The 446716-nt window shown below is 32.1% G+C and overlaps 13 protein-coding genes, 7 long non-coding RNA genes and 2 other non-coding genes across 30 annotated transcripts; 13 read left to right on the forward strand and 9 right to left on the reverse strand.

Annotated features, from left to right (window-relative positions):
• Positions 1-7072: 7072 nt before the first annotated feature.
• LOC136971119 (uncharacterized) lies at positions 7073-9206 on the reverse strand (the record flags this gene model as incomplete). Its single annotated transcript, XM_067265598.1, has 3 exons — positions 8563-9206; positions 7332-7481; positions 7073-7259 (listed from the first exon to the last, which is right to left on the reverse strand). Coding segments are annotated over exons 1-3 (981 nt in total), but the record flags the coding sequence as incomplete, so codon positions are not given.
• A 2110-nt stretch (positions 9207-11316) lies between these two features.
• LOC136971120 (uncharacterized) lies at positions 11317-12980 on the reverse strand. The gene is made up of 4 exons (XR_010880100.1): positions 12945-12980; positions 12797-12835; positions 11474-11506; positions 11317-11372 (listed from the first exon to the last, which is right to left on the reverse strand). It is a non-coding gene; the product is annotated as an uncharacterized lncRNA (long non-coding RNA).
• A 451-nt stretch (positions 12981-13431) lies between these two features.
• Positions 13432-13660, reverse strand: LOC136971121 (uncharacterized). The gene is made up of 3 exons (XR_010880101.1): positions 13647-13660; positions 13552-13574; positions 13432-13482 (listed from the first exon to the last, which is right to left on the reverse strand). It is a non-coding gene; the product is annotated as an uncharacterized lncRNA (long non-coding RNA).
• Positions 13661-28027: 14367 nt separating this feature from the next.
• On the reverse strand, positions 28028-36391 carry LOC136971107 (zinc finger and BTB domain-containing protein 41-like). Its single transcript, XM_067265585.1, has 3 exons — positions 35927-36391; positions 30815-30977; positions 28028-29042 (listed from the first exon to the last, which is right to left on the reverse strand). The coding sequence occupies exons 1-3, from the start codon at positions 36389-36391 to the stop codon at positions 28654-28656; spliced, it is 1017 nt and encodes a 338-aa protein (XP_067121686.1). The 3' UTR covers positions 28028-28653.
• A 33935-nt stretch (positions 36392-70326) lies between these two features.
• On the forward strand, positions 70327-86007 carry LOC136971122 (thiamine pyrophosphokinase 1). Of its 5 annotated transcripts, none has more exons than XM_067265602.1 (8): positions 70327-70349; positions 71119-71189; positions 71583-71660; positions 73231-73373; positions 73441-73536; positions 81508-81654; positions 83448-83553; positions 85702-86007. In XM_067265602.1, exons 2-8 carry the CDS (start codon positions 71150-71152, stop codon positions 85818-85820), a joined length of 729 nt encoding a protein of 242 aa, XP_067121703.1. In that variant the 5' UTR covers positions 70327-70349; positions 71119-71149; the 3' UTR covers positions 85821-86007. The 5 variants fall into 5 exon arrangements, with proteins under 5 accessions (XP_067121703.1, XP_067121701.1, XP_067121705.1 ...); XM_067265600.1 differs by lacking the exon at positions 70327-70349 and adding an exon at positions 70373-70552; XM_067265604.1 differs by lacking the exon at positions 70327-70349 and adding an exon at positions 70624-70646.
• A 5505-nt stretch (positions 86008-91512) lies between these two features.
• On the reverse strand, positions 91513-147241 carry LOC136971108 (zinc finger protein 271-like). Of its 2 annotated transcripts, XR_010880097.1 has the most exons (6): positions 147113-147241; positions 143554-143693; positions 140240-140432; positions 91874-91942; positions 91699-91788; positions 91513-91623 (listed from the first exon to the last, which is right to left on the reverse strand). XR_010880097.1 is itself a non-coding variant. In XM_067265586.1 (4 exons), exons 1-4 carry the CDS (start codon positions 147132-147134, stop codon positions 122517-122519), a joined length of 1926 nt encoding a protein of 641 aa, XP_067121687.1. In that variant the 5' UTR covers positions 147135-147241; the 3' UTR covers positions 122501-122516. The 2 variants fall into 2 exon arrangements, 1 of the variants encoding a protein (XP_067121687.1); XM_067265586.1 differs by lacking the exons at positions 91513-91623; positions 91699-91788; positions 91874-91942 and adding an exon at positions 122501-124087.
• LOC136971109 (uncharacterized) lies at positions 111118-112272 on the reverse strand. Its single transcript, XR_010880098.1, has 3 exons — positions 111932-112272; positions 111272-111571; positions 111118-111191 (listed from the first exon to the last, which is right to left on the reverse strand). It is a non-coding gene; the product is annotated as an uncharacterized lncRNA (long non-coding RNA).
• Positions 147242-148140: 899 nt separating the features above from the next.
• Positions 148141-161344, forward strand: LOC136971113 (zinc finger protein 271-like). Its single transcript, XM_067265589.1, has 4 exons — positions 148141-148402; positions 155815-155963; positions 158852-159050; positions 159489-161344. Exons 1-4 carry the CDS (start codon positions 148381-148383, stop codon positions 161021-161023), a joined length of 1905 nt encoding a protein of 634 aa, XP_067121690.1. The 5' UTR covers positions 148141-148380; the 3' UTR covers positions 161024-161344.
• An 8596-nt stretch (positions 161345-169940) lies between these two features.
• LOC136971114 (uncharacterized) lies at positions 169941-196286 on the forward strand. The gene is made up of 7 exons (XR_010880099.1): positions 169941-170079; positions 170151-170268; positions 179590-179818; positions 183107-183176; positions 188656-188845; positions 191935-192093; positions 193974-196286. It is a non-coding gene; the product is annotated as an uncharacterized lncRNA (long non-coding RNA).
• Positions 196287-202890: 6604 nt separating this feature from the next.
• On the forward strand, positions 202891-295105 carry LOC136971112 (zinc finger protein 728-like). Its single transcript, XM_067265588.1, has 9 exons — positions 202891-202909; positions 220522-220987; positions 270889-271087; positions 278848-279005; positions 279153-279290; positions 281752-281914; positions 287622-287785; positions 289118-289292; positions 289696-295105. Exons 2-9 carry the CDS (start codon positions 220541-220543, stop codon positions 291726-291728), a joined length of 3477 nt encoding a protein of 1158 aa, XP_067121689.1. The 5' UTR covers positions 202891-202909; positions 220522-220540; the 3' UTR covers positions 291729-295105.
• A 3892-nt stretch (positions 295106-298997) lies between these two features.
• LOC136971123 (uncharacterized) lies at positions 298998-301883 on the forward strand. Its single transcript, XR_010880102.1, has 4 exons — positions 298998-299182; positions 300360-300491; positions 300577-300610; positions 301548-301883. It is a non-coding gene; the product is annotated as an uncharacterized lncRNA (long non-coding RNA).
• A 1148-nt stretch (positions 301884-303031) lies between these two features.
• LOC136971124 (uncharacterized) lies at positions 303032-304467 on the reverse strand. Its single transcript, XR_010880103.1, has 4 exons — positions 304435-304467; positions 304264-304338; positions 304138-304171; positions 303032-303245 (listed from the first exon to the last, which is right to left on the reverse strand). It is a non-coding gene; the product is annotated as an uncharacterized lncRNA (long non-coding RNA).
• Positions 304468-307135: 2668 nt separating this feature from the next.
• On the forward strand, positions 307136-308160 carry LOC136971126 (uncharacterized). Its single transcript, XR_010880104.1, has 3 exons — positions 307136-307236; positions 307318-307351; positions 307982-308160. It is a non-coding gene; the product is annotated as an uncharacterized lncRNA (long non-coding RNA).
• A 6352-nt stretch (positions 308161-314512) lies between these two features.
• LOC136971129 (U1 spliceosomal RNA) lies at positions 314513-314677 on the forward strand. Its single transcript, XR_010880105.1, has one exon. It is a non-coding gene; the product is annotated as a U1 spliceosomal RNA (small nuclear RNA).
• Positions 314678-318242: 3565 nt separating this feature from the next.
• Positions 318243-318407, reverse strand: LOC136971130 (U1 spliceosomal RNA). Its single transcript, XR_010880106.1, has one exon. It is a non-coding gene; the product is annotated as a U1 spliceosomal RNA (small nuclear RNA).
• Positions 318408-320354: 1947 nt separating this feature from the next.
• On the forward strand, positions 320355-346998 carry LOC136971110 (zinc finger protein 585A-like). Its single transcript, XM_067265587.1, has 8 exons — positions 320355-320801; positions 324523-324731; positions 330293-330456; positions 334647-334775; positions 335790-335979; positions 336569-336747; positions 339172-339265; positions 343386-346998. Exons 1-8 carry the CDS (start codon positions 320698-320700, stop codon positions 345986-345988), a joined length of 3672 nt encoding a protein of 1223 aa, XP_067121688.1. The 5' UTR covers positions 320355-320697; the 3' UTR covers positions 345989-346998.
• Positions 346999-354353: 7355 nt separating this feature from the next.
• On the forward strand, positions 354354-401641 carry LOC136971115 (piggyBac transposable element-derived protein 4-like). 2 transcript variants are annotated; one of them, XM_067265592.1, is made up of 6 exons: positions 354354-354680; positions 354756-355020; positions 355149-355303; positions 376124-376273; positions 384285-384486; positions 399723-401641. In XM_067265592.1, exons 2-6 carry the CDS (start codon positions 354999-355001, stop codon positions 401471-401473), a joined length of 2280 nt encoding a protein of 759 aa, XP_067121693.1. In that variant the 5' UTR covers positions 354354-354680; positions 354756-354998; the 3' UTR covers positions 401474-401641. The 2 variants fall into 2 exon arrangements, with proteins under 2 accessions (XP_067121693.1, XP_067121692.1); XM_067265591.1 differs by having other exon boundaries at positions 354780-355020.
• Positions 401642-406557: 4916 nt separating this feature from the next.
• On the reverse strand, positions 406558-409307 carry LOC136971127 (techylectin-5A-like). Its single transcript, XM_067265605.1, has 6 exons — positions 409223-409307; positions 408220-408369; positions 407969-408147; positions 407746-407851; positions 407419-407583; positions 406558-406859 (listed from the first exon to the last, which is right to left on the reverse strand). Exons 2-6 carry the CDS (start codon positions 408344-408346, stop codon positions 406615-406617), a joined length of 822 nt encoding a protein of 273 aa, XP_067121706.1. The 5' UTR covers positions 408347-408369; positions 409223-409307; the 3' UTR covers positions 406558-406614.
• Positions 409308-413582: 4275 nt separating this feature from the next.
• On the forward strand, positions 413583-415179 carry LOC136971116 (techylectin-5A-like). The gene is made up of 6 exons (XM_067265593.1): positions 413583-413785; positions 413855-413883; positions 413932-414114; positions 414180-414285; positions 414374-414538; positions 414758-415179. Exons 1-6 carry the CDS (start codon positions 413662-413664, stop codon positions 415015-415017), a joined length of 867 nt encoding a protein of 288 aa, XP_067121694.1. The 5' UTR covers positions 413583-413661; the 3' UTR covers positions 415018-415179.
• A 2082-nt stretch (positions 415180-417261) lies between these two features.
• On the forward strand, positions 417262-423399 carry LOC136971117 (techylectin-5A-like). 2 transcript variants are annotated; one of them, XM_067265595.1, is made up of 6 exons: positions 417262-417428; positions 417498-417539; positions 421254-421423; positions 421489-421594; positions 421682-421846; positions 423064-423399. In XM_067265595.1, the coding sequence occupies exons 1-6, from the start codon at positions 417305-417307 to the stop codon at positions 423312-423314; spliced, it is 858 nt and encodes a 285-aa protein (XP_067121696.1). In that variant the 5' UTR covers positions 417262-417304; the 3' UTR covers positions 423315-423399. The 2 variants fall into 2 exon arrangements, with proteins under 2 accessions (XP_067121696.1, XP_067121695.1); XM_067265594.1 differs by lacking the exons at positions 421254-421423; positions 421489-421594; positions 421682-421846; positions 423064-423399 and adding exons at positions 417575-417757; positions 417823-417928; positions 418017-418181; positions 418401-418822 and having other exon boundaries at positions 417498-417526.
• LOC136971118 (techylectin-5A-like) lies at positions 420873-430865 on the forward strand. 2 transcript variants are annotated; one of them, XM_067265597.1, is made up of 5 exons: positions 420873-421070; positions 429675-429886; positions 429952-430057; positions 430146-430310; positions 430530-430865. In XM_067265597.1, the coding sequence occupies exons 1-5, from the start codon at positions 420947-420949 to the stop codon at positions 430778-430780; spliced, it is 858 nt and encodes a 285-aa protein (XP_067121698.1). In that variant the 5' UTR covers positions 420873-420946; the 3' UTR covers positions 430781-430865. The 2 variants fall into 2 exon arrangements, with proteins under 2 accessions (XP_067121698.1, XP_067121697.1); XM_067265596.1 differs by lacking the exon at positions 420873-421070 and adding an exon at positions 429466-429605.
• A 1483-nt stretch (positions 430866-432348) lies between these two features.
• LOC136971128 (techylectin-5A-like) lies at positions 432349-433828 on the forward strand. The gene is made up of 5 exons (XM_067265606.1): positions 432349-432488; positions 432558-432769; positions 432835-432940; positions 433029-433193; positions 433413-433828. The coding sequence occupies exons 1-5, from the start codon at positions 432365-432367 to the stop codon at positions 433667-433669; spliced, it is 864 nt and encodes a 287-aa protein (XP_067121707.1). The 5' UTR covers positions 432349-432364; the 3' UTR covers positions 433670-433828.
• Positions 433829-446716: the final 12888 nt, after the last annotated feature.

A 446716-nucleotide genomic window follows, 5' to 3' on the forward strand; every position in this document is an offset into this window, starting at 1 on the left:
ACAAATAGAGTTATTAAAATTATTTGCGATAGTAGAAAATAAACTAATTTATATTAAATTTACCAATATCGAGTGGAGCCGACAACGACGCCAAATGGTAGATGTTGGAACTACCGTGGAAAACGCACTTAAAGACCGCTAAATAAGACGACAACACAGAAACACAGATGTTTTCGTGTTTCGTTCTCTAGGATTTACGGTGATTATGTTAACATTTACTGTAAATGTACATATTTTAATATGATTTTATGTGCTTTTAACGCTTTTCTAGTTACATTACGACTTCAATATTTGTGGCTGACAGATGTAAAGTCGAATAAAATGACTTAAACATGATTTTTATTTTTCCATATACTTTTTCGACAAACGACGTATAATCGAGAACGACGTAACTCGACGTATACCTGTATTTGAAACACAGCTTGTGTTACCTTTCATGTCAGAGCTAAAAAAATAAAAATAAAATAAGTTTTTACACAATTCAAATGTTAATTTTTGATTTTGTATATTCATTTTCTAATTAAAAATTTACATTTCTTGTAACTGATCGATTTATTCATTTAATATTGGTATACAAGTTTCTACGTTTTCTGACGACTGCTCTTCTATTTGCTCGCACGGAGACTGTTGTCCGTAGGTACTTTCGGACGTCACTTGGCATTCTAACCTTATACGGATATTTATAATTATAAAATTTGGGCATACAATATGTCATTCAACTAAAATAAAAGTCACAACATTAAATAATTACATACATTATATTAATGTATCATTCGGAGGATATTTAATTTCACGAAAAATATCCACAGTTTCCCTAGAACTATAAAATAAACAACAAAAATATATCAGAAATAACTAAAATAAATTCTTACACTACTTTGTTTTAGTTTCTTCAATGATTTATTCTACAGAATAGCAACAATCTCATCCCCATGCATGAAATTGTTTTCTATCTCAGAGAATATCTTAAAAAACTCAGTAGCTGTTGCATTGAATGTTAATCTGATAAATGTGGCATCAAAGTCCAGATTTAAATTATGTGATGATTCATTTTAACGCATTGAGAAAGAAAACTTTTGAATGCTACTTTATAACAGTTAAAAGTCTAAAAGCAGATATCCTGTGCCTTAAGAGGGAAAACCTGGAAATTTACGAGGTACAATTACACCTCTAAACGAGATGATTTTTCAGAGCCGTAAACCATACCCACAGCAGCAAAAATAGTCAAAGGAACCACCATATCTCTACATACAGCTTCGGAAATCAGCCTGCTTCCAGGATGCACACATTTGGGAATCATGTTGCACCGCTAAGACTATTCAGTCCATGTGAGAATGCCAGCTTTGTGTAATCCACTTCACTACTTGATTTTATATAGTTTTACGGGGCATGCAAACTTGGTCTCGTGAATTTGCTGAGGCATGTAGTCATGCGCTTTGGTGTGAGTGATTGCCAGAGGTACTGTACCTGTATAATGGGACACTTGGGAAAGAACCAACTTTGTCTTTGGGTTACCCTTTTCTTAATCCACAAGGGAGAAGTAAGGTTTCATTTTATTTTTAAATTAGTTACTCATTTTAATCACAGAAAACTTTTTTATTGACAACAAAATAAGAATAACAAGCAATTACTTATTGAGACATCATCACAATGCTGGGCTGCATTTTTTGAAGGTATTTTTAATTTATTTAATTTAAAATATATGCTTTGATTTTAGCTGTGTCTCACCCCTGTACATCATACTTTTCCTGTTTACATACAGTTAACAATAAAGTTATATTGGTCATCTATCTAATTCTGTTTAGAGAAAAATATTTGAATTGAAATAATGTGATTCTTGATGCAAACCAGAAGTTTGTATATAGTTTAATTGGGGCCCTTCGCTCCTAAGCTTTCTATATCTGTTTCCATCTTTCATCTAAGAGCATTCTGGAAATTAAGGAATGGTACAGTGGACAGAGAATGACAGTGGGGATTTATAGGTCTAACAGTTTTTCAAATTGCAACCAAGAAATATCTGTTATTAACCATAAAAATAATTCTAGCAGGTCGTGACTGTTTGGTCGAGTACCAAGGTACAGTATCACTGTATTTAATTAACGCAATTTTGATATACATGGTAGCAGTGAAAAATTAGTTAACTGCATTAGTCTGTGTATGTAAATATAAACAGATATTTTCTTGATTAAATCAATATTATGACTATACAAATAATTTTGGGTCTTTACAGAATTATCCTTTTTAATTGTTTAATCAAAGTCAGATGGTAACAACTTAAAACCAACAAATGACATTAAAAAATTCATACAATACAATTGACGCCGACCTTTTCTTTGAGGATCCGACGCCAAGAACACAGTATCACAATTCTATACAGTATCACATAGGTAGAAAAACAGTTGTATTTATATCCATCTGCTGACCTCTGGGTTTTTACCCAAGTGATATTGTGAAGAATTGTGATACTGTGTTCTTGGCGTCGGATCCTCAAAGAAAAGGTCGGCGTCAATTGTATTGTATGAATTTTTTAATGTCATTTGTTGGTTTTAAGTTGTTACCATCTGTATCTGATTGGACAATTAAAAAGAATAATTCTGTAAAGATCCAAAATTATTTGTATGGTCATAATATTGATTTAATCAACAAAATTAATCCTTGGAACTTTTTTAATAATGTAGATATTTTCTTGCATAATATATTGTACTGTGCATACAATCCATTTTTTTATAGTTTGTACCACCCCCTTTTTCATAATCTGCAGGTGCCGTTGAGGATCACTCATACTAAAGCACATGCCTACATGCTTATTTTCCATGCTCTGCATCAGTCAATCAATGCAGAGCACTGAGAATATGCATTAGTACTGTTTCACAGTAAAAACTGACTTTTGCAGGCAAATATATCATGAAGGGTCATATGTACAGTATATGTATGGTTCCATTGACTTTTTTTTATACAGATGGAGTCTAAAATTCTGGGGTTATGATGGCAAATCCCTCATCAGAGTTCACATCTTACCAAATGCAATCTTTTACTAGTTAGTAAGGCTTTATTATCGCGGACACAAATAAACCTACACATACCTTCCAGCCTGGACTTGTAACAAAAAAATGAAAGATGTAAAACTGTGAGGCTGAAAGCTATAAAATCATAATGCAAGGCATAAATTGCAGCTTGTTAGCTTATGTGCAAATCTAGATCTACAGCCTTCTAAGAGAAAAAGAATCTGTTACCAACAAAAAAGCTAACTGATATCAAATGAAGAAAGCTGTCACTCTACTGTATACTTTAATGGATATGTTAAGCACCATCACTCACTGCCCTCTTCACTTCTACTTGTTTATGAATATTTTCTTTATGAATGGGTATGTCATAAACCAATAAATTAACTAAAAATACAGAAAAAAACTGGATATATATGTATGTACAAATGATGAGGCTTGGACAGGGCCTAATTGTCTGCCTAAATAATGGCTGACTGGCAACATTTCATAACAATGGTTTTATAAAAAGTAAAATTACAATTAAAATTTTAAATTATGTAGGCAACAAATGACTTCGCTTAGGAAAGCAAAAAATTTTGAGCTGGTTGTAGTAGTAACATTAGTGAGGTTGATGCCAAAATTTTCAATGCGAATACGTTTATGTTGAACATTCGACATCACTTTCTTGTGAGCATAGAAGTTTGACAATGGCCTTTGGAATGTCGAGCATGATTGCACTGACTTTCCAAAGGCCATTGCCAAACTTCTAGGCTTACAGGAAAGCGGTGCCGAACGTCCGACGTACACGTTTTCGCGTTGAAAACTTCAGCCTCAACCTCGCTATTAATTCTGTTGCATCATTAAGAATTTGGTATGACGAAGACAACTCTCCATGTTTGATTTTTGTGATCAATTATCTCTTTTCATTATATAATAAATAAACTTTAAACATTTTTATGTTACAATTAGTTTATTACTTTTTATGTTTTTAGAATATGAATTTAGAACTACATATTTGAAATATGTAGTTCTAAATTATAAAGCATCGGCTATTGCCGCTGCGGCTAACAGCGCCAATGGCCGATAGCTCGATGTAATTATTACCATAAATTCCCCACACAAGTTATGAATGATTTATTTTAAGTTAAAAACAAAAATGACTTAAATATTTAGATAGATTACTTATAAATGAATGATTTCTCCGAAAAAAAATACGATAAAGTTTTGAACGGCATGCTCTAACTCATAAGATTATTATGAATAAAATAAAATGTAATGCGACTCAAAAGTTAATATTTTCTCACTCCAAAAATGCTTCTGGAAATCTTTTCTAGATACGAACTTTTATCGATACAATTCCAAAGTTATATCAGATCTGAAAACAAGAAATCATAATATATCGAAACTTCCATTAACAGACACCTCTACTTAACGGCCATTTTTACAATCTCCGAACGCTTCAAATATGACATCTGTTGCATTTACCTGTAAATAGCGGACACTCTAAATAACTTATGCCGTCGACCTTCATGAAAATGACTTTACGACATTCGAAATCTGCCTAAATCTATCTTCGTCCATCTTAATACGCAAGTTTCATTTCTCATGTTAAATCTCGTCTGATCTCAACTAGAGCTGCATTTGTGTAAATCCATAGTAAGAGTTTCAATATCGAATGGAATTGCATCTCACAGATTTAATACTTCAGTCACATTTATAAATAGAAAATATTATAAACGAACATGGGTAAAGACACAAATTAAACAGAACCTTATTTCTTGTAGTCAGGTGTAATTTGCAAATCAATAATGCATTTTAAAAAAACCATTGTCAAACTAATAACAGCAAGGGCGTGGGCGCCGCAGAAGGAGAAACAGAAGGGACATTTGCCTCTCCGTGGGATCGAAAATAAAAAAATTTCACAAATTATAATCGTAAGTGATTGTTACATTGTAACTCACTCAATACCTTTGTCGTTCTAATCAAGTTTCATTCGGTATAACAGTTCGTTCTTGTGCTTAAGTTTTTGTCAAAAAGTATATTTACCAACAAATAGGTAATTAAAAACTAATAAACAAAGTTATATTTCTAATTTAAAAGATGCAGTTTTCAAGATTAATTTATCTTACTATTAATAAAACATAATTTATTAGTTTTGTGAGATCCGCGGATTAAGAGATTAATTGTTATATAATATTATAACAAAATATTTAACTTTCGATAAAATATTATTCACACAAAAGGATGTACAGCACGTTAGCCGTTTCCGAAAGGAGGAGGAAACGAACTTCCTTTCTAGGCCGACTAAACTTAACTCACTTGATGTGATGATGAATTAGTTACCTAGCCATCCCTACAAAAATGGGGCGTTTTCTCGCCTTTGCACGCAGTTCGTCGGAGGGTCAACGAAACCCTAACTGGCCACATAAGCGCAGTTTTCGATGAATCTGAAGTCGCCATAATAGATAGATCTCCAGAAGGGACAGCCACGTAGAAGTTGGTCATACTTTATAACGCGCACATAGAAGTTACGTTTCAAGATCGACATTCTTCTCCTGATCGTCTCCCAACGTAAAGAACGTAACGCCAACCGAAGACAAGAACAAGCCTCATATTGTGAAGGTAGTATCAGGGCCGGAGTAACCCACTTTGGAACCCTAGATATTTTCTTTTTATTCTCTCCCACAAGAAACATAACACATTTTCTTTAGTTTTTAGAATTCACGATAACCATATATAAAGCAATATATTTTTCTTCTTCTTACGTAATTGTATAATACACGAAAAAAATCTATTTTTCTTTCTCTTCTGACTTATGGAATCTCTTCTTATCTTATAACTTCGAAAAATTTTTAAAACATTGTTTCAACAATGAATAAAAAAACAATTAAAGTTCAAAAAGGTAAAACGGGGATCAACTTGCAAAGAAAACTTTTTATTTACATTAATAACCTCCTAAATGCATTTCGCCTATGAAAGGCCTCTTCAGTAGGTTTAATCATACACAGTTCATGCACTGACAGAAACTTATTAAAATATAACCAATATATTTTTGTTTATTTACAATTATTATTTCCAATTTGAGTCCTATTTGATTTTATTTACTCACATCTCCAAGCGGCAAGCGAAGAATAGAAGTGGTAATAAGAAAAATGCAGAAAATGTTTAGTTATTGTGACTTCATTATGTTAAAATATAAAGTTATATATGTCATATTTACATTCATTAACCAAGATGCCAATATATATGAGTAATATGGTAGGGCCTAATTTTATCCATTGCATTTAAAAGGTTTAAGAATATAATTGAATAATCCATGCTAATTGAAAAAACTGACTGACCACTTTATCAATTGATAATTTTATTAGTGTCAATATACGGAGGTTGGGTTCACATTTGATTGAAAAGTTTTCTTCTGTAATTTGATACAAGTGTTTATTACCGCTCGGTCTTCACCGTGGAAGTAGCCGAACCTACAATGACTATGAAAACTTGTTTTAGTGTTCATGATGCAGAAAATTAAATTAAATAATTTTAAAAATGATTAAAATATAAAATAATTATCAAAGCGATGGAGTCAGAATCTATTTTTTAAAATTTACTTGTTAAAAGTATACGGAAAATTATTTCCTTTCTATTCCGACTTTCAGATCTCAAATATAACTAAAAAATTTTTCTCAAAACATTTATAAAATGAACTTAAAAAATCTTAAAGTTAATAAAAAGTTAAAACGAAATTAATTCGCAGAGAAAAAATATCATTTATTACTTTAACAATGCTCCTAAATGCATTTCGCCTTTACCAGGCCTCTTCAGTAGGTTTAACATTACAAAGCTCATTTCTCGACAGTAACTCAGCGGAGAAAACCACTTAAATGATTTACAAAGACTTCCCAGCATTCCGCTGTTAACACTCCCGTATTCAAATTTACATTGTTACTTTGCATAATAATAGCAAAGTGTTCTTTAACTTTTCGCTTTACATTATTTTTCTCTCTAAATACAATTTTTAACTTATTAACATTTATATTACAATTATTAATATTACAATGTTGGAAGATAGGAGAATTACTAATTTTTAATCTTACAGAGGCTAGATGTTCCGACAATCTGATTTTTAATTTTCTTTTAGTTTCACCAACATAATAACTGGGGTTGTTACATGTACATTCTAATCTGTAAACTACTCCATCTTCTTCCAATAAATCTTTTTTGTTGTTAGTACTTCTTACAATCATCAGTTCCGATAACCTATTATTTTGGGATGGAGCCAATCTAATTAATTTTTGATTAAGAAACTTATTATATTTTTCATAAATACCTTTGATATATGGAAAGGATACATACTGCTTTATTTCTGGACGTTGTTTAACTTTAAATCTATTTTTAAGAAATCTGTTGTACCATTTAGTTAATAATTTTCTCGGATATCCATTTAAGATGTATTTCCTATGTGTATTTACAATCTCTTTATTCCTTTGGTCTATATTTGTTGTTCTAGAAAAAATTTTTGTTAATTCCATTAAATATACATTATATTTTTGGTGTAAAGGACAATATGATTTGAAATTAATTACTTTTTTCGTATTACATGGTTTTTCAAACTTACAGTTGTGAGGTTGCCGAATTCGAGATTTCCAAATGTCAGGACTTATCGTATGTGGGGTGAAGGAAAGTGAGGCAAATAGCTGCAGTGACAAACAAACCCGTTTATTTACACTAAGTCTTACAATCTAGTGTGTCTTGCATGTCTTGTCTTCTGGTTGCTCTTGATGGTTCGGTTGTTGGCCCCGGGGCAGACAGTTGATGCTCGACCGTGGGAGGTTGTGACGAATGGTGAAAGCCCGAAGTTCAATCGGATGGTGTCCACTTGTAGAGGCAGGGAAAAGTCTGGACAGTTGATTATAGTTGTTAGCTGGGGAAAGTCTGAACAGTGGTTGACACGGACAGAAGCTGGGAGAAGTCTTCACAAGGGGAGGCAGAGAAAAGTCTGCTTTGCCCTTGAGATCCAGATTTTTATAAGATCTTTCTCCCCTGGATCTCCAGCTCCTGATTGGTCGGTTTCCTGTCTCTAGGCAGACGACCGACCATTTCGAGCTATCAAAGGTTTAAATTCGACACTGTGTTTTATTCCGATCAAGGGAATTTAATCGCAACTTGAAACCTCTGCTCGTATTCAATTGTTTCGAATTCTTATAAGTCTGATACATAATATCAGCGCTGCATCTCCTTTTAAGGTTAAAAAAAGAACATTTTTCTCTCGATTAATAGTTTTAATATTTCCCGATTTAAAGTATCCTTCCAATTTCTACGAGCATCAGAATCAAAAGCTTGTTCCCTTGATTTGACATTTTTTATGATATCAAAAACACATGAGCTCGAGTATCGCTCGGGCTTCACACAGTATTCCAAATGATCATCAAAACGTTTAATTGTTATATCGAAATAATTTAACTGATTATTTAATTCATGCTCTTGAGTAAATTTAATATTTGGATTAATGTTATTAGCTTGTTCCAAGATTTGCAAATTTGTTGTTACGGCACTATTATATATGATCAGAATGTCATCAACGTACCTTGCAAAAAACTTTATGCCAGTTAATTCTGACAACATTTTATCTACGTCCAACATATAGATCTCGGCTAATTTTGGCCCTATTACAGAACCCATAGAAATGCCATTGGCTTGACGATAGAAATCTTTATTTACTGTAAAATAATTATTATTCAAGGTGAAGATTATTAAGTCTTTCAGATAGTCTGATACACCATAATTACATAAACTTTTCTTAATGGACGGGTACATAGAAGTTATATCCAAGCTCATAAGTTTATAATTCGACAGAATTTCTCCCTTTTGTAATCTTGATATTAAATCATCTGCATTTTTTATGGTATATTCTGAATTTGGTATATCCTGTAATAACGTTTTTATAAACTTTTCTAAATTATATAATAATGTGAATCGAAAATCAATAATTGGTCTGCATTTATTTTGCTTATGAGGTTTAATTCTAACATTTAATTTTGGAATTCTTACATTTTCTTTCGGAAGTATGCCTTTACTTTGATATGGCGTAATGTAACCATCTTTAACCAGGTTCTTTAACTTCTTAGTCAATGCTTGTTGTATTTCCATAAATGGGTCGTATTCCAACTTTTCAAAATTTGCCTCCGATACAATTTCTTGTTTCTTAATTTCTAATTCATGTAGATCCATAATAACTATTTGACTTGACTTATCAGCTTTTAATAAACATAAATTATATTTCTTTAAAAATTTCTTAATTCTATTATATTTACCTGTATAGTATTTTGCTTTACGATCTAAAATGTACCCTTCTTTAACTTCTAGTTTCGTTAAATCTTCACATATTTTAATTCGAAGCTCCTCCTTTCCTTCTTTTTTAAGATTAAATTTTTAAGATAAAATTTAATGTGTAAATTGTTTTAATCTATCAAATTACTTAGCTAAATTTGCAGATGACATTTTTTAAAGGAAATTCTGAAGTAGTTAATATTATTTTTATTTTATGGTAAAGGAGCTGGATATTTTTCCTCTGCCCTCCCGAACACGCGTGTCTCACATTAACCTATTAATAATTTGAGCATAAAGTTGTTTCAGCAGTAAGCATTATAAAAGTTTACACATGTCAGCGTGTACTAATGTACGTGTTTACATTAAACAACAAATAAAACCATACAGACAGAAATATTTTTATTATCAACGTGTTTCGACTTGCAAACTTTACCAATTTGTCTTCATGTATTGATTTAATTATCAAGTAAATAATCATCTATTTAATTTTTTCCGTCTGTCCAGATTCCATCCCGGGTGCCCCAGTGAGATAGTCTGTCACGTTAACCGCTTGACATCTATCCCTGCTTCTGTTAAGAAATAAGAAAATAATTTTAATGTATTTATTGTATTTATTTAACAGTGATATCTTTATATAAATTTAAACAGTTAAATCAAAAACTTATTGTAGCATTGTGAATCTAAAAGTTGAAATCAGAAAAAGACTCAAATATAACTTTTTATTTTCATAAATGTATTTTGCAGTTAACTTTTAGATAAAGAAAGTGATTGTAATGAGAATGGAAATGGTGCAACGGAAAAGATAATTTTTAAAAATAAAATTAATTTGAAATTTGAAAATAATTATTTATTTCAAAGTAAAAATCCATCATAATGCTAACAAAAGTTAATTGTACAATTTATGTAATGCAATTCGTTAATTCATTAGTAAGTGTAATAAACTGCGATCACGTGCGTTACCACCTCACGATTTACAATCGCGGGTTTTACGATTTGATTGATGGAATAAGGCAGTGCCATACTTGTTCGATCTATCAAGTTATCGGAAAAACTTTCTACGAAAAATTAATCTCTATTTATGTGTTATACACGTGAAAAAAGCCAGAAAACTCCACGTGGCCAGCACGTCGCCCATTCGCTCACTCGAGACCAACTTCTATTGTCAGTGGTTTCACTAATTTGACGAGTAGAAGGCCTCGTTTTATAATTAATATTATAACTATTAAAAATGCCTGTGATCATCTCTGTGTGGTATTGTATGACTACTTTTCCTGGAACGTAATTTCAACATTACATAACTGAAGGGAAACAGGACAGTTCACTTAATTAACAATGATTTCCCATCACATGGAAAAGGTGGGATCGACTGTATTAAGAATACGGAGCTTTTTATGCCGCAGAACACAGCGTGTAACATATATAATATACAGTACATGATACAGTACATGCGGCATTCTGTGGCGTCTAAGACAAACTGGCGTACAACGTGAGTCGTAAATTTTATATAAAGTATGCGGGAGAAACTGAAAGTTTGGAAAATTTTCTAAATCTTGCTATTTTCGCCCTGTCGGCACTAAGTGGGCCTTTTTTAACAAGCCCATTACCGGTTCGGCAAGCCCACAATGGGGCGGCCAGGTGGTGAGGGACGAAGTTCGACATATCCGGATGGACCATCCCCGAAAAATTCATGGGAATTTTTCGACCCGCCCGGATTCGATCCCGAGTCTCCCAGAGCGGTAGGTTGCCACCTTGGCCCGACAGTTGACATATTGTATTGTAGATACGTAATTTGAAAACGAGCAATTATTTATTGTGGCATCGTCACAATGCCAGAATGCAATTTTTAATCACATTTTTAATTTATTTAAATGAATTTGAATATATTATATATTATTTGCTTACGTTTTCCTCGTGATAAAGCTTTCTTGGCAACATCAAGCTATAAAAATTTAATTAAATATTAAGTTTAACTTTACGTTTTAGAAATTAAAGTAATTTCTAGCGATATACATTTACCTTCTTCAAAACTTTTTCGCCATCTCCGTCGCAATCCGAAGATACTATTTCCTAAAAAATAAAAAATATAAAATATTGTAAGAACTGTTAATTCTTTAAAAATGTGTAGACATTGATTCTTTTAATGTTTCCAAATGAAAAAAAGAATTTACCCCCTTTTCGGTCAAAATTTCTATAAATCGAGCCTGGATAAAAAAAAAAAAAAAACTATAAATATAATGAACTTTACATATAGACTTACATATCAAGTTTTATATTTATAAACTTTTGCAATTAACAACACTAGATGCTATCCCAAATTTTTTCCACTTTCTCAAGCCCGTTGTTCGGGCCTGAAAAAGTGGAAGAAATTGATGAGGTTGAATTGAGAGAGAGTGATAAAAATGATCTTAGTAACTAAAGTCACATTTATTGACTCTAGTATTTACAGTAATGAAACTGCCAAACAAAAAATTTGCTCGGGTTAAAGTTAACGAGGAACATGTTTGTCGCATAGACTTAAAATTGTACATTTGCAACTTCACCACACGTGAACCATTGCACGTTGCTCAAATATCTCTTCAGCGACATCATTCACAGGATAACAGCTTTCATTTGATACCGTAAGCATATTTTTATCACCTGCCGTTTATTTAAACTAAGTCGAAAAACCGAAGTCCTATTTCGATTAATATATAGAAGACATGGAGTAATGTCCTTATGTTTTAATCTCACAAAAAAGACTCGCAACAGCATCGGAAACATTTAAAACTTTTCTAGGTAGCTACGTCAGACCCGTTTCTATAGGCTGCCAGGATGGCTCAGCCACTCCTGCTCACTGTTTCAAATAAAGAAATTCTGTTTATATACGGAGGAGCAAAGGCAGGTATACAGTTGTCGTTATTATGGAAAAAAAACATCAGGGAGAAAAACCATTCATTTTTATGTACAAATGAAATCACAAATAAGAAATACGAACTAATAAAAAATAATAAAAATAATAATAATGAACACCAAGCGTTTGCATTTTTCAAATTCTTAACTGTATATCTACTTTTGCACTTTCCCTATATTTATCTACAAAATAATCACTCTTTAACGCTTAAATATAAAATACTTTTATATCTGTTGTATATTATTTTATATTTCAAAAATTTTTTGAGAGGAGACCCCAAGATTACCTTCAAAAAGCTATAGCTAAGTAATCAATGACATACCGCATTACATATAAATCGAAGAATCATTGATTTGTTAACTTAGCTGCTTGCCACTAGAAGAACACTAAACGAAAACTTTATTACGCTTTTTGGACGAGGGTTTATGTGCCGAAACATCTGACAAAGCTTAAATAAACGTTAATGCTGCCTTGTAACTCTTTCCGTGAGATTAGAACATCAGAAACCATTGAAAAACCATATAAGACCATAATAAATCAATTATTCTTAAATAACTCTTCATATATTGCCGTTTAAATATAGAAAAAATATATAACTTACTAAATGTTCATCTATTTTCTTTGCATGTTCCGGATATGCCTATATTTTAAATTAAATGTAGCATTATTTGCAACAGAATTCACATGCATATCTTTTCTTAATACTTTATTTAAGAAAATAAGTAATCAAAAATTCATGAAATACCTACCATCTTACATTGTGCCGTTATACATTCCACCAGTCTCTAAAAAAATTTATAATATATGTATATATTATTAAAAAACATTAGTAAAGTCAGCGCTTATTCAAGTTTTAGTGAAATGGCTATATTATTGTTCTAGGTTCGAACCCGAGACAGTTTGTTAATAGTACAAGGAAACAAAACACGAAGGCAATCTGCCAAACAGAATACATTGTGTTCAAATGTTGAGTGAAGAAGCCCTGGAAAATTCCACGTGGCCAATCCATTGGTCAAGCGCGAACCCTGGACTATTGTTCATTAGTTCTATCTACTCGGTTATTGTATGTTACACCACTTTTATATATCAATGGTTTAATATACAGTGTTAATAGTAGCGTTCTGAATTAAATGAAAAATATTTTAAAGACATTGATCAAAATGGCATCTTTGAAAACCTTAGCAATCAAATCTTAATGTTTATACACGATTTACCCAATGATTATGCAAGCATCACCTTTTGAAAATCTTCTCCTTCTTTTGGAGTTTTACTGCAACATTCAATTACCTGAAATTTAATATTTATTATTGAATACAAAATACTAAATAAGTATTATTCAATTAAATATTAACATACAATGTTTTTCATTTTTTCCATGTCTGAAAAATGTAATAAAACATGATAAATTTTTCAGAATGTATAACACATAATTAGTATATAAATAAACTCACGATCATGGTGCTGGCCGCAGTCGCCGATGACAGTGCACAAGAACAAAACAGGAAAAAGCAGAAGGAACTTCATTGTGGACGAATATTAGGTGGATGGAAGGCAAACTGCAGAAAGTATTTATATCTTCTGAAAGAAACATAATGACGTCAATGACGTTTGAGGCGATTGGTTAATTTTAAATAACTCTATTATTTCATACTGTAAACAGGACATAGTATTTGTTCAGTTGGTCTTCCTGTTGTGACGTAGTATTCGATCTATGTGATATTAAAAAGAATCTACTAAACAAACATCCATTTTTCGTGCTGAATATTTTTCAAACCAAAACTGAGCAAAAATAGGAAATAGCAATAAAAAGTAATTTAAATTTTAATTGTTTAAGTGATTTTGTCCACCAGAAGCCATGTGGATATAGACACTGAACACTCATAGTAGATCGTGGGTTCAGAGTCTGAGTTTACCAGGTTTTCTTGATGTGTCTAAAACATCAAGAAAACCTTTCCGATTGGCATTACTACGGCAGATCCTCCTCGACATTATCCCTTATAACAGTAACAAAAGTGTGATTATTTTAAACATTTCAAGAAAATTAATGAATAACCAGAAATTTAGTAGTATGCCGCGATATACGGTATATATCCTGTGCATTCAAACTATCATATGCCCTTTGGTGACACGATATTTTGTATAAACAGAAAGTATTAAAAAATATATATCGTATTTTTACTTTTTCAGTTGTTTTACACGACAGAGGAAAAGTATGACGATAGGTCCGAAATAGCCCCCAAGATTTTCATATTTTTGGACTTTGAAACGACGAGAAATGCAAAACAAATTCGGGGGGTTTCTTCTGTGTGGATGTGTGTACTGATGGGCAGGACAATGTTCACCATCTTAGAAACTTAATAACTTCTGTCTTTTTGTCGAAAATTCTGAAATTGAAGGCGGTTTGTGTATTGGGTGATCGATGCAATTAAATTCAAAGCAAATCCGTAAATTTGATAACTCACATACGAACTGTTTATTATGAAAGTGATGTAAATCTATTTTTCTTTGTGTCGAGATATTTAAGGGCAGTGCACCCAAAAAAATTTCCAGGGTTGAGGGAAAGCTTGGAGACAAATAATTACATCAAAAATTTTTTATTTAATTATTTAACTTTCTGGGGTTATTTTTCAATAAGTAGAAAAATAAAACACAGTCATAGTCGAGAGTAGTACCCCCGTTAGAGCCGAGCAACTGGGCACTTGCCCAGGGCTTCGCTGTTAAGTTCATTGTCTGATTTTTACGCCATCCTGCTTTACACGTTAATTTAATGTAGCGCTCCATAGGAAATATATTGAACCGAAATAATCTCTTACAATATTTAGGCATTTACAGCACAGAAATGATGATAATTTCTATAAGAACTATTTTTTAGCAATAATAAATAGATCGAGAAATGACTTCTACAAATGGATTTAAACAAATTGAAGGGCTTGGTGCCATATTTGGTTTTCTTCACATTTTTATATTTAAGACTATGAACAATCTTATGAATCATTGTATGCATTTAGATTTAGCACTGAGAAATGGTGGCAATCAGGATTTTACGGTGACAATTCATTCGATAATAAAATATTAAGTTCAAAAGATGAGCAAAGGTGAAAAACGGTTGAAAAACACTGGCATAGAACGTGCTGAGATCTCGAGTGAATAAATCAATTCACAACTTTACAAGAAACGAGCTAATTATTAAAATGAATCTGTAAAATGTTTGTATCATTATTAAAGAAGCATGATTGTTAAACTAAGCCAGTAAGTTCCATCGTGTTGATTATCTTAATTAACTAAATGAATAATTTATATAAACATAGGCACCCTCCTTTTTTTTTTTTTTTTTTTTTTTGTTTTTAACTCTTTTCCGCCCTGTGGGCACTAAGAGGGCCTTTTTTAGTAGGCCCATTATGGGTTCGGCCAGGCCCACAATGGGGCGACCGGGTGGTGAGGGACGGGGCCCGACATATCCGAACGGACCACCCCCCGAAAAAAATTCCTGGGGATTATTCGACCCGTTCGGATTCGATCCCGGGTCCCCCAGAGCGGTAGGCTGCCACCTTTACCGCTCGGCCATCCGGCCGTCATAGGCACCCTCCTAGGCAAATTGTCCATACGTGGCATAGCCGTGATCAAAAGAAACTACTAAACACGTTACAGAGTTTTGTTTTGAACACAACTTCATATACATAACAATAACTGTGGAAGCGGCCGGATGGTCGAGCGGTCACGGTTAGCAGCCTGCCGCCCTGGGGAACCGGGATCAAATCCGGACGGGTCGAAAAATCCCCAGGAATTTTTCGGGGGGTGCTCCGTCCGGATATGTCTGGTCCCCGTCCCTCACCACCCAGCCGCCCCATTGTGGGCCTGGCCGAACCTATAATGGGCTTGCTATAAGAGGCCCTCTTAGTGCCCACTGGGCGGAAAGAGTTACAGTATACATAACAGAAATAAGGATTATAAATATTATAGCATTTCTGTTAAGGCACTCTTCATAGTTTAAGCGGTTCCTCACAAGCGTCTAGAGTCTAGATCCTGAGCGAGATTAGTTCTAAATTACTTAATATGATTATTATATATCTACATTTATAGTATAGAAACGATGGTGGCTGTGTTCAGTTTGATTCCAAGATTTGAAAAGATGTGCGGTGATCAATAGGCTTATCCATCCCAATAATTATAATTAATTAAATTTATTCAATTACATTTTGTGTTATCTTACATACAAGTTTTTATTTATATTTTGCTTAACGTCTTAACTCTAAAAAATTAATGGCTATTTCGCTATTATCTAAAGTTTACTTGTTAGAATTTGACATATGGCGCTTTGGAAAAGCCTGAATTTAGTAAGAGCGCCGGAAATCGAAAAAGTTCGGGAACCACTGATTTATTTAATTCTTCCTAAACGAATTAAATGAATAACTTCGAGTGTATAAATTACATATCAAATTAATAAAATAACTCCGGGAATTTAACTTGTGTTTAAACAGCTTTATTTGTAGAATGTATTTTTATTTAATCAGTACAGCTTTAAATGAGGATTTAATTTTAAGTACTCTTAAAAAGTTTGCATAGAATCTAGTATATGATAATTTACTATATTTATATTATCATGTACAGTAAAACTTGGCTTTGTGGCCACCCCTGAATTTTCCATATAAAATTGCACGGGTTTTAATATAAATCAGACTTTTACTCTTCTATATGTAAAATTCCAAATTACTAAAACATGAGGAATTTCCGTTTTAAGTATTGAAATAACAGTTAAACAAGTATTGACTCTTTAATTAATTAGAAATCACCAACATTTACTTAACGGCAGCTGCAGTGTTACGTATTCTATGTCGCTTTAATATAAAATACAGTATGAAATGATATGAATTTTTCAGAATTTTTATAATTCTAAAAAATATATTTATTAAAAGATTTTATATTAATACGCAGTACTTTCTGTATAAAATGATATTTTATTTAATGTTTTACAGAGTTTATATTAATAAATTTGTAAGCAACTTTCTTTATTAAAATACTACTGTTAAGGTTTATTTGAAGGAACAATTGAAGGTGCAAACGTGGTTCTGATATCAAAATAAAGCTCTTGCCCTGTAGACGATGCCACTGAAGAAATATTTGAGAAAGGTGTAATGGTTCAATGGTCCAGGCGTGGTGGAGCGGCAAATGTACAAAGTCTGCAGAAAGCGCATTCGCACTCCATCTAGTAATTTACTTTTCTAAGTGTTAGGAAAACCTGTTTCTGACCTCCTACACTGAATTGCCGCTTCTTGGTGCTAATTACTTTTTAATTAAAACACTTCTTGCATTTACTTTTAACATATTTTTTATTTTATTACTTTAATAGAGTGTGATAACTGTTAATTTTCAACTAAACTGTTTTCATTTTTTTTAGAATTTATAATAAAAAGTATGTATTAGTAAAGTAAACTTATGTATAATACTTTACAATACTAAACAAATGAAATTTTCATTAAATCTGACCCCCGCGAGATGACACATCACCACCTTCTATCTCTCCATCCACTTGTTCTTTCGCTATCAAACTTTACTAGCATCAACAACTCTTACACGTAAGCTATCGTACCAAATTTCGTTTCTGTATCTTCACCCCGTCCTCAGATATGAAGCGAAATAGATGCAAACACGCACACATATGCACGGAATTTTTCGCTGCTTTTATTTTACTTTTGGAGTTTAGGGAATCTCAAAACGTGGAGAATTGGCAAAAACTGGGAGGGTCAAATTTGACACGATTCCCTTGTTACGTATACATAACAGACACGAAGGTATTATTATTTTTTATAGCAGTTTCTATTAAGCACCTCTTGACATAGTTTTATTCATACTCACAAGCGTCTAGAGTCTAGATCCTGAGCGAGCATTAGTTCTAAATTACTCCGCTGCGGAAAACAGCGCCAATAGCTTGTAGCTCGATCTGTGGGAATTTTATGGTTATAATTACAAAATATGAATGATTTATTTTAAGTTAAAAACAAAAATAACTTAAATATTTAGATAAATTACTTATAAATGATAAATAAATGATTTCTCCATAAAAAAATACGATAAAGTTTTGAACGTAATGCTCTAACCCAGGGGTCCCCAACCTTTTTGTACGTAAGAGCACATTCTAGAATACCGGCTGGACGACGGGCACCATTTATTTTTTCAAGGTAAATTTATATTTGGACATAGTTAACAGCGCCGGATTAAGCCTCTAGCGGGCCCTAGACAAAATTTAAATTGGGGCCCCATTTAAATAAGTTGCTTCTAAACAAATCTTATATAATGTGACATTAGCATGGGTGACACCTGGTGCGGATATCGTGGTGTCACCCAGAAATATTTGTAGACGGTGCCAGAGATATCGTGGCGGAGATTACTTCTGACACACGGATAGCTGTTGACCTTTTTTTTTTAGTTAACGACTGCAGAAACTTGTAGGTCACTCCAAGTTACGGGCCCTACACGTTTCCCTACTTTGATTTTACGGTATTCAGAACGCACCGTTTTACTTCATTTCAGGTATGGGAAATTGCATTGGTGCAGATTTGGCGGAGGGGGAAAAGAGATCGGTCGCATTTCGCTTTCTGCTTTCATGTGTTGGACGCCATTTCTACTTTTGAATAGTTAATCATTCAAAGTGAAAAAACTTTTACATAGCACTTTTTTGAAAACCGAAATATTTTTATTTCTATCGTGGTCGCACAGTGGCGGGCACACGTAAAACGATTGGCGGGCGCCATGGTGCCCGCGGGCATAGGGTTGGGGACCACTCCTCTAACCTATAGAATTATAAGGCGGAATTATGAATAAAATAAAATATAATGTGACTCAAAAGTTAATATTTTCTCACTCCAAAAATGCTTCTGGAAATCTTTTCTAGATACGAACTTCTATCGATACAATTCCAAAGTTATATCAGATCTGAAAACAAAAAATCATAATATATCGAAACTTCCATTATCGGACACCTCTACTTAACGGCCATTTTTACAATCTCCGAACCCTTCAAACAGGACATCTATTATATTTAGTTCTGTAATATTACAAATTTTAATATTACAACAATTAAACTAAAAAGTAAGGCGATCACAAGAACACGACTTCAACGTCCGTTACACACGTCCAGTCTAAAAAGTGGTGACTTTTCTCCTCTCCTCTTTCCTTAGTGCAAGCTCTTCCTTCCCCTACGTGACTCCTCAGTTCTCCGAATTCTCGACCATCGCAGATGTGGAGTTTTAATGAAGAGGGGTGCTAATGAATAGCAGATTTTAAACTCTGTTTACATTTTTCAGTAAGTAAAAAATAAAACAGTCATTGTCGAGAGCAGTACCGCCGTTATAGCCGGGCAACTAGGCACTTGCCCAGGGCTTCGCTCTTAAGAAGTTTATTATCTGATTTTTACGCCATCCTGATTTACACGTTAATTTAATGTAGCGCTCCATAGGAAATATATTGAACCGAAATAATTCTCTGTACAATACTTAGGCATTTACAGCAAAGAAATGATGATAATTTTTATAAGAACTATTTTTAGCAATAATAAATAGATCGAGAAATGACTTCTACAAAAGGATTTAAACAAATTGAAGGACTTGGTGCCAAATTTGGTTTTCTTCGTATTTCTATATTTAAGACGATGTACAACCTTATGAATCATTGTATGCATTTAGATTTAGCACTGAGAAATGGTGACAATTGTAATTTAAAGATGACAATTCATTCGATATTAAAATATTAAGGTCAAAAGCGGTCAAAGGTACAACAAGATTGAAAAACACTTGCCTAGAATATGCTGGGACCTCGAGTGAATAAATCACTCATAAATTTACAAGAAACGATATAATTATAAAAAAAAAAATGAAGCTGTGGAATGTTTCTATCATTATTGTAGATGCAGGAATGTTAAATTACGCCAGTAAGTTCCATTGTGTTGATTATCTTAATTAACTAAATGAATAATTCATTTATATAAACATAGGCACCCGCCTAGGCAGATTGTCCATATGTGGCATAGCTGTAATCAAAAGAAACAACTAAACACGTTACAGCGTTTTGTTTTGAGCACATAACTTCATGTACATAACAATAAGTGTTGAAAGAACCATTTTATTTTTCTTCGAAAAACGAATTAAATGAATAATTTCCAGTTTCTAAATTACACAGCCAATTAATAAAATGATTTTAGGAATGTAACTTGTATTTGAACAGCATTATTTACAGAATGCATTTTTATTTAATTGCATTTGATCGGCACAGCTTTACATGCGGATTTAATTTTATGCTTTTAAAAAGTTTGCGTAGAATCTAGTACTGTATACGATAATTTATTTTCATATTATCATGTACAGTAAAACTTGGCTTTGTGGCCACTCCTAAAATTGACATGTAAAACTGCACGGGTTTTAATATAAATCATATTTTTACTCTTTTATATTTAAAAATCCCAAATTACTAAAACATGAGAAATTTCCGTTTTAAATATTGAAATAAGAGTTAAACAAGTATTGACTTAAATTAATTAGAAATCGCCAACATTTACTTAACGGCAGCTGCAGTGTCACGCATTCTATGTCGCTTTAATGTACATAAAGTATGAAAAATATGAATTTTTAAGAATTTTTATAATTTAAATTTTATTTAAAATATTTATTAATATTCGTACACCTTTAACAAGTATGTAATACTACATGAGATTCTTTTATTTACTTCCTTTTGTGAAAAGAAAATTAATTTTATCAAATAACTTGTTTATATTTATAAAAATCTAATCTTTAGTGCTTATTTATATTTTTAGTATTAAAAAGAATGAAAATTTGAGTTAATTTTACATGAAAATATTATACAAACAATCTTCATATATGTATACATTTAAGTTTTCAATTATTATTTAATTCTGTAAGCACTAAAAAGGCCTTTTTGGTCATGCCCGCTGATTATTAACTGTGCCAGGTTCAAAAGGGGTACCATGTATGAGGAATGCCGCCTGACACATCCATAAAGTTTTAGTATTAATATTCAAATTTTGCATAACAGAGCAAGATTTTTCTTTTTTAAAAAATCTTTATTTAATGAAATACATTTTTTTCATCAATTATATCTTGCAACATGATAAACAAATTATAATGCCGTCATTTCTTTTACAAAAATTATTTACAAATATTTTACAAAAAGCAACAATAAAAAAAGGATAGTTGATACCTTTTAATAAATATTTTCTTGTACTGCCTCTCTGTACACTATACTACACTCTTTTTCTATAATACTAGAAAAAAAATATATTTTTGAAATTTAATATACAATAAATAGTGATTATTACTTTTACTCTTTTAATGCATTTATTATTAAGGACATAATTTTTTCTTGAATTTCTGATCTTCTTATGATAGGCAAAGAGTCTGAAAACGGCACTAAATTTAACAAAACTGTTCTGTCACCGTCGACTTTGATAAATCACTTAGAGCTTTTGCGAAATGTTCAATTGCCGCTGCAACCCTTTCTCTGCAATTAACTTTTTTTAATATTGAAATGAATATTTCTGTTAAAGTTTGATATTTCTAATATTCTTTACTAGATGTTTTAAAAATCTTTATAACTTTCCTAAGAAAATTCTATAATATCACACTTAAATAATCTCTTGTTTAAGTTGTTTTCCATACAGGTATACCTCGCCTTACATCGGTAATTGGTTCCAGGAGAGCGACGTAGTGAATTTACTTGTCACTAGGCTAAACCACAAATTACCATTATAGTTCTGTATTTTATGTATAAATGCATTTTTAATATTATGTGGTTAATAAGAATCTATTTTAAGCTTACAAACAAATAAATTTTATACTATGTTAAAAACTAATATAGCACAGAAAAAAATAATCTATCTAATTTACGAATACATGTACAGTACAGTACATATATCTAAATGTACTGTACATGTTTACAATTTGGTGATGTTTACAGTACATCGCGGACTCTTTATTTGTGAATGTGGTTTCTCTAAGACATTATAAAATAAGATTATTTTTTAAGGTTAAATAACAAATACAGTTATTAAAATTATTTGCGATAGTAGAAAATAAACTAATTTATGTTAAATTTACCAATATCGAGTGGAGCCGACAACGACGCCAAATGGTAGATGTTGGAACTACTGTAGAAAACGCACTTAAATACCGCTAAATAAGACGACAACACAGAAAACAGATGTTCTCGTGTTTCGTTCTCTAGGATTTTCGATGATTATATTAATATTTACTGTAAATGTACATATTTTAATATGATTTTATGTGCTTTTAACGCTTTTCTAGTGATATTACGACTTGAATATTTGTGGCTGACGGATGTAAAGTCAAATAAAATGACTTAAACATGATTTTTATTTTTCCAAATACTTAGATACTTTCCTATACTTCCTATACTTTTTCCTATTTCTATATTTTTTCGACAAACGACGTATAATCGAGAACGACGTAACTCGAGGTATACCTGTATTTGAAACACAGCTTGTGTTACCTTTCATGTCAGAGCTAAAAAAATAAAAAGAAAATAAGTTTTTACACAATTCAAATGTTAATTTTTGATTTTGTATATTCATTTTCTAATTAAAAATTTACATTTCTTGTAACTGATCGATTTCTTCATTCAATATTGGTATACAAGTTTCTACGTTTTCTGACGACTGCTCTTCTATTTGCTCGCACGGAGACTGTTGTCCGCAGGTACTTTCGGACGTCACTTGGCATTCTAACCTTATACGGATATTTATAATTATAAAATTTGGGCATACAGTATGTCATTCAACTAAAATAAAAGTCACAACATTAAATAATTACATACATTATATTAATGTATTATTCGGAGGATATTTAATTTCACTAAAAATATCCACAGTTTCGCTAGAACTATAAAATAAAGAACAAAAATATATGAGAAATAACTGTAAAATAAATTCTTACACTACTTTATTTTCTTTCTTCAATGATTTATTCTACAGAAGTAGCAACAATCTCATCCCCATGCATGAAATTGTTTTCTATCTCAGAGAATATCTTAAAAAACTCAGTAGCTGTTGCATTGAATGTTAATCTGATAAATGTGGCATCTAAGTCCAGATTTAAATTATGTGATGATTCATTTTAACGCATTGAGAAAGAAAACTTTTGAATGCTACTTTATAACAGTTAAAAGTCTAAGAGCAGATATCCTGTGCCTTAAGAGAAAAAAACTGGAAATTTACAAGGTACAATTACACCTCTAAACGAGATGATTTTTCAGAGCCGTAAACCATACCCACAGCAGCAAAAATAGTCAAAGGAACCACCATATCTCTACATACAGCTTCGGAAATCAGCCTGCTTCCAGGATGCACACATTTGGGAATCATGTTGCACCGCTAAGACTATTCAGTCCATGTGAGAATGCCAGCTTTGTGTAATCCACTTCACTACTTGATTTTATATAGTTTTACGGGGCATGCAAACTTGGTCTCGTGAATTTGCTGAGGCATGTAGTCATGCGCTTTGGTGTGAGTGATTGCCAGAGGTACTGTACCTGTATAATGGGACACTTGGGAAAGAACCAACTTTGTCTTTGGGTTACCCTTTTCTTAATCCACAAGGGAGAAGTAAGGTTTTATTTTATTTTTAAATTAGTTACTCATTTTAATCACAGAAAACTTTTTTATTGACAACAAAATAAGAATAACAAGCAATTACTTATTGAGACGTCATCACAATGCTGGGCTGCAATTTTTGATCGTATTTTTAATTTATTTAATTTAAAATATATGCCTTGATTTTAGCTGTGTCTCACCCCTGTACATCATACTTTTCCTGTTTACATACAGTTAACAATAAAGTTATATTGGTCATCTATCTAATTCTGTTTAGAGAAAAATATTTGAATTGAAATAATGTGATTCTTGGTGCAAACCAGAAGTTTGTATATAGTTTAATTGGGGCCCTTCGCTCCTAAGCTTTCTATATCTGTTTCCATCTTTCATCTAAGAGCATTCTGGACATTAAGGAATGGTAGACAGAGAATGACAGTGGGGATTTATAGGTCTAACAGTTTTTCAAATTGCAACCAAGAAATATCTGTTATTAACCTAAAAATAATTCTAGCACGTCGTGACTGTTTGGTCGAGTACCAAGGTACAGTATCACTGTATTTAATTAACGCAATTTTGATATACATGGTAGCAGTGAGGAATTAGTTAACTGCATTAGTCTGTGTATGTAAATATAAACAGATATTTTCTTGCATAATATATTGTACTGTGCACACAATGCCTTTTTTAATAGTTTGTACCACCCCCTTTTTCATAATCTGCAGGTGCTGTTGAGGATCACTCATACTGAAGCACATGCCTACATGCTTATTCTCCATGCTCTGCGTCAGTCAATCAATGCAGAGTACTGAGAATATGCATTAGTACTGTTTCACAGTAAAAACTGACCTTCGCAGGCAAATATCTCATAAAGAGTCATATGTACAGTATGTGTATGGTTCCATTGACTTTTTTTATACAGAGGGGGTCTGAAATTCTGGGGTGATGATGGCAAATCCCTCATCAAAGTTCACATCTTACCAAATGCAATCTTTTACTTGTTAGTAAGGCTTTATTATCGCGGACACAAATAAACCTACACATACCTTCCAGCCTGGACTTGTAACAAAAAAATGAAAGATGTAAAACTGTGAGGCTGAAAGCTATAAAATCATAATGCAAGGCATAAATTGCAGCTTGTTAGCTTATGTGCAAATCTAGATCTACAGCCTTCTAAGAGAAAAAGAATCTGTTACCAACAAAAAAGCTAACTGATATCAAATGAAGAAAGCTGTCACTCTACTGTATACTTTAATGGATATGTTAAGCACCATCACTCACTGCCCTCTTCACTTCTACTTGTTTATGAATATTTTCTTTATGAATGGGTATGTCAAAAACCAATAAATTAACTATAAATACAGAAAAAAATGGATATATATGTATGTACAAATAATGAGGCTTGGACAGGGCCTAATTGTCTGCCTAAATAATGGCTGACTGGCAACATTTCATAACAGTGGTTTTATAAAAAGTAAAATTACAATTAAAATTTTAAATTATGTAGGCAACAAATGACTTTTCTTAGGATAGCAAAAAATTTAGAGCTGGTTGTAGTAGTAACATTAGCGAGGTTAAGGCCAAAATTTTCAATGCTAATACGTGTATGTTGAACATTCGACGCCACTTTCTTGTGAGCCTAGAAGTTTGAAAATGGCCTTTGGAATGTCAAGCATGATTCCACTGACTTTCCAAAGGCCATTGCCAAACTTGTAGGCTTACAGGAAAGCGGAGCCGAACGTCCAACGTACACGTTTTCGCGTTGAAAACTTCAGCCTCAACCTCGTTATTAATTCTGTTGCATCATTAAGAATTTGGTATGATGAAGACAACTCTCCAAGTTTGATTTTTGTGATCAATTATCTCTTTTCATTATATAATAAATAAACTTTAAACATTTTTATGTTACAATGGGCAATCTTTCTATTATATATATTTTTTATCTAGCAAACATTTATTTTTGAGCACATGTAAGCTTAAAAATAACTAAAAATAAAATAGCAATAAGCTATATTCTCTAAGCTATATACAAATTATAATTTAATAAACTTAAAAAAAATTTTATTTTTGAAAGGTGACATTTCTACCACATCGCTTCACAAGGCAAATCTAAAGTATCAGCACCATCTGTTGTTAAAAAGTCATACTATTTTTTTTAATTAAAAATGCACACTATTTATAAAGACTGCATAAATAAAAAATTTAATTCTAATCAAAAATTATTAAATTAGTGTTTTAGAAAATGAAATAAAATCTTTGAAATTCATAAAAATATGTACAAGTCAGGTGTCAATTACCATTGTAGTATCTTTAAGAAATGACAATATAGTTAACAAGTGTTCGTTCCTTTCCTTAGCGGCCATCCCACTCTTTTTCTTCCCTCCCATTAGCTCTTTCCTGTATTTATCTCAAAGAGATTTCCACTGTATCTTCCAATCGGATTCTTACAATTAATTCATCAATTCCGTTAAATTAAAACATGTGGTAATTGTAAGCAATACATTTCAAGGTTAAATTTACCTTAGGTAGCCAAAATGGCGGCTCATCTCTAATTCCAGCAAACAGAAGAAAAGAAACAGTGGGGACGCACGTTCTAACCTAACCTAACCTATTCTAATAAATTACCATAATTATTGCCAACCAAATTATTAAAATAGGTTAGGTTAGGTTAGAATGTGCGTCCCCACTGTTTCCCTTCTTCTGTTTGCTGGAATTAGAGACAAGCCACCATTTTGGCTACCTAAGGTAAATCTATTTCAAACTGGCAATAATACATACCTGAACGTTTACAAACTGATGAGATTTCTTTCCATGTTGCGTGTTTTAAAAGTTTGTCCTAATAATTCTTCAATTCAACATTATACAAATAGGGCTTTTTTCTAACTTCCTCTATTAATGCTTCTTCGAACGCTAAATCCGACATTTTGTTTGTGTGCTTCACGTTACTTCAAGTCCATTTCTGATTGGCTGCAGTTCAGTTCATTGGCGCCGACAACGAGCTGTGGGCGACAACAACAGCACTGCCCGTCGTTAATGTATGGCTAATCCTAAAAAAAAAAAAAAAATTAAAACACATTTTGACCAAACAAAACATTAAAACATTTGTTCATCTTTTTAATATCTAGTTACGATTAATATATAATTATATTTAATACTGTAGCATGTCATTGTGTGCACATCTGACAGTAATATTTCTTCTTACCTCGCAAGTGTTGCCAGACATGTCTTGGGTATGGAACTACAAGCTGCTAACTTTAAATTCTGTAGTTTTTGGTTGGTCCAATTTTCAAAATCTGCTTGATCAATTAGCTGACATTTATGGTTCTAATAAACAATATATGAAATGATCTAGTAATAGTCTCTTTAATCTGAAAAATTGACGGTAGACTGAAGACGGGTCAGAGAAAATAATACTGATCTGAAATGCATTTGTAAAAAAACAATAAAGGAGTTTTGAACCTGTGAAGCTGTGAGACAGTCTACTGTCAATTTATCGGATTAAAGAGACTACTACTAGATCAACATAAAATAGAGCTACCATAGAAAATTTAACAAGATATATAAAATATATCAGAGTAATTAGGACAAAGAACAGAATTTTCTGTCTAAAGCCACTTTTGCTTACTAGGAGTGCAGGGGCTAGTGTTCAGGCAAAGGTCTATATAACAAGGTCAGGACACGCAAACTGGAGCTGCCATTTTGGGCCTTTTTGATTCGCATGTTTAAAAGAAACTTATACGAGCAGTCAGTTTTATACGACATTAATTAAACTAATTTATGCAATTTTAGTTTAATTGATGTCATGTAAAACTGACTGTTCGTATAAGTTTGTTTTAAACATGCGACTCAAAAAAGGCCCAAAATGGCGGCTCCAGTACGCGTGTCCTGACCTTGTTATATAGACCTTGGTTCAGGCCATGGTCTTATGGAGCCACCATTTTGGGATGTTTTGGGATAATGCATGTTTCAAACTTCTACGAAATCAGACTACTTATATCGAAAATCCAAACACAAAATACTTTATTTATTTAATTATTTAGTGCAAATTCCATTTTTACATTTATATTACAGTTAGAAATTTTACAATTTCATGTGAATTCTCAGCACTTGAAATCTCAACATCAAGTGCAAAATTTAAACAAGGGTAGTCATCTATTCATAATTTAATTTCAATAACAGCAATGAAACCGTAATCTCAATTTATGTTTCTTTCTATAGGTACTTCCTTTCCACATGATGTCATTTCTCTCATTATTTTGATGATGTTGTGATATCTGCATAATTGAAGTATTTGGCTGGCATCGAAGTATTGCTGTTCACATGGTGGAGGTGCTCGTACACTTGATTGGGAAGTAATGGATCATCTGTCAACAGTCCAGATGTGTCACCATGTAATTATCAGCTGTTTGGTCCTCTTAAGAGATCATTGGAAGTCAAGAGCCACTGCTAATATTGGAGCAACTGCATGATAAACTCTCATAATTTGAGTACCTCCAACACCAGTCAAAATTCCGTATTTCTATTTTTTTTACCCTTGTCAAAACGATGGGAGAATTGTCATCATATGGAAGGGAATACCTAGAAAATGAAACAAATTGGAACTATGTGACACATCTCTATGCCCTTACCGAAATTCCAGATAGAAGCTGAATTAACCTTGCACATTGATTATTGAGTTTTGGATGCACCAAAATTTCTTGCACAGAGTTTGGAAAAGAGTAGGGCCAGCATTGTCTACATGATGGATATTTGGAGACATACATGCATGAAAATATTTAATCATTATACCATTCAAACATTATTCTGTCTATTTTAGTACTGTAAACTGATTGAACTGAGTTGAATATTCAAGGAAATGACTGTAAAGTAACTGGTGCTAGAAAAAAGTTCGTTTTACAAATATTACAGTCGAAAGGTTTATCTTCTTTATGTATTAACATATGACTTGTATAAAATAGTTTATTTGAATAAATCCTCTTACAGACGTCACATTGAAATTTAGACGAAGGCATTCTAAAATTTGTTTTTAATACTTTTTTCTTCGTTAAAGATTTCTTGCAAGTATCACAAAAGTAGCAGCTATTTTCCGTATGCCTACAAATGTAAATCTCTAACTTTTTCAATGATGGAAATTGCATTTTGCAGCTATCGCAGGTGAAAGCTTTCTCTTCTCCTGTTTTAAATCTATTACTAGTAGAATGTATATCTTTTCCTATGTTTCTGTGTATTTCATATCCTGAAAGTATAATTTAATTTTCTGAAACTATTTGATAATTTTTAAAAACTACTATATAATCATTACAATAGTTAAAAAATAATATATAAACATTGCAATAGAATTAATAATCTTGTAGGAAGCTGCGCTGATCTCATTCATTCACTCACTGAAGGAAATTGAACCCACCTCAGGAAAATAACGGTTTGAACAGAAATTAATATTTTGCATGAATCGGTAGACGAAGCAGCCTCCAATAAAAGATCGACTCTTCCGTAAGATTGTTATTTTTCAGAGGTATGAACAAGGAAAAAGATTCTTCCTTGGTATAGTCTAATAATTATATATTATTACACTATACCAATGAAGAATCTTCTACACTTAAAGATAACTATTTGTAATTTAAGTTTAATATTGCTTTCATTAAATAATTTCTTTGTTTGGGCTGTTATACCAAGTGAAAAATAATCGATGAAGTTAACAATGAAAAATTAATTTGCAATTTTTTCATACAACTTTAAAAATTAGAGGAAACTGACAGTCTTGTTTTGATAGCAATTGTATAAAGATAGTAATGACTATATGAAGCTTAGCCAGCTTTCAGTTTAATCAATAAAAGATTAATATAGACAACCATTAAAAGGAATTGGAGTAGGATGAAAGATTAAAACAATAATCTTTGTCGTCATCATTCAAATATTTCCATTATCATTCGTATAAGTGAAGTTTACCAACAGGAATGAATTAATCTACATATAAACTATAATAAATTCACAAAATGATTAGTAAGAAAATGGATTAAAAATAATTAACCCACTAGTGGCCAAATGGATAAAACCAGTGAACACTGATAGTCGGTTGCAGGTTTGCACTTCAACAATGGGCAGGCCACATGAAGTTTTCCAGGTTTTCTTCATATATCTAAAACTTAAATAGGGCTAGTTTCCCATAGAGTCCTCCTGAAAAGAATCTCTCCTTGATAGATTGTCTTAGTGTCGTGTTGCCTTATTCCATTAACACAATACAATAAGAATAATTAATGATTTATTATTATGAACTCCAAGTATGATAGACATTCCAAATTTATGGAGACTATATTCTGTAAAACTGCCATAAATATGGAAAGGAGGAATACATTAAAAATAATAAGGTTAGGAGACAGAAAAAGTATATAATTAGAAATATAAAATTATATCACATTTTCATACGAATATATTTTGTTACTATATTTCTAATCTCAGTCTCAGTTTTCTTATACGTTATATTCGATTCATTTATGACATAAGTGCAAACAACCGTAGCTATGGAAATTCTAATATATATATAATATATCACTTTATCTTCAAGGGACATTGTTTTATTTAACTTTTTTGATATTTTGCCCTTAGTATTGTTTTGTTTGGATAATGTTCTTGATTGATGGGCAGATCAAGCAGCTAAGATGACAATCTATGACAATTTTTCATGTTTCGAAATGTAAGCTGCGATTCCTTTTTCTTTCTTGATTTTATCATTAAGCAGTAAACCAAATAAAATTTGTTCACATTGAGTAAAGTTTAGATTAGGATGAGTATACAAGCTGGCCATCTCCATAACCCCTAACTAGGGTCTGGTCAGTCACTACCATGTGGGGGCCATGCTGCTATTGTTCATCACTGTCACTAGAAACTTGCAAGTGGAATGAAGGCTTAATTCATCTTCTATTACTAACTTACATAAACATAATACTAATTAATAATTATCTATATTAATCTGTATTATTAAGCATTATGAAATATTTTGGACATTTTTACCTTTATCATTTTTTATTTTATTAATATTAGATTCTGAAGAACATTGTGATTCAATTTGTTCTAATTCTTCGGATAATTCAGAGTGAATTAATTGAACAAAATCGTACTTCACAGTCTTGTCATTGGCGCAATTAATGTTGTTTGAAAAACTATTATCTGTAAACTATAATATAGAAAGAAAATTACCATAATTACATTCAACAAATATAAATATTGTTAAAAATGTATACAGAAAAATACACAATTACAATTTTAATAATAAATTTTTAAATTATCTAAATTCTAATATTATTTGGGAAAGCCTCCACATAACAGCTGTAACACCTCGCAACATCCCAACCCTCTAAATCCCACGATTATGGGTAACGTTATTCAAACAAGCTACAGTTTTAATTCCCTTTTTTTGCATAAACAGGTTTGCTTTTGCTATTGCGCGCTATGTAATCTCGGAAAAATTACACTATTCATTATTACCGTTTATATTTTTTAGAACGTCACTTTAACTCAAATTGATTTCATATTCCATCCATGTGATATATTTAATTTCAAATATTGTTCAAAAACTTAAAATTCAATATTCGCCCGATGGCGGCAACTTTATGCTACTGAAAGTACTAGCAAACATTCTTGTATGCTAAAAGTTGATATCAGTAATGCCACAACACTTAAGTGTAGTTATTATATATCTAAATTCTAATATGAGTTGTTGATTTATGTACATGTATGCATAATTGGACATTACGGGAAACAGTTAGCCTTCCTTTTCCTATTCCTTTTAATTCTATCATGTGACGAAAGAAAGTTTCCAGAGCCAGCAGCCCTTCGAATGCCATGTTAAATGTTCATTTATTCTTTACATTCATCTTTTATATTCATTTTATATTAATTTCTTATTGTTTTTAGTATTAAACACAATATTTATGCTCTTTGAAATGTGTTTTTGGTATATATTTTGAAGTGTCTAGAACGAATTAATTATATTTACATTGATTCATACGGAAATAGTCGGTTTTCGTCAATTTCAAATTTTGCCGATTGTTTTCAGACAGATTACTGACAAAAACTCAAGTATCACTGTATTATTAATATCACAAGCTTAAATATGATTTAATAATTGAAAACTGTTAGACAAAAACGTTCTTTTCTCAGTTTAAGCTTCAGATGAAACAACTGTTCATCTCATTCAAGTATTTTTTATAATCATATATCCAAGATTTAGCCCGATCATTTACGGCAGCTGTTGGTGTATTTGCTTACGATATTGGGTTTTATTTGATGTATATTTGTAATATCTATTTATGAGGGAAACAGAAATTAGTTGAACGAGATGATTAATTAATGATTTAATTTTACGCAGCTATCTTAAGAAAAAAAATATATTTTGGATAACATTTTATTAATTACCTCATCATCTTGATTATCGAACTTTCCAGAGAATCTTTTACTAACTTGACTATTCGGTTTTCCACAGAGAACTTTACATTCTGACTTTAGTTTTATTTCGTGTAATAAATTATCAAGCCATTTTGGTTTATTTTCATCCCTGTTCAGTTGTTTTACCTGTTTAATTCCTAAACAAAAATAGATTAAGTTTAATTTACATAAAACAAAATATAAATTTATAAATAATTAATTAATCAGCAAAAAAGTTTTAAATTAAATGACTCTTTTAAGACAGTTGAAAATGTTCGTTTATCTAGCGAAAAGTTTATGTTGCTGGATTTTTGACATACGATATGTTTACTTTTGAGCTACATCCAGTTTTACAATATGTTTATTATCAAAACAATTTCTCTGCTCAGAGTTTTAATTTTAAAAAATTAAAAAAGACTAAAGCCAAACAATTGCCAGATTACTTAAGGCTATATTAATGTTACTAATTACAGTGGTACCTTGGTACTCGAACATAATCCGTTCCAGAAAGAGGTTCGAGTACCAATATGTTCAGACTCCAAATCATTTTTTCTCATTACAAATAATGTAAAATGGATTAATGCGTTCCAATCCCCAGTTGATTCGCTAGTATTTTTTTTATTGTTTCTTTATTCTTTAAAATAGTCGATATCGTCGACTTAGTCATAGAATATTGGACAGCGAGATCCGAAACACGCACTCCATTTTCGTGTTTAGCAATGATTTCTTTTTTCAGTTCGATTGTTGTTCTCACTGTTTTCCTTTTCACTTGACCACTTTCACTTTTATTCTTCTTGGGACCCATGTTTAAGGGCTAATAAATTAAAAGAAAAAAATGCTAATCCAAAAAATATAGCACAGTGTAAGTTAATGTGCATGCGAAACAATGACTGTCTCGTAAAGACCAACAACTGCCATATTATCAGGCTAGCAAATGGCTATAGTAATATTAATAATTTAAGATAATTTGGTACTAGAGTTAGGCGCCATCTCTTGCTAAATTTAATAATTAGAATTTTAATTAAATAATTTAAATAAATTTAGGCCTAACTGGACTGTCTCGTAACTGACGCCGCCGCCGTGGCGTCGGCGTCGACTTGGCGGGCTTTCCCGTTCGAGTACCAAAATTTTGTTCGGGAACAGGGGCATTTTTTTTTTCGAAATTTTTGGTCGGGTACCGATTTGTTCGGGTTCCAAAACGTTCGAGTACCGAGGTATGACTGTACAGGAGTTGCAGGTTTAAGTTCCATTTCAAGCCAATTTTTCTCTTTCCAAAACCTTCTAAATTAACTATTAAATATTAATTTAATTATATTTATTAAATTTATCAAGAGATGTAATTAGTAGCATTAATATAGCCTGATGTAATACAGCAATTGTTTGACTTTAATCTAAGAATTGGGGTTTGTATTCATATTTAAAAAGACATAAACATTAAAGCAGTAATTGTATAATTATCAAAACCAGTACTTCCAATTATATCAGTTAAAACATATTTTCGTCTTTTTATTTATTTTTAACATATAAACGGTGCATAAAATCTTGTGGTGGACAGAGTCTTCATCATTTTCGCATATATAAAAATAATTTTAAAAATGATAAAGCCATCTTATGAGTAATATTGTGTTTTTAGTATTGTTCTGATATTTGTATGGCTGCGTGCAAAGTTCTTTTTATGTTTAAAAGATTTTTAATGTTTTTAAAAATATGTTCATGTTAATGCTTGGCACATTCAGAGTTTAATTAATTTAATTAATATAAATTGGAGAATATTTTTGTTTAATAATAATTCATAAATACCTTTTATGCTTTTAATTATATTTGTTCTATGGAAAAATTCAGATTTCGATTGGTTTGCTTTAGAAGCAGCAGGAAATTTATTTTTGCATTGCAATAATTCCGTATTGTTCTGGCTTGGATAAGAAACGTCTTTCATATCTGAAGTGGAATCCTTAGCGTTATTCACATAATACATCTCTCTCACACTTTCTAACTACATAAGAAAGCAAATAGAATATATTAAAATAAATTAAAATATATATTGTTTTAAAATGATTATTACATTTTCAACATACTCTGTGTTGTTGTTATTACAAAATTGATGTAAATTGGTACCATCTTCAGTAGGAATTCCATCCACATTTTGAAAAGTTTAGGATGTAGTTTCAGGACTTGGGAAATTATACTCTATCTCAGGGATGGGCAACACGCGGCTTGCATTAACACTGTTTGCAACTCGTGTTGCATAAAATATGAATAAATATGTCAGTTTCCCAGCTTAAGGAAGTATGCAGCAAAAATTCAAACAATTCAAACACTCTTACTTTCTATAATTTATGTACGTGAATAGTTTTTGAATTTGAATTTAGTAAAAATTAAAACAAGAAACCGGTAACAGACACATCGAAACTAATATAAAGCTAGCGGTGAATAATATTTAACCAAATATTTTGATATATTACGTTTACATCAGTTTCTGAAGCTAAATTATGTATACCTATGATAATTTATAATTAGACGTGAATAAATAATTGTGATTTACTGGCATTTATTTTCTATTTTCTGTTGTATGCAGCCCGCATCAGTTCGAAAGTTTTGAAATGCGGCCTTTACATAGAAAAACGTTGCCCATCCCTGCTCTGTAATAAATATGTTATTTCATTTACAAGCAACTGTATCGTGGCACATCAAGAAGATTTAGTTCGGATACTGAACAATTATAGAAATAATAGTGATGAAGTGAAAGGGTTTCATTAAAATAATTAATTGAACTAAAGACTGCATAAATAATTGTGTTATATATAAGTACAGCTGAGAAAATATTACTTTACAAAAATTTAATATCAATAATATTCAATGACAGCAAACTCAAGAGAATTGTTCAGTCCTCATTTACTGTAGACATATGACAGATACTGTAGATTGACTTCTAAATAATTCTTTGAAGGTTATTATATAGAGAGGAATTACAAGAAAATTATCAGCTTTCTACATACATGTTCAAGTAAAAGTACTTAATAACTTAATGTCAATTAAAGTGTGAATATTGTTAGGAACTCCTACTTAAATGAGAGTACAAAAAGCTGAACACGAGAGAACTAAAGGCAACACATGCTGTTGATAGCTTCAGCAAAACTTAGGATGGCAGACAGATATATCTGTCAGTATGAAGAATTTTGATGTTAAGGGTTAAATATAACTCCAATTCAAACTGCTTTTTTTTCATAGTATAAACATTTTAGAAAACTGAAGTGTTTTGTATCACAGGAAAAGAAACTGTAAAGAAGCTCCCTTGTCTTATTTATTTACATTTGTCTTGATATGAAATGCTGTTTTCTAAAAACATTTATATTCAAGAAAAACAGTTTGAACTGTATTATAAAGAATGATCAAAGGGTTTATTTGTAAAGAGAAGACTTGGCAACATGGTGCAGAGTTTCAAATGTTATAAATTCAAATCTGTAATTCAAGATCTTCAAAATTTTCAAGTGTTTTTCAAGATGCATAGCAATGCAGTGACCATATATAGCAAATTCATGGTATTGTTAAGTCTATGCCTCATGAGTAATTGTGCCAATATAAACATGTAAAAACCGAATTTTTAGGATTCATATGTCCTGAAATAATCCAGTAGTCATGTTGCTTTAAACTATGGTACCATACTAAAAAAATATTGATTGATTCCGTAATTTTACTTACATAACTGTGTTGTTCTAGACATGTTTCTGCATAAATAACATTATTTGCACTGTAAACTTGTAATTTTAATCCTTGTTTTATGTTATCATTTGACTCCTGCTTCAAACTGAAAACATGTTCATGCTTAAAATTAAAATTTGGTTCTTGCTTAATACTAAATTTACACTCTTTCTTTATGTCATATTTTGATTCTTCTTTAATACCAAATTTACACTCTTTCTTTATGTTATATTTTGATTCTTCTTTAATACCTAATTTACACTCTTTCTTTATGTTATATTTTGATTCTTGTTTCATATTATATTTAAATTCTTCCATTATATTAAATTTAGATTCCTGCTTCACATGAAACTTGACATAATGCTTTACATCAGAATTTAATTCTTGCTTTATATGAACATTGGGTTCATATTTCACACTAAAATCAGACTTGTACTTCATATTAAAATCAGATTTGCGATTCATTCTTAAAACTAGTTTATGTTTTATATTATCATCATACATTTGCATGAATCACCATTAACATCAAATCATTGTTTGATATTACTAATATCACCCGTCTGCTTCTTTCCCTTTTTACCATTACAATCAGATGAATTCTTTGCCATGAAAACCTAAATTAAAAAATAAAAGAAATAAATATCTAATATATTAAAAATATCACAAAATCATGCATGATATTAGAAATTATTTGCAAGTTTCCTTCCATACTTTGCATAAATTATAAGGCATAAATTCAGCTCTGAACGAGGCAGTTGAAACCTTATCAGAACTGTAAACTATGCTCGTAGAAGTAAAAAAGTCAAAAATACTGATGGTCTACATGTAACTCTTGTAAGTATAGTCCATCCGAAATTATGCTATCTGATCAAGCTGCTCGTTAAACATACAATAGACTTTTTGGCACCCAGTAATTGGTATGGTAGTGTTTCTTGTATTTTATGAGCTTTTAGCCATCTCTAGTAAAGTGAAAAACATTTGCTTTTAGCATTGTTTTGAGAAATAGTTCTGGATATTTCACTTTTAAATTTTACCCATTTTTGAGGGTCTTCAAAATTTCAGATAGAATGATATCTTACAAAGGGTCACACCTAAATGTGGTTCTTTTGACTATTTTGCTCCTGTGCGCACGATCTATGCTCGATAAAATTCCAACCACTTAATTCAGACTGCATTTGTGCAAATTTTAATTTTCTCCAAGTTCTTCTGGATGCTTTTATATATAAAAATCATTAGAACAATCACTAACAACTGTTTGGATCATATTTTTAGATGATTCTATTCAGAATTGAACCTTTTACAACTTCAATTGTTAAAATCAAAGCTGAGAAATTTTTTAAATATTATCATATCAACTGAATTTCAAATTATGATTTTAAAAATTGGTCTATGTCTAACTTAGTTGACTTTTTTTTACCTTTTTTCCTGTTAAATATATACTATTCATTTTACTGTCACAAATTTTATCATATAGTTCTATATAACGACATTATTTTATCCTATTAAGAATGAACAGAACTGTAAAATGCAATATTACACAATAGTCAACATAAAGAATCATAATACGGATATAAGCAACGTACACGTGTTCCCAAAACTTGCACGTGTTCCAGTACAATAACATTGGCGGAATTATTCCTGAGATCAGCGCCACCTAATTTATGAAATTGGTTAATTCACAATTGTAATTTTGAATTCGATTTAATTCTTAGTTTACTTATTTAAAATTTTTCATTTACTTAGACAAGATTTATATCATACATGTTAAAATTATAAGCCAAAAATAAAATAAAAAATGCAACAAATTCATATCATGTACCGATATATCCTTGAATATGGCTACAAAATTAATTATTTTTTTAAGTCAAAGTTTGCCATTTTAGATAAGTAAATTTCGCAAACTGTTAGCATTATATTAATGAGAATGACGAACTAGCCGCTATGGTAACCTCTCGGCCAACCGGCCGAGCGCTTAAGGCAGTGGTCCCCAACCCTATGCCCGCGGGCACCATAGCGCCCGCCGATCGTTTTACGTGTGCCCGCCGCTGTGAGACCACGATAAAAATAAAAATATTTCGGTTTTCAATAAAATGCTATGTAAAAGTTTTTTCGTTTTTAATGATTAACCACTCAAAAGTAGAAATGGCGTCCAACATAGATAAAAGCACAAAGAGAAATGCGACCGATCTCTTTTTCCCCTCCGCCAAATCTTCACCAACCAAATTTCCCATACCTGAAATGAAATAAACCGGTCCGTTCTGAATATCATAAAATCAAAGTACAAATCACGACTTACAGATGAACACCTTGACGATTGCTTACGAGCAGGAATATCATCATACTCTCCTAATTACGAAGCAATGGCCAATGAAATGCAATGCCAAAAATCACATTTACTTTCAGATTTATATTTTTTATAAAGAATTTTTATACTCTGTAGATTTTGTATGCATTGTTTAGTAATTACTTGTTTTGTAAAAATTATTGTTAATAGTCTTGTGTACGTTTTATTACATTTTTGGAATTAAATATTTTCTGTACATTATGTGTATATATTATTAACTATGTCTAAGTATAAATTCACCTTGAAAAAATAAATGGTGCCCGCCGTCCGGCCGGTATTCTAGAATGTGCTCTTAGGTACAAAAAGGTTGGGGACCCCTGGCTTAAGGTATAAGCCTACCGCTGTAGGGGCTCGGAATGAAATTCGAGTTGAAGAACCACAGGAAGTTTTCAGGGGTAGATCTGGATATGTTGGGCTCCTCTCTCTTTATTGTGAGTCTGGCCGAACTCGTGTGTTCTTGCTTAAAAAGAAAAAAAATATTCATATTGTGTCCACAGGGCAGAAAGAGCTTGTCTTGTATCGACTAGTTGTGTATGAGCTTCTAAGTCCTGTGGTAAAATGTGACTTAAGACATAAACAATATGGGATTAAAAGCAAAAATCATGTAGTAACAACGTACCTGCAAAATAAAATTTCACTTTCTCCATTTTATGATAAAAAATTCATTCTAGATAATGGAATAGATGTGGTATCGTTCGGTCATTACAGCTTCTACGCTTGATTCTTACAGATTTTTGGATATCATCATCATCATCTTCGCAATACGGATTTTTAATAGTACGCAACCAAAAACATACTTATGTAATACATAGTGTTTGTAATAAAACTTATGCATGTTTAAAGCAAGCATGTAATAAAGCAGTATCATTAAAACTGTCTAAGAATAAAACATATAAATGTAAATTTTTTGTAATAAATGATAGAATAACATTACCAATATATCACAAATATTTTACAAGATGTGACTGTATGAAATGTAATAAATAATTTTGTATCTACTAATATATGCACTCAATTTAAATAATGTTATCCATTTACATATGTATTCAATTTGAATAATAATGTATTCTATTGTGATATCCATATAATAAAATGTTATTAATATGAATAATGTATCGTATTATGTAATTAATTAAATAAATATTTCCTAACAAAAAACAATTTTGTTTCTTTATAGAGCAGCGTTTCTCAAAGTGGGCGATAACGCCCCCTTGTGGGCGGTGAGTAAATCTAGGGGGACGTTGGAGGCAGGGTACTGAACGGTGACCAAAGGCAAAAGTTGGGGTCACTGACAGCCGTTCCCTTTCCTCTGTTAAACGGATAAGAGGAAACATTGCGTTTAATGGTTTCCAGATGTTGAGAACAAAGTACGGTAAGGGCACAAAGTGTGAGATTCATAGAAAAGTTTTCCTACGAATATTTCCAATCCCTTCTCACACAAGAGAAAATGAGTAAGGGGGCGTTGGGTATAACTTTACGGACAAAGGGGGCGGTGGATCGAAAAAGTTTGAGAATCACTGTTATAGACAATACTCAACTGCTAATCGATTGGGGGGATTCTTCATTTTCGCCGTTAGAAAAAAATAATATTCGTCATTTGAGAAATTATATTGACTGGGATATAATCAGTCAACGAAACGATTTATCTCTCACATTCATTTCTGAATTTGCTGATAAGTTAAATTAGGAAATCCTATGGAAAAACTATATATTCTCTACCTCATTTATTGAAAAACCTATTAAATATGCAAAATGGGATTTAATTTGCGAGTATCAGGTGTTAGACGAATCATTCTTAACCAACTTTTCACAATATCTTGATTGGAATAAAGTCGCCGAATTTCAAATTCTTTCAGATAATTTTATTAGGCGATACATACATAAGTTTGATATAAAAAAATTTGAAAATACCAACGATTAAAAACTATGACTTTACGCGTATTAAAAGATTATTTAAACTGGAATTATGTTTCTCGTTACCAAATACTTGACCAGCAATTTATTGACGACTTCCAAAATGAACTTTCTTGATGTTACATCTTAAAATATCAGAAAATAGACCGGGAATATATTGTCAACAATCACTAAAATTTATTACTCCACTTACTTGCAGAAATGTGTCATGTTTTAGATAAAGTAAATGAAAAAACTGGAAAAGCTTAAATAAAATTAAAAAAAATTTCAAAAATAATTTTGTTTTGGTGTTATATTATTTCATACAATTGTCATGTTTTAATTTTCTCAGATATTAAAACATTTAATAATTAATACAGAAACTTTGCTTTAATGTTAAAATAAAATTAATTTAATTCAAATTTGTAATTAGAAAATTAATTTTGTGATCAGCGCTACTCAAACCACTACTACTCCCGTTTAATAAAGTTGAACGTGAGAGTTCAGTAAAGTCCCAAATTTCGAAGAGAGGTAATACAGTAGAGACTCGTTAATCGGAACCCCGGTAATCGGAATCGCCGGTAATCGGAACGATTTTCAGTCGTACTGTGTCATGCTGAATCGAACGTTTTTGATACTAGACTCTAAAGTATTACTATAACTCTAGATTCTAGAGTATAATTTTCATGTTTTTATATTCTTCAATATATTTATTTTGTTTGTACAAAATGAAGAAATAATTTTTAACGATACGATAGCCTCGATTATTATTATAAAAATTTTCGTTAGGCTTAAAATCGACGAAAATTCTGCACGAAGCGACACGCAACGGGGAAAAATTCAACACGAAGCGACACGCAACGGAGAAAAATTTGAACATCGGACAGGTTAATGTATTTTTTCGTATAATCGGTAATCGGAACAAATCACTAATCTGAACAACCCCAGTCTCCAATTGATTCCGATTTTCGGATCTCTACTGTACTTTGATATTCTCTTCGCAATTCATACCTTTTGTTTTCCGTTTTAATGGAAAGAACTGTTATTTTTTAAGCTAGACTTTAACTTTGGTTTTTTTAATTCTGAAGAGTGAGAGCCTAACTAAATCACCGGATTTTCAGCATTCGAAACATATAACATCCATTTCCATCCGAGACCTTACATTTTTACTTTCCTGGCTATTATTCGTAACAGAGGAAAAGTATGGCGATCGGTCAAAAAATGGCCCTCCAAGATTTTTACATTTTTGGACTCGGAACAGTGAACGTCAAGAAATGCAAAAAACAATCCTGTACTTTTAGTCGAAAACTAATGAAATTTTGCAAGGATGTTTGTGTATTAGGGGGGATTGATGGTATTCAATTCTGGTGGTTAAAAGTCGAATCGGTGGGGAGATAAGAACGGGTCGTATACGGTCGGATTTAATGGCGATTTTACTTGTTATTAGACTTTACAATTTTTATCAAACCCATCTTTACCCTCAAAATTAAATTTTTCTATTTTTAATTATTAAAACTTATTCTCATTTTATAAGTTTTTAATAATAAAATATCATAACAGATGCAGTTTTAAAACATGCCGGAGAAGTTAAGCAACTCGTTGCTGGATGTTTTAGTGAGTAGTAAAACACAAGGAAAGGTGTTAACACTATTCTTACGCGGTAGAAACATCGCTTTCGTCCTTAAAGAGCGAAGTGCCTGTTATGTGTCAGTAATTAGTACAGTACAGTACAGCAACAGACATACTAATCGTGACATACATTCATATTGAGTAATAACAGAAAAAGCTACACTGATAATAAATGGCAAATTGTTCATTCAATAAAACATTTGCGACTTACAAAATTTCGTTGTGATCTCCCATATTCTATTTATTATTATATTTAATCTAGCTTACAGTATTCATGAAATATTCAAATTTTTTACATGTATTTGTGTAATATTTTAAAAGGAGTAAGTTAGGAAGAGAATTAAACTGCAAATTTTAATAATTTTTATTAAAGCATTTTCTTTTTGTTTTATTATAACACTAGCAGGTAGGCCCGGCGTTGCTCGGGCAAAAGTAACGATAGCGAAGATTAAGATTATTACGTTAAAGTCACAAAAAAGAGAGTAATTTCATCAACAAACTAAGTATTTCTAAAAAAAGGTCGAATTTGAAAATCGAATGTTCTAATATTGTTCGATTTTCACGACGTGTTCTGATTATATCGTTCGATTTTCATCGAATGTTCTAAAGAAGAAAGGTCGAGAAAAACCGAACTAATCTGTTTAAATTTGAAAATCGAATATGTTCCAACATATTACTCTTTTTCTTTTTTTTTCTCCAGCGCCCGTAAATCTTGCACGTCGCTTTCTCTTGTTTTCCATTGTTACTTAACACTTACATTGTTACTTAACATTTCCATTGTTGATGGAAGTGTTAAGACTTAATCCTATCCCTCTCCCCCGTGGGGAGGAATTTCGAAAAATCCCTTCTTAGTGTGCGTTCTCGTGACGTACCCTAACTGTGTACCAAATTTCAACTTTCAAATCCTAATCGTTTGGGCTCTGCACTGATTAGGTCTATTATTATTTTTTTTATTTTTTTTAAAACTCTTTCCGCCCAGTGGGCACTAAGAGGGCCTCTTATAGACGGCCCATTATGGGTTCGGCCAGGCCCACAATGGAGCGACCGGGTGGTGAGAGACGGGGCCCGACATACCCGAACGGACCACCCCCCCGAAAAATTCCTGGGGATTATTTGAGCCGTTCGGATTCGATCCCGGGTCCCCCAGAGCGGTAGACTGCCACCTTGACCGCTCGGCCATCCGGCCTATTATTATTATTATTATTATCAACTCGTCTCGATTATATATATATATAGATTGTGTATTAATTTCAAAAAATATTTTGCTATTTCAACATAAACATATAACAATATTTCATAACCGAAAAAGTATGTCATGTAACTGTACTTATTTGACTAGAAACAATCGACAGACAAATTAGTCGATAGTTTTTCACTATCATCGACTTTTCAGTCGATTGTGTACAAAGACAGCACTAGAAAAAACTACTGAACACTAGAATCTGGTTTTGTTTCACGCCAGACTAACAGGACCCACCAGTGGCCAAGTGAATAAAACCGTAAAACACTGGTCGTGGGTTTGTGCCTCGCTAACAAGCTGGTCACGTGGATTTTTCCGAGTTTTCTTCATATTTGTAACACCGAAATAGGGGCAAATTTAACTAAAACAACCGGGAGGTGTTTTAAGGGAAATTAAACGAGCCAATGACAGGGTCCGTTTCATACAAAACGAACTGGCATTGGCTCGCTTACTTAGCTTCTTTCCGCATAAATGCGCTCTTGCTACTATCGTTACAAACAGTTCGTTTATCTTTAGTAATATCAATTAGAGTGGAGGGAAACGAGACATGTTATGTTGTTACTACCTCAAGGTGAATTCCTCAAGAACAATGGAAAGTCATAATTAGAATTAAAGAAGTAAGTCTTGAATCAAATATGATGCTTTATTACGTATTATAAAAACGTATTTAATTATATATTTTTAATTGTTCACTAATTAAATATAATTCTTCACGAAAATTAAAACTATAACTGAAAGAGACAAGAGTTTATTTGCTTATTATTCAAATATATTATCATTATAAACTAATGTATACCGATAACGAGACCTGTTTTTCAAATAGAAAATATTGCTAATACATATATAGTGATTCGGCAAAGAATTGTTTTCGCTTAACAATTACGGTACTACGGTACATTCTTTTAAATTCAAACAAAAGTATTTTATTAATTTATAGGCAATTTTATAGTCTAATAAGAATCCGGTTATGTCGTTTGTTTATAGAAATATATTGGGTTTGGTTTCACAAATATTTTATACATACAAAGTGCAACTTTTGTACAAGCAAAGGCTCAAAAAGTTGCCCAGCGTGTTATGTATGTGTTGCCATCTGTAATAGGTTAATAAATTCTCAAAATGGCTTTCGGTAGGTTACAGGTAACCTCTTCCCAGCTAAACTGTTGGTAATTATTTAGTTTGTACATTACGCGTTTCTTTTCTAACGTTCTTTAATCCGATAGACATTTCAAAACAAAAGTATTCTGGGGACTCATATAATATTAACTACAGACAAAAGATCATAGGACTAATAGTTTCATCTTCCCGGCTGTTGTGTACACAAAACAAAGTAAAGTATTGAAATCGCGTCAAATTTGACCCTTCGACATTTTTTCAAATTTCCACCTTTTGAGACCCATAAACTTAAAAAAGTGAAAAAAAAATCCAGCAAGGAGTTGCTTAAACTTTTCCGGCAAAATTTAAAACTCGTCTATGACGCGATCTGTTGTCATATTTCATTATTAAAAAGCTTTTCCTCTATTATAATAATTAAAAATATTTTTAAAAAAACTTAACTTTGAGAGTAAAGATGGGTTTCATAAAAGTGGTAAATACTAATAAGGACTAAAATCGTCATTAAGACCGACCTTACTCTAGACATGACACACGACTCCCTTTATCTCTCCCCTAATCGACCTTTAACAACCAAATTTAATAGCATCAATTTCCCTAATACACAAACCGCCCTGCAAAATTTTAGAAATTTTAGACAAAAAGTACAGGAGTTATTAAGTCTCAAACAGGGTGAACAAAATCGTGTCCCCATATACACTCTAACATCCATACATATAAAAAGAAAAACCCGAATTTTTTGCATTTCTCGACGTTTCAAAGGCCCCCGAGTCCAAAAGTATAAAAATCTTGTCGGTGGGGGGGTCATTTTTTGCCTTATCGTCATACTTTACCTCCATTAAATATAACAGCAGAAAAAGTGAAAAGAGGGAGGAAAAAAAGGTTTATATGTGTATGCTTTGCCATCTATTTCGTTTAACAACTTGGGTTAAGATTAAAAATCGAATTTGGCTTCGTAGCTTGTGTTTAAGAGACAGTAATGCCATTAAATTTTGATGGTTAAAGGTGTCAAGTGTCATATCGCGAGAAGGATCAAACTTAAAGATTTTACTCGTTATAAACATTAACAACTTTCTATGAAACTCAACTCTACCTTCAAAATTAAATTATTTTTGCCATTTTATAAGAATTAAAAATATAAAAGTTAATTTTTAAAATAAAATCTTTTAAGAGCCGAGAAAGTTACGCAAGTCGTTGCTGAAGCTCCTTTTAATAACACGCAGACACAGAATCGAACAAAGTGATTCAATAACATTTAAATTCTTTGTATTACGTAATTAGGAGTGCAACCACAAATATAATCTTCTGTTTGATATCGATCTTATATCTTTATGATGATTGCCTAAAATTTCAAAGATATTCCAATAAATCCGAATCTATCGAAGTATAAATTACAATACGATGTTCACGTTAAATACTTATTATGATCGATCCTTATACCTAGATATTTATAGTCAGTTTTATTACATCTATTCTTAAACAGTATAAACCATTTTATAAACGTTATTACTTTATTGATTGTGATGCTTATTATAACGTTATTGATACCAATATAGGCTTCATAGTTGTTTAAAAGTTAAGAGGCTGGCGAGATAGAGGGGGGGGGACAAGTGTCATATCTCAAGAGGGATCGGACTTAAATAAGAATTTATTCGTTATTAGCATTAGCAATTTTAAAAAAATAAAATTCGTTTCTATGCTCAAAATTAAGCGTTTTGCTATTTTATAATAATAATAATATAAAATACTTTTATAACAAAATCTCGTAACAGAAGGCGCCACACCCTATTTGTTAATATCAAAGTCTATAGATATAAGGTCAGGACATCAATGTTCCTTATGGAGCGGCCATTTTGGATCCGCAGTTCCAAGGTCAAGGTATAGATTTCATGCTATCTACGTAGTGTAAACTGCACGTTCCTTCGAGTTCGAGCCACAGAATTTCTTTTTTTAATAATTGAATCGCAAGTAAAACGAAATTACCAAACTTATTAAAGTTGATTGTAATCTTTCTCTTTATGCTCCCGATCTTCGTCAGATGACGTAAATATGACATGCTTTTTCTATAGAATTCCAAATACAGTAGAGCGTCGATAAGTGGAACCAATTGGGGACTGGGGTCCTTCCAGTTAATGATTTGTTCCAGTTTCCGACTTGACGTGGGCAGGTCTCACGGACCTGTTAGCCGACAAAAAGGAGGAACGAGAAATCGGCCGCCTCCCGGCACCCACAAATCTGTTTAAATTTGAAAATAGAATATGTTCTAACATATTACTTTTATTTTTTTCCTCCAGCGCCCGTTTTTTCTCCATCTGCGTCTTGCATGTCGCTTTCTCTTAACACTTTTTTTAACACTTTTATTGTTACGTAGCACTTTCATTGTTGATGGAAGTGTTAAGCATTAATCCTGTCCCTCTCCCCGTGGGGAGGAATTTCGAAAAATCCCTTCTTAGTGTGCGTTCTCTTAACATACCCTAACTGCGTACCAAATTTCAACTTTCAACTCCTAACCGTTTAGGCACGTCTCGATAATGTATATAGAAGTTTTAATCCTGTCCCTCTATCCCCGTGGAGAAGAATTTCGAAAAATCCCTTCTTAGTGTGCGTTTTCGTGACGTACCCTAACTGTGTACCAAATTTCAACTTTCAACTCCTAACCGTTTGGGCTCTGCGCTGATTATAATAATATTATTATTATTATTATTATCAACTCGTCTCGATTATATATATAGATTGGCCATATTATTAATCCAATAAGTACGATTGTGTCGTTTGATTATTTACATGTATCGAGTTCGGTATTATATGTAATTATTAAAATAATCCGTTAATAAAATTATTTAAAAAATCTGGAAAAATGTATCAATGTGCTTGACTTCATATAAGACGCAACTTTTGTCCTAAACAAAGGCTTTAATAATCGCCCAGCATCTTCTATGTGAAGTTACCATTCCTCGTAGACGAATGAATTCTACAAACGTTCTTTGGTAAGCTACAGATAACCAAACTCGAATAAAAATGTTATCGTTTAATTAAGTACATTACTATTATTAATTGTAAATATTTAAAAATGTAATCATTGTAAATATTAAAGTTAGATAAATTGAGAAGATTATCATCGTCTATGATGAAATGCGGGTACATCATATGCCCTATACCGAAAAAAATCGGTAATTATAGTTATATTTAATAATTAATAGTTACTCGTGTAGTATTGTCTACATGTTTTCCTTTGCAGCGCTATCTTTAAAAGCGGCTACAGTATAGCCGATGTAAAAAATACTAACAATTACAACTACTATAGTGAGGGTTTATAATGGTTAAAACAATCATCCGAAAATTCTTAAAATCGGTTAACCGGATTTTAAATGTCAGATGCCAACCTGTTGTAAAACCATATTGAATTCAGCAGAATTAAGGTTTCTCCTCACACAAAAAAGTACGTGTTATGTGAGAATGCAAATGTAATAATGATTTTTTTTTTTAGTTTTATTTAATTTATTATTTATTTGATTTATTTTAGTTTTATTTTAATTATATATATTTATTTATTTATTTAAAACAAAACTAAAATAAATGATATTGTTGAATGAAACAATATAAATACTAAATTGTAAATCGTCAACTGCATAGAATTGATAACAAGGCAAACGCTAGAAAACGCCCTACAAAAGATTGGGTTCATTCCGTGAGGACTTTACACAGGAAACTGGCCTCTGTTAGAAATTAGACAGGTGAAAATAACTAGCTATAATGAAGCTTGTTGTTTTTTTACAGGCGCGAACTCGAAGATTTGTTATCAGTATTCAGTGGTTTTATCCATTAACGGGCACTCAAACAATCAACTATGATAAATCAATAAGAATTTTGATTGAATTGAAGATTTTTGGAATTTGTTGAAAAGATATTCTTCTTTTCAACAAATTCCAAAAATCTACAAAACATTACTCTTTCCTGCCATAATTTTTTTCTACTCTTTTCATCCCGTGGGTATTGCCGAGAGAGCCTGAAACACTTAGATTTCCTCTGATAATGTAAACATCGTTCCTCGGCTTCAACCATTTAGCCCATTATATGTCAGGATTACTGTAATAAACAGAATAGATATTGCCTACTGATATAGCTATTGTGTATTCATATATAATTTATAATATATAGTAGCAGATGAACCCGGCATTGCTCGGCAAAAACAACAACAGCAAAGATTAAAATTATTAGATTATTTCGTACTTTCCACTCTTCTATTATATTATATAATAGTATTTGATTTATATTTACAAAGGTTATCTACGTAAGAGTTTATCATACCGAATGACCAATCTAACACATTTAAATATTTTTTTTAAATTGTGTACTGGAGAGGAATAACGAATTTTTAAAATGTGTTAGACATTCGATGTTATAAACTCTTTCGTCAGATAACTTTTATAGTTATATAGCTGATTTTACCCGTTTTTATCAAGTGCAAGAATTAACCCCCCCTTTTCGAAACTAATTACAGAATTTATAGATGGGTCTAAAAATATGTCTAATTTCCCGCAAAAACGCAAAAAACCGCATACAGTCAAACCTGTTTTTATGCGGTGGATAGGGACCGCATTAAAAAAACGCATAAATAAAAATCTCACGAAACTTCACGAATGGCTGTAAATAATAGTTTTCGCAACACAATTAAAAAAATATTTTTTTTATGCGGTCAATAGGGACCTCATAAAAAAGTCTCACATAGAAAATAACTCAAAATCGTACGAAATAGAATTTATTGACAACAGATGTCAGCACTTGACTGCATCGTCTGGTCTATCGTCTGTTTTACATATTTTTGTCCAGGTGGTGTTTTGTTGACTTGAAAAGTAAATTATTTCATTTTTCGCATATTCATGCAATAATATTACTATAATAAGCGCATTTATGCTATAATAAGTTTATTTAGCTATAATAAGTCAACGTGAGACATGACGAATCGCACGAGACTAGTCGCCAACTATACCGCACAAATAAAAAATCGCACAAATTAAAAATTCGCATTAAAAAATCGCACAAATAAAAATCGCACATAAAAAGACCGCATAAAAACAGGTTTGACTGTATTTAATAGTATAGTAGAAGCCGAGTTCTTCAGGGTAATTCTTAATCCTTTCCTTATCCTACGCAAGGGAATTTCCAAAAATTTATTTTCGGTGTGCATTCCCAAAACGTATCCTAATTGTACTAAATTTCAACTTTCAACTCCTAACCGTTTGGGCTGTGCGCTTATTATTATTATCATCCCATCCCGATTATACTATAAGATATTAGCAATTTATATACAGTCTGATGATATATATATTCAATAAAATATATATTATGCATTTATTTACAGAAAATTCAACAACAATGGAAAAATCTGAAGTTTGTATGAATTGTTTTAGTACACCATTTGTCTTTATCCTCAGAATAACTGGATTTGACATAATACAACAATGTGAAATCGATAAAGCACAAAGTAAATTCTATCGCGTTTACAGCGCTTTTATCTTAATAATTTGGTGGGTCCTCCTGATTTGGGCAATTCTGCTTTCAACTGCCGATAAAAAGACTTGCGTCAAATTTTGCGCCGGTTTCGTTTATAACTTAATCGATCTTGAAACTACCGTAATAGTTACTAAATTATTCTTATTCGGAGTGGTATTTCTTGTAACAACAATTCTTACATTTGCGTTCTTTAGCAAAAACCTGATAATTCGATCCGATCGAGAATATTACGAAGGAGAAACCATTACTCTAATGAAGTTCAGAAACAAGTTATATCAATTGACAATCATTTCCATTGTTGTTGTGGGAGTCGTGGCGTGTTCTTTAATGGCAATATCAATTTCAATGCTCCCCATGCCAGAAAATGAAACTAATTACATATTATGCAGCATATTTTATCCGGTAATTTTCATGTGGGTTAGTACATTTGCATTGACTGGTTTTTCGAGTGGAGTTTTATTTCAGTATTTCTTATCGAAAAGATTTAAATACATTCACGAAAATTTAAAACGTTGCAAAGAGACCGGAAAATCGGTAAAAATGACAATATCTGCAGAACAAGAGAAATTTGCGAAATCGTGTAAAATGGTAGATGCGTTTGACATTGTGTTTGGAAAAATTTTTACTGCCACTACCTTGTGCTTTATGCATTCTTTGGCATGTTGCTTGTATTATGTCATCTATTTCCCACGTGGTTATGAAAAAGGAATCTTTCTCTTTCTTGGATTGATATTTGTGGCATGTTTAATTTATAGTGTTCTTTCGCAAAGAGAAATTACTGAATCTGTAAGTAAAGTACTAAATTAATTTGATAATTTTAAATACGTAAATAATTGCATATAATTTAAAAAATAAATAGAAAAACTTAGTTTTTACATTAAACTACATATTCATCTGTATTTTAATATACTTTTTATATCATTACACGCGTATTATAATTATCTTATTTCTGTGTGTTAAATAAAGTTTATTAGTATTATGAAAATGTAAATGGAGTATATCCACGCGGTATATATACCAATACCAGTGTAATTTGAACCAACGTCAAGACATTTCGACAGAAACAGTATTTTGTTTATGAGCTGTTTCTGTGGGTAGACTTATTTGAGTTGAGAAATTTTATAACTATGTAGCATGTGTTTAGTATGGCAGCCTTTTGTAGTGTGATATATGTGCTGTTGTGACGCTGTAATGTTTTACCACTTTTTGGTAATACAGTATATGTGGTATGATGCTGTGTAAAAAAAAAGACTATTGACACAATATGTACCTTATCTATTCCTGGATGTTTTAGTTCATGGAGGAGTTCTGTTTGATAATTTTTCAGTCTATGAATAGCTTTGTCTATAATGTGTATAATTTTTCTGTTTGGCAATAAATATTACATCTGTTCTGATGTATTGCTTAGTCTTTGATGATATCACGGATTTTGTCTGTTATTGTTTTCTATGTGGTGCATTCGTATCAGTCATATGGTTCTTGGGGTACACAATGCTTTATGTTTGTGTCCGTTTTTGATGTATTATTTTTCATATTTGATTATGTCTCTGTAAGTGCTCGGACTTTGATAAAAGCTTGTAAGTGTATGATAAGTTAATGTATTGTATATTTTTTGTATTATATGGTATTTTTACAATTGTTGTATGTAAGTATTGCATGTTTAAACAGACTGTGCTTTCTATAAATTTTCTTTTTGTAAACTGTTCTTGTGTGGGTGGGGAAATAAAGGGGGTCGTGTATGTCTCCAGTAGAGTCGGACTTAATGACGATTTTACTCTTTATTAGCATTTAATTTTTTTATATATATAAAACCTATCCTTACCCTGAAAATTAAGCATTTTGCCAGATTATAAAAGTTAAAATTATAAAATTAAAAAAAAATAAAATATGACAACAGATGGCGCCACCACATGTTGCCAGAAAAGTTAAGCAACTCGTTGCGGGATTTTTTCCTATATCATGAAACTGGCAAGAGAAGAGAAAAATTACGCAAGGTCTACTATCGCACAATTTTCAAAAGACCGGTTTTTTTAATAAATTAATTTATTCAGCTGTAAATGCATATAATTTAAAAAATAACGTACTGGAACTTACGTATTGCATGATGAAAATATATCTTTCCGCATGCATAAATGTTAAAGTGACATCCTGTACTTCAGTAGCAAAGACACATTTGATTTCATTACATTCTATAAAAAAATTTAACAGTGTATTTTTCAATTTCAGTCAGTGAAGCCAATTGACGAATTGTACGTATTCAGTTTAGATAAATATCATTTGGAAGTGGTCGATGTATTAAAAGTAAGCATTTACATGACATTCATTATTCTTTGCACGTTTTTAGTATTTTCATATAATTGATGTGTACTTAAATATTATTTCAGGTTCTTTCATTTATGAAAAGAATTAATGGAGAATATATTGGATTCAGTTATTTTGGAACGATTGTGGTGACAAAAGAGTTCACAATTGAAGTGAGTATTTTTCAGAATTTACTAGAAATATTGTTGAAATTTTAGGAAATTTTCATAACAGTAGAGTTTATGCGAAATAGATCTTCTGAAAAACGGAAAATCAACATTTACAATAAATCTTGTGCATATATTTATTTATTTTCCAAACTCATTCTCTATGCACATGATTCATAAAAGCTAAGGCTATGGGCTGAATAGTAGAATGCCAGATCTTTTTCGGACAATTCCGAAATTTATTTTGTTACTTTTTTTGCCCCTCACCATGTGAGCATATTGTGTGTTCAAACTGACTCACAATGAAGCAGCCGGGTGGGTGAGGGATGAGGTCTGACATGAAAAATTTCTGAGAATGGTCATCCAGACATTTAAATACTGTATTTGTTGTATACTGTATAATATTAATGAAAATGTCACATATTTTTATAAAATGAAATATTATCTTTCAAATTATAATTTTATGTTTACAGTTGTTGAATTCCATTTGGAGTACGTTCTCGACATTGTTACAATTTCGGGAAATCACTCAGGACTCGTATGGATCCAGGATTTGCAGCAAAACAATTTTTGATAAACTCATAGAATAAGTTGTGGTAAAGTAAAAGATCATGCCCTTACAATTTGTAAAAATGTATCCAATTTACCTTGTACATGCACAATCACCAGTTCAGTATCATTGGGATAAAATTCCAGTCATAATATATTGGCATACTTTCATCAAATGTTATTTTAAATCATATACTTGTTCATTAATTAATTAATTTAATTATTATGTTTCATATTTTATCAAGTCGATTACAAAAAACAACCAGAGAAACTACAGAAATTGTATTTCTGGTTGAATTAATTTATAGAAAGAGGAATAAAATTCAGGCAATTCTTGTTAAGTAATACGATTTTGTAAATTGGATTTAAATGTCATTTTTAATACATTAAAATCGAGTGATGCAAAATACAATTTCCTTAAACTTTCGTGATTTTGTTGAAATCGATTCATTGTGTTATAAAACGTAATTAAGGCAACAATTTTATTAATTAATTAGTCATATTATTTAAGATATTAATATTTTCTTTATGTAGTTTAAAATGGATTGAAATAATATAATCACTGTGTAAATACTGCTTATATTCTAGGCATTGTTTAAGTTGTTATGAGAACAAAATGACCAAATTGTTCTGTATTATTTTTGAACAGTAATTTGTATTTATTCATACAAGTTTGTGTACAACAATTCCTAAACTATGTATGTACGACTCTGTGGAATGTAGTGAAATTTTGTTGTTTGTGACAGCTTTGTGATCGCCTCAGATAGAGCACAGGACCAAATATCCGGCCAGTTTTGGTCCGGAATTTTGTACTTTCCGGTATTCACATAGGCAAAATATTTAATTAAAATATAAAATAAACAATTAAAAGTAAAGAACGAAACTGTATTTACAAACTGTGTTCAAGCACTCTTAAACTTGTGTCGAACGACAGAAAACAAAACAGTGTTTGAGTGTGCATGTTTTCAAAGTTCTTGTAGTAATATTAATTTAGTGTGTCAAGTTGATCAAATTGTATTCATGACAAAAAGCAATTAAAAAAATTAAAGTGAGAAATTAATATATCTTATTTCGGAATGTTCCAATTGATTACTATTTTATGAATATCTGATTATGAAAATGTGTATATACATAAATAAACATGAAACAATTTTATCTAGTAATATAAATATAATAGCTTCGTTGCCCTCATTAGTATGCTTGTAATGTTTAAGTAGAAAAAGATTTCTTACAAAAACAAAACGTCGGACGAGAAAGTCGAGTTTATTATCAAAAAAATCTTAGGCAGTCTGGTTAGGCATTTTGCTTTATTTCTGCAAGAAAAACAAGCAGTGCTTTGGATTTCTGACAATGAAGATCGTGTGTTTACCATACTACGTTATTCATTATATCAATAAGAAACACACGACGAATAGCGTACTTTCTTCTAACAGCAGCTCGAAGCATGAAATTTTCTATAGCATCGATTGTCATTATTTGGTGTCACTAACAGGAACGGTAAGTAAAATTAAATAAATTAATATTACAAAACTATTAAATAAAAAAATCTTTTAAAGTAAAGCTTTCAAATATTATAATCTGTGTTATTATAGCAATTGTACATTTCTGGTAATTTGAATATAAAAATATACATGGCATTTAAAACTATCCTGTATATATCTATATACGTTAACAGCCTTTAAAGATTGCCACACTTTTCACATTTCCTGTAATCTACAATAATTCTTACTTGAAAAACTCTAGCGTGGGTTTATTTCCTTTTATATATCTTACATTATGAAATTACCAAATAAAGTTAAGAGGTTCATTATAAGAAAACAATTCAGACTAATATGAAAATGCACACATCTATCCACTCAGTCATACTTGCACAAACATACAAATACAGTTCCATACACATATAATTTCTATACAGTAAAATTTGTGGGACAGAAACTTCTAAAATAAGAAAAATTTGATAGAAATTTGGAAAGAAGAAGATAAAATTACGGTTGAAAAAACATTTAATATAAAAACATTAAGATAATGCCGAAATAACAGTTATTTCGGCATTATCTTAATGTTTTTCTTTCAACCGTAATTTTGTTATATGAAATGTCTTATTTAATCTTCGCCCACAGGGAAATAAGCGAGGGAGCTTTAGAAACATGCCTTTACTTGCAGTTTATTTATATTGTTATTATTATTACTAATTAACGAAAATAGCATTGTCTATATATAGCCGCATTCCGTTTCCTTAATAAATTACATCGATTAAGTGGCATTTGGTACATTGTACAGAAATATGTAAATCTCGGATAAGTCGATTATTTCGTCCCTTCAATTTCGAACTAACGGAGGATTTTCTGTCATAAAATGGCGTATAATAACGGAGGACAAATTTTAGAGTTCGACTTAGAACCAGAATAGCGGGTGTCATCCCCGTGTTAAATCAATGGAAAAAAATCTACGGAAACCACTAAGGACTGTTTCATATCTTCTTATCAAAAACATATATTTTTTATTAATAAAAATTTCTTTATATTTTTTATTCAACTGTAAATTTATTTTTGTAAACTTTGAAATAAAATAATAATAGCTTTTTATGCTATCCCAATTTTCCAATGGCTTCATAACTGGTTTATCCAAATTTTCAAATTTTATAGCTAATAATCTTAATATCCTGTAACAGAAGCATCTTCCCTACATATTGGACACATGCGATTTATATTTAGCCATTTATATATGAAACTTCTGTCCGCATGGTAAAACTCTTAGAACCTGTTCTGCTTGAAAATCACACATACTGTAGTGTATCGTTTAAAAGATATGTCGCGGCCACGGACAACATGACTGGGTAATATTTTGGCGCCCTTTTCCGTCAGTCTGACCAGTAATAGTATGCTTCTGCTATCAAGGATATAAAGGCTACTTTGACTCGTTTCTGTGTTTGTTTGACTAAGTTATGGCAACGCAAAACTTGGGTGGTCTGCCTAGGAGGAATGCCTTCCGGGAGGTCTTTTTAAAGATAACCTGCCCCTATTTAGGCGTTACAGACGTGGAGAAAACCCGCAAAATTCAATGTGGCTAGCCTGTCCTGGTGAGGCGCGAACCCACGACCGAACTCCGAGTGTTCAGAGAACGGAACGCTTAGCCACTGATGGCCATCGTTTCTGTGTGTTTTATTGTCTTCCTACCCCGTATTTAACATTGGCGACGAGGATGAGATCATCTTAAATTTCTGAAACATGTCTAGCTTACAAGGGCCGACTATAAAACGATTGTATGCTAGTGAACATCACACTGTTTTTTCTCCTTTCTCTCACATATCATGGCGACCATTGGCTCAGTACAACTTTTTGTTGTCCTTCAACCGAGGACTTGCGACACGTATGTAGAACATCTTACACGTTTCTGCGAAGCAAACGACGTTATCGACGACGACAAAAAGAAAGCTACGCTTCTTGTCTCCTGTGGTCTTAAGACACTTGGGATTCTACGTTCCCTTACGGCTCCAGATCAGCCTCGAAAAAGGACCTGTGATCAATAATTGACTCTTCTCAAGAATTATTTCTGCCCAAGGCCACCAATAATCTACCGACGCTTCCAATTTAAAAAAAAGTGCAAAAGGAACACGAGTCTGTAAGTTCTTATGTCGCCTTGCAGATAATTGCAGCTTCGGAGAGACGTTGCCCAACCGTCTTCGTGACCAATTTGTTTGAGGTATTCGGGATGAAGATTTATAAAGGAGATTATTAACTGAATCAGACTCAAAGTTCGACGACTGTCAAATTTGTTCTTTCAGCAGTGGCTGTCACCGACAGCTGAGAAATTCGCGCTGACATACTACTGATGGATCTCATTCTTTTAGGCCAAAAACACATGCGTAAAATTGTGTGGCAGAAAACTGAATCAAAAATCAGCTTTCGATTCAGTTTCTGTTTTACGCTTTTATGCCAGAACACACATACGTAAAAATTCTAGCCGAATTGGAAACACCATTGCCACTAACAATGATAGATATATGAGAAAAAAATATTAATAAAATGTATCACTTTGCACCTTCCATATTTTTCTCCGCTGCCTATGCTATAATTTAGAAAATTTAAATTAATAGACTTGTATTCCGAACTGAAATAACGTGTGATCTAAATACTATATATCGATTCTACTAGACCTATCTGTTATTTGAAATTTTGCACCTATAGCCATCCATAAACGTTGTTTAAATACAGTGTCTTTATACATGACACTGATGTAATCGAACGGATTCAATAAACTCCTTATTTCATTTATTTTTCGTTTTTTCGAGACCGTCACAATTATAAGATCAACCCTCATTGCCACCATTGTTAGAATAAAAACCACGTGTCTACTTTGACGTCACAAAAAAAGACTTCTCGTTATTGGAGGAATTTTTGAAAGGGAAAAAGTAGAGACATGCTCTACTCTTTTTTCAGTTATGTTTCTGCCGAAATTTCAGAAAAATTTTTACGCTTTCTGTTTTATGCTAGATTTTATGCCTAATTTTACGCATGTTTGTTCCTGGCCTTACAGTCACTGCCATACATGCAGGCCAAAAGCAGAAACAGTGCGCCAAGAAATTCTCAAAATCAAGCTCTTCAATAAAACTTTGTGGAAGTTGTGGTAGTGCACAACCCGAGAAATAAGTGCCATCATCTAAATGCCAAATGTCACTACTGCAAGAAAACTGCACACATGGAAGGAGTTTATAAGCTAAAAACGCACCTGAACCATCAGTATCGCAACCATATAAAAGAAAAAATCGACCACTAAGGACATCTGCCTTCACAAATGATGTTGGCATTGTATTATCATACATTGTTAACAACCTTGGCTCAATTACACCATTCTTGAAGTGTAAGATCACTGTTCAACTCGATGGCCGTCCATTTCAGTTATAAGTTGACTCTAGTTTTGACTATGCAGTCATCAGTGAAGACAAGTTTATAAGTACGTGGCTTACCAAGACGCCCAAATTACAGCAAGTTCCCTTTGTTTTCCACGATTTTCAGCGTAAATCAATTAACCTTAAGGGACAATGAACTGTTCGAGTTTCATACAATAGACATGCATGTCGACTTCAATTTCTTGTTGCAACTGATTGTCGTTCTAACCTTCTCGGTATGAACTGGTTCGAACCGTTAGAAATTAAAGTGTGTGGTGTCAATGCTGTTTCCTGTGATAGTATCACAAGAGTCACTGAGAATTTTCCACAAGCATTCGATGGAAAACAGGGCGAATACAGAGATCCTCCCTTATAATATCTGTAAACTCGACACACTCATCAATCCGAATGAAAGCACGTTTAATTTCACACGCTCTCTGCCCAAAAATTGAAGCAACAGTTGATGCTGTATTGAGAGAAGGTGTCCTCGAACCTATTGAAGATTCACGGCTACAATCACTCATCACTCACCGATAGTATACAGGGTAAATCATCCTCAGATTGAAGTAAGTGTTGCACCAGGAGTCTTCCAGAGTTTGTAGACGTATTTCTCTTTAACCTCCAGGGTATAATACCATATTTTAATGACATCCTCATCTGTGTTGCTAACAAGGATGAACATGCATCAAGATTTCGTACTGTCTTCCAAAAATTATCAGATTATGGGTTACATGTAAACAAGAACAAGTGTCTATTTGGTTTTGCAAATGTGTTTAGGCTATCAAATCGATAGTGATAAACTCATCCGGCATTGTCGAAGGTGATTGCAATCAGAAAGGCTTCCGTTCCAACAAATCGGAAGGGACTGCAGGATTTTCTTGGTTTAGTGAACTTTTATAATAATTTTCTGCACCATAGAGCTGCTATCGCAGAATCACTATACCAATTATTAACAAAGGACGCATCCTGGAAATGGTAGAAATACATCAAAGAGTCTTCGATTAACTAAAAACCCTCCTTTCATCAGAAAGGTACTTGTCCCTTTGATGGAACCAACGAGATCATACACGTGAGGCATTGCATGTAGGCGTAGGTGCAGTTCTCAGACTGCGTTCACAGAATGGAAAAGAATCACCTGTGTATTTTGCACCTCGCACACTAACAAACACTAAACGTGGTTATTCGCACATCGATAAAGAAGTTCTTGCTGTTGTATATGGAGTATAACGTTTTCATCATTTCCTTTCTGGAACAAAATTTTCTATTTACGCAGACCACAAACCACTTTTGGGACTATTGAGGACTGATAAGCCGACACCAATAATTCTTTCACTCGCGTGCTACGGGTGGAAACAGATTTTCAGCGCATATGATTATAAACTCAAGCCTAAACAAAACAAAAAAGTAGCAAATGCAGACGCACTATGCAACATTTGCTACCTCATGACACTATATGGTCAAGTTTCACCCGGGCTACGATGCAATTTATTTTATCATAAATTTCCGGTTTTATAGGAGGGAACGTTCATTGACGTAAAAGTAGGTAAGACGACAGAGTTAGACAGAAGTAGACCTTACTATTTACGACACAAAGTATACTCAATATCTAAAAATATCTTGAATTTACTAATACTAATAACAACATACGAATCGAAATTAACAATAACAAAATCCAGTATAATATGCTCAATCAGAGACTACTATTAAAACATTCTCGTAATTCTATTTTCCATTTAATACAGAGAGAGTAAGAGATGGAGTTTACGATATAATTGAAATCTTTATAGCTCTTGTATTTCATTAATTTCTGTTCAGCAGTATTCTTTCTTTTCTTCTTAGTTTGCATCGGACGTAAACTTTAGACAGGCATTTTTCGGAAACATTAAGATGTGCAAGTGTCCTATTCGAATCATACTCGTGGGTTTTCGTGCGCTACTTTATCGTGATTGGCCCTATTTATTTATTTCAATCGTCTAATCATCGGGAACAATTAGGTTCACCCGAAGAGAGAAGCAACAAGGATATTCCTTGTTAAATCGGTATTAAGGTTAACATCTCTTTTCGTGACCTCAACTTCCTTCAACAGCGAAAGAAAGTCCTGTTGTGACTCACGACTTAAGCAGAAAATATTTTCGTTAACTTAATAAACGTTACATTAATATAGATATTTTTAAACAGTTATAATTCCTGGGTCCCATTATGTATTATACAAGTTACTATTACATTTAAACTAATATTAATTATTGTTTTGCTTATAAATAATAAAAAAGCAATGAGCTATATAATTTTTTTTTTAAATTCTTTCAGCCCTGTGAAAACTAACAGCGCCTATTTTGGGTCCAACATATTCGAACAAACATCCCACCAAAAAGTTCTTAGTGTTTTCGACCCTGTTTGGACTCGTTTTCCGGTCTTCTGCAGCGGTATGTGTCACCTTAAGCACTACATTTATATAAAATGCAATTTACATAAGCCTCTATAACTATAAAATCAGTAATGATATCCAGGGAATTTAACAAACACAATGAAAGAAAAATTTAAAACTTGACCTGGCAACCTGCACAGCTTTGATGCATAAAGTAAGTTTCGATGAGCCAATGCCAATGCCCAGAGGTCGTTTAAAAACATACGAGTTGAATCACGTGGTGTTTCACTGAGGCCCGCTTTTATTTTAAAATAGTGAAATTATCGGCATCCCATCAAAATCTACGATTATATTTTTAATTTTTGCATATTGTTCTCTTTTTAAAGGTGTAAAATACTCGTGGGTTCAAAATGCGTTTTATTTTCACTGATGTTTCATGTATACATAACAAGGCAAAGTATTGGAATGTTGTCAACCTTGACCTTCCGATATATTTGCAAGTTTCCACGTTTTAAGATCTCTGAACCGAAAAAGGTCAAAATATGAAAAAAATCAATTTGTGGATATGTAATAGAAATTCGTGTTTGAACATTCCAAAACACAAGATAGCATTAGAATAAATGAATTCACTTGACATGTGTAAATTCCATTTTAATAATTTTATTTAAAGAAAAATAAAATCATTTTAATTTTTAGACTAAAATACTGTTATTGAAATTGGTTAATGCTATGGCGTAACTCGTGTCACGTATTTATCGAAAGTAACCAATTGTTTGAAGGCATTGTTAAACGTTTCCATTGCTGGCGCCGTATTGTTGAAGGAAAAGCTTTCCACTTTCTTTGTTTTTACATGTTATTTTTTTTTTATATTTGTAGAAAATATTTTGATAGCAAGTAAGTTAACTATGATTTCTGACTAATATTTTAGTTTAAATTAAATGACATAATTTATAAATTTGATAGGAACCCTTCTTGCTTTACATTTTGCGTAAGTAGAAGACTAAAGTTTCGAACGGGATGGAAGACTATTAGCGAGGTCGAGGCCGAAGTTTTAAACGCAAAAACGTGTACGTCGGACGTTCAGCGCCGCTTTCCCGTAATCCTAGAAGTTTGACAATGGTGTTTGGAAAGTCAGTGGAATCAAGCTCGACATTCCAAACGCTATTGTCAAACTTCTAGGCTTACGGGAAAGCCGCGCTGAACGTCCGACGTACACGTTTTCGCGGTTAAAACTTCGGCCTCAACCTCGCTATTGTTTTTCTCTTTCTTCAAATTTCGCGTAGGTCCAAGAGAGAAGACACAAACGGACTGGAACGATTTTCTCTCTCGACTTTCTTTCATCGTCAGTAGTTACTGTATTGCATGCATTAGCTTAAATAGTAATAATACGTTAAGATTAATTACTGTACAATTTTAATTATTATTAGATTATTTAATTAAAGTTAAACAGACGTTTTTTAAGTGTGAGTTAGGACGAATGAAACTCCACAAGTGATGTTAATCACGTGTGTAGTTGCATTCTTTCTAACTCTCAGTGCAACTCTGACGCAACCACCTCCTCGTGGTGAGTTCTGGGTTGCCATTCGTTTGGAAATAACGAAGGGCAAGCGAAAAGTTGCCTGTTTCCGTTTAATTTATTATAATAAGAAGGAATGAAAAGAAGCCAATACACGTAGGAATAACAACAATAACAAGCAGTTATATATTGTGACAACGTCCAATGTTTTCAGTTCTAGAAGTGTCTTGTACACATATACATCGTAGTTTTTCTGTTAAGAACAGAATTAAATCGAATGGTATTTATCTATATAAATACATTACCGGCAATCGATGGATAATATTTCAATTGAAATAATTTGATTTCGGTGCAAACTGGAAGGTCGTATATAGTTAATGGGGGGGTCTCTTTTCCATAGCTTTTCATATTCGCTTTCGAAATTTCATGTATCTAATTCTAGAAATTAAGGAATGACACACATTTGACGGATGCCAGAGGGAACTTATACGTTTACTCTTAAATCACATCTTAAATTATAAATTTTAAATGTATTGTACTGTACGTACGATGCCATTTTTTATAGCGTGAGTTCTCCCTGCAGACGCCGCTGGTAAGTACATAGGCGTGTCCTCCTCTCCTTATAAGATAACAACATCTCAAATTTAATACCGTCCTTCTTATATGATAAATTATGTAAATTATAATTTCTTGGAATACGGCGGTGTTTTTTCATTTCTCTATAACGTTAAAAATATTTGAATTCTGTCTTTTATAAAACTTCGAAGGATTAATAACTTTCGGGCTCGTGTGGACAGGTGCAGAAAGTGGCATGCGCTCAGGGCGCCAAAATAAACAAAATTGTTACGTGGGCGAAGTAACAAATTCATAGGAAACAATCGCCTCGGAATATGAAAAATTTGTGGCCGCCAGCGCCAGAGATCCCGAACACTGCCTGGCAACACTTGCCAACGAGAGTTGGCTGGTAACGTGTAGAAAAAGGAGGCGCGGAAGTTCGCGGGTTTTTGCCTGGGTGTTGGCCGAGGATGTCTGTGACAGTTCTCACCTTTTTAATAAAGTTTTTTTTTTTTGTTACTGTTCGTGTTTGACTGCTTAGTGTTAGTTCTCAGTAGATCAGTAGGATCGAATGACAAATTATATTATAACATGTATTTGTACATTTTATACGATACTGTTCTTCAAAATTTTCCAGAAAGACATTATTATTGTGTACAAATGCGCCTGTTTAATAATATTTTGACACTTGTATCGTTGTATTGAAGTATAGTATGTATTATGTCAATGAAAAATACTTTATGATTGTTAAATTTGTAACAGACCACTGAAAGTCTTATTCAACAGTCGCCATATTTAAGTTTGGCCCTGATGCCAAATACTGTAGTCACGGACCTGAAACTTTATACGTTAAATCGAAAGCTGTATCGAATCAGTTTTCTTATTGACAGTGTAAATTTTATAACAGATCACGTACAGCCTTGAAAATGCATTTTTAGAAAAATGTGGATATCAATAATGGTAATATATCCAAAGACATACTGCACTCTACTTTGTAAAATGTCATATAAATATTTTAGAGTGAAATTTACTACTAAAGCTATACTTAATTGCATCAATTTAGAAAGTAAACCAATTTATTATGTTTAATAGTACTTAATCCTGTTGAACAATTATAAATATCGATTATCCTGTGTCAGTTTATAGTGCTAATATAATTTCAAGCATCTTTTAGTTTCATAAATGAAAGTTTAAGATTTTATTATATAAGTTATTTAAAAGCAATGATATAACTTATAAATCTTTATAATCGCCTATAAAATCATTAGACTAAAATAGCTTTTATATAAGTGAGTACAAGACAGCGAGCGACAATTCATCGTGGAAACTGTGAAGTTAACTTTGCTTATTTTCTATAACGGATAATTTTTTGCTGTAATAATTGTTTTGAAATATAAACATAAGCGTTGTTACGTCGATAAGATAATTACAATTATCACAAATGGACAAAATGCAAACTTCTTCAAGTACTAAGCTTAAGGTTACAAGTTTTCAACAGGAAATATGTCTGAAATGTCTTCTGTCACCAATTATCTCAGTGGGAATGATTTACGGGTGGAATTTCTTTAATCCCTGTTCATGCGTCACGAGAAACCACAATTATCTGCTCAATCTTATGAAGACGTTTTATCTATCTTTCATCGAATGTTTTTACTGGATACATTTCTTTCTTACTTTTTGCATGACAATTCCTCTTGTGTCAAATAAAACGCCCTGTATATCCTGGTATTCGATTGTCGACGACGACATCTTTGTCAAAGTAGGCGTCTGTATTCTTGCCTTAGTTTTTGCCGTAATATTTAGCATCGTCAGAAGAGTAAAATTAAATACGAGAATAAAACTAAGAAACTCAAATTACTTTCGTCAAAATCAGTTGTTTTTTATCATTAATCACACAGGAATTGCCACAATGATTTTGACAATAATTTTAACATTATGGCTTCAGTGTTTGAATGTATTTTTCTTTTATCACGATTTGAAAAAAAGAGAATTATTCACACTCGAAGCACTTTCCTGTAGCATCGAAGTTGGAATATGGATGGTTTTGATAAGCGGAGGATTACCTTATATCAGCTTCTTTGCGGTTTTGCTTATTGTTTGTTTAACGAAAGAATTTCAGAAAATATCAGATGATTTGTATAACTTGAGAAAGGACAATCCAAACATGGAACTTGAATTGGAAGAAATTATGGCACAGCACCATGAAATTTGGACATTCACCAATCAACTCAACGGTCCATTCAATTATGTAATAACAATTTCGTATGCCGCTTTATTAACAGAAACGTGTTTACTTTATTTCGTTGCAGTCTTTTCGAAAGTGGAATTTGCGTTGAAAGTACTCATTTTTATGAGTTGCGCTGTAATAACTTTTGGTTGTATTTTATTTGGATTCTCGTTGTCTGTTTTTACGTCAAACGTAAGATATTTCTAAATATCTGTTATGGTAGTATTTATTCGTTCATACATATATATGACTCTTTGATCCGAAAAAATTACGGTAGACTATCTTACAGCTTTTAGGTCAGGAACGTCATTCATTGATGATACAGGTTACATATGCATTTCGGAGTTATTTTATCATTAAGCCCCTCTTCAGTGCTATACCAACAAATTTAAAACAATCAGTAATATAACAATATAACGCGTGTAGATTATTTCCTTTGACATAAAAACTATTTTGTCATACCAAAAAACTAATTTCTACGATTTTTTCTTACAAATCTGTCTGTCACATTCATATGACACTTCTGGGTTTTTTACATTATTCACCAATCTTTAGTCAATAAATATAAATAATTCATAAAAATTTAATATATAAATATTTTTATAATACAAGGAAGTTTTTTATTTTATAAAAAATATATTACCTTGATTTGTTGTGAAACCGTGTTGTATTGTCATAGAAGTGTTGAACACAAGATCGTGTTAATATCAATCACATGGCTTTTTCCACCTTTATTTAGTTGATACGGTACACGTTTCGGGCCTTGTGCCCCTCATCAGTCAACAGTCTTCCCCCACTATGGCACTTGCGCACGGTAAGTTTGCACATTACAAACCCGAGAATTAGAAGGTTATAAAATTCTTGTACAGTACATTATTAGTTATCTTCTTTCTCCTATTAGAGACGATTAATGTACTGTACGTTTTCCAAGTTCGTTTGAGCACTTCCTTTGGTACGTTTATGTTGAGACAAATTTCTAGGCAAGTCCTTCCAGTGTAAGCTTTAGTGTGAACTTTCTTCTATTGAGCGGTGTTTGGATTGTGCGATAGTTGAAATTTACATAATAACGGGGAGAGGGGTTGAAACGAATTCAAGCCCTCTGGCGGTGTTTTTGGACGAAAGTATTAAGATTTATAGTATATTTAGCCAGTTTTTATTCACGTTTATACTTATGTTTATATTTGTACAATTTTTTAAGTTAAGTATAGCTAGACTTTCTTTGAATTATCTATTATATGTGTCTTTTTCTTGCAAAAATCCATATACCTACATTTGGGAAACAAAACGGAAATTAAAAATACGAATAAAAGAACATATAGCTGATATGAAGCATCAAAGAATACAATCTGTCTTCCATGATTACTGCCTAATAAATAATTGCAATATTGATAATGACAACACCAACATTCTGTACAAAGAAAAAGACACGTATAATAGAAAGTTCAAAGAAAGTCTAGCTATACTTAACTCAAAAAATTGTATAAATAAAAACATAAGTATAAATATAAATAAAAACTGGCTAAATATACTATAAATCTTAATACTTTCGTCCAAAAAACACCGCCAGAGGGCTTGAATTCGTTTCAACCCCTCTCCCCGTTATTATGTAAGTTTCAACTATCGCACAATCGAAACACCGCTCAATAGAAGAAAGTTTAAACTAAAGCTTACACTTGAAGGACTTGCCTAGAAATTTGTCTAGAAGAAAAATTCTGAAATTCGTCTCAACATAAACGTACTAAAAGAAGTGCTCAAACGAACTTGGAAAACGTACAGTACATTAATCGTCTCTAATAGGAGAAAGAAGATAACTAATAATGTACAAGAATTTTATAACCTTCTAATTCTCGGGTTTGTAATGTGCAAACTTACCGTGCGTAAGTGCCGTACTGGGGGAAGACTGTTGACTGATGAGGGGCACAAGGCCCGAAATGTGTACCGTATCAACTAAATAAAGGTGGAAAAAGCCATGTGATTGTTATTAACACGATCTTGTGTTCAACACTTCTAATATATTACCTTTAAAGTGGGCGTATATCATATTACATTAAAATTCTAAACAATCACTAAAAATTCCAGAAGATACATTTTTAATCTCAAACGGCAGTAGGGTAACTGTAAATATATCAACATTCTAAAAATTATTTACAAAAATAAAAATTTTTCTTTAAAAAAAATTACAAAGAATACATACCGACATTAATATTTTTTCTCAACTCAATACATCGTACTTTACATTATGGTGTATGACACTTACATTATAGGGAAATTTTCGTCGTAACTATCTCTATCAGACTGTACCATTGCTGATCTATTTGCATACCATAAGAGATATTGAAAAAAATATTTATTTACGAATTTAATCAAACGTTTTCCTTCGTTTTTCTCTTTCAGATGCAAACATCCTTTCAAGACATAAGAAGATTTGCTGATTGCGATCTGACTTTAGAACAAAAATTAAAGGTTAAGTTTAATAATCTATCAACGGATAAATTTTTAAAATATTTCTGTAATTTCAATATAATAACACAAATAAGTTATTGTGCAGATGCTGAATTTTATGAAGAGATTTGGTAAAGCTTCTCTATGCTTATCCATGAATGATTACTTCAACGTTACCAAGAAATTTCCGATTAAAGTATTTTAAACTACATTTTATAATATTAATCATGAAAATATTTTATTGATATATTTAATTTTTGAAATTTTTCAGATGGCGAGTTCACTTCATTCTGTATTTTCTTCTCTTCTCAAACTGAGGACAGCAACGAGACGCGAAAATTAATATCATCGAGATGTTAATTATGAACTTAACGTACATTTAAATATTAGATTTGTAATAATTACATAATTATATATCATATATAAGTGTATCTTTAACAGTTTCTTTGTTTAATCACCAACTCGCTCATCTTCACCTGTCAATGGTTTTCTTCAGTTATACGCATAGTTCTTTATAAATGTTATTAAACTACCATTATCATTAACATTATATATGTTATCTTTTTTATTTCATTGCACAGAATGTCACGTTTAATTGCGTGATGTCTGAAACTTATTTAAAAATTTACTTCCGAAAAGTGTCTTTTCATAAGTTACATCACAGGTGTTGTCGCACTCTTCTATCACTATCGAAAAAATAGATTAATTTGAAGTTATGAAATGCTGTTGTAGCCATTTTTTAATTTCAGTTTGCGAGTTGAACAGACCTTGATTTAACAGATCTTGAAATACATATTACATAAGTGTATTTAATATATGTGTAAATGTGTCTTTGAACATTTCTATACCTCATAAGTAAAGACTTTACTAACATCCGAAAGTCTTTGTATGATTTGTTTAAATAAAAAATTCTTGTAAAAATGCGGGAATAATTGCTTTTATGCAACAATAAAATGCTTATATCTTTGCAACACATTGTATAAACTACGTGGGACTTATGTTCTCGTCAATGTAGCGTTTATAGAAAAATTATTAGGCTGTAATTTGAAAAAATTTAAACATATAAATTCCCACTGGCGTCCATCTATCTGTGTGCCTTTCCTTTTTTAATCTCGAAAAGGGAGTTGTTAGATAGATTAAAGTAGAGACCAAACATAGAAAGCTTAGGAGCAGGAGGCCCAGTTTAACTACATACGAATTTCCGGTTTGTAATGAAAGGTTACTCTAATTTAAAATTTTCTCCTAAACGGACTTATGAATAGAATCGTGTCGGTTATCTATATAACAGAAACAATGTGATGTACAAGGGCAAGACACTACTAAAAGAATTGAGAACATTGCAGCTCGGCGTTGTGACGATGTCAATAAATAATCACACTCTAGAATTAGTTTTGTTGATATAGTTACAGTAACGTGACAAACAAACATCCTTATTTATATAATTTATAATAATTAAAGACACCAAAAAGAATTATTGCTTTTGAAAGGCTGGAGATTTGACTGTAGATATGTATTTAGAGTTGCCACACTTTTCACATTTCCTGGGATCTAGAATAATTCTTACTTGAAAAACTCTAGCATTTATTTATTTCATTTGATGTCGTATCTTACATTACGAAATTATTAAATAAAGTTAAAGGTTTCATTATAATAAAGCTTTTCAGACTGATAAGCAAAAGCACACATTATCCACTCATTTACACTTGCACACATACAAATAGAGTTGCATACATTTATATAATTTCTATACAGTAAAATTTGTGAAAGACAGAAATTGTGAATGAAGGATAGAAATGACGTTAATGCCGAAATAACTGCAGTTATTTCGGCGTTAACGTCATTTTTATTTTCAGTATGAAATGCCTTGTTTAAGATAGAACCTCTAACAAGTGAATAGAACCGCTTATTAATATGATACTGAAAGATATGACGCAATGAAATTATCGTAATCAACGTAACTCGATATTGTCAAAGGAATTATCAAGTATATCATACATATGCATAACATCAACATGTCATTAGAAAATTTTGAAGCGCATCAACTTCCTCGTAAGTGAAAATTACTTGTAGTCCTATGTTATATAAATTGATAATTATAATTGTTTTATTGTTGTAACTTAAGTTATTAATACTTTTAAAGTTAAGTAATTCCTCATTGCGTAAATCTTTTATAATAGGTATAAAATTAGTATGAAAAGTAGTTTATTGCTTGTAATACAAAATTTTGCAATTGTAGTGATAGTTATTCTTCACTCTTACACAAAAAATCTTACATAATAATAAGTAAAAACTTTTTTTATGTTTAGTTATAAGTAAAGAAAACTAGCATTACTGCCAGGCGTTGCCCGGGTGAAAATCAATGAGGACAAATACAGTATTAAACGTTTGATTGCCTATCATTGTTAGTGTTTTATCACGAGTAGAGCATTCACTTTTTACCCCATAAATTATTATTAAGACCGAATTCCTCTTGTTTTTAATTATAAGCCATAAAAGGTAATTAAATACTACACAGAATTACAGCGTAGTATAACATACAAAATGATTACTCCCATAGACGATGCTGTTAACTTTGATAAGCTGTAAAGCTGAGTGATGGTATTGCACCAATGAAAAACTCAAACAACTGTCACGTGACATTGCAAATTAAGTCATATTCATTTACTTCTGTTAAGATTATATCTGTTATTATTTTTTGTACGAGAAAACATTGAAGATTTGAAGAAAAAGTTATTCGTTTATGAAATTTTATTAGTTTTTAGTTAATTCATATTTAAAAGATGAAAAGTTGAAACTCTGTAATTCGCACCATTTAATCACACATTGTACAATGTGTATCATAAGTTTTCCGACATTTTGACTTATATCCCCAACCGTGGTGAAGTCAATAAAACCAGCGAACATTGGTGGCCGTGGGTTCGCGCATCGCCAGTGGACTTTTCGCGTGGAGTTTTCTGGATTTTCTTCACGTAACACCTAAATAGGGGCAAATTTTCCATAAAAGACCTCCCGGGGGACATTCCCTCTCGGCAGACCATGTGTCGCATTGTCCTATATGAATTAAACCAAACCGAATCATCTTGACTTATCCATCTTGGTGTAGCAGCACTCTTTATCGCTGAAGCTGGCATTTTCGTAACTAACTTTTTGTTTAAAATAAAATTTGAAACAAAGAGAAATCTTGATATGAAATTTGACGTCATTCTGCCCCATGGTGGACTTGGCCAAATTCATAATGGGCTTACTAAATAAAAGCCCTGTTAGTGCCCACAGGGCGAAAAGAGTTGAATTGAATTAGAGTCTCCCGAAAAAATAGGCTGCACCTTAACTACTCGGCTTTCGACAGTCATTATTTGTGTTTTATTCTCCAAGCAATCTGAAAATTTCATTATTAATTTTAACCATAATGGGCATGATTAAACAGGCCTTTTTATGCATAACTTTTACTCTTAAACAGTGCCCATTGGGCGGAGAGTCAAAAATGGAAAAGATGAAATGTTAATTTAGAAGCAAATATTGTTCAATTTATTTCAATAAACATTATTTTAATTCATTGTAATAATTTATAATGAACAGAAGTTTTGAAATATTTTAATAATTAAAAAATGTTTTGAAATAATACAGTATTTATTTCCGCTAGGTGGCGACGGGGTATCAGCAATGTTTTTACCACGTGGTTAGACGTAACTGTTACACCACGTTTACACTACTTTTATGTGACGTGTACTGTATTAGAAAATGATAAACTTTTGTCACTTGTTCAATGTCAAGAATTATAAAAGCGAAATATCTAACTGCTGAATATTTTTGCTGACGTCCTCTGAATAAACACCTGATCGAATGACGTCACGTTAATTTCAAATTCTAAATCGACCTTCGATTCTATGTAAATAATACTTCATCTGTACTCTTCTTCCTGGTCAACTTAATTGAGATAAATCTTAACACCGATTAAATTTCGTCGTGTAATCTTATTAGTGGTACTATATATTCTGCTATTTAAGTGTAGCTGTTTGCATTTTTTAATAATAATATTACTGTGTTTATAGTTAGATAATACGGTATTCGACATTGAACTTTCCCTTTTTTTATTGTTAGGATATACTTAGCAACATGATACCAAGTGTACTTGAGTAATATGATAATCATTTCAATGATTAAATCAAATGATTTTCAGATTTTATTAAGTAAATTTTAATATAAATGTGTGAAAAACATTTTTTTTTTAATATTAAACCTTCTATTATTGTCTGAAAGTAATTAAGAATATTTATGCCTATTAAAAGCAGCTTATAAGCAAATCTATTCAAATAAATTACATTTATGTTATGTTTTCTTTTATAATATTGACAAAAATTTTATTTATTGCTTAATTTTTAAACAGAAATAAGTTTCAATTTAGTTTTAATTAATAAATTACTTGTTTTCTTTTTTTCTCTGTCTCTCCCGAAGATTTCCAAGTTTAAATATTAAACATACTTTCATGGAATGGGACATAGATGAAATTTTAGGAAATTCTAAAGGTATATTCAAAATTTGATAATTTTAGCTGAAAAATTTAATCATTTTAATGGTAAATGAAGTAAAATTTTTACTTTTATGTACTGCTGTTATATAATTTTGTGTGTATTTTTTTAATTAATGATATGATATAATTTTTTTGTAGGTAATAAATATTATATGTTACTTATTCAATATTAAGAACTATCAGAATTCTTTTATAATTTACATGAATGCTATATAATACTCAGGTGTATAAAATAAAATTTGAAAATATTACATAGAAAGTTTTTATATTTAATTTAACTACAGTGCTATACAGATTTATAATAGCTGATTTGAGAAAATTTTATAAATAATATACACAATATTATTTATTTAATCAATTAATCTAATTTATCTTATCTTAATTTCAGATTTAAAATCGTCTATGCTAATTTTAAATCAGCCCCTAGACAAATTGGAGTCTTTTGTCTTATCAAAATGGGATAAAGGTTATATTTTATATAGTTATATAATTTTTAATATATTTACCATAAAAATAAGTGATAAAATAAACATAAAGATTTATATTTTTCTGAAAGAGATCGTATTTCATCATCATAAATTTATTCTGGCATGAGAAGTTTTATTTATCTAGAACAGTGATTCTCGACAACGCGGCAGTTTAGTGTGCCGCTACTGCGAATACCCATACATAAGCGACGTCAGACAAGTAGTTCGTTCGGTTCTATCTTGTAACCGGTGTTATCGGTAACTGCCGATAGTTACCAAGGCGTTTAGAAAATGTTACCTAAATAACCAACTTCATTTAAACATCACTATTATGACGTCACCGGTTGTCCTGCGGTACTTACCGAAGTAACCGTGTGTTCCACCAAATTTTAAAATTATTAAAAGTGTACTGTGACGGAAAAAAGGTTGAGAATCACTGATCTAGAATTTTAGTGATAAGTATTTTTTTAATAAGAAGCAACAACTGACTATAATCTTCTACATAAAATTCATGATAAGTAAATCATTGATAATAATTAATTTCTATATTTATTAACACTTTCTGGTTTATAGTTGAGTCTTGCTCATTAAGCCCATTATTTTCTAAAAGACAAAGGATAAGTTTGACTCATACTCAGTTTACATGTTCTGTGGAGCTGGACAGTTTAGACTTGTCTATAGAAAATGTAGAAAGCATGTTTAATGAAAAAACTATTATTTCTATGACTAAGTGGGGTGCTGTTCAATGTTTTGATGTTTTTAAATTTGCTTTGTGTAGGAAGTCCAGCCAATGATGCTTTAGATTTACACTGAAACCAAAGAAAATGATTCCAATTTCATACCTGTCACCATACTATTGTGAACTCTGTAATGTTCCATTGTTCCTTAAAAAGTGTTTTGAACTCTCACAGAAGATCAAGTTATGCTTTAAACAGTCTCAAAATAAATTCCAAATATAGTGTTTTTGTGTAATCAGATATATCAGACATTTTTTAATTTAAAAAACATTTTATTGTGATATTTTTAAGCATTGTTTTGTTTTTTCCAGCTTACGCATAGGTGCACTTGCTATGTTGACTACCAGACGGAGTTTTTGCCCTCGTTTATGGATCTTTGCAAAGGCAAACAACCTAGGGACATCACGAGTTCCTAGGTTGTTTGCCTTTATAAAAGTCCATAAACAAGCGCAACAACTCCGTCAGGTAGTCAACAAAGCAAGAGCACCTACGCATAAGCTGGAAAAGGCTTCACACACCCTGCTCACTCCCCACCTTGAGACCTTATAGCATTGTTTTATCTTTCAATGATTGGTTATGTTAATTGTTTTCAAATTAATAAAAGCACAAAGTAACAAATTCTAAAAATATCATGACATAAGTATTATTGGATTCTTTTTAAAATTTCTTTTAAACAGCCAAATGTGGCCAATTTGCAAAAGCTGACCTCCAGTTTGGGAAGTGTTAAGCATTACTGTGATATGATAATTATAGATTTGTTAGTTTAATATTGAACTATAAGAATTTGTTTTATAGTTTAAATAAGTTAAGAATTAATTTATATATTTTTTAGCTTGTTTACATATTGCTGTGGATGGAGGTCTTCTATGTCTTCATGAACTAGCTAATAGAAATTCACTTAATTTGGTACCTGAATTAGTTACTGGAGATTTTGATTCCATATCTTCTGAACAACTTGATTATTACAAGTGTAAGGTAAGTTTAACGTTACAACATATTAATTTGAAAATAAATATTTAATTAGCAATTTCTATTAATATAGGGATCTAAAATTGTGCGTACAGATGATCAAGATGCAACAGATTTTACAAAAGCATTAATTGAAATGATGAAAGTAGTAAATGAGAAAAATATGAAGGTGAAGTTTATTAGCAGTTTATTTGCTTTCTTATTATCATATAAATTTAAGATTACCAAAATAATTTAATTAGAAATATTTACAACCTTTGTTTAGGCCAGGGATGGCGAACCTATGGCACGCATGCCCAAAGTGGCACGTCAGAGAAATCATCTGGCACGTAATGTATCATATGATTTCTGTCTATCACCTGACCATCCTTTTTTCAATCAGGTTTTTTACATTTATTCGAATTAAAGTGTATTTATTTAATTTCTTTAAATATCATTATTCGAAGTCTAAGGCATTGGCATGCATTAACATCTTTAAAGCTAAGTATGCTTACAATATGGCACGTGGACTCAAAAAGGTTCGCCAGTCCTGGTTTAGGCCAGCTTCAGCTATAAGAATGCAATAAATGGAATAGAATAGTTTTACATTTAAAATTACAAAATTTGATAGCTAACTAGAATATTAATTAATTAATTAATTAATTGAAAGTAAAGCTACATAGTTGATATATGTACTTATAACAGTTTAGAATTTTGAGTGGTTGAATGTGAAGCAAAGTTTATAATGTCATACAAATCACTACAAAAGGAACACTGACTAAAACAACATATCGTCTGCATTGTACTATGTGATACAAAGTAAGTTAGGATGAGATTGGTTAAAAAAATTTCAAACACTAGTGAAAAGTTGATAGGTGAAACAAACCAAAGTTTGGCAAAAATTGAGATATATTCAACTCCTAAAGCATTTGCCAAAACAGGATGAACTGGTAGCTCGTATCCACTTTGCAGCTGATTGTATGCAATGTGAACCTAGCTTAACTCTTGACCAGTGGTGTTACACTCCCAAACATGAACTGTGGCAAGTTATGATCATTCATGCAAATTAAGGGTAAATGTAAGGTAAAATTTTAAACAAAAGTCTAGTTTCGTATATTAATACAATGATTTGTTCTTATGCTTGGATAAAATAAATTTATATTGAGTGTGTTACTGGTTTTCTATTTATAATGTAATATTATTATAACAAGATATGAAATTTCAAAATAACATAAACCTGTTTAGTTTGGTCCAACTGAGATGCTGTGTTTTTGTGTTTTGTTAGAAGGAAGTATCATCCTTCAACATCTGAAAACAGGATTGATTCTGTTGTATATTCTTTGGAATTAAGCACAAATTTCCTGCAGAGAATGTATCATAAAAGAACACTTTTTCTATGGAAAAAGTAGATTTTATTTTCTATTTTTTTTATAAAAGGAAAGGCATTTTGGGCTATATGCTTCTCTTCAGTCCCAGATGAAATAAATAATGATAAAACAAAATATTTTGTACATTTAAGAATGAGTCGGGTCTTTCGCCCTGATAACAGCTCCTAAACAACTAGGAATTGATTTATACAAATTTTTATAACAGTTTCGTCTATTAAATTTAAAACTCTGATGATGATGTTTTTACGTTTAATTTTGTTTGTTGATAATTTTTTCATTGTTTATTCAATCTAATTCTATAAATTCTCAATTCGATTGAAGTCGGGCAATTGCAGAGAATAAGGAAGCACTTTTTCTAGTGCACATCAAGGAACTGACTGATTTACGAAGTTGCTTGAGATTAACGTCATGCTGGAAAACAAACCCTTAACTAACTTTAATCATTTTTACTTATTTCTGAACGTTTTTATTTAAAATCTGTTTATACACATTGATTCATTATGCCATCAACAAATTGCAGAGTTTCAGCACTATTTGCAGACATACAACTGCAAATAGCACTAAACACATCTCCTCGTTTTGCTGTAGGGATTAAGTTTTTCATTTTTAAAGATTTTCCAGATTTTCTCCATACTGTTAAGCAATCTTTTGAATCAAATACATTAAATTTAGACCATCTGACCTCAAAACTGATTTTCTAAATATTATTGATTTTGTATAAAACTATTTTGCAAACTTTAACCTTTACTGCTGGTTATTTTCTGTTGATGAATGGTTTATTCTTAGCCATAAAATCTTTATAGCTACTTGCTTTTAAAGTTTTTCTCGCAGTTTCTGCAGATTTGTGTACTGCGCGTTCTATAGAAGTCTCAAAAGCAAGCTTAGGAGCAATTATTCTTCACTTTCTTGATAATGACACGTTTCTGTTTCAAGGTAAATATTTCAGGATGTCCAGTTCAACTTTTAATAACTGCACTATTTGTTATAAGGAATTTGGTAATGGTTACTTGAACTGTAGATTCTGGAATAAAAACAACCGTTCTGCAAGGTTTCGCACAAATTTCCCCTTTTGGTATTCCTTAATAATAAGGTTAATTTTTTGTTTTCATTGTTCACAATGACAAAATAAAACAATTCAAGTATGAAACAAATACTTTAACATGCTGTCATGTAACAAACCTAATTCTCTTACAAACTTATTTTTGTATTATGAATGGTTTGTGGTGTTCTGAATGTAATAACTCGTGATCAACTCAAACAGCTCTTGAATATAGAAATTATCTTACATTTTATAAATTATAATGATGATAAAGTTAGGAAATAGTGAATAATTAACATTAAATTTGTTATGCACTAATTAAAGTCGTATATTATCGGGCAAGAAACGGCTATAATATTAACAATTTATTAGACAATTTGGCACTAGAATTAGGCGATAGGCACCATCTCATGATAAATTTAATACTTATAATTTTAATTAAAAGAATTTTAAATTAATTAAAATTATAATTATTTTACTATTAGTACATTCCATAGTTTCAGATAAAATTACAATAACTAAAATCCATTCACTGTAACTTCATGCATGAAAGAAACAAGCAAAGCTGCTACTTCATCACTGTTTGCTACAGAAACAGTATACTCCTCTGTGTTATCTGTCTTATTGTAGAAGCAACAACAATGTCCTTTTAACACATTTGAAACCGTGTCGGTAATTATTGTTGTCTCCTAAACACTATAAAGTGCAGACGCTCGGACACTTGGCAGTTGCCAAGTGTCCGAGCGTCTGCACTTTATAGTGTTTAGGAGACAACAATGTCCTAATAAAATGTGAATATTCATTAGGTATTATGAATTTAGTTCCAGAGACGATTGTTAAGAAAGGGTACTGTTTTTGTGAACTATTTCTTGCAGGAGCATGCATAAACCTATATTAAACAGACTGTACTAACTTCTTTTGAAGTATTATAAAATTGAGTAATTGAATGTTGGAAAACTGTTCGAGAATAAAAACATGGATGTTCAGATTTGAATTTAGAAAGGTAGATGGGGCATTCAAAACAGAAGTAGCATTCAATGAAATTTGGAATATGAAAAGTTTTGTTTTGACCAAAGATGAACAAGATATGGCTGAAAGCACTTAGATTATAGATTTGAAAATTTTGCCGTTTTCCAGAAGGAGTAGGCAGTTACTTTATATTATTTCAGTTTGATTTTTGTTTGCTCAAAAGTTGTATGATATATTTTTTGACAGGAAAGTTTTTATATTCATACTAAATTATTAGTTTGTAACTAGATTATCACAATTCTTCTAAACAAATGGGTTGGTGCTTTGAGTGCCACCGTCTATCTGTAATGAAGAAATTTAAAACTTGTAGGTTTGAGAGTATTCCTGTAATGGTTTTTTTTGTTTTTTTGTGTAACAGTCTCAAGTGCAGCAGTGTATTTGGTGTGTTCATAGTCCGCATTAAACTTTCATTCGCAAATCGCAATTGTCTGTTCGTGATACAGTCCACTAAAGATCAAAAAACAAAGTGTTTCAAAATATATAGGCATATTACAAGAATTTTTTTAATACAGTGGAACCTCGCTTAACGAGCACCTTGTGTAATGAGCAAATCAAATTTTTAAAAAATGACTCACTTAACGAGTGAGGGGGAGAGGGGAAGTCCCGGATTGTGCGCGTGCTCCATCATGCTATTATCAAATCGAATTCACATTTCAGGTTGGTTCATTCCATGCTAGAAGAAAATATGATGCTTCATGCTCCTTAACAATGTATATTGTATAATTTTCCTTGAATAAACATTATACATAAAATCTCAATTTACTCGCATATAAAGATGATCTCACATATAGGATGAAGTGTGACTTTAAAGATCAAAATAAAGAAAATTAGTTTTATTAATACAATTTTAATTTTATTTTGTTCAATCACAAATAAATTATCATCAAATGCACGTGTTAAGGCAAACAACCACGTTTTCTTGACGCTATCACCTTTTGTCTACTCGAACTCGCCCTCCGAAGCTTCATTACAATTCTCCGCTTTTTCACTCTTACTCCACAAAGCATCGTCCTCTGATCCGTCAAGTGAATTTAAAATGCAGTATTTCTTGAATGACTGCTATCAGCTTTTGAAGATTGCTTTTCCACGCATCTGATGCCCATGTAGCAAAACCAAAAGGTTATAATGCACATGACAGGAAAAACTTTATTTTTAATGATTTAGAATGTAGAAATATTCATTAATAATACCAGTTTAACAAATATGAAATAACGACATTTATAATCATTGCTAAGTATCCAGCTATTTTCAGATCATCTCTTTAAAAGAGACATTCACCTTGACCTCGACAGCACCCAGCTATAATGGCAGCATGAACTAACTATACACGGTTCACAGAAATTATTGCAAAAGTGCAAAGGATCCTTTGCTTGCGACCTAGGTTTTTGAAGCAGTGAAAAATGAATAAAAACCTCGTCTTATATGCAAGTAAATATGGTATTTGAGAATCATGGAATGCATTATCATATTTTACATTAATTTGTATGGGAAAAATTGTTATGCTTAATGAGTGTTTCGCATCTATATTAAATTCTGAGTTCATAACATTCTGGAACGAATTATGCTCGTTAAGCAAGGTTCCACTCTATATTAACTTAAGAACGGAAGGTGGTGATAAAAAATTTTATTTTGTAAATTCTTTAATTAATTCTGATTACATTTCAGTATGCATCAATTAGAATTTACAATTAGTTTTATAATATTAGACTAGTTATATCCATCAATTGTTATAGTTTATTCAAAGTTTTATTATTAAATATGATCAGAAATGAAATGTGACTTTGTATTTACGTGTTATCAGTACTTTGATTTATTTATTATTATTTTTTAAAGCTTTCAGTTCATATAATACAATGAAAGCTTTTTAAATCTGTTGTATTTTGGGATTCTTCGTCATTTTCAGAATACGCCAATATTACCTGAAAATTTAACTGAAAATACATAATTTCCAGATGTTATGCTTTCAGTTGAACTGACTCTTCAACCTGAATCAAGCCTGAAAATATTTTAACCTTTTGTTTTTACTCATAACAAAGCACTTACTAAGCAATATCATCTTGTTATAAATACATATAAACAATGAAGCCTGAATTTATTATTTATCTTGTTGACTTAATTCGCAACATTTAATAAAAATGAATAACTAATAAAACCATCACCCAACAGTGACCAAGTCGATAAAACTGCCGAACGCTGATAATTGGCTGTGGGTTTATGTCCAATTAACATGCTGGCCACGTGGGATTTTCATGGTTTTCATCACGTATCTAACACCTAAATAGGGGCAAGTTTTTTTTAGAATTCCTCCTTGGCAGATTGCCCATGCATTGCGTTGCCTTATCCCATTAATCTAGTCCAATCCAAATCAAAGAAATGTAATCATAATATCGAAATTAATGCATGGAATCATGAATTTCTTTACGATAAAAAAGTATGTTTTGCTTTACTAATTAATTTGAACTAATTAGCCTTGTCAATCATGGATAGATGCTATAGATTATTTAGTTTTATTTTTGGGTATTGTAAGTGCTTAGTAGAAATGAAAGATAAGCTGAAACAGAATTCCATAATTTTTTAGGTATTGTGGAGTTCAGGCTTAGTTCAAACACGAATGAGATATATCATAATTTCTGATTTAAAAATTGATTGAAATTAAACTTTTCCAGAAATAATCAATTGGTTTGTTGTCTGTCATATTAAAAGTAATTAAAGTTTTTTCAATGTTTTCTCTAAACTAGATTTATGACAATAGAAAAATGGGTTAATGTTACCTATGGTTCCAAGATGGCGGCTCGTCTCTGATTCCAGCAAATAGAAGAAGGGAAACAGTGGGGACGCACATTCCAACCTAACCTAACCTATTCTAATAAATTACCATAATTATTACCAACAAAATTATTAGAATAGGTTAGGTTAGAACGTGCGTCCTGACTGTTTCCTTGCCGAAATCAGACAAGCCGCCATCTTGGAACCATAGGTAACATTAACTGAAAAATGCTACATCTTTAATGTAAACAAATATTAAGAAATAGGTATGATGTAGCTTAACTCTCAGAAAATCTATAGAATTAATACATAAATATATGAGTTTGTAAGTTTTTCTGCTTTATTATGGCTTGATTATTTAAATTAAATTCAGAATTCGTAACATCTTATAGTCTATTAATGTCAAATAGTTAAAAAGTACTTGATTTTTAGTTTATGTAAATGCTATGTACACAAAAAACATTTTTGTTATGTATTTCATTACTATTGTGAAATTGTCATCAATAGACTGTACTTAAGTCTATAATAGATTAATAAATAGAAACACTCAAATTATTAGGAGTTATTTAGATTTTTAATAATTACAAATATATAACTTTAAAGCTGATACAATGTTACTCCATTTTTATTTAGAAAATAATAATATATTCATAGAGTTAGTTTTCTCGTACAAATTATCTTAATATGTACAGTACATTTTTTCTCTCATTCTTGCTAAACAGCTCTAAGTCTTCTTTTCCATGATTCGAATACTTTGCATGCTTCTGCAATGATTATATCGTTCCACGCTTGTAGGATTTTCCAAATTCTGTCAATCCTTGTTGTCCGCTTTTGTTTTATTCTAATAAATCTGTGGATGATGTGTTTACAGGAATATCAGAATTTGGAAATCAGTTTTACTCTTTAAATAAGCTTTTGTATCTTTTCGGAAGTGTGTGACAATGCTTCATTGTGGTGGACAAATATATTATTCTACTCCTCAGGGTATAGCAGTATGACATGGTGCCAGATCTGTAGCTATTGATAATATGATTTCCTCGGCTTAGTAATGCCCATATGCAGTATATATAATACATGCTTTTGTTTCCGTTGCGTCAGCTTGGGGTTTCTTGTTTTGCATAATAAATTTTCCATGTTTTATTACATTCCCGTAAATAAGAAGAAATTTTTTCATCCAGGGTCACTGAAAATTCAGCCTTTTTTCCTGCCAGATGGCTTTTTTTAAAGCTTGCAGCAGTTCTTTGATTTTAAATGCGCAGCTCTTACAGAATATGAAATTTGGTTTTTTCTGCAATTGCTTTTCCAAGTCTTTGTGAATTGCATTCCATACAGTGTACTATGACAGGTTAAGCTTTGTTTTGGCTTGGAGACTCTCTTTTCTATTCAAATATTGATATTCTTAAACATTTCTTTCTTTCTTACAGATCTTTTGTGTGTTTTTTGGGTAATTATTGGAGAGGAAAGGCTAAAACATTTATATTTTTTGTATATTTCCAATTCTGTTTATAATATCAGCTGCAGTTCACTTGGAAATGGTTATCCCTTTCTTCAGAAGCTTCTTCACAATATTTTAAATTGAGAAGCCACCTTTAGATGAGTGTAAAACTTCCTTATTTACCTCAAAATGAAGTTTTTATGTGTGTTGTAGACTTATTTCAGCCAGCAAACCTTCTACAAAATTAGTTGATTTTTCAGTTATAACACACAAGTTTATTTACAACAAAAAAAAAAAAAAAACAGGTTGTCCACATAAAAGTAGAATAACTCTCAAAAACTACAAATGTCTAATGTTAATTGTATTAAAATGCAAGAAAATTATGTTGAAGTACACATTTAAAAATCATTTAATATACTGCTTTATAAACAATAATATTTTTTGCGCAATAAATAATCTATAATAATAATTGGGAAAAAAAAATAATAATCTTTTATTTTACAGCTAGAATCAGTATTAGTGATAACATTGATGGCAGGTCGTCTAGATCATATCATGTCAAATCTTCAAACACTTTACTTGGCAAAACAAATGAACTGCCCTCCTGTTTATTTAATTTCTGATAAATGTGTGACTTGGTTATTATCGAAAGTAAGACTTTTTAAAAGATATGTTTTATTAAATAATAAATAAACATCAAACAATGAGATCGGTTATTATAAATGTTAAAAACAATAATCTCTAAAAAATAGTAAATTTCGTAAAAATAAACGAGTTAAAAACAACTCTTCTTTATCCGATTTCGAAATGAATTAAAAACAGAGATGGACACCTTGAAAATTACTAAATATTTCTTACTTTATTATCCAAATGCATTTCACAATTATTTGCCTCTTCAGTGGACACTATGCCTTTACATCACCAGTACATTTATATTCCACCAGGAAGACAGCTTGAAAAGCGGCAATCCAACTAAAAAGAATCGAATCTCCGTGGCGTCAACATTGTAATAATAAAAATTGTATTATAAATAGAAATAATGTTAAGATATTGTATAAAATAGAAAACATTGTAACGAGATGCAGCGTTGAACATTATTGCATCAAAAGGTTATGCAAATGTTATCAATTTAAATACTGGCGTATCTGTAGATGCATGCTGGGATAATAGCCTGGTGGAATATAAATGTACAATACTGGTGATGTAAAGGCATAGTGTCGACTGAAAAGGCAAATAATTGTGAAATGCATTTCAATAATAAAGTAAGAAATATTTAATAATTTTCAAGGTGTCCATTTCTGTTTTTAATTCATTTTGAAATCGGATAAAAAAGAGTTGTTTTTAACTCGTTTATTTTTAAGAAATTTACAATTTTTTAGAGATTATTGCTTTTAACATATGTTTTATTATTAAATTTATTCATAATTTTTTATAATTTGATTACATACGAAACAAAATCATGTTACAGTAGAGCGTCGTTTATCCGAATCAATTGGGGACTGGGGTTGTTCAGATAACTGATTATGTACGAAAAATATATTGACCTATTTGATGTTGAAATTTTTCTCTGTTGTGTGTCGCTTCGTGTTGAATTTTCGTTGATTTTAAGCCTAATGAAAATTTTTATAATAATAATGGAGGCTATTGTATTGTTAAAAATTATTTCTTTATTTTGTACAAACAAAATAAATATATTGAAAATTATAAAAACAGAAAAGTTATACTTTACAAGTTAATCTAGTATCAAAAATGTTCGATTCAGCACGACACAGTCCGACTGGAAAGCTTTCGGTTAACCGACGTTTCGGTTGACCAGCTTTTGGATAAACGACGCTCTACTGTACCTGGATATACAGTATAATTTGGACTAAAGATAGGCAATTAAGTCAGCATGTTGTATTAAATTTAATAATTAGAATTAATTCATGTAATGGCCAGAACAGAATTAATTAAAAATATTGACAAAGTAGAAGAAACTATTAAATTGTCTCCATATCTTGTCCTTGTCAACATCTCGGGAATACAACAGTCTTTGTGGGTGGATTTGGTATTTAATTCGAGGCTATTCATCCACCTTGCTGTGTAAAAATGTTAAAAACATGTAATTAAATTAAATTATTAATAATTAATGTAGAATAGTGTGGAAATATTCAGAGCAGGACTTGAACTTGCATTTCTTGAGGTTTGCGTATCAGCTGACATAATGCAACTGAACAGTAAGCAGGAGTGGCAGGTCCTAGTTCCATTCTGGATCAATGTTTTCTTCCAGAAATATTCTAAATTAATTTAATTCTAGTTATTAAATTTAATACAAGATGTTGACTTAATTGTTTACCTATAGTCCAAATAATACAGTTTCTGCATATTTAATTAGCCAAAATGTAGCTAATAATAAATTCATCTTGATTATTTTAATTAGTTTTCAAATTTGAACTTATTTTCAGGGAAAACATAAAATTAAAATAAATAGCACTTTTCATAATCTTTCTGTGGGACTCATTCCATTAAATCCATGTATTGTTACAACCGATGGATTAAAATGGGAGTTAGGTGAGAATATTAATATTTTTTTATTCAGAAAATATATTTATTTATTTAAAATTTATGAAATTAGATTTTTACCATTTAATATATTTTTGAACGTTAGGCTTATCGTGTTATTTTCTCTTCAATTTATGAATTTCTTGTTTGTTAACATAATCATTTCTTTTTCCTTTCTAATTTTTTGACTCTTTTTGCCCTGTGGGTACTGAGAAGGCTTTTTTTAATCATACCTATCATGGGTTTAACCAAGCCCACAATTGGGATGGCTGGGTGAAGAGGGACAAAGCTTGACAACTCCCTGAAAAATTCCTGGGGTTTTTGACCTCCCATAGTCAATCCTGCAATCCCCAGAGTGGTAGACCAGTGCCTGAATCACCTCAGTCATCCTCAATCATTTACATAATCATATTGTTTATTACAGTTTTCTATCGTTATATATGTATTATTATAACCAAAGCAAATACAATTCGTTTTTGTTACGATCATTTCCTGTGATGTAAACAGTAAACATTACTTTTTTTAAAAAAGAAATACATTAAAGCTATAAATATTTCTATAAGCTTGGGTGGTGGCACTTTCTATCAGTTTTATAACAGCAAAATCATTTACAAAAGTTCATTTTTATTGTCTGTTTTCTATTTAATATATACGTTTAATGTTTCAATCATGTTCATGACAGAAATACTGCAAGTGGTCACATGCCATCTGTGAGAAGCCAGTTTTTAATTAAAAATTGTGAGAAATTATAATTGTGTATAAAGACGAATAAAAATTTCATTTCCATAGTTGCTGACACTTCTATCAATATAAAAAACTTGTGTATTGATTGGATTATTAATTTTATAAATATTTTATATTTGTAATGGGTGATTATTTATTCTGACATCGCCACAATGTCGTGCTGCAATTTTTAATCATAGTTTTAGTTATTTTTTTAATTTAAAATATTCTCTCCATGTCAAATTAGTAGTGTCTTTCCCTTGTACATCATACTTTTCCATTAGCAATAGCGTTAGAGTTCCCCTTAGCAGTCATTTATCTCAAGGTCTATATAAGAAGGTCAGGACACGCGTACTGGAGCCGCCATTTTGGGACTTTTTGAGTCGCATGTTTAAAACAAACTTGTACGAGCGATCAGTTTTATATGACATTAATTAAACTAATTTATGCAATTTTAGTTAAATTAATGTCATATAAAACAAACCGCTCATGCAAGTTTGTTTTAAACATGCCACTCAAAAAGTTCTAAAATGGTGGCTTCAGTATGCGTGTCCTGATCTTCTTATATAGACCTTGATTTATCTAACTCCTTTTAGGGACTACAACTACATTGTAGCCTGAAGGGTCTTTATTTCAAAAACTTTTTTAATTTAGAAGATAATAAAAGGGCCTTTATAGTTTTAAAATTGAGTTTGAATAATATACACTTCATTTTAAGATTTAAAATAACAAATGTCCTTTCTAATGCCCACGGGCAAAAAGAGTTAATCAACAGTAATAATATGTGATACATCCAGAAATTAAGTTCTGATTACCAATCCCAAGTGTGCAGGCACTAGTGGTTGGTTGCTGCCTATTGTTGACTTGGAGATCAAGCAGTTGGAGCTTACACATTTTAAATTTTCATTCTTGGACTTTGTGTTTATAACTGTGCATTTAAACGTCTGCTGAAGTGAATTTTCCTATCTTTGTGAGATATGCACAGTAATCAAATTTTTGAATGCAAAAATATTGCAGCGCTTGCTCATAAGCAGGTTTCTGTTCCTTTCCAGTTAATTTCTGGATGCACCACATATTAAAACAAGTCTAATATGCAGGATTTTTGTGAAATTTATCATTGCATTTTGCACAAGATATTGTTGCATGTTGTTTTAAATTATTCATACTTAATGTATACTCATTCATTTTATGAACTCAAAATCTCAAGCATTTTTCTATTTTTTCAGTCATCTGTATTGTAATAGAATTTATAATTCATTTACTTATTATATTGTTGAAAATATTTGTTAAAAATGGTTATAGGACTCTTGTCCAGTGTTGTATAGTATAATTATAGTTAATAGCTTAACGTGCATTTAAATTTACTGTAATTTATTAACAGTGTATAAGATTGCTGGATTGTTTAATATCAATAATAATTATAATCTTTTTTAGATAATACAGAGCTGAAATTTGGAGGACTTATCAGTACATCCAACACCTACAAACAGGATAGAAATTATGTCATTGTTGAAACTAGTGATGATTTAATATGGACAATGGAAACAAGTTAACTTAATTTGTGATATTTTGTTACTTAAGAGTTAGATACAGTATTAATATATCAGGATTTTATGTTAACAACTTGCATATAAATAATACTTAATTATATTAAGAATTTTACAAGGATATGGTTTTTATACACACAATACTGGTATTACTATAGTTAGATGCAAATAAATTATAAAATATTTTGTTTAATTTCTGAAGTTTTTTGCATTAAATTGTACATTTACATTTGGTATACGGTCATAAATTTGTTTAAATATCAGTAATTGATTGGATGAGTTCAAATTCTTACTTTTTATTCTTTTTTTTTTATGCAGTTTCTCTCTCCTGGATGCTGCAATTTCTTCAAATGAAAACTCTTAATCCTGCATATACTCTATTTTTATGACACACTGGTATTTTTTTGGATCTGGTGGTTCCAAATAAGGCAAGAGGAATTACCCAATTGGATTTCTTAATAATTACTTAATCCAATTGGGTAGTTTCTCTTCCCTTATTTGAACCACCAGATCTAAAAAAATACCAATGTATCATAAAAATAAAGTATATACAGGATTAGAAGTGTGTCTTATTTTGAGGAACTTGAATTTGAATCCAGATCAGGAACTTTTCAGCTTATTTAGCCTCAATCTCTCCTTAACCTCATTACAATAATTTGGCAAGCAACTTTTAACATTTGGAGCTTCCCATTAAAAGCCGGTACCTGCGATGCGCAACTCAAACTCTAATATGTTAAAAAAGCTCTCCTAGTTCACACAACATAGAATGTTAAAAAGGTATTCCATAATTAATTGATAAAAATTGTAAATTGAAACTTTTCCTCATTCGGCATGATATGAGACTTGTATCTTTAAATCAGGATTTTCGTCATGAGGGTTAGTTATCAATAACAATAACTGTGAAACAGAGGAATGGTTTTTTTTAGTAATCAATATAAATACTAAAATAGTGTGTTTTAGATTACAGGGTGATCTCAGATTTATACAATAACCACTTACAATTGCAACCTTGTGGATAATTATTGCATTTAGAGAGATGTTTTATTCAATATCATAGTTCTTTTTTACAATATGCATTTCGGTTGAATAACTAGTTTGGCCATCTTCAATTGTACTAAAAAAAATTTAAAATATGTAAGAGCTACAATTTATAAATTATTATATTATAAGGGATAATTTTACACAAAGAATTTTTTGATGATTAGTTACAATTACTGCTATCCAAAAAATTTTTTATTTGTAGTCTTATTAAGTTTTAAAAACACCGCACTAAGCTTATAATGCATTATGTATAACCTAGCGTTATAACGGTCGACGCAGGCACACATTTTTAGAAATTTAAAATTTTAAAAAGTAAATTCAAAAATAGAAGCATTTGAAATTAGAATGCGTTGGAAACTAAATGGAACACTAACACCAGAAAGAATTTTTTCTAGAACTTCACTCAAAGAAGGTCCCACGGTGGACCGAGAACGTTTGTATTACGTTCCAAAATAACTGCAAAGCGTTATAAGGTTAGTGCAGCGTATTTATAATTAACACTTTGCTTATTGGATGGATTTTATTGCAATGGCCAAACTGGCTAAAATGTATAGGAAACTTGTCCTAGCCGTAACAAGGGTTGGAGGTTGAATGTAGAGAGTATCGAGTATATTTGATGTCTATCTTTCGTATCAGATGGAATGTGAATCTTTACTACTTAAGTTACGATTCATGTGCCTGCAGAATGCAATTGGAACAACACGTAGAATATGCTATTCGTAATTTAATAATCTAATTAAATTCGAAGATTACCTATATGAAAAAGAATATAATAGCTTAATAAAGACTAACAACAGGGTTATAGCTATACAAGGGAGACTAATGGAGAAACTAAAATCTAGATATAAGAAAAAACTGAGTTGGATCTCAAGTTTTGAAAACTAAAGAATGAAGATAGTGGACAAGCCCCGATAATCTGCTGGGGTGGAATTAACCCTCCGGAGTATATTAAAACAGTGCTTAGGAAGGGACCAATGTTTGTGCCAGAAACCTGTAAACTAACATCAGAAACCATCATGTCAGAAGTCAAAACCCTCATACATAGCCTGGACGAAACCCAAAAGGAACACTTCTGATGGAAGGCATACTTCCAAATGAAACCATATAACCTAAAGAAGCACCAAGAGGAAACAGAATATTGGAAGGCTTTACATAAGAGCAGGAAACAGCTACGGGACAATAACATCACCCTTCTAAAGGCTGACAAAAATAAAGCTATGGTGTTGATGAAGAGCGATTCCTGTACCACTAGCCTACAGAAATATATACAGGACACAGTGTGTGGCACATGCATCATTTGAAGAACAAAACCAAACATCGAAGAATTTATGCGCTGTATTAAATATGATATGAAAGAATTATGTACATTTTGGATTTTCGTTAATTATTAAAAAAATATATTCACAAGTTTTACAAAATTTATGGTAAAAAACTGTAATTCTCATTGTGTAGTTAAAGTGTACTAGAAAGCAAAGCTGTAGTGTTAATCACAGGTTTGGCTCTATTTTTCAAGCAGGCCCAGAGCCATCGGAGCTTATGTGGAGCCTGGGATTTCAAGTCCACTTTAGCCACTTTTTCTTTGAATGAAAGACATTGCTTTTTATTAATAAAGAAACATTCTGTGTGAAAGATTTTACTTTCTACTAGCAGATAAGCTCGGCATTGCTCGGGCAAAAACTAACGATAGCAAAGATTAAGGTTATTAGATTATAGCCGATCTTACCCGTTTTCACCGGGTGCAAGAATTAGTTCTCCCTCTTCTGAGACTAATTAGAGAATTTTTACATTGTTAAAAATATGTTCGATTTTCTGCAAAGACGATGATTATTCTATCAAATAATCCTTAACCCTCCCTCTCCTCCGCGGGGATAATTTCCAAAAAATATCTCTTAAGCTTAGTTCTCACTGAGCGAATAGCGAAAGCAAATGAGAAAAGCGAGTTTTATTCACTTAGCGAAATTGACCCATACAACCAAAAGCGAAAAGCGATTGCGAATTTTAAAGATCCAATCATTTTCAAACAAGAGAAGACGTCATCTAGAAAACAAAATGGCAGCTTCCGATATTCCATCGTTAACCACGTTTGTTTAATTATTCAGAATGAAAGATACGTCAAAAAGAAAACGATGCTAGGTAAGAAGAATATTAAAAATCCGTAATTACAACATTTACTCTATTTCGTTTCAAATTTCTGTAGCCATCTTGAAAACAACAAGAACTACATGACAGCTAGCGGGAATACGATTGGTGGTGAAATTTTTTGCTATCGAAAAGCTCGACTGTTCCGAACTTCGAAGCAATTCGTGAAATGGTAAAATTCGCCTGAAACGACGTCGTGTCTGACGTGTCATTCGCTCTATTTTTTCTCTTTCGCCAGCGAATCGTGCTCAGTGTGAACTAAGCTTTATTGTGCATTCTCAAAGCATATCCTACTAAAACACAGTCAAAAAAAAGAATAAAGTCATTATTAAATATTTACTGAATAAGCCTTTAGTATTTCAAAACATTTTTTTCTATATATACAGTCAAACCTGTTTTTATGCGGTCTTTTTTTGTGCGATTTTTAATTTGTGCGGTTTTTTTGCGCGATTTTTTATTTGTGCGGTATAGTTGGCGACTAGTCTCGTGCGATTCGTCATGTCTCACGTTGACTTATTATAGCTAAATAAACTTATTATAGCATAAATGCACTTATTATAGTAATATTATTGCATGAATATGCGAAAAATGAAATATTTTACTTTTTAAGTCAAAAAAACACCACCTGGACAAAAATATGTAAAACAGACGATAGACAAGATGATGCAGTCAAGTGCTGACATCTGTTGTCAATAAATTCTATTTCGTACGGTTTCGAGACTTTTTTATGCGGTCCCTATTGACCGCATAAAAATATATTTTTAATTGTGTTGCAAAAACTATTTTTTATAGCCACTCGTGAAGTTTCGTGCGATTTTTTATGCGGTCCCTATCCACCGCATAAAAACAGGTTTGACTGTATATTTAAATTAACATATTCAGTCAAACCATTCATAAAAATAATTTTCTGAAGTCCTCAGTCCTGGATTCAAAATTGGTTCGTTCAGAACCTTAGGTATATCTAGCCCTGATGAGGAATATGGTGGTGTAGCAACAAAACCTTTGCCTTAAAGGGGCCCGAGAGCACATTTTTTGAAGTTAATTACTTTGTAAGGATGTAACACTAGCATGGAGGAAAAATATGGAAAATCTCAAATAAAAGGATTGGCTGCTCAGATCCAGTTGGGACCAGAAAATTTTACTGTCTCTATGGAGCTGGGTATAACCTACAATTTAATTGATATTTTTTTAAGATCAATTTCCATTGCAATGTCAATTCACTAAAACATTATCTGTATAAAGAAACATGATGATTTAACCGTTTAGTCAATGCCAACTCTCGGTCACTCTATGGATGAATGAACGCCACATTTTCCTATTTGTAACCATGTCTTTCAGTTGTTTTATGGTCATGCCGGTGTCTTCTTTGATATTATCGAGCCAGCGTGTTTTTGGACAACCTCTTTTTCTTGAACCGGCGATCAGTCCAAGCATGATTGATGTCTCAAGTACATTCGCTCTCATAACGTGGCCAAAATAACAGAGCCTTTACCTAGTAATCTTTCCTTCTAGCTAGATCTTCGACTTTATGTGGTCCAATACATCATTATTTGTGACCATGGCAGTCCATGGAATGCGGAGCACTCACTCTCTTTCAGCACCAAAGCTCAAAAGAGTGAATATTTTGCTTATCCGCTTTTTTCAATGCTTGTCCAAATGCTTGTTCAATAACAATTCTAGTTGAACTAAGAATTTTATTGTAACATTTTTTAATATTGTTTAAGTTCATGATAAGGAGTTAATAAATTTTTTAATAATGGATATACACTATCACCTAATAAATGATAATTTTCTGAAATCATCTTAGGATTATCTTTCATTTTTAGAAAGAGAGGACTTCTTTGGAACTCTGGCATCATTTGATGAGCCTGGCCAACCAGCAAAGACATCTATAAATTTTAATTTTGCATTATATACAGCCTGTAGAATTACAGAAGTGAAATTTTTCTGTTGAAATGTGCAACCTTTTCATTTTTGGGGGCTGTAAATGGAATACGAGTTCCATCAATACAGCCTAAAACTCCAGGAAAACTGTTTCACCCTCTCAGTTCATTAAATTTTTTAACAGTTTTTTTCAATTTCTTCTCCTGTAGGCCACTGGATCACTCTCTGCTATTTGCATTAAATCAAGGTCTGTTCAACTCGCAAACTGAAATTAAAAAATGGCTACAACATGTGTTTGGCTTTCATAACTTCAAATTAATCTATTTTTTCGATAGTGATAGAAGAGTGCGACAACACCTGTGATGTAACTTATGAAAAGACACTTTTCGGAAGTAAATTTTTAAATAAGTTTCAGACATCACGCAATTAAACGTGACATTCTGCGCAATGAAATAAAAAAATAACATATATAATGTTAATGATAATGGTAGTTTAATAACATTTATAAAGAACTATGCGTATAACTGAAGAAAACCATTGACAGGTGAAGCGAGTTGGTGTATAAACAAAGAAACTGTTAAAGATACACTTATATATGATATATAATTATGTAATTATTACAAAATCTTATATTTAAATGTACGTTGAGTTCATAATTAACATCTCGATGATATTAATTTTCGCGTCTCGTTGCTGTCCTCAGTTTTAAAAGACCAGAAAATACAGAATGAAGTGAATTCGCCATCTAAAAAAATTCAAAAATTAAATATATCATTACAAGGTTTTCATGATTAATATTATAAAATGTAGTTTAAAATACTTTAATCGGAAATTTCTTGGTAACGTTGAAGTAATCATTCATGGATAAGCATAGAGATGCTTTACCAAATCTCTTCATAAAATTCAGCATCTGCACAATAACTTATTTGTGTTATTATATTGCAATTACAGAAATATTTTAAAAATTTATCCGTTGATAGATTATTAAACTTAACCTTTAATTTTTGTTCTAAAGTCAGATCGCAATCAGCAAATCTTCTTATGTCTTGAAAGGATGTTTGCATCTGAAAGAGAAAAACGAAGGAAAACGTTTGATTAAATTCGTAAACGAATTTTTTTCCAATATCTCTTATGGTATGCAAATAGATCAGCAATGGTACAGTCTGATAGAGGGAGTTACGACGAAAATTTCCCTATAATGTAAGTGTCATACACCATAATGTAAAGTACGATGTGTTGAGTTGAGAAAAAATATTGGGTGTACTATAGATTACCACCTACGGAATTTCAGGACTTTGATTATATATTTGAACTCAAGGGACCGAGACGAGTTCAACGGTACTCTATTTTTGGACCGGAGACGAAAAATAAAAAAGTTATCATTCTTTTTAAGTTACCATACTTTTTTAATGCTCTTACGAAGACAGCGCCATAGTTGCTAGTACTGCCATCTTGCGGTAAAGTCTGCAAACCATGACGTCGGACTACGGTCACCTCTAGTAGGGTTAAACACGCGATACGAGAGCGGAGAAAGCGACGCGACTTCCGATCATCGCGCGATCGCCATTTCGGTTAATGTTACTTATGGCAGCGAACATGGCGGCCGTTTCCACTGTTCGTGCTCCCGACTGACCTCCTGGAGGAGAGCCGCCGGCAGGCCGCCATGTGCTAAACGTCACTAGTTATTGATTCACGGTAGTTCTTGAACAAAGTAAAAAAAGCGGGGGGGACATCTACTAAAGGCAATTTTAATGGCAAGCGACGCGACTCCCGATCGCGATAGCGAGGCCAACTTAGCGAAGAGAGCAACGCGACTTCCTATCATCGCACGATTGCCGGAAAAAAGTATGATAACTTTATTATTTTTCGTCTCCGGTCCAAAAGTAGGGTATCGTTGAACTCGTCTCGGTCTCCTGAGTTCAGATATATACTCAAAGACCCGAAATTCCATAGGTGGTAATCTATAGTATTACCAAAATATTAATGTCGGTATGTATTCTTTGTAATTTTTTTAAAGAAACTTTTTATTTTTGTAAATAATTTTTAGAACGTTACTATATTTACAGTTACCCTACTGCCGTTTGAGATTAAAAATGTATCTTCTGGAATTTTTAGTGATTGTTTAGAATTTTAATGTAATATGATATACGCCCACTTTAAAGGTAATATATTAGAAGTGTTGAACACAAGATCGTGTTAATAACAATCACATGGCTTTTTCCACCTTTATTTAGTTGATACGGTACACGTTTCGGGCCTTGTGCCCCTCAGTCAACAGTCTTCCCCCAGTATGGCACTTGCGCACGGTAAGTTTGCACATTACCAACCCGAGAATTAGAAGGTTATAAAAATCTTGTACATTATTAGTAATATTCTTTCTCCTATTAGAGACGATTAATGTACTGTACGTTTTCCAAGTACGTTTGAGCACTTCCTTTGGTACGTTTATGTTGAGACGAAGTTCAGAATTTTTCTTCTAGACAAATTTCTAGGCAAGTCCTTCAAGTGTAAGCTTTAGTGTAAACTTTCTTCTATTGAGCAGTGTTTGGATTGTGCGATAGTTGAAATTTACATAATAACGGGGAGAGGGGTTGAAACGAATTCAAGCCCTCTGGTGGTGTTTTTGGACGAAAGTATTAAGATTTATAGTATATTTAGCCAGTTTTTATTTATATTTATACTTATGTTTTTATTTATACAATTTTTTGAGTTAAGTATAGCTAGACTTTCTTTGAACTTTCTATTATATGTGTCTTTTTCTTTGTACAGAATTTTGGTGTTGTCCTTATCACTATTGCAGTTATTTATTAGGCGGTGATCATGGAAGACAGATTGCATTCTTTGCTGCTTCATATCAGCTATATGTTCTTTTATTCGTATTTTTAATTTCCGTTTTGTTTCCCCAATGTAGGTATATGGATTTTTGCAAGTACACGGCAATTTTGAACCTTTCATAAAACCTTGTACTATCACAAAAACTATCAACTACAATTCCCAAATACCGTTGTATATAAAACAAAACGTCTTCATCATGTAATACAAGAACATTAAAAGTAGAACTAGTAAACCTGATAATATACAAAAGCATCTAAATAATTTAAAGAAAAAGTTCGTATTAGACGGACACCCAATCCGATTGATAAATACATGGAAAAACAAATACAAATGTTAACCTACGAAAAACAAATCTAGAAGATAAAAACCAAGATATAAAATACAAAAGCTATCCATATATAAAAGGATTGTACGAAGAAATTAACAAAGAAATGAAGAAAATAAATATAAAGTTAGCATCAAAATATGAAAAATTACTATCTCGAATAACAAATATAAGAAAAAGACAACTTGATGACAATACAGAAGAAACCAAAAACGTAGTTTATGAAATACCATGTACTTGCAAAAATCCATATACTTACATTGGGGAAACAAAACGGAAATTAAAAATACGAATAAAAGAATATATAGCTGATATGAAGCAGCAAAGAATGCAATCTGTCTTCCATGATCACTGCCTAATAAATAATTGCAATATTGATAATGACAACACCAAAATTCTGTACAAAGAAAAGGACACGTATAATAGAAAGTTCAAAGAAAGTCTAGCTATACTTAACTCAAAAAATTGTATAAATAAAAACATAAGTATAAACGTGAATAAAAACTGGCTAAATATACTATAAATCTTAATACTTTCGTCCAAAAAACACTGCCAGAGGGCGTGAATTCGTTTCAACCCCTCTCCCCGTTATTATGTAAATTTCAACTATCGCACAATCCAAACACCGCTCAATAGAAGAAAGTTCACACTAAAGCTTACACTTGAAGGACTTGCCTAGAAATTTGTCTCAACATAAACGTACCAAAGGAAGTGCTCAAACGAACTTGGAAAACGTACAGTACATTAATCGTCTCTAATAGGAGAAAGAAGATAACTAATAATGTACTGTACAAGAATTTTATAACCTTCTAATTCTCGGGTTTGTAATGTGCAAACTTACCGTGCGCAAGTGCCATAGTGGGGGAAGACTGTTGACTGATGAGGGGCACAAGGCCCGAAACGTGTACCGTATCAACTAAATAAAAGTGGAAAAAGCCACGTGAATGTTATTAACACGATCTTGTGTTGAACACTTCTAAGACAATACAACACGGTTTCACAACAAATCAAGGTAATAATTTTTTTATAAAATAAAAAACTTCCTTGTATTATAAAAATATTTATACAGTAGAGAGTCGTTAATCGGAACGCCGGTAATCGGAACGATTTTCAGTCGGACTGTGTCGTGCTGAATCGAACGTTTTTGATACTAGATTTACTTCTAAAGTATAATTTTCATGTTTTTTTTTATATTCCTCAATATATTTATTTTGTTTGTACAAAATGCAGAAATAATCTTTAACGATACGATAGCCTCGATTATTATTATATAAAATTTTCGTTAGGCTTAAAATCGACGAAAATTTAACACGAAGCGACACGCAACGGAGAAAAATTTAAACATCGGACAGGTTAATATATTTTTTCGTACAAAGTCGGTAATGGGAACAAATGACTAATCTGAACACCCCCAGTCCCCAATTGATTCCGATTTTCGACGCTCAAAAATATTTATATATTAAATTTTTATGAATTATTTATATTTATTGACTAAAGATTGGTGAATAATGTAAAAAACCCAGAAGTGTCATATGAATGTGACAGACAGATTTGTAAGAAAAAATCGTAGAAATTAGTTTTTTGGTATGACAAAATAGTTTTTATGTCAAAGGAAATAATCTACACGCGTTATATTGTTATATTACTGATTGTTTTAAATTTGTTGGTATAGCACTGAAGAGGGGCTTAATGATAAAATAACTCCGAAATGCATATGTAACCTGTATCATCAATGAATGACGTTCCTGACCTAAAGGCTGTAAGATAGTCTACCGTAATTTTTTCGGATCAAAGAGTCATATATATGTATGAACGAATAAATACTACCATAACAGATATTTAGAAATATCTTACGTTTGATGTAAAAACAGACGCCAAGAATCCAACTAAAATACAACCAAAAGTTATTACAGCACAACCCATAAAAATGAATACTTTCAACGCAAATTCCACTTTCGAAAAGACTGCAACAAAATAAAGTAAACACGTTTCTGTTAATAAAGCGGCATACGAAATTGTTATTACATAATTGAATGGACCGTTGAGTTGATTGGTGAATGTCCAAATTTCATGGTGCTGTGCCATAATTTCTTCCAATTCAAGTTCCATGTTTGGATTGTCCTTTCTCAAGTTATACAAATCATCTGATATTTTCTGAAATTCTTTCGTTAAACAAACAATAAGCAAAACCGCAAAGAAGCTGATATAAGGTAATCCTCCGCTTATCAAAACCATCCATATTCCAACTTCGATGCTACAGGAAAGTGCTTCGAGTGTGAATAATTCTCTTTTTTTCAAATCGTGATAAAAGAAAAATACATTCAAACACTGAAGCCATAATGTTAAAATTATTGTCAAAATCATTGTGGCAATTCCTGTGTGATTTATAATAGAAAACAACTGATTATCGCGAAAGTAATTTGAGTTTCTTAGTTTTATTCTCGTATTTAATTTCACTCTTCTGACGATGCTAAATATTACGGCAAAAACTAAGGCAAGAATACAGACGCCTACTTTGACAAAGATGTCGTCGTCGACAATCGAATACCAGGATATACAGGGCGTTTTATTTGACACAAGAGGAATTGTCATGCAAAAAGTAAGAAAGAAATGTATCCAGTAAAAACATTCGATGAAAGATAGATAAAACGTCTTCATAAGATTGAGCAGATAATTGTGGTTTCTCGTGACGCATGAACAGGGATTAAAGAAATTCCATCCGTAAATCATTGACATTGAGGTAAACGATGACAGAAAACATTTCAAACATATTTCCTGTTGAAATCTTGTAACCTTAAGCCTAATACTTGATGAAGTTTGCATCCTGCCCTTCTCGAATAATTTAAATTAGCTTTGTGACGTAACAACGCTTATATTTAAATTACAAAACAATTATTAAAGAAAGAAATTATTTGTTATAGAAATTAAGCGTAGTTATTTTCTTAGTTTCTGCGATGAATTGTAGCTCACTGTCTCGTACTCACTTACATAAGTTATTTTACTCTAATGATTTTTATAAGCGATTTTCAACAATGGAATTTTAAAACATCCGCTTATTTAACTAAAATATGCTTGAAATTATAATAGCGCTGTAAAACATACACAAGATAATTAAAGATCAACAGAACTAAGTAGTAGTAAACAAAATAAAGTGGTTCGCTTCCGTAATTTATGCAATTAATTTAACTTTAAAATGTCCATATAATATTACAAAGGACACTTTATAATGTCCTTGGAAACATTACAATTATCGATATCCACGTTTTAACGAAAATGCGTATTCAAGGATACACGTTAACACTACTCTTTTAATTAAACGGGTAAACTTTACACTCTCAATATTAAAGCCGAATCGATACAGCTTTCGATTTAACGTATAAAGTTTCAGGCTGGTAGCAAGAGCATTTGGCACCACAGGCAAACTTAAATGTGGCGGCTTTTGAATAAGCCTTTGGTTAGTCTGTTGCGAATTTAAAAATCATAAAGTAATTTTCATTAACAAAATGCATATTATACTTCAATACAACAAGAAAGGTACCAAAATATTATAAAAAACAAAGCGCATTTGTATACAATAATAAAGGCATTCCGGAAAATTTTGAGGAACAGTATTGTAAAAAATGTACAAATACATGTTATAATATAATTTTTCATACTTCTATGCGACTGTTTTCTATGAATTTGTTAGTTCTCCCACGTAACAATTCAGTATATTGATGCCCTGAGCACGTCCCCTTTTCTGCCAGTCCACACGAGCATGATTGTTGTTAATTCATCGAACTTTAAAAAGAGACAGAATTCGAATTTTTCTAACCTTATCCATGGAGATTCATTGATTACCGTAAGAATTTTCTCCTCCCCTTCTCTTGGCCTTTTATTGAAAAAAGTCGAGAATATCAGCGTTGATGATTTCGTAGAATTAGATTTGGAATTAAACCAGGGCTGTGGGGTGGGAGTAGGAGTCGTGGAGTTTTGGTATTTTAGTCGGAGTCGTCAAAAATCCCCCCAACTCCGACTCCTTTTTACTTTCTCAACTTGTTATGTATATGAAAAACGAAAAAGTATTTGACTCTCCGAGTTTTTTTCTGCAAAATCCATACGTTTGGAGGTCTGAAATACGTTTGTTCTGAAATATGAAACAATATCTCAGAATGAGTAAAGCATAAAAAACAAAATTTAGCACAGTAGCGTGTGTATAAAGGGCATTAATCTATTAAATTTTGGTTCTTTATTAAAATCCGATCGGGTAGAGGGACAAAAGAGATCTTGTGTCATATCTCCAGTGTGGTCGGACTTAATAAATATTTTACTCGTTATTAGCATTCACAATTTTATAATATAATCGAAATAGATTAATAATAATAATAAGCTTAGAGTTCAAACGGTTAAGAGTTGAAATTTGGTACACTGTTGGGATACATCATAAGAATATACACTAACAAGGGAACTGTCGGAGTGTCATCTAATAGATTTTAATAAAATTTACTTAATAATTACGTTAAAAGTATACGAACTCTATGACAAATTTTTAGTATTCACTAAAAGTGTTAATCAGAGTTATTAGCAATCAAATGTCGTACTATTTTATAGTACTTAAACACAAATATGCAAATTTTTAGAAGTGAAAGGGTCGCGGAGGAAGACGGCGATATTACATTTAGAATAAATTCTGGAATTTTCGAAAATGGGAGAAGAATTAATAAAATTTAGTTTGATTACGTTAAAAGTGTATAAACTCTATATTAAATTTGTAATGTTTACTAAAAGTGTTAATCAGGATTAATAGCAATCAAATGTCGTACTATTTTATAGTAGTTTAACACAGATATGAAAGTTTTTAGTAGTGAAAGGGTCGCGGAGGAAGATACAGTAATACCTCGATTTTCGTTGACTTTGGTTTTCGTCGATTTTTTGCAAAAAATTTGCCTCGGATTTCGTCGGCGTGCCACATGATCTCGTTGCTAATTATGCGAAAACAAAGAGCGACCCACGCATTTTTCTGCTCACAAGTCATCGTGGCGGTGTTTTTTGCTGTACGAGCATTACTCCGCGCGTTTAGCCAAACAATTCCATTGCTTCCATTCTTTTTAGTTCCATCGTGGGACCAAAGAAAGTTTCCAGAGCCAGTAGCCCTTCGAACAAGGCCAGGAACACGATCGAGTTGAAGGAAATCATTAAAAAATACGTGACTGGCATTAAGATTGCTGAAATCGGTCGCATGTACTGTACGGGAAGTCGGCATCCACGATAAGTTTCGTTGTGGCGAAAAAGGAAGCAAAAAGGAGGCTAATGTAGCGAAAGGCGTAAATGTGCTAATGAAACAGAGACCGCAAACAATTGAAGAGGCCGAACAGTTATTATTAATTTCGATCAATCAAAAACAGTTAGATGGCGATTCTGTTTCGAAGACCATTGTATTAGTTTTTTATACTCATTTTATATTAATTTCTTAATTTTTTTAGTATTAAACACTACGAAAACAGAGGTATCACTGTATTACATTTACAGAGTAGAAGAAGGAATAACTCAAATAAATATTATAAAAGATTAGCTATATATACTAGTTTAACAATGAAATTTAATATAAAAGTATTGATAGAATAAATGTAAAGAAAGCAATCGAAACGTAATAAATAAATACATTTTAATAGATATATTTAAAAGTTATTATATTCACAAATTATTAGATGGGCAACTATTTACGTGATATTTTTCAACAAAGCAAAATAAACAAAGAATCTGTTAGCATCGTGCACATTTAACAAATCGAAGATTTTCGCAATTACTCTCGACACAATTTAAACTGTCAGTGTTTAAAAAAGAAAAACAAACTTGTTTTACATTTAAGAATTGACACTTTTCATTTATGAGTCCAGAAGCGAACCGTGCATGTTTAATCAAATTATTAAATGTTGGCGCAGATAATTGATGATGAAGAATCGAATGTAATTTTATAATGCCATTTCTAGTTGTCCAAAACAATTTCGTCGAAGAATCATTACAGAATAATTGTATAGCATTTAAAATTTCTTTAGCTAAAAGTTTTAATTGTCTATGAAATCCGACATCTAAAGGTTGGCATATAGACGTACACTTCGGTGGAATAATTAATATTTCGCATGAATCTTGATTTGTAGATGTTTGAAATACTGTATTATAAATATTAATATTTGTTTGTCTACTCCACGAGTCAATTATTAATAAAGAGTTTTCTGTTATATTTGGAGATAATACGTCTTTTACATAGTTTATAATAATTGATGTAGATAATTTGCCAGATGAGCTAGCTGTAACAGTTACGTTTGGGGCATTGAACAGCGATGCTTGAACTCTACGTCCAAAGGTTCCACGAGCCTCTTGTAAGCAAATAAATACATTACCTATAACTAGTCCGTTAGCATTAATTAAATATTGGATAGTGTAGGAATGCGTAACTTTATTACTTGGAAAATGTGCAAATCTAATAGTGTTTTTTTTTCCTTTATATGAAAGTGTTCTTGGTGAAATCATTTCGTATGAAAAACCACACTGATCCGTATTGAATATGAAGTTACGCGAATAAGATGGCAATAAATTTTTTACTGTTGTTTGAAATTGCGCAGCTTTTACTAAAATATCCTTTTCGTTCACTATTTCTGTTTTATTTACAAGTTTTGTAATCTTTCGAGATACTAATCTATATTCTTTTTAAAATTTTGCAACCCAAGAATCACTAGCTGTAAACTTAATTGAACTATTCAGTTGAAGAAATTTCTGTAATGCCCATATTTTTAATTGATTTCCTTTAACAATTTTATAGCTGCCTCGAGCTTCGTCAAACATTTGTTTAGTATGTTCTTTAATGATTTTTAACGTTTCAATTCTATGCTTTCGAGATTTAAATTGTTTTTCCCATTTATATAAATCACTAAAACGTTTTAATTCTTTAGCTCCTTTCCGCTGTAATGTGTGTAATTTCCATTTTGGGTGTTTCTTATGCAAGTTAAGAATTTCTTCTTTTCGTTTTGTTGAGATTATATTCTTATCGAATTTTTCATTATCTGAATATCCCGATTCACAGTCAGTGTCTGCGTTATCAATTTCTTTCTCTAGAAGCAGACGTGTTATTTTATTATCTGAAATAGGCCTATCTATAATCAAATTATTATTTTCCATCTGACAAAACTCTTCGTCATCTCTACTTACATAACTACTTAAAATATCGCTAAATGCATTAAAAAGCAGTTTAGCTACCTGTTTATCCACGTCTGAAATATTAGGTCTACAAATATTTTCTGTATGCCAAACATTATCACATAAACGTTTAAATTCTGCTATAATGTTTTGAATATTTACATTTAATTCTCCCATTTTCGAAAACTAGAATTCATTCATAAATGTAATAACGCTGTGTTCCTCCGCGACCCTTTCACTTCTAAAAATTTGCATATCTGTGTTTAAGTACTATAAAATAGTACGACATTTGATTGCTAATAACTCTGATTAACACTTTTAGTGAATACTAGAAATTTGTCATAGAGTTCGTATACTTTTATCGTAATTATTAACTAAATTTTATTAAAATCTATTAGATGACACTCTGACAGTTCCCTTATAAAAAGGAATTTTTCTAAATTCCTATCGTGGGGCGAAGAGGGAGAGGGTTAAGGATTACCAAAAAGAACTGCGTTTCTACCGTACTATTTTAGATGCGGTATTTTGCGTTTTTGTGAAAAATCGAACATACTTTTATACCCATTTAAAACTTTTCTAATTAGTCTCGGAAGAGAAAGGACCTAATTCTTGCACCCAGTGAAAACGGATAAAATCGGCTATAATTTAAATATCTTAATTTTCGTTATCGTTACATTCTGCGTGAGCAAGTCTCGTTCACCTGCTAGTTTTTTTTTTTTCTTCTTCTTATTATTATTATTATTTTATAAAATTCGTCCCTACCCTTAAAATTAAGCTCGAGATCTAATATGAGTACAGACAGAAAAAAAATCTTACAAAATTTGAAGATGATATTTATTATGCACTGGAAAAAATAAATCACATTGACTACTCTTCAAGTTTGGGTGTTAAAACGGCAATACTGCTCTATCTAGACATTATACAAAATACAACATTGATTGTCACCGCATTGCCACCAACCAAGTTTCGGTAGAGCGTTTATTTTCTGCTCTTAAATTATTAAATATGATTTCAGAGCTACAGTGAATGCTGACTTAATAAAAGTGATTTTTTGTAAAGGGTAATTCAGTTTATAACAGAAATGAAAAATAATAAATTAATCAACATGGCAAAATAAGCAACCTTTTCTTACCAGTCTAAACGTTATATTTCTTAGCTTAGTTTAATGTATCTGTATACTTATAAATTACCCAATATACACCAGTGGCCTGCCGTCATTGGAAGCGGTGGAAGCGCCGCTTTTCTCGTATTTTCTAAAATATAAATTTTCATATTTTAACGTAGTTTGAATTAATTAAAATTTATATTTTATTATAATTGCATTATGTATCTTATTACAAATTTCTATACTACATGTGAAATAAACAATAAAATTGTTATTGCATATTTGAATATCAGTGGCGGAATGGAAGCGCTGTAATGTCGAAATTAGGTCAGCTTCCAAACAGTCAGATTATCGGCATTGGCGCATGCGCTTTACAGAGGACCAATCTCACAATGTTTAGCTGGTGAAAGCTACACACGTATTACGCTTCCAATGATTCTATCCCGGACCAGTTCTGGGCTGTTAGCCGCCTGCCTGCTAGATATTTGGCCGCCTTCGCCTGATTATGTGAATCATAAGTACTGTACATTTATAACTTCACCCAACCGATAAGAATTTACTGGTATGATGTTTTTATGATTGTTCTGTATAGTTAACAGGAGTTTTAAAAAATCCATTAAAATATTTGATATTTTTATTCTGCTCTCCCATCTTATATTACTTACGGATTTCAATGTTAAACCAGTGATATTACGATTTCGTATGTTCCATCTATGAGGGTATGTAGAAAACAACGTGTACAATTCTTGTACAATGTTAAAAAAATTAACTGTTATATTGGCAGCATTATCTACAACCAAATTTAGTGAATAAGACGCACAAGGTGAAAAAAGCTCCAGAATTTATTTTCCTTAAATTTACGATTTATGTATTGGTTGTCATAAAAATTTGTCTTTCCACTTTTTTCCCAAGACTACAAATATTCAAGTACAAAGTAACTGGTTTCGACTTATTTCTACTTAAGAAGTAATTAAATAATTAAGAGATTAGGGAATTGGGGACATAAATAAAACCCTGCCGAAAGAGCCAGAATTGTACTTAAACAAAAGCTTAATTAAACAAATTTTTAGCCGACTACGGTGGGGACTGATTTCTTCGTAATACTATATAATAAAGACAGAAATTTTTCCAGCTCAATGATAGTGACCGGAAAGTTGTAAATTTGGAAAATTTTCGTGAACACTGGTCTTGAAACGAATTAGAAAACAAATGACGGACAATTTACTTAGTATTAAGTTTAACATATTTAGTTTTTACAGCTATAATGAAAAACTTTTAAAATTTATAAAAACTCTGTCGCGTTCTTTAAGGTACACTAGTGATGCGACAAAAGGCATTTGACATTGACCGGTACTGGCACTCTCGGGATATGGCACGCACACCCTGCACACCTATCTGGACCGTTTCCGATTCCATCATTAGCCACTCGTATCGAGCTATTTGACTAAGTGGATTGTTTTAAAATTTAAAAAGTAAAGAATATTTTATGTTAATTTTATGTACGTTTCTTTTCAAAGCTACATTTGGTGTTTTCGTATTGTTATTTGTAAAGAATAATACTTCTTAATAGTAATATACAGTGGAACCTCGACTAACGAGCACCTCGCCTAACGAGCACCTTGCACAACGAGTATTTCGCATAACGAGCAAAACAAATTGTAAAAATTGTCTCGCTTAACGAGCGATATTTCGCATAACGAGTGATGAGGAGAGGGAAAGTCCCGAATTGTGCGAATGCGGCATGCTCCATCAGTCTATGTTTAGCACTCGTTCCGTTAGCATCTTAGTGTCGCTTGTGATCACATATTTTTCCAAACTTGTGTTCACACATATTACTTATAAACATCAACAACCATAGCCCGTTATATAATAAACACGCCAAACGATATGCCAAATTCTTGGGTCATTAAATTTAATGACAGATTCCAAATTAAATTTTAAAAATGTCTGAATTAAAAATTAACTATTTATAATTATTAAATTTAATACGAGATGGAAACATAACTGCTACCTCTAGTCAAATTAATTAATTTATATTTAATTATAGCCTTTACATAACCCGAGAATTTGGCATATCGTTTGGAGTGTTTATCAAACATATTAGCTGTGATTTTTTTTTCTGCAAATCGAATTCTCATTCCAAGATGGTTCATTCCGCGCTAGAAGAAAAGATGATGATGATTCACGCTCCTTAACAGTGTATATTGTACAATTTTTTTGAGTAAACGTTATACATAAAACATTTAAGCACTTTTTTGGCATGGAACGCATTATCGTATTTTACATTTATTTCTATGAAATAAATTGTTTCGCTTAACGAGTGTTTCGCATTACGAGTAAGACTCTGGAAAGAATTATGCTCGTTAACCGAGGTTCTACTGTACATTATTCTCAAGATTTTTCTCATGTTTTATGAGCAAGGTTGAACATATCTACATTTTTAGTGATATTTTCTAATATTTAATCAAATAGTTTTTATTCATTGATTTAACTCACGCGACCGAAGGTGATATATTTAATAAATCGCAGAAGTTATTTATATTGTTGTATAAACAATCACCGAATTCTAACGAGCGTGTTTATCTTGTTAGAGTGGAATATCACAATACAGGAATTGACGAAATGGAAAAAATATCATCTATTTTAAAATTCCTGTAATTCAAACTACTCACTTTGTATTACTGAACCATAATTAATTCTCTTTGTTTTTAAAAATAATGATCATTAGTATATATATATATATAAATTTAGAATTACAGAAAAGTTTTTAGTAATACTTGTATTAATATTTTGGAAAAATGTACTGTATTTTTTTAATATCATATTTTTGAAGTGCATATTAAATATTTGCAAATGAGCTCTACTTAAAAGTATCGAGATAAAATAATAGAAAGTAACGTTAATGCAATTTCTAATTATCGATTGCTAAAGTTATACGTAAAGCGTTTTCAGATCTAGGCCTATTAATAAATTCCAAATTAATCTTTGAAAAAGATATGACAATCATGAACAAAATTAATTTATTACACACATTATTTTACAAATTTTTAAAAATGTACATAAATAGAATTTTTAATATTAAAAAGGTATACATTTTGCATTCGATAGCTATATTTTAAGGCTTATGTAATTTCTATGGGCTCTGCGCTGATTATTAATATCAGCTCGTCTCGTTATATATATAATCGAGACGAGTTGGTAATAATAATTGTGGTAATAATAATCAGCGCAGAGCCCAAACGGTTAGGAGTTGAAAATTGAAATTTGGTACACAGTTAGGGTACGTCACGAGAACGCACACTAAGAAGAGATTTTTCGAAATTCCTCCCCAAGGGGGAGAGGGACAGGATTAAGGCTTAACACTTCCATCAACAATGGAAGTATTAGGTAACAATGGACGTGTCAACAATGGAAGTGTTAAGTAACAATGGACGTGTCAACAATGGAAGTGTTAAGAGAAAACGACGTGCAAGACGCAGATGCAGTTTCTCTCGTTTATGCGGGAAATCGAACATATTTTTAGACCTATCTAAAAATTCTGTAATTAGTCTGGGAACAGGGGGACCAAATTCTTGCATTCTGTTAAAACGGGTAAGGTTGACTATAACATAATAATCTTAATTTTCGCTAAAACGGTTAGGAGTTTAAAGTTGAAATTTAGTACACAGGTACCAAATTTAAGGACAAAAGTGTTAAGTAACAATGATAGTGTTAAGTAACAATGGAGAACAAGAGAAAGCGACGTGCAAGATTTACGGGCGCTGGAGAAAAAATAGAAATAGAGTAATATGTTAGAACATATTCGATTTTCAAATTTAAACAGATTAGTTCGGTTTTTCTCGACCTTTCTTCTTTAGAACATTCGATGAAAATCGAAGGATATAATCAGAACACGTCATGAAAATCGAACAATATTAGAACATTCGATTTTCAAATTCGACCTTTCTTTAGAAATACTTAGTTCGTTGATGAAATTACTCTTTTTCTTTTGTGATTATAACGTAATAATCTTAATTTTCGCTACCGTTACTTATGCCCGAGCAACGCCGGGCCTACCTGCTAGTTTAATTATAATTTTCTTTAAAAGTATATTAATACAATTGAACAATATATTGTACCAGGTATGTATATCCACCGCACATTTTATTTCACCGAGTAAGTTTTTATATTGGGTTGTTCGGAAAGTAATTTCGTTTTTTCCATAGAAAAATGAACGCAATATTCTTATAATAAATAAATATTTTATGGAATATATATGGACCATTTTGGTCAAATACCTGTTGTCATTGTTTCTGATGGTAGCATGATTTCACATTCATAAAAAGTTTGATCGTTGTTTACAAAAAGCTGATCCAAGTGATTTTTGACATTGTCATTTCAAGTAAATGTCTTACAGTTAAAAATAATTTGTATAGACCGGAACAAGTAATAATCTGAGTGTGTCCGATCTGGCGAATATGGTTAGTGTGATATAACACATCCCATCTAAGCTATAACAGTTTCTGACGAGTTACCAAACTTGTGTGAAATTTCGCATTATCATGGTAAAACACTACACTTTGTTTGTTGATCAATTCTGGCCTTTTCTGTTTGACGATATTACTCAATTTGTTTACTTGATGGCAGTACAATTTCGAATCGATTGTTAAATTGTCTGGTAAAAGCTCAAAAAAATTTCTTTAAAATTTTACCATGGAGAGCATCTCTCGTTAGTAACATGGGAAACCCATATATCGAGCTTTGAAACGAAACCAATTCGTTTTAAGTAATAATAAACGGTTCAATTTAACAGATTTAATCTCTTAGTGATTTCACGTATTGTTATACGGCAGAATGCTTCAATCGGTACCTTCATTTTGTTCTCATTGGCTTCAAATGGCCATCCAGAATGTGGTGTATCTTTGATATTAAAATTGTCAGAACGCAATTTTGTAAACCAGTTTTGGCACTGTCTTTCTCTCAACACGTCTTCTCCAAACATGTAACACAATTTTTTTCTTGTTTGAATAGCATTTTGATTTTTTAGTTATAAAAAAGCAGAATATGCCGAAAATGATGCTTTCGATTTTTCTATATTTGATGGGTCACCGAAAAAAAAACAATTGTACAGAATCAAACAAATTTTTTTACAAATAAGCCTTAAAATGTCAGCTGTCGAAGTATATAATGAAAATGTGGTTTAAAATAAAATTAGCTGGTAAAAATACATCTAATTCCTCTAGTAACAAAAAAAAAAAAAAACGAAAAATTACTTTCCGAACAATCCAATAATTTATTTTTAATTTTACCCTTTATATCGTGACTAGCGATTCAGAATGTAATTGTGATATTAAAAATACATTTAGAAGAGTCTACAGTTTTTACTGGCTTATCGAACAAATGAACACGAATGGACCCTAGACCAGAGATGGGGCAACATTTTTCTATGTAAAAGCCACATTTTAAGACTTTTGAACTGATGCAAGCTGCATACAAGAGAAAGAGGGGGAAAAATGTTGGTAAATCAGAATTATTTATTCATATATAATTATAAATCAGCATAGGTAAAGATAATTTAATTTCTGGAATTGATGTAAACGTAATATATTGAAAATATTTGGTTAAATATTCGTCACTGCTAGTTTTAAGCTAGTTTCGATGTGTCTGTTAGCCGGTTTCTAGTTTTAATTTTTATTAAATACCTTCCAGGAAAAACTATTCAGATTTATAAGTTGTAAAAATACCGTTTGAATTTTTGCTGCATACTTTCTTAAGCTAGCAAATTGATATATTTATTCACATTTTGTGTCGCGGGCCGCAAAATATATGAATGCGAGCCGCAGGTAGCCCATCACTGACGCGCAATTAACTGATTGCCCCTGGAAGTCGGTTTCTTACAGAAACACAGCTTCCCTATCAACAAATGTCATGGCACGCCACTGAAGGAATGATAACTTCACATAGAACCTGCTAGCCTTTTTTTAGGACAAAAGTTGCGTCTTATATGAGGTAAAGCACATTGATACATTTTTCAGATTTTTAAAATAATTTTATTAACGGATTATTTTAATAATTACATATACAATAGTGAACCGAAAATCGGAATCAATTGGAGACTGGGGTTGTTCAGATTAGGGATTTGTTCCGATTATCCATTATGCACGAATAAATATATTAACCTGTCCGATGTTCAAATTTTTCTCCGTTGCGTGTCGCTTCGTGTTGAATTTTCGTCGATTTTAAGCCTAACGAAAATTTTTATAATAATAATCGAGGCTATTGTATCGTTAAAAATTATTTCTGCATTTTGTACAAACAAAATAAATATATTGAAGAATATAAAAACATGAAAATTATACTTTAGAAGTAAATTTAGTATCAAAAACGTTCAATTCAGCACGACACAGTCCGACTGAAAATCGTGCCGATTACCGGGGTTCCGATTTACGAGTCTCTACTGTAATACCGAACTCGATACATGTCAATAATCAAACGACACAATCGTACTTATTGAATTAATAATATGGCCAATTAATTGAAAAAATACTATCATTTCAAAGTCAGTTTAGTGTCAGACTCAATAAAACTGGCATGTCTACAAATGTTATTGTTACTCAGTTAACCTACCTATATAACCTGAGTATAACGATAACCTATCATTCGGTTATTGTTATATTTAGGTCTGTTTTTCAGCTGAAACGTATTGTCATATACAATTAAAAAGTTTTGGTAACCAACGGAGCGTTAAAATTTATTTTGAACAATAAGCAAATAACCTTACATCTTTCTCAGTTATAGTTAATTTTCGTGTAGAATTTTACTTAATTAATGATGTATTGTGAATATATAATTAAGCACATTTTTTCCTTGCGTAGTAAAGCAAAATATTTAATTCAAGACTTACTACTTCAATTTTAGTCGTCATTTTTCATTGTGAAAACTCTTCTTGACATAGTAAAATACAAAGGTACAGTAGAGCATCGATTATCCGACTTAATTGGGAACTGGGGTTGGTCGGATAACCGAAAAGTATGAAAAAATACATTATTAGTATAGTGTATTAGGCCTAGTTTAAATACTAACCTCCATTTCATAGTCGAGCCAGACTATGAAATGGAGGTTATATTGCCAGCTAAAACATGCAAAAATTTAACAAAAATAATATTAAAGTAGCCAAAACAACTAAATTTTGTAGCGCCACATCACTAGCGGACATTTCAATTTGCCGACTAGAACGCGGTCGGTTAATCGATAAGTCGGTTAATTGGGGTCGGATAATCGATGCTCTACTGTAAATGTATTGTTCTGTGATGAATTTTATTTCGACAAAAATATTCTAGTATAAATCACCGTCATTATTCAAGTTCATTTTAAGCCACGAGTCTCGTTCTTTACAGCTTTATTTTACTAAATATAAATGGACCAGTTTTATTGATAGTAACAAAGGGCACCTGTAATTGGCAAGCAGATTCGTTTCTTACAAAACGGGCTTTCTCATTGGTTTGACTCTTAGACGCGCTTATATTATCGTTACGTGTGTTGTTATTGTTTATTCTTGCAGCAGCTTTTCATAACGCAGAAGTACGAACGAATTTAATTAACAAGCGAACTCAATAAGAATTATTCAAGGATTCAATTATTTTCTGTAAACAATGATCTAGTACATCAAGTACTAAATACAATTTATGAGAACAATAAATAATTCTGTTACTTAATATGGAACTCATTTCTAGACATTAAGGAAGGACAGGCACACAGTTAGACGGACAACGGAGAGAATTTATAGATCTAACATTTATTCAAATTTCAGCCTAATAATTTTTCTATAAACACTACATTTACGAGAACATAAGTCCCACGTAGTTTATACAATGTGTTGCAAAGATATAAACGTTTTATTGTTACAAAAAAACAATTATTTTCGCATTTTCACAAAAATTTTTTTATTTATTTAAACAAGTCATACGAAGCCTTTTAAATGTTAACAAAGTCTGTACATATATGATATACAAAGACGCAGTTACACAAAGTATATATTACACATGTGTATTTAGTATAATATCTATTAAATCGAGGATTTCGTATATGAATTTTCAAGTAGTCTGTTGTCATGCCCAAACTGGAACAAAAACAACGTTACAAGTTGTGAGTCTGCTTTCATAACTTAAAATTAACCTAGTTTTTCGACGATGATAGGAAATTGCGACAAATCCTTTCCTGTAACTTTTCAAAAAGATAAATATTAGGATAAGTTCCCGACGTTACGCAATTAAACGTGATATCCTGTGTAATTAATTAACAAAACAACATATTGAACTGTCATTAACATTACGTAACATTTATAATGAACTATGCGTATAACTGAAGAAAACCGTTTACAGGTAAAGATTAACGAGTTGGTGTGTGAACAAAGAAACTGTTAAAGATACACACATGTATAATATGTAATTAAGTAATTATTGCAAACTCTTATATCTAAACGTACGTTGAGTTCATAATTAACAGCTCGATGATATCAATTTTTATGTCTCGAAGCTGTCCTCAAATTTTGAAGACCAGAAAATACAGAATAAAGTGAACTCGCCATCTGAAAAATTTCAAAAATTAAATACAACAATATAAGATTTTCATAATTAGTATTATAAAATGTAGTTTAAAATACTTTAATCGGAAATTTCTTTGTGACGTTGAAGTAACCATTCATGGATAAACATAGAGATGCTTTACCAAATCTCTTCATAAAATTCAGCATCTGCATAATAATTTATTGCTGTTATTATATTGAAATTACAAAGATTTATCCCTAAATATAATTCATTTGAAAAACCTTTAATTTTTGTTTTAAAGTCAGATCGCAATCTGCAAATCTTCTTATGTCTTGAAAGGATGTTTGCATCTGAAACAGAAAAACAAAGGAAAAACATTTCATAAAATATGTAAATTAAATTAAGATTTGATTTTGATTAAATTTATTACGTTTGACGTGAAAAAAGACATCACAAATCCAAATAAAGTACATATAAAAGTTATTAGAGCACAAATCAGAAAAATGAAGACTTTCAACGCAAATTCCGTTTTCGAGAAGATGGCAATAAAATAATGTAGACACGTTCCTATTAAAAAATTAGCATACAGAATCGTTAATACATAATTGAATGGTCCGTTGAGTTGATTGGTGTATGTCCAAAGTTCGTGGTGTTGTGCCATAATTTCTTCCAATTCACGTTCCAAGTTCGGATTATCCTTTCTCAAGACATACAAATCTTCTGATACTTTCTGAAATCCTTTTGTTAAACTAAATGTAAGCAAGAAAATAAACATTTCGAGGTATAATAAACCTCCACTGAGCAAAGTCATCCATATTCCAACTTCGATGCTGCAGAAAAGTGCTTCGAGTTTGAATGATTCTCTTTTATTCAAATCGTGATAAAAGAAAAATACATTCAAACACTGAAGCCATAATGTAAAAATTATTGTCATAATCATTGCAACAATTCCTGTGTGATTTATAATAGAAAACAACTGATTATCGCGAAAGTAATTTGAGTTTCTTAGTTTTATTCTCGTATTTAATTTCACTCTTCTGACGATGCTAAATATTACGGCAAAAACTAAGGCAAGACTACAGACGCCTACTTTGACAAAGATGTCGTCGTCGACAATCGAATACCAGGATATACAGGGCATTTTACTTGACACAAGAGGAATTGTCATGCAAAATGTAAGGAAAAAATGTAACCAGTAAACACATTCGATGAAAGATAAATAAAATGTCTTCAGAAGATTGAGCAGGTAACTGTGGTTTCTTGTGTCGCATGCACAGGAGTTGAAGAAATTCCATCCGTAAATCATTGACATTGAGGTAAACGATGACAGAAAACATTTCAAACATATTTCCTGTTGAAATCTTGTAACCTTAAGCCTAATACTTGATGAAGTTTGCATCCTGCCCTTCTCGAATAATTTAAATTAGCTTTGTGACGTAACAACGCTTATATTTAAATTACAAAACAATTATTAAAGAAAGAAATTATTTGTTATAGAAATTAAGCGTAGTTATTTTCTTAGTTTCTGCGATGAATTGTAGCTCACTGTCTCGTACTCACTTACATAAGTTATTTTACTCTAATGATTTTTATAAGCGATTTTCAACAATGGAATTTTAAAACATCCGCTTATTTAACTAAAATATGCTTGAAATTATAATAGCGCTGTAAAACATACACAAGATAATTAAAGATCAACAGAACTAAGTAGTAGTAAACAAAATAAAGTGGTTCGCTTCCGTAATTTATGCAATTAATTTAACTTTAAAATGTCCATATAATATTACAAAGGACACTTTATAATGTCCTTGGAAACATTACAATTATCGATATCCACGTTTTAACGAAAATGCGTATTCAAGGATACACGTTAACACTACTCTTTTAATTAAACGGGTAAACTTTACACTCTCAATATTAAAGCCGAATCGATACAGCTTTCGATTTAACGTATAAAGTTTCAGGCTGGTAGCAAGAGCATTTGGCACCACAGGCAAACTTAAATGTGGCGGCTTTTGAATAAGCCTTTGGTTAGTCTGTTGCGAATTTAAAAATCATAAAGTAATTTTCATTAACAAAATGCATATTATACTTCAATACAACAAGAAAGGTACCAAAATATTATAAAAAACAAAGCGCATTTGTATACAATAATAAAGGCATTCCGGAAAATTTTGAGGAACAGTATTGTAAAAAATGTACAAATACATGTTATAATATAATTTTTCATACTTCTATGCGACTGTTTTCTATGAATTTGTTAGTTCTCCCACGTAACAATTCAGTATATTGATGCCCTGAGCACGTCCCCTTTTCTGCCAGTCCACACGAGCATGATTGTTGTTAATTCATCGAACTTTAAAAAGAGACAGAATTCGAATTTTTCTAACTTGATCTACGGAGATTCATTGATTACCGTAAGAATTTCCTCCTCCCCTTCTCTTGGCCTTTTATTGAAAAAAGTCGAGAATATCAGCGTTGATGATTTCGTAGAATTAGATTTAGAATTAAACCAGGGCTGTGGAGTGGGAGTCGGAGTCGTGGAGTTTTGGTATTTTAGTCGGAGTCGTCAAAAATCCCCCCAACTCCGACTCCTTTTTACTTTCTCAACTTGTTATGTATATGAAAAACAAAAAAGTATTTGACTCTCCGAGTTTTTTTCTGCAAAATCCATACGTTTGGAGGTCTGAAATACGTTTGTTCTGAAATATTAAAAAATATCTCAGAATGAGTAAAGTTTAAGAAACAAAATTTGGCACAGTAGCGTGTGTATAAACGGCATAAATCTATTAAATTTTGGTTCTTTATTAAAGGCCGATAGGATAGAGAGACAGAAGGGGTCATGTGTCATATCTCCAGTGTGGTCGGACTTAATGAATATTTTACTCGTTATTAGCATTCACAATCTTATAATATAATCGAAATAGAATAATAATAATAATAATAATAAGCTTAGAGTTCAATCACAATTACATAAAGCAGTAACTCTAGCAGACTCGAATAACACACCATTAAACTTACACTCACATCATATGGACACAACACAACATATAAAAAGCATAGACACCATTAAGCAATCGTGGGCTCGAAAGGCACTCCATGGCAGGCATCCTTATGATCTGGCCCAGGATTTTGTTGACAAAACTGCGTCAAACAGCTGGTTAGCTCGGGGATGCCTCTTTGGGGAGACGGAAGGATTCATGATTGCCATACAGGATCAGGTCATAAATACTAAAAACTACAGAAAACACATACTCAAAGATGCAACACTCACAAATGACACATGCAGAAAATGTCACATCATGCCAGAAACTATACAACACATCACCTCTGGTTGCAAGCTCTTGGCACAAACAGATTATTTACACAGACATAATCAAGTAGCAAATATAATACACCAAGAGCTGGCAAGGAAACACAAATTAGTAGACATCCACGAACCATATTACAAATACATTCCACAGACAGTATTGGAAAACAACACGCACAAAATGTACTACGACAGAGCCATAATCACAGATAAAACAATTTACCACAACAGACCAGACATCACACTCATTGACAAACACAATAAAATCACATACATTATAGACATATCCATTCCAAACACTCACAATATACAAAACGCATGCACTGAAAAAATTAGCAAGTACACAGAACTTGCCCAGGAAATAAGGCATCTGTGGAGGATGGATAGGGTGCTTATTGTACCTGTTGTTCTCTCCTCTACAGGTGTCATACCACACACACTACACAAAAGCCTGGGCACATTACAATTGAATAGAAACACATACATCACACTACAGAAGGCCACTATATTGAATACACGTCATATTGTGAGAAAATTCCTGAATACAGACACACACACTGATACACTTTTTTAATTTCTGTTTTGGTTACTATGCCTTGACTTTGGTCCGGCATAGTACACAGCCACCGGTGTTAACCGAATATATCTCACTTAACCCAACATAATAATAATAATAAGTTGACAAAACTGCATCAAACAGCTGGTTAGCTCAGGGATGCCTCTTTGGGGAGACAAAAGGATTCATGATTGCCATACAGGATCAGGTCATAAATACTAAAAACTACAGAAAACACATACTCAAAGATGCAACACTCACAAATGACACATGCAGAAAATGTCACATCATGCCAGAAACTATACAACACATCACCTCTGGTTGCAAGCTCTTGGCACAGACAGATTATTTACACAGACATAACCAAGTAGCAAATATAATACACCAAGAGCTTGCAAAGAAACACAAATTAGTAGACATCCATGAACCATACTACAAATACATTCCACAGACAGTATTGGAAAACAACACGCACAAAATGTACTACGACAGAGCCATAATCACAGATAAAACAATTTACCACAACAGACCAGACATCACACTCATTGACAAACACAATAAAATCACATACATTATAGACATATCTATTCCAAACACTCACAATATACAAAACGCATGCACTGAAAAAATTAGCAAGTACACAGAACTCGCCCAGGAAATAAGGCATCTGTGGAGGATGGATAGGGTGCTTATTGTACCTGTTGTTCTCTCCTCTACAGGTGTCATACCACACACACTACACAAAAGCCTGGGCACATTAGAATTGAATAGAAACACATATATCACTCTACAGAAGGCCACTATATTGAATACATGTCATATTGTGAGAAAATTCCTGAATACAGACACACACACTGATACACTTCTTTAATTTCTGTTTTGGTTACTATGCCTTGACTTTGGTCCGGCATAGTACACAGCCACCAGTGTTAACCGAGTATATTTCACTTAACCCAACATAATAATAATAATAATAAGCTTAGAGTTCAAACGGTTAAGAGTTAAAATTTGGTACACTGTTAGGATACATCCTAAGAATGTACACTAAAGGAATTTTTCGAAATTCCTCTCGTGGGGCGAAGAGGGTTAAATGACTTTTTTAACTTTTTGGCGGCTAGTAGACTAGAAAGGAAGGTCGGTCGCCGGAAATGTATCGTCTAGAACGCAAAAGTAATAAATGGTGATCCTTATTTCGGGCGAATTTGTCTTCAAAAATTAGAAAATAAAAAGAACCATCGGACGAAGAAATTACGGATTTATTATGCAGTGGAAAAAATAAATCACATTGACCACTCTTCAAGTTTGGATGTTAAAACGGCAATACTGCACTATCTGCTTACCAAATACCAATGACATCACCAAACAAGTCAATAAATGTGAACTTATATATTCAGTAGATGTGTCAAATTTTAACGTTTAAGTAATTTTTTAAAATCGTTTTACTTTGTACTTTTTTTAAAAATAATCAGAATCGTCGTCATTATTACTTTCCCGGCTGTTATACAGTATAGGCCGATAACAAAGGAAAAGAATGACGATCGGTCAAAAAAAGATTTTCTCAGATTTTTACTCTTTTGGACTCGGAAAGCCGCGAAACGTAGAGATGTGCAAACGGATGTTAGAATGTGTACCAAACGATTTAGTTCAACCATCGGACTCCGATTTAAAATCGTGCCACCCATACAGTCTAACATTAGTACATACGGGGAGGGAACGAAATATTTTGCATATCTCGACATTTCGAGGTGCCCCGAGTTCAAAAATGTAAAAATTTAGGGTGGGATGATTTTTTCAACGATCGCTACACTTTTCCTCTGTTATATATAACAACAGAAAAGTAAAAAATATCGTACTGACTCATTACTTAGAGGAATATTTTAGCTTTGGAATAAAAACGTTCCTACGTTCTATCTTTATTAGAACTATATTTATTGATGCTAAATTCTGAGGTCACGTGATGACGACAAATTTTCGGGCCTACTTTGTTAGCAAATTCGCCCCTGGTCGGAGTCGATGTAAAAATCTACCGACTCCACAGCCCTGAATTAAACAATTCACAAAATGCATAAACTGCACTCGAAATGGCCGCCATCTTTACGGTTGCAGCACTGGTGTTGTTAAACCACGTGTTTTACGTCATACAGCGGTGCTGAAGCTCTGACTTTAACGACGACTGGATTTACGCTACTTATCGCTACCTGAAACTGACCAATGAGGCATTTTGTTCCAACGAATACGTCACTTATCGTTCAGCAGATCCAGGCTGCTACGTAACAGCTACCGATTTGCTTGGTTACAACTGTTGAGTCTGCTGAACGTTGCCAATGACAGTTCGTTTCGTACTAAACGGGCTGTCATTTGCTCGCTTAATTTCCCATAAAACAATTGGGAGGCCCGTATTTAGGTGTTACTAACGTGAAGAAAACCCGGAAAAATCCACGTGACCAGTCCATTTGCGAGGCGTGAACCCACAACCAACTACCAGTGTTTTATGGTTTTATCTACTTGGCCACTAGAAAATCCTGTTAGTCTGACGTAAACCGGAACCAGCTTCTTGTGTTCAGTAGTTTTCTCTAGTGTTGTACACAATCGACTGAAAAGTCGATGATAATGAAGGACTATCAACTAATCCATCGGTCGATTGTTTTCAGTCGAATAAGTACAGTTACATGATTTAGTAAATACAGTTCTTTAGTGATGATATAAAAATATTTCATAACCGAAAAAGTATACGTTTATGGATAAATAGCAGGATATATTTTGAAATTAATATAAAACAAAAAATATTTTAATGAAAATTATTAAAATTTGCATTTTAATTCTGTTTCTAACTTTCTTCTTTTAAAATATTACATGAATACATATTCAATATTTGCATATTTCGTGAATAATAATAAATACGATATGGGATATCACAACGGAATTTTGTAAATCGGAAATATTTTATTGAATGAACAATTTGCCATTTATTATCAATGTAACTTTCTGTGTACAAGTGTATGTTACAATTAGTATGTCTGTTGCTGTCGTGTACTAATTACTGACACGACAGGAACTCCGATTTTTACGCACGAGAACATTGTTTTTACCGTTTAGGAATAGAGTGCGTTTACTTTTGAGCTAATAGTGCTACTTCTGAACACCGGAAGTGACGTCATTAGCAGTGTATTCGTGCTTACATGTACAGTTCGAAAGTAAACGCGAACGCTAATAGGAAATATGGCAGTTTCCTGCAAATAATATTGCCAAAGCTGCTATTTTAAAGGTTGCGTTACAGACAGTGCCGTAACTAGGGCGATGCCGGCGGTGCCCAGGCATATGGCGTAGACCTTGGGGGGGGGGGCGCAGAAATGACCTGGACCAAGTTTTGGGTCATAGTTTTGGGGCGTAGTTACAGATGCTCACTCCGGGCGCATAAAAGGCTAGTTACGGCGCTGGTTACAGATAGAACTACTTGATTCCTAATCAGACGAGGATAATCTTATTGTGGATATAATAGAAAAAATGAAAGAAGAAAAAAGAAAAATAAAGTCAAATAAAAAAGATAGAAACTTTTATTGAAGAGACTGTACTTTTTTATAGTCCAACCGATTTTAAACAGCACCTTAGACTTACAAGAGAATTTTTTGAAAGTCTCCTTTAAAAAATAAGCCCAATTTTAGACACGGAAAAATTACTTCCAATGGAAGACGACCTGTCTCTTTTCAAAAGCAGCTTTTATGCTGCCCATGCACATTGGCAAATCAAGAATCATTCAGGTTTGTTTATACGAAGCAGTATATGAAATTATATGCAGTATATAAAAGAATAGCAGATTATACATATATATACCGTATTTTACGGACTATAAGACGCTACGGATTATAAGACGCACCTGAATTTTGGAGGCAATTTTTCGAAGAAAAAGGTGCGTCTTATAGTCCGTAAAATACGGTAATACATATTTAATGCAATTGTTTTACCCAATGAGTGGATGTGACGTTGCTCTTTTATGGTGTAACTAAACTGAGTTTAAAATCAACAAATAATTGACATTAAATACAAAACATTTTTTTCCTTTCTTTCTTTTCTCTAAGGGTATTGGTGATCGTTTTAATATGTTTAGACAGACTGCGTGGAATATTTTAAATAAGGTTGTTAATTCTCTTAGTGTTAAATGAAAATGAAAAAAATAATCTCTTGGCCATCACAGAGCAGGATGATATAAGAATAATGGAATTTTTATACCCAATCTGGTTTTCCTGGAGTTAGAGGCTCTATTGACAAAATGCATATGGCTATTAAGACATCAACTGAAGAAGCAGCAGCTTATTTTAGTAGAAATAAGTATTACTCTGTCATCATATAAGTTTAATTTGTAATGAGAAAATGGTATTCAAATGATAGAATTTCTTGAGAAGTCATTTCCCATATGTAAGTAAAAATTCATTCAAGTATACGAACTTATGTGATTTTGGATTATTATTGATGCTATTCATTTCTTTACGATTTATTTAATGCTCTGAACATAACATTTCTCAAGATTCCAAACGCATATAACGTAAACTTCACTTTTAATCGTAAACAATGGGTGGAACTTAATTTTTTTCACATCTATTTATGAAAAACGTCATCTATAGCTATTGAACCTTACACAATAAAAAAATTATTGTAAACATTTTATACAACAAATAATTGAAATTTACCAATAAAAATACTTTCTGCCGTTTATTATTCCAAAAATAATTCCATTTTCATTACTCTGTACAGAAAGTAATTTTTTCATGGGAGCAGCCATATTGAATTATCGCAAGCTCGACAACGAACTAGCTAGCACTCCCAGCTTACCAATTTCGCTAAACCTGACGTCACATAGTTCTAAAGTAAACGCCAATGTGCGTGGCGCTCGGACGAAAGTATACAGGCTGAACGTGCTGACAGTGAAATTAGCTCAGAAATAAACGCACCCATAGTGTTAACACCTTTCCTTCTTTTTAACTACTCACTTAAACAACCAGCAACGAGTTGCTTAATCTTTCCCGGCAACATTTAAAACTGCATATGTGACGCCATCCCTTATGATATTTTATTATTAAAAAAATTGTTCCCATTTTATAATTAAAAATATTTAAAAAAATTAATTTTGAGGTTAAGGATGTTTTATAAAAATTGTAAATACAGTAGAGAGTCGTTAATCGGAATCGCCGGTAATCGGAACGATTTTCAGTCGGACTGTGTCGTGCTGAATCGAACGTTTTTGATACTAGATTTACTTCTAAAGTATAATTTTCATGTTTTTATATTCTTCAATATATTTATTTTGTTTGTACAAAATAAAGAAATAATTTTTAACGATACGATAGCCTCGATTATTATTATAAAAATTTTCGTTAGGCTTAAAATCGACGAAAATTCAACACGAAGCGACACGTAACGGAGAAAAATTTGAACATCGGACAGGTTAATATATTTATTCGTGCATAATGGATAATCGGAACAAATCCCTAATCTGAACAACCCCAGTCTCCAATTGATTCCGATTTTCGGTTCATTACTATACTAATAACGACTAAAATCGTCATAAAGTCCAACAGTAAAGGCCACTCTTAGTCTCCCCACCTAATCGACCGTTAACCACCAAAATTTAATAGCGTCAATTCCCCTCATACACAAACCTCCCTGCAAAAATTCATAAATTTTCGACTAAAAGTACAGGAATTATTAAGCTCCAGTGTGAAGAAAATCGTGCTTCCACATACACATTAATATCCATTCATGTGAGAAACTCCTGATTTTCTCGACGTTAAAAGGCCCAGAGTCCAAACATGAATAAATCTTCGTGAGTCATTTTTTGACACTACGCTATACTTTCCCTCTGTTATATATAATAGACAAGAAAGTAAGTGTTCATCAATATAACAGATATCAATGCTGATAAAAACAACTTTCAATTTTGTCTAAACTTTATGCATTTATCTATATAGTTTATTATATGTTGAAGTGTGTAACATATTTTATAGTGATTTTCTATTTATAATATTTAATAACTGTTGTGAATCATGTCAGGATTAAACGGGGATACTATAGATTACCACCTATGGAATTTCGTGTGTTTGGGTATATATCTGAACTCAGGGGACCGAGACGAGTTCAACGATACTCTACTTTTGGACCGGAGACGAAAAATAAAAAAGTTATCATACTTTTTTCGGCGATCGCGCGATGATAGGGAGTCGCGTCGCTCTCTTCGCTAAGTGGGCCTCACTATCGCGATCGGGAGTCGCGTCGCTTGCCGTTAAAATTGCCTTTAGTAGACGTTACCCCTTTTTTTTACTTTGTTCAAGAACTACCGTGAATCGATCACTAGTTTAGCACATGGAGGCGTGTTGTGGCTCCCATACGAGAGGTCAGTCGGGAGCACGAATAGTGAAAACGGCCGCCATGTTCGCTGCCATAAGTAACATTAACCGAAATGGCGATCGCGCGATAATCGGAAGTCGCGTCGCTCTCTCCGCTCTCGTATCTCGTGTTTAACCCTCCGGGAGATGACCGTAGTCCGACGTCATGGTTTGCAGACTTTACCGCAAGATGGCAATACTAGCAACTACGGTGCCGTCTGCATGAGAGCATTAAAAAAGTATGGTAACTTAAAAAATGTGATAACTTTTTTATTTTTCGTCTCCGTTCCAAAAATAGGGTACCGTTGAACTCGTCTCGGTCCCCTGAGTTCAAATATATAATCAAAGTTCTGAAATTCCATAGGTGGTAATCTATAGTACACTCAATTAAACTCCTGTTCAGATATGGATTAGTTTGATGAAATGAGAAAAGTCGACACATGGGTAATCTGCCAATTGGTGCCTGCCGAAAACTTTCTATGGGAAAATGGCTCCTATTTAGCTGTTAAACGATAGAAGAAATTCCAGAAAACTCCACATGGCCAGTCCATCAATCAGGCTCAAACCCATAAGCAGTGTTTGGTGGTTTTATCTATTCGGTTACTGGTGGCCCTGTTCCAGCGGAAAAATAACCCTACTTACGACCTATATTTAAATGTAAGTATGTAATTTATACCAAGGGTGGAGTCAGTGTAATAAATCTTTTACAGACATCCAGTCCCAATACCATATCTCTGCTTAAAAGGCTAATGAAATTACAATTCTATTAAATAACATGAAAAGCAATATCACTAACTTGTTAGTTCAACATCTTTATTCATAGAAAAACATTGACAGCCAAATAAAGTCTTGATTTTGCTTGCAAGTTTACAGAGGCAATGGAAATAAAACAGCAATTATTATGGAAACAATCTCACAAGGCATCTCTCTAGCAGCTAAGGAAATGTCAAATATTTGTCTTATCACTAAGTCTTGCTGCTGTTGACAGCCAATAAATTAACAGTATATATCTGACATCAGAACAATAGAATCTATTCTGTGTTCAGTGTGCATCTAATTGATTAATGTATTAGCATTTTACACTGGCTCTTTTAAAAAGATGAAAATTCTACCACTTTTCAGTTCCAGCAGAAAGCAGTGGCGACAAACATTTGTTGCCACTGCTTTCTGCTGGAAATTGAAACTTGCAAGCTGAATCAAGGCTAATAACTCATATAACAAGATAATCCCTCAAACAAGTTCAAACTCAATATATTTTTTTTTATATACATAAATGTTAGCCTATCTTTTTAACTATTGGTGATAAATTTAACAAATTTAATTGTTGGTTTTACTGTTTAACAACTGTATATACATATAAATATCTTATAATTTAATTATTATTATTATTATATTAAGCATTTATTTGTTTTAAAAAATTGATTACAAATTGTTAAGAGTCCCTCTTATTTGGTAAGGATTGTGCTGTATGACGTTTTTGATGATGCCTTAAATCATCCATAATCTTGAATGTTTTGTTGCAAACCATGCATTGAAAAGGTCTCTCAGTAGAATGGCACGCAAGATGCCTTGTTAATTTTGATTTCTTTCCAAAAGAATTTTCACAGAACTTGCACTGAAAGGGCCTCTTATCTGAATGATAATGTTGATGATCTTTCAAATTTGACATAGTTTTAAAACTTTTATTGCAAACCATGCATTGAAAAGGTTTCTCTGTAGAGTGGCACACAAGATGTTTTCTCAGATATGATTTCTTCCTAAAACATTTTTTGCAAAACTCACAACAGAATGTTCTCTCTTCGGTATGATTACTCTGATGATACATTAAGCAGGACTTTGATTTAAATGTCTTTTCGCAACACTCGCACTGAAAAGGATTGTCATCATCAGTATAACTCTGATGCGTAGTTAGATGCGATTTACGGTTGAAGTTCTTACCGCATAGTTCACACTGAAAGGGACTTTTTTCAGCGTGACATCTCTGATGTTGTATTAAAACTTTTTTTGACTTAAAACAAGCTTGGCAAAATTCACAAAGAAATGGTCTTTCATCAGAATGACATATTTGGTGTTGCCGTAAGTCTGGCCGTCTGGCAAAACACTTTTCGCAATACTCACATTGATACGGTTTCTCTCCAGTATGACATTTTTGATGATCTCTTAGACTTGTTTTATATTTAAAACATTTTCCGCAACTTTCACACCGAAAAGGCATCCTTTCGTAATAATATTTCTGATAAGTTCTTAAACAAGGTTTGCAATTGAAACATTCCTCTTGCCACTTTTCAGAATGGCACTGTTCGTGTTGTAGCAAAATCATCTTTGTCTTAAAACACATTCCACATCGACCACACTTGAAAGGTTTTTCTTCCATGTGATATAACTGATGTTGGATAGCTTCCGACTTATACTTAAATCTTCTGTCACAAGTTCCACATGGAAATGGTCTCTTTCCACAGTGATATTTTTGATGCTTCGTTAGATTAGACTTATATGTAAAATTCTTGTTACAAACATTACAATGATATTTACTAAAAGAATGAAAATTTTTATGTTTTTCTAAATGAGAGTATACAAAAAACCTTTCATTACAAATGTCACAAGTGAAAGTCCTTTTTCTAATCTTCATTAACTGCCCTATCTTAAAATATAAATTGTAAAAATAAAAATGCTTTCGAATTCTCCGAAGAAACTTTTTCTTGTAAGCAGTCCACAAATGCTTTTTCAAAACAGATTTTCTAGCAAACCTCCTCTGACAAAATCTGCATTTAATATGTTTGTTACCATTATGTACTATTAAATGACACTTTAATGTCTGATTCCAAATAAAACGTTTTTTGCAAATGCTACATTGGTACTGTTTTCCTGTCATAAGGCTGTTTGCATTCACATTTAACATTCTCAAGGGAGAAAATTTTATTTCATATATATTGTGAGATATATCTCCATTAATTCTATTATTATGATACATTTTTTCTTCTTCACCTCCACAGATTTCAAGTCCTGTAAAATGAAAGAATTTTGTAAAATATACTGTTTCCATATATTAATAACTCTAAGCTTTTTTGCATTTGTGACCCCTTACCCTCTTTTACCCAAGAAAATTTTATGTGACACCAGTATATATTTGTTGCTTCAAACACAATGAAGTGTTTTTGACGTATTTTGAGACCGTTTCGGGCTTTATTAGGCCCCTCCTCAACTTGCACAAAAACACAAGTGTAAGTCTCGACTAAAATAAACTAAGATGAACATTGCCAAGTGTCTGTGTCCACACCTTACAGTGTTTAAGAACCAGCAACAACTACCAACACGGTTTCAAAATACATCAAAAAACAAGTATAAATGGAAACAGCAACGTTCATGTGAGGTTAACCGAGGGTAGGAGACAGAAGATGATTCTTCCCTTCTCTACCTCTTAATGGCTCAAGACCTTGAGGTCCAACCTCATTTGTCGAAAGGATGACTATGGATCGAGCGGTCAACGCCCGTTTTTGAGACAAATCGTTAGGGGAATGCCCTCTTAGGGATCGAGAGGGCAACGAGGGAGTTTGCCTTCAGATGAGGATTGTTGGATCCTGTTCACGTCAGGACCTGACACAAATCTATCAAATTTCTTGCAGATAAATACGCGTTTTTTGGGATCGGAGGAATGACTGATCAAGTGAGCGATCGCGTACTTAGTTCTGGGTTCAAACAGAGGAGATGATAACGGAGGAAGAAACGCACACCACTCTGTAGTTAGATAAAAATACCTGTTTATTTTGGAATGAATAAGGAATACATCAATTGACATAATCGGAAGTGTTAGTTACATTATCGAATCGAATTACTGGACCACGTCTCGATTGACTAGAGAGAGAAAGCTTACAAAACATCGCAAGTAGAGTAAATACCTTGAAATGCAGGTGATACTTTGTTAATCCTTGGATTGTTGACAAAGTCCGAACAACGTAAGTTCGTTGGGATTTGGGGAGTCAAACTGACGTAAGTTCAAATTGAATGATAAAGATGGATGGAATGAATGGCTTCAACGGCGGGTGACGATAATCCACGGCACACACACACTCACTTGACAGTTGTCGAAACTTTTCTCACGGTTACGTCATCGTTCATTTTCCTTTTATTTCAGGTTCTTGGTTTCGAGATTTCACAATGCACGTCAGGGGTGAAAGTCCCTTTTGACCAATGGTGAATTAAAGGACATAATCATTTTTCAACAGTTAACTCATCTTCTACAAGGAAGTATTGCCGTGAGAACGAAGGTTTACGATTGACTTTTATGAGAAAATTTGTCGGGTGTTTTTCCGTTTCTTTGTTTCTGTGGTTGAATTAACTCTAACTTTCTAACATCGATTGGAAAATGGCAAATAAACAAAAGATTTAAATCGAATCTTGTTATTCTTATATTCGGGTCCTCACATCACCGCAGACTTTCTAAAATCGAGCTTACTCTCGACGAGCAAGCTGGATTTTTGTGGAACAGATGAGTTAACGAAGTTGTTCCGGCTCTCTCTCTCTTTATATATATATATTTTTTGTTGTACCACGTCACAGTATTATTTTCTGTTATGTCGGAAGTTATTGACACGGTGTGATTACGTTGTTGATAATTTTATTGGTTATTTACTCTCTCTCTTTTTGAATTAATAACACATTAAAGACATGATGAATGACGCGCTTAGCATGATATTTGTTTGTAAGAAATCACGATTTAAAGGGTTAAAATATGGTTTATTAATATTCAAAAATTTCAAATAATGATTATACAAGGTTATTGGGTAAGCATACATGATATATAATGATGAGTATACATGATTATATACGACGAGTATAGGATTAACAATATTGAAATTCCTCTAAATTAATATAAAAAGGTTGTGGTTATTGAGCTGAAGAAAACCATCTAGACAGTAGAGTGGTTTCGTTAGGGGAGGAGGAATATGAGATGGAAGCGGTTGAGGATCAGTTCGATGGTTGTCTGAAAGTGGTGAGTGGTTAATGGTTGTCGATTTATCGATGATCTGGATTCAGATATTGTAGTCTGCGCTGACTGAGTTGATATGGAGTGGGAGTTAGGAACCCACTGTTCATTGTATGTTTGGGTGAGTTGGATCTCTTCTTGAAAATTGACGTCCTCTGAAGGGAAACAGGAGTATCCCAGAGGTAATACTAAGGTAGCTGGTATATTTTGATTTCGTCGTTGCATTTGTGCAAACGCTATGGCTCCTCGTATGGATGAAACACTAACTTCTGATGGAGTAATCCAGTTAGAGCAAGGGGGAGAGTTTTCGGTATTCCACCATTCACTATCAGAGTCGGTCATCTGTTGAAATTAATGCATTACATTAGAAATGGAAATTACAAATTTGAAGTTGTTTCCTTGACGGAAGAATCGAAGTAAGGATTCAGGTACTTCTAGAAAAGGGATTGTGTTGGATCTAGTCGGTTAGTCCGATGGAATTATAGAGGTCCATTTTAAGGAAATTTCTCCTTTGCGAAGTTTAAGGCTATATTCTAAGCTGATACGATAGAATTGAGTGAAGTTGTGGGTATGTATGGTATAAATTGGTTGGGAAGGATTTCGTTTTCGGACAGTTATGAGAAGTCATTGGTTATAACATTCAGTAATAATTGCACAAGTCCCAGGAGTAGAGACTTGGAAATCGATTCCTACGAAGAGGAATGTGGATTTATTTAGTATCGGAACTTGAGGATGAGCTTGTGTTAAATGGGTTTTGAAGGCAGAATGTTCTCCGGTCCAGACACAGTGATCGTCGAAAAGAGGACAAGTGATGGGTTGGAAAGGACAATGTTGTTCGTGCTCTTGTCTGGTGTTGTTTCGTAACAATTCTGAGCATCCCAGCGGTTGTTTGGAGCAAGGAGCAGTAAGAGTTGAAGCAAGTTGTTCGATAATTAAGCAGCATATATATCCAAGGGGTTCTTGGCATGAGTGGCATACGTCAATTTGTTCTTGACATTGTGAACATACAATATGTCCATTTGAACATATTATATAGATATTATTAAATATTAGGATATTGCCCTGATACATAATGGTTGTTACATGAGTGGAGGTCGATTAGTAGGGGTACAGGTGTGGTTGATAGATGGGGGTCTCGGAAGGTATTTCGGCGAGATTGATGGTCAGATGTCGTCTAAATTGAGGATGTTTATATACTTGTCAATAACATCGATAGATGAGTGCAGAAAAGCATGTGATTCTGATAATGGAGGTGATCACAATTATAGCAGTCAGGGTTGGTGACTGTGGAATAAAGGATAATTGATTCACATTGGAACGTGTTGAGAGAAGTTGTTCCAAATCAAGTTCCATTTTGGTCAAGGAACTGTCAGCTTGTAAGATGTCCTTATCGGAAGGATGTTTAGTCGAATCAAAGGAAAATTTTTCTGTTAATTGCATACAAATTATTTGTAATTCTGTCTCATTGACAATATTCCTTATAAGAGGTATAACAAAATGATGAATACAGTCAAACCTGCTTTTATGCGGTGGATAGGGACCGCATAAAAAAAATTGCACGAAACTTCACGAGTGGCTATAAAAAATATTTTCGCAACACAATTAAAAAAATATTTTTTTATGCGGTCAATAGGGACTGCATAAAAAAAGTCTCACATAGAAAATAACTCAAAACCGTACGAAATAGAATTTATTGACAACAGATGTCAGCACTTGACTGCATCGTCTCGTCTATCGTCTGTTTTACATATTTTTGTCCAGGTGGTGTTTTGTTGACTTAAAAAATAAATTATTTCATTTTTCGCATATTTATGCAATAATATTGCTATACAGTAGAGAGTCGTAAATCGGCACCCTGGTAATCGGAATCGCTGGTAATCGGCACAATTTTCAGTCAGACTGTGTCGTGCTGAATCGAACGTTTTTGATACTAAATTTACTTCTAAAGTATAATTTTCATGTTTTTTATATTCTGCAATATATTTATTTTGTTTGTACAAAGTGCAGAAATAATTTTTAACAATACGATAGCCTCGATTATTATTATAAAAATTTTTGTTAGGCTTAAAATCGACGAAAATTCAACACGAAGCGATACGCAATGGAGAAAAATTTGAACATCGGACAGGTTAATGTATTTTTTCGTACATAATGGGTAATTGGAACAAATGAATAATTGGAACAACCCCAGTCCCCAATTGATTCCGATTTTCGACTCTCTACTGTAATAAGTTCATTTATGCTATAATAAGTTTATTTAGCTATAATAAGTCAACGTGAGACATGACAAATCGCACGAGACTAGTCGCCAACTATACCGCACAAATAAAAAATCGCACAAAAAAAACCGCACAAATAAAAAATCACATAAAAAAATCGCACAAAAAAAACCACACAAATAAAAAATCACATTAAAAAAATCGCACAAAAAAAGACCGCATAAAAACAGGTTTGACTGTATTTTTGATTTGAATAGTAGTTTTTCCTTGGAAGTGAGACGTTAAGATGATTCCCGGAAGATATCCAGTACAAATTTCTGGAAGGGTTAGTATACCTGTATTGTTGATTTTACTAATGGTGATAGGAGTTTCTCTTAGATTGTTAGAAGAACATTTAAGGGTTAAACTCATTGGAGTTGGTACGGAATAGGTCCATGTTCCCTGAATATCAATTCGTCGGAAAATAGGTGCATAGGATCTTACAAGTCATTGTGGACATAGTTTGTTGATAAAATTTTCATTACCTAAGTATAGAGAATATTCACAACTTTGCCTAGATGACTGCCATACAGGAATAGTGGGTGAGCATACTGCGATTGGTGTTGTCTGATATTTAGTTAAGTCGTGGTGTTGTAATAACATATATGATTGTCGATTTCTTGACAAAGCAATTATTGGATACGAGTTATTGCAGTAGACAAAAGCCTCTATGGAGGGATAATATACTGGCAATCTTATTATTTCATATATATCAAAATATCCAGTAGGCATAACAAGAGGAATCTTTGCAAAAACACAAAGTAGTTGTGGTAAGGCCAGTGCAGTAATAGAAGTCCACTGATGGTACTTAAACATAGTTTCTAGTCGAGGGGTTTCCAAGAATGCATATCCCTCAGGTAGATGTGATTGTATTTCCTTAAGAGTTTTTAGTAACATTTCCTTAGGAAGGAAGTAGGTAAAGTTGTTGTCGATTGGCCTTTGTGATCTGTAAGGTATCATTGAGTAAAGTCACTTGGGACTAAAGAAGATGTATGTACTCGTTGTTGGTTTTTGCTAGTTGTGCTATATTCGCATTTAATATTTCAATATCTTCGGTCGTAGCTGCTCCAAAGAGGTTTTTTAAGAGTTTTCCTCCAGCGTTTATTAATCCACGTTTTCCGCAAGTTGTATTAAGTGTAACTAAGGATTTTAAGTCGTCGTAGTCGGTTTCATATCCTGTAAGTGTAGCCTTTAAAAGATTAATTTCGTTGGCCGATAAGGTCCAACGAGAAGTAGGGAGTTCAGTGGAATCTTCCCTTTGTACTTGTCGTTGTATTGGGTTGAGTCATAAATAAGTTCCGTTAGCGAGTAAGTGTAAATGACTGTCAAATACTTGCGAGATGTTGTGTTGCTTCAACTGAGTTTTATTAGTGGCTATTAGCAAATAGTCTATAAATGTAAATTTTAACACTGAAGTGTCAATAATGTAATAAAAAATTATTTTTGAATTCATTTAAAATGGAACATTTGAAAGTGCATGTACGCCATATCATGTTGTGGGAGTTTAAACTCGGCAATAACGCTACAGAAACAACAAAAAAGATTTGCAATGTCTACGGCAGTGGTGTAATTTCAGACAGAGCAGTTCGAAAGTGGTTTACAAAATTTCATTTTGGTGATTTCTCCTTAAAAGATGAAGAAAGACCAGGCCGCTCCTCAGACTTTGACGACGACATTTTAAAGGTCCTGATTGAGCAGAATCCACGGCAAACGACGAGGGAGTTAGCAGAGAAACTGCACACATCCCAATCAACCATCAATCGTCACCTCCAAAAACTAGGAAAAGTAAGCAAGCTGGGAGTTTGGGTTCCACATAACCTCAGTGAACGGAATAAAGCTGACAGAAGGTCGATAGCTGCTACCTTGCTTTCTTGGCAAAAAAGGAATCTTTTTTGGCTAAAATTGTTACGGGAGATGAAAAGTGGATCACATACGAAAATGTTATTCGAAAAAGACAATGGGTTGACAAAAATTATCAGCCACAACCAGACCCTAAGCCCAGTGTGCATGGAAGGAAAATTTTGTTATGTGTATGGTGGGATTGTCGAGGAATTATCCATTTTGAGTTGTTGCCACGCAATGAAACTGTTACTGCAAATGTATACATACAACAGTTAGAGCAACTTCGGCTAAAACTTCATGAAAAGCGTCCTGCACTTGTTAACAGAAAAAAGATCACCTTATTGCATGACAATGCAAGGCCACACACAGTCAAGATTACACAAGAAAAAATTTTGGAGTTTGGCTGGTCTGTTTTGCCTCATCCACCATATTCACCGGACCTGGCACCAACAGATTTCCATCTTTTTCAGGCACTGCAGGATGCTTTACGAGGGCAATGCTTCCAAAATGATGACCAAGTCCAGGAGTTCATCCAGGAGTTTTTTTATTCGAAACCACCAGAATTTTATGCAAGGGGAATTGACAAGTTGCCCGAAAAATGGCAAGAAGTCATTAATAATGATGGTGAATATGTGTTAGATTAAAGTCTATTTTTGTACATTTTATTGGCAAATAAATTTCAGTTTAGAAAACGGAACTTATTTATGACTCAACCTAATACTAAGACGATTAGAAGTTGAATGTGGTTTTTCAACAGGTGTAACTGTTGGTTGAAGTTTTGGAAGGATATATCTAAAATGAGGATCCAATAATTTGTGGTCATAAAAAAGTTTCCTTGATGCATGAAAATGACGCCCTTGTGTACGTTGGGAGTGTCCTTGAATTCGATCGGGGTTGAGTGGAGGATGTAGATGGTTGATACTAATAGAAGAATTCGTAACAGGATTCGGATATGCATAATGGCTGGAGTTCTGTTGATCAAAGAACTCTGAATAAAGGGGAAAAGTTATTAGACGTTGAATAATACAGAATGTATTTAATTTATTAATTTTATGTGAAATTTATAGTTAAATCGAGAGTGGTTGGATTGTGATCCCTTTCTCGAAAGGTCTTATTCCCTTTAAAGAAGGTCGAACAGGTAAGGTTATAATTATTGAGCTCCCTCTTCGTTTACTTGGAATCCCCTCTTTGTTATTTTGGGAAGTTGGCCATTATTTCCTTCTTTTATTGGGCTGGCCTTTCGTTTAGGAATTTGACTTTGTTTAGGGAGTGGGGGGACCCAAGGTCTATCCTCCACTGGGCCTTGACTTCTCAAGGCATAAGATGTAGTTGGTTTGTTCCCTGATAGAAGGTGCAACCTCAGTTTCTTGTTCTTTTTCAGATTTGGATTCAGATATAGATTTGGGTCGGGATTGTGCCATTTCTGCACAGATGAATTCGTCCCAAGGGTCGATGGTGGAAGGTGGTTCCTCCGAAAGGGAAGATTGTTGGATAGTTGTGGTAGTCGAAGGTTGGTTTACAAGTTCTTTCTGGTTGAATTCCTGTCGAGCGATAACATGTTTGAGACGATTCGCATGCACTTGAATTTGTTTTTTTGTATCTATATTTTCAATGCTAAAAGTGACGGGACTCAATTCAGCCACAATTCGAAATGGTTCTGACCAACGAGGTGCCAATTTACGTTTTAGTCCAATAGGTATGGTGACCTCGTTGAGAAATACTCAGTCACCTACATGATATGTGGGTATTTTATGAGTTTGTCGATGGTGTATTTGTCGTTCTTGAGCAGCTTGCTCGGCATGTTTCTGTGCTACCTGTTGAGCTTCAGCCATTCGGCATCTAAGTTCTGATGCGCAGTTGTCTGTGACATCATATTTTGTTCGAGTGGGGCTGGTTACTAGATCAAAGGGATAAGTTGGATCTCTCTTGTATAATAAAAAAAAGGACTGTCGTTCGTAGAAGCATGTATGGTTCTGTTATAGGCAAAAAGGGCATAGGGGATCCATTCATCCCAGTTTCGCCAATCCTTGGCAACGTAATGGGCGAGGATGTCGATTAACGTTTTATTGAATCTTTCTACTATTCCATTGCATGCAGGGTGATATGCTGTAGTGAGAAGTCGTTTGATTTGTAATAATTCACACACCTCTTTAAACATTTTAGATATCAAATTAAGTGCTCGACCAGTAAGTAGTTGAATGGGAGTTGAGTGTCTTAAGACAATATGACTAACAAAAGCCTTGGCTATAGTTTGGCTTTGGGTATCTGCTAAAAGTATAGCTTCAGCATATCGACTAAAATGGTCTATAAAGACGAGTATATATTTGTTGCTCCTGGTAGTGACAGGTAAGGGACCTACGATATCCATAGCAGTTCGTTCAAATAATCGTGTTAAAGGAGGAAATAATTGTAATTCCACCTCTTGTCGCTTGTCCTTTCTTTTTTGTATAGCGCAACATTGACAGCTTTGACAATAATTTTTGATATCCTGTTTCTAGTAGGCCAGTAAAACAATGACTGGAGTTTTTGTTGCATCTTCTGAGATCCTACATGACCTCCTATAGGTCATGTAGTTTTTTGATAGATGAATGGATACGTAGAATGTAATGTATGATCAGTATAGATGGAATGACTAATTGATTTAGGGATCTTCCTTGTGGGGAAGGTAGTTCATGATACAACACTCCCTCTTCATCAAGGAAATAGCATTCTAAATCTTTTGAATCATCTCCGTCTTCTAGGCGTTGGATAATGAATTTCCACTTCTCCTCTCGTCTTTGGAACTCCCCGATTTGTGATTTTGAATAAATGGGATCAACGTTGTTGATTGTAGAAATATGTCGAACAGGGATTCAGCTTAACGCGTCCACGTTTTTATGACAACTTCCTGCCTTATGTTTAATGTTGAAATTGAATTCCTGCAAGAAAATGATCCATCAGGCTACTCGCGAGTTTGTTGTAAAGTCTTTGCTGCTAATTAATCACCTCAACGGACAATGATCTGTTACTATAGTAAACTTCCTCCCATACAGGTATGGTTTGAAGTATTTTATAGCCCAAACTACAGCTAAGCACTCCTTCTCAGTCGTGCTGTAATTCCTTTCGGGTTTCCGAAGCATCCTACTAATATAGGCTATAGGTTTTTTTCCATTCCCATCCTTGTGGGATAAAACTGCCCCTATTGCTTCGTTCATCCGTAAAGCATCCGTCGAAAGTATAAATGGTGTCGCAAAATCGGGAGATTTCAAAAGCGGAGCTGAAGTGACTATTTCCTTTAACAATTAAATCAGCTACTGGAAAAATAAACTATTAAAAAACAAAAACCTTAATGTTTAACATGCGCATGCGCAGTTTTGTTAGTTTCTAATATACGACGGCATTTTTTACTTTGGAATTATTTTTGAATTTTAAATATTTGTATTGCTTGTGTTCTATTTTTTCTGCATTCTTTTTTGTTTAAGTTCGTTGTAACTGATGATGACTGTTTAAAACAGTCGAAAACGTTATTATTAAATAGTTTTTATTGCTGGAAACATTAAGGTTTTTGTTTTTTAATAATTTTTACTATTTCCTTTAGTCTTTCGAAACTACGTTCCTGTTCTTCCCTCCCACTGAAACTTGGTATCCTTTTTTAGTAGGTCAGTGGTTTTGCTATTTTAGTGTATGAATCGATATGTCGTCTATAATATCCCATTAATCCGAGGAAAGACTTTATGTCGTGTTCATTTGTTGGCTGGGGAAACTGTAAAATGCATTTGATTTTATCTGGATCTGATCTGATTCCTTCCTCCAAGACAGCGTGTCCGAGGAATTTTATCTGTCGCTGAAGGAAGTGACACTTTATCGGTTTTAGCTTTAGTCCTGCATCTGCGAGTCTCTAGAAAATTTGTTCTAGACAAATCAAGTGAGTTTGGAAGTCTGGACTGAAGGTCAGTATGTCGTCCATGTAGACCAGACAAATTTTCCCTTTTAGACCATGTAGTATAAAATCAGCAGCCCATTGCCAAGATGCTGGGGCTCCATAAAGCCCCATCGCCATACGGTTCCATTGGTAATAACCGTCGGGCCTTGAGAAGGAGGATTTTTCATTGTCTCGCAACCCCAACTGCCAGAAACCTGACAGGGTATCCATGGTGGAAAAGTATTTCGCTTGTCCGATTAGGCTAAGTGCTTCTTGCACGAGTGGTAAGGGATAAGGATGTCTTTGTTATCTTATTTAATTTCCGATAGTCTACAACGAGACGCCATGTTTGATCACGTTTCCTCACCAGGAGAGCGGGAGCCAACCAGGATGACTTCGAATGTTCTATTATACCTTGGTCTAAAAGTCCGTCGATGACTTTATTCATTTGTTCCCACTGTGCATAAGGTATTTGATAAGGTGGCTGATATATGGGTGTAGCATCTCCGGTGCGTATTTCATGTTCCACGATCGTGCAGTATCCCAAGTCATAGTCGTTGACGGCAAATACGTGTTTATACTTATATAATAAGTCTAATAAAGGTTTCTTTTTGTCCTTCCCTATGTTAGACCAATCGAATAAATGACCAAATTTTTGTTTGTTTAGAATTGTAGTTGAGGGTTGGGCATTAGTGATTGGGTTGATGTTCGGAGGTTCTGTTTCTTCTACTGCCTCATGAAAAGTTCCAATGCAGTCGCCTTTAGATAATTTTCGAGGTTGAGTAGATAAGTTTGCTATCCGAACTGGGACTCAACCACCCCTTGTCATTTTGACTACAGAATTGACTCCCACAATATCTTCTCAATTATTTATTTCTGCTTCTATAACTCTTATCTCACCTTCTGTTTTATTCTGGAGATCTTTGCTCTGACAAAAATCTCTGATCTGGGAGGAATATTACAATCTGTCGCCAATAATACTTGTCAGATTAGTCCCTCTTTGATGGGGTTCATTAAAACAGATGTTGTTTTTTCATTTTGTGTGGGTGGTTTATAAACAACTTGGATTAGTTTACCTCTGTGATTTCGTTTTTTGCTTTTCTGGCTTGGCATTATCCTTTCTACTCCTGCTTTCTGGAAATCTACATCCTCTCCTCCTCGAAATATTATTCTCTCCCATGCCAAATCTATAATGAGGCCTTGAGCTTTGATTATATCTCGTCCCAACAGGACATCGAATTGATAAAGTATTTGATCTTCTACTACGTAACATGAGCACGAAAATTGTAAGGGTCCTATTAAGAAGCGGAACAACATAGCTCCATATGTTCTGATTCCGTGTCCTGTGACGCTTTAAAATAGTACCTTTCTTTCCCTCTGCTCGAATCTGAGTTTAGTCGCTTGTTGAGCGAAGGATCAAGATAAAAGGGTTACCATGGACCCTGTGTCTATGGCCAGTCAAGCCGGGTAATCATCGATTGAATAACATAAGCTAGGTTCAAAGTTTCGGGCCACTATTCCTACTCCTATTCAAGGTTTAAATTCTCTGTGCCTACCGACAGTTTGTATTTTGTGAATTCGTCCGGGAGGAGAATGAAGAACTTATACCATCATTACTAAATTTTCCGCTATTTCTTCGCTAGCTCATGTTATTGATTCTCCCCTGCGGTAGGGGTTGAGGTTGAGATTGGATCTGTCGTGATTGAGATCAGGTTGTTTGTTCACTTGAGCGATTGTTTCTTTCCAATCGGGTTTGTTGCCTTCCGCCTCATGTTCCTCCGCCATAAAAGTTGGGTCGAAAATAACCACGTCTCTCTGCTGGGGGTGGGTAGTATTGTCTCCCTCTATTCGCCGATTGCATTCCTCTCCACTGCCAATTTTCCTCCTTGTATTTTAGTTCATTCAATTGCTTTTGTAAATGCACTATCATTGCGGTTAGATTGCTATCTGTGTGTTCAGGGTTATCAATCGTTCTAACTATTCCTTGAGGGGTTTCTGTTAATTGGAGCACCGTCTCTTCCCAAATGGCCGCTTTAACTGCATTTTCAAATGTTTCAGGACTTTTGGACATTACAGTATGTTTAATTTTATCATTAAGACCGCTTACAAATTGGACAAGTAGTCTCTCGTCTCGTTCTTTAGTCTGACATTGCTTGATTATTTCCGTTTCTCGCACATCGGCTCCTGTCTGTTCGAGTATCATTTCTGAAACTAGGCCTTGCAGCTGAACCACGTATGTTTGTACATCCTCCTCGTGTTTTGGTGTACACGCATAGAATTTTTGAAGTCTAAGTGCATATGGCTCCTTTTCAAATCGCCATGTCATTTGTTGTTTGAACTCATCGTACGTGTTGATCGCTCGCATTCGCTCGTCTTTCCACGCAAAATCTCTTGCTATGCCTGTTAGTTTTAGCTTCGCAACTCCGAGACATTGCACTTTTGTCCATCCTGTCAGTTTCGCTATTTCATCTAGTGAGTCAAAGAAGTCCCTGATACGCAATTCGGATGTGTCTCCCGAAAATGAGGAAGTTAGGGGAATCATTCCCGACATTCCAGGGAATGCGCTTCCTCCTGGATTACCGTCTCCAGTTGCCTCCATTCTCGATTCTTAGAATCGCCGGAAAAGATGTATGGGGGGTGAGATATCGAAATCGAATCGAAACAATCCCACTTCTGACCAACAAGTGTGAAGTTAACCGAGGGTAGGAGATAGAAGATGATTCTTCCCCTCTCTACCTCTTAACGGCTCAAGACCTTGAGGTCCGACCTCATTTGTCGAAAGGATGACTAGGGATCGAGCAGTCAACGTTTGCCTTCGGATGAGGATTGTTGGATCTTGTTTACATCAGGACCTGACACAAATCTATCAAATTTCTCATGGATAGATACGCGTTTTTCGAGATCGGAGGAATGACTGATCAAGTGAGCGATCGCGTACTTAGTTCCGGGTTCGAACAGAGGAGATGATAATGGAGGAAGAAACGCACACCACTCTGTAGTTAGATAAAAATACCCGTTTATTTTGGAATGAATAAGGAATACATCAATTGACATAATTGGAAGTGTTATTTACATTATCGAATCAAATTACTCGATTGACTAGAGAGAGAAAGCTTACAAAACATCGCGGTAGAGTAAATACCTTGAAATGCAGGTGATACTTTGATAATCCTTGGATTGTTGACAAAGTCCGAAGAACGTAAGTTCGTTCGGATTTGGGGAGTCAAATTGACGAAAGTTCAAATCGAATGATAAGGATGGATGGGATGAACGGCTTCAACGGCGGGAGACAATAATCCACGGCACATACACACTCACTTGACAGTTGTCGAAACTTTTCTCGCCGTTACATCATCGTTCGTTTTCTTTTATTTCGGGTTCTCGGTTTCGAGATTTCACAAGGGGTGAAAGTCCCTTTTGACCAATGGTGAATTAAAGGACAATCATTTTTCAACAGTTAACTCATCTTCTACAAGGAAGTATTGCCGTGGGAACGAAGGTTTACGATTGACTTTTATGAGAAAATTTGTCGGGTGTTTTTCCGTTTCTTTGTTTCTGTGGTTGAATTAACTCTAACTTTCTAACATCGGTTGGAAAATGGCAAATAAACAAAAGATTTAAATTGAATCTCGTTATTCTTATATTCGGGTCCTCACATCCATCAAAAGAGAATGCATATGACAAATAGCAAAGATAATGGATATTTGTATGTATTATATTTTAGTTGGCTGAGGAGGGGCTAATAAAGCCTGAAACTTGCACAAAAACACAAGTGTAAGTCTCAACTAAAATAAACTAAGATGAACATTGCCAAGTGTCTGTGTGTCCACACCTTATAGTGTTTAAGAACCAACAATGAAGTGTTATAAATTAAGACACTTTGCAGTTTTCTCATATTTTTTTCAGTTGATATATGTGAAATTATACACGTTTCATGCTCCCAAGCCCCTCATCAGCCAACTAAAATATTAAAGAAGTATACAACATATATATAATATACACAATTTACACATATATAATATACAAATGAGGGGCTTGGGAGCCCGAAACATGTATAATTTCATACATATCAACTGAAAAAAAGATGAGAAAATCACCAAGTGTCTTAATTTATAACACTTCAATGTGTTTGAAGCAACAAAGTTTGCAGCATGGTTTCAGATTATTAAAAGAAAACCAGCATATATGTATAAAATAGATACACAAAATACTATTTATAAATCATAAAATAATTTATTCCAAAATAATTCTTGATATATATATTATTATATCATTTGTTACCATTTATTGAAGACAAATTTGCATCCTAATATGGTAGATGAGATTGTTAATTTATACATAAAAGAATTAAATCTTGACTGAATATTTGATACTGCCAAACGCAAGGCAGCTTCATTTCTCAGTTAACAGACATTCTGATTTTATAATCGTCAATGCTGAAAATGAGACTTCGCATAAATATGTAGTGTAAAATTTTTACTGTTACCAAATTTCCATAATCCTCTTTGGAGTCATAATCCACAGTTTAAGAATCCCTGTTCTAGATCATATACGTAACAAGTCAATTCCATTAATACAGGGTGAGTTTTTTTCTTGAGACAATGAAATAAGTTAATTGAATCTCATTATTTTGGGAAAAAGGTATAGACAAAAGTTGTAGGGTTGAAGGGCCAATCAATTGGTGACCTTGACCTTGACCTTTGAGGTCATTCGAGGGTCAAGTCTATTTTTTTTCAATGAAAACACATATTTTTGATCTGGCAATGGAAAGAGCGGGAAATTTTCCAACTGGATATACTTTTGACCTTATGGTCTAGGTCACAGGTCAAGATTATTTTAAGGTTTACATTATAAGCTTTTTCTAATGGGAAACCATACTGGGGTACTCAAGGTCATGGCTGATTGTGAAATTTCCTGCTCTTTCCATGTAAATGTAACTGTTATCTCCCTGCCTATTCTAGTAATAAAAAGTATGGTATCCCATTAGTAAAAGCTTATAATATAAACCTTAAAATAATCTTGACCTGTGACCTAGACCATAAGGTCAAAGGTATATCCAGTTGCTTTTTATTCAATGAGAACACACATTTTTGACCCTCGAATGACCTTGAAGGTCAAGGTCACCAATTGATTGGCCCTTGAACCCTACACCTTTTGTCTATACCTTTTTCCCAAAATAATGAGATCCAATTAAGTTATTTCATTGTCTCAAGATAAAAAACTCGCCCTGTATCAATAAAAAAACTCATCAATAAAAAAAATGCTCAGTCATAGTGTTTTTCTTTTTTTTTTTGTGTTATCATAGCTCTACCACATGTCTAATGTTAAAGTACCAACTTTGACCCTTAATATCTTCATGACCAATGAACAATTTTGTATGAAATTTAAATTAATTAATCTCCATGATGAGTACTATAGAGGTCATTAATTTTGAATAAATTTATTGGATCATTTTGGATTTATCACCAAGTTACCAAACAATCTGGGAGGAGTCTGCATATATTTAATAGTTTGTTTGAGAGGTGATCATCTCCTACTTGTCCTTTTAAAATATTTAAAAATATTGAGTATTTATAAAATAATAGTCCATTTTTTAAATTTTATTGGCATATTGGTTAATCAGTTATCACGTGACAAGACTTAATGCAAGCTATGACATGACTATCAAGAATATAGAATTATCATGAAAGCTATTGTATTATGAAGTTATTGATGACTTAAAAATACTTGAAGCCCAATAAAAAAAACTGGTGAAACCGGTTGAAAACTAAAACTCAGCAAAAACATTTAAGTAAAGAAAACTTTTTGAAAATTATTGTACAAGAATACTGAGGGCAGATTTGGGGTAAGACTCCTGTAGTTTTAGACTGTGTTACATGTAAATAAAGTGTATATACACTTTATTTATATGTAACACAGTCTAAAACTATAGGACATTTTGAATAAAGCATTGTAACCATATTGATAAATCAGAAAAACAAGCATTGTCACAGAAAAAGGTTTGAGCTATACTCACTGCCTTAAAATTGTTGCACCTACAATAATTTGGCTGAACATTAGAGAACTTTGAGCAATATTAGTGAAAAAACTTTAACATCAATGTATGTATTTTTTTTAGACATCCAGTATTTATTTTTTAAATTAAAGTTTCAAAAAATAACTTTAAATACCTTTATTATTTTCTTGAGTAATCACATTGTCATTTACTTCTACTTTGAAGAGAGTTGAATCTTGATATGTTTCGTAATGAGGTAATATTGAAGTAAACTGATCTTGTTGCAAGAAATCTTCTGTTTTAAAGTTATCATTTTCATAGGAATTGCTGTTACCATTCATAAGAATGATCTCTTCAGTACTCTGTAACTGTTTGAATAATTATAATAATAATAATAATAAAAGTTTATACATACTTGATGTAATTGAAAGAAAAATTTTCTTAAAACTCATTTAAAGTTTGAAATTATACAAATAATATCTAGTTAAACATAGAAAATCTATTCAGTTGATACATTTACATTTAAAATACTCAGAATCTTTTTATAAATTAAATTAGATAACTCAATAGTGATATTTTCAAAATCTTCAATTTCTATTTTAACCAAACTGCTTATAATAATTCAATAAAGTTAAGTTAAACATGCCAAGCATATTCAAAACAATACTTAGAGCATCAAAATACAAAGAATTTTATAATGTTAGGAAGTCATCAGTAAATGAACTCACTTCGAATATTCAAAAATTCAATTGCTCTTAAAATTTTTGCATTGTCAATGTACAGTACATGATAATAAGAAAGAAACAGCCTATATTGCAGTTAAGTGTGAAGGAAATAAACATTTTTATTAACACAAATAATAACTGGTGATATGCTATCTACACTGTCTATCTATCTGTAGTTGGACATTTCATACATTACAGTGTACATACTCTTATAAATTTTTACTAACCTGATGAAATGGAAAAAAAACTGAATGGACCAAGGAAAATATTGCACAATATTCGGTTATTTTTAAATACAAAGTCTACAAACAAAGATTACATACTGTACAAACAAAGATTACATACTGTACTGTACATATAATAAGTTTCCAGTATTTGATGTCTTTTGATCTTCATACAGTTTATTTACTCTGTTCTAGTCTCACACATATTTTCCTTGATGTCTTTCTCCAACATTTTTCATTATCTTCTTTCCAAGTTTGGTCATTCTCTCACAAGTTTTCAGGTTTCTGTTCCATAGCTATTCTTGGAAATTGTATCCTCACAAAGCCACACCATTACTGCTTCTTTTCTTTTTAATTCCCAATTGTGAAGAACTACACTGTTTAATAATTCTTTCATTTGTTCTAAAAAAAAAAGAAGACAGAACAAATGCATATCTTCTTTATAATGACAAAGATCCAATAGACCCTGACCTGGCCCTTGGAGTATACGAGATACCAGTTAATCTAGGTCTGGAAAACAAAACAAGCAAGTGCATAGGATACACATCCAGAAACCTCCCTACAAGACTTAAACAGCACCAATATGACGTGTGTAAAGTAAAACACGCAACTGCCTTAGCTATGACCACTGTACCAGTCAATACACCAGACTTTAATGAAGCTAAGCTTTTAAAAACAATAGGGGTTCAACAAGAAGGTAAAACTCTTGAAAAAATATGCATATATAAGCACAGTGTTAAGAATGTGTACATAAATCACAAAGATGCTGGTAGTTTATCAGCAGCTTGGAAGTACCTTCTCAATATAGGGAACTGTGTTACCATTATCTCATCTATGCATTTACTTACATTATTTTTATTTTATTTTTAAATTTATTAATTTATTTATTTGCTTTATTTTATTCTGTATATTTACAGCAGGGCTGCACACATGTACTTGTAATTTACCTATTTTCATGTATTTAAATTATTCTTGTTTATAACATATTTTTTTAAACTTTAAAGAATATATATTCGATTTTAAAAAATTTTTGATCCCGATGATGGCTACAAAGATAGCTGAAAATGTTAAATGAATAAAAAATAATTGCTGGAATATCTCAGTATTTACAGTAATACAGTTCATGATCAATATATGGGAATAATAAATAAGATAAAAATTAAATTAATTCCATATTAAGATTACAATACATTCTCAGTATAATTTTTAGTTTCTTTCATAATGAAAATGTAAGGAAGTATAGAGTAGTGTATAAATCTCCAGTACATGATGTTACAAATATTTAGGAGTGGAATTAATCAAGATGGAAGAGATACTTGAGCAATAGGAAATATGATAAAGTAGGAAAAGGCAGTTTAATAGGCCAAGTGGAAGCTGGAGGAATGCCAAAATCAGAAAGTTGAATTTTTATCATTAATTTCCCTTAATCCTTTTCAATCAGTATTTTACTTTGTGTTGTCTGCCATACTGATCTATAGATAATACAGACATAACAATCGTCCTCATTTTCTATTGGCTAGCAACTCCAATTTCTGCATACGACAACAGAAGCAAAAATATTTTTAAAATCCAATTTTCTGGATTCTTTCTATGCTACAGAGATGGAAAGTATTTCTGATTTTTGCTTCTATGTTATTTTTCACATATTAACTATTCACTAGATTAACTAGCCAAGTAATCAGTGAAATTGACTGAGCAAAACACTCAGGTAAGAAGGCCTGCGTTGGACATTGAATACAATGTAATATTCTGAAATATTGCATTTTCACTCCAACAGAAATGAAGCCTTTATCCTAAATTCATACTTATCTAACAATGTATGTTTGTCTGCAGAAATTTGGCTTTCTATTACACTGTACCTTCGAAAGAGCAGATGTGATCCTTTCATTATATCAGAATCTATAAAACTGAGCGTCAATAATATAATCGCAACTATCTAGTAAATTGCATGCAATTATATTGTTTAATATTCAATTATGTATACTAATGTCAACAGATTGTTAAGTACATTTTTACAGATTTATCAATGGATACTATGGTTCAAATTACATACACAAACCAATATTTAATAAATATATTTTAACTTTCGTATTAAATAAGACATGACCAAACATTGAAAAGAAATGTTTAAATGAGTAGATTAATTTTAAAACAGTAAAAATTTCTTTGAATGTCTTGGAAATGCTACAACGTGATAAGAGTATCAATGACTACCATAAAGAAGAAACAGGTTGCTTTCTTTAGGTCACCTATTATATCACAAAAGTCTCCAGAGATAATTTCTAAAAGGAAAAACAGTGGAAAGAAAAAAAGAAAGACCGAGAATAAACTTAACTAAACTTTGAGGATGGTGCCAGAGAAGCACAACATAGAGAATGGTGGAATGTAATGGCAGTCAACCTCCTGATAGGAGATGACACATAGGATGGATGAATCAATAAATCATGAATCAGACAAATATAACTGTAATTTAATTTTGTAGAAATATATGATTTTTATCTGTTTTTCTAACAGTGAACGTAAGTCAAATCTTTACTCACTTTTATATCATCATCTGTTTCAATTTTCATCATTGTCTTGACATCTTCAAAATCAAATTCCAAATTCTGTCGGGGAGAGCTCTCTTCATATCCAACCCAGCTGGGTTCCTTCTTAATATTATGCCTTATTTCTTCAAAACCTAAAAGGAAAAAAAAAAATTTTTGAAATTATAAAAAAAAAACTTCTACGCTTAAAAGAAATTAAGATAGTGAAATATGTAAAAGCTGAATTTCGTGTAGATATTTGGCTAAGTTTCAGAACATAGTTACAATAATTTTCAGTATACTTTATAAATGAAGATTATTTACAGCAAGATAGCTGAGATGATTAATGCATCAATGTACAGTTATGGGAAAACTGAGATCAAATCTGGATGGCAACCAAGCCCAAAAATTTTTCAAGGGTGATCTGTCCCAGATATGTCAGATCCTGCTTCTCAACAGGCCATATCCATTTCAGATCTAGTCGAACCCAGTTGGAAAAAGACCACCAGTGCCTAAAGAACATAATAAGTTAAAAATAAAAAACCCAAATTACCAATTTAATCTTTGATAACAAATTCTAAAGCGGAATGCAGTAACTCCCGACTCTGTGAACTTTCACAGAAATGAAAAGTGCAATATTTCCCAATTTCACAGTGTCGTAAATTGAAATTATGCTCTTGGAAATGACATCTGAAGTACCTAAATGGGTAACAAAAAATATGGTACTTAAAAAGGTTATTTTAAATAACTCTCTTTAACTTTTTAATACAATGAGATACTAAAAATAAACTCTTAACTTCCTCTTAAACAACATGATTATTTTTGTAAACAAATCTTAAGATCTATAACAACTGGAAAAAATCATTTGAATACAACCAGTTCTTCAAAATTTTAGAACATTTTAACTTTGTTTTTATTTTTTGCTTTAGGTTAGTGTTTATCAATGTTTTTAGAATAGTTGCACCCTAACATGGTCATTTTTCTTGTGGCATCCCTGCTTCTTTATCAATATAAGTTATCGTGCTTTTTATACTTTCAGTAGTATACACTTAAGAAGCATCAGAGACCAATGAGTGCTTGTATGGAGCCCAGGAATAGCAGTGCGTCCCTTTTGCCATTTTTTCTTTGAACAAATGAAACATGTTGAATGTTTAGTAATAAAATGTAGTCTTAAAAATTTTACTTTTTCTTAGTAAAAATAACATATAGGCGCAATAATTTACAAGAGTATGACCTGCAATAGGCCACTCAGTTTTCTCCAGGACCAGGGAAAAATCCTTGGCTCACCTGACAGCCTCGAAAGTATTACGGTGCTATTTAACACTATTTTGCAGCACTCTAAAAGTGTCTGTTTGGCATCCTAGCAGGCTAAATTGTATAAGGAATCAACATATAAGAGCACAAATAAAAGTGAGTACATCAAACATCCCAAAGCCTGATATATATGTACAGACACATAACCAAATGTTTGCCTTAAATAATAGCACTATAAATCCACTATTTTAATGATTAACATTAAGTAATTTGCTACTAGAGATAGATGTTAGACACCATCTCTTATCTAAATTAATAATTATAATTTTAATAATTTAGAATCATTTTCTACTAGAAGTAGATGTTAGGCGCTATCATAAGAGATGGCGCCTAATGTCTACCTCTAGTGACAAATTACTTACTGTTAGTGTTAATCATTAAAATAGAAGATTTAAAGTCCAATTAGTTAAGGCAATTGTTTCGTCACATACAAATAAAAATAAATATAGAAATTTGGGAAGTTTATAAAAATAGAACTGCTTAATTAAGAAAACAGATTCTACATTTATTTGTTAGGAAACATTTTTGGCACTTAAGCAGCCATTTTCAACTATGTAAAATACAAAGAACAGTTTTGTGTGTAAATTGTACACGGTGTCCCAAAAGTCTCCATACATACAAAGGTGAAATGTAACTTTGTTCACAAAACATTAAAATGTCAGCATTAAGATTTTTGTCAGTGGTTTGACGGAGTAAGGCAATGGAACACAGGGGTGATCTGCCATTGGGATAACTTCTAGCAGAACTTCTTGTGGAAACTGGATTCTGTTTAGTTGTTAACCCTTTCCCGGCCAGGGTACTGATCTATCGTTACTCTAATTGTTTCGCAAAACGGCCAGGGTACCGCTTCATCGTTACCCTGTTAAAAATCGATTTTTATAAAATTTATCGACAACAGATGTCAGCACTTGACAGTATCGTCTTGTTTATCATCCGTTTCACATATTTTTGTCCAGGTGGTGTTTTGTCGATGTAAAAAATTTTAATTATCGATGTTTTTTCCTTAATTTTTCATTTTCTGATAATTTTTTATTTCATTTTTAGCATATTCATGCAATAATATTACTATAATAAGTTCATTAATGCTATAATAAGTTTATTCAGCTATAATATGTTAATGCATCATAAATATTCAAGTTATGACCTTCAGTTCCGATATTTTATATATTTTTTTAATTTTTAATTATTTTTTAAATCTAAAATATCAGCAAATGTTACATCTATTGCTACTGGTAATCATATGTTTATTACGAAAATAAATAATCTTGTTTGATATAAAATGAATAAAGTATATTAGTTCATTATATTAGTTGAAAGCAGAATAAAGTTCTATTTCAAACAAATGTTTGATATAATGTGCGATTATTTCACAACGAATAAACGTACATGCATAAATGTTATATCAAATTGTACAGAACAATATTGTACATCGTATTGGCTCAGTGACAATAAGAATGAAGTAACGTATTTAAAACTAACTATATTGATAAATATATGTGATTTTTTTCATATGAATAAAATAATAATTTAATTTTTAGTGAATTTTTAAAATAATATTGCCTGATTCACCTATTTTGACCTTGGCCGTTTTACAAAATAAGGGGGCGTGGCAAGCGGCAGGCTAAGGGTTAAACACACGAAGAAAACCCAGAACATTGCATGGTGACCAGTCCATTGGTCAGGCACAAACAGATGACCAACTACCAGTGTTCGACAGTTTTATTTATTCAGTTACTGGTGGGCTTAATTTTTGTCATAGTATGGAGACTTTTGGGACATCCGGTATAACAATGCTAAGTTAAGATAGTTAACATAATGAATTTGAGCATTAAATTCAATTAAGTGCCAAGGTGCCGGTTGTTGCTTCGTACCAAAGTGCACGACTACATGCAGTGCATGGAGAATAGGCAGTATACCGGTAACAGTAATAACTGACCTTTGGGGACAAATATCTCGCCAAGGGGCGTATATAAGGGTATAGTACCATTGATTTTTTTGCTGGTACAGAGGGTCTATAACACTCTAGGGGTATCAAATCCCTCGTTTAGAGTTCACATCTTACCTTTCTTTATATATTTATGTTACCACGCGTACGGTAACGATTAAAATTGTCAATTACCAGCGATACTGCCTTAACTACTCTGATATCGACGGTATCGATTAAACGTATTTCCAAGCATTGCGGATAAACGAAGTAAACACGATAATGCCAAACCGACTTATATTTATTTCCGTCATTTTAAGCAAATCGGGTACTTACTAACATCCGTTAATTCGCTCATCGTGTTATTAATCTTCTTATAAACAAAATAAAACCTCTTCTCAAAGCACGCGGTCCTACGCCGAAATTGACATTTACTTCTTCGATAAAGTGTTGCCACACCTCTTCAATTAATAATACAGCAATACTGTCCAAAGCGAAACCTGAATAAAACGGAAACCTGCCTAAGCGAAAAAAAATTATTGGAAACGGAGCGATTAGTTTATGTAAAAAGAAAATTCGTTCAAAACGGAAACTTATCAAACCCCCCAAAAAAATATTCGGAACCATGTGATTCCGATTTATGCGGGTTTTATTGTATGACTAAACATTTTTTTGGTTAAAACTCTTTCCGCCCTATAAGCACATCTTTTGGTAATTATGAGTTTGGCCCATTGTGGGTTTGGCCAAACCCATAATGTTGGGCCAAACCCAAACCCATCAAGGCCGGGTGATGAGGGATGCCCCGAAAAATCCCCAGGAATTTTTCGACCAAGTCCGGATTCGATCCCAGGTCTTCCAGAGTGGTAGGATGGCACCTTGATGGCTCGGTCATCCGGCTCCGTAATACACCGACCTTTGACCGTTGTTCGTAATTTTAAGTATTAACTAAATCGACGACATTATCGGCGTGCAGGACTAATTCGGCGACATAAAGTACGGTAAAATCGGCGCGGAGCACACGTCTAGCTGAAAAATAAAATTTTTCTGCCATTATTTTGTATTACTGATCGCACTGCAGTAATATAATCTGAAAAACTAGATATTAAATTATCCCAAAAGTTTTAAAATAAAAATCTCGGAAATCTGGCAACACTTAAGGAAATTCGAACGAGATGAATGAATATAAATTTAAAAATAATTCCGTTTTACTCATTATATTTATTTTACTATCGATATTCAAAATTAGCCATAAAATCATTTATACATTATTTTATATCTATTTTTTTTTAACATATTGTAGTTAGGAGTTATTATTATATTTATTTTTTTCGTCGAGTGATGGCGTCTCGAATTTACGCCGAAAAGTCAACTGGTCTCTATGAATGAGAAGAAAGCGGATAGAAATTTAAACTAACTTTTTACAACCAAATAATAATTAATAATTCTTTACAAATAATAACACTAATAACACGTGTTTCGGTGGCATTTACTTAATTTATCAAATTCTAAAATTAATTGCATAATAATAGTATGTGATAGGTTCGTATCATCCGCCTGACAGCGCGAGCTTTGAGAAGTTTTGTACGTGGGAAGATCGCTTCACGATGAATGAATCGGACGATATCGGTAAGTGTAAATCTTACGTTCGATACTGAATTAGCTTAATTATTGTATTTTAAACGATTTAATATAAAATTTTGGGTCCAAACTTCTCTTTGGAGCAGCAAGTGTTAGTGGGCAGCATCAAGGTACAATTACACTTCTGAATGAGTCAGTTGGACCTTATTTATCCATAGAAGCAAAAAAGTCAAAGGAGCCTCACCTGTAAGTGTGACCCTTGGTGAGATACGGTGCCCCGAAACCGGCCTACTTCTCGGGAGTTGTGTTGCTTCGTTAAGACCGTCACGTTTAATTATTTAGCCCAGGCAACTGTGCTGGAGTATTTGATGCTAGCAATGCTCCAACTGTAGTCTTGCACTTCAGTGTTTGCTATCATTTGCTCCTCAGAGCTAAGGTGGGGATAAGCCCCAAACATCTAAAACTATACGGCAAGCTTTGACTGATGTGGAGCATGGAGAATAGGCACACGGTAAAAACCGATATTTGGAGGTGAATATTTCATCGAGGGTCGCATGTACAGGTATGGCTCCTTTGACTTTTTTGCTCATATGGGGGTATACAATTATGTGGAGTGAGACCCTTCTTTCACTTCTACATAACACTAAATGCTTAATCTTGCTTTTAGGTGTTCTGCCTTTCACTGTATCCAGTACTCCATCCTCTTACTGTTTTCTTCTCCATTACCTCAATACCTTGTTCACTCTGAATGTCTTAAGAATGTTTCTTGTTTATGCTGTGTTCTAAAACCTGCTAATTGGACAATTTTCAGTCGGTTACATCCAGCATTCTTCTCTAGCATCACATTTTAAAGTTTGTAGTTATGTACTCTACCTCTGTAAAAGTAAAGACCAAATAGGAATCGTGAGTTTGGCTTTGATGCTTCAACAAGATATTCTGATCCTAAGTTTTTTTTTGGTTTGTTTGATTTTGCTAGATAAACCTGAAAATTGATCATATTTTTCAACAATCCTTTAAAATGTTTGAAAAGGACCTTTATAATTTGTATATTATACACAGTATATCCTATATTTAGTAAATATTTTAATTGTGCTGTTGTAAGCAATGCTATGCAGTTCTGTCCACTGTATCAGCAGTAAACTTCATAGGTTAATGTGTACCTAGGTAGCCCAAGATGGTGACTTGTCTTTGATTCTAGGGAACAGTGGGGACGCACGTTCTAGCCTAACCTAACCTAACTGTAAACCAAGATTGGACAGCACGCCAATCATTTAATACGAGAGAATTCTTGTCATACAGGCATTAGATTACAAGAAATGTCGCTATATTTGCAAGTGCTTTCGACAAGATTATTTTTGTCTTCTTCAGGTCGATAAATGTGGTTAATATCTTTTTTCGAATACAATTATCAAATTATTCCAACGGTATTAACTCTTTGGAATAAAATCAAAGATGGAATGGAACGTAAAGAATTTAAATAAAACATGCGCAACCTAACCTAACCTAACCTATTCTAATAAATTACCATAATTATTAGCAACCAAATTATTAGAATAGGTTAGGTTAGGTTAGGTTAGGTTAGAACGTGGGTCCCCACTGTTCCCCGTCTTCTGATTGCTGGAATCGGAGACGAGCCACCATCTTGGACTACCTAGGTACACATTAACTACTTCATATATAAACATTTTTTAATCCTTTGGTTATTGTCTACAGTCTGATAAGGACCAAACCGCCTCATCTAGAGTTGCAATTGTTGTGATCGGATATCATAAAGGGTTGATATATCCTATTGTTATTTAATCTTTCATACCGCATTCTAGTTTGTACAGTTTATTTATCTACATTTATTATACCATTTGGCATGGACCTGAACGGCTCTTTCACCAACCAACCAACTGTAAAAGATTGCTCTAGAATTCAAAGTTTTTTTAAATTTTTTCCTTATACTGGTATCAAGGTTGAAAGAGCACAGCCTAAAAGGAACAATACAAGATGCTTATGATAATCAGTAGAAATGGAAATATGCCTATTTTACTATGACATTTTACACTGTGTGAGTATGGGTATGTTATATTTATACAACATGAATTACAGCATGTAAAATGCTGTAATTCACACTGTAATAATGTAATTTACTATGATTGATTGATCAGTATTTAGGCATATAATATAGTGAGTGAAAAAGTAGATATATTTAAGGTCTTTAATGTACCATGACATTTTTATTTTGAAGTTTTCATAATATACAGTATTTTCCATATGATACAAGAAATTATTGTTAAAATATGAAAGTATGTCACTTGTTTTAATTTCAAAATTTAAAAAAAAAAATATATATTTTTCTTTTAATTTTTGGAACTATAATCTAGAAACAATACAATTCTTTTATTCCTATTAACATCAGAAAATACCATGAAAACAAATAAGTTTGTTAAATCATTTATTACACTCAATGGAACTTAATTTGTAACCTGTATATAAAATTTGGTTTATAATAACGAGTCTTTCTCTCATGAATATTTTGAAAAAAATAATATATGTGGAACAAACAGTAATAAATTTGTGACTTTTCTTGTTATAAATCACCATTATTTTAAAGAATATGCATTATGAAAATGCATTACGTATCTGCATTACATAGCAAAGACTTTTGTTTTAGGACAATTTTGTATGAATGTATAATTATTTTGTATTATATTTGTTATATTTAAAGAAAAACCACTCCAAAAAGCTTAAAAGTTTCATTAACTACTTATAATGTTTTTGGTTGTATTTTTTGTTTGGCCTAAAAGCTTTTCTTGAAAAATATTAAAATATGTAAAGTATCAATGTATTAGCCTATTAATACTTTACTATGCAAGTAATAGATACTCATATTACAGGGCTTAAAGTGACTCTCTTTTTTAGCTTTTTTAGCTTTTTTTCATAGCTCCTCTCTTTTTTAGCTTTTTCTGAGAAAAACTCACTTTTTTAGCTTTTTTCACTTCCCATGTGAAATTTTTTTTTTATAAATGCGCTCAGGAGCAAAATAGCGACCAGCACGTTCCCATATGCCTTATGGACCGTGCGCGACATGATAAGGCACTGTCGTATACACATGTAGTGTACTACATTTATATAAACTAACAAAACGAGGAGCTTCCCAAAGCTTGATACTCTGCACATGCTGTAGGAATTTGCACTTGGGTTCTCCTTGCTTGTATCCTTGTGAAATACCGATCTCCGCAGCACTTCGATATAATCACGCTGCATTAAGACATAAGTACACTTCTACTTCAGCATTAGGAGTGATTTTTATACAGCATTATTTTTAGCATTTGTATTTATTTAAGTGCAGTGGACAAAAGAAAGAAATAGATTTTATTTAATACTAACAGTAGAAACTCATGTTTTAGCAACGGAAAATCGTATAGAACCCAATACTTTCTGAAGTAAGTTGCTAAGCAAACTTCTTCCCAACCGCCTGCTATTCTTTAGCTTAAATGATGACATTACTCGTTTTTGACTACCGTAGAAAAACCAAAAATAATAATTGTTGAGCGATAATAAATTTGATTTCTACTGTTATTATTAAATAAAACGTTGTAGGACACTTGTTTCAAAGCTTGTATCTTTCTAGCACTCTGTAAAATTAAAGATCGAGCGAATCTCGTGCCAGGAAATACAAGATTTTAAACTAATATCCTAAATATTAATAACTTCTGTAGAGACAATCTTTAGACAAAGACAAAAGTTTGGTTTTAAGTGGGTGCTTATATATTTGACATGCACCATGGTTTTCTGCATTCTAATTGTGTCCTTCATTTTCCATTTCGACAAACTATAAAACTCTTCATGCACGTGCGCATTCGAACAGCTGCGGTCAATCCGGCACCAAATTAAAAAATTAATTTGTAAATATTTAGCGTCGAAAAACCGCTATTTCACTTTAATCTAGCTTTTCGATATGCTTCTAGTCGAACTCAGTCAAAAAATTAATTTAATTATAATTTATTGAAGATTTTAATATTTTAATATTAGAAAGTAATTAGCATAAATTACATGGTGTCATGTCTCATCTTCGCTCCCGTTCAAGTTTATTGTCCTATACATGCGCCGATGTTCGTTTTTACTTCTGCTGGGGTTTTATTTCAACCTCGACCATTTGGTTACGCAAAGTGGGAGACGGGCATCACGTGATTGCATACCTGACTTTTTACAAGTTTCCTTACCTCGAAAGAAACTTATATTTTTTCTCGATTTTAATTATTATTAATTAACTTTTTTGATGGATTCTTATATCTTTGTATTATCTTAAGTTGCAGATATCAATGCGTAAAACTTTATTTAAGAAATTGTTTTTCTTATATTTTAAAATTCAAAAATAAATTAAATATCGGAAATGCTAAACTATAAGTACAGTGTGTTTTACATTATCATTGCGAACAGATACAGCCAATTATTTTATAAACGTATTTATTATTTTAATTTTTATAAATTATTTAATTTGATGCAACGTGATCAATTAATTACTGTGGCGCGTTAACATGGGCATAACCAGGAAGGGGCATGTGTGGGCACACCCCTCCCAGTTAACCTGGTGCCCCTCCCCAGAAATTTCTTTTTCTTCTTCTTATTCAATTTAATATGGAGATTATAGCCTTTGCGGCTCTTTCTCCGATCGACGTTGCCAGTTGCTAAGCGAAACGGCTAGTGAGGCTAATGTAGCGCTCCAGCGCCGCCTTGTGTTGATTAGGAGTGATGGAGGCCGGCGGCCAGTAGATAGGTGTCAGCGTGCGCACCAGAGACATGTTTAGGGTCATCGTGTTGCCTAGGTCCTTGTGGGCTATAGTGTATTTGGGGCAATGTAGCCAGTAATGAAGTGTAGTTTGCGCTGCGCCACAATGGGGGCACCCCGGGGAGTCATGTAGATGCCGTGAGTAAAGGAAAGCGTGTAACGTGGCCGTCTCGGTCCGGAGCCAGGCCAAAAGCTTCTCCGCATGGCGAGATGACGCGCAACTGTACCTCCAGGGGGCGAAAGGGTGTAGGTGGTCCTGGCCTTTGTTGCGGAGCACCGCTGACCAGGAATCCGTCAGGGTGCCGATGGTGGTGTCCTGCAAAGCCCGGGTGAGGTCGCGTGGCGTGAGGGGTTTCCAGATGGAGCCACAGAGCGGGTCCCCAGAAAATTACAGCCTTCTAGGCCCCCCATAACAAACTCTGGCTACACCAATGCGCGTTAATTAATATGGAGGCGAGACTCGATTCAATTACTTTTTCATTTCAGACGTTAATTACAGTGTTATTTTAATATAATTTTATACATAATGTATGTTTATTATAATTAATAAATCTATATAAGAATAATATCTGTGTCTAATAAAACAAAGCGATTATAAAAATAAAAAGCGTGCGTTCCATCTCGATCTTTTGTAAGCGAAATTTTATGATTTTAATTTTTTTAAAATGAGATTTTTATTTATAATTTCTGTAATTTGTTCTATAAGAGCAAAAAACTAAACTTATCAAATATCAACTCTCTGTAAATAATTTCATCATTTGCTTATTAACGTCAGATTTGTTAAATTTCATGGGATTGTATTATTTTTCAACTTCAGGGTAGTAGAAAGCTTTGTATATTTTCTCCCATAAAAGTAATAGACTCTGCCTGTTCCCCACTGTGAAGGACAACAAACTGCTAAATGTTTAATTACATTGTTTTCACAAACCCTCTTCTCTGTCAGTTGTGGGTCGAATGACTAACAAATTGTTTTATTGTATTCAGGGGAATAGATTTGTGAGACTAGTATTACCAGTAATGAATTCTGTAATTTTATTTTTAATCATTTAAAAAATATTGATAAAATTACCAAATAAATGATTGGGTCACAATTACTAGTGGTATTGCTATATAACAGACATGGGCAAATGCGACTCCGAGAGCCGCATGCGGTCTCGGAGTCGCATTTTTGAGTTTTATGTGGCTCTTGCTGAAAGTGTTAATTTCTGCCTTTTATTATTATTTTTACAGTTTTATTTCCACAATTTTGTGAAAATATGTTTATTAAAAAAATTCAATACTTGTTTTATATTATATAATAAAATCAAGGTACAGAACTGCAGTACAGAGTAAAAAAGTACAGAACTGCGGCTCCCATGCATTTTGCAAAACCTACATTTCGGCTCCCACTGAACTTTTGCTTGCCCACCCCTGCTATATAATGAACATGCAACCCACTGATTCTGCCAGAAGTTGTTTTTTTTCTTCTTTAATTACATTTTTTTTATGAAGAAATCAAAAAATGTACCTTGAAATAAATGGCATTTGAAATTTGGCATGTTATATGGAAACACATTCTGGTAGTTATGTTACTATTCCATTTGCTTTGCTGTGTAATGGTGGGAATTCTGTATGGGGCACATGAAAACTTAATGCGGGCCTGTTCTGGCTTAATGCAGTCTTACTGGTCACTTTTCTGGAGTATAAACTCAGCCTAACCATTTTCATATTTAATCTTATCAGTCCACTTAATAATCAATCTAATATCATATGCAATGTTATTGATACAAAATATGTGTGCGTTTGTGTGTTTTTTTAATAACGCCTGTTTTCGTTCATTTTAACACTATTAGCTTTTTTAGCTTTTTTTCAGTGTAAACTCTCTTTTCTCACTTTTTTTTATTGCCATGACTGCTTTAAGCCCTGTATAAGCTTCTCTTACTGCTGTTGCTCAAAATACATTCATGCCAAAATTAAATATAATTAATATAGTGAAACCTTGCTAAGTTGAACTGTATTAACTCGAAGTTCTCAGAAGATCAGGGCACAATACATAGGATTTACTATATAATACTGTCTCATTAAGTTAGACTTTTATTGATACGGTGTGTTCTCAGCCTTGACAATGCACTCAAAACTGCCGTAAGTTGTATACAATTTTGTAGCCATCCTGTGAACAGATTCTTGAATAATGGCTTGATAATGGGAAATTTATGGCCTTGAAAAATTTGAGAAAATCAGATATTAAACTTGTTAACTTGAAACTCTAACTCAATGTAGGGATTTTTCTTCTTTTATTCCTTAAACTTCAACTTAGTAAGGTTTTACTGTATGTATTTTATGCTAAAAGTGTCATAATGTATAGGGTATGTGTAAAATGTTTGGTCAAACATACCTAAAGTCAGTTTGTTTTTTAAGCTATAATTAAGCAAAGTTTTAATAATTAAGTTGTGGAACTTGACACAAAGGTTAATTGACACAATAGTATTAGTATTAAAATTTTTATATTCTTATCTTGGCAAAAGATAATGCTTAACTGACTATTTATAGGGTAAATTCTTTAAATTCTGTATTTTAATTGATAAAAATGTGATTAATTCTAGCCTGAAAGTATTCCAGCTATAGACATGTTTCTCTGTTTAGGATGTTCTAAAAATGATTGCTTTTTCCAATTAGCATTTGTTTACTGAAATTTTTATTTTAGATTTTGAAAATATTAGATTCAATATTAAAAAGGAACCAAAATGGGATGAAGAAAATGAAGAATCACATCAGTACAATTTAGAATTGGGTTTTGAAGATATGAAAATGATGTTAAAAATTGAAAAAGAAGAAATTGATCATGATATCAGAGTAAGTAAACATATTGCTACATTAATATTTATTTCTTGAATCAGTGAATAAGATTAAAAAAAAAGAGTGTACTATAGATTACCACCTATGGAATTTCAGGACTTTGATTATATATTTGAACTCAGGGGACCAAGACGAGTTCAACGATACCCTATTTTTGGACCGGAGACAAAAAGTAAAGAAGTTATCATACTTTTTAAGTTACCATATTTTTTAATGCTCTCACGAAGACGGCACCATAGTTGCTAGTACTGCCATCTTGCGGTAAAGTCTGCAAACCATGACGTCGGACTACGGTCATCACCAGTAGGGTTAAACACGCGATACAAGAGCGGAGAGAGCGACGCGACTTCCGATCATCACGCGATCGCCATTTCGGTTAATGTTACTTATGGCAGCGAACATGGCGGCCGTTTCCCATTGTTCATGCTCCCGACTGACCTCCCGGAGGGGAGCCGCTCACACGCCTCCATGTGCTAAATGTCACTAGTTATTGATTCACGGTAGTTCTTGAACAAAGTAAAAAAGGGGGGAAACGTCTACTAAAGGCAATTTTAACGGCAAGCGACGTGATTCCCTATCATTGCACAATCGCTGGAAAAAAGTATGATAACTTTATTATTTCTCGTCTCCGGTCCAAAAGTAGGGTATCGTTGAACTCGTCTCGGTCTCCTGAGTTCAGATATATACTCAAAGACCTGAAATTCCATAGGTGGTAATCTATAGTATCCCCAAAAAAAATTCATGGACATTTTGATATTAGTCAAAATTTGAGAAACAAATAGTCTATAAAATAAAATATATACAGGATCTTGAAGGAAAATGGGCAATTATAAATAAATAGATATTAACTTTTGAATATTTTAAAATCAATTTTCATGTACAAGATTTAAAAAAATATAGTTTGCCATTTATGTTTTGAGGCTGTCATTAACCGAATGACTGTTAATATACAAACACTCGTCATATCTTTGAAATATGTTATTTGTAGTGATGTAACATATTCTTGGGTATGTTATTTTATGCTTGACAAATTTCTTTCTTAGATCTTCAATATTTTGTGGGCAATTTCTGATCATTATGCAATCAGTAACATACCTATATGTTGTATCACACTATACATTGCATACTTTGAAAATGTGAAGGGTGTTTGCGCATGAATAAGGGTCACTTTGTTTGATGTCATCTTCAAAACATAAATGGGCATACTGTGTTGTTCAAAATCTTGTTCATAAAATTTACTTTTTTAAAATATCTATAGTCACCTATTTTTCTGCTGGACTAGTAGATCTAAACAATGAAAAATACCAGATTATACGTAAACTGAACTAATGCTTGGGATCTCATACTTTGAAGCTACTTCATAGGTTAGTGGATTTCAATTGGATTGTCACAATGACACTTCAGATGCCACAAAATGGGTTGATGGAAGAAGGCAATGCAATGCTTGGGTAAACTTCCAAGGAGGATTGCCACCCAGGAGGATTTTCTATGGGAAACTGGTGAATATTTAGATGTTAGAGACATAAAGGAAACCTAGAAAACTCCACAATACTAGCTGATTGCTGAGATGTGAACCATGACCAATGTCCAGTTGTTTCAGCCATAAGTGGGGCTGGAACCATGAAATATAGTGCTGAGCATTGCCATTACACTTCTTACATGTATTACTAAAAGTGCAGTAACTCCATATTGATAGAGAGCTTTTTTCAGCATCCCTATTTAATTTGTGGGGTGCCAAATAAATTTTACATCAAATCAGTTCAAAACTTTCTGGTTTGATCATACATAAGTTAAGTAAATAATATATTTTTATATAACGATCAACCAATGCCGAATTATCAGGCTAGCAAATGGCTATAGTAATATTAATAATTTAAGATAATTTGGTACTAGAGTTAGGCATTAGGTGCCATCTCTTGCTAAATTTAATAATTAGAATTTAATTAAATAATTTAAATAAATTTAGACCTAACTGGAAGAAAAGAAACGGCCCGAAGCGGGACTCGAACCCGCAACTTCTGCTATCCGTGCAGACACGTTACCAGTTACGCTACCCAGACCTTCGATCCGCCTTCCTCTTCCAGCTGATATAAGATTACCATACGACCATTGACGGTCATTACAATGCCAGCTGGGGACACATTAATTGCCCATGTCCTCCCAAAGGTACTCAACCCGGCTATCGCAATTCCGGCAAGGCATGTATATATATATATATAAATAAACAACTACTAGCCCATTATAGATAACGATCAACCAATGCCGAATTATCAGGCTAGCAAATGGCTATAGTAATATTAATAATTTAAGATAATTTGGTACTAGAGTTAGGCGTTAGGCGCCATCTCTTGCTAAATTTAATAATTAGAATTTAATTAAATAATTTAAATTTAAAACAATTAATGTGTCCCCAGCCGGCATTGTAATGACCGTCGATGGTCGTACGGTAATCTTATATCAGCTGAAAGAGGAGAGCGAATCGGAGGTCCGGGTAGCGTAACTGGTAACGTGTCTGCGCGGATAGCAGAAGTTGCGGGTTCGAGTCCCGCTTTGGGCCGTTTCTTTTCTTCAAGTTACACCTAAATTTATTTAAATTATTTAATTAAATTCTAATTATTAAATTTAGCAAGAGATGGTGCCTAACGCCTAACTCTAGTACCAAATTATCTTAAATTATTAATATTACTATAGCCATTTGCTAGCCTGATAATTCGGCATTGGTTGATCGGTATCTATAATGGGCTAGTAGTTGTTTATTTATATATTTTGTAATATATAATATATAATAATATAAAAATTTACTATTAATATGTTGATTTTAATAATTACAGATATATTTTGTATTATATATATATTGACTAATCACAATTATATATTCTATATAGATGCAGAATGCAGAAGAAATTATATTTATGAATGGAAGTGATGGCTCTTGTGATGATCATACTTTTGAAATGAAATGCTTTTTGCCAGAAAATCAGACTGAATCAATAATACCTCATTGTGAAATATATCATGATTCTTCTTCTAAAGAAAGTCTTCCAGGAGCTGAGTTTAATAATAATTTAGTTATAGATAACAAAGGTACTTTTTTCGATATAAATTTAAATATAATTTATTTGGATTTTTCACATCAACACAATATAATTTTATAGTTGCTACTTGCTTTAAATTTTTATAAGTTTCATTCATTCTGAAATGGAAAAACTTTAAATAAATTTAAACATAATTTAAATTAATTTAAACCATTATTTTAGTACAGTATTTTGATTTTTAGATATTAATTTTTTAAACTTTTTCCAGAATAGATCCTTTTAATTTTTAATAATTAATTAAACAATAAGTCTTCTAATCCAGTCTTGAACTAATACCAAATGATCTGCCGCACTATTGGGGTTTAATGTATATTATAGCCCATAATACAGCATTATTTGATGTTAATAATTAAATATTTAAATGAGCTTTTGAATTCTTGATGCTAAACATTTAAAAAATGCTAATGAAGGTATTTAAATTTTACAGGATATGAATTTTATGAAGATCAAGAGAAAAGTATTTACCATAATGATGAAATTAATGGCGGTATATCTTATGATATGTATGAAAGAAAAGTTCCGAGTCTGGGAACATTAGAGTTGGACATAATTAATTTTGCGAGAGGAAAACTATTTCAATGTAAAATTTGCAAAAAAAGATTTATTTGGAATCAGACATTAAAATGCCATTTACTAGTACATAATGGTAACAAACATATTAAATGCAGATTTTGTCAGAGGAGGTTTGCTAGAAAATCTGTTTTGAAAAAGCCAAAGTGGACTGCTTACAAGAAAAAATATCTTCAGAGGATTCGGAAGAATTTTTATTTTTACAATTTACACTTCAAGATAAGGCAATTAACGAAGATTAGAAAAAGGACTTACACTTGTAATATTTGTAATGCAAGGTTTTTTATATATTCTAATTTAGAGAAACATAAAAATTTGCATTCTGTAAATAAGTTTCATTGTAATGTTTGTAAGAAGAATTTTACATATAAGTCTAATTTGACAAAACATCAAAAATATCATTGTGGAAAGAGGCCATTTCCATGTGGAATTTGTGAGAGAAGATTTAAATATGAATCAGATGCTATAAGACATCAAATATGTCACACTGAAGAGAAACCATTTCAATGTGATTTATGTGGAATGTGTTTTAAGACGAAACTGGTTTTATTACAACATGAAGAGTGTCATTCAGAAAAACAGCAAGAGAATCATAAGCCTTGCTTAAAGGTACGTCGAAAATACTATTATGGTGAAAATCGTTTTCAATGTGAAAATTGTGGAAAGTGTTTTAGATTTTTGTCAAGCTTAACAGATCATCAGAAATGCCATTCTGACGAGAGACCGTATCAATGCGAACACTGTGAGAAAAGTTTTACAAGGAAACCGGATTTAAAAAAGCATCAGATATGCCATTCAGATGAAAGACCATTTCTTTGTGAGCTTTGCCAAATGTGTTTTAAGTCAAAAAAAGTCTTAATGCAGCATCAAAGATGTCATTCTGAAAAGAGTCCTTTTCAGTGCGAGATCTGCGGAAAAAATTTCAACCGCAAATCGCATCTAACAACGCATCAAAATTATAATTGTGATAATGGGCCTTTTCAATGTGATTGTTGCGACAAGAGTTTTAAATCAAAATCTTGTTTAACATATCACCAGAATTGTCACCCCGAAGAAAAATCTTTCCGCTGTGAATTTTGTGAAAAGCGTTTTAGAAAAAAATCATATTTAACCAAACATTTGGTATGCCATTCTGCCGATAGACCATACCAATGTATGGTTTGCAACAAAAGTTTTAAAACTATGTCAAACTTAAAAGAGCATCAAGATTATCATTCAGATAAAAGACCTTTTCAATGTGAATTTTGCAAAAATTCTTTCAGGAAGAAATCAAATCTAACAAAACATTTAGTATGCCATTCTGCAGAGAGACCTTTTCTTTGCATGATTTGCAATAAAGGATTTAAAATTATGTCTAATTTAAGACGTCATCAGAAATGTCACATGGCGTAAACATCAAAAAATGAAAATAAAAGGTAAATTGTTTTTATATAGTAACTTCCCACTAATTTTTTAAAATCATTTTGAGGATGATTTATACTTAAATTATATTTGATATCATGTTTGGATTGATATATCCATTACCATCTAGAATTTGTATTAATACTGAATTTGTATTTCCATGTTAATGGAAATAAATATGAAGTCAGACATTGCAATTATAGTACAGTATTTTTCAAACAAATTTAAAAATGCTCAAAATAGTGAGACCAGAACAAACATTTTTCTAGTAGTTGCCATATTTTTCTTACATGTGTCTAAAACTTAAGGCTGTAGGACATTTATACATTAATAGAGAACTATAGATGAATGCAGACAAATATGGCAAGAACCCTATTATTTGATGTCTGACACTGTAATATTTTACATATCAAAGCAATAAAAAGTCTTCGGTGAAAAAGATACATACAGCAGTTGAATTTAGGTGGAGAATGGATGGAAAGGGCTTACCAATACACAGGCAGAGACCTGTCAGTAAGGATTATGCCCATTTCAAATTGTGATGTAGCATTCAATATTGTGAAAGACTCGTCACTGACTGGTACTGCTGACAATTGTGTTCATCCTTAAGTTTTGGACATGTGTTTTAGTTTATTTATTTATTTATTTTTTGATGTATTGGAATAACTGAAGGTTGAATGAGATATGCTAAAATTATATAATGAATTGTCTCAAGTTTGAAAAAAGGCAGTTGTTGAATAATGGATTCTAATCATTGCAAAACATATTAAATTTTGATTATCTGTGAAAGGATTAACATCATCTATTTTAGGTTAACCTTCAAATCCGTCTGTCATTCCTGTTTCTTATTCACATAAAGTATACAACACTATCCAAAACAAGGATTTATTTTGGTTACTAATTCAAAAGTTTTCTACATCCATCAGAATTCAATATGTTGTTCCATACAAGAATGTGCACACTGCACAAGATGTTTAAAAAATTTACTGTGCAGTGAGAAATTTGTAGTTGCATTAAACATTAAATATATATATGGTGTCTATAGCTGGCTGGGCTGGGCGTTAAGAAGCATATGAAGGACGCAGTTTAAGAAAGAATAAGAAGAGCTTCTTATGACATATAATGACGTATATGTTAATACAATACAGAAAACATTACAAAATGAAGAACACTAAACAAATCATCTTGGTACTAATTATTAAACAGATATGAATCGTCTTGAAGCGGACACGTCATCCGTGCTACGTCATTGCTTCTTTTCTTTCTAACTCTAACGGTTTGTCTTTTTTCTGCCTGAGCAGGATGCCTGTACACGACATCCGACTCGACCAAATCATATCAGTGTGAGAGATGGGCACCACATATATATATGTATGATAAGTTATTACAAGACCTCTAAGTTGACCATTCATTACCAGTTTGACTGTTACAGTATTGCATACAACTTACAGATCTTGTCTCTTATGCAATACTGTTTAATTTTATTACAAATTTCTTATTCCTTAGTAACTTTTCAAACAGCTTGTAGTTTGAATATACTCTTATATTCAGTACAAGGATGTCTAAAAACATTAGCTAAGTATTATCTAATAATAATTTATCATCATTAGATTGTTGTTAGTAAAATAAATTTCTTGTTCCTGAAATCAGCGTTCTTCATCCAGAAACAGCCTTTTTCTATCTTGAGATGATTCATTACATAATTTAAGCCTCATTAATAATTTGAATGAGTATATATTTTTGGATTTGTGTAATCCAGTACTTAAAATTTGAATTTATTTTTGTGTGACAGGCTAAACTTTTTAATTTTAACACAAACCTGAATGAATTATAACTTTTAAACACAAAATAGATATACTTTTGTATCTGTGTGAAAGTTTAGAACATTTACAAGAGAGGTTAGGTGAGTTGGAAATTCAGAAACATCTGAAATGAATTGAATAATAATAATAAATAGAAAGTATTTTGAAGTAACTCCTTATAGTTTGGATAATTCTATTATTTTTAATTGGTGATGATTTTGCTAAATGTTCTAAACTTATCCCCAGATGTAACAAGTATTTGACATTCCATTATATCATATTCAACTTTAAATTATTGATTTTATTTATGAAAGTTGAACTCATAATTGAATCATTGAACTGTAGAAATTTAATTTATATTATTATTTTTGTTATGTTTATACATCATGTATTTTCCTCCTAACATAAATTATGATTCTGAAACTGAAAGGTAAACTCTTTTTATATTTCATAGTACCTTATTCTGTATCAGCTGTAAATTTATTTATGATTACAATTAAAAAAAATATTACAATTATCTGATTGGTTTCATGATTTGTAGTAGTAGTAGTAATTTTTACAATTTATTATAACGTACAGTATATGTTATGGTAAAAGTGGCGATTGTGCATAATTGTCAACATTTTGATACCCCTGAACCGAATACAGAAATAAAATTCCGCGTGTGTGTGTGTGTAAAAAAACAGAATTTTGAATGAAATATTAAATGAAATAGACACCGACATGTGTGTTGACGTCTATTTCATTTATTATCTCAAGATAGAGTAAAGATTAAGAAACTAAATTTGGCATAACTTGTATGTAAGAGGCATTAATGCTATTAAATTTTGGGAGTTAAAAGCTTGAGGTAGTAGGGAGATAGATTGGGCCTTACGTGTCATTTCGAGTATGGTCGGACTTAACAAAGAATTTACTCCTTATTAGCATTTACAATTTTTTAAAAAACTCATCTCTGCCCTAAAAATTAAGACTTTTGACTTTTTATAATAATTAATAGTATAAAAGTTATTTTTAATAAAATCTCATAACAGATTGCGCCAGACACAATTTTAACTTTGTGATAATGCGGTTTGTACAGTATTTCTTAAACATTTATATTTTTGCCCAGAAAGTTATACAACTCATTGCTGGAATTTTTTTGGGGTTGAAATTTGAAAAAATTGTAGACCTATAAATTCCCACCTGCCGTCTGCCTTTCCTTAATCTCAAGAATAGTGTTAGACAGATCCATCATTCAAAATGTGCTCTACAGTGATGTATTCGTCCTGCTCGTAGGACGAATATATCACTGTAGAGCATCCGTTGATTAATTTGATGTGGATTTCCGGGAAGTGAACCCCATTCCCTTGTTCTGCTGTTCCGGGGGAAAAAATAGTCCGTAGGGTAAGTGTTAAGCATGTCCAGGAAGTCTTGTAACCTGGGTTCGTACTGCAACAATTCGAACCCAGGTTGCAAGACTAACATTTTATGTTGAAATAACAAGTTATTCAATATTGTTATTTGATTAATAAAAAGATGAATCACACTGATTTACATAGTTGTTTTACTTAAATTTAATTATTATATTTAAGATCTTAATAAATATTCATTACTTTATTTCTTTCAACTAAATATACTACTGTATTATAAATCATTTCTATTCATTTCATATATTATATTTAAAAGTCGTAATTCCTCTTCATCTAGATCGTTCTGCAATGGAGTAGTAGCCTCAAACTGGCAATTTTCTAATAATATATTTTTATGTCCATTTTCCATATCCAACAAATTTGAATTTTTATCTTTTGCAAATGGTTTTATTCTGTTCTTCTTGAAAATAAATATTCCTGAAACAAATATTGTTGCAAACAAAATGATAACTATTACCGTCGTGATCGTCACTAAAGAATCTTGCAATTCTGAATGAATCCATTTTTTGGCAAATTCAAAATCCCAATAGTTGCCTCTCTTTGTTTCGATTATGAATGGAAGACGGCGATCGGGTGGCGAATGGATATTTTTGGAAACTTTCTTAACTCTCGACGATGCCAATGGAAAAATTTTAACATCCTTCGATGGATTATGTTTAACGAAATCATCAAAATGTTCTCGTTGATTATCTCTTCCAAATTTATTCTTTCGATTGTCTGATGGGACGTTCAATTTTGTTACGTGTAATCGAGTGGAATTTGCTTCGTCGCGATTGAATTCTTTTCCAGATCTTGAAGAAAGTTCGGAAGATTCTGCGGGTTCTAAAGCTAATAAATTCCATAATTGCTCAGTGGAAATATCTGAAAATGTATATTTACATATTGACACAGTCGACGTATATAAGAGGATTAATAAAATTTGTAGGCGTTTCATTATAATTACAAAGTCATTATCTTTACGATTGAAAAAGTAAACTATAACAAAAAGAAAATATGGAAACAATATAACTAAATTAGCATTATTAGGTAATTTGGAACGATTTGTTTTCATTATTTTTAGTGTAAAATTACGTTTGAAAATTAAAAAATTATTATCTTGTTATATTGAAATATATTAATTATATGCAACAACATAATATTTTTTATGTAAAATAATATACCCGTATATCGGATTCACATGAAAGAGAGAATGAGCTCGAAACTATTACAGCGCAAGCCATACAATATGATTCTTCAAGGAATATCATTAGGGATCATACTAAAGATGGTGGTAACTATCGGGGATGTCTTTTATACCACTTAAGGACCACTTATTTAACAACGCATTAAAATACGCTGGGGCCACAAAACGACATATTACTACCCGCATAAAAGAGCAAGAAAGTTCTATAAACACCAACGCCTTGACCATCTATGCCAGTGACCCTGAAATCGAAGTACACTTTGATACTACCTAAACTGTACACCGCACACAATAGAACTCGACTCAGATTTTTTGAAGCTGTTAGAAATATGTAAAGCCGCTACGATAAACGCAGCCATTAATTTCATTAGCTTGGATTTTACTTCATAATGACGCGGTCTACAAGATTATCAGGGCTCCAGTCCACCTTTCAACGAACCTACATATTTCAAATTGGGGCATCCATCTGGTGCGATTCGAATTTAGAATGTTAAAATTAAATCCCGCTTCATCAATGAGTATTGTTTTCTGTTACGCATGCGGAGAATTTCGAACAAAGTGTAATGCATACACATTGTGCTCCTCGATTGTTCTTTCAGAATTTCGACTGGCAACTTGTAATGACTCCGTAACCGGTTCAATGCGTTTCCAACGGAACTTATGCTTAATTCCATATGTACGAATTCTAAAATTTTCTAATCAATCTTCTTTAAAGTTGTGGTGGGATTTTCATCGATTATTTCCTTAATTTTGTTTACTACCATTGTGCGACTTAACACATTCTTTTCATCGCCACATTTTCCCCCTCTATCAACACATTATTTTTGTTTGTACTGATTTATAATTGATTTCACAGTGTTTTATCGAATGATGTAATGTTTGTAAATATAGATTTAAGGCAAAGAAAAGGTACTGTTAAATAGTTGTAAGGCGAGAAAAGTTTAATATTAATAATTGTGGGAATTGGAAGAAGCGTTGCATTTGCCTATCAAAAAATAGACAAAGAAAACATGCCAGTAAGTGCAAGAGACTGATATGTAGTAATTACACCATTTTTTTTTTTTTTTTTTTTTTTTTGTAACTCTTTCCGCCCTTGTGGTCACTAAGAGGGCCTCTTATAGCAAGCCCATTATGGGTTCGGCCAGGCCCACAATGGGGCGGCCGGGTGGTGAGGGACGGGGACCGACATATCCGGACGGACCACCCCCCGAAAAATAATTACACCATTAGAATGTGTACAAATTGTGTACTATATCAATCATTCAGGATAACAAAAGTATATTAAGACGAACTAATCTTTTGTTCGTTATGTTGTAGACAACGACTTTAGACACTGAAGTCGTGAGCCCGAAGAGGGATTGGAAAATTACCAATCAGAAATGCATTGTTCAATAGGCGAAATAAAGAGAATTGTTTTAACCTCGGTCTCTGTTACTGAACGCCGTGTAGTAAAATCGTTATAAAAAGTTTTTTAATTGGCATAAATTTGAGCTTTTGTAATTTTGAGTAACATTTGAATAAAATTTATTTGTTTCCATGCAATTTTATTCTTGTATAAGCATAAAATTAAGCCGTTAAACTGAATTAGCTGTATGGAAAACTCACGTGAACTTTGACCTATCGACCCGGAAGTTTCGCCAGTACTTCACTAAAATCGTGAAAGGTTAATTAAGTTTAAAATCTGAGCTTTCTGGACCCAGTAGTTTTTTCTCTACGAGCGTCTACAGTGCCAGATGAAGAAAAATGAGAAGAAATGTATGAAAAAAAAACAGCTTTTTTGCAGATTTTTGCATTACTCAATTGCTTATATTTCGGCAAACGCTTTATGCAAAATCTTGAAATTTTGCATACTACCTAAGAAAACGATGGTCCTTCGAATAGGTATTTTGGGGCGGAGAAATCGACTCCCGAAAATCGGCAACTCGTATTCCTGTATGTGTAGTCTGTCAGTGACTTTTTACTTGACAAAACAAAACAATAAAATCACCTGCTGCCATATTGCAAGTATGATGAAATATACGATGAGCACGAAGAACTTTACCAATACAGAGATTTAACAGAAAAATTCATCACAAAACGATTATTGATGCGAGTGTCTGAAATTCCATTTAGTCAATGCAAGATGTGATTACCAGAACCCCTTCGGCCGCCAATTTAAAGCCTTTTGATTTTTAAAATTGGCGTTTCCACTTCCCGGAACGAGGACCAAGGGGTTGGATTTGTGGGAAGCGAGTGTTCGGTTTGTTTCATTATGTCGAATTACAGAGAACGAGACGCTTGACGTGTAAGTGCGTGAGTTCGAGAATTCGAGTAAAGGTTAAACGGTAATCTTCGTGTACAGTGATATGTCCGTGTGTAATCGAATAAAATCTTTCGGCATGTCTAAAAAACAGAAAAACAATAAATTACGATACGAGAATACGATATGTAATGGCGGTGACCAGACCTTAAACACCGGAGTTCGATCGGGGGTTCGCGCCTCACTCGGACGAGCTGGCAGCGGGAGTTTTTCCGAGTTTTCCTCCTTACCAATGACGCCTGAATAGGGGCCAGCTTCCCCCAAGTCCTCTCGGAAGGCAGTTCTATCCCCCCCTTCTCGCGTTGGCCGTCTCCTATAAGGCCGGCTTTGGTCGCGTCCGTGACCTCTCTTTCGTCTACCCGGATTGGCCGTCTTCAATAAGGGCGACTCTTCGGTCGCTGTGCGAATCATCATCCTGTTCTTCCGGAGTATAAGCGAAAGCAATACATTCCTCTATCAGCCCAGTCAAGTCATACGATGTGTAAAAATGAAAACGAAAGAATTCTTACCATCGAAGATTTCAGGATATATTCACTTGTATGATAAATGGCCACTTCGTGATAAAGTTGGGGAGGGAGATTTTTCTCCCTCCAAAATGTTCCTATAAAACAAAAAGACAGTGAGAAAGCGAGAAGTTCATTCATTTATTATCTAAGGTCAACATTATTACCTTTACGAGACAGTCTTTCTATCCGAACAGTGTTATGAGAGAAGCGAAGGACCTGACCTAGCCTAATCTAACCTAACCTAACCTAACTAAACCGGAAGCCCAATCCTCGTAACAACAAGAAAGGTCAGCTGAATGTCGCGTTCGGGTGGTAACAATCAGGAGTCAAATCCGTTGTCATCGACCGAGTATCACGTTCAGGAAACAAGTCCGTGGTCACATCCGGGTAAGAAATGGTCACGTCCGGGAAAAGGTGTCGAGTCCAGGTGATAAGTGTCTAATCCAGTAAGAATGTCGCATCCGGGTGAAGAAGGACGAGTTGGGGAAGATCGAAGAGGATAACCGCCTAGGCCAAGGGAACTACAGCCGTCCTCAGCAACAAAACCACAGACACCACGGTACCTCTACTTCGGCGGCTCTCTCTTCCGAATCCAACCCGTTTCGACTTCCGGAAGGCAGTGGCGTCCCCGTGGCGGATGGAAAGGCAGAACTCGACAAAACAGGAAGTGACAACTCAGAGGAGCTGTAAAGGAAGTGACAACTCAGAGGAGCTGTCACTTCCTATATCCTCCACAACAAGGTCTGTGGAGGATATAGGTCGATCTCCGAAGACCTTGGCCAACCCAGAGTGTAGCGTGGCATTATCCTGACTCCGGGAAAGTGCCACGCCACACGCACTTGGGGAAGGTCTTCACCCGCTGCCTCTCGCTCGACGGTCTCTTCCGACACCGAACTAATCAATTGAGAAAAGACACAATCGAGCCCCCGGTCCTCCAACGTCTCTTCGGCTGCAAAAAGAGTCTGACAGACTCGTTCCGCGCCATCGGAGCCGGCCGAGGAACCCCCTCTCTCCGGCGCCACCGTCTTCCTCTGTCGGAACCTCCTGCGGAACCACTCCAACATCTTCATTCCGTAAAATAGAAAATTTGCAATTAGTCAAGTGAAAAAGCTTAAAGTTAAGAATAAGATCAGTGTGCAAGCCCCTAATTGCCACTCTAAGGATCCATAATTCTAGTTTTAGGTAGGATTCCGAGATATTTTCTTATTATCTGGTCTTTGTGAAAAATTCTTGAAGATCAGAACACGAACACAACTCGTCATCGTAAAGTTTGTACTTCATCGGTCACATAGTTAACACCATGAGTTTTAGGATGAAGGACGGATACCAAATATTTTTATTAGTTTTTTCTTTAGTTCCCTACGGGACCTAAGAGGGGCTTGTTAGCAATCTAATTATGAGTTCGGTTAAGGCCCAAATAATGCGACCGAACGATGAAAGACGGGACCTTAACATATCCGGACAGACCACTTCCGTGAAATGCCATGTGTTATACGATCCGGCTCGGTTCCCCAGAGTGGTAGGATAGCACCATAACCGCTCAGCCAGACGGCCGATCAAATACTCGAGCTTGTTAATTTTTACGATTTACATTAAAATTTTATAATATAAATATTTCTTTTATGTTATACGTTATTAATATAAAATTTATGGATGTAAATATTTACTTTTAAATAAATAATAATAATAAAAATGTGCAACGAAAATGGCGTTGCGGTTCCTGTAATTCTGAACAGACGAATTGTCGTCTGTTCATCGCTGTAGTATGCTGTTATCGATTACTTTACGTTTACAGCTCAGAAGATAACGATCGTTGTTTCATCCTTCGAAAACAAAATTAAAAAATGTGTAAGTCCTGTATTTTTATTCCCTCTTTTACAGAATATAAAAAGCTTAACCTGTATTTATCTTGGTTTCAGAGCTGTGAAGTATCAATGGAAGTAAGTCTACGTCAATTCTAACTCATCCAATGAAAATTTTATTATGTTTAAAGAATTTGAGATATGTTTCAATGCGAAAATCTTCAGGATATTGAAAGTAAGTCGAAATAAACTAATTTACATTGAAACATGGAGATTTAGATTGATAAGTTATACTTGTCAACCTTAGTTTAAATCTCCACCTTTTCCCTTGGTAACCACCCAAAAACTGTGTGAAGACTTCAAGCTTCCCTCTATGGAACAGTTACGTTATGCCATTGGAACAAAAATACAATGGGGGAGAGAAAATTTTGGGTAAGATGGCGATTGCGGATCTGAATGACACCGTTGGGAGCTTAACAAACTTGTAGACTGTGTCTGTCGGAGCAAAAATGTCAAAGGAACAGTACTTCTACATGCAACTCTTTACATGATATTTGCTTCTAAGTGTGGAACCCCAGTGGTGGCAGTTGTGGACGTCGTGTTTGTGTGTGGCACCGGGTGTCTATAGAATAAATAATAAATGTATTAACTTCTAACTGAAAATAGATTTTATATTGAATTGGTAATACTGCCTGTTCTCTGGGTTCTGTGTTGGTCCCTGTGTAGTTGTGCTTTGGTGACCTTTATTGCTTGCACCTCGGTACACGGGTGTGGAAAAGCCCTCACCTCCTGAAACTGTATAACATTGAGTACTCCACAATCGAGTGAGTTGCTCAAAGTCAGTATAGTCACGTGGACTGAATAGTTAAACATGATAGTTTGAGCAGAGTGCACAGCATCACTCCTGATCATACTCTGGAAGGTTGATTTTAGGAAGCTTTATCTCACAAAGGTATATAGGTTATATAGGAGACCATATAGAACAGCGTTTCTCAACCTGGGGGTCGTAACCCCCTTGGGGGTCACGGTGATATTAAAGGGAGGGGTCGCAAAACAATAATGAAATCATTTTATGAGAAAAAATCATTTATTATAAACTTATAAACATTTTACTTACAATAAGTACACATGTAAAGAAAAGAAATTAATGTGATGGTTGCATTTGTTTACATTTATAATTACAGTCAAAATTTAATTAGTAATAGTAAGGCTTACTGTTATTATTCCTTTGGGTGTGGGTTGTGAAATATTAATTTTATTTGTATTTACATTTGGGGGGGTCGCAGAGCTAAGAAGGTTGAGAATCGCTGATATAGAGGTATGATACCTTTGACTTTTTCTGCTTCTATGGATATAGTCTACAGTTCTGTTAAAATCCCAACAGTGTCATTCAGATCTTCAATTGTACCAAATTTAGTAACACAAGCTACACTTGAAATATATTTTTAATGGCCACAAATTACAGTTTTTCCATATTGACTCCAATGTGTCTTCAATTCAAACTACAGCTGTTCTATTTTTACTAATTTTTCTCCAAACCTTCTATAAATCTAATTTTTTATTTTTCACTTCCACAACTTATTTATTTAGGCTAATTAATTTTATATTAAAATTTACATTAAAAAATTGTCATTCTCCAGAGTTGGATGACTTTAAAGAAGTTTTTGGTCTTTCAAATACATAAAGGAATTTTATTTTCAATACACTGATGTACCTCTATTTCAGCATTAATATTTTTTCAATAATTTTTTAAAAAATCTTGTTACTGTGCGGATAAAGAAGATTAAAAGTATAGTTGAACCGCATTTATGTTTATCAAGATAACTGAGAAAAATATGAGAAAAGCATGAGAGTGAAACATCTTTTGAATTCTTTTCAAAGTGAATGTAGTTATCACAAAACTACATTGCTGCACACATTAACACTGAATTTTTACATTTGTATATGTAAATTCATAAAGAAGTTTGAATTTACTATAGTTATAATATATTTCAACACATTAAAAAGAAAACAGTATGTAATTAACTATGTATTTTTAGAAAATTGATCAAGTTTTGTTTTGATGGAGTTGTCTGCTACAGTTTGTGACATCAAGTGTTTCCTTCTGACAAAACTCCAGTCAAATAAAAGAATGAAATGTTACTCTAAAGATTAGCTTGTATATGTAATGAATAAGAAACCAGAAAGCAACTTTTATTCATTTTTCAAAATTGATTCACACTACAAAATGTGGAAAGCAAAAATTTTTAATGTGTTGGACTAGCAGAACAATTTGCTAAACAGAAAATTCATTGGACCAATGAAATACATATCACGTGACAATATTACATAATATTTATTTTGCTTTTTACATCTGCTTTTTCAGTTTTTTTAATCATCACTTAAAAATTTCCATTTCAAAATAAATAATGCATAAATGAGGAAAAAAATGCAGTAGGATAACAAAAAATATGACACATAAATGAAAACATGTAACTGAAGTGTTTTGTAATGAAGAAAGTACCATGCAGAAAACACAATTGCAAACATATACAATTGAGAAATGTGTAAATGAGGTTCAACTGTACTCCAAGTACCACTCTCACAGATTGTGCTAATGTTGCAAGAAAATCAGCTGATTTAATTTACTAACTTAAAAAATATCTGTTTACTATTAAACAGAGTATATAATTTTAAAAGTTTTTTTCTAATTCATTTATTTTATTAAAATAATTATAATCATATAGTTCTTTTTAGCCTTAATCCACTTTGAAAGGATCATGTAATTTAATGCAAATAATAATTGTGATAGGTCAAAATAACAAAGAAAATCACTTTATTCGTATCAGGATTTATCACTACAATAATATCATTGGAGAACAGAAACTACATCAGATTGTAAGAGTAAAACTCGTCGTAGACTGCATATCGTATTAAAACCCTACACATATGCCACCTTATAAAATGCAGCCGTGTTTATTCGGTACGAACGTTTTTGGTTATGTTAAACGACCTTCTTACAGGAAATATTAGGTTGGGGAAAAGAATATCCATTATTTTGTTGCTAGATGGCTGTAGTGATATATATCTCGTAAAGTATTGATCAAACAAGTTCAGACTTGTGCTCACTGGAAAAGTGACATTTTATACTAAAAAAAATTCTGTTACAGTTTTTTGATTGGTCGATTTAGTTGTGAGTTATAAGGTGTAAAAGATGGAAGTTACCAAAGAGAAAATTTGGTATGTTTTACAATTTTGCTTTGATGAAGGCGAAAATGCAATCCAGGCAGCTGAAATTGTGAATGATGTTTATGGTCCCGATACTGTCACAGCCAATTATGCACAATTTTAGTTTCGTCGATTCTATTCTGGTAATTTCGATGTTAAAGATGCACCTCGCATAGGTAGGCCCGTCATTAAAAATGTCAATAGAATCATGGAAATGATTGAAATGGGCAAGCATGTTAGCAGTTGTAGCATCACCCAGGAGCTAAAGATTGACCACAAAACAGTTTTAAACTATCTGCTTAAAGCTGGATTCAAAAAGAAGCTTGATGTTTGGGTGCCACACGAATTGACGCAAAAAACATGATGGATCGAATTTTCATCTGCAAAGCCTTGGCCAAATGGAACAAAATCGACCCATTTCTTAAATGGATGGTGACTGGGGATGAGAAATGAGTCACATATGACAATATTGTGTGAAAACGAGCGTGGTCAAAGCGCAGTGAAGCGGCTCAAAATGGTGGCCAAACCAGGAATAATGGCCAGGAAGGATTTGCTGTGCATTTGGTGGGACTGTAAAGGAATCATCTACTATGAGCTGCTTCCATATGGTCAAACATTAAATTCGGACCTCTACTGTCAACAATTAAACCATTGGAAGCTAGCAATTGATCAGAAGCGGCCAGAATTGGCCAACAGGAGAAGTGTTGTTTTTCATCAGGACAACGCCACGTCACACACGTCTATAGGGACTTGCCAGAAACTCTGGGAGCTTAGTTGGGAAGTTTTGATGCATCCACCTTATAGTGCGGACCTGGCACCAAGCAATTACCATCTTTTTTTATCATTGCAAAACTTCCTTAGTGATAAAAAATTGGCGTCAAGAGAAGATCACGAAAATCGCTTAGTTGAGTTTTTTGCCAATAGGGACCAGGGCTTCTATGAGAGAGGCATTATGAAGTTACCTTTAAAATGTCAACAAATTATAAAACAAAACGGTGCATATTTGACCTAAATCGGACAATCCGAACCACGTTAAATAAAGTCTTAAAATAAACATAAAATAATGGATTTCTTTTTCCCCAACCTAATATCCAAAAGAAGAAAAAGAAAAAATCGAACACATCGAAAATTTGCAAAAGCGAACAAACTTTGGAACGTTTTTAAAAATATTCTAAAGAGAATTGCATGCGCCATCTCTACATCGATGCGTATTAAATAACACATTACATGAGAACAAGATAAAAATAAAAATAAAGATAAATAACAGACAATGAAAAATAATATGCTCCTTGGAGACATTAAAAGTAAAGTACAAACATAAACTATGGTGCAAGCCGAACGGCGCACAAAACATCGGGAAGGAGAGGAGCTGTGCAGAGACAATAACTACGGTTTCTGTCCTTGCGTAACATCGTAAGGCTGGCAGAACATCAGAGAAATATAAGAAGCGAACAACTATGCACAGCGTTGGCGACTTACGTCCTGGCAGATCCCCAAGAAGTCCAAGCTGAATGGGCACAAGCAAGATTAGTACAAGCAGTTCGCAACATAAAGCACCTCCGGTATACAGAAGCTTGGCATATCTGCAAAGCAAGCCAGAAAGGACAATCTATCAACTTCAGAGAGGCTAGTAAAATATCTGCAGCCTGGCGCTCAGGCGACATGTAAACGTCAGAAAAGCGGATATGTGGACGCCTACGCAAGGACAGAAACCGTAGTTATTGTCTCTGCACAGCTCCTCTCCTTCCCGATGTTTTGTGCGCCGTTCGGCTTGCACCATAGTTTATGTTTGTACTTTACTTTTAATGTCTCCAAGGAGCATATTATTTTTCATTGTCTGTTATTTATCTTTATTTTTATTTTTATCTTGTTCTCATGTAATGTGTTATTTAATACGCATCGATGTAGAGATGGCGCATGCAATTCTCTTTAGAATATTTTTAAAAACGTTCCAAAGTTTGTTCGCTTTTGCAAATTTTTGATGTGTTCGATTTTTTCTTTTTCTTTTTTGGATATTTTCCTGAAGAAGGTCGTTTAACACGACCGAAAACGTTCGTACCGAATAAACACGGCTGCATTTTATAAGGTGGCATATGTGTAGTGTTGTAAAGGTAAAATTTACATATTTAAAAAAAATAGTTTATTGACAATTAATTCGACAACAATTACAATTCAGCCTGGTGGGTAATCACCATCAATATCAATCACATCTTGCCACCTTTGCTGCAAACTTCCAATCTCACGAGCCAGTGATTCCCAAACTTTTTCAAGCCACCACTCCTTGGTTCCATAAAGTTATATCCAATGCCACTTAACCCATTTTTTTTGTATGAGAAAGGCTTGGAAATATTCTTAGGAAAACTTTTATATGAACCTTACACTTTGTGTTCTTATTGTACATTGTTTTCAACATCTGGAAACCATTAAATGAAATTTTTCTTCTTACTTGTTTTAACAGAGGAAATGAAAAGGTTGTCAGTGACCTTCAACCTTTGCCTATAGTTACCATTCAGTACTCTGCCTCCAGCATCCTCTTGCCACCCACTTGCTTGTTTTTACCTCTCTAGATTTACTCACTGCCCACAGGAGGATAGTAGTACCCATTTTGGGACCATTGCTTGCCTACCCATAGAATGAATAGGGTTTAGCTTTGAAGAAGTTTTGAGTGTCAGATATTGTCATTAAACTGTATATTGGCAATATGGTTTGTCAGGGTATGAAATAGATTGTAGTCAGTTGGTGCTAAGTCTGGGTTGTAAGGTGGATAAGGCAGAACCTTCCAGCCCAGACTGGCCAGCTTTTCTAATGTCATCTTTGCTCTGTGTTGGTACATTGGTGTTGGTGTTGGTACACCAACAATTTTTGGTGGTATTGGACTTCAATTCTTGGATGAAGTTCTTTGATCTTGGTGTTCAAATGATCTGGTTGGTCATAGTAGAGTTCTTTCATGACAGTGATGTTGGTTGGAAGCAGCTCTATCACAATGATGTCAAACAAACTCAGATCATCACCTTTTCCTGCACTATTGGGCCTCTGACAATTGCAACAAATAGTTGACCTTTGTTTACCCATAAAAGGTTCACAATCTCATCTGCAAAGCTTTAACAAATTTTTTCCAGATGAGACTGTAAGCCTTTGTTGCATTGTGGCCATTTCTGAAGTGATAGAGCAACAACAAATGAATGTGTTCTTTTGAAAGTTTTATATTGTCAGATATTGCTGACGGTGTCTAATTCCAATGAAATGCTTTTTGGTTACTTATAAACCCACATTGAACGTTCTATAACAATTTTTCCAATTGTTTATAGAAAAAAAATTGAAATGTCTAAATTTCACCTTTACAATCAGATAGATACTGTTGTGTTCTTGTCTTACGTAAAAGGAATGGAACAAGAAAAGTGGTCAGAAACTCTTGACTGGAAGTTGAAGCTTTCCACAGTTAAATATGTGCATCTTCCATTTTTAAGTATGATAGTATGTTCGTTTTGTGTTAGAAATGTTGAATAAATAATATAGTAATCAAAATAAGTCAAATTACTTTTATGTTTAAGTGTATATTATTTATGTGGATATTTGATATATTTATACATTACAATTAATAATAATATGGCCTATCAAGCAAGTTATTAATGTCAATGACATGTATTTTCAGAGATAATTCTTTATTTATACATTCTGTTGGGATTGTTTTGTTGGGAAGATTCAGAAGATTACCTTTTCCGCTATTTAGTGGGGATGCTTTTATTGGGACTGCATTGTTTAAATTTTTGGAATAATTATTCTTTCACTACATTATGCTGTCTCCAAATAAACATTTGGTCATGAGATCTGGTCTTAAAATTTTTAAAGAAGTTTTTCGTTTGTGGAATGTTCTACATTTGAAATTACAATATAATGTTCATTCCAAATGCAATACTTTTTTAAGTAATCCATCTAGAAAACACTGAAGATGGCCTTCAAGACGTTGAAAATATTTTGATTATTTGAACTGTGGGTGAAGGTAAAGGTTGGTGTGTTATTAATATATATCTTCAGTTTAGAAATGTTGATAAGAAGAATTATAAATTATAAAGTAATGAAAGGCAAACTCTGCTCACAGGGCCAGTGTCAACTAAACAGATTGACATTTAGATATACAAGTTTCTTAAAAAGCAAAATAGTATAGGCTTGTATTGAATATGCAAAATACATTTGTATTTACTATGCAGTTTTTATGCTGCAAGGCCATAGTCCCCTAAAGGGACTAAAAGAAAACCTGAGTGTAGCGAACACCAATAATTGAGTGCTGCCACAAATAGCTAAGTGTAGAAGTTAGTGCCAAGTGGCTGTTAGTAGGAAGACTTATATCTACTTAATACTAATAAAACTGAATGCGATTGCGAGTCTTAATACTACTTAACAGCTAGAGAGACAGCGCAAAAAGGAAACAAACACAATGACAAACTAGACGAGACAAACAGACTGACAGTGACAAACAGGCAAGACCCCAAATTTTTATTTATTTATTTTCTTTTTTATTTAATTTTTTTTTAAACATTAACTTGCTTTAACTTACTCACTAACTAAACTAACCTACCATATACCTAGGACACACCTTACCAGATGCAGTAAAGACGTAACACACCGTCTTCACTACATTAACATAAAGTTTTAAGCTCTGTAAGAAGTTTGAAAGGTGGACATCTTCACCACTTTTAAACACCCAGCGTATAGCCTCAATTTAGTGCCCGATCAACTTCCACCTCATTCCTAAACAAGAAAAGTGGCTAGGGGGGCAGAGATTCTAGACTAATGACAATCTTCAAAAAAACGTTAGGGCCCATCTCAAGTCATCGGCGGCAACATTCTACGACAAGGGATGGAAAAGCTTATTACAGATATGACAAATGCCTCAATCTTCACGGTGATTATGTCAAAAAGTAACCATGTTTGTACCTAACTTTTGGTAATAAATTCATTTTATTGTTTACACTTGTCTTTTTTTTATGGACCATTGGAGCTTGGAAAAAAAACAGCCTATGTATATACGTGGTATGATTCAAAAGTTCAGGGAATGCAGTAATCTAATGACAACAAAAGCATGTATTCGAAGTTACAGCGTATGAAATGGATTCTACCAAACCATTTCTACGTGTTCAGGTTAATTTCACCCATGTCATGTGATTAAACCGCAAGCGCTGCTGTTTTTTTCCGGAGCTGCACAAGCGCTGCTGTTTTTTGCCCACACCTGATATATAATATAACCTGAAAAAGGAGATTGGATGGAATTGCAGGTATCATAATGATACATAAACTTAGTAAATAAGTTAGTTTTGCATTCCAATCCTATTTTAAGTCAATCTTGTTTTAGAATTTTCTAAATTATTCAAAAAATTAAATTTAATTTCTAATTGTTAATATTAATTCAAAATGAGGATTTAATAAATCAAATTTGTTTGTTTAATCATTCTTGTTGCAGACTGAAAATAATGTAGATAATTAATTGTAATATCAACATATAATACATTGCTTTCTAATGCTAGTTTTTATGTGCATCATGTTCTTTATTTTATTTTATAAATAGATAAATGTAATTATGCTGTGGGTGTTGGATCCTCAGAGGTTTTAGAGGATAAAATTTAAACTCAAAACAGTTTGTCTTATGAATAATGAACAATGAATAATACAATGTCAATCAATTATTTCATCTATATCTATAAATGAGGATGTTTGTTTGTTTGTTTGCTATACACTCTAGGACCATTTGACGAATTGCTACAAAACTTGGCAGTTACGTTAACATACATCTAACTTAATATTTTATGAATATCTATTTACAAATAAAATTTATTAATTATATATTTATTATACAGTAATAAAATACTTAGTACTATATATATTTGGTTTAATAGTCAATTTCTCTTTTTAGATAAATAGAGATTGACAATTGATCATAAATGAATAATGTTTGCATAAAAATTATGTCTGTTTTATTTTTCATTAATTTATTTAGCTATATTTTCTTAACAAGACTGATTATATGCTGTACAGTTTAAAGTTAAATATTTTAATAACAATAATAATAATAATAATACATAAATTTAATTAGTTATTTCTAAATGATAATTAAACTACTATATTTTAAAATTACATGGGAATTAATTAAGTAAACAGTTTTCTACTAAAGTTTACTTGTCAATTATCAATTAATTTCAGTGTAATTGAAAATAGCCTGCTACTATCAGTGTTTATCATTTGACCTGAGCTTAACCAGACATATAATTGTTTATTATTCTGTTTATTGATAGATTTTAGATATGGATTGTGAAATATTAAGACTGCATTCTATATTATAAATTTCTTATTCTAGATCTTGATAAAGGTGAAAATATATTCATAAAGAAAGAATCTTTTTGGGATAATAATCCTACTAATTATACTCAGGAGTTAAATTCAGAATTTGATATTGATTATAACAGAAACGTTGAAGTTCAAGATAAATTGAATATATCAACTTCCAGAAACTCGATGTATTGATACTAATTACGGCGATCGTTTGGCTTAATAAATTGAATATTGTAGAAGTGAAAGAATTATTGGTGAGTAAAGAACTAATAAAATTACACATTTTGGTTGTATGTTTACCATATCATTAATTATTAAATTTGTGTTGTAAAGTTAATGAGATATAATATAAATTCATTTAGACATATTAATAAAATTTGTTTTATCTACTGCAAAATTTTTAGAAGGAATTGCAGCATTAAGAAAGGAGAAAATTTGACTGTTATAAATTTTTTCAATAATAAATACATCTAACTTGATAATTACATCAAATACCAAACAAACAGTCAGATTCTGTTACAGTTATATTTAAATTAATTGATTATTTACTTAGTCTGGAAGTGAAGATCGGATGGAGGTCCAGAGAGCATAACTAGAATGTGTCTGCATGGTAACCAGGAGGTGCAGGTTCAAGTCCTATTTCGGGCCAATATTTTCTTTCAAAATATTCTAAAATTAATTTAATTAAATTATTTATTTATAATTATCAAGCGTTGATAGCCTGGCAGCCCTCCTCCTGGCAAATTGTTTGGTAATTAACTTAACTAGACTTAATAGTCTGATAAAAGAAGTAAACTGTTTATTTTGTATTTTTCTTTCAAACTGATTAACTTCAGAGGCCATAATTTTAAATATAAGTTGTTACAAAAAGTATCAGTATAAATTAAATTTAGAAACAAGGATTTCTATCTTTACTGTTTCTGTTTAATACAGCATAGTCTATTTAACTATAAAATTGTATGAAGTTAAATTCATATATATATTACATAAATTACAAAATCAATACATTCATTATACGATTAATTAAAATCTTATAATATTTGTGGCTCCTATAAAACTGAAAATTATGTATTATTTCTTTTTTATATACTATTTTTACCCTGGGAGCACTGAGAGGGTCCACAGGATAGAAATAGTATTTTTATCAAGCCATTAATGGGTTCAGTCAATTTCACAATGGAGTGCTAGAGTGGAGAATGGACCTGACACATCTGGGACAGACCAGACCTTGAAAAATTTCTAGAATGTTTTAACCAGTCCAGATTCATTTCCAGGGCCCTAAAGTGGTAGGCTGACACTTTAACTCAGTGTTTTCAACCAGGGTGCCATGAAATATAGTGCTGAGCAGTGCCATAACAATTTATCATAATGTGCATTACTAAAAATACCAAAAAAAGCAATAATTACATTTAAAAAGAAGTAAGGGTAGTGCAATATAAAATTATCAAGTTGGAGTTGCCACTGTTTAAAAAAAAAGTTGAAAATACTGTCTTAATCTCTCAGCTATCTTGTTGTCAACAATTGTGTTATCTTTTCAACATCTTGGTATTATAATGTTAAATCATATTGATTAGTTATTTTGAATTTGTATATGAAAAGTCATTTTCTTGTTCCAGGTTTTATATACATTTATTTCTTATTCTTGTTTTTAGGCCTTTGTTTTTTTTTTTTTAATATGCTCTTATACATGTAAAAATACTAGTGTCATTAGTGTAGACATCCTATTATGATATATCAAATACAGTTATGTTTAACCAAAGTTAAATTAATTTTAAAATGTAATGAAAGTAAATTCCATACACATGCATACATACATACAAGAAAGACATCGGCCATACATGAAGTGTTTAGCCAGCAGAAAAGATGGTAAGGGAAGAAGGAGGGAGAGAAGATAGATGATAGAGAATGGTAGGATCCCTCTGAATGGAGTACATATGGTTACAGTACCCTTATGTTTGATTTTAGCATGCAGTTTTTATGCTGCAAGGCCGTAGTCCCCCAAAGGGTCTAAAAGAAAATCCAAGTGTAGTGAACACCAATAATTGAGTGTTGCCATGAATAGCTAAGTGTAGAAGTTAGTGCCAAGTGGCTGTTAGTAGAAGACTTATATCTACTTAATACGAATAAAACTGAACGTGATTGCAAATCTTAATACTAGTTAACAGCTAGACAGACAGCGCAAAAAAGGAAATGAACACAATGACAAACTAGACAAGATGAACAGACTAACAGACACAAATGGGCAAGATCCCAACTTTTTCTTTTTTATTTCATTTCATTTTTAAACATTAACTTACTCACTAACTAAACTAACCTACTGTAACCTAAGATGAACCTAACCAGAGGACTAAAGCTAACAAACCCTAATCTAATTTAACCGAACCTATCATAACCAAACCAAGAGTTCCTAATCTAATTTACAATTAGGACTAACTGAATTTAGAATGAAAAAGAAGACAGAAAAAAAGAATTAAAATACAAAGTTAAAAAGCAGCTAAATGCTGACAGTTGAAACAAAGCAAGGAAAAGCTAATTGCCATCTGTGCCCCTGGAGTGAGTGCTCTCAAGAGCCCCACTAAGGGATATAAATGTGAGTAGATGATGGAACATTGTAAGTGTGTGAATGAGTTTGTGTGGATCACAAGGTCAGTTGTACCCTTCAAGAATAGCAGCTCTCATTAAACTATCCCTAATGTGATTGTACCTATTGCAGCAAAAAACTAAGTGAAGTGGTGTTTGGTCCTCCTGAATACCACAATCGCATTGTGGATTGTCCCCAAGGTTAAATCTATGCAAATATTGCTTAAAGTTGCTCGTGTCCTGTAAACATCATTCTGCTTTTCAATTACAGATGATCTGTAATTGAAAAGCAGAATGATGTTTCTCACATAAACTGTTCTGGTGCAAAAGAAATGCAATATGAGATAACAAAAGGGGACTGTAGATCATTTGAAAAACTAGCATTTGTATTTATGCAAATAAGTTGTAAAGTGTTTAAAGCACTTCCTTAATTCCAAATACAATATGGTCAAAACTGCAAAATATGCAGTAAAAATCATATTTTACCTGTTTTTTTAGAAATATACGTAAAATAAGATTGGATAACCTTAATTTGACCTACTTGGATTCAAACTGTGTTTATATCAAAGTTCCAATATCATGCATTTAATGGATAAGCATGCATGTGTATAGATATCCAGGATTTAGTAATAAGCATTTTATTCATTTAAATGTAATTCATTTTTAAACCAAGTAATTGCATTAATAATAATCACATACTATTAAGCTATATGTTTAGAAAAATGATACTAGAAAAATAAAGTATGGTTATCATCAAAGAGAAATCTGATGTGTTTCCAGTATCAAATGACTGTACAGATTACTTTTGATTATTTATACAGCCTTGACAAGCCTTTTAGATTTATTTGTAATATATCCTTAGTTTATTTTATTTTTGTTAACATTTGTTGTACTTGAATCTTCTTCGCTTATTATAGGATGAAGATTTATAAAACAGAATCTCAATATGTTCCTACTTTCAGAGATAATTGTGAAACTTGTGCAAATATACAAGAAGGGACCAATATTACTGATGATAAGACTATACAAAAGGTAAGCACAAACTTTGCTTAAAGTAGCATTTTTTAGCTGAAACCTGGTTATTAATTTAATCTGAATATACTGAACCTCAGATTTAGTTTTTGTCTGTTTCATTTGTGATGGATAATATTAGATAAATACTGAAATCCATTTGTTTACATGGGAATGATTTTAATACATATTACAACAGGTCTGCAAAAAAAATTTTTTCCAGCTGCATGGGATATTTTATATTTTCTTACGACTAATCAAAAAATTGTTTCTGATATTTATACACAATTTTAGGTCTACTCTTTTTTCGTATGAAACTTTTTCTTCTTCTCTTTGATGCTTCTCCGAACTCATTTCCAATTTCCTTCTCTGGTTTCTCGATTGAGCATCCAACAGTAGTCAGCTAATATATTTGACATCCCATTTTCCTTGATAACATCTTTTGATATCACAGACATCCTGGTGAAATCTTTCACCCTTTTCTTCACTGTAGACTCCCAAGTTTTTAAGAAAATAGTCAATATGGGAGTGTAAGAAATGAATTTTTTAGCTCATCTTGCATCATGAGCTTCATATGCTGCCAGAATATGTTGTACAATGGTTTTGTAGTCAGGGTCCTTAGTATTCCCCAAAAACTTATTTACTACATTCTTGAAAGAGTCCCATGCTTCTTTTTCCTTTTCTCCCATTGTTTCCAAAAAGAGGGGATCAGATAAAAAGCAGGGCCAGTGAAAACTCCCTCTTTTAACTTGGCTTCAGACAGTTTCAGGAACTTGGAACACAGATATCTGAAACAATCCCATCTCTTGGCAGTGATTTGACAAACTGCTTTACGAGCCCCAATTTACTATGAAGAGGTGGTATTAACACTTTTTCAGGGGGAATCATGTTGTATTGATAACATTTTTCTCGCCTGGGTTAAACTGTCTCGTGGTGGCCAGTCAGTTTTGTCCAGTGCAGCTGTCTCTACTATTCCATAAACAAAGAAAGCAAGGATATTTTGTACAACCTCCCTGCTGACCCAAACATGGTTAGTATTTTGAAATCTCCACAAACCATCCATTGATGCTCTTGATATTTGATTTTCTCAACAATCGTAGCCAAGTCAGTATAGTTTTTTCCCATATGAACTGAGTGTTCCATAGAAAGAGATGCAAATACATTTCCATTATACAGCAAGACTGCTGCGAGGCTAGTTTTAGAAGAATCAATGAATATGCACAATGATGAATGATATTCTATTTCAATGCACTTCATGATCCCATGAACATCATTTCAATAAACCAGATTTCCCTCTTTGGAGAAAAACTGAGTAAATTCTCTCTCTTGATGCCCGTACCACGAAAATGAGGTCCCAGATGATAGCAGGTTTTTGTTTTTTAGCCCTGATCCTAGCAATTTGGCTGCATCTTTTGAAAGACCCAAGTCTCTTACTAGGTCGTTGAGTTTACTTGGAGAAAAAAGTTGAGGTCCTTTGTCAACAGAAAAATCTGAGCTAGATTCATACTGGGAAGCTAAAGTGTCTGAGTCTTTTGACTCACTCAGGATGTCATCTTCATTAGAAGGTGGCTGTGGAACTGGTATTTCAGAACCATGAGACACTGTACAAATAGCTGAGTCAAGGTTAGGGTAAAATATTTTCTTTTTATTTTTAGTATTAAATCCTTTAACATCTACCGAACAGAAGTAGCAATCGGTTGTGTGATTTTTCTGTTCACATTATATCATAGGAATGCCAAAACGAAATGAGGTTTTCTTACCCTTAAACCACAAACGAAGAACTTCCTCGCATCTTCTGCATACTTTATGCGGAGCCCAAACATAACAGAAGCTGTTGAAAGAAATTACACAACCTCTGCAAGTCATATTCCAGAAATAAAAATACAAGAACAGCGGCATTTGAATGCTGGATATAAGCACTGAGTGTGGCATTAGATGGCCAGCAAGATACTGAACTTATTTAGCTTGTTGAAACATGATCTAATCCAACAGCAGGATGCTTATATTTATTTTTAGTATCCCAGATAACATGTCGAAACATGCTCAACCTCACTAGTAATATTACCCACTATTAACTTTTAACCTGTTTCTACATGAGCATGCGACCTTCCTCCTAACGCTAAAACTACTTAACCCACCTCCCCCTATCACTACTCTCTTCAATCATTAAAATATTTTTATTTATTTATTGCCAAATCCAGCTATAATTGATAGAATTAATGTGAGAAGTCTTCATTTTAAGGCCATTTTTTAAATAAAAGAAAGAATACTAAATTTTAAGTGAACTAGGAATTTTACACTAAGTACAAAAACTTGAGTGTAACAAAAAAAATTGATGAGATGGAATTTTTTGGTATTTTTTTTTCATTTTTACCAAGTTGAAATCTATAAGAAAATGTAAAAAAATCCTATGCAGTTTTTTACTTGCAGATCTGTGTTATCAGCTCAGTATTTCATTTCTTAAGTTAATAAAAGCTGAACTTCATTGTACATGTTCCAGTATTTGTAGTACGTAGAGAATTTCAATAGATATTTAACATTTTAAACTACAAAATACAAAGTTTGATATACGAAGTCAAATTTAAAACTAATTTTAAATACATTTAATTTTACAGTAAAATGAGATTTTGTGAGCCATTATCATAAAAAATTATTTTTGATATTAATACACAATTATGCAAATTTTACAATTATAAAAATTAATTATACCTGCTACTCATCAGGATATATGATTTCGATTGCTCGGGATTTATACTTATGACTTTAACTAACTTGTCCACACTTATTAACTAATTAAATGCTATTTTCAAGAGCACAGCTGAAAAAGAAAACTGTAAGCAGTTTTGGTACATAAAATGCCAAAGAAATTTCCAGTATATAAAATTGCATACTTATTAGCACAGAACAGTTTTTTAAATTTTCTAACAAATTTTCTAAAGTTTTTTACTTAAAAAGCTTTCAATGTATAGGGGAAAATGCACAAACGTATGTTGTAGTAACTGAAAAAAACACTTACTAGAATAAGATAAACAGGAGATTTCATTAAAAAATTAATCAATTCTAAGAAATTTTTAATTTAAAAAATCTCGAGAATTACAAGTGAAAACACTCTTTAATTCCGACTTCGACAGACTTGAAACAAGAGAAAGACCAGTAAACTATTCTCAGTGATTCTTACTTTATTATATCCATATATATTTCGCTTTACACAGCCTCTTCAGTGGATATCATCCTGTTGCATTGCCAGTACTTTTATAATTCATCAAACAATCCCAGCATGCATCAATGCATACGCCGGTATTTAAATTTATACAATTTGCATGTTGTTTTATACAATAATGTTCTATAATACGTCGTTTTTCGCGATTTTTTACTTTATACAGTATTTTAATATTATTTCTGTCAATAATACAATTCTTTATGCTGCAGTGCTGTTGCCACGGGGATTCTATTCTGTTTAATCTAATTGCCGCCTTATGTTCTTTCAGCCTCACTTCCAGTTTTCTTCCTGTTTTCTTCCTGTTTCTCCAACATAGTATTTCCGTTCTGTGCATGTACACATTAATTCATATACAACTTCAGCCATCTCCAAAACGTTTTTTGGTTGTATCTCCTTTGCTTTATTAATCAGACAAATACCTTTATTTAACTTATTTCGTTGTTCGCCTACTAAGTTAACAGAAAATAATTCTTTAATATACAGTTTATATTTTTCATAAAAATTTGAAATATATGGTATTTTGATATATAAATTTTCTAGTTTTTTATTCTTAACGTTATATCTATTATTAATAAACATACTATGCCACTTATGTATAAGCTGCTGCGGATAATCATTTAATAGGTATTTTTTTAAAAGGTTCCTTTTTAAAAAATACTGAGATGGCTGAAGTTGTATATGAATTAATGTGTACATGCACAGAACGGAAATACTATGTTGGAGAAACAGGAAGAAACAGGAAGAAAACTGGAAGTGAGGCTGAAAGAACATGAGGCGGCAATTAGATTAAACAGAATAGAATCCCCGTGGCAACAGCACTGCAGCATAAAGAATTGTATTATTGACAGAAATAATATTAAAATACTGTATAAAGTAAAAAATCGCGAAAAACGACGTATTATAGAACATTATTGTATAAAACAACATGCAAATTGTATAAATTTAAATACCGGCGTATGCATTGATGCATGCTGGGATTGTTTGATGAATTATAAAAGTACTGGCAATGCAACAGGATGATATCCACTGAAGAGGCTGTGTAAAGCGAAATATATATGGATATAATAAAGTAAGAATCACTGAGAATAGTTTACTGGTCTTTCTCTTGTTTCAAGTCTGTCGAAGTCGGAATTAAAGAGTGTTTTCACTTGTAATTCTCGAGATTTTTTAAATTAAAAATTTCTTAGAATTGATTAATTTTTTAATGTCGTATTAACCGACCCCATTGCTTTTATTATTTATTAGGAGATTTCATATAAAATCTTATATCAAAACCATGTACAAGTACTGTATTATACAAGGATTACTTGTATAAAAATACAGGGTGATTAAAAAAGGACATATACTACTTTGTAAGCTTATAGAATTTTAATCAGAAGACTTTTAAAATTTGTTGAGACATTAATTTATAGCAACATACACCAAGCTTGTCTCACATTTGCAAAAATATATCATAATGAGTATGACAATACATTGTATTCAGTGGTGAGTTGACATTTCATCTCAATGGTAGTTAATATCCACAACTGCAGGATTTGAGACTTTGAAAATCTACAAGCAACTGTGAAACAGATTCATACCAGTCCAAAAGTGAATGTGTTTTATACTCATAGTGAAGATAAAGTGTATGGTCCTGCTTTTACAAGAGAACCATCTACAGTATTGTGTGTTGATGTGCTAGAAAATTTTCTTGTTTCATAGTTAAGCAACAATGAGACAAAAGGATTAATGCACTTTTGGCAAGATGGCAGGCTACTCCATTAATACCCACAGATGTCTGAGATTTCTTCAGTTGGTGGATTGGTCGAGCAGGATTGATATTATAGAAACTTTATTCCCCAAGTTTGAGACCTCTTGATTTTTATTCTGGAATTTCATCAACAATCTAATGTTTATTCCACCCTTGCCTGAAAATCTTACTGGGCTAAAAACATGAATCACTGTCTCAGTTATTGAAGCAACACAGATATGCTGCTTTAAGTTTGGCAAGAAATCGAATTAAGGTGGAATGTCTGTCATATCATCAATGGTGCTCACTTTAAGCTAAAATAATTATTAAACATAAATTTGCATTTTGCTATAAATCAATGCCTCAGTTGATTCTGTAAGTCTTCTGATTATAACTGAAAGTTTTCGTATAGAATTTTAAAAGTTTTTAAAATCATCTTGTAAAAAAGCATATAATTCATTTGTTATAACAATTTAAAGTAATTAAAAATAAATAAATAATAATTATAATCCGACTTGAAAATTTTATAATCAATATTTTTATTTTTTCAGCGATTCGGAGAGATTAATTTTGTAAATGGCAGAGAACTTTACTACAATCATTTTATTACTGATTCACAAAATTTATCCTAATTTCATCAGGACAATACAGTATTTCACTGTCAAGGAAATAATGTTCTCACTGCAGAGACACATCTTCCAAAATCATAATTTGTTTTCAATAAAGTTGGAAGAAACAAAGGTATTTTTACAATATAAAACAAAAGTAAAATTAGAATAGCAGATCTTTCTTATTTAAATTTGTGGCTAATATATAAATTTATTTAATTTACTCTTACTATCAATTTACGATAATAATTGCTATACAGTGCTCTTTATTATTTTATGTTCTGATGTAATCATTTTTGAACTGTATTATGCATAATATTAGATTTTGATGGAAGTCAATATTATATAATTTGTATTAATAATATCATTGCATTATGTTACTCTAGTATAATATTACTTAATTGGCAGTGTATTCATGATGTCTACTTAAACATCTATCCAGGGGAAAAAGTGATCTTTTCAGCATTGCACTGATGTGCTTGTTCTGATTCTAAAATCAAATTAAAGTGAATCAATTTAAAATGATTTATTGTAATATACAAATAATCTCTGACTGAAGGATAAAGACAACATTTCTGAAATTTATAGAAAAGATTTAGCTTTAGGAAATGTGTTGAAAAATAATCATGGCAAATATAAAAGATGTTGATGTTTCTGGTCATATAGCATTTCTGGTATCATCGTTTCACAGGTCGCTTATATGCATCTCTCAGTTTGCTAACATCATGCAATACTGATAGGTATGCATCATACACCAAGGCTTTTAGTTGATTCCACTGGAAAAAATCCAGAAGGATCAAGTCTAGGGAATGTCGTGGCTATGGAATAGGGCTGTTCTATCCTATCCAGCAGTTACCAAACTGCTCTGCCAGCCAATGATGTCCATTTGTCTTGGAATGAGGTGGTGCATCATTGTGCTGGTACCAAACCTGCTATAGTTCTGCTAAAGGCAAGTCATCATATGGTAAAACCTTGTTATTTTGAAACTCAAAGGACCAAGAAAACATGACTTTGAATTATCCAAACTTTTTTGAATTGAATTTTTTTTTTTTTTTTTAGTTCTCAAATAAAATTATGACATTATCTTATATAATTTCACTTATTTGGTTACAAATACATTAATGTTACGAGTTATTACTTAGTAATTTAAGCTATTTCAAAAAAACTGTCAGTTGGCATGTACTTAATGAAAACATAATGAAACTACATTCAAAGCAATACCTGAAAATAATATACAAAAGAAGCTTAAATGCTTCAATAAGAATTATCTGTGAATTTTGTTTAGAAGACTAATGGCTAGTTCTATGAAAAATTCACCATCTTGAGTTAGAGATTCTGAAAATCATGTGATCTGATGAAAAAAAAAGCTTTATTAATGGCTAAAGCTATGTATGCATTCTATTGTGAATATACACATGTATTTAATGGATTTTGGAATCATTGAAGCAATAGACTTTCATAAAAAATGCCTTCTGTAGAAAGAAAAAAAATTCTCCCTTCATTGGCAATGTATACAATGTTTGAATGTCCTTGAATGGACATCTAATATATCTATATAAATAAATTTGAAGACAGTCTGTTCAAAAGGAACTACCATTTATTCACTTTGTGTTCCAGACTACAAACTTTTTTGATGACCGACCTTTCTTTGTAGGCTGCTTGGCTGTCAAAATTAAAAAGTCCTTTAAAAAACACGAAAAAAATATCCAATTAAAATTACAAAATTTAGAAATCAGAACTGGTGAAATTACAGATGTCTTCTTTCTGTCCATCCTTACCATCTGGGGATGTTTGGGCTTTATATCTACTGGAGAATATCACTGGTAAATGTAGATTTCAAAAAGTTTGTAGTCTGGAACACAAAGCGGTAGTTCCTTTTGGACAGACTGTCTTCAAGTTTATTTATATAAAATAATTGCCATCCAATGAAATTCTACAATCTAATAAATTAACAATGTCTATTGGATTGAGTAATAAGTCTGCATTTTTCATGTTCATGTTAAACATTTTATTTAACTTACAAATACAAACAATTAATGAATTATATATGATCTATTTTGTTGTATCACTAGTTGTCATCTTTCTACTGATTTCTCAATTCTGCTTCTGAAAAAGTCCTCAGATTTTGAGGCAATACATTTTACAATAGCATTTTTGACTTCATCAATTCAACCAAAGTCTTTTCTATCTAAATAATTCTGTAAAGATCTAAACAAATAATAATCTGAGGATGCCAAATACAGATAATATGGCAGATGAGAGAAAACTTCCCACTGCAATTCTCTTATTTTTTCTAAGGTTACCTTGGCAATGTGTGATCTTGCATTGTCATGATGCAGTATCAGTAAGTTCATCACTAATTATGGTCATTGTATTCCCAAGTTTAACATAAGGATCAAAACCCATAAAACACCCATTGCTTATAGACCACTTGTTGATATTAAATATTATTGCTCATACAATTTAGAATTATTTGTTGAATCCAAACTAAAACTGTAATTGTATTGTATGTTAGTCACCAGTTACATTGCTTGTACCACATGTCCTTTGTGACCACTCTGCACCCTGTAGTAATGCCACCTAAACTCTATTGTTTTACTGTTGTGGTATGTATGTATAATTTGTTTGTATAACATTATTCCATAACTGTTAATCTAGTATTTTGCTAATTTTTAACTGTTTGTATTACTACCCTTTACATCAAGTCACCTTGTAATATTATGAAGCTGTTTTATGCCTGTCTCCTTTGCACTCATTTAATGTGTACTGCTCATACCATTATAGTGGTTCATTTGTTTTGTATAGTTTAAATATAATAACATTTTTATATTAATACCAAATGAAGAGGGACTATTTCCAATAGTCCAAAATGCATTTTGGTTATTTATGTTGATTACTCATACTCATTTAGTTGTTTTTTACTGTGAACCCCTTTGTGTTTAATTAAGGATCTACATTGATTCCTGAGCGTTGTGCTTATTATCACTGGTGTGGTAAGCCCTTATTATTATCTATCTCACATTAGTAGATATTTAATTTAATTATACCAAGGGCTAAAAGCAATCTTTGTAATAATTTCAATATGATTTTCATTTACAGTAAAAAAAATCTTATTTTAGATAACATAGAAAATGCTTCATATTATAATTTTCTACAAATGTAAAGTAATAAACTATTTTAATTAAATTCATTTAATAATGCTTTTAATCACAATTATTTTAGGATATATTAATAAAGGATCAGGATGGAGCAGCAACATTATCTTCAATCAGGATCCAAAACTAAATTCAGAATACAGTTTTTTTTTTATACAACAGACCAAGTATGAGAAAAATTAGTTTGAAGTTTGACAATAGCAAAATAGACTCTAAACTTTTACAGGTAATTAGTAATTTCTTAAACATTCTAAAATGAATTTAAGTAGTTAACATTAGTGTTCTTGTTGTTTTTATTTTTTTATCCCTTCCTGTTTTGTGGGCAAGAGGACATACTTTTATAGTTGTCTTTGGTCCAGCCAGCCCCACAATGGAGGTAGTGAATGATGTATTTGGGACAGACTGCCCATGAAAAATTTTTGGGGTTTTTTGACTATTTAAATTCAAGATCCTCGAGCGGTAGGCTGATGCCTTAACTGTCAGCCACCTGAAGTTAAAGTTTGCTTCTCGTAACTCATTTCAAACTTAAATTTAATATATAAAATTTTTGATTTGATTTACAATAAATAGTTTTTATTTATAAATTAATGAATATATTTAAGTATTCATGGACTTATCCTATTTAAAATTTTTCTAAAATAATATTAATAAGAATAAAATTGAACTTTCTTTATAGATTGTTACTACTGTTAGTATTATTTAAATCATTCTTACTTTGTGTTACATAAAATAAGATGTTTAATAACTTATTTATTAATTAATTAATTAGTCATATTATGGTCAAATAAGAATCTGGTTGTATTATTCGATTAGTAATATTTATTGGGTTTGGTTTTATATGTAAAAATTTTGAAAACCAGAATATTTACATCTTCATTAAGTTCATATTTCATTTAATACAGTAATAAAAAAAAAATGTTTATTATTATTCATTATAATCTAACAATATTTTCTTATAATAAAGATAATTATATGTCATACAATACAATGGGTAATAAGAATAATTCTTCTAAATATAATAATGTACAGGTATCCTCATACAACATGGCACTGCTACAACATGGTTTGAATATCGGGGATATCCTCTTAGAACACGACTTCCAGTTTTGCTCTAACATGATTTTGAAAGTCCTCTTTACAAAGTTTCACAATTTTTAAATGTAAACTTTGTTATTTGATTATTTTTTTTTGTATTCAAATAAGATACAACTATTCAAAGAATTGGATAAACTTGATACAAAGCTACAAAGAACCAAATAACCATCAAAAAATTAGAAAGTACTGACGTTTTCACCTGTGAATGGGCATCCACAGGCTGACTAATCCCACAGCTGTTGAAACAATGAGGGATTACCATATATGTGTGAAAAAGAGGGAATGACTTAAAAAGGAGAGAGGAGAGTAAGTTTACAGTTTGAAGAATGACTTCTGTGATGTGATGAAAGAGTCTACATTATGAAAGTTAATGGCAGTACTTTTGTGGGCAGCCTTATAAATTTCAATTTGCTCTAGATGTTTCAGAAAGAGTTGCTGGAAGAGCTAAGTGTGAGGCATACATGGTTGAAATCCATACCTATGTCATAGTTAGCGGCAAAGATAGCTAGTGCAGTGCTGACCGATGCTTTCAGGATGGAATTCTGAGCCAATACTTCTGATCAAGATCAATAAAAAAGCTGAGATGACAACAATACTTTGTAAAAAGAAAATTCTTTTGTTTAACTAAAGTTAATATTGACTTCTAATACAGCACTTTTAATTGTGATTGTTAATTAATTATTGATTGGAAATAAATTATTGATTGCTTTAATAAATATATTTCTCTGAGTAATGAAAAGAATAATATACTTTTGCTAACTTCTGGAACATAATCATATGTTTTGCATTAGTCCTTTGTTTCATGTAGCATGGATTCACATATCACTGCACTTTTTTTGAACGTAACTACTGTGTTATATGATGAATACCTGTATTATATTTAAGTGTTTCATGAATAATAAGCTATTAGATACTATCATATTTATTTTAATTTTAAAATTTAAATAAAATTATTGGATTTAAAAGACAATTTTATTCCATGTTAAATGTTTGTTTGTTTTTTTTTTATAGGAGATAAATCATGTTTGGAAGACTAAAGTACAGTGATTAATAAAATGTGTATTTATGAATTGTGCTGAAAAAATATTGCATTTATGCTGATATTTGATATTACAAAAAACAATTTCACTAAAAATGGAAAAAAGAAATTGTTTTGATTCATACTTTAAAAAATCATTTATTAGCATGTAGTGGAGAGAGTGATCCTGTGTGTAGTATGTGTCAGAAGAATTTTATAGGAAGAAAAATGCTTTAATGAAGCAATTAAAAAATATCTTAAAAGAAATTACAGGGTAATATTTGGAAGGTTTATATTATAAAATCTTCATCGACGAGAGATACGACTTTCAGCTATGAAGTATACAATATGTATAAAATGCTTATTTTAAATAATTTGTAAATTATAAGAATATATAATTTTTTCTTACAAATTACACATTATAAAAAGAATTTTTAGGTTGAAAGTTTTTTATTCTAAGAAGCCTTTTTTATAATATGAAATTTGTAAGAAAAGTTTTAGTTTTAAAAATAACATAATAAAACGTCACGAATATTATTGTGGAGAGGTGCTATTTCAGTTCAATTATTACAAGAAGAATTTTAAATAAAAGTTAATGTAGTAAACTATTTGCAGTTTTTGTAAGAAGTTTCAGACAGAAGTGTTATTCTACTAAATATGAACATTACAAGAACAATTGAAAATGTAAATCTGATCAAACTAGTCATTAAAAATGCCATAGAGATCAAAAATTATAAAATAGCTCAGATACATCCAAAAAACAGACTCAATGTCATGGGCAAGCAAGAGCTTCCAATATAAATTGTACTTAATATTTATAGGAAAGCTTATTGATTATAGCATTGCAAGAATTAAAAATTTACTGTAATTCTGAATAATCTTTAACTAATTTTGGATCTTTTCAGAATGAAAATTATTATTGGTGAAAATGTTACCACTAAAGATAAGTGCTATTTAGAGTAATTTTCGAATGAATAATTAGAGAGCAGAAATTCATGTAATCAAATGAGACAATTTGTATAAAATATTCGAAGAATCACAGTAATCTGGATATTAAAATCTGATATAATAAATATCCAAATCTGTTTAATGCATATTTGGAATTCAATTACAATTACCTTCAAACAAATAATTTGTTTGGAAGAGTATAATTAAAAAAACAGTTTCCCCTATAAAACACAACCTAATATGTATCCTTATCCACCTATCTGTACACATTCTTTATTTGTATCATTCAGTGTAGTTAAGAAAATAACTCATACTGAAAACTACAAATGAAATAATATTTTTGTTGCAAAGTACTTCTTTTTGGCTAAATATAAAAATAGTTTAAGAAACGGAATATCTTATCTTTGTTATTTAGAGTATATACATACACATATCAACACCACTTTTTAAATACAATCAATACAATACCTTATAATGCTCCTTACACAGTATTAGATCAAGTAAGATAACAGCTTAATTATAGATTAATTTTTAAACTGTTTATAAATTTCAGCATCAAATGAAGCATCCAGTCCATCACTTCTGTTCACAACTAGTGTATTATTGATACAGAACCATAAGATTTCTTCAAAGATGTTTTAAAAATTAATTAGCTTTGATGGTTACAAGTAAGTCATTACTTTAAAATTATTTTCAAATTTATTTATGTTTTAAAAATTATATTGGAAACGCCAAAATTAGACTGCCATTTGAAATAGTTTTTATCCTCCTTCACAAAGATTTCATCTAATTACACAGTAAACTAAGCTCAAAATTATAAATTAATCAAATGGTAATGCTGGATTAAAATAATATCAGGCTGTATTTCGTCTAATCCCAATGAATCTAGCATTATTATTTGATCGATTAAACAATTTCCCGCAACTGCAAAAACTTACAAGTATCTTCAATAGAAGAAATCATATTTTAACGACTCTTTGATAAATTTCGTGCACTATTTTCAGAGAAAAATATTTTAAAGCCATAGTCAATCTCTTGTATATTAAACAGCACATACAGATATAATATATTTAATATTTGCAAAAACTATTTTAGAAATTATTTTTCTTCGAAACATATCAATAAATGGGACCTTACACTTCTGCTAAGAATTTGCTGAATATTTAAAGAAATTTATTAGAATCAGTTTTTATATCATCCAGATTATTGGGATTCTCTCGTAAAATAAATGATGAAAATCTTAAAAATATAGTGAAAATATTTCAGATTTCTATACAAAAATATAATAAAATTTGCGTTAAAGAATTTTCATTTAACAAACGTTCAATTCTGAATTTTTTCACGAACATTTCGAGTTATGTTTTTATTATTCTCAAGTGAAAACATTCTAAGAAAATATATTTCTAAGAGTGGAAATTTTTTTATGGATTTATTAAATATATTTAATATGCTTATAGTTACCAAGTAAATTCTATAATAATTATATTTATTTACAATGATAATGTGTAAATGCTAGATGTATTTTCATTATGAAAAAACAAATAAAATTTTCAATTTATTTATTTATTAAACCTTTTCTGTATAAAAGAAATAAAATATGTTCATGCATATCTGATTCGTGGTTAAAACTTAATAATTCTATATGTAAATGACACTTGAACTTTATAGAAAATAATATTTTAGTATTGGTGATGCATAAATTGTTGAATATTTACTTTTTAATTAGGAAAATACAACAAACTTCACATAATTTTCATCACGTACACTATAGATTTTATAAAATTATAAAACAACACAGCTTTAAAATGCGTGTTGAAGATTTTAAACATACATATAGCAAAGTCCTTGTTAAAATCATACAAGCACTTTTAAAGTATTAAATTATAAAGCTTTAAATACTTAAATGATTTATATGCAGGATGCAAAAGAGATCTTTACAACATTGCATGAGCTCGTGTATTGCTCATGCAATTGTGAATGTATAATCATTTCATAGCAGTGTTTTATTAGTTAGCATACTGATACTGGCTTTTCATTTTATAAAAAAAAGGCCAGGACACGAGACAAATTGTTAAAAAGCGGGACATCTGGTCACCTTAATCTATACCCATGTGAAAAACAGACAATTATTCGGAAATCAGAATTCGTAGAAGCTCATAAATGTAATCGACAGAAAGCATGGATTCGATTGTTGAGAATTGACAAAAAAGTTTCCCAATTGTCCAGCTTTACACGAACAATTTGCCGTCAATTTTACAAGATTTTTTCTTAAAGTTTAAAATGACATTAATTTTGAGTGGGACAGGTGTCATTTGACCAATGACGGAGCTGATGTTCGAGCACAAATACGTATAGAATGATTGTGCTCATTTGTTTCGATAATACCATATGTCCCACTAGTAATAATTGTTTTCTTTCTATAAAATCTATATCCCCTCTCCTTGACTTTTAACTAATTACCAAAATTTAATAACATCAATGCCCCACATACAAAAATAACCCTGCCAAGTTTCAAAATGATTGATTCATCCAGTCATGATATATAATACATAATAGATGTGAACACACACCCCCACGTAAATTTGTGAGGAGTTTTTTTTAGTAACTTTTGGGCTCCTGGAGTGCCAAAACATCAAAAAATGCAAAAGCATCTGTTATGTATTGTAAATATCCTCAATTAATCCTTAATTAAATCTTTGAAATTAAAGGGATTAGGCAACAAATTAATTCTTTGCGGGGTTTGCCGTAAATAAAACATAGCTTTTATTCCTTTATAATTATACATTATATAACACACATTTAATACTGTAGATGTGTTTTTGGGGATTTTGGTTTGATGCGTTATGTATTTATGGGAGGATCGAGCTGGCGTTATAGTGAGAGGGAATAAAGCACCATGAAAATGCGTTACGTAATGGGCAAAACTGATCCCCCAAACCAATCTTTTTATAACGAAAACATTTCCCTCGAAGAAAAATGTCTGGAATCAACACTTTAAATGGGACTCCCTAATTCAAATTTGCCTGGGCCACATGAAGCCATAGCATCACTTAGGGGGATGCAGCTGCACCCTGCATATTACATAAATCCTCCCCAGTAACTTGCTAACAGTTATCGACAAGGTGGTATCTTTTATTTTATTAACGTTTGAAGAAACATTCATGTTTATAGTGAGTGATTATAATTATTGTTAATACTTAGTAAACAATCTATCATCAAAGACTCGTATCAAGAAATATGAAGAGCTAAAAGATGAGGAAAATATCCAAAAATATTTCTCGATAGTCTTCCTGCTAATGCTGCTGAAATAAAATAAATTTAACGTATAATAGTGAAATATCAGATTGTTTTATATATATAATTTATAAAAGATGAAAAACAGTTTATTCAGCTTCATAAAAAAAAAAAACTCTCAGCAAATGTTTCTTCAAATATAAGCCATAGTCTAAAGAAAGGAATTTATTTTTATCCAATAATAAATGTAAATTAAATAAATGTCTGTTATTTCAAGCATTGTTGGCTTAATTTATATAATTTTAACAGTATTTGTGTAATTACAGTTTCTAAATGTCAAAACCTAATATTTGAAAAGCAAATTTGTAAATAAAAAACTTCACAATTTTTTGTAACCTCAAAAATGTAAATGTTTCCATAACGTGATAACAATGTGGCCAAACAATTACTGTGCAGTGGAAAAGTTTTATGTACGACATTGTAGTTTCTCCTATGGCAAATTTATGCGATGAAAGCAAAAGCATATGTGGATACTACCGATTTAAGCCGAGAGGGCTTAACCACCTGGTAGCCACTTGTAGGTATGGGTCTGTGAAGGGTATAGAGTGACCGACAATGACAATCATGGACCAGAGTAATTGTTGATGTCCATTCAGGAATACAACACCAGACTATAAAGGATTAAAATTTTTGATTAATGTTATCTATGGTTCCAAGATGGCGGCTCGTCTGATTTCAGCAAGGAAACAGTGGAGACGCACGTTCTAACCTAACCTATTCTAATAATTTTGTTAGTAATAGTTATGGTAATTTATTAGAATATGTTAGGTTAGATTAGGTTAGAATGTGTGTCCCCACTGTTTCCCTTCTTCTATTTGCTGGAATCAGAGGTGAGCAGCCATCTTGGAACCATAGGTAACATTAACCAAATTATTTTTTTTTTTAAATAATTTTTTTAAAAAATAAATTATATTTTTTTTATCTTAATAAAGCAAATATTAAATTATTTATTTTAGTTAATTAACAGAAACAACAACATTTTCTTGAGAGTATTCACATCCTTCTGTATAGTTCATATAGTTTACTAGATAAACACAAATCTTTGTAAAGAACTTATAAAAAATTTTATATTTTATTTAATATTCTCAGCTGTTTAGTAACATAACATTAATATGTAACAAATTAATGATCTGTTTTTTCCATGTTACACTTGAAAACAGCAATAGTAGTTTAAATATAGAACATAATGCATCGATGCATCTTTACCAGTGTGTGAATTTTAAGTACCACTAATATTTTTGACCAATGAACAGGCATGAATGATTGAAAATGCAGGAAGGAATAAAATAACATTCCACTTTCAAGGCATTTTGCAAAACCTACATGTCTGTACCTGAAGATGGACAATTAACTGGGTCAAAAACATTAAATTTCATTCATGTTAAAGCTGCACCAATTAATTCATCTGAGTTACCGCAGTGACTGGTTCGTCCTTATTAAATGTCGAATATTTTTGATCTCTTTAATCTTGCCCTATTAAATAAATTGAAAACATTTGACATTTAAACTACTTTTGCTGTTTTGGTGAGTCTTTTAATGATTATATATCAATAAAATTAAGACAAATTTATTGATAAAATAAGCAAATTCATCATTAAGAGATACAGTTTTATCAACGAGACAATACACTTATAGCCATCCTTCCATATCTTAGGGACTTGTGTTGGCTGTTTGAAATGAATGATGAAATATAAATGTACAGCCACAACTAAACTTACAGAGTGACAAGCAAATTGGACCACCCTATATATAGTGTTGCAAAAGTGTGCATACAAAATAAGTGAATGACAAAATAGGTACTGTAAATACTTTTATTAAAATTTATTGTAACTATATTACATAAATATGTAAAACATAATATCTAATTGCTTAAAATGTATTAGTAACATTTAGCAACATGTTATTAGATAATAAGTTTAAATTGCATTCAAACTTGTTGCAAAAATCTGCGTACAGCAAAAGGTTTTTTTTTGAAGATATAATTCTCAGGAATCGGAAAGATACAGTAAGAGATCATTTAAAATTAATTGTAGTAAGTACAGTGGACCCCCGATATAATGCACATGTCGGGCGGGAAACGACACTCGCATTATAAGGTGAACCGCATTATACCGAGCGGTGCAGTGTAACACAGTTCACCTCTTTACTTTAGCAATAATGTCAAAGCTTTTCTTTTACTCATCATGCATACAATAATTAAACACTATTAAAAATACATGCAGAAACTCAATACATACACAATTACTCAATATGCAGTAACAATAAAATGCGCTAGTCACTAACACCGCACGGACCTGTATAAACATGTTTGAGCTTATCGTGTCGCGAACATCGCCCGCGCTATAACCGAGTGCGCGGTATAGTGAGCAGCGCTATAACGAAGGTCCACTGTATTGTTACTTTTTATTAGACTACTTAAAATATAATACATTTGATCAAAATTTGGAAAAAAAAAACTTAAATAAGGCAAATGTTGGTGGATAAAAGGAGGGAATTATTCATACAGGAAAGAGAAATAGTTCTCAGTCTACAGAGTGATATATATATATATATATATTCATATGGAAATATAGCATCTTTATTAAAGATTATTATTAAACAATACAAAGTGTTATTAAATGATCATATAATAGAGATTCTATGGATAATATATCAAGAAGTGGTTGGATGCAAAAATTTCAACATACAAATGAAAAGTTTTTCATAAATACAGTGACCAAGGAGCCTGATTTATTTTAAAGTAACTGAAAACACAACTTGAAGAATCATTTGGCTTTGCAGTACATAAATTATAATAAGCAGAACTTTGAATATAGCCCAATATAGAGCATGCATTTGCTGTCAGAAAACTCCTGAATCTATTTAAAAAATAGTCTATATTAAAGTGTAGAAAAACTGAATCTGCCCAGGGATTATTACTTTCGGCAACGTAATGATCCCAAACATTCTGCCTTATATTGTGTATCAATGGATTGCTTATAATGTTCCCGATTCTCCATAATCACCCGACATCAACCCCATAGAACAGACATGGGCAAGTCGGATCTTTTTGAGTTACGTGCGGCTCTTGCCGAAAGTGTTCATTTCTGCTTTTTATTAATATTTTTACAATTTTGTTTCCACAATTTTGTGAAAATATGTAATTATATATATGTAATATTTAGTAATTTATTTCCAAGTTAATGCAATAAATTAAATTAACATTTCAAATCTATTCTTTTTAAACAAGTTCTTGACTCGGATGGGGACACCCTACCCTTCCCTGCCTTACCATACTATCCACCACGACAGTACAGAACTGCGGCTCCCATGCATTTTGCAAAACCTACATTTCGGCTCCCACTGAAATTATGTGTGTAGCAATGATCCTAATTTGCTTGTTAATTTATATACTAATAATGAAATCTTTCCTGTTCCAATCCAGTTTAGAACATTTATATTAATTAAACATTCATAATGATGAACTAGTTACTATGGTTTTTCAGCTGAATTAATCAATGCATCTTTAGCAGTGGATTAGGTTTAAAGAATATTAAGATTTATGATCCAGTCAATGGGCCATATCAGATGTAAATGTAGATGTAGTGCAGTTACACTTTCGACTGTCTGCTTTCGTGGAATGTCTTTTGTTTATTTAGCTGCGTAAGTACTCTTCATGAAAGTAATAAATTTAATGCATAGCACTCTTATATTAAATGGACCAAGCATGGAGTGGCCAAATTATTTATCACCCAAACCAGAGTAATAAAAACTGGATCTAAGAATTGCTAAACAGATTATTTTGTAAAAAATTTATTTATATATTGACGTGTAAATTGATTATATTACATTAGATGAACTATAAAATGGTCGTATTTAAAATTTTATTCTTCTTCTTGAGGGTTAAAATTTACCAATAAATAAATTTAATTTTTTTTTTTTAATTATATGTATGTTGCAGACATAGAAGACATGTTCTAGCGTTCAACGTAGAGGGTATGTATTCTAGATTTTCATGCAACTTGAACATTTAGAAATTGTTAAAGTAATACAATTGGTATTAGACTTGTAAATGTATGTATTTACAAGTTATTTAACTTCTTAATAAGTATAGAAGTAAATATTTTTCTGATTCATATTAATTAGAAGAGCAATTGTAAATCTTTATTTAAAATAAGCAGCACTTATATTTAAATTATTTAATAACCATTCATACACACAATTTTCCAAATAACTATTTAATATTTATTATTAAATTAAAAATCTTATATATTGTAATTATTATGATTGAAGAGAAGGTTATTCAGTTATATTATTTGCATTAAAAATCTCGATTGTAATTATTAATTTGCTGATGATTTTGATTATTAATACACATAAATATCAGTCATTGTTAACCATTTGTAGTCACGTGACATTATAGGCGCCATTTTTAGTCACGTGTCATAACAGGTGCCATTTTGTATCCAAGCTCGCATTGTACGCTTCATTTTCCAATCGTATTCTGCGCAATTGTGGAATTTTTCAGAATTAATTGGAATTAAATATGCCTACGTGCTGCATTTTCGGTTGTCGTCATCGAAGTGATCAAGGTTATAAATTATACAGAATACCAAGCGGGAAGAATGATCAGCATAGAAGAAGACTGTGGTTGAAACAGATAAAAAGGAGAGATATTTTGACAACAACAAAAACTTTCCTGTGCCAGGTAAGTCGATACAATAATATACAATTTAATCATCAGTCAAGTGTGCATACATTTTTCATTGTACTTGGGCTTTCCGATATAAACCGGGGAAAAGCATAATAATTCTGGAAAATAATCAACAATGCTGCTTATCTAGCCACGTGAAAAACATTTATTTTTTCTCAGAACCAAACGAATGAAATTCAAATGATGTACAGTATCCGGTAAAACACTCACCGGTGTCTTCCGCCATCTTGAAAGATCAGCGCGCCACTCGCGCCTGGTTTATTCATCTGTGAGTTTTTCTTTTCTTAACTGAAATTTGGAATATAATTATTCAGTATTAATGTATTTAATAGAAATCCATGCGAACATTTAACAAATTACTTAAATTTGGATTGAAATATTGAGTTTTGTAGCCATTAGGCGATAATTTCACCAATAGCAAACGCAGTGGCGTAACGTAGTGGGGGCGGCAGGGGCGGTTCGCCCCGGGCGGCACTTTTAGGGGACGGCAAAATTTCACAATAATAATAATATCTTGTAAAAATTTTTGTAATAAATGTGATTATTATATTGTAAAACATATATACATGACTTTTTTATTTGTAACCTGTACAATACACAATAATGATGATTGTTCTTTAGAATTACTGTATATTTTAGTCTTTTAAATTGAGATACCTAAATAAGGGGGCGGCGAAAATTTCCTCTGCCCCGGGCGGCTGACACCCACGCTACGCCACTGAGCAAACGTTTCTCATTTAGAATTATTGAAGAAAAATACAAACTTTTACTGTAAATTAAATACTATATAAAAATGATTTGTTAATTAAAAGTATATATATATATATATATATATATATATATATGTGTGTGTGTGTGTGTGGTGTGTGTGTGTGTGTGTGTGTGTGTGTGTGTGTGGTGTGTGTATATATATATATATATCTTGGAATTTTCTTTATTTCGGTGCATAATGTCAATTCCGTTAGAGTAGAATTTCGTAAATTCAGCAACACCCGATAATCCGGCTCTTTCAGGAAAATACATGATGATAATCCTACATTATAGTATTCAGCAAATAGAATATGTTTGAACACTCCGCGAGCGAAAATTCGGTCGAAAGTGGATGCAGCCTTGAATGTTGCTGAATGTCGGGAGGTCGATCAAGAAAAATAATGATCAATGATCGATCAATAACTCGGTGATCGTTACAGCGAAATTTTCGTGTCGGGTTCGACATTCGCTTTCCTGTGCCTAATGTGTGTTTAGTCTACAAATTGCACAGACATCTTTCAAGATCAGATTTGAAAGCGTTGATTGATGTTAACAGGTTTCGCATGAATTCAATCATTCACTAGAGTAGCAGGACTTTTCATTTTAGTAATGAAAAGTCCTGCTACCGAGAATGATATGTATTTTCTCAGCTGTAGCCTGGAAGATTTGTAGATTTGCGTTGCAGTACTTCTTTTGCCATCTAGTATTCTTGATTTGTCTACTTTCGGCTGCTTTAATGGCAGCATCGAGCTTAGAGCTCGATAATTCGGCAGTTCGTTTTGTTTTAATAATCAGGTATATGAAGAAAAACTTCATACTTGCACACTTCTTACTTTTTTGTATCCTTGCCCAATTTGCACAACCTGGCATAATGCAGTTATTGAAGCTACTGGGCCTGGTTAAAAATTAAGACAACATCGGCGCTATTATTCAAGATATTACAGGTTCTGATAAATAAAGAATTTTCAGAGTCCTGCCACAAATAGGCTACAGATTGATTACTGACAATCTGTCAATAAACAATTTGTAGCCTATAACACATGCCATAATAAGCAAAAGTTAAAAAACACTTAATAAATACAAATGCATTCAGACAGTTTATGAGTTAATTATACTTTCTATATGCAAAATTCCCTAACCTCAACACAAAATAAGAAAAAGTGAAGTTTTAAGAAATTTGCTGGATTTTTTGGGTTAAAAAAACAGCCGGGATCCCGTTAGAGAAACCTTAGTCTTCATGATGTCTACACAATAACATGTTGATTAAAGTTTTTTTTTTCAGGTTTTTCAACCAATCAACCGTGTAGTTTACTCATTCTATCCCCAAGCTACTTAGAATGCGCATAAACAAATGGGAAACAAACAATAGCTGCACTGGTATAAAATGTACAGGAATATCTTCAATGTTCGGAGCTCACAAATGATCGAATTTTGCGAAAATACAGAGTTGTCCGGTAATCCGGTACCACTCTGGTTTTCGGAGTTTCCGGATTCGTTCCCGGATCTCCCAGAGCGGAAGGCCTTTTGTGGCAAGACTGAAAATTCTTTATTTGTCAAAACTTGTAATATCTGGAATAATTGTGCTTACGCTGTCTTAATTTTTAACCAAGTTCAGTAGCTTCAATAATTGCGTGACGCCAGGTTGTGCAAATTGGCCAGGGTACAAACGGGTACGAAGTCTTCAAGTATGAAGTTTTTCTTCATAAACCTGATTATTAAAGACAAACGAACTGCCGAATTATTGGGTTATAAGCTTGATGTTTCTATTAAAGCAGCCGAGGCAGACAAATGAAGAATACTAGAGAGCAAAAGAAGTACTACAATCTCGAAAATGAACTAGAAATCTCCCAGGCTACGGGTGAAAAAACACGTAACATTTGTCTTCTCTTAAATGAATTAAAGACGATTCCACCCACATCCATTGAATTGGAAAGGGCATTTTCAGTAGCGGGACTTTTCATTATTAAAATAATAACCAGATTGAGTGACCGGAGTATTGACCATCTTTAGTTTTTAAAATCTTACAAAAATTTACAATAATATTTTGCATTATGTTTTATTTAAAAAACGAAAATTACCTTCTAAGTTAGAAGTTTGAATTGAGTTGAAAATTTAAAGAAAAAATGAACTTAGATCAAAGGCTTTTTTCTTTTCTGTTTTTTGTAAGCAGTTTCCAACAAACTTTAATAATTTTTTTCTATTTGTGAAAATTTCTATGTAATTCAAAGGTAATTTTAATATATATTACACACAGCATTATTATTAATATGATTTTGGAGGTTGCACAACGTATTAAATTACTTTTAAAAAGGAAATATAATTATATTCGATTTCAAGATATTTTTTTATATTTTCAAAGTAATTAATTATATCCCGGGAAACAGTTTCACTTTTTTCCTAAATTCCGGGACAAGCAAAAGACCGGGAAATGAAAAACCCTGATACTAACATTAAAAAAGAAACTAAAAATAATAATAATAATAATTTCTATGCCACAAATACGAAGGATATTTACAAAATGAGGAAATTAGGAGACAAAAATTTGTTACGTTAGTCAATTTTTTCTTAATTCAGATCCTTAGTTGTAAATTTAGAACGTCTGTAAAGCTGTATTACCTTTGAGACTCGACGTATTGTTGTGTAGTTAACTATTATGAAATAGCACTTTATGAAGAGAATAATATGCTGACAATGAATTAATTACGTGATTCACTTAACAAATTTTTTCATTTTGAACACACGGAAAGTAAAATTTTTTGACAATTGTAATGATCTGCTTTAGCAGTTTATAAATTATTATACCCAGAATTTCAAATGTAAGACGTGTCTACAGAATAATCACATTAGTACTAATACACGGGCCGGATCTCCAAGCGGTCAAAGTGGCAGCCTACCGCCCTGGGGATCCAGGATCGAATCCGGACGGGCTGAAAAATCCCCAGGAATATTTTTGGGGGGGGTGATCCGTCCGGATATGTCGGGCTCCGTTCTTCATCACCCGGCCGTCCCATTGTGGGCCTGGCCGAACACATAATAGGCTTGCTAAAAGAGGCTCTCTTAGAGCCACAGGGTGGAGTTTAAGAAAAGTACTGATACACATTACAGTAATAAGCAGTGATCAAGTATAGATTAAATATATCTTCCACAACCTTTAGATTAACGGTACAAAACGAATATAGTCACTGAACTAACGTTTTCGATCTTCTCACATTCTTTAGTCGTTTGCAAAAATGGAATGTCAAGAATATAGAATGTTTCTGAATACAAAAATTAATTTTCTCCGGTATGTAGTAACGATCAAAGATTTTGAAATAATTTACTAGACAGAAGTCTTTCATAATAATGATGTGGTCTCTCTTTCAAGGAATAATATATAACTACCAATGCGGATGCTCATCACAAATATAGCGCCACGAATAAGATATGATGTTACGTTACTATCTTTGAAATTAATACAATTTGGTTGCTTTGTAAATCTCAAGGGTTTCCAAGGCCCTGGTGTGGTCCGTTTTGAATGATTTTTTTATGAGACTGGTGTTATTCAAGTCGGCTCTTACATTGGAGTCCGTGGCATACGTTGACAGGGCGGTGGTGTGTCTTTTTTTTGTCAATGTCATATTTATGTTCAGCAATCCTTTTTATGAACAGACCTTTTGGTGGATCCAATGTAGACAAGATCTCTTTGGAACCTGTGATCCCTTATTAAGATACTGTACACTCCTGGTGCTCTTAAATGATCCGATGTGTCTTTCGCGTTTCTCAGAAGCGAGTAAATAGTTTGCGTTCTCGAGTAAGCCAATTTGGTGCCCTTTTTTAGTGCTTATTTAGAACGTTAACAAATCGGTCATTCACACACAATTCTAAATTGGAGGGCACGGTCAAAGAACTTAGACACATAGAGGACATTGCCGCATATCAAAAGAAACCTAATGCATGGTTTAGCTCGTAACTTCCATAATATAAACGCAGGACTTCACACTTCCACGGAACAGGGGGGGTCCAATTTGAGTCCCCACCAGAACCCAAATAAGAAACACACAGTTATACAATACAACAAAAACCTGCATTCCCTATACAAGGAAATAGCACTAAAAAAGGGCACAAAATCGGCTTACTCGAGAACGCAAACTATTTACTCGCTTCTGAGAAACGCGAAAGACACATTGGATCATTTAAGAGCACCAGGAGTGTACAGTATCTTAATAAGGGATCACAGGTTCCAAAGAGATCTTGTCTACATTGGATCCACCAAAAGGTCTGTTCATAAAAAGGAGTTGCTGAACATAAATATGACATTGACAAAAAGACACACTACCGCCCTGTCAACGTACGCCACGGACCCCAATGTAAGAGCCGACTTCTCATAAAAAAATTGAAAATTGATCAAGTGTAGTTTTGCATTTCCTGTACTTTTCTCATTTTGATTTGTTGCTTGTCAGCTTACCATTAAAGTAATAATGCTGTTAATATGCAATTAAAAGTTTAATTATATAAATTTGAATATAATTACGTCTATTTATTTTGTGGTGAATATTTCCACAGCTTTGATCCATCCTCAAAGTATCAAAAATTTTTTGCTGCTTTGTCATTTAAATTGGCAAAAGCTGCATTTGTGTTTCATACTTTGCATTTAATTTGTAAAGAATTTTCATTCAGAAATTATCAAGTTTATGCTTTTTAAATTAATATTTTTGTAATTAAAATAGTTCTAGGAATAATAATATTAATTGTAAGAATATGAGAAATTTAACGACTTAACTGGAGTAGTAGTTAAATTTTTTGCATATTTAATTTTGAGTAATTGCAAATACTTGTATATATTCTTTTTATAGAAAGTAGATAAAGATATATAATAAAATATAATTATATCAAAATGGATTGGATTGATGGAATAAGGGAAAGTAACAGTTGTATTACCTTCCAAGAAGGGGTGCCTCTCAGGAGGGCTTTTCTATGAAAAACTGGTCCTTGTTTAGGTGTTGGGAACGTGAAGAAAACGTGAAAAACTGTCATGGCCAGCCTCTTGGTCAGGGGAAAACTTGCAACCAACTATCGGGTTCAATAGCTTTATGTTGTAAAAAATGTTGTTCTGAATCTGGATTTCTCCGATCTTATCACTGTTCTCTGGATCTCTTACATTTTCTAATTATTAATGGTTTTTTTTTTTTTAATACAGTTTGTGGATTGTTTTGGAATAGGAATTTCTGCAGTCATCAAAAATTTATGTAAGATATTTCTGAACAGTGTTACAATTACTGAAGACGATCAGGGTATCTTATCAAGTATAAATCTTAATAAAATTCACTCATGAAATTCGAGATATCGCCAGGAATTTTCCACGTATCGGTAAATCTGTACAATTCGCCAGCTTAACTTGGTAATCTCATCGAGTTAATAAATGATCTGACTATCTTTGCTTTAGATATACAATTAAATGAAATAGGTATAGTCAGAAATTTTTTAGAGTTCAGAGATGTTTTATATTTAATTAAGGTGAATTTCCTTACTATAATTTTGAATTCGTGATGATGTATAGTGCCTCACTACCGAGTCTATATGTATTATAAATTATATAGAGTGATATTTGATACGGATAAGTAAAGCAATTACTCATTATTTATTTAATGTTATTAAGGATAAAAAAAAAGATTCAGGTTGTATGAGGTGTCAACTGATTGTCATGGGAATTCAAATTCGAATCGCACCCGAGTCATATTTTATTGTAGATGATAGAGATTGAGAGCGTCATTCCCATCTCTTACCCGCTGGCTAGCCGTATTGTGGGCCAGATCCTTCTGTAATAGAAATGTGTTGTCAATAGGCTCAAATGTACGGGTATTTTCGCGTTGACAATCAATCAATCGCTGCAAACCATTAGGAAAAATCATTAGGAGGTTTCGTGGTTTTTTACTTCTGCTGTAGTGTCAGCTCGGTGGTAAATTGCACTTAAAGCTGATGTAATTTTTTCCGTCCTTGCTTCCAAGACGATTACCAGTAAAGAGCACTTATAATGTTGGCACAAAATAAATATAAATTTACTTATTACACAATTTTTAGTTTTATTTTTACATATTTATATAAAAGCTTATATTGTGGTTTCATTATATTTTACGTGACGCTTTCTCTTATGAATGTTTGAACGCTCTTGAACTTAAAGTATAGAACATTTTCAGCTATTGATGCGCCTTTCGTGAATTATGGAGGAACTTTTATAAGGCTATGTTTGTGTTGTTTATATACATAACACTTGTGTATTAGTTATTATTTATTTACACTTAATTCACGGTAAAATGTAAATTTGTCATGAATTATAAAATTTGACTGAATTGAAAGGACAGAGAACATAAGTGGAAGTGCTACTAAATAGTTGGATTTGACCGGATGGCCAAGCAGCTAAGGTGGCATCCTACCGCTTTGAAGGACCCGGGATAGATCCGCACCGGTCTAAAATACTCGGGAATGTTTCGGGTTGGTCCGTCTCTCATCACCGGCCGCTTTATTGTGGGCTTAGCCAATCCCATAAACCCATAATGGGCTTCCTAAAAGAGCGGAAAAGGTTAAAATCTGCATGCACTCGTCCAGTTCCAAAGAAAAGCAGTCATTTTGGTTGCCAGATAATTTTTTCCGGGAGTTAAAACTGTAGCCAGAAAAAATATAAATAGTAGATATATTATTATTCACACACCTTATGCCTCTGAGTAATAATATTTAAAACTCTGAGCATTTATTCAAAAATAGTAGATATATTCAAAATGTTCGTGTTACAATGTTTTCAATCTATTGGTTTTTTAAGCAGTATTATTGCCTTATGAAATAAAGACATGATTATAAGAACTCGAGTGTAGAAGCTAAACGTGAAGAACGGATGTCAGTTTGAACTTAGTGCATTAAAGATAGTTCATTTAAAGATGAATATAATGAAGAGAAAGTTGTATAAACACAGAGATAGATGCAAAAAATTATTATTCAATACTAATGAACGAAGGTGATGGTATAAATTTACAAGAATCGTGGAAATGGTTTTTGGTGTTCGGCTGTTTTTTTTTTTTTTTTTTTTTTTAACTCTTTCCGCCCTGTGGGCACTAAGAGGGCCTCTTTTAGTAGGCCCATTATGGGTTCGGCCAGGCCCACAATGGGGCGACCGGGTGGTGAGGGACGGGGCCCGACATATCCGAACGGACCACCCCCCGAAAAATTCCTGGGGATTATTCGACCCGTTCGGATTCGATCCCGGGTCCCCCAGAGCGGTAGGCTGCCACCTTTACCGCTCGGCCATCCGGCCGTCGGTGTTCGGCTGTTGGAGTGTTGGTGAATGATATGATGGAGAACGTATTAAAGTAATAGTAATGAAGACTATGTATAACAAAATATCTTTTGCAAAGGAATACAGATAGTACAGTACAGTGCTGGCCAAATCATTGTAACATCATGAAATATTAGCTAATGCCCACAAAAAGTGGAAGAAGACTATCTTTTTCGATGTGTCGATCTTCTGCATTACTAATGAGTATTCGCAGTATGTGAGGAGAGTTGGAGAGAAGTTTCAAGAGAACTGTGGTACAAAACGTTAACATAATAGCGAGGTTGGGGCCGAAGTTTTAAATGCGAAAACGTGTACGTCGGACGTTCAGCGCCTCTTTCCTGTAAGCCTAGTAGTTTGACAACGGCCTTTGGAATGTCGAGCATGATTCCACTGACTTTCCAAACACCATTGTCAAACTTCTAGGCTTACAGGAAAGCGGCGCTGAACGTCCGACGTACACGTTTTCGCGTTTAAAACTTCGGTCTCAATCTCGCTCATGTTTTTTAAAAATAAATGAAAATGGTTTGAGTATGTAAGTAGTTAAACCACTGTTTCCCAAAGTGGGTGCTAATCTCCTTGACGGCGGTAAAAGACTCAGTGGCTCTGGAAGGCATTGGGTGATATGAGTGTTGAAGTAAAGTGGAGAAATTCATTTTGAAACAATCAACAAAAATATAAGAAATGTATGCGCTGAAAGGGGACGTAGTACGAAAACTTTGAGAAACACTGAGTTAAACGGTTGGAACATTGAAATTAGAAGGTAAAATGTTTAATGGCTTTTAGTAGATATCATTGTATATTGTTGTGTTTGTGTATTTACTAGTGTATCGGAAAGTTGTGCACGCCTTGTTTAGCTTGTATGGAAGAAAACTCACCGAGGAGAGAAATATTGTAATTTCCGAAATGCATATGGGTAAAATAAAGTTGTTTATTGGTTAGTGATTACGGCGTTAGTGGATGTGATAATTCATAGAATATTAAGGTATTTCGATCCTTTATATATTGATGCCGAAGATCCGGAATAGAAACACAGTAAAGATTACAGATCATACTGTAGTATTTTCGTCTGTTCGTTGTAATAATTTAATAATGCCTAGTGATAGTTAAGTTACGGCAACTCAACACTTGGGCGATCTGCCTAGGGAGGATGCCTTCCAGGAGGTGTTTTAAGAGTAATTGGCCCATATTCAGGCGTTACAGATAGCGAATTTATTCGTTTTAATATAGGATTTTTCAATTGTGTAAGACATTGTTATTTTCAAAAGAGCGCCTCGTGGCGTCAAAATTGTAAACTACAGTGCAAAACAAACCGCCATTTTTGGTCGAACTGTGTTGGGTTTTAATGTCATATTTCAATAAGATGGCAGGTTGCAGTGCGATAAATTGTTCGAATTCTTCAAAGAAAGGTTTTAAACTACATAAATTTCCTAGAAATAAAGAACGGTGCCGAATATGGCTTCAGAATTGTCGCAGAGAGAGATGGCTTCCGACTATGAATGCCAAACTTTGCAATGTAAGTTTAAGATCATTATAATTTTATTGTGTAGAAACACATTAAAGAACTATAAAACCTCACAATCAAATTTTAGATGGGTTTTAGTTATAACGCAAAATCTGATACGAACATGTTCTGTAGACACCAACAAATGAATCAATATACGAGTTTCAGTGGTTTGTGGTGCCATCTGTCCGCGAACACTCGAAGCACATAATAAAGGTATGATGATGGCTGCCACCACAGAAAATACAAGAGTAATTGCTAAGAAAAGGACTTTAAAAGTTACCTGCTGTGTGCCAAGATGCACCAATTCACTATGTAACAAAGATGTAACATTTCATTGTTTTCCTGAAAGTACAGAGCTAAAAGCAATTCGGCTAAATAAAATAATGAGAGCAAACTTTAGCCATGCTCAAAGCATTTTTGGTCCTTTGATTTCCACCAGTTGCTTCATCCAAAAAGAAAATATTTGAAGGTTCTGCTTTTCCTTCTCGATTTCTGTCGGCATTTAAAAAAAACTCACCTTGGTATCAAATACCAAGGTGAGTTTTTTTTTAAAGTTTTTTTCTCATATATATTACTGGTAAATAATAGTAATTTACCATGAAATATGTAAATTATGGAATTACCTTTTGTTCTAATTAAAGACATACCGTATTTTACGGACTATAAGACGCACCTTAATTTTTAAGTAATTTTTTAAAAAAGATACCTATAAGATGCTACGGACTATAAGATGCACCTGAATTTTGGAGGCAATTTTTCAAAGAAAAAAGTGCGTCTTATAGTCCGTAAAATACGATAATTTTTTTCCAGGATGTTTGTATATTGCTTTTAATTGCCCATTTCTTATTGAAAAAATTAAATTAGCTGATCTTAAGCATGAAATATGATCATTTAAAAGATATACTTTTTTAATGACTTCATATTTATGTATGCTTGATAACAGTAACTTAAGAAATGATAAGACATTTTTAGTCCATATACCATATTTTACAGACTATAAGATGCACTTTTTTCTTCAAAAAATTGCCTCCAAAATTCAGGTGTCTTATAGTCCGTAGCCTCTTATAGGTATTTTTTTTTTTAATTGCTTAAAAATTCAGGTGCATCTTATAGTCTGTAGCGTCTTATACCGTATTTTACGGACTATAAGATGCTACGGACTATAAGACGCACCTGAATTTTGGAAGCAATTTTTCGAAGAAAAAAGTGTGTCTTATAGTCCGTAAAATACGGTAAAGTATTCGTTTTTATAAATAGCACAGGCAGCTGTGCAATTGCTGTACTTTAAACCCTTAAGATGGGCTTATAACGTTCTAAGGCTTATCCAACTCTCAATTATCTGGCATTGTCACTAGTGTGATTGCCTGTATCCACAAAAATGTTAGTCGTGTTACACATCCTATTGTTTACTAAGGTTTTATTTCTGTGTATCGTCAGCACCCACCTATCTCCAAAATAAATCTGTACCACAAGCCTCAGTAATCTGGCACCCCTCTGTGCAAGGAATGGCTGGATTAGCAAGTCTACTGATGATAAACTGAAAAATAATACCAGTTAGAGCCATTTGTATATCTAGATCAAACCTGATCGACCTTCACATTCAAAATGAAATTATATGAAATTACTTTATTATTTTGTTTTAGAAGAACAGAAATTATAAAATACTTCTAATTTAATTTTTTACTGACAAATTTTATTAAAATATAATTCTTTAGATCATTTTAAATTCCTAATACTGCATATGTCATGACTATGCCTATATATAAATACTGATGAATAAAGTTTTTTTAATTTTAAAACTATTTTGTTTTTATAAATAAAACAATGTAAATTGTTCATTTGTGTGTATTGTTCTCCTTATTTGTCTGTGTTGCAATGCTGTAAAATTATTAAAGAAAATTGATTGCAAGTATCAAAGAGTCAGTTTAATCATTATTTAATTAGATTTTATACTCTAATATTTATATTATAAAACATGATTAAGATACTACTACATGTGGAAATTTATTTGTAATAGTAGTAATGTGTATTTTATTTGAAAATAATGTTATTAGTTGAAACAATCAATTGAATTTCTCACAAATATTCTTAATGAATATATATATATTTGATTTTACATACTTGCCAGTTTTTAGAATGGGGAATAGCTAGGACTATTGGTAGAAAAACACTGATTTTTGAATAAAAATACTGACAGCATAAAAAGCGAAGAAATTCATTATTAACATTGATATAGCACAATGCTTATATTAAATACCTTTAATAAACAAAATTTAATGTTATCTCTGCATATGATATAAAGCTATTGCAATAAACACTGTAAAGATTATGGCAATAGCTTTACACTCTTTAACATCACAATTTAAAAAAGATCAAATATTTTATGGGACATATAAATCTACACCTAGATCTATGATGTGTTCCATCTTGATATGTCAGGAATCTTGATCTTACACGATGAGTGCCTCTTGTTATATGCCTTTGTGTGGTGTTTTGCTCTGTTAATAATTTCTTTTGTTACAGTACAATGTACTCATGACAGTTGCTATCAGTCAGTTTATTGACTTTCACTGCAATTATTATGGACAATAATTTTACTGGTTATTTATTTCCTATCTCTGTATTTTTCTTACCACAATGAATATCTTTTCCTTTTGCCACATAGCAATGCAGAGGAGGCCTGCAATGCTGTGCGCTAAAACCATAATCAGTTTTACTATTTTACAAAGATTACAAATCTATGTAAAATAGTAAAACTGATGATGGTTCTTCTTCTCTTGAGAAAGTTCATACCCATCAGTGGCATGCAGTAACATTTGATGATAAGGAAGCTGTGCTGGCCCTAGATAGAATCATTGGAATCATTATACTATATTTTGGTGTGTAGCATCCATGAGCTCAACCATGTAAGGTTGGTGTTCTGTAAAGTGCATGCGCAAATGCTTATAATCTGGCTGCTTTACACCATTCAAATATTTTGGCCATGGAAGCTATCCTGTATTTGACAATACAGTGCTTCCATTGTGAATATGCATACACGAATTTATATTTGAATCTTATCATTGTTTTTCATATGTATATAAATTTGTAATAAAATAAATAGATAAATAAATAAAATATTAATTTTAAGTAGTTCAAAGAACATTAAAATATGAAAATAATTGTACAATATGTATTTACATTTTAGAAAATACAAGGGAAGTGGTGCTTCCACAACTTCCATGGACAGCATGCCACTGCAGCCTGTATATTTTTAAGTGATGAATCAGATGTTTCTTCTTTTTGGGTGGAGAAACTGTAGCACTGCTCAATAATTTGGTCTATCTATAAAAGTAACTTGTTTCCTTCTGAGGATTTGTTCGTAATTGATTTAACCGACAACATAAGGGCACTAACGTTGTTAGACTTGAAGATGCAAATTATCATATCTGCCATTTAAAATTATCATACCTATATCAACATACATGTGAAAAACTATTAATCTTGGTTCTTTCCCAATTGAAGGAATCTGAGAATGTCATTCTGATTTGTTTCAGTTGTTGATAATAAAATACATAATGTCTTCAGTGTATATATATTGGTTTTAGACTCGTTAAATGAAGTGTTTATGTGATAATTTCAAATTATTTTAAAATGCTGACAAAAGGGAAAAGCAGCCTGTCCACTGACAGAGCATACGAAACACTGATGGTTGGCAAGTATGTATATAATACAAATATTATATGTATAAATGCATTTACTGTATTCATTCTCTTGAAGCATAACAAAGTATTTATTAATAGGCTGTAAATTCAAATGAGAATTTTATTGTAAAAATAGTTAAATACTGTATTTTAATGTTAAATAAAAACTAAAATCTGAAAATTGGTTTCCATGTATGATAAGCCCTAAAAAATATAGTATTAAAAGATAACAGTAATGAAATAATTAAAACTATTAATATAAGTCGTGTGTTTCAAACCGTTTTCAGCAAGTACCACTTCTAAAATTTGAAGTTAATTAACTGATACTGTAAGGAAATAATTTTATTGAGAAGTAATGAAATTCATATGATTAACACTAATGATAGATGCTTTAATCCAAACTTTGATCAAAAGAATATTGTAAAAATGCATTAAAAATTTGTAAATCATTCCTCAAACTATTGTGATGATATATTTCTGTAACGGAAAAGCTAGTGGGCCGTATATTATGCCATAAATGATTTAAACTTAATGGGCAATTTTAAATGTAAAATATTCAAAGTGAATACATTTCACACACAATCTGCTACATACAAATATACACACCAATCAAAACCAGATATTAAGCAAATATACACCAACAACTGCCGTAAACGATCAGGCTAAATTTGGATATAAAGATTATAAATTAGAATTCATTTCTAATTTATAATCATTATATCCAAATTTAGCCCGATCATTTACGACAATTGTTGGCATAAATCTGCTACATTTATAAATGTCATCAGAGATACACTATCATACTTTAAAGCTTAAAATGTAGATCATAAAAAGATAATAAAACTCATGTTTGATTTTTAGTTGGAATTAAACTTCTGTATGTTATGTAGGAAATTATTTTTTGACTATGAAAAAGTGTATAACAAATCAATATATTTTATATTTTCAAAATGATTGATATATTCATCTTTATTTTTTGAATATATTTTGCTACAGTTGAAGTCATAGATGTGAATTTTCCTGCAATCAATAACAATATTTTAGATACAGAATATTATTTTATAATCATACTGAAGAGCAACAGATGTCGATCATTTGAAAATGATGTTTTAAAATCTATTAAAAAGGATTAAGAGTAATTACTCTCAACTTTTTATAATTACTAAAATTACAGGTATACCTCGAGTTACGTCGCTCTCGAGTTACGTTGTTCCCGATTATACGTCGTTTGTCAAAAAAGTATATGGAAAAATAAAAATCAAGTTTAAGTCAGTTTATTCGACTTTAAATCCGTCCGCCATAAACATTGAAGTCGTAATATCACTAGAAAAGCGTTGAAAGCAGTAGTACATTTACAGTAAATGTTAATGTAACCATCATAAATCCTAGGGAACGAACCATGAAAACATCTGTGTTTCTGTGTTGTCGTCTCATTTAGCGGTCTTTAAGTGCTCATTATTGGCATTTCCTCTGTTATTGGCATTTAGTTACGACATAAGTCGAAACTACGACTTACGTCGTAACTAGACAAGTAAATTCGACTTACGTCGTTTTTTGACTTACGTCGCCTCTCCTGGAACCAATTACCAACGTAAGACGAGGTATACCTGTATATTAAAAATATATAAAACCTGATAAAATTCTTAGCTATCTCTTGTACTTTCCTGACTCTTCATCCGAGGTGAAATGTTAAAACATTGTTTTAACTTTTTTGTATATACCAGTACATAAATTGGATTTTTAAGCTTGAAAGAGATCTTTCCAAAACTAGGTGTCAACTTATACACCATATTTTAAAATGTAACACTTTTGGAAACCTTTTATCTGAACCTAGATCAAAATTGTATTTGAAATTTATTAACTGCAAATGGTGTGTCAAACATTTAATTTGGGTAACTATAACAGACAAAAATAAAAAGACGTTTACAAATTTTACTCCATTTTTGTCATATATATTAAAAAATTATAATGGAAACAAATGTTTTTTTTTAATGGGAATTCTGGTGATGTTTATTTGATGATAATTTTTCTCAGTTTCACGATTAATGGCCTTTAATTAAGATTTTTACAATCGATTTCCACTTTCACACTATATATGCAAGTTTAAAACTTATCAAATACTTCTTTGATGATTAATTAGAACCAAATACTTGGATGTCTGTATCTCGGGCGGCCACACGTTTGCTGTCATTAGTATTAGTTATACAATAGAAATCCTCATAGGTACGAGTTAAATAAAAATAATAAAATAATTAAACACATTACTTAACCATAATACAACTTATGATTATTAATAAAAATGTATTTTTTCATTTTTTCAGATGTTTATAAACGATTCAGTTTATTTAAAAAAGTGTAATTTTAATACAGAAATCAAAATAATTTTGATACTAGTAGTATCATTTTGATGGTGTGTATACAAATACAAATAGATAAACATCAATTCCCATAAACAGAGGTAAAAGAAAAAACTGTAACAGGAAAATAAATTTCCTTCTCTTTTGATATGGATCAGAAACGTTATTTTCTAATGTATTTATATTAGAGCTGTCAACCGCCCTCCATTGAACTGTATCATTGATAAACAGAAGACCGGAAAGTCCCTTCTGTTTATCAACAATACGTCATTTTGAGCAATACAGCTTTAATTATTTGTTTTTGTTTAATTGTTACGTCATTATCATTGAAATTTGATCGACGGATGATGATCCGATATTTTATTTTCTTATTCTAAGGTAATACTTTCGTCTTTGTCGTTCCCTAGAGTAACAGAAAGATAGACACACTACTATTAATCAGAGTGGAATAAGTGAATAAATTTAGAACTCGCTGTGGTAATAATAATAATGGGCTTAAAAAACCATTTATAAAAAAATACGAATTCTTACCAATACGCATTTTCTTTTAGTTTTTTATTTCCAAAGACACGTATTTGATATTCATTTCTAAAACACGCAGAATGTTTTCTCGCCGACCCGTACGAACGCTATAAACAAAAAACAAACTTAGGACTACTTACCGAGTGTGCACCGTTCGAGACACCGGCGCTTAAGCTTGTTTCCGTCGTGGAGAATGACTTTGGATGGCGGAGGCGTATTAGGCGTGTGACGTATCGTGTTCGGCGTCACCAGGTCACGTGACTTCCGCGAAATGTCTTCGTGGCCAATGAGAAAGACACGATCTTTAGTCACGTGAACAACTTAGTGCTGTGCAGCGTGCTGCACATTTCTCTACTTGTTTACTCGAATTTCGAAAGATTAATTTGGATTCGGGGGAAACAAATAACTATAGATTTTACATCAGTTTCGTTTTAGGAAATTCCTTTACTGGTTTTATAAGATAACATTATATAATGTTTTAGGGAAGTAAGTATTCGTTTGAAATTTACCAATATATTAATATATGTTGTTTGATTTTTATAATTTTTTTACTCGAATTATCAACTAACAATAATCATTTTCTGTTTCTTTCGAATATTTAACTTTACTATTTTACTAATTTTTTATTTAAAAACTTATCAACAGTTAAATAAAAGTTAATTTTTTTCTGTGTTTATGTGTGTGTACAATGTACTTAAAAATAAATTTGGTTGTTGTATAGATTACTCCCGGTGGAATTTCGGGACTTTGAACATACGTCTGAATTCAGGGGACCCTACTTTTGGACCGGAGACAAAAAGTAAGGAAGTTATCATATTTACAATTTCTTGCCTTTCACAATGCATTTTATGCCATTGTAGAGTTTGGTTAATGTAACCCTTGGTGCCAAGATGGCGGCTCGTCTCTGATTCCAGCAAGGAAACAGTGGGACACACGTTCGTTCTAACCTAACCTATTCTAATAAATTACCAAAATTATTAGAATAGGTTAGGTTAGGTTAGGTTAGAATGTGCATCCCACTGTTTCCTTGCTGGAATCAGAGACGAACCGCCATCTTGGCACCAAGGGTTACATTAACCTAGAGTTTTCCACTAGGTGGCATTTGACTGTTCGTGCTCTCGACGGATTCCTCTCGGAGGGGAGCCGCCAGCAAGCCGCCCAGTGTTTAACGTCACTAGTTATCGATTCATGGTAGTTCTTGAACAAAAGAAAAAAAAAAGGAAACATATACTGTCTACAAGCAGTGCCACCTAGTGGAAAACTAACTCTAAAATGGCATAGAATGCATTGTGAAAGGCAAGAAATCGTAAATATGATAACTTTCTTATTTTTCGTCTCCAGTCCAAAAGTAGGGTACTGTTGAACTCGTCTCTGCCCCGAGTTGAGATATATTCAAAGTCCCAAAATTCCACCTGGAGTAATCTATACAACATCCATAAATTTATAAAGTAATAATTATTGATATATATATATATATTACATTACAGAATTATAGAATTTTTCAAAATGCCGAGGTGTTGTAGTGTCAGTGGCTGTAAAACAAATTACAGAAGCGAAAAGGAAACTTTTTCTACCTTCTGTTTACCAAAAGAGCCACTGAGAAGTATTTGGCTGCAAAAAATTCCTACGGATCTGACTGCATTAAAAAACCCTATAATATGTATAAAACATTTTGACGAATCGAGCATTATTAGAATTGACAAATGCCTGGTGAAAGGCCAGTTAAAGGAATTTCCCAGAAAAATTCCGAAATTAAAAGAAGGAGCCATTCCAACAATTTTTCCAAATTTATCTAATTATTTAAGTAGTGAAAGTAATAAATGTAAAAGACCTGAAGATGTAGGGGAGAGAAATCTTCAAGATGCAAAAAAACATAGGAATCTTTTGGAGTATGAAAAATACAAAGAAGATAGGACCATTACAAATCCTCAAGACTTTGCAGCACATTACAAAGTAAGAATCTAGGAAAAAGTAATTGGACATTACTACAAAATGAACAAAAATTAGTATAGATACATAGCCTTAAATACTCTAGCTATAAATTTGCTAATTTTAATAATTAATACTATGTAATTTGCTACCACAATTAGAGGTTAGGTGTCATCTGTTATCTATTAATAATTATAATTTTTTAAATAATTTTAAAAATAATTTAGAATTATCTGGAAGAAAAGAACTGGCTCGGAGCGGGGGCTTGAACCTGCAACCTCCGCTTGCTGTGTGATGTGCTTGCTAGTTGCACCACCCAGATCCCGAGACTGTTTGGATTTATAGTCTAAGTATTTAAGGCAATTGCTTGGCTATGTATCTATTTATATATTGGGCTTTGGGTTGTTATACTTAACAATCCACAGCCCAATACTTGGGTTAATATACTTAAAAAAATTAAGTATTGTCTTATATTAATATTTCTGTTGATTCACCATATATTTTAGCCACTTAATATTGATAACAGTTTAAATTTTAGTTTATAATTGTTAACATAAAGCCCAAGTAAGCTTCCAAAAAATTATTAATTTTAAATCCAAAAAATGCTTTAGATAAGTTAATAACTTTCATTGACTCATCATCATTAACAGTGTTGATGATGATGTCGAAAACGTTTTTATTATAGAATTAAATGTTCTGGACCCATGAAAGGCGTACATTTATTTAACTTGTTATTATACAGTTCCAGTAAGCATTTCCTTAGATGAAGTTAAATTCAGTCATGTAATCAAATCACTATAATTCATTTTATGTGATAGCACAGATTACAGAATATCACTTAACGTATTTACTCACATATAGGACGATCTCGCATATAGGACTAGGTGTGGATTTAAAGATCAAAATAAAGAAAAAATTAGAATTGTATTAATAAATTTTGTTTAATCACAAATAAAATATTATGAAATGCACATATTAAGGCAAACAACCATGTTTGCCTTAATATGTGATGAATGGAAAATGAAACCAAAACACTATAATGAGCCTGACTGGAAAACATATATTTTTAATGATTCAGAATGTGCTAATCTTGTTTATTTGTTTTTTCAAAATATATATATACATATATAGGCTAAATGTGCTAATATTCATTAAAAATAACAATTTAACATATATGAAATAACTACATTTATAATCATTGCTAAGTGGTTTGTATTTCATTAAGATTTTATAAGTAATGAGGAACTATTATCTGGGAAAAATGAGATGCAATGCGGTTTTTAATTGATGGATGGAGGATTAAACCAATAAACAAAGCGGAATGTGTCTTAATTTGTTTGCAGTAGGTTCCAACTTACGATGAATACACTGTAGACCTATAATGGCAGCATAAACTTTACACGATTCACAGAAATTATTGCAAAAATGTGAAGAATCCGTTTGCTCACGCGTATAAGATGACCTAGGTTTTTGAAGCAGTGAAAAATGAATGAAAACCTCGTCTTACATGCGAGTAAATACGGTATTTGTGATCAGGTGGAATTTGCTAAGAAATCATACATAATAGGAGATGATATTGAAGTGCACTTATGCTTGTTGCTTTAAGTTATATTTACTCATCTTTTGCATATAATACTTTGTATCAAAGTAAACATTTATATCTTCCCCACCCAAGAAATATAATAAGTATATTAGTTAAGTATTTCTTTTATATACTATTTACTATTATTTAGTATATAAACTCTCAGAAAAAATTTTAGTGAATATTAATACGTAAAATTTAGAGAAATGCAAATATGTTCATAATATAAATATGATGAGAGATATTCTTGTATAAATAATTTTTCTAGGATATTTACTGTAGCACCAGAGCATATTATATTTACCCTTTTCAAGCAAAATCTCATGAGATAATGGTGACGCCCATATTTGAATGAAAATGAGGCTGGAGCTGTCATTCTACTGTAAGTTTGTTTGTTAAGTTATGGCAATGCAACACTTGGGCGATCTGCCTAGTGGGGATGCCTTCTGGGTGGTCTTTTTAAGGGTAACTGGCCCCAATTCAGGCATTACAGATGCGGAGAAAACCCGGAAAAATCCACGTGGCCAGCCCGTCTGAGCAAGGTGTGAACCCATGACTGAACTCCCAAGTGTTCAGGGAACAGAATCACTTAGCTGCTGGTTGGTCACACACTATTGTACACTATCATTGCTTACATGTTCTATTGGCAAAGTGGATATTTTTACTATCATTATTTGAAATTTACCAACTTTTCCAATACATTCTGTTCAAAATATAGTTGAAAGATATCTAGTGCACCACATTTTATTCTAGAAAAAGGCTATAAATTTTTAATGGAATGTTTTCTTTATGATTGTTGAGGTGAGTTAATATACGTGTTTAAAATAGTACAAATAGTTAAAGATATCAAGTTAAAATTTTTTTTAAATTTGAAGAAGCATATGTTATATAATCTTATGGTTGTAATTTTTTTTAAAAATTGCAAAAGTAGTGTTTTAGTAATCAAAAAGTTATAGCTACAACTAGCCTTGATGATGATATATTAATTGAGAATATTCCACTTATTTCATTGCTTGCATGTAGTTTTCTGGGATTAAAAAATAAGTTAAACATAGTTTTAAATAAAGCAGAAATTGCTATTTTCTTTTCTATTTGTGTTATACATGAAGTGTGTGTGAAAATTGAAAAAAATACCAAAGATCAATGGCAGTGTGAAGATGGCACAAATCATCTAAATTCAGTGAATAGTAATCAATTTTTTGAAAGAAAAGAAAGTTTTTTAAATAGGTTATTACAAAAAATATTAGAGCAACTGCAGCTGTGAAAAGAGGACTTGTAATGGAGCCAAAAATGATTAGATTATATTCCCAAAACAGAAATTGATTGGTTGATTAATGCTCTGTGTACAAATATGGAGTACTGATTAATTCAGATTTTCCTTGGCTTGCAATATCTCCAGATTGTATACATTTTGATCCTCAAGCAAATCCATCCTTTGGCATTTTAGATTTAAAAAGTTTAACAAAAAACAATAAATAAAATTAAATGTTTAACTTAAGACTAGATGTAGATGTAAGCTGAAAGTTAACGACGATTACTATTATCAGGTTATGGGCCAAATGGCAATCCACTCAGTCTTCTCCATAATGTATGAGAAATATATGGAGAAGACTTTAATGCTTAAAAATTTGTTTTTGATGACAGTTTTTTTACATATGTAAACATAGAATTAAACAAATATATTTTTACTTATTTTCTACTTTCATTAGCTAATATGTAAAATGTATGGAATAAATACAGAAGTTTTATTTTGTATCAAACAATAAATTTCCCTGAAAATTTACTAATAGGCAACAAACAGTCCATACTTGATTTATAGTACCCGTCATAGACAAAGGTATAACGTGATCAAATATATGAAATTCTTTAACTCTTCTAATTGCCCTTTCTACGTGGACTCTTAACCTTGCAATCTTTTTAGTTTAGTTGGCGTCATGTGTAATGAAATGACCATTTTATCCAAGAAAAGAAGTCATATTTAATGATATGCCTATTTTTGATAATTCATTTTCAATTAAAAAACTTTTATCTGCTGTTACTTCATCACTTAATAAATCAAGAATACCACTACGTATTGTATCTATGATATAGTACAGTACCTGTGTATAAACTAGACACAAATGAAATACAGTCAAACCTGTTTTTATGTGCTCTTTTTATGTGCGATTTTTTTAATGCGAATTTTTAATTTGTGCAGTATAGTTGGCGACTAGTCTCGTGCAATTCGTCATGTCTTACGTTGACTTATTATAGCTAAATAAACTTATTATAGCATAAATGCACTTATTATAGTAATATTATTGCATGAATATGCAAAAAATGAAATAATTTACTTTTTAAGTCAACAAAACACCACCTGGACAAAAATATGTAAAACAGACGATAGACCAGACGATGCAGTCAAGTGCTGACATCTGTTGTCAATAAATTCTATTTCGTACGGTTTTGAGTTATTTTCTATGTGAGACTTTTTTTATGCGGTCCCTGTTGACCGCATAAAAAAAATATTTTTTAATTGTGTCGCGAAAACTATTATTTATAGCCATTCGTGAAGTTTCGTGAGATTTTTTTTTAATGCGGTCCCTATCCCCCGCATAAAAACAGGTTTGACTGTACCTCCTTTTGGAGAAATACCAATTAACTCTTTAAAAGCATAATTACTTTTATAATTTAAATATAATTGTGTTTGAAGAACCACGGATGATGGTCTCTCCACAAAAATTTCTGTACAGTCTAAACTTACATGTGTTTTTGGATATAAATCAGCAACAGCTTTCATTCACTACTTTTTTTGTCAGGCCAAACTGGAATACAACCAAGAAAAACATACAAATCATCCAGAAGTTTATAATTCTGCTAAGAATTGCAGGAGATACATTATATCTTATTTCCAAATATATTATAAATAATCCTGTTGTAATCTTACTAAACACAGACATAATTGCTCAGATTCATCTAGTAATTTTGGACATTTTAATGTTTGAAATCTCAAATCGTGAGTAGCCTGTATAATTCCGTACATAAATCTGTCTTCCCATCTTTAAATCCTGTATACAACCGAACTAGTTTATCATCCTTTAAAATATTTTCTAAGCAAAACCTGTATTGTTTCAACTCATAAATTATTGTTTTTTGTATATTTAAACTTTCTTTTTAATTCAATACAAATTGTTAATTCATCTATTTTTTCCTTAAGTCAGCAATTTCACCATTATTAACTGCTTCTGAGTTATCATTTTTATCTTCTGCTGCAGCTTCATTTATGTTTTCTGCACTTTGTAATTCCAGCTGCAATTTCTCGTCACCAATTTTATTTTCAGACGATCCTAAGGATTCTGGTTCTTGTATGTAACTTTCGGATGATACTTTGGAATAAGTATGATCAACAATGACTGCAGGGATAGATATAACCTCATTGTTCTCTTCTAAAAATATTATTGTTAATGTTAATAATTGTTTACGAATTACCAGTTAAAATTTCTTATACGGTATATGTACCCGAAACACTTGTAACACCTCTTTCACACCTTCTTCCAGCTATTTTTACTGAAGAATTCCAAGGAAAAATACTGAGAAATGTTTTATTTTCAAATTTTTTCTCCCATATGTTGGAAATCTTCAGGTTTAAAATGTAAAGAGCAAACATTGGTGTATTGCTTAAAAATAATTACCATTGTTTATTTGGCAGAGCAATTACTAGTACGACGAGGCACGCCCCATTACTATCCGATTTCCTCGGGAGCACAAACTTCAAGCAGCTTGAGCTTAGCTCTTATTTACAGCCAGGAGCTGGCATTACCAGAAGTGTCGCAGTTGTGAAAAAAAGGCAAATACTGTAGGTGTACTCTGGTAGCACTAAGTCAATCACATAATTTGTCTGTCTTTCTCCTCAGTCTCACCTCAGCCGTGTATTTCTCGAGAACTTTTTGGACTCCAAAGAGACCGCAGACTGCAGTTTGAATAGAACTGTGTTAGAACACAGTTGCAAGTTCAATTGATCACATGCAAAGTGTCAAATTAGCTCTCAAACTTTTTTAATTTTTTTAATAAATTATTAGTGTCTATAGTCTGTTAAAATCATTTGTGAGTGATTAGTTAAAATAATGAAAAGGTGTTAGAACTCTGTCCTCACTTTATCATTAAATTAAATATAGTTAATTTTGGTATTTTTGTAATAAGGAAGTATCAAACGTCACAGAAAAATTCATTCATCAGTAAGACAAAGCACAAGAAATGAAGTTCAGAATGAATAATATTAACCGAGTTATGTTACAGTCCTTTCCCATGTAAATGTAACATTGTTTTGTGTACTGATTCAAAAATATTATCTAAAAAAGTTAAAGTATTATATACTATACAGTTATTAAACAATACAAGACTAAAACGCAAAATAATTCATTACAAATGAAACGTTTATCGAATTGTGGTTAGAGTCGGGGATGTCACGTGGTCGAATGACGCCGAGCGGGGTCACGTGATGGGTTTCGTATGCCTGCGACGTCTAATGTGATATTCCGCGACGGAAACGAGCTTAAGCAATGGCGTCTCGAAAGGTGCACACTCGGTAAGTAGTCCTACGAGATTTTTTTTGTGTAGGTTAGCGACAAAAAACTCTTATCTGTTTTGGAAATGTCTATCAAATGTGTTTTTTTTTTTAAAGGAAACGCGTAATGGTAATTTAATTTTACTTTTGCTGGAGCGGCAGCCAGTATATGCGCGCGCAGGACGGAAGTCGCCATATTGAGCGTGGAAGAAATAGTTGGCTTGTTGATTAGAGTTTTAATTGATCGAAGCATTACTGACTTTTATTTATTTAATGTTTTTTGATTGACTCGAAAGCTTTACGTAAGTACGTTTTCGCCTCTGCGTACTTAGAAAAGCTTTAAAATTAACACTAGGAAATAAATTTTATAGTTAAAATAAGGAAAAGTGTTTTAAATTTCTTTTAATTAACTGACACGACACGCCTCTTGAAATCCAAATAAAATGCACCCAGTAGTTACATTATATTTTTATATGGCATTATCAATTGGTTAATGTTACCTTAGGTGCCAAGATGGTGGCTCGTCTCCGATTCCAGCAAGGAAACAGTGGGACGCACGTTCTAACCTAGCACGTTCTAACCTAACCTAACCTATTCTAATAATTTGGTTGCTAATAATTATGGTAAGTTATTAGAATAGGTTAGGTTAGAACGTGCATCCCACTGTTTCCTTGCTGGAATCGGAGACGAGCCACCATCTTGGCACCTAAAGTAACATTAACTGTTTATTATTATTATTTTTTTTTTAACTTTCTATCCTGTTGGTTCCTCTTTTAGCAAGCTCATTATGGCTCAGCTTGGCCCACAATGGGGCAGTCAGGTGGTGAGAGACGTATCCAGACGGACCACCCACCAAAAAATTCCTGGGGATTTTTTGACCTGTCTGGATTCGATCCTGGGGTCCCCTAGAATGGTAGGCTGCCACCTTCACCGCTCGGACATCCGGCCGTCATTAGTGGTTGTTGCTATTATTTAGCCAACTATAAATGATTTTTTTTTAGGTTAATTTAATTGAAAAATGCAATAAGTGCATCTAATTTTTTTAAATAGTTGCTGTGTAGCTAGTGCGTAAATTAATTTTATTAATATATGTATGGAAAACATTTGAGTGCACCTGAGAAAAGAATGAAAATTTGGGACTTTACTGACATCTCGTGCTTTTATATATTTACCAAACATTAGAGTTATGTGATCTTTTGATTATTACATCTAAAAGTTTGAAACACTGTTAAATATATATATATATATAATAGCTTTATTTTTATTTATTAAATACAGAAGAATGGTGAAAAGTTGTGCTGCCTATGGTTGCACAAACAGAGCAGATTCCACTCGCCCACCAGGCATTTCATTTCACAGGTATTATTTTAATTCACTTCTTTTTACCTGTAATCTAATTTTATTATGGGAATTGTAATGTCCATCCATCCAAACTTCAATTCTGTGCGTGTGAATTCACATAAGACTTCGTCTTTATATTTTTCACACTAGATTTCCTAAAAAGCTTGCTGGCGAATGGGAGAAAGCTATTTCTAGGGGCAAGGGCTGGAAACCTACTTCACACCAGGTTCTGTGCTCGGACCATTTTGAAGAAGCGTGTTTTGACAGAACAGGTCAAACTACAAGATTGAGAGATGGCTCGATACCAACTGTCTTTAAAGCTTTTCCAAAGTATAGGGTAAAGGTAAAAAAAAGAATTAAATTCTGCACATAATTACTTTGAAACTTTTTAGTGATTATATTCAAAAATCAGCTGTTAATGATTTTGTCAATGAGCTGATTGCAAATAAATACATCTTACTGCTGTGCAATTAAGTCAAAATTTTTGAAGATATATTTACAAGATTTAGATATTAGTTCTAGATACTTGTTACATTTGTGTAGTGTGCTCAGTTCTGCAGAGAAAAATTTAATAAAAATTGACTAAGTAGAAATTAAGAAAAGTAAAAATAAATGTTTTTTCAGTTGTGTGAGATACACAGATGAAACAGAAAATGCAGCTGCACTGCCTATGATAAATAAGCATAAAAGAATGTTTTCTGTATTGTTTTTATGTTATTTATCATCTTTTCCAATGTAGAGTTTGAAAGCAAAACAAACTTTCCTCTCACAATATGATGGTGGTTTGTTCTACAGTGATGCCACTTTTGACTTCAAGTGTGCTGCTAATAGCAACAAAACACTCCAGTTAGGTATTATAGCTCCATGATTGGTACATCATCCATTTTGTACAAGAAAATTGGCAACCTAATTAATTTACTGTCAGATTTGAAATGGAATACTGTCATTTGTGTTGCAGCTATAAAAAGAAAATCCAGCAGCTAGTTGAATTTTCAACGTGCTCCTTTTACCTGATTCATTCGCCAAAAGTTACGTTGCTTTGAGCCTCGCCTACACCTTTTTAGAAAAATTTCCTAGGACACTTTCCTGTGTTATGCCATAACTGGGAAAATAACAATTGTGTAAGAGGTCATCTGTTATGAGTTTTTATTAAAAATAATTTTTATAAAAAGACAAAAGGCATAATTGTAAGAGTAGAGATGAGTTTCTAAAATGAGCTTAAAACTCATATGAGTAAAATTTTCATTAAATCTCACTACATCTGAGATATGGCCTGTGATCCCTTTATCTCTCCACTCCAAAATTTAATAGTATTAATGCCTCTTATATATAAGTTACCATGCCTAATTTCATTTCTTAATCTTTACTCTATCCTGAGTTATTAAACTATAATAACTAAACTATAATAGACTCCAACATGTGTGCATATGGATTTTCGTTTGTTTGGGGATCTTGAAATTTTCAGATTTGCGAAAAACACAAAAGGTCAATTTGACATGATTCTAATATTTTCCCGTGTTACATATATAACAGCTGGGAAAGTAAGGGGCATAATGATATCTGAATTTAAATAGTTATTAACTGCAAAAAGTTTAAGAATCATTTCAATAATAATTATTAGAATTATACTGTACTTATTATTGTCTGTTTGTTGTTGTTTTACAGTATTTTAATTTATATTTTAATTGGGTTTGTTTCATTGTTTGTTGTACTGGGAGAGGGCAATTATTGCCTTAGTGACATTGCATGTAAATTAAAATTTATTTATTTCTATTTCTATTCTGTTGTTTATTGAAAGTTGTTTCCAAATTTATAAGTAAAAATAAGGTAAAAAGGGCTATTTTCATCAATTCGTTATGTTTCCCTACCTAAACAAAAATGATAAAACAGCAAGTTGCTCAACTGTCAACTTGAGGGTAGGGATGGGATTTATAAAAAATTGTAAATGCTGATAACAAGTAAAATTGTCATTAAGTTTGACTGTACTGGAGATACATGACCCCCTATGTCTCCTACCCCCTTGACCTTTAATCATCAAAATTTAATAGCATCAATCCCCTAATACATCAGCCTCCCTACAAAATTTCAGAAATTTTTGACAAAAAGCACAGGAGTTATTAAACTTCAAACAGGATGAATGAAAAATCATGCTCCCACACACTAACATCCATACATACAGAAATTACCCCTGAATTCTTTTGCATTTCTCAACAATTCAAGGTGTCCTAAGTCCAAAAATGTAAAAATCTTGGAGTGTCATTTTTGACCGATTACTATATTTTCTTTCTGTTTTATATAACAGCCAGAAAATTAAAAATAGAATTTATATATTATATGGATGTTTATAACATTTTTCCAATAAATGTCAATCTTTTTTGTTGCAAGTAATTTCAGTGATATATAATGAAAATATATTATTCAAAAATAAATCCAGTAAATGGTTACGATTTTTAATTGATATTAATTTTCCGTTACTAATTTTCCTCCATGTAGCTTACTATACTAGGTTAAACATCTTCCGAAACCCGATTCATTACTATAAAGCCACACCAACTGCCATATAATATCATAGCCCGATATAATGTCTTGCAGTATATGTTAATCTGATATAATTACATCTTGTAACAGCTGGCTTGAGGAGGGTGTAACAAGTGTAATCTCGATATGAAACCATGTGTCAAGAACTAGTTAGGTAAATGGTCTCACTGAATTGGTTTCTACCATGATAGCCTCAATGCATTTGCATTGCTATTCTCATAACTTGAGACTAAGTATAGTACCTAGGATGTAATAGCATCCAGAAAATTAAAAGACAATTTGGGTTCCAAGCATCTAAGATATTTGGGTCCATTTGGTAAAACAGTAATGGCCAGATGATTTAAGTGGTATAGGATAGTCTGCCATTCTAGGAAACTCGGCTTCTAATTTGTGTTGACCTGTGTTTACGATGGACGAGTGGTTGAGGTGTTAGCCTACTATGAAATCCAGAAATGAATCTGGCAGGTCGAAGAACTCTAGTGGCCCATCAATGGCAGAGTAGATAAACACATAGTAAAATATAAGATATATTCTGATAACTATATTTATCTTCATATAGATTTTTTAAATATATAATAAGGAATGCTTACTGGAACTAAGTATCAGAATTAAATATATTCACACCTTTAACATATCCAGCATAACGTTAATTTCCATAAAAACGTTCTTGATCCCTTTCAGAGATCTTCATCAGTTAAAGATTACCAAGAAACAAACAAAAAATTCGAATTTAAAAAAGGAACGAATATTTCAAAAACTGGTCTAATGGTGAAAATGTAAATGCGTTCCTAATGACGTCACCACTAACGTGAAATTTAAACATCCAAAATAATTCTAGTCCCCGTATATAAATTACCTAACGGTAAAAACAATATTAGACAGGAATGAAGTGAAGCAGCTTCTGCGGAGACGTAAAATTACGTCATATCCGTTTTATAGAAAGACTTTCAGGCGGTTGATAAACTGTCAGAGTCTCTATGATTGATGCAGTGTTTGCTGAGATGTGCCTTGTGTGTCTCTATTTTTTCTGTGTGTTTCACCGCTTGTGCTGATCTGGTAGGTTTAATAATCTCCGCCTTGTCCCAATAAACCGTGACATCCTGCTCCTTGGCGAATGCAGCAAGTACCGTACTATCAATGTTTTTATTGACTGCGTATTTATGTTCCTCTATCCTTTTTTTCAAATTCCTCATGGTAGCGCCTACGTAAACTAGGTCGGAGTTGAATCTATTATCTCTCAACGGTATCGAGTAAACTCCTGTGGGGATATCGTATCTATATCTTTCCTTATCATTTTTCAAAAGCCTATAGATCGTGGGATTACGTCTATAAACTATGCGGATATTCCTTTTTCTGCCCACTTTCTTAGTAACTTGGTTTAAAAATGGTATGTAACTAAGGGCAATCCTTTCTTTCTGCTCGTTCTCCTTTATATGTCGGTTGTGTGGCTGGAAGGTCTTAATGAGGGTATCCACTAGAATTATTTTGGATGTTTAAATTTCATGTTAGTGGTGATGTCATTAGGAACGCATTTACGTTTTCACTGTTAGATGCACGACCAGTTTTTGAAATATTCATTCCTTTTAAAATTCAAATTTTTTGTTCGTTTCTTGGTAATCTTTAACTGATGAAGATCTCTGAAAGGGATCGAAAACGTTTTTATGGAAATTAACGTTATGCTGGACTTGTTAAAGGTGTGAATATATTTAATTCTGATATTTTTTAATTTTTTTTTAAATAAAATTTTTGTGTCTTGCTTTTTAAAAATTATTTTCTTTATTAAGTAGTTTGTATTTTGCATTTAAATGTTGAAATTTATTAAATATATAATCTGTAATCAGGAATTTGAAACAGCATTTTTAAATTGTTTAGAAGTTTGTCATAGTTTGTTCCTGATTAGTATTATCTGTTTGATTAGTATTACCTGTAGAAATGGACCTCTACATGATGCTGTTAGGACTTTATCAGAGATGTAGACCATTCCCACAAGAGTAAAAAAATGAAAATGATGATCTACGTGTGATATTTCATTAGATAGAGCCACTGAAATCAGCCTTTCTGGATTTTGAAGATTCTGAAAAATGGTGTAAAATTTAAAAGTGAAAAAATTCTGGAACTATTTCTCAAAACAGTGCTAAAATTTCAACTGTTTTTCACTTTACAAGAGACTGCTAAAAGCTCATAAAACATCATAAACACCATTTCACAATTACTTCCAGTGTATATCTACATATTAATGTTATACTGATTTATCTTGCAAAGGGTCACATATAGACCATCAGTTTCTTTGAGTTTTTACTCCTGTGGGCATAGTCTACAGCTCTAATAATGTCTCAACTACTTCATTCAGAGTTATATTTGTGCCAATTTTTCATTTGAAGTAATAGGCTGAATTTATTTTGGTGAAGTAAATTTATATTTTAGTTCTTTCATTGATAATTTATACATCTTTAACAGAACACAACTTCAGTAGAAATTATTACTTTAAAAGTATGTATTTTGATTTTGTTATAGTCATGCTTGGGTGTGTTGCACCTGATTGTAAAAATAGACTCAAGAAAGAATTTTTTATGAAAGTTTTTCAGAGATCCTACGGAAAGAGCTGCTTGGAGAGAAAGTTAATAGAATGGGCAGTTATCTATTGTGACATCGTCACAATGCTGGGCTACAATTTTTAATTGCAAAAATATTTTATCATATTTTTAATTTAAAATATATGCTTTCCACCTCAAATTATTAGTATTGGCTTGCCCCTGTACATCATACTTTCCTTTAACAATAGAGTTGTGTTGATCATTAGTTAACTGCTTTCAGGGGAAAAGTTTTGAATTGAAGTGATGTGATTTCTAGTTTGCATTGGAAGTTTGTATATAGTTAATCGTGTTTCTCCTATCCCCAAGGTTTCCATATCTGGTCTCAAATTTCATCTAACTAACTCTATTGTTTAGATTAAGGAAAGAGGGACAGATAACAGTGGGAATTTATAAGTCTCAATTTTTTCAAATTGCAGTCCAAAAGCTGGAAACCTGACAATAATTCATTTTTATGTGAGGTGCTTTTGTGTTTTTCTTTCTTTTATTTAAGGGAAGTTGAGAAAAGTTTAGTACAATCTTCTATATTTTTAGTAGGAAACAATGTATTAATATAAAAACTTAATTATAATGTACTTATTGCTTAATAAATTTTTAACATTGTTAGCCATTTAGAAGAGAATGTGATAGCGGTTTAGTTTCTTAATATATATTTTTTAACCCATGTGAAGCTTGGTCACAGTAAATTATGAATGAGTTTGATCAATTGTGCTTTAATTTCTTTTTGAAAAGTTAATAAGTTTACTGTTAAGATTTTAAAATCAATGCTAAGGAATATTCTGCTGATTGTAGTATAAAATTTCTATATGAATCTGTAGAAACTAATTTGAAAATAATAACTAACTAAAATATTTTTAGCTATTTTATGTACAGTACAGGGTGATCAAGATGATATATTAGTTGCTTTGATAATGGGGCCACTTACTGGGCTAATTATTGTATCTTTTAACAATAGGATTTTCGAACAATGCTAATGTTTTTGTCCCGGTAATGGGTCATTGGGCATCAAAATGATTCACTCTACTTTTGACTTTCAGTGTCCTAGGTCTAGAATATTAAGAGTACTGTAAGTTTTTGGCACAGAATGATCCAGCATCAAGTTGTGTGTGTAGATGTTTGTGAGTCTGTATACTTGTAAGTTTTCATATTGCAGGAGCTTGTGTTGATCATCTGAAAGATATTATGAAATATAAATATACAACTTCAAATAAACTTATTGGGGTGACAAACTTTTGGACCACCCTCTAATTTAAAAGTTAGGGATATGTAATTTTCCAGAATGCTTTTACATTTAAGTATTAAATTAGATCAAATTGAATAAAATTACAGCATAAAGCTTGACTTATAAATATTAAAACTTATAAGAAAATTACATTTTCTCTTTATAAATGAGCCAAAAAATACAATTATTAACATCCTAAATAGATCATTTTTAGATGTTACAGCAGTAATTATCTGCAACTGTTATTTCTAATAAAGTTATTTAACTAAAAATTAAATAACTTTTGTAGACTATTTTGACATAATTGAATAGAAATTGTTTATTTTATATTTAATATCAATATGTACAGAAAATACATAAATGATAGTTATTGAGTTATTGATAGTTATAGTTATTGAATGATAGCTATTATTTACAAATACTGTTGATTTAATATTATGAATTAAGAATTTATAAAATGCAGACGACCTTCAATTTTATAGTCTGTTGTCATTTTCAAGTTGTATTTCTTGTAGGCCTTGGAGAAGTGTTATGGATTTCTAGGCCTAGGGGCAAAAACAGTGGCATAGCGTAGTGGGGGCGGCAGGGGCGGCCCGCCCCAGGCGGCACTTTAAGGGAGCGGCAAAATTTCACAATAAATAATAATAATACCTAAATAAGGGGGCGGCGAAATTTTCCTCTGCCCCGGGTGGCTGACACCCACGCTATGCCACTGGGCAAAAATCATATATAAATAGTTGTGTAGATCAGTAGCATGCACTGAAGACAAATCAAATAGCAGTTTTGATTATTTTTTAGCATTAATATGTCAAAAGGATTAAATGGCATGCAATTTTTTAATTATTTACTGTTTATAATGAATTTGTTTTGTGATCCTTTTTCATATAGCTTGCTAATAAATTGAACTTATATTTCTGGTAATACAGTTTAAAATACGAACTATCATGCTGAGATAGATTACAAAAAATACAACACTACCTCCAAATTAAACATAAAATTTTGAAAAAGCAATTTGTTTGAAAATTAGTGTTCAAGAACAGATATGAGAAATCTCAGTAAAATTAATGAAATAAATAACTGTTGCCTCTTAATATTTAGTAAGCTCTATTCACTTTATAATTCCTGCTTGTATAGTTGATTTTAAAACGGTATAATGATTTAAATTTAAAGTGTTAATAAGCAGTGATTTGTAGTAATAAATGATGGTCAGATGGTTGAGACAGTTAAGTCATGGCCTGCCATTCTAGAGGGATCTGGGATTGAATCCAAGCAAGCAACCTCAGAAATTTTTCATGGTCAACCCGTTTTGGATATGTTGGGTCTTGTCTGTTGCCATCAAGTTGCTCCCATTACCTATCTGGCTGTAACTGTGATGTTACTGTACATGGAAAAAATGCCTTAGTTCTGCCTACAGGATGAAAAGAGTGAGCACTTTAAGTAAATCTTTTAAAATGGTTTTCTTCTTTTTACATCACACACACCTGGATATTAAAAAAAATAGCGTAATTTCTTATTGTTTGAAAATTTATCATTGAATTAATTGGTATGTAGTATATATAAACTACCAAGAGCCCAAACTATATCTAAAAGAATCAAATAGTATTAGAATTTTTTAACTATAATTCTGAGTTTTTAAATTTAATTTAATTCTATTCTAAAAATCTAGCAATGTTTCACATATATTTGGTATATCAGTTTTCATGGAAAATTAATTATATTGTTTCAATATCAATTAAAAAGACAGATAGTGTTTTCACAATCCAAAAAAATTATAGAAGAGACTGTCATTTTCATTTCCATCATGTGTAATCACCAGAAACAAAAACAGTCTTTGTTTTATATTGTAATTAATTGTTTCATTTCCCATTAGGAAAAGTAACTCTCTAATGAATAAAATGTTCACTTCCTGTATTTTTATGCATAAAATTCAAAGTGTAATGTCCTGTTTGAAGAAAAGATAAAAGATGTTTTTGAATTGTGGATACATCAACAGTTCAAATTATTGTCCTAATAGCCACAAAGATATAATAAATGTTAAATTTCCATTTATAAATGAAAAATAGTTTTCTCTTTTTAATGATATAAATATTTTTAATTCTCCTGTAGCAACACTGCTGAATACATTATAGAAAAAATACAGGATATCCAAGAAGTTACTGCGCAGTGGAAATGTTTAAGTAAAGTTGTAATATCATACGTAAAACTTCACTTTTATTAAATCTTATTATTCTTATTTGTTGTAATATTATGTAGTGTGTCATGATTTATTGTAACGTTGTTTTTTAAACAGCACTGAACAGACTAAGATAATACATTAGCCGGAAATGCTTATGTAAAATTTAAAACATGTTACAATAAAATTATACATCATTAAACCTGGATATTTGCTGTGAGAAAAATCAACCTAATTAAAAAGGATTAAAGTGACTGAATACAATAATATGATATCACAGTTTCATCTACAGTGAATGCAGATCTCTCTCCATAGACCTACTGGGTTGGATTCAAAGGGAGATTATGCAGTCGGAAAAATGGTTTTCCAAAAATTGAAATATTCATGAGCGAGTGGTAATTTCATCTATTGCAAAGTGGAAATGCAGGATGTGCAATGGGCCTCGTATGCAATCCATACAATAACATATCATTACAGCACTTCTCACTGCACAGTAACTTTTCGACACTCCGTATAATCTGTATATTACAGTAAAATTCTTGGATACGTCAAGCCTCAACCCTTAATACCAGATTACTCCCATTGTGGCCTAGCCAAACTTGTGATGGGCATGGTAAAAGGTCCATTTAGTACTCACATGACAGCAATATCTTTTGAATGACATTGCTGATCTTATGTTATAATCAGTGGCTCACTGGGGTTGGTTGAAGGGGGCCTATCACCCCAAAGTAAAAGGAAAAAAAAAAAAACTAGTAAATTTTCCAAAAATATTTTTTTAGTTAAAATTTATTTTTTTTATTTATATTGTGTTGTGTCTTCTATTTCTGTATTATGTATGAGTTAGCAGTCATACAAAATTCTTTAAAAAAACTATTAAAAGAAAATTTTTTAAACATATTGAAATTATTAAAATAAAGGAAATTCATAGAATGAATTTAAACACTGGTGTTGTCATCAGTGAGATCTGGTAAGCATTACATCCAAAATAAGAATGTCCATTTTAAGATGTTCTTCCTCTCCACTCCTTTTGTATCATACAAAGTATCAGATTTCCTGATAAACAAGCAGTGAAAACTTAGTGGTAGGAATTTTATTGAGTTCTTAAAATGTTTTAATCGGTTTAACTCTGTTCTAACCAAGATTAAATCTTGAGTGTGCCACTGATATTAATTACATATATTTTAGACAAGGTATAAGTACAAGGTGTATATTATAAATTAACAGAAGTATTTATAAATGATTTAAATTAATTAATAAAATCAGATATGAGAATTTAATTAAAATATTTGACAAATGACAGTAATACTAGGACAGAATTAATGATCAAAAACATAATTTTAGATTCATACTTTGTATTTTCTATTTTAAAAAAACATTGTAAGAAACCATCCTGTTAAGTCATTTTTAATGAAAAGTTATTATTCTAGTAAATTGTTATTAATGTGCTAGCATAATTTAAAAAGTAGTCAATTGAATTTTCCTTACCTAAAACGAAGCTATTGTCCATTTCCATTGCAGAAATCAGTGAGGTTGATCCAGAAGGATCAAGCAGAATGTCATTATAAAAACAAGATATATTTTATAATCAGTAGGAATTAGAATCCAAAGAGCACAAATAGCGTATATGAAAAACGCTTTGTTTTCATTATAATTACGTATTTTATAACAGGTATAATTATATAAGCAAGTGGGCGAAGTGAAGTGGACTGCCCAAGACAATCCAACTCCTCGCTCGCTACACCACCTTGTTTCCACAAATAATTAATGACAAAAATTTCGTGACGATTCAATCCCAAGCAAAGGGGCAGCCCCTTATCTCCGTTTACCTCGCTTTCCCTTCGTGCCAACCCCCTCGTTTCTGTACTCGGGCCAATTCGCTCACTTGTTCGAAAATTTCGTGACGATTCATCCAGTCCCGGTGCCGCCTTTTCTATTTTGTTTATATCGTGTCCTAATGATTTTAAGCAAAGTATTTATGTACAGGGAATAATTTTAAATAGACTGAGCCAATCGAAAAACAAGGCATGTTATACAAGGATGATAAATATTTTCGCGTCGCAGTTATGTTAGTTTTCTATAATATTGTGTTACGTAAGGCGTTACGACAGAATTTTCGTGAAAGTAATTAAATCGTATAATCGTATACATTTTAAAGTATGTTGGATCAAAATCAACACACGAGTAATAATTAAAAGAGAAACACAAGTGACTGTGGTTCATTTTTGATGTACAGTACAGTACGGTACAGTTGAATAAGCTTCATTTCATCGTTGGAACTTACTCAATTGTTCATCATTGAGTTTCAATTATACATTCTTGATGTACCGTACAGTGCAGTTGAAACTGGGGATGACGAGTTTTTTAAGCAAAAGCTAATGATGATTGTAAGTGAAACATATTTGACAATTTAAAATTAGGCAAACAGTATTTCCCTATCTCTAAATTTAATTAGCAATATACAAATTAAAATGTGATTTTGTAGAGAAAGAGAACTTTTCCCCCCCTGTATTTTACTGTTATTCCAAGAGAATTAATTTACTTGTCATAATTTAAATGCGATTTTGCTTTATTTTTTTAAACTATAATAACCTGGTTGAGCAATCGATATCCAGTGATGGAAGCCGATGTTAGCAACAACAGCATATTCTGTTTTCACGTCTTTTTCATTGTAGATACGTTACCGTTATTCGATGTTCGACACTGTTTTTGCGGCGATTCAGTTCATTTCTAACAGACTGTTCTCTCACAGGTGATATGAATTAATTTCATTAGCATCTGCATCATGATTATACGCTATCCTATCAATGCTCGCCTGTCCGCTCAGCAAAATAATTACATTTGAAATTTAATTAAAGTCGAACCTTCACCTTTAACCAAGTCCTTTAAACTGCAGCCATTCTTTCAAGAACTCTTATTTTTGAAATAAATACAATACAATTTGCGAGAGACGGTCATTTTTTTACGTCCCCGTCAGTGGCGATTGTTCAGACGTTTGATTGTATTTATTTGATGTATTGAATTATTTTTAAAGATTCTGTTTATTTTAAAACATTACTTTCTTGGCTTTAAAGTAATAGAGAAACTATTGTAATCGGTCAAATCGTGACCCTCCGGCTGGTCTGCATTTCTCGACGTTTTAAAAATCCCCTAATTCTAAAAACACTAGAAGATAGAGAACAAAGCCCATCAGTTGTCTAATGGATAATGCCTATTGAACACTGGTAGTTGGTCGTGCGTTTAAATTTTGCCAGCGGACTGGTCACATAGTTTTACGGGTTTTCTTCACCTTTATAGCGTTTCCCACAAAAGACCGCCCGGGAGCATTCCCCTCGGCAGCTCGCCGATGTGTCACGTTGTCGTATACGAATAAGCTAACAGAACAATAGCGACAAATGTTCTCTCGTTTTTGCTATCGGTTAAACACACATCGTTTCCATAAAATCTTTATTTGTCATATTCTAAGTGCTCCTTTTAAGACACGTTAGAGGTAAATTAACAGGTGCACTTTTTCACGAACATTATTAAACTTAAGCTTCAAACCTAACTCATTGTTCCTTGAGGTAATGCTTTTTTTTTCTGCTGACATTTCAATACAGTGGTACCTCGACATACGAGTTTAATTCGTTCCGTAACCTTGCTCGTATCTCAAAGCAATTTTCCCTATTGAAATTAATTGAAATGCCATTAATCCGTTCCAGCTCCCAAAACACCACCTCAGTTGTTTTTGTTAAGTGTTTTTGAATAAGAAAAATGTATTTACAAGAAGAAACATTTGTTTATAAATAACAAATACATATTCTATAAAAACATAATAAAAGAAAAAGTGAAGTGCTTACAGAAGCGCTTAATTTTTGTCACTGGTCTTCGCTTTTTTCGTCACGCTTTGCTCATTTTCACTTGCAGATCGTTTAAAAAAACTGTCCAAGGAGGTTTGTTTCTTCCTCCCTTTCAGGATATTGCGGAAATGAGTTAGGCAAGTTTCGTTGAACAACTCCGATGCACGACCAGTTGCAACTTTTTCGGGGTGATTTTTATCCACGAACTCCACAACTTTCTCCCACATTTCCAAGATCTCCTTTATATCTCTTGTAGAGATAACCTCCTCCATCTCTGGCTTCTCTTCAGAACTAATTTTTCGTTGAACCACCGTATGCTGCTGCGAATGTAGATCGTGTAACTCCTCGGTTGTCAGCTCCTGAGACTGTTCCTCGACGAGTTCGTTCACATCTCTCTTATCCACCTCCAGACCCATAGATTTTCCCAGAGAAACAATCTCCTCTACCACTGACACTTCGGGTTCCAATCCTTCGAAGGCTCTTTCAGCTACAGCCTCAGGTCACAGCTTCTTCCATGCAGAGGTTAAGGTCCTCGTTGTAACACCCAGCCAGGCCTGATCAATAATTCTTAGGCATATCACGATGTTAAAGTGGTCCTTCCAGAACTCTCGAAGGGTAAGGTTTGTGTTCTCCGTCACCTCAAAGCAGCGCCGAAAAATGTGCTTGGTGTACAACTTCTTAAAATTAGAAATCACCTGCTGATCCATGGGCTGCAGGATAGGAATGGTGTTGGGTGGTAGGTAGAGAACCTTTATAAACTTGAACTCTTCGAGTAAATCATCTTCGAGATTTGGTGGATGAGCAGGGGCATTGTCGAGGACGAGAAGGGCTTGCATGGGTAGGTTGTTTTCCTGTAGATATTTTTTAACAAAGGCCAAACACCAGGTTTATCCACTCCACAAAGAATTTCCTGGTGACCTACGCCTTCGGATTTGCCCTCCACATAACTTGCAGTTTTTCTTTTAAAATCTTATGTGACTTAAAGGCTCTGGGATTTTCCGAATGGTATACTAGCAGAGGCTTAATTTTGCAGTCGCCACTCGCATTGGCGCAAAGTGCTAGAGTTAATCCATCCTTCATGGGTTTGTGACCTGGCATCGTCTTCTCCTCTGCCGTTATGTAAGTCCTATTTGGCATCCTTTTCCAGAAAAGCCCTGTCTCGTCACAGTTAAAGACTTGCTGGGGGATGTATCCTTTGGCTTCTATCAGTTCGGAAAACGTTTTGATTTAAACCTCAGCTGCCTTCACATCCGAACTTGCTCCCTCACCATGCTTGACGACGGAGTGAATGCCGGTCCTTTTCCTAAAGTTGTCAAACCAGCCCTGACTGGCTTTAAACGAGTCCTCCGATTCCTCGTTTGTGGAAGTGTGTGGGATCTGCTTCAGCAAATCACCGTAAATCGCTCGTGCCTTCTCACGTATGATGCTTTGTGTTAAGGTTCTCCTTGAAGCTGCTTCTCTGTCACCCACACCATCAGTAGTTTCTCCATCTTTTCATGGAGAGACGTCCGGAGCTTAGAAATTATTGTAACGCCCTTAGCTGGCATTATACGCTTTATCAACTCCTTCTGTTTAAGCACATTGATGTGCTACGCCCGTACATCCTCGCCAAGTCAATTACTTGCACACCTTGCTCATGTTTTTCTATGATTTCACGCTTTAATTCAATAGACATCATCATCTTCTTCGGACCCATGGTTATAAAAATAAATGTGATAATGTTTTGTAAATGTACAAAAAGCGTAAAACGCGAACCCAATTTATCAAAAATTCTTCGAAAACGAGGGAAACAAGCACACAGACTGAGGTCTAGTCTGAGGTGGGAGAAACCGTTAGACGCTGCACACGACCCCAACATGCGCCCCGCATGTTGGGGTCGTGTGCAGTGGTGTAGTGTGCGATTCCTCGTATCTCAAATCTTGCTCTCATCTCAAAGCAAAATATCGCTCGCTCGGCGGCTCGTATCTCAAAACACTCGTATATTAGGGCACTCGTATGTCGAGGTACCACTGTACTTGCTTTTTTTTTAATATTGTACTTTTAACAGTGCAACAGCATTAAGTTGACTAATTTTTGACGACATATTGCGTTCAAAAATTTTAAGTTTGACTTTCTGGGACAGATCTCTCCGGTTCTTATTAGCTTCTTTCACTGTGGGTGGCGGACAGATCTAGGTCCCATAGGCACAGAAGGTTGGGGTGTCTTTACATAATTTACCTTATCATAAATTAATAACGTCTGATTTTAGCTAAAGAATTATTTCTAAATTATGATGAGCAACTGAAACGGTAAATTTCCCCTTTAATTTTGTGTCCCCGAGGTTTGATTTGATTTGGTATGGTTATTTTGTTTGCGGCGATCTGCCGAGGAGAACTTTCTACGGTAAACTATCCTTTATTCAGGTGTTACTATTAGTAATTTACTAACGTGAAGAAAACCCGGAAAATCCCACGTGGCCAGACCGTTGGCGAGGCGCGAAATCAAGACCAACTACCAGTGTTACGTGGTTTATTCTGGTTGGTCGAGGGCCCGAGATCTGGAGCACCTAAACGTGTGTAATGGGATCCGGCATTCTTCATTATGATAGCAATATCAGATACACTATTTTACTGTATTTAATTAAAGAGTAATGAAGATAAACAGTTGCAAACAAGTAACCTGTAAATGAAGTTAAAAACTGCCAGAAATCGAAATTTAAACTGCATACAGTGTTGAGTACAAGGTTAAAACGAACGTTTCACATATTAAGAAAAAACATGCAATTGGATAATTTAATTTAAATTGATTTGTATAACGTTTATATTGGCTGTTGATAGCGAAAGTTTTGTGGTGTTTAATTTGTGCGTTTTAGTTCTGATAATGTTATAAGACTGATAACAATATCCGCGTTACAATAATACGTCTATATTATCTACAGCAACGGTCACCAACCTTTCTGACAAATTCACTTGCTTAATTATTAAAAAATAGTGTGAAGTTTGTTGCTGCTTGTTTGAAATAAGTTTATGGATTCTTGGCTCTTTTTCCACGGACAACAATCGCACTCAGATTATTGATTTATTGACATTATTAGGCTATTTATTGATAAGTCATTTCGTGTTTGCTTCTAGATTCGAATAAAATGTGAGAAATGCAACCAAGCGTTTTGAATTTCTTTCGTACTACTACAAGTAACCTTGAGTTGATCAATGTCCAAATTTCTCGGTTGGCCACCGCTGATCTACAGTAAAGTATGAAGATGAATATAGTTCTTTGATGACGTATAGCTTTTCAGTTTTTCAGTCCACGCATTTCTTAAATACCCGTAAATTGTAAATATCAAAGAATGCCAATGTTCAACTGTTACTTCGTAATTATTATTTTGTAATTTATAATAGGGTAAGCGGTACAGTTATTGCCACTAACAGAAATTCTTTAAAAATCCCATGGCGTAAGAAAGATTAAATCGGAAACTATATTTACTGATGAATTAGTATATATATGTATGTTTTAGGTATGTTAGGCCTCGTCTCTCACCATCCAGCAACCCCATTGTGAGCCTGGGTGAACTCCTGATAGGCCTGGTAAAAGTCCTCTTGAATGGGACTTCATCTATACTGTAGATCGTGCCCATAGGAGTAAAAAATATGGAAGGAACAGATGATTTCGGCGAGAGGGTCATATGTTCCTTTCACCCTTTTACTCCTATTGGCACGGTCTACTAACCGCCTGCATTTTTACCGTATTTATAGTGTATTATAACAATCTACAACACATTTCGTATAATACAATTAGGGGAAAAAGTCCCAATATTGTTGCTGGGAACTTCTACAACTCGAAAATTATAGAAACGACAAATAATTGCTGTAAAAACCACGGTAGAATTCGGATGCGGCAATATTTTTAATAGTTTAAATACATAATTTATGCGCATTTTGACGACGAAATTATCAATTATTACAAACGTGTGAAAAGTTGTTATATAAATGAAGATAAAAATAGATGCGACGCACTAAGATCGCCGCCATGTTCCCACAATGCATTGGTATGTTAGTTGTTAGTAGACGCAACGATTCGTATAGATAACAACAATAATAATGTGCCTTCGTGTGTCGATTACGGTTACCAAAGTAGAACGGGAAGACGTGCAGATGATCCGCTTGGCGTGAAGTTATGTAAGTAAGTTCGGTTTTTACTCCGTTTATCGAATATAACGCGCACACAAATAGTAATCAACATTATTGGCGGGCATCAAGGTTACAATAATATTAGCTGAGGTGTAAGCTTACATTCGAAAACAAGCTGCCTTATATATATATATTATATATATTTTTATGTTAATTTTTAAACAATAAGTGAGTATGTAATAATTTTTTCTTCATTTTTATATACCTGTATATTATTTAAGTCATTGTTATGAAAACAGAAGGATCTGACATTCTGTAAAACGTTAATCTGATGCTGATTTGAATAATATAAATCATCAGATTGACTTTTTACAGCAGGGAATCCCAACCTTTTCTACAGGAAGGCCACATTACTAATTCTGATGACAGCAGGCCTGAGATTAATAAAAAGATAATATACTCATAGAATATTAAATCAAAATTATCATTATTAAAAGTTAAGAAAATAAATTAAACAATACATTACAAAATGGGTTCTCTATTTTTAAGTAAATATGGCCCTATTGTTTGCTCTCCCTGGCTTTGGTTCAAATTGTTTAATGTGAGTAAAATATTTTTTAAATTGCAATTTTTTTGAGTGTGTAGAAGTAAACACACTGGATAAAGCATTGTTGTCAGTTGTAGTTGGAGTCTTCGGTTCTACGTTGTCGGATTCTTGTGTTGTCGTAACAATTTATATTATTTAAGTCGGCGTTAATCAAAGGTGAGGATCTGACGTACCGTAGAATGGGAGTCTCCAGACTACGGCTTGTGACGAGGCTTTATCCAGCCCACTTACTTCTAGATGATTAAAAAAGTCTGTTTTAAAAAATATTTTACTTGCATTAAACTATTCAAATTGAAGCCGGGCAGTGTCTGCAATAGGGCCATATTTACGTAAAAAATAGAGGTCCTGTTTTGTAATGTATTTTCTTAATTTTTAGATATGAGTATTATTTTTTAATTTACTAAATAGATGTGTGAGATATTAAATCTCTTTGCCCTCCTCTTGAAAAGTTTGGGGAGAAAGGTCATCTGATCCATATCATTTAAGTCAGCATTATGAAAACACTAGGATCTGACTGATTATAAAATGTTAATAATAATAATAATCCGTCAAATATTATCTGAAGGCATCTGATGATCTCACTTTTATTAGAGCCTCAAAAATATTTGTTAATAAGTATTCATTCTATTGCATTTCTTGTTTATCAAGAGAAAATATCTTTGTTTTTTGTCAAATTTTATTTCTTAGAAATATAATAACTTTTTTATATAATATGCTGGACCTGAAAAAGATAACTTAAGTAGCTTGGGCCTGTCAGGGACTTTGTATGAAAGATGATAAATTTAAGAATATGTTTTAATAATGTAATTGTACTGTTAATAATGTAATACTGTACTTGTACTGTATTACATCCAAATCCCCAACAATAGAACAAAGGGATAAAGTACTTCCTATTGTTCCAAATAGCAAATATGACAACTTCAGACTTTCAATAACATTTGTTTATTGATATATATATAGGTAAATACATTGTGATATTATCATTATCAGTGTCATGATGATACAACTGTAATAATATAGATACATTTTTTTTAATTACTGGCTCAACTTATTTATAATAATGTTTATTCTTTTAAAATTAACTTCGCTCTTGGATTTGCTGGGAGGATCCCAAAATTTGACAAAAATTTAAAAGTTCTCTGACTCCCAAATTAGTCTATTTTTCCTGTATTTACTTGACAAGACGATCAACTTTTGGAGTATATATTAGAATAGACAACAGCATTTAGGTATTGCCAAAGGTAAAAAATTTTGAAATATTTGACATTTTTTACTCTCATCTATTAATAAGAGAGCATTAGAGTAAAATCTTCCGCAATTTTTTTAAACACTGAAAACGAAAACTCTTGGAAGCAATTATTTAGGAATTGTCAAGTTTATTTAAGGATGATAAATTGTACAATCAGTACTATAATACTGATTAATGACACTTTTATCCTAATGTTGACAATGCACGTTTCGAAGAAAAATAAAATTATTGTAGTAGGATTTTATTTCTGTCCTTGCTTACATTTAGAATAGGACAGTAGAAAAATAATTTACAAAAGATTGAATAAGGAAATTTAATTGCTAATCATTACAGTGCGATATACACGACATTTTTATAAAAGGTGGTTTGTATGAAATATTATTTGATCACACGCAATTCCTACTACATTCAGTATTCAAAAACATTTCTGAGTAGTTGAAAGTGTTGTTATTAATTAAACTAAAATAAATTTAGAAAAACATTTTTTATAGTTGTGTATAAAGTGTTTTTATATGCAACTTTGATACCCAAATGTTTAGTGCAGTTAATGTAATGAAGTTTATGGCTAACAAACAGTCAGATTGCTTGTTAGCCATAAACCTCATTACATTATACAAATACAGTACATTTTTCTCGTCATTCTGACATTTTTTAGTTACATCTTGTAATATATAATCTTTATTAAAAACAATTGAGTACATTAATACAGAGATATTGCCTAGACAAAAATTTATTTATAGCTTAAAAAATAAATCCATTTTGAATATCCGTTTTTTTTTTTTTTTAGTTTTAGCTCTAGACATGCATAAAATTCCCTTAAGAAACGATTGAAACTTGATGATACACAGTAAACCTCTACAGTATATAGTATTATAACAATCTTGAACGGCTGTACTTATCTAATTTGTACTGAAGTTCAAATATGGAACTGGCCGGATACGCTGCTGATCCAGACCATGTACTTTTAACTATTAATTTGATGGAGAGAAAAGAGAGAGAGAAGGAAGGGGTCACCAGTTATGCTACTGGCACTACATCAGTATACAAAGTATCATATTCTGTGCTATTTAATAATTGTATTGATAGTTCATTAAGCTGTTTATTAAGTCAAATTATTCTTTACAATTAATGAGATAAATTGCACCTCTCTTCTTTAATTATTGCTTTGAAATCGGGTATATATGATGATGTCGTCGTAATTTGGATGCATTGTTTTAAATGGCATTTAACTTATGCTGTTCCTGTACTTATTTTTGATATAATTCATATAGGAGAAAGCCAAACAAGAAAACAGCACCATTGGCAAATTGGCTGGTGGTTGGACAAAATAATCCAGAGGTCCATCAGTTGAGTTGGGCCTTTCTAGAACGTGCTGTGCTTCCTATAGTTCAGTTAGGGAAAAAATTCCCAATATTATTGCATATTGCTCAATTAAAAATATAGAAATGACATATATTTATATACAAACAATCATACAATATCCAAATTTTCGATCAGCAATATTTTTAATAGTTTAAAACTGTAAAATAGCTTATAAATAATCTGAGTTAAACAGAAAAATATTAGAATTAAGTATTTTCCAAAAGATAAAAATTACTATAGCAATAACAATAAAATTATTGTTATAGTCTGCAAATATCTATACTTTTGTGGTTCAATGCTTCTAGAAAATAAAAGCCAACAGAAATCAAATAGATAATATCATTAGTTCTCGGATTACATTTGAGAAATGTTAACATACAATTCATATACGTAAAACACTAAAACCTGAGGAAACTGGAATTTCGCGGTATCAAATATTTTTTCTTGTTTGGCAAGTTTCGGTTTTGAACAGGTATTTTTTTTAAACAGAAAATCACTTCGTTCTGTAGAATTTCTCCCATTTAGGCAGATTTCTGTTTTATTTAGATTCCAATCCGGACAGGTTTACTGCATGTTTAAATGAGAAAACTGGATAGCAGTTTTCTTCCGTAAATATTTTTATACCCTTAATATATTATCTCAGATGTAACTTTTCAATCATAGTATGACTTATAATTCCTTGCCTGCTATACTGATTAAATGTACCGGTACACTTTACTTAAATGTACCGGAGATAGTAGGTAGATAGATACCGATACACTTTATCTGTTGCCTATAAGAAGAAAATAAACAAAAAATAAAAGGTTTAAATAATGTACTGTACTTACGAGATTTTGATATATACGTTCCTCAATAAAACACACTGCAGATAATCAATCTTGGTTAAGCATTTAAAATTTTTGATATATTATCACATAAATTAAAGCATTTGAATTTAAAGCGTTTATAGAACATACTTTTCTCGTACGTAATGAAGTATTTATTTAACAAAGATTAAGTGGGCAATGTGAAATATTTTAAATACCAAGTTCATTGCTAGATACTTTTTGGCTTTTATGGTGGTTACATTGAATGGAAGTTCAGTCATATTTATTATTTATCATTAAGAATATTATCTGTTTTTATTATACAATGAGGAAAGAGAATTGAGAAAATTCCAAAATGAAAGAATATGCTTATTGATTTTGAAATGAATTTTCACTACAAAATCAATAAGGAAAACACTACATAACCTTGAGGAATGTAATTTTTTCAATCACTTATTCTAAAAGTTTTGAATAAATTTGCTCAAAAAAACTTTTCTGGAGTTTACATTCGAACACCTCTGAAAATGAATTGTATGAACTACAAACCCAAAAGCTTTAGGATGTAAAACTCTAGAAAAGCAATTTTTTAATGACTATTTTGGTACAATAGTTGTACATGTTTGTTAGAATGAATGGAATGATTACAAATCCTACAATTAGATTGTAGTAAGATCTATTTCCATCCTAGTCTAAGCTATAACTTTTGACACAAGCAACAATGATTAGTAATGGCTAATTATTTGCCTACAGATAAGAATTAAATGGCAAAAGAAGACAAAGTTATGGATTTAAATTACATCTGGTTTCTGTTATTGCTTCAATTGGTCCAAAATTTATTTGTCATTTAAAAAATGATTATTTTATAGCTCAAATTCAAGTGTTTTATCATTTTTTCCCTAGCTTGCTTAGTTAGTAATCCTTACTCATAGAAACTGTTGTATTCTGCTGTTACATAAAATTTTCATGTTGCATAACACTGTTAATAGCTACAGCCATACAGCATTTGATTTATATTGTTATTAATATGAATGCAGGATTAATTTGAAACATATTTTTAATAAGCATTTGTAAAAAATGCACATATTTAAATTTGTTAGTTCCTTGTTTTTTGATAAAATTGCTTGCAAAAAGTATTTTTTTTTTTTTTTTTTTCTAAATTGTCGAATTTTAAAATGTTTATTACTTAATATTTAGTAAGTCTGTCTAAATAATCAAATAGTTTAAATGTAGTTAATTAATATTAAATCCCTTGAATAATATCATTATGCCTAGTCATTGAAAAATTACTGACTTTTGACCACCACTTACCTTGTTTTCATTGTATGTTAATGTTTCATTTGACTAAACTTGAAAATTTCAAGTTAAATTTCAATACATTTACATTTATTGACTAAAAAGCAATGTAGTTAATTATACTTGTTTATTCATCTTATTATTTCCTATTAACTATTTATCTTGGAAACAATTACAAAACAGTGGATCCTTGCCAATTCCAAATTTTTCATTTTTTCTCTTTCAAATTCTTAGATTTTCTCGGGTTTAATGATTGTTCTGATGTAACATGATAACATTTTGGCTGAAAGTGCACCTACTGCAAAGAAATGGTATGTAAATTTAATGAAAAGTTGGTTACTCGGAATGAATATGTTAGTTTTAATTGCATACAGACGACGAAGGGAGTATATTTTCCATTGTTCAAATTTTTTAATATGAATTCATTTAGTAAATTGCAAAAGGTGATAATTGTAATGTAGTGATGCCTTGTGGTTGAATAATGGAAAGCAAAAATTAAGGCATTGGAAGTTGTGTTCCACTTTTATAATTACAGTAACCTTCGAATAGCGGACACCACCGAGACTGAAAAGTGTGTCCGCTATTAGGAGGTATATGTATGGTCACACTGTAGTCATTTTGTGAAGATTATGAAAACATCAAATTTGCGTTAGGAATGCGAATATACCGAAAAGTATAAGTAGGATGTATAATTAAAATACATATACGGTATATCATTGTCAAAATCTCGTTTTAATTGAATTCTAACTTGCAAACAGAAAGTATACTTAAATTAGGACAAAACGTAAACGTTGACTAATTATTAATTCATGAAAAACGACGTGAATGGAAATGAGGAAAAAGAAAAATGAAACTGTTGTTACGAGCAGAAGGGTGAACAAAGGTCGGTTTAGGGGGTGAGAGCCCTGAGTTATGAAGGCGATTTGCTATCCCTTCCAGGAACGAAAATGTATTCGGTATTCTCTCATTTATAACGTCATTTATGATCCAAGAGACAACCACAAATCGCTGTATAGATTTTTGTTAATCAATTAGGTGTAATTTTTCAAACATTTTTGCTTTTTTCGGTAATCGATTTATTAAAAATTACACTCGAACTACCATAAAGCTGTTTTGACATCATGAATACGAGAATACCGAATATATCACTCTTTAAAGCGGCCGGCAAATCGCCTTCGTAACACGACCTTTGAACTTTAACCACAAACGTGTTGTAACTGTTTAAGTTTCTCTATTATTACTGTTCTTGTCGAATGAAACGAATAATTCGGAAAAAGTTTATGGTTTCTTGATACCGTAAGCTTATAAGACAGAAGTTTATTTACATTAATATGTATGACGATGAGTGGTGATTGACAACTTAACCAGGCGAGTCTTCTCTAACAGTATTGTTTGGCTAAAAATAGGAATAGGGTTGTAAAAAGCCGGTCTTTATTCGATGCCTACGGCCAAAATTTCTCCTCTGAAAGAGTATTTGAACCGATCCTTCGTTTTATATTTTGTACTGTATAGTACGTAATTAATTCTTTCGAAATATTTAAGGCTGGACATTGTTTTCTTAAGGTTGGTTACGGACTACAGCGTCTTCTATTTAGAGGTAAATGTAATAGATGGCCTATTTGTTGGGTCTGGGGATTGTAAAAATGTCCGTTATGTAGAGGTGTCCGTTAATGGAGGTTTCGCAGTATTTTTGTATGCTATTTCATTGGTAGTAATTATTAATGACTGGTCGAATGTTCCTGGTCATTTTGTCGTAAGAAATGAACTTTTTGTGTAGGATTTTTAGAAACGTAAACTCATTATTTCCGAATATTTAAATCACAACGATTTTTCAAGTGCTTTTGTCAGACTATTTGCTTTTATAACGCCGTTAAATTTTTTAAATATTCCAACTGCTGAATATCATAATATGGGAAATTTATGAAAAAATCTGAATAGATTCTTAATACCATTTATTATAATTGTTACCAAATTTAACGAATGGACTGCAAACAACAACTGTAGAAACAGTACCTAATATAAAAGCATATAGATGGCTCTTATAGCACTATTTGTATTGCTAGCATTAATACAGCTCCAACTTCAAAGAAAAAGTATTTGCACTTTTTTTGGATATAGAGAAGGCTTATGATTCGGTTCTGATATTAAATTTACAAAATAAAATGGTAAAAGGGCGACTCAGAGGAATGGCGCCGTCAGTAGATTTTAATTATGTATAGGTGTATGCTGTTGAGGTCAATGCTGATGGTAATCAGATATTCGTTACTGAGGTGGGCAATCAATTGTGTTTAAGTATCTATTTACAACAAGGAAACCGGTGCATATGGGATGATTAGTAGAATATCTTGTAAGGATACAGCCCTGGCCGAGCAAGGCAACACTATTCTTCCGTAGATAGGGTTCTTGAAATATGAGGATGTCCATGATGATTTGCAGAGCATTGGAGGAGGCAGCTTTACTGCGTTGAAGGTTGATTTGAAGAAGATTGAGCGAGGCCTTAGATTCATTGCAGTTATTAGTTTTCTGGTTGAAGCTTTGGTTGTTACAATTCATGGTTAGTTATTGGAAGACAAGCAAGAGCTGCTTATTCATATTGGATATTCTGGATTTGCTTAGCTTAGTACTTTACACATCGTTAAAAATTCAGTATTTTTAGTATCTTAGGAAACCGGCACTAACTGCAGCCGGTAAAACTTCCGTTAACCTAACGGGTACTTTACGCGGATTCGAGATTACTTTGCCAGGCCTGGGCTTTCACGCGTGCACCGAAAAGAATTAGTAAGAATAACGACAAATATCAAGTCAAAGTTTCAAATATATTTAATTAGTAAATAGAATTTACTATGTACAATTGTCTATAATCCAAAACAAAGTTTATTAACGAAAATCAACAAGTCAACCCGACAATAAAACTCAGCTACTTAGCTTAACTTAATATTAATTCCCCTTTGAAAATTCGACAAATCAAATACTTAGGAACTATGAATAGAATCTTACGAACTAAACGTCTATCCGTCACCTCACTATACTAGGAACCTATTTCCTCAATCCATTCGTTATCGTCAAATCGAACTCCTCTTTAACACCTTGGATCGCCTAATTCTCACTCTGGACTTCGACCAGGAATCACCTCGCTCTGGAATTCACCTCCTCATTCTTCGGTTAGCGTACTGGTTTTATGCTGTGAGGTGACGTCACAATTCAGCTGGGTTACTCCCCTTATTTACATACTTAGTTTTCTAACATTAAGTTTCTTTCTGGCAGCTTTAATTTTCCGACAAAAGCTTATAAACCGTTTACAAAGTATTTAGCACAATTTTCTGGGATGTTATGACGGTTTAGTAAGTATTTCTTTACTAGTGAGTGTGGGGATTCCCCCCTCCATTTTTTTTCTGCGGACTGTTTACTTCCGCTGGGCAGCGCAAGTGCGCGAGATTTTTTCCTACGGCGCTCGTTCCTTCGTGAGTTGGTTTATCTTCTTTTTTTCGTTACTAATAAGAGAGTGGTGGGGAACCTTCGTCCTAAATAAACATACGCCCCAAACAAAATATAATAAAATAAAAATAACACTCGGACTCAGTTCCTTACAAATGGACAGTTTTTATCGAAGGCATTGTGATCTGTGTTGAAGGCCTTGCTCTTTGGAACTATTTTATTGTGCTTCGTGCAATTTGCGCACTTCGGATTTTTCCGTAAGTTTGGGCAGTCTTTAAACTTGTTGTTTCTAGTGCAATGACTGCATTGTTGTTTTTCCACACATTTATGTGATGTGTGCCCGTATCCTGAACAGTTAAAGCACCTGGTTATGGCGATGTAGTCGTCAAGGGTGACAGAGCACCAACTGATAAAGATGCGCCTTTCTTGCATTAACAGATTTCTTATTTGAGGTGATACTCCCAGGACGACTTATCTAGTTCAGAGTTGTTCCTTTAGTTAGACAGTGATGAATTTTGCAGTCATTTTTAAATTCTTCTTGAGAGTGACACTCATGTAGTCTTGGGTTCTGTTGATAGATAGCCGTAAGGAACCCTCTTGTAACAGGCATGTGCCTATTATAAATGCTTATTTATTATTATTATTGCTACCGTGGTTGTTGCTGTTGTTACTATTGCTAAACATTTCCGTTATTGATCGAAAGAGAGTGAAGTTATCGATCGAAACAAATGAAACAGATTTCTTGTTCTATAAATTCGAATGAATATTTACTATGAAATTTAGAAAACAGGTAAATTTTATTCGTATTTTTAAACAGTTACTTTATATTACTTATCTAATATTAGCGAGGTTGAGGCCGAAGTTTTAAACGCGAAAACGTGTACGTTGGACGTTCAGCGCCGCTTTCCTGTAAGCCTAGAAGTTTGATAATGGCGTTTGGAATGTCGAGCATGATTCCACTGACTACCAAAGGCCATTGCCAAACTTCTGGGCTTACAGGAAAGCAGCGCTGAACGTCCGACGTACAGTACACGTTTTCGCGTTTAAACCTCAACATCGCTATTGTATTATGTATTTCTGTTACGTCATGCACTACTTCACACACTACACGGTAAACATCTCTCCTTAAATCTATTCTATTCTATTCCAAGCATTGTTATTATAAATGGACAATGTAAACAATTGTGATAAATGCTGAATTATTAGTCTTATATAAATTTATTTTCGCTAATGGCATGTTAGCTTTGGTGTTTGTTGCATTATTGGGTATAACAGCGGGAGTAAGAATTTGACTATTGATCTTCCTACCGCATCCACACTACGCTGAAAAATATACCATAAATAATCTAAACACACGGGTCCAATAAAGGGACATTTCCTTCTCATTTATAACCGTTAAGAGGTGGTGATAAGTATCGAGATAGAACTGCATAGAACCAAGATAATTTAAAATTTTTGATTGCTTGAGGGATGATATCTTGCCTCTGAATTAGGATGACTAGTGATTCGAAACAGAAATATCCTATGTAAATAAAAAAATCTAGTGTTTTAAACGTTCGGTTTTTGAATTTTATTCGTACAGAATAATATTTATTAATAAAATTTAAGGTGTATTTTCTACTATCGTTGTAATTATTAAAACTTGGAACATTATTTAGATGCAGATAATTAGTAACGTTTGAGGTAGATGCAGAAAGACAATACTGTCCTGTCAATTTTAGCGTGCTAGAGGTCGACTGTATTATGTACTGCACTGTACGTGTACAGTACATTTAGCCAGCATCAAATAGCGACGCTCACGTTACAAATGGCCAAAGGGCATAAATTTTAATGGCATTCGCGTGTTTAAACTCATAAACTTCACGTAAGTATTTTTAAAATTTTCGAACTTGTTCGTAATGTAGTACATATGTTGTTTCCCCTGTGTAGTCAGCTTCAACGTAGGGGAGATACGGCGCGTTGCTATAAACCTAGATTTAAAAGTATCGACACACTTCTGCTGGTAGTTGCCCGATTGGTCGAGATTTACGTGATTACGGGGCGCCATTTTCTGGTCAAAGGATAGATAAAGGTCGTCGCTTTCGTGTGTGTTTAGGTTTAACGTTGTCTCGTGCTACTTTCGTGTTTTATTTAAGTATGCCGTCTTGTTGTTGCGCTTATAAGTGTTCTAATCGTGGATCTGCCACGTTAAAGTTATTTTCCATTCCAACGGGGAAACGAAATCGCGAAAGAAGAAAAATATGGCTTCAAAAAATATCGAGAGAGAGGTTCGTGCCAACAAAGCATTCTAGATTGTGTGAAGTAAGTTTTAAATTGTTACGTATATCTGCTTTATTAAATTGAAGACCAATATAAGACATTTACATTATTTTATAATAAATGGTTTTGGAGGAAGCAATATTTTAGATTTCATACACACAAACTTAGACACAGAAAAGACTATGAGGTGTATGCAGTTTTGTATAACGCGCATTAAGCGAGCAAGAAACTAACTTCAAATACTGTTACCATGGGAAATGATCTTTCCAAAGGTGAATGGTTACGTGTTCGTACAATCGACTAATAGAGAAATGTGTGATGATACACATTTCTTTTACTTTCTGGGCTGTTATATAACAGTATAATGACCCCAAGATTTCACACGCTCTTCTTGAGCTTGAAACGTCGAGAAATGTAAAATAAAGTTGGGTTTTTTTTTCTTTGTGTACGGGTGTTTATCTTCGTTTTCTTTGGATGGGTCGCACGATTTTGTCACTCTCTTTGAAGCTTAATAACTCCCGTGCCTTTCGTCGAAAATTTCTGAAAATCTGGGGATTGATGTTCGTAAATTTTGGTGTTAAGTCTACGGGTGGGAGATGAGGGGGTCGCGTCATATCTCGTGTCGGATCGGACTTAATGCAGATTTTACTAGTTATTAGAATTACAATTTTTAAAAATAAAACCTCATAACAAATAGTTCCATAAACATTTTAACTATTTTGCCGGAAAAGTTTTTTTTTAACTCTTTTCGCCCTGTGGGCACTAAGAGGGCCTCTTTTAGTAGGCCCATTATGGGTTCGGCCAGGCCCACAATGGGGCGACCGGGTGGTGAGGGACGGGGTCCGACGTATCCGAACGGACCACCCCCCGAAAAATTCCTGGGGATTATTCGATCCCGGGTCCCCAGAGCGGTAGGCTGCCACCTTGACCGCTCGGCCATCCGGCCGTCGGCCGGAAAAGTTAAGCAACTCGTTGCTTGACTTTTTTTTTAATTAGTAGATTGTTATGGTATTATTATTTTTTATATTTAAAATAGTATTATGCCTTATTTTAATAACATCTGCACGATTATCGAATAAAAATTTTGTTTATGAATTTGCTATATAGAGTTTCGCTTATATTTAAAATAAAATTAATTACACAGAGGTAACATATTTGATTGCACGTGTTTTTACTGTATCGCATGATGCTGGGAGGTATCGTCACACCTGAATTATATTGAACAAAATATACAGATTGGCGGGAGAACGTTTTAAAATTTGTCAATTGCTCGTATATAACGCAGGTAATGAATTATCAGTGCGAGTAAATAAGGCTTTTCGGTTTTGTTTCCGTTTTCTACCACTAGAGGTCGCTTTTTACTAACGTACAGTACAGCACGTTTCGAGTAACAATAGGAAACAGGCATGGCTCCCTGGGAAGCGGTGTTTATCGTCGTATTTTCTTGTCGAAAACAGTCTAACTTTGTGTAAATCTTTGTCTGGGGACGCGATAAAGTTTGTTTTCTTAGCTTTCCTGGTAAAACAGAGTCGAAAAGAGCGTATTCGTGACACTTCGATCCTATTCAAGCGTGGTCTGTGAACACGAGGTCGGACACGTGCCGCGATACATTGCACCAGTCGTCATTTTGGTTCGTTTACGGTGTTTTTAGAGCGAATTTGGCTGTTTTCTTTTTTCCGACGACATCAATTAGCTAGACTTGTTATATATTTTTTAAAATGGTTTGGTGTTCGGCGCCGAATTGTAAAAATTCGCCAGAAAAAGGCATGAATTTGTTCCGTTTTCCCGCTGAGACGGACGGCAGTGCTAAGTGGCTCCGACTTTGCACAAGAGAGAAGTGGAAACAGGACGAGAATTCCAGGCTGTATGAGGTTAGTCGAAAATATAAAGTTGCTAAGTGTTTACAGTAAGGATTGTAATTTAACCGAATTTTTTTAGATAGATTTTGAGGTGTTTGTCACTATTTGAAATAAAAGAGGTGTATGGCTTTTCAACAAATACCGTAAATTACTGTATATATGTCATCCCCTTGTTTTAAGTTATATTTTTAGTTACATTTGGTAAATTTTAAATCTAGATATCTTTTCCATGAACAGGTAATGTTATCATAAACTGAGCCATTAGCAAGTGGATAAAACCATTAAACACTGGTAGTTGGTTGCGGGTTCGTGCCTACCCAAGAGGCTGGTTTTGTGGAATTTTCTGGGTATTCTTCATGTTTGTAACACCTAAATAGGGGCCATTTTCCTCTAAACAGTCCCAGGAGGCATGTCCCTTGGCAGATTGCCATGTGTTATGTTGCCATAACCAAGTAAACTTAAACCAAACAGTAAAACATTGATAGTGTATTTGCTTCTCAGTTTGTAAAAATAATCTAGCCATGTATTGTAATATCTAAAACAGGCCTGGCCAACCTACGGGCTGCATGCGGCCCGTCACGTTAAATTGTGTGGCCTGCTAAGCGATATTATATATCTATAAAACTTTTCGTTTCTGGTTATGTGTATACCAAAACAATTAAATAAATGAAAATTTGCATGTGTCATTGTTATAATATGCAAGTGCGAGTACCTACTCTTGCTATAACAATTGTATTTGTTTTACTTTTTTAAAAGCATGTTTGCCTAAATTGTGGCCCACCGTAATGTTAGCGCGTAACATTACAAAGTGATCAAAGTGGCCCGCGAAACAATTTGGGTTGACCAGGCCTGATCTAAATTCTTCACTTTAAAAGATGAAAAACTGCATCTGGTAAATGATGTCTTTGTACTGTAATCTGTTAATATTCACTTAAGTTTCAGCTTTGAATGTCTAAATAGTCTATCCTTGTACTACAGTGGCTAATATCATTTGCTTACTACATTCTATTTTTAAACTGAATATCTTTGTACTGTATTCTGTAAGTTTTGACCAAAGAGGTTTGAGTTTTTCAATGATTGAAGTGTTTATATACACAGAGATCAAATTTATTAGAATTAATCATATGATAAATTTTCAGTTCAAGTTATCAAAGAAGGAAAGACGTAAACTGCTTTAATATTTAATAACACTTATTACTAACAAGAGACCGCCTTAATTTTTCCAACAAACAATTAAACAATTTTATTATAACAAACATTTTTGGTTGTGTTTAAGGCCCTGCATCAGGTATTCAAACAAAAATATGTTGAAAATGGTGGTCAGTACTGACTGCCACAGCATATTTGATCAGTTGTTTTTAGGATAGTCATCAGTGTTGCCACTCATCAGGGGATTGTTGATTAAAGATTGCCAGCTAGGGAAAATGTCTCGTTTTCTTCATTATTAATACATTCCCCTTTAGTTTTAGTGCACAATATTTCAAGTGTTTCCAGGGTTTGTAACTTTTGATCATAGTAAAGCCACCTTATAATTACTTGGAACACTTATAAAATGTTTACAGTTATACATCATTAAAGTTGTTTAAATTAAAACATTAAAACAGTGGTTCCCAACCGGTGTTCCGCGGATTTAGTCGCAAATCGGAAAGTGTACAATTGTATTCGAGCCGCCGAATATCAAAAAATTAAAATCATAAAATTTTCATAAACTTAAATATATATGTACGACTCATACTTATGGAGTGTACTACTGTTTCGAATAAGATAAAGGCAATGATAAAAACTGAATGAAATATGTAAAAAACATCAGGCACAAGTTTCCCATTAAAGTTATTTAGGTATATTTTTTCCTGTCTTAGAATTGGCGTTAATAATAATGCCAATCAATATGAGTAGAGATTTTGAATTATAACTGCTCAACTCTAATAAAATAACTGATGACAAGCTTATGTATTTTATATTAACTTAAGTAAGTGTTCCGCTAAAGAAAATTGCTTACAAAAGTGTTCCGCATCCTAGAAAAGGATGGGAACCACTGCATTAAAATGTGGTTCTTGGGTCAGTTCCAGTCTAAAGACTGTGTTTGTGATAAAGTTTTAGCTTTCTGACAGGTTGTATAGCAACATAATGCAACTTATTGTAACAAATTTATTTTGTTTAATATGTTTGGTGGACTGAAAACATACTTTTAATTTCAATTATTTTAAATTTTAAACTTTCAGTCATTTAAATTAATATTTCATAATAATTGAGAATGATGGGATATAATACAAATTACATACATTGTTTAATAATAATTTTATTATAAATAACAAAATAAATAAAGTTGAAGTTTGATATTTCTATCTGTTTGTATTGCTTACAGTCCAATAAATTTTTAAAATATATATTTATTTAATTCACTATTAAAATCATTTTAGTTTATATGGATTATATCTTCCCTCATTCGGAACTTTATTATCTCTTGTAAACACTTTGAAAATTTACTTAACCTCACAAACTTTATATATTAGGTATTCTTTTATCTTTATCTCATTTTACTTTATAAAAACGTTTACTCTGATACTCCTGTTTGCAGCTTGTGTAATGTAAAAATGCATTCAAATAAAGTAAATATGTATAAATTTATCCTTGTACTGTATTATATCAGGTCAGTCCATAAGTTCATGCGTATTTTTATGTACAAAAAAGCAGCAAAAAATTTTAATTAAATTTTATTTCATTCTATAATGTATTCACCATTATTTTGTACAATTTCTTGCCATCTTGATGGTAGCTTTTTAATCCCGTCTTCGTAAAATGATTTCGGTTTTGAATCAAAATATTCAGAAATAGCCTTTTTTACATTGTTCTCATCCTCAAAAGTTTTCCCTTTTAAAAAATTCTGCAAACTGCGAAAAAGATGACAATCACTGGGAGCAATATCTGGCGAATATGGTGGATGAGGTAAAATTTCTCAGTTGTAGCTTTCAAGTTTCTGTACAGTTATTTTTGCAGCGTGTGGTCTGGCATTGTTATGTTGCAAGAGAACCTGCTTTCTGTTCACTAACGACGGTCAATTTTTTTTTCAATTTTTCATTTAAACGCTCTAATTGCTCACAATGCATTTGAGCTGTAATTGTTTGATTAGGTTCTAACATCTCAAAGTGAATTACACCTGACATATCCCACCAAACAGACAAAAGAATTTTTTTTGGATGCAACCCACCTTTTGCAGTCGGTTTTGGCTGCTTGTCGTGATCCATCCATTGTCTTTTTCTCGTCACATTATTATAGAGGATCAATTTTTTGTTTCCAGTAACCAGCCTACCAAGAAAAGGTTCTAAAGCAATACGGGATAAAAGAGACGTGCAAATGTTTACACGTTGTTGTTGGTTAGCTATTGACAGTTCATGTGGTATCCATTTTCCTAGCTTTGAAACTTTTCCGATTTGTTGTAGGTGTCTATGAACAGTTTCGTGGGATGAATTTAAACATTCCACAATTTCATCAACTGTTAAAGATTGTTCTGCTTCAACTAATGCTGAGAGAGCATCATCATCAAAGTCAACGGGTCTTCCAGTACGAGCCTTATCCTCCACACTAAAATCATTGTTTCTAAATCTTTCAAATCACTTCTGCGCAGTCCTTGCACTAATTACAATTTGATTACATACAGTATTTATTTTTTTGGCTGCATTTGTAGCATTCTCACCACTTAAAAATAAAAAGTATAAAACATGTCTTTTATATTCATCCGTTACTTCCATTTTAACAAAAATAGACAACTGAAATGTTTACAATTCTGAACAGTATTATATGAATGAGATCCAATTTTACACTGAAGTGTTAAATTGGATCTCATTCATATAATGCACATGGACTTACGGACTGACCTGATACAAAGTATTTACTTAGCTTTTATTTTGAAATCTATTCAGTTAAAGCTTAGAAGTAAATGTCAGAATAGTCTCTGAATAAAAAAAAATAATCTATTTGGAATTATATAAGGAATTCTGTGGCTTGAACTTGAAGGAATTGCGGTTTACTGCATGTACAAAGCATGGAAGCTGTGCTTTGGCCATGGAACTAACAAACCAAAATTTGCAGCTGCATAAGGAACATTTGTGTCTTAACCTTGTATTTGTAGACCTTGAATTGGTCACACTTTGTGTAACAACAGGGAAAAAGCATCATGCCGTAGGAAGCAGTGTGTATCATTGTATTTTTTTGTCAAAAGTGATCTAGTGTTGTGTAATTAATTGCAAATTCTCATTGGGGCACAATAAAGTTTGTTTTCATTGCTTTCCTAGTAAACCAAATCGAAAAGATAATGGATTTCTGGCACTTCGATTCCCTGTAAGTACATTTATGTGCTTTATGTACACAAGTAACCTAAGTTGCATGTATTTATTTAGCATCAAAACTTGTTTTAATAGATTTAGAAATGTGGAATTACTAAAAGTAATAATTCTAAGGAATATATTTTTGAAATAGTTCAAGGTAAACAATGAACATAATCAGAATTATGGTTTTCATAAAGTAGACACACGCCAAACAGGTTTGTGATAACGAAAAACAATTATTTATAAATTGATAATTCGTCCTTGTGAGTTTTCCTTCATAATTAAGGACATATATTTAAATATATTACCTTATGAAGTATTTCTCAATACTTTTGTTTTAAGGTAAAAATACAGTTTTTATTTTTTATTAATTAATGATGTATTACAGTATGTGCGCATTTAATTTTAAGGATATTAGAAGAAAGTATGAAGGATATGAAAATTAACAATTAATGTCTTTTATAAAGAATTATATTATATATATATTATATATATATATATATAATGACTTTCATTAAAGACTTGAGTATATTTGTAGTGCTTAAACTTCTTGATTGATGGCCAAATTGCACATAAATTGTAAGTAAGCAGGTCTCAAATATTTTGCATGTTCTGTATATACCAAAAATAGGCCTTTTTCTATCAGTTATAAGTGATGTGTCAAATATGTTTATGGGCCGCACTTCGGCCACCACTGCTTTACATAGTAAAGAATGACTATTTATAAAACCTTCATTCAACTTAGTCTAATTTGTTGTGAAGTTATTTTTTGGACTTTGCCCATAATTTATTGAAATAAAATAAATAATGCCTCTTGGACAATAATTGCCAACTCCATTTTAACAAAATATGATACAATTCTATATAAACAATAACCTAAACTAACAAAATGAAAATAAATTGTTTTTACTCTAACACAAAAAATATATCAATTTCATTGCAAATGGGTTTTATCAAAGAAATTAAATCTTTATCTATATGACTAAGTTCAGTATTTCTAGTTAACTGAAAATGTACGGTACTTTGTATCATTCTAAACAGTAAATTTATGAACTGACAAGATTTTCTGCAGAACAAAGTAAATGAAATATAGGTGTAGGAGTCTAATTTACTTCTATTTATATTAATGAATATAATGAAAGAAGTTTAATAACAAAGGTATATAAATAATAATTTTAACAGATCATAGTACAATTTTGATTTGAGTGTGTTGGTTATAGTATTTTAAATTTTAAGTACATACATTACCAATTAATTGAAATAACTGTCCATTGTACTGTAATCTGTTATTCATTGTTAGATGCTTAATAAACATTTTCTAGGTCTTGTATTTTCATGCATAACGGATTTTCTGTATATGCTCTTCCTGCCGTTACTTTGTATACTAAAAAACTTAGTTTATGCAATCTTTCATGCCATATTTTAGGGCTTGTTTGTATTGTTTGCATTTTCAGAAAATATGATCGTAGGTTGCCATTAAACTGCAATCATCCTTATACAGAATCCTCTAATGACATGGATATTCATTTGCACTTGAAATCTGGCATTTATATGATTTCCTTTTAGCATTCACAGATAGGTTTGAAGCTATATTATAAAGAAGCTGTCACTAGATACATTATCATACTATTTTATAAATTTATAAATTGTAAATTTTTTTATACTATTATCTTTAAATAAAGTATTTTACTATAGGTATAGAATGAACTACATTACGTTGTTGGCTTACATTAGAATAAATCTTTGTTTGGCGAGTTATTTTGGCAGTGTTAGTTTCGTTGCAAGATTCTTTACTTTAAAATAAGTTTGGAAAAATGTGTAGAATAAACTGTAGATTCGTACTTCATAATATGCTTAAATATGTAGCAGATGTTAATGTAGTAAGTGCTCACTGACTGCGTGTGTTGGAAATATATAAAATTTTAAATACAATTGAATATGATTAGGAATAAAAACTGAAATTTAAGAAATTTTTTGCATTAAAAGTTTTGTTTTCTTCGTGTAAGTTTTATACATTAATAATATAATTAATGTATATAATATAATATAATGTGATTTAAGGTGAAAATGCAAGCTTATGCCAACCGTGCAACATTTCTGAGGTATGTAGCTTTTGTTTTTAATCAGGTGGTCACAATCCTCTTAAGCTTTACAAGATATTTAAAGCCTAGAGCTGTGCCACCATACTTTGTAATTCAGGACATAAACAATATAACATAGAAGTATCAAAATAAAATGATTCAGAAAATGAGAGAAATCATATGGCAAAACATAACTTGAATATTTCATTATAACTTTTTCTTTTGCCATATTTATAAATAATTTTGATACATGAGTTTAACTTCAAGATTTTATAGGCAAATGTGCACACACACACACATACACACACCTGTGCATGCACATGCACAGGTGTGTGTGTGTGTTTAAACGAAAATGCTAAATTTTTTAAAAAATATGTACAGTTTTAATAAATATTTTCGTGTTACAGAAAATATTTTAAAACAGTGTATGGTTTGATAATTTTGATTAAGCCAGTTTAACTAATTAATAACAATCTGTAATATCACTTTTTATAGTTAGATCATCATTTTGTGAGTAATGTTTTCATATTTAATATTTTATTTATACTTTCTTATACAAACTTAATGAGTGCTGGATAGGAAAAAAAATGACTATTTTAAGCAAAAATTTAATTATCCAGGTGGCTAGAAGTCCCATTTAATTTGAAGAAATTAGTTTTACCATATACATGTACTGTACATCAGATTACAGACAAGTAAATGCAGATGACTCACAGCTGTGGCAGGTGCAGTACCATTTGTGGCAGCTTCCTATCACTAATTGTATTATTCTAAAGAATGAAAATACTCATTTGGCTTGTGTTAAATTTGACTAGATGTAATACAAAGTTGTTATATTTGTAGAAGTCGGTAGTCCACCGAGAATTAGAAATTCGCGAATAGGTAATGCTCTAAATAACTACGAATGATGGTGACGTGCATCAAAAAGTACTTTCGTTATTACGGTAGAACCCGATTAATCGAGGTTTTGTATTATTCGAGGCAAACCTGTAAGTAAGTACACTACTTTCTTTTATGAATTACAGTGTAAGAAAAGTTATAAACAATGAACAGGTATTACGAAATTACTTGTTTCTATTAGCTTTTATCATTTAACTTCGATGTGAGACGAAACATTCTTATTAAAATGTAACTACTATAATACACATTTTGATTAAAACTATTGTACTGTACATGTGTTAACTGTATAATAAATGATGTAAGAATTGTGATTTTTATACAAGATTATATTCACTAAAGTATAAAAATATATTTGTATTTGTAATTTTTAATCCAAAACTGTCATGGATGCCGATTTTTATCAGTGTCTTCAGTTATCCAAGGTAGTATTGGTCCACATTATCTCAGATAAGGTTCTATTGTTTAATTTTTTATGCCAAAAGTCAGTCATTTTTATATTATAAGATTACATTATTCTTACATAATGTCAAATTTATTTTGATTTCTAAAAAATTCTACAATCTTTATCATTTTTCTTACACATTCTATATAGAGAGGTTTCATGTCGACATCACGAGTGACGTCATGGGCATGCGCAATTGTCCAGCACCATCTTTGTGACTTGTTTACGTTTTGTGTGTGTTCACGTGCGCTTTAGCTGGAGTTCTTGTCTTGTTTATTCGTCTCGAATATCACTATGGTAATTTGTTGCGTAATTGGGTGTAATGCTAGTTCACTCAAGAACAAAGGAACATCGTTTTTTAAAGTTCCCGGCGTTATTTGTCATCAAGGACCCCAAACTGAAGAGCTTTCACGACGAAGACAATCTGCATGGCTCTCGAGAATTAACCGGAAAAATTTCAATATGGATAAAGTGAATATCAATACAAGAGTTTGTCAGAAACATTTCATTTCAGGTAAGCAATAAATCAGATTACTAGTTATCAATAAATTAGATAAACTTTTGCATGTGTATCATAAAATGCCTGCTCGTAATATACAGTAGAGTTAATATTAAAGTGTTAAGGAAAGATAATTGCTTAGCAGATGACGAATTAGAAATGCATTTGAGCCAACTGTCTTTCCAGTCTAATTTACATAAATAAAATTGTGTATTTTTTAAGATATAAACCAATAATTTCCATTGTTCATTTTACAAATAGCTAAGTTAGGTTATTTTGGTGAGCAACATTAACATTTCTTTAAGATGCTACTTTTTTACCATGATTTTTTACATTAGTAACAAATAATCATTATGTAGTAACCTTCAACTTGTTCCTGACAAATTCTTATTTATTATTTATATATAGCATACCATAATGAAAACTTTTCTTTTAATATTGTTTAATGTTAGTAATTTTACATACAGTATATTAATAATAATTTAATATTAAATTATCATAATATATTATTTAAAAAGTTTTTTCACCCCCAAAGGAAAACCTTCCTCATTGTACGACAAGTCATCACCAGACTGGGTGCCAACGTTATACATGGGGTATGAGAGTGGCCACAACCCAACTGCAAATCAGGAGCGTTATGAAAGAGCACGTAATCGCAAGAGACGACGAGTTGCCTCAGAAGCTGAAACTTCTAAGGCAACTGAAGCTTGCACTCAACCTTCTACTGTTAAAGATGTACAGATCTCGACAACTGCAGAAGTGGAAGAAGCAGAGCCTTTAAAATCTAATTCATGGGTACAGACTACATCTTTAATTGAAACTGTCACTTGCCATACTGTTCATTAAGAAAGTCTTTTGTCATACTTGCCAAACAAACTTAAAAACTGAAGTTTTATTCTTTAAAAAAAAAAAAACATGTTCTTAATGAAGAGTTGTTTGAGGGTGATGACGACAAGGTTCATTTTTTTACTAGACTCAGCAATTTTAAATTGCTTTCATTGGTGCTGAACCTTTATTGCAAACAAATTGATCATCCAATCCAGAAAATTAACTCCTTTTCAAAGAGATGATGGTATGTTTGATGAGACTTTGCTTAAATTTAAGTTTGGAAGATTTGGCTTACATATTTAATATTTCAAAGGCCACAACTCTTGATCTACAACAAAGTCTGACAAGGTGATTTCATATGGATCACCTTGACATAATGAAATTTTCTCTTCATATAAAACTGCATCTCGTCTTGTTAGACTGCTTGAATAGCTCGCAAGAAAAGAATCTTTTTTAACTTTATCCATAATAATAGAACTGCTTTATTTTTATAAGTTTAAACCGAAAAAAAGCAATGCCAACCTGTCGAACAACAGACCACCTGCAAGCTACGCAAGCGGAACTGACCACAAAAATGGGAAAGGGGTGGAACAAACGTGTGTTTTATCACGTGATGTGCAACCTTGAAACCTCTATATTTCTAGGTGTATAAGAGATAGTTTCATTCTAGATGTTTGTAGTAGTCGGGCTCTGTCTACATATCCTGGCCACGGAACATCAAATCCAAGCAGAGAATCCAAGCAGTTGCAATCATTTTTGTTTTATTCAGCTGCTAAATTAAAATATTCCACATTTAGGCTGGTTACAAAACAATTCTGTTAAGACATTAAGTCTAATTTTTGTCTTTATTATCTTTAAATTAATTTACTATATACAGTAGATCCCCTTATAACACAGTAGATACGTTCCGTGTTATGTGAATTCCATGTTGTACGAGTCACTTAGATTTTACAAAAACATGAACCATTCACAGCTTGGCACTTGTGCAGTTTAGGGGGTATGGCTGTTTGAAAGGTTTTCTTCCATAAAATTAATTGATTTTAAACTAATTTGACTCGAACATTTTCAAAACACGTATAATTTTTTGGGGAATAATCCACATAAACTATGCTATAAACAAAAAATTGTAAGAATACTTACTGAGTGTGCACCGTTCAATGACGCCATTGTTTAAGCTTGTTTTCATCGCGGACGCGTTTCCTGATAAGTTATTCTTTCTGCAAAAAATTTGCTAAACTTTGGAGATATCATTAATAGAAATATAATTTTTATGGCCATTGAATAATAAATGTTTTTTAGTAGGTGTGCTGCTCGTTTAAACTCAACGGTTTGTGCAATGTCCACTTTGGTCCAGATTCGACCAATCCTGTAGAGACACGAGTTGGCCATAACAATCTGTCTCATTCTTTTACCGTGTTATACGAGCCTCTTTTATCATGTTATACAAACACAATCGCAATTTTTCCGCCATGTTATACAAATTCATCTTACATGAACCTGTGTTATAGAGGGGTCTACTGTATTGGGGTTTTTTCTTTTTCTTTTTTTCTTTTTTTTTTTAATCATAAAGCAGCTATTGCTACTGACTCTATTACAAAATATATATTGTCCATTAAAAACAAGCACACAGATGAAAGCAAAGAACTGAACATGAAGATGTTTTATATGCATTCTGGAGGAGAACATGCTTAGTTTAAAAATATTTCCTTTCGGCATCATTGACGTGTATGTTTTTAAGTGCAGTTTGATTAATTTGATCAGTAAATAAGCTCAATTATATAAATTTATGCAATTATATTTATGGTATTCTATTTTGTTTAAACATTCATTTTGGCTTCCTAGTTTACAGAACTTAATTATCTGTCTACTAAGAATTTACATAATGATAGTTATTTTTACTTGTATAATTATTTGTACTTATCTTGGTACATATTACAGTAGAGAGTCGTTAATACGAATCGTCGGTTATCCGAACGCTTTCCAGTCAGACTGTCGTGCTGAATCGAACGTTTTTGATACTAGATTTACTTCTAAAGTATAATTTTTATGTTTTTATATTGGGTTGAGTCATAAATAAGTTCCGTTAGCGAGTAGGTGTAAATGACTGTCAAATACTTGCCAGATGTTGTGTTGCTTCAACTGAGTTTTATTAGTGGCTATTAGCAAATAGTCTATAAATGTAAATTTTAACACTGACGTGTCAATAATGTAATAAAAAATTATTTTTGAATTCATTTAAAATGAAACAGTTGAAAGTGCATGTATGCCATATCATGTTGTGGGAGTTTAAACTCAGCAATAATGCTACAGAAACAGCAAAAAAAATTTGCAATGTCTACGGCAGTGGTATAATTTCAGAGAGAGCGGTTCGAACGTGGTTTACAAAATTTTGTTCTGGTGATTTCTCCTTAAAAGATGATGAAAGACCAGACCGCTCCTCAGACTTTGACGACAACGTTTTAAAGGTCCGGATTGAGCAGAATTTACAGCAAACGACGAGGGAGTTAGCAGAGAAACTGCACACATCCCAATCAACCATTAATCGTCACCTCCAAAAACTAGCAAAAGTAAGCAAGCTGGGAGTTTGGGTTTCACATAACCTCAGTGAACGGAATAAGGCTGACAGAAGGTCGATGGCTGCTACCTTGCTTTCTTGGCAAAAAGAGGAATCTTTTTTGGCTAAAATTGTTATGGAAGATGAAAAGTGGATCACATACGAAAATGTTATTCGAAAAAGACAATGGATTGACAAAAATGATCAGCCACATCCAGACCCTAAGCCCAGTGTGCATGGAAGGAAAATTTTGTTATTTGTATGGTGGGATCGTCGAGGAATTATCCATTTTGAGTTGTTGCCACGCAATGAAACTGTTACTGCAAATGTATACATACAACAGTTAGAGCAACTTCGGCTAAAACTTCATGAAAAGAATCCTGCACTTGTTAACAGAAAAAAGATCACCTTATTGCATGACAATGCAAGGCCACACACAGCGAAGATTACACAAGAAAAAGTTTTGGAGTTTGGCTGGTCTGTTTTGCCTCATCCACCATATTTACCGGACCTGGCACCAACAGATTTCCATCTTTTCCGGGCACTGCAGAATGCAAGGGCAGCATTTTGGAAGCATTGCCCTTGTAAAGGGCAATGCTTCCAAAATGATGACCAGGTTCAGGAGTTCATCCAGGAGTTTTTTAATTCGAAACCACCAGAATTTTATGCAAGGGGAATTGACAAGTTGCCCGAAAAATGGCAAGAAGTCATTAATAATGATGGTGAATATGTGTTAGATTAAAGTCTATTTTTGTACATTTTATTGGCAAATAAATTTCAGTTTAGAAAACAGAACTTATTTATGACTCAACCTAATATATTCTTCAATATATTTATTTTGTTTGTACAAAATAAAGAAATCATGTTTAACGATACAATAGCCTCGATTATTATTATAAATCGTTTCGTTAGGCTTAAAATCGACAAAAATTCAACACGAAGCGACACGCAATGCAGAAAAATTTGAACATCGGACAGGTTAATATATTTTTTGTACATAATCGGTTATCCGAACCAATCACTAATCAGAACAACCCCAGTCCCCAATTGATTAGGATTAACGACTCTCTACTGTATATTCCAATTTGTTCTATAATTTTATATAAGAAATTAACTGTTTTTACAGCTGTTTTAATCATTTTATTAAATGTTTTTGAGTATATAGAACAAGCTTAACAGCTTAAAATGTAATTACCTTATGATGAAAATAGTCAAATCTCTGGTTTCGAGTGCCTTGCATTTCAAACAATTCGGTTTATGAACATTTTGTTCATAAACCAAACTTTTTTTTGCCCCAGTTGCCATATGATAACTCTGTTACCAAACAAGCTACTCGGCAGAGCCTGCCACCGATGATCAACTTTCTATGTTGAAGAAAGTTGATGATGATATTAAAAATATTAATTACACTTGATTTGTAATTATTGATTATATAACTTTTCTTTATTCTAAATATGTTTTATAGACATTTTAATTTTTTGTCTTCTTGTTTAGGCACATTTTGATGCTGATCAGTTTGAAAAGAAAATTCCCAATAAATTAAAACCGAATGCAATACCGACTCTCTTTCCCCACACGCAACAAAAAAAACCTACAGGGTACGCGTGGAAAGAAAATCCTTTTTCCAAGTCTGTCGATTTGGATCATACCTATGCTCGGAGAATTTTTATCCAGAAATCATCAGCATCTTCAGGTATTTGTGAATGCTTTTCTTTTTTGACTACTACTATAATTTTTCAGTACAAAACAAAACTGACTAATGTTTTTGATCTAATACTAAGATCTTTATCAAGTCAATTAATGTTCCAATATTTGGAATGCAAATTGAACAATGACATATTACAAAACTAAGATTAAAAATATTTTAAAATAAATAATTAGTGTGAAATTTCGCACCTTCAGTTTACAGTAAACATATAAGTAAAATTATTTTACATCAGTTATTTATTGCTAAACAGAAAAAATTGTGTTAATGTGACATAACGGTTCAGTGTGGACAATTCAACACAGTACACAAAGGAATGAATTTTAATCATTTAATAAAAATAACTTTTTTTATAATGTCACCATTCACAGTTATGTTTATCACGTATGAATTATGTTGTACATAAAGACATTCATTAAAAGGGGTAATTGAGTACAGTATCACTTCATATCATACTCAACAATGTACCATCATAAATGCTTGCCGCTTGTATGACACGCTCTTTTCCTCCTTGAAGTTAATGAGTGTCCCTTTTGCTTGTAAATCCCTAGTGCTTCCAGTGTTCTGATATATTTCAATTGATTGGTCCTAATTATGGCATCGTGGAGATTAGTATGTACTGTACATCGTTATCTGTTGCATATATGACAAGGACTGTGGTATGTTTCTTGTTAGTAGTCTCATATCTAAGTTCAGCTAGACACATAGGTAAGGGTTGTTTAATAGATCCTATGTATTCGAGATCTTTATTGAATCTGTCATAGTTCTTTTAATGTGTCATCTAAATAAATGCAATGTGTAAAAGCTCTAGTTATAAAGGCTCTGAAAGCAGCTATTTTATGCATGAGTGGGTCTGCAAAATTTGGCAGGATAAATTACAATGTGCCTTGGCTTATAGTTTGATAGAGATGTATAAAGCAGCAAAGTCAAAAACTGTTATATGAGCATTAATAGTTATATGAATATGTTTGAATGTTTCGACCAGCTCTAGAACTATTCAGTGTATTATAATTCTTTAAATGGGTGGCAAGCATATCTTGTATTGAATTTTCTAACAAGAGAGTAGGGGACCCTTGATTTGTCAACCACCGGTCTCAAGTTAAACCCAGTTTATGTACAAGGGCTGTTCGGAAAGTTCGCGGCCTCAAATAGAACAACAAACAAAATAATGTTAATACTTTTTTTATTTTTTAATGTAGTCTCCTTTATTAGCAATGCACTTATTCCAGCGATGTTCTAGCTTTTTTATGCCATCACAATAGGTCGATTTGTCAAGGTGAGCAAAATACTCGTTCACTTTAGAGATGACTTCGTCATTTGAGTGGAATCTCTTTCCAGCCAAGAATTTTTTTAGGTTTGGAAAAGGGTGGAAGTCACTGGGGGTCGAATTAGGTGAGTACAGTGGATGTGGAACTAATTGGAAGCGAAGTTCGTTTACCTTTTGTTCAGTGATTCTGGCGGAATGTGCAGGTGCATTATCGTGGTGGAACAGAATCTTTTTCTTCTTCAAGTGTGGCCTCTTTTCTTCGATTTCTTTCTTCAGTTTTTCCAAAAGTTCACAGAAATAGATAGCATTGATGGTCTTTCCTCTTTCTAGGTAGTCAATAATGATGATTCCTTTAGCATCCCAAAAAATCGAGGCCATCACTTTCCTCCGCCGATGGAACTGTCTTTGCCTTCTTTGGTGATGGCAAACTGTGATGTTTCCATTGCTTCGACTGTTCTTTTGTTTCAGGAGTGTAGTAGTGGACCCATGTTTCATTAGTAGTCACAAACCGACACATGAAATCCTGTGGGTTTTTCTGATAGAAAACCAAACACTCCTTTGACATCAAAGTGCAAACATGTTTTTGCTCGGCGGTCAGCAGATGCGGCACCCGCCTTGCTGAGTCCTTCGTCATACCCAAATTTTCAGTTAGGATGTGGTAAACTCGGTTGACAGAGATGCCTGTTGTCTCAGCTATCTCACATGTTTTCAAACGGTGATCTGCTAACACAAAATCGTGAACTTTGTCGATATTTTCTTCAGTGACAGCAGTTGACGGCCGTCCGCTGCAAGTGTCATCTTCCACACTCTCTCTGCCAGATTTAAAAAGGGCTGTCCATTTTTCCACAGTGGTGTACGAAGGAGCAGACTCTCCCAAAACTTCATCCATGTCAGCTTTGATTTGAGATGGGGTCAACCTTTTCTTCGTCAGGTATTTTATGACTGCACAAGTCTCTATTTTTTCCATTTTTGACAAAGCATGTGCACACTGACTATCTGATAAGCTGTTGTGAAAAAACTTTACGACAAATCAAGCGGAAATTCGTATCGTATCTTTAGCAAAGATGACTGAATTATTTCTGCTAAAAATTAAATTGATCGCAGCGCCGCATATAGGCAAGGCCACAAACTTTCCGAACAGCCTTTGTATTTTAGCAAAAATGAACAATCTTGGGGAATCTGGGGATTGGACCATAGCCCTGCCCAAATTTAACCTATTAGCAAGAACAGGCTGTGTAAATCTGACAACTCCGCACATACTCGAACTTTTAGAAACGGAACACATTCCATTTATTTAAACTATTCGATTATCGAATTCGGTTCCAGCAAAAAGAATTGGCCTGAGGAAGAGCCCAGGAGGGGCAGCAAAAATGTTCGCCATTTTGAAAATATTTCACGCCGGTTATCGGTTTTAGAAGGTATTTAATTTTTGTCAACGATGTGTTTGTCCATTAGTGTGTTGTATGCTTTTCTAGCATACAACACACTAAATATGAAAGTTTCGCTTTTATCAGTCTTTAAAAGGGTGATATTGTATATTTTGCTTCTTCATAAATCCTTCCAAAACTTCCATAACATGTTTTCTTGTTTACATCTCATTATGAAAGCAGCCTTCCATCATTTTGGCTGCCTTACATGCCTGTTATTAGCTTTATTCAGCTATTATTTATTTTCAAATATTTTTTATCTTAGTTTTTGTAATACATCATTGTTCAATTTGCATTTTGAATATTAGAATGCAAATTGACATGATAAAGATCTTAGTATCAGATCAAAAACGTTAGTCAGTTTTGTTTTGTACTGGAGAATTAAGGTATTAAATGGGTTATTTTATAGTGATGTAACGAATAGTATACTCGGCTTCAGCTGAATACCGAATATTCGGCTAGGAGCGTGGCCGAATATAGAATATTCGGCTTGATTAATGCACGTACGAAAATTGGCGCGCAAACCGCATTATCGCGCACCCTGCTCTCTATTGGCCCGCTGTCACTACGATTTTTTCTTCCAGTAGCTCTAAATTATTTTAATTAATTTAATAATTATAATTTAATTAAGTTAATATGAGATGGAGCCTAACATCTACCTCTAGTCCCAAACTGGTTTGTAATTTATGTAATAGCCGTAAATAGCCCGATATGATTTGACAGTTGTTGGTATTTAAATGTATGTTATAACTTTTAAGTTATTTTATTTGCAATCGATCTTTTTAACTTTTTAATTAAGCACTAAAATTTTGTTTTTACTACGTATTTGTATACTGAATAGTACCCTAAGGATATACTTTAGTGGGGACATATGGTCTAGTTTTTCCCCAGTTGTGGAACAGTTCAAATATATTATTGAAGGTTTCTATTTGTGAAGTTTTGTGATATTTTGTTGCCATTGCTTTTGTCAATATTTTTAAAATTTAACATGAAAAATTTGAACATGATGAGAATTTAACATGATTTTCAAATGTTATCTTTTGTATATAATGAGAAATGCTCATTCTTTGCTTTATATATAAAATAAATTATATATTAGTTACTCATCTTCTAGAAATAGATAAATAATTCTTTCATTAAATACGATATGTTTCAATAAAACGTTTCGTAAATCATTTTAAAATATCTTAAAAAATATAAAAATATACGCGAATACGAATATAACATTAATGCCCGATACATTCTAACCTACACGCCATCAATTCCATAAGATATCGAGCTAGATAAAGGCTATAATAATATTTAATTATGAAATAATTTAATACTAGAGTTAGATGCTATTTCTTATTAACTTTAATAATTATAATTTAATGTTCAGCATTAATAAAAGTTACCAAAATGATTAATTTACTGTGTTTTTGTAATTTCTTACTCTTGTTTTTAAGTATTTGGTATTCGGTCGAATAGTGATTAAATATTCGGTATTCGGCCGAATAGTGATTTAAATATTCGGTATTTGGCCGAATAGCGAAGAATAGGTCGAATACCGGATAGTAACCGAATATTCGTTACATCACTATTATTTTACTGTTTGGCTTCTATGATTAGTATAAATTGTCTATGATGACTGTATGAAATACCGTATTTAAATATATTATATTATTGCCTATCTCCATGACAGACAATAAAACTATTTCTACAAATGTAATTCTGGTCAGATATTGAGTGTATGGGAAATAGGACTGCTGATTCATATATTTTCCATATGCAATTAGGTCATAGAACCAGAGTGCTACAGTAAATATAAACGGAATAAATTCTAAAGTTTTTGTATTATATTTATTTTCAAATAAACAAGTTTTGAAATAGTTTTGTTTTGAATGTAAGATAATAACTAGTCTTTAGAACAGTATTGTTTCTATTAAGACAAGTTTTTATCTTTAAAATTAATGCTTTACTTTGTGATAGCTGGTTATAGTAAATAATGTTTCTATGTACAAGGTATGTTCAAAAAGTTCCCAAACTTTTTGAAAAGCACGCCTCCAGTTGGTTATTTTTCAATCCGCTTGGAGGCGTTGTGTCCGCGGAAACCGCTTGACTAACCTCCTTCAATCTGTTTGTTGATATCTTGTTTTGGTGATTAGTTACGGCCATTTATGTGAAGGGTTCAGTGAAAAATTGGATTTGCAGAAATGAGCTCTTTGAAGGAGCAGTGTTTTCTGTGAAATTCTGTGTGAAACTTGGGAAATCCTTCACGGAAACTTTTGAGTTGATTACCAAGGCTTATGGTGAGGGTGGGTGAAACATCCTCTGCCCCAATAAAGCTCATCAAGTTCTGTCAAATGTTAGGTAATGTTGACCGTTTTTTTTTTTTATGCAAAAGGGGTTGTGCATTACAAATTCCTATCTACAGGCCAGACAGTCAACATGGAGTACTACCTGGGGGTTATGAAATCCCTAAGAGACAGAATCAGGTGAAAATGGCCTGAACTTTGGAGGAGAAGCGAGTGGTTTTTTTTCACCACAACAATGCACCGGCTCATTTGTCCCTCAGAACTCTTGAGTTTTTGTCCAAAACAAGACCTCTGTGCTTTCACACCCACCCTACTCACCTGACCTGGTCCCATGTGACTTTTTCCTGTTCCCCGAACTAAAAAACCCGCTCAAAAGGAAAAAGATTTCCCACCATTCCTGGAATAAAGAATAATTTGACAGAGGTGCTTATGAGCATTCTGGAAGAAGCACACCAGCACTGTTTCAAAAAGTGGAAACACTGTTGGGATAAGTGTATATGTTGGGGAGGAGACTTTGAAGGGTTGAAGGGGACCTTGACCAATAAATTGTAAGTGAAGTATTTTTTTTTTTTTTTATGTAATAAATAAAGTTTGGGAACTTTTTGAACAGACTTCGTATAGTTGAAATTTATATGCAGTCTTCAAATTCATAACTGTAATTTGGAAAACAGTATGTGCACAACATACTGCTATAAAATCAAGCTTTATTTTGTTATGAAATATTATACTATTCTATGTAAAAGATTTGTTGTATAATTTAATAAATAGTAAAGTATATAACATGTATTTTATTTTGAATATACAGTGTGGTCATAAAGTCCCTCTGCAAAAGCATGCTACCACACAGCTTGACCGAGCCTTGTCATAAGTTACTTTAACTCTTTTGGTGTATGTGCTACTGTGGAAGACTGATATCCGGCAAATATCAATATTCTCAGGTGAATGTCAGCATTCACACAGTCGCTTGGTGTATGTACGAAATATTTGCTAAATATCATTGTTTCTCACTTACACTGGCAAATATCGACATTCAGCATGAACTAATGATGAATGTTGAATAAAAATATTTTTATTACATTAAGACAAAATACAACTTTTTAATATATGATATATGTCCAGATAGGAGAATGCTTAAGTAACAGCACATGTAAGTAAACAGTTGAACTTAAACAAACAGTGCATTCTAAATCAGAAAAGAAATAATACCAATAAATGTGTTTAACATGATAAAATCTTATTTATTGCAACAACTTAAACTGTTATGACACTTATGTAAACTCATGTTGTTCAGTCAGGGCTTCATATGAAGACGTGGTACATTGCAGCTTCTCTTCAATATTTTCCTTTGGAATATGGTTTTCGGTATAGTCATTGCTCAGACTTTTTTAAAAGTGTTAAGAATTTCTTCGAGCTGTTTTTCGGTTTCAATATTTGCAATTTTTTTTGCCAGGCAAAGATAATGATGCTAATGCCTCATTTCGATTTAACGCCAAACAGGGCTTCATAAGGACTTTGGCGTATTCCTTTATAGATTGTTGTGTTCTTGGCAAATTGAACAAAGGGCAAATGATCCCACCATTTATTTGTATCGTCGTCGTTCATCCATGCATTTAACATATTTTGTATATCTTGATTGGTCCTTTCAACTGAGCTTCTGTTTGACTATGACAAGTCTTTCCATGAACGATCTTAACATCCACACATTCAAACTATCCACATAGTGTGTAGTTTGAATATGACTCGAATACTGAATTCCCTAACATTATCTGAATGAAATATAGCTGGGGCACCAAATGTTAAAAATATTTGAAGAAGATCACATGCTATTTCTTCGGCTGTCTTAGTTTTTAAAGGTCATAACTGGAAAAACTTCATTAAATGATCTTGATATACCATTATGAACTTGTAATCGCTATCCCTGTGTGACTGCAGGTCTATCAGATCGACTTCACATCTTGAGTTTAACCTCAAACTGACCTCCAACAGTATCTTTTTTATGTGCACTATGTGTCATTTGACATTGTTTATATAAATTTAAACACAACATTACAACTTTAGTGTTCGAGAGTATAACAAATAGATGACACGTAACCTCAATCGCGGCAGATAATTTGACATTTTTGTCACTTCTCTCTGGCTTTGTCTTCTTGGCTCGTTGTTTCGATTTCCACCAAAGCTTATCTGTACTTGTCGACATATACCGGCGATGGTTCGATTGTATAATAATAATAAGCAAATATTTGATGTGTGTCGACATTCACCAGTGAATATTGACATTTTCTAATTTCGGTCTTTCACGGTAACATGTCTGTTCATGTCATTCCTGAAGGCTCTTCCTGTTTCTTCCTGTAGATAAAATTTATGATTACACTGTAATATATTTTTGAATGTTGTATATGTATAGTGTACTATAGTTGTTACATAGAAAGGCACAGATAAGCTCCAGGAATGAGTCTTATATCATTTTTGGCGTTCCCTTTCTGTGCAGAGAAACGTTTGGATCGCTATATTATTGTCTACTCTAGGTGACGGTAATACGACCTCCAACCACAGTGTTTTACTCTCTCTCTCTCTATCTTAATCTCAAATTCATTTTTCTTTAATATTGATTTATTTTCCTATAATAATAAGTTTCAAAATTTCTAGTTGTCATTCACCCATTTAAGAGCTTTAAAATAAGAAAAATTCGTATTTTACTATATATTTAGCATATTGCATTACAGAATAAAATGGTAACATTTTCTTAATATTGCATAATAGATCTTCACAATCATGCACCTAATGTCACGAAAGAATCTGAGCCTGTGGCCTACAATAATAATTCCAAGATCGTTCAAGACTTAAAGTTTAAGGATACGAGTGAAATGATTGAAGAGAGAGAGAAATTTAATTCTGTCGAAAAGGAACAAAACAGTAATGTGAGTGTAATGATTAAATTTTCTTTGCCTTACATCATCTGTAAAGATTGTTTTTATAATAGAAATATTTTTTTCCATATTGAAATCTTTGCTATTTTTAAGAGAAATTAATTAATTAATATACTTTTTTTTTATTTTTAATTTTAGGATGAAGATTATAGTGCAGACTATCTACACTACTCTGATGATGTGAGAAATCTTCAAAGTAATAATTTAAATCGTAGAGAAACTAGAATTTCTTATGATGATTGTTCAGATACGCATAGTGCTAATACTTCACAAACGGTAAGTGTTAATTTCCTAAATAGTTTTCTGTTTTTAAAAAAAATATTTTACTAATTACTTGCAAGGTATGCATTGTAAATTATATCGGCAGATAAAAGTATTGAAATTTTCTTGATTTTAAAATATTTCGTTAATCGTTGTTTAGAAAACTTTAGTAATTATGAAAAGAAAAATTTGAATTTCACAAGTCAACTTTAGGGTAAATTGTAGATTATCAAAATTAGATACGAAAATTTTAATGTGTACATCGACAGTGATAAGAACATATGTGTAGATAAAATGTAAAAGAAAAAACAGAGAATTAACATTATCATTATTTAATGTAGGTTGTTTTAGTAGGCAGTCAGAGATGCATACTATTGTGGGTGTTTTTGTAATTAATTCTATTTCTGATCTCTGCCTGCCATTTTGAATTAAGGATGCTTCTGAAGTGAAGGATGTGAGATGTTCTAGATAGCTGCAAAAGAAAGATTAATGACGCTAATTAAAATGTTGAATATGTCGTTTCGATTAATAAATAATGTTATATTGAACAGTATCTAATTTAATTTTGTATTGTTTTATTCTTACGACAGTTAGTAAATATTTTAAAAGGTTAATCAGAAATAAATGTTTTTGGGCATCTCAAAGTTATTCGTCATTACATTTTATGAATGTTACAACTAGAGTTGCCATCGTCGTTACTACATTTTGTCAACATTATATTCTATACAAATGGTAAGTAATGCAATAACATTCCTGAAAAATACCTTCAGATGTGGACATCTCTTGACAGTCATAAACCTGTATTTATTATATATAGTTGACTTAATACAATGCACTTTTACCAGTTGAACCTGTACTAATTTGAATTGAACAGTGGTTAGTCCAAATCAAATTTATTGTCGTTTTTTATTTTTTTGCTAAATTTTCCTTTTAAAACAAAAATAAAATGGTAATTACTCTTTAAAAAACACATTAATTTTACGAATTCACATGTACTACTTGTACCCTGTACATTTTATCATCAGTGTACTAAGTAAAATATAAAAAGTTTTTGAAAGACAATATGGTTTTTTACACGGGATTGCATTTCAGTAGGTTTTACATAAAACAAAATCCTGCATAAATCTAAGCTCTGTCCCAGTTTCTTTATGAAACTGATTATGTTATTAAGAGAAAAATGTTAAAATGTGTTTAAAACATTTCACTTATATTTTCACTGTAATGAATAACAGTTTAGTTTGATGAACAAGAGGGCAAAATTTAATAATATCATGCTAGGTATACTGTTTGAGAGAAATACATGCAAACCAGGGTATTTACCAGTGTTTAATAGCCTTGTATGTTCTGGAGAAGCATAGTTTGCAGGCTTAAGAGTAAGGTTTGGAAGCACTAGGAGAGAGTAAGCTACTGTAATATTTTGCTTTTTGCAAAAGTAAGAATCTGCATTTAACCTTCATAAAACAAGAACCTTCTGTATGTGTTTAACTGTTGGCCCATTCAGTTTGCTTTTATTTTTTTAATATAACACTACAAATTTGAACAACTGTATACAATAATTAATGAGGATACATCATAATCGATTCTGCCATTCCAAAAGTGCAGTTCTGTCTATTCTTTTAGAAAGGCAAAATCTGATATTTTCATCTGAATATCAAACAATAAATAAAATGTTTATTTAAAGAAGCCAAGAAGTATTTAGTAAAAAATACTGTTAGTTATTATTTTGGATAGGATTATCTTAGCTTCAACAAAAACTTTGAAATAAAAGATAACTTAACTGCCAATATGAAAACAAATTAAATTATATAAAAGTCCATTCCTACTTGAGATACAAACATTACCCCTTTATCTCCCCTTCCATGTTTGACCACCGAAATTTAATAGCCACTAATCCCTCTAATAAAAAAGCCTCTCTGCAAAATTTGAGAAATTTTCAACAAAAACCACAGGAGTTATTAAGCTTGAAAGAGGTTGAGTAAAAGCCATGCCCCACATTTATGCTAACATTCGTATACAGAAAAAGCCCTGAAATTTTGCATTTCTCAACATTTTGAGGTTCTCTGAATCTAAAAACGTAAAAATTTTGGGGAGTCATTTTTTGACTGATCACCGTACTTTTTCTCTGTTATATATAGTGGAGCCTGGAAAGTTAAAACTAAATGCCTTAATTGCTGATCATTGCATCAAATATTTTCTATTTATGTTTAATAGTAGGTTATTACAAGACAATGTGTAGTTAGAACATTAGTTGCTTGAAAAGAGTATATACGAATATATATCTAATTTTCATTTCATAAAAATAGAGCGAGCATTGAATAAATTATTTTCATACCTTATTAATATTGCTCTATAAGATTTTGTACATTATATCATACTGAAAATCATTCTCTTACCCTTATATTAAGTGCTATAAAAAATAAATACATAGATTATTATGATAAAAATTGTAAATATTTTTAAAAATTTTTATTTACAGTCGCAAAATATGAAGGCTCTTAATTATAACAACAACAGCAGTGTTGATTGGCAGAATTATTTTTCTTTTGATGACAATAGTTTCGAGTCATGCGAGAATGACGATAGTACTTCAGATTCGGACTATCTAGAATATGCATTCAAAGAAAACGGAACCGAAAAAGGTAAATATAATGCAGAAATTTGTATAATGAATTAAATGTGTTTTGTTTAAAAGTTTCTAAACTTTTCATAAGATTGAGTGTAATTTTGGCTATAACAAATATGTAATATAATCTTTAACTTCTTTGCTAATTTCACTCCCATCACCCATCATTTTGAGAAAATGCTATATGTTTATAGAGGTCCTCTTTTTATAATTAATTGTATAAAATATTTTTTAAACCTTTGCTAATTTGTTGTAAGACCCTCAAAAAACATAAGTCATCTTTTAAAAGCAGTGTCTTGATTTGTTTCAAGCAAACACGCTTATGGAAAATGACGGAAACATAAATGGACATTAATGCACCTCATAATTTCAGCAGTTTTGAGAAAGAATTACTATTATAATTAATAGGAAAGCATAAGATATTGATAGAAAATAAGAAAATCAATGCAATTTTATCTCTCTCAAAGAAAGATAAAATTTAGATTAAAATAAAAAGTTTTATTTATGAATTAGAACATCTTAAAGAGTTTGCATAAGTTGTGTTGATGTGGTGCAATATAAATTTGTGCCAAATTATTTGCTTTTTGGAAAGTAAGAAGATTCCATAGGAAGTTAATAGCTTTTCTGAACTCTGTTCAGAATTTGTCTGGGTGCATCTAGTTTGAGGCCTATTCTCAAAATGTATCAGCTTGTTTGAAATATCAGGCTTAAAGCCAAACTATCGCAGGATTAGATCGGTCTATATTACTGCCGCTGTTAATAACTAGATAGGTGACATCGAGAAACTTGAACGATGTTCATCGACGTAGTTAGTCTGGGCGAGCAGTTTGAGCACTTACAATCGATTTATTGTTCATAAAACAAAAAATTTGATGAAAAGTACAGATAAAAAAGAAAAGTGTAATAAAGAAATTAAATGAAAGTAAACTAAACTGAAACATAAGAAATAAAATAAAATTATTTCGCATTTAAGCGGGAAAAGTCCTGGATAAATTGGAGTCATTAATTAAAAGCAGCCGTGTTTGAGATTTTGTCCAGTCTCGACTGAGGGAACTGCATCTGAAACATAACATCAGTAAGTTGCTTGCCACAGCTTAAAAACATATTTGAAACAGTTATGTGAAAGTTGAAAATTTCTGGGGGTGAGAGGAAGGCATTGAGCGTAACTGCTGACATGTTGATGAGAGGAAATGACAAAATAAAATAAGTTTAAGCTCAGAAAAATTAGGTGTTGATGAAACTGAAGTTAATTACTTGCTGAGAAAGTGGTGGATAGGAAATGACAATTTGTTTGAATCGATATTGGTCTGGGCATGCAGTTACAGCAGAGGCAATGAAAGAGCTAGGTAACATGGTACTAGGGGTGAATTCTCAGGGCTTGCTTAGCATGCAAAGCATGCTTAAGAGAAAGTTTTGACTGTCAATATATATTTTTTATATGAGAACAAATATGGTAATAATAATTTATTCTAATGTGTAAAACTCTTTTATCATTTGTGTTTCTTTTTACAATTGGCGGCTAGCTGTTTTAAGTCAGTGCGATGCTTGTGGGAACTCGATCACTTGCTCGTGTAGAGGTTTTCCGCAGCAAACAAATGCGTGCACATGACATTATTCGAAGCATTTAACACAGCCAGATTGTATCAAAAGCTTGTGGTACCCAGTCAGCATACATGCAGGGCTTAAAGTGACTCTCTTTTTTAGCTTTTTTTCATAGCTCTTCTTTTTTTTAGCTTTTTCTGAGAAAAACTCACTTTTTTAGCTTTTTTTCACTTCCCATGTGAATTTTTTTTTTTCGTAAATGCGCTCAGGAGCGAAATAGCGACCGGCACATCCCCGTATGCCTTATGGACCGTGCGCGACATGATAAGGCACTGTCGTATACGCATGTAGTGTACTACATTTATATAGACTAACAAAACGAGGAGCTTCCCAAAGCTTGATACTCTGCACATGCTGTAGGAATTTGCACATGGGTTCTTCTTGCTTGTATCCTTGTGAAATACCGATCTCCGCGGCGCTTCGATATAATCACGCTGCATTAAGACATAAGTACACTTCTAGTTCGGCATTAAGAGTGATTTTTATACAGCATTATTTTTAGCATTTGTATTTATTTAAGCGCAGTGGACAAAAGAAAGAAATGGATTTTATTTAATACTAACAGTAGAAACTCATGTTTTAGCAATGGAAAATCGTATAGAACCCAATACTTTCTGAAGTAAGTTGCTAAGCAAACTTCTTCCCAACCGCCTGCTATTCTTTAGCTTAAATGATGACATTTACTCGTTTTTGACTACCGTAGAAAAACCAAAAAAATAATTGTTGAGTGATAATAAATTTGATTTCTACTGTTGTTATTAAATAAAACATTGTAGGACACTCGTTTCAAAGCTTGTATCTTTCTAGCACTCTGTAAAATTAAAGATCGAGCGAATCTCGTGCCAGGAAATACAAGATTTTAAACTAATATCCTAAATATTAATAACTTCTGTAGAGGCAATCTTTAGACAAAGACAAAAGTTTGGTTTTAAGTGGGTGCTTATATATTTGGCATGCACCATGGTTTTCTGCATTCTAATTGTGTCCTTCATTTTCCATTTCGACAAACTATAAAACTCTTCATGCACGTGCGCATTTGAACAGCTGCAGTCAATCCGGCACCAAATTAAAAAATTAATTTGTAAATATTTAACGTCGAAAAACCGCTATTTCACTTTAATCTAGCTTTTTGATATGCTTCTAGTCGAATTCAGTCAAAAAATTAATTTAATTATAATTTATTGAAGATTTTAATATTTTAATATTAGAAAGTAATTAGCATAAATTACATGGTGTCATGTCTCATCTTCGCTCCCGTTCAAGTTTATTGTTTTATACATGCGCCGATGTTCGTTTTTACTTCTGCTGGGGTTTTATTTCAACCTCGACCATTTGGTTACGCAAAGTGGGGAGACGGGCATCATGTGATCGTGTACCTGACTTTTTACAAGTTTCCTTACCTCGAAAGAAACATATTTTTTCTTGATTTTAATTATTATTAATTAACTTTTTTGATGGATTCTTATATCTTTGTATTATCTAAAGTTGCAGATATAAATGCATAAAACTTTATTTAAAAAATTGTTTTTCTTATATTTTAAAATTCAAAAATAAATTAAATATCGGAAATGCTAAACTATAAGTACAGTGTGTTTTACATTATCATTGCGAACAGATACAGCCAATTATTTTATAAATGTATTTATTATTTTAATTTTTATAAATTATTTAATTTGATGCAACGTGATCAATTAATTACTGTGGCGCGTTAACATGGGCGTAGCCAGGAAAGGGCATGGGTGGGCACACCCCCCCAGTTAACCTGGTGCCCTTCCCCAGAAAATTACAGCCCGGCCCCCACGCAGTTAACTTGGTGCCCCTCCCCAGAAAATTACAGCTTCTACTAGGCCCCCCATAACAACACGTTAATTAATATGGAGGCTAGACTCGATTCAATTACTTTTTCATTTCAGACATTAATTACAGTGTTATTTTAATGTAATTTTATACATAATGTATGTTTATTATAATTAATAAATCTATATAGGAATAATATCTGTGTCTAATAAAACAAAGCGATTATAAAAATGAAAAGCGTGCGTTCCATCTCGATCTTTTGTAAGCGAAATTTTATGATTTTAATTTTTAAAAAATGAGATTTTTATTTATAATTTCTGTAATTTGATCTATAAGAGCAAAAAACTAAACTTATCAAATATCAACTCTCTGTAAATAATTTCATCATTTACTTATTAATGTCAGATTTGTTAAATTTCATGGGATTGTATTATTTTTCAACTTGAGGGTAGTAGAAAGCTTTGTATAATAGACTCTGCCGGTTCCCCACTGTGAAGGACAACAAACTGCTAAATGTTTAATTACATTGTTTTCATAAACTCTCTTCTCTGTCAGTTGTGGGTCGAATGACTAACAAATTGTTTTATTGTATTCAGGGGAATAGATTTGGAGACTAGTATTACCAGTAATGAATTCTGTAATTTTATTTTTAATCATTTAAAAAATATTGATAAAATTACCAAATAAATGATTGGGTCACAATTACTAGTGGTATTGCTATATAACAGACATGGGCAAATGAGACTCCGAGAGCTGCATGCGGCTCTTTTTGAATTTTATGTGGCTCTTGCTGAGAGTGTTAATTTCTGCTTTTTATTATTATTTTTACAGTTTTATTTCCACAATTTTGTGAAAATATGTTTATTAAAAAAATTCAATACTTGTTCTATATTTTATAATAAAATCCAGGTACAGAACTGCAGTACAGAATAGAAAAGTACAGAACCGCGGCTCCCGTGCATTTTGCAAAACCTACATTTCGGCTCCCACTTTTGCTTGCCCACCCCTGCTATATAATGAACATGCAACCCCCTGATTCTGCCAGAAGTTGTTTTTTTTCTTCTTTAATTACATTTTTTTTATGAAGAAATCAAAAAATGTACCTTGAAATAAATGGCATTTGAAATTTGGCATGTTATATGGAAACACATTCTGGTAGTTATGTTACTATTCCATTTGCTCTGCTGTGTAACAGTGGGAATTCTGTACGGGGCACATGAAAACTTAATGCGGGCCTGTTCTGGCTTAATGCAGTCTTACTGGTCAATTTTTTGGAGTATAAACTCAGCTTAACTATTTTCATATTTAATCTTATCAGTCCACTTAATAATCAATCTAATATCATATGCAATGTTATTGATACAAAATATGTGTGCGTTTGTGTGTTTTTATAATAACGCCTGTTTTCGTTCATTTTAACACTATTAGCTTTTTTAGCTTTTTTTCAGTCTGAACTCTCTTTTCTCACTTTTTTTTATTGCCATGACTGCTTTAAGCCCTGTACATGTATTGTGTACAGGAGTGGATCTACATAGGGACTAATAAGGCTTAAGCTCTGGGCCCCCAGTGTCAAGGGCCCCCAAAAATTGAATCATTATCATAAATTTTTAGTAATTCTTCATTATAATATATTTCATGTGTAGTTATAATGGGCTTTATAATAGTCCATACTTTTTTATTCACACCAAATAATGTTTCTGCCTATTGTTTAGTGCAAGAGATAGGCCTATTATTCTTATTATAACTTTCAGCATGCCCAAGAATTTTGGTCAGGATTCGCCCTTGTATGGTACCATATAGTGGGAATTGAGGGATGTAATAAATCTGGTTTTTTTTTCTTTGAACCCAGATAACTTTTTTATAGTTTAACCGAAATTCACCAAACTGAAATAATATGAAGCCGTTGTGTGTCTTTATATTCCAAAATCAGCTCCCAAAAATGTCATAATACTTCTTTGTTATTAAGTCTAAAAGAGTTTTTGTTTTTTGAATATGTCTCTTTTTTTTTCTGAGTCTATTATATTCTCCAAAAAGTAATTTATGCACATGCTAGGGTTCTACCAAGTATTTTGACACCAAAATGAAAATCTAACGTGGGGGTTTTTTTAAATCAGTCACGAATGTGCAAAAGTTACTGCAGAAGCTTGTGCTTTTGCACGGGCAATTAATCCAGGGACCATTTGGTTTTAATATAATTGTTGGGCTTAGAGATGTTTATATTGGGCTGATATTATTTACCAATTTTTATTACATTTATTTTTAAATATTATATACAGATATATCATAATAATAATAATAATAATTTTTAAAATTGATATATTTAGGCTATGAAGAAGAAAGTTTTGACTACTGTGATATGGCATACGACCTTAAACTAAATTCACAGTGTAAAGTTGTGTGTGAAAAATTAAATATCTTGCGTGAGAAAAAACATCAAACAAACTTCACTGATAGTAAAAATTCTCATTCAAAATATGAAGATTTTAAGGTAATTTTTATAGTTTTATATTAACTAAGCAAATTAACTGATGTCTTTCATTTAAGAGATTCTTAAAAAAATAATTTAGTTTTTGAAATCTTTTATTTTAAAGCTTGTTTACAGTTTTTTATTTTGTCGCGTGATCTTGCCTTGTTTGAATGAACATGCAACCATGTTGTAAAAAACACTTGAGGTAAACAAATGCTCTTATGCATACTCACAAGTTGTATTGTAGCACATTGTGTAAACATTGAATCAGTTATTGACAAAGACTTAAACTATACTGTACTTTTAATTAAAGTATACATATGAAACAAAATACTCTGTGTTAAATATGAACGAAACATTTATTATTTGCATTTGCCAATACTGTAGGAGTTTGTTAATCTGGCACCTGATTATCTGATAATGTCTTGAGAATAGTTAGAAGGTCCTCAAAACTGTTGTGCGGTGTAATTTGGCAGTCTGAAAAGTAGTCTACATGAAAGACAATAATGATAGAACTTGATATAAGCCCATAAATACAAAATAAATCTCTATAGTATTAAAATTCACAACTGAATCACAAGATACACTTATCTTGTGATTCAGTTGTGAATTTTAACACTACAGACAGTTAATGTTGTATTTTATAGTATACATTGTATTACGCCTAATGTGAACATCCTACAAAATACACATCCTAACTTTGTTAGAGCTAGAATATGTATTGTGTGTTCAGTAATGAGCATGACTGATATATTTTCTTTCTCATTGGCCATTGCAAGGACTTAAAAATAAGTTTTCTACATTCAAAACATGGGAAACTTTGAGTTTTATGTATACAATGTTTCATTAATGTCTTCTCATGTTTCTCAGTCAGTCTGAACACAATGTGGTTGCGCATTGTATCATGTCACAACTGATTAAATAGCATATGTAAATACATTGGAAGCATAACAAACTGCATGCACTAGTAAAAAAAAAGCATATAGCAATGTCTACTAATTTGGCAGTCTGGCATTGATCTGGTCCCATGGGTGTTGTATCAACAAACTTTTATTATAAAAATTGTACAATTTCTCAAAACATATGTATTTTATGAAAATGGATACAGTTAATGTGAAATAACAATCTTCAAGTGGCAATCATTTCAGTTTTTTACATATGATTATAGAATTAACGAAATTAAAAGTAAACTTGTTTTAGTGAAGAGCAAACTCCAAATATATTTTACTTTAATCAAGATAATTAACTTAATTTGTATTAATAGTAATTTTATGATAATTATATAGATCGCTCATTTGAAATAATTACCTAATTTCAGAATTCTTTTTATAATTTTGTCTTTTTTATTCCAAGCAGTTGCCAAATGTCAAAGATATTTTTCCAAGTTATTCGGACAGCAGTGACATTCATGTAAAAAATTTCGCCGAGCTGGTTCAACTAAATCTGTCGGTTTTTCCTGAAAAGAAAAAGAATTTAACAAATTCGGGCATGAAAATTGAAGATAGGCTGAAAGTTGAAAATAAGAAAGGTAAACTTTATAATTTAGCAGGAAGTATTGAGACATAACAATAAAGTAGTTTGATAGGAAAACATATACATCCAGCTCTCATAATTATGTGATATATCATTTATGGAAATAACAATAAATTGAGAATACATAAAAATAAAGCATTCCAGAAAATACCAACACTTCCCTAGGCAGTGATAAATCATGGTTCAAACATGTAAAGAGCATCAGTTAAATATGCTAACAGGCTGTCTTAATAATTTACTATAAACATATGTATTTGTTTGATTATGAACACAAAACACGAATGAAAAGTGTGTAAAATTTATTTTACTTTGTACTTACCATCCGAATTTGGTGTCTGTGTAATATAGTTAAATGATTAGTGTTGAAAGCTTGTATAATTTCTTTTTTTATTTTATAGGATTAAGAAAGCACAAAGACGAGATTTACAATGGCACAAAGACTCCAAAAGATAGAAATATATACATCTGTGGTGTGTGCAATGCAAAATTTTTCTCTTTATCAAAATTAACTGCACACAAGTGCATCGACGAGGAAGAAAAAGATTTTAAGTGTAAATTCTGCCAAAAGGAATTTTTTCGGCGTCGAACTTTCAAAATTCACATGAAAATCCACGGCGGACTGAAACACGTTAGGTGCGACTTCTGTGCAAAGAGAAGATTTACTACGAGAGCTCTTTCAATACAAATGGAGTATAGTTCTGCTCAAATACTAAGGAGGAAGATTCTGAAACTATGTTTAAAGAGATTGTGGATCAAAGATATCAATGCTTTGAACTCTCAGTTAGAAATAAATAAAGACTTGAATATTGAAGAAAACAGTCTTACTCCAGAATTAATTTTCCACCGAGAAACTCATTCGGAAGATAGCTCGTTTCAGTGTGAAATCTGTAATAGGTATTTTAGACAGAAATCTCATTTATCGCAACACAAGCTATATCATTCCAATGAAAAACTGCATAAGTGTCAGTTTTGTGAAGAGAGTTTTACAAAAAGAAAAGATTTAATGCAACACGCAAACTGCCATTCAGAAGAGAGAGAATATAAATGCAAAATTTGTGAAGAAGGTTTTAAGAAGAAATCTCATCTACTAATTCACAGACGCAGTCATTTTGTTGGTAAACTTTACAATTGTGACATTTGTAAGAAGACATTTAAGCATTTGTCTAATTTAAATTGTCATAAAAGATGCCATTCGGAAGAAAGACCCTTTGAATGTGAAATTTGTCAGCAGAGTTTTAAAAGTTCATTAAATTTGACATATCACAAACTAAGACATTCTCTAGAAAGACCTTTTGAATGTGAATTTTGTGGTAAAAGATTTAAAGGGAAGATGCATTTAATGAGACATAAAAGCAGTCATTCTGTTTTTAAACCTTTTCAATGCAATATTTGTAACAAAAAGTTCACCAGTGGGTCAAATTTAGTAACGCACCAAATTGCTCATTCGAACGAGAGGCCTTTTCAGTGTGAACTCTGTAAGAAGAGATTCAAACAAAAATTGCATTTAATACGACACCAGAAGAGCCATTCTAACGAAAAATCTCGTCTTTGTAAGGTGTGCGGGAAAGATAAAACGGAGTTTTCTGACCACGAAAAGTGCCATTACGAAAACAGACGCTATAAGTGCGAGATCTGTGAAAAAAGATTTAAGAAATCGTCTCATTTAAAAGAGCATAGAAGGTGCCATTCTAGCAAGAACCCTTATCAATGTGAATTGTGCCACAGGACGTTCAGAAAGAAATGCAATTTAGTACGACACCATCACTATCATTCTGACGAGAAGCCTTACGAATGTGAATATTGCGGTAAGCATTTCAAGTGCATTCCAAATTTAAACAGTCATAAAAAATGTCACGTGAAAGATAAATGCTACCAATGCACTATATGCAACATGAATTTTCAAAATCTGGCAGACATGGAGCAGCATGTACAAAGTCATTCTGCAGAAGAACCTTTAGAAGAGGAGATTTATGAGGAAAGTTTGAAAGATGATACAGAAGAAGAAGCCCTACAGAATGAGATTTACCAGGAAATTTCTAAAGATGGCTTCTTTGAAAGCGATGATCCAAAGACCGAAAGTGGCGACGTTAAGACGCAGATCGAAACACCCATGTTTCAATGTAGTTACTGTAAGAAAAGTTTCGAAGAAGTAATGTTAATGCTCGATCACGAAAGATCTCATTATGGAAAGCCACCGTCCCCGACCGAGAAAATTGTACAGAGAATAAATTCCAAGAAGCGTAAGAAAGGCCGTGCCGAAGCAAAACTCCACCAATGCGAGCATTGTGATAAAAGTTTTAAATTCAAAATGCATTTAGTAAGGCACATGCGATATCATTTAAGAGAGAATCTCTTTCACTGTATGCTCTGCAGGAAAACTTTTAAATCCATGTCGAATCTTATAGATCATCAGAGTTTTCATATAGGATGAAACTTCTGAAGGTTCAAGATCCAAAAAACTCTTGCAATCAAATCTGATTTATTATTTTGTTGAAGAATAAAAATATGAAATATAAAAAGGGATGCATGCTACATTTTTAAAATGATACTGCATGATTATAAAGTCTGTGCAATTTTGAACTTTAATAACTTGGATGTATGTACAGTACATGTGATAATTCCTAAATTAGTGCCCTCCTGTTTTCAGACTACATGTGTAACATCTTTCATTTGAAGTAATGGATTTTAGCAGGTAACATTCTAGGGACATACAAAAGTATCAATGTCTTTTGCATGTCCTGAAGTGTCACCATACCAGATTACTTGCATTTGGACTGCTAAATGTTTATTCTCTTTGTGCAGCATGGAATAATTATAATTCTTTTGAAGAAGCAACCAGTGGTGAATGTTAGTTTGAAATATTACAGAATTCTTTGTCCCCAAGCTGTAACAGTTAAGACTTTCAAATTATCTTTGTACACCTTGCCACTTTTTTTTTTTTTTAATGATCTTTTCAAACAAGTGAATTAGAAACTGATTCAGTGTACCAAGTCCACTAATCGTGTTAATGGGCCCTGGGATTGCCTATATAGTATTTTTTCAAAACAATGTTGATTTTAGTAATAAAATTTGGTTTACCCATCTTTACTTAAGAGTCTTCCAAAAAGAATGCTAGCATTTTAAATTACTATAATTATGTTAATTATTATCTGAAGACAATTTAACACAGTGTATTTATATAGTCTCGACCCATTTTTGTTAAAATGATAACAAAATTATTTGTTTTCAAGTCGTGCAAAGCATGCTGGTTGAAGAAAACAGAATTGCTGTGGTTTGCTAGTGTTTGAATAGATTAACATACACAGAAGTACCAGAGAAGAGCAAGTATGTCAAGATCTCTCGAAGGCTATCAAACAGGAGGGTTTGATGGTACTTCTGTTTATGTTAATCTATTCAAACACTAGCAAACCACAGCAATTCTGTTTTCTTCAGTCAGCATGCTTCGCACGACTTGAAAACAAATAATTTTGTTACCATTTTCACAAAAGTGGATTGAGACTTTATAATCACCCTGTACATTCAAACTTTACACGGTGCCTAACTGCAGTAAACAAAAATGAAAATCACGATATGATGGAAGATGTAGTCGTCGGAATCTTGATACAGAAAGATGGGGCTCTGCCTCATCTTGAAAGGAAGACCTTAGCAACGTTATTGGGCCCATGCAACCAATCTGACCTATTGCTCTGTTGTCCACTCAGATTCTTAATTCGATTTCTTGTGAGACACTGCGTGCCATTATTTTGCAGGAGCTGCAGAATCAAATTGACTCCTTTGGGAGGAGTAATAACAGACATTGCATGAGTCTGGGAAGAAATTGATTATTAGATGGATATGTGTCGTTCGACACTAGGTGTACACGTTTGACATGTTCAAAATCACTGCATCAACTAGTGGAATACTGCCACAAGTGACGCCATGCTGGTGTTTTTGAGAGAACACAAATTGCTGACTGCCTGGATACCGGGAAAGAACAAGAAAAATGGCGAATGATGTGGACTTCGACGTTACGTTAAATTTATTTTCTAACTTATTTGTTATCATGAAATATTTTGAAAAGAAAGAAGGCTGAATAATTTTTAGTTTCCATAGGAATTATAAGTAACGAAGTCGATACTTAGATTACACTCTTAACAAGTAAAAAATTGTATAATGTATGTCTTTCGGTATTAGCACAAAGTTGTTGTTGACAACAAATCACACAGGTTTTGATGGAAAAAGTAGGTTCATTTTCGATAATTTAGAAGTGCATATCCTGCAATCTCACTCTCTTCAGTCCAGGACTGAAGAGAGTGAGATTGCAGTTTGTTGGCAGCAACCTGGAAGTTCCTGAGATTTTGAATATACCTATTGGGGAGTTGTAATGGACAGGTATAAAACTTGGAAGTTATTGAAATATCGTTTTCTGGTATTAATGCATTATTCTGTTTGGAAGACTGTATTTATTTTAAATGATGCCTATTTACTTAGTGTAACTTTTTAATACAGTCGACTACGCATAAGTCGTCACCCGGATAACTCGACACCATCGGTTAAGTAGTCGGTTTCTGTGGTCCCAGCCGACTTACATAGGCATTAATGTTAAAAAACTCCGGTTTACTCATCACTACTGGATAAGTCGACATACTTTTGCTGTTCCACACACTGATAAGTCGTCACTCCCTTTTGAAAAAATGAATTCACTCTGCACGTGTGGTGAGAACTCTTTTTTTCAGCAGGGGAGTCGATTTATTTATTAATAATATAATAATATATATATATATATATATTAATAAAAATGTCTTAACATTTTATGTATAAAATAACAACAGATAAAACAGATAAACAAATAGAAAATATACAATCTACATCAACGTCACACCAGAATCCAATTTTGCATTTTCTCACGCCAGAGGTATTAAGAATCCTTAGACGTTACTTGCCAACAATTGACAATTGCAAAGATGATGTTTTCAAGGTGTTCGTGATCGTTGAAAAAGAAAGTTGAGACAGTTAAGTGCTCGAAACAAACAACACTAAATGAATTTTTCAGTTTTTCATCTACAGAGTAATTGTAAATGGAGGACACAATGTATTGTAAGCCTATACTACTGTATTTTCCTAACTAATTTTGTGGTTTTTTTTCAACTTCGCTTTAGTCGTCACATCGGATAACTCGACACACATTTCCACTTATTTGGAGTCGACTGTATAACTGAATCGTAAAACTTTCTTAACGTTATAACAAGAAAATACTTTTCTGGGGCCTTGCGAAGTGCACAAACTGATTAATTCACCACTACTTGGCTACCTCATTTGCCCAATCCGACCCCACTGTACTACTATTTACGGGGTCATGTCGAAACTATTGTGTAATTTGTATGATAAGATCTCAAACACGCATACAGTTCAATGCATACATGCAGACTTTATAATCATCCCGTATGATCAGTTTTGTGTTACCAGATGAACTTCAGCGTTACTGGAAACACAGGAAACTATTAGAAGATAAGGCAAACTAATGCGAAGTTTCTATCAAAGAAATATTTTTGATTATAATTTTTGTAGATTAAATTAATATTGATGTAATTAGTTTTGACAGAAAACCAGGTACAGATATATCTATACACACCTCATATGTAATTATTCATACTGCATTAACACTGATATGTAATGCACTGCAAGATGTTAAATCCTTTTGTTTTTAACTTTCGGAATATCTCGTTTGTAAATGTACCATTTTGTACGATATATTTTTAATAGATTAACTTGCAAAATGTTTGTCGTATTTTATTAAAAATAAACTTTTTATATTTTATCACCATATAAGATTGTTGTTTGTGATTCGAGACTTAACACACTAGAATAAACAGTCTACGCAAGATTATTTGAAATATTTTGATAAAATATACAGGTGTATACTTAATCTGAATAGGATAAACTGATATCAACGGGTAATCATGTAGTGTTTGTACAGTACACTTCGCTAAACTAGATAAGTACTATTAAGTTCACCTTGCTCAAATGTTTGAGACTAATGTATACATTTCGGGAGGGATAACAGTTCTATCCACTCCTCAGTCTTATGACAATGTACTGTAGAATACTGAAAATACATGTAAACACGAATTATTAAGAGAAATGTTTTTAATTGAAAAAGTTAAAGTATGTACCATATCATACATTGATCTAACGTATTAATATTTCCTTACATTTTTTGAACATTCCAACAATACTACTGAGCCACTTGAAATTGCCACTCGACCCTACGTTAATAATATAATATGCAGGGCCGGATGGCCGAGCGGTCAAGGATGTTAAGATTATAATGTAATACATAAACGGTATTCCAACAATACTAGTATTTGCATACACCCACAAATGACTAAAACTTCACCTATTAAGTATTGCATTAATATCTATTCGCATGTGCCAGTAAATATAGGTGGCGTATGAGTCGACCAAAATGGCTGCCACAAAGGGTATAGCGTGCTTGACAATGTACGAGAGTTACTCGTGTGTTGTCTTTTTAATAACTTTTCTCTCTGTAGTCAAAACGTTTTATTCGCATTTGTATCCGACATTAATCCTAGTTGATTTCGTAGTTGTTTATGTCACGATGATTACACTTTGTGACATTTTAGAATGTGGCTGATCGAAAAAGATGTCTTACAGAAGGAGAGGAAATACCAAAACTGATAATTTCACATCTATCCAGCTCTTTCTCAGCAAACAATTCACTTCAGTTTCCCACAGCTAATTTTGCTGAGCTTAAAATTCTTTTATACAAATGTTTTCACTCTATCTAATATAGGCCATCGTCAGGTTTAATATTAGAAATGTTCCAAAATGGAACGTACCGTTTTCGAATATTTTACATATTTGAAATTCAAAAAAATTATTTAACTTTAAAATAAATTGAAAGAAGTGTGTATATTAAATAAATAAATAAAACATAGAAAACAAAGCTAAGTAAAAAGAAAAGATTTAAGGGTTTTTAAGTGTCATTCTTTTTTCTATTATATATTTCCACGCTGTTGGAAGCGCATTAGCATCCATAACATTTAGGCAACGGTTTTTCATTTTACTTCTATAAATTTCCACCTTTTCCTTCTCCAACGCAATGGATGGAGAGTGCACCGTTTAGATGACTTTAGCCTCTTCCCATTTTACAATCGCTCCTTCAGTCTGTGCTATAATTGATAATATTGTGCTGTTGTGTCGTTTGTCAACGTTGTATCAAGTGCTCTTTTTCTTATAAAAATCGAGAATGATCTATAAAAGAGCACCTAATATCTGTAGCTTGCTACGGAACGATAAAGACAGCGTAAAAAAGGAAGGTAAAGCTGGGGTATATAAAATTCCATTTGAAAATCAACAGTTAGGAATCGAAAAAGATTATGTGGGTATGACTAGAAGAAACCTGGCGGTACGTCTGCGATAACATACATGCAGTTTTGACAAAGGACACAACACAATATTAGCAAGGGTGAACACTTTCTATTCTAACAAACTACTTTATACCCATAGCAGCCACCATTATGTAGTTCGCGCTAATACCACTAGGTGTCAGATCTATCGTTGGTACAAGCGAATTGAGTATTATATTAATGATCATCCCGTAAACAATGTTTATAAAATTAAAAAAAATGTTTTTCTCTACCAAAATACAGTAACCAATTTTCCTCCATTTTGAGACCCATATTATCATCTATCCTATTTTCTTCTGGAATTCTGATGTTTTCGATGTGTTCATACATTTTATTTCTGGAACAGTTTTAATTATCTTTAACAAGTTATTGTGTTGCAATTAAATTAACACAACGTTTAGCTACTGCTGATTACCGCAAATTATTTTTGATTGCATAAGTGGTCATTAAACCTAACTTTTAAATTTCTCTTCTTTTCACCTACGTAAGTTTTCATACACGAACAGTCAAGTTTATACCGGTATACTGTATTTATCCCGTTATAATAATTGTTATTACACTTAATTTTCTTTCCAATGAATTTTTAAATTTCGGGACTATTTCTTTTTAACTCTTCGCCCCGTGGGCACTAAAAGGGCTTCTTAGCAAGCCCATTAGAGAGGTTGCGGCCGAAGTTTTCATCTCTAAAACGTGAACGTAAATTCGAGTGCTGCCTTCGTATTAGTCTAGAAGTTTGACAATGGCGTTTGGAACGCCATTGGAATCATGCTCGACGTTCCAAACGCCATTGTAAAACTTCTAGGCTTACAGGAAGGCGGTACTGCACGTCCGACGGTCACGTTTTAGAATTGAAAACTTCGGCCGCAACCTCTCTATTATGGGTTCAGCCAGGCGCACAATGGGGCGAGAAATTTTACTGTATTATGGCCTGCCTGAACCCACAATAAATAGGGAAAAAAGGCCTTCTAGTATCCGCACAGAGGAAACAGAGGCCTTTAATTTTCATCTTTTTCTGTGAAGCAATAAATTTATAACAATGGCTAATTACAGAACGGAATTAGTATGACTTCACGGTCAATGGTAAATTGTGGCGTTGTGGCCAAGGAGGAATTAGCTAAGGTAGTCAAGGGATAATCTGGTTTGACCAACGGATGTGACATGGGGGCCGGTTCTGATAGGTATGCAGTGCGTGCATGCACGCAGGCGGCCGATAGTGTAGATTAAATTATATTTGAATTTTAATTTATGCTCGGCGATGAAACAGACTAATGTTTACATGATGATTGATGATAAAGCGTTAATAGAGCTGTGCAGTTTATAGATATAAATAACGCTTAAGCATACATGATGTGTTTTGTATCAGAAAATTTAAAAATGCAAGCAACAGGTGATGAGGGATTTAACCGTTAAACCAGAGAAAATTTTATCAATGGGAATTCCATAACCACTACGTTTTGAATCACGTAAAAAGCATGAAAACTTAGGGTTTATAAACTTTTAAAGTTTGCAAACTCCAAGCTTTATTTATGTTAACTTAGTGTTGCGGTTAAGTTTAAGATTACACTTATGTAACTCATTTTTTTTTTTAACTCTTTCCGCCCTGTGGGCACTAAGAGGGCCTCTTTTAGTAGGCCCATTATGGGTTCGGCCAGGCCCACAATGGGGAGACCGGGTGGTGAGGGACGGGGCCCGACATATCCGAACGGACCACCCCCCGAAAAATTCCTGGGGATTATTCGACCCGTTCGGATTCGATCCCGGGTCCCCCAGAGCGGTAGGCTGCCACCTTTACCGCTCGGCCATCCGGCCGTCTATGTAACTCATTGTGAATGGTTGCAGTAAATAACGTAAGTACAAGGTTTTATTTAATTTGTATCTTCTGTACTTTATATACTAGATTTTATGTTTATACTTAATTTTCATAGGCGTTTATTATCGTCAATTTTAAAGCGTTACTTACATTATTGTTTAATTGTTTAGCTATTGAAAGAATAAGCCATATAGAACCCAATGCCATTTTAGCTTGAGTTAGAGGATATCGTGACGAATTTGCCAAGTGACATGATTTGCGGCATACTCTTGATATGTATATATATTTAAAGTAGGTGGTGTAATATCGGAAGTTTGCTACTATTAATAATATAAAAAAGCTACAGGAATCGGTCAGCTGAGGTCAAGGTGGTATCCCTTTTGGAGTCTGTGTGATTTTAAAAAATTATTAATCCATAGAAAAATTAAAAATGCTGCAGAGTTGGATAAAAATTCTCCAACATGTCTTTAATTTTTTCCACAAGTAGTCTCGTTTAGAAACTACTGTGCATGTACTGTACAGTGCATTGTCTCCCAGAACTATATAAAGAATACTAAACAATAAGCGCTAGTAGCTCCATCTATATTTTTTAAAACAAATCTTATTCATCCGGATATATCTTGGCACTAATCACAACATTGTTCATCCAGTCAACTACCGATACAGGTGGGTACCAATCATTTGCTTTATTTATTTAAAAAAAGGCGCCAAAATTCCCGTTTTCGTACTATCAACGGTTGCAATTTACAATTACCCCCCTTTAAAAGTCATGTGATTACACTCCTTACTCCTCCATAAGTCACACGAGGACCATCCACAGGCTACCCGATTCCATTATACTCCATATATCAAGTGGTCATATGCCATAAGTCACTTACCTTACATTGGGCACTTATACAGTATAATTTCACTGCATAATACAGTACTAGTGTACCTTGTACAAGTAGTATTATATTAATAATTTGTACGAAATTGCTTGTTTTATGTAGGATAAACAAATGAATTTTTGTCATTTCAATTGAACGTTAACAAAAAAAGAACCTTTAAAAATGTTTTAAATGATTTTCCTTGTGTATAAGAAAGTTACTTTTAAAAGTTTATAAATGCTATTAGTGTTTTTGCTGTAATTGCAACAAAATATTACAACACTTATCATGGAATACATCCTGAACTATCAGGAAAAGGATGCCGTGTACAAAGTAGATATTATTTAATTCTTTTAAGGAAATAAAAAGAGAGAGGGAGGAACTTTCTATAAAAGTAAATTTATGTATGAAATTTAATACATAATTTCTACATCTTTATATATAAAATAGAATACTTATCTGTTCGTTCTCTATACACTTCTAAATCCTTTGATCGATCTATACCAAGGTTGTTCATAGTTACTCTGTATGGCACTGCGGGAAATATAGGCTATTGTGACCTGGACACACTTCTCCCCCTGATTTCAACCTCTTGCACTTCATCATAAACGTAACAATCCAGAGACAAATTCAGACGCGAGTGCCACAGGCCGAAATAGAGGAGCCCGTCTTGTTTTAATCTACTAGAAACAATTAATCACATAAAAATATATTCTTAATAAATGTAATTTAATTACAATTAGTTTAATTTAAAATATACTTGGGCAAAATATCTGGCAGGCAGCATAAAATACGGTGAAACCTCCTGAAGGGACGAGCTTAAAGTAGTCACCTTACGCAGGTGGTCACATTAGCAGGTTTCACTGTATTTACGCTACCTGCCATACAACTTGCGGCCTTTTTTAGATTTATTTTCTACTTAATTTTTAAGATTTTCTAAAGTTTTTAAAATATATTAGTCTTTTTTTGAAATACAGCTCATAAAATTTCATGGAAATTTTTTAAAAAGTATCTTTTATTATCATTATTTGCTGTAATCATGAAATTGTGTCTTGGCTTGGTATCTATTTGCATGATTGTATCTGTTTACATTCATCCAAATTATAAAGGTATTTATATTTACTTTTTAAAATTTCTAAATCAGCTTTATTGTAAAGACTTACGTTAATTTTCTTGCTGTTTAAATTGTTTCAGTCGCCGAAGGTGCTGGAATTGAAAAAAGAAAAGTGTAAGTTTGAGTTTTTCACAGTTTAACTTAATTTTTAATGTTTAAATAAAGGTGTTAAAAACTAAAAGTTTTAAACGTTGAAGAATTCACGAAAATTGAAGAAAAAGTTTTTAAAAATTCCGTAAAGCTGTCATAAAGTTTCTACGCACACTACTTAGAAGTTCTGTGCACTTTATTTGTCTCGTAAACATTACGACTAGATAAAACCACTGAACATTGGTAGTGGTCATGGGTTCATACCTCGCCAACGGGCGGGCCACGTGGAGTTTTCCGGATTTTCTTCACGTTTGTAATACCTCAATAACGGCCAACTTCTCACAGAAAGTCCTCCTTGGCAGATTAACAATGTCGCGTTACCATACACAAACAAACGAAACCAAACCTCATAAACTTTAATTATTCTGCATGCTCTCAACATTAAAGATGCTGAGAGCATGCAGAAAAATCATTAAAACAATCCATAACAACCGTTTTCAAGTCTAACTGTTGTAAGACAGTTTTCCTGAAGAATTCTTACATGTTTTATGTTGTCTTGCAGAAGACAACACCATAACAAATCCAGGTTTGACCTGGTGTTGCTTCCAGAATACGATGTGTTCTTGATCTTCCTGTAATAGAATATCACTGAGATATTCTTTAACACATCATAGTCTTGAAGCAACATCATGAAACTATATGCATGAAATTATGTTGATCTTTCTGTTCAGAACAGGAAGATCAACATAATTTCATGCATATAGAATTAAATAATATCTACTTTGTACAGAATTTCATGCATAACCATTTTGTGTACGTGTAGATTATTTTTTAACGTTTAAAATTAGCATAGAAATAGTATACAAAAAACTGTATGTCATTAAAAATATATCATTAATTTATTATAAAAGAATAAAATTAAAAACAAGGTTGATTTACAGTAATTTACTTTTTCGTACAGATGCATCCCTCTATATAAACACTGCAATCCATTTTCTGGGAGTCCATGTTGTAAAGGGAAATGCAGATGTCCACCGAAACTTCATTGTCAATGTACCACTTGGTAACAAAAAAGTTTCAAGTATCTTCTTCTAAGTAGAATAAAACTCTGTTTAAAAATTAAAATAATAATAATAATAATAATAAATGAAACTTGTGAAAAATAAATTTTGCCTTTTTCTATTATAAAAATCAGCAATTGAACGGAAATTCTGTATTTCTGTGTCTGTAATTTTTATAAGAAAGTTAATTATGTAAGTATTCCTGCAATTAAAACCAAAAAAGTCAGTTATGAAAACATGGAAATTTAATATTTTGTGATAATTACTACACCGAACTCCCGATTATCCGTGTTAATTAGTGCACGGGTATTATATATATACAGCTCGACCAGTGGCGCATTATCCTATGGGCAAAAAAGGGCCATTGCCTCGAGTCCCCACCAACAAGAAGCCCCAAACTAATCTTTTATAAACTCATTACTGTAGTAAGAATATCGAAGTTTAAATGTGCGCCATATCTGGGGCCCTAGATTGCCGGTGTGACGCAGAGCAGAATTTAAATAATAAGATTTTTCTTTATAATGTACAGTACACTTTTTAAGCTCTTACTAAATTTTTAGAGGCATATTATCTTTTTAACGTGTAATTTTCGAGATACTTTAATGCTAATTTTAGTGGCGTAGCTATTATTAAGCGAGGTTAAGTACTTTAGGGCCCAGACCGAGCTCAGCATTGTTTCTACGGAACATTATACTAAATATGCAAATGTTTATATAAGAAAAATATTAATATTTTCTGCTGTTTAGTTTGGCTTATTTGAATACGGAAACGCCGAGAAGAAATGCCTGCCGGGAGGACTTTATATGGGAAACTGCCCCCTCTTTGGGTGTTTTTTAACACTCACTCTGTTCTGTGGGTACTTAAGAGGGTCTTCTTTAGCAACCCCATTATGAGTTCGGTAAGGGATGGTGGCCAGTGGAAATCGACCAAATACTTTAACCAGAATTAAACAAACAGATGAGATGGTCTGGCCATGTTTTCAGAGGAAATGGATTAACACATCGGGGGCAAGGACAAGAGGCAGGCCAAGAACCACATGGACTTGGACTGATAACATTAGGAAATGGACTGAATTGTCAATTGCCTAATTATCTACGAGTTAGACCTAGAAAGGGTATATCAAGACAGTTTCCTAGAGTTTCTCCGACGATTTTTATAAGACTATGGGAGAAGAAGAAACTGATGGTCTCCGAACAGACCAACCCCGAAAAATTCCTGCAAAGTTTTCGGATGCGATCCCGGGCCCTCGGAGTGGTAACCTGCCACCTTAACCACTCGGCAATTCCCCGTTTCTATTTAGATGTAAGACACGTGAAGAAAAACGTTGCCAGCTTGTTGGTAAAGCGCGAACCGAGAATAATAATTGAAAAATATGGAAACTGAGTACATTATCAAATACACTTTATTCGTTCATTTTTGTCCGTTGGAATGATATTTGTTTTTGTTTTTTAATATAATTTTTAAAATGGAGCTATTTTTCATTAACTCAGACTTTTTTACATCTACAAGGTTGGTCTTTCTTGCATTTACATTTGTAACCTTCGCAGCACCTTCTTTTAGGACGATTGCATGGTTCATATGACTTCAAACACCTAGGTCTATGCGCAAAAATAAAGCCAATGTTTTATAAAATGAAATATGATATATCATCCGCATCAATTATGTCATCGATTCTAAGACTCACATTTTACTCACTTTTGCTTTTTACAAGTATAGATGCGTCTTAGAATCGATGGTATCGTATGTTCTCAGTTAGAAACAACAATCGGCAGTCATTGACAAAAGACTACATTATTCGTTAGGCACCAATAAAGGACTTTTTAACTGTACTGCTTAATATAAATAAATAACCAGCATTTAAGCCCATCGGTGGCCGACTGGATAAAACCACCGAACACTTGGTCGCGGGTTTGTGCCTGGCCAACGGGCTGACTATATGGAGTTTCCCAGATTTTCTTCACATTTGTAACATAGATGTTACATAGGGGTGAGTTTCCCATAAAGTCCTCTGGGTGTATCGTACAGTACGCGTCTGTGCAGAAAAGCACAAAAATGGAGCTGCAGAAAGTTTCGTCTTTTATCTTTGTCTTTCTTACACCTATTTTTATGTCCATCATGGATTCGGCCAAGCCCTACAATTGAGGCTGTCAGATGGTGAGGCTGACGCCTTAATCGCCTTGGCCATTTGGTTCTCGAGTCACAGTCTCTTATAATTATAATAACTATTTTAGGGTCGCGAGCGGTCAAGGTGGTATCCTACCGCTCTGGGGGACCCGGGATCGAATCCGGACGGGTCGAAAAATCCCCAGGAATTTTTCAGGGGATGGTCCCTCCGGATATGTCGGTCCCCGTCCCTCACCACCCGGCTGCCCCATTGTGGGCATGGCCGAATCCATAAGAGCTTGCTAAAAGAGGTCTCTAGGGCGGAGAGTTAAAAATAATAATAATAATAACTATTTAAGACAATTGATAATATAAATTCATACTCACGTCCAATTTGTAGTGGAATGTATTACACCTCCGCCTATAATTTTCCCATTAGAAACAATATAGTTTTATTTATAATTTAATCTTAAAAACTAGAATTTAATTCTTGAATAAATGTGATATCATTACCATTTACTTCTTGATATTCCTGAAGACTTAGAATCAAACAGATGAAAAGTACTACTCGAAGCGTCATCACTGCAACTAGAAAAAATATAAAAATTTTGTTGTAAATTAAAATATAAATAAGTAGCGACTGTTTTAGGATGTTTTTTCAACGCATATTAATTAAAAACAAACCAGTTTTTCGTAAAGAGTTCGGAGTCTTTGAAATGATTCAGTGATTGGGAACAAGATTGCTATTTATTCAATAATTTTAGCTATTAATCATCATCTTTAACCAATCAGATGTGGCCTTTTGGAGAATAATAATAAAAATTTTGCCATTGAAAATAACCGGAATTCACAAAAACATGAAATTAACAATAACTTCATAATAAAAATGAATTTACAATAGCAACAACTGTGGTTTCATATATAACTTATATGTGCATCAGTTCGGTAGACATTAAAAAGATAATAATAATATAACTTAAATGGATTTACAATCAGAGCAGATGTGGTTTGCTTGGAAATAAAATTGATATTTACGTGTATCGAATCTTTCAATTATTTATGAACATATTTATGAATCTTTATCAAGCATAGCATAGAATTGATAATACGAATTTATATAAGACGTTAAAAGTAAAAAACACTATCATTTTAAAATTGAAGAAATATTTTTCTAAAGTTTCTTGGTCCTCTCATACAATGTCCACAATAGTTAACGATGTAATAAGTCTGCCATTCTGAGGATTCGGGTTCGAGTTCGGGTTGTGATAGAGCCTACCCTAGCATTTGCGAGACTCTAGGCGACATTTATTTTTTCGGCCAATTACAGGACCAATGGAGACAGAGTAATTTATTTGTCTTCAGTAATATAAACACTTTAAATATAGAAAAGCAGACAGTGAAAGACAATAAAGTAATAAAAGTACGTATTGACCGACCATTAAGATTTGTGGGGTTTTTCGATCATCTCTCCCGAAAAGGTTAGATGACACCTTAATTAAAACCGCAGGGTTGGTTTGTTGATTTATTTGGTTATGGCAACGCGAGACGTGGGCCAGCCTAGTAAGGTGTTACAAACGTAAAGGAAACCCGCAGTGGGAAAATATCGTTCATAATTTTCTTCTGTATTTGCAGAATAGGCTAGAACAGAATTTTCTGCTATTTGTTGATCGTGAAATTTGGGGTTCCCTTAAGGGATAGAAAAAGGATCACTCCAAACAAAAACGAGACACGTGTTCCATGTGCCCAATTACGGGCGCCCTTGGTAAATTTTACTCAATCATCTTATTGAGTAAAATTCCTCGGGCCTGTTCTTCGTGTAGCATTGAAAAGGATGACATATTTTCATTTTGTAGAACATGTCGTATTATATATATATATATATATATATATATATATATATATAATATATATATATATATTATATATATATATAACTTTATAAATATATTAACTATATTTTTTGCAGAGGCGTAGCCTCAACAGTCTTCCACAGCAGAGGCGTAGCCCTCCTGCTGTGGAAGACTGTTGTTCCTGGTGAATGGACATGGCGAAAGTGAAGACATTTTAGTCTCTTTCACGTATTTTTATTATATATATATATACATATATATATTTAAAGTAAAGTAATATATTACTTTAAAGTATATATTACTTTAAAAAGAAATGACTGTAGTGGGAAGGAAAACTATTAATAAAATAAAAATGTATGAAGTTTATTTCGAAGAACGGAGATTTATAAAATTAATTTTTGTATTAAATTTTACAGGGGATAAATTCCTCTCCACAAATCCATCGTTCACAATCATTAGTTGATATCACAATTTTCGCTCACAGAGATGACATTTTATTTGTGGCTACGTCTCTAAAAATGCACGGTACCAAAACTTATCAGTCGAATTTCGGAGTAATAAATCGAAAACTGGGGACACCAATAGTACATTTATTTTTAAATTAGATGCAGAAATATAAGTGTTGATTTTCAGAGAACTGCTGAACTGAAAAATGGATCTTTTTTTTACTCTTTCCGCCTTGTGGGCACTAAGAGGACCTCTTTTAGCAATCCCATTATAGGTTCGGCCAGTCCCGTAATGGGACGGCCGGGTGGTTATATCTAAGCAAAGCTTTTTGCACAGAGAATCCTTAGTTTAAAAAATATTTTTCTTAATCTTCAAGTATCTTATACTGTTACTGAGTTGAGGTAGTGTTGAAATTAAATATATAATTATATTTTTTGATGCAATGTTCATAACTTTACAATATTGATTCTGTATTGTGTGGTGGCTACTTTATCTAGTCGAAGAAGCTACGATTGTTCGAGGTGGGATACCGGATAGGTCGTCATCGCTTCTCAACTTCCGGTCTCTCAACTCTAAGCGCTGGATTATTTCCCAGAATATTTACGATATATTTTGAATAAAGGCTATTTTTCAAAAAAATATTCGTTTCGCCTATTTGCTTTAAGTAGTGAATATGTTTACTAAGTGCATGAAAGGCAAACCAACAAACAGCAGTGGCGCGTTAACCTATGGGCAAAAAGGGCAATTCTTGGTGACCCAAAGCAATCTTTTGTAAGAAAATATTTTCCCAAACACAAATGTATGAAATCAACACTGTACACGGGCTCCCCTAATTCAAATTCGCCAGAACCCCGTAATGTTATCACGCGCCAGTGTCAAATGTGGTAAAAGACAGATTGTTTTGAATGTTTATAACAATTACAATAATTTCATAATGTATGGACTCGTGTAAATGAATTTTTCAATGGAACTATATTGTGTGTAAATATATTGGTGTTCTTCGGTAGTTGACCTATCACGATGATTTTTGCGACGACGTCATATTGTCTTGGGTTGTTGGGATTATATTTAGCATCACTGGTGATAAATATTTCAATTTCTGCCATTTCGCTGTCGACGGTCATGAAGTTACTCGTAGCACTTTTGATCTGCTTTATCCTAAGTTTTCAAGAATATCAAGAAATTAATGGTAACTAAACTATATACATTTTATTCAGAATTAAATATAATTTTAAAAATTAAACATTTCTAATTGTTTCTTTACTTTTAGGTGCAAGTGTAAAATCTCTTATTTCCAAGCGGTCGTAAGTATATTATTATTTGGCTAGAAAAAACTAGATTTTGAACTTATTTCTGGTAGATTAGATTTGCAATGAGACCATGCAATGTGTATGAGGTATGGGAAACGACATTCTGACCAGGTTTGGTTTATTTGGTTACGGCAACGCGATGCGTAGACGATGCCACCCGAGAGGACTTTTATGGGAAAAATGACCCCATTCAGGTGCCTCATAATTAAAAGCACTATTCTATTTAATCTGTATCGTGAAATATGCTCTGGATATTCTATTTGTTTTGTCATAACGGATCAGAATATCTTCCATGCCTCAACATGTTATCATATTGTGGATCAAGTTTCATTAGTAACCAACAGTTGAGGTTAATCTATAATATACCACTACTTCGAGTAAATAACACATTGAAATTTGATCTCAGGAAAAGGATACAAAATACATAAATTGAAATTACCTAGGTAATGTAATTAGATGTTACATTACAATAATGTAAACATAATTGCTATAGGAATTCATACTACCGCGAAGATAATATTTCCAAACTACACATTATTTAAATATGTGTTTATATCATCTATTGCAGATTAACACAATTAAAAACAAGGATTTTTTTAATATTTATTTTCTTTTTTCATACAGATGCATCTCGCTATATCAACACTGTAATCCATTTTCTGGGGATCCATGTTGCGAAGGGACGTGTAGATGCCCACCGAAACTTCATTGTCAATGCACTACATGGAAATAAAAGTTTTTAAAATGTACTGAATGGAAACAAATCTGTTCAAAAGTTAAACAATAAATACAATTGAAGCATACGTTTTCCTTGTAATTATTGTCTATTTTGTTTGTACCTCTGTGTATAGAAATGTGAGATTCGATCCGGAGATTAAATTTTTATTATTTGGAAAATTTTAATTTTATGTGAGTTTCAAAATGGAAACACTCCGATAACGGAGATCCTATGAATTTTTAACCCATTTATTACAGAGTTAATTTCTTCATTGGAAATTGAAAGAAATGATTATTAACGTTACATTCGTTAAACTAATATTTTTCTGTAAAATTCGTAATAAACAAACTGTTGTGAGAAATAAATGTCTTCCACAGTTCTTTATAAAAAGGGAAACATTGTCACTTTTATGACAGAAGGGAAGTTAAATTTCTCTTCCTATACCCCTTATCTCCAAACTTAGGCGTCCGTCTGGATGTTCACCCCTTTCGAATGTCCCCAAACATTCAGTTGACGTGCAGAAAATCCTTTATTTTGATTGGTTAAGCATGATCGAATATGGAGAACCATTTCCTGCGATCGGGGAGTTCTCAGGATCAGGGCCAGATTTACATAAGGACATTTGGGGACGGTGCCCAGGGCCCCACGAAACTATGTTTAAGCATAATTTTTTTTTCCTATTACTGCGACAGCCTAGTGTGGCCTAATCATGAGGGCCACAGGCAAAGAAAACCAAACCCAGGAAAAAACCTATGGAACATATGAAAATTTCGGGAAAAAATTTTACATAGGTATTTTTCAATTAAATTAAAATAATTAGTTTTACACAATAAAATATATGTATGTTTACAAGAACCTTATTTTTAAATGAAATTTACAACTTCCTAGTTGAAATCTAGTTGAAAGTATAGTATTTTGTGTAAATTTTCTAAATCATCAAATTTGCCTACTCTTAAAGGGGGGCCCCCACCGAATTTGTGCCCAGGGCCCCTGGATTGGTAAATCCGGCCCTGCTCTGGAAGGTTCCGAATGGGAGGGTTCGTAAGTGGTCTCTAAAGAAAAGAGTTTTCGAAGAGATTCCAAAGCGACGGTTTTCCACAAGTTCCAAGGAGAAAAGTTCACCGGAGTTCTCATCCAGTCTCCAAAGAGAGCAGCGGCGTGCCGAGACATTTGATGATAGGGAAGCTGTGTTTCTATAAGAAGCCGACTTCCAGGGGCAATCAGTTAATTACGCGTCAGTAATGGCCTAGGGTTCATTCGTACGTGCGTGGTGGCAGAAGAGACGTACCTGACAAAAACCGACAAAAAAGAAACATAAAATAAACATATACTATGTACAAAATGGTTTGCTTTAGAACAATCTGCCGTTCGTGGTTCTTTAATGGTCGATCGAAGATGGCTCCGGGACAGTGGCGTCGACAAGTCTGTAGGGCACGAGGAGACTTCCTCTGTTGGCGTCGGGAACACGGTCTAAGTCCGAAGTGGCACGGGTTACAGGTTGGCACAATAGACGAGAAACTTTTTTTTTTTTTTTTTTTTTTGCGCGTTGACACACGGCGTTTTGGTTATTCGGAACATTAACCGAGTGCGAGGTGTCCTCGATTGTCGGGGATTATATCAATCTTCGTTCTTTCTTTCGTCCATTTGATTGGTCATTCTCCCTCAATCACGCTTTCCGAGTGGTTGGTCCCTGGTTACTAAACGTAACGAGACTCTCACCTCGGAGCGGGAGAAAAGTCAAAATCGAAGACGAATTCGATCTTCCACCGATCATAGGACGACTTCCTTCCGCGATTTATGGCTTCTGCGTCGCAGTTTGATATAAACAATGGGTGTCCGACTACAAACGACTTTTACCTATGATTTTTGAAACTAATAAATTTTTCTCTAAATTAACCGTTTTTTCGCGTCTTTCGTGACGGGTCAGACCTGTCCGGAACCTCACATTTCCATACAAGTCTTAAACAAATACTGGAAATGACAAAAATAAACAATTTATGTATTTTAGTTCTAAAATACAAATAATACATACATAATACAAATTGATACGATACAAACAATAATAGAAAAACTTGTTTTTTTAATTTTTTATAAACTAACTCTATTCGGCGATTTTTTCCGCAAAGTCGTTAATTACTTTATCACAAAAACCGCTCGTCGTCGACTCCATCGATGTATTTAAAAGTTCTTTTTCTATCGAAAGCAACGCTAGCGACGACAATTTTTCCTCCGACCGAGTGAGTGTTCCTGGCCAATGTATGAATTTGCTTCGTGGTCGAAAAACTGCGCTCAACAGACGCACCGGTAGATAGTACCATAAAAATTAACGATATTAAATCTTATAATTCTTTTAGTACGTCTTTGTTAGGATCGACATTAATTATAATATGTTTTATGTTTAAGAGTTACTTGTCAATATAGTCCGGACACGAATATAAATATTGCGATTCGCTACGTAATTTAGATAAATCAAAAAATTTCCCATAAAATTTACTTAATTTAAAGAATTAAAACACGCTTGGAAAAATTTTTTTTCATAATATTAAAATTATTAACATGTAAAAGTGATAAAAATTCTAAAGATTTTATGTCTGAAAATCTGTCAATATAATTACAGTATAATTAAAAGAAAATTATAATTAAATATAACTTTGCAAAAAATCGTACATAAAAGTAACATTGAATACTCTTTATTTTTTAAATCTTAAACAATTCACTTAGTCAGATCGTTCCCTACCCAGTGGCTAAGGGATAGCGTTGAAAGCGTTAGACGTGTGTAGCTTCCCCGGGCTAAACCGGCTGAGATTGGTGCTCTGTAAAGCGCATGCGCCAATGCCCGCTGGCTGCTTTACACCGCTGTTGCCACGTCTACCGATTTTTCGGTAGATCTACCGATTTTGGGTCCGGTCTACCGATCTACCGATTGAAGCACCAAATCTACCGAAAAATTGACGATAATTCAAAAAAGAAATTTTTATTTTCAATGTACCTAAAAATTACCAATAAAACATTTTTTTGTATCTTCATTTCTTATATATTGTAAAAGACTTTATTGCAATACAAAGTTATTTCTGCTGATCTGTTTAGCGCCCTCTATTATGTAGTAACATAATCACTGGTTACCTTATAACAGAAATCGCCAGAAATGTACTCTTTTTAAGCGCGCAATAATTAAAAGAAGACTTTTTTAATGAACCAGACAAAACTCTGTAAATCTCCGAAAAATTTCAGCATCCGAGGCTATAGATAGCAGCAGTACAGATTATTTTGTGTGGTGATTTCTTCTAACCGTGAACGAATCAAAAGGCGAGATAAGATTTACGAGAACAATTATTAGCTTACATACTTGAATTCTACACAAAAGGCATCTGCAATCGTGAACAATTGACGAATAAAGTATACATTTATCAGATAATAAACAAAGACCCAGTTTGTAAACAATTTACCTTTTGTATATACAACTGACAAGATTATCTTTCAAATTATAAACAGACTCGATCCCAAGCGGTCTTTTGATGCTCGGACATACAAAGAAAATGAACAGATGGCGCCTAACTCAAGCGCGGTTTACAATAACGAATATGATTAATCTTAATTAACATTTGACGTCATTCTATAATTCGTTGAGTAAACTGTTGCAAGAGTTGGTGTGAATGATTTAAAAAATATTCGAAATCCAAAAATGAGTGACCAAGAGTACGATAGTGGTGGTGAAGGCTCTAGTACTACCGGTGTTACCAAAAAAAAAAAAGAAATATGAACAATTCTACAAATACGAGTGGAAAGCCCTACCATAGTTCAAAGGGTGGTTAACCCAAAGTAAAAAAGGGCGACAATTTGCACTTTGCAAGTCTTGTGGCAAAGACGTAAAAATTTCAAGTGGAAAAGACGCTTTACTTAAACATAGTGTAAGGAAATTTCATATGAAAAAAGTGGAGACAATCTCAAGTAAACAAGTCTCAATGATGAAAACTTTTGCTATATCCGGATCAAGGGAAAAACAGTTGGAGGCATCAATTAAAGAAGGTACGTTTTTGTGACTAATTGATTCATTACGTAATTATGACTTTTTTAGTCGCATTTTTTCCGAAATTTTTCAAAAAATTTCAAAAAATTCAAGTTCTCTAATTTCTCTAATTATAATTTCTTATCTTCTTATTTGTTATTCAGGGGAAATACGCCTTTCAGCATTCGTAGCAGAGCACAACCTGCTTTTCTTGCTCATGGAGCATCTGCCGAAATTAATTATGAACATTCTCCCGACTCAAAAATTGCTCAAGGATTGGCATGCATCAGAACCAAAACAACAGCCATTGTGAAGTACGTTACTGGTAACGAGGGTTTTCTTCAAGTTTGTGAAGATTTACGAAATAAAAAATTTTTCCTTATCGTGAATGAATCAACGGATCGGAGCACAATAAAACACTTATACTTAGTTGTAATGTATTTAAAAGATGACGTTATTCAAGATAGTTTTTTTGGTCTTATTAAATTAAGCGCTTCTGATGCAACTACCTTATATAATCACATTGCTGAAATGTTTAACAACAGTAATATTCCCTACAAAAACAATTTGATAGGATTTGCATCCGATGGAGCTAATGTTATGATGGGAAGTCACCATTCTTTGATGACACTATTAAAAAATGATGTACCTAATTTATATATTATAAAATGTACAGTATATGCGCATTTCACTCGTGCGCATCATATGCCTGTCACAAATTACCTAGGTATGTCGAAGATCTCTGCCGCGATATTTACAATTATTTTAATTCTAGCCCAAAAAGAGTTTCTGAATTCAGCCAAATTCAGCAATTTTGCAATATTAAGACTCACAAAATTCTACATCCATCGCAAACCAGATGGCTTTCAGTTCATGGTGTAGTAATTCGAATCTTAGAACAGTACGCTGCTTTAAAACTATATTTTACTAATGTTGTCAACAGTAATAATGTCCTTGCTGCAAATAATATTTTGCGAAAATTGAATGATCCGGTTTCAAAATTATTTCTCGAATTTTTGGATTATGTGTTGCCTCTATTCAATAATTTAAATGTAGAAATGCAATCCGAGTTCCCAAAATTGCATGTTTTGTATGATAATGTTTGCCTCGTTTTGAAAACAATTTATGATTGCTTCCTTAAAAGAAATTATATTACAACCACTCCAATCAAAAATATTAATTTTAAAAATCCAAGAAATTATTTAGCTATAGAAAACATGTATTTTGGAGCAAAAGTCATCCCTTCAATGACGCAACTGAACCTTACAGATGAACAGATTAAATTTTTTCGACTACGTTGTTTTGATTTTTACATTGAAGGTTGCACCCAAATTACTGTTAGATTTCCTCTTAAAAACAACTCTATAAAAAAAATTTAGTTTTTTGAACCCAACCGTTGTTAAAAGTGGGACTATACATACAATTATAGATGTTGCTTTGTTATTTCTTAATCTCATAACTGATGGAGAACTTCAAAGTTTAGATTCCGAATGGAGACTATTAAGAAATAATCAAGAAATATTTTCAAATTTTATAATCAAAGTTTTCTGGCGAAATATTAAAACTATTACTCTGGGCAATGAAACTCTTGCTTTTCCAGTGTTGTCTCGTTTTGTTGAGAATATCTTGTGTCTGCCTCATTCTTCAGCTAATGTAGAAAGAATATTTTCGTCAATAAATCTGTTAAAAACAAAACAAAGAAATAAACTGAGCTCTGAAACAATCACTGGCTTACTTCTCACTAAACAATTAGTTGGAAAAAATTACTGTTACGATTTTCCTGTGAAAGATAAGTTAATTTCAAAAATAACAAATAGAGTGTTAAACAACATAAAAACGGAAGATATTGAATAATAATTATTATTATTAATATCCGAAAAATAAAAATAATTTTTTGTTAGAAAAATAAGACAAAATGTACCTACTTAATTAGTAAATTACTCTCAATGTCAGATGTGGTAGCTGTATATACGTAATGTGAATGTATGTCTCTTTAATCCGAATGAATAAATCCGGTAGACTTCCTTACAGCTATCAGGTTAGGTACTTCTTTATTGGAAGCTAGCAGATATATCCGGCATTGTCCGGCCAAAAAGTAAAAACGATAGGCTTAAACGTTAAAATTATAACTATATTAAGAGTTTGGTTGCACCAGTATAAAAACAGTGCATATATATATATATTCTGCTACTAGATGGCGCTAATAGCTAAAGTAGTCAAGATGTGAATCGAAACGATAAGAACGGACGGTGTTAAATGTTTATCGTCCTTTCTCTATAAAATTTTATGGACAAAGTAGGTTAAAGACCAAATCTTTCAACAATATGTAAATAGCTGATTAATTTAGAGAAGACGACGTGCATATTTAATAAAACACCAACGACAAGACCGAAGAATTTTAGACGAGGAGGGAAGAGAAAGGTGGTGGAGCATACTTACCTGGCACCGGGGATAGCCGTGGTCCCGATGGCGGCTCCCCCAGGGTGAGGCTTGACCATTGCACTTGGGTCTAGCTGACCCCTGCCACTACCCCAAACTGGGGCAGATGGGGTGTGTAATTTGTGGTAGCTGGGGACTGCGTTCGCGCTCTCCCCTTTTAAATAATCAAAGAATAGTGATATTTATTTATTGGAAATTACAAATGCATTTCGGGCCTATGTAGCGTTTATCTACACGCGCGTTTTTTGTAAATTAACTAAGTTTTTGTTATATTTATTCTTAATATTTCTGTAGCATTACACTGAAGAGGGGCTTAATCGCTACATAGTTTCGAAATGCATTTGTAATTTCCAGTAAAGGAGTACCTAACCTGGGGACCTATTCTGAGCTCTTCCGATAACTCAACGAGAGTGATACACCGGATATTCGATAAGTCCCCTTAGCGAAAGGCAGTTAACGAACCTTAGACAAATCGCTATTCTGTGCTCCACGTTAAGTGGGTTTCGCTACGAGTAGCCGGTTGAGATGCGTCTGGGTCCCATGCTATCGATAGCTATTACGCTTTAAACAATCACAGTTTAGTTAACATTGTATTTTTGTGACGTGACTGCAACTCGCCGTTTTCTAAGCGAAGCACGTGGTTTTAGCTTTGTCGTGTATCAGCGCTAGTGAAATAGTTTTGTTTAAAAATGTCGAAGAAAGGACAACGAAGCCAGCGAACTACAAGTCGCCAGTCCGAGATGCTCGTTAATTTTATGGAAGACAACCCGAAATTAATGTCAGGGAAGTTAGATGCTTCCTTTACCGTAAAAGATCGCCAGAAATTGTGGCAAGAAATAGCCGACCGTCTGAATTGCGATGGAGTCGGCTCACAAAAACATCCAGAAAGATGGCGAAAAGTAAGGCCAGGAACACACATGCGTAAAATTGTTTGGCAGAAAACTGAATCAGAAATCAGCTTTCAGTTCAGTTTCTGTTTTACGCTTTTATGCCAGAACACACATACGTAAAAATTCTGGCCGAATAGGAAACGCCACTGCCACTAACAGTTTATTAATTTTATTAATTTTTTCCTCTCATATCTATGAGAGGAAAAAATTAATCCCTTTGTACCTTCCATTTTTTCTCCGCTTCCTCTGCTATAATATAGAAAATTTAAATTAATAGACTTATATTCCGAATTCAAATAAAGAACGTGCGTGTAATCTAAATACTAAGCCTATAAATCAATTCTACTAGACCTACCTGTTGTTTGAAATTTTGCACTTACAGCCATCCATAAACGTTGTTTAAATACAGTGTCTTTATGCATGACACTGATGTGGTCGAACGGATTCGGTAAACCACTGTATTTCATTTATTTTTTGTTTTTTCGAGACCGTCACAATTGTAGGGTTAACCCTCGTTGCCACCATTGTTAGAATAAAAAGCACGTGTCTACTTTGACGTCACAGAAAAGACTTCTCTTTATTGGAGGAATTTTGGCGTAAAAATTTTACGGCGTAAAAAGTAGAGACATGCTCTACTCTATTTTCAGTTCTGTTTCATCCAAAATTTCAGAAAAATTTTTACGTTTTCTGTTTTATACTAGATTTTACGCTGAATTTTACGCATGTGTGTTCCTGGCCTAACTGATAGTCATAAATTTATATATTTACATTCAAAGCTATCATTTTAATTTATACTTATGCGAATAAAACCTATTTCAGAAATAATGTTCATGCTATAGTTACTTACTTTAAATTTTAACAAGAAGGCAATTACATTATTCATACAATATTCGTAAACAGTTAAAGTAATTATTTTTAAGCAATACAATAACATAGCTTATTAATTCTGTCTCCAATTGCTCGTGAAGTAAAATCATTCTTACACCAAAAGACGCCATGTTGTTTTCACTTTCGTTACGTTCCTAACGGCAGCTCGAGAGTGACCGATAACAAAAACTTAGTTATCGCACGTGGCTATGGCCAGGAACACACATGCTTAAAATTCGGCGTAAAATCTAGCGTAAAACAGAAAGCGTAAAAATTTTTCTGAAATTTTGGCTGAAACAGAACTGAAAATAGAGTAGAGCATGTCTCTACTTTTTACGGCGTAAAATTTTTACGCCAAAATTCCTCCAATAAAGAGAAGTCTTTTCTGTGACGTCAAAGTAGACACGTGCTTTTTATTCTAACAATGGCGGCAATGAGGGTTAACCCTACAATTGTGACGGTCTCGAAAAAACAAATAATAAATGAAATAGAGGAGTTTATTGAATCCATTCGACCACATCAGTGTCATGTATAAAGCTACTATATTTAAACAACGTTTATGGATGGCCAGAGCCGTAACTAGGGTATGGCCAATGTGGCCCCCGCCATAGGCGCCGATTTAATAAAGGTGCCAACGAGAAGGTTTCGGAATAATATGTATTCAAAATTAATAACACAAATAAATTTTTATATTTATATTTATATAGTATTTTGAATGTCATTAGATAATATTTTTACAATAGCATTTTTTTCAAATAAAATTATTTTTTTTTATAATAAAAATTTAAAAGGCGCCATTTTTATTCTTGGCCATAGGCGTCCAAAATCCTAGTTACGACTCTGTGGATGGCTATAGGTGCAAAATTTCAAACAACAGGTAGGTCTAGTAGAATTGATTTATAGGCTTAGTATTTAGATTACACGCACGTTCTTTATTTGAATTCGGAATATAAGTCTATTAATTTAAATTTTCTATATTATAGCAGAGGAAGCGGAGAAAAAATGGAAGGTACAAAGGGATTAATTTTTTCCTCTCATAGATATGAGAGGAAAAAATTAATAAAATTAATAAACTGTTAGTGGCAGTGGCGTTTCCTATTCGGCCAGAATTTTTACGTATGTGTGTTCTGGCATAAAAGCGTAAAACAGAAACTGAACTGAAAGCTGATTTCTGATTCAGTTTTCTGCCAAACAATTTTACGCATGTGTGTTCCTGGCCTTACTTTTCGCCATCTTTCTGGATGTTTTTGTGAGCCGACTCCATCGCAATTCAGACGGTCGGCTATTTCTTGCCACAATTTCTGGCGATCTTTTACGGTAAAGGAAGCATCTAACTTCCCTGACATTAATTTCGGGTTGTCTTCCATAAAATTAACGAGCATCTCGGACTGGCGACTTGTAGTTCGCTGGCTTCGTTGTCCTTTCTTCGACATTTTTAAACAAAACTATTTCACTAGCGCTGATACACGACAAAGCTAAAACCACGTGCTTCGCTTAGAAAACGGCGAGTTGCAGTCACGTCACAAAAATACAATGTTAACTAAACTGTGATTGTTTAAAGCGTAATAGCTATCGATAGCATGGGACCCAGACGCATCTCAACCGGCTACTCGTAGCGAAACCCACTTAACGTGGAGCACAGAATAGCGATTTGTCTAAGGTTCGTTAACTGCCTTTCGCTAAGGGGACTTATCGAATATCCGGTGTATCACTCTCGTTGAGTTATCGGAAGAGCTCAGAATAGGTCCCCAGGTTAGGTACTCCTTTACTGGAAATTACAAATGCATTTCGAAACTATGTAGCGATTAAGCCCCTCTTCAGTGTAATGCTACAGAAATATTAAGAATAAATATAACAAAAACTTAGTTAATTTACAAAAAACGCGCGTGTAGATAAACGCTACATAGGCCCGAAATGCATTTGTAATTTCCAATAAATAAATATCACTATTCTTTGATTATTTAAAAGGGGAGAGCGCGAACGCAGTCCCCAGCTACCACAAATTACACACCCCATCTGCCCCAGTTTGGGGTAGTGGCAGGGGTCAGCTAGACCCAAGTGCAATGGTCAAGCCTCACCCTGGGGGAGCCGCCATCGGGACCACGGCTATCCCCGGTGCCAGGTAAGTATGCTCCACCACCTTTCTCTTCCCTCCTCGTCTAAAATTCTTCGGTCTTGTCGTTGGTGTTTTATTAAATATGCACGTCGTCTTCTCTAAATTAATCAGCTATTTACATATTGTTGAAAGATTTGGTCTTTAACTTACTTTGTCCATAAAATTTTATAGAGAAAGGACGATAAACATTTAACACCGTCCGTTCTTATCGTTTCGATTCACATCTTGACTACTTTAGCTATTAGCGCCATCTAGTAGCAGAATATATATATATATGCACTGTTTTTATACTGGTGCAACCAAACTCTTAATATAGTTATAATTTTAACGTTTAAGCCTATCGTTTTTACTTTTTGGCCGGACAATGCCGGATATATCTGCTAGCTTCCAATAAAGAAGTACCTAACCTGATAGCTGTAAGGAAGTCTACCGGATTTATTCATTCGGATTAAAGAGACATACAGTACATTCACATTAGTAAATTATTATTTTTTTACGTAAGTGTTCTGTGTTAGTTTTTGTTTTTTATTGTTTTATAGTTTATAATAGAATAAATGACAAAAAAAAACACGTTATTGTTTATGTGCAACCCTTTTTCTGCCACAAAAAGTCGATCTACCGAAAATTGCCTAAGGAATCTACCGATGGCAAGCTAATCGGCATGGCAACAGTGCTTTACACCATTCAGTTATTCTCACCGTGGAAGCTGTCTCGTAAGCGCTTCCATTCCGCCACTGATATTCGAATATACAATAGCAATCTTATCGTTTTTTTCACATGTAGTATAGAAATTTGTAATAAGATACATAATGCAGTTATAATAAAATATTAATTTTAATTAATTCAAAGTACGTTAAAATATGAAAATTTATATTTTAGAAACTACAAGGGAAGATCATTGAAAGGTGGAAGAGGCGCTTCCACCGCTTCCAATGAGGGCACGCCACTGAAAGAGAGAGTTCGCAAGAAGTCTCAAAGGACGGGAGTTCTCATCCAGTCTCTAGGGAGAGAGTTTACAGAAAGATCCAGAGGCAGCAGTGCCGTAACTAGGGCAGTGCCAGCGGTGCCCAGGCACAGGGCGTAGACCCTGGGGGCGCAGAAATGACCTGGATCAAGTTTTGGGTCATAGTTTTGGGGCGTAGTTATAGATGCTCGCACCGGGCGCATAAAAGGCTAGTTACGGCGCTGAGAGGCAGAGGGTGGTCAGAAAGTTTCCAAAGAAAAGAGTTCTCCGCAGATTTTGAAATCTTCAGAAGGTCTCCCGAAACTCAACCGAAGCCTTAGAAGTTCTACTGGCTCCAGAACAAAAGCATTCGACTGTGACCGTATCTTCCTCGTCACCTATCACCGTTGGAAATTATGTCCATCTTATAGAGAAGGGAAATCTACTCAAGTGTACAAGACGAGGTAGTATAGTTAGATCATATTGTAATTTCTCTCTTCGCGAGTTAGAAAAGGAGTAGAAATTATCCTGAAACTTGTTAATTTTTGTTTTATTAAATTCTTATTTGTTGTTTAAATTAATATGGTCTCTTCCATGTCTGGAATCTAAGCCAACGTCCGTTCCACTTATTCACGTACCCTCCTCACTCGTCAGAATTAATAAAAATTTCTAAGTTTCTTCTCTTTGCAAATATAAGAAGAGTAAAGGTTATGAGTTCTGCCAGTCCGAAAACATTCCTGGGGTCTTTCGCCCGCCCGCATACGAATACGGGCGGGCGAAAGAATTATTAACCGTATCATTCGGTTATCAAATTAATTAATTTAAAACAAACTAAGACTTTAATTAAAAAATTATTACCTTATACATAAAATAAAAAATAAAATTCAAAAATTTATTTATTTATTTTAAAAATTTTGTAATTTTTAAAAAGTCATCGAATTAGGTTCTATTAGGTTTAACATATTTCATTACTCTAGATGGCGCTAGGCATTATTCCTTTAGATTTCTATGGTGGTACGAGTATATATTATTCACTAAGGTTTACTTATCGATACTTTTATTTATATTAAAATATTCCTATTCGAAACGTATCAGAATCTAATAATGAAGATGCTCAATACGTATATTAAAATTATAATTTAACCACGTGTTCTCCCGCAGTCAGCGTGTTCAAATCGCGCGTGATCCCTCCCGCCATGTTTAGATGATGCAAAACAAAGGGTCGTGGCCCTACTGAGAAACCAGTGTTTGTTTCTTGAGCAATTTTTTCTTTCGGTTGACATTTACAATTTATTTAAATATTACTATTAATGAAACACTGTAGACATAATATAAAATATTAAATTTAGTGATTACTGGATATGACAAAAGGTTATGGAAGATATTGCTCAGCGACTATTTGCCATAACTGCAAGGGCAAATTTCCCGACAAATGTTTCTTTACTTTCCCAAAAGACCTTGAAAGGTGAGTCTTATATTATAATATTATTTATCTATATTAAAATAATTATAGAATGCTGAATATATGGTTATATTGGATTATTTATTATTTTTCTATTGTATTTAAGACTGTCTAAATGATCTCACTTGTGCTTGAGCCATGGAATTGACCTTATTTATTTTTTTCAGAGTTGCTCTTTAGGTGTTTCTTCCTCTTCGATTTGAAGGATGTTTCTAATGGAAATAATGAATTAATTCTTATAACATTATATTTGAGCAGAAAAATACATTTATAATGGTAATTACCACGGTTGAATTACTTCAATGAGGCTTTATTTATGACTAATGTTTGCGTAGGAGTTCTTTGTCTTCTATGCAATGATTTCTATTATATATTATAAACTTTGGTGTCTACAAGAATTAGAACTGTAGAGAAATTGTTTAAAATTTAATGAATGTAAATTTGAAGGCAGTTACTATTGATGGCCGGGATGGTTAAAGTGTCGGCCTACCATTACTAGGGATTTCGAATCGAATTTAAACAAAACCCTAGAAATTTTTGGTGGTGGTCTGATTTGGTTATGTCGGGCTTGGTTCCTCACCATCCAGTCACTTCTTTGTGGACTTGGCCCTTTTCTTAATCTTGAGAATGAAGTTAGATAGATGAAAGACAAGACCAGATTTGGAAAGTTTAGGGGCAGGAGGCCCAATTAGCATGAATTTTTGAATTGAAATAATGTGACTTCTAGTTTGCATCAGAAGTTTTTATGGAAGTTAATTGCTGTATAAGAACTTCTGATGCATGTTATTTCAATTCAAAAATTTTCCAACCAAAAGGTGTTAGATAGATGACCGGCACGACTCTATTGTTAAAGGAAAAGTATGATGTACAAGGGCAAGCCACTACTAATTTGAGGTGGAGAGCATATATTTTATATTAAATAAATTAAAAATTGCAGTCTGGCATTGTAACAATGTTACAATAAATGATTGCTCGTTACATTTGAAATTATATGTGAAGTAAAAATATTATTTAACATGGGAAATTCCTTATTCAAGCAGATGGAGTGAGAACAGAGAAAGAGGCGATTACCTCTGTTTAATATAACAAAAATATAATAAATCTGTAAAATTAATACATGCTAGAAAATAGAACATAATTATGTTTGAAAAGTTTATGGCTTGATATAGAAATTGTTTTGAATGTATTTTCTTTTCAGTATACTATTATTTAAATACTAAAGCATTTTGTTCAACAGTTTTATAATGCAAATAATTATATCCTCCTTCTTATAAACTGATTTGTCATAGTCTGTGAAAAAGTCAATTCTAGCAATAACTTGTTCATCTGACAAGAATTTCTTACCAGCAAAGATATTTGAGTTTTGAAAAAGGAAAGAAATCTAGCAGAATTATATCGGGTAAATATGGGACATATGGCATCGATTTGAATTGAAATTTGTGACATTTGTCCATCACAATTGAAGTGTAAAATGGTGTACTGTCTTGACGAAACGGCACCTTATTTCTTCACCATTCTTGGCTTTTCTTACAAATTTTCTTCCTGTAATTTTTTTGAATCTTTCTATGCAATCTCACACATTTTAATATGGCAATCTTGTAACACATGGATTTTGTTGATGGTTTCTTTTGTTTGGTGTTGATGATGGTCGTTTACTTCAAAGTCATCTTCCTAGCTCTCGCTGCCATTTTGTAAACAAAAGAGCTTACTTTTTTAACCATTGAAAACAATGGAACCTGTTATTTCAATTTCAATTAGTCATATATTTGAAATGAATTCTTGTAAACAAACTTTCCCTAGTTTTGTGACTTAATTTTGGGAAAAGGAACTTAGATACAGTACTGTAAACAATGGGAGTAGAAATATTTTCTGAAAAAGTTAATTATATTAAATCACTGTTTTCTTGTGTGTTCCTTATCAGTTTTTACTTGATTTTGACCCATATCCAAGCCAGGAATTGTGGATGACATTAACATGGCATCCACAATACTTGTGTTTAGCAATTTTATAGTATATGTGCGATCCTCCACATATATCTATCTTTGAAGGATGTATCTAATGAAAATAATAAGGAATTATTTCCTACATTTTTATATATTCTGTTATCATAAATATTCTACTTAATATTCAAGCAGAAAAATTACTTGTTGACAATAAATGTAAATTTGAAGGCAAATTACTATTGACGGTTGAAGTAGTTAAAACATCGGTCTACCATTCTGAGGGATTTTGAATCAAATCTAAACTTCTGGATTTTTTTATTTGGAGTGTGAGGTGATTAGGCAGCCAAGGAATGGGGCAACCTTGACCAAATCAGCAATCTGAAAAAGTTTGATTCAAGACTACTCACATATTTAAATTTCAGTATGGAAGAGTTCCATCTTGTTGGAAGGTGGAAAACTAAACACACTGCAAGTGTTTAGTTTATGGGAATATGAAGATTTTCAACATGTCCTGGTAGTTGTATTTATTAACAGTGCCCTCACTGAAGAAAAATGGACTATCTGGTTCATTGATCTTCAGATTGTCCCTGATAGTTCTCATATCAAATGAGGATTTTAGAGCCTTAAATTTGAATATTACGATGATTCACTTTCCTGGAAAAATGAAAAATTGCTTCATCACGGAGAATATTACCATGCCCAAAACTTCAGTTGTTCCTCTAGGATGTCATTGCAAAGTCAAAAATCACTCTTCATTGTGCAACACAAGTAATCTCAGGAGCCATAGAATTACTCATGAGATTGTCATGAGAGAAGTGACAACTTCTGCTATGGGCTGCTATGGGAGAAGTGACAATAGATATGCCATAGTGAGCCTAGGAAGAATTTCAGTATCAGTCAGATGTGCTCTGTGATGAGGTGCACTCTAGAGTTTCTCAAACAGGATCACAAGATCCTGGTTGCTTTTTTAATCTAGGAAATTTTTCTTATCCCGGGAAATCCCGCAAATTTCTTAAAAATTCACTTCTTTTGTATTTTGTGTTAAGGTTGAGGAAATTTTGCAAATAGAAAGTATAATTAACTTATAAACTGTCAGAATACATTTGTATTTATTAATTTTCAACCTACTTGTTAGTTTTTTAAATTTTTGCTCATTATGGCATGTCACAAATGATCAATGATCAATACATAGCTTATTTGTGGCAGGACTCTGAAAATTCTTTACTTGTCAGAACCTATAATATCTGGAATAATTGTGCTTACGTTGTCTTAATTTTTAACCATGCCCATTAGCTTCAATAAGTACGTAACTCCAGGTTGTGCAAATTGGGCAAGGATACAAACGAGTACGAAGTCTGCAAGTATGAGGTTTTTCTTCATAAACCTGATTATTAAAGACAAACGAACTGCCGAATTATCAGGCTATAAGCTTGATGTTTCTATTAAAGCAGTCGAGGCAGACAAATCAAGAATACTAGAGAGCAAAAGAAGTACTACAATCTCGAAAACGAACTAGAAATCTTCCCGGCTTAAGGTGAAAAAACTTGGGACAAGCAAAAGACCGGGAAATGAGAAACACTAGTGCACACATTGAGAAATTGTAGTTAGCCAGTGTGAAACTTGGACGGTTTTTCTATGTTTTAATGTACTGTACTGTAATGTAATGTACATGAAAATGTTTCTAGATATTAATTAACATAATTGCAATAATTTAAAATGGTAGCATTCTTTTTGGAAGACCCTGTATATAAATTGTATATTTGCCTGATGTTTTCTTACAGGTGCAAAAGTTGGATTATAAACTGTGGAAGAGAAGATTTACTAACAAAAGATAATAAGTATATATATAAAAATTGTTGCATCTGTTCGGATCATTTTGAGGATAAGTGTTTTCTTAATGACTTGAGGAACAGGCTTGTTCCTAATGCTATACCAACGATTTTCAATATGTCTAGCACAACAGATATAGAATCAAGTGAAACAAATGAAAGTAAGTAATTTGTAATAATAGTTACGTATTTATTTATTTATATTATTTTCTTCTTAATTATTAATTATTATTATTAGTTATATTATTCTATAAATTATTATGATCATTAATGGACAGCTTCTGTTTCAATATCAATATACGAATGAGTTTTGAGTATATTAATATAATAGTCATCATTATTTATGCTAAAAATATATATAAATTTTAATAATTATAAAGGCTCGGAATCAGCTGATCCTATTTATTATCACAATTTTCTATTTTGTATGTAAAAATGGGGTTTAACATGTTGATAATTTGATATACAGCATCATACTATTTAATATTTTTTTTTTCAGATAATTTTTTAAATCTTTCAGACATTTATCTACTCACCAAGAAACCTTTTATTTTAACCAGCAAGAGTTTAATTTTTCATGTAAATTTGGACAGACCTGCTCCTGCTGACTGAGTAGATAAATTGTCCAGCTTTTGAATGATATTATTTAGGCATTTATGAGAATACTTTTTGAATTGTGAGCCTGGTCGAAGCTATAATACAAATAGAAATTTCCCGTATTTAAGCGTGCCGTAATCGAGCGAACGAGTGACAAATTGCAAAGCCTTGATGTATCCAGGCTGTTTCGTTGGCGCTGGCTCAACCTTAACTTGCATCTAAGAAAACTTTAACTGTTTATTTTTAAAATAATTGACATTACAAGAAAACTGTAGTTAGAAAGGTAAAGAAATTGTAAAAGAAATCTGCTGTTTCTATTGTACTCTCGGAAATTATGTCCTAAATTCGTATACAGTTAAACTTCTCTAACTTGAAGTTCCAAGGGACAGGAAAAGAACTTTGCGTTAGAAAACAACAAACTATCAAAAATTATATAAATAATTTTTGATAGTGTTTTTGGTTTTAAACAGCCCATGTAACATGTTTCAGCAATACGCTCAATGTAACTAATGGAATTGAACAGTTTTGCAGGTGCATCTTGTTGAGATAAAGTGAGAGGTCCTTTCACTTCAGACTGGAATGTTTTATGCAAATGGATAGATAGAACTATCTGAAAATTTTGTATAAATTCAATAATTTGGATCACTTTGGGTAGAATTAATATTAAAATTTGAGATTGGGGAAGTTGAAAGTAATATAAATCAGTGCTGGGTGACCACGAGAACATTCGACTTGGAGAAAATTTGAGATATTGAAATTCAAGTTGCAGACGTTAAATTCCTATGCTATTCCATTGAGACCGATCAAGTGCTTCATCTTCTTCAAGTTAAAGAAATATTCGAGTTACAGGCATTTGAATTAGAGAGAAGTTTTATCCATATTAACTAGATTAAACAGTCATCTAATATAGCCACAGCTCAAAACATTTAGATCATGCTAAATTATAGCAGCTAAAATAACTGTCTTTTCAGATTTTACTTTATTCAACAATAGTTCAGGAACTATATTTTACTACTAAAAAAATCTAAAATGGAATTAGTCTTAGATCTGGCAACGTGTAACAGTAGTTGCATAGTTACTTGCAGATTGCCATGTCATTTTTATTCAAACACATCAAACAGCTTGCATAAATGTGCCAGTGATGCAAATTTATTCTGTGGCATTTTATATCCTAAAATGCTGTAAGTTGAATTATTACATTAGAAATTGATTACAGTTAACAGTGTGCCGAACAGATTTATTGTAAAAACTTAATTGGTGTAACTGGCTGATTAGAGTTTTTGACGTGGATGCAATTCATCGTTTCGATAGTAAAATTTTGACAGCAGTTTGGTGGACTGGTAGTCTACTTCTAATTGTTATTATTGCCGACAATCTCTTAATGGAAAGTATATATATATGCCAAATATAATCGCAGATAGAGTTTGGTATTCCAAAATTTTTTCACGAGCCAAAAAGCCTTATGTACTCTTGTTACTTGTTAGTTGTGATAGTCTGCGTTACAGTTATTTCTTATCATTGTTTCAGGTTTTCATGTCACAATGGCACACACAAACAGACATTAAATTTGCATTACCAGTTCAGACAATAAATTTTGTATAATGTCTGAACTGGTAATGCAAAATAACTATATTCTTCATCCGAGTTTCATTTCCTAACTTCATTCAAACGTCTTGTCTACTACCTCTGGGATGCACCATAAACAAAAATGGCGACTCTGTGGCAGAGAAGGTGTTTTGTGTTCTGCAGTTTGAAAAGTGACAATCAGTCATTATGAGTAAATCTACAGGAGCCGTAAAATTAAGACCGAGTGTAAGGAGTGACAATAGATATGCTATAGCAGATATAGAATGAATTTGAGTATCAGTTTGATGTGTGCCATGTGGCATGAAGTGCACCATTGTAATGAGCGAATGTGAAACTCGGACAGTTTTCTAATGTTTTAATGTATATTCTTGGATAAATGTTAACATAATAACAATAATTTAAAATGGTAGCATTCTTTTTGGAAGAGCTTGTATTTCGTTATAAAATGCATTCTAATATAATGGACACGAATGCGCATGGCCAACGTAACGATTTCACGAGACATGGATTCGATCTAATTTTCAAATCTCCGTGTTCTGTTTATTACGTGTTCCATCGGTTATTCTGTCTATCACCCGAGGAAGAACTTTAAACTGTTCGAAAATGTTGCGATGTACTTTATTCTTTGTGTCACTCACCAGTAACAGGTTCAAGGTACGTTGTTGACTTCACCCCGTTGTTGTTGGATGTAGACGTTTTAATATAGTTTATTGAAGTAGGTTACATTTAAAAAGTTTATTTTTATCAGTGTAACATTTGTTATAGATTACATATAATATCTTTATTCTGATATATGTTAAAATTAAGGATGATAAAATTGAAAAGGTGAGAATGGATGTGTCTCCTGAAGATGTTTGATTGAGTTTAGATCCAAATTCAATTGAATATCTTCAAGACAAGCTTTTGCTAGTAGAATCCTCCTCTATGGAACTCTGATAGGAGTTTTACTAGAGGAATGGAATAATATTCAGAATATATTTACTAGCATTTAGTGGAAGCATGCCTAGAAGAGTTGCTGTAGTCATTAATACCAAAGACAGATTGATGAATTATTGATTTTTTGCAATTAAAGTGTTTTATTTATAGCTAGACATTCAAATATTTAGCTGTTCCAATCAGAAAAATATATCAAAACCATCTACTTCATTGGTGAATAGAGGATGTTTCTCTCAAACATCCCTAGTTTTGTGTATTAATTTTTAGAAAATAAACACGAGTAGAGTACTGTAGACCAGTGGTTCCCAACATTTCTGAGGCCGCAGAACACCATTTATATAATTTTCATTACATGGAGCATTAGCATCAATATATTCAAAAATTTATAAGCGATTATCAGGAAACAATGAAGCAATCAACTAATATATTAACTTTAGTGTATTAGAATATAATGAAACATGGAATTGTCTGCAAATATGGCAATTGGAATAAATTTGCAATAAAAGTTCTAAAATCTTTTTTCTTTCACTTGAGGCAGGTTTGAGGAACACCTGTGTTCTGTGGAAACTGGTTAAGAACTGCTACTGTAGACAGGGCCGGATTATTGAATAGGCAAAGAAGGCAAATGTCTAGGGCCCGTAAGTCGGAGGGGCCTGGCTTCAGTGCAGAAGATTTCTCTGTTTGAAAATGAGTTAAATTTAAGAAATTCGATAGGACAGAAAATGCTGTACTTAACAATTTTTTTCTTACTAAGCTGCTCTCGACTAGCCATTGCCTAGAAAAAAAAAAAAAAAAAAAAAGGTCAACAGCCTCCCGTGGGTCAAAAAAGTAACGCCACGGGATCTCGCGCCATCTAGAAATATTCCTAGGTCCGCGTCTCGTGGTAGTACCGATGTATGAATGGTTCTTATTTATTTTCTAAATCTACACCTATACGTCGCGACATCGCATATTCGATATAGCGTTCAAGTCGAGTGCGAAGATATTACAATTCAATTGTGTTTTATAAAAGAGTTAAAAAGGGTGACCCTACGGTGTGACTTGGGGTGACACCACGATATCCGCACCGGGTGTCATCGATGCTAGCTACGCTAATGTCACATTATATAAGATTTGTTTAGAAGCAACTTATTTAAATGGGGCCCCAATTTAAATTTTGTCTAGGGCCCGCTAGAGGCTTAATCCGGCGCTGACTGTAGACAATGGCAATAGAAAGTACATCTGAATAAGTTAGTTACTAAGATTAAATGAGTATGTTTACACATATGTTCCTGATGTGGCAAATATGTCAGGATGCAACATGCTTTCAGATATAGCTAGCATGTTAGGAATCATGCTGTTAATGGCATTTGCAGTTCTTGTACATAGGACTCTCATGTCTGGCACTTTGTTGCATACATGGGATCGTTGAGATGTCCACAAAGAAAAAAGTCCAAATAGATGATGTCAGGTGATCAGGTGGACCAAGAAATGGACCCTGGTGATCTAGACCTTGTGACAGGTGAGATCCGGATTGCCACTGTGCAGCAGCAGCAGCAGCCCTTTGAAGTGTATGCACACGAAATTTGGAGTATTGATCAACATTCTCTAACTTATTTTATTCGCTATCTGAAGATTTTACAGAACAGTTTAAAACTAGGGATGTTCAAGAGGAATATCCTGCATATATCAACCATGTAGTTTTCTATCCTAAATATTTTTAGATTATAAAACCAGTTATCATGTTTTGTTTATATAAATATAAATGTTTTGATCGTGTCTTTCTTCTGACGATGGGTTTTATAATCTGAAAACGCATGAGATGATAGAAATTTGTATTCTCCAGTACATAGACTGTTTTGATACATACATCCAAATACTTTATGTAATATGTATTGGTCTCCATTACGTCATCAACTGCCGTAAATAATCTGGCTATAAACGATTAAAGATTATAAATAAATTTGGCACTTGAGGTAGGCGTTAGGCGCCATTTCTTATTAAAATTAATAATTATAATAATTTAAATAAATTTAAATTAAACTGGAAGAAAAGAATCGGCCCTAAGCGGGACTTCAACCTGCTACTCCCGCTACTGGAAGAGGAGATCGGACTGAAGGTCTGGATAGCGTGACCGCACGGTAAGCAGGAGTTCCGGGTTCGAGTCCCGCTTCGGGCCGATTCTTTTCTTCCAGTTTAATCTAAATTTATTTAAATTATTATAATTATTAATTTTAATAAGAAATGGCTCCTAACGCCTACCTCAAGTGCCAAATTTATTTATAATCTTTAATCGTTTATAGCCCGATTATTTACGGCAGTTGATGATGTAATGGAGTAAGATTATCGGGTTTGATGTGTGTTTATTTGTGTATTGGTCTGAATAAAAATATCCTCGTATGTATTGAAAACAGATTTGTAAGTCACGAGTTTGAAAAAATCATTTCCACAATCAATTATTTTCCAATTTCTTGTTTTAAAAATGTATAATGTAAAATCGAATAATTATTTTAATAGAATTTAATTTCTGCTAAGAATATATTATTTGATGCTTAGATGCTAAGAGAGACTATTACAATAAATTTTATTTTTTTATTATTAAAATACTTAACTTTTCATCTAGGTATTGAAGTAACAGAAATTACAATTAAAAAGGAACCAGTATGGGATAGCGATCCCGACGTTAATCGTGACATTAATTTAGAATTAGATTTTGAAGTAGAGAGTGAAAATATCAGAGTTGAAAATGGAGATAATTATAATATTAAAATTAATGAAGTAATGCAGGTAAATATCATTAACGATATTCTTTTATAAATAGAATAAATTAAATTATATTAATGCATAGTACTTTAAACTAATCTGATGTTTGGCCAGTGGTAAATTACAACAAGAATTGAAGCAGTACTTTATATGATTTTAACCTGTAATATTCCTGAGTTTGGATTCTGAATTTGAGAGGAATCTAAACTGCGCATACGGTGATAACATGCGCTCACTGTGTAAACGTTATCTGTTGTGCATCCAAGTTGTCTCTCGCCCTTGCGTCTCTTACATTACTGTCATGTGTTTTTGATGCCTTTTTGCTTTATTTTTGATTATATATATATAATCCTACCTATTAACCATGGCATCCAAGAAGACTGTGGAAACAAATGAAATCTAAAGAAAGGTTGTAGTTTTAATGATTGAGATGATAAAGGAACTTATTGTACAGTATGATATCAGTATGTGTGTGGCAGATCCAGTGGCCATGTTTAAGATGATGAAGTCAAGAGAGTGAAACCAGTAATGTAATTTTCATTTTGTTATAAAGTATTCACGTATTTTATTGTTTTCATGTTTTAATTTATTATTGTGTTATTTTTACCTTAAATGATGTGTATTTGCTGTCTAAATTTATTGAAATGGGTATTGTTTAAGGTCTATTTAGTATTAAAAGATGACTACAGATATAAGCATCGTTTAACTTGATTTTTGATTAAGGCCAAATAATCTGTCGGACTGCATTGGGCTATGTAATACGGAAACTGTTTAATAATTAAATATTTTGCAGTGGTAGGCATTAGGCACCGTCTCTCGATAAACTTAATAATTATAAATAAATTAATATTTAATTTAGAAAGTTCTGAGAGGAAAGAATTGACACAGAGTGGACATTTATGTTGTCCACATAATAGGCCTTCCATTACATTCAGCCAGTTATTGCTTTACTTGGCATGGTGTATGTATACAAATATAAATAATATCTACCTCTAGGCAAAATTACTTAGTATTTAAACAGGAAAGAGCATAAAAAAGACTAGTATAATTTGGTGTTTTGGAGTTATGAGGATTTGTAATTATAAGACAATAATATTATGTGTGTTGAATTCAACTAGAATTTGTATTGTATTTACAAGTTAGTGTTTTAAAAGATTTTAGTATGGTGCAATATTGATCTAAAAATCTCGACAACTGCAAGACCGAGGCACCTATCTTCCACTCTGAGGGATCCCGGACCAAATCTGGACAAGCAACTCCCCGAGATTTTGTGTGTCTCGATATGTTTGGACCTATTCCTTATCATCTGGGTGCCCCATTGTGGACTGGTTGAACACACAATGAGTATGGAAGAAAAGAACCTCTTGATGCCAGTAGGGCAGAAAGAGAACGAAATTAAAGGAAAACTATTATAAAAAAAATCTCTCACGTGTTCTTTATTTATTAAAGGTTTTAATCATTTCATAGTTAGAACAAACACATTAACATGTTAAGGGCATTTTGCTTAATAGATATTATTCAAATATTAAATTTTTTTAACATTTAATTCTAACTTAATTAATTTTAGAAATAAATTATTATAATAAACAACAGTAGAAACTGGAGAACTTTGACACAAAACTACACCTTATATTACTCCAACAAGCAAAATTTAATGAGCCAAAAACACTTCCGATCTAGTTTATTAGATCATCTTCAGTTGCTTAACACAGAAGGGGAATGCAACATAGAAACTACAAATGTATCTCTCTTTAATACGAAAAAAGAATTCCGGTTGGCTATCTTACAGCCTTTAGGTCAGGAACATCCTTTATTGAAGATACGGGTTACCTATGCATTTCGTGCTTATTTTATCTTTAAGCTCCTCTTCAGTGCTATACCAAAGAAATTAAAAAAAACAATCAGTAATATAACAATATAACGTGTGTAGATTATATCTTCTGACATAAAAAACTATTTTATCGTACCAAAAAAAGGTTTTCCCCAGGATGTTCCTGACCTAAAGGCTGTAAGATAGTCTACCGGAATTGTTTTTTCAGATTAAAGAGACATACATTTGTAGAACGAATAAACAGCTACCATAACAGAAATTTGAAGGAGCATAGAAAATTTAAATTTTAAAACATTGGAGAAAAAGAATAGGTATTCAAATATAAAAGTATGAGAAAATGGGTAAACAATCATAATTGGATGTTAACATTAAAATAAAGTAATAGGAAACAAAATATTTAAAATGATCTACAGTTTGTATAACAATTTCCGGGCTGTGTACGAGTTTGCATCCCAGTAATTAACATACTCTTAGAAATGTAATCTAACTATTTGTGTCATTCATAGGTCTAATAATCTTAGCACAGTTTCGGACGACTTTTATGTTAGATTTATTCGTGAATGCCGACGGAGCGGTGACCTTTATCCACTGACCATTTATGTTCCTTTATCCTTCTATAGGAAGGTTGCATCAATGTATTCACTTCTTTGTTGAACTGGTTGTCCTGTATAAGTATAGAATAAATGCTAGAGGAACCAGAAGGATCCTCTGGGATTTATTCTACGGAGGTTTGCTACTAAGCAAAGTTTGAAAACTGGAGTTGCATTTAAAAGCATAGCTCAGATTATTGTCTGCAATTGTCTTTTGTATCCTACATAAGGCAGGGAATTACCTTAATGTTAGTCTCATTTTTTTTTTCATATGTTGTCCTCCTTCATCTTGTATAGGCGGAACCTCCCTAGTAGAATTAAGGAACATAAATAGTCAATCGGTGGATATCAGTTTGAGCAACACTACTCTATTGGCATTCACTAATGAATCTTAACATGAAAGTCATCTGGGAATGTGCTAAGCTTGTTAGGCCTATAAGCAACGTGAGTACATAAAAGCAAATAGAAGCCAGGATTGTGTTAATTATTGGGATGCAGAATCACCCGCCGCATGGAAATCGTTACACAAACTCTAGCTTATTTTAATATGTTGTTTTATATTATTACTTTAATGTAAACATCCAATTTTATAATGATTTTACTTATTTTTTCACACTTGTATTTAAATACTGTATTACGTTTCTTGAATGTTCATCAACTGAAGAAGATCCATTAAACTGAATTGAAAACAAGTTTGACTCATTAAACCTTACTTGCTGGAATGATATAAGGTATAGTTTTGTCTTTCTCTAGTTTTTACTGCTTTATTATAATAATTACTTGAAGAAATAAAGATTTAAGGAAAATTTCAATCTGAAAATTATTGCTATAGAAAAACATGTGTTACACAAATAAAAAAAACAATTAATGCAGATGAACAGGCATAGGATATTATATAATAATTAATTAATTAAATAAAAATTAACAGAAATGAAATCAATTCTACATAGATTGCAATCCTCTGTCAGCTTAATTTTTGAATCCTTTGAACATTGGTTGACTACCTATTTACTTGTATCTAAAATCTTTGTTACAATAATTTTTCTCAATGATTTCTTTCTTTATTAACCAAGTGAATGATATCATCATCATTCACTGAAGATGTCTTTCAGCTTTTTTCTCCATTGTTCTGTCTAAATCATCATCCTTTCTCAGTCTCTTTTGTTTAGCACTTCGCTTACTTCATTTTCTCTGTGGTCCTTCCTTTTTATTTCCCTTGGCATTCTGTTCAGATAGTATTTTTAGTAGTGTCTCTTCATTCATTCAAGTGTCCAAATCTTTATCTACTTTCATTTATACTATCTCTGATGGTCTAGTTCACTTCCATTTCTTACCCAATGCCATAATTTGATTTCCTCTCTACTGGCTGATCTCCAGAAGTTGATATTTGCCTCAATGGGTTTTCTCCATTCTGCACTTTCTACTGCTTCTCTGTTTGTTTATTCTTTTAGTGTGCTAGGTTTTTTCTTCAAACTGATTATTGGGTGCTAGCCAAATACAGTTAATCTACTAATAATTTAAAATTATTGAAGAAGCTTGGAAAAAAGTAATTAAACTATTTAATGTTGGTCTGAAGCGAGACTGAAGTCTGTACAAAGACTAAGACTCTTGTATTTACATATATAATTTAAATTTATTAGATAGAAAGCTCTTTATACATTATAATGTAAGGTTTGTACAAGTCTAAATCCGGCCCCAAATATAATAGCTTATATAGTTAATATTTATCTAAAATAATTCAGATTTTTTTATAGCTTATTATTAATGTTTTATCTGAATTTTTATTTCACCAGCTACCTGAAAGTTCCTTTCAAGAACAAGAAGAAATGTGTATCATTAGCTTCAATGACAGCTCGGGAAACAAACTGATTTTACAAAATAACGATGATGAAGATTCTACAAGTATTATCATATCTGACATTGTAAGTTAGACTCTATTAAGCATTATTTCACTTATAAACTTTGTTATTTTTAAGTCTCATTTAGAAATGAGTGCCAGTGCTCTAATTGCATTAGAATGAAAGTCGTACGGTACTTGTTGGAACAAACTGATCATTAGATGATTATTTTCCTATTATATTTTGAATATTTGATATAAGAGTTTAAATAGTTGTTTTAAATTAATTAAAAGTCCCAAACAATCCTAAAAGAAGTCCTATATTAGATTTTGATGAACGTTTTTGAGATTTCTCTTGCCAAAGCCAACCACTGCCGTGGTTGGCTTTGGTATTGGTAATACAATATTACCAATACTCGATACATTGTACTACCAATACAATGTATCGGGTTTTCGTAGAGTTGTTTGAGATTTCTATTACCTCCAAATACTTTTCTTGTGAGCCAAACAAATTTAAAAGTTGAAATGATCAAACTTATTAAAGCAAGGAATATGCCAAACATTAATAATCATTGATGACATTTAAAGATTATAACTTAAAAAAAAATTCTTCCAACTTTAATAATAATTAATAGTGTCTGATATAAAACTTTTCTCAATTGAATAATGAAATTTCCATAATTAATAGCTTAAATTTTGTAATCTTGCTTTTGAGGGGTGCCCAAATGGTCTTTAAGACAAACTATATGTTTCCGGAGGGGGCAGGGGTGCCAATAAAGTGTCATGCCCCGGGCGCCAGTTATGTTCGCTACTCCACTGCTTGGAGATATACAAGGGTAGTTTTTGGCTGGTTCCAGCATTCACCATATGATATAGAATCCTGTACTCATCCAAAGTTGAAGTCCTAGAGATTGCTAGTACTTGTGAAAATTCAATAGTCCAGATTTTATTATGGGGTTTCCTAAGTGGCAGACTTTGGGAAAATTATTGTGACCTAGATGAGAATATTTCTTGAAAACATTGAGTTTATTCAGAGAATTTATTAGTAAATTAATAATTGTAATTGAATTATAGAAGTAATTTTTATCGAACTTAACAGGTTTCAAATGCCGAGAAGATTGATCTTCTAAACGGCAACGGCGATTGTTCTTATCGTACGGAAAACTGTACTGAATCAAATTGGAATAATGGAACATTGACAAATTGTGAAGAAAATCAAATTTCTACTAGTGTCAATCACATAAACTCAAATTCTCCAGATAATTTGATTATAATTGAAAGTAGTAAAGGTATTCTTTTGATTTTTAACCTTCTGTTAAATGTTCAATGTAATATGCATTATACAGGGTTTTCCAAAAAGAATGCTACCACTTTAAATTCTGTAATTATGATAATTATTACCCAAGAAGTGTGTGATGTACACCAATTGATGGCATAACTATCTGAGTTTCATCTCCTGTCTGCATTTGAACAGTTTGTGTACTATCTCTAGAAAGGGGCATAAATGAAAATGGCAACTCCACAGCAGATAAGATGTTTTGTGTTCTTCACTTCACAAGGTTGGAATCTCTCATTTTTGAGCAACACGGGAGCTGTAGAATTGTCTGCTTCAGAAGTAGTGACAACAGATATGCTGTAGTAAATGTAGGAAGAATTTGAGTATTAATCAAATGCTTTCCATGCAACATAAAGTGCACACGTTGAGAAATTGTAACGGATAAATGTGAAAGGAGCCATTTAGACAGTTTTCCGATATTTTATTGTGCATTACAAATTTCTTGGATAATAATTAACATAATTACAACAGTTTAAAAATGACATTTTTTTTTTTGGAAGACCCTGCACATTAAATCTTACACTGTATATTGACGAATTTAGAGTTTATACAAGATGAAAACATCAATCAAGGATTTTATGAAAATGGAAATTTTTCTGTGAATCGTGAAGAAAATTTACAACATTTGAATCATAATTCCCAAGGAATAAATATGTTTCGAATTGAAAATAGGGAATATCTTCAATTGAATAATATTAAAGTAGAAAAAGATGATGAAAAGGTATTTAAAATATTTCCTATTTTACAAGTAAAGATATAATTATATAAAGTTGAATTTCTTAATTCTGTACAGTTTAAAATAACAGTATTTTTATATATTACTTTGTTTTTTCAATATTATGTATAATTCTTTTGGCCCTATTATGACTACTTTTTTATGTCTGTCATGGGTTTAACAAAGCCCACAACAAGAATACTTGGGTGGTGAAAGATGGAACCTAATTTATTGCAGATAGATCTTTCATGAAAATTTCTGATACTCAAACTTGAATCCAGATCTCTTAGAATGCCAAGCAGGTGCCTTAGATTTAGATGAAATAATATAACAGAATATATCATGATTATGCTCATCCAGTGATGGTATGTAACTTCACTATGTTTGTTGAAGCAGCATTAGATATTTTCTTATATGTTAATTAGATATCACTGTAACTTACAGTGATATCTAGATAACGTGCAAAATCTAATGCTGCTTTGACAAACATACTGAAATGTCTACATCCCAAGAAGATTGTATGAGAGTATCCTGCCAGAAAGATTTAACAGATGATGTGCTCGTGGCATGCACACTACACCTGACATTGCTATGCTCATTGAAAAGTTTTGAAAAATTGAAGTGTTTTTGGCAATCTTGTGACAGCTTTCGGATCCTTCTGAGAGGATGGTCTTTTTATTCTGTTTTTTAGAACAAAGGGTATCGTGGCATATCGATTGTGATTAAGTTAAGAATTCCTAAGTATAGAAACTTTTGATTAACTGTATTAAGGTAGGTAGCACTTGTTATGTAGTATGTGCATTAAAGGAGTGAGATGAATATTATTGTATTGAATTAACTTAGGCTGTGTAGGTGCTAGAAATCATACATAAATTACCATTTTCATAACTATTTATAATACTAGTATCCAAAATTAAGGTAACAAACAGATTATAGGATATTCAGAAAAGTACTTGGTAAATTGGAATAAAGTTTGGTATACAGATACTTCATGCTACAAGGACCAATCAGTGGTACAAAATGAAAACAAAAAACTAACTACCGTATATCTCGGCGGATAAGACGATAGTTGAACCATAAAAAATGGCCCCGAAAATCCGGGGTTGTCTTATAGGACAGATACAAAAAAATTAGATTGAAATTTATATAAATTAAAACCATTATAAAAAGACAGACAAACCATAATTATTTACTAGAAGAGAGTAGGGTATGTGCACAAAATAGAATAGTCATGGTCATTACCCGAATTAGTGCGAATGTTTGCAAAAATTGCCAGATGCAAGAAAATAAAATTTTTTCATTCGAAAAATTACAAATAGGACATAATTCCATATATGCTATACAGTATTATTATTCAGATAATGATTGCTGATCTAAACTAAATTCATAGGCCGTTGATAGTTTGTGGGTCGTCTTATAGGGCAGATATATGTTAAAACTATAAAACTTCGACAAAAATTTATACATTGTCTTATCTGAAGGTCGTCTTATCCACCGAGATATACGGTAACTAACTTCTGGAGATGTTTACTTATCACCAAGAGTTCTCAAACACGAGGCAGAAAATCCCAAGAAAGAAGAAGATAATAAGGAATGTGACAACCCTTTACAGCACAATAAGCTGTCATGCTGTTTGAGGTTCTGGAGAAGACTTGGGCAATAAATCCCACTCCTCCACAAGAAGGGGTTTTAGCTCATAGTGGTACTTTGGAGGGGATGACATGCTGCAATGGTCCTTCCCATGACATTCCAGACATGCTTAATTAGGTTTGGGTCCAGAGACCTACCTGGCCACTCCATCCTGGACATTCTCCTCTTTGAGGAAATTTATAACCAGCCTAGTTCTATATGACCTAGTGTCATCCATAAAAATGGAACAGAGCTGATGGCATCCTGAAAAAGCCTCTCGTATGGCTTAAGAATCTTATCTCTCTGGCACTGACCAGCCAAAGTGCTGGAGAGATAAGATTAAGTACCCTCTTACTTGGAGGGCCCTGATACCCTCCAGGTAAGTAAATGGAAATGAACACTAGTAAATTTTCCAAAAATATTTTCCTAATTAAAATTCATTTTTTTATTTATGTTGTATTCTAAGTTCTATTCTATATTACTCGTGAATTAGCAGTTACATAAGGTGGGAATGACCACACATCCCAGCTCATCTTTGAGCTTGGATGTGTGGCCATTCAGTGTGATGCCTCCTCATTCCTTCACCGTAGCAGTCACTTTTTTTGTTTCTTTGTATTGGAGAGTTGAAAGCTTCTCCTGCTCTCTTCGGATGTTAGTGTGTCAAGGATCATTTTGCAAACTGTATTAACATTAGTTATATTATTGGCTTTTGAAGTTTTAATTTTGAAAAACTTCTTATCATTTCTTAAATAAAATTTTTGTTGATTAATTTATAACAACTTTTTATATTTAAAATTTCAGTACGAAAAAGAGTCTGATTCTTTAGAATACAAAAACTGTTACGAAAATTCCAAAAATTACGTCTATGAAAACTGCACGAAAGAGTTTCCTTCAGGTATGAAAAAGTTTATTTTCTAATAGATAATAAATTAATAACAATTAATACTTATTATACTTGCCTATTATAATAAATACTGAGAAAAATGTATTTAAAAGCCATTTAACAAAAATGCTTCTGTGAATGTCGAGGCTTAAATGAAAATTTTTCACTAGTTAATTGAGCTATGGAGAGAAGACCAAAACTAATTATTAATACTTCTATCTGAACAGTTGTGTATATTAATTAGCATGAAGAAATGATATTTATTTATTTTTTCTTGTAGTTCTTATCTCCTTTTGTTGTCATTTTGGTTCTCGTTACATATGCTTATTTCATGTTGACATATTTGTTACAATACTTGTCATGCTTAACAATACTTATTTACTTACCTGTTTGTGGAAAGCAGTTAGAGAAATGCTTCCTTGTTGGGTCCCAGGCCACGTGGGTGTGGGGGGAAGTGAAGGGGCTGATGCGGCTGCAAGGTTGGCGGGTCCTTCTCAGCATGCAATGCGTGTTGAAGGAGGTGACTTGAGGCTGGTCATTAAAGGGTGACTGGCAGAGGGATGGCAGAATGTGTGGAATGCGCAGGTCCACAGTGGCCTGCATGAGATCGGGCCTGTGATGGTGGATTGGACGCATAAGCGGCCCTGTGACGGGAGATCTGGGGTTATTTTTGCTCGTTTGAGAATTGGACGTGCTCGGCTGACTCATCAATATCTTTTGGGGGGCGATGAACAGCCAGTATGCCAGCACTGCAAATGTCCACTTACCATAAAACACATACTGCTCGATTGCTCTGCCTTTGAGATAATGCATAGACAGTATCTTGGGACAGGACGTTTGACAGAGATTCTGGGCCAGAGGCCCAATCTGTATAATGTATTGGACTTTTTAGGGGCCACTAATTTGTACAAAGGAATTTAACTATTTATTTTTTACCTTTTTGTGTTTTGTCGTTTGTTCGTTTTAATTGTGTATATACTTGTTATTGTTTTTTTTTTGTTGTTATTTTATATAACATATTCATATAGTGTTTGGTGAATTAACCATTCAGCATGGTGCAGCTTGGCCTTTGTGGCCCTTGCACCAAAAAACTGCAACTAACCAACCAACCAACCAACCGTTTCCTTTGTTTTATTTAGTATGGTCATCTTGGAATGGGATATCATTAGCGGCAAACTGGTGTATTCTCTAGAGTTTTATTTCACCTGTTGAATCCTGCAAAAATGACACAGTCCAAAAGTATTGTTAATTTAAAAAGAAGTTTTTATTCAAAGAAAAGCAATTTGAATTATGTAATATATTTCTCTTGTGCTCAAAACTTTTTTATTGCAAATATCTTTTAAAAGCTGGAATTTCTTGGATAAGATCACACAAATATGCTTTTGTATTTTTCCAGCACTAACTTTACTCACAAAACAGCGTGCTGAATTATTGTAAATTGGCCGAAAACATTTGTTCTGTGAGTAAAGTTAATTCTGGAAAAGTACAAATGATATATTAGTGTGATTTTATCTCTTTTTTATTGCTTCTTGAGATATTTTTGACTCTTTTTGGGACTACAAATTTCAATTGTAAACAACTGTTATCTTTCACAAATTTAACAGATGACGTAATATAAATTCCACTGTGAAAAATTACATGATTCAAATAAGTTGTTGAATTTTCATTGATGACACATAAATGCGTTGTAACAAGATGCCAATAACAAAATAAAATAGTAAAGAAAAAAGAGAAGATAGCAATGATATTTTGGTATTTTAAATTAACAAGAAAAAATTATTAGGAAAATATTATTGGGAAAATAATATTATTATATACAGTCAAACCTGTTTTTATGCAGTGGATAGGGACCGCATAAAAAAACAAATCGCACAAAACTTCACGAGTGGCTATAAAAAATAGTTTTCGCAACACAATTTAAAAAATATTTTTTTTTTATGCGGTCAATAGGGACCGCATAGAAAAAGTCTCACATAGAAAATAACTCAAAACCGTACGAAATAGAATTTATTGACAACAGATGTCAACACTTGACTGCATCGTCTCGTCTATCGTCTGTTTTACATATTTTTGTCCAGGTGGTGTTTTGTTGACTTAAAAAATAAATTATTTCATTTTTTGCATATTCATGCAATAATATTACTATAATAAGTTCATTTATGCTATAATAAGTTTATTTAGCTATAATAAGTCAACGTGAGACATGACAAATCGCACGAGACTAGTCGCCGACTATACCGCACAAATAAAAAATCGTACAAAAGAAACCACACAAATAAAAAATCGCACAAAGAAAGACCGCATAAAAATAGGTTTGACTGTATTATTAAATACACAAATTAACAAGAAAAACAGTTATGTTATGGGACATCACAAAGATATGTTTATTTCAGTTATTTTGATAGGCTGATGCAAAAAAGGCATCAGTCTGTTGCTCTGAGGGCTCCTTGGGAATTCTCATTGGTGGTTTTGTGTGTTATGTTGATCTCTGCCGTCTTGATCTCATCATTCCACTTTGTAGCTGGCCAAACTGATGATAGACATAAAATAGTTTAGCTAACTTGATAAATATAGATAAATTGTAACATAAATGGTTATATATTAGTTTAAATTGTTAATATTATGTAAATTGACATAGTTTGGAGTTTTTTTTTTTTTTTTCTGAAAGACTCGTAAACCTCATTTTGTTCCAAGAGCACCAAGAGGTGTATAGTTTGGAGTTAAAATATATAATGGTTAAAATATTTGCTTAGTGTGAGAATTTTGGACTTTGGATTTATACTGATAATCTTTACACACCAGAACTTTACTGTGAGTTTGTCCATTATCTATATATTTTAGAAATTAATTAAAGATTAAATTATTGCTATCCCATAACTAATAATTAGAACATCATCTATCAATTTGTTTATAAGTTAATGTCATTCTAGGTTAAAATCAACATTATTAATTTATTATTTAAAAATTCAAAATTATTATTATAACCCTTATTTCTAACAATTAATTTCTTTGCTTTTTAAATTAAATTTAAAGTTTTAATATATAATCGGCTTGCTGTATTGTAGATTTCAATGTAAATCCGTCTCTGTAAACCAAATAAGTCTGGTAGACGTATTCTGGTTAGCAAATTGTTTTTATATACATGTTCTATCGTATATAAAAACAATTTGCTAACCAGAATTTGCTGTGAGATACGTCTACCAGACTTATTTGGTTTACAGAGACGGATTTACATTGACATTTAAGTTTTAATTTTATATGTATTTATTATATACATTATATATCATGACACACATGTTGAAAGCTTAAGAATGGATGACATTTATACAGGAATAGAGAACAGTGGTGCACTCAGGGGTAGGCCAAAGGGCCCTCCAGGTAAGTAAATGGAAATGAACACTATCCAATAATATGTTCCTACTTAAAATTCATTTTTTTATTTATATTATGTTTAAAGTTCTGTTCTATATTACTCATGAATTAGCAGTCACATAAGGTGGGAATTTTATTGAGTTCGCATTAAAGAAATTTTAATACGAATTCAATAAAATTCCTGTTTAACTCGGCTCCCCCAAGATTAAATCTTGAGTGCACCACTGATAGAGAGAACTGTAGATGAATGCAGAGAAATATGGCAAAAATCATATTACTTGATGTCAAATGCAATTGTCTATAAGCAGTGTAGGATTTTACAAATCAAAGAAGTAAAAATAAGTCTTTGTTGAAAAAGATACATACACCAGTTGGACATATGTGGAGAATGGATGAAAAGTGCTTACTGATACCCAGGCAGAGACCTGTTAGTATGGAATATGTTTACCTTGAACTGCAGTGCAGCACTCACAATATCAGGCTTGGCAACTTTTTCTAGCTATAACTGTTAGCAATCATGTTTATCCTGAAGTTTTGAACATGGGTGTATAAATAATAGGATGATGACCTGGGCAAGATTTAGTCTGCCATTCCAGTCCTCGTTGAATGCATAATGGATTCGAAAAGTACTGGCTTAGTAGCAAAAAAGAGTTAAAAAGTAAAGACTGAATTAAGATTTCTTTAAGTATATTATATTGTTTATAAATAAATTAAATTTATTTTTAAAGTTATCAATTAATATAAATTATTATCTTTACAGGATTTGAAATCAATGAAGAACAAGGGACAAAAAATGCTTGTGGAATGATAAAAGACATTTTTACCTGTAATATATGTGAAAAGAAATTTTTTGCAGTTCAAGAATTTATTCTTCATATACAGGAACATTTAGGGAAACAAAATTTTGAATGTAAATTCTGTAAAAGGAATTTTATTTGGAATTATACTTTAAAGAGTCATCTGTCTATTCACGGAGGAGAGCAGCATGTTCGTTGTGACTTCTGCGAGAAGAGAGCCAGGACAAAAGTTACGTTGAAAAGACCATCGTGGAACGATTTCAAAAGGAGGTTTCGGCATAGAATTTGGATGAAAAGATATTCATATAAATTATTTTATAAACGTCATCGAATAATGCAAATTAGAACAAAGAGTTTCAGCTGTAATATCTGCAGGGAGAAATTTCTTCTAAGGTCTGATTTATTGGAGCATATTAAAGTGCATTTTGGAGGAAATCGCAGCAGAGAAGTGCTTAAGCCGGTGTTGAAAGTGGAAGACCCGGATGAAAAGCTCTATTTAGAACACCATCCTTTTCAGTGTGAGTTGTGTGAAAAACGATTTACTGCTAAAACTTACTTATTACAACATCAGACATGCCATACAGAAGATCAAGGTTTTCGTTGTCATCTCTGCCCGAAAATTTTCCAATGGAAGTCTAATTTAATAAAACACAGGAAATTTCACAGTGGAGAAAGACCGCATCAGTGTGATATTTGTGGCAAAAGTTTCATGGAAAGAGCACAATTAGGGGAACATAAAAAATGCCATTCTGATGAAAGACCTTATAGTTGTGATGTCTGTGGAAAATGTTTTAAGTCGCGATCGAATTTAAAATGTCATAAAAGATGTCACATTGAAGAAAGACCTTTTGACTGTATGATTTGTAAAAAGAGTTATAGGACATGGTCGGATTTAAACATTCATAGCAGGTGCCATTCGGGAAAAAAGCCCCACAAGTGTGAGTTTTGTGGCAAGTGTTTTAGAGTTAGATCAGCTTTAAGCATTCACAGGAAAAGCCATTCTAAAGAGAGACCTTATCAGTGCGAGATATGCAAAAAGTGTTTCAAACAGAAATATAATTTAAAACAACATATGAAATGCCATTCTACAGAGAAACCTTTCCAGTGTCAAATATGTAATAAGAATTTTAGGGAAGAGAAACGTTTAAGGAATCATAAAAAAACACATTCCCAGGAGAGACCCTTTCAATGCGATCTCTGCAAAAAGTATTTTAAAGAAAAGGTATATTTAAAACGACATCTAAAAGCTCATTTTCTTGAAAGAACCCACCAGTGTAATTTATGTGAAAAAAGTTTTAAATGGCCAAACAATTTAAAAAAACATCAGAGAAAACATTTTGAAGTGAAGTGTTATCCTTGTGAATTCTGCGATTTGAAATTTACGGAGAGGTCGGCTATGTTTCAGCATCGGAAATCTCATGCTGACGAACGGCCCTATCCGTGCGAAATCTGTGGGAAAGGATTCAAAAATAAAAAGCACTTAAGACGCCACGTAAAGAGACATTCTCCAGAGTTGCCTTATCATTGCGAAATCTGCAATAAAAATTTCAAAGATCCTTCTTACTTTTCTAAACATGTACGAAATCATTCTTTGGGGACAATTTATCAATGTGAGTTCTGCACAGAAACCTTTACGGAAAAATTACTATTAATGGATCATGAAAAATGCCATTTTTATGACACAATCTATCAATGTACTCTTTGCAAAAAGAATTTTGGGAACAAAGCAAATTTGGCGAGGCACGAAAAATTACATTCTGAGGAAAGTTCTTTCCAGTGCGAAGTGTGCAAAAAGAATTTCAAAAACCACAGGTATTTAAATCAACACATGAAAATTCATTCGAACGAACGACCTTATCAATGCGAGATCTGCAACATGAATTTTAAAGATAAGCATCCGTTAAAGCGACACATACAATGCCATACTGACGAAAAACCTTTTCAGTGCAAGCTCTGCGAAAAGGCATTTAGAAGAAAGTCTCATTTAGTACGACATCAGAATTGCCATACAGACGAAAGACCTTTTGAGTGCGGGTTTTGTCCAAAAAGTTTTAAGTTGAAGTCTGTTTTAATTGAACATCAAAGATGTCATTCCGAGGTGAAACCTTTTCAGTGTAATCTGTGTGAGAAAAGCTTTAGACAGAGGTCGAATCTGCTTCAGCACGAGAAGCTACATTCCGGCGAACGGCCATTCGAATGCAAAACTTGCTTTAAGAACTTTAAAAATAAAAAATATCTGAATCGACACATTAAGACACATTCCGAAGAGAGGCCTTACCAGTGCGATTTGTGCGATATGAATTTCAAGGATAAGCACTTATTAAAACGTCATTTATTGTGCCATTCGGGAGAAAAGCCATTCCAATGCAATATATGCAAAAAGTATTTTAGAAGAAAATCACACTTGATAAGGCACGAAAAGTGTCATACAGGCGAGAGACCATTTCCTTGCGACATGTGCGAGAAAAGTTTCAAAAGCGTTTCCGAATTAAACGGTCATCAAAGAAATCACATGAAAGTCATTTATATGATGAAATCGCAAGAAAAGAAATGTGACGAATCATAGCTCAAGTAAATTGTGATTTCTGAATGAATCCTTTTGTTCTACCATAGGTTAAGACGTAACAATTTACTATACCTCGAAGAAGTGCAATTGCGAGTGTTCCTCACAGACCTTTTGTGATAAAAATGTAGTTTTGTGGACCAAAAACTGTGTGAATTTAGAAGATATGTTCCAAGAAAGACATAAAATTATTTTCAATAATCTATCTTAGCGTCTCCAAAGTATAGTTAAAAATAAATTATATGATGATAAAACTTATAAAGTAAATATTGACAAGATGAGATGATGATCCAATTTATGGCAGTTAAAACCATAAATAATAATAGAAAATTAATGTTTGTTGTTATAGAGCACAAATTTTATCTGCAATATTTTCTTTAAACTATTTCAATTTAAGATTTAGGAAAAACTATATTTTGCGGAATTGATAAGAGTGAGAACAGTAGATATTGGCTACGAGATGTTCGGAAAAATATACTATTTGCTAGATCAGAGCTATATTTAATATATTATATCTGCTATTGCATGCTTTTTAAGGTAATTTCTTTATTAAAATCATGTAATGATTGAATGGTGATGATATCAGCATCGTCACAATTGTAAATTACACAATACAAAAATACTTCTGTGATATTTTCAGAAATGGAGTGTAGAAAATCGATCTTACAGAGATAATTTTAATAATAGGGTGTATATAATGTGTAATGTTGCTAAATTTATACATTAATATAAATTTTTCTTTTGCGTGTATTGAAGAATTTTTGGTGCACTTACCAGAATTTACTGGAATTTCAATGTATAATTTATTGCCCTTAAAACTGTAAATCATAGATTTAATTAACTGATTTTTTGGAGCAAAAATGTTTTCAGAAAAGCCAAACATTTTTGGGGCTATTTGCTCATTATTGGAAATTAATGAGGATTATCATCGGAAGTTAACCAGAGAATCTGTTTTGAGTAATACATGAATGTACAGGGAGTGTCAGATAGTGCCAACCTGTTGAATGAAGGAATTGGTACTTGAGACTAGGCACCCTGTTGCCAAATGAGCATTTATGGGCTATACACTCAAAGTTGCTTGACTTTTGACATGTTTTTATTCCAAGAAAAGCAATTTGAATTTAAATTATGTTTGAGGAATGAGTTAATTGAATGAAGAACATTAATTTTGTTAAATATGATCATTTTTCACATTTATGAGTGTATAAAACCAATCTAAATTTAAAAAGTTTCTCTGTCAGATGTCAAATATATTAAATGGATAAATATACATGTAAACAATGTTTATATAATGTAAAATTTGGAAAGCATGGCCATTTAGTATGATGATAATTCAATTCAGAATATCTAAGTGGAGAAAAAGTACTGAAATGCCTTCCATTTTTATTAATATATTTAATTCTAATCCATGATAAAGTGTAATTTGGAAAACACGAATAGTTGTTGCCTTATCAAATTTAAGAACGTAATATTTGTCTATCTCTTACAATGTTCCTGTTAGATTTTCAAATTTAGACTTTGATTGCAAGATGAAATTCGTTTGAAGAAAAATGTAGTATTACACAAGAAACTCTTGTGCAATATGAAGCATTGCATAAATAAACAAAGATAACTTTTATATAAGTATAACTGTGATTTCGATTTGTGCCATGTGTTGCTCCTTTCTAGTCAAGGTTTGTTTTATATTAATAAATAAATCTTATGAAATGTTTAATTTTTTTTGTTTATGAAACATTATTTTTAAATTAAGGATTTTAAAATATCCAAGCTTATCCATTTCAAATTTCTTTCTGTAGGTATTCTGCATGGTCTTTGTGTTTGATTTATAAAGTTAAGTACGATATGAAATTTTTATTTGAAAATTAAAATATTCCGTAAGAAATTGTGCTTTGTGTAATTACAGAACAACACTTATGATTGTTTTGAGTTTTGTTCAGATGTCTTAGCAACTTGTGTAATGTTTAAAATAATTTCATGTGGATGAAGTTTTCATTACAAAGTATCAAGTATTAAGAATGAAGAGTAAAACGTTTGGTAATTTAATTGGTCTGGAGCAGTTCATGTAGCACATTTAAAGGTATGCCACATGTAAAAACATTGGATGCTAGTCTTTTAAGTACTGCAGTATAATTTAATATGCAATACGACCCTCCCATTGTCATTGAATGTATCTTTAGACAAGATGTCTCTCATATGTTTGAAGACTCCATAATGAAAATTTTATCCACTGTATTTGTGTATGATGAGTTCCCTTAAGTAATCTTAGCTTTAACAATACTTTTCTAATATGTTTAGTGTTGGTTCTGGTAATTATGTGGAAGTGCAATATAACTTTTATAAGATTCTCTCAATTTTTAAAGGAAAATTGTCTACATGAAGAAAGTTTTTGATGAACACTAAATTTTTAATTAAACTGTTGAATTGGTTGCAAAAAATATTCTGGGGCACTAAGGGTTTGCAAGCCCATTACAGGTTTGGCTGGGATTTCCAAAACCGTAATGACGAGGGACAGTTTTATGTGGTTTATCTAGATCTTGTGGTATTGGTTTTGCAAACAGATCCAGCAATTGTAATGGATAAAATTGATTCTGGCCATAAATATATTTTGCAATTTAGAAATGATAGTAACTGGTATTATTTCTGAAGTGATATTGGACAGTTTAAATAACTGTGGCATGCTTTTTGACATCACTCGATAGCCATTCAGACCTTATGGTCAGAATTTTAAATGTGAAATATTTTAAAATCATTTGATGACAGTTTATATCATTTTTTTCTTATGCCCTGTAAATGATTTTGGATTACTCGCTGCTTGTCATTTAAAATTTCCTAGCGATCGACAATAATTCTCATTATTTTGCACGAAATAGACAAGTGAGGCAGTTAAGGAAGACGATCGGCCTACTGCTCTATGGACCCGGGATCAAACGAGGAAGGCAACTCGGGAATTTGAGAGTGGCATGTCCCAGATGTACTCGGTCTCATCACCAGCCATCCCATTATGACCTGGGAAAAAAGGCTCTTTTGGTGCCTTCAGGGTAGAGACTTAAAAAAGATACTTATGAATAACAAATGATTTTAATATGGTCCAAGTGTGGATTTACAAAAGGCTAAGTGAGCTGAAGTCTGGAGTGACAAATACTTTAATGTACCAAATTACTTTTTTGTAAAACACTTACAGGAGTATAAATATAACTTAAGGCAATGAATATAATTTTATTTATGTCTTAAGAGTAAAACATTTTTTTTTAATGTTAAGATATATTGTTATCAAAGTTGTGGCAAAAAGGTGTTACTAGGAGCAGAAAAATGTTAAATCTCTCTGAATAGGGTGACTATGACTTAATAGCAATGGTAGCTATTAACAAATTGATTCTAATCTTGAAATCCTAAGAGCTGAATAGTTTTCGATGGGGACAGTCATGCTGTTCTGGAATTATATATATATATTTTAATTACAATACTTAATTCTTAAATATATTATTGGGTATTATCAGGAAATAGAAAACTGTAGTGTGAAAGGCAAGTTGAAAATCATTGTTGTTCAATTTGTTTTTTAAAATTTGAACAATTTATCAAGATTCTTTAATTAGAATCTAATTATTTCTTTATAAGAATTCATAACTCGTGAATCTACAGGGTGACGGGATATATTGTTAATTGAAAATTAATGTTCCATTTGTTTGTTTTAGATGAGAGAACATAGTTACTTGATTCAGTCATTTTTTAACATATATCATTGAAGAACATGTAATTGCTAGTTGTTGGGTTTATGAAAGGGAAACAACGGGAAATAATGAAAAAGTGTGGCAGACTTCCAACATAGATTTGGACAACAGCCTCGTCCAAAAGGAACACTTTTCTGATGGAAGCATGACTGTGTTTGATTTTTACAACAGGTAGCACAAAGAATATTCGAAGAATCCGCACACCCTCCATCAGATGTGAAAAAACAGCGAAGTCGAGGAGTTAGTGCCGAGATCGTCCAGGAAATCAACGCGAAAACGTTCTGCTGAACTGGGTATATCCCAAACCACAATGTGTTAGCTTTATCCTTTTCTCTAACTGCTACAAAATCTCGTGCTTCCACCACAACTTTTTTTTTACAGGAGGCTGTCGTTCAAATTTCTGCTGGAAGTCTGCAAGGACCTTTCCTATTGTTTTGTTCTTTCCCTTTTATAAACCCAACAACGAGCAATAATACGTTTCTTAAAATGGTGAGAATGGTGTGCTATTAGAGTTCTTATGCAGTCTCAGTCGAGATTCTCAGAAATTTTTGTATTGGTTTGCTATGTGTCGAGCCTCGTATCTCACTATCTAGCCGCTATGCAGACGCGAGTGAGCGAGAAGAGGTAATGAGGTTTCACGATCTCATGTTTCTCGCTCTCGATTATTACGACCACACAGACGAGAAACAGAGAACGTGAAACGTCATCACCTCTTTTCGCCACATATTCTCTCTCGCTCGCGTCTGCATAGTCGTACTTCTGGATGCTAGTCTTTTAAGTACTGCAGTATAATTTAATATGCAATACGACCCTCCCATTGTCATTGAATGTATCTTTAGACAAGATGTCTCTCATATGTTTGAAGACTCCAACTCAGTGGGCATGTCCAAACTGAACGAGAACGGTCGGATGGTCGAGATGGTTAAAGCATCTGGCTACCGCTCCGGAGACAAGGAATCGGGCCTGAGCGAGCGACTCCAACTGTTTTTTTTTTTTTTTTTTTCCGAATGATCTGTCCAGGATAGTGCTTACCAGTGGACGAATGGATAAAACTATTGAAACTGGTAGTTTGGTCGTGGGTTCGCGCCAGGCCAACATGGAGTTTTCTGGATTTAATTTACGTGTCTAATATCTAAATGCCAGTTTCCAATAGAAAGTCCTCCGGGAGGCATCCTCCTTGGCAGATCGCTCATATTTTGCATTACCGTATTTCACCGAATCAAACCTATTCCGAAGATGTCGGATTCGGTACCTCATCATTTGGCCTTCACCATTGTGGGCTAACCGAATCCACGATGGGCTCGGAAAAAGCCCTCTTAATGTTTATAGTGCGAAAAAAATTAAAAAAGAAATATATATATATATATATATATATATATATATATACTACGCTAATGATTGGTAGGATTCTCTCTCTCCCCCCTCAACCAATGGTTAGTGGGCAAACATGGATGTGTGCAGTCTTACAGCTTTCTTCGCTTAGCTAGCTGTTTTATCTGTCGGTAAGGCCTTTTCCGTAATAACTGGTCGAGATATTCCACTGGGTCTTCCACGTCCCCTTTTGCCCTCTATCATTCCTTTCAATAAAACATTCATCCATTCCGAGTACAGGTAGGATTAACAGATATTAATATTCTTGATTGCTTCAGACTGAAATTAGCATAAATTATGCAAATCACATCCAAAATGTTATCTACAAGCTGATCCAAATGTCACCAGCACCCACTTCAATATGAAATATTCTAATTTGAATATGATCAGAATTTCGCATTCTAGTGCTTTCATAAAAAAAAATGAAAAGCAGTTTTAACTGGTAAGTACTTTGATAGAAATTTTCTTAATTTATTGACTTTACTTTTTCACAGTCCAACTCTTTAAAAAAAGATTTGAGAATTTCTACGATATTCGAATGAAGGATAAGTGTTCCAGGTCAGGGTTTTTGATGATTTAGGCCTAAGTTGGAGATCAAGAATTCGGAAAAAGGGATCCTGTTCCTTTCTATACAGGGGCTAAGGAAAAAAAAAGTCTATGTATGGGAGCTGACTACTTAATTGATGGTGGTAACTTGTTATTTATTGAATAGTAGTTTGATAAGATCGATGGCATTTGACGATGGTTTTCTGGTGATAAAAAAGAACCACCAGAAAGCCATCGTCAAATGGAGTAAAACTAGAAATTTTACCCCCTGCATCCTGCTCAGATTTTTTCTTATTAAATTTAAAAGTTTTTCTTGGAAAAGCCAAGATATCTTAGAATGTAAGATATCTTGGCTCTTCTAAGTTTGCTGATTTAAAAATTTTATTGACTTGGTATTTTTATATCATATTGTTGCCGTAAGAAACGTGGATGATGCTTCCATGAAAAACTCTTATCTTTGGATTTCCAATTTTGGTTGATTGAAGTTTTAGAAAATAAATGGAAGATCATCTGAAGATTTGACGTTAATAGAATCTCGGCGGCTTGGTGAGTTGGAAATTTATGTTTCTGGTAAGTTATTATTGCTAGACTTAGGCTTAAATTTGATAAAGCTTTGTTTCTGTTCGTTATAGACTTAATTGTTTCGATTGATATTTCTGTAAACACGAATACTCATTATTGAGCATCTCGATAGACTTAATTCTTGATTTTACGGATAACGACGATATTTTGATTCTTGCTACGTGACGCTAATGCTAGAATTGTTTTTGAAATAGATGTTATATACAGGTCCTAACTTAAATTTCTATAATGTTATGGATTCCAATAATGCGATTTTTAATCTTGGGTAGGAATCGAAGTCAAATCTTCTTAATGGACGCCGCGTTACTGATTTTCTTGTCAATTTTACGTTTAGTTCTTCTTTGGGTGCGTCTGTTATTAATTTAATCATTACAAACTCGGAATTACAAGATAATTTAATAAATTTTAACATTTTTAATATTCGTTTTATAAAAATTAAGAGTATTTTTTTTCTGGTTACTAACTCGTTTTAGGCTTTGACTCCAGCATTTTCGTGTTATTTCTTTTAGTCAGAGTGCTTTCGTAGCAAATAAAGATATGGGATGTAATCTGGAACTTGGATCTCGGGATTTTGTAATTCATTTCGGCTAAAAAAATTCGACAGAGTTTACTACTATATCGATTTGTCAAGGACTTTTGACATAATTGTTCACAATATTTTATGGTCGAAGTTCTCTCTTCTTCCTTTATCAATATTTTAACACAATTGCTTTCTAGTATTGCTTATCAAACTGGAGTTAATCACTTTATTTCAGAATTGGTAATTACTAATAACGATTTCCCTCGGGCGCACTAACTTAACCGTACGAACAAGACTCGTATCAAGTTCATTGAGGCTCGGGCTTATCCGTAAAGGTACACTTATAAACAGTAATATTGCATTAAAAAGATAAAATCGAAGTACTGATGATTGGCTTAAATTTTCTCCATGTCTGGGTTCGTCCAATGTTTGTTCTTATATTAGGCTAAGTTGTAACTGAACAGAAATAAACCCGAGAGAACACACGTATTTTTCCAGTAACACGACTAATATTTTTATGACATAATTTTGTGTAATTTTTAACCGCGTAATGCGTCATTTTCATTATCCTAACTTCGATCATTAAGTACAGTGTATATATATATATATAATCTGATGATGGTTCGGATAACAAGTTCATGTTTCATCAGAAGGATCCGGTTTAGCTTCTGATTCACAATTAACATCACCTTTATCTTGAATGATCTAAGAAGAACATCATTACAGAAGGCCATTACGCAAGAGTAGAGCCGAGGCATTTACCAGAAACGATTATTTTTACGACGAGTAGTTAGCTAAGAGGTCAAATGAGAGAATCGTCGTATCTATTTTCGAAAAAATAAAAATAAATACAAAGAGAGAGAGAGAGAGGCTTATTACTATCTCCATTCCATTTTTTAAAATAATTATGTGAAGTGTTTTAAATTCGTTAAGACGAAAATAAACACGGTACAAAGCTGGAATTTCAAATAAATTCACGTAAAACCGCTGAAATTCCTACTTAAAGTATGATTCTTTTCTTTGTTTCGAATCTCCATTTAACACAAAATTAATTTTTTAGCATGTTATTTTAATACGTGTGTATGTATATAGGCTTATTTATGTGTGTATATGGATGTTTTCCGATTGATGACTGCGGTTTGAATAATAAATATAATACATGACTCGAAGAACTTACAAACTTCTTCGAGTCATGCGGATATGATGTAGGAAACATCCATTGCATCGTTACGAAAACGTGTAATTTCCCTGACGTACCCTAGTAATTGAAAGCTCCTAATTAAAACGATGCCGTTACGCACGGGCGACCAGGACGGCCGCTCCAAAAAATTATGCAGCGGTTTGTATCGTCTTTATCAAACACCAGATTTTCCTGCTAGAGAAAAACATTTTGGGCTAAATAAAAAGGAATTTTGCCATCTCGGCAAAACCGAAAAATCAGGAAAAAAGGAAAAAAAAAATCTTTCATTTATAAAGACGAAATTCTCGTATATAACAATATATTATTATTTACATATTTATTTGAAGAAAGAATTTTTATTAGATCAAAGTTTTAAGTTAGATTTTAATATTATTTATTTTTACAAAATTTATCCGATTGATCGTCGATTGTTATCACGCACTAACGCAATTGGTTTCGTAATTATTAAATTTATTTATATGTGTATATATATATTTAAAAAAAGGAAAATAAATGTATAGGAATAATCATGGAGGACGGCAGAGATAATTTATTAAATCTGCGATAGAAAATAACGAAGATATATCGGCAAGTAGGTATCTACGGTGCAAATATTTTCCGTACCGCTGGAAAGTAGGTCAAGTGGGTGTCCTCATTCTATCTTTTATTTAGCTCAGCGAGTACGAGTAACGATGCCGTACGCACGTTACTAAACTTAAAGTACGACGTGTGATTATAAAATATGTAACACAATCGAATCGTCGAAAGGTAAATATGATAAATAACCGACGGAGAAATAATTTAAAATTTGCCGAAAAAATTAATCACATTACGTTCGCTTAGGTGATGTTTATGTTTTTCCTTCAGGTGGCGCCAAAACTGTGTATAGAGTTGAATTGCGCTATCTCTTTCACGTGTGGCAATTCAAATATTTTATTTGCGAAACAAAGCATTAATTGGTGTTTAAAACGTTAATTTAACAAAGAATAGTTAATTCACGTGACGTGGACTACATACAATTTCTATCCATTAAAAGCATTGCCTAATTTTGAATGAGAAAGAGTGCTCGTAAGAGGGAGACAGGAGATGAACTTCGAATCAAAAGATAGTAAGTGTATATAATTAAATGCCGATTCGCGCATGAAATTGATTAATTTTTGATTTAATTATTCGATTTCCTCACGTGGAGGGAGAAAAAAAACATTCGATTACTTAATGGCTTTTTTAACGTTACAGAATTCGATAAAGATGCGCCTTTTAGCATTAAGAAGGAACCCGTTTGGGATAATGATATCGAGATAAAGCAAGAGTTGGAGTTTGAGGAAGTGTGCAGGAATATCAAAGCGGAATGTGATGATTGGAATATGGTTAAAGTTGAGCAAGATATACAGGTAAATAGGCTTAGTTTGGATGATGATGATCTTGCATTATTGATGATGACTTCGTTGTTGGAATGAGCGTAAGGGTAAGACGGTAGATGCAATACGCTATTGCGTGTAAGATGCCAATTTTAATAGCATCCTCGTTAAAACAATTCTGCAGTAAATGCGTTTACGAATAACGGTACGGAATTACCGGCTGGACGAGGTTGCACGTGTTTCGGTTTGAAGTGCGGCCTTGTGTAATTTGTGCACATTTTTATTTTGTGATGTCCGGATTTTAGAATAGATTTCTCCGCTTACCGGCAATGTGTATATATAGCAATTGACGTGTCTTTTGATACGAGATGGCGGCATAGCCTGCTTCGAGATTCAAATTTTGTCGGCGATTTAATTAAAGACTTATTGGAATCGTATTCCGGAAATATCTGGGAAAATTCAATTTATGTTGTTGAATTGTTTGTGTTTTGGCTGTTTAATTGTATATTTCCTGCTTATTTTTATATATGAAGTTAAGTTAGTTAAATCGGTGGTTAAATTTGAGGGAGGAATTCTTATTGATCATTGTTGAGCTGTTATATAATGTGAATTGTGTAAACAGAATGTTAAATCAGTACTATTATTCTGCAGTTTTTTGTTTTTATAAATAACAGATTAAACGGTTAATGTTACCCTAGGTATCGAGATGGCTGCTCGTCTCCGATTCCAGAAAAACAGAAGCAAGGAAACAGTGGGGACGCACGTTCTAACCTAACCTAAACTATTTTGATAAATTACCATAATTATTAGAATAGGTTAGGTTAGAACATGCGTCCCCACTGTTTCCTTGCTTCTGTTTTTCTGGAATCGGAGACGAGCTGCCATCTCGATACCTAGGGTAACATTAACTGATTAAACATTTACTGTAAGAAACAAAATATATTTAATTACTAACTTAAATAAAAATAACAACTTTACACATGTTAATAAAATGTAAAGTAGATGTTAAGAAAAATGGTAAGATTCTAACTCTGAATAAGGTGGTTGGGACTTTTTTCGGAACTGTAGACCATGCTGGTAGGTGTAAAAAAGTCAAAGGAACCAATGGTGTACCTATGAACCTTTGCGAGATAGTTCTCTAGAAATCGGCTTATCTGAAATTTTGAAGACTCAAAAATGGGATAAAATATAAGTGAAAAATCTGGAACTATTTCTCAAAAAATAAATTATTTTTCACTTCACTACAGTTGGCTAAAAGCTCAGAAAATATGAGAAAAGCTATTGCACTGACTACTTCCAGAATACATTCAGAATCATGCCACACACTCCATTAAGTCTATTGCATGTTAACAAACTTTATGCTTGTGAAGGGTTAAGTGTAGAATATTGGTTCCTTTTGACACTTTTTACTCCTATGGACATGGTCTTCAGTGCTAAGATCCAACTGCCTCGATCGGCTTGAACTGTGTTGTAAAAATTTATTGTAAGAACATTTACGAAGGTAGGGCTTCTGTATTTCTTTACAAATTGAAGAAAAAAATAATAATTTTATAAAATTTCTAGATTAAGATTGGAAAGTAAATTAAATGCGTTTTAAACATCTACAAATACAAAATAAATTAAAAGCATTTTGTTTGATGAATTGCAAAATAAATTGTATAAATTTTTGTTTTTGTTAGATTGTCACATGGACACAATTGTTTTCGAATTTTTTTGCATTAAACTTTTGTAATCGTTATTTTTAACTTATGGTAATTATTTGATATTTTAATGCTTGCTAATAGGCAGCAGAACTCTAGATGGATTTCTGGATCGCATGTACTTGGACAAGGAATACGAAGTAAAATAGACGAGTTTGAATGAAGGTTGGAAATGCATTTCAAATATCAAAACTTATGAGTATTTTGCTTATTTAAGGCAATTGGAATAGAATTGTATTAATGTAACTTGAATCTTTTAATTTCATAATTATATAATAAGTTATTATGTTATTTGCTAGTTTGAAAGAATATGTTAAGGTGTCGTTTCTAGCTTTACAGACTGCTTGTTTGAATCCTGCTTTGAGCATGGATACTTGTAATTGAAATATAATAAGAATTGTAGTTTGGAATTGCTCTAAAGTATTACCAAACATAAATTCTTAATGTGGCATTACGTGTGAAAACAATGAACAAACAAATGTAAAGTGCAAAAGTTATGTTTATTGATTCCTTAAAAGTTTGTTAAGGCATAATTTCTGAACAAATAAGGTTGAAGTGTAAGTATAATTATTCCTTTTAATTTATAGCAGAACCCTTTTTAACCCAGCAAAGATTACAGAAAAACAAATATTTTCAGCTCTTCAATGACCAACATCAAGTTCTAGAATAACATAATTAAAATGGTAGTAAAAGTAAATCTTAATTACATTTTTATTCTAGAACCTGATAATGGCCATTTGAGATGGCTGGAAGTATTTGTTTTTCTATAACTTTTGCTGGATCAAGAGATTTATGTTATAAATTGTTCATATATGATATTTATCCTTACTGTTTTTTCCCAAGTAATTTTGTTCCCCTATCAGAATCTACAATTAAAAAAGAAAATTACTTTATAAAAATAAATTAAAATATTTAAAACAATGGAATCGGAATTTGCTAATCTTACTTAATTGTACTGTGAGTGAGTACACGAAAATTCGAATTGAAAAGGTTACAGGAATGAAGAGAGAGACATATTAAGGATATACAATTTTTCAAGTGCCATCTACGTGAAGAAACCAATCCAAGAACACTTAAATTAAGGAAATCAATAAGGAATTATATTAGAAAAGAAGAGATATGGAAAATAGAAAGATTAATACTAAAATCAGTGATCAGAAAGAAAGGTAAAATGATTAGTTATATTCTTAAAAATATTAAAGAAATTAAAAAAACGTTAAATTATAGAAGTAATTATAAACGAACTAATAACAATATTAAATACATAAAATATAAAGACGATAAATTGAGTAAATTATTTAATTATCCATCAGAGAATGAAAAAATAGAACGGCAAAAAAGTTTAGTCATTAATTTATCTGCAAAGAAAATCCCAGAAGATTATATGCATTTTCTATCGTTTGATATTAGTATGAATTTACCTTTCTTTGACAAAACAATAGATACTGTAGCAGATATAGAATATACAATATTTAAAAGTGAATATGAAAAAGAAGAAATTAGAATTAAAATTGCTGAAGATTTAAAGAAATTCAATACAGATAAAGGATATATTAAGGATTATAAAGCCAAAAAATATATAGGTAAATATAATAGGTTAAAAAGCTTAAACAAAATTTTCTTGAAAAGTCCAATCTTTGTTTAATTAGAGCAGATAAATCACAACAAAATAATACTGACTATACAAGACCTAGATAGAAAGAAACAAGAACTCATATCCAAAGGAAACTTTGAAGAACTAGAACAAGATCCAACAAAGGATATAAGAAAAACGTTAACAAAAAAGCTAAAGAAATTGTCAAACGAAGGTACCATTTCAAAGTCAGAAATTAACGAAATACTTCCTAAGGAGAATGTAAGGATATTATCGGCCCAAAACTAGCAGAAATATTTATGATAGATATGGACAAAACATTATAAAGATTAACAGGAATAGAATTTTTTTCAAGGTATGTCGACGATATAATTATCATATGTCACCTGATCAAATACTGGAACAAGCAAATAAGATTAATTCATATTTTAAATTCACTCATGAAATTGAAAAATTTAAAAAAATAAATTATCTAGCTATAACAATTGAACGTTTTAATAATCATCTTGAATATAGTAAATACGAAAAGCCGTGTAATGCTAAAAAAGTTATAAATTTTAAATCATATTGTCCAGTAAATCAAAAGAGGAATATATATTTGATGGAAATTAGTAAGATTCTTTCCAGAAGAACAAAATCTAATGTAAGAGAAAAGGAAGTCAAGACAGCAAATAATAAGTTTTTGTTAAATGGATACCCAAGAAATCTGTTAAAAAATGGTATGACGACTTTGTGGTAAATAGATATAAAGTACAGACAAAACAAGAAATTAAAAAATATGTATTGTTTCCATATATTAAAGGTTTATAGAGAAATATCAAAAAATTTTTAGTGAAACTTTAATAAAATTAGCTCCAATCCAAAAAAACAAGCCATCTGAACTGATGAAAATTGGTTATATTGGAAAAAAGGATCTGTTGGAAGAGGAAGGAGTGGTGTACAGATTACAATGCACGTGCGGAGTCCCAAATTTTTACGTTGGCGAGACTAAATGGAAGTTGAAGATCAGACTATCGGAACATCTCGCTGCAGTACGTTTAAAGTCAGTAGTTCCCTAGTATTTTTGCATTGTAATATTAATAATTGTCAAATTAATGTTAATGAAGTAAAAATTGTGTAAAGAAATAACTGTAAAACAAAAATTTAAAGAACACCTTGCAATTGTTATGCAAAGTAACTCTGTAAATTTAAATAATGGTGTGGTGCCAGTGGAATGCTAGGTAAACCTTGTCAGATATATAAACTGTAAACATGGAGTAAGAGATTGTAATGGATAGTTATTGTGATTGGCAAATTGAATCATATTGTGTATTTTGGAGCCCTACTGAAGAGGCCAGTGTACTGGCGAAATGCATTTAGGGATAAATATGATGTAATAAAAAAAGTGTTTCTCTCTAAGAAAAACTGATATGTTTTTTAACCTTTAATTCTAATTCTATTTCATTCAGTAAATGGTTTAGAGTTCAGAAGTTTTTAGGCTTCCGTAAGTCAGAAAAGAAGGAAAATTTGAATTTTCATGTACTCATTCACAGTACAATTAAGTAAGATTAGAAAATTACTTTTAAGGCTAAATATCATTAGTAAATCTGCTGCTAAGTAAGGCTGTATTTATATTGAAATTTTACTGATGTTTAATTGTTTGACGAGTACAATGTCTCTAACTATAGAGCAGTTTTGTGTCTAATGGCAGTTTCAGCGAAGTATAGAAAGAATTGTGTAAATTTAAATTGGTAAATGTAAACAAAGCAAATTTGTTTTATTTATATCATGCATAAGATATTATTTAATCTCACTGAGAATATAGATCTATATATATAATCGAGATGAGTTGATAATAATAATAATCAGCGCAGAGCCCAAACGGTTAGGAGTTGAAAGTTGAAATTTGGTACACAGTTAGGGTACGTCACGAGAACGCACACTAAGAAGGGATTTTTCGAAATTCCTTCCACAGGGGAGAGGGACAGGATTAAGGCTTAACACTTCCATCAACAATGGAAGTGTTAAGAGAAAGCGACGTGCAAGACGCAGATGCAGTTTTTTTCGTTTTTGCGGGAAATCGAACATATTTTTAGACCTATCTAAAAATTCTGTAATTAGTCTGGAAACAGGGGAACCCAATTCTTGCATTCTGTGAAAACGGGTAAGGTTGACTGTAACGTAATAATCTTAATTTTCGCTAAGACGGTTAGGAGTTGAAAGTTAAAATTTGGTGCACAGGGTACCAAATTTAAGTACCAAAGTGTTAAGTAACAATAAGTGTTAAGTGTTAAGTAACAATGGAGAACAAGAGAAAGCGACGTGCAAGATTTACGGGCGCTGGAGAAAAAAAAAGAAATAGAGTAATATGTTAGAACATATTCAATTTTCAAATTTAAACAGATTAGTTCAGTTTTTCTCGACCTTTCTTCTTTAGAACATTCAATGAAAATCGAACGATATAATCAGAACACGTCGTGAAAATCGAACAATATTAGAACATTCAATTTTAATTCGACCTGTCTTTAGAAATACTTAGTTTGTTGATAAAATTACTCTTTTTCTTTTGTGACTATAACATAATAATCTTAATCTTCACTGTCGTTACTTTTGCTCGAGCAACGCCGGGTCTACCTGCTGGTTTACAATATTTGGAAAAAATGAAAGTACAACAAATGGAAATTAATCATATTTAAAGAAAAGAATTTGGCTATGATTCTTATTGGATTGTGTTTGCAACTTCCAGCATTTTATTCCACCTCATAGAACCAATTACTATTTATAAAGTAAATTCAATGCCGATAATTATAAATAATCAAGCAACGCAGGAACATTTAGTATAATGTGAAACCTCTATGACATGTTAAAGAATTACAGCAGATGTTGCATAATAAAGTATTTCTGAGCTGTTGCATGGAAAAATATTAATTTAAGTAAAAATAACTGCATTTTAAGGTTTCTATCATAGTGTGGTTATTTAAACTAAGTTAGGGAAAATTCTGGTTTTTTGTTGACTATGGCATGCTAAAACAATTAAAAAATGTATAGCTTTAAAATTTATTAATTATAATTATTATTTATAATTAATAGTAATTTATCCAGTGAAATTTTCTTGCTGTTTTTTGTATTTGTTTTTAACAGTTGGCATTTCTAACTTCAATTATATGCTCACAGTTTAACTCTATAAATGCAAGATCAGTCAAAATTGCCTTAATACATCTGAGATAAAATCAGCTGAAGGCAAAGTTGTTTGACTGGTTTTTCTTTACAAATGTTCACACTAAATCCTAGCCTGAGAGGTAAAAAGAATTTTGTATTCAGGTACAGTACATAGGAAGAAGGAACTTTTAGGATTTAAAGAGTTAAACAACTGTATACTGAGCAAATAATGATTAAAGTGTTTAATGTTTAAAATAATCGGTAAGATTGATAATTATTGAGTGACTTTTCAGTCCACATTGAGGTTAATAATATGAAAATAAGCTTAAAAATGCCTATTTGCTTGAAGATAATAACTGTAACTAAAATACTACAAACACAAGTGTAATAAGTGAATTTTCATTTATGTTCTGGAGTATGCTAATTACAATAACATTAGAACAACTGATAATAAGCAGAAACTACTTTACCAGAGTTATTTTCAATATTGTTATCTTGAAAATTTGACAAACAAAATTCTGGTATTCACTTTTCCATATCAGTTTTTATATTACAATGAATAACTGATACTGTAATTTTGTACACTAAACCTGCAAATGATGTGTGTTTAAAAAGCAGTTTAAAAGTGGGTGCATATTATGTGATGAGGTGGATTACATGTCAATTTTAACTTGTAATTACAAGCTTATTAAACTGCTTCTCCTTTACCTAAAGTCAGTAAGGGTTTTTGTTTTTATAAAATGTGAAAAATCCTTTGTGTGCTGTATATTTTATTTATTTATCTAGGCAATTTTTCCAAAACAACATTTATGCTATAATTGACATTAGCATTTATCAAGATGAAATAAATAATGTAGTATCTTGTAACATACAAATTAATATAGGAATGTCTTGTTAGACACTCCTATTTGAATTTGTATCTTGAAAGCTGATAAATTCTTGATATTTAGAGTAAGACGTGTGATGCAATAATTGTTATCCTAATAAGATATACATTCATTGTTCTTTTTATTGCTGTAAAATGAATTTGATGACTAAAAATAATTATACAGGCCTACATTTAAAATGATTGCACAGTCAAGCCAGAGCTATGTTTTGTTTACACAGCAGCTGTAGTTTATTTGCCATTTTGCTAATGAAATCAAAATTAAAGTTATCATTATAATTTTGGATTTTATGCTTAATATTTTAAACTATAGCAGGCCAAACCTTGTCATGATAGGAACCATATATCATCTATAAGAAACACAAGAGCCACAGTCTCTATTGAAACTATATTTTAAGTAATTGATGTGTATTGTGGTATATTTAATTACGATAAAGTACCAACAACTGCTGTATGACATTGTGCTATATAATGGCTATAATAATAATAAATTACTAATAAATTTGACTCAAGAGGGAGGCATTAGGTGCCATCTCATATTAAATTTAGTAATTATAATTTAATTAAATAATTTTAGATTAGACTGGAAGAAAAGAATCGGAAATGTATCGGGTTTTTGTTGGGTTGTTTATATTTGTATTTAATTGTGATTAAATACTGTATATCAGGGATGCAGTAAGTGTCTTCTCGAAGACCTGCATGTGGCTTGCAAATCGCAGTTAATAACTTAATATTTTCTATTTAATTTTTATATTTATTATGTTTAATGTTTTGATTTTTAACCTAGTTTATACATAATGAATCATTGGTGAAGAGCAGAAAGAGGCACAAAAATTGTGTTGACAGTAATGTTCTTTTGGTGAATTTTTCTGTTGTGCAAGTAGTAATTTAATTCTAAGATGTCAAACTTTTCTTCTAGTAAAATATATTTGTCACTAATCTTTCAAGATAAGAAAGAGACAGACTTAAACACAGCAGCTATAGAGTACACTTTCTAATTTTATTCTTATAATTAATTTTGAAATTTGATAGAATCATAAGAATATTTCAGGATAAGGAAATGTTTTTATACTAATGTTAAGCAAAGGATTTAATTAGTTGATTGAATTATATAACATAGCAAATAAACTGCCCAGAAGTCTAGAGAGTAACTTGTAAATTAATGTGAACTCAAGGAAAGCAGTTTATTGGTCTTGTTATGTATCTCAAAGAACTTGCAATTATTTTTGCAGTAATTGAATAATGTTAAAGTGTGTGTAAAATTATTTATATATATAATTCTATTTCAAGTTTGTTGTTTAGCTTATTTATTTTGGTGGTTAAAGAATTACGTGTAAAAATTTGTGTGTTTTATTGGCCCCTGGTAGAAAATGACTTAAATCTAACAGTCCTCAATATATTTTGTGTTGGTTTATTGCATTACTGACCAGTTGTTTAATATTTTAATTGCAAATGTTTTCAACCAGATTAATGGGCCATTATTTAGGCATCAAACAACAGGTAAGTTGAAGTCAGAACAAAATAAATGATACAAAAGCAAGGATGTAACTAGAAATTTCTGAGTGTGGATCACCCATCTCTCTGATAGCTTGTATAGATGTAGTATAGGTAGGTAGATTATGTAAAATAACACAACCAAGATCACTAGCAACATGTTATTATACAAAGAACTGCCATATTGGTAAGGCAACTCATTGCATGTCATATGCAAATCAGTAATATGTATGACAGTGCTCAATAAAAAAATAAATAAATGGCAGAATTAGAACAGATATTAAATTTTATTCCTCTATACCTCATTGCTGTTCATGTAGCCTAGTATTTCAGTCTGATCTGTTTTCTGTTTCATCCAGTGGTCAACTGTTTTATTCCTCTTTTGCATATTTAGTTTTAAATTTGTGGGGCAGTAGTGGAATGGAAGAGTATTAGTGTGGAAAATGCCGACCCTTTTCATCCTTTGTGTTTACATCCCTGAAAAGAATGAATATTTAAAAATCAAATATGTATTGTTAAAAGCATGATGACGACAACCCATTAATTGTATTGAAAATAGTTTGCAATTGAAATATTGGTTCACGGTTAATGATATGAATTTTTCTTATACAGAAACCGCTAAATTCAAAATGTAAAGAAAACATATTTATATGATATGAAAGGAGATATTGTTACCATTTAAAAATCTATCAAACTTTTTAAAAATTTAAGTTAAAATATGTGATATCTTTTCTCATAAAAATTATCTGATTTCATAAATATTTTGATACAGAATCAAACTAATGCATTTTTTAGTTAATAATATAATAATACTTATTTGTATTATTATATTATACTTACTTAATAATATAATAATTGAACTTATTTGGAATTTAAATTTCAATTTAATTTAAATACTTCCTTTGTTAAAGAAGTCTCATCTTAAAATTATTCATTTGATAACTAATGTATAACTTCTTTTAATCAATACATTGTATCAAGCTTGTATACAAGATTTTGTAATGACTTGTGAAAACACAAAATAATCAATACTTTTTGTAGAGATTGTTACGTTCGTCGTTCTCTTATAGGCCTAATTACTTTCCGTAGCAGAACAACACTGCTTCTATTAGAATTTATTATTTAATTTTAATAATAAAATTTTACTATGTGATTGTTATTATCATTTATGTGGTAAAATTAAATTTTTATTTTTAGCTGGACATAGATTTTTTTTAAAGAAATGTTTATCCTACTTTCTCTTTTATGTTTAAGGTGGTGCCACTTGCTGGGCAAACATTTGGCCAATACTAAGTAGTGTGGATAATTTACTCTTGACTAATATACAGTATCTGCTGTTTCCCATTCTATGTCAGTTTATTGTGCTGAATAAAAGGGGGTGACTAGATAATTATTCGGTACTGAATACGTACCTGCCTTTACATAGATTTAAATTTTAAACTGTAGAAAGTTGCAAAACCCAACAATGTTTAAATGACTTCAAGATGATGTTATGATGCAGTGTTCAACATTACAAGTGATATTTTGAAGAGTCCGAAATATCGGTGTAGGTTCTATCGCAGATTGTACCTTTACTGATGAGGGATCGGCGAGAATTCTGATCCAAAATGCATTTAAATAAAATATCTGAGAATTAATTTTCTTTTAAGTAATTATTGAACTCAGGTGAGCGTCAAATTCGAAGGACACATTTGTCCAAAAAACACCTTTTAAGTGGTTATAAAAGTGACTGATTATATCTGGCAAATATTGCTAATTTTAGCTTTAAAATGTTTGTTGTTAGTATTAAGAGATGAACTATTCACTGTTAGTTCAGGTTCGATAAGAGATGTACACTTATACCATCTTTTTAAAATGGAAATAATTATTTAATACTTAGCTATCTAATTAAAAAATTTTGTAAAGGATAAATATATATTGCCATTTTTCTAGAAATGTCCACAAATATTGTTTTATTAATTTTTAATAATGTAATTTACATTATAAAAATTGTGTCAATACTTTAATATTAATTATGTATTTAAAATTGTGTTTCTATGATTATTGTACATCATTGTAAAAGTGGAAAAATGAAATAATTATTTCAGAGGAATAATAATGAATTAATTCAGTCAAACCATCTTAAAATATCGTGTTACATGTTTCATTTCTTTTTTACAGTTGTTTCCATCAAATTAGTCATGTTATGAACAAAAATCACCTTCTTAATCTTAGAACACATTTATTAAATTGCTAGGATTAAGAAGGTGATTTTTATCTGTAGTAACAAATTTTCCTAGTTTAATATCACCATTTTGCAAATTAGTTCTTTTAAAAACTTTTATTTTTATTGCAGTTTTGATGTCATTTTACATCTTACATAGATGTTATTTATATAAATTTTAATCAATTAATTAATTGATTTTGGTTGTTATTTATATTTAAGAAAAAAATTAGCTATTTTAATGAGTTCCTTGTCAAAATTAAGGGATGCTGTAATTTAACTCAATTTCCATTTCATTCTAATTTTATTTAAGAAGTTTCTTTCAACAAAGTTAAATCATGAGTAGAAATTTCTATATTATTTTGAATGTACTACTCTTTTGATGAATCTTGCCTTGGGTGCAAATTAGTGCTCTTGTATAAATATTAATTAATAGTAGGAAAGGACCATGAGGCATACTTTTCATAGTTGTTATATTTATTCTTAGTGTAAAACTTTTTGAGAATAAAATTCACAAACAACAAAAAGTGACTATAAAATGAAACTTTTAAGGTAGTTATGTATACAATTCTTTGAAATATTTTTAAAACCTGTTAGAACCTGTTAGTTTCTGAAATTGCAAGTGCTATTTTTCAAAATATTTTCAGATGCCTTTTAAAAATATCACCTTGTGATCTATAGAGTTCATGAAACAGACTACTATGTATTCATGAATGTGGCTATAAGTTGTCTTACTGTCATAGTTTGCTTTTAAGACAAGTGAGGACATCTTTAGAAACAAGTTTTATATTTTGAATTCTTAAGTCACCCAAGAGATGTTGTATTTTCGGAAAGTTGCCTGATGCTTGCCACAAACAAGTGGCTAGGACGGCAGAGACAGGACAACAACAATTTTAAAGACTTCAAGCACAGGCAATTAGACAAGTAATATTGAGACAGAAAGAGACACCAGAACAAAGACTAGCCAGACAATGGGCTGATGCAACTAGACAAGCTTCACAATGATGGCAAAAACATATACAACACGAAACAAGATTCCAAATGATGCAAACAAACTTAAGATCATAGCCATTTAATTAATAACTTATCAAACAATAAATAAATATCAAACAATGGGATCGGTTATTATAAATGTTAAAAACATTGGAATTAAGATGCTTTCAGTTATGACCCTGAATACTGTATAACCATGCATTGTCCTTCCATTTTCTGTTTACTCTAACCTAGTGAATGGCTAGGAAAAGAGATTTGGTTGTTTTTTCTTTCTGCCGGGCAAAATGTATCCTTCTGCGGTTTCTCATTCTTGTAACATGACTGGTCAAAAACTTAGTGAAAATAAGTAAACATCGAAGAAGTTTTACATTGAGATTAAAATATTTATTTACCTGAACAATTAATTAAATTCATGTAATCGATTTCCAACTAAATTCTTTACTTATATTGCTAATGTCAGTCACACTAACTGTGAAAAATGAACAAGAAGGTGGTGCATATTGTTATTCAACCAATCATTGAAAACGTAGTTAATAAATACAAAAACATATATATATATTTATTTATTTATTTCATATATATATATATATAATATATATATATAATATAATATATTTAATATATATAATCTACATAATATATATAATATATATATATATATTATATATCTACAGTATATATATATATATAAATATCCTTTTTTTTATTTGTAAGTTTCATTCCTTTAATTTAACCACTGACAATTAAATAATTTAGAAACACATCATTGTTTCTTACAAATTTAAAGTTTTATAGGGAACTATTTCTTGAGGAATAAGTGCCTGAGGTTAGAAGCTTTGTGAGAGAGAAATGATTGTTATAATGTACTCTGTTCATTCAGACAGTTTTTTTTTTATGATATTTACTTTTTAAATATAAAATCAGTAATTTTACAAAAATATAAAAGTATTTAAAAAATTCTTGTGTGTTGATATTAACCAATGGGAAAAATATGTTAAAAGTTTATTTGCTTTTTAACCTAGACAGTGCTATTCTGTCTACTAGAGTTTTCTAACATTCATAAAAAATAAATCCTTAATTTAAGAGACTCCAATTTAATGGACTTCAGATTTTAACAGATAAACATTTCTGTCCTAAAGGAAAAATTTAAACATGTATTTGCTAATAGTGCATGCTTAAAAATTGGACTAATGAGTCAATGAATGTAAATTACTCAACGTACTGGTACATTTTATTATTTTATTATTATTATTTAATTCGTACTTATACATTATAACAACATTTACCACATCTTGAACATTTTACATTAGTTACCAATATGTTTTTAAAACATTCAATTTAATGGACTTTCCTCAGTAGTGGACACTCCTTCTCTAATTAGTCTGTTTAAATCAAGAGTTTACTGTAATTACAAACATTCATAATTATTAATCTATTTTTATTAAACTTTAACTAGTTTTATTGGAATGATAAATGGCTAAACATATTTTGTAGTTTGAAGTGGAAATTTCAGCAAATCATGTTTATTTTTTCAGCATTATTAAATTAGTATTTATTTATATGTTGCAACTATTTATAAAAGTTTGATAACAATGAGTATTCCAAAAGGAATGGAATGAAGACAGTTTTTGAAAATGTTTTGTTCTATTCCTTTTTCTGTATTTACCTGAAGATGATGGTTGTGTATTATCATTGAAAGCACTTGTAATTACACTTTTAAACCCATTATTGTCTTTATTTTCATGTGCTTTAAAACCAAAAAGACAGTTTCTATTCCTATTTATTTATTTGGTATTTACTCAATATATTGCATTTTGACTATTTCAAAATTTATTGCGCTGCAATTTGAAAAAAACTGTAGACCTGTAAATTTTCATTGTTGTATGTCTATCTGTCTTTTCTTAATCTCGACAACAGAGTTAGACAGATGAAAGACGACACCAGATATGAAAATCTTAGGGGCAGGAGGCCCTGATTGATTATATATGAACCTCTGATGCAAATTGCAAGTCACATTATTTCAATTCAAAACTTTTCCCCTGAAAGGAATTAGATAGATGATTGGCATGACTCCATTGCTAATGGAGAAGTATGATGTACAGGGGCAAGCCACTACTAATTTGAGATAAAGAGCATATATTTTAAATGAAATAAATTAAAAATATGATTAAAAATTACAGCCTGGAATTGTGACATGTCGCAATAAATAATTGCTTGTTTTTAATAATCATAATTTTTAATAAGCTTCTTAAACAGGAGTGAAGTGTAAATTTAAAGAGTTCCAGCCCATTCTAGCAATAATTTTTTATTTATCTAGTGTTTTCAGCTAACTTAGCCTTAACTAATCTTCATGATCTCCAAGTTAGCCAAAAATGTTAGATAAATAAAAAAAAATTGTTGCTGAAACAGGTTGGAACTCTTTAAATAATAGTTAAATTTCAGTGATAAGATAAAAAAAATTGTTTTTTCTTCTATATATAAACTGTAAGGCCGCGACTCCACTAGCCATAAAAGAGCCGTAAAACCCCTCACCGTAAAAGCTTTTAATCATGTGACCATGATATTTTACGCCAGAGCAGGTCGTAAAACCAACGTAAAAGCGAGTTGAACACTGCTCAACTCGCTTTTACGTTGGTTTTACGATCTGCTCAGGCGTAAAATATCATGGTCACGTGATTAAAAGCTTTTACGGCCCTTTTACGGCTAGTGGAGTCGCGGCCTAAAACACTTTTTACATCAGTTATCCAACTGGAACTGCTGTAGGCTCACAAAACACTAAACATTTTACATCTTTTTCAGCAAGTAAAGTGTTTGGTGTAATAATCTATTGTATTACATAACATACTCTATGAACTGATTACCAGTGATCAGTTCATAGAGTACGTTATTTAACACACCCTGGTGTTGTATGATGATGTTATTTACTATTGTATTAAATTATATTATTTCATTTACTGTATGTTATATTGTTAACAAGTCCATGTTTTAATGCTGATTAATAGTTTTCAAGACTAGTTATGTCTCATCTTCAGATCAAATACTTTATTAAATGAAATCCAGATTTCAAATATCATTTAATAAAGTTTTGATCAGAAGTTGTAATTTGAATGATTGAGTTGGATTAACTTTTGGGCTAAAACTTGGCTAATTTATTACATATATATTATGTAATTTGGACTAAAGGTATGAAATTACGCCGCCATCTTGTACTAAATTTATTAATTTCAGAAGTATATTAATTTGGTTAAAGTCAAATGATTGCCAGATTATATCGGGCTACATTAATGCTTAGAATCAGAGAAAATTCATCATTTAAATGTTTGATTACTAAGCAATACTTGAAACTAGATTTAATTAGGTACAAATAATGAAATGATACCAGCAATAGCCGAGACGTTCTCTAAAGCATGGAGAACATCTCAGCTATTACTGGTATTACTAATTAGTCTTTAAAGTACAACTATAATTTAAGTCTTATCTTTAAAAAATATTTGGTTTAGTCATTGTTAATGTCGGCACTTTTGTTGTTTAAAGTGATGTTTGAATTTTTATATATATGTTGAACTGCTTTTTAATCTGATGATGACAATTTAAAAAAAAATGTCAAAAACATTTGGTTTTGTTATTATTTAGTATAGTGTATTATTTGCTGGATATTACTGGTATCATTTTGTTATTTGTATTTAAGTACTGTAAGCTGTTGGTAACATTTATGATGTCTATGATCATTATTATTATTTTTGTTTTTATATAATCAATAATGAATTAAAGCAAATCCATTCTATCAAATATTCCAATAAAGCAGGAAATGCATTTAGATACTATTGGATAGAGTTAAATTTAAATCACTTTCAGTGATATATATTAGTGCATATATGCTTGCAGTGGTAGAAATCATTGGAAGTAATTTAAATTTAAAATGTCTATTTCAATGTTGTGATGTATACCGTGTGTAGTTTTTTTTTTCTGTGGATGTACCTCCATTGACTGCTATATGTGTCTCCAACAATATCTAAGTTTGAAACTCCATATACAGTGATGCCTTGTACTTTGAATTTAATTATTCTCGGGACGCTGTCGCTGTTTGAACTCTGAATTGTTTGAATTCAAAATCAAGTTTTTCCAATAGAAATAACGGGAAATAAATTATCTATTTCCAAACTAAGTTTATCAAAATGGGTAGTTGTAAACTGTACCCATTTCGATAAACAGCAAATGCACAGAATTTAAGATAGGGCATTTAACTGTGTTATTTTTAAGTCAGCATTTCTTAACTTGTGGTCTGCAATGATGGGACAGGTAGTCTCCACAGACAGACTTAAATTAATAAAGATTAAAACTTTGTTTAATGATGATTCACTTTTTATAGTTTGCTTCCAATTTAATTATGTTTCCATATGTATTCAAAACATTCTTTTAGATTTATAATGTTATAAATGGCTTAGTACAGGGATGGCAAACCTTTTTGAGTCCGCATGCCATATTGTAAGCATACTTAGCTTTAAAGATGTTAATGTGTGCCAAGTCTTAGACTTCTAATAATGATATTTAAAGAAATTAAACGAATAGCCTTTAATTCGAATAAATGTTAAAAATCTGATTGAAAAAAGGATGATCAGGTGATAAACAGAAAGGATGATTGAAAAAAACAGAAATCATATGAAACATTACATGCCAGATGATTTCTCTTACGTGCCACTTTGGGTACGTGTGCCATATGTTTGCCACCCCTGGCTTAGTACATCCCAAATGTTGGTCATTGGCTTAAAAAATAAATTAGGCCTTCATAACTTAGTGGTTTGTAGAATTTTTTCAGACATTTTACAGGTCCATGGGCTTAAAAGGTTGTTAAATGCTTCCTTAAATAGTAAAATATGTAAATACTGTATAATAAAATAAAAATTTCATTTACTTGTTTCAAACCTTCAACTTCGGCATCTTAAATATGGCTGCCAGACCCACCAAACATCACAAACCATGAAAGTGGTGTATAAGTTACTTTGTAATAGCAATTATTGAAGTTAAAATCTTCTTTTTAGTCTTTGTTTTCTCACACTTTTTGGATGCCATTGTTAATAGATAGGGGTTGTCATATTTAACCAAACACACCAAAAATAAAGCAAAAGAGACTGAAAACACACAAGTGAAATGTGAAATGCAAGAGATGCTTTTGCCGTGAGAGTGAGAAATGACTTGGGTACAAAACAGATGGTATTTATGTAGTAAGCATGTTTTCTTCACTGTATGCACAGTTTAAATATAGAAGCATCGTTTGAACTCTGGATAGAATTTTTCTCAAAATTTAGCTTTTGAACTCAGACATTTGAAGTTGGAATTATTTGGAGTATGTGCTTGCATGTGTGTCTGTATACGTATACAGTAATCTCTCCATTTATATGAATAATTGGTTCCATGAAAACAATATGTAAATGGAGCCATTGGATCACTAAAATCATAACTCCATTTTAATGCTTAATAACACAAGACTTGTAAGTGATAGAATAATAAACTTTCAGAATTTGTAATTTATTTTATTCTTATTGATGTAATTGTACAATTATTTTGTTTTTATAATAAAAGGTTATATGAATTTTGACAGATGTGTTAAACTGCTTGCTTTTCCCAAACTATAAGAGATAGATTGAGTTATTGCATATGAAATATTGTATCATATGTTGCATTCCCATTATACTATATTTAAGACAGAGAAAAAAAATACAAGCATCTTAATAAAAACACTCATTTCAAGCTAAATGTTTAGACATATTTACGTCTTGGAGCCATGGTTCCACTGTCACATTTTACTGGATTACACGTCTTTACTCACAATTGTAATAAGAATACAGAATAAATTAAATTGTGGAACTCCCGAATTTGTATAATTGCAATGTGTATATTAGTAACCTTACATTAATGTGTTTGCATAAATTTAAAATCTTTAAGGGTTATTGTGGTATCTGGCTAATTATTTAAAAGTTTTTCAACCATGTTAAAGTGAAGTCATGTAAATGGAGAGATTACTGTATATATAACAAGAAATCAATATTGCCAATATAAACTTTATATTTACAATATTGATTCCTTCCTAAATCTGTTTCTTTACCATAGCTGAATTGACCTTAATGTTATCTGGCACAGCCTTATGATGAAATGTAAGAATCTCCAATAAAGCAGGAATGCATTTTTTGAAATTAAAGTGTTTTCATGTTAAATTAAATTATTGTTGTATCTGAATAAAATTACGTTGTAAATTTTAAATCTATATTTGTATACATGCTAAAAAAAATCATTTTTTACAATTTCTTTTCATATTCCTTTTATAGCAATTTAAAATCAATAATACAATTATTGATTGCATATTACAGTGAAAATGTTACTAAAGTAGAACATTTATGAATTATGTAAAAATTTTTAAAAGCAACACTAAAGGAACTTGTATTGAAATATTATAGACTATATTATGAAATTGTTTTATATTTATAATAATGTAATATATGTTAAAAAAATAAACATTTCTTTGTGCATTTCCTTGTTAACTTTTCAGTGTTACTCAAGAAATTCAATGTCAGAATTTATAAATAGCCTATTTTTTTGTAAATAACCTATTTTCCTATTTTTAAGAAGCAGGTTTAGCATAAATCCAGTTTTATTTAAATTTAAAACAATTTCTTCTTGAAAAGTGTATTATTTTTAAAAATATTTTTAATACTTTTAAAAAAGGTATTATAATATCTTAACTGAAATTTTTATTTAATTTCCTTAAATTGAGAAATATTTTCATACTTAGTAATAGTTTATTTTTAAAATAAAAATTTTGTATTATTAGTTTCAAAAATTGATTGTTTTTTCTTAAAGTTGTCTGAAGTTTTTCTTTTTAAACGGAAATAGTTAGATTTAAATAAATATTGCACTTCGTAAATAAAAAAAATATATACCACACATACATATCATCACTTACATTTTCCAGAATGGAGCAGAAAAGAGAGAGGGATCACACACTTAAGCTCATCCAAATCTTATGGTTCACAAGTGGATGAGCATTTGAACCAATCAGGAAAATTTGACCTTTGCTATGAGGAGTCGCAGGTCATCCTCTGACTCTGTGAATAGGGTTGTGTCATCAGCATAATGAAGATTGTTGATGTTTCTGACACCTATCTTTACCTCTATTTTCAGGTATTTAAAGAAGATTTTCGCATGATCATTTCTGAGTAGATGTTGAAAAGACTGACAGAATACATTTTTGTTGGACACCTTTACTGATTTTTAGCCAATCTGTGTAACCATGTGTTGTCATCATTGTGGCTTCTTGATGGGTATATACAGACTTTATGAACTTTACTAAATGTGCTGATACACCAAACTCCTGTAGGACTTTCCACAGCTTATTGTGATCCCCACAATCAAATGCCCTGCTGTAGTCAATGAAGCACATGTGGATGTTCTGGAATTAATCGGCTTTCTCTATGGACCACCTTAAATTTGTAATTTGATCATGCGTGCCTTGTCCACATCAGAAACCTGCTTGAACATCTGGAAGTGCTGATTCAATAATTCGTCTTAACCTTTCTTTTATGATCTTGAGAAGTATCTTGCTTGCAAGTGAGATAAGGGCTATTGTGCAATAATTTTCATAGTCACGGGATAGGGTATAGTATAGTATAGGGATAAAGATTGATTTTTTTCTAATCCTGTGGCCATTGTGCAGATTCCCATATTGCCTTGAAGCCATTATGGGTTTAACAGATATTGGTTGTAGGAACTCTGTTGGGATGTTGTCTATGCCAGGTGTTTCGTTTTTGGATAGTTGTTTCATTGCTTTGATCACTTCTGACTCCAGTATGGGTGGCTCTAAATCTGGATTGCTGTTTCCATGCAATGGTTCAAGCCCATGACTACAAATATATAGTTTTTCTGTATACTCTTTCCACCTGTTTCTGATTCTCTGTTGGTCATTTAGCTCCTTTCCATATTTGTCTGTTTGCCTTTTTGGACCATGAATGGCTTTTTAAACTTTCTGATCTGTTCCTTGTGTGGCTTTTATTAAATTCTAATTCACATTGTTTGCATTGTTCATTTCAGTACGCTTCTTTTTTTTTCCTTGCTGCTTATTGGAACTCGTCCTGTGTTCAGTTGCTTTACTTCTTATCTATTACCAACTGCTTTTGCTGCTCTTCTGTGGTCTGCAATTTAAATGGTTTGCTCCTGGTTTTTTCTGCCATGACTGAGCTCCTCCACAGTGGCTGCACAGAATGTAGTTAATCTGGTTATGATGGAGCCCATTGGGGAAGTCTACATGTAGTGTCTTCATTTAAGCTGCATGTAGAAAGTATTTGTTGGTATGACAACTATATACAATTGAATGTATAATGAATCTTTTAATTAACAATTGACTATTTTATTGCTCATGGAAAGCAATCATTAAAATGTTTCCTTTGCATGAGATTATATCATCTCAATTGTTCTTGATGGATCTGTACTATTTATGTGAATGTTATGGATTTGAAGTGATAATTCTGTAAACTAAGATATAAAAGTAATATCTTGTTTATAGCAATTAAATAAGTTTTAAGTATTTTCTTCTTCTGTTAATATTAAATTTATAATGAAATTAAATAAATATTCTAAACTTTTGTTATATTTAAAAATAGCATTATCACGATAATATATTTTGATGATTAGTATAACAGCACATACATAAAGGGATTGTCGCAATGAATTTTGTGTGTTAATCAAATCTTGCATTAAGCAAAAACGTGTTAAGCAAGGGATAACTATATTTACATTTTAACATGTTAACTTAAAAATTGAATATGAATTATAATAATTCTTTAATTTTCCTCAGGTTCAAGACTATAAAATAGAATCACAGTTTAATCTGGATTTTCTAGAAGGCATCGAATCAGAGCCATCAAATTTACAAAATGGACCAAAAATTCCTGAAATTACTTCAGATTATGAATTTTCAACTATTAAAACTGATGGAAATTTAAATGTAAGTCATTTTTTGTGTGTTAAATTTGTGTTTGTATTTGTTTCAAGTCTTTATTATGTTAATCAATCAATTAAGATTTTATTCACTTAAAGATGATTTAATAAATCATTAACTCAAAGTCTTTTATAGTATTCAGTACTTAAGATAATATATTTCATGATTAATAGTTATGTATACCATATATGTTTTTTGTTCATCTTATTTATTACTATTAGTTTTGTTAATGTATATCAACAAAATTTTCTTATTTTTAATAGTGTTAAATTAAAATTTTAATTGATAAATATTTGTATATTCTTTTTATAAATTCAAATGAATATGAATATATATTGTCATCAGAATAATAACTATTTTATTGAAATATATACTAGAAAAATGATACAATATTACCAAATCACATTTTATCAAATAATAAAATATTGCTAAATTTAGCAATTTATTTGTATTTTTATATATTCGTACTTTTATAATGATGCTTATAACTTTTTCTTTAGGATGAATTATAAAAGTAAGGATATTTAGCTTATTTTAGGATGAGAATGTAGTTTAGAACAAGTGTTAATTAATGTATATTTTCCGTAAACTGTGTTATCTATCGTTTTATATATTCTTTGTTATTTCATTCTATTCAGTTATATGTATAGTTGTTTCCGAGCTGTATATTTGTATGTGAACTGAACTTTTTCAACCTTCCTTTCATGAATTTATTTGCTTACATGAATGTAAATAAGAGAAATTACAAAAAGAATTAATTCTAGTACTGCTTGCTGATGCTTTCATTTCTATTATCATTTATACCAGAGGTCGACAATCTTTCAGCAGTGTTATGCCAAACCTAAGTTATAGTGTTATTCTGGGTGCCGACATGATTCCACCAATTTTGTTACATATAACCAGAACAAGTTTGATAATGTGATAGACTTAAAAAATGTATAATTTTGAAGTTAAGTTGTTAATTGAATTATGATTTTACATGTGAAGTGAATGCACAACACATAGATGGTGACTAGTGGCATAAATGCATGCACTGAAATATAAACATACAAGCAAGAGTTCATTTTTAATTTACTATACTGAACTATGGCTTCCATTTAAATGTGCAATTAATAATTAAAATTTAATTTTTACTGCATTTCTGTTCAATCACAGTGCCACTGAAAATCATCCCATATGCCACAGATTGTTGACCCCTGATTTATAATTTTATTTTAAACAAACATATGTTATAACTACTGTCTGCTTTTTCTGGAGTATTATGAAATTTTCTATAAACTGTAATCTAATGTGCTTTTGGATGTTTCTCATCCATTTTTAGAATAAAAGTGAAACTTTCAGTGTTTCAAATTCCACTGAATGCTACTTCTATTTCAAATGCTCAGTCTATCTTTTTAAATTCAAATTGGAACCTCCACATTCATAATTCTCTGATAGCTTTTTGATGTTTGATTCTCATTCAAATTGCACTACTCTTTTACTGCCATTTTTTTAAAATTTCCAATATTTTTTTGGATTCAAACTCTTGTTTAAAATATGTTGTCTATTAAATCAGAGTTGCTGCACAAACACTTCAGAAAATGAAAAATAAAAAAACTCAACACTTCATCACAATTAGGTAGTAGGGCTGTTAAAAAGTATATGATAGTATAAACCAGTTAATTCCATTAATCAACTGGTTTATAGATATATTTGTCAGATTAGTCTTAACCTTTTGACTGATAGGGGTGCATAAATGACAGCATGTTTCTGTTAAAAATGGTAATGATGTATACAGTAAACTGCACTAATTCAGACTAAAAAGGGAAAAGATCATCCAAGTTTACAAGCGTCTACTTTAGTGGAATGTTTCTCTGACAATATATGAGAAGGTGGATACATTGTACAGTAATTTATTACAGTCAGCTGAAACAATGTAAAGTTTTACTTAGTTTTAGTAGGTTATACTGATGAATTTATTATTATAGGAAATGAGCTCAAAAACTTTGTGACAATAATATACAGTCTTTAGTAACTAATAGTAATGCACACTAATGATAAAACTTTCAAGTATCATTCATTAACAAGTATGTGATACTTGAAAGTTGTTTAAAACTGAAGTCAATAACTTAATTCACATTAAATTTTTTAGCAATATTACATTGTTGAACACATTGTAATGCCTTCAGACTATCATTTCAAATAGGACAAACTATTGCAATTATCACTCAAATGCGGGTTTTTCAACAGAACTTAAAGATTGCAGTAAATTTTCAAAACAAAAACAGAAGAAAAATACTGAAAAAGTCAAACTTTGGATGAGACATTTTAAAATTTAAAAAATGAAAATGCAAAAAAAAGGAATAAAAATAAGTTGTAGTTCACCTATTTTTTTATATATTCTTTAATTTCTGTGCTATAGAAATATTATGTTTACATTTCTGTCTTTAAAGTGAATACATTTGCCTTTTTCTCTTTCATGAATAGAAAGCATGAAGTAAATTTATAATTGCTCAAAGGGTTTTAAGCAGTTGCTCTGTCTAATGGAACATATTATAGAGGCTAGATCCCAATGAACCTCTACTCTCAAGTTCCATGGTGTACATGGACAATATAATGGTGCACAACCCTTTCCTAATGTCTATTTTGTGCTCATGCAGTTGTGTTGTGAATGAGTTATGCCTAAATATTCTTTTTGCAAGGTAAATCTATTGTCTATCACTGGCACCTTATAGATTTCTGGCATTCTGTGGCCATCTTGCTTAAAAAATTAAAAACTGGTATAAGCTGTTAGGATTGAATATTATTAACTGTTTTTAAAAATATCTTTATATGTTAATTTTGATAATTGTTAGTTAGAATAGGTAGTTTTCATAATAATTGATTTTTCCATAATTCAGTATTTTAAAATTAAAGAAAATTATACTTTATGATCAATAGACACTAAATATGGTGCTAATTTTTATGAACAGGTATTCTTTATCTTAACATTTTTATAACAGTGAATTTAATTTGAATTGCTTCCATTTCAATGTTCGCTTATTTGTTATAATAATTTTAAATATACAGTGGACCCCCGATATAATACACATGTCGGGCGGGAAACAACATCCGCGTTATAAGGTGAACTGCGTTATACCGAGTGGCGCGGTGTAACGTGGTTCACCTCTTTACCTTAGCAATAATATCAAGCTTTTCTTTTACTCATCATGCATACAATAATTAAACACTATTCAAAATACATTCAGGAACTCAATACATTCACAATTACTCAATACTCAGTAACAATAAAATGTGCTACTCACTAACGCTGCACGGACCTGTATAAACATGTTTTAGCTTATTGCGCCGCGAACATCGCCCGCACTATAACCGAGTGCGCGGTATAGTGAGCAGTGCTATAACAAAGGTCCACTGTACATGAAATATCTGTATTGAAATGTGCTTGAAATTAAATATGCATGAAATATCAAAAAAGCTTTAATAATTTCAAGAAACATATTTATAACAAATTGATACTTTAAGATTTTTCATAGTGCAAATATATGGCAATTTTGCTTGTGGTTAGCTTAATAGAATTCTTTTTGATAATATGTTATCAGACATTATTTTTTTATATATGCTTCCTTCATTTTATGCTACCTCCTCCAGGAATGTAATGCATTCCTGGAGGAGGTAGCATAAACAAAATCAGTGCAAAATAAATCCATTTTACTAGGGAATAAATATGGGTGAATCCCAGGCTTTTATGAGTGAATACACTTTGTATATATTTTTCAGTAATGACAGGCTTATTACCAAAATTTATACTAATACAAAATAATAATAATACAGAAATCATAGCATTACTTATTTATGGCTGAAATTGACGATGAAATATTTTTATGATGCTACTGGGTTAATCATAGAGATCAACCCAGTGGCATAGTGCTGCTAGATGCAATGACAGCCTAGTGTTGAGGGTCATCCCATTGATGATGGGGCAAGCTGAGTGAGGATATCATGCACTTTTGTGAAATATGAATCCAAAGTTGTTGCCATGTCTTTCTTCTCTTGTCAAGAATTTTATAATAAGGTGTTAAGGCTTTATTTAAATTCCTCCTTACAAAGTCACTTTGCTTCTAGTTTGGATCCATTTTGCAACACTCTTCAATCAATGAGTTGGCATTAGCAAGAAATTGTTTAAGGACATTTTAGTTACCTTCTAAACTTATGGACTGACATGATTTCATGACGACTTGGACATTTGAATTGACTAATTTCTTTTGACATGGCTGTTTTTTTATATGTTTTTTATTATTACACAATAATTTAATTTTAAAATAGTGAAATACTATGTGAACAATAGACACTTTAAAATAATAAATAAATCAGCATTACTTAGAACCACTATTAATAGTATTAAAGAGAAGTTGCTACTAGCTTTACAAGCACTACCACTAGCCATAAATAATAATGCATTTAGTAGCATTTGCAAAGAATATTCTGTATATTGTGAAAAATTTTGGAGTGTTTTAGGGAAAATTTGAGACCAGCATTATTGTCAATTGGCTGAACTCAAATTAGTGTAAAATGTGTTAATATTAACTAATCCTCAAAAAAAATTGTTAGTGAATGCCAAAATGTTTTCCATTTGCCAAATGAATTTTAAAAGCCTTATTATTAAAAATGAAAATGATATGATATTTATGAAAGCTTTATTTATTTTTCTTGGTGTTTCTTTATAAAATGACTTTACACAAATATATAATTTTCATTGTAATATTAGTAATATTAATTTGTGACCATATCAAACAATGCAATGCATAAAATTTACCATCAGCCTGTGGGAATATGTAATCATTTCACAAAAAGTATATTAAATTAGTGTAATTTTTGTATAGCAAAGATTAAATTTCTGATGTAATGATTTTAACAAGAGTATCAGGTATTTATGCCTAATAGTTGGTCAAAACAAGTCTGTCGTAATTAATAAATTTTAACGAATTACTCGCACTGCATCCTAAGAATTCATTCTTACAAAAACTAAACAATTTCATAAAAATTTGACAGAGATAACAACTGACCAAATTAGCTAAGGTGCATGTTTAAAATACTGTGGGACCTGGGTTCAGTCTAAATGGATCCAAAAGAATTTTTCATAGATAGTGAGAGACACTGCCAGACTGCCTGTACCCATGATGGGCTTGTTAGGAAGTTTCCATTAGTTCTTTAGGAACGATAATATTAATTCTAAAATTTCTCTAACTTAATTTCGTACAATGATCCTTCATTTCAGTTTGAACTTTTTGAACACATTAGTGAATTATTTTAATATAAACTAATAATGTGCATGTGACAAAGTAACTAAGCTTACAGAGAAGAAAATGAGAAGTTAAAAGAATATAAGACTTATGCAAAATATGAGTATCTGCAATAAAAAAAAAAAGTTAATTCTTTTATTATAGTTAGAAATCATGAGAGAATGAGTGTATTTAGGGACATACTATGGAGAAACTGTCAATATATTACTTCAAAATTAGTACTCTGAAATATTTTGATTAATTTTCAAACTATCATAAGTGGTAACCATACATATCAAAATGCAGTAAGATGTAATAACATTAACAAATATTAAAATTTAACTTTAATTTAACCGGTTACATAAATAAAATTGTCAAGACATATCTTTTAGTGGTAGGTAAATTGCACAGTTTTTAACATTCTCCTGAAGTAGTATGCATCCATCTATGAATGCCAGAAATTTATGGAAAGATCACATATTTCACTAGAAATTTAAAGCACAAATGTATTAATGGGTTAATCTCCTTACCATTTTAGTACATGTGTATTATTATTTATTACTTGAAATACTTCTTGTCTTTTTATTCATCAGACTAAACATATAAAGAACCTGTCTGTACAGTATAAATTTATAAATTTTGTTTGAGATTTCATATCTTGATATACCAAAATTAAAACTCATAATAAATATAAAGATTTTTACTAAGATTTCATATATCTTTTCATTTAATTTTAATTTACGTCATTTACTTTTAACCTTTAATGGTTACTTCCCTAGTTTTTATTGTGGTCTTTTATCGTTCTTGAGAGTAGCTTCGGTTGCCCAAGAGGCATTATTTTATTTATTAAAATGTAATAATTTATTATGTAAGTAATTCTACTTTTATTTTGCTTTTAATTTCGAAAATGTTAACGTATTATAGAACACTGAAAAATTAGCTAATTCACTAAAAATAAATATTAACTAGCTATGTAATCGCACTCGTTGACAGAAAGTTATGCAACCAGATAGAATTGTCTTATCAAGAACAATGCTAGATGCAGTTTTGCAGTGATGAGTATGTAAATGATTATAGTTGTAGTCCAATTTTACATCAGGTAATGTCACCAAAGTTCCCTAACTGTTACTCTAGTATCTTATAAAAAGGCTTATGGATTGTCACTGTGTTCAGAATTTTCAGTAAACCTGTTGTTTGGAGCTCCTTGAATGTAAAAGACATTATGTATAGTTGATGGAGTTTGAGAGAGACTACATCATGAGACTAAGGGAAGCATGATGGTTGTTTTGCTAAACTGCCTACCTTTTGGACCATTCTGTAGATCAGACTGAGGTGGTATTGGAGACAATGATATACTTGAGGGCATATATATAGCATCTATAGAGATATTTCATTCACCACGTTCAACGGAGCCTATATATGTTCTGTGTAATTCACATAAATCAGCAAGAGTTTCTTGGGAAAGTGGGTAGGCTCTGGATATCCCAGGCAGATCATCAGCAAAGGTGATCATGAGACAAGAACAACAGCTGCAACTGTATCTTTTTCCAACATCCAGAAACAGTTGGAAGCCTTACTGTGGTCTCTGCTAGTCACCTGCCAGTGGTATGATAAAAAGCAAATTTGCATGCATGGTGACATATTTTGTCATTAGCATCTATCATAATTAGCTTTATTTGTAGTGACGATGTGACAAATGGACTGTTACAAACTGACAGTATATTATCTTTAGTGACAAATCCCACTTCTGTTTGGGAATGGATGATAGCAGTATTAGTGTGGAGGACCACTGGTAAGCACTTCAATCCAGATTTTACTATTGAATGGTGCACTCCCCACATCCCCACACTGCTGTCATGCTACTCTGTGGAGCAATCTTTAAGTACTACTACCAAAGATATTTGACTGTTCTAAGGACTTTGATGGCTCTGATATGTTCAGTGATATTTATATTATTTTCACAAGTTGTTTCTTGCATACTAAACTTAAGTCTGGATAAAAATCAGAAGAATAGTGTAGAATTGAATTATGACTATTTACAAAAATTATAAAATTTTCGAATCTATCTTTCATCCTTTTTACACACCACAGAAGTAACAGTATATTGGCTTGAATAAACTGCATTAGAACAAATGATAAATTATAAAAACTCTTCATACACAGTTAAAATTAATCGAAATGCTGACCTTTTATTTGAGGATTTGGTGTCCTTTAAAATTAAAAACAATGGTTGCAATTTTTGACCATAACTACCTTGTCCTTTAGCTCAATATATAACTGGTTCAGGTCTTCTGGTGACAGTTTTGGGTAATCATAAAGTTTATTTGCATAAAAACATACATGATAACAACCCAGGATATCTTCAATTAGAATTGAATTATGACTATTTACAAAAAGATTGTGTGAAGATTTTTTTAATTTATCATTTGTTCTAATGAAGTTTATTCAAGCCAATATACTGTTACTTCTGTGGTGTGTAAAAAGGATGAAAGATAGACTAAAAAAATTATAAAATTTTCGAAATAGTCATAATTCAATTCTAATTGAAGATATCCTTGGTTGTTATCATGTTATCATATATGCTTTTATAAGAATAGTATACTTTTACAAATATTTTTTGTGCACTTATAAGTTCATCGTGATGATAAAGTGTAAAAGTCTTTGAAAATAATTTAATCTTTAACAGTTATAAAGAGCTTGAATAAATTATTAGATATACATTTATGCAATTTTTCACTTAATACTTCTTTCAACAGCTTCAAAATCCTGCAGAAATAGGTACACTGATTGGCCAGAAGCATTCTGATGATAGTTGCAGCTTTGATATGAAGACATTTTCTCAACCTGATGAAAACAGTGCATTATTATTCTGTACTAAAGGAAACTCTTCTGCTTCTGAAGAAATTTTACCAGACACTGAACTTATTGATAGTATAGTTAAAGAGGAAAATAACAAAGGTATTTTTTCTATAAAATATTTGTTAATTCAAAGTTTTGGCTAACTTTCATAAATTGTTTTTTGATAATGAAAATTCAAAGTTTAAACATTTTTTTCTTTACTTTTAAATTTTAGTTCAAAATTAGAATAACTTAAATTAAATTACTATATAAACTGCATTATTACAATCACAACAAACTACTTCCAACAACCTTTACTCTGCAGTTAAATTATTGAAATAACGGTTTTTTGTCGATCCTGAAGAGGGTTAGTAAAGCTAACCGAAAACGTTAGATTAAAGAAATAATTTAACTGCAGAGTAAAGGTTGTTGAAAGTAGTTTGTTGTGACTTAAATTAAATTTTTAAAAACTTTAAAAATTATGTAATTATGCTTTTTCATTCATTAGATTATACAGGATCTTTGAAAAAAGACCCTGTATAATCCAGTGTTACCATTTTAAATTATTGTAATTATGTTAATAATTATCTGAGAATGTTGTAATGTACATTTAAACATTGTAATGGACAAACGTGAAACTCAGTTTTCCAACGCCTCAATATAAGTATCTCGTGTCACATGGCACACATCCAACTGACAGTCAAATTCTTTCTATGCTTGCTACAGCATATATGTTGTAAAATTATCATGGAAAGAGTGACAACTCCTGCCAATTACTTGTGTTGTACAATGATGAATGATTCTGACTTTGTAAAGTGCAAAACAAAAAATGCCTTCTCTACTGGAGTCTTTATTTTCATTTATGGCTGTTCCAAGTGTTAGTAGACAACAAGATGTTTGAATGCAGATGGGAGATGAAACATGGACAATTATTCTGTTGATTAGTGTACATTGCAAACTTCTTGAGTAATAATTAATATAATTACAACAAGATGGGAATGCTCCCATTTTAAGTTATTGCAATTACAATACGGTGTCTTCTAAGAAGACTCTATATAGTTTTTTAAGAATCAATTTTAAAAAGCACATGATCATACAAACAAATTTATTTGACAAAAAGAAATGTAAATGAGATAAAAGTATTCAAGATCTAAGATTATAACAGCTAGGAAAGTAAAAATATACAACAGAGGGAAAACATGGTGATTGGTTAAAAAATGACCCTCCTCAAAGATTTTTACATTTTTGGACTCGGGACCTGGAAACATTGAGAAATATAAAAAGTTTCTGGGTAATTTCTGTTATGTATGGATGTTTGTGTATGTGTGTGTGTTGCATGATTTTGTTCACCATGTTTAAAGCTTAACAACTCCTGTGCTTTTTGTTGAAAATCTTTGAAATTTTGCAGGGAGGTTTGTTTATTAGGGTGACTAATGCTATTAAATTTTGATGATTAGAGGTCAAGGGGTTGGAAGATAAAGAGGGGTCATGTGTATCTCCAGTAGGGTCAGACTTAATGACAGTTTTACTCATTATTAGCATTTGAAATTTTTTCATAAAACCCATCTCTACCCTGAAAATTAAGCTTTTTGCCTTATGATATTTTATTAGTTAAAAATATAAAACAGATGGCACTACCAAAAGTTGCTAGCGAAGTTAAAAAATCCAGCAATGAGTTGCTTAACTTTATATTTGTTTAAAATTTGTGTGTGCAAAGTCTAAATATTTGGGACATTTTAATTTTGATGCTAAATCAAGTCTACATTATTATAAAATCATTTGTACTTTTATCAGAGTTGATAAATATATTGGTCTCTCAGCTATGTTGTAGAATTAATGTGTCAGGTTGCCGATAGCTGGTACTTGAATTTCTGTGGCGAGAAGAGGTTGGTTTATCCATTTAATTAGTGATTAGTTTTATCATTTTCAAGCATGTTTGTATCTTTTTGCTGTGAAAAAAAGAAAGAAGAGAATGCCAAATAAGTGTTTTGTGATGGTGTAACTGGCTACTGAAAATCTGGTAAGAAGTGGCATATTTTTACACACTCAAATCAGTTAGATAAGTAGAAATGCAAAATTCCTTGAAAAGATTTACAACTCATAAGAAAATTGCAAATATGTGACTTGCATTTTCATGAAAGATTTCTAATTAAGAATTATGTGCACATAATTGAGAGTAAAAAAGTTGAGATTCTCCATGGAAAATGGCATCTAACACAGGATGTTTATCCTTCAAATTTTCTTAATGCCCATTATATTTGTCAGTTAATATTCCAGAACATTTAAAATTGTTTGCAGAGTACTAGCATATCAACTATTATCATCAACCGCTTTTCAGATGTGGATAAATTAAATTAAAAATAAAAACTTTTTATTATAATTTATTCTATTCAAAAAATTTAAAAAAAAAAAAAAAATTTAAAAACCAATGGGATCGGTAAAATTTCAATTCTAAAAACTTTAAATTAAAATCCAAGTAAAAAGCTACTCTTTAAAATCCGACTTTGACTCGAAGTCGGATTTTAAAGAGTAGCTTTTTACTTGGATTTTAATTTAAAGTTTTTAGAATTTTAATAATTTATTCTGATATTTTATTTACAGTTTTAAATTGAGATACGTTTTTAAATATCTCGGTTTTAAACTGTTATACAGTAGAACGTCATTTATCCGAATCAATTGGGGACTGGGGTTGTTCGGATAACTTATTTTTCAGATAACCGATTATGTATGAAAAAATATATTAACCTATCCCATGTTGAAATTTTTCTCCGTTGCGTGTTGCTACACATTGAATTTTTGTCGATGTAAAGCCTAACGTAAATTTTTTAAAATAATAATTGTTTCTATTGTATCATTAAAAATCATTTCTTTATTTTGTACAAACAAAATAAATATATTAAAAAATATAAAAACAAAAAAAATATATTTTGGAAGTTTATAGTATCAAAAACATTTGATTTAGCACAACACAGTCCGACTGGAATGCTTTCGGTTAACCAACATTTCGGTTGATCAGCTTTCGGATAAACGATGCTCTACTGTATTGCTATGTATTGTGTATGCAAGTTTTGCACATAATTCTCTCTTTCTGTATACAGTGTATCTGTTTATAGAAAAATGCAAATACACCTATTTATTATTACATTCGATTGCATATCTATTACAATATAATTGGGAAAACCTCTTCCAATGCATTTAAACAGACAGAAATTTTTAACTCTGAAAAAAAATAAAGTTTGCCTTTATCTAATAATTTATTAATTTTAATACTACATACCAGTACACAATTTTACAGTAGAAAGTCGAAAATCGGAATCATTTGGGGACTGGGGTTGTTCCGATTACCCATTATGTACGAAAAAATATATTAACCTGTCCGATGTTCAAATTTTTCTCCGTTGTGTGTCGCTTCGTGTTGAATTTTTCTCAGTTTTAAGCCTAACGAAAATTTTTATAATAATAATCGAGGCTATTGTATCATTAAAAATTATATCTTTATTTTGAATAATCGAGGCTATCGTATCGTTAAAAATTATTTCTGCATTTTGTACAAACAAAATAAATATATTGAAGAATATAAAAACATGAAAATTATACTTTAGAAGTAAATTTAGTATCAAAAACGTTCGATTCAGCACGACACAGTCCGACTGAAAATCATGCCGATTACCGGCGATTCTGATTACCAGTGTTCTGATTAATGACTCTCTACTGTATTTCATTTAGTAATGATACAGTTTTTAGTATGTCATACACTTGTATTTTTGATATATGAAATTGCAGTTTTTATGGCAAACACATTGTGTCTACATATTTTAGTACTTTACAGGATATTCTGCACCAATTAAAGCAGAATATGAATGAAGATTTATTGATAGCCTACTGACATCTTTCCTTATTTATAAATACTTGATATTTTATATATGTAACATGTTTTTTAGACTCTGTATTGTTGCTATCACTGTTAACATATAATAATGTTTCAGTTTTTGCCATCTGACATTTATTCATTTGTCAATCTCTAACTCATTATCTGCCTGTTAATATGAAAATTGAAATTTCTATTTTTTAAACTTATCCTAAAGTTTAATTCCTTTCTTTCTTCTAATAGGCCCACGTGATTTCTATTGTCTTTTAATCCTCCTCTCTTAATCTGTTCCTAATCTTTTCCAGCTCAAGTTTATTAATGAGATATTGTATTTAATTACTCTTTATCAGTTGTAAATAACGTTTACCATAGCTCCTTTGTCACTGCAATAATTCATGTAATATTAATAAAGATATGGGCATAAAGTTAAACCTTGATATACTCAAAAATTTACTCTAAATCCTCTTTTTGTAACATTTAAAAACAAGTGTTGGGATAGGTTAACATTTCTATATATATATCCATAATTAAATTTATATAATTGTCTTCAACCTCTTACTTATTCAGAAAGAATTCACCGAGGGTACCCCATTTAATAATGTATAGGTAGGCCAAACTATATTTTTGTACTATATTTTCTTACCTATTCTGAAAACTACCAAAAATATTTCAAAATGAACATAAATTGTAGCATAAAACAAACCGTCGAATCAGTTTAAAGTCTAAAACCATGAAAGTGGCATTTAATAGAATTCTGTGATATTAGTAACATTTATGTATAAATAACTTTCAAAGCCGAATTAAAACAGTATTTACAAACAATCATTTAAAAAGGGCAAAAGCAATATCAGAGTTAAAAACAAGAAAAATTTCTTTATTAAAAATAATTTTAAATGTTGCAGCTGATTATTGCTGTCCTTGAGCCAAACTAATGCTGCAAAGCAGTTACAACACTCTAAGTGGTAGAAATATTTATTACACCACTTTTGTAGCATTAGAGCTATTGGTAGCTGAGAGACCAGTATATATCTATTGACTCTGCTTTTATCATTTTGCTCAAATTTTTAGTGTCGATTCAATAATGTCATCACTCAGCAGATATGTGAAGAATTACTCATAATGTGTTATGAATATTATAAAGTAGATTCAACATATAATTGATTCAGCTTAATAAAACTTTGGACACTATTTTAAAATCAAATTTTCAAGTGAAATACAGTCATTGAAAAAAATAATTATAAAATATAAAGAAATATTCAGTAACAAAAGTAGATTTTTTAAAAAAAATGATTCATTAGAATGCAATAAAAGTAGCAAAGAAGAAGAAATAAAGGAATATTGCAACAGCTATACAGTTTTGAAAACTATGATGACGACAACATTGATAGCAAACAATTGTTTTCAATATTCAACACTCATGAAAAACATTTCAAATTTAAACAGTTGGGAAACTATTTATGATGATGATGATGATGATATTCCAGTACATAAATATGCAAATTATTATTTAAAAAAAAAAAATCAGTTATAAATTGTCATCAAGAAGACTGAATAATATCCTTTAATCACCTATTCTATAATGTTTCAATTGATCTTTGCTTTGTACTGTAAATCTAAAACATTTTTCGTAATTAGTAAACAGATGAGAAAAATTAAAGGAAAATAAATGTATTTTTATGTACAGATACAAGTAAATTGATTCAGTTGTCATAATAATATATATCAGAATTTTAGTTTTTACATTATATTATAATACAATTATCTTTTGTTTTACTAAATATAGGAAATTTTTGATAAATAGCCAACATTTATATCTAGTAATCATAAATTCATGAATGAAGAAGGAGGCGATGGAATTGAATGGAACTTTATTAGTGTGAATGTAATATGGGTGCAGAATATTTTCAGAGCTCAAAATTACCCTGAAAATTATTGCATACTAGCACACACAATAAAACAATTTCTGAATCAGTTAATAGTTACAACTAATTAGTTTGGAAAATTCAAATTAAATCATACAAATAATTAAGCTTATTTACCATATAATTTTCTGCCTAATGTTAACTGATAAATTAAACAGAAATTTTTTAAATTAACAAATTTAAAGTGTTGTTTTATGTTATACGTTAATAAACATGATGCGTCATCATCAGATGTTGATTAATAGGATGTGATGACTTCAATTTTACTTCTATGAATGACCTATTTTTAGCACGGTGCTAATTAATGGACTATTTGATATCCAAATCACATTTCTCTACAACAATGAGTTGTACAATTTTTTTCTGAAAGATTGTTTAAGAAACAAATCAATTTTTGCAAAATAAAAAAATTTATTTGTCTTTTTTATTATTTTTTTTATTGACTATTTATTTTTGAAAAGGTGACCATACAAAAAAATTACGTACACAGAACCTTTTACGGTGTGATAACGCATAAATATCGACAAACAAACTTTTTCGAACCCCCTTCTGGGCTCTTTATCACGCCATAAAAGATTCTGTGTACATAATTTTTTTTGAAGTAATTATGGTGTGGTGAGTAGCGAGTTATTTAGGTGACTATATTTTTTATAATGATTTAAAATTTATTATTGAACTATATCTGTGAAAAATATGAAAATTAAAGAAAAAATATGATTATAAAATGATGAAACTTCTGAAGCTATCAATCAAGACAATTTAGAAAAACTTTATAAATGCAGTTTATTAATTTGTAAATTTTTTGTGCAAGAATCCAGTGAATATTTTATTTTAGTTCAAGCCAGCAAGAAATTTACTCATTAAATGGTGTCAAAAAGAATTCTGAAATAAAAACAGAGTTTAATAAAGCAATTTAATATTTAATTGCTTTATTAAATTGTAATTTCCATCAGCCCCCTTTTACAAAAATCAGTTTACTTTTTAGTTTTGTTTCAGTTACAGTTTTCTATGAAAATTGAAACTGTGGTTCAGTAAGTGAGACCAGTTTGTCCTTACTGCAAGAACATAACTGTGTAAATAGGCAGTGATGTAACAAGTGACTGAATAGATTAGAAATAATGTAAACAATGTTCTAATTTCACTTCTAAAACACAGTTTTCCTGCATTTTAGCAAATTTTCCAAATTAACATCTACAGGCTTAACTGAGGTGTTACTCCATTTTATTGTAATTTTTTGTGGCTATTGCTGTAATATTATTTTATGTAATGCAAATTTCCTCAGGACTGCTTTAATTTTTCCCAAACTTTGTTCATGCAATTACCATTGTCTTTTTTCTATTATATTGTAATCACTTATTTTTTGTAATGACAAATTCCTGTGAAACACTGGTATAATTTAAAGTAATTTTCAGTACAGTACCTTGCCTGGGTACATATGATGATATGGTTGGGTATGGAGATCCACAAGCATGATATGCTGTTCTGTGAAGATTTGCTTGCAGATGTTGCAACTGCTACTCCAGATTCTTCACATTTGTAGATATGACTGAAACTGACATCTTACCCAGTTTCACAAATGCTCAATGGGTGACAAATGTAGAGACCAGGAAGGCCAAGGAAGTAAGACAATGTGCAAAGGCATTCCTGGGAAACCCTAGCTGTGTTTTGGGTCATGCATTATCTTGCTGAAAAATGCATTTGCAGCCCTGAGATGAAAGGCAACTGATGAGGGTGTAGGATTTTTTTTTTGTATGGAATAGTATGTAATATGATGAATTTTGTTTTTTACTAAGAAAAATAACTTGTTGAAGCAATTCTTTTTATTTTATATTTGTATTGATTAATGTTCTAACTATCACAAAATAACAAACCTAATAACTGTAGATTTTATAAATAGACAACAACTAACCTGTTATACGTAATGCCGTTGAATTTAAAGAACGAGTTAAAGCAGATCAGGTGTGCCATTTCGAGGATGTCAGGTTGTAACGTGCTGTCTTGAGTGATGTTCATAGGTGTATCCCTTATTGTGCAAAATACCTATGGGTAGCTCAGTTGCAGGAGACCTCTGTGAGCTTGTAGTCAGATAACCTGTTATACATAAAGTAATACATTACGGCCGTATGACAGCCATTTGTAGCCCGATAATTCGGTATTGGTTGGTGTCTTTCTTTATGTGGATTTTAACTACCTTATTTAAACAATTTGAATGTGTAATCATCAAAAAATATTAAAATGATAAATAGTGTATTTTAAATTATATTTTTAAACAATATCATATAACAGTAAATTTCAGAGGAGGGATTATTTTAAATGGAAATGAGTGATATTAAATTGATCATGATGATAGTGGTTACAAATCACAATTGTTAATATATAATTTAAATGAATATTATTATATTTATCAGTACAACACACTTCAAACAATCCTCCAGATGCTTAGTGACAAAATTTATGGGTAAAATGATTTCAGTTCCTTCTGAGTTCTGCTTCATGTTTTCCTGCTTTCCTTTAGCTTCAATTCATATTCCATCTAATGTTCAAATTTAAATTAAAATGCTACATGGTTCAATGAACATATAAAACTGCATCACAACATAATATGGTGGGCTACATTGATTGGATGGATTTCCGTAGAAAGCACCAGATTGTACATTGCTCACCAAGCATATGAAATTTCTCAACATAGCTCACCAAATTACAAGGAACATTTTAAAAGAAAGCAGAAAACCTGAAACAGATCTCAGAAGGAGCCTGAGAATATGTATGTTTACTTGGGAATTTTGTCACTGACCACCTGGAGGTTTTTTAGGTGAACACTACTTATATTTTATAGTTTATATAATTTTTTTCTTTTTTGAGTAGTAATTAGTGTTATACTGTTACTGTTAAAAAAAGTTAACTATTTGCATACATGCATTCAAGACAAGAGAATGAATCATTATATCTGATTATGTGGAATTCCAATCAATTAAGATTTTATTTTAAGTGAATTCTGGAAGAATAATTTGTCAATAAGGACAAGGGAATGTAATACAATACAGTTTACTTCATATAAATCTGGATAGTTCTTGAGCTTGTTTTTGAGAACTGAAGTTTTAAAAGGAATTTATTCTGGTAACTTCTCATAACAACATTAGATTTTAAATAATGAAAGAAATTTTATTATAAATAAACTTTTATTTGTTTTAATAAATACTGCTGTAAATAAAATTGAGTGCTTCATTGTATAATGATAATTAAGTGAAACATTTTTCTTTTAGCACCATAAATATGGTTTCTCCTATATTATTTTGTCCAGCAAAGTGGATTCAAATAGACCATTGCCTAATAATAATCCATTTACAGATGTGAAAATTGCAGAATGAAATCAGTAGATCTTGTTCAAACTTTTTGACAAGTATGAATGTTTACAGACTGACCAAGAGCCAATAGGAAATGTTTTCTATTATAGGGGCTTGTGATGAAAACTTTGTTGAGCTAATAAAAAAAATCCATTTTTATATGATCAGTCTTGGAGAGAATATCATAATATAGTAAAATAAATAACAACAACATAACAACCTGATAAATAACAACATATGGATGAAAATTTTGGAAGAATTAAAAATTGTTTATAATTCCACTCTTGTCTGCTGTTGGACAGAATAAATATGGTGGAAAATGATAAGTGTGATTGAGTATCCATTTTCATGTTCTGTAACAGACATGATTGAAATGGACAAAACTTCCATGTAATAACCCATGGGCAATTAAGTGGAATATTTTTCAATAAAAATTACATTCAAAACAGCAATGCCTCATGTAAATATCCATGGATGATTAGGTTGTTCAAATTAATCTAAAGTTATTTCAACTAATGATGGGAGTATTCAAATGCAAGAATTGAGAACTAATTGTGAAAGTTCTTCTTCTGAAGAACTTATGCTAGGTATTTGAATATTTCTTGGATACAATACTTATGAGCTTAGAACTGCTGCAAACTAGAGCTTTGCAATAGCAAAACATTAGCAAACGTGTGCTAGCACACCTGATGACATCAAAGGCTCCGACCGTTTCTTCGCGTCCATGTGGTAATTCCTTTGCTAGCACAGTGATACAAGCTTATGCTCGCTGTTGACAGAATTCATCAGATGGAGCAGTCACACTAGCAAGAGAGAGTGGGGAAAATGGATGACTGCATGAACATGTCAAGTGTTGAAAAAGAAATAATAGAATTCTATCGATGTAAGTAATTTACATGATTAATACATTCAGTATTGAAAAGAAAATAGTAAAAATGTTGTATATAAATATTTTCAGCTAGTTAAACCTAACTAGGCTTAACTAGCCTAATATGGGAAAAACTAAGTTAAGACTAACTAGGCTTAACTAGTAGGCATGTTTTTCCCATGCTGTTTCCAAGTTCGGAACAAAAACTGACTGATCACAAGTAGAGGTTATAATAAAATCTTTGTTCTATAGCCAATCCACATCTGTGGAATTCAAGTCATGTGGACTACTACAAAAAGAACAAGAGGGATTCCACACTGACACTATTAAGAGAGCTTTTAGCTTCTGAACCCAGAATCAACCTCACTTGTAAGTAGATTATGTTTTATTTGGTGTGGGCTAGTATATTTAGTAATACAATTTGGTCTAATTTGCACAATTAGTAATACAATAATTTAAAACTACTGCAATTATGTTTAGAAGATGCCAGAAATAAATTATAGCCTATATCTTATCTTGCATAGACAAGGCAAGTTTATCACAGTGATAGCAGCATTTCCAAATTATACGCTTACATAAACATATGATACAATAGGCAATATACATGTATGATAGTAATAGGCTATAGTCTATTCAGTCATATCCCAATTATCAAAGTGTCTAGCAAAGTGAAAATAACAACTTTAACATTTCCATTATAATTTACAGCAAACAAGATCCTTAGCAAAAAAATTCAAAAATATGAAGGATGCATACAAGAGGGAACTGTCAAAGCTGCAAAAATCAAAGTCGTCTGGAGTAGGCACCAATAATGTGCACAAAATCAGATTTCTGTACTTCAACCAGATGGATTATCTGAGGGACTCCATGCAGGCAGACGAAAGTGAGGATACCATCAGCCTCAGCACCTTTCTTGAAAATGTAAGTGCGAACATAATGTAGGCTACATTACTGTATGGTATGATGGTGGCAACAGTATAATTGCTTACCTAGAACACTGATTGTCTCCTTGTACCAATTATGGATGATTTGATGTACGAATATCACATTCTAATGTGTGCATTAGACATGCACACTACACATGTAGTGTACATGTCTAATGCAGTGCTGGTATTGATTTCAGGACAAGTTTAGACAACCCATAGTTACAGAAGAAAGAGAGGACTTGATGTACACTGAAGCAAGTGAGTTCCAAGTGCTATCTTTCACAATAAATCAAAGCATGGAGCCAAATATCCCAGCTAGTAGCCATGCCTCAATGAACTCAGGAAGCCATTCAGTAACACCAATGACATCAAACAGCCAGTAATGTAGTCCCCATCCAATGGACAATGGAGTTACAGTTGGCAGACAAGAGAATAAAAGAAAATGACAGAAGATATTGCATGTGTCATCTCCCTCCCTTTATTCAGAGCTCTATAAAAAGGGATGTAGACTACCTGGCAAACAAGCCAAGCTACTCTCCATCATGTGTAGAACAAAATTTTGGTAACCAAGTCACCCTCAGCTTAATGAACATTAGTGAAGACCTGCAGGAAGAAGCAAAATACGAAATACAGGGTATTTTGTTGAAATATTACAATCAATGACCAATTTGTTAAAGCAATAAAGTAACATTTGTTTGGCAACGCATTAGTCTACTTTATCATATTATGTTTAATAAATGTTTGTTTTATTATATCATTTTTAATGATCTCAATTGTACATAAACAATGTCTGCTACACAAAATGATATTACCAGTATACTGCACAAACATTGGACATGAAGAATGCTTTGAAGTTCTCTCTCACAGCTTTTGCTTCTGTGCTGTAAAAGTTGGAGTAGGTGGTGGCACTTGTGAAAGATGTAGATCTGTCCTGGGCATTACAGAAATCACCAGCATAGTGATACCAGTTTCCACATCTTTTCTGTCCACATAATTGATTGGCCATGATACTGTGCTTTCATAGCTCCTTAAAAAGTTGTGAAGTGCACAACCAGCAAGTACTAATATGCACACTTTGGTTTCAGCAGTATGGGATCCAGAAACACCCGTAATCTGTTTGTGAAAATTCCAAAAGTGTCTCCACTACTTGGTGGCCACATGAAATTCTAAAAATCAATCAAAAGATAGAGCACTAGTTGGATTAAATATATCAATTTTCCAAGATCATGGTTTTTTTTTTATTATACCATCAACCCTTTTCCCACTGGTATAATGCTTCAAGATACAGCTGCATTAGCCACTGAATGCTTATGTGTAATTGCATATCCATTCTTCCAGAATCAAGTCGTTTCCACCATAAGGTTAGAGGATATACGGTTTCAATCCAAAAGCGTCATTGGCTAACAAGACGTATGGAGTGGATATGTCTTGACCTGGAAGTGGATGGGCTGGAGGCATGTCAAGAGCATTTACATCTATAAGTTCCTTCAAGTTACATTTGTTCCACACACCTCCGTCACTGATCTTGTGTGCCAATGTCAACATATCTAGAAAATGTAAAAACTGGTAGTAAACAACGTTGTTGAAAATGCACTTGTTTTCTATTTTGATATTCACATTGTTGTTAATAAGGCATTGGAAATCCAGAATAGACTTAGTTTCTTACTTCCTGCACATCAACTTACCAAAATATATAATTTGCATCCACAACTGCTAAAAGGACAATGGATTCTGTTCCCTTGTAATTATGGTAATGAGAACCACTGTTGATGGGCTTCCTCATCACAATGTGCTTCCCATCAATGGCCCCCAAACAATGGGGCACACTGATCTTGAAAGTGCTTGGAAACAGCCATCCAATGTTCTTTTGAGGTTGGCACTTGAAATGTATATTTCAAGTTATCGTACAAAGCTGCACATGTTTCCATGATTTTGTAGAATATGGTTCTTTCACCAATTCTGAACTCCCATGATAAGTCTCTAAATGTAATTCCTGTGGCTAGAAACTGGAGCATAACAGTGAGTCTCTCAGCAGGAGATATTGGTTTCCCAAACTTTGTTCTTTGCTTCTGAATTCTGGGGGAAATTGGGTGCAAAAGATGCTCAAACTGGTTTTCTATTAGCCACCACCTCCTGGAAATAAACATGCAATTTGTTAATTAGATTTGTGCTTTGGACAGTATGTACATAAAAGGGCATCAAACTCCCTATGTCCTGTTAATTGCTATCATAGCCAATATACAGTACCTGTATGAAGTAGGATCCTCACATCTCAACTCCAGATTTAAATTCAGGAAGGCCCCTTTATCTGTTGCCCTTTTTATCCATGTTCTGGTAGGCCCCTGCTTTCTATGCTGTTTGTTTTTATGTTGTTTTTCTAACAACGATACGATGATAGCACACACTGAATAATCTGTTTTGTCTTCGCAATCACCCATTCTTTTCGTCGAACAACTATACCATACAATTAACAATTGTATGGTATAGTTGTTCAACAATTAGCTAGCACACCTAGCTCAAAGGGATAGACAGTTGATAACATGTCTTTGCATGGATTGTGAATAGTGTGCCACCTTTTCAAAATTGCTGACCCGGACATTTTAAAGTTAGGTTGTTATACCGAGGCATCTGCATTGTAGGTGGGATATGTTTGGGTTTTTTTTAACTCTCTCTGCCCTGTGGGGACTAAGAGGGCCTCTTTTAGCAAGCCGATTATGGGTTCTGCCAGGCCCACAATGGAGCGACCGGATGGTGAGGGATGGGGCCCAACATATCCGAAAGGACCACCCCTTGAAAAATTCTTTTTCGACTCAGTCAAATTCTATCCCAGGTTCCCCAGAGCAGTAGGCTGCTATCGCTCGGCCATCTGGCCATCAAATTAGTTTGGGCAGAGGTGTAAAGTTAGAGATGTATTTTATAGCTTAATAAGCTATCATATTGATATTTTCTGACATTTGAAATTATGTTTCAGTTCATGTTAGTCTTTAACTGTTTATAAAAACACATGTCCAACACAACGTTCTTGCACAAGATGTGGATTTGATTCTAATTTTAAATATTTGTGTTCTATTTTGTTCTACATTCCATCACTTGTTTTTTGTATCACCTGAGGAAGAACTATTATTGTTCGAAAACATTTGTGATATATTTATCTGTCATATTACCCGCACCGGTAACAGGTTCCAAGTACATGATTGTTAAAATAAAATACTCGCAAATATTTTTATAAATTTGTTTTATCATAATTTTACAATTTCTATGAAAACCAGACAAATTAATAATTAATCGGGAGCATGAATTTAAAAACTGGCCTGGTGGCAACACTAGTTGCTAATCTCCTATGATGCAGCACTTTTATGCAAGCAAACATAGTGTAGTTTGAGGCTGCTTCATGCCCATGCTATTAGCAACTTTTGCTAGCTTAGCTAGCAAAAGTTGCTTATAGCCTCATGTGAAAAAAGGTGGGGCTTTGGAGCAAGACCAACCATATGCTAGCTGTCACTTCTTGTAGTTTGCAGCAGCTCTTACAAGACAGCAAACAAGTCATTTCAAGTACAAAAACTTACTTAGTGTCTTTCTTTGTCATTGGAAATTGTAATTTACATTAAATAATAGATCAGAGAATAATTTGATTACTGATTAATTAGAGGATTAAAATTCCTCAAGAAATCATTAACAACAACAGAGATTGAAGCTAGCATTTTTAATCAACTTGTTCTTGAATACCCAGTAGTAGTTAGTAACTACTCTATACAAGGTAAATTGGTAACATTAAGTTACTTTATTCTCGTTGTTGTCACAAGTTATATCTGTTGCTTGTTCTCGAGAAGTTGATTCTCAGAAGCTCATTTAATTCCTGAAAGTTCTCAATTTGTAAAAGTATTCAATCCTCCCCTGGTTAATTCTAACAAAGACTAATAGTAACAAAGATCCTGTGTTTGTAGATCCTCTTTTCATGTGATCTTTGTTTCTCTGTCTATTCCAAGAACAATTTTGGATCTTCAGTTATTATGTTCTATGATGATTGTAAATCACTCTGTTTTGAAGAATTTTTTTGTGTTTAGGCAAGCTTTACTATATAAACTATCTGGCCATCCTTGAATTGTATGTAATAATTTTGCATTTTATGTACAAATCTGAAGATGGATTGTAAGTAATGTCAATTTCAAATGAAAATTTTCAGTGAAATTTAAATTTTAATTTATTTGAACAGAAATTAATGAATTATCTTTAATTGGGAATGCATTATATCAATACAAATTGCTAGATCTTCAAATTTGAAACTTTTTTTTATAAATTCTGTATTTTATAGCTTAATAAGCTATCATATTGATATTTTCTGACATTTGAAATTATGTTTCAGTTTAATATAAACTTGTAGATGATATTAATCATTTTTATAAAAACTATGTATTTGAATGTTTTCAGATGAAGAAGAACTGCAGCAAATTTTATTTGAAAGTGATGATGATGAAGATGGAAGTGTTCACAATGACAGTGATGGTGATTTATTGTATGAAGCTGATATTGAAAGTGATGATGAAGAAATTGATTTATATTCTATTTCCGAAGAACTTTTTCAAAATGTTGCAGATACAAGTGCATCTACGTCAACATTAACAGGATCTCCATTGTTGGAAAATCCTTTTATTTCTTGGTCCTCAAATGTGGATAATAGTAAAATATTTTTGAGCAGCTTTGAGAATAATTCAGGTCCTGTACATAATCTACCGCCTGGTTCTCCTTGTCATTCTTATTTCAAATTGTTATTCACGGAAAATATGGCAGAAGACATTCGAATAAACACAAACAAATATGCAGAATTTGTTGCCAAAAGTACTGGTATAATTGATAAATTATGGACACCAATAAAATCGACATCAGAAATATGGGCTGTAATCTCAATTATTCTTATTATGGGTATAGTAAAATTGCCTGCAGTTCACTATTATTGGTCTAGCCATCCCGCGCTTGGGAACGAGATGATAAAGAAACTAATGCCACGAAATCGCTTTCAGAGAATACTCAAATATTTTCATTTATCTAACAGAGAAAAAGAATTGCCAAGAGAAAATCCTCAATTTAATTTGCTTCAAAAATTGGAGCCATTTATGTCTTTTCTGAAAGAAAATTATCAAATATATCTTTCTCCTCCTCAAAATCTTTTGATCTCTGAAGCACTGTTTAAGTACAAAGGGCGTTCAGGAGTAGTACAATATAAACCATTGAATATGGCAAAACATGGGCTGAAAATTTGGATGCTTTGCACATCAAATAATGAATATGTGTATAATTTTGAAGTATGCTTTGGGGGAAATGACACAATACCGTGTAGTGGGAAAGGACAGGGTTATGATGTTGTAATGCAGTTGACACATGTTCTGCATCAACCATTTCATCATTTGTATTTCAATAGAGTTTTTTCAAGTATACAATTGATGATAGATCTGCTTGCGAAAAATATTTATGCCTGTGGAACGATATTTCCTAACAGAAGGTATCTTCCCACAACCTTAAAAGCATTAAAATGTAACCAAAATGAAATATTTGTTCAGCAATGCAAAGAATGTCCAAATTTACTATACTCAACTTGGTATGATAATAAACCCATAAACATTGTTTCTACCAATGAGAAAATGGGTATCACATACATGAAAAGAAGTAAAGGAGGGGAACTGAATATAGCACCTTCTACATGCCCTACTGTTTATTCAAATTTTAATAAGTTTATGGGTGCATTTAATTTTGTTGATCAAAACAGAATATATAATATTTCAAGAAAATCAGCTAAGTGGTGGTTTTATCTATTTTGGTTTTTGCTGGATACCACCCTACAAAATGCTTATTATTTATATGTTCTGACCAATAATCCTTCGACAAAGAAAAGGATGGATGTCCGGCAGTTCAGACTTCAGGTCATCGACGGCCTGTCAAGAAATTTCAGCAGCCGCAAAAGAAGGGGTAGAGTTAGCGAAGTAATTGCACCGATTACCGAAGGAAATGTGCATCTGCATAAAAAGGTGAAAATTGATGGGCGAAAGAGAACGTGCGTACAGTGTCGGCGGCACAATCGTAAAACTATTTCGAATCGATGCATAGAAAGCTCTTGGGAATGTACTTATTGCAATGTCTGTTTATGTGCAAAATGCTTTGAACCATATCATCAAGAAAATATGTAATTTTGTCATTCCATAAAAAAAAATTTAGTTTTAGAATTATAATTATAAAAATATTCTGTTTAATATTTCTGTTTATATTAAAAAAATCTTCTGTTTATAATATAACTTGTTATAAATTGTAAATAAACTTATTTTATATAAAACTGTAAATAAATTCATTTTATATAACTCGTATTATGTTTTTATATAACTCTTGAAGATATTTAGCCAGAATTATAGCAGCTATTAATGTAAGAAATCTAAAATTCATCTAGTATAATATAGATAAAATTTTACCATCAAATGAAAAGTTGCTATAAACTTTTATGCATTAATTTTGAAATTTAAGATATAAATATTTTAGAGAGGATATCAATGTACTTAGGTCTTTTTTAGTTTTTTCCCTTTTCATTTGTGACTATTATCTTTTTGCACTTTTTTATGACTCATTCAGTCATATCATATTACAAATGATAGATCTCAGGTGATTTACATTACATGAAAACATCTAAATGATTATGGATAGTTAATCAATATGATTGAATGTAGTTTGTGTTGTTTTAATTTATTTCTATCAGAATGAATCATTTTAAGCAATATATTTGAATGGATCATTTGTTTAAAAAAAAAAAGAAAATTGAAATAAATTTGATGTGTTCAAAATAAATAAAAACTAAAGTTCCATCCATTTTTTTAATTTCGCTAATAATAATAAAAATTTAACAAGAGCTCGAACTATGAAAATGTAAAGTTTATTCGAATATTTAATTTTATTACATAATAAATGAAGGAAAATTTATATCAATAAGTTTAAGGTTCATAATTAAGATTTGTATAATATAACTTTGAATGTACAAAATGATCATAATATATAGTTTTATTTTGTTGTTTATTAGGAGAGATTTAATATAAAGCTTTCTTAATTCGAAGTCTTGGTGTGGGGTATTTTGAAAGATCAGATGATAATGCTGACATTTAGACCCTTATAAACCAAATAATATGAATTTGATATGTACAAAATATTTGGCTAGTTGTGCTTTGTTCATTTATCTAAAGATTTTCACACATTTTGAAAACTATAAATATTATAGTATATATCTATATATATATATATATATATGATTTATTGCAATGTGTGAATTTGTATATGAAAATAATCTGTCTTTCAGTTTTAATTGTGAGTATTTCATATGGTATATATTGAATTTCTGTTTGAAATTATTAATTTGAAATTCAATAAATTAAAAAAAACATTTAATTCTGATATTTCACATTGCAATCAAAAAAAAAAAAGAAATGCAATTGTTTGATTTCAGATTTCATCTTATACTATTAAATAAGAAAAATTAAATTTTAACATTTCTTATAGACATTATTGCTGATTTACTTACCAACTACGTAACTTCTGTGTGTATGTTCAATATGGAAAAACTAATTTGATAACTGCTAACTTTGAATTTATTACGGTTACTTTAAAATGCTTAAAAAGTAAGTTATAAATATTGTGATTGATCTGTAACATAAAGTTCAGGTTTTAAAAGTATTGCTTTATCTAAATTGCCAATTAAAAAAATGTGATTAACATGTGATTATGTCATTAGGGCCTCAATGTCTGCAAATCTGATAGCAGTTCTTTTGTTTGCTTGTATTGATGGCCACTATTTTTTTAAAATATAAATGTATTATAAGATTAATGTAATGCTAAATATTTATACAATATTAAATGATGAAATTTCTATATTTATGAAAAATTATAAATGTTGATTTGAAAATGGTGTAAAGGAAAAATTTATTATGATTATTAAAATAAATGATGAACATAATTAAAAATGAAATTCCTTTAATAAATTAAATATAATGAGCAGTAATAATAACTGTTTTACTAGTGTTAAATGTTAAATATATGAATTGATTTTTCTAATTAAAATTTATTTTAACTTTAAAATCGATTTTAACATTTTAATACTTTTTATCACTTTTATACATATAAAAAGTGAGGAACATTACCATAAATTCATAGAATTGTTTAATATTGAAATGTTTATTTTTGTATCTAACAAAATTAGTTTTCTTAATTTATAAATTTTACATTATTACTTCTTACCTTAATTAGTATTTCAAAATGTACAAATTACAAATTAAAATAAACTATAATAAAGTTAATTATTTTTAAACCAGTTTAATCAAATTTGTTCATTAATTGTAAATACTAGCTGGTTCTGTCACTATCTAAATTTTCAGATATTAAAATTTTACCAAAGTTTTATATTTATATTACTCAGATTAAGATCTATAAGTATTATATAACAGAGTAAACTATTTTGACAAATACAGAAACCTTGATTTATTGAATATTTTAGCTCACAACATGTTTTTATGGAAGAAATTCAATTATAAAATGACTTTGTATTATCATTTTTGTGTATTTAATGGGTTTTAAAAGTAAATATGAATACTTTACACATCTCTGGAAGACGAAAAAAACTTCTACAAGCCTGTTCATTTTTACATTCTGAAATATATTCATAAGTCATTATAAAAATACTTGCATATTAAACAACACAAGAAAAATGAACAAAATATTTGATTTTCTGCTAGTTTGCAGACTTCTGTAAAAGAACTGTCCATAAATTACATAATGTAGATATGACCAGGTAAGTGCACAACCATTTAAATACATAATGTAGATATGACCAGGTAAGTGCACAACCATTTAAATACATAATGTTGGATTCTCAAAACCACGACACATGTTTGCTTCTGAAGTGTTGCATAGTGAACCATGCTTTTTGTCATGCTCTGTACGTTATACACGTGATTAATAAGATAACGTGCCGTGTATCATTCCTTACTACAATGGGGTGCATTTATGCAACAACATTATGGAGCATTACAGGGGTTGAAAAGTGTACAAATATTATCTTAATATTTTAAGAAACACGAGTTTTATAATGCTTAAACAGTTTTAAATACGATTAGGAATTAAAATCAAAGTTACTTACGTTGCTGTTTTCTTTTAATGAAACAAAGACGAAAAACATTAGGAAAGTGCGATTTTAAAGATGGCGGATTTGTAGCAGACGATTTTAGCCTCGTTATTCACTTCCGGTTATTTTTGGGCGCTTATTTTATAGCCCAAGTTTTATTTAATATATATGTTAATATATGAAAAATAATAATTTGAAATAAAAATTATTTAAAATGATATAACTTAACAAATTTTATTTTAATAGTTCGTGAATTGTCTGAACTATGCGAGTTGACGTCATAATTTGAAGATCGGTTTTTATTTTAAAAACATATTTATTAATAATATAAAAGAATTTATTTTATAATTTCAAAAAAATATTTGTAAATTAACAGCATTCATATTTAAAATATGCACAAAATTCGATTCGAGCCGTAACCAAGAATTGAGTGTGTATTGTCGTGGTAACGAGAAACATCGATATCATAAGACCTAGGCATGTTTTCAAGTTTCCGGCCTTCTATCTTAATTATAAGTGGATGACGTTTGAGTTGCAAGATTTAAAGACATAATAAAATAAATTTAATACATCTTGATTAACTGGCTTTTGGGCCATCCGGTATTTTTATAGGATGCTGCAATCTAAATGCAAATTTTGTATTTATATAACAAAATGGTAAACAAAGTAGTAGTATTTCTTTTTTAAAAATTGTTGTTTATTACAATCGAAAATATTAGAAAAATATGAAAGTTTATGGCCGGAAGGCCGGGCGGCTTAGAAGGTGGTCTACCGCTCTGGGGGACCTAGGATCGATCGGGACGGATCGGAAAAAAACCAGGAATTTTTCGGGAGTGGTCCGTCCGAATATGTTAGGTCCCGGCCTGGCCCTCTCCACCCGGCCTCCATTGTGGGTCTGGCTTGCTAAAAGGATTATCTTAGTGCCCACAAGACGGAAAGAGTTGTAATTACATTTCCAATATAAAGGTGTTTATACAGGATACAACATTATATAAGATACAGATTATAAAGGTAGATTATACAGGATGTTTCATAAAATGCACTTTGATAACTGCTGATTTATACTTTTAATACATTTCCTGAAAAAATATCAATTAAATTGTTTAATTGTTACATGTTTTATTATAATTTAACACTAATCTAAGCACAAATAATAAATTTTTCGTATAGGTAACATTGATTTCAAGTTTCAAATTCTTCCTCGCTGATATCCATGCATCGTAGACATCCAGGTGTTAAAACAGTTTTCAGAAGATGAAAACAAAAATGCCTACTCAGTTTTTTCAAAATAATGGCCCCTTACACACTACATGACTCGTCTAAACCACTTACAAAAACACTTAGATCAACATTCTTTATATGTAGGCGCCAAAGCTTCTAAGTAAACATATACAGCCTGTTCTGAACGCTGAAATTTCGTTCTACGGAGTTGATTTTTAAATTTTGGAAATATAAAGAAGTTACAGGATGCGAGATCAAGTGAATACGGTGAATGGAGCAATAATGTTCTTGCTATCAAAAAAATAATAATAATAATAATAATATTAATTTGTTCGAGCAGCCGTATATGCTGGTGCATTGTTCTGATTTTGGACATTTGTTTCTCCATTGTTTCAAGAACTTTGGAATACATTCTGTTGTATAGTATTCAGCAGTCACTGTTCTGTTTTCAAGAGGAATTGTCGCTTTATGTCCTGTTTTACAAAAATGTGGCCGCCATTTTTTATTAGCGCATCTTGTTCTCCTAATCTTCATTGGTGGCTTTTCGTTATTGAAGCACCAAACCTAGATTGACTCTTTTCTGAATCATAGCAATGTATCTTAGTTTCATTGTGTACTAAAAATTTAACAACAACTTTAAATTACGGAACAGTTAGTTTTTGCATCTCTAAAACGTTTCTGAATGCCCTCCTTAAGTGATATAGAAATGTTTTCTAAGAAGCTCCTGGAAATTGTTGCATCTGTCTCTTCAATTGCTTGCGTTAAATCTAAGTTCTAAGTTTCATACATAAAAAAAATATGTTTAACTTTGAGTTTTGGGCTATGAAGTATGTACACATTTTAACTAGATACTCTGTATTAGTTTGAATGATGTTTTGATAAAATAATAGGTTTACACCAATCCACTGGAATAATTTACTATAGGAGAAACCACTAATAATGGAACAAAAATTATTAGTGGTTTCTCTTGATCTTCATTTCAACTGTAGACAAAGAATTCTTCATTTCAGTCCAGCCAGTCCATGTCATACCTTCGTTCTGGTCTTTAACATATAGTCCATTTAAATTTGAAGTAAAGCAATTATTATACCACCAAGCACTCTTAAAAATTTTCGCACAGTTCCAGATCGGATTTTGATCTCCATCCCTGTCAAATGTGCTGAACTTCATTTCGTTATGATATTTAGCTAAGGCATCACCTTTATAATAAACAAAACAAATAAACAAATTTTTAGAACTTTAACTGATCATTCTATATTTATCATATATGCAGCCTGGGAATATAATATAGGGCCTACTGATGAATAAACATTTATTTATTAATTATGGCCGAGTGGCTGAAGTTGCCTACCGCTCGGGGGGGGGGCGGAATCGAATCCGGACGAGTCGAAAAATGAACGATATCCCTCACGTGTATACGAATAAAACCCAAACCAAAGTAACCCATAAAAGGAGCAGGATCTCACGAGGCTAGACAATACATGGGGTCTACAGGCTAACTGAGTTCTATCGAAAGCAATAGCCAGTGTATATCAGGAAATTTACCATAAATACAGGTATGGCAGGGTGCCACTTGGCATGTACTTTTTCTTTTACATGCCAATTAATAAGTCTATGTCCATGCCTGTTTATAAATTAGTAATTATGTTAACAATTAGTATTGTTTCCAAATTTTACACGTAATAACTTCAAATTACTTCAAAATATTTATCATATGTTAAAACGTGAATGATAGTGTTAATAGAAAATGTGTTTTACCTGCATCTCCGACGTATCCCGCCACATGCAACATATATGACTCAGTTTCATTAGCAATCTTGAAATATTGATATTGAGCATAACCATGATTACCCTCGCTGTCTTTCATGTCAATTCTAAGTGAATAATTTCCCTGGTTTGTTAGAGAATGAAGTTTGTTGTTGCCTGATAAATTTATATAAATGTTTAATTTTAATTGTTTTAATTCGTGTATATTTCGACACAATTTTTAAAAAATTACTTAAAAACAAGCCTAATTACGGGAAGCCAACAGAGTTAACTTCTGAAGGGTCCCGTAAAGAAAATAATATACATATATACACATACCTAACCAGAAATCTTCATCTAGTTTACCGAATCCTTCTGAATAATTGTTCCAATTTCTAAAAAAGTAATCGAAAGGATGCCCAAAATTTCCTCTTCTCTGAAATACCTGTAATGTGTTTACTTTTTAATAAATGTAAACCTGGTTTTCTGTACATGGTTTTACAATTTTTACACAGTATTGAATGTATTATTATTGAAAATAATCTTTTAAATCTTAACTGACTGTCCATCCACCTCCATCCGTCTCCATGTCACAATATACTTCAAACACAATTGTTCTATTCACTGGCAATATCTCGTATATTCCTGATTTAGTAAAATATTTATTCTTAATATCAGTACAATCGCTTGGTTTCATTAGGTCTTCAGATTTCGGACCAACGTCTTTGTTCTTTTCGTAACCTTTACATCACATCAATCAGCGCATATAAAAATTATAAAAGAAAATATTGAAGAGTTAAGAAAATAACTTACGGTAGCGATTTGCATCGACAACGTTTCTCAATTCGTATGAAATCAGCATACTTTTAGCCAAAATATCTCCAGAAAATAGAATGGAAGCGACGTACAGGAAGCAAACAAACTGCATGTTGATTAACATCAATGGATGTTTAATTGAATAAGCTGTTAAATGATTAAATTTGTAAATTTTATTAGTGAAACATGATAAATATTTATAAATAAATATATTAAAGACGTAGATAAATAAGGAAATCTGAAGAGCGAGGATCAAGAAAGCATGATCGACATGGAAGGACTTATAATGCATAAAGAGAATTATGAAAAAAATAAATAATAGAGAAGCGATCAAAACGAAGATAGAGTTTGAAGCAGGAATAACACGAGAAGGAAATTAGGAAGAAGAAAGAAACAGATAAAAATGCAATGCCTAAACAATGCAACTGGCTATAGGGGGCTATAAAGTGACTATGCCCCCTAAAAATATAACAATGCCCACAGACAGGGCGAGCGGTTAGGGTACCTTGTTTTTTGTTTGCTTCTTTGTTTTAGTTAAGTTACGGCAACACAACACTTGAGCGATCTGCCTAGGGGAATGCTCACCAGGAAATCTTTTTAACTCTTTCCACCCTGTGGGCACGGAGAGGTCTTTTTCAGCAAGCCCGTTATGGTTTCGGCCACAATGGAGCGACCTGATGGTGGGTGATGGATCACTTCCCGAAAAATTTTTGTGGATTTTCGACCCGTACCGATTTGATTTCGGGTTTTCCAGATCGATAGCTGTTATCCTAACCGGCTCGCTAGTGGCCAACAGATCGTGGTTTCGCGCTTCGCCAGGACGAGCTGGTCACGTTGGGTTTTCCGGGTTTTCTCCACGTCTGTAACGCCTGTATAGGGCTTAAAGCTAACAGATGAAGGAGAAAAACAGAAAATTTATTATAAGTTGAAAATTAAAATTAAAAACTTACGTAACATTTAAACACAAAGAATATATTCAATGCAACATCATCCTATTTACCGCCATTTTATTTTGAAAATGTAACCAGTCCATATGAATTAATGTAAGCTTTCTTATAAAAATTATTCTTATCTTTATGTACCTTTTCATATTTCAACGAAATGAATTTATCAGAAGGATAATTATCTTCAGGATATACGAGTGACGTTATTAATTTCCTCCTTCCTCATTAGTTCTATATCGCACTTAAAAAGGAAGATATATATTTTATCAGATTTACAATTCACACGAAAACAATAAAGTAAATTTTTTAATATTAATTCTCGTATATATTCATTTATTACTAAAATTTAAGACTATAATATATTTAAAATACATTCTACAAGATATCTGTCATTGTTTTCACAATGCTTCGCTTATATCTGAGAAATTTTACAATTTTTGTAAGACGTAAGAGATATTCTGCTGAAAGATAATCTGGAGTATAGTTATTTACGTGCTTTATCAATAAGAAAAGTAAGTGTTGAGAAATGTTTTATACAGTAGACCCCTATAACACGGTAGATAAGTTTCGTGTTATATGAATCCGTCTTGTACGAGTCACTTAAATACATGAGCCAATCACAGCCCTTGTGCCGGGCTGTGATTGGCTCATGTATTTAAGTGACTCGTACAAGACGGATTCATATAACACTGAACTTATCTACCGTGTTATAGGGGGTCTACTGTTATAGGAGACATTGGAATAAACATTACACAAGTATGAGAAACTATGGGGTTGTTTTTATAATAATTATCATAAAATGAGACGTTTCATTATCATCCAAGACTGTCAGATAAATGTGAAGTCCGCAGTTTAGGGTCGATGATTTATAGAATAAATTGTAAAATTTACTGTTTAAAATGAAAATAATATTCTGTTAAATTTTAACGAAATTTTATCAGAGGATGCATCACGCGGAACTTCCTTTGAAGTGGAAGATGTAACAAACTTTCACTTCCCATATTATATGCGTAAATTCTCTAGAATTTGTAAAGAGAGAGATTTAGAAACGAAAAGTATTATGTTTAACGAAACAAAAATTAAATTTAATGGAAACAAAAATAAAAGTTACAATTAAAGTACATATAATGAACCGGGATTATAAATCTCGATTAAGTTATACTTAAATTCAAATCTTCCTACCTTACGTCTATTATCTATCACGTAGAATTATGCGCGTGAGAATAAGGATAATAACCAAAATTTAACTTACTTACTAACATCTACCTTACAGGCTATACACGTGAGAGAGTTTACATATGATATTAATTAACATACCACCTCTATTCTTGGTGGACTCGTTGTCTTCGAACAAGTTCGTAAAGTTCTATATTTTGCGTTGATAAACTCGCTTTTCTATGGAGTTTGTAGATCGGAGATTCTATGTAGTTTATGGAGCGCCTTCTTAAACGTCATTCTCAATCACCTTGGGATCACTCCTTCAGTCTTCTCGTTGGGAGATAGACGGACGGTGAACTCCAATTATTATGTGCGAGATTTTTAGCGAACTTTCTAGTTAAACATATATGGAGAACGCTAGTTACTCCTTCCTTCGATAGAAAGCTTTCGGCGAATTCGAACTAATGTATAAGGATATATGGAGAACTCCTAGCTTGTCTTCTACTGCGACGGAAGCCTTCGGTCAACTCCCTGAATTCGGCGCGAAAATCACTACTATTTCTCACCCTTACCCAATCAAATCTCACCTTCCAAAGGGGTAAAATTCCAGGTTCTATTTAGTGAGGATATGTATTTTTAACGACCTTATGCCATTTTAAGGTCAACAACGACGTTAATTCGCAAGGGGAAAGTGACAAACAAAATGTCAGCCATTTTCTATCTGATTCACGCGAAACTTTCTCCATGGAAACGTCATTTCTCTGCAAAGTTTTAACAAATTTTACATCGCTTAAAACAATTTTATATTTGACTTAAATTATAAAGGGGGTGTAAAGGCGAATCTCACATAAATGATTCTGCATACTTTATCAATAATTTTTTTTTATTCAGTGGCATGTTATCCTATGGGGAAAAGGGTAATTGCCTAAGATCCCCATTAACGGCGGCCTGAAATCAATCTTTTATAAGAAAATATTTTCCCAAAAAATTTCTCTGAAGAAAAATGTCTGAAGTCAATATGTACTATACGTGGGGTCCACGAATTCGAATTTGCCTAATACAATAGAAGCAATTGGCACGTTATATCTTCATGGGACCCACCCATGAAGATATAACGTGCCATTGCTTCTATTGTATTAGGGGAACTTTTATCAAATGAATTTTTTCCTTTGTCGAATAGTATATTCCTCGAATTCCTCGAAATGTAGCCCAAATTTTTTTTAAGTGTTCCAAAAAGTAGTAAGTCGCCCAAATGTAGTAACCTAGAGCCCTACAGATATCTCATCTCAATCTGCTACTCGTAGCCCAATCTGGCAATCTCGAAACCCAGCCGTATTTTATGAGATAAGAGAAAAACAGGTAGTCCACGGGTAAGGTGACACCCGAAAATGTGTTACTGTAAAAACAAAGCCATATTGACCGGATTAGAACTGTTCTTGGTCTACTGTTCTCTTATGGCATGGAGGCACTTTGAACTAAACCAATGGTTCTGAAATATTTTTAGAATTTCTTGAGTGACGGTCTCTTTACAATTTTTTAGATTGCTCGCGGACCCTTCAAAAATTAACTACAATTAACATATAGACTAACGTTACCAAAATATTTTTTGACAAATAATTATTTATTCAGAAAATGGTAAATCTTAGTCATAGAAATTTAATTGGATGGGTGCATCTGCTATGCCTGTAGTGACCCTTTTTCGGTCATCCTAAAACCACTTCGAGGACCGCGGACCCAGTTTGATAATCGCAGATCTAAACGAACAAGCTAACTTACGCATATTGCAGTTCGAACACTAAGGAATTCGGACTAAAAGAATTCTTCAACGTGTAAATCTCTCCATCCCCTGCCGAGACAACAGTACAATTACGAACTAATGGGATTTCAAAATGAGTAATCTTCTGGAATCTTCTTGGTCCTTCACCACTCAGCCGCTTCGTTGTGGACATTGCCAAACTTAAAGTAATCTTGAGAAAATGCCGTCTTAGTGCCACCAGAGACGATTGAAAGAATGAAAATTCAAAAAAACTTAAATTAAATTTTAATTAAAAACTAACGATTTAAATAATTATGTAACAATTCCTTAGAGACGTAATTTCTTTAACTAAAATAGATACATCGCGTTAGAATTGAGGTGAAGCTGGAAAAAAAGAGACGATCATTGCACCTATATCGGCAAAAGCTCGGACACCGATTGCTATATGATTGGGTTGGTTATTACAAGTATCGAGGTTATAACTTGTTTTCTTTACATCTCTTTGACGATTTACCCTTTCCATTTAGGACTTAAACGTCGTCAGATTAACCGGAACGATATTTTTCCTATGTATCCCGGATAACTGGGAGCCTATAGTATTACAAAACACGCATTTTCGACGAATTAACTTTTGTTCATTTTTGTTTCATGAGATAAAGCATCAGCGAAGCCTCTTCTACGTTGCTTACACAATTATGTTTTTCTCAAAATTTGATCGATCGATTTTGATTAAACTTTGCTATTTTCTATAAATTACAATGAATAATCCGAAAGATGGACTCCATAACTTCGTTTTTGACATAGAGTAAAGTCAAAATGATATTGTCCATGTTTCCTCACGCCATTGAGAGCGCCTAATAAAACTTGGGGAGCTACAAAAGTATACAAAGCAAAACTGTGGTATTCTTGGATCTTCCTTAAAAGTCCATCTTAAGTTTGGCAAAGAACACAATAAAGTGGCTGAGTGACGAAAGGTTCCTCCAGTTTTTCGATTGTCCCGAGCAGTGCCGTAACTAGGGCGGGGCCAGCGATGCCTAGGCACAGGGCGTAGCCCCTGAGGGGCGCAGAAATGACCTGGACCAAGTTTTGTGTCATAGTTTTAGGGCGTAGTTACAGATTCTCGCATCGGGAGCATAAAAGGCTAGCTACGGCGCTGGTCTCGAGTACCCCGAAGAGTTATGCTGACACATTTCATCATTTTGCCCTTTCAGCCAGTGATGAAACTTTATCGTTTCTTTGTAAAAAACGTTTACGTAATATTGATAACACGTGTTCACGTACGCAGCATATATTATATAATATATATTATACACTATACATACACTATCTAATATTAAAATTAATTTAAAGTGAAAGTTTTTTGTATACATAAAAGGTGGGGGTTTTAGTTATTACAACATAAACATTTAAGTTATAAAATATATTTTAAAACTAACTCTTAACTTTATTATGTAATAATTTCTTAGAAAATTCAGTCTTTTGATATCTTTATCAACACCTGTTCTTGTCTTTCCTTTCGTTTTCCTATAAAAATAATGCAGTACTTTTTATAGTAAGGAAGTGTAAATTTAACTTCTCAACATGAGAGTAATGCACTACTACTTGTGCGCCTTATTTGTGTTTTATTCAGAACAAGTTACAGGAGAAGAGCTTAATTCGTATATTAAATTTAAACTGAAGATAATTGACGAAATTATCCACAATCGTAAGTTGTTTTTGTTGGTTTTTTTTATTTATTTTATAAAGTATTAATCTTTGAAAATGTAATTGTTAGTCTTAGAACAGTTATCAAAAGGAAATCGTATTAAAATCACACCCGAATATGAAATTAAAACGAAACCCGAATATAAAATTAAAATCACACCCGAATATGAAATTATTCCAAAAGTTGTTGCTAAATATAAGGATTGTACCGAGATTAAAGGAACCGGAGTCAGTAAATCGGGCATTTACGAGATATGGCCTTTGAACGGCACAACTCAACTTAATTTCAACGTATATTGTGACATGGAAACTGACGGAGGAGGATGGACGGTAAGATAAGAAAAAATGTAAATATTTTATGAATGAATTTTAGTTTAATAAAAAGAAATCTGCAGGTGTTTCAGAGAAGAGGCGATTTTGGACATCCTCAAAATTATTTCTTAAAAAATTGGACGGAATACTCGCGAGGATTTGGAAATTTGGATGAAGATTTCTGGTTAGGTAAATATCATAAATTTAAATAAAACGTTTTTAATATATTTAAGGTAAGAGAGTAAGATGTAATTTTTAATTTAAAATCTGGTTTTAGGTAACGAGAAATTGCATGCTCTAACCAACCAAGGTAGTTATTCCCTTAGAATTGACATGAAAGACAAAGAAGGAAACAGTCGATACGCTCAATATAAGCAGTTCAAAATTGGAAATGAGCAAGAACTGTTTCAATTGCACGTTTCGGGATACAGCGGAGACGCTGGTGAGTTTCAGATTCTTCGTTCGATTATAGTGTACACTTTTTAACTGTACTTGTAAGTCGTTATCATGTAACGGTATATTTTTAATAAATTTTAAGTACAGACATTCAAGTATCCTCTCATGAAACTGAAATATCTCTTTGATTATATTCGTGTTTAAAATTGTATTATTGTTTGTGTAATTTTATTACCTTAATAGTGTTATATCACACTTTTTCCAGGTGATTCATTAATACTGCATCATAATGGAAGAAAATTTAGTACTGTTGATAAAGACAATGACGAGGCTTCATCGAGCAATTGCGCTGCTTACTACAAAGGTGCTTGGTGGTACAATAGCTGCTATGATTCAAATTTGAACGGCCTGTACTTGAACGGCCCTCATAAATCATATGGCGACGGAGTGGAATGGTACAAATGGAAAGGTTTGCATTATTCGTTGCCATTCGTAGAAATGAAAATTCGACGTAACGATAAATGATAGTACATTACCGTCCTACGTGTTTTCATGTTTAAATATAAAATTATTAATATGATTTATTTCATTTTCTATGTAAGAATAGAATTTATTATGGATTAACGTATTCGATATTAGTGTTTGTATTATTAAATATATTACAAAATAAATGCATTATATAATCTTCTACTGCTTATTTATTGCATGTATGTGCAATTTTTATATGTATACGAACGTTTAGATTCTTTGTTACTGAAAGCTCCCATACATTAAAATTCCGAATCACTAAATCTTGGACACTTGTTTAAATTGAAAATAGCGACATTTATTCTATAATATAACACTGCTTCCTCTATGAATTGAGTATATTTTTATGGAATTTCTTTAATGTTCAATTTACATATATTGATAGATACTTCTAATCTTCAGATGCGATTAAGAATGATTTTGAACGGGATGCGGATCTTAGGGTGTCTGTGTATATATGAAATTTAAATTAATAAATGCTTACACTGAAAACAGAAAGCATTTTGCCAGAAAAACATTCTTAATTATTATTAATTTTATAAATCAGCAGTGTAAATGTCATTAGTGTGACGTTTTTTCCATCTATGAACGTCAGTTTTACAAAACGATTAAATGATATTGCGAAGAATAAACTATCATGAAAGGATTAAAATATTTTTTAATTAAAAAAAATCAACAATATATTAATAAAGACGCGATTTATTTAAATAGAATTTTTACAATGAAAACTACAACAGTATTTAGTTTCTATAAAAATAAAAAACAGGCGTAAAAAGCATTATTTTGTTCATATTGTTGTACTTTTTTTTAAATAAAAGAATTTCTGATGGAATTTTTGTAAATAAGAATTTTAAAAAGCGATTCAATTAATTGTATTGCGAGTAACCAGTTATTTAAATAACACAGAAAAGGGAAAGCAAACCCAAATATATGTTTTTTTTTTATTTGAAATCTGATAGAAATAAAAACTAAAAACATAATTTCGTTTTGTATTTTTACTGCGATATAGACACAAACAGTTGGTAAATTATAACAAATGTGCAGCACTCATTTGAAAATTGCAGACCTATACATTTTCCCTGTGTTTCTCTGTTCTTTGTTAATCTCAAGAACGGAATTGGATGAAAATCTATGCCATATATGGGATGCTTAGGGACCGTACTCCCGGATTAACTATATATATCAACTTCCGATCTAGATGGAAAGTTACGTAATTTTCAATTAAAAATTTTTCGAGTAGAAGTTAGATATGTGACCGGCATGACTCGAGTGTTACGAGGAAAAGTCTGATGTACAGTGATAAGTCACTAGTAAAATTCAGAATAGATATGAAAAGCTCGGGCTGTCCTCCTCGATTAACTGTAAGCGAACTTCCGGTCTGGACCGAATGTCACGTGGTTATTTTAAAGTAAAAAGATGACGAAAAATTGTAGTCACAAATTAGAATGCGAAAACTTATGTTAACTCCGGCACTAACACTGATGTAGCCACTAATGCTGTGGGTGAAGAGTAAACACTTAAATATCGTTTATACGTCGTTTGTCACATTCAAATCTTATTCCTGTACTTATTTATTATTATTTTTTTCATTTATATATTTACAAAAGTAAGAGAGAGTCCGGGTCCCCTGTTTTTTTCTATCCGAGAGTTGGGTATGACATTGTCCATTCTTCCTCATGCCATTGAAAGCGCCTAACGGAATTTAGGGAGCCCAAATAATATACAAAGCAGAATTGCTTTGCATTTTTGTGAATTTTCCTTGGAAGTCCATCTTAAGTTCGACAAAATACACAATAAAGCTGCTGAATGGTAACGATACGAAAAAAAAACCCAAAAGATTCCTCCAATTTTTCGATTGTCCCGAGTACCCCGAAGAGTTATGCTGACACCTTTCATCATTTCTCCCATTCAGCCAGTGATGAAACTTCACGGTTTCTTTGTAAAAAAACGTTTACGTAATATTGATAACACGTGTTCACGTACGCAGCATATATTATATAATATATATTATACACTATACATACACTATCTAATATTAAAATTAATTTAAAGTGAAAGTTTTTTGTATACATAAAAGGTGGGGGTTTTAGTTATTACAACATAAACATTTAAGTTATAAAATATATTTTAAAACTAACTCTTAACTTTATTATGTAATAATTTCTTAGAAAATTCAGTCTTTTGATATCTTTATCAACACCTGCTCTTGTCTTTCCTTTCGTTTTCCTATAAAAGTAATGCAGTACTTTTTATGAGTAAGGAAGTGTAAATTTAACTTTTCAACATGAGAGTAATGCACTACTACTTGTGCGCCTTATTTGTGTTTTATTCAGAACAAGTTACAGGAGAAGAGCTTAATTCGTATATTAAATTTAAACTGAAGATAATTGACGAAATTATCCACAATCGTAAGTTGTTTTTGTTGGTTTTTTTTATTTATTTTATAAAGTATTAATCTTTGAAAATGTAATTGTTAGTCTTAGAACAGTTATCAAAAGGAAATCGTATTAAAATCACACCCGAATATGAAATTAAAACGAAACCCGAATATAAAATTAAAATCACACCCGAATATGAAATTATTCCAAAAGTTGTTGCTAAATATAAGGATTGTACCGAGATTAAAGGAACCGGAGTCAGTAAATCGGGCATTTACGAGATATGGCCTTTGAACGGCACAACTCAACTTAATTTCAACGTATATTGTGACATGGAAACTGACGGAGGAGGATGGACGGTAAGATAAGAAAAAATGTAAATATTTTATGAATGAATTTTAGTTTAATAAAAAGAAATCTGCAGGTGTTTCAGAGAAGAGGCGATTTTGGACATCCTCAAAATTATTTCTTAAAAAATTGGACGGAATACTCGCGAGGATTTGGAAATTTGGATGAAGATTTCTGGTTAGGTAAATATCATAAATTTAAATAAAACGTTTTTAATATATTTAAGGTAAGAGAGTAAGATGTAATTTTTAATTTAAAATCTGGTTTTAGGTAACGAGAAATTGCATGCTCTAACCAACCAAGGTAGTTATTCCCTTAGAATTGACATGAAAGACAAAGAAGGAAACAGTCGATACGCTCAATATAAGCAGTTCAAAATTGGAAATGAGCAAGAACTGTTTCAATTGCACGTTTCGGGATACAGCGGAGACGCTGGTGAGTTTCAGATTCTTCGTTCGATTATAGTGTACACTTTTTAACTGTACTTGTAAGTCGTTATCATGTAACGGTATATTTTTAATAAATTTTAAGTACAGACATTCAAGTATCCTCTCATGAAACTGAAATATCTCTTTGATTATATTCGTGTTTAAAATTGTATTATTGTTTGTGTAATTTTATTACCTTAATAGTGTTATATCACACTTTTTCCAGGTGATTCATTAATACTGCATCATAATGGAAGAAAATTTAGTACTGTTGATAAAGACAATGACGAGGCTTCATCGAGCAATTGCGCTGCTTACTACAAAGGTGCTTGGTGGTACAATAGCTGCTATGATTCAAATTTGAACGGCCTGTACTTGAACGGCCCTCATAAATCATATGGCGACGGAGTGGAATGGTACAAATGGAAAGGTTTGCATTATTCGTTGCCATTCGTAGAAATGAAAATTCGACGTAACGATAAATGATAGTACATTACCGTCCTACGTGTTTTCATGTTTAAATATAAAATTATTAATATGATTTATTTCATTTTCTATGTAAGAATAGAATTTATTATGGATTAACGTATTCGATATTAGTGTTTGTATTATTAAATATATTACAAAATAAATGCATTATATAATCTTCTACTGCTTATTTATTGCATGTATGTGCAATTTTTATATGTATACGAACGTTTAGATTCTTTGTTACTGAAAGCTCCCATACATTAAAATTCCGAATCACTAAATCTTGGACACTTGTTTAAATTGAAAATAGCGACATTTATTCTATAATATAACACTGCTTCCTCTATGAATTGAGTATATTTTTATGGAATTTCTTTAATGTTCAATTTACATATATTGATAGATACTTCTAATCTTCAGATGCGATTAAGAATGATTTTGAACGGGATGCGGATCTTAGGGTGTCTGTGTATATATGAAATTTAAATTAATAAATGCTTACACTGAAAACAGAAAGCATTTTGCCAGAAAAACATTCTTAATTATTATTAATTTTATAAATCAGCAGTGTAAATGTCATTAGTGTGACGTTTTTTCCATCTATGAACGTCAGTTTTACAAAACGATTAAATGATATTGCGAAGAATAAACTATCATGAAAGGATTAAAATATTTTTTAATTAAAAAAAATCAACAATATATTAATAAAGACGCGATTTATTTAAATAGAATTTTTACAATGAAAACTACAACAGTATTTAGTTTCTATAAAAATAAAAAACAGGCGTAAAAAGCATTATTTTGTTCATATTGTTGTACTTTTTTTTAAATAAAAGAATTTCTGATGGAATTTTTGTAAATAAGAATTTTAAAAAGCGATTCAATTAATTGTATTGCGAGTAACCAGTTATTTAAATAACACAGAAAAGGGAAAGCAAACCCAAATATATGTTTTTTTTTTATTTGAAATCTGATAGAAATAAAAACTAAAAACATAATTTCGTTTTGTATTTTTACTGCGATATAGACACAAACAGTTGGTAAATTATAACAAATGTGCAGCACTCATTTGAAAATTGCAGACCTATACATTTTCCCTGTGTTTCTCTGTTCTTTGTTAATCTCAAGAACGGAATTGGATGAAAATCTATGCCATATATGGGATGCTTAGGGACCGTACTCCCGGATTAACTATATATATCAACTTCCGATCTAGATGGAAAGTTACGTAATTTTCAATTAAAAATTTTTCGAGTAGAAGTTAGATATGTGACCGGCATGACTCGAGTGTTACGAGGAAAAGTCTGATGTACAGTGATAAGTCACTAGTAAAATTCAGAATAGATATGAAAAGCTCGGGCTGTCCTCCTCGATTAACTGTAAGCGAACTTCCGGTCTGGACCGAATGTCACGTGGTTATTTTAAAGTAAAAAGATGACGAAAAATTGTAGTCACAAATTAGAATGCGAAAACTTATGTTAACTCCGGCACTAACACTGATGTAGCCACTAATGCTGTGGGTGAAGAGTAAACACTTAAATATCGTTTATACGTCGTTTGTCACATTCAAATCTTATTCCTGTACTTATTTATTATTATTTTTTTCATTTATATATTTACAAAAGTAAGAGAGAGTCCGGGTCCCCTGTTTTTTTCTATCCGAGAGTTGGGTATGACATTGTCCATTCTTCCTCATGCCATTGAAAGCGCCTAACGGAATTTAGGGAGCCCAAATAATATACAAAGCAGAATTGCTTTGCATTTTTGTGAATTTTCCTTGGAAGTCCATCTTAAGTTCGACAAAATACACAATAAAGCTGCTGAATGGTAACGATACGAAAAAAAAACCCAAAAGATTCCTCCAATTTTTCGATTGTCCCGAGTACCCCGAAGAGTTATGCTGACACCTTTCATCATTTCTCCCATTCAGCCAGTGATGAAACTTCACGGTTTCTTTGTAAAAAAACGTTTACGTAATATTGATAACACGTGTTCACGTACGCAGCATATATTATATAATATATATTATACACTATACATACACTATCTAATATTAAAATTAATTTAAAGTAAAAGTTTCCCGTATAGATAAAAGGTAAAGGTTTTAGTTATTAAAACATAAACATTTAAGTTATAAAATATATTTTAAAACTAACAGTTAACTTTATTATATAATAATTTCTTAGAAAATTCAGTCTTTTGATATCTTTATCAACACCTGCTCTTGTCTTTCCTTTCGTTTTCCTATAAAAGTAATGCAGTACTTTTTATAGTAAGGAAGTGTAAATTTAACTTCTCAACATGAGAGTAATGCACTACTACTTGTGCGCCTTATTTGTGTTTTATTCAGAACAAGTTACAGGAGAAGAGCTTAATTCGTATATTAAGTTTAAATTGGAGATAATTGACAAAATTATCCACAATCGTAAGTTGTTTTTGTTGGTTTTTTTATTTATTTTATAAAGTATTAATCTTTGAAAATGTAATTGTTAGTCTTAGAACAGTTATCGGAAGGAAACCATATTAAAACCATACCTGAATATGAAATTAAAACCAAACCCGAATATGAAATTAAAACCAAACCCGAATATGAAATTAAAACTCACAACCGAATATGAAATTATTCCAAAAGTTGTTGCTAAATATAAGGATTGTACCGAGATTAAAGGAACCGGAGTCAGTAAATCGGGCATTTACGAGATATGGCCTTTGAATGGCACAACTCAACTTAATTTCAACGTATATTGTGACATGGAAACTGACGGAGGAGGATGGACGGTAAGATAAGAAAAAATGTAAATATTTTATGAATTAATTTTAGTTTAATAAAAAGAAATCTGCAGGTGTTTCAGAGAAGAGGCGATTTTGGACATCCTAAAAATTATTTCGTTAGAAATTGGAAGGCTTACTCACGAGGATTTGGAAATTTGGATGAAGATTTCTGGTTAGGTAAATATCATAAATTTATTTAAATAGCGGTTATTACAGTTAATTTTAAAAGAGAGTAACATGGAATTTTTAAAAATCTAATTTTAGGTAACGAGAAATTGCATGCTCTAACCAACCAAGGTAGTTATTCCCTTAGAATTGACATGAAAGACAAAGAAGGAAACAGTCGATACGCTCAATATAAGCAGTTCAAAATTGGAAATAACCAAGAACTGTTTCAATTGCATGTTTCACGATACAGCGGAAATGCTGGTGAGTTTTAGGTGTTTAAGGTGTCCGTATTATAGTGTAATATTTTAAACAACGCCTGTAAGCCTTTATCATCTAACGGTGTGTGGCTAAGATCAGGCCATAAGCTAAGATTTATTTTTAGAGTTAAATTGTTGAGTTAATAAGCTGTTTTAAAACTCATAAATGGAAATTAAGGAAAATAACAAATCTTATATCTGTATAATTATTTTAATTTCAATCACCGTTCAATCTTAATCGTTTGTGATGGGAAGTTAGACACTACGCCTACATTTGGTGTAATTTAGTATACAATTGGCACTTAATGATTGTGTATTATAGTTTAAATGATGGTAAATAAATAAATATCTATTATGTATATTCGATACAAATGGTAAATCCTACCAACATTGTTTCAGTAGGTTTTACCTGGGCCGAATAAAATATACAGTAAAACCTGTGTAAACCGGCATGGCACCGAATATTTTTTTCCGGTTCAGCAAGCTTTCGGTTTTTTAAAACGTAGACAATCACTGTGTTTAGGCTAGTTTTCTTTATTATTCTAGTTCCATTTTGGACTGATTTTTCCGTATAATGAGTAATTTAGGTAAATATTTTAACTTTAAGCGGAAGAAAGAAAACCTATTAAACCCAGAATCAGACACTCAATTACTGCACAGATTCCCACTGAACGATGCAAAATTCCAATACACATTTTGTGTGTAGTTGCGTGTTAGAATAAGCGCTGGCCAAGATAACTACAAATATTCTAGTATTAATTATATCTTAATTTTCATCTTAATTATATGTAAATTAGCAGATGAGCCAGGCATTGCTCGGGAAAAAAAGTAACGATAGCAAAGATTATAGCCGATATTACCCGTTTTCAGTGGGTGCAAGGATTACACCCCTCTCTTCCGAGACTAAATTTCAACTTTTATATTTTTAGACCCATCTAAAATTTTTCTAATTAGTCTCAGAAGAGAGGGATCTAATTATTGCACCCATTGAAAACGGGTAATATCGGCTATAATCTTTGCTATCGTTACTTTTTTCCCGAGCAACGCCTGGCTCACCTGCTTGTTTGATATAATTATTGTATAGGAATTCGACAATGGACATCATAGTGTTATATTAATATATAGGATTAAGATATAAATCCATTCAAATATCTCTTATATTACACTCCCGTGTAAAACAGTATTATTGTTATTGTCATTTTACACATTTTTTTTTTCCAGGTGATTCATTAACACTGTATCATAATGGAAGAAAATTTAGTACCTTTGATAGAGACAATGACGAATCTTCAAACAATTGCGCTAATCTTTACAAAGGTGCTTGGTGGTACAGCAAATGCTTCGATTCGAATTTGAATGGACTGTTTTTGAATGGCCCTCATAAATCATTTGGCGATGGAGTGGAATGGCACCATTGGAAAGGTGTGAATTATTCGTTGCCATTCGTAGAAATGAAGATTCGACGTAACTAACAATAAAACATAATTATGTTTAAACACAAAACTATTGTTATTCATTTTCTATATAAGAAAATAAATAAAGGATTATTCTGTTTGATATTGTTGTGTTTAAATTTTTATTTTATTATGAAATATATTACAAAATAGATACATAATATAATTTTCCAGTGCTTATTATTTCTTAAGTGCATTTTTTATTTTTACACCAACGTTTAGATTCATCATTAATAAGTGCTTTAGGTAAATATAATAGAATTCTTCAATTCTGTTGTCACTATATCTATAAATTAGACTGTTTTAATTAAAAACAGCAACATTTATCTGTAAGATAACACTATTTCCTCTATGAATTGAGTACATTTTTCTAAAACTTTACTGTTAAACTTGTTCAGATGAAAATAAGAATTCTATTTATAAAGGTGTAAAGATTTAAAGCTGTCACTGTATATACGAAATTTATAATAATAAATGTTCACACCAAAACAAAATGCATCTTGAAATATTTATTATTATTATTATTATTATTATTATTATTATAAATTATCTTCGTACCTTTTGTTAAATTTACGTCGAATTGGTTTGACGCTTAATAGTGCTTTCAAGTGATTTATTTAAATATATATTTTTAAATGCAAGCTACAACAGTTAAATCTGATAAAAAGGAAGAAACAAATAATTGAATTCGTATTATTGTATTATTGTCGAAAAACAAAAGGAATTTCACATGAAAATATTTCTACAAAAAATTATAATTTACTAAACCGACTTTTAGGCTGCAATTCAAAACATTGTATAAATTTTTACTGTTGACTGTCTGGCTGTTTGCCTGTCTGTCCATCTTAATCTCGAGAACGATGTTAGAAAGATGAAAGTCAAGACCAGATATGTAAATTTCAGTAGCAAGAGCCGTCGATTAACTGTATACGAGCTTCAGATCTAAATAGTAAATCACATGAATTCAATTCAAAATTTTTCCCCTGAATGGAGTTACATAGTTGACCTACATGACCCCGTTGTTATCAGGAAAAGTATGATGTACAGGGGCAAGTCAATACTAACTTGAGGTAAAGAGAATATATTTTGTGAAATAAAAGTATTAAAAATTACAGCCCGGAATTGTGACGACCTCACAATAAATCATCGCTCGTTTATATATATGTCGTATTATTTTGCAGTCGTAGTCGTGGGGTCGAGTGTAGGGTTAGCAAGACAAAAGAAAATTGGAGACCATAAAAACACGTCCGTTCACTTTCAGGTCCTCACTCGAACTCTCCTTTATTCTTTATTGGTGTTGTTAACCTCATTCCAAAAGGGGCGAGATTAACAAAGTAAATTACAGAAAAATATACAAAAATATATACAAAATTTAAAATATGTTAAATGCCCCCCTCCTGAAAAGGCGACATCATGGAGCCTCAGGGAGGTTGGGCTGGGTGTTATACAATTTATCGGCTTGAACTCTAAAGTTGGTTGGATTATAATACGGTATAATTTTATCTACATTTACAATATCAGTTAATTTATTTAATGATTGAACAGGTCTGTCTATTTCTACGTTACAAGGAGATACTATCTTTAATATGGTGAAAGGTCCATGATACTTTGGAGCAAGTTTTCCTTGGTCGGGATGGAAAAAGGTTTGTAGTAGTATTTGGTCTCCTACTTTGAAGTTTGGAGTTTGGTGTTGACTATTATATTTATCTCTGTTTCTTTCATGAGCTATTTCAGTTCTTTCGGTGGCAATCTTACGTGCTTCGCTGAGAGAGGGATAATTCAAGTTGTCAGGTGAATCGGGGATTTCTCCGTACATTAAAAACATTGGAGGGAATCCTGTTATAGTATGAGGCGTTTGATTGTATTCTTTCACAACGTCACGTAACATTTGAGTCCAGGATCGTTTTGGATTCTCTGAATATTTTATTCTTAGTCTAGAGACAAGTGTGGCGTTTAGTCTCTCAACTATCCCGTTGTGCTGAGGTCGCTGAGTACTTGTTAGATGTTGTTTGATTCCATTCCTTTCTAAATATCTTCTGAATCTAGAGGAGGTAAATGAAGGTGCTCTATCTGTTAGTAGACGTTTCGGGCTGCCTGTCTGTAATATTTTGCCTAGACAATCTATGTAGGCGTTTATAGAAGTAGATTTGGATGGAAAACACCAAGCAAACCTAGAAAAGTGATCGATGGCAACATGAAGGTAGCCTTTAGTAGATCCGTATCTTTGCATTCCAGAGACAGTGTCCATAGATAACATGTCAAATGGAGCTTTTGATGAAGGTAAATCACCTAACAAGCCAAACCTTTTATGGTTGTATGTCTTTGCTTTCTGACAAGCATCACAATGTTTAACAAACTCTACAACATCGTTGATGACATTCGGCCAATAGTAACGTGGACTAATTAGTTTCAGCATCTGTGTTATACCTGGGTGACCATAGTGTGCATGTGCCCTGGATAGCACCTTGTATTGAAGCGATGGAGGTATGACTTTCTTTGTAAATCCCTTCTTTCTGATACAGATTACATCTTCACGATCTCGGAAGAATTTGGGTGAGGTGAGTAATGAGGTATCCTGGTTGGAAAGGACTTCCTCAGTGGTAACAAAATGGCTCACGGGGGCTCTGGATAAATAATCAGCTTCTACATTCTGGCTTCCCTTCTGATGTTTAATATCATACTGATACATGCTTAGTTTCAAAGACCATCTAAATAACCTTCCAGATGGGTTTTTTATACCTTTCAGCCACTGTAAAGCCTGATGATCAGTGTGTATGGTGAAATAGATATCATGAAGATAAAAGTGAAACTTTTCAATAGATGCTACAATTGCAAGGCATTCTCTCTCACTAATGGTGTAGCTTTTTTCATATTCACGTAAGGACCTGGAGAAATAGGCAATAGGAAGTAATCCTTTAACAGGGTGTTCCTGTTTCAAGATACTCCCTATACCATCTCCGCTAGCATCTGTATAAAGATGTGTAGGAAGCAAAGGGTTATACATGTTTAAGATGGGTCTGGTGATAAGTGCTCGTTTTAATTTCTCAAAAGATTCTTGACATTTAGTCGTCCAAACCCAGTTTTGATTTTTCTTTAGAAGCTTATTTAGAGGAGCTCTTAAATTTGCATAATTTGGAATAAATCGATGGTAATGGTTTATGGACCCTAAAAAGCCCTGTAATTGTTTGATATTAGTTGGACATTTTAACTTTTGTATTGTTTCTATATTTGGTAATGAGGGGGAGTAACTTTCTGGTTTGATGTTGAACCCAAGATAATTAATTTCAGATCTAACAAACTGACATTTTTTAAGATTTAAGTAGAGACCCTCCCTTGAACATAATTCAAATACTTGCGTTAAATGTTTTAGGTGTTCGTCCACGTTCTGACTAAAAATTAACAAGTCATCAAAATAATTGATGAGAAAAGGAAATCTATATTTATTTAGGATATTTTTTAGAACTAGCTGAAAAATCTGGGGTGAAGTCTTTAGGCCAAATGGTAAACGATTCCACTGGAAATGACCAGAATTCGTTACAAAGGCAGTTAGTTCTTTGTCTTCAGAATGGAGAGGAACCTGCCAATAGGCTGACAGAATATCTACCGTAGAAAATATTTTCGCACCTATAAGTCTATCCAGTAGCTCATCTATTCTGGGAATAGGTTCATTGTTAACTTTAATCCTCTCGTTTAACTTCCTATAATCCATACATAATCTAGTTTTTCCCTCATCTCTTTTCTTGGCTAATGTGACTGGGGCAGCGTAAGGGGACGACGATGGTTCAATCAATCCCGACTTTAGCAATAGTTCCACCTGTCTATCAATCTCTTCCCTATCACGGTAAGATGCTCTGTAAGGTTTTAAAGTTATGGGTCTTTCGTCTTTAAGTAATATTCTAGGGGAAGCTATTTTTAGGGCTGGCACTGAAAACTTCTCAGCAGAAAAAACTTCCCGAAATCCTAAAACAATGCTCTTTAGCTTCTGCTTCTGATCATCCTTCAGATTAGGGTTAACAACATCCCTAATGTTAAAAATATTTAACAGAGATTCCTTTAAGGAAGTAGAACTATTCCTACCCCTACAAGTTCCTGCTGCATTTTGAGCCAAAGGAGGTGGGAAGACAAGGTTAGGAGCCTGAGGGGTCTCCTTCTCATCTATCTTATATAAGCTATTACTATTTTTACTTATTCTATTACAAAAATGATTAATGTCTCTACTATAGTAACTATTTGTGGAACTAGAGTGATTTGAACGTACTTCAAAAGTATTAGGATCTAATGCTAGGATAGTCTGATTTTGGGAGATCTGATTAAGACTAGAATCTATGACAAGACTAAATTTTCTAATGTCTGGATAAGATAAAATTAAATAAGGGAAATACCTGGATACTACATGTAAAGTAATGTTTTTTGTCAGGTTTCCAATCTTAAGAGGGATTGATACATTAGCCATGCTTGTGGTAGATCCTGCAGCTGTAGTGATAATCTTCACATCCGATTGGTATTGAAAGTATTTGGATAAAGTATCTAATAGTTTTTGGGATATAAGGCTGATGGAACTTCCTGTATCGATGAGCGCAGGCATCGTCTTGTTCTCCATTGAAACAGTTAGTAGTAGTCAAGATGGTGAAGTTGGTTCTGCCTCATTTGCTTCAGATACCTTGTGGACGTCTCTGTGAATAGGAGCTGAATATCTTTGGGGACAGTCTCTTCTCCAGTGCTGTGCTGGTAATCCCTGCTGATAGCAAAAACGGCAAGGGGATGGCGGTCTGCTCATGTGATGTACCAAATTTCTGTACTGGGGTTGACCCCGTGGTGGAATCCAAGATGGCGTCGTTTTCTTTGTGTGCGGCCATGACAGTATCTGGTTTTTGGCAAAGTGTTGGGATCCTGTGTAATTTTCTCGATTCGGTTTAGTTGCCGGATGATTTTCTTTCTGGGTCTTCGGCGGATGATCTGCTTCTTCTTGAATTTTTATTAACTTAGTAGCCTTCTGAAGCCATTCGACAGCGGTGGCTGGCGGTGCGGCTATCATATATTTTCTAATTTCCGCATTTATGCCGGCATTGAGACCTGTAATGGTCTGTTGCATGTTTAACTTAGCTTTTTCCGCCAAGGAGGTTTTTTCCCTATAGTAAGTTAAGACGTCTTCATCTCGCTGGTGTTGTCGATTTACAAAATCGGTGAAGTAATCTTCTTCTTCCTGTGGAAAGTACTCGAGTAATTTTTGTTTAATTTTGTTCCAATCCGTTTCCTCCACTAAATTTTCACAAAAATAGTCGAAAGCTTCATGCTGTAAATATTCTGGTATGTAAAAGTGGAGCTCTTGTTCGTCAATCCTTTGTCTCGCCGCTTGCTTCTCAAACAGTCTCATCCACGAAGTTAGACTTAGCTTTCCGCGTGGGTTAAACGGAATAAGATTTAGTTTAGGAGGAGAGGTAGAACTACCTGTTTCTGGGATGGATTTGTCTCTAGATTTACTCATTGCTGGATAAGGTAATCCTGTCGACTCTTATAAATTGTCGTATTATTTTGCAGTCGTAGTCGTGGGGTCGAGTGTAGGGTTAGCAAGACAAAAGAAAATTGGAGACCATAAAAACACGTCCGTTCACTTTCAGGTCCTCACTCGAACTCTCCTTTATTCTTTATTGGTGTTGTTAACCTCATTCCAAAAGGGGCGAGATTAACAAAGTAAATTACAGAAAAATATACAAAAATATATACAAAATTTAAAATATGTTATATATATATCTTATAGTATATTATGAAGTCCTGGTTTAATCAAAAATTCAATCTATAGTTACGATAATGGCGAATAGTTTGCCAAATAATTGAAAGCCTAATGTATTATAATAGCGATAACACATGTACATGTATACAGCATATATTATATAATATATATTATACACTATATATACACTATCTAATATTAATACTAATTTACAGTAAAAGTTTCTCGTATAGGTAAAAGATAAAGGTTTTAGTTATTAAATCAAACATTTAAGCTTATATTTTAAAATATGTTCAATTTTAAAACTAACTTTTAACTTTATTATGTAATAATTGCTTTAAAAAATCAGTGTTTTCATATCTTTATCAACAGCTGTTCTTGTCTTTCCTTTCGTTTTCCGATATAAGTAATGCAGTAGTTTCTGTGATAAGGAGTCCGAATCTAACTTTTCAACATGAGAGTAATGCACTACTACTTGTGTGCCTTTTTTGTGTTTTATTCAGGACAAGTTACAGGAGACGATCTTAACTCGCATATTAAGTTTAAACTGGAGATAATTGACAAAATTATCCACAATCGTAAGTTGTTTTTGTTGGTTTTTTTGATTTATTTTATAAAGTATTAATCTTTCAAAATGCAATTGTTAGTCTTAGAAGAGATATCAAAAGGAAACCGTATTAAAATCACACCCGAATATGAAATTATTCCAATAGTTGATGCTAAATATAAGGATTGTACCGAGATTAAAGGAACCGGAGTTAATAAATCGGGCATTTACGAGATATGGCCTTTGAACGGCACAACTCAACTTAATTTCAACGTATATTGTGACATGGAAACTGACGGAAAAGGATGGACGGTAAGATAAGAAAAAATGTAAATATTTTATGAATTAATTTTAGTTTAATAAAAAGAAATCTGCAGGTGTTTCAGAGAAGAGGCGATTTTGGACATCCTCAAAATTATTTCTTAAAAAATTGGACGGAATACTCGCGAGGATTTGGCAATTTGGATGAAGATTTCTGGTTAGGTAAATATCATAAATTTAAATAAAACGTTTTTAATATATTTAAGGTAAGAGAGTACGATGTAATTTTTAATTTAAAATCTGGTTTTAGGTAATGAGAAATTGCATGCTCTAACCAACCAAGGTAGTTATTCCCTTAGAATTGACATGAAAGACAAAGAAGGAAACAGTCGATACGCTCAATATAAGCAGTTCAAAATTGGAAATGAGCAAGAACTGTTTCAATTGCACGTTTCGGGATACAGCGGAGACGCTGGTGAGTTTCAGATTTTTTGTTCGATTATAGAGTACACTTTTTAACTGTTTTAGTAAGTCGTTATCATGTAACGGTATATTTTTAATAAATTTTAAGTACATACATTCAAGTATCCACTCATGAAACTGAAATATCTCTTTGATTATATTCGTGTTTAAAATTGTATTATTGTTTGTATAATTTTATTACCTTAATAGTGTTATATCACACTTTTTCCAGGTGATTCATTAATACTGCATCATAATGGAAGAAAATTTAGTACCTTTGATAGAGACAATGACGAATCTTCAAACAATTGCGCTAATCTTTACAAAGGTGCTTGGTGGTACAGCAAATGCTTCGATTCGAATTTGAATGGACTGTTTTTGAATGGCCCTCATAAATCATATGGCGACGGAGTGGAATGGTACAAATGGAAAGGTGTGAATTATTCGTTGCCATTCGTAGAAATGAAGATTCGACGTAACTAACAATAAAACATAATTATGTTTAAACACAAAACTATTGTTATTCATTTTCTATATAAGAAAATAAATAAAGGATTATTCTGTTTGATATTGTTGTGTTTAAATTTTTATTTTATTATGAAATATATTACAAAATAGATACATAATATAATTTTCCAGTGCTTATTATTTCTTAAGTGCATTTTTTATTTTTACACCAACGTTTAGATTCATCATTAATAAGTGCTTTAGGTAAATATAATAGAATTCTTCAATTCTGTTGTCACTATATCTATAAATTAGACTGTTTTAATTAAAAACAGCAACATTTATCTGTAAGATAACACTATTTCCTCTATGAATTGAGTACATTTTTCTAAAACTTTACTGTTAAACTTGTTCAGATGAAAATAAGAATTCTATTTATAAAGGTGTAAAGATTTAAAGCTGTCACTGTATATACGAAATTTATAATAATAAATGTTCACACCAAAACAAAATGCATCTTGAAATATTTATTATTATTATTATTATTATTATTATTATTATAAATTATCTTCGTACCTTTTGTTAAATTTACGTCGAATTGGTTTGACGCTTAATAGTGCTTTCAAGTGATTTATTTAAATATATATTTTTAAATGCAAGCTACAACAGTTAAATCTGATAAAAAGGAAGAAACAAATAATTGAATTCGTATTATTGTATTATTGTCGAAAAACAAAAGGAATTTCACATGAAAATATTTCTACAAAAAATTATAATTTACTAAACCGACTTTTAGGCTGCAATTCAAAACATTGTATAAATTTTTACTGTTGACTGTCTGGCTGTTTGCCTGTCTGTCCATCTTAATCTCGAGAACGATGTTAGAAAGATGAAAGTCAAGACCAGATATGTAAATTTCAGTAGCAAGAGCCGTCGATTAACTGTATACGAGCTTCAGATCTAAATAGTAAATCACATGAATTCAATTCAAAATTTTTCCCCTGAATGGAGTTACATAGTTGACCTACATGACCCCGTTGTTATCAGGAAAAGTATGATGTACAGGGGCAAGTCAATACTAACTTGAGGTAAAGAGAATATATTTTGTGAAATAAAAGTATTAAAAATTACAGCCCGGAATTGTGACGACCTCACAATAAATCATCGCTCGTTTATATATATATATCTTATAGTATATTATGAAGTCCTGGTTTAATCAAAAATTCAATCTATAGTTACGATAATGGCGAATAGTTTGCCAAATAATTGAAAGCCTAATGTATTATAATAGCGATAACACATGTACATGTATACAGCATATATTATATAATATATATTATACACTATATATACACTATCTAATATTAATACTAATTTACAGTAAAAGTTTCTCGTATAAGTAAAAGATAAAGGTTTTAGTTATTAAATCAAACATTTAAGCTTATATTTTAAAATATGTTCAATTTTAAAACTAACTTTTAACTTTATTATGTAATAATTGCTTTAAAAAATCAGTGTTTTCATATCTTTATCAACAGCTGTTCTTGTCTTTCCTTTCGTTTTCCGATATAAGTAATGCAGTAGTTTCTGTGATAAGGAGTCCGAATCTAACTTTTCAACATGAGAGTAATGCACTACTACTTGTGTGCCTTTTTTGTGTTTTATTCAGGACAAGTTACAGGAGACGATCTTAACTCGCATATTAAGTTTAAACTGGAGATAATTGACAAAATTATCCACAATCGTAAGTTGTTTTTGTTGGTTTTTTTGATTTATTTTATAAAGTATTAATCTTTCAAAATGCAATTGTTAGTCTTAGAAGAGATATCAAAAGGAAACCGTATTAAAATCACACCCGAATATGAAATTATTCCAATAGTTGATGCTAAATATAAGGATTGTACCGAGATTAAAGGAACCGGAGTTAATAAATCGGGCATTTACGAGATATGGCCTTTGAACGGCACAACTCAACTTAATTTCAACGTATATTGTGACATGGAAACTGACGGAAAAGGATGGACGGTAAGATAAGAAAAAATGTAAATATTTTATGAATTAATTTTAGTTTAATAAAAAGAAATCTGCAGGTGTTTCAGAGAAGAGGCGATTTTGGACATCCTCAAAATTATTTCTTAAAAAATTGGACGGAATACTCGCGAGGATTTGGAAATTTGGATGAAGATTTCTGGTTAGGTAAATATCATAAATTTAAATAAAACGTTTTTAATATATTTAAGGTAAGAGAGTACGATGTAATTTTTAATTTAAAATCTGGTTTTAGGTAACGAGAAATTGCATGCTCTAACCAACCAAGGTAGTTATTCCCTTAGAATTGACATGAAAGACAAAGAAGGAAACAGTCGATACGCTCAATATAAGCAGTTCAAAATTGGAAATGAGCAAGAACTGTTTCAATTGCATGTTTCGGGATACAGCGGAGACGCTGGTGAGTTTCAGATTCTTTGTTCGATTATAGTGTACACTTTTTAACTGTACTTGTAAGTCGTTATCATGTAACGGTATATTTTTAATAAATTTTAAGTACAGACATTCAAGCATCCACTCATGAAGCTGAAATATCTCTTTGATTATATTCGTGTTTAAAATTGTATTATTGTTTGTATAATTTTATTACCTTAATAGTGTTATATCACACTTTTTCCAGGTGATTCATTAATACTGCATCATAATGGAAGAAAATTTAGTACCTTTGATAGAGACAATGACGAATCTTCAAACAATTGCGCTAATCTTTACAAAGGTGCTTGGTGGTACAGCAAATGCTTCGATTCGAATTTGAATGGACTGTTTTTGAATGGCCCTCATAAATCATATGGCGACGGAGTGGAATGGTACAAATGGAAAGGTGTGAATTATTCGTTGCCATTCGTAGAAATGAAGATTCGACGTAACGACAAATGATAATACATTACCGTCCTACGTGTTTTCATGTTTAAATATAAAATTATTAATATGATTTGTTTCATCTATGTAAGAATAGAATTTATTATGGATTAACGTATTCGATATTAGTGTTTGTATTATTAAATATATTATAAAATAAATGCATTATATAATCTTCTACTGCTTATTTATTACATGTATGTGCAATTTTTATATGTATACGAACGTTTAGATTCTTTATTACTGAAAGCTCCCATACATTAAAATTCCGAAACACTAAATATTGGACACCTGTTTAAATTGAAAATAGCGACATTTATTCTATAATATAACACTGCTTCCTCTATGAATTGAGCATATTTTTATGGAACTTCTTTAATGTTCAATTTACATGAACCTAGATACTTCTAATCTTCAGATGCGATTAAGAATGATTTTGAACGAGATGCGGATCTTAGGGTGTCTGTGTATATATGAAATTTAAATTAATAAATGTTTACACTGAAAACAGAAAGCATTTTGCCAGAAAAACATTTTTAATTATTATTAATTTTATAAATTAGCAGTGTAAATGTCATTAGTGTGACGTTTTTTCCATCTATGAACGTCAGTTTTACAAAACGATTAAATGATATTGCGAAGAATAAACTATCATGAAAGGATTAAAATATTTTTTAATGGAAAAAAGTCAATAAACTTATAAAGAAGCGATTTATTTAAATAGAATTTTGGGACTTTCTCCCCGGTTAACTGTAAGCGAACTTCCGATATTGACCGAAAGTAACGTGGTTTTTTCATGTTAAGAGATGTTTAAAAACTGTAGGCACAAATTTTAATGTGAAAACTTATGTTTACTCCTATACTAACATTGATGTAGGCACTAGTGCTGTGGGTGAAGAGTAAACACTTAAACATTGTTTATACGTCGTTTGTCACATTCAAAGCATTTTCCTGTTCTTATCTGAATTTTTTGCATTTATTTATTTACAAAAGAAAGAGAATCCAGGCCTCGTAGGCCCCTCTATCCAATAGTTAAGTTCGGCATTTAATTCATAGAGATGTAGCAAATGTACATAGACTCTTATAAATCTTATCTTTTTTTATTTACTATCTTTTCTTTCTAAATGTGATTAAGCTAATTAGGTTTGTTTTATTTAGTTTAATAAGATTGTGTCGTCAAGGAATTTTAGTTTTTATATTTGGTTTTCAGGTTTGGAAACAAAGGAAAGTCTTGCAATCAGATGGCATATAACTTTCAGATAGCTCAGCTTGATAATCCCTTTACATTTTTAACATAAATTGTTGATTTTTTTCGTTGTGCCACGTTTTTCAGGTTTCGTAGGTTTAAAAAAGGCAAATAAAATTAATATAATTGAAATTTGATTCAAAATGACGTTTACAATATGAGTTTGTAATAACAGATGACACTAAAATTACAATTTTAAATCTTTTGCCGGAAAAGTTAAGCAACTCTTTGCTGCATTTTTTTGTCATGGAATTCAGTATATACAGTAAAAATGTAATAAAATGTATTTTTCATATTTTGAGGTTTCTCTGTAAGTTTTAAATGGTTTGCATTAATGACTCTGCATTCGCTTGGAATTACATAGTGTCTAGTTATAGTTGCCAGATTTCAATGACTGAATTAAAGGAAAATAATTAATAAATTAAAACCAATTAAAATTAGTAGTAAAATTCATTGATTTTTTTAAGTTAATAACTAAATCATGTGTCTGTTTATTTATTTTAGAATATGATTTTAAGATTATAATTTCATATTAAGTACGAATATTTGAAAAATTTTGTTTACTTTAGAATTTAAACTATTTAATAATAAACCATAGCTTTTCATAGGGAAGGATATGAATTTATATATAAGGATAAACATGCTTGTGTTCGAAAATCCACAAATTTATGCGGTATCTGTTGACATGAAACTTCCAACTAAAACAAGAAAATATTGTAATATAATCAAGTTTTACTTGTAAAATATCATATATGTACAGTATATATACAGGTATACCTCGAGTTACGTCGTTCTCGATTATACGTCGTTTGTCAAAAAAGTATATGGAAAAATAAAAATGAAGTTTGTCATTTTATTCAATTTTACATCCGTCCACCACAAATATTGAAGTCGTAATATCACTAGAAAAGCGTTAAAAGCACATAAAATCATATTAAAATATGTACATTTACAGTAAATGATAATATAATCATCGTAAATCCTAGAGAACGAAACATGAAAACATCTGTGTTTCTGTGTTGTCGTCTTATTTAGCGGTCTTTAAGTGCTCATTATTGGCGTTTTCCACGGTAGTTCCAATATCTACCGTTTGGCATTGTTGTCAGCGCCACTCGATATCAAGGTCTGTATAAAAAGGTCAGGACACGCTCCCGTGATTCTATGCGGCAGCGACCATTTTGGGACTTATCGATAGAGCTCGCTACAAGTGGTTCATGCGTGAGTCGCCATTATTACGAATATACGTACTCAAAACGTTAAACAATGGGTTATTGTGTGGCACCTAATTGTAAAAGTAACTCTACCGACGTTCGATTGTTTAGATTTCCTGCAAATAAGCAGAAGAAAACGAAATGGTGCAGAACAGCAGACGGGATAAGTGGAGGACAACTGAACATTCTAATGTGTCTTTAAACGAATTGCAGATGGCAGGACTTTATTACTTAGCAGGATGGATAATTCATAAGCTTGTAAGAGAGTCAAAAATAATTACTTGTAATAATTGCATACAATCTATTTGTACCGTAGAGCCTTCTATAACATTACCTCATGAATGGACCACTACTCTAAGTAAAGGTAATTTGGTTCATCCAATAGAGATTGCATTCAACATTGTTTTGGAAAGTGAAAAAAACATTTAGAAAGCATATTAATTCATTCCTAAACAAAGACAATTTACAGGAAAATCTGTTACAACTCACTTCAAGGTTGGTAACTCATGTGATACAAAATTTTTGTCAGCACAATATCAAGGATTTGTTAATGTCAACTTTTCTGTCAGTGAGATTACATACTTTTGAATATGAACAGTACTTTGAATGTAAAAAAAAACTGTATGGAAGTAAAAGCTCATTTATGCGTACTTCTGCTGACCTTCAAAAATAGTGTTTTATTATATTTGTATCTTGTGTGTTTACAGAGAAAGAAGTTATGTCTCAGATAAGCTGTTAAAAACATCATTAAATTGTATTTAATACTATCCTTTTTGATTAAATTTTATGTAATTAGGAAAATATGACGTTTAAGTCTTTGTAAAGCCAAAAATGTTCGTTAGTCCGGTATTTATTTTTTAATGCATTAATATTGTATTGGTAAATGCTTTAAAACAAAATTTAGGATAACTTCATTGTATATTCTTTATCGTGCTTTAAATTTTCTTTGATGCTATTACAATACTTTACGTAGTACCTATATACGTAATTGCATCAGTTTTAGCACATATTGAATTAGTTTCAATCACGACAGCAATTGATATGGATGATTGTTTCTTTTAAACTATTTGATCGAAAAGTTAAATAAAATTGGGGTTGAAATTATTATTGTATTTTTGACTGGAAATCACTGGATTTATGCAATCTTAGTTTAAGTAATGTCGTATAAAACTGACTGCTCGTACAAATTTGCTTAAAACATGCGACTCAAAATACCCCAAAATGGCGGCTCAAGAAGTAGGTCACGCGTATCCTAACCTTATATAGACCTTGCTCGATATTGGTAAATTTAATATAAATTAGTTTATTTTCTACTATCGCAAAATAATTTTAATAACTCTATTTGTTATTTAACCTTAAAAAATCATCTTATTTTATAATGTCTTACAGAAACCACATTCACAAATAAAAAGTCCGCGATGTACTGTAAACATCACCAAATTGTAAACATGTACAATTACAAGTATGTACCGTACGTACATTTATCCGTAAATTTAGATTACTTTTTTCTGTACTATATTAAAAACTAAAATTTATTTGTTTGTAAGCTTAAAATAGATTCCTATTAACCATACATTATTAAAAATGCATTTATAAATAAAATACAGAACTGGGAATGGTGATTTGTGGTTTAGCCTAGTGACAAATAAATTCGACTTACGTCGCCTCTCCTGAAACCAATTACCGACGTAAGGTGAGGTATACCTGTATATATATATATATATTTCGTTTCTTAGATGTAACACGTAGCGCCATCTCGGAACACAAATAATTACTAAAATTCAGCGAATAGAAAAATTTAGAATTGCCAGTCGCCAAGCATCTGCCCGTCCTTTTGCCAGATATTATTAAACGCATTCACCTTCGAGTAGAAAATAGAAGAAACGATAAAAATCACTCAAAAGTAGACATGTAGAGCGGTTCCGAAAAGCTTATTGACGGCCGGGAATGGTGGCGCGTTCCTGTAATCAAGCTACTGGAGGCCGGAACCAGAGGACGACTTGAGGCTGGGAAAAGGCTTTCACGTTGCGCTATGTCGATCGGATGTCCGCATTGAGAACCACGTGGATATGGTGGCCAAGGGGGAACCCAGGGTCACCAGGTTGCCTAAGGAGGAGCGAATCGGCCCAGGACGGAAACGTAGCAGGCAAAAGCTCCCGCGTGGTGCAGTAGTGGGATGGCATCCGAGAGTAGGTGAGGTGTTGGCACCCTTCCGATAAAGTTGGACCTGGTTCTGTTATTCTCTTTTTTAAATTTCTTAGTGGACGATTTGTTGGTGAGATATCGATCGATATGCGAGAGGAGAGAAGGGAAAATGAAAAGTGACGCGTATGATTAACATTAAACATGCACCCATTTACGGCACACGCGTATATTTTAAGTTAGTTTCCGTTTGCTGATAATCATGGGGCAAACAAAACTAGATTTATCGCATAATCTAAGAATTGAGTCATCGATCCCGCCATCCACGCAGATGCTAAAATGTAGAGTACCTAGATTATTAGAGCAGCGACAATGGGTTTTCAAATTTTCTATTGGTTAGTTGTATCACGTGGTTAAAATCCGCCATGTTCTGTCAAAAAGTGCGCGTGGCTCTGTATATTTTGAATGCTAAGTGTTCTTTATAGTCGTTTATAAAGAAATCTATAGGTTTTCGAACACATTTGATAACAGATAGGCACAGTGGTGATATTCAGCGGGTTCGCACAGGTTCGGCCGAACCCGTTGTTAAAATTTTCAGTTTTTCCGAACCTTGTTAAACACACGGAACATTTCTCAGTGGTTTTGTTTTTTTAAAAAAATATATTAAAATATACGTATTATACTTTGTAATACTACTAAACTAGAGCCTTATACCCCGTTCGCACCGAGCATTTCAATCTAGATTGTGAGCAAGGTCGGGGACTATGTCTTGGTGCGATCTCTCTCGACCGTTTCAATTTCGACTGAAACGAGGTTTAATCGCGATCGATTCAAGAGAGTTCTTGAAACTAGATCCAGTCATAAGAGAGATCCTACAATCCCACGCGCGCAAGATAATACAAGATAGCCGTGGAACACGTGTCGGACTATGGACAGCGAAATAAAAAGGATATTGTATTACGAGAGATGATGACATCTGTTTACTATGAGTAGTGCCATTCGGGGTAAAAAATTTCTCTGCCAAAAAAAATAATAAAAAAAAAGGTTGACAGCAATAATATACTATTGTTACCTGGTCTTCGCCCAGGGCTTGTTACGTTCCAAATACGCCACAGATTATTAGCTATATCGCAAGAAAAGGTATTTATTTATTTCTAGCCAAAACTTCCATTTTGTTTGTCGGTGATTGTCAGGGAAAAAATTTTCTGCTAGCGAATCCTTTGTTAACTATTTCGAATATCACCACTGGATAGGCATGGATTTGCTATATTTTCATGTTTACATTCATTTTTAAGATTTAATCTAAGGCAACAAATGAAAAAATCTATAGTTAGCGTAGCTGTTTACATTTGATCCGATATCCGCTTAAGCGATGTTATTAAAACGAAAAAAATATATATATAAACTGTTTGTATTGTACAAAACGAAGTACAAAAATTAGTGTAAGGTAGCAAAATATAACGAAAATTTAATTTTCTAGTAATTTTTCTGAAATTATTGCTCCTTAGAAAACCGTCTATCCACGAAGAGCATGTATGTTTAAAAAAACTTTTTTGTTTAACTAAGCATAAATTGTTATATTTTGCATGTTTCTTTTGTTAGAATAATTTAAAAATTAGTGTTCGAGCGAAAGAAGGTTATCTGACTGAAGTACTGTAATAATTATGCCGTACTGTAGTTTTGTTCTAACCTAATAAATTATATAGATGAAAGAGAAATAGTCACAAATCTTAAACATAAAAATATTGCTATAGAAAAGTATTATTTATAATAAAACTAAACATTTATATGTACTGTAGTACCTAAAAAAATTAGTTTGTTATCCTGCTTAAAACAAATTTAATTCCATTACTTGTAAGAATTTTTTAATACATCGTGTACAGTAACAATACAAAGACACACTAGTACTTTGAACCTTATTGAAATGCAGCATTTATTTGGTAATATGTGATGATTTAAAATATCATTTGTAAAGCTAATCCAATTTGTATTAGCTTTTGTATTGTTATTCTGCTGAATGCATTAAGTAATCTACTTACACCAGATTAAGAGGTTTGACCATTTATAATGTAAATATATGCCAATATGCGTGGAGTAATTCTGTATTTTCTACTACCATTTATCTAATTGTATCTTTATAGTTGTATTTTGTTACTACCGGATAGAGTTCACTGCGGAACCCGGAATGTACCAATGGGTGTGTTAATAAAGAATAATGAATGAATGAATGAGTCAACACCTTTAAGAATTTCTTAACCTTCCTTATCTACTTAACTCTACGTGATTGTAATAGGACAAGCAAACAAGACGCTCATTAGGCTGCAATTATAAAATAACATTCATGGACGTGGTAGAAGGGTCAGTGGAGGCAGGTGCCTATACCCTCGAATCTTTGAGGCGACAAAATTCAAAAATTTCTACTTGGTCAAATTAATAAATTCGTAGAAAATTTTAACATATCAATAAGAAAAATTATGTTATAAACTGTACTTGTACATTTTTCTATGAACCGTTTTTGAACAATTTTCCAGAAATGCATTTTATTGTGTTACAAATGCGCTCTTGTTAATAATATTTTGATACTTTTTTGAATTGAAATATGAAATATGTTTATAAAGAGTGCTTTATGATTTTTATATTTGCAAGAACTAACGAAAGGCTTATCCAAAAGTCACCATATTTAAGTTTGATGAGTTTATGAAAATAGCGTTCGTATTGCCATAAAAATACAATTTTAATATAATATGGATTTCTATAATGGTAATGCATGTAAAGTAGATTTAGTAATTAGTAAAATATCATAATGGGTATTTTATAGTTTAATTATTACTGAACGTAGCTGCATCACTTTTGAAAGCGAACGAATCAATTCCACTTTATTATGTTTACTCGAACTTAATCCTGTTGACGTTTCTTAAAGTTCAATTAGCTTGATTAGACTTATAGTGCTATTATAATATCACGAAACTTTCGATTTTATAAATGGAATTCTTAAAATTCCACTTCAAATAATGATATAGAGATAGATGACGTTTATATAAGTGAGTACAAGAAAGCAACCTACAACTCATCGTGGAAACCGGGAAGTTTGCTTATTTTCTATAACGGATAATTCTTTTCCTTTAATAATTGTTCGCAGATATAAATATACGCGTTGTTACGTCGCTAAGATTATTAAATTATCCGAGAAGGGAAAATGGAAATTTCACTAAGTATTACGCCTAAACTTATAAATGTTCAGCGGGAAATATGTTTAAAATATTTTCTCTCATCATTCACCTCAATGTCCCTGATTTACGGATGGAATTTCTTCAATCCTTGTTCATGTGTGATACGAAACCACAATTATTTGCACAAGATTTTAAAGAGGTTTTACTTATTTTTCATCGAATTTGTGTACTGGATGCATTTCTTTCTCACTTTTTGCATGATAATTCCTTCTCTGTCCAGTAAAACGCCCTGCATCTCCTGGTATTCGATCGTCGACAACGATATCTTTGTCAAAGTGGGCGTCTGTATTTTTGCCTTAGTGTTAGCCGTAATTTTCAGCATCCTCAAAAGAGTAAAATTAAAGACGAAAATTAAAGTAAGAAATTCGAATTACTTTTTCCAAAATCAGTTGTTTTCTATCATTAATCACATTCGAATTACCACATTGACTTCGACAATAATTATTACACTATGGCTTCAGTTTTTAAACGTATTTTTCTTTTATCACAATGTAAAAAAGAAGGAATTATTCCAGCTAGAAGCGTTTGTTTGTACTATTGAACTTGGAATGTGGATTATTGTAGTGATTGGCGGTTTCGTATACCTCGGTTACTTTCTTTTCTTGCTTGTTGTTATTGTAATGAATGCATTCCGAAAAGTATCAGAAGATTTATACCTAATGAGAAAAGATAATCCAAACTTAGAACTTGAACTGGAAGAAATTATGACACAGCACCATGAAATTTGGACATACACCAATCAATTCAACGGACCATTCAATTATGTATTAACAATTCTGTATGCTACTTTATTAACAGAAACGTGTCTAATTTATTTTATTGCCATTTTCTCCAAAGTGGAATTCGCATTTAAAGTCTCTATTTTTCTAGTTTGTGCTATAACAACTTTTGGCTGTATTTTATTTGGATTCCTGATGTCTGTTTTTACGTCAAACGTAAGAAATTTTATTAAAATGAAAATAATTTAATTTATGGATTTAATCAAACGTTTCGCTTTCTTTTTCTCTTTCAGATGCAATCATCCTTTCAAGATATAAGAAGATTTGCTGATTGCGATCTCAGTTTTGAACAGAAATTGAAGGTAGAGTGTTTTAAATTTGTTCTTTTTATAAATATCTGTTAGTTTTATTGTAAAATTAACATACACTTATTACAATCAATTATGTGCAGATGCTGAATTTTATGAAGAGATTTGGCAAAGTATCTCTATGCATATCCATGAATGATTACTTCAACGTTACCAAGAAATTTCCCATTAAAGTATATTTATTTACATTTTATAATAATAATTATGGAAATATTCCATTAATATATTTTTGTTTGAAATTTTTCAGATGGCGAGTTCACTTTATTCTGTATTTTCTGGTTTGCTAAAGCTTGGGACAGCTACGAAAAGGAAAAATTGATATCTTAAAGTTATTAATTATGAAGTCAACGCGTATTTTAATACAAGATTTTGTAATAGTTACTTAATTATATAAGTGTATATCTTTGACAATTTTTTTGTACATGCACTATCTTGGTAAGAGCTACCAGTGGTAAGTTGTATTATTAAATCGTACTTTTGGTGCTGTATGTATATAACATATTTTGAAATAATGACTTTCCAGCAAGTGAATATAATGTTTGTGTAACCTTTGTTATATTTTCTTCTTAAATTCGTTGTATTTGATGATATATTTAACCGCGTGACGACGGAAACTTATCTGAAAATTTATCCCAGTAATGCTTTTCGTAAGTTATCATACATCAGGTCGCAAATTCGCATCACCATAAAAAAAAAAACAGCAACGAAATGCTGAACTTTCCCAGCCAGATTTAAAATTTTGGTGGAGCCATCTGTTATCTAATTTTATTTAAAAACATTTTATATTTTTAACTATTATATAATGTCAAAAAGCTTAATTTTCAGAGTAGGAATGAGTTTTACAAAAATAAATTATATATGCTGATAACGAGTAAAATCGTAGTTAAATCCCACCATACTCGAGATACACACGACTCCCATTCTCTCTTTACCTCATCGACCTCTAACCACCAAAATTTAACTGTGTCAATCCTCCTAATAAGCAAATTTCCCTGCAAAATTTCAGAAAGTTTCGGCGAAAAGCACAGGAGTTATTTACCTTCAAACAGGATGTACACTACAAAATCGTGCTTTCTCCCAAACACAACGTTCATATATATAGAAATTACCTCCGTATGTTTTTGCATTTCTCGTCGTTTCAAAGGTTTCTTACGTCTGTAAATGTAAAACTTTTCAAGGAAGAAGTCAATTTTTGACCGATCGCTGTAGTTTTCATCTGTTATATAAAACAGCCGGAAGGGTAACTAAGTTAGTTTTAAGTTATGAAAGCCATACTTACAAATGTATTATTATTATTATTATTATTTTAAATTTCATTTTGGTACTGGTAACAGACGACTTGAATACACAGCAATAAAATCTTCATTAATTTATAAAGACAGGGAATACAGTATTAAAAACAATGAATTCACATAATGAAACTTAATAAGCATATTAATTAAAGTAGTTAGGGAAATGCTTCATCTAATATATTTCTCTATCAGTGAGCTTAAATCTAAAATATAATGTGTAACACCTTCTTTTCAGTTTTATTAATAAAGAATTTGCGTTAGCATTGTAATGTGTGTATAACATACACATTCCTCTATCTTTTATACAATATCTATATTATAGAAATTAGTTCTAGTGAGATTGTTAGTTTGTGCAGTGGTTGTCTGTATTCAAATGTACACTAGGTTTTAGAAACTTTAATAAAAATATTACTGTCATGTATGTCACTTGTTTAATAAAAATACTTTCACGACTGAATAGAATTAAATTTATCAGTAAAAGCAATTCGTATAAATCAAAACAAATAAGAGATTTTAGATGATTATCTTTGTAGGAGTTCAGACTTCTCTGTCGAAAGATATTTTAGACAAATCTCAATTATATCTCGTTGATATACAGGTATGAATATACAGTTTTCATTTTCGTTAAAAAATTACTTTAAAGTTTAGTATCGAAGGCAAATTTTGGCGCTGCTAATCTTTTAATGATCGAATTACATAGGTTTACTAACGAATTTTGTGTTAAAAAAGTCGCAAAACATTGAAGGTACTCACTCGATACCTTACTAATGCCGGATTAAACTTGCCTACGACTGAGTGACTAAAATGCTAAAACTTACGTTGAAAATGTCATCAAATCTACGAGTTTTTCTTACGTAAACAAAGAACAATCAGAAAAAATAAAACAAAATAAGAAAAATGCAATGAAACTATTCATTTATGAGAAAGTTTTATCATTTTGTCTGTAACGTCACATCTTTTATAAATACCAAATGCAATAGAATAACATGGTTATTTAATGGATCGTTATTTGAAATATTTTTACGAACATATAGTTTATTTAATTTTGTTGATTAATTTATATTTATTCTATACAGTTTCTTTAATTCGAAATCAACTTAAACTACTAAATATTTAATCACACTTTTTGTTTCAGAAAATTCCTCTTGTGGCCCTCTTCTTTATTATAAAAGTCAAAAATACATAGTAATAAATAAATTGGTAGTAATATTTACATCCTGATGTAAATGTTTGTTCTGTGATTAAAGTTATTGCTGGGAAAGTAGGAATGGTGTGCTTTTTTTATTTTACCGTCAAATCTCAGGTTATTTATCCAAAAAAATTATTTAATACGTTTATTTATTTATTTTTTTTCCAAAACAGTTTTAATTATTAGTTGATTTTCATAATTATAAAAAGTTTGATTTTCCGTCGGATGAATAAATTATTTTTGTAGAAATTGAAGACAAAGTCGCTCTAAAATATTCCAGACGATCACCATTTTTATTGTGTTCTAGAACAAAATTATAGACAGCTGGACCTTCCTTTTTAAGCTACACAACTGCCCACATTTAAAATAGTTCCTTAAAAACACAGGAAAAAGACCAATAAAAATTGAAAGAATTTTTATTAAAATTGGAATGTTTTTGTTAGTTCATCCTTGTCCGTTCGGGGCTTTCGGCTCCTTTCAACTACTGGAGATTAGCGCTGACAAATGTTTGTTCTAGAACACAATAAAAATGGTGATCGTCTGAAATATTTTAGAGCGACTTTGTCTTCAATTTCTACAAAAATTATCAAAAGTATTCAATCACTAAAATATATACAAATAATTTATTTATTTTGATCAAAAATATGTTTTTCTGTAAAAATTCAATGGATAAAATAAAAAGCTTATTGATTTCATAATTTTGTAATGTAATTTATAACCAATTAGAAATAAATTATATATATATGTATTTTATTTTCACTATATTATACTCGTTTTTCAAAAGCGGGCATGCTTTAGCTAGTAATTTCAATAAATACTACTTTAAATATCAAAATATTTTACGTAGTTGTGTAAAATTATTTCACTTGGGAGTTCATGGTCAAATTGTTTCTACGAGAAAAGATCCGTAGGCATAATAAATTTAAGAACCATTGTTTTGGACAATGACGTGTTTGTTGATGAAATAATCTCTATTTTAAGAAGCATTAATGACTTTACATTCCAAATGGAAAGTTGCACTCACTTGGATTTAATTTGCACATGATATAATTTATGCATTTCTAGGAGAACAAATAATTCACCTACGTGTCTTGAAAATGCACTTTGAAATAATAAATAAAATAACTGCAATATTTTACCTTTAGAGCGATTTCTAAAGCACTTAATTACGTCAATTTAGAAAGCGTACCAATTCATTGATTTTATGTTAATTACAGTAAGGTATCGTAGACGTAAATCAACTTGGTTAGATTATAAATTAGTGCTGCTATGATTTGAGGTACTTATTAGTGTGAGGACCGGCTTAAACTCGGCCCAAAACCTCTTGTTTTGTTTAAACCCCCTCGTGGGAAATTCTAGAAAAGGCCGAAATTAAACGGATGTTCAGCCTTCCGCCGCCGGAAAGCACTTCCTTTCTCTCCGGATCCAAACTCTTATTCACGGAGATCGAATCATCTGCGATTCACCAACTATCGCGATTGGTGATCGAAAATAACGGTACCCGTAGTATAAAAGAAGGAAAACGCTGATAAGGGGGTCGCTGAAAGTCCGAATAAGACGCACGACCCGTCTGATCCCGATCGAGAATCCGGAGCCGAATCCCTGAGTAAAAACATCTAACACACATCATCATCAATCCACAAGACATGCCAAATTTCCTTACCCAGG

This window comes from Centruroides vittatus, unplaced genomic scaffold, assembly GCF_030686945.1.
Source record: "Centruroides vittatus isolate TY-2023 unplaced genomic scaffold, ASM3068694v2 contig_2328, whole genome shotgun sequence".
NCBI classification, from domain to species: domain Eukaryota; kingdom Metazoa; phylum Arthropoda; class Arachnida; order Scorpiones; family Buthidae; genus Centruroides; species Centruroides vittatus.

Coding starts and splice junctions, on each gene's coding strand:
- LOC136971107 (XM_067265585.1), bottom strand. CDS start 36,391: ATGAATCGCAAATCTGATTTTAATATGAAGTACAAGTCTGATTTTAGT. Junction 30,978..35,926: donor GTCTAGAACAACACAGTTAT/GTAAGTAAAATT, acceptor TCTATATTATAG/TTTACAGATAATAGTTTTTC. Junction 29,043..30,814: donor TAAAATAAAAAATGATAAAG/GTAAAAATGTCC, acceptor TTATACTTTCAG/GATATGAAATACACAGAAAC.
- LOC136971113 (XM_067265589.1), top strand. CDS start 148,381: ATGAATGAATCGGACGATATCG. Junction 155,964..158,851: donor AAATTGATCATGATATCAGA/GTAAGTAAACAT, acceptor TATTCTATATAG/ATGCAGAATGCAGAAGAAAT. Junction 159,051..159,488: donor TTTAGTTATAGATAACAAAG/GTACTTTTTTCG, acceptor TAAATTTTACAG/GATATGAATTTTATGAAGAT.
- LOC136971127 (XM_067265605.1), bottom strand. CDS start 408,346: ATGTTAATCAACATGCAGTTTGTTTGCTTCCTGTACGTCGCTTCCATT. Junction 408,148..408,219: donor TGTCGATGCAAATCGCTACC/GTAAGTTATTTT, acceptor TGTGATGTAAAG/GTTACGAAAAGAACAAAGAC. Junction 407,852..407,968: donor CGGATGGAGGTGGATGGACA/GTCAGTTAAGAT, acceptor AACACATTACAG/GTATTTCAGAGAAGAGGAAA.
- LOC136971128 (XM_067265606.1), top strand. CDS start 432,365: ATGAGAGTAATGCACTACTACTTGTGTGCCTTTTTTGTGTTTTATTCA. Junction 432,770..432,834: donor CTGACGGAAAAGGATGGACG/GTAAGATAAGAA, acceptor AGAAATCTGCAG/GTGTTTCAGAGAAGAGGCGA. Junction 433,194..433,412: donor GGGATACAGCGGAGACGCTG/GTGAGTTTCAGA, acceptor CACTTTTTCCAG/GTGATTCATTAATACTGCAT.
- LOC136971118 (XM_067265597.1), top strand. CDS start 420,947: ATGAGAGTAATGCACTACTACTTGTGCGCCTTATTTGTGTTTTATTCA. Junction 421,071..429,674: donor TGACAAAATTATCCACAATC/GTAAGTTGTTTT, acceptor TGCAATTGTTAG/TCTTAGAAGAGATATCAAAA. Junction 430,311..430,529: donor GGGATACAGCGGAGACGCTG/GTGAGTTTCAGA, acceptor CACTTTTTCCAG/GTGATTCATTAATACTGCAT.
- LOC136971108 (XM_067265586.1), bottom strand. CDS start 147,134: ATGAGCGAATTAACGGATGTTA. Junction 143,694..147,112: donor GAGCGAATTAACGGATGTTA/GTAAGTACCCGA, acceptor TTTTCCTTTTAG/GTTTTGAAGAAATAAGGCAT. Junction 140,433..143,553: donor AAACAGATGATGATATAAAA/GTGAGTAAAGAT, acceptor TTATTCAAACAG/TTACAGAGTACTGAAGAGAT.
- LOC136971122 (XM_067265602.1), top strand. CDS start 71,150: ATGGAATGGGACATAGATGAAATTTTAGGAAATTCTAAAG. Junction 71,190..71,582: donor AATTTTAGGAAATTCTAAAG/GTATATTCAAAA, acceptor TCTTAATTTCAG/ATTTAAAATCGTCTATGCTA. Junction 83,554..85,701: donor TGGATTAAAATGGGAGTTAG/GTGAGAATATTA, acceptor AATCTTTTTTAG/ATAATACAGAGCTGAAATTT.
- LOC136971110 (XM_067265587.1), top strand. CDS start 320,698: ATGACAAAAGGTTATGGAAGATATTGCTCAGCGACTATTTGCCATAAC. Junction 324,732..330,292: donor ATCAAGTGAAACAAATGAAA/GTAAGTAATTTG, acceptor CTTTTCATCTAG/GTATTGAAGTAACAGAAATT. Junction 336,748..339,171: donor TAGAAAAAGATGATGAAAAG/GTATTTAAAATA, acceptor TTAAAATTTCAG/TACGAAAAAGAGTCTGATTC.
- LOC136971112 (XM_067265588.1), top strand. CDS start 220,541: ATGCCGAGGTGTTGTAGTGTCAGTGGCTGTAAAACAAATTACAGAAGC. Junction 279,291..281,751: donor GTGCTAATACTTCACAAACG/GTAAGTGTTAAT, acceptor TTTTATTTACAG/TCGCAAAATATGAAGGCTCT. Junction 281,915..287,621: donor AGAAAACGGAACCGAAAAAG/GTAAATATAATG, acceptor TGATATATTTAG/GCTATGAAGAAGAAAGTTTT.
- LOC136971115 (XM_067265592.1), top strand. CDS start 354,999: ATGAACTTCGAATCAAAAGATA. Junction 355,304..376,123: donor AAGTTGAGCAAGATATACAG/GTAAATAGGCTT, acceptor AATTTTCCTCAG/GTTCAAGACTATAAAATAGA. Junction 376,274..384,284: donor AAACTGATGGAAATTTAAAT/GTAAGTCATTTT, acceptor TTCTTTCAACAG/CTTCAAAATCCTGCAGAAAT.
- LOC136971117 (XM_067265594.1), top strand. CDS start 417,305: ATGAGAGTAATGCACTACTACTTGTGCGCCTTATTTGTGTTTTATTCA. Junction 417,429..417,497: donor TGACGAAATTATCCACAATC/GTAAGTTGTTTT, acceptor TGTAATTGTTAG/TCTTAGAACAGTTATCAAAA. Junction 418,182..418,400: donor GGGATACAGCGGAGACGCTG/GTGAGTTTCAGA, acceptor CACTTTTTCCAG/GTGATTCATTAATACTGCAT.
- LOC136971116 (XM_067265593.1), top strand. CDS start 413,662: ATGAGAGTAATGCACTACTACTTGTGCGCCTTATTTGTGTTTTATTCA. Junction 413,786..413,854: donor TGACGAAATTATCCACAATC/GTAAGTTGTTTT, acceptor TGTAATTGTTAG/TCTTAGAACAGTTATCAAAA. Junction 414,286..414,373: donor GGATGAAGATTTCTGGTTAG/GTAAATATCATA, acceptor ATCTGGTTTTAG/GTAACGAGAAATTGCATGCT.